Source organism: Eretmochelys imbricata, chromosome 9 (assembly GCF_965152235.1).
Source record: "Eretmochelys imbricata isolate rEreImb1 chromosome 9, rEreImb1.hap1, whole genome shotgun sequence".
Taxonomy (NCBI): domain Eukaryota; kingdom Metazoa; phylum Chordata; order Testudines; family Cheloniidae; genus Eretmochelys; species Eretmochelys imbricata.
The window spans coordinates 14,375,495-14,952,210 of record NC_135580.1 but is presented as its reverse complement, the minus strand read 5'-3'; the positions used below and the strand labels follow the sequence as shown (position 1 = coordinate 14,952,210).

Genomic DNA, 576,716 nt, shown 5'->3' with positions numbered 1-576,716 from the left:
CCTTACTCATGTCAAACTCAATAGGCTTGACTACAAAAGCAGAAGTGTAAGATCAGTAAGTTTGCATGTAAAGTCATATACTGGATGGAGATCCCTGCACTGTCTAGGTGGTGCACAACAGTGTTATGGTTGTAGTTTCAGCCTGTTTATGCAGGTTTTACATAAAAACATAGTCTTATGCTAGATCACCTTGCTCTGCAGCAGTAATCTGTCATACCCTTACTCATGTTGAGTGGTATCTTACTCCGCAAGTAGTCCCATTCACTTCAGTGAGACCATTAGTGGAATGTGGTACTATTCAGCGTAAGGGGAAATTAGTATAACATGACAAAATTCAGTTAGATGAAATGATTAAATGGCTCAATAGGGATCAGGGCTTTTCAGGTATCTTCACCTATACAGGTGTTTCATATAAGACTTCATACGCATTAGCAGAGCTATATAGGCAAATGGAACAATGGTTACATGCATTAAGTTATTAATCATGTTTATTATGAAACGCTGGTGGGTCAACCGAGATTGGGACCCTTTTGTGCTAGGCACCATACAGACACAAAGTAGTAGACAGTCCCTGCCCTAGAGAGTTTACAAACTAAATAGAAAAGACAGACAAAGGGTGGAAGAAAGGGATATAACCCACAAGCAAAGTAGTCAACATAATAGTGGCAAACAGCTCAATTTTTTTTAGAGGGATGGGGTTGGGAGAAGATAAGCTAAATGGAAAGACAAGGGAGGGATGAGAGGAACACCGCAGGTGAGAAGAGGGAGGGGAGGAAGGTATGAGGAGCAGGTGTAGAATAAGGCTCAGGTGAAGAGACAGTAAGACAGGTATTGGGGGGTAAAATTGGAGAAAACAGCCAATCAGCACAGAGCAGAGAAAGTCCAGCCAAAACTATGGAACATATTATCAGTAACTGTCGGTCCCTGCTTTAGCTGCTTCTGGAGCTGCTCTGCCAGCTTCAGTCTCTGGTGCTCCTTCCTGCAGTTTCTTTCCTAAGCACCACATGGATGGGGGTGGGGAGGAGAGGGAAGGCAACTCATGGACCCTAGTGCCCCCAAAGTGTGTAGCTCTCCTGCACACTCTGAGGTAGGGGCTGGGGGTGCTAAAATGAAGAAGGGCCCTGCTGGACTCCATTTTATGTCCTCCCCCCACAGGACAGCAGTACCTGCTTGAATTGCTTCCGCAGCTGCTTTGATGGCTTCAGTCTTTGGCTGGTTCCTCCCTATAGCTTCTTTTCTAAAGCCCACATGGTGGAAGGGAAGGAGCATGCCTGCACAGGTCTGAGTCCAGGGGTGTGTTGGGGAGGGGGAGAAGAGCGGCCTCCCTTATTTGACCCTTTTCTTTTACATTTTTAGTTTTATTAGCAACCAACTTACCCCAAAATTCCCTGGAAGCACACAGAAGTTGAAATGGCAGCAGTGGCTCGATCCATTCGGTAATACAGAGCCATATCTGCAAGGTGCTTAGCTCTGCCTGACTTAAGTGGGAGTTGAGGATGTTTAGCGACTTTTACCAGCTGTTCAGCACTTTAAAGCATTGAGCCTTTAGTTGTAACGAATGTGGTCAGTTGTTGCACATCCCATACTATTGGAAGGTCAAGGTAGCAGCTGAACATGAACCAGCTGCTTCTGACAGGGGAGCATCTTTTTAGCTGTTAGCAACAGTACAGCAGCTTGAAACTCGACTGAACAGTTCTGATTTTGTTAGGGCAGTGGGACACATACCCACTAGACAGTTCCTCACAATATGTAGATCATTTAAATGCCTAATTTTAACCTCACCTTCAGAGACAGTATGGCCTACAGTCACACCTTCTTAATTTTGTATTACAGTGATGCTCATTCTGATTTGTGGTTAAATGAAGTTAACCTGTCATGATGCATTTATTTCATGAAGGTGCTGTTTTGCCTGTTGCAGTATCACAAAACATAATACACAATGAAAGTGCACAAGAGGATTTAGCCTTGTAACATGGTGGCAAATATAGCAATATTTCTAATTTATCTACAGGAAATCTTTTGATGATCTAGCAAGGTGATAGATTTTTGCATAGCAGCACTTTTCTGTTTAATTATTCACTCTCTTATCTGGTGCCCTGAGCTCTTTGGATAAATGTTACTGGATTGTTTAGTAGCTAAGGTGCTTTTGATAAAGCCTATCATCCTGCCAGAATCCATGCAGTTTAGTTCATTCATGTTCTGCTTATGAATGGGTAAAACTCGATCAGTTGGGTATTAAGTAATTACTGCTTTGGGCTATTGCAGCAAGACTGCTATAATGGAGGGTATTGCAGACATAAAGATACTGTATTCTGGCATTCTGCTCTGTTGAGGTGTATTTTAATTCCTTCCCAGAGAACACAATGGTTAAAAAAAAATTACTTGGTTCCTAAGAACAAGCTTATATAGACTGTGGACTAAACTGAACAGAGTTTACTGTTGTGCCCATTAGAACTGTCTTTAAAGCTTGGTTCTGATTCTGATTGATTGTACACTCAGTTTACATGGGTGTAACTCCATAACTTCAGTGAGGGCACTTCTGGTTTATATCAGTGTATGATCAGTCAGAATCAGAACCAAGATTTAAAGACAATCCTAATGGGCACGACAATAAACTCTGTTCAGTGTAGCCCACAGTCTATATAAGCTTGTTCTTAGGAACCAAGTAATTCTTTTTACCATTGTGTTCTCTGGAAAGGAGTTACAATACACCTCAACAGAGCAGAATGCCAGAATACAGAATCTTGCTATCTGCAATACCCTCCATTACAACAGAGGTCAGAATCAGGTCTTTTCCTTCTACTTGACAGCATATTCAGAAATTAAATCTAACAATAAACCTTCCAGACACTGACCTTTTCCAACATAACGAGCCTTATGTGCACATGACATGTAACAGTGAAGAAGAAAACATTGCTGACCAGTGTTGTTCTTCCGCACTCCTTGTAAATCTCTGTAGTGCACATGGGTATTGTAAAGGGGTGACTGTTATGAGCCCAACTTTAAATACAGTTTATTATTTGCTCGTCAGTGAGCAGCTCCTTTGGAATAACTGTCTGTCTGTGAGGGAGCTCACAGCAAGTTGCACCTGTCTGCCAAAGGGTAAGTTGCTGTTTTGCTTCAGACTGATACAGCCTAGAGGTACATATGGAGCTTGAAGGGAAAAACAGCACATTATTTCATAATTAGGCCAAATCTCCAGCCTAATCTCCATAAAGTGGTAGTATGGGCTTCCATGTGCGCCAGCCATTTTTAATCAGTCATTTTGTAACAGCATGTGACCTGGGAAACAGGAATGGAAGCAAATCAGCAATACGGACCCCTGGGAGGGTCAAAGGGCAGTGCTGCTGTCCATGAATATGTCAGGAATTGAAGTGGTGATACTTTTATTCTTATGATCAAGACTGTGACAGAGATGTGGGGAAAAAAACTGCACCGCATAGCCTCATGACAGATATTGTAATGAGATTGAAAAATACTATAAATTTATCCCATTCTATTTACATGGTAATCTGGTGATCCTCTCAAATACAATTCATAAAACAGATTAAGCAAAAGAATAGCAGGGGAAATTTATATGATCACAAAATTTGATCTTGAGGCCAATACTTTTGGTGTCACAATACAATTACAGGTAATCTATTCCACTCATCTGATTGTTCTAGACCAGTGGTTCGCAAACTTGTTCCACCGCTTGTGCAGGGAAAGCCCCTGGTGGGCCAGGCCGGTTTGTTTACCTGCCGTGTCTGCAGGTTCAGCCGATCACGGCTCCCAGTGGCCGCGGTTCGCTGCTCCAGGCCAATGGGAGCTCCTAGAAGCAGCGCAGGCCAAGGGACGTACTGGCCGCCGCTTCCAGCTGCTCCCATTGGCCTGGAGCAGTGAACTGCAGCCACTGGGAGCCGCGATCTGCCGAACCTGCAGACGCGGCAAGTAAACAAACCGGTCCGGCCCAGCAGGGGCTTTCCCTGCATAAGCGGTGGAACAAATTTGGAAACCACTAGCCTAGACTGTTACTGTTTACAGGGTGTACTTATCTAATGCATGCTGTTTCTGAGAATTGATTGTATTTTCCTTGTAATTAATCACCTATGTTATGTTTTCTCTATTGTGTAATATTGTTTCTGTGGAAAGCTATACATGGATTACCGTATATACTCATTCATAAGCCAAATTTTTTTGTTAAAAAAGTGAAGCATTAAAGAGCGGCGGTCGGCTTATCAACAGGTCTACATCAAAATTTGACTATTTTAAGAGCTATTGAATTATTGAATTGAATATCTAATCCATTCTCATTTTGTTTATCTGGAGCGTTCGCAGGCACGGAGCCCCTCAGCTCCCAGTTGCCGCGGTTTGCTGCCAATGGGAGTTGTGGGAAGTGGCAGCCAGCATGGCCCTTGGCCCGCACCACTTCCCGCAGCTCCCATTGGCTGGGAACGGCAAACTGCGGCCACTGGGAGCTGAGGGACTCCGTGCCTGCAGACGCTGCAGCTAAACGAAACATCCCGACCCTCCAGTGGCTTATCCTGGTGGGCTGGGAGCCAAAGTTTGCCAACCCTTGAAATATAGGGCGGCTTATGAAAGGGTCATACAGTTTTTGCCATTTTTACCTATCCATCTTGGGGGGTCGGCTTATAAACGGACTAAAAAATGAGTTTATGCAGTAATTGAAAGTGCTGCTGATTAACAAAAAGAAAGTAAGCTGTCCCTTGTTCCCACCCAACTCCTTCCTCCCACTCATTTTAGAGGCATGTCAAAGGCTGTACAATGTTATGCTTGTGATCTGAGATGGTTAAGATTGTTTCACACTGATGTAGTCTTGAAAATCCTGTCTCATATCATTCAGTGAAAATTTCTCTTGGCACCCATATGCCCAGGCGAGTCGCTCACACAGTTTTGGCCAGTTTTTCTAAAATCACAGGGACATGAAGTATTCTTACTGAGGTCTGAAAAAATCTGTGAAAAGCTGGGCACTCAGTTCTGGCCATCTGTATTAATGAGTAGACACTCCGCTTTGAACCAGCTTTGAAAATTCCACCCTCGGTTTCTGTAAGTCTTTCTCTATGACCCACAGCCATGTAAGGTGTTGTGTAGACAGAGTTGATTTTTTTCTGAATTTTTTAATTGTATTTTTAAGAAGTAATTGAATTTTTTTGCTGCTTGGTAGGTGCACTACTAAGAGAGGCCTGCCACTTAGTCCATTTTATGAAGTGAGCTCCCTCTGTCTACCAGCTGGTAGGAGGATCTCTGACATTTCCTATAGTCTGGTCTAGCTCCAAGGAACCATAAGGAAGCAAATTAACTAGTAAGAGGTGGTTGTTCTACTACTTTCAGGGCCCATAAAATTATGATTGGGTTAAGAATAATGAGGTTTTAAAATAATAAATTGATGGTGTTTTTATTTCCCTTCTGGTCTCTGAGGTCATAGAGAGCACTTGGGCCTTGTTTTCAAGCGCTTCCCTGTAACCATAATGGCTAGAAACTTTCTTTTTTAAAATGAAAGCTGAAATTCTCATCTAATTACAGGACTCCAGGGTTAAGGAAACACATAGATATTAAACTTGTGATAAAAGTCACAAAAGTTGCAACAGTGAAATGATCATAATATGAAAAATGCTGGCGAGGAACCAAATGTTGTTCTCAAGTAAGCTGATGTAAAACCAGAGTTGATCCCATTGGCTTGCACTAGATTTACATTACTGGGAACATAATCTGGTTCTGTGATAAATACTAGTTGTGCAAAGCAGCTACACTGATAGTAGAATGGAGAATTTTAAATGCTGTCTGTTGGCAGGGTGGAAAATCTTTTCAGTATTACATGCACCTCTTTAAAGATTTCTGGCAGCCAGTTCAGATTTCCTTTAATTGCAATTGTGTTGGTTTAGAGTGGCAAAATAAACAGCATAGGTTGTTATGCTCTGCAGTGTAACAAATTTACAAGCAAGATCAAAGTTTCTTATTACCTACACTTCCTCTGCAGGGCATTTTTAGCATTATTTTTTCACAATGATTTCTGACTTTCTGAAGAACACAAATCTTGTGAAGTCTTGAAGTTCTAGATCTGTTAAAAAAAATCCTAATCATTTACAAAACACTTTTTGTAGCCTCTTCCCATTAAGCAATATGTTGTGTTTGATTTATTTAACCCATCTTGTTGTGTGATGTGGCAGTCACTTCATTAAACATCTATACAAGAGTAAAGAGAAAACAAGCTGTCTTGCAAAAAAAATTATAGTGTATTTAACTATATTAATCACTCCAGTTTTCCATATTAAAGCATAATTAACACAGAAAGACTAGAAATGTTGACACACAGAACTCATAAGCAGTGTTCATGATAGACAGACACACACTTTATGGACTTCTTATCAAATGGCTTTAATCCACTTATGTACCAATAGACACTGTAGTGTAGTTTCCACTTTTAGAAATAAATCCTGACCTATCCTTACCCAATTCTGTAACCCTTACACTGAGTAGCACTGAAAAAATGCTACGGAATATTAGTAAAGATTGAAGAAATGGTCCCTATAATGAATACCAAAAATCAGTGCAGCGTGGGAAGCTGCTCTTAGCCAGAGATGGTGTCCAATGCATCCAGTCTAATGGCAATCATACCACTTCATATCAGTGTCATGCAGAATCAGGCCAATTTACTATAGGCTGCTTGTTTCAGAGTAACAGCCGTGTTAGTCTGTATTCGCAAAAAGAAAAGGAGTACTTGTGGCACCTTAGAGACCAACCAATTTATTTGAGCATAAGCTTTCGTGAGCTACAGTAGCTGTAGCTGAAGTGAGCTTTAGCTCACGAAAGCTTATGCTCAAATAAATTGATTAGTCTCTAAGGTGCCACAAGTACTCCTTTTCTTATAGGCTGCTTGTGGCTGCAACTTCTCTGAGAAGCCTTTTATAGCTGGCTTCTTGCTTATGCTTAGAATGGATAAATACACACTCTCTAGTTTCACAGATGATCATACCCCTTTGTTCCATTTTCCACTGTCTTTTGCTTTAGCCACATCTATTTAGCACAGAGGTGTAGACCTGTTTTTACCTTCATCACAGGGCATAAATGACTTGCTTGCCAACTTTGCATTCTTTACTACACTCTAAAGCCTTTACATTCTTCTCCTACCTGGGGGGCGGGGGCGGTCTTGTTTTCCCTGCAGGGTTTTAGTCAATGGAATGCAACCTCTGAGGCAGGAAATCCTCTGTAGAAAAGGTGAAATGAGGACTCCAGGCTTTCCTGTCCTGATGCCTCTGAATAGGCACAGGGAGAACTTTGCAATTAGTGTGTGATGTACCTGCTTTACCATAACGGTAGAACTGTCTCTTAGCCCTATTGTTAATCTCTCTCCTTTGTGATGTAATGCTGTGACACCTGCTCATCTTACCCAGAACTGTGAGCCAATGTGTTACTGCTCTGCCCCTGCAAGAGTGGGCTTTGCTGCTGCTAAACTCTGCGTGAGCTCCCTGACACAACAGCTTGGATGCCTTGCTAGCAAACTCCTCAGGACTCTGCCCATCCAAACCTTGACTTGCAGGTAACAATCAATGAACCCCAGTTCCTAAGTTCCCCAGAGACATCTCTCTGCAATGTCCAGCCCTCTCACTGGACCCCCATAGAAGTATTCAAGTTCACTGCTTCTAGCAAGACAGAGCACACGTGAACCTGTGAGCTTGGCTGAAGATTTTACCCTTCAGTTTACCACACAGTACTGAGATGGTTTTGTAATAAGACAAAAGATAAGTTTATTAACGAAGCACAGAGATTTAAGTGTTAAAAAGTAAGAATAGGAGACATAGAGATGTTTACAAGTAAAACAAAACATGCTCTCTAGTGACTAAAACTTAACTTCAGCAAGTTACTATCTTGTTTTAAGCAGGTTTCTCACCTATTATCAGTTCCAAGAGACTTCAACCCTCTTGGCTGAAGCATCCAACTTTCTCAAAATAAAAGAGTTCTGGTCCATTGTGTCCAACCAGCAATGGATGCCAAAATGGTATTCTGCTTGAACTTATATTTTTTGCTTTTTTATTTCTATTTGGAGGGGAAAATGGAGTTCTCATCTTATGTAAAGAATTGTATTATTTAAATGTTAGATTCCACAAGATTTGATGGTTCTTCATTGCTTTGATGCCCTGGTTTTCATAAGTGGTCTCATAGAATATCAGGGTTGGAAGGGACCTCAACTAGTCCAGCCCTCTACTCAAAGAAGGACCAATCCACAATTTTTGCCCCAGATCCCTAAATGGCCCCCTCAAGGACTGAACTCACAATTCTGGGTTTAGCAGGCCAATGCTCAAACCACTGAGCTATCCCTCTCACCCAAGTGTGTTTTTGCTTACATCACAGAACAAATAAAGCTTAGAATGGTTAGCAACAGTAGTTGCTGGCAACAGTAATGCTTGAATAATTGAGGTGTTGCATGTCAGGATTGCGGTTCATTGCCAGAAGGGTACACGAAGTAATGGGGAAACCTGCAAATCACCTTCCACTGCTGGGACAAAATCTACGTCTCTTACATTCTTCCTACCCCATTTGCTTCAGTGGATGAAAATTACAGAGGATACACTTTGTATGAATGTGGGGTTGCCAACTTTCTAATTGCACAAAACCGAACACCCCAGCTCTGTCCCTTCCCCAAGGCCCCACCCCCCCGCTCACTACATTCCCCCTCCATCCCTGACTCACTCTCCCCACCCTCACTCACTTTCATTGGGCTGGGGCAGTGGGTTGTGGTGCAGGAGGGGTGAGGGCTCTAACAGGGGCTGTTGGCTGTGGGGTTGGGCCAGAAATGAGGGGTTCAGTGTGCAGGAGGGGTCTCCGGGCTATGGCTGGCAGTGTGGGCTGGGGTGGGGCTGGGGACGAGGGGTTTGGGGTGAGGAGGGGGCTCCAGTCTGGGGAGTGGGGCCGAGGGATTTGGAGTGTGGGAGGGGGCTATGGTTTGAGGCAGGAGATTGGGCTGCAGGAGGGGTATGGACTCTGGGCTGGGGGTGTGGGCTCTGGGGTGGGGCTGGGGCTGAGGGGCTTGGGGTGCAGGAGGGATCTCTGGGTTTGTGTGGGGGTTCAAGGCTGGGGCAGGGGGTTGAGGCTTGGGGTTGGGGTGCAGGCTTACCTCAGGTGGCTCCCGGTCAGCGGTGCAGCTGGCCTAAGGCAGGCTCCCTGCCCGTCCTGGCTCCGCGCTGCACCCCGGAAGCAGCCAGCAGGTCCGGTTGCTAGGCATGGGGACCAGGAGGCTCCACACGCTGCTCTCGCCTGCAGGCATCGCCCCCCGAGCTCCCACTGGCCGCGATTCCCAGCCAACTGGAGCATGGAGCCAGTGCTATCAGTTAGGCAGTTTCATGAGCATTACTTTTCAGACACATTTTTTTAAAAAGATATAAAAAGGCAATGAATATAAAATTCATTTACCATGATATAACAATAAAGGAAAAATATATTCCTTAATTAATGCTAATTGCATTAAAAATTAGAAACTTGAACAAGCTTAGATCAGGCACTAATATATTGTATCTGGGCTTTGGAGAAAGTGCTCTTTACCTAAAAAGTAGGACAAATGTTACAGTCCAGCAGGCAGTGGTAAAATGCATCTCACTTGCCTTCAGTGGATTTAAACAAGTGTAAGTGAGAGCAGAATTTAGGCCTAAAAGTATAGGAAATACCGCAGTAGACAATAGAGTATGTTACGTTTTTTTAAAAATTGGCAACTATGGTACCTTCATTTTGAAAGGTAAACAGAGCCAAATTATATCAGTGGGGATGAATTTGGCCCATTTAATTTTAATTTTTGATAAACAGGATTTCTCGAGCTTTTTTCCAGCTAGACATGTCCCTATTGCAAGTGGTATCTCCCTTCTTTACTTTGATTACAACCCATCTAGTTAAAGGAAGAGTTATTGATTGACATACAAAATAAGAAGCCTTTTGTGTATTGTAAAGCTGGGGCGTGTAGACCCTTGGGAGGGTACTGAACTTTTTATGTGTACATGGTTGTAAATGGTGCATAACACACTAATGAATAGGACCCTAGGTAGCCTCATGGGCACATATACACCAGATGGAGTTGTATACCTTATTGGTCAACAGAGCAGAGTTACAGTGAGAAGACAAATGAGGCTAATAAAGTGTAAAACACTTGTGGTTTCACAATGAGTTTGTATAGCCATTTAGAATGGTGATGTGATCTTAAAATTGTAAAAAAACCTCACACAAACACTGACCAGGGTGCCAATCTGAATCCAATACACTGAAGATATAGCAATAGATTAATATGATAATGATGATCCATGTAAACAGTATTTGAAAAGAAGTACACAAGTTAATGTGTTATAATTGCTAATTGGCATTGGTACTGAATGTTATCTTCTGTTTTGAATTTGGGAGGTGGCAGAAGAATAAAGTCTGTGTGAGTATAATGGAGTATGTGATCTGCATTTAACTATTTTGAGGACTACTAAGGTAAATGATTTCTCATGGATGTCAATAGATGGGGAAGCATTTAAAGGTGTTTGGTGTTTGAGAGAGTACTGTTTGTGTGACCTCTCTGTGCTAACCCGCAAAGATACCTGTTAGCTGAAGAATGCCCTATCTCAATAAACTGAAGCCCTTTATGCTTAACTCTGTTTGATTACTGCTTCATCCCTCTAACTCACCTTCACCCACTTTGCCTCCTTTGTCCATCTGTTCATCCCCTAAACATGGGGATTGTAAATTCTCTTAGGTGGAAATTCTCTTCTTTTTCACTTGTCTGTAGAGAGCCTAGCACCATGGACCATGATCCTTGACTGGAATTCCTAAGTTTTGCTGTAATAGGCATAAATTATTACAATAATGTGTGTATATCCTAGAATCATTGGACTGGAAGGGACCTCGAGAGGTCATCTAGTCCTGTCCCCTGCACTCATGGCAGGACTGAGTATTATCTAGACCATTTCTGACAGGTGTTTATCTAACCTGCTCTTAAAAATCTCCAATGACTCTCATGACTGTACAGGTGGAAATTAAAATCCACATTTCGAAATGAGGAGAGCGTTAACTTACCCGACCTCAATGTCCTAGCTAGAATTCCCACTCTCATTAAAAAAAAGTGTGTTCTTTATTCCAAGGCAATGGGTGAAATATTACTGAATGCGTAATGGCTGCCATTTACTTACTCAGCCACTATACTAACAGCACCTAACTAAAATAATTTATACATATAAAGCATTTTAAGATACCTTGAGTATGCAATGTGCTATTTAATACTAAATATTTTGTCTAGGTCCTGCACTGGAGTGTTGTGAGGTTAATTCATGAATGTTGGTAAAGTTCTTTGAGATCTTCAGATAGGAAATTATAAGGACATGCAAAGTTATTTATTACTCTCTGGGCAATAGAGTGGTCTATTAGAATGGTCCATTAGCTGTTGCATTACAGCAGATGTTGTTTCTTCTAAAAGACTCATCAGACTAATCAGCCAGTGAAGAATTCTCATTGGATCAAAGTTCCTGGGAGTGCTGTATTTTATTATACTTTAAATATCTTTCATATTTTTGAAGGTCAGTTGAAGGAAAAAAAGAATTTACGGCTCTGACCAACTTTTTCTTTGTCTGACTTCAATCGCAGTAAGAGATTGGAATTGACTTTACAACAGAGTGAATATCTACGAACTAACCATAATAAACTAGTCCTCAGTAGTAATAATTTGTAACCATTACATTTTATGGAATGTAAATGGTTGTCTTCATAAACATACCAAGCTTTAACAAAATCATTGATTGCAACCATTCAGTTCCATTTTACAACAGTAAACTATATTTACAAAGCTGCTATGATAGAAGAAACTGTATATGTAAAGATAAATGCCAGAAAATGTAAGCTATAGATTCAGTGAACTAGTAAACAGTACCAGATAAGCTGTCTTTAATGTTATATGTGATCAGATAAGCTGGCTTTATTGTTAGAGTTATAATTAGCTTTCATTATTTGTATGTAACGTTAGACTGCCAAACCTATATTAATTTGATTGAACACAGAAGATATGGCTTCTAGTGACATATCCAGGGCACTAATAGAGAGAAATTAATAGATAATGTATTTTCTTTTCTATTTTTCAGCTTAATGTTTGCATTATGCTGAATGAAATATTGTACAAAATGATTTAACAATGATTTTTAATCCATAGCTAACATTTAAATTAATATTACTTATTTGTATTCCAGTAGCATCTAGAATCCCCAAACAAGATCAGGGAGCCATTGTGCTGTCCTCCTTGAAATCCAAAAAGAACATACTTTTCTCATGTTACTAGTTTACATTTTTTGAAAAACCCTCCTTTTGTGCCATGGGGCTAGCTTGTCCTTGGGTTGGTCGGTTCTTGTTAAAGCAGTACAGCCATAGTCTCCTTCAGAATTAGCCTCTTGTGCTCTGATCCAAGTAGGGACAGAACCTACTTGTCTGAGACATCACAAGTCAAAATCCAGGGTACTGCCTGAAGTTGATAGTATTGAGTCAGCAGATGACACTGTTCCCATTGGACCAGTACTGTACTCATGACCCTTCATATTGTTAGGAGACGCTGTATTTGCAAAGGTGCTCTTGTTCAAGTGTGGCATGAAACAGAGTCCCTGCCCATTTAAATATCACATGGTGCTTTTTTTTGTAAAACAGTGTTAACTTTCAAGTTATGACCAAACTGCAGTTTGGGTAATTTCATTCTGCCTATCTAAATCACCCCTCACTGTCCACTCTCATTCTTCCTTGAATTTCTGCTCCTAACTGTTGGTTAGTGTTTCAACAGCTCTGATCTGAGGTGGGAGCCGTTTTGATGATGAGCATAGTCATGTGTATGCATTCCTTACCTACCTTATATTTCAGGAGGAGACTTGATTAATATTCTTAAAGTGCTTTGAGATCCTGGAAGCAAACTATATTCTCTATTGTAAAGTATTACATTATTAATTATTATGGCAAAGAAATGTTCTCCCACCTCTGAGGAAATGGCCCAAGTCATGTCATTGGGTTTTTGTTCACCCTTTTTTCTTGGCCACACTTATCCCCTATTAAAATCCTAATCCTAATTCTCTCCTGCCCTCGGATGCATTTCCAGCTTTCCAAGGACAGTCCACACTAAGCCATGCACCATCCCTCCAGAGATTGAGAAATCGCCCGCCAACCCAAGAACAAATCTTTTCCTCAGGTTTGGTACCGGAGCACGTAGGGTTATTTTGACTTTTTTTAAAAAAATAACTTTAATGATGAAATGTTAATGGGTCACAGTTAATTAATTCTTTACATCCTGACAAATGAACGCCTACAGCTGGACTCCTCCTATGAATGTAGAATGCAGACGGTCCCATCTGATATCATTTAGACAAGTTACTTGACCTTCCAGTCTTGTTTAATTATTACAGCTGCCAGTAAGAAGCAAATGTTAAATGTCAGTAACTAGAAAAGCCCCCTAAAATGCCATGTGAAGCAACTGCCTTTCTTGGGCAAAGCATTTCAGCTGTGTGTGAGTAATAGCAATGTAGGGCATTTAAAAAAATAACCTAGTCTACTAGATAAAAATATCAGAAGGATCTGAACATCCTCCTACATTTTGGAGGTGTTTGAAATCCAAAGCAAGATCCTTATTTCAATTTAGTAAATGGCAATGGGACTATTTGTGTGAGTACTTGCTCACATGTGCGAGTAGGATCTTCATAATCTGGCCTATAATGATCTGATTTCAGGAGTAATGTGGAGAGGAGGACATTGAGGATCACAACTTCTCTTCCTCTGCTAAAAGCTGAGAGAAAACTCTTCTTTCTACAAGAGTTCCCTCTCCTTTGGGCTGGTGTAGGGAGAGAGTCCCCTCCACAGGCAGAATCCATCCCCTGCATTTAAACACACACTGACCTTAGTGTTCAAAAATCTGAAACCTGAGCCCCTATCTAATAAAAATGCACAGTAACAAACAAATCAATTAAGTAAGCTCCTAGCACGTAACACAACTAATGTGCATTGCTTTGATGGAATTGGTGTGGAGGCAGCGAAAGGATGAATCTACTTTGCATAAATTTCCAGTCTTGTGAAATTTATGAGATGCCACTTACTTTGTGTGCGGACCCCGTGTTAATGGATGGGCAGTTACATGCAGCTAGCTTCCTGACAGATCAAAGGCAGACGAGGAAGGACAAGTTAGTCAAAAGAGGGAATATGCATTCATGAAGAGAAAAAACCCTGAAAACGTTGACCTTGTGTCTCTGTCTAGCAGTGTGGTGCTAACATGCACACTAGTTAATTACTCTGAGAGCATTTTATGGAGCTGCTTATCAACATGATGCCACTACTACGGCAGTGAAACTTCAACAGAAGCTGCGCTTAAAATTACATTTCTGCTCACAAAAAAACCCCCAGAAAATGAAAGAAATATTAGTAGTAAGGTAGCTGTCCTGGAGATTTCTCCAGGGATGGGAAGTTGCTCCAGAGATTTCAACAGGGATGGGACTCGTCTGCAGACTATTTCTCTCCCCCACCAAACACACCTATCAGAAAAAAAAAGAAAAGAGAAACAAAGAACCGTTATTTGTGAACGTGCTTAACCCTAATAGAGTTGCTTCAACACAAAGGATACATTTACATAGATCGCTTTCATCTATCTTCAAGCGCCTTACAGAATTATACCATGGGCCTGGTTGTGGGAAGCATTCCTGTCTTGAGTAAGGACTAGAAAAACAGGTCCTGTTTACAAAGATCTCTTCCCTCATTATGGAAACATAGCGACCCTTTTACTCATCTGTATGAATGCATGTTTATATCCTGCTCAAACACTAAGGGCCTGACCTGTAAGCACCTCCTTGCTATTCCATGGACATCTTCAAATCCCATTGAAGTCTATCAAAGTCGAGGCAGGACCCTAAGAGGGAAGTGAATTGTCTTTTATAGCTGAATGGGCTAAACATCTGGATAGTGACTGGTGGCTGAACAATGCAGGGAGCTCCAGCTGCAGTGGGAGAATGGTGTCATTTTCTGATATCGTAAACTCTTTTTTGAGTTCAGTGTTCAGCATACAGCTGTATGTTTGCACCTCCTTGCAGTTTACAGGGAATATAATATTGGGGATTATTGTGTCGCTTGTTGAATGTTTGATATTCTAGATGAGGACCCATCCCATTTTATTTATGCCATATGTGATGCTTACCCTCATGTTTTGCCAGGGTTTAATACTTCCGGTTGGCAATGATATGTATCCCTATTCGTTTAGCTTTTGTACATCAGACCTTTACTTTTATGTTTCCAATAACATGGCTTAGGTTTTGTTTTATTTTTTGCAGGTGCTCATTGTTTGGGCAGGATTCCCTTGTTGGTTTTAGTTAGTTTCAATAAGGCATCAGAGGTTTCTTGGGCATGGATGACCACCAGTAAAAACTTCATCTCATTAAAAGCCAGGTCTGCAGTTTGTTATCGCTTCTGAGATATCTGATGTATCTGCCAAAAGATTTCTTCAGTACTTAATTTGTGCCAGAGCTGAGCCCCAGCAGCTCTAGGCTTGGCAGTTTATAGCCCCAGCATTTCTGGGCTTGCCACATCAGCTATGAAAGTAAAATAAATTGCTTGAGCCCCTACATGTATTTGCTTGCACTGTATTTCTTCAATATGGTTTCTAATTTTGACTCTTTCACTATATCAGAATAATGTACTGCACATACTCTATACTAGAAACGTTTAATATCTGTTTACGCTGTACTATTCTTAAAAGAATGCTCCCATAACCCTCTTCATTTCTACAAAAATCCACATTTCTTGTGGCTGCAAGACTGCCTCATTCCTAGTACCTGTGATCCAGACTATTTTGTTAATGAAGCCTGCTTAAATTCGTCATCCTAGCCCATGTAAATTTTGTTGACTTAAACATGTTATGGTAGTCAGTCCATTCCTCCCCACTCCCCCAAGAATCATAGCAGTCTTAGCCATCTAGGGCAGATTCTCTGCTCGTGTAAATTGGTATGACTCTATTGGCATCTATCACTCCAGTGGCTACTCCAGCTGCGAATCTGATCCTTAGAATCTTTGTCAAGACATAGCAGTTGTATTAGGGAAAGAGTCATTTAGTTCTTTGCTGTATACCAGCCATTTCTCCAGGTTGTTTTATTTTCCTGCTGTGTTTTCAGTACAGTGCCGTGATCCTGTACTGCAAGGGAAGCCAAAGGACGAACAGCATGAGATATTATAATTTGGTTTTATTCAAGACCTTCTGAATAATATAATCATTTATGGTAGCCAAGTTTTCCATAAAGACAATTTATGCAAAACCAGTTTTATCTCAAAATATTTACAAAAGCATGTTTTTAAACTAAATAGTGATTTTCTGCAAAGTGAAGCAATTCTGGGTAGATACAGCCAACTCGTCCAAATATGTGGCATGTAGATCTAAATTAAGTTACATTTTGTGTAGCAGGGTACATTGAGTGCTTTATTTAGAAAAATGTCTGAGTGAGCTTTGTATTAGGATGTGTTGTCTTAATATATTCAATTCATACAGCTACGGAACACCCATTTTCACTTAATATGAAATTGTTCAGTACATTGTGTTAATGATAGCATTTCCTGCACATCAGTTGATTTAAAATGAAGTATTCCATGACATATTTAATAATCTGTGAAGCTAAGAAGATTGCTTTTTCCTTAATAATGACCAAAATCTCTGCAGTTTACAATAGTATGACCACAGTGTTTTAAGTTAATTAGTGTACAGCACTTTGTTTTTCTGTAATTTGAAAATATGCTCGGTGACTTTAAAACTGTTTCAGTGGCAGCTTTCAATTCATTTATAAGCAGAAATCCATTCTGCTGATGCAGTTCAAATACCTGTCACGGTTACTGATTTATTCCAGGTTTTATATGCGGTAAAGAGAAACTGAAGTGGAGCTTGAATCTAGCTAACTAACTTGAACATTCAGTATGTTGCTAATATTACAGAAGTTCTAAAAAAACTTCAACTTCTGAGCCTACTCTTAATTAGTGATGCAGCAACAAGAAGTCTTAGCTGTTCTGTTTTAAACAGATATTTCAGACAACCACTGCGTGTCGACCCAGCCTTAGATCTCCTAACTGAAATAAGCAGCTGTATTACTTTATAGTTGCTGGTTTCCCTACCTCGACGCATTTTGGCTTGTATAATATATATATTTTAAAATCTCTTTGCTTAGTAGAGCTATTTCTGTAACTTTTGGAGTAAATAAATAGCTTTTAAAAGGCTAATATATAATTTTTATTAGTTGTTGCAATCATTCTAAAATATGCAGTGCAATCATATTGGAATGACCATGCTGTGTGGCTTGTGACAAGATGTTTCCTGTATGAAGGGTCCACTTAGATTTAAATTTTGGCCATTAATCTTTTCATAGTAGTGGTCAAATTGCCAACAAATTCTAGTCTGATTATTAATTTACTACCATTGCAAGAAAGGAGGAGCCATGACAGTTTGGCATTTTCCTTATTGAAAATTACATGATATTCTATAGCAATGTTCAAACATTACATTTAACAGCAGTGGTACTGCATTTATTAGGCCATTATTGTACTGTTGTATTTTTATTCATTGTCAACTAAAACTGTCTTTTTAATTCTGACCTGAGCCTATGTTGCCTGTCCATGGTGTGTGTATCTCATCCTTTCACACAAATGGAATGAAAAATAGATGGTACAGTATATGCCTATCTTTTTCAAACTGATACCATTATATTATGAGCCCTTGTATTCCTAGAATTTGATATGCACGTGGGAAAGCTTACCATCTGCTGTAAGAGGCTGGAGGTTGTGTATGTCAAAAAGGGGAGGAGGTAATTTAAAAATGGACATGTCTTGCCAAAAAAAAAAAAAGAGAGCAGAACTGAAGTGTGTGTATGTGTACTGGTTAATAGTGACTCATGTAAGGAAACTTATAAGAAGTGGAAGCTTGGACAGATGACTAGAGAGAAGTATAAAGATATTGCTCGATCATCCAGGGGTGTAATCAGGAAGGCCAAAGCACAATTGGAGTTGCAGCTAGCAAGGGATGTGAAGGGCAACAAGAAGGGTTTCTACAGGTATGTTAGCAACAAGAAGAACGTCAGGGAAAGTGTGGGACCCTTACTGAATGGGGGGAGGCAATCTAGTGACAGATGATGTGGAAAAAGCTGAAGTACTCAATACTTTTTTGCCTCAGTCTTCACAGACAAGGTCAGCTCCCAGGCTGCTTCACTGGGCAGCACAGTATGAGGAGGAGGTGAGCAGCCCTCAGTGATGAAAGAACAGGTTAAGGGCTACTTTGAAAAGCTGGACATTCACAACTCCATGGGTCCGGATCTAATGCATCAGAGGGTGCTGAGGGAGTTGGCTGATGTGATTGCAGAGCTATTGGCCATTATCTTTGAAAACTCATGGTGATCGGGGGAGGTCCCGGATGATTGGAAAAAGGCAAATATAGTGCCCAAATTTAAAAAAGGGAAGAAGGATTGGGGAACGACAGACCGATCAGCCTCACCTCAGTCCCTGGAAAAATCATGGAGCAGGTCCTCAAGGAATCCATTTTGAAGCACTTGGAGGAGAGGAAGGTGATCAGGAACAGTCAACATGGATTCACCAAGGGCAAGTCATGCCTGACCAACCTGATTGCCTTCTATGATGAGATAAGGTTGGATACGGGTAAAGCAGTGGACATGATATATCTTGACTTTAGCAAAGCTTTTGATACGGTCTCTCACAGTATTCTTGCCAGCAAGTTAAAAAAGTATGATGAATGGACTATAAGGGGGATAGAAAGCTGGTTAGATCATCAGGCTCAATGGGTAGTGATCAACGACTCGATGTCTGGTTGGCAGCCGGTATCAAGTGGAGTGCCCCAGTGGTCAGTCCTGGGGCCAGTTTTGTTCAACATCTTCATTAATGATCTGGATGATGGGATGGATTGTACCCTCAGCAAGTTGGCGGATGACACTAAGCTGGGGGCGAAGTAGATACGCTGGAGGGTAGGGATAGGGTCCAGAGTGATCTAGACAAATTGGAGGATTGGGCCAAAAGAAATCTGATGAGATTCAACAAGGACAAGTGCAGAGTCTTGCACTAGGATGGAAGAATACCATGCACTGCTACAGGCTGGGGACAGACTGGCTAAGTGGCTGTTCTTCAGAAAAGGACATGGGGAAACTGGATATGAGTTAATAGTGTGCCCTTGTTGCCAAGAAGGCTAATGGCTTATTGGGCTGCATTAGTAGGAGCCTTGCCAGCAGATTGAGCAAAGTGATTATTCCCCTCTATTCGGCACTGGTGAGGCCACATCTGGAGTACTGTGTCCAGTTTTGGACTCCCCACTACAGAAAAGATGTGAACAAATTGGAGAGAGTCCAGCAGATCGCAGTGAAAATGATTAGGGGCCTGGGGCACATGACTTACGAGGAGAGGCTGAGGGAACTGGGCTTATTCAGTCTGCAGAAGAGAAGAATGAGGGGGGATTTGATAGCAGCCTTCAACTACCTGAAGGGGGGGTTCCAAAGAGGATGGAGCTAGGCTGTTCTCAGTGGTAGCAGATGACAGAACAAGGAGCAATAGTCTGAAATTGCAGTGGGGGGGATGTCTATGTTGGATATTAGGAAAATCTATTTCACTAGGAGGGTGGTGAAGCACTGGAATGGGTTACCTAGGGAGAAGGTGGAATCTCCATCCTTAGACGTTTTAAGGTCTGCCTTGGCAAAGCCCTGGCTGGGATGATTTAGTTGGGGTTGGTCCTGCTTTGAGCAGGGGCTTGGACTAGATGACCTCCTGAGGTCTCTTCCGACCCTAATCTTCTATGGTTTTATGTTAAGAATTAAAAGTGATCTGAAAATAAAATGAAAAAAAAATCTTTGCAAATTTAGAACTATATGCTGAATGCCCAATAGAGCAAGAGTAAAAGAGGACATTCAGCATAGAACAGATATGCAACATACCTTTCTTTATTCCTTCATCTGTAGGGCCAGATGCTCTAGTCACCAGCTCTTGCGCTATGTCACGTCTTAATATGCACTATGCTAGTGAATCACGCATGTCACAGAAACCCAGTGCAAACTTGATTTGGGCTATAGAGCTTTGGACTTTTTCTTGTGTTTTCATGTTGCAAGCAAAGATTTTATTCTGAAATATTCTAAATTACTGAAATAAGGTTATTACAGGGACCCTGTCAGGTTACAGATCACTGCCCCTGATGCTGCAGCGTTCCATGCATGTGGACCTCTGTGCTAAAGCAGAGCTAACTGCACAATTAAGATCCATGTATTAAAAGAGAAAGGTCCTTATCTCTATCACCTCAAATTATTGAAAAATAAAAGATGATTTTCAGTATTTATGTCCTTTGTTTACTCCTTTTGCTTTCCTCTCAGCTTGGACCATTAAAATATAGCAGTTGGTTTCATTTTTGTTTCTATTTCATGTCACTCTTGGGGTTCTCCTGCATTGGCTCAAAGCTGCAATGTGCAGATTTATTTTAAAAAAGGCAAGAAGCCAACCATGTTTCCAACTAAATTAAAATATTTAATGGCAATGTTTTGAGCAGTTTGAGAGCTTTGTTAAAGTTTTTACAAAATATAAATTTGGAGACGAATTTTGTCCCAGTGCTGCTGCCATAAAAGTATAAAAGTAATAAGTTGGTTCAAGTCAGCAATGGAATTATTTTCTGGCTTGCCTTCACACCAGGGCACATAGAAAATTAAGAAAAATGTCCCTGTGTGAGTTATTATTAATCGTGTTTATTACAGTAATAGCAAAGGAACAAGTACGATCAGGACCCCATTGTGCTAGGCACTGTGGAAACACATAAATAGTCCTTCCCTGAAGAGTTTACCATTTAAATAGATAAAACAGACAAATGTAGTGAATACTCCTCTTCCTCTTGCAAGAATTTTCAGCACATACAATATTTCTATGGGGCGGAGTGAGCGGAGCTATAGCAATTTGCACCAGCTGAGGATAAGTCCCTATATATGCTGGAGATTTCTTTTTAAAATGTTGGAGGTTTTATTGATGTTTACAAGATCACGTTGCCATGATTTCAAGAAAATTTCAAGCATAATAGAATGTTACAGCTAGATTCAAACAACAGTGTTATCCTTCAGAAATATAACATGGACCTACTTATTGAAAAATTTGAATATTTAAGGATGTCACCTTCCAAAGGAACAGAAAATACTCCCCACTTTCCCCAAACTATTGTTACCTTCTTATTTTTGTGTAAACTTCACCCGACAGCAACCCATGACATCTCCTTTTTTGTATAATTATTTGCTGGAATTTTAAAATTCTTGTTTGTTAGTGAATTTTAAGGTCCCCCAGTTCAGCGGAGTTCTTAAGCATATGTGTCATTTTTATTTATGTGAGTAATCCTGTTGGTTTCATGTGATTAAAGTTAGTGATGTGCTTAAGTACTCAGTTGAATTGGGACTGCAGTAGCCTTTGAGACTCAGAGCCCAGTTCTTGTGTACATTAAGCTCCCATTGATTTTTAGAATATAACTTCAACTGGACTTTGAGGAACACAAAGATTGAAGGATCACACTACGTATCCTGACTTGATATTTATGCCCAAATGTCCCTGCATATCACATAGATCAAAGGGGAAGGGCTAAGTTCTGCTTTCAATTGTGCAGGTGTAAATCTGGAGTACTGCCATTCAAGTCAGTGGAGTTACAAAAGATTTAAATGGTGTAGTTAGGAACAAAACTTGGTCCTGAGAGAAAACACTTCTGTCTTTTCATTGTCAAAAATACAACTTGTGGGTTCATATAGAATATGTCGTTGCATATAGATTTGAGGCATCATTCTGGGTGACACAAATCGCTGAATCTAGAGATGAAGACCTAATCGTTCATCTAGTCCATCTCTTTGCCTCGTCAGTACTGTTCCCTACTGTACATTCTTTCTTGCTTTATTCAGTCTCATTTTAATTGTGCCATGGGATGGGGTTTCCACCATTTTCGTTAGGAAACTTTCACAGCCTAATAGCTCTCACTATCAAGTAGCTTTTCCTGGTATTCAGCCTTTCTTAAGCATCCAAAATGTCAAACATACAGGGCACAGTAACTGTGGTTTGTGTTTTGGCCATGTAAAACACTCAGTTGTAGTGTATCACAAAATCCCAGAGAAGTTAAACCACAGCTGTAGAGTAAATATGTCTATTGGAGCTCAACGTCTCAAAGAGCATACGTGAAATAGATTTTTGGACTGAGAACAACATACACATATTTAATGCAAGAGGAGAGAGCTACAAACCACCTCAAGCCTCAGAGCCACCATTTTTCTGTTTCTTGCTCATTTTTATCTTGCTCATCCCACTTTGCCTTCCCATGCTGCACTGCAGAAACCAAAGGAACTCAGAGCTCCTTGGTTCTGTTTCAGTGACCTATTGAGACCAGATGAGATATCTAGGGGATGCAGATATTTGTTTTACTATCAAGTTTATTAAGTAAATTATGGTGGTTGGAAGACCAGTACTGTTTCTGTTGAAGTCAATGAAAAAACTCTTATTCACTTCTGAGGTGTGTGTGCATGCGATTGGTTATTTTGTTTTTTTAACATTCTTTCTTATTTTATGTCTTGTCTTCCAGGACCTGGGTAGGTGGAATAGGGATGAGGCAGAGAAAATACCCTGAATTAGGGATAATATGACAGGATTTCTTTTTTTTTAACCAACTAAAATATGTATATGCCAAGTAATTTATCAGTAGTCAACTCCCGTGGTGAACAAAGAACAGAAAATCTGTTGATTAAAGCACATTTTCAGAAAAAGTAAGACCCAAAATGTATGAATAAAACTATTTTCTTTAAATATTTATGTACTTTGGCTTTTGGAAGTTGTATTTCCTTTCTAGTAAAAGTGTCAGACTGACATTTGCTATATGCCTATGGGATTATTCCATTAAATGTAAGTGGATTGTTTGGTAATTACCAGAAAGTGAGACAAAGTGGGTGAGGTAATACCTTTTATTGGACCAACTTCTGTTGGGGAGAGAGATGAGCTTTTGAGCTCTGTGTAAGCTCGAAAGCTTGTCTTTCTCGCCATCAGAAGTTGGTCCAACAAAAGATGTTACATTGCCCAATTTGTCTGTCTAATATCCTGCTACTGACACAGCTACAACAACTCTGCATATTCCAGAAAGGGAGGCATTCCTCCAGCATTATCTGCTGCTACATGCACGCAAATGGTTGGCATTAACTTACTCCACAGGTTTGTTTTGCAGCTTCCATTTTTGGAAGACAAGGACATTAAGGGAGTGAGTTTGGCACAGGTGGCAGAGGTGGCAGAGAAGTCCAAAAGACACAGAGATCTGGAAAGCAGGAAAACCAAATTCCATGCCACACCCACATCATGGATTCCATAATGAATTGGCACACATAAGTTTAATGCAACACAACTTGGAAAATGCCTTGAAAACCTATTTTGGAACAACAAATGCACGTCATGAAAACTGGAGGATGGTTCTGATTTCATGTGTTTGGAGCCTCTTTCTGAGTCAACTAAGCCAGATATCGAAGGGACACTTTTAGGGACAATCAAATTTCCATTCCTACAAGAACTTTAAAGTCCATACAACAGCTCTAAGAATTCAAGAAGTAACTACAGAAGCTCACAAGCAATGTGGATTGAGTTTAAATCATCATTTAAATCAGCAATCAGGAAACTTCAATTTAAATAGTTGATTTTAATATTGTCTTGCATTAGTACTCTTTAGTTATTTTCCTAAAAAAAGGTTCAGTTCATTCTCGTACATTCTTGTCAACTGCTGGAAATGGCCCACCTTGATTATCACTACAAAAGGTTGTTTTTTTTTTCTCTCCTGCTGGTAATAGCTCACCTTACCTGATCACTCTCGTTACAGTGTGTATGGTTACACCCATTGTTTCATGTTCTATGTGTATATAAAATCTCCCACCAAGGCATTTTCCACTGCATGCATCCGATGAAGTGAGCTGTAGCTTACGAAAGCTTACGCTCAAATTAATTGGTTAGTCTTTAAGGTGCCACAAGTCCTGCTGTTCTTTTTGCGGGTACAGACTAACACGGCTGCTACTCTGAAACCTGTCACATATTGATTTGCAATCATATATAGACTTTGCACCTAATATGCTACTTCTTTTTTTGCTAACCAAGAAGATATACTATATCTATTGTGACAAATCCAGACCAGTGGGGTACAGGAGTCTGGTAGAAGGCAAATATACTGGCTACTGGATGCATAGTTTTCTGTTCCCTGAGTGACCAGAACAGGGGCTGCCCGAGAGCAATCAGGAACCTACTAGAACCAATTAAGACAGGCAAGCTAATTAACACACCTGGAGCCAATTAAGAACTTACTAGAATCATTTATGGCAGGCAGGCTAATCAGGACACCTGGTTTAAAAAGGACCTCCCATCAGCTAGTGGGGGGCACGCAGGGAGCAGGGAGTAAGAAGGCATGCTCCTGGAGGACTGAGGAGTACAAGCATGATGAGGCTTCAGGAGGAAGATCCTGCAGTGAGGATAAAGAAGGTGCTGGGAGAAGGCCATAGGGAAGTAGCCCAGGAGTTGTTGCTTTCATGCAGCTGGTACAGGGAACATTGTAGACAGCTGCTATCCACAGGGCACTGGGCTGGAACCTGGTGTAGAGGGCAGGCCCGGGTTCTTCCCATCCCCCCAACTCCTGATGGGACACAGGAGGAGTTGACCTCGTCTGTGAGAAACACCAGAAGGGAAGGTCTAATTTGGAAAGGGATCTGGCCTGTCCCCGACCCACTAGGTGGGACACAGAGACTGCGGGGATTGTTTTCCGTTTCCCCCATGCTGGCCAGCGATGAGGTTAGCTGAGTGAGTGGCAGTCTTGAGCCTCTAGCAGAAGCGGCCAAACTGAGGGCTGCCGTGAACCTCTGAGGCGAGCAAATCCACCAAAAAGCACAGAACCCACCAAGGCAGAGGAGGAACTTTGTCACACTATGCACAATTATTTAAGTAATTATATAGCTTAATTTACTATTTTTTACCTTTTAATATGTTAGAACGTGGTGCATAATGCATTTCGTATGTATTAGGTGATTTTTTTCCTTACTTGGGATTTGTGTGGAGTAGCATTTGGAAGAAAATTGGAATTCAATTAAAATATATAAAACCAGCATTTTTTAAATTGTTGTATGTTAGTTAAATAAAACTACCTTCACTGTGCTGGATATGTTAAGGAGAAAAAGTAAGTTTATCAAAACATATTTTGTATTGAAAACTATCAGATTCATTAAACAAAGGAAGTATTAACTTTAGTCAATCAATTGATGAATTGTTTCTGGTCATGAGGGGCCAGATGTTCAAATACATTTAGGTGCCAAATTGAAGATAGGTGGCCTAGTGGGATTTTTCAGAAGTAGTTCCTAAGAAGCTTATGTAAGGTACCTAACTCCCATTGACATCATTTGGTTTTTATTCATCGATTGGAAAAGAAAACAAGCTTTCCTACTTTTTTTCAACTCTCAGTAGGTTTTTTCAAGCATGAACTAGGCCAAGTGAAGAAAATATTCTCTGCAGCTACTATTTAAATAGAAATCAACACTAATTTAGGCAAAAACTTTTCTATGCAACTGAAATTGAAAGTCCTGACATTTGGAAAAATGTGATATTAATATTTGCTCCATTGTAAAGATTGCAAATAAGATGGATGCATGACATTGTGACATATTTATAAAGCTTGAATTGACCTCAAAAGGTGTCTTCCCCCGGTTCTGTACATAATTAAAAGAGCAATACTCATTGAAACGTGGCAGTCTCATTGATGTAACACTTTATTTATTTACATTATTTTAATAAATTATCGTTAAGATTGGGCAAACATAGGTTGTCACACTTTCAAATGTAATTTTAAGCAGGTTTATTTTTAAAAAGAAAAATGTATTTAAAATAAATAAAATATATGTGTTTGGTTTTTTAAATCTGATTTTTTTTTTGAATAATCAATTTTACCCACCCTGCTCACAGAAGCAAAACACGGGGAAACTAGAAAACAAAGAAATTAAATCCCAATGATCTAACCCCATGTGGTGCAACACAAATTCAGTAATATGCATATCATCTCATTATAATGTTACACATGACAACACAGCATTACACGTTACAATGCTATTGTTTCCAGGGGCGTGAGACTCATTCTGAAATCTCATACTACAGCACCTCCGTAGTTCGTAAACCATACAGGCACGAAAGGGCTGTGGTGTTTCCCCAACCCCTCCTCCATAAAATAAACTAGGTTTGATATTATGTGATTGTAAGGGAGGGGCAAGGAGGTTTTTCTCACACAAGGCATATTCATGTTAGTGTGTTTAAATTCTATATTTGAGTCACTAAAGACCCAAACCATATATATAAGATGTATTTGTGCATATACTTATCAAGTAGGTGTTGCCACCTGGCTATCAGATGTAGGTAGGTGGTGGTAAAATGCATGAGTTAATCTTCTAGAAGTGCAGGTAAGCAATCTCATAATTTCTGTGTGTTAGGATAATTCAGCTGAGAAATTTATCCAGGAGCACAAAAGATCCCTGATGATAAGGGAATAACGACATATGTAAGTACAATACTAGAATACAGCGTTTCGTATTAATAGAATATTTTGTAAGAATCTCATTAAACTGTAACTAGAATTTACATATTGAACAATACTAAGCTAAAACTTTCCTTAAGGGACAAAAATGAAATGTAAACCTGGCTCCTACCAGACTTAATATATTCACTTGAAATAATTCTCTTTTTGATGTGAGCCACCATGCTCCCTATTTTTTTTTCTCACGACCCAACTGCATTATTTATACCCTTTGGACCTGCAGTCCTCTGACCCGGGAACTACTGTCATGTGTTTTCTCAGGCCCTTCCAACTTGAATATATCTAACTTTTTAAAATATTCTTTAACCATTTCTTTCCCTATTCTGGCTTGTGTTCCTTTCCCCTTGTTAATATTAATTGTGTTAAGCATCTGGTCACAATTACTCTTTTTAGTGAAGAGTGAAGCAAAATAGGCATTAAATACCTCAGCCTTCTTGATGTTATCTGCTGTTAGCTCTCCTTTCCTTCCAAGTAGAGGACCTACTCTTTCCTTGGTCTATCTCTTGCTTCTAATGTATTTGAAGAACCTCTTCTTATAACTTGTATGTCCCTTGCTAGATGTAACTCATTTTGTGCCATAGCCTCTCTGCTTTTGTCCCTACATGCTTGTGCTATTCTTTTGTACTCATCCATAGCAATTTATCCATGTTTCCACTTTTTATAGACATCCTTTTTGATTTTCAGTTCAATAAAGAGTCCTGTTGGAGCCTTATTGGCTTCTTACTATTATTACTCTCTCTCCTTTGCATTGGCTAGCTCAGAGGTTCTCAACCATTTTCTTTCTGAGGCCCCCCAGATAGGGTTGGCAACTTTCTAATCACACAAAACCGAACACCCTAGCCCTGCTACTTCCCCGAAGCCCTGCCAGCACTCGCTACATTCCTCCTCCCTCAGTGGCTCGCTCTCCCCCACCCTCACTCACTTTCACTGGGCTGCATTAGGGGGTTCAGGGTGCAGGAGGGGACTCTGAGCTGGGGCAGAGAGTTGGGGTGCGGAAGGGGGTGAGGGCTCTGGCTGGGGGTGCGGGCTCTGGGGTAGGGCTGGGGATGAGGGGTTTGGGGTGCAGGAGGGGGCTCCAGGTTGGGGGGGGCAGGGATTCGGAATGTGGGTGGGGGCTGCAGGTTGAGGCAGGGTATTGGGATGTGGGAGGGGTACGGGCTCTGGACTGGGGATGCTTGCTCTGGAATGGGGCTGGGGATGAGGGGGTCAGGTTAACAGATGGATGCCCTCATCACCCTCAGAAAGGGAGTCCCCAACCACCACCACCACCATGCTACATCTCCTTCTCTTGAGTGTGGTGGCCATGAGCCTCCTAGCCTTGGCAGCAGGTATCTCCTTTTCTTCAGCCATTGTGGGCTGCTTCTCCTGCTGCTAATACAGCTTGCTGGTTCTTATCACTGATGGATGGGAGACCTGGGTGGAGGATGGAGCACTGTCTGCTGCCCGAGGTGGTCAGCAGCCAGTCTCCTCCCTGAAGAGCAGCTGGTTCTCCTTTCTTGTTTGGTGCTGCTGTAGTCTTCTCTATTTGTCTAGTATCCTCCATCCTGGACATCTCCATGTGCATCCTGTTGATGACGTCCTCAGGCTCCCAGATGCTAAGCAGATGAGCCATCTCCTCCTGCAGCTCTCTTACCTTCTTCCAACAGACACCTCTCACATGGTGGTTCTCCCATTATGGCTTTCTTTGGCAGGGACATGCAAGCCCCCACAGGTTGCAGGAAGAGGAAGACCTAGTAGTGGTAGGGGCAGTGCGCTGTTTTCTTCCCATTGCGGGTTCTTCCATGTAGAGTACCTGCAAGTAAAAGAAGGAAAAAACCCAACCCTACCTTCCCTTTTTCCTCCACTGGTGAACTCAACTGGCGAACTCCCTTAATCTTCCAGCTGCCTGAACAGCTGAATCAGAAGACTAAAAATTAGGATTTAAAATATCAATTATAATAACAGGTTTAGTGTCTAAGAAGTATAATTGAGGTTGGGAAATTTATACATACTGCGTATGAGTTTTAGTGAAGAGGAAATCGATTTCACAGTTACATTTCAAGGGTGTGAAGTCTTCCTGTGCATTAGGCCCACAGTGTGCTCCATCTGTTTCAACTATCAAGGTTACTGAACTTCAGATACACTTTTCCTACTGCGTTTACAAATCAATTAAGTAAGAAGAACAAAGCTTTTTTACATGCTGCCGAAGTAATACTCATTAAATTTAGGATTAAGGTACAAAGACAATTGCTTCTAAAAATGGATTAAATTAATTGCTGTCTTGGTTTCTTTTGATCTTCTTTAGCTTACATTATTCGTGTAGGTTTTTTCTCCCCCTCTCATGAATTTATTAATTTTCCAGAGACTACCATGCATTACTGATTAAAACAATATTTTTATGAATACATTTGCCTGCACATGCCATCTTCAAAAACAATGAGCTTGCATGAAGAAAACAGATATTTAAGATAGGCAATGTCTTCATTTACTAAATGCCTTTATTAAGGCTACTTTTAAGAGGTAATGTTGCCCAGTTGTTAGAATATAGTATTGGGATCCACTCTGGGCTCAAAGAACAGACTCTTCAGATAAAATTCCACATGTTTTGTGGACCCAAAACCTCCACTGATTTTAATAATGCAGCACTGGATTATGTGTCTCAGCTTCTCAGTCTGTAAAACTGGGATAGTATAGCTATTTTACAGGGCAAGCAATGAGGATTAATTAATGCTTGTACTTTGAAGATATAAGGTAGGCTATGTAGAATAAGTGGTAAGTAATGATTACTGCTGAAGAGATAATAAAGTTGCCTTAAGCATTCAAATTACAAAATTTTATAGAGAAACAATGTCTTAAAGTACAAAGAGCTGTTTGTTTAAAGCTCAATTGACTCTCAATAGACAGCTAATGCTTTGGAAATTACTATTATTCTAATATTGGAAATTATGGAGAGCAAATTTGTATACTTAGATTACAAATTACTTTGTATTCAGTGCAAATTCCAGAATAAGCATTTTGTTCCTACTTTAACTTTTTCTTTTCCTGAGTATAAGTGGACACTTCTCAGTTCAGCACATAAGTGCACATTCAAAACTGAGTAGAGTCATTTCAAGAGATGCTTCTGAGAATATATTATTCAGAAGTTACAACCTCTCTCAACAAACGTGTTTTAAGTTACAGTATTCCCGAGGTACAATCTGACACTGGAGTCTTTAATCAAGCAAATCACTCATGTCAGTGGGATTTTTACCTGAGCAATGATGACAGGATTGGGTTCTTAGTGCAAAAGTAGTTTATATGTCACAAAGAGAGCACAGATTTCTGTGCACACTGCTGTTTAATTAAAAATACATGTAGCCTAGTAAACCTTGCATAGTAGGGTTCTTGGTTCTATATGGCACTCTGCTCACTGGTGTAAATAATTGATTGGTCCAGCAAGGATTTGATTCCCTGCAGGTCTTTCTCATGCATCAGATAGAAGAAGGGAATTGCCATGGGGAGGGGAAAGTTAGGGGGCAAAGCTGAGCTCACGAAGTATCTTGGCACTTCCCCCTTGAATGCCCTGTATGGGGCTCCATTTGGGGAGGGGTGAGACTCTTTCCCATCTTGACAGGGGGACGGAGGAATTGGGGGCAGGGCAGTGATACAATGAGGTGGTTTTGTTGTCAGGGAACAATACTGATAACCCCAAACCCAAGGACAAGGATGGATGAGGTAAGGCTGAGTCCTGCTCAGGATTTGGGTGGAGGTAGTACCTAAATGTGTGGGCAAAGGTGAGGTGCTCCTTTGCTGGGCTCTCAATTCCTCAGATGCAAGTCAGTTTAGGGGATTTTGGCTAAGGGTAGCCAACCCTCCCCTTAGTCTGGTGTAAGGAATTTACTGCAATGGAGCAGGTGTTGCTGGGAAGTCTAGTAACTATTTAGATTAATAGCATTACTGCCATTATTGAGCCATATTAATTCATATTAATAAGCCATATTAATTTTTGTCTATGTCTGGTTGTCTGTCATGTCCATATTAATCAGAGTAGTAATATGGCCAATGTATGTTAACAGCTTTTGATTTTTTTTTTGGAAATTTTTGATAAACTCATTATTGAAATAGGAAATATTTAGCTGGATGCTTTTAGTGATATTTGGATTCTCTGGATATATTTCTAGACGGGATTGGGATTGTTATGTTATATTTCCAGTGTGGTCACTCGTGGAATTACCAAACAATTCCAAATCAGCAGAAGTATCGCTGTAAACAGATTTTAGCTCATGTGGGATAGAAGCCTATATAAATACCTGTTCTTGACGGAAACTATTTCTTCTTGATAAGATGTGTGAAATAAAAACATTGTGGTACTGTTTGGTTGTGCAGTAATATAGTACTTAGATTTACAATAATGTAAGATATAACTTGGGGCATAATTTCACTTGCACAACTGAATATAAACAAACAATTATGCAAAATGTACATTTGACTTTAGTCATAATACACTACTGCATATTTAAATAACTGCACATACTACAAAATATCAAAATAATAAAAATACGATCCAAAGTAATTCAGTTACATGAGATATAAAATTGGGGTTTTTTTGATTCATTGAATTATTAATAACAATAATGAGTCACATGATTGAATTGGAGAACAGCTAATAATTACTGTTGGCTTTTAAGACTGAAGTCAATGAGAGACTTTCCACTGGTTTCACGGGACATTGGATCAGGTCATTAATTTTCAAAATGTGTTACAAACATTAATCTTCACAAACCCAGGAAAGATAGGCACATATTATTATTCCCATTTTACAGATGAGGGGAGACTTAAACAGAAGTGACTTTCTCAAAGCCCAGAGGAAGTAGCTACTGATAACTAAAACTAAAATATCAGAACCACGGGAAGCTTTGGAACTGAATCCAAACTTTATGGTTCCTACTTGTTATGTGGGTCCATTAGTACTTCATACAGAAAATACTGATTTCCCCTGATCTGGCTCATCATCCAGGAAGATCCTAAGACTACAGCTGACTTTTCTTTCTTCCTCCATGATCTTTATGAGCAAATGTACGAGGTGATTATAAGGGAAATGGGTGATGGACAGTGGTAAGACTCAGCAGTCTCTTTGTATCTTGATCTCCTAATTCTTCTGCTGTTACTATGATTGATAAAACTCATCTTTCACTATGCTTAGGACAAGGAATCTAGCAAAGGGACAATATCCATTAACCTGAGTAATGTCATCCTATCCCACATGATTCATTAACACTTACCACTATGTGTTTTATCATATCTTTACAGTGCATCACTGGTCTTCTTTTAATATCTGAAAAGCAGTCAACTCAGCTTTGCCTAATTTTTGGGTGCTTATGGAATCATTCTTAGAAGGATTTGCTTTTGGTTTGGCTCTGTGATTGCTTAACATTCTGCATCAATGATTTTATTGCACAGACGTTGGCATTTCATTCATTATCACTTTGGTTCTCATGCCCGATTGTTGCAAGAAGAGTATATGATACCAGGTGTCAAGCAACCTTTTTCATTCTGCTGAATGAAGCATTGCTTGTGTTGCACAGTCAAAAGATTACATCCAGTCCTTTGTGAACATTTGAAAAAAACCAACCTCAGTCATCTCATGGCCATACATAAAAACTAAACTGGGAGGAGTGGTAGATACGCTGGAGGGGAGGGATAGGATACAGAAGGACCTAGACAAATTGGAGGATTGGGCCAAAAGAAATCTGATGAGGTTCAATAAGGATAAGTGCAGGGTCCTGCACTTAGGATGGAAGAATCCAATGCACAGCTACAGACTAGGGGCCGAATGGCTAGGCAGCAGTTCTGCGGAAAAGGACCTAGGGGTGACAGTGGATGAGAAGCTGGATATGAGTCAGCAGTGTGCCCTTGTTGCCAAGAAGGCCAATGGCATGTTGGGACGTATAAGTAGGGGCATAGCGAGCAGATCGAGGGACGTGATCGTTCCCCTCTATTCGACATTGGTGAGGCCTCATCTGGAGTACTGTGTCCAGTTTTGGGCCCCACACTACAAGAAGGATGTGGATAAATTGGAGAGAGTCCAGCAAAGGGCAACAAAAATTATTAGGGGTCTAGAACACATGACTTATGAGGAGAGGCTGAGGGAGCTGGGATTGTTTAGTCTGCAGAAGAGAAGAATGAGGGGGGATTTGATAGCTGCTTTCAACTACCTGAAAGGGGGTTCCAAAGAGGATGGCTCTAGACTGTTCTCAATGGTAGCAGATGACAGAACGAGGAGTAATGGCCTCAAGTTGCAGTGGGGGAGGTTTAGATTGGATATTAGGAAAAACTTTTTCACTAGGAGGGTGGTGAAACACTAGAATGCGTTACCTAGGGAGGTGGTAGAATCTCCTTCCTTAGAGGTTTTTAAGGTCAAAAGCCCTTGACAAAGCCCTGGCTGGGATGATTTAACTGGGAATTGGTCCTGCTTCGAGCAGGGGGTTGGACAAGATGACCTTCTGGGGTCCCTTCCAACCCTGATATTCTATGATTCTATGATAATTTAGCAAGGACTGAGAGTACTTCTGACACTGTACCTTCTCTCAGTCTGAGAGGAGTAATGCCTCACATTGCTCAACAACATCATCTCTGGCCTGTTAATTAACAGGGCTGCTGTTAATTAATGGGCTCTGAAAGCAGATGTATCTAATTACTCCTTGGCTGGAAGCATGGTGGTTGTGCTGTGGAGACAAAATATGGTAGAACTTAAGGCTCCACAAAGATACAAAGGTGCCCTCAAAAATTAAAAAATTGCTTATAAATATCTATGTGCAATACCCCCACCCATATGTTTACCTGAATTGTATGTAAGATGATCACTCTGAGTCATGCTTTCAAAGATCCATGACACAGACCTGTAAATCCTAATTAATTAAAGAATTATTTATGTTAAATTATTATACCTTTGGAGGATAAAACAGCTGCAATTCTTGATGCACTAAATTATTTTAAACTTAGTAATGAATTTTTAATTGCTTTCATAAAGAAAAAGAAAGCTTAATCATAGAATTATAGAACTGGAAGGAACCTCGAGAGGTCATCTAGTCCACAACCCTGCACTTGTGGCAGGACTAAGTATTATCTAGACCATTCCTGACAGGTATTTGTCTACTGCTCTTAAAAATCTCCAATGATGGAGATTCCACAACATCCCTAGGCAATTTATTCCAGTAGTTAACCACTCTGACAGTTAGGAAGTTTTTCCTAATCTCCAACCTAAACCTCCCTTGCTGCCATTTAAGCCCATTGCTTCTTGTCCTATCCTCAGAGGTTAAGAAAAACAGTTTTTCTTCCTCCTCCTTGTAACAACCTTTTACATACTTGAAAACTGTTATCATATCCCCTCAGTCTTCTCTTTTCCAGACTAAAAATCCCAGTTTTTTCAATTTTCTCCCATAAGTCATGTTTGCGAGACCTTTAATCATTTTTGTTGCTCTTCTCTGGACTCTCTCCAATTTGTCCACATCCTTCCTGAAATGTGGCACCCAAAACTGGACACAATACTGCAGTTGAGGCCTAATCAGCACAGAGTGGAGCGGAAGAATTACTTCTCATGTCTTGATTACAATACTCCTGCTAAAACATCCCAGAGGGATGTTCGCTTTTTTTGCAACAGCATTACACTGTTGACTCATATTTAGCTTTTGGTCCTCTATGACTGCCAGATCCTTTCCCGCAGTACTTCTTCCTAGGCAGCCATTTCTCATTTTGTATGTGTGCGACTGATTTTTCCTTCCTAAATGGAGTACTTTGCATTTGTCCTAATTGAATTTCATCCTATTTACTTCAGACCATTTCTCCAGTTTGTCCAGATCATTTTGAATTTTAATCCTATCCTCCAAAGCACTTGCAACCCCTCCCATCTTGGTATCATCCGCAGACTTTATAAGTGTACTCTCTATGCCATTATCTAAATCATTGGTGATCGCCCAATGTTCGTTCTGCTGTCCTGCGACCAGTGTTGCTCCCCACTTGGCGGCATCTGCTTCAGGACACTACCCTCCGGCAGTGCCCACTACTCCAGACCCTTTGGGGGCGGGGGGGCACGCGTTAACAGCAGTCTTTGGGACTTGCACCTGCCTCAGTGGCCAACCACAACCCAAAGTCTAGCCCCTTAGCTCAGGGGCAAGCTGCAGTCTGTATTGGCCCCCGTCTTCTGTGACCAGGTGCAGTGTAAGGGGGGGAACCAGGCTCGCCCACTACTCTGGGTCCCGACCCAGGGACTCTCTAGGGGCAGCCTCTTTCTGCCCTCCTTCGTTACCCTCTTGTCTGCCTATTATATTCTAGATGTTTACAAAGCTCTGGCATAATTTGAGAAAGCCCCTCATCATTCTCAGCTAAACTTTAAAAGATAAAAGGCCAGTTCCTCAGGTGAGGATATAACTTTGATATAACTTCTTTGACGTCAATGGGGATATACTGATTTATAGGAGTTGAGCATCTGGCCTCTAATAGTTTACCTAAACACCATTAAAATGTTCTATACTTTTACAGTTCATTTCCCATGATTGCTGATTAGCAAGATATTTGAAATTTCCTTATAAAGTTGGCTTCTTTTCCTTTTAACCTTTCGGCATGTGTTTTGCCATCATTACTGTAAGAACCATCTCCAGAAGATGAGAAAGCTGGTAATGACTTTACACATGACTTTACGCAACTGCCCATCTCAAAAGATGATGGTGTAAGTGCCAAAGAAGTTGAGTTACTATGTACTGTACTGCAGCATCACGAGTGACTAAAAAGTCCAGTTCTCAGGGGCAGCCCTTGCCATTGTTGGGGTGCAGGAGTAAGTTGCAGAGTCAGAAGATGAAACCAGTGCCCTACTGATGCTTGAAGCCTGCCACACTCTTCTCTTTCTCAATCATCTGTCTTCAGCTTCTTTGACTTCTTGGGGCAGCACAATCCTCCAGTATAGCTGTTGCTGGCTGCCTCTTCCCCGTTTCCAGTGTTGATGTTGAAAGTTTTTAAATCCATCTTGCAAATGGCCATGAACCTGAGTCTTGGAGCATTGGCCTGGTTATGACATTACAGTCCTAGAAACCCCATTTCACTGGGTCTAGTCTAATTCCTTAAAGTATTTCCCTGAAACCTTGTACTTTTCAATATTAATGTACCAGAGTGGTTGGGTGACCATGATTAATGACTATCCATAAGTGGGACAATGTAGAGGGCATATTAACACCTATGCACACAGCTGTAAATGATATTTGTAAGTACTGTAAAATCTTATACAATAAAGGACTCCCTTGTGACAAGCAGGATTACAGCCTAAATGAGAGTTTCATAGAAGAAGTTGGGTGAAAGAGATTGAAGGACTAATGATTATTTAATGCCTCAACTACCTGAATGAACAGAAAGAAACAAAAGTGAGCACTGACCTTACTGTGGTGCTCAAATCAGTTGATTCTAGCACTCAATCCTGTAAAGTGTTGAGCACTCTGACTCAGATCTTGTAAAGCACTTAAGCACATGCATAACTTTAAGCACACAATAGTCCTGTTGGTGCCAAGTCGCTCTCCTTTATTTTCCTGTTCAACTTCCTCCTCTCCATTCATCCTTATCTCTGGGCGCTCCATTCCATATCATCTCCTTTGATTAATTCCCCTTTTCTTTGAGTTCCTTTCCCTGAAAGGCTAATGTTCTCCCTCTGCTTCCCACCTGGTTGTTACCCTGCATCTCTCTCTCTCTCTCTCTCTCTCGTTTCCATAGCACTACTGGCTGGCTCAGTTGAGAATGTCTGGCAGCAGAGCTGACAAGAGTCATGTTGTGTAGCATTTGGGCAGGAAGGCAGAGAGAACAAGGGGGCAAGTACACAAGCGTGTCAAAGGACCTGTAGAACGCAAGAGTTAACACCCTCCCCATAGACAGGGATAGGGGGAGGGGGTGGGGAAGGGAGAGAGCACATGGCTTTTTACTGTTCTTTCACATAGCAGCAGGACTCATACACTGACAGTTGGGGTCCCCCTCCCCACAATTTCATGGCTGCATTTACGGCAAGTGTGTGAGAGAGGGTTGAGAAAAGCACCCAGCCTTCCAAAAGTCTTCTGAAGGGACATGGGCAGAGCTGAAAGTCCTCACTCAGCATGCTGCCTTCCTGACATGGAGTCATGCGATCTGCTAGTATTCTGCACATGAGAGAAGAGCTCTTGGGTACCTCCACTTCCCCACCCTACAGGTGTCTCCCTGCTGAGGCTTTGATAAACTGCAGAGAGGGATTTAAATGTCCCTAATCTCTGGGATCATGCCCTGAATTTATAGCAATGAATAAAGGCCCTCCGTGAAGGTGAAAATGGGCTGTAACAGTTTTCTGGGCTGCAACTGGCTGAAATCCTTTTAGCCAGCCATAGTAGTAAGAGCCATTTATAAATCATAAGGCTATAACGCAGGGGCCTACAGGCCTCAACTGCCCCCCTTTGCTTGGCTGCTCCTAGGGTTTCCCTCCAGGACCGTCTCTGTCCCCAAAGTGCCCTTTTCATACCTTTTGTATCTTGTCTGGAGCTACCTGAATCTACCTGCCAGCGTGACTCAACAGTAATTACTGACTTTAAATGCAGGGTTTTATCATTTGACTTTAGGGTGACTTCATCCCTATACATAATTTGAATCTGCAAAGCTTCTTAGTCCCTTCCTAAGAGACCTAGCGAAGGTATTTCTTAAGTTTCTGTTACCTTGATTTCTAAAGCGCAAATCCTCAAAGGGATTTAGGCACCTAACCCCCGCTGAAATCAGTGGGAGTTAAGTGCCTAAATACCTGTGAGGATCTTAGCCTAAGTGCCTTGAGCTTCACAGTGTATTATATTAACCATGGTAGTCAACTACAGGACACCATAATAACTCTGGTTTAATAAGCAAATTTTAGACCTTGCTAAAATGCATGAGAGGGTATTGCTTGTTAGTTTATAACATTTATAAGTTCCTCCTGGATGTGGAGCTTTGTCAAATGTTTTCTGACAGTCTAAATAACCAACATCTTTGACATTTACTACATCGTCTTTGCCAGTCCAGACAGTAATAGCCTCAATAAAGTCTGAGTTACTGAGGCATGACCTGAAACAATATTAGCTGTCCTTGATGAAATTCTGCATTTCCAGATTTCATCTACCCATTCACCCACCAATGATCCCTTATAATAGTCTTCTAAGACTTCCTCTACAACTAATGGGAAATGAACTGACTGGTAATTCCTTGCTGTATGTCTGGTTGGCTCCATTTCAGTCTCTTGAAATGAGTGAACTAAATATAAATTTTCATTACACTTTCTTCAGTGACTATGCTTACTTCATTTAGCACTTGCAGGTGAATATTGTCTGGTTCTGGTCTCTTATCAGTTTTAAGAAGAACAATCCAGTTAATTGCCAGTTTAGGTATTATCTGCCTATTCCTTAATTCCTCACTTTCATTCCTGCATGTTGAGTCTTAGGCAAATGTCTGCTCTCTTCAATTGTAAAGATAGGTACGGGAATAATTGCTGTATAGCCTTCCTATTCCTTTACACTCCATCACCTTTTTCTCCTGTCAGTTGCTAAGTGTATAATTATGCTTAAAGTATTAGTTGAGATGCTCTGCACTATTTGATGCTCATTTTTCAATTTGGCTTCCTCAAGTATTTTTGATTGCCTCAGGCTCTTGTTATAATTTACATAATCTTCCTGTTTTCCAGGTCCTCCTTAGCTTTCAATGCTGTCATTTTATCCTTGATAGGTGTTTTCCTCCTACTTGGCTGCCTCACTTTGGCCTCTGTTCTCATTTGTGACATGTAGTGTAGATACAAGCATAAATTGTAATACCTTCCTTTGCTACTCTTGATTTTTTGGATTCTATTTAAGTCACATCAATTTTCTTAAGATCACTACTTCAGAATCTACCTTTTTAAAAGTCCATTATTTTTGTGCTTGTTTTCTTTGAAAATGTTCTGATGAATATCTTGGGTGTATTATACATGGCTTGTTTTCTAAATCCACAATAGCCTGTAAGGAAACACTACCTCTTCTTAATAATTCATTCTTCTTCTAGGGTGGAAAAGTATAGTCATTATGCATTATACTTTCCCAGTGCCTTAAATCATTAAATAACATTAGCTACATGGGGGTTACTGCAAAAATGGAGGTAAAGTCATCTAAGGCAAAATTTGAAAGGTTTTAAGCATGATAATTGTAAAATACCCTGGTAACAAGTATGGTATAAAATATAGATTTCCTCCCTATTGAAATCAGGGTGTTCTCATGGTAGGAAGCATACACTCAGTTGCCATTGACTTGTTTAGTCATTTATACTAATGCAATGCATGTAAAATGCTACCATTATGATATAGAAGCACTCAACCCCCTTTTGTTCTCTTTGCACTATTATTGAGTACACAAAATGCAGGGTAATAGTGAATGTGTCCCTAAGGATCAGGCCCTAGTATCCCAATTTAGTTGTATGCTATTTGTCTTGAAATACATATTAAATTCAGAAAACATGTAAAATGCAAAACCACAAACCTGCAGGATCTGCAGAGATTTTCACACCTGTGGTTTTTCTCTTGTATCCTGGCATTCAGATGTTGGGGGATTTCAGTGAAACATTTGCAGTCAACATTGTGCCAGTGAGCATAGGTATGGGCACTGATGTCACCAGAGGATCAGGGCTTCTGTAAGATTTGCTAAACTCTTAGCAGGTGCCATTGAAGATGCTCAGAAATGACTTATATCGGAAGACTCAAACCCATAATCTAAAATTTGCTCAGTCCCAAAAACATGATGGCTGCCAGAGACCAATGAAGGAAAATTTTAGCCCCCAAAGCTGAATGTTGCAGAATATTATAAGCATATGGAAACAAAGGGTTGTAATGGAAACTACTTTCCCATCTCTGGGTACAGCTACAGGATGCAATTGTTCTAATGCTTACTGCTCTGCAGTCTGTCCTTCTTAGTGCTACTATTATACTGATAGAAGCACAAACTTGCCTTCGCTCATGTTTTTCCTTCTGTGAAGGTGGAATAAACTTTCTATTCCCCCCCCCCAGTCCACCCACTTTTGTATTTGTCTCTGATTCTGTTACTTTCACTGTCAAATTAATTCTTTGTCATGAATTATTGATGATTTATTTTGTATCCCTACTCACCAAGACCTGTCGTATAAAAAGAATATTCAATGTTAGCCTGTCTAACTGCTTACTTCTCTGATGCCAGCTTAACTCTCAACCATCTACAAATCCCATGCTTTCCCTCACGAGTATCTTCAGTAGTCCATTAGTTATTCATTTTATCCTTGACAGATCAAAGTTTCTATCTATGAACTATGAATTAACTTAATATATCTTCTGCTCAATTTCCTTAATCTTACCTTGGAAAACACCTATCTCTTCTATAGGTACATAACACTCAAAATTGCACATCAAGATCAATGCCAATCCATTATTCAGTGCTCTGGGGAAAGGTGAAACTATCCCATCGTCCAGTTTTTTGCTTAGCCAAAGTGTGAACATTTTGGGGGGGGGACTCCTTCTCTACACCCCTGTGGGTGATCATCCTACATCCTCAACAATGAGATTAATTTTCCTTTGTCATTAGTGCGGACTAATGTAGTATTTTAGGGTAACTATCTATGATACATTGCATTTATTCATGTTTCTAAGGTACCTAGAATCTTTTTACATCCTGCTAAACTACTTGACTCAGTATTGTATTGTGAAAGTGAATTCTACCAATTAATTATACATTGTGTAAAGAAATATTTACATTTATCAGTTCCAAACTGTCTTTCTCCTTTAGGTACAACCCTTTTGGCACATCTCCCATCCATCACAATGGGAGTTGCATGTCTAATTCTCCAAGTGATTGAAAAATCCTTTCTTTAGCTTTTATTTATAAATTGTACCTTCCTTTATCATGCACTTACTAGTTTAATTCATGAAGTGGCTTTTACTATTGTTTTCATAATAATTGTGATGGCCAAATCTCAATGTCCTTGCTCGGAAACTAATTTTGATCTCACTTTTATCAGTTTGACACCAGTATAACTCCAATTAGCGCAATGGAATTAGTTCTGATGTACATCACTATAAATAGGATCAGGAATAGCACCCCATTTCTTACTCAAACTGTCTCTCCTTGAAAATGTTTTGGGGTTTGCATGCAGAATCCACAGATGTCCTCAGGGCCATAGAAGTCAAGGGGTATCGGCTTTGTCACCTGGGGACCCTAGTTCCTGCTAGCCCCTCATGAGCACAGTTCCTGCAAGAGATTTTCCAGGAATTCTCCTGACTGCAGCTCTCTCAAAGCAGGGCTTCACAGAGCAGAGGGGGAAGCTGGTGTAAATTAATACAGCTGGAAGCTCTACTAAGGTACACCTGACTTCCCTTCCACGAGTTTTGGAGCAGGAGAATTTGGAGTAGTCCAGCCTGCTCATCACCCCACTCTAAACTTGTGGCTCCACAACACGGGGTTTGGAGGCATGCTATATAGGTGGAATCTCCCCACCTTCTTGGAGTGGAAGCAGGCTCACCTCCTTATGCGGATGTGGAAGGAAACATAATGTATTAAAGTGACACCCCCATATTGAGGTCAGTGAGAATTTTGACTGAGAAAAGACTGAGTAAAAACTAAGTAAGGACCTCAGGATTAGATTCTATTAAACCACTATATCAACCCGTATGATTATATGACATAATCTTGCATTGGTATATATTTCTGTCCTTCAGCACCCAGCATTTCCTTCACACTCTTGCTTCATTATATTGAAGTAGAATTGTCTCAGCGAGTCAGAGTACCAGCGGGTGCTGTTTGGCTACTGAGCCATAAACATACAGCTTTGTTTCTGTTGTGTATTTTTCTGCCCTCTGATTGGTTGTGGGTGTTTGAACTCCACAAACACTAACTGGTTATTTCTCAAGAACCATATAGAGTGAATAAGCAGATCTTTCTCCTGTGTCTGGTGGCTATAATCCCTCTCTACTGGTTGGCGCATCCTTTCAGGATTTGGCAGCATCAAATAAGCACCCAACCCCACTATTTCTCAGTCTTTCATCTGAAGCAGAATGAAACGCCAGCATTTATGAGAAAGAGAATGAAACATCTGTCCCCGAAAATAGAGAAGGGGGCTCAGTAATAACTTGTAAAAGCCTTTGACTCATTTCCTTCCTTGTTCACTCATTGTTCTTCTCTCCTCTTAGGCTAAAAAGGTTCTCGTCCCCAGAATAACTGTCATGTGTTTGTGCTTACGTTGTTTGTTTTTTATTGGAAGAATCCCAGCCCCTCACTCCAGAAACACAATATAAGCATGGATAAGTATTGCAACTCTTCTGGGATGAAGAGGTTGCTGCACTTCAGGGGCTGGGAACAGGAAATAATAGGGTAGGAAGAAGGAAAATGAGAAGAGGGAAAGATGAGAAGGAAGAGCCAAAAGGGTTCAAGTATTTTTCTTAAAATAATGCATCGTTCAGCGTTTTGACAGCCCCATTTTTTGTAGTTTCTTTTACTTTTCATTGTGAATACTTAATAAAGTATTTACATGTAATAATAACATAAGATCCCTTCCTGCTAACTCAGTAATAATCATATCCTGAGCTACGTCACTTTGGCCTTCATCCTTGGCCTTTATTTAACTCAGGATATGGTTATTTATCTTGTAAAAAGTGAATTGTTATAAAGATACATTGACTGATACAGTAGTAGAGGTCTATGGCAAGGCTCAAGTTAATAATACTGGGTAAAATTCACATGATTACAAGGATTATTAAGTCATTGTAGTTGGCTACAGGTATCTTACACTCCTTGCTTAGCCCACTATATATGCTTGTGTTCATCATTTGACCCAAAAGACTAAATTCTGCTTTAACAGCAGGATACCTGCAAAAATTGAATGTGGCATAAAATAAACTATTTGGAGACGTTAGGTAAAACAGTCCTCTGCAATGCCAGTTCTGCTCTTCATAACATGCAAATAGCCTTTTAAAAAAGTCTAAATTTTAAAAAAAGAACAGGAGTACTTGTGGCACCTTAGAGACTAACAAATTTATTTGAGCATAAGCTTTCATGGGCTACATGCATCCGATGAAATGGGCTGTAGCCCACGAAAGCTTATGCTCAAATAAATGTGTTAGTCGCTAAGGTGCCACAAGTACTCCTGTTCCTTTTGCAGATACAGACTAACATGGCTGCTACTCTGAAACCTCTAAATTTTTAGTGGGTCAGGCGATCTCAGACTTAAACAAAGCAGCCTGTACTATGCACACATTTTTCTTCTTCACCAATGGGATGAACATACCTTGCTGTTTCAGAGTAACAGCCGTGTTAGTCTGTAATCGCAAAAAGAAAAGGAGTACCTTGGTGTGTATGTTGAATTCAAGTTTCATATCATAATGGATGGTTCTTGAAATACAAATGGTTAGATGTTTTGCAGGTGAGTAATAAACAGAAGATCAGATTATAGAACTTGAAGAACCCATAATGCCCAAGATTTTCAAATGCTACTGAATCTGTACGACCTGTTGACATTGTTTTTGTGCTTTGGAAGACTTATTATGCAATCTAGGGTTTGTCCATTATTTAATTACTTTTACTACATTTTTGATACTTTCCTAGTAGTTTAATAGGTAGTTTGCATAAAATGCTACCAGTCTTAAATATCTGTTTGTGCAGCTACCAACACTGTGGTGTTCTTCGTATCCCAATATATCACTTAAATGGAGATGAACTAGTGATTACATTTACTGTTTAGAACAATAGACTTGGATTTACATTCAACTGAGGCTACATATGTAACCGTTTTGGCAGTGTTATTTGAATTTTTAGAAGATATCAGTACTTACTGCCACTGTTACTCTGGCTTTGAACAGAGAGTCTTATTTTATTGTCCTGCCCTTAACCTGCCCATCTTTCAACAGCAGTACGTGTGAACATTTCCTTTATCCCAGCAGTGAAAAAAGTAAAACCTTTAGGAATATTAAGTGATATGTGGTACTGTTGTCTGGCTCTGAGTTTCACTACCTTTTAAAAATCTGAAGGGCACTAAAGGTCACTGAGACCAAGGTGGATGGAGGTTTCTTGAGCTCTGAAGTGGCTCACAGGGAATCCCCAAGCATTGTCCCCTAAACCTCACCATCCAACCCCAAGAAATACTGTGCCTGACTACTGAAACCCCCAAGATCCCATTTAACTCTGCATCTTCCTCTCCGAATCTGAACGCACCAAAGAAACAGAGGAGATCTGCTTCCTCTCCTTCTGCGAACAAAATGGTGCCTCAGTCTGATAGAATGCAGCTGATGGCTGGACTACAAGAGGTGGCTACAGAGACTGTTGAAATTAAATCTATAGTTTTCACCCTACGGATCACCATGACTGAGATTCAGAGAGCCCTACAGTCGCTAGCCAGATGAATGGGTGAAGCAGTACACAGAATTTCTGAAGCAGAAGATGATTTCAAAGAACAAATTACAGGTGATGAACAGTACTGATATCAAGACTATTAAGAACAAGCTAATTGATCTATAAAGCTGCTCATGCCAGTATAGCATGAGGATTATGGGTATCCCTGAGGGAAGAGGGAAAGGTAAATCCACTGAAATTTTCCCAAAACTGCTAACTAAATTGTCGGATCTGCCACTAGATTTTTGTTTTGCTATAGAAAAGGCACACCAGGCCCTTGCCCCCAGGCCAACTCCAGAAGGTCAGTCTAGAGCAGCGGTGGACAACCTGTGGCCCACGGGCCACATGCAGCCCATCAGGGTAATCCACCAGTGGGCCGCAAGACAGGTGACGCTTCCTGCAGCTCCCATTGGCCAGTAACGGCAAACCGCAGCCATGGGGAGCAGTGGGCGGCCATGCTTGAGGACAGTCAATGTAAACAAACTGTCTCGTGGCCTACCGGCGGATTACCCTGACGGGCTGCATGTTGCCCACCCCTGGTCAAGAGCATTGACTGTGAAATTTCTGAAGTTTACCACTAAGGAGCTTATACTGCAGAAATCCAGAGGGGGAAAAAAGGACCTGTTATGGGGAGAACCAGCAGGTAAAATACTGCACTTTCAAGATTATGCCCATGATGTGGTTGCAGTGAGGGCAGCTTTTAACCAAGCAAAACAATTGTCCAGGAAGATGGACTTGAAGTATTTTATTAAATACCTGGCAATGCTTCATATTAAGAATGGTGAGAAGATAGTATTTTTCAGTTTCCCTCAGGAAGCTGAAAAATACCTAAAAAATCCACAAACTCCTCCCCCACAAGAGGAGATATCTATGGAATGTTATGACTATATGGAATTTATGTCCTGCTCTCTGAGATCTTATATAGCTGCTCTAAACAAGTTGATGGGTGCTAGTTGATATTGATACCTTAGTTCTTTTTTTCTCTTATTGGGATTGAAGGGTTAAAGGGCTATAACCAATTTACTTATATATAAAATAAAAAACAAATGTAATTGATTTATTAGATGGTGCTTCCTGATGGACTATGGTATCAGGGTACTATTGGTAATAGGTGATTACTGTAGTTGTAATGTCTGTGGCTGTGAGGAGCTCTAAGTTTCACCTAATCTGACCGTCCCCTTTGGGTATCAAGCCTGTATTTTAGACTGTTTAAACAGTTTCTTCTCTTTGATTGTATGGTACTAATGTGTATTTCTCCCTCCATTATCTTTTCCATTTTGTTTTTTTTTTCATTTATTTAATTCCTCTTTCTGCCCAACCCTCCTGTTACCCTACTATGGTGAGAATTTCCCTCTCACTCCTGTAGAATATGTACTGGGAAGTGACACTCTACCCCTGGTTTATATACCTTTTTTGCTTAACTATACAAGAACTGTAGTGAGGGGCATTGCTGTACTAATTCATAACAGCTGAGTGTTGATATTCTGAGCCCAAGGTCTGACAGTGAGGGCAGATTTACTGTTCTCAAGGCTGGAATTGGCAAATCTATAATCATTTTTGCCGGTCTTTACAGGCTAAACCAGGATGATCCAAAATTTTTTCCTAATTTTTCTTTTTTTTAGTATAAATGGCATAGGCTACTATTTTATTTTTTCAGCTGGAGACTTTAATGAAATCTAGATTCTGTCCTTGATAAATCTTCTCCATCTCCATATAAAAAGGCACGAGTACTTGTCAGTTACTTCATACAGACATGGCTGATTTAGGTTTACAACATGTGTGAAGACTGGGTAATCCTATGGCCAGAGACCATAGTTTTTTTTTCCTGCAGCTTATTCAACATATTCAAGACTGGACTATTTCTTAGTGTCACAAGATTCGATCAGTTCTGTCGCTGATCGTGGTGTTTTGTTCTATTGTTGTACCTGACTATGCTCCTATACATCTCATAAATGCTAACCACTATTGGAAATGTGACTCCCTTGGTGCTACATAGGCTTATATGTTTTGGAAGTGCTCCTGTATTCAGAATTTCCAGTGGGTCAAAGGACCAGTTTGATATTTGATGCTAAGATGAAAACCTCCCCCTTAAATTGTATTTTTAGATATATTCCTGATCCGTGGAAATTACATAGTAACATGGCAACATGGTTCCAATGTGCAGCTTTGGTTGCTAAAAAATTAATCCTGCAAAAATGGAAAAATTGATCCCCAACAAATATTGATGCCTGGCTCAATGATATGGCTGACTCCGCAGCTAATGAATGTCTGGCATTCCACAGAAAAATTCAAAGCAATTTGGTCAGATTTTTTTAGAGATCTGTGATTAACTTAGAACCTGAAGATAGATATGTCACTTCCCCTGGTCTCCCGTTGTCCTTACTGTGGCGGGTTGCCCCTAGGTTGTCACCTGGAACTGGGGTACCACTGAGCCCTCTGACCTACCAGCCTGAGCTCCCTCTCACACTGTGCTGCTGTGACAAGCTGCAGACCTGCTCCCAGTCCTACACTTCCTCCAGCATTCACACAAGTAGGGACACACCCAGTTGCAGTTACATGCAGGCTCCTGACCAGTCACTGCTTAAACCAACAATAGAGAGGCTACAGCCAAAATAATCACCAGCTTCCCAGCCTAGGACCCTAGAGCTGTACCATCCTGCCCTGCTCCCAACCCAACCTAAACAAATTAGAGGATTGGGCCAAAAGAAATCTGATGAGGTTCAACAAGGACAAGTGCAGAGTCCTGCACTTAGTAAGGAAGAATCCCATGCACTGCTACAGACTAGGGACCGAGTGGCAAGGCAACACTTATGCAGAAAATGACCTAGGGATTATGATGAGAAGCTGCATATGAGTCAACACTGTGCCCTGGTTGCCAAGAAGGCTAACAGCATTTTGGGCTGTATAAGTAGGAGCATTGCCAGCAGATCGAGGGACATGATCTTTCCCCTCTATTCAGCATTGGCGAGGCCTCATCTGGAGTACCGTGTCCAGTTTTGGGCCCCACGCTACAAGAAGGATGTGGAAAAATTGGAATGCGTCCAGCGGAGGGCAACAAAAATTATTAGGGGGCTGGAGCACATGATTTATGAGGAGAGGCTGAGGGGACTGAGATTATTTAGTCTGCAGAAGAGAAGAATGAGGGAGGATTTGATAGCTGCTTTCAACTACCTGAAAGGGGGTTCTAAAGAGGATGGATCTAGACTGTTCTCAGTGGTACCAGATGATAGAACAAGGAGTAATTGTCTCAAGTGGCAGTGGGGGAAGTTTAGGTTGGATATTAGGAAAAACTTTTTCACTAGGAGGGTGGTGAAGCACTGGAATGCGTTACCTAGGGAGTTGGTGGAATCTCTGTCCTTTGAGGTTTTTAAGGTCAGGCTTGACAAAGCCCTGGCTGGGATGATTTAGTTGGGGATTGATCCTGCTTTGAGCAGGGAGTTGGACTAGATGACCTCCTGAGGTCCCTTCCAACTCTGATATTCTATGATTCTATGAATTTATTATCCAGTTTGCCTCCCCCTCAATGTGGAGAGGAAATGCAACAAGCCTGTGTTAAACCAAGCTGAGATTTTTTCGCAAACACTTCACTTAAAAACACACTTGGTTTAAATTAAAACATAAAACAAGTTTATTAACTACAAAAAGATAGATTTTAAGTGATTGTAAGTGATAGCAAACAGATCAAAGCAGATTACCTAGCAAATAAATAGGGTTGCCAGGCATCCGGTTTTCGACTGGAATGCCTGGTCGAAAAGGGACCCTGGCAGCTTCAGTCGGCACTGCCTACCAGGCCGTTAAAAGTCTGGTCAGCAGTGCAGTGGGGTCCTGGGGATAAGGCGTGGCTCCTGGAAGCGTCTGCCAGGTACCTGCAGCCCCTAGGCACATTGTTGGCCATGGAGGCGCCGCGCGCTGCCCCTGCCCCAAGAGCTGGCTCCACAACTCCCATTGCCTGGGAACTGCGACCAATGGGCATTGTGGGGGTGGTGCCTGTGGGCATGAGGGCAGTGCACGGGGCCTCCATGGCAGTCCATGCACCTAGGGGCTGCCAGGACCTGGAGGCCACTTCCTGGGAGCTGCAGTAAGCACCGCCAAGACCCTGCACCACAACCCTCCGCCCCATCCCGGTGTCCTCTTCCACACCTCAAACCCCTCATCCACAGTCCACCTGAGAGCCCACACCGCCAGCCAGAGCCCTCACGTCCCACACCACAACTCGCTGCCCCAGCCTGGAGCCCACTCCTGCACCCTGAACCATCATTTCTGGCCCCACTCAGAGTCTACACCCCCAGCCCAGAGCCCATACCCCCTCCCGCACCCAAAACTCCGCATCTCTGACTGCATCCCAGAACCCTCACCCGCCTCCCGCACCCCAACCCCCTGTCCCAGTCCACTGAAAGTGAGTGAGGGTGGGGGAGAGCAAGCTATGGAGGGAGGGGGGATGGAGCAAGCAGGGACAGGGCCTTGGAGAAGGGTAGGGCAGTGGTGGGGCCTGGGAGGGAGGGGCGGGGCAGGGGTGTTGGGTTCTGTGCAATTAGAAAGTTGGCAATCCTACAAATAAACAAAAAAAAACCCCTAAGCTTAACATTCTAGATAGATTGGATATGAATTAGCAGTTTCTCACCCTGAGTGATGGTACAAGCATCCTTTCAGATTCTTAAGGCACAAGCTGTACTTGCTTTACACCTTGCAATCCCCAGGTTTTTCATACACAGGCTAGAAATCCCTTTACCCTTGGTCCAGCACTTCCCCCAGTTCAGTCTTTTTCCTCAGGTGCTTCCAGGAGTCCTCTTGTGTGGGGAGTGAAGAACAACAGATGATGTAACTCTCTGCCTTATATAGCTTTTTTAGCATATAGCGGGAATCCTTTGTTGAAAAGTACAGACATCCCAAAATGGAGTCCAAAGTCATGTGGCCTGGTCACATGCCCTTGCATACCTTGCTGAGTCACACCAGCCATTAGTTACTGGCTGTCTGGAATGTTTACAGGAAGGTTAAGTTCTTCAAGGGTCCATTGTCTTTGCTGATGGGCCATCAGCACTGTATGGCTTCTTCACTGTTGTATCTGAAAGGCTAGTTGTGGGTGTCATCCAGAGTAAACACATTTGAAATATATATACATAGTCAATATTCATAACTTTAGATACAAAAATGATACATGCATACAAATAGGAAAATCATATTCAGCAAATCATAACTTTTCGAATGACACCTCATATGACCCATCATGTGCAAAATGCATCATAATTATGCCATAATTATATCATAATATCACTGTGAAGAATATGTGGTGCAGTGTCACACCTACCCTTTTTATTTACTTTGTGTATTATGATGAATCTGGTATTTTGGTTTATTTGTTGTATTTGGAAAAATTAATAAAAAATATAGCAGCCAGGCAGGAGTATTAGTGTCGTGTGTGTTTGCTTTCATCTTTAGCAGCAAAATTATTGAATCCTTGAGATGACCATGGCTGGGTTAACAGCAGGGTCAGTCATGTCTGCTTCTAAGGGCATGTCTACACTTACCTCCGGAGCGATCGATCCAGCGGGGGTCGATTTATCACATCTAGTGAAGACGCGATAAATCGACTGCCGAGCGCTCTCCCATCAACTCCAGTACTCCACCAGAGCGAGAAGCGTAGGCAGAGTTGACGGGGATGGGCAGCAGTCGACCTACCGCAGTGAAGACAGTGCCGTAAGTAGCTCTAAGTACGTCGACTTCAGCTACGCTATTTTCGTACCTGAAGTTGTGTAACTTAGACAGACTTATCTTGCCCCACCCCCACCCCTACCCATAGTGTAGACGAGGCCGAAATTTCCTTCCAAAAGAAAGATACCATGGTGCAACCTTTGCTTTGGTGAAGCATACTATATATTTAATTGCCTTTGTCATATTGATCATTGTCTGAGAAGCACAATATTATTTTCCTATTTCGTTTAAATCTTGTCTCCTAAATGTCAGTTGTATGGGGTTCTACCCACAAAACTTCCAGTAAAGTCAATGTAAGTTGCATGAGTAAATGCCCTTGCAGCCCTTTGTAAAATTAGGATATAGAGTTTTGATGATTGGTATTGATATGCAGTATTAGTGACCATAATAACACTGCAAACTTTTGAAAATGTTATGGAGAAAAAAGCAAAAAAAATGACTACATGAAGAATACATTCTTCTGCAGCCCTAGAATTCCACCTGTCCTGGGGGGCAATTTCCTGCCCTGCTGAGTAAATGCCATTGAGTAACAGCGAGTTCCTTTTTTTTTTTTTTAAAGAGCTCCATTCCCTGCATTATATGTAGAAAGTTATGGCTCCAGGACTGTAATCACTTCTTTTGCTAGTGCATTTTATGTCAGCATCCCCCACAATGGTTAAATCTGTGCTTGATGCATAACCTTTGCATCGTGTGCGCATGATGCTATATATAACAACAAAAGGCCTGAGGAGGTTACAAGTTCGTTTAGAAATGATGTATAGAAAGATATCGGGTCAGAGAAGGGAGGGAGGAAAAATGAATATTTTCAGAGTAAACTTTGGTATCAGTTACCTTTGACAGGTTTCCAGAAATCTCTCTGCACTCTTGAAAAAAGAATCCTTTGTGTATCTCATATAGTCCTTTATTTCATTTCTTCTTTTTCTCTTGGCCTGCCCAGATCCAATTGTAGTTCTTTTAAAATGTCAATAATAATGTGCACCCAACCATATTTAGCACCTAATTTATTTCCTTTGTAGCAGAGATATAAATGCCTCCCCCTCCCCGACCTTCATTAGGCATTGTGGTTTATGGGGCCCTAGTGCCCTCCCTTGTGTCCTGGGGATGGGGGTGTCACTCTTTCCTTTATTTTGACAAAAGTCAGGGTGGATATGGCAATACAGAGACAGGTGAGCTGCTTGCACAGCAAACAGAGCTGAATAATGGCTATGGCATTCTTCTGTAGATACAAGCACGATGAACGTGAGGGTTAGGAATCTCTTCCCATCCATTGCTGCAAGAATTCTAATGGACAAAGTCAGTTTGGACACCCTCGAGAGTCTGAGGGAGATTGTGGCTTAGCGCTTCAGTCCAAAATGGAGGAAGGTGTGGAGGGGACATGCCAGAATTTCTCCTGAGTGCTCCAAAAGAAACCCATACTGCAGCAAGAGTGCACTCATCTCTATGACGTGACAGGAAGAAGGTGAGACCTCATCTAGCCCCTACAGTCCCCTCTGGGGAGGCCAGTGCTGTTAGTAGTGTAAGTGATGTTCCATGCCTCTACTCCCTAGGGATATTATGCCTGGTCCATATGCAGGGTCACAATAACAGGAAGGATTTTTGCACCCTTGTTTGAAAGAGAAGGCCAGTCAAAAGGAGAATGGACTGACTCTGTTTCCGAACAACCACCTGTTATTCCAGAAGCATTCACCAAAGGCTAAAGCCCTCCCACCAGGTAGGTACAGCAACAAACATGTTCCCCATTGAAATTCCAGAGGTCTTGTTCCAGTCTTTTAGGAGCCCTTTATTTTTTGCAGCCAGCACTATAGTTCTCATGGCTTGATGATTATAATGAATTTGGATGGCCAATGCTTCCATGGTCAAAAAGGAACAAAAGTGCTGTCAGGAGCCAGCTCTGATGAATACCCTGTGAAAGATGGGAAAACTCTTATCATTAGTGATTAGGCCATTAGTGATGAGTGATGCTGAAGGGTAGAAATGATGTACTAAGGAGATATATTAGGTCATGAGAAATGTACCACTGATCAATTTCTTCTGAAGGTCTTCTCTTTAACCATCAAAAAGGACTCCATGGAAATCTACAGTCCCAACTTGCTGAGTAGTATTTGAACATTGCCTGATGCTACCCTTCTGCAGACGTTACGGGGGGTTGTTTGTTTGTTTTATTTATTAGAGGAACGTAGTCTTGATCTGTAAGCAGCGGCCGATGAGGGTTAGCCTTTTGGATGGGGCTCTGCAATTCACGTGAGCTGAACATGTGCATATGGCAACGACTGAAAGTGAAGGTCAATCTGTGCTGCAGTTACTTGGCTGCTCAATGAAGCCCTGCTGCTGTTGCTTGGAACATTGTCCAGGAACGTGCATATGCCTATGGTCTACTCGTGAGGCCCTTGCATGGATATACTATCTGAAGGAATATTCTGTCAAATTAATGGCTGCGAACAACGGCCAGAACTAAAGTGAAGGTACATTTATTTTACTCTGATTTCATTTTCTAGTGTGAGTGGGCAGTGCCCCATTTGCCACAGCAGCAGATTTGCGTCAGCCTGAGTATATTAGTGGAGATAAGTATGACTCTAAGCACTGGCCAGATATACTTGGAAGAATATGATAGCCACTCAGTGTTTAATATGGATGTTACACAACAGTGCTGACACAAAGTGGGAGATAACTTTGTATTTCTAAGGCATGACAGCCCCAGAAGTTCCTCCTTTTGGATTCATATGCTCATAGCAGTTGGTGTAATTGAGGTTCAAATAATTATTTTTATCATTCTAGTGTCAGACTCAAATGCTTTGTTGACTGTCATTTTTGAAATAATAATACCTAGCTCTTATATTTAGCACTTTTCATCCATAGATCTCCTATTATGTAGATGGGGAAATGGAGGCACGGAGAAATCAAGTGACTTGCACAAGGTCACCAAACATGCTGGTGGCAGAGCAGGGAATAGAACCCAGTCTTCCTGAGTTGTAGCCCAGTGCTCGATTCACTAGGCCACACTACCTAAATATAATACCTTTAATTTTGTTGCTGGTTATAGGACTGTCCAGAATTTACCTGGTTTCTTGTGGGAAGATGTATGAAATGTTTATATCTGGGTTTGTTCAGAATTGGTATAGAGCAGTGGCTCTCAACCCTTCCAGAATACTGTACCCCTTTCAGAAGTCTGATTTGTCTTACATACCTTCACGTTACACCTCACTTAAAAACTGCTTGCTTACAAAATCACACATAAAAATACAAAAGTGTCACAGCACACTATTAATGAAAAATTGCTGACTTTCTCATTTTTACCATTTAATTGTAAAATAAATCAACTGGAATATAAATATTGTACTTACATTTTAGTGTATAGTATATAGTGCAGTATAAACAGGTATTATCTGTATGAAATTTTAGTTTGTAATGACTTCGCTTGTGCTTTTTATGTGCTTTTTTTATGTTGTAAAACTTGGCAAATATTTAGATGAGTTGATGTACCCCCAGGAAGACCTCTGTGTACCCCCAGGGGTACGTGTACCCCTGCTTGAGAACCACTGGTATAGAATGTCGTAAGATTGTGGAAGATTGGTTTGTTCTGGTATGCTTGGCTGAAACTATCCATTTAGCAGGTATAGTGTCACTGTATGTATCTGTTTCAATCTACAGCAGAGAGAAATGTTTGGGCCTCCCAAAGTAACATGAAGCCAGCTCATTATTTTCGGTATGTTTTATGGTTTGCAGAGTTTAATCACATTTGAGAATCTGTTGTAGGAGATGAAACAAATTTGTAGCACAACTGTATGTACTAAAATTCTCCTGCTATGCTTTGCCAATTCAAAACATTTTTTCTAGGAGAAATTAGGACATCTCTCTAATACGTAAACTGGCATATTTGTATTTCCTGTAAGAGTGGGTTGCAGCAAAGTCCCGTTCCAGAGTTGAATTTCTTTCTCTGAGGTTACCAGATTCTGTCTTCATCCCAAATCATAAGTCTTCAAGGCCTTCCAAAATGGTAGGAAGGTAGATTGAAGAAAGATAATATATATATATATATTATTGTTGCTTTCAATTTTTCATTGGCTGGCCTAAAGCAATCAGTAAAGACATTGAGGCATAATCTGAAAGAACTATATTCTCTGTCATTTGTAATAAAATTTGTTTTAAATGTATCAAACTCTTTGTATCTTTAGGGACATTCTAAGGTATAGAAGTGTATTTGAGAATAATGCAAATATGACTATACTGTTCAATATTAAAGATGTTTTGTTCTTGATTGGATGACTTTTCTGATTAATATATCAGATGGCCCCCTTCCAGTTATCAATGGAATACAAAAATATAAGCAATGGTGCTTATATTTTTTTTACTTTCATGCATAATGTATGCAATAGCAGAGCTATATCACCTCTCTGTAAATCAGTATTATGATGAAAGTTATATGTGTTTATTATTATTTTTATTTATTTTAATAAATCTTCTTTATTTACAGGGCCTAATTATTTTGGTCATATTTTTATAGAGATTTTTCCATTGTGTTATAATGACATCAGTGTTCTGTGGAGGGAATTTATAATGGTCTCTGGTGGATCTGAGAGTAAAAGTGCAGTAGCCTCTCTTCAAATTATGGTATTGGGGAGGTAAATAAGAAACAGGGCATCTGATAAATTAAGGGTCCAATCCTGAAAGCACTCCATGAAGGACTGCCCACAAAGTATTTGAAGGGTCAGAGCTTAAGAACCTATATATACAACACCTTGTAAACTACTGATCTTTGATCCACAACAGTTATCACAGAGTCTGTGTCTACACTGCAGCTGGGAGGTATATGTGCTATCAGTGCTCAAGCTAGTGCACTAAAAATAGCAGTGTGGCCGCAGAGGCTAGCAGCCCGAGTATGTCCCCATCCCAGAACCTAGACACATACCCTAGTGGGCGGCCCAAGCTGCCGCCTGTGCCTCTGTGACCACAGTGCTACTTTTAACATGCTAGCTTGAACAGAGCCAAGCCGTGTATGTGACATACCCTAAGGGCTTGTGTCAAGGTTCCTCCCCCACTCTGAACTCTAGGGTACAGATGTGGGGACCTGCATGAAAAACCTCCTAAGCTTATCTTTACCAGCTTAGGTCAAAACTTCCCCAAGGTACAAAATATTCCACCCGTTGTCCTTGGACTGGCCGCTACCACCACCAAACTAATACTGGTTACTGGGGAAGAGCTGTTTGGACGTGTCTTTCCCCCCAAAATACTTCCCAAAACCCTGCACCCCACTTCCTGGTCAAGGTTTGGTAAAAAGCCTCACCAATTTGCCTAGGTGACTACAGACCCAGACCCTTGGATCTTAAGAACAATGAACAATCCTCCCAACACTTGCACCCCCCCCTTTCCTGGGAAATGTTGGATAAAAAGCCTCACCAATTTGCATAGGTGACCACAGACCCAAACCCTTGGATCTGAGAACAATGAAAAAGCATTCAGTTTTTTACAAGAAGACTTTTAATAAAAAATAGAAGTAAATAGAAATAAAGAAATCCCCCCTGTAAAATCAGGATGGTAGATATCTTACAGGGTAATTAGATTCAAAAACATAGAGAACCCCTCTAGGCAAAACCTTAAGTTACAAAAAAGATACACAGACAGAAATAGTTATTCTATTCAGCACAATTCTTTTCTCAGCCATTTAAAGAAATCATAATCTAACACATACCTAGCTAGATTACTTACTAAAAGTTCTAAGACTCCATTCCTGGTCTATCCCCGGCCAAGACCAGCATAAGACAGACACAGACCCTTTGTTTCTCTCCCTCCTCCCGGCTTTTGAAAGTATCTTGTCTCCTCATTGGTCATTTTGGTCAGGTGCCAGCGAGGTTACCTTTAGCTTCTTAACCCTGTACAGGTGAGAGGAGCTTTCCCCTGGCCAGGAGGGATTTCAAAGGGGTTTACCCTTCCCTTTATATTTATGACAGCTTGTCTTCACTACCAAGGTAAGTTGATCTAAGTTATGCTATTCCATCGATGTGAATAACATAGCTGGAGTCGACATAGCTTAGGTTGACTTACCCCAGTGTCTTCACTGCGCTGCATCGACTGGAGATGCTCTGTAGTCGACTTCCCTTACTCTTCTCGGAGAGGTGAAATACCAGGGTCAACTGGCGAGCACTCTGCCATTGATTTAGTGGGTCTTCACTAGACCCACTAAATTGACCCCTGCTGCATTGATTGCAGCAGCGTCGATCTCCCCATAGTGAAGACCAGCCTTAAGACTTCCTCAGTCATCCAGCACATGAGCTGTCTCTGAAATTATATTCCTAAAACCCAAAACAACAATGAACATGAAATGGCATTATAAGTAAACCCATCAAACATAGTGCCTTTTACAATGTGTTTAGTAGTTTTGTCTATATTGAGTAGGCCTTCTAATTAAGAGTTTGAATCAAAGATAAAACAATGTTTTTTTGGGTGTCTCCTCTTGAGAACAGTCCAGAGAGTGAAATGATTAGTAAACAAAACTGATGTTTAAGGGAAGTAGATCTTTGTATAAAATCATGTCTCTTCAGTCGAAACTAACCTACCCTTAAAGTACATAAATCTTCACTTGGATAATATACATCTTATTTTAACATCTAACCAGTTTCACAGAAAAAGCATTTAAAGGTTCCCCCAACTAGACCCAACGAACAAGGACAAATAGCCTTAGCATCGTTTGTACCAATTTTGCACCATCCCAATACAGCAATGCTTTGTATGCTGTAAATTTATGATCAAGTTACTTTAACTATGCTAATAAAGCACTGTCAGTGTTGATCAGCCTCAGATACAGTCCTTCTCTTCAATTTATGACACTTTAACCGTAGAAATATGCTTCTAATATTGAAGAGATTCTCCACTCTCTGAAACAAAGTCTGCAATAACCTCAAAATCAGATTGTTTAAGTAATGTGACCTAGAGTATCTGGGCTATAGATCCTAGATTTCTCATGCATGCATGCTCTCTGCTCTTCCCTCTGCTCATTGTATTCCATTAGTCTATTAAAAACATTGTTATACTTAAAAAAAAAAAACATTGACATTGTCCACACTAGTGTGGTAACCAGGTTAGCTAGAATCATGTTAAATAATGTTTCTAGCTAGCAAGGTACTAACAAGGCTTCCTCAGCTAATGTAGACATGGCCTAACCTTGTTATCAAGGGTTTTGCAGGAGACCAAATGAACCAGTAAGAAAATCATAATCACTCTGTCTTTAGCCCACTGTGTTCTTATGTTTAAGGTAAGCAGTGAGAAGACAACTTCTTGGGCAGGTAGTCAGCTACCAGAACTGGTATAGGATTTCTGAGCAGCCATTCCGGGCTACACCCACAAAAGGACTTAGACACCCAGCTGTCACTTTAGGTACATAAGTCCAACATTCAGTTGCCTCCAAGATCCTCAACATCCTCAAATGTGAGAGGATAAAAAACTTCCCAACTAAGACTGTAGCATAGCAGAGCAAAAAGATTTGTTAAGGAACTATAATGATGGAAATAAGCATCCTTCACCATTCATGTTTTTCCAATATACTGTATTTATTGCCCTTTGTGAGATACAGATATATTAGATTTAATTTTAACAAACTTTCGTGATTCATGAGGACTAACTAGAATTATCACAGCAAGCATGCATGAGATGATAAAACAGTTTTACTTTTTCATCATGAGACATTACTTCAGCATGTTTTTCTGAGCTCCACATCTGGTGAAACCTATGCCACAGAGAGGGCCATCCTTTGACTGTTACTTGATTTCTAGCTCCACTTGTGTTAGTCAGTAAATTGTTTATTTGTTCAATGGGATTACAATCCCGACACTGAGGGAGCTACTTCATCCTAATTAGCTCCCCAGACACCTCTTATTTTTTTAAAAAACAATTCTATAAAGTCAAGATGACTGTTTTGCTCATTATCTTCTTGATAAATGTACTCACCACCAAGCCAGTCTTTCCCAAAAGGGACCCTGCAATGTAGAAGTATATTGTGTTACACTTCCTGTTCCATGATTGTTTCAATTTTCGCAGTTCACCCAACGTCGTTTCCAGAAGTACCACCCCAAATCATCAAACAACAACATTCAACAGGCAAGAGGCCCTCATAATTCATCAGAGCATCATTGATCATAAGTTCTCTCCTCTGCTTGTTTCATACTTTGATGGACAGGATGCCTGAGGGGATTGGTAGTGGTATTCAAGGCATTTCATTTGATAGATTGCTAGTTGTTTCTGTGTCTGGTCCAGGTTGATATTGACCTGAAGTTGTTACTATTTGATGGCTGTCTGTGTATGCATGAAATTAATTGACAAGGTACGTGCTGTTCTCACTAGGCAAAGGTTGTTCACTTCTAAAATTTACCATAATAATTTTACCGTCCCACCTTGGGATGTGATTTAGTCAGATCTAAGCAGGGATAATCTTAGTCAACCCTTTGATGGGAACCCTTAAGGAAACCTAGGTGGTGCAGGAAGTGGTGTTGGTGGTAGAGTGGGTGCCAAATAGACAGCGACATTGCACATCTTTAAATAAATAGCTTGTCAAAAGTAAAGAAATCTTTCATTTTTAGACTCAAAGTTTATCTCCAGCCCATACAAATGTGGTATCATCTTTCATTATAGTAAATTGTGTAATTATTGGCTTGTGCTCTTTGTTTGTTAATTATTCACCTGCATGATTCAGTAACATCTCAAAGAAAGCCCAGCACTTTGGTTAACTACATGAGCATTCAAACTCAATCTGACTGTGTTTAGGCTTTTGGAAACATCTAGTTCATAATCAGTACACTCAGCAGCTTACCGTGGATATGATATAGGCATGTTCACTGTCATATTAACCCAACATCATCACATTTGTGAAGCCAAAGGCTGCCAAGTGTCACATGTCATACTCATACCTGGAGACCCCCGTCATAGGTTCCTGCAGCCCCGTCTGTGGGAACGGAGCACAGATTCCCTTGCAGTGACTCCTCCTTTTTATTCAAGGCCACTGTCCCACCTGCTTTGCAAGCAGCCAGGCAGTCTCTCTGCTTTCGCTCTTGCTGCTCACCCTGCCAGATTGCAGCCACCCTGGAGCAGCAGCTGGGGACAATGAGGAAGCAGTGACAAGACAAAAGGTGAGAGAATACTCCCCTGCACCAGCACCCCCAGAACCACCCTTGCTTTGCCCAGAACAACCCCAAGCTACCCAGTGTTGCCAGTTCTCACAATTTCATTGCTAATCTCACAATAGTTGGTGTTTTTCTTAAAGCCCCAGGTCCTGGAGTCATGTGAATGCATGAGAATCTCAGCTTACTTTTTTAAAAAGTAAGTTTGCAACCCTCATGGTTGCAGAGCAAGGCAGGAAAATGTGAGACTCCTTCTTAACATACCCCCAAGGCATGATTTTTTTTTAAACTCATGAATTTTAAATGCTTGTAGTTGGCTATCCTGGGTATCTCTACCACTCTCCACTCAGCATCCTTCTCCATTTGTGCAGCCTATCCAGTGGCTCCATTGTTTTCCACATTCCCTATTATTAACCACCACCCCCCCAACCCCCATCCAGCTGACTAAGCATCCCAGTGGGGAGTGGTGTAGAAGCAGCTTCGGCAGGTTTATGGCTCTGGAGTCTCCCTCTAACCTAGATTTGGGGTAATCCTTCAGTGGTCACTTAGCTGGTTTCAGGGCATCTTTGTGTTACTGGAGCAATCCAAAGCAAACCCAAGGAAGCAGATGATTATGGCCCTGTAAGTGCTAAAATTTTTCAAGATGCATATTCAATTTCTGAGAAAAGTAGGAGAGTAGTAGTCCCGGACTCCAGGTTATTAGGAGAATAGTCTATTCCAAAACTTTTCTAACTGTTGGCAGCTATGCACACAGCCTAGCAGTTACCTTGGTAACTGTTGGCAAATGTTCATTGTCCTCTGAACATCACTGTGTACTTTAATGGTGCTCCATAGGCAATTACTAATGATATAGGATGACAGGGTAATATTTGCAGTGGACTTTATACCTTGGTGAAAGACAATAAGTTAATAACAGATGTTGTGTGCAAATGGTGATTGCATGAAACTTGAAATGTTGACTTAGAAAACACGTGGGAATATTTTTTTAATCACTGCATTCTGTTATATTCGATTCTAGCAGTTTCCATATTTTTTTTGTCTGACTCCTCCCATTGTATGAGTTGCATGCTTCTGTCCCAATTTTTCATCAATGAGTCACTTTCTCTATTAGGAAAAAAAGAGGCTGATTAATTATCTTAAATAGTAACTTATGAATAACAGGCACATTCTGTACTCCCATAAATTAAGCAAATCTTGCGTCAGGACACAATGATTTTGTTATTCTGTATTTAATAAGACTGTATTGGAACAGTTTTAATATTGTACTTTTCATAAAACAATTCTTAACCCGCTGTTGCTCAGCAGGAGCAGTCCAATATGTCTCGATTGTCTTATCACAGAGATTACATTTAGCACTTACCAAGTTTTATTAATATGTGTAAGAGTTTCTGTGCTAAAAAGTAAAATGTACCGGAAACATTTTAAATAATTTGAAACATTTGCTCTGCCCTTAAGATTAATAAGTTGCAAAATGTTGAAACTTCTTCCAGATTTGTTTGAACAAAGGAAAGGGGGAAAAAATCATGAACCATTTCAAGGCTTGAGATTGTGTCTTTTTAGCTTTATCCTCCTCCTGTGTGATTTTCAGAGCCCTAAGGGATACTGGTACTTGAAGAATCGAATAACAGGCAAGGAATTATGCCTGCTTAAAGGCATGTTGCAGATTTAGGGTCAGGGACACAAGAAGTCTACACTTTGCACCTCCCATGCAAAAGCTGGGCATGGTTGCAATCCCTGAGCTTCTGTGTACAGGGGCTGCCCCAAAGGAGGGCAAGAGTGGGGGAACTGTGGCTCCGTCCCATCTTTCCTATCAACGACAGGAGCTGGCCGTTCAGACAAGAAGGTGGCCTGTTGCTCCTCTATAAGGAGAACTCCCCCGCACACATCTTAGAGTGGTGGGAGGTTTTGCACCCCTCCTGGAGCTTCTCCTTATTCAGGTCTGTCTCTGACAGGCACAGTTGAGCCTTTTTTGATTTGCACCTTAAAAGCAATTTGTACTTTAGGCCTGCTAAGCTCCCCCCATATAAAAACCCACTTTTAATTTGGATCATCTTGGCAGTTGGATAGCTGATATTTCAAAAACCTTAATAGACATTTTTATTTTACTTCAGTGGGAGCTTGCGTGAATAAAGACTGATTAAAGACCTCAAGATTTGATCTGACAGAAATAAATTTTTCATTGCTCGGCAAATGTAGCTTTTTATCCTTAATGTTTATGAAAATATCTTTATACTGTCGCTCAAGCTTGCAAGCGTATGACATTTGACACTGCAAGCCTTCCTTGCAGGGTAAATCTACTAGGTATGCATGGGTCATAAAGGCCCTGCATGATTATAAAATACCGAGAACGCTTGAGAATGAACTAAAATCAGAAGTGAACAGAGTGTATATGGAACAGTTCATATATTGCATTCAACAGTGAATTAAAAACACAGTGTGCATTTTGGATGCCTTGTTCACATTTGTTGACCTACGCAAACAAGCTAAAGAAACAGCATGCCCCACACTACCGTGGAGGAGACCCAGGTTCACTCACACTGCACCCTCTACTGGCTGATGAGAAGGTCATCTATGATTTTAACTTGAAAACAATTACCTTGTGTTTTCCTCTTGGCCACCTGGGAGATTCTACATTAATAACATCTGCCAGTGGAAGCGGCAGAAGGAATGAAAAGGGTGGGTCAGCTGAAAAAGGGAAGTTATAGACCAGGGATGGCCAAATTTACCAGCCCTCCGAGCCACATACGACAATCTTCAGAAGTTCAAGAGTATCAGGAGTATGTTGGGAGCCGGGGGTTGGGGCTTCAGCTCCACGGAAGCACTTGACAGGGCTCAGGGCTTCAGCTGAAATCCCGAGACTCCCCTCCCTGCTGGCAGAAGCCCCAGGACCCCCTTCTGCGCTGGGCAGAAGCCCCTACCTCACAACCCCGCTGCATAGCAGAGGTCCTGAGCTTCTCCCCTCCCCCAGTCTGGTAGGTGGAGAATGGAGGGGCAAGGAGAGGCTTCATGAGCTGCACTTTAATGGTAAAAGAGCTGCATGTGGTTCGCGAGCCACAGTTTGGCCACCCCTGCAATAGACCAACATAGCAAAGTGATGAACACTCTAATCCTTCTGGGGAAATTTATTTGTTAGCTACCTCAAAACAATTTATTGAAGCAACAGCACGTTGCAGTTTCTGCAGCTATGGAATTCCAAAATTTTGCCACCAAAAAAGAAATTACAGCTGTGCCATGCTTACTGAGACTGTCAACACTTTTGTTCTTAGGGTTTGTGAATACCAGACATGGAAAAAAATGGGTATTCTTCAGCAAACACCTTCTAGAGAGTTGTCAATTAAAATTCAGGGTATTTGTCATGCCTTGCTGGAAGTGGGAGTCAGTTTAGTTGCAGATACATATTCTAATATATCTGTTCTGATTTCACTTAAGGATTGCGCTAGCCGATTGATTGATTGTAAAGAGCAATTACCAATTTTGAAGTACATGTAATATACATATTGCAATATGATCATATTACATATAGGAGAATACATTTCTGTTGGTTATGACATCATAACCAATTATAGGCATCTAAATTGCCATGGTAATTCCTCTTGCAAAACGCTCATGCTGGAGGAAGTGACGATGGTGATTCAATAGGTACTCTTCTTCTCTTTGAGGCAACGTTAATCTAATGCCCTAGGATGGTGGTAAGGCAGCCACTATGCTGCTGCAAGCCCCATCTTTCAGGGGATACAGAAAATTGACATCCCAATCATTTATAGCCATCTACAGATCTCACTCAAGAGCATGTTGCAAGAGGAGACGTTTTAATTCCAATATATGGTTAACTTCCAATTTAGAACATTCCATTCTATCTTACATCTCCTGTGGCCTTGAATGGAAAAAAAAGTTTTCTTCACTTTCTGTGGTAACCTTTTGTGCAATATGCTGAGCCCTATAAAAACTGTTACTACATTGCACCCCACTGGATACATTTCATGGCTGGGTGATGTGATCGACTTGTGGAGTTTGTTACATTTGTAAAGCAGTTCAGTATATTTCTAGATAGGAGTAACGTAAATGTGAGATAATGAAAGTTGTTTATTATCTTCCCATCCCAATACATGATGCTCTGATATTAAAGCATTAGGATTATTAAATTGTAATACTACTACTAACTTAAGTATTCATTTAATAATGTATATCATAATTAAGTACATTATGGTTGATATTTTCAAAAGTGACGAGTGATTGGGGCTGCTCCAGTTTGGTGACTAACTGGAAACACCTTAAAAGGAACTTGTTTTTCAAAAAGTCTTGAGCACTCACCCATGAAAATCAGGTCCCTGTGAGGTATCTCAGGTTAGGACCATAAATCACTTCTGAAATTCTTACCCAGTGTCCTGCAGTGTCTGTGTATTGCTGCCCTCTACAGCGCTGTATGCCAGATTTGCTTAAATTGGTGGGATTTGTCACCGTGTTGTGGCTGCAGTTTACATAAAATTTAAGCCCTTATACTGACAAATGAGTGAATGTTATTTGGGGTGATCACTAGTGTAATAGCACTTTGCACTGCTACAACACCTTCCAGATTTCAAAGCACACTAAGGATATTACTAATTGATCCTCACATCAACAAGGCCAGGCAGATTCATGTTTCAAGAACGCAGAAAATATTTCTTGTATATAGCCTTTTCCATAGTTCATTATTATGACAGTAGCACCCAAAGGCCCCATTGCGCTAGGCACTGTACACACTTATAGGCTGAAATCCTGGCCCCACTGAAGTCAATGGAAAAAACTCTCAGTGATTTCAGTTGGGTCAAGATTTCTCCCCATGAGAGACAGTTCCTGCCCTGAAGAGTTTGCAATCTCAGTAGACCAGACAGGAGGTAAGGGAGGTGAAATGACATGCCCAAGATCACACAGCAGGTCAGTGGCAAAGCCAGGAATAGAATACAGGTCCCTTAACTACTAGTCTAGTGCTTAGATGCTTCCAAGTGTGCTGCACTTGAATAACTGAATTCCAGACATAAATACAGATCAAATAAATAGACTGAAGTGATTTATTACCATTTTAAATTATTTTTTATGCATTCAATACATTCATTGTGGATTTTTTTAAGGTATTATAAATTCACATTAATTGCATGAGCTGTTAGTTAATGGGAACACGTTCGTTGCTATATTTTAACATTTTAAAATATTGGTGCTGTGTTTTGATTCATTTTGGACAGTACCCATAATGTCAGCCAGGCTAATGACATGGGTCATTGAGTTATTGGTGTAATCCTAATTAGAGGCAAACAGATGCCAATCATCCAAGAATTTGGAAGGAAAATAATACTATATTTGCCAAATCAGATTATTACTAACTGATTGAAGTAGGGATCTGAGTTCCCTCTTCAGTGCAATGCAAGCCTGAAGAGTTCCACAAGTCTCAATGCACAAAATTTCAAGCCTTACTGGCTTATGGGAACAGGCTCGGAAAAAGGAGAAAAACATCCTTTGATGGAAGCATGCAGAAAGCTGCAAAAGGCTTCTTTTGCTTTTAAGTGCTGAATTGTCAATCCTGCCTGTGTTTTGATTTTTCAGCGGAGGTTCACTGATGATGTAGACATCAGAAAGCAACCAAACGCATGGGGCCAAGTTCATCTCTGCTGAGACTATATTGACTTCCATAGACTTACACTGGAGATGAAGCTGGTCCATGCTGCCATGTCATTATTAGGCTAGACAATGAAAGAAAATGAACTAAATTTAATAACTCAGTACATTTGTTCAGCCTTCTTCCCTGATAGTCCCTGTGTGCTTTATAATTCAGATACAGTTAAAAACAGCATCCAGCATGTATGTTTTTAATTTTGATTTAAACACTAGAAACACTTAGGCTTTCACAGTGTAAAGAAAAAGCTGATTTCATAAGCATAATAAATACTAAAAGCTCTAGCCCCTGGTGTTTCCAGATTATATTGAGAGCAAACCAAGAAATTTGTGGACTCTGACTTCAGAGAACAACTGGGAACTTTGAATAGGAACATAAGAAGAAAGCAAGTCATAAAGTTATTCTAGACTAAAAGTATTTGCAACCCTATAAGTATGGACATGGACTTTAAAATTAATGCAAAATTTCACTGGCAAACAATGTAGAGATTTCTAAACTAGAGTGTTATCATCTAATAATCAAGATCCAGTAAGAACACTGATAGCAGCTTGCTTATGGGGACACCATCAAAGGGCCTAATAACATCAGCCACACTATCAGAGGCTCGTTCACCTGCACATCCACCAATGTGATATATGCCATCATGTGCCAGCAATGCCCCTCTGCCATGTACATTGGTCAAACTGGACAGTCGCTACGTAAAAGAATAAATGGACACAAATCATATGTCAAGAATTATAACATTCATAAACCAGTCGGAGAACACTTCAATCTCTCTGGTCACGCAATCACAGACATGAAGGTCGCTATCTTACAACAAAAAAACTTCAAATCCAGACTCCAGCGAGAAACTGCTGAATTGGAATTCATTTGCAAATTGGATACTATTAATTTAGGCTTAAATAGAGACTGGGAGTGGCTAAGTCATTATGCAAGGTAGCCTATTTCACCTTGTTTTTTTCTACCCCCCCCCCCCCCGACGTTCTGGTTAAACTTGGATTTATGCTGGAAATGGCCCACCTTGATTATCATGCACATTGTAAGGAGAGTGGTCACTTTGGATGAGCTATTACCAGCAGGAGAGTGAGTTTGTGGGGGGGGGGGGGTGAGAAAACCTGGATTTGTGCTGGAAATGGCCCACCTTGATTGTCATGTACATTGTAGGGAGAGTGGTCACTTTGGATGAGCTATTACCAGCAGGAGAGTGAGTTTGTGTGTGTATGGGGGTGGGGGGGGTGAGAAAACCTGGATTTGTGCTGGAAATGGCCCACCTTGATTATCATGCACATTGTAGGGAGAGTGGTCGCTTTGGATAAGCTATTACCAGCAGGAGAGTGAGGTTTTGTGTGTGGTTTTTGGAGGGGGGGGGTGAGAAAACCTGGATTTGTGCTGGAAATGGCCCACCTTGATTATCATACACATTTTAAAGAGAATGGTCACTTTGGATGGGCTATTACCAGCAGGAGAGTGAGTTTGTGTGTGGGGGGGTGGGGGGGCGGAGGGTGAGAAAACCTGGATTTGTGCTGGAAATGGCCCAACTTGATGATCACTTTAGATAAGCTATTACCAGCAGTAGAGTGGGGTGGGAGGAGGTATTGTTTCATGGTCTCTGTGTATATAATGTCTTCTGGAGTTTCCACAGTATGCATCCGATGAAGTGAGCTGTAGCTCACGAAAGCTCATGCTCAAATAAATTGGTTGTCTCTAAAGTGCCACAAGTACTCCTTTTCTTTTTGCGAATACAGACTAACATGGCTGTTACTCTGAAAAGTGTCTTAACAGTAACCAAAAAGGGCCTGAAAATAACGAGTTTCAGTAGAAACAACGAGGAGTCCTTGGGCACCTTAGAGACTAACAGATTTATTTGGGCATAAGCTTTTGTGGGCTAAAACCCACTTCATCAGATGCATGGAGTGGAAAATACAGTAGAGAGGCATAAATACACAGCATATGAAAAGATAGTAGTTGCCTTACCAAGTGTGGAGGGGGTCAGTGCTAATGAGCCAATTCAATTAAGGTGGAAGTGGGCTATTCTGAACAGTTGACAAGAAGGGGTGGAACTCACTTTTGTCATGCTAATGAGGCTAATGTAATCAAGGTGGCCCATTTCAAACAGTTAACACTGCTTGCTTTGGGATTTGAGGGTGCTCAGCACCTTGCAGGAATACCCTTAGCTATGTTTATTATCTGAATCCAGGCACAGACTCATAATGGCAAATATTATCTTCTCAGCAGCAGAACTAAGGTCCCGGAACACCACCTTAAAGGAGATCAGGAGGAACGCTGCCCTTGTTATCTTCAGGTCAATCTGTAAATTGCACCTCTTTGTCATAGTATCCCCCAGGGAATCAGGGCAAGAACTGGTCACACCCAGAAGTATTAAACCAAAATTAAACCTAGAGTGGAGTAGTGGACTGACATTGTGCTAAAAATAAGGGTCCCTATTATACCAAGAGCAGTATTGAGCACTGGGTGCCACATAGCAGCTCTCACTGAGTTTTAATCTACATCTAACACTTATCAGAGTGGTAGCTGTGTTAGTCTGTATCAGCAAAAACAACGAGGAGTCCTTGTGGCACCTTAGAGACTAACAGATTTATTTGGGCATAAGCTTTCGTGGGCTAAAACCCACTTCATCAGATGCATGGAGTGGAAAATACAGTAGGCAGGTATAAATACACAGCACATGAAAAGATGGGAGTTGCCTTACCAAGTGTGGGGGGCAGTGCTAACGAGCCAATTCAATTAAGGTGGAAGTGGCCTATTCTCAACAGTTGACAAGAAGGAGTTAATACCAAGGGAGGGAAGTTCTCTCTTGTAGTGCTAATGAAGCCAATGCAGTCAAGGTGGCCCATTTCAGACTATTGACAAGAAGGTGTGAGTATCAGCAGAGGGAAATTACTTTTTGTAGTGACCCATCCACTCCCAGTGTTTACTCAGGCCTAATTTGAGGTGTTCTGTTTGCAAATTAATTCCAGTTCTGCAGTTTCTTGTTGGAGTCTGTTTTTGTAGTCTGTATCAGCAAAAACAACAAGGAGTCCTTGTGGCATCTTAGAGACTAACAGACTCCAATGAGAAACTGCAGAACTGGAATTAATTTCCAAACTGGACACCATCAAATTAGGCCTGAGTAAAGACTGGGCGTGGATGGGTCATTACAAAAACTAATTACCCCATACTAATTTCCCCCTACTGTTACTCACACCTTCTTGTCAACTGTTTGAAATGGGCCACCCTCATTACTACTACAAAAGTGATTTTTCCTCCCTTGGTATTCTACTGTTAATTGAATTGTCTCGTTAGCACCGACCCCCCCCACACTGGGTAAGGCAACTCCCATCTTTTCATGTGCTGTGTATTTATACCTGCCTACTGTATTTTCCACTCCATGCATTCGAGGAAGTGGGTTCTAGCCCACGAAAGCTTATGCTCAAATAAATTTATTAGTCTCTAAAGAGAACAGAAAATCTGTTGATTAAAGTCATGTCCAGCAGGCACTTTTAGACTGGTCAATAAAGCAGTACTCTGACTGGATTCAACTTCACAAAAGTCTTTGCCATTTGACCCTGAACTTTATGCAAACCAGTGGTCATAACTGTTAATCGAATGGAAATGCTAAATATACTTACATCAGAAGGATACCTAGATCATACTGATGGTTAATATTACCCCAATGGCAAGGTGTGCATGCTAAAAAGCCAGAGTCCCAGAAGAGAACTCTGTTTGATGGTAGGGCATAAATCCCAACAAGTGATCATATGTATGAATCCCAACCAGAGGTTGGCAGGGAAGGGGTTAACCCTTACCTTCTGGCTGGAGTACTAGTATTTTTAGAATAGCAGGGCTGGATCAGCTGTGGGATTGATTCGTTTCCTTCTGGTTCACTATCAGAGAGAGATGCTGTGAAGAATAGCAGATGAGTTTGATTGTTAGGGAGGGAAGAAGGATCTCTAGGAAACTGGAAAGAGCTAAAAGGCAAACCAGAGAGTTTTCTGTTCCTGTCTGGAGCTTAGCTGAAGAGAGCCACACTTTAAATCTTCACTTTTGGACTTTGGCACAGAGAAGCCTTATTGTGTTTGGCCCGTTAAGTGGCTGGACATTGTTTCAATTCATTTTTATGTTTAACAATGAAGCAGGTAACAAAGGCATTAAACTCCACCTGATTGTGCAGTATACTTTCCTATTTCTTTCCTATCCAGACAGTCCTATACTAAATTGCAGTTGAGAAAAAAGAATATTATGATTAACAGTGTAGAAAGCTGCAAAAAGTCTAAACAAATTAGTGAAGAGAGATGATCAAAATCTTTTCAGTTAGGCAATCAATATAATCTTCTTTGCCTAGGCAGTTTCAATATAGTGATGAATACAAACTGTTGTTATTTTGTCCCATGATAACCATATAGAGCCAGGACCTTGGAGAATGAATTTGGCCCCTCTTACAGGGTCCTTTGTAAGGGCGCAATCCAAGCTGTCAAATCCAAAGAGCCCCACTTTCCTTACAATGATACATTCCATAAGCAAGGGTTAAAGCCTGCTCTTGACACGGCTTGCAGAGTGGATATATCGTGGTCCCATCTCTATTGATTTTCATTTTTGTAGTGTGCCCTGTCCGCGCTCTCGTGGTAGTGGATGTTATTTTCTGAGGTGCTTTCCTGTCAATCGGAGAATCTTTTGTCTTTCGACCATTTATCTATGCTAACGATCCCTTGATGAGTCATTAATGTCCTCAACTATTGTCATTCCAACCAGCATTTCCAGTCTCCCAACTTTGGCCAGATCATCAGCTACATCACTTCTGTATATACCTTCAGATAAGAATGCAATGAATATCATGTGATGGATGTGATATATCTTAATATTAGTTAGGCTTTTGACACATGACATTCTCATATGCAAACTAGGGAAATGTTGTCTAGATGAAATTCCTATGAAGTCGTGCAACAGTGGTTGAAAGGCCATATTCAAAGAGTTATCAATGGTTTGCTGTCAAACTGGGGGGATGTATCTAGTGGTGTCCTGCAGGGGTCTGTCCTGGGTCCAGTACTAGTCAGTATTTTCATTAATGACCTGAATAATGGAGTGGAGACTATGCTTATAAAATTTGCAGATTACCCCTAGCTGGGACAGGTTGCCAGCACTTTGGAGGACAGGATTAGAATTCAAAACGACCTTGACAAATTGGAGAATTGGTCTGAAATCAACAAGACAAAATTAATTGTCTGGGTATACCACAAGAAGGACAGGAGACTTGTTATGGGTTTTAATCAGGCTGCAACTTTATTATATAGATGTCTGGGACTACCTGGCAGACAAAGTGTACAGTGCAGGCAAATCCATGTTTATTCAAATCAATTCTCTGGAGCTTCCACCAGCCCCCCTTTGTTTCCATGCAGGTCCCCCAGCCAACCCATGGCTTGGACCTTACCATCCACCACTCTCGTAAGAGGGTTAAGGAGGGCTATGAGAACAGGGGTGTCGGGGAGCGGGGCTGGCTCCCTGCCATACCAATCATAGGAGTCCCGAACCCCCTCCCCCGTTCTGTTCCTTTATCCAGTACCTCCTTTTAAGCCCTTTACTAGGCCATTTATCTGGTCACTGGTTGCCCTCTCTATGGAGTACCTGCACTGAATTGGAGAATTGGTCTGAAATCAACAAGATGAAATTCAGTAGAGATAAGTGGAAAGTACTACACTTACCAAAAATAAATAAATAACTAAATCAAATGCAAATCTACAAAATGGGGAATAACTGGCTAGGCATTAGTACTGCAGAAAAAGATCTGGAGATTATAGTTGATCACAAATTGAATATGAATCAACAATATGATGCACTTGCTAAAAAAGCTGGGTGTATTAACAGAAAAGTCATATGTAAGACATGGGAGGTAATAGTCTCGAGATAATTGGCTTTGGAGAGGCTTCAGCTGGAGTAGTGTCCAGTTCTGGGCACCACACTTTAGGAAGGATGTGGACAAACCAGAGACAGTCCAGAAGAGAGCTTCAAAATGATAAAAGGTTTAGAAAACCTGATCTGTGAGGAATGATTGAAAAAACTGGGCATGATTAGCCTTGGAGTAGAAGACTAATAAGTCTCCAGATATGTTAAGGGCTGTTGCAAATAGGACAGGGAACAAGTGTTGTCCATGTCCACTGAAGATAGGACAAGAAGTAATTGGCTTAATCTGAATCAAGGGAGATTTAGGTTACATATTAGGAAAAACTTTCTAACTATAAGGATAGTTAAGCACTGGAATAGGCTTCAAAGGAAGATTGTGGAATCCTGATCACTGGAGGCTTTTAAGGACAGGTTAGACAAACACTCGTCAGGGACAGTCTAGGTTTAGTTGTTCCTGCCTCAGTGTAAGGAGCTGGGCTCGACGACCTCTTGAGGTCCCTCCTCGCCCCACGTTTTTTCAATTTCTGTAATCACATTTTTCCAGCAGTTTAGTTAAAAACTATGGACCATATTCATTAGAAGTTGGATTCACTTACATTAGGGCTAAGTTTGACCCTCTATGTTCAAAAAACCTGCTATCAAAAAACTTGATAGCTAGACAAATTACCTGCAAGTGGAAAGAGATGCTTTTTCTAAAGAATTAATGTGGTCAGTTGTTTTGTTTTTTGTTTTTTTATAAATTTCAGAATGAAAAAGAGAGGTTCTCAATGTACAGGAGATTTGGACCAAACATAGGCAGGCATTCCTTTACCCACCAGATTAGAACTAGGTCATGAAAACATGTAACTGAGCTAAATGTCGGGCTTTAACTTCATGAAATCTGAGAAGGATAACTGAAGAGGACATTTTTTATGTCTGCAATGAAAAATTCAAAGAGCCCCACTGGATGCAATGAGAGATCAGAAAACTAAAACATCTCTTAATGCTGAAATCTTTATTCAAAAATACCTTCAAAACATTAAACACTGCTACAGAGGGCATAAAAATTATCTTTATATTTTCACTGATGTTCCTCCAAGTTGTCCATAGTGCTGCCATCACCTATTATCATTCAGAAGCAATGGAATGATAGGACATATCTAGGAAGCTTAACAGAACAATGTGTGCATTCTACCTGGAAGTTAGTACAAGCCAAGTGCTTAACTGGTCTTTCCTAATTAAGTTTATTGATGTTGCATGGGTTGTTTCTCGCCTGTAAAAATAATCTGAGCAATAAATTGCCTTTGAAGAAGCCAGAATCTTTGGCTATACTAATGTCTTATTATTTTGGAGTTCCAAGATGCTAAGAAGACCTATAAAACAGTTGCTCTCAACTTGTATTTCAAACTTCATGCCTTACAGTAGGAATGTGACAAAGCTACTTGGAATGCTCCTAATCAAGGGAGCTATTTTCTCCTGATTAATACATGAATTTCTATTATAAACATTTGCAGCTGTATGTATTTCCTCAAACACCAGTCAGATTTACCAGATCAAAAATAGGGACAAAACAGTTTAGGGTTTGTGTGCACAGGGATTTGTTCCAGAATAGCTATGCCTGATTAACTCTTCCTGATTAACTCCATGTGTGGATGTTCTTATTCTGGAATAAAAATTCTTCATGGATTAAGCTAATTCAGAATAATGCATCCTAATTCAGAAAAAAAAGCATCCACACATGGAGTTAATCAGGAAGAGTTAATCTGCTTTAAATTTGAACCCTACCTTATTCCAGATTAATTTTCATATGTAGACAAGCCCTTAATTTAGTGACTGATGCAAACCCCACTGGAATTAATGGAAATCAAATTTCTAGTTAGACTGGACATCCATCTGTGAGACTGATCAGTAGAAGGAAATATTTGAGGTGTAAAAGATATTAGAGGTAAAAAAGGAAGCAAAAAAAAAAAAGTAATGATACTAAGTAATTTCAGATAGACACAAAGCAAGTGAATTAATTACATTATGTCAATGATCCCTTACTCTTACTAATGTACATGTACTAATATATACAAAGTCCAATAGTCACAAAAATTGATGAGAAAATCTATCATATACATCATTCATATGGATTTTAAAATTGCCCATCAATAATATTTTGGCGTTACATACAAAAGTTCTGCAGGCAAAAGTTCTGAAAAATCAATCAAAAAATCTGAATATGGATTGGAGAGCTAAAAGATAGAACCTAAAATAAAAGAAACAAAACAAGATTTGAATGAATAAAAGACTTTCAGTGGTTTCTGTACAGACCTAAGGGTAGAGTTAAAAATAACTTCTATATTGCCACCTTTCCCAGGACTTTGAGTGTGCTGTGAAGTTGTTAATTCCTTAGATTTACCTGCTGTAAAAACATGATCTTGTGTAATCTGCTAATAATACCTTACAGAGAATATAACTCCCCAGAAGTACACATTAATTTAGATCATATACAGTCCATGGAGAGAGAAGGGAAGCAGTGGAAAGCTTTTGATCTGTGCAGTGGTGAATAGTTAAATATGTGACTTGTAATTCTGCAGGTTTTGAATGGAGATGATTTTTTCTGCACATTTTTGGTCAATAAATTAAGCTAGTTAGTGCCTCATCTTGGGAAGGGTGTAAGTGATTTAGGGTTTGTAGGCCTACTTGAAGAAGGAAAGACTTGAAGGAAGAGAGGGTGGAGGCATGTCCAAGTGGATCAGAGAGGGAGTTCAAGGTGTATGGGTAGGATCCTATCAAATTCACGGCCATGAAAAACATGGCAAGGACTGTAAAATCTGGTCTCCCCCATGAAATCTGTTTTTTTGTGTACTTTTACTCTATACTATACAGATTTCATGGGGGAGACAGAGTTTCTCAAACTGGGGGGTCCAGACCCCAAAGAGGGTCATGGGAGGAGTCGCAAAGTTATTGTAGAGAGCTGAAGGCAGCCCAGAAGTAAGGATGGCAATACCGCAACCCCCTTACAGTAACCTTGTGGACTCTGCCCCCAGCTCCCTTTTTGGTCAGGACCTCTACAGCTACAACACTGAAATTTTAAATTTAAATATCTGAAATCATGAAATGTACAATGTTTAAAATCCTATGAGCATGAAATTGACCAAAATGGACTGTGGATTTGGTAGGGCCCCATGTATGGGGTATCTTGGGAGAAAAGGGTGGTTAGTCATACGACTTGGAAGGAATGAAGTATGGTAGGGAAAGCTGTGGAAAGAGATGAGAGCAGAAAAGTAGGTAGGAGATAAGTTGGCGAAGGCTTTGAAGGCAGGGGTAAATTTCATCTAGACTGTGAGGGGAAGCCAAAGGAGTGATTTGAAGAGGAGCTCGGTGTGTCTAGAGCAGCAAACTTGCAGATGGTTTTTGTAGCACCAATTTTGAACAGGCTAAGAGGAGTTGTGAAGGAGGCAGATGGGAGCCTACCAGGTCAGAGATCACTGGTTGCTGTAGATGAGGTGTAAGTAATCAGAGTCTCAACAGGGGTTTTGTCACAGAGAATGGAGAACAATGGGCAGATTTTTGAGAAATTGTATAAGAAGAAATGCCAGGATTTAGCAACCCTTCTTAGCCTCACATCTATCCATTACTCAACTTTTTAAAGTGACACAATTCTGTGGTGGTTGCTGATCTGTTCAGTGAAATGTAGGTGCTCTCCTGCCATCTGGTTGCTCCTTCTATGAAATGTCCTGGAGGAATATTAACTACACAGTATGCGGGACACCGGAGAAGGTACATGCATCCTTTGGAGATCTAGAAAAGGAAAACTCAGTTATGAATAACTCACAGAATGGGGAGGAGGATGCATTTATTTCATTTTAATGTTGTTTTCTCGGATTTCTGAGTGGGGCAGTGCTCCAAAGGTTGAAACATTATTGGCTGGCCCTCCCCAAGTTCAGAGTGTCAATAAATAGGCTGGTGTTTGGTAGGTACCCATGGGCACCCACTTGGGTATCTTCAATTTTTCCTATATCTATTTTTAAACAATTTTGTTAAAATCTAGAAATATTAAAAGTAACAATTAGAGACTAGCTCCCCCCCCCTTTTTTTTTCAACTTCCATAATAATAGTGTTTTGGCTCTTGGTTGTTTGATGTTTTAGGCCCACATTTTAAAATTGCAATGCCTAACTGATTTAGGAGACTAAATTTCATTTTCAAAAGGCCTAAGTCTCATTGAAAGTCATCAAATTTTTGAAAATGAGATTTAGGCTCCTAAATCAGCTGTCGCAGGACTGAACAGAGCAACTCCTAAATACCTGTTAAAATCTGGGCCTTGGTCAAATTGGTGGCATGTGATTGGCTGCTATTCATAAATTAACTTTGTTCACAGAATCTATTTCTGGGTTTGAAACTTTTTTTCCCAGTGCCTCATTGAGAAGAATACAACAGAAATCTTATTTCACAGTCAGGGCAATATGTGATTTGCTTTTCTCCACCAATTCTGCAATGTCTGTGTTTTCAACTGTAGTGAAAGAGTTAAATTGCACAGTTTGTGAGGGCTTCTAGGACCACGAGTCTTTGAAACTGAATTCTGTGTTATTGGTGCCTACTAGGTTAAATGCATACAGGTTAAAATGGTTCCAGTGCCGCAGAAATACCACAGAATTCACTGCACTGCCTGCCACCGTATGCTCTCATCCTTGCCATAGACATATAGATTAGATCTGCCACTGAATTCCAGGGGGGGCTGTGTGAAGGTAAGGAGAATAAAAGCTTATCAAATTTATGGGCACCTTTAGATCTTCCCTGAATCTATAGGCACACTGGAATCTTGAATGTGCGTGCTGTGCTTGATTAACGTCAATATTTTAAAATGAGACAGATTTGTTAAAAAACTATAATTTTTAGTGTTACAGAGAGAAGGGAGAGCCTCTGCTAACAGAACATGAGATGTTAATATCTTCTCTGAAACAGGCTTAACTCAGGATGCTTGGGAGCTTCTGAGCATGTGTTTCTGGTTAATGTTTTAACATGTTGGCATTTCAGAATTCAAAGGGTTACTTCCCCCACTGGTCCCACTCATCCATCCTGAATGGTCACCTTTCATTCTCCTGCTGTGGCCTCAGTAGCAAAAATGACATTTCAATAGGAGGGAAGCATATGTCTGAATTTAAATATGCAAAGCAGGCAAAATCAATTTTAAAAAGTAACAAAAAGGAAAAAAAGCTTTCAAAAACAATGGAAGGGAAATAGTCACAAATATATGATGTCCAGATAGTGATTTTTTCAAATAAAATAGGTCTGAATAACTACTATTTCATACCAATGTATGTTTATATGAAATAATATTCTTTTATATACACAATATGTATATTGTGCAGACTTTTTCTTTTAGATGTAACTTATATCTGCATAATTTCATACATTTGTGTGTGAATGTGTACAAACCTGAAATTAAGTGATGTGCACCTAAATTGTTTGCATGAAATAATATTCTTATCTATATGCAAAAGATATATATATATATATATATATATATATATGTAATATATATATTACAAGCAGGTGCATAATTTTTTTCCTTGGAATGAATACTTTGTAAAAATCCAATACAGCTTTTTAAACTTAAAAAAAGTTTTAAAATCAAGTCATTTATTGTGTAGCCTTTGCACTATTAAAGTTATTCATTGTCCAGAGACATTGTTAATTAACAAGGCTGAACAGCCTCCTAAAATTGAACTTATGTAAGCAGATGGCTGTCTTTTGGAGTAAGATCTCTTGCCATTCAGCTGTTGACCACTAGGGGTATCTTTGTATTATTTTTCATCCAACAGCAATTTGGAGTTGAAACCTGTAATAGAGGAAAACCAAGGTTCTCGGCATTTTTTTTAGCGAGCAGCGCATCCAGGATCCAAAAAAGATTTTTTTTTAAAAAAAAAGAAAAGAAAAGAAACACACACACAACCTCCTTCAGTCACCCAACAGTGCTCTGAAATCACACAACTGGACATCAAGCAAAGGGGATTCATCTGGAGGGCAATTTCAGATCAAGATAAATCTATTGGATTAGTAGGATTATCTGATTGCAGCTGAAAAGAAGTAACGTTTGATCATTTCTATTTCTTGCCTGATGGTCGGATTTAAATGGAGGTGGCTTGCTACACAGGATGATGAATTCCGGATGGGGATTTTTTCGTCCCAATTTTGGGCGAGGGAAAAAAAAAATATATAAATCGATGCCATTTGGAAGTGTCCGGGGGATGATTTAAAAACCTGGGGGTTACAGCTGCTTTAAAAAGGGGATAACGGCTCGAATCCAGCGAATGACAGTTTTAGCTGTGATTGCAAAAAGCCACTGTGAACTGGTAAATACTTTGCTGCTTTTCAACGGTGTGGTGTTTGCGGTGCGATGGGATAGCAAATTGACCCCTTGAATTATTTGGGGACGGGCGGGGGGAATCAATGCGGTGCCCTTGTCTGTCTGTGTGAGTGTTTCATGAGGGGTTAAATCTCGGTTTCTGTTATTAGGGTGGCGAGGGCGGATCTGTTCCTGCTATAATAAGAAGGGGATGCAATCAGGGGCTTCTCTGCTTAGGGGTGGAGGGATAGTGAGTTCATAGGCATTTTGCACAGCTGCCAAACGGTCAGTGTTTGCCTCTCCCCCGACTAGCAAAACAGTCGTGCGTGTGTGCAAAGAGACTGGCATTTTAGCTTCTGCAACTTCGCCTGGAAGACAGGGCTTGGGGTTGATTCCTATCTGGTAGATTTTTTTTGCCTGTGTAACTTACAAGAGCAAGCCTCGATGCCTGGAAGGAGCCGGATGCAGGGATCGCCCCAGTGTTTGCCCTGCTGCTGCTTGGGGAAATCTTTGCAGGGGGATTTGGCCGCGTACAGAGAGAGAGACGCACAGAAGGCAGCGCCGTATCACCTAGAAGTAGGGTACGCTATATGTTTGGATCCTCTCCTTTGCAATCGCACGCATTGCTCTCCCTACTGCAGCCAGGGCTAACTTTATTCTCCCCTCCCTCTTTAAATAAGTAGATGTTCCAGCTTGATTTTTGCCCATGCACTGAGCTGTTGTGTGCATCGTGCAACCCCGAGTTGCATTTCTAATGCATCAGGACAATACAGTGCCTCCTGCTAGGTTGCCGTGCCTGATGGAAGGATGGTTTTGTTTTTTTTTCCCCTTCAGACATCTTCTTGCATCTGAATCCTGGGTGTTCAGGACTCCTTCTTCCTCTTTCTCTTCCACTGGAAAATGCACTAGGGCCTTATCTTGATTTGCTGAAGCAAACTCAATTTTCAGCAAGTTTAATGAAAATCAATCAGTCAGATTACTTAATATTAATTGACTTCTCATTAAAGCTAGAAGTTACCTTGGAATCAGGAGAAAGAGTGTTTATCCCATATCATTTTGAGGATGAATATGGTTCCAAAGCGATTGTATTAGAATAATTGTTTTATTTAAACAAAACACAGGTCGAGTAAACTGTGGCATTCTTGCTGCAGCAGGTACCATGATCAGAAGAAACCATTTCCCCCTTCTCAATTTAGTGACCTTTTTTAGGGGTTATATTTTTAGTTTGATTTTTTTTTAAGATTGGTTTGTTTTTTAGTTTTAAGAACTGTGGCATTAACATGCATTCATATAAAATGGACACATCTTGTGCCTGCAATATATATCAAATATCATGTTTTTAGCACACTTAAATGTCTCATGAATTTGAAACGAAACCGTTCCCTGTAGCATGAACTCAAGCAAGTTATTTCAGCAAACATTTTTCAGGCAGTGCCTTTCACTGAAGATATTTGCATTTATACAGATGCATTTGAGGTATCTGCCTGTACCAGTAAGTATGGACAGGTGATTCACATTAGAAAACATATATTTGTGAACGTACGGAAAACAAATTTTCGGGGATTTCTAAACACCTGGTTGCTTGTTATATTTTGTTTTTGTTTTACAGAAGGAGCATTTCAGTGTATTTAGAGATTGATTATTGGTGAACGAGGAACACTATGAGCTCTTCATACTTCCTTTTACTCTTTTCTTGGTGCTTAATTCAAATAAAGGATACTTATGAAATAGCACAATCCTTATAAATGGTGCAAGATGGCCTTTTACCTTATCCACATGCATGAAACACATGTACACCTAAAAACATGGGCTACAATATTAACATCTGGGTAGCTAAAGCTAAGCTCCTAAATTCATATTTAAAGTAGCCTGCTTTTGTGAAAATTGTGTGGGATCAGCACCTGAAAAATCAATCTATTCCTTTTTATTTTTATGTGTGGATTTAGGAGCTCAGAGTTAGTCACCTCTGAAAATTTTGGCCTTGTAACTTTTTTTTTTCCAGAGTATTGCCCCGATATAAAGTTTACTCCTTTCTCACCTCAGCTACCTTTGATGACTGTCACCAGCTTTCTTAGAGGAAAGCAATAGACTGAAGTAATGTTCTAAATTAATGGCCGTTTTGCAGTAAAGGATGAGGAGAATGTAGATATGTATGAAGGAAAAAGGCATTCTCTTATTCTATGATATGTCGTGCAGAATGTGACTGGAAGAAAGGATGAGCCTGAACATAATCATGCTAAAGTGTACTGAGAAGCAGGATTTGGTGGAACAACTCCCTTCTGGGTGACATATGGAATCAGCAAAGGAAGCTAGTGAAGGCAATACAGGCTGCTTATGACAATACTGTTACGTGGAAATGAACAAGAAGGTTGGGCTGAAACTGATTTTGGGATATTTTTACCCCCTCATAGGAAAAAGAGATAATATCCTGGCTAACCCTCTTAACAAAGTGGGCATGCTCAGGGTTATATGGCTGGAGGTGGAGCAGTCTGTTGAGGAGGGTGATTTAAAGAGCAGGATTGAGTAGGAGCTTGATAAATTCATTTGAAAGTGGATGGAAAGACTTGGGGATGGTGCTTATTTTATTTTTATCAATTTGCATATTTCATAACCACTGACTCATACATAAGCACACACTACACTATTGTTAGAATGGAGTGGGGGGAAGAGAGAAGCAGCAGCAGCTGAGAGATGAATTTAATTTGTAGACATCCCTTTCTTTATTAATAGATATATTCTCTACTAATAGATCTGTATTATAGATCTCCGGCCTGCTTTGAATCACTTGTTTGTTGCGGTATTTGTGGGTTTTTTTAATCACACGGAAGGAAATCATTTAAAAATTAAATACTGAAAAAGAATGATGAGCATAATGCAGTCATTCTCTGAAAGTGGATAATGAAAAGGCCACACATTGCCAGATGCTCATTAGAAAGTGTTGCAGAAGATATTTTTAAAATGTACGTGCAGGAATAATTGCAATAAAATCTGTTCTGGTATATAGTACTATGTCCATTACTTACCAGTATCCTAACCATCCCCAAAATTGTAGGGGTAGCAGATAGAAGACAAAAATATTTATTCTTCAGATGTTGGCTGAAGATTAAATGTTTTTTGTATTTTTTACATCAATATATTCCATGTATGTCTGTTGTGAAGAAATGAAATGCATTTAAACATATAAGGGAACATGCATTTTAACTGTGATGCGTTGGTATTTATTGCAGAAGAGCTTGTATCAAAGAGAGGGAGAAAGTGGATGGTGAAAGAGGGAGCTGGTTGGGAAAACTTCAGGAAACATTGCATGTTGAAAGCACATCCTGTAATTTTAGTGACAAGCGATGGCATTAAACTTCCCCCAGTCACTATTGGTATTACAGGTGAGAATCCTGCTGACTTCTTAGTGACTCAGCTTTGTATTTACACCTGCCTCTGAAGACCGATACGTTTTCCAAAAGATTTGCTTTTCATGATTATCAATTGATTAACTAATGGCTATCTGTGTGTTACATTTCATGCAGAGATGTAATGGGTGTATTTGCTTAGGGTTGCTTTGTTTTTCTGTGCAACCTCTAAAATAAATCAGTTTTTACCTAAAGAATGTTAAAGGGACATTGCCTACATAAAAATCATGGGGTGGATTCTCGGTGAAAATGGACCCACAACAATTCACACTGGTTTGGGGATCTGGCCTCAGACTTACGTCTAAACATTTTTTGCCACTGCTGTTACAAGTAAAAGGTTAGGTTACTATGAATGAAAGTGTTTAGAGCAGGGGTGGGCGAACTTTTTGGGCCGAGGGCCACATCTGGGTGGGGAAATTGTATGCAGGGCAGGGGGTTGGGGTGTGGGAGGGAGTGCGGGGTGTGGGAGGGGCAGAGGGTTGGGGTGCACAGGGGTGTGGGGTGTGGCGGAGGCTCAGGGCACGGGGTTGGGGCAGAGGAGGGGTGTGGGGTCTATGAGGGGGCTCAGGGCAGGGGGTTGGGGTGCAGGAGGGGTGTGGAGTGCAGGAGGGGACTCAGGGCAGGTGTGCAGGAGGGGTGTGGACTGCGGGAGGGAGGGCAGGGCTTTGGGGTGCAGGAGGGGTGTGGCAGGGGGGTCAGGGCAAGGGGTTGGTGCATGGGGGTGCGGGGTGTGGCAGGGGGCTCAGGGCAAAGGGTTGGGGTGCAGGAGGGGTGCAAGCTGCAGGCAGGGAGTTGGGGGGTGGGGTGTAGGAGGGGTTCGGGCTCCAGCCCAGCGCCGCTTACCTAAAGTGGCTCCAGGGTGGCAGCGGTGCGCACTGGGGCCATGTCCCTGCGCGGCCCCTGGGGGAGGCGGGGAGCACAGGGCTTCCGTGTGCTGCCCTTGCCACGCCTCCAGGTACCTCTCCCGAAGCTCTAATTGGCCGCAGTTCCCTGTTTCCGGCCAATGGGAGCTGTGGGGGGCGGTGCCTGGAGGCAAGGGCAACACACGGAGCCCTCTGCCCCTCCCCCCCACGGGGCCTCAGGGACGTGGTGCCGACCACTTCTGAGAGCGGTGCCTGCAGCACCATGGGGAGCAATCCCGTGGGCCGGATCCAAAGCCCTGAGGGGCGGACCCGGCCTCGGACCGTAGTTTGCCCACCCCTGGTTTAGAGAATTACCCTACCCACTTTTAAAACTTCTTTCCTTTGTGTATATAATGCTTTTCGCATTCACTGTAGCCTCTGAATCCGTTAGTTTCCATTGGTGTTTGCTTGGATGTTTCACACAGAAAGAAGGAAGAAAAGCCATCTTTAAAATTGGGAATGTGTGATTTAAAACCACAGAAGTGGTGTAGGGGGACACAGTTAGTGGGCGGGGGCAAGATGACTATATTTCAAGTTATCTGAGTTCCTTTAATTGAACAATGAATGTAAAGGGCAAACTTTTTTTTTAATATTTCCTAAAAATGTTCCAAAATTCACTTTCATAAAGATGGTATTAGCATACTTGTTGGAACTGGTTGTAATGCGTTAATGAGGGAAACAGGTTGGCGTTGCACTTTGTACTTGAATTGTCCATTTAAGTGATTTAGAAAAGAATAGCTCAATATTTACATGGCTGGTTATATGGTAAGCTGCAAGAGTTGAATTTCAGTCATTTTTTAATGATAGATGCTTTAAATAATAATAATAAAAAAGCTTATTTGTTTAATTGAAGGTGGAAAATGTCATTTTCCCATAAGATTCATCCACATATTAGTAATAGTGTGTAACTCCATAACAATCACATTTAAGAGGAATAATACAATATAAAACAAAATGAATGTTTTTAGTTCTTGATCCCACCAATGTAATGTCACTGAAGTCAGTGGAGTTACTCCTGTTTTACGCCTGGTGTGAGAGGAGAATAAAGTCCTCAAATTCTTGTATGAAGAGAACTGGTGCTTCCTGGTTTCAAAGTATTTCTTATTGCAGGAATCATGGCCAACATGATCATAAGAAGACCTGAGACTAGGTTGCTGTAACTTAATTAGGTATCTTTCTTCACCCAAGTAGCAAAGGACAAGGAAAACAGGACAGCCAGCTGAAGAGTAGGAGCTAAACATGAAGTCAGATGGAAAGAGTAAATCACTGCAGACATTTAATAGTATTATACACTAAGCTTTTGAGAAATTTTATTTTAATTTTTTTACAACAGTAAAGATAGTCTCTGCTATGTCTATTTCATGTGAGAGAAAAATCTCCAGTCTGTGGCACAACACTTTACTGCTGCCATTACTGCAGACTTTATAGATCAGAGATGTGTCAGCGAGTTAGCTTTAGCTGTAATGTTTTTTTGTGTGAAACCTTATGGCCTTGCAGCCACTTTTTCATACTGACGCTCATAAAACGTTCAAGTTCTCATATTTATTATTTAGTTTTCTTCCTTTATAAAGCAACAGAGCAGTCCAGTATATGAACGTGAAGTCAAAAGTGACAGGCAAGCATGAATAGGACTTAATGAGTTTTAATAATACACATATTAGAGACTGCTAAAGAAAGTTTAATTAAGAAAAACAAGCTAAGCATGAAATTCATTTTAGAGCAAATACAAGTGAAGTTACAGCTACAGATGAAGAATCAAAACCCGGAATGATACATCACAGGAAATGGAATCTTAAAATAGATGATAGGTCCATTTAATACTAATATTAAATGTAGTGTGTATTCTACAGGGCTTTAAGTGTGGCTATAGCACACAAAAACCCCTTGCTCTAGATTCTGAACTATAGTTAGAGGTGACAGCTTTGTGCTCAGCAAAGTTATATTTTGATTTGATTCTGATCTCAGTTAAATTGATGGAATTGAGATCTGATTCTGGGGTAATGATATCAATGTTTCCTTTTTTGGTGTAGCACAGATATATACACTGCATTTATTTGTGTACTGAATTGAAAAAGCTATTGATCTAGCTCCACAAATATGGATTTGGAATGCTTTGGTAGTGATACTGTGTGGTGCTGTGATGGAAGAACAATCCATAGCCAGAGTCTCTGCACATACTAACCTTTTTGCCTCAGAGTTCTCCAGCAAGCTACAGGATTTGGCAGACAATTGTGTTTGACTTTGTGTATCTCAAATGCTTAATGTTGAAAGATAAGAAAAATGCAGAAATTGGCATGTTTCCTACATGTTTGATGTGAAAGCATGGGTTATTTGATCAACATATATTAAAGGGCAATGATAAAGGGTCAGATTCTGTTCATCTACTCAGGATTAATCCTGTTGAATCAAGATTTGGCCGTAAGTATGTTTTATTCATCAAAGTTTAGTACGGATTTTAGTGCTTAATCTTTCACCCATTGAAGTCCATGACAAAACTTCTGGTTATTTCAATGGGAGCAGGATTGGGGCTCTCTAGCTGTGAATTCTACAATGAAATGTAAGACTGATCAGATTTGATTTAAGATAGTGGAGCATGTGAATGTTTCATAAAATGTTGGTCAGTAGAGAATTAAATTAATTGTAATCTTCAAATACAGGAAGTCTTCTGTATCAAAGAACTCACATGAGAAATATCTGGGGCATTTTCCCTCCCATAGGATCTATCATTAAAACAAGATCATCTAAATTTCTAGACCAAGCCAAAAAATTCTCAAGTCCAGAAGCACACTGTTGATATGAGCATGGTAATCAACTGTATATTGTATTTTGCAGAATAGTTATATAATTCAAATTGAGTATAATATTTAGTCCTTTTAAGAGTTAACCATAAGCTGCTAAAAGGAATAAAGGTTCACTTCACTACCCATTATATTCCAAGCCAGTGCATCTGTCATTTTTAATTTAAATCTGTATTACTTAACTGTCTAAACTTTACACACAAGTGACAGAGTTATCTATTCTTTCTGTTCTGAGTAAAATCACCATTTTTGTTGCCTGTTTACTGTGCAAAATGTCAGACAGTTCTAGTTTACATGTTAAACATAGTAGCCAACTTATGGTAATATAAACAATTACTTTAGCTAAGGAGTAGGAATATTTAAAAAAATCGTTATTGATATCAGAAAATGGAAGATAAGAAGTAAATGACGTTATGTCATGAGACTTGCTATAAGTGTTGCTATCTTGGTAAATCTAAGTTACAGAAAAGTATTTAAAGACAACATTTGATAATGTAATTAGCAAATGTGCCCAATAATAGGAAGAACAAATATATAATGAGGCTGAAAAATGTAAAACAAGTTTTAATATGCGTGCCCCTTTTGTTTTAACATAGCTGTTTATTAACACTTTGTATATAGAATGTATATTACATCTATACATGTATATTACATATAAAATTGTATATTTCTTACTAATTATGCATCTAAAATAAAACATATGGCTTTGTTTACAAATATAGATGTAATGTTAAATAAAGGGGAGTGGATGGCTCATAGGTATATAGGAACGGAGCAAATCACTTCTAAATAGTGGGTTCTATCTGATGACAGCTAGTCCTGTCTGAAATTTCTTACCATCTGATAGTTATGGGGTGACTTGTGTGGAATAACCTTTGTGGTCTCAGATCAGTTCCTGGTGGGCCGGTGACCACATCAAAATCGCCAACATAACATTTGGCACCATTGTTGGCTGTTTCAGCAGAGAGCAAAGATTTGAATGGGTTTGGATACTGAATTTCTTTCTAAAGCAGGTGTACTCTAATGGTGAGACACATGGGCAAGACAGTGTGGGGAAGCATGCATTGTTGTAGCCTGTGTTGTACATCTCTTGGGTGTATATATACAGGACTGCAGTCTCTAGTGCTGTCAGTTTGACAGATTTCAATGCATTAAATTCACGTGGATAGAAGGAAAGTAATTTTCTTTAAAAAGATGTAGGAACAATTCCTTTTCTGAGTTAAATCCATTGACTATACCTGTGTACACACGAGCAGAATTTTGTTTCAGACTTTAGTATCAGATAGAAAGAAAATGAGAAACGTTTATTTCAAAACTTTTTTCTTCAAGCAATGAAAAATGTTAGAAAAGAGAGAGCAAACCCCAGAACAGAATATATCTTTTCAGCCTACCTGATAATGTTTGCAATCAGCATATCCCTCTGGTGCAGTATAATCTTTTTTTAGTGCCGTGTATTATCCTGCCTATAACATTCTTGTTTTTGTCTAACATTAGTTTATACTTTTTTTTTTGTCGACATGAAGTAATGTTTTTGCTTTTTAGTTATAATTTGAGGTGGATGTCACTAGAAGGAGGATGAATGGTGCAGTGCTCTGCAAACTTGTTTGAGTTTTGAAAGGAAATTGCTTTGAAGGTGTTCAGGTCCCTTTTGTGTTCACTTTCCATGAACATTTGTGCAAGAGTTGCACAAATGCTTGTGGAAAGGGTCAAGTTATGGGATACTTTATGGGCTACATTAGGGCAGCTGTGTGCTAGTTCTCTAGCTCAAGTCTGCCCCAAAGATGGAATAACTTACCCCAGGTTGTGTAGAGCTGCCATAGCAACTCCTCTGCCACCCCGTTTCCAATAACTGGCACAGAGGATGTGTCCATGGGAAAGGAGACTTAGCCAGGTACTTTTATTATCTCACTCAGTTGCTGTAATAGTCCACTGAGGCTATTAGCAGTTGGTGCAATTTAGAGCACCCCTCAGGCATGAAATTAAGTGGTGAGGAGCAGTTAGGCTGCTCTAAATTATGCTGGGGGACTGGTCTGTTCCAGAATTGTTCAGGTCATGAGGAGCACCAATGTGACCTAAAGCCATCTTTGCATGCTGGCTCCTGAGCTATGGGGAATGCTTGTCTGCTGTCAGTCAGGATTGGGGACATAAAGTAAATGAAATTCAGAAAAAAAATCAAATAATTTTGAAAAACAATATATAGAAAATCTCAATATGCTCAGAAATTTCCCAAACCCATAAAATAATTTATTGAATAAATTTTATGTGTTAGAGGTGATTTACTCCGTGATAACTGACAATGATGATTTTTAAGTCTAGACCTCAGTATATTCTTATGCCACAGGCATGAATGATTGTCTTTAAACTCTGCGACTTACCCAGTAGTGGTGAGCAATTTGAGGTATCTTACTTTCCAGCCCGCCATCCTGCTCATTCACATGCTTGCTCATTGCTGTTTCTGATAGTAATGCACACACACAAGACTTATTTTCTCCCTACTGGTTCCTGTCCAGTCCGCTTCAGTGCAGGTACCAGGGGAAAGCTATACAGGGAACACATGCTGGGGTCTAAAAAACGTTTCTGGCAACAATTAAGTAGAACAGGTAGATGTGCTCCAGGCAACAGTCCCAGCCTGTCTTGAGGTCACCTCACTACTAACAAGTAGATCTTTGTGTTAGAGTTCCGCAAGAACTTGAATAAGGTAAACAATCTTTGTATCTGAGGGTAGCTTTCATAGGGCTGAAATAATGCACTATTTCTGCCATCCCAGAAGTGGACTATCCAGAGGAGGTCAGATCTCTTACTACTTCTCCATAAACAACTCCCTTAACTATTGAAAAAAAGCCTGTTAAAAAAGAAACATAAATGCAGATACTGGAATGTGTGGACATTGCTGCTGGAAGCCTTTTCCCACCTACTGGATTATACACCCTTTGACTCTGCTGGCTCCTGCTAACCAGTAAGGGTTAATTAATAAAAATAGCCAAACAGATTATTGATTTATGTTCTTATCACTGCAGCCTCCTTTTGATCTATGACATCATAGCTTTATCCCTGAGTGGCAGAATGACACTATCGCTGTTTAGCTGCTGGGCATGACATCCAATGGCATGGTTTAAAACCACAGCTCTACACTTATGGAAATAGTTTAATAACGAGGGGGAAACCCTCCGACATCTGAACTATTAGGAGGACTACTGCTGACTATTTAATTTTATGTTATTTTTAAGACAACTGCTTTTGGTTCCTAGATTTATCTTTTTTGATACTGGAGTATACCAAAAAAGTGCTTGTCTTGGTAACTGAAAAATAGCTTTGACACTTTAAGAGAAGGGAGTCTGCTAAATGAACTGTTATTTAAAGCGTACCTTGGTAATTTTCCATGTTGAACTGACTCAGCTGCTCAAAATGAAAAAGAAAGGAAGGAATTATTTGGTGCTGCTTTGTTAAATTTGATTTCTCCTTAGACATTCCCCAAACCATATATTTAGTGGGACAGCTACTCCTGTGAAGTACTTATTATTAAATAGAGAACATCAGAATTTTTGGGAGGAGAGAGGCAGAGGGCAGAGGGCAGAGCACATTCCTTTCCACTGAGAAAAAACAAGATTTTGAGACTTAACTAGATGGATTTAATACAAGCAGTTTGAAATATTTTACTGGCCTATCACTGTCCACCAAAATTGGGCCAGTAAGCAACTTTCTCATTTAGACTTCGGAGGTTGCACTGACCACTGCTCCTCAATCTCTGAAATACCACATTCTTACTCCTGGTCAAGAAATTTCTTGCTGTCTCCAAAATCTGAAAGGTGACAAAACAAAAATCTCACAAGATGCAATTGTCTGGGTGTCATTTTTCACATTTTACATTTCACATTTTTCACATATTAAGCTAAATTGAAATGCATACATTAACCTTCAGCAATAGTTTGTGCAAGTAAATTTGTGTGTTTCCAACAAATACTGAGAATTTGAAACAAGAATGATGGGCATAAGCCTGTCTTCTGTATGTTAATATAGTTTCACAGCAAAAGGTATTAGAATTAGCAGAGAGTGGTGAAATTGTCAAAGCTACATCTATCTCCTTATTGCCTTCTGAGATAGATTTTTCAGAGCTAAAGGAATATTAGACATGAACCAAATCTCCTGCTGTCCTATATAGCTTTTACAATCTCCTTTTTAATAAGCCAAACTGCAGGGCAGTCTGTCTGTTAGACAAGCTCTTCTTTTGAATTCCCTCTTCCATGTGTATAGACACGATAAAAACAATTTTCATTAAAGCTGCCAATGCTGTCTCAAAATGTGTTTCAAAATGTGGCGTGTACTAAGTAAAACTCATTTCCTGTACATTACACATTGTTTTACAATGAGTATAAGATTATCCTGTTACTTTGTACATTATACTGCATTTAAAATTAAAGTATATTGTAAATTGTGTTGGCAATGTGATTAACATGAAAAGGAAAGATGTTATGGTATGCTCTAAGCAATCTTCAAAACTACTGCATCACCGTCCCTGTATCACAACCTTTGTGATAAAATAGAGTTGAAAATAGAATCTGGGATTCCAGATTATATAGTCTCTGATCCTAACAGATTATTTTTCTAGGCTATTGTGCAGTAGATATACTGGTGTTTGAAAAATCAGGACTTGTGGGAGCATTTAAATGGTTGTATTGCAAATTAAGTGTAGGGGGAACTGATTCTGCATTCCTTGCACACACACACTTTTCACTGCAGTCAATAATATGCAAGGAATCGGGCCATAAATGAGAATTGTGATACACAGTCAACTCTCTTTGTTTTGTGTGTCCATTCCCTTTTTCAAATAATTTCCAAAAGAAGCAGCCTTTGAGGTCCAATCCTGCTTCTTGGAAGTCAGTGGGAGTATTGCTTTGACTTCAGAAGGACCAGAATCTGGTCCTGTATTGTGAATATTTGGAAATCAAGTTAATTATTGTAAAGATTGTTTCTCTGGCCACAATGAGTGTCAAAATCCTCACATCCTGATTTTCCATTCGCTATCAGAGATAAATTCATGGTAAGAGGTCATCAGAGAAAGTATTTAATGTTGTACCCTATAAAATATTGCACAAAGTTGGGGTTTTTTTCCCTCCAGTTGCTTCAATGTTCGAATTGTAAATTACATTTTAAAATGGGCAAATGAGTGTTTCTTATATGTACGTGTAATCTATTTTTAAAGAAATAAGTTACTTTGTTTTAGCATTCAGCATACCGATCTGCTTGCTTTTACTGTGTATTGAGATTTAATAAAATAATTGATCTATGGTTTCTATTGTCTGTTGAGAAACCAACCTCTGCTAACAAGTTTAAAATGGAATTTGGGCCGGTTAAGTCATATAAAATGTCATGGTAAAACATATTTAATCTGGAAGCAATTTGTTTGTTTTTAGGAATGTGCATTTTAACACTGCATTTTTATGAGGTCTGTTTCTTCTGAAAAACTCTGTAAACTAAGGAGGAGACACTGTAAATAATCCAATAATCAGTAGTTCACCCGTCATTTCATGGAACCCATAAACTACCTACTGTAGAATTTTACTTACATGGCTCTAGCAAATATTAATATGTGTGCAATAACTTGTAAAATAACTAGTTATCACTCTGCCCATATTAGCTCTTTCTTACTAATGATTTATTTTCATTTTCTCCAGGATATAGATCTGCAGCTAATTGGATTTGATTTATAAGAGGGAAATCTGCAGTAAATGGCCGCTCTCTGCATATTGCTACTATGGAAAACAGAATTGTCAATAGGATGTAGTCTGATAAATAGTGCTGTGTGAAGATGCTGCTTCAATAAGTGTGGAATCAATGGAAGACACTTGCCGTGTGAAAAGCCTTTTGAGATTTTTCTGACAGGCTCATATTTAGGAAACTTGATCCACTGCTTGCGGTTGCCCTGTTTTTACACAAGTGGATACAAATAAGATTGCTTCATTGTAGCTATACAACTAATGTGGGACCATGGCCCTTCCAAGATCCGTGTGGCTGAACTGCGTATGGAGAGCGATGATGGTCCGTCTATTACACATGGGATTGGATGCCACTTTCGTTCTTTGTATACTTGGATTTTTGCTTCATGCTGCAGCTGTGTCCTCACAAAAATTGGATGATATTGACCCACTCGTGACCACCAACTTTGGCAAGATAAGAGGGATTAAGAAGGAACTTAATAATGAAATTTTGGGGCCTGTTATTCAGTTTCTTGGGGTTCCGTATGCTGCCCCACCAGTAGGAGAGCATCGCTTTCAACCTCCTGAACCTCCATCTCCATGGTCAGATATCAAAAATGCTACTCAGTTTGCTCCAGTGTGTCCGCAGAACATTATAGAAGGCAGATTGCCCGAAGTCATGCTCCCTGTGTGGTTTACTAATAACTTGGATGTAGTTTCTACCTATGTACAAGATCAGAGTGAAGACTGCCTCTATTTAAATATATATGTCCCAACTGAGGATGGTGAGTTAATAGCAGACAAAACAAGGAGACCTTTTTATTTTCCTATTCTAAGGTTTAACAGTATTAATTCACGTGTACTGGTAGCATGCATGGCTTTCCTTGTTTGCATGCCAGCATTTTACATGTATGCATGCTGCTTTTTCTGTGTATGCATCTATTCCGATATAATTTTTTTTCCCTGTCTACGCTCATTTTCTTTCTCCCACAGCACGTGTACTTTAGGTTGAAGTTGGTACCTAATTCTCATTCCCACCCACTGACTTCTGGGAAGATGCATCAACATTTATCCATTGCATGTGCAGGCACAACAAATTGGGAATCCTCCGCACCTAATAAAAGCAGGCCATATTTAAGTTAGATAGTGGTGTTGCATGCTCCTACTGTCTGTGATGGAGCTCCATTTTATTTTCTAGTCTTCTATTCATTTTTCAGTCAAAAGAATATCCAAGGAATGTGCCAGAAAACCCGGCAAGAAAATTTGTAGAAAAGGAGGTATGTATAAAAGTGGACCAAAAAAAAAAAAAAAATGGGGGAAAAACAAAACTTTGCAGAGGAAGAACAAGTAACAAATCGTAAAAAGGCTAATTGCTGATCCTGTGAAGTGAAAGGTTAGGGAATATCTTGTATTTAATGAAGTCAGAAAGATAATTAAATAGAGACCTAGTTAAAGTAGATGAGAGGATAACGTTTGTAAAGCCTGAACTCAGTTACACCTGATTATATCTCTTGTACTGTCTTGTGCTGACTGTATTGACAAGTTCCATCTGTACTTTGACCTCTTAGTCTAGAGAAGTGGCATTCAAGTATAACTACAGAATATGCGTGCACAGTGGGTGGTGCATATGCATTAGGGATTGCCCTGCTGCCACTGCCGTCCATGGCAAAACTCCCATACCCACTGATTTCAGTGATGTAGTGATTAAGCCCTAGCAGCGGTTGGAAAGCTCCCCAAAGCAGAACTCATTTAGGAAACTTATATGTTCTAAGAATTGAGGGTGTGTTTGCCTTTGCTTCATCTGTAAGGTTAGAAATCTCTTATTAGGGGTGTACTGAAATGTTAAAATATGTTGACCCCATAACCTGGAAACTACAACTCCTGGCTGATTTTTTGTCTTCCAATATTAAAGTCTTTTTTCTGTTAGTAAGGGAGAACTTGCAAATTTCTTTTGTGAACATTTGCAGATTCCCAAAGCTATTGAGGTACAGTATAAAATGTATACAGCTATGCTTATGAACACAATTTAAAACATGCGAAACAATGTATTATTTAGAAGTTGCTTTTACTCTTAAATCCACAGTAGAAACATCATATTAACATTATATTCAGACCAGCATATAAATTCAGAAATCTCGTTGTTCTGACGTAATATTTTTCATATAATTTGCCAAGAACCACATGTCATTCTCCTGCATAATTAAGCATAAAGGGCGATGTCAAGAAATAATTTTTAAATCCTTAGGCCAAAATGTTTAGGCTCCTAACTTCATATTTATGCATCAAAATAAACATGGCCTGATTTTTCAAAGGTTCTGGGCAACTACAATTCCTACTGGCTTTCAGTGGTAGTGGGGAGGGCTCAGCACCTCTGAAAAATCATCTGCTGTTATTTAAATGCCTAAATTTAGAACAGCAGCCTAAGCATCTGGTCTGAAAATACTGACTTTATCAATGGCTTAGGCCTATTCCTTTGTGCAGTTTTCTGGACTTTAGGCAGAAGACAATGTTTTCTGTATATTTCCATGCCAGTCTTATTTGGGGGGTGGAAATCCTTCTATACTTTGCTTAGTGCTTTAAAGATGCTCTGACTGTCTGGTAGGAGTGCAGTACACCAAGCAAAGGTGGAAGGAGAGAGAATAGGGGTGTTCTGGGGAACATTACCCCTTATTCCCATCTCCAAATTTTCATAACTGCAATAATTTGCAGTCCTTCAACTAACGTGTGATGCTGCAGTGGTGGTTGTTATGCAGATCACCAAGCATGTGTAATTAATTGAGCAACTGTTGCCTGCTATCACACAGAGGTTGATTCACACTGTCATAAATAAAGATGCAGGGCCCCTCATTTTCTGAAGATTACACAAATTTCTATTAGAGAATATTTAAAAAAATCAAGAAATAGGGGAAAAGGGAGAGACTTGTAGGTGAGAAGGTCATATTTATTTGCAGATAAACTTGAAAGAATAAAGACATAATTATTTGAAACATTGTGGCTACTCTTCCAACTGAATCCATAATCCACTGCATGGCACAGCGAAGAACAGCAGAAGCTTACCTTTTTCGCTCTGACAAATTCAGATCCACATCTCTGGGCTATGACTATAGTAGTTTGTTTCAGTACATACAGGGTATATATACCCTGAAGGACATACCCAGAATAACTCTAGCTGCTATTCATCCACACTTTTAGATCCTAGGTACAAGCACTGAAAGGAATCACCCTAACTCAGTTTCATAGAATGGTGGGTGGCAGTTACTGGATCAGTCAATCACTAACTATATAAAATTGCCAGTTAATTAGTAAGAAAATTCAACATTTTGAATGAGATAGAAAGAAGCCCCAGGAAGGTGAGCATGGTAATGAAAGGCAACTGAATTTAAAAGTTACGTTATACATTGTAATGGACACTATAGATTGAAAGGCTAGAAAAGAACATTGTGATCATGTTATCTGAACTCCTGTTTCACACAGGATACAGACTGTCCCTGAAGTAATTGCTGTTTGAACTAGAACAGATCTTTTGGAAAAACATCCAATCTCGATTTAAAACTTTTTTTTAATGATGGAAAATCCACCACACCCGGTTGCTTTTTATGAATGGCATCAATAACTTTACAAAGCTGCGCCATTAGCAATATAAGAAATTTTAGGGATTTGAGAAGGAATAAAGGAAGCCTATCTTAACTTGTTCTGCCTTGTTTTTCATGCTAGTTTGTTCCAAAGTTTCCTAAAAGAATTTGGCAATGCTGGTTGTCCTGGTGTCAAGTGTTCATATAAACAGGAGTGAACGTAACCTAAGAAAGGGATGGACACTGAGATTTGTGTAAATTCACTGAGCTGTCTTCTTCAAATAAAGATGACTGCTAGCTCAGATAGCCTTGTATCCTGTAGTGTCTTCTGTGTTCCTGTAAGAATTTTGCATATTTCAGTGATACTCACTCTTGGTCATCTCGGACCAGGTCTTGCGAAATGCTGACCACCTCCTGCAAGAACCCTCATTTCTAATTTCAGTGGAAGTTGAGGACATACTATGCCACCTTTTGTAAGGAACACAGATCTACTTCAGCTAGTATTTCCCAGGAACTAAGGATCAGATTGTGTCTTTCCCTGGGAAAAGTGGGTGGAGGGGGAAGCACAAGGAACCTCTTGCTTTCATACCTCGCCTACAGGCTGGCTTTCGGCACCTACTATCTTTGAAAGTCTGGCATTAAGCTCTTACTGGGAGGATTTACCTCTGATGCCTCCTGACTGAAAGGCAATCAGTCTGACACGACTCAGGAGGCCAGATTCATCCCTGCAGTACCAGCAGGCATTAATTTAGCACCATGGTCCCCAACGCTAGTGCACTACATAAAACAAGAATGTTCCATTTTTTGTTGGTGTTTGAAGTATTGTTTGTTCCTGTTTTTCATTCTTTAGCCACCACACAGGCATTTCCTGTTGCACCTCTCTACTAGTAATACATGGAGGAAGATAATGAACCAAACATTGTCTTGTACAGACCCTTTCATCCCTTCACAATCTAAAGCTGTTAGGGTCAGGTGGCAGTTTTCAAAGACTATGAGTAGTTTAATGACCCATTTGAAATAATGTAAAATGCTTGAATTCTAGCACACTTTCTACAGTCGTTTTTCTGAGAGAGGTAATGCTTGAGGTAGAAGGTTTTTCAGACTCTGAATTTTCAAACACCAACTACCTCTAATGCCATCTGTACTGATGGAAGCCATGTTTAAATGTACAGCTATTTAGGCAACCTGTGAGCTCCTGCAATGCGGCCAACACACTGTCATTACTTTGTAAAGAAGCTTGAGGCATATACCTCGACTATAGATGTAACTTTATCAGACTGGAATCCTATTCTAATTCTGTTCAGTTTAAAACTTGTTTCATTCCAATGTTCCTGATTTTACCGCTTACCTTTTCAGTTTCTACATCCTCCCACACACAGATATGCAGGGCTCTGAAATATCAATATCCAGATAAAACTGTTCTAAATAGCATACAGCTGTTCTGACTCTCTCCCGTCCCCCTTTCTTGTTTGGACTAGTTGAATGCAATAAGCCAATGAGCTAATATTTTAACTGTTCTTTCTGAATTTTGTACTTAGAGCTATGCTGGACTAAGCTGTAGAAAATAGCTGGTGGGGTGCATTTGTATATATTGGCAGGGGAACAGATTGGATGACTTTTCAGCGTTTCAATAGCTCTGATTCTTGTGCTTTCCTTTTGTCAAATCTTATTGTATTATTATTCCCCTGAGTTCATTCTCTTCATTCCCCTATTCTCTGTAATATACACGGATACAAGTACCATTCTTAGCAATTCTTTATATATATTTTGAAGCTGAAAATATGCCTCCATGTTCTGTCGAGCCATTCTTAAAGATTGCCTCAATTATAACATTAATAATCCACTTATAACTTGATTATTACTACAAATATCTTTTTCTTGTTTTTTTCAGATTCTTTACACTCATAATTCTTTTGCCCTTTCACTTACTTTATTTTGTCAGATTTCCATGCCTTACCCTTCCTTTCGCTGATTTTTCTTTTTTTTTTCTCCTTTGATATCTATAGTATTGTTAATTCTGCTCTGCATTCAGAACCTTACCGCTCTAATGAGCTTAACATCAATGAGATTTGTTTTTGGGATATCAAGTATTTTCCTTTCACTTGTTAATATTATTTTTTTTATTTTGCTCATTATTTCTGCATGCTCGCAATAACAAACTCTTGAGGCCAGATTCCACGCGGCATCTCCTGAAAGAGGCAGCACCAAATGTCCAACACGAGGGGAAGTGGGGCAAAGCTGCCTTTAGGCCATCTTTACACGACTTGGCTTCTGGGCTGCTCTGGGGGCCCCAGACATAAATTGGAGCAGCTTCCAGGGTTGGTCCAACTTATGACAGCCTTTCCTAGATTGCTTATTAACTGTAGCACAATCCAGAATCTCCATGGAGCCAAGTGCTATGGCTATTCTCCCCTTCCCCGCTCCTCCTGCTATGTCTGTACTGGCAGTGGGGGGGGGGGTCGGGGGGGGGGAGAAGAGCAGGGTAAAGTGACCCTTCTCCTATGCCACTGAAGCAGCAGCCAAAATCTGCCCCTGGCTATAGCTCATTATTTGGCTTCAGAAATACACTTAATTCAGATATGAAATTTAAGGGCTGATCTTGTCGTTCCCCCCCCCCCTTACACTACAGAGTAATTCCTTACTCTGCTGGGTAGTCCACTGAGGTAGACTGCTCACTTGAGCAAAGAGTACTCATGTGTAAGCGATGCAGGGGCAGTCTCTAAGTGCACAGCAGTTCACATCTTACCTGTTAGGAACAGGTACTTGTCTTTTCAGAGAATCAAAAACACTAACAATACAGTAAACGTATTGTAATTCCAATCTTTGGCCTGCTTATTAATAACGTGGCAAAGGAAGGGAAATTGCCTCAGTGCTGCATTTTACCTTCCCCAGCTGCTAAAGGTGTGGAAGGCCCTTACTTGACCAGGATTGCCTCAACTCCAGTTTGCAGTGGGAAGAGGCTAGGTGGGGATTGGACGTGTTCTATGGTGATTTTATTTGTGGTGGGCAGGGGTTTGATCTGTCTGTATATCTACTGGCCAAAAACTGCATTTGGAGTCCAGGCCAAAGCCACTGCTGCAGCGATAAGGCAAGCTGTGTTGAGCAGCTTAGATTCATAGATACTAAGGTCAGAAGGGACCATTATGGTCATCTAGTCTGACCTCCTGCACAATGCAGGCCACAGAGTCTCACCCATCCACTCCTGAAAAACCTCACCTACATCTGAGCTACTGAAGTACTCAAATCGTGGTTTAAAGACTTCAAGGAGCAGAGAATCCTCCAGCAAGTGACCCATGCCCCATGCTACAGAGGAAGGCGAAAAACCTCCAGGGCCTCTTCCAATCTGCCCTGGAGGAAAATTCCTTCCCGACCCCAAATATGGCGATCAGCTAAACCCTGAGCATATGGGCAAGATTCACCAGCCAGATACCCAGGAAAGAATTTTCTATAGTAACTCAGATCCCACCCCATCTAACATCCCATCACAGGCCATTGGTCCTATTTACCATGAATATTTAAAGATCAATTAATTACCAAAATCATGTTATCCCATCATACCATCTCCTCCATAAACTTATTGAGTTTAATCTTAAAGCCAGATAGATCTTTTGCCCCCACTGCTTCCCTTGGAAGGCTATTCCAAAACTTCACTCCTCTGATGGTTAAAAACCTTTGTCTAATTTCAAGTCTAAACTTCCTGGTGGCCAGTTTATATCCATTTGTTCTTGTGTCCACATTGGTACTGAGCTTAAATAATTCCTCTCCCTCTCTGGTATTTATCCCTCTGATATATTTATAGAGAGCAATCATATCTCCCCTCAACCTTCTTTTAGTTAGGCTAAACAAGCCAGGCTCCTTGAGTCTCCTTTCATAAGACAAGTTTTCCATTCCTCGGATCATCCTAGTAGCCATCACAAGATGGACTCATAGTCAAACTAAAATTAAACATAATCACATTTTTTAGGCTGTGCCTTCATCCCTAAACCTGGTAAAATAAATGTTACTGCAGAGAGTAAAGATGAGCCTTCAAGAAATCAAACAATTCAGGCACTGTGGTAAATGATGATAGCATCTCACCCACCCTTCCCAGCTTGGATTAGGGAATGTGGTGATCCAATTGTAACACGCATGTGCAAATACTTGTAAGAAATCTAATCCCCATTCAGCAATGCACTTTTTTTAATGCATGTAAGTAGTCGCATTGATTTCAGTGGGACTGCTCACATACTTAAAGTTAAGCATGTGCTTAAATGCTTACAAAAGCTGAACAATAGCTTCTTCTCCCATACCAAGCTGCTGTAGAAAATACCTGCACAAGGCCCGTTTTCTCAGGATTTGTGCAGCGATCCAGAATTTGGTTCTTGCTTTCTAGAGATGAATGAAAACACTGATTCTTCTCCTATAACTGCATACGTTTTCTTTTTCAGTATAAAGATGGCAGTTCAGGGCCCAATCTCTTGTTTAAGGTACTGAGTAGCCACATAAGATCACTGTTTTAGGGCTCCATTGACTTCAGTGGGCTTTGGGATCAGAAACAGTATCAAAGTCTTTTAGCGTGATTTAATATTCACTAAAATATATCTTTGAACCTTTCATTATTATGCAGTATGGGGAAAAGAATATACACGGAAGATCTAGAGGGTGAAATCATATAGAAAATACAAACCATATTTGTATTCATTCCCTGGCAAGATTCAGTTTCTCATATTTTACCCTTTTTGCAAAGGCCTTCTTTAAAGTAACTGTTAGCTGAGAAACAGGTATTTATGCAATTACCATAATTATATCTATGCATCTACTGCACATGCAATCATTTCATTAAAATTGTAATTATATAATTATAGGAGATAATGACGTACTTGCAGGATGTTGCAAATGTCTTCATTAAACTGTGGCACAAAAGAACTGGGGGTGATTCTGAAGTTTTAAATACCGTTTTATTGGAAATATCAGAAGTGATCAGCCCACATTACAAACTGGTTGTAAAATGTACGTGAAAGGCACAACCCTCCCTCCAATATTCTTTTGAGAAAAGGAGGTACAGAAAGCATCTTAAAAGCCTTGCCTCTCTTGGTCGTCTTATGCGTGCAACATGGCTGCAACCCCCTGATGGAAAAGCATGTTTTACAAAGAGCAGAAAATTACTGTCTTTCTGAATCTCTCAATGTGAGGTTCAGCCCAGTGGGGGATAGTCCTTCCAGGCTTTACATAGAGAGAGATTCTCCACACAGAGATCTATCCCTTCCCAGAGGGAGGGAGGAAGAAATGCAACCTGAGGATGCATTAATGGCCTGATCTAAAGCCATGGAAAGGCTTTCATTACCTTAAACAGACTTTGCATCAAGCCCACAGTTTTTAGTAGTCCCTCTGTGCCGTGGAACCCCCTTTAAGTGGGAGGTGGGAGAGATCCTGGCAGCACAGGTCCATTGAAGCAATGCTGCCAGACAGCTGGAGGGCGGATGACCAGTGTGTGGGCACAGAGACTTTGCACAGTGGGCCCTGTGTCTCTAGTTTGGAGGATCGCTCAGGGATTGGGAACTGAGTTACTACTACTTTCACAGGGGAAGGGCTAGGATCCCTAATTGAAGAACTTACAGGAAACTGCCCAAAGGGAAGCTCATGGAGTTTTCCTCCTCACTACCCACTCCAGTCCACGGTCCATAAGAGTGGGAGTTTCTCCTCTCGCTCCCTAGAATTAATTTTTAGAATAGTCCTTGAAAGTGGGACGTGGGGTCAAAGTCTTAGGACTTTTAGTAGTCATAGTTTATGTTTAAAAATCTTTTAAGTATTATTTAGTGCTTGTGAAAAGTGATGGCTTACCAGGTCAGGGCACTGTCCTCTCTTTATTCACAGGACAGCTATAATATGGTCCGCAGCAGTGTCCCATATTGCCATTGCCTGGTCACCTCAACCTCATCCTGAAGGGACCGCCCTCTGTGTGACTCAGGGAAGTTCAGTGTTCAGGCCATACATATTTGGCTCCTCTTTTGAGATTGCCAGTAAGAGTGTTAATTTGTGCAACCTATTGTGGGGTGGGCATCTCTTTACTGGGAACTAAGCCCCAGCCTCCTTCCCAAATGCCATTGCAATGCCTTTGCCAAATCCATATTCACTTTCTTCTTGCCAACATTTCCCTTTGCTTTTTGGACTCTTATCTTTTAATATTGTAATAATCTAATAAACCTATAGATAAAATATACGATTTGGCAGCAACAGGAAAGATCGGGTTATATCATTCTGTTACTGGAACCAGTGCTCCCCGGTTCCATAAGAGTAATCATTTTTGTTAACAAAATGGACTAGGTGCTAATGCAGTGTAAAAGATGCACACTCAAAAAAAGCTGAAACTTTGTGTCTCTTGTCTTTATTTAGGTTTCAGAGTAGCAGCCGTGTTAGTCTGTATTCGCAAAAAGAAAAGAAAGCTTATGCTTAAATAAATTGGTTAGTCTCTAAGGTGCCACTTGTACTCCTTTTCTTTTTGTCTTTATTTAGTTGCAAATCCACAAGTGCACCAAGATTTTCATATAGGTATGGGTACATTTTTCAAAATTGGCTAGGCGACTTAGATTTTTTTTAAAAAGTCATTTAGGCTCCTTAGTCACTTAGACAATTTTCAGAACTTTACCCATGCACATCTAAGGGCTAAACCTGCTTCCATATAACTAATCATATAGCTGTTGATCTGTAAAGCACTTTGGAATCCTTCCCAAAGGTATTATAGTAGAGAACTTTAAATGACCTTTCATCAGACTTTAGGTCCAGTCCTGTAGACCTTAGTCCTTTTTTGTTTCTCCATGCGTACTCAGATGAAGTGCCCTACTGTATGAATAAAGTAATCTTTACAATATCTAGAGCTCTAATGATATGTATGTTCTGTCTTCGACTTTTTTCAATCATTTATTAAAAAGATGACATACGATTAAAAGAAGGTCAGCAGATGACTCTTGCTAGAAACACTGTCTTTTGATAGCCAACATGTTTAAAATTATTAGGTACTGGGGATGGATCGGTGCGTGTTCTGCAGTCACTTATGTATTATGTACAACTTAGATTCTTACATAACAACGGAAAAAAAGATGCATCACGTGTCTTGTTTAAAAGACCATGGATTGCCCCATATCCATGGACATCAGTTGAGTCCCAGCCCACTGTGCCATATGATGCCAAATGTGCACACAGTGTTTTACAGACAACTGTAGAGTTGTGGTCAGATTACTGAACAGTTTACAATAAAGAGCCGAATTCTGAAGCTGAATCTACTAGTTCTGATCCTTTGCTTTCAGTGCTCCGGGGCTATGTCTTCTTTGTCATTTTCTCAGTCACAGCACAGAATGTGGCCCCATTAATGTTGTTGCACTGACATGTTTTGCTTGGGTTGTTCTGTTGGTTTTTTACATAATTATTTTGAAAGATGATTACTGAAATATGGTTAGGCCTGAGAGAGGGTATTTACCTGGTGAGCTGAGATTAGTTATGGAAGATAAGCTGAAAGAAACAGAGCAGAGATTTGAAGGACAGGGAAGGCTCTTGACATGCATGTGAAGTCAAGGCATAGAAGTGAAAAAAGCTTTTCATCTAGTTGGATAAAGGAGGCGAAGAAGAGGGCAGCACATAGGGGGTGAGATGGTGGAATTTGTATTAACAATGTATTTTAATGTAAGAAATTCCTGTGGCCCAGGTCCTTAAAGGTATTTAGATGCTTAACTCCATTAAAATCAGTGGAGGTAGGCCCAGATCCTCTAAGGCCAGATTCTCAACCTTTTTCTTTCTGAGGCCCCCGCAACATGCTATAAAAATTTCACGGCCCACCTGTGCTACAACTGTTTTTCTGCATATAAAAGCCAGGACTAGCATTAGGGGTTAGCAAGCTGGGCAATTGCCCTTGCCACAGGGGGCCCCAGTGAAGCTAAGTTCCTCAGGCTTCAGCACCAGGTGACAGGGCATCGGGCCCTATGCATCAGCCCCATGCGGTGGGGCTGTGGCTTTCTGCCCTGGGCCCCAGCAAGTCTAATACCAGCCCTGCTTGGTGGCCCCCATGAAACCTGCTTGTGGCTCCCCAGGGGCCCCCGGACCCTTGGTTTAGAACCACTGCTCTAAGGGAATGAGGCACCTAAAATTCCCTTCTGCAGTTTCAATGGGAGAAGCCTTCTTCACTGCCCTCCTAAAACCCTTGTGTTGTCTTTGGCACATATTGGCTGTCATTTTCCAGCCCAGACCACTGATGGATTGAACTATGGGCTGGCTGGGCCAAGGCCAGGGGCAACATGCAGCAATGGAGGGAGAGAGCAAGGAGTACCCAGATGGTTTATAAGAAATATTTTCATTTCTGATTTGACTTTTTTGTGTCTTTGACTGTACCCAGTGGAGAGTACTCTGACCACTTCCTGGGGCAGGGACACTCTTTTTCTTCTGTTTGTACAGTACCTTGCACAATTGGATTGTGGTCTATGATTAGGGCTCCTGGGTGCTAAGGCATTACTACTATTAAAAATGACTGTGTTCTTAGTGTATGGGAAGATTTACCTTTTTTCCTGAATTTAGTGCCAGTACTTTAGGTAGACTAAGGCGGGTGGCCGGTTGGAGTGAGTTTCTTACAATCTTTGTTTAGGCAGAGTAGACCGTGAAATTGTATGAGGGTTCTACTCAGTGTTTTGAGGGCAGAATTTGTTCCACAGTCCATTCAGCACTTTGTCATTCTGTGGGATTAAAGGTTCTGTGTAAATAGCAATGCAGGGGAGAATCTGACCTTTAATATCCCTTAAAATGTTCATTGTGGATGAATATAGATAAACCCATAAGCATGTGGGATTTTGGCTGATTCCATCATTTGAACTATGAATAAACTACTAAATGCTGCATCTTCCTTAAAGGTGGCAAGGTGTAAATTATGGTTTCTTTTGAGTTTTTGAAGTGGCTTTGATTTAAAGCTTGGCTGATTCATTGCTTGGTTCACTGAAGACTGTTGTTAGGAGCAAGGTTAAGGTGTTAACCCCTTGGTTCTTGAATTCTTTGTAACCAAATGCAAAGTTTGCCACTGTGGTGGCTTTTAGGAATTAAAAGGTAAAGGAGCAATTGACATATACTCAAGACATTTCATAGTTTTCAGGTTGTGGCAGATCTAGAATAAAAAAATACACAAAAACTATACTAATACAGCAGACCCTTAAAACTAACTAGCACTTTATACTTGCAAAGAAATGAGTTTGAAGGGGAACATACCACAGACAGCAGCTGATTCTTAGCTCTGTCCATCAGGTATGGCACATCTCTTATCCTGTGTAGTCCTTCTATATGGCCTTTAAATGGAAGGAGAAGTTTGACACAAAGCCAGTGCTCCCTTTTCAATCGTTATTTGCCTTTCCTACACTTCGCACCACATGGTTAAGCAGCATCCGGCTCTTTGCTTTTAGTAAGCTTGCATGACTAGATTTCAAGTATAGATCCAGTTATTAAATTTGTGGATAAGGTATAGATCTGTTCCACTAATCAAATAATACAGCGGTTAGCACTGTATAAATGCAGGGATGGATCGATTAGATTAGATTATTCGAAGAATAATAAGAAAAGCCTTTAGAAAGACTAAGCAATAGAAAATAGCCCCAAATCACAAGTATTTATTTTAAAATAATTATTCATACTTTATTGATTTTTGTTAACTGGGCTAAAATTGTGGTGACAAAGTGCCTCAATTTCAGAGTTGTCCTGGAGGACAGAGGCCATTTATACTAATTTCTTTAGTATAATTACTGTGTATGATATTGATCACAGGATAGAACACAATTCTATGTACTGAAAATGAACATACACATGGGAATCTAGAGTTGATTAAAACAAAACAATGGAACACTAGATGACCAGTGTGTTGAAGGAGCACTCAAGGAAACCAAGGCCATTGCAGAGAAGCTAAATTAATTCTTTGTGTCAGTCTTCAGTGCAGAGGATGTGGGAGAGATACTCACATCAGAGCTATCCTTTCCGGGCAACACATCTGAAGTACTGCCCCATACTGATGTATCAACAGAACAGGTTTTAGAGCAAATTGCTAAATTAAACAATAATAACTCACCATGATCAGATAGTATTCACCCAAGAGTTCTGAAGGAGCTCAAATATGAAATTGCAGAACTACTAACTGTCGTATGTAACTATCACTGAAACCACCCTTTGTACAAGATGACTGGAAGGTAGCTAATGTAATGTTGATTTTTCAAAAAGGGCTAGAGACCATTCTGGCAATTATATGTGGGTGAGCTTAACTTAATTACCAGGCAAAACAGTAGAAACTCTAGTAAAGAACAGAATTATTAGACACATAGATAAACACAATTTGTTGGAGGAAGTCAACACAGCTTTTGTTAAGGGAAGGGAGAAAAACAGCAGGATTCCACCAAAGATCTGTACGGGGACATGTGCTGTTCAGCATATTCATTAATAATCAGGAAAAAGGAGTGTAAGTGGCAAAGTTTGCAGATAATACAAAATTATTCAAGATAGTTAAGTCCATAGTCCAAAGCTGACAGCAAAGAGTTACAGGGATCTCACAAAAGTAAGTGAATGGGCAACAAAATGACAGAGGAAATTCAGCATTGATAAGTTCAAAATAATGTACATTGGAAAAAATAATCCTAAACTACATACACATAAGGATGGGTTCTAAATTAGCTGTTACCATTCCAGAAAGTCACCATGGATGGTTCTCTGAAAACTTCAGCTCAGTGTGCAGAAGCAGTCAAAAAGGCTAACACAATGTTAGGAACTATTAGGAAAGAGACAGAAAATATCATCATGCCACTGTATAAATTCCGGATGCAACCACACCTAGAATACTATGTCTGGAAGGATATAGTGGAACTGGAAAAGATTCAGAGACAAGCAACAAAGATGAGCAAGGATATGGAATGGCTTCCATATGAGGAGAGCCTGAAAAGTGTAGGGGTTAGGGCTGTTCATCTTAGAAAAGAGACTACTAAGGGGCAATATGACAGAGGTTTATAAAATCATGAGTGATGTGGAGAAAGTGAATAAAGAAGTGGTATTCATGATAATGTGCTTAGACAGCAGAGGTCTGTAGCACCAAGTGTCCATGACCACACTCTATGGCTTTATTCCAGGTGTCTAAGAGCTCCATAGGATTATTACTGATCAGGTGCAGCCAGGTTGATTGTGGGTGACCGTGTGACTACTGCCAGTCCATGACTAGGCAGTATCCCTTGTTGACCTACAGTCTGATCTTCAGACCTTGATGCACAAAGACTTTGTCTTCAAAGTGGGCAACGTGACCAAAAAGGGCCAGCCAGTAGTGGGCAATGATAATTGCAATCCTTGCAAGGCCAGTTCTCAATTATACTTACCTATTACTGATTTACCCCTTCCTACAATATAAAAACCAGGGATCACCCAGTGAAATTAATAGGCACCAGGTAACACAAACAAGAGGAAGTACTTTTTCACACAGTGCATAATTACCCTGTGGAACTCATTGCCATGGGATGTTGTGATATGCAAACTGTGTTCAAACAAGAGCTAGATAAGTTCATGGAGGATAGGTCCACCAATAGCTATTAGCCAGGACGGTCATGGATGCAACCCCATGCTCGGGTGACCCTAAGCCTCTGACTGCTGGAAGCTGGGAGGGGATGAAAGGGGTGGATCACTAAAACTGCCTTGCTCTGTACCCTCCCCCTGAAGCTCTGGAACTGGCCACTATCAGAGACTGGATATTGGACTAGACGGACTATTGGTTTTACCCAGTATGGCAGTTTTTATGTTATGTTATCTCAGTACTGTCTTTGGGCAAATCGGATTCCAGCTATTTGGATTTTTAGAGGAAAAAGCCTTCTGCTTTCCAAACAGCCATTTCATCTCTAGGTTATATACCTTCAGTATTATGTTGCATGATTCTTTCTTATGTAATAAAAGCAAACAAAGTATGGTATTATCCGCCTACTATAGCTTCTTCAGATAAACAAATCTGAGGTGATTTCACTTTGTTCTTTTCCAGTTTTTCTTTGAAAATGGTTGTATTTACTGTAGCTGTTCGTGTGTCAGTATTTTGCCTTAAAGTAATGTCTTCTATAGAGTACAATGTTATCCCAAGTGACAACCTTAGTAGCTTTTCTTTATATATGTTTTATTAGGTGCTAGAGTTAATGCTTATACGCTGTATGCATGAGGGAAGTGGGGAGAATAACATACATCAAAAGCAACAATTAACGTATTTTCGTTTGACTTGTTCAGCCTATTAGGTTGTTAAATTTTGCATAGAAAATCATTAGCATGTTTAATGTAGGAAGGAAGCTCTTGGATGAGGAGTTGTAAATGTAAATCCATCAGTGGAGAGAGTCACTCTAACAATATTGCGATAGCAGTTGAAGCTATAGGATATTGCAAAGTATTTTCCGTAGCCATTTTTTGTTAACATACAGAGCAGAAAAAGCTGCAACATTATCACTAATCTTGCAAGTTAATGCAAAAATGTGCAAAGGCACGGTCCAGGAACTATTAATGTTGAATATAAGGATGGTAACAGAAATAGCTCTGGAATAATTGTAGTGTCCAGGGCTCATTTTCCTCTCACTGACCAGCTTTACATCAGTGTAACTCAGAGACTTTGGTGCACTTACTTTTGATTTAAACAGGTGTAAGTGAGATCAGAACCAAGCCATGAGAGCCACTTTAACATAATCCTCAAGTGACATATTGAGGCTCTTAATGTTCCAGTAATTCAGAAATTAAATTCTTTAGTTTTAAAATACTAGAAGAATAGTTCAGATTGTGCCCAATAAAATTCAAAAAGGGAAAAGCAAAAGTCAACAATAAAAAACTTTGAAAGGGAACAAATATGTAACTATATAGTCCTAGGCATATAAAGGCTAATCAGTGCCTCGGACTGTCCTGCTGTGTCCTAGTCAGAAGCCAGTCATTAGGTCTTTATTATGAAAAAAGATCTAGTTTCCAGAGTCTTTATTGCAGTAAAATCAAGTACATTACTGCCCTAATGAATGATTTTTTACTTTGCTCCTATGATATTTTATCTGATTAAATGTTCAGGACTGGACACAGGCCTCAATTTTGTGCAAATAAGTGTGGGTGCAGTTACTATCATTTCAATGTCTAGGTACTGGACTGCACTCCTAAATAGGGTACAAAGCTATTACATGACCTGAGTGTCAGAACTGGAACCACATTTATTTTAAAGGCACAAAAATGGAGGCCTTGTTAAAGTTGGTTTGAAAATTTGGCCCTAAGATGTATCTATACCCATTTGCAAACACTGGATGAACTCCTGGGCCCATTGAACCTAATAACAGAACTCCTATTGACATGAGTGGGTCCAGGATTTCACCCACTGAATCCCACAACTCCATACCCAAATCAAGTAATGGACACACATTTAGGGCTGGGTAGCGGATCAGTAACTTATTAAATTTTGCAGAAGCCTTTGAAAATTGCCCCCAAAAGCAAGAGTCTCTCTGGTGGTTCACATTGCCAATAGTTCATATGAATGCAGTGATCCACATGGAGGTGAGAGGAAAAGAATTAGTTCCCAAGCATTAGTATCTCATTGTGATGTCCCTATGGAGGAAGCCTGTTGTAGCATTTTGGGGCTCACAAACTCAGTGGACTCCTATCAACCCTAATCAGACCATGACACCCACAACGAGCTTCAGGGTTTCCGGTATGTCAAGTGATATGAGTTTGTGCCCTTCCCTTTTAAATTTAACTGACTCATTTTATATTAAAGGGGGAGGGGAATCTTTGGGCTTTCCTCAGTCTGCTGTGTTGCAGGAGAGGAGGAGCTCACCTGCGTGTGCATGGATCTGTGGACAGTTACCAATATATAAGCATTTATTTCAAGAGGCCATTCTTCAGTGAGCTGCTGGTCTGTGAACTGTTAGGCCTCCCGGTGCTGGATGTGTGTGTGTATAAGCTATTTACTCTCTGTCTTGGCTCCAGTTGTTTAACTGTGGAATCCAGAGTAGCCAATATATAACAGTAGTATAATATTAGTGCTTAAAATAGCATCCAATCCCTTTCCCCTAAGTATACAGACATCCAGGATGTCTGCCAGGAAAGTACAATAAAAAGTCCATAAATAACTTAAAGCCACTAACTTACTGTACATGTTTTCTCTGTCTTTTCCTGCTTCTTCCTCCTTTTATTTTATTGCATTTTTCTGCTTCCATGTATCTATCACTGTAGTATCTGAGCAACTCACATTACCCTTATGAGGTAGGGAAATGCTATTCTGCCTATTTTACAGATGGGATAACTGAGGCCTAGGGAGGTTAAGTAAAGTCACATGCCCAAGGTCACACAGGAAGTGTACTGCAGAGCAGAAAATTGAACGCAGGCTCTCTCATGTCAGGGGCTAGTACCCTAGCCCCTGGACCATCCTTCCTTTCCCATCTGTCCATTTACAAAATATTTTCCTTTGCTTTTCTCATTTCTATCAGTTATTTCTCCTTTATTCCATTCTTGTGTCCTCTAATTCATTCTCTTTCACGTTCATAACATTTCACTGTTCTCCATGCCTGTGCTCATAGTACCTAGTCTCTTTCCCCTTTCTCCCCTTCTTACGTAATCTCTGTTCTTTTTGGTCACTTTCATCCACTTGTTGTCAACTCTAGTCCTTTATTTCCAGGTGATACTTCCCAGTTCTCTTTCTTTCTCGAAATGATTATTGCTTCTGCAGCACTGTACAAACATGAGCTAATTATCACACCACCACCCTGTGAAATTATCATCTCTGTATTGAAGATGGGGAAACCAACCGAAAACGGCTGACTTCCCCAAAAGCAGGGGTGGAGGAGAGGTATCCCTGTCAAAACTGGGATCAGCAAGCAAACTGTCCTTGTTCTGTGTCCCACGTTCAGTCCATTGGACCATGCTGCTTCTGATGCTGTTAATCTGCCTTTCTGGCTTGTGTAGTTGACTAAATGCTGCTTGTTTTAAATTCCTGCATTGTTTAGTGCTGCTTCCTAAATGGAGGTATTTGTCAGTCAGTTACCCAGTACTGCCAATCTCAACAGCTCAAAAATCATGAGTCCGATCCTCAGAAACCAGTAGACTGGCCCCACAAATCCTGAGACTCACAAACACATGTTTTTAGTCTGCCTTTTGACTCTTTAATTCCACTCTACTTTCCTGGCAATGTATGTGTGATAATTTCAGGTTTAAAAATCAATCCCTTTAATGCACACATGCTCCCCCCGGCTGCTCAGCTGGAGACGTGGTATATGCTGGAACTACACCCATGTATTTAAGGAGAAGATGCACAATGATTAAGTCTTTGATTTATTTGTGCTAGTTCTAAAAAGTAGCAAGAGACTCATTTCAATATACTTGTCACACTTCTGTTCAGGGTATCTCATTGTTAGACTGGATGTCCCCTTCAAAGGAATCCTTTTGAAACCAGAGAGATGAGTTGGAGGGAAGGTATCCAAGCTGGTGGGGGAAAAGGGGGAATATTTATGTTAAGTTCTTGTACACAACTATAACCTAAGTACTCAGCGAGCTCTATAGTGTGATAAAGTTGAAATATGATGGAACAGGCTAATTCACACATATTTAGAAATATACTGTACAAGGCCTATAAAATGGAGCTGGAAAATGAACATCCAAGAAACACAAAGCGCTCACATGTATCAAGTTTTCCAATTATTTTGCAATAAAGATTTATGTGAGCGGCAAAGATATTTACATGCAAGAATATCTCACAATATCAACCACCTTTCAGAGCCTTCTGTATTTCAGTGCAGTAATTATATTTATAATCCCTAAATACTATTTTGAAATAAATAAATTCAGTCACTTTCAAAGTAATTCAAAAATAAATTTAAATAATTCTTCCTTCTTTGTATAAGTTTGATAACTACATAAATGTGTATATTATTCAGGAATTACAATAAATTATCAATTAAAAAATCTCATAAGTATCCTAAAACAAAAATCAATTGATTTTAACTATTTTTCCCTCCTGTAGCCCTCAGGGCTTCTCCCCTCTCCTGAACCTAGTGGTCTCCCCAATTTCAGTCCCTGTCCCCCAGTTCAGCTATCCCCTTACCCCCAGCCTCACATTTGCTCCTCCGGGGGCATTTCCCCTCACCCAGGCCGCAGCAGGGTTCCCTGTCCCCCTTCCTGTGCCAGGGATAGCAGCTCCAGGGGCCCCATGCCTGTTCTCAGGCTGAGTGCTGCAGGGGGGAGAAGCAGATACCTGTATGTATTTCTCTCAGGAGGGGAGAAGGGACCAGAGCCATGCTGGGTTCATTGCTCCCTCCTCCCTTTCCCCTGCTGTGAAAACTGCAAGTAGAGAGGAGAGACTCTGCCAGCTTCCATTAGAGCTGAGCTTTGCAAGAGGGCTGGAGCTTCTCCCATCATTGCTAGATAAGCTCCAGTGCCCTCTGAAATCCTGTCACTCAGAAATCACAAGAGTTGGCAATACTGGTTACCCCATATAGGAGAGAGACTCCGATACTCATGCCTTGCTTAGGGTATTTCCTGCCCCAATTTTAACCGAGTGCTAGCCAGAGGCCTAACCCAAACACAGGGAAAAAAAGGATAGCTGCCGTTATGTATGTATGTATGTATTGTTAACCAACATTCACAGAATGCTGCAAATTTACATGGCTTTGTGCAAACCTAGGCATGTTCCCTGCCCTGGAGAACCTGTAAATAAAAGATGAACAGAGAAACAGAAATGAATATCTCGAATCTCTAGTTCTGGAAAAGGAGGTGGCAGATTTTGATAAGGAGAACAACACTTGTTTGAAGACCGAGTTGGAAGGAGGGGAGAGGAGGAGGGATTGGCAGATGAAAGAAGGAAGGTATTCCAGCCATCGATGGTTGCACAAGAGAGAGATCAGCAAGAGGAGGCAGAGGCAGCAGTAGAGGCGAGTAATAAATAATGCAGAGAGATTGCAAGAAAAGCAAAAGGCTTGACCTGATCTGTGTGTTTACCACTCAAGAGCCTGCTCCTAGTAGTGCACTTTCAGCTCACCAAAAAAAACATTTCGCTGAATGGGGAACAGAGAGAAATTCTGGTTTTACTTTGAAGCCTGCAAAGTACTGCCCTCCAGGATGGGACACTCGACCCCATGGTTTCCTAGCATGTGATCCTCTGGTTGATACATATTTTCAGAAGTCAAATGTAGCTATTGAAAATGGCCCATTTGCAAGGATTGATAACATGTTTAGCCTCTAGCACCAGGCGTTCTTCAGTGCAGTTAGAGGAGCCGTTATTTTCCCTTCATTCTCACGGTCAATATGATGATGGTGCAAAGCAAAATGCTAGATACACTACTGAGTAAGCTGTCCTTTGCACGCACCGATACACATTTAAAAAAACCCTGTCTATTTATCCTGTCTATAGGATCTTAATTATAGAAACATGAAAGGACAAGGGCAAGCGAGAAAAGTTTTTATAAATAGCATGGAGTACCCAGAGGGAAATACGCTGGACTTTGCAGAAAGCACTACAAAAATCTACAAACGCTGACAGTACTTGCCAGTGATCTTTTGCCAAGGCTATTCTGTGCGTCATATGGTACTGTACATATACTAGGAGATACAGTGGTTACTATGGGAATTGCTCGAATTAAATGAATATTGAATAGTAGAAGGTATGATAGAATAATTAGCCAAAGGAAAAAGTAAATTGAGACAATACATAAAAGAGAATACATTTCTGCCAAAAGTGCCCAGTGTGTCTAAGTGAGATAATGTTTCACATTTATTCAGCTCAGGACAAATAACTTCTCTAACTTATTTCTGGCCAGGTATTCTTACATTATTCTTCTGTAGCAAAATTCAGGTAATTTATGTTAGAAATACAGTACTATGCCTACACACCTAAAAATTATGCATGTGCTTAAACGCTTTCCTGGATCAGGATAGACCCATATACGGTAGATTTTACAGGGCTGATTCTCATTGATTCTAAGGCTTGGTCTACACTTAAAAGTTATGTTGGCATAACGGCATCAGTCTGGCCTGTGAAAAAAACACATTCCTGACTGACATCGTCATGCCAACAAAACACCAGTGTACGTGGAGCTATGTCGACGAAAGAGTGCTTCTGGACCTAACATTCATCGAGCTGGTGGTGTTCACCAGAAAAACTCCTTGTGTTGGTGTAGACGTACCCTAAGTCACCTTTACAACACTTTTGTAGTATAAAGAGACCGTAAAATGAGTGTAAATCTAATGTATAATGTAAATGTAAATATACCCACTTTGAGGTCCTTTATCTGAGTAACACATTTTTTTTTGTTTGCTCCTTTATGTTCCACTATTGAATGGAGATGACTGGAGGCATTGCCTAAAGTATTGTTGGCACTATGTTGTTATAGTCCTGTTAATTTTCCTTTTATTAACTTTAAAAGGGATTGTTTTAATATATGATCATGAAGCATGATGGCTAATCTGTGTACAAAAAGATCATGCAAAATATACATAAATGAACAAATACATAATCACTGATCTTGTGGGAATAAACCATGCTTTCAACTTCTAACAAAATAGCTTTAAACAACATAACATTTGACTAGAGCAAGGAATTCCCCTGCCACAGAAACTGTGCCCCAGGGATTCTGTCATTTATTACAGCTGCAAGATTGCTAATTGCTTTTATGACAGCATTAGCTTGCTATGCTTTTCATGTTTTACCTGTAGAGTGTTGCACTGTTTAAAATATTGTTTTAAAAAATCAGTGAAATTCATCTCTCTCTCTCTCTCACTCCACACACACACACACACACAGACACACACACACGGAAAGGGGATTCGCATCTGAAGTGTGTCCACTGCCTTACCTATACCAATGCTAGGAAGCAAACAGCATTGTCTGTATCATGGTCACACTACAGAAGATTGTTATGGTATAAATCAGCAACATGGCTGCTACTCTGAAACCATGTTTTTTCACTAAACCTCAGAAATGCAGAGCACTTGAATTCGCTTCCTTTTTATTGTGTATTTTTGCACCTGGGACTGGAGTGATGGAAGGCAGTCCCATGTGGCAAGTGTTTATTGTTTGTTTGCTGCTTCCTTGACTTAGCAGGGAGGGTCTAAGTGCTGACTGCAAAAGCAATTTTTAGCTACATAGCAGAGTTTATTTCCATGACTATGGAGAACTGCTGTCCTGGTAACTAACTTTCAAATGATAGATGGGCCCAAACAGCAGATCTGGATCCCCTTAAACTTTGACAGGTTTGGATCTTGGGTTGCCAACTTTCTAACTGCACCAAAACCAAAAACCTTTGCCCTGCCTCGCCCCTGCCTTGAGGCTTGGCCACCCCTTCTCTGAGACACTGCAACCCACTCGCTCCAGCCCCACTCCCTCCGTTGCTCGCTCTCTCCCACCCTCACTCACTTTCACTGGGCTGAGGCAGGGGTTGCAATGTGGGAGGGGGTGAGGGCTCCAGCTGGGGATGTGGGCTCTGGGGTGGGACCAGAAATGAGGGATTCAGGGTGTGGGGGGGACTCCGGGCTGGGGCTGAGGGGTTTGGAGTGTGGGAGGGCGCTAAGGGCTGGGCAGGGGGCTGGAGTGCAGGAGGGGGTGTGGGCTCCGGGAGAGAATTTGGGTGCTGGAAGGGGTTCTGACCTAGGGTAGGGAGTTGGTATGTGAGCTCTGGGAGGGAGTTAGGGTATGGGAGGGGGTTCCGACCTGGGATAGTGGGTTCGGGGTGTGGGCTACAGCTGGGCAGCGCTCACCTCAGGCGGCTCCCAGTTGGCGGCGCAGTGGAGCTAAGGCAGGCTTCCTGCCTGCCCTGGCTCTGTGCTGGTCCTGAAGGCATGTCTGGCCTCTAGACGGATGCGCAGCCAGATGGCTGTGCGTGGTGCATACTGCCCGTGCCCGCAGGTGCTGCCCCCGCAGCTCCCATTGGCTGAGGTTTCCAGCCAAACTGGATCCAAACTTTGTGACTTGGGTCCATCCCTCTTTCAAAGAAGAGCCAATTAAGATGAATTTTATGCCTTCTTTGGAGCCATTATTTCAGTCCTGGCTACAAATGAAACAACACCATTATGATTTATTTTCCAGGCTTATAGACCCAAAAACCTTTTTAAACAGGAAAATTTTGTTTGTGTAGAATACAGTGAAAGCTGCCCTAATTCCAACTGTGTTTCCACAAGCATAGATGATGATATCCTCATTTACAATCCTGGTAAGCAACAAAATATACTGCTTTGTTATCCAGCTATATTTTAGTGAATCATAGTAATGCTCCCTTCTTATTATAAAGAAAGCATGGATCTGAATTACCAAAACCTGATCCCTACCTGACCTTATCATGCTGTCAGTCTGATGTAACCCAGATTGCTGATGTGATCTCACCCTCCTTCTCAGGGAAGAGTGAAAATACACTTATTCCCAGTGAGAAAACGTAGTTTATGCGCTGAAAGCCAGTCAGGGCTTAGAATGGTTAAGAACTGCCAGTAAACACTCTAACTGCATCAATGGGCAGAATTTCTCCACTTCTTTTTCCTGTTGGTAAGGATTTTTCAAAAAGTGATTTTTTTAAAACTAGAGTTGATGTTGGTTTTTATTTTACAGAGATTCATCACTGTCACGATAACATTTACACCGAAAGGGACAAATTCTGCTCTCCAGGATGAGTGCCTTATGGCTCAGTGGGCTTATGAATTTGAGTGTGATTTTTCTTTTAGCAGGAAGAAATAGGTCATGTTAAATGGTGTTAGTTAAATTGTATTCAGCTGAAAAGTACTGAATTTTAAATGATTGTGTGAAACAGACTCTCAGAAATTAAGAAATTTAAAACTAAAAAAGTTTGCAATCCCATTATTTACTTTGTACCTAGGTTGAAATTGACTAGAATATCACTGTAAGCAAAGTGAACTGATTTTGTCTGTTTTCAATATCCAAGCTGAGCGAAATGCACAAAGTAAAAGACAGGATAAACATGAAAATTAAATCAGATGTTAAAAGTCCTTTCAGTTCTAGAAATCTGGGTGATATTCAGTATATAGGGGCTGTCAAGTGATTTAAAAAATCGTGATTAATTGTGCAATTAATCGCACTGTTAATAATATAATACTATTTATTTAAATATTTTGGATGATTTCTACATTTTCAAATATATTGATTCAAATTACAACATAGAGCACAAAGTGTACAGTGCTCACTTTATATTTATTTTTGATTACAAATATTTGTGCTATAAAAACAAAAGAAATAGTATTTTTCAATTCATCTCCTATAAGTACTGTAATACAATCTCTTTATCATGAAAGTTAAGGTGGGTAGAAAGTTGGCTAGATTGTCGAGCTCAACGGGTAGTGATCAATGGCTCCATGTCTAGTTGGCAGCCAGTGTCAAGTGGAGTGCCCCAGGGGTCGGTCCTGGGGCCGGTTTTGTTCAATATCTTCATAAATGATCTGGAGGATGGTGTGGATTGCACTCTCAGGAAATTTGCGGATGATACTAAACTGGGAGGAGTGGTAGATATGCTGGAGGGCAGGGATAGGATACAGAGGGACCTAGACGAATTGGAGGATTGGGCCAAAAGAAATCTGATGAGGTTCAATAAGGATAAGTGCAGGGTCCTGCACTTAGGACGGAAGAACCCAATGCACAGCTACAGACTAGGGACCGAATGGCTAGGCAGCAGTTCTGCGGAAAAGGACCTAGGGGTGACAGTGGACGAGAAGCTGGATATGAGTCAGCAGTGTGCCCTTGTTGCCAAGAAGGCCAATGGCATTTTGGGCTGTATAAGTAGGGGCATAGCGAGCAGATCGAGGGACGTGATTGTTCCCCTCTATTTGACATTGGTGAGGCCTCATCTGGAGTACTGTGTCCAGTTTTGGGCCCCACACTACAAGAAAGATGTGGATAAATTGGAAAGAGTCCAGCGAAGGGCAACAAAAATGATTAGGGGTCTGGAACACATGACTTATGAGGGGAGGCTGAGGGAACTGGGATTGTTTAGTCTGCGGAAGAGAAGAATGAGGGGGGATTTGATAGCTGCTTTCATATACCTGAGAGGTGGTTCCAGAGAGGATGGTTCTAGGCTATTCTCAGTGGTGGAAGAGGACAGGACAAGGAGTAATGGTCTCAAGTTGCAGTGGGGGAGGTTTAGGTTGGATATTGGGAAAAACTTTTTCACTAGGAGGGTGGTGAAGCACTGGAATGCGTTGCCTACGGAGGTGGTGGAATCTCCTTCCTTAGAAGTTTTTAAGGTCAGGCTTGACAAAGCCCTGGCTGGGATGATTTAATTGGGGATGGGTCCTGCTTTTGAGCAGGGGGTTGGACTAGATGACCTCCTGAGGTCCCTTCCAACCCTGATATTCTATGATTCTATGAACTTATAAATGTAGAATTATGTACAAAAAATAATTGCACTCAAAAACAAACAATGTAAAACTTTAGAGCCTACAAGTCCACTCAGTCCTACTTCTTGTTCAATCAGTCACTCAGACAAAGAAGTTTGTTTACATATGCAGGAGATAATGCTGCCTGCTTCTTGTTTTACAATGTCACCTGAAAGTGAGAACAGGTATTCACATGGCACTGTTGTAGCTGGCGTCACAAGATATTTATGTGCCAGATGCATTGAAGATTCATATGTCCCTTTATGCTTCAACCACCATTCCAAAGGACATGTGTCCATGCTAATGAGGGGTTCTGTTTGATAATGATCCAAAGCAGTGCAGATTGATGCATGTTTACTTTCATCATCTGAGTTAGATGCCACTATCAGAAGATGATTTGCTTTTTTGGTGGTTCGGGTTCTGTAGTTTCCACATCGGAGTGTTGCTATTTTAAGACTTCTGAAAGCATTCTCCACACCTCATCCCTCTCGTTTTGGAAGGCACTTCAGATTCTTAAACTTTTGGTCGAGTGCTGTAGCTGTCTTTAGAAATCTCACATTGGTACCTTCTTTGCGTTTTGTGAAATCTGAAGCAAAAGTGTTCTTAAAATGAACAACGTGTGCTGGGTCATCATCCGAGACTGCTGTATCATGAAATATATGACAGAATGCGGGTAAAACAGAGCAGGAGGCATACTATTCTCCTGCAAGGAGTTCAGTCACAAATTTAATTAATGCATTAATTTTTAATGAACGTCATCAGCATGGAAGCATGTCCTTTGGAATGGTAGCCAAAGCATGAAGGGGCATACGAATGTTTAGCGTATCTGACAGGTAAATACCTTTCAATGCCAGCTACAAAAGTGCCATGTGAATGCCTGTTTTCACTTTCAGGTGACATTGTAAATAAGAAGCCGGCAGCATTATCTCCCATAAATGTAAACGAACTTGTTTGTTTTAGTGCTTGGGTGAACAAGGAGTAGGACAGAGTGGACTTATAGACTCTAAAGCATTCAAAAACAAAACAATGTAATACAATTACAAAACAAAAACATATATATTTGTAAGTTGCACTTTCATGATAAAGAGATTGCATTACAGTATTTTATGAGGTGAATTGAAAAATACAATTCCTTTTGGTTATCATTTTCACAGTGTAAATATTTGTAACAAAAATAATATGAAGTGAGCACTGTACACTTTGTATTCTGTGTTGTAATTGACCTCGATATATTTGAAAATGTAGAAAAACCTCCAAAAATATGTAATAAATTTCAATTGGCATTCTATTGTTTAGCAGTGCCATTAAAGCAGCAATTAATTGTGATTAATTTTTTTGAGTTAATTTCGTGAGTTAACTGTGATTAATCGACAGACCTAATTTTTTTTTAAATATTTAATTTCAGAAGGCCTATGTAAATAAATACCAATGCATAAAGAGTGTCAATGCAACACCGAGGAGGAGAATTGAGGCATTCAAAAGTGAGGAACTTACTTCTACAGATTCAGACTTCTACTAACATGCTTGTCAGTCATACTATATATCTTGTATGTTCTATGGCCTAGATAAAAAAAACATGAAAAGAAATACTGTTATACGGTATGTCAAGGTTCCTCCCCCACTCTGAACTCTAGGGTACAGATGTGGGGACCTGCATGAAAAACCTCCTAAGCTTATCTTTACCAGCTTAGGTCAAAACTTCCCCAAGGTACAAAATATTCCACCCGTTGTCCTTGGACTGGCCGCTACCACCACCAAACTAATACTGGTTACTGGGGAAGAGCTGTTTGGACGCGTCCTTCCCCCCAAAATACTTCCCAAAACCTTGCACCCCACTTCCTGGACAAGGTTTGGTAAAAAGCCTCACCAATTTGCCTAGGTGACTACAGACCCAGACCCTTGGATCTTAAGAACAATGAACAATCCTCCCAACACTTGCACCCCCCCTTTCCTGGGAAATGTTGGATAAAAAGCCTCACCAATTTGCATAGGTGACCACAGACCCAAACCCTTGGATCTGAGAACAATGAAAAAGCATTCAGTTTCTTACAAGAAGACTTTTAATAAAAATAGAAGTAAATAGAAATAAAGAAATCCCCCCTGTAAAATCAGGATGGTAGATATCTTACAGGGTAATTAGATTCAAAAACATAGAGAACCCCTCTAGGCAAAACCTTAAGTTACAAAAAAGATACACAAACAGAAATAGTTATTCTATTCAGCACAATTCTTTTCTCAGCCATTTAAAGAAATCATAATCTAACACATACCTAGCTAGATTACTTACTAAAAGTTCTAAGACTCCATTCCTGGTCTATCCCTGACAAAGACAGACTATAGACAGACACACAGACCCTTTGTTTCTCTCCCTCTTCCCAGCTTTTGAAAGTATCTTGTCTCCTCATTGGTCATTTTGGTCAGGTGCCAGCGAGGTTACCTTTAGCTTCTTAACCCTTTACAGGTGAGAGGAGTTTTTCCTCTGGCCAGGAGGGATTTCAAAGGGGTTTACCCTTCCCTTTATATTTATGACACGGTAGATTTAACAGTCTTCTGAATTACCATAAATTGTTTCTCTGAATGACAATGAATAGTCATCTGGCCATGAAATGAGAGTGAGATATGGCTCTGCACCCTTGTGGGGGCAACCAAGGATGTGGAAGACCCAGATTCAGTCTTTGCTTCAGTGGCAAAATTTAATTATTTATAAAAAGGGGAACCGCTTCAACAGGAGAGATTAAAAGACACTTGCACCCTCCCTGCCCCAGAATATCCCACAGCTCAGTGGTTAGGGTGTTCCCTTCAAAGGAGAAAGACCCAAGTTCAAATTTCTTTTCCGTAAGAGGCAGGGAAGGGAAATTGAACCTGGATCTCCCATGTTCCAGGTAAGTGCTCTAACTGTTGGGTTAAAAAGCACGTGTACCACTTCCTCTAACTCTTTTATGAATAGCATCTAAGTCCTTCCAAAACTATTCAGAAAATTTGTGTCAAATTCACAAATAGTAGTGGGTCAGCCAAAATGGCATTTTTTGGTGAATAAGTTATTAATCTGTAACATATCTGAACTGGGCAAGGGAGAGGGCAGATGGGGATGTTGTTCCAGATCAGGCAAGGGGCCAGTAGACCCTAGCCAAACAGTGAGCAGGTAGTTTCTACTGAATGTAATTTGCACAGGCAGAGGGCACCAAACAGATTTTTGCCTGCAGTAGCAAGTGGCTCTGCAAATGTCTCTGTTTCCCAGGTTCTGCTCAGGGTCAGCCTCATGCTCCTGCTAGCAAGCGTGTGGAGGTGACCAGTCTAATTGAGCCAGGGTTAGCTAAACCTGCAGGTGCCCTCTCATCCCCCTGGACTTGGGAGATGGAACCCCAGATTCCACTGAAAGGACTGGGGAGGAGACCAGTTCTGCAACAGGCTCCAGCACTTCCCTTTCTCCCTGCGGTGAGTGAGAGGATCATGTAAAGGTCAGATTCTACAAGCTTCACCATGCATGCAGACCTTTGCTAAGGTGGGGCCTCATGAATTTTAATGTGGCTTTATGTGATTGTAAGCCTCCTCCCAGGTGAAGGAGCTGGTAGGATTGAGGTTTAAGAGAGGGAGGTAAAGAGAGATAGGGAGTGTGTGAGACTAAACATAGAAAAAGTGAGCCCCAAACCAGTTTATTTAGAGAAAGCTATGAGCAGCTGATGGGTGTGAGATGGGGAAAATGGAAGCTAGAATTCCACCATTAACTGTAACAGTTGCTACCCACAATTCCTATCAGACAAATGTATATGTTGCTCTAAACACACTTCTGTGAATTGAAAATGTGAAACAGTAAGTACCAGTCATTGCAGTTCTCACTTTATTTTTATAATTTCATATATGTTGTTTAAAGACAGTAATACTACTGCTAATAAAGATGACCTTTCTGTTTCTTTATGATATATTAAGAGAGCCTGAAAGGTTTTTTTAAAAATATTTTTCAGCTAGTTCTTTGTGTTAGAAATAGTTGGATTGTCAAACCTGTGGTGTTTTGTTCTGTTTGCTTTCTCTCGGGGGAGGGGACTGCTTGGTTGCATCAACTATGTGTTTTGGGACAGTCTCTTTAATTAAAGGCACAATGGTAATAAACCCTTTTCAAAGATAACTTTTCTTCCAAACGTTAAATAGTTGCAAACACAGAGGAATTTTAGAGTCTAAAAATCACTTCCCCTCTCAATAATCAGACTTAACTTCCTTGGTATCTCTGGATATCATAAACATTCTAATTCTCCATTTTTCCATAGACTTTTCCAAGTCCAAATTTCTAATGCAAAAAGCTAGGAAGTAAAACCCTTTGTCTTGTAAAAGAAAGCAAAATATTTTTAAAAAGATATTTCCAGCTCTTTTTAATATATAATAAAGAACCAGAAAAGGATACACACCTTTTATATGTATTGTCTGCAGGTTATCATTAAACTGATGCAGCCTTTGGGGGATTCCTTTTGGCTGAGAATGTCTGTTTGAAATCATGGCAGAGAAATTTTGCCAAAAGTTAAATACCACAGAAAAATATAATCTAAAGTGGAAAACCTGACAGAAGCTCAACTATAGGTAGCACAATGTTACAGTGTAAAGTTAAAGGCCACAGCAGAAGGCAGTGTGCTTCTTTGAACAGTAACCGTAAATATTTACACTTCAGAATAAATGATGAATAATTCATGGTACATAACAAGTGCAAATGTATTGTGTGTAACATATGCTGCATGTGGCTCTTTAAAAATAACTTGTTTTTAGGCAACACCTTTAATTCCAAAGTGCTTTGCAAACAGATATACAGGGATCACTTCACCTACCGCTGAAAAGTGGCTTTCTCTAGAATGAATTGTGGCAGATGTTTAATAAGGCACAGCAAACATTATGGAATTTTAGAGCGTGGAGAGAAGACACATACCATATCAATTTCAAACTGCAATAGGAATTTAGGTGGGCAGTGTAATTGGCTTGGAAACTGGGGCTTACAGTTTGTAAAGAGTTCTGTGGATTGTTTAATAAGCACAAGTGGGCAAGGGCTGAAAAATGAGAAGCACAGGGCCTTCTGTTGCTGTGGCATTGGTTCAGAACTGGCTCAGAGGTTAGAATGCCATCTACTGATTCACTGGTATCTCTTTCTGCAGCATCTATGTTTTCCTTTGGAAAATTCCTATCTAAATACTGACCCGGCCTAACTCTCCCTACATGGTGACCGTTGATGGGATCTCAGCACTACGTGCTTTAAGAGTTGCTCATATTCTTGTCAAGATACATGGATTTCCTCATAGGACTATTATGAGTGATGCAGATAATGATGATGATACTTAAGATTGCTTAACATTTTCCATTATAAGACCCTGTTTTCAGTTGCTTATACTTCTGCCAAACTTTAAACCTTCAGGCTGAAGTTTTCTGTGATGGATATCTGCCTCAAACAAAACTTTGTTTAGAAAATTTCAGCAGAAACAGTTAAACCATTTAAGAATAAGATTAGGGAAAATTCTTCTGACCATTTTGTTGAGATGCTCTACTTTTAGCAGGTCTGTGATATCTTTGACTTTTTAACTTTAACACTCTCTCTTAATATAGGCATATAGTCCCTATAGGTCCCATAAATCTGATGACCAGGTGGAAAAATCTAACAGGAAGACATTGTGAGAATGAACTAGAGAATGTGCATTCCCATAGAATCAGAAAATATCTCCTCTATACTAGGGAAAAGTCTATAGAATATGAGAGTTAATAAAACCCACAGGTTGAAATCTTGGTTCCATTGAAGTCAGTGGCAAAACTTCCTTTGCCTTCAGGGGAGTCAGGATTTCACCATAGAATTTAATAGAGAATTATATTGCTGCAATAGAATCAGAAAGTAGAATAATTTAAAACAAAACTTTCAAAAGGACTTCCATTTTCTATTAAATTTGGGGGGGGTTTCACAATAGATTCTATAAGATCCTATTAAATATCTGTAGGGCCCTTTCATAAGGGAACAAGCAATTTGTTTGTATCCCTGTTAAATTCTACAGAACACATCCATAAGAGAAGAGGCAGCTCTTTTATTCAATTGACTTCCATCAGTAAAGACTCATGCACAGGGCCCTTAAGGTGGAAAGTCCACTGGGAGGGGGATGTTGCAGTGCTAGAAAGTGAGCTGTCCACAAGAGAACTTTTAGGGTGCAGCATAGGCCAAAAAGTTGGTGAAAGTAGTTAGCCAAGGGTTCATCCATGCAGAAGCCCCACTGGTGGGACTCCTATGAGTCCCCAGTGGATATCAGATTTGCCTTTCCACAGCAAAAGTGCCAAGGGAGGGAACGTGGCAGAATCACCACCCATAAGACAGCCCCTGGGAATGTAAGGGGATTAGTCGGCACAGGGAGGTATAAATTGCACACTCCTCCACATCCTGTGTGAATCAGGACCAAAATCATCTGAATGTAAATACAATTTTCTGATCTAGATTCCACATTTTGTTTTAAACAGATGTATAGAAGTCCTAGTCTCATTTGTAAGAGGCCATCTCCTACTCGTTTCCCCCTAAGAAGGGTATTTATGTGAGAAGCAGGTGTGTGTTCTTTCTGGTAGGACCATTGTATGAGAGAGAATGTTTTCATACATCACTTTGAAACATTACATGGCTGCCTAGAAAACTAGAGGAGTGTTTTGGGAATATGCTGAGCAGGAGCTGACTTTTTTTGCACCAGTGCTCCATTACTTACTGGTAAGGTTCTAAATAACTCAAAGTATCCTACAGATAAAGTACTGTTTGTTTGCTATTTTGTTTCTTCCCCTCTAAATCTGGACCAGGTAAAAGCTGGGATTGAAAACCATAACTATTTCACAAAGAAGTTTTCTGTATATTAATATTACATTATGAAATGATGAATCACAGAGAAACCATAGTCAGAATTTCCTAGAAACACCTATGGAATGTGGGTTACATCTTATATGTGTCTGTATATAATATTCCCCCTGGGAACAGAAGGAAAATAATTGTTGATTTAATAGAGTTTAATCAGAGCCCTTATCCTGCTCAGAAGATATTTCATAGACTCCTTTCAACTCCTGACTTCACAAATGTCTTTGAAATCTCAGGGCTGTGGTAGATGTCAACTAATTCATTCCTAAAACAGTACACATTTTCTTAAGCAGAGATTCTATATATAAGAATGTTGCAGATTATGAGCTGCTATCTTGCCAATTCCTAGGGCTAGAAATTAGAGTTATAACATTAGAAAGGAGGGGAATATCTGCTCTCCAGTGGAATACCTGATTCCTTTCTAAACCCCAATGGCGTGATTGAATTCAGCATGTGTAATTTTCAGTTTGTGCTTTTACCTGATTTCGATTTGGTGGGGAGGCAGAAATTAAAACAATTCAGCAGGGAAATTGTTTTATTTTTTAAAATGATAGTGGGGAAAGAAGTGACAGGACTGGATCTTGGAAGTATCTTGGCAGAGCTAAAAGAGTTGGCAGAGCTAGGAGAGTTAGCAGAGTGGTGGTAAGAAGTTCAGTGGTGCTAAATAAGTGTGTGGATTCTATGGTTTATTGAATAGATCTCAACATTATATTAGAAATAGTCATTTATTCCATGATCATGCTTGTGGGTATGTATTAGTAACATCTCATTTAATTTTCTCTCCTTTTGAGGAATAGTCCTATGTTGGCCTTAGAAATCATTTTATCACAATCTTCCTTCAACGGGTATAATCCAATGCTAAAACTTAGACCAACTTTCCTTCTGGTGAATGAAAACCTTTCAATTTTATGCAGGTTAGCTGTTGCTGAATAGTACTTGTGTTAATTTTGATTCTGTAACTTTTACTTCAGACCATTTCTCCAGTTTGTCCAGATCATTTTGAATTTTAATCCTATCTTCCAAAGCACTTGCAACCCCTCCCAGCTTGTTATTGTCCAAAAACTTTATAAGTGTACTCTCTATGCCATTATCTAAATCACAGATGGAGATATTGAATAGAACAAGTCCCAGAACTGATCCCTGTGGGACCCCACTTATTATGCCCTTCCAGCATGACTGTGAACCACTGATAACTACTCTCGGGGAACAGTTTTCCAACCAGTTGTGCACCCACCTTATAGTAGCTCCATCTAGGTTGCATTTCCCTAGTTTGTTTATGAGAAGGTCATGTGAGACCACCGTAACAAAAGCTTTACTAAAGTCAAGATATACCACATCTACCACTTACCCCCTATCCACAAGGCTTGTTACCCTGTCAAAGAAAGCTATCAGGTTGGTTTGACACAGTTTGTTTTTGACAAAACCATGCTGACTGTTACTTATCTTCTAGGTGTTTGCAAATTGATTGCTTAATTATCTGCTCCATTATCTTTCTGGGTACAGAAGTTAAGGTGACTGGTCTGTAATTCCGTGGGTTGTCCTTATTTCCCTTTTTATAGATCCTGAATCTGTGTTCATGTTTTCATGGCCCTCCATCCATGCTGTGGAATTCCTACCCTCTAGGGGGAGTCCTAGAAACGGGCCCAGATGGAGTCATGCAGCATACACTTCTACCACTTGAGTGAATGAATAACTCCACACCTTACTGGGTCTGAGCCAATCCCTTATCAGTACAACATCCCCTTTTGTCAGTGATACCTCAGCCCCGAGCAAAAGCACTCCGTTCATCTACAGTACGAAAGGCAGCAGGGAGTCTTCACGTGTGGAATCACGTAAGAAAGAGACAAAACCAGAATGGTACTAGGTGTCAGTCTGTATAGGGATACAGTATGTTTGTCAATACACTGGCTTCTTAAATATCTTCTTATAATTTGGCACTTCAAGCGTTCAGTAAGTGAAAGTAACAAGGGAACCAAATATACACTTCAAGTTTCTGTAACTGACTGTAACGAGTTAGAGAGGAGAAGTGGTAACCAAAACTGAGGTTAAAAAATGCTTTAGAGACTACGCAGAAATTAAATGCAGGTGCCATTTAGTGTGCCACTCTAGAGCCTGCAGATATTGTTTATTTCCCTTCTGAGGTAGAAACCTTTCTCTGTGAAAAGCCTGGGCGAGAGTACTGATGATATCCATGTGCAGCTGTGTATTACAGGGATACACACTTGAGAGGAAAACTTTTAAGGCCGCCTCTGTTTAGTTGAATTATTACTGCTGTAAGCAAAATGAGCTTTGTATATCTGGTTATGGGAAAAACCCAACTGTTATATGCAGCACTTTAGGAGCTGGCACTTCTGTTTCGCTATGGCATGGAAAATGTATTAATCCCAAAACAAATTGGGAAAGTTAGTGTTTACTGGAAGAAACAGGTTCAAGATTTGGATTTCTTCCCTAAAAACACTGGCCTTTGATGTGTTTCTTGGAAGGTTTTCTGACAGACCCAGCTAGGTTTTTTTCTCTAGTTCAGTAGGGCTGTGGCCTTCAATCATTTTTTCTGCGACTGACATGTCTGCTCTTCATAATGGCAAAATGACAGCCTCCTTGACTTCGCCCTTTGTGGGGCTGAAAGGGACCTTGAGAGGTCATCTAGTCCAGCCCCTTGTGTTGAGGCTGGGCCAAGTACACCTAGACCATCACTGACAGGTGTTTGTCTAACCTCTTCTTAAAAGACTCCAGTGATGAGGATTCTGCCACCTCCCTTGGAAGCTTATGCTAGTATTTAACTCTCATTATAGTTAAGAAACTTTTCCTAATATCTAACCTAAATCTCCTTTAGATATACCAGTGGCATGTCAAAACAGTTAACCATGTGCATGCAGTGTTGTTGTAGCTTTGTCAGTCCCAGGATATTAGTGGGATATTGGGCCAACTTCTGTTTGGCAACGTTTGAGATCTTCCATTGTCGTATGCAGTCTTGTTGTAGCCTTGTCTCTCTACTATCCTGGAATTGACACAGATACCACAACGCTGCATACAACAATGGAAAATATTGAATTTTGCCATCTGAAGTGGAAACTCCACGACATGAAGAAAAGGGAAGCGAAACTTAATCTCGACATCTACTTCCAGAGCAAATGAAAGAAACAAGGTCTCACTCTCCGACCACTACATCACCTTGATCGATCGGTCCTTCAGCTCTCACATAGGTTGTGCCGATCACGACACATCTTCCATTATTCTCTTGTCCTGGCCTTCCTTCTTCATGTGGAGCTATCCCTTTTCACATTAAAATCTTCCCATCACTTTGGAGGTCGGCCGAGCTGTCATTTCAGTTGCCGGGGGAATCACTCGGCGACAGTTGTAGTCCAGCGATTGTCAGTGAGCCTGGTTATATGCCCAGCCCATCGCATTTTACTGTATCTGCTTTCAACAGTGACACCCTGCATGTCACTCTGCTGCTTGATCACTTCATTGGGGACTCAGTCACGGATTGAAATCCCCAGAATTCTTCTTTCTATCACCCTCTCTGGGACAGACAGTTGTTGTTCCTCTATCATCATCAGCATCCATGTTTCGCTGCCATACAACACTGCTGGCAGTACTGCTGAGTTGAAGAGGTTGGTGTGTGTTGCCTTGATTTTTTCCCTTGAAGGAAATCCTTGATAGAACTGAATGCATGCCAACCAGCTTTCTTTTTTCGCGAGAATTTGCCTTCCTGATTGTGGTGCATGTTAATTTCTTGGCCCAAATAGACGTATTGCTCAACTTCTATTTGTTCTTCCTTGACTATTATTTGGGCTTTTGGCAAGGCATCGAGCCACATAAATTTAGTTTTAGAGTGGTTCATTTTCAGTCCGACTTGGCTGCTTTTTGTCGAGTTCTTGCAGCATTTTGTGTAGTTTGATAGTGTTTTCGGCAATCAACATGATTTCTTCCACAAATCTGAGGTGGTCTAACTCTTTACCACTGATGCTGATTCCACCCTTCCAGTTCATCTGTCTCATTACCATTTTGAGACAGGCTGTAAAGGGTTTCAGTGAAACGTGTCTCCTTGCTTTACACCTTTTTTGACTGGGATGCGAAGGGGAGTGTTGAACAGAATTATATCCATAGTGCAGTCAGAGTTTGCTTCCTTTAGTAACAGATTTCAGATGAGCAGCCGTGTTAGTCTGTATTCGCAAAAAGAAAATGAGTACTAGTGGCACCTTAGAGACTAACCAATTTATTTGAGCATAAGCTTTCGTGGTATGCTCAAATAAATTGGTTAGTCTCTAAGGTGCCACTAGTACTCCTTTTCTTTTTCCTTTAGTAGTTTGATATAATTTGTGTCAATGCCCTGCTCTGCAAGAGCTTTCAGCACTGCGTTGATCTCTACGTAGAGATCAATGTAGAGACCCCTACTCCAAATATGCTGAACAGCTCTGCAGGCAGACTTCAGGAAAACTGAGGAACTACTTACTGCCACTCACATACTCCAGAAGGGACTACCTCCAAAAGAAATCTCCTGCTCCAACACACTTGAAGAAAAAAAATCAGGAAAGTTACCTGGAAATCATGCAAGGAATCCAAAACAACTATATACCCCCCCCCCCGCGATGATAGCCATCGAACACAAAAACAAAAAGTGGAACCAACTTCAACTACTCCACAACCCATAGAACACCACCTCTGGGAGAAACCATGACACCAGTACCCACCACTACACAACCTGGAGTTGGTCCAATAAAAGATATTACCTCACTCACCTGGTCACTCTAATAACCATGTATATGTCATTTAAAGAGCAACTAAGTAGAACCAACATCATTCAGCAGTTAGAAGGGTTCAGCACAGCAATAAACACAGCTATGGACCTCAGTCTGTTTCATGGCTGATATATGTGTTTTTGAGCAGATAAAGGAGACCACAATAGTTTGATGGCTATTACACACACACATGACAAATGGATTTAGAATGAATCAGTTCTCAGTGGGGGTGTTGTTTGCAATGTCAGATAAGCACTAAATCATAGGTGATAGAGTGAGTGGCTTCTTTTTAATGTCATTTCCTGGCTTTCTACCACTTTTTTTCCCCAAAACAGAATAAAGTATATATATATTGACTCTGAGACAGCCTCATAGTGCCTTTAAGCTTCTTGTGATGGTTAATGGAACATTGTGGTAACTTATTTTCTTTAATTATAAAAAAAGGGACTCTTGTTTTCCTACATTCAGTCTGTCTGTACAGAGCTTTTGTCCCCAGGAGAGAAAGGTAGAATATTAAGTGTGTGTTTTTATAAAATAAAAGGGAAATTTTAACCATTTTTGAGACGCCTGCACAATATTGTGACAGCTGTAGCAGGTGAATAATGTACCACTACATCAGGCACCCAGGTAAATGGGCCTTTCTCCTTCCTTTGCTGTAAAGGTACCTAGAAAAAAAAAAAGCAGTTCTCCAGTATATAGTGTATCACTCAGAAAGGCCAACTGACACTCACAAAACACTTGTCCCAGATATTACACCTGTATAAGTCACTTATCACACTGTGTCCGTCTCAGTCACATCATGACCTTACGTAGAGGAAACCACTTGGGATGGTTTCAGAGTAACAGCCGTGTTAGTCTGTATTCGCAAAAAGAAAAGGAGTACTTGTGGCACCTTAGAGACTGACCAATTTATTTGAGCATGAGCTTTCGTGAGCTACAGGTAGACCTTATGTACTTCACAGATGGCAGGTATATTGTTCACAAGCTTGTCAAAACCAGATGAGAAAATACTAAGAAATGGGAGGTTACTCTCTCTCAAACCAAAGAGCCTATAGGAGGCCCTTGTATGAAATAGACTTTCCATTGGGTGCTCAGATTCTACTGTGATTGGAAGCTGTAGATGTACCTAGATATATAAATAGGAGTTAAAGGAATCTGCATTTGTGAAACAGGTCCAAAAGGATTTTGGGCTAAATAAGATTCAGAATTGTCCCTTTATTATGATACTGAAGAGTGTTTACTTAAGATGTCATGTGATTGAGATAATGTGGTGGTATGCATTAATAGACCTGTCACCCCTGTTATTACAGCTCTCAGAACCAGCTATATAAACTATATCTTGAAATGCTATTGCCCAAGGCAAATTCTCCAGACCAGTGTATGAACATCATACATCTGTCTTACGATAGGTGTATTGGACAAATATGAAAACATCTGGCATTTTGTACATGAGACTTTAGGCTTGGACTTCTTCCCATTGCCCCTTGAAAACTGCCATAAGATACGAAAAAATAAAGTAGAAATAATCAGATGTAAATTCACATTCCAGATAGATCTGGAAAATACAAATTTAACTCAAACACTTATCAACCACTCCATCTAATTCTTTACTTCTTGAAATAATCACTTTCCTAGAATGTAGTTCACTGGCCACTCCTGGAGATTCATTTATATGTAACCTTTCTTAGAAAATTCATTTTCATTTGAATGTGCTTCTGATGAGACATTTTATCACAAAAATTACATATCTGTATGAGTTGGAAAATGTATAGTGAATGAAACTATACCTATATTATATCCCTCTTCTGATAGTATGGTGCCAGTGTTTAGTTATAAGACTAACTTAATGCATAATTTCTGTGCAGCCAAGTTTTTTGGGGAAAAGGGGCAAATAAATGCCATAAATATATAATTATTGTTGGGTCCCTGCTAATCAAGTGTGAGCAACTTCCTGTTAATTAGAATTACTGTAGGTTGATTGCTGAAGGCACAAGGCTGTCAGTATTTAACTGTGTTCTTGCACTTTTTCCCCCTGGGCTTTATGTGTGGTAAATTCAGCAATCATTTCCCTTCTCTGCTCTTTAGATTACAAGTATATAATAATCTATCACTGGGAAACTGAACTGTCTTTAACTTTAGACATAAATGGGATGAGACTGTGAAGCCACAATAAGTTCAAAGCACTCAAAAATGTGAATAAAACCGAAGGACCTCTTGTTATCTGGGGAGAACACATGTGTGCGCTCTCTCTCTCTCACACACACACACATGTGCGTACGCAATATGCAATATCTACCCTGATGGATAACTGTGGTTTCTTTTTAATGGCCCTACACTTAAAAGAAAAAGAAAACCCAAAAGCCCAAAGACTATGGGTAAAATGTTCAAAATCACCTAACTCCCATTTTCAAAAATGACTTGGGGTCAGATTTTCAAAGGCATTTAGGTGCCTAGTGTGATTTGAAAGTCACCTAGGCACCTAACTTCTTTGCTTTTGAATATCCTTCTAGATGCCTGTCTATATCATTAGGCATTTAGGTCCAGATTTTTAAAGATATTTAGATGTTGCTACAGTCAGCATCGCGACACCTAACTGATTTAGTCCAAATCCCATTTTCAAAAGTGACTTAGGCACTTAGGAGACTTTTGATGAAACTTAAGCTCCCAAATATCTAAGTTGCTTTTGAGAAGGTAAATCATGTAAGTGCTTTTGAAAATTATACCCCTGATCCTGTAACTCACAGAAACATGATGACAGGGGTGGGGAAGTTTTTGGAGCTGATACTTGGATACTGAACCTCCCTGTAGATGGACAAGGCCTCCCAAGGGTCTGCTTAGATGTAAAATCTGGGGTCAAACCCTTGTGTTCATTCTGTGCAGGGCAGGCACTGCCCCCAGTGCAACAATCTGGGGAAAATCACAAGTGAAATTTGAAAGCAATAGGAGCACTACAGAATGAACAGAGTCAAAGCGTTTACCTGTTCATATGGGGGAAAAGCAGAACAGCTGTTTCTCTTCCCTGTCAGTACCAGGACATTACTGTGTGCCATTCAGCCTGCCAGAGCCTGACTGTGTGGACAGACCTTCAAAATAGGCAGCAAAGATCTGAACTGAGTAAGAGACACTGCAAAAACTAGCTTGAAGTTACATGGGTTAGATGTCTGGGACAGGTGTTTTCGAGGAACTTGGTTTCATTATTCATCTTTTGAGATGTTTAAATGATGTACATTTTTTAAAAGGTATCAATGAGACATTTAAAACCGGGCCCAAATTGAATGAAGTCATCTCTTGTTCTGTACACCATGAGATACAACATGCTCTCTGCTTGTATTCACAATGTCCAAAAAATGGACTGGAAAGACTCCAAGTATCATCTTCTATAGATTAAAGCAACAGTTTAAAAGTAATGTTCAGTGATTTCTTTCCTATCTGGCTCACTAAATTGTAAGGGGACTGTTGCCCCCTTACTAACATTCAGTGGGGGTGTTTTGGTTGGCTAGCTCCCAGTACTAAAAGGGGAAGGGTCGATGGGAAACCAGGACCCTGAGACTGATAGTCCCCAGGAACAATGGAGAGAGGCTAATGCTCCAGGTCAGCCTGAATGACAGGATGGGCAGGCTAATCAGGGAGTCAGGAGGCCAGGGAGGTCCCGTCCTCCGTGTGAGCTGGAATTGCCTGGGTCAGACAGAGTGGGGCTGAGCTAAGGAGAAAGCAGGGGCCCGAGCTGAGCTGGGGAGCAGAGCTCTGCCAGCCCAGAGGAGCAGACCCTGTCCTGGGAGCAGAGCTGCAGCCCGAAAGCCAGAGGCACAGCCCAGAGAGAGCAGACTTGGCCTAGGAGGAGAGCTGCAGCAACCAGAGCCAGAGGGGCCAGAAAAGCAGCCCACGAAGCAGCTCAGTGCTGGGAGCAAAGTCACAGAAGCAGCCCGCAGAGCAGATCTGTCCTGGGAGCAGAGCTGTAACAATGAGAGCCAGAGGAGCCAGAGAAACAGCCCAGGGAGCTGGAGGCAGAGCAGCTGCAGTGCAGAGACAGAGTGGTGCAGCTGGGGCTGGAGCAGTCCTGGGCCGGGTGTCGTGAGCAGCTGGGGAGAGCGAGGGGGACCCTGGGCAGCGGGCCCAGCAGAGGGAGACACCTCAAGCCAAGAGGCTCTGCAGGCCAGGCTTGGATCGTAACCCCGACAGGGCGGAGGCAACACTGGGAAGAAGGGTCCTACCACTTAGAGCCTGAGAGCGTGTGGCCACCACCAGAGCGAGTGTCCAACCCACAGCATCCCTGCAGCACAGCCAGGGCCTGAGAAGAAGGCCTGGGACTTACAAGGAACAGACTGTGAACTGCCCGGATGTTCCAGAGACACTGTTTGTGATGTTCCCTGCCACAGAGCGGGTTGATGTGTTTCCTTTAACCTTTCCCATTTTTCCTTATTCTTTTTCAAATTAATTGTTGATTAAATAACTTGCATTTGCTTTAAATTGTATGTAATGGTCAGTGGGTTAGAGACGTGCCCACTGCAGAAAGAGTACCCCAGAGTGGGGACACCCTAGCCTCTGTCCTAGGTGACCACAGCAGGGCTGGGGGTCGAGCCCCCCAGGAATCCTGGGCCCAGTTTTGTTGGGGTTACGAGGACTCTGCCAGACAGGAGAGTGGAAGGGGAGTCCTCAAGGGCAGGGAGGCCACTGGGTAAAGGAAGCGGGAGTGAAGACTCAGATCCTTTCGCTAGCCCACTTCACCGGGGTAGTGCAGAAGCCAGGAAAGTTCCCCACAATAGCGGGACTATTCCCCCGCTTACACAATGATAAGCAGAAAAGCCATCATTTTAAGGCTTCTTGAAATGGTTGGCTCCCACTGACAAGAGTTGCAGTGTAAAGATAAAACAGCAGATGGTACTCTGGAGCATAACTAGATGATCGTAATGGTCCCTTCTGACCTAAATATCTATGAATCTATGAAAATGATATAATCCAACTTTATAGTGATAATGGTGTTGGAGAAGAGTTTGGGACAACGAAAGCAACAATTTTTTCTTTTTTAACACATAACATGTTTAAAATCCTGTGCACTGAGATAATGAGGTACCCCTCAGTTTTCTTCTGTTGTTTGCAATAGTAACAGACCTCTAAAACTGCCTTATGTATTTTTAAAAACTAAGTGGATTTGTTATGATAAAACCCCCACATATCTTTGATGTGTATAGTTACCTTCATATAAAAGTCAATAAATTGGATTTAAAAATGCCAGGGTACAAAGTGAAAGAGAACAGGTGCAGACTAAAGAACTTCATTAGCACAACATACAGTATTTCTTTTGAAAGCAAATGGATTCAGGTTAGGAATGGAATGTTTCCATTTAATCAGAGCTTGATAGTTTTAGTCCGCAATGGATCTTCTGTCAAATAGCAGGAACATTATTAACAGATCAATCATGGCATAAAAGGGATTCTCCTGGTGATATCCTTGCACTTTAAAAATGTTCCCAGTTCTCCTTGGATGAATAGTGGTTTCGTAGCTATCCCGAGGGTTTAAACCCACCTATGCTTCTGCAACATATTTAAAATAAACACTGCATTTACATGATGTAAATGTATCCTAAATAAAATTACAGTTGCATTTAGAGGTCAAATCTGCTGTTTAAAAAATAAAAATTACATCTTCTTAAGCAGTTCTTAAGCAAAATATAAAACATAAGTCAATGTACAAAGTTGTCATTACATAATACATAGATAATTATGTGCATAACTGCAGCACAATTTCTAAAAGATTGGGTTTCAAATCATGTATATGACACATGTATCATCTCTGCATATTAATAACTTTTATTAGAATGTCAAAACCTGACAGGTGTACAGCTTACAAGAGATCAGGCAAAATAAGAGAATTTTTTTCCAGTTTAGGATTTTTTAAAATTTTAATAAACTGAAGAAACAAACTGCAGTAAATGAATATCTTTGGTATAAATCTGAAATGGGCTAAAACCACAGCAGTTAGTCTGTCAAACTCCACTTTTGCCCAGGTTTTGAGAGTTCAGATAAAATCAGAACTGGATACAAACCATTTAAACTTTATTCATCTCTAAAAATAAAAAATTATAGTACAAAAATCACTGATAAAAGGCATAATATATATAAATTATACACTGCATAATAATTCACTTCTTTTCATAAAGTTCAGAAAAGGTAGGCAATACCATCTAAAAATGTCTACTTAGATCTGCATCTTTTCATTATGACTGATTTTCCAAGACTTACTCTCTATGATTCAGATGTAAATGACTATTTCCGCTTTATGAGGACTGATTTTCTTTTTCCAGTGAGGAAAGCTTGTAATATCCATCTTCTTTGGTCTGTGGCATTTATAGGAAGAACATTGCGTTCTCTCCTGAAAATAACAAGATATAACACCTACAGTATTGGGTTAGCCATATGCAGATGGATTAGATTTAATCACACATTTTTGAAAGTGTGAGGGCCTAATTCTGCTGTGAGGTGCATGCAGGTGGCTACCTGTGAAGTCAATGGGAGACATCTGGACACATCCAAGCCAGAATTTGACCCTTGGAACATTATACTATTACAAAATGTGTCGTAGAGTATGCAGGTTAGAATTGCTGTTCAGAATGAGGCAGCATGATCCAATGGCTAGGTCACTGGACTGAGAGTTCGCAATCCTGGATTCTGTTCCTTGCTATGCTACTGATCTGCTGTGTGACCCTGAATGAGTCAGTTTGCCTCAGTTTCTCCTACTCTTTGTCTATTTATACTGTAAGATCTTCAAACTGTCTCTCCCTAAAAAAACAACCTTCCACACAAACTTCCTCGTGGCTGGACTTTACAAAAACTAGACAAGACATTTACAACACACACTTTGCTTCTCTACAAAAGAAAAAGGACACTAAACTATCTAAACTACTACATGCCACAAGGGGCACAACAGTGGTTCCCTTAACCCATCCAGCAATATTGTCAATCTATCCAACTATACTCTTAGCCCAGCAGAAGAATCTGTCCTATCTTGGGGCCTCTCCTTCCTCTCCACCCCCACGAACATGATACAGTTCTGTGGTGACCTAGAATCCTATTTTCGACGTCTCTGACTCAAGGAATATTTCTAATACGCCTCTGAACAACCTACTAACCGACAGAGACCTTCCTACCAAGACTACAAAAAGAAAGATTCTGGGTGGGCTCCTCCTGAAAGTCGAAACAACAGACTGGACTTCTACATAGAGTGCTTCTGCCGACGTGCATGGGCTGAAATTGTGGAAAAGCAGCATCTCTTGCCCCATAACCTCAGCCGTGCAGAACACAATGCCATCCACAGCCTCAGAAACAACTCTGACATCATAATCAAAAAGGGTGACAACGGAGGTGCTGTCACATCATGGATAGGTCGGAATATGAACAAGAGGCTGCTTGGCAGCTCTCCAACACAGCTTTCTACAACCCATTACCCTCTGATCCCACTGAGGGTTACCAAAAGAAACTACAGCATTTGCTCAAGAAACTCCCTGAAAAAGCAAAAGAACAAATCCGCACAGACACACCCCTAGAAACCCGACCAGGGGTATTCTATCTGCTACCCAAGATCCATAAACCTGGAAATCCTGGACGCCCCATCATCTCAGGCATTGGCACCCTGACAGCAGGATTGTCTGGCTATGTAGACTCCCTCCTCAGGGCCTACGCTACCAGCACTCCCAGCTATCTTCGAGACACCAATGACTTCCTGAGGAAACTACAATCCATTGGTGATCTTCCTGAAAACACCATCCTAGCCACGATGGATGTAGAAGCCCTCTGCACCAACATTCCACACCAAGATGGACTACAAGCTGTCAGGAGCAGTATCCCTGATAATGTCACGGCAAACCTGGTGGCTGAACTTTGTGACTTTGTCCTCACCCATAACGATTTTACATTTGGGGACAATGTATACCTTCAAATCAGTGGCACTGCTATGGGTAACCACATGGCCCCACAGCATGCCAACATTTCTATGGCTGACTTAGAACAACGCTTCCTCAGCTCTCGTCCCCTAACGCCCCTACTCTACTTCTGCTACATCGATGACATCTTCATCATCTGGACCCATGGAGAAGAAGCCCTTGAGAAATTCCAACATGATTTCAACAATTTCCATCCCACCATCAACCTCAGCCCGGACCAGTCCACACAAGAGATCCACTTCCTGGACACCATGGTGCTAATAAGCGATGATCACATAAACACCACCCGATACCGGAAACCTACTGACCGCTATGCCTACCTACATGCCTCCAGCTTTCATCCAGACCACACCACACCACACAATCCATTGTCTACAGCCAAGCTCTACGATACAACTGCATTTGCTCCAACCCCTCAGACAGAGACAAACACCTGCAAGATCTCTATCAAGCATTCTTATAACTACAGTACCCACCTGGTGAAGTGAAGAAACAGATTGACAGAGCCAGAAGAGTACCCAGAAGTTACTTACTACAGGAGAGGCCCAACAAAGAAAACAACAGAACGCCACTCGCCATCACCTTCAGCCCCCAACTAAAACCTCTCCAACGCATCATCAAGGATCTACAACCTATCCTGAAGGACGACCCATCACTCTCACAGATCTTGGGAGACAGGCCAGTCCTTGCTTACAGACAGCCCCCCAACCTGAAGCAAATACTCACCAGCAACCACACACCACACAACAGAACCACTAACCCAGGAACCTATCCTTGCAACAAAGCCCATTGCCAACTGTGTCCACATATCTATTCAGGCGATACCATCATAGGGCCTAATCACATCAGCCACGCTATCAGAGGCTGGTTCACCTGCACATCTACCAATGTGATATATGCCATCATGTGCCAGCAATGCCCCTCTGCCATGTACATTGGCGAAACTGGAGAGTCTCTACATAAAAGAAACAATGGACACTAATCAGACGTCAAGAATTATAACATTCAAAAACCAGTCAGAGAACACTTCAATCTCTCTGGTCACTCGATTTCTGACCTAAAAGTGGCAATTCTTCAACAAAAAGACTTCAGAAACAGACTCCAATGAGAGACTGCTGAATTGGAATTAATTTGCAAATTGGATACAATTAACTGAGGCTTGAATAGAAACTGGGAGTGGTTGAGTCATTACACAAAGTAAAACTATTTCCCCATGTTTATTCCCTCCCCCCGCGGTTCCTCAGACGTTCTTGTCAAGTGCTGGAAATGGCCCACCTTGATTATCACTACAAAAGGTTCCCCCTCCCCCCGGCTCTCCTGCTGGTAATAGCTCACCTTACCTGATCACTCTCCTTACAGTGTGTATGGTAACACCCATTGTTTCATGTTCTCTGTGTATATAAATTTTCCACTGAATGCATCCGATGAAGTGAGCTGTAGCTCACGAAAGCTTATGCTCAAATAAATTTGTTAGTCTCTAAGGTGCCACAAGTCCTCCTTTTCTTTTTGTGGATACAGACTATCACGGCTGCTACTCTGAAACCTCTCCCTATGTGTTTGTGCCAGGCCTATTGCAATAGGTTGTTACTGTGTTTATGTCCATTCCAAACTGAACCTCAAAAAGCTTGAGTAATAGTATTTTTTCTCATCTAGGCACTAAGGTAACTGAATCAGAGGATGTTTTTAAAAATTAAATTTTGTGCTTATGAATGGTGCTGAACTGACAGCTTTCCTTTCCTTTAAACACAGATCTGCAGAGGCAGACGTAATGTGAACTTTCCACAGTGCCCTTGCAGCGTTCCTCAATGTATTCCAAATCTAGTGGCTATTCCATCTCCATTTCTTGACATATTTACTAAGACTGCCAACAAGATGGCTAACTGTGGGGGTGGCTTTTGTGATGTGGACCCCCATCAACTAAGAAGTGGCCAAAGACCACCCTCCTATTTTACAGAGGTCATTGAATGACAATCCAAAAGAATTGCTTTGGATCACTCCAATAATTGTTCCATTATTAAAAAAAGTAAGGAGTCCTTTTGGCACCTTAGAGACTAACAAATGTATTTGAGCATAAGCTTTTGTGGGCTAAAACCCACTTCTCCCTAGGGTGCCACAAGGACTCCTTGCTGTTTTTTGCTGATACAGACTACCACGATTACCTCTCTGAAACCTGTCTCTATTAAACTTTCCTATCCCCTGAGACGGGTATGTTAGTTTAAGGTACAGTAAGGGACTCTGGATAGACACTAGCATTTTCTGTCCAAAATAGTGCAAGTGTAATTAATTAGAAGATATTAGTAAGATTTGCCTTAATGCCTAACTCCTTTGGAACATGGAAATGGAAGGAGGGGGATGCTATTTTCAAGTGTCACAAATAAAATATATTTAAAAAGTTATTTTTGAATAAAAAGCCATTGCGAAAGGTGTACTTTTTATATATTGAACTAATAAACAGTTCAGTAAATCCTTTGCAAACTTGTCAAAATGTCATATCCAGGTACTGGGTTGGAAAATTAGTAACTGCTGAAGTGTGTGAGTGTTTAAAGGTGTTGCTGTGTCTGGCAGCCTGGCAGTTTTTAGCTTCTGGCATAAAGGAGAGATGTTAATCATTATGGTTGATATTTAAAATGTCAGAAGACCTTAGCATGAAGATAAAGGATTTAAGGTGAGCCTCTGCTGTGTGGCATTTTGTAATATAATAGAAGGGAGAAAGGAGCATGTTCCATTTTTTTAAATACAGTGAAATTATAATAGCTCAAATGGCATCACAAGCAATAGAGTGTAGGGCTGTGAAGTGGGTGGTTTGGCTATTGCTCTTGGTATAGAGCTCCTTTTTCTCAATGGTGGTTCTCGTCAGCTTCTCATAATATGCTCATCAGTGTAATGCACTGCACTCAAAAGTATTGATAGGAAAGAGAGGTTAGAATAGGGGACATGGGTTCTTGACTTATGGGTTCTGTTTCTGATCCTGTCAGTTGTGTCTTTGGTTGAGGAAATGGGGGGAAATTCACTTCTCCTGCCACAAGCTCCCTTCTAGGATAGAACAGGGGTTGTTGCTCTGGATTTTCTGTATATTCATTGGATCAGCATAATTGCAGAACCATTTTACTTCTGCTTCTACTTCCATTGACTTGAATTTACTTGCTAAGATTAGGCCTAAAATTGGCGGGGGAGGAGGTCTAATCTCTCTCTAATTCCATAAAGAGCTGCAACGTATGGTCTAGTGATCTGAGCCTAGAGGTGGAAACCTACAATTCCTGAGTTCTAATCTCAGCTCTGACACTGACTTCTTCTCGAGCATTGAACAAGTCACTTGTTAATCTCTCTGCTGCAATGCGGACACCATAAATGAGGTGCTAATAGTTACTTAACTACCGTATGGGACATTAGGAGGATTTGTAGAGCACTAGGAAGATGAAAATGTCCCATAATTGCTAAGTTTTATGGTTGCATAATCCTTTTTTAGAAATCAGTAGCATTAGGACTGGTCTACACACAATATTTATACTGACTGAACTATTTAAGCTAGGGATGTGATTTTTCTCCTGAAATAGTTAAATCTGTATAACCCCTAGTCTGGATAAAGCTATATCTGTATAAGGCCTACAAGAAGCAGTCCCTATACTGATATAACTGCATCTCCACTAGTGGGTTGTACTGCTTTAACTGTATTGGTCTAATTAAAGCGGTACAACTTTTATGTATGGAGAAGGCTTAACTGTACATTTTAAAGCTCGCACATTTTGTTGAACTATGAAGTAATAAAGTTCTGCCAGTGACACAAATTGTTGCCATTGCGCAACAAACTACTAGCTGCCCAAGGAAGGCTCAAAATATCAATTTTAATTCAAATCTTTATTTTCAAGTTCAGTAATGGTGAGCAACCCTCTGCCATATGCCCTTTCAGAGTGCTTGGCAGTTGAAGCATAGCACTTTTTAAAGATAACAGAGATCAGCAAAAGATATACTATATGCTGAAGACCATTTTTAATATGCTAGGAAACTAGATGAAAACACAAGATTTTTGCTCCTGGAAAGGTAATACAGAGTCTTCATGGTTGGTATTCAAGATTTGAAAAGAGAATGGAAAAAGATTGATATCTTGATGCATAATAATATACATAATAATAATCAGCTGTCCTCACTTTCCTATGTAACAAACTATTTTCTAAAAGCAGGATTCATTTGTGGTGTTGTTACCTTGGTGTCATTCTAAATAATACAGTTCTGTGCCTCAACCTTTATCCATCATTTTAAGTAAATACTTTTTTTCCAGGAAGAGTGAATCGCTCAGGGGACTTGGCAGTGGGCTATGGGTTTTCATATCTGGGTTCCTAGGGTCCAAGGCCAGAAGGGGCCATTGTAATAATCTAATCTGACTTCCTGTGTAATACAGGCCACAAAACTTCCTCAAAATAATTCCTAGAGCCATGGGCAGCAGGTATCATAGACTGGGGGAGGCTGTGCGTCCTCCAACAGACAGGCATGGCCCCGCCCACACACTGCCCCCCAGCCCGCCCTTCTGCTTCCTGCTTGGCGTGGCTCCAGTGTCCAGTCTCCCTTCGGGGTGGCCCCAGTTTGGGCTGCACCACCTGCTCTCCGAGTGCTCCGGGCTATGCCACATGCTCTCCATCGCTCCCGGGCTGAGGAGGCTGGGGCTGCACTGCCTGCCCTCCTGGTGCTCTGAGGCTGTTGGGCTGCAGCTGCACCACCCACACTCCCGTTGCTCCAGTCCTCGTAGAGGGGCTGTGGGTGATCTGGGGTTGGGGCACTAGCCTGAGGTGGGGGCTGGTGGCTACAGTGGAGGGAGGGGGCTCTGGTGGGGGGCACGGAAGGGGCATGGCCTCGGGCCAAATGGGTGGTGCTGGAGACTAGCCTCCTGCAGCTGGTGGTTCACACACCACCCATTCCTAGAGCTGATCTTTTAGAGAAACATCCAGTCTTGCTTTTAAAAATGCCAGTGATGGAAGATCCAACATCACCATTGCTAAATTGTTCCAGTGGTTAATTATTTTCAGCATTAAAAATGTATGTCTTATTTCCAATCTGAGTTTATCTAGCTTCAACGTCCAGCCTTTGGATCGTGTTATACCTTTCTCTGCTTCATTTAAGAGCCCATTATCAAATATTTGTTTCCCACTTGGATACTTATAGACTGTTACCAAGTCACCTCTTAACCTTCTCTTTGTTAAGCTAAATGAATTGAGCTCCTTGAGTTTATTACTGTAAGGCATAAGATCCTTTAATCATTCTTGGCTCTTCTCTGAACTCTCTCCAATTTACCAACATTATTCTTAAATTAGGACACCAGAATGGACATAGTATTCCAGCAGTGGTCATGGCAGTGTCAAATACAGAGGTAAAATAACCTCTCTACTCCTACTCAAGATTCCTGTTTATGCGTTAAGGATTGCATTAGTCCTTCTGGCCTCAACGTTACACTGGGAGCTCATGTTCAGCTGATTAGTCACCATGACGCCGAAATCTTTTTCAGTCATGTCTCAGGATACAGTTCCCCATTGTGTAGATATGGCCTACATTCTTTGTTACTAGATATAGACATTTACATTTAGCCATCTTAAAATGCATATTGTTTGCTTGCGCCCAGCTTTTCAAGCAATCCAGATCATTCTGTATCAGTGACCTGACCTCTTCAGTGCTTGACATTCCCCTAATTTTTGTGTCATCTGGGTACTTTATCAGTGATGACTTTGTGTTTTCTTCCAGGTCTTTAAAACAAATGTTAAATAGTGTAGGGCTAAGAACTGATCCCTGTGGGAACCCCCTAGAAACACACCCATTTGATGATGATTCCCTGTTTATAATTACATTTTGAAATCCCTCAGTTAGCCAGCTTTTAATCCATTTAATGACTGTCATGTGAAATCTATATTCTAGTTTTTTAATCAAAATGTCACATGATACCAAGTCAAACACCTTACAGAAATCCAAGTGTATTAAATCAACATTATTACCTGTATCTTTTTTGATGACATGACAAGTTTGATTGATACCAAGTTAGTTTGACTGGATCTATTTTCCATAAACCCATGTTGGCATTAATTATGCTACCTTACTTTAATTCATTGTTAATTGAGTCCCATATCAGCTCATAGACTTTAAGGTCAGAAGGGACCATAATTATCTAATCTGACCTCCTGCACATTCCAGGCCACAGTACCTTACCCACCCACTTCTTAATAGACCCCTAGCCTCACTGTGAGTTACTGAAGTCCGCCAATCATGGCTTAAAGACTTAAAGTTACAGATAATCAACCATTTACGCTAGTTTAAACCTGCAAGTGACCTGTGCAGAGGAAGGCAAAAAACCCCCAGTGTCTCTGCCAGTGTAACTCCAGGGAAAATCCTTTCTCGACCCCAAATATGGAGGTCAGTTAAACCCTGAGCACATAGGCAAGATCCACCAGCCAGACACCAGGGAAAGAATTCTCTGTAGTAACTAAGAGCCATCCCTGCCGAGTTTCCCATCACCAGCTGTTGGAGATATTTGCTGCTAATAGTTGCAGATCAGCTACATGCCATTGTAGGCAGTCTCATCACACTATCCCCTCCAAGCGCCATCTTGAAGCCAGTTAGGTTTTTTGCCCCTATTGCTCCCCTTGGAAGGCTGTTACAGAAGGTCACTCCTTTGAAGATTAGAATCCTTCACTAATTTCAAGCCTAAACTTGTTGATGGCCAGTTTATGTCCATTTGTTCTTGTGTCCACATTGGCGCTTATCTTAAATAACTCCCTCCCTGGTATTTATCCCTCTGATGTATTTATAGAGAGCAATCATATTTCCCTTCAGCCTTCTTTTGGGTATGATAAACAAGCCAGGCTCTTTGAGTCTCCTCATGTAAGGTAGGTTTTCCATTCCTCGGATCATCTTAGTAGCCATTCTCTGCATCTGTTCCAGTTGAATTAATATTTCTTAAACATGAATTGCATCTAGTATTCTAGATGAGGTCTCACCAGTGATTTATATAATGGTACTAACACTTCCCTGTCTCTGCTGGAAATATCTCACCTGATGCTCCATGTTCACATGTTGAATTCAGCCCAGGTCAGGAGCGACCAAAAGTTAGCTACCATTTAATGGCTGTTTGATACCCTGTGAAACAAACTTGGTTGTCCCTGTCCTGTTCTCATTGGAATGGGCACTGATCTGCATTACTGCAAAAGCTGCCATCACCATTAGTATTAACTGACATCTTTGTTGGCAGCCACTGTGGAAAGGCCAAGCATTGAATGGCCAAGGAGACTGAACAAACCCATTGTGACATTTCCCAAGGGGTACCCAGGATTGTGATACAACTTGATACCACGTGCCCTTAGCATGAGAGAGCATTGTCTGTGTCAGCTGGGGCTCAGCTCCCTGACTCTCTCAACCACAAGCAAGACAATAGGGTGACCAGATAACAAGTGTGAAAAATCTGGACACTTTTTTGGAGGTGCGGGAGGGTATAGTTGTGTATATAAGACAAAGCCCTTAATATTGGGACAGTCCCAATAATATCAGGATGTCTGGTTGCCCTACAACACAAGCACACCCCCCTCAGCCCACGCACACTTCACTATACTTCATGCAGGTTTGCAATAGGCACACTCTAACCTCCGAGTTCTCCGAGTGGTCCCCTTGTGGTGTCCAGCCCCTTATCTACTGGACACTCACAGAATTACCAGACCTGCTATTCCCAAAGGAAAAGTACACACCAGCTTACTAGTTGTACCTTAGAACCCAGCTCTGTTTAACACACAGCATTTAGATGTATTTATAGAGGAAGCAAGTAGAAGTTTATTTAACAAGGAATAGGAATTCATATGATAGCAAACAGAAATATTGGAAACAAAGGGTTACATATAAAACAAAACCTTAACACACATTCTAGAGCCTAAACTCCCATAACAAGACGCCCTCTTGTCCTATAAGGTACTGCTTCCCCCAGCATTCTTCTCACAATGTTTTTCTACCAGGATGGCTGAGACCTTCCTCTCATGAGACCAAGCCTACTGGCAGCTTGCTTCCCCTGATTAAGGATGCTAGGGCATCTCTCTGCACCCCCAGATATACCAGACCAATCCTTTGTTCTTCACTTCTGGAACAGATTCCTCCCCCACCCATTTACCTTTTCCTATTTCATTTTCCTTCTGAAGTCCTCACAAGCTTTTCATTAACATTTGACTCAATGTGCTAATAGATTTCTGTTATAAGATAGACAATACCCAATGGTTAGCTAGGGAGATACGTGTCTCCCACCTTCTGTCTGGAGAAGTTTGTCTCAAGGTATACTACCTTTGAGTGACCTGCCTTTAGCTACTAGACCTTAAGAACATAATTTTCAATCTCTATATCTATCTCTTTGCATATTATCTTCACATATATTTTACAAAGATTATGATGACCAGTGTGACACAGGCTTTCAGTAGAAACCTTACATGACACTCTTTGGTCAACTAGAATGTAAATGTCAGGCCCTGAGAAGCTCTGTAATCAGTAGGGTTGCCAACCCTCCAGGAATTAAAGATTAATCTTTAATTAAAGATTATGTCATGTGATGAAACCTCCAAGAATATGTCCAAGCAAAACTGTCAACTGCAGCAATCAGTGTGCCCTCTGCCAGTTGGCACCAAGAGGTCTTTGAGTCACACCCATCTTCCCTAATGTTGGTCCCTGCCGTTCAGTGTTTGCCTGGAATACTTTAGTGTGACAGTGCTCTTCACTTTCTGTACCTATTCTGTGAGCAAAGGACTCTGTGTTTTTCAGGATCGTCAGCCTGCATCTTTTAACAAGCACTACATTCACATTTATTTTATCCAGTGTAGCATGTATATTTATGGCAGTGAGTTTTGAGTTCTGGGGGCACAGGAAGTTCCTTGCCATGACCCCATGCTCAGGATATTCTTATTTATCCTTCACAGATCCCAACAGAATCAGACACTTTTGCTTTCCTTTTCATGCTGGGTGGCCATTGTGCCCCCATGAAGTCCCCCTTCTTTTATCGCTACATAAGCCATCGCTGTACTACGGAAATGGACACAGTGGCTAAGTACCTAGGTTTCTGAGCTGGTTGCTGGAGGATTGTTTGTAAGTGATGTGTTGCATGGTTCCTTCCATCACCTGAAGGCTCAGAGCATCAGCTCTGTTATCCTCCTAGCTTCCACATGCCAAAGTGAAACTGAAACGGGAGTTAGTTTCAAACTCAGATTTCTCACATAGCTGAGCAGTGCACTACGCTCAAAGCTACAACATCTACCTAATCTTAAAGAAGCTGTTACAGTATGTGAATTGCTGGAGTTATTTCTTACTGTGTCTTCTGCTATCTTAGCATAAGATAATGTAATGAACAGAAAGCAATGCATTTCATTACACAATATTTTGCTTTCAGCAGCTAAGTTCTAAGCTTTGTAAAACTACATTTACCAGTGGCCAGCTTCTGTAGAGCATTAATACATGTATTGCTTACCATTACTTGTTTTGGAATAGAAAGCAGTGATAATCATTGGGGGGAAAAATGCTGTGTACTGTCTCTATTCCTTCATCTCTCTTATCTTCTTCCATCCCCATAACTAATTTCTTGTTTGTCCTGGCATCTATTCAATGGTACCTCCCCACTAGCTGAGAGGCTGGATAGTTTCATACCAGAGGGCTCAATCAATGTACTATAGCTGATATAATCTTCCCCAGGGAGTAAAGAGGAAAAACTTCCAGATCCCACTAATTCTTCATCAGCCAGACCACCTGATGGGAACTGGAGTTGGGCTGAGAACCTGGGATAAGCCATTGGCAGAGCACTAGGGGGTATGATAACTTGTGCACTGAGAACAAAAGCTTTATTTTTCCATAAGAAAATCAAGTTTGCTTAATCAAAAGCATTAAAAAGACATATTTGTTTTTCTGATCTCAGCGATAATTGATGGATATTCTTGCTGTCTTGTATTTCACTAAGACAGATAGCATTAGGTAGAGGCAAGTTTTGTATCGGTATCGTCAGGTGCAAAATACTGCCTATAATTTTAAATGTCTAAGGCGACTTTGACAAGTATAAACTTGACAGTCAGTGGTCAGAATACATTTAATATAGCTTTCATTTGCTGAATTGAGTAGGTCTAAGATCGCTCTAGGGTAATATGATGTAAAGATGTTCAGTGCACTAATTTACTCACAGGCCATTAGTTCTCTCCAGAAGCTAGGCTTTAAAGACTTAGACAGAAAGAAAATATGCTTAAGATGTCCAAAGAATTCAAAAATTCTTCATTTCCTTAATGTTTAACTCTCTGTTGGTGACATGACATACAATAAAAGGTAGATCTTAGAAATTGTGATAATGGATCTTGTTCTTTTGCACTAAATATTTAGTGATTTTTCATTACTTAACTAAAGTGCAGTGATTTGAATTTGAAATGGAAAGTTGATTTATTGCAGTCAGCTGTGACAAACAGATTTCTGTGCTGTTTCAGTATTTTTTTGGCACAGGAAAATGAGAGGCTAACTTGGAATGTAAAGAAAAAGCTTCATAAAACTTTCTGTCGCTGTTGTCTAATTTTAATGAGGTACCTATAAAAATGAATAATGAAACAATATATTAACATTATACAGTAAAAGCAGTCTTTTTTCATTAGATCTATCACCCTACCATACTATAGACAGGATTTTATTTTATGAAGATAAGTTTTATATAAAATGGTGAGAAATTGTAGAATAATACATATCAATGGAGGTTTAATGTCACATACCAAATTGTGTTGGTGTCTGAATAATGTATCCTACACTGTCGTGCCAGCAGATTTAACAGTCATGTAAGCCATCATTATTATGTTATCAAAGGGGCCATCTTCTTAGCACTGGGTAGTTTAATAGCTTAGAGTATGCACACAATAACAGATAATTATCGGATATCGGATGATCTCAATTGAGAATCAATTAAAATAAGTTGCAGTTAATGTGACCATAGATATAGACAAAGTGAAGCACACTTGACAGTTACATATTACAGCAGGCAGCCAAAGGAATCCTATGGAGATACAAGGATAGAACGTGGTTAAATTAGTAAACTGTGTTGACACACTGGCTGTCATTTTAAATGAGTTAGTGTGGCATATTCCCAGTTCTGGTAAACCTTATAAATTCAGTTTACTTACATTTTATGAAAACAGAAGACCAAATATGATTTTTAACAATTAGGGTTGCTCAAAACTAATTATAACAGTAAAATGGAAAGAGGAAGCTGTCTCAGGGGGGAGCTGCAGGGGTCTGTGTTGCTACCTGAGTTCAAAAGGGACTGCCAGCAGGATGCTTTTTAACCTGGGGATGTCAGCGTGGTAATGCTCTCATTCTTCTTAGAGAGAGGATGCAGGATTCCATCCCATTTCTCAGCCACTCTTTGTCCACAGTAGGATTGCTGCATCACACAGCTGCAGCGGGAGTTAGGGAAATGTAAATCTGGGACAATTCTGCCCTGTTGTTACTGAGTTGCAGAGCTTAAAGTTCCCTTGGCGTATGCCCTTAGTTGGGATAGTGGCCAAGAACAGAACATATTCAGATGCCTGGGAATGGAGCGAGAGAACAAGCCTTTTCTTTTGATTTCTAACAGGTGCCAAATGATTTTGGCATATTTTGGATGAAGTGGTATTCATTTCATTCAGAAATTTGTATGCCCACATGAGGCTCAATTTGTGCATCACAAGATTGATCCTAACAAAACTCTAAAACCAAGTATGACCATTTTAAAATTGATTCCTGCATTAAAAGCACAGGATAGAATATCCTCTAATTTGCCAGAACATTCCTGAATGTTAAAAAAGGAACTATCATTTATAAGACAGAATTGTTACCATTAACTTTGCTCTCCGCCCCCATTATTAGCATGTTGCATTTGCAGCCCCATACTTCTAGCACTAATGACTTTTTCAAGGTCATTGACTGTATTAGCCATTGGAAGGTTATAGCACAACACTCTGGCCACCGCTTTCCATCATGCACTGCACATTTTATTGCATGCTATTTTCAATGGCAGTGTCATTTTCACCTCCTCTCTCTCCTTTCCCACAGCCAGACTTGCCAAGTCCTGCTATTTTTTCCTTCACAATACCTCTAAAATCTGACGGTGCATCATATTCCATTCTGCCCTCTGAATATCCATTCAACAGATGATGTATTTCCTGCAATCTGATATTTGATTGTGAACAATATCTAGTGGAAAACTGTAAACTCACATTTTCCATCAGAAAAAAAAATCACTAATTGCTTCAACAAATAATATTTATTTGGTAATATTTTCTACTAGAACTCTGATCCTTTGCTGTGTTTCAGTCACTTCCTGCTGTTCCAGGGGCACAAAGCGTCCCTAGAGCTATGGGAAGATCACCTCATCATAGACCGTTCCTTCAGAAGTATAGTGCTGGTGTACTGACTACTAACTCACCCCTACTTCTGGAGCTGGCGTAGAGGGTGTGGCTGTGGGTCCCATGCCCTTGATGGTCCTCAGTTGGACAATGCTTATTATAGCAGACTTCAGGCTGTTCTAATGTTCTTCAAGGGGCCACCCTCTTGCGTTGCGTAGCAGGGCCAGCATCAAGCCATCTTTGTACCCTACCCCATCCCAACATGCACAGTGTGCTCCTTGAACACTGCTGACAGTCAGGGCCAGTGTCGTATTCTGCCTCTTAAATGATAGCTAAGATTTATCATATAAACTCATAGTCTGTGCTTGAATTCACATATCCCATTAACTTTTTCACTGCTAAATTATTGAGAACATGCTTTTTATCTAATTGACCATGATTTAGCCGTACAGATATATTTAACTTACAGCATGGCATGGTCCTTTTCAAAAGTCCGTTCCCAGTGTGTGTGTGTATATATATTTTTTTTTTTTCAAACCAAGTATTACTTATTTATTCTGCATTTTTAGAAGAGCAACTAAGGGAAGTGCACAAAAAGAAGTGAGAGTATAGACGTAGAGTGTTGTTCAAGACTATAAATGGGCCTCAGCCAAACCACAAGGTCTGAACTAGGGATTTAAATCTAAACTAGATTTACAATTTTTAAGACCCAAAGGAAATATTATCATACTCTCGTCTGACCTCCTGCATAACAAAATCCATAGAACTTCACCCAATTTTGAGTCCAATGATCTGTGATTGAACTAGAGCACATCTTTTAAAAATACACACAACCTTGATTTGAAGGCTAAGTAACAGAGACTCCACCACATCCCTTAGTAATATATTTCACTGGCTCTTTACCTACACTTAGCTCCTTATTTCCTGCTTGAGTTTTTATAGCTTTAACTTCCAGGCATTGGATTTTGTTATACCTCTGTCTGCTGTAATAAAGAGCCCACTAATATCAGGTACCTTGCTGTATAGGTACTCACAAACCATGGTCAAGTCACCTCAACCTTTTTGGACAGTGTTATTAATAAAATGGAATAAGGTGAGCTAGAGAAAATCAGTGATTTGATTGTCTTCTGTATGTGCTTCGTTAAAGGAGTGTGGAGTTGTTGAGGTCATCTTAGATCCCCTCCAGTGTGAATAGTTTGTGAAACTCAGTTTATTAAAAGAAAAGGAGTACTTGTGGCACCTTAGAGACTAACCAATTTATTTGAGCATAAGCTTTCGTGAGCTACAGCTCACTTCATCGGATGCATTCACGCTTCCTTTTAATTTTTGTTGGATTACTCCAGTGTCCATGCATTTTTATGAAAACTCACCATCGTACCTGTTTTTGTGTCTAGAGCAGTGGCTCTCAACTGTGGTCCACCGTTTATTCAAGGAAAGCACCTGCCATGCCAGGCCAGTTTGTTTACCTGCCGCGTCCACAGGTTCTGCCGATCGCGGCTCTCACTGGCTACGGTTCGCCACTCCAGGCCAATGAGGGCTGCAAGAAGGGTGGCCAGCATATCCCTCGGCCTGCGCCGCTTCCCGCACCCCCCATTGGCCTGGAGTCGTGAACTCCGGCCAGTGGGAGCCGCTATTGGCCGAACCTGCGGACCCGGCAGGTAAACAAACCAGCCTGGCGCGCCAGGGGCTTTCCCTGAACACATGGTGGACCACAGTTGAGAACCACTAATCTAGAGGTACCAGTGTCATTGGTCCCTCCCTCCCCCGTTATATACTCCCTATACATCCAGATTCTTCTGAAAAAAGATTTAGAGACCATTAGGGTATTCCAGAGACTTTTCATATGAATCAAATCAATAGGGCCAGATTCTTGGCCCTAGTGTAGCTGTTTGCACTGCTGAAGTGTTGTAAAACAGGCATAAAGCTGGTTTAAAGAACCCCTGGAGGATTACCCCAGTTTAAGAGAATCCCCTTGCAGTTGCTGCACTACCCCATCGCCTGATCCCAAGTACAAGAGGCATGGCTGGGGAAAAGTGGATATGGATATCATCTTCATTCTTTCTCATACAGTACTAAAAGCAAGGGAAAATCTCAACATGGAACCACACCATGCACAACACTTCTCTCGTGCGTTAAATATGAGTGAGAATGGTTGAGAATGCATGTTTCTACCATATAAGGTGTGTGTATAATACATACGCCTTTTTTATGTAAAGAATTCTTGCTGGATGTTTTCATTGTTCAGAAATTTTTTTTATATATATTTCTTGAAGTTTGAATTCTTGTGACGCTCAGAGGTAGTTTTTCCATATGAATGTTTCTCTTTATATTGAGCTTGAGTTGTCTGGTGTTCTCTGACATTTCCCCCCCCATCACTGTATACCGTCTGTATGTCTTTAAAGCAGCGAGCCATTCTGGTACTGTTGTGACAAGACCTGACAGGAAATTCCACTGAATAAAACAAATTATACACTAGAGATGTGCTGAACTGAATGAAAACAATTTGGACACCCAGGGTCCAGGAAGAGTGCAGAGAAGCTTGTGAACCATGACAACATTTCCTCTTAGAATTTAAAAAAAATGTTTCAATGTGTCAGCATGAGATGTGACGGAAGGCAGAGTGCTACATTTAATCATGGTATTGGTGGAAATGAATTACTGAATAGCACTGTGCCATATTGTCCCATTTGATACAATGTGTTGTGACCAAATAGTTCATTTTTGGAATTGTGTGAAGGTGTTGGTGTACAACAATGGCTGTTTCAGACATTTCTGTGCTAGATATTTTAATCTAAATATATCTAATTCAAACTTCAACAAGGACGCTCCACTTAGCAATCAAATCTGTTTGTCTGTAGTGGCCTGAATTCTGCTTTCAGTTACATCCCTTCAACCCCACTGAGTTTGCGGTGTTGCACTGGTGTAAATGAGGGTAAAATTTGGTTCAGTTTGTTGGTGAAGTTGTCAAACAATCAGAATTAATAAAGTACTCTTAGCAATAAAACTAGAAATTCAGTTCATGTTTCTTTTTTTTTCAGTAAACCAGGATTGTTTTTTAGCGAATCCAGCCCGGTTTATAGTTTCATACTGAAAACATATAAAATTCAGCATTCTGTGTGAGTTCAGTGAAGAACAAGGTAATACGTGATAGGTCTAACCTGAGTTTCACTTTGAGATTTTGGATTCATTCCCAGCAAAAGCAGTGGACATATGATCCACGCATTTTCATAACCAAAGAAAATGTCATCATGAGGCCTTGTGATATGAAATGTCAGGATTTTACATGGCACTAACATGTAGAGCTTGATATTCTGGTGGGGTTTAAATCTCTTTGGTGGAGGAGGTAAAAGTTAGCTAATGACTCTTTCATAAATAGTGATGAAATCATGTTCAATATAGGTCTTGTCTTGTAGTGGGTAATGGTGCACTCATATCTTTTACCCATGTTTTGCTGATTAATGGTGTCTAGCCAACTTGTAATGAGACCAGGTTTTGTACCCAGGTTGTACTTCTGTAGTGGTTCCACTTCATAACAGCAACCACTTACATGGAATACAAAACAAATTCTAAATTAAATGCACACTGTCATATAAATATCAAAGCAATAAGGAAGGCTGCTTTTGCTACATACAGCTATGAAGAGTTTCTTATACATTTAAATAAAACAAGGAAGACATGGAAGAAGTCTAAATGTCCTGGATTAAAATACAAAACACCCAAGAAAAAAAAAGGAAAACTAATATGAGAAAGTTACTTATCTAGGAGTATTTAGTAAGCATTTCCTCCAACCTTCATAGCAAATGAACCCTTGAAGACATTGGATCTGATTTTTCTTCCATTTACACCAGCGTGATTCAATTGACTACAGTGGGGCTACTCCTGATTTACATGGTTGTAAGGGAGAGCTGAATCAGTAAGTTATTGTCAGTAAGTTACCAGTGCAGCTTGTCCATGAGCAACAGAACACAAATGTGAGCCTTTAAAAAGGCGCACAGAGTGGATGTGACACTAGTAATTAAAGGAATTTTTTATATTCATTAATCTTTCTCATCTTGCTTTTCATCATGTAATTTTTTTAAAAACAGAACTGATGACATGGCAGTCTGAGCTGCAGTCTACAATAAAATCTGCAAGTCAAAGGTTTTCTTCATCAGGAGATGATATTCACATAAAGCGTTTGCTTTCTGTGGTGTTCACTCAGAATATAGAAAGCATAGCTTCATTAACTAAAATGGAGCTAAATTGGTTTATACCAGCTGATCATCTAGACCATAATATTTGAAGGGAGTTTTTCATCATCTTGTCTGAGCAATCGTGCATTTTGTCACAGTGTGCTGAAAATCATCCCTGGGAGAGTGGGGGAGTCCTTTCAGAGTAACTCCTGAAAAAACAAGACATTTAGTGCCCTATTGACACCTGGAAATAAAAGTATTGGCTCAGAAATGTAGGTGATAGAAGACCAAGCTTACTGAGCCTGAAGAATCAGACCAACATTAAATATAGTCAATATATTCGTAAATTTGTTGTACAATAGAAACTGGAGGCCTGATTGTTATCTCATACCAATGTAAATCAGGAGAGACTCTTTACAAGTTGGAATTACACTAGTGTAAAAACCTATTTAAGTAAGAACAGAATCAGGATGTCAGGCCAATTTCTATATGCATTTAAACCCATATATGCCTATTGGTATAAATTGGATTAATAGTGTTGTCCTAGATTCACACCAGTGTAAATGGGACCGGAATTTTGCGCACTGCAATGACTGAGTATGAAATTCTGAGGCTTGTGTCTGTCATTTCAAACTATCTTCTATTACTGCCTTGCTTTATGCAAAAGTTCAGTGCATCTTAGAATGTCTGTGTTGTGTGAAATTTAGTATAACCTGGACATTGAAATATACAATCTTTGCATGTAGTATACTAAATACACCGTTTTCAATCTTACTTTTCAGAAAAAAGCACAATCAGAAATATTGGTCTCCTTAGAAATATAAAGTAGATTACAGACTTAAAGGCACTCAAAAGCAGTTAAATGGGACACATGTTCATGGACAATGATTTATGCATGAAGAGCCAAATTTTAAAAACCACTCAGCACTCAACATTGTGACACTTTTATAGCCAGATTTTTCGAAAGGGCACAGAACTCAGGGTGCTCAGTTTTTGAAAACTTACCAAAGACCTCTCTAGTACAGTCTCTCATCTCCAGCTGTGGCCAATGCCAGATGACATAACTCTCCCTAATGTACCTAACATGGCAGTACTGTACCATTGAGAGCTATCAAACTGACCTTGAATAACTTATGCCCTGAAGTATGCGGTCAGATAGTCTTTGTAATTTTATTTTAGATAAATAAATATTTTAAATGTTGGATATCTCCAAAGCAATTTCTTTACATTTTTGTCATCATAGAGATATGAACTGCCAGATCTTCCTCACTGCCATTTTTCTAATAGGAAAGATGCCAGATGTGCATGTGCATATGTATACACCAAACTGTAAACATTGTTCCAAAGACATGTGACTATAACTGAATAGATTAAAAATATTCAAATATTTAGCAGAATAAAAAATATTTTTGTCAGAAAAATTTATAGTACCCAGTATATAGCCTTTTTGTCTGTACAACTCTAAATGCTGTATATGTGCTAAACATTTTTATTATTGTAAGCTAGACATCACAGATTTTTCTGTGCTGTTCATTAGGTGAGCATTTTAAAATTAGTTATATGGACATCTTTTTGGAACAAAAGAGTCTTTCCTATAGCCATTGTACAATTGTTACTCCCACAGTGGTAACAGGAGTTAAATGTATGTTGCAACAGAAGGCTAGATCAGAAAGTAATATGTCTGAAGATATATTTTTCTCTCTTCAATTCCTTTTGTTTTCTTCTTGTTTATTGCTAAGAGCTTGTCTTTGTCAAATAACCAGTTCGTCCCCTTATTTAAATAATCTGATTCTGTCTTCCAAAGTTCATTTGGTCACATGCTTTGCAAAAGTTTAATTTAGGGCAGCATATGTACACAGCCCACGTTTGCGAGGATTCTCATTAGGAAACAGCTCACAAAATGCTAGCCTGAAACCTCTCAGAATTATACTTTTTTATATATAAAGGAAAAAACCCTAAATGCCAATATTAATTCACATGTATTTTAATGCCCAATGTTAAATGTTAAGTGCTAACAGTGAATATATGGAGATGGTGTCATATTTTGCAGTCTGAGTACTTTTAAGTAGCACAAGGTCTTTCAGCATAATTAGCAGAGAATATCGAACCGAGCCAGAAATATGGGATATGTCATTAAATTTAGAGTCTTCTTTATCTCTGTGAGTCTAATCGTGTGTGCAGAAGACTAATTGTTAATGGCATGGTCTTTATTGCTCATAGCTTTCTTTTATTTTATATGGAATGGTCTGCTTTGTGAGAAATAATTAGGTTTTATGGTCCTACCTGCATAGAGTCTTTTGTTGAACACCTTGTGGTTTTACCAATTCAGATCCTGAGAGCAATTAGCAGCAATGAATGGTGCTTTTCCTAAAATCACGCACATTCTGTTATTGTCTTCTTCCTTTTTTTCCTTTTCCTTTTTTCTTTGAACAGCAGTGGCAGGTGTAGGAACTGTACTTCCTTAAGAACAAATTTCAATAATTAACTAGTGCAAAAGGTGAGTTTGCAGGACTTGGGTTTGAAAATAGAAAATGTTTTGTGGGTGGATGTGTTTTAATGAATTGCAGGAAACTTTGTACTGTTGAAAATAGAAAATGAAAAATGCTAAGGAGAGATACAAAACACACCCCCACATAATTTTCAGTGACTATGTCATCTTTTGCCCTTGATATTTTACTCAGTTGAAGGGAATGGTGACTATAAGTAGGCATTGAGTAATCTTCTGCTAGCTGCTTACATGGATGAAAGATTTGTTTTTCTATAACAAGGGTCATTTGTTTTGTCTTGAAGTCTCTAGAGAAACGCTCATCACACTTCTGTAAGTACAGTGCATTCAAGAGTTAGTGTAAGTGTAGTGTTTATACAACAGCAAGGGACTGTATGTCAGTGACATTTAACAGATCTATTGCCTGTGGATTCAAAGATGGAGATCTCAGCTTTGTTTTGTATAGGTTCCAAGTCTCACTTGTTGATTGACATACCTTGACATGTGTTTAGAATGAGAGATTTAGGCCCATTAAGGAAAAACAACAACAATGACAGAAAAGTTAGCGTGAGATGCATTTTTCTTTGTACTCGAATGGAAGTGGATAATTTTTTTTGAGTCCCTCTCCTGTGTTTTTGAATGTGCCTCCTGCTGGTTGCCAAGATGTCTGGAACAGTACTCCTATGTCTGCACACACTCCATTAACTGCCAGTGCCCTCTGTTGTTGCAATGTTTTAAAAACAGGAAATTACTTGAAACCGTATATTTTTCCTTTCTCCCAGATAGGCAAATTCTGTGAGAATTTTTAAGCCTAAACTCTATATTACCAGGTGATGTCATTGATTTTAAAATGCAGAGAACTCAAAACCCCAATTAAGAATTAATCTTATTTTAAATGCATTTTCTTCTCAAGGAAAGGAGAGATATATTTAACAAGAACTATGCAGGCTTTTTTGTTTGATTACCTAAAGGAAATATTTCTCTATGAAAATTACTGTTTGCTGACGGATGCATTTAGGGATAATACAGACGTTGGCAGCTGGCTTCACTAGCCTCATTTAGGTACTAGGCAATGAGGAACTTTAAAGCACCGGGGCTGTAGGTGAGAAGTTATAATAACTGCTGTGTTTCCTGTGCTTTATAGTATTTCTCATAAAGAAGGGAGTGAGAACAAGCAAACAAACAAAAAAATAGTGTTCTACTGTCTCACCAATATGATAGAATAGTTAAATTAATGGCTAAACCTAATTAGGAACTGAAAAATTACAGCTTGTCTGCTGCCAACACTAAAGCCAATGGACTGTGAGATAGAGCCATGGTTGCATTCCAGAATTATCTCACCATTGTTGAATCTTAAGATGGCTTTGCTGCCTGCACTTGGAAATAAAATAATCCTAGCAATTATGGTTTGTAATTTGTGAGTGGTTTGAAATGTAATGGCTTTTACTATAATAAATGGATTATCATATGTTGACAAAGTACAGGTTTAATTAACAGTGACAGATAAACCTACTTGCATTCAGAAGCTGTTTATATTAAAAATTACCTGATAAATGAATTTTTTTAGCATCCTAAGGACTCACTTGTGCAACTGTCAACTAGATCTGCTACCATATATATTCATCATTGCATGAAAGTTGCCTGGATTTCAGGCCTGATACTGCAATGATTGTAGTATGTATTTCTGAGACATTATACTTCCATAACTGATAAATTAATGGCTTGATTTATATATTTGTTGTGGAGAAACTGCCTGTTTATATTAGTGTAATTTCAATTCTTATGTACATTTTGGCTAACGTGAGTTTGCAAATAATTATTTTCTAGTGGAAGCTCATAGTTTTTATTGCATTTTAATCAGTTTATTTACCCATGACATTCAACAAAATAAATAAGGCATGCTAGCCTGAGGATCTCATATGGCATATTGCAACACCATATTGCAATACCTGATAATAGTACTCCCTGGGGAATTCTGTGACAAAAAATTAAAAATTCTGCACACAATATTTTAAAATTCTGCAAATTTTGTGCAAAAACTGGTGCCATCTGGCAAAGCCACAAGTGAAGCTTCGTTCTGCACAGTTCATATTTAATAGTTTAGTTTATAGGTCTGATATTGCCGGCTGCATCACAGTACAGCTCAACCCTAATGAGGAAGGGAGGTTGTACAGAGGTGTTAGCATGGAAACCCACCTGGTGAAGTGAAGAAACAGATTGACAGAGCCAGAAGAGTACCCAGAAGTTACCTACTACAGGAGAGGCCCAACAAAGAAAATAACAGAACGCCACTAGCCATCACCTTCAGCCCCCAACTGAAACCTCTCCAATGCATCATCAAGGATCTACAACCTATCCTGAAGGACGACCCATCACTCTCACAGATCTTGGGAGACAGGCCAGTCCTTGCTTACAGACAGCCCCCCAACCTGAAGCAAATACTCACCAGCAACCACACAACAAAAACACTAACCCAAGAACCTATCCATGCAACAAAGCCCATTGCCAACTGTGCCCACATATCTATTCAGGGGACACCATCACAGGGCCTAATCACATCAGCCACACTATCAGAGGCTTGTTCACCTGCACATCTACCAATGTGATATATGACATCATGCGCCAGCAATGCCCCTCTGCCATGTACATTGGCCAAACTGGACAGTCTCTACGTAAAAGAATAAATGGACACAAATCAGACATCAGGCATTATAACATTCAAAAACCAGTCAGAGAACACTTCAATCTCTTTGGTCACTCGATTCCAGACCTAAAAGTGGCAATTCTTCAACAAAAAGACTTCAAAAACAGACTCCAACAAGAGACTGCTGAATTGGAATTAATTTGCAAAATGGACACCAATTACATTAGGCTTGAATAAAGACTGGGAGTGGATGGGTCATTACACAAAGTAAAAGTATTTCCCCATGTTTATTTCCCCCCGCCCCACTGTTCCTCACACATTCTTGTCAACTGTTGGAAATGGCCCACCTTGATTATTACTACAAAAGGTTTTTTTTTCTCTCCTGCTGGTAATAGCTCATCTTAAGTGATCACTCTTGTTACAGTGTGTATGGTAACACCTATTGTTTCATGTTCTCTGTGTATATAAAATCTCCCCATTGTATTTTCCACTGCATGCATCCGATGAAGTGAGCTGTAGCTCATGAAAGTTTATGCTCAAATAAATTTGTTAGTCTCTAAGGTGCCACAAGTACTCCTTTTCTTTTTGCGGATACAGACTAACACGGCTGCTACTCTGAAATCAAAGAATATAGTCACTAAAGTTTTTATACTACCAAAAAGAGTGACCCCCCCCAACCGCTTGCTGGCATCACACCAATTGTGAATTTGCGGAAAGACTTTGGCTCACTGTTTTTTATCTTGTGTGCTATTCAGTGTGGTAAAGAAGGGAAAAGGAATGTTTACGGGTAAAAAAGATGGGATCGCCCTCTTGCTGGAAGTTGTTTGTTTTTCAGCATTATTGTGCTACATATAAGGGAAGGGGGAAATTAAGAGAAATTAAAATGAGGAGACAGTAAAAATGTGAGGACTACAAAAAGCACCAAAGAGCAGTGAGCAAGAAGCAGGCTCTGAGTCACATACTAAAATGGCAGCAGTACTGATGGGGGCAGGTTGTTAAGTGAGAACAGGAGAGGTGTGGCAGGTACCCAGCTCACAGAGTCAGAGATGTTAGCAATGGAAAAGACCTGTTAGGCCATTTTGTACTTCACCCCCTTAACTCTTATTCCCCTTCTTAATACAGGATTCTTCTCTCTGGTATTTTCTATTGCTGTGTCCAGTGCCATTAAAAAAATTTCAGCATCCCCGCTTAGCACCCAAATGAGACACTAGAAACAAAACTCTTTGCCACAGGGCTTCTCCATCATGATCCCTTGCGTCCTCCTGGATGAACTAAATGTAGTACCACCGCTGTCAGTGCAAATTACACTGATGTGAACTGAATACCTAGTTTGTTTGGTAAACGGAATCAAGAATGAGAGTGAGATTTTGTGTTTTCATCTGTCATCAGTTTAGCACATCTATCGGCTGCATGTTGATACAGACAGAGGACATGATGTTAGCCTCCAGCATGTTACTAACTTTAGTTTGTTTGGTAAGGATTCAGCTTAGTTCATTTGTTTGGCTCCTATCATCAGTTGTGTGACTAAAGAGACAAGGCAAAAAGTTGTTTTATTTAAGGTCCCAGCATCTGATAAGTTACTTATTTGTTTAATGAATCAGATGAGGGGTTTTTAACATTTTATTAGAGATTTTTCCTAGGTGTTCTAATGTGAAAAATAATTTTAAAAATTCAGGTGGGTAATCAGCATATCAGCCATGAGTTATGATCTGCAGCACTGGCAGTAAAGTTACACAAATGTGTTTGCAGTGCTAACGCTCCCTGGAGAGTTTTGGAATGCCCATGAGGTACCCCAAGGCATTGTCTCATGTAGATGAAGCCTTAAGGCTGCTTAAAATAGTTGTCACATTGCAGGGAACTGAAACATGCATTGCAGTGCTTAGCTCTGCTGTTGGTGGGCCACTTCATTGAAGCAGTGTTAATGGTATTTTGAGGGGGGAGGATATAAGAAATCTTCCAGGTTCTTACCTCTCATTTAAAAATGATATTTTAAAGCATCTCCTAGTAGTTCACTGTAATTTTTCATTTGGTTGATAAAAAATATGCCTACAGTTTGATTTCAAAAGGGCAGATTTCGGGACATTAAGGGAATTAATTAAAAAAGTTAGCTAGACTGAAGAGTTCAAGGACTTAAACGTGGCTGAGGCTTGAAATTTCTTCAAATCAGTGATACAAAAACTATTGGAAATTTGCATCCCAACACTATGGGGAAAAATGTAGAGAGGCTCCAGACCCAGCTGGATGAATAACCACCTCCGAAGGGCTATTAGAGCAGAGAGCCTACGGGAATCCGAAAAGGATTAATCAGCAAAGAAAGATACATCATGGAGGTTAGAAAGTGAAGGAATAAAGTGAGATCTGCTAAAAGTCAAGCTGATCTAGCTCTTAATAAAGAAATTAAAATACATAATAAGAGGTGTTTTAGTTATACAAATAAAAGAAAATAAGGAAGGATGAGGTTGGACTGTTATGCTGTGTGGATGGGAAGGAGGTTAAAAATAATCTAGGTATGGACTAAAAATTGAATGTATACTTTGCCTCAGTTTTCAGTAATGATGATAATATGGAACATGAACATAAGGAAATGAGTGTCTAGAAATAGAATTTACCAAATCTCAGATGGAAGAAAAACATAAAGAGTTTAATGCACTCCGATCAAGAGAACCAGATATTTTCCATCCCAGAATACTGAAAGAACTGGCACATGAGATCGCTAGTCCACTAGCAAGGATTGTTAATAAATCCATCTATTCGGGGGTAGTACCATATGAAAGAATAGTTTATATTGTAGCTGTATTTAAGAAAGGAGGAAAAAAGAGATCCAGGCAATTACAGATCTGTTAGCCTGACCTCAGTAGTAGGCAATGTTTTTGAGCAAATTTGGAATGAAAGAATAATTAAATTCATGGAGGCAAATGATAAAGGGAATGTAATGCAACATCTACCAAAGGTAGTTCACATCAGACCAATCTGATTTCCTTCTTTGAGAAAATAACTCATTTTTTTTACATAAGGGAAGTGTAGTAGATTTAATATGTTTGGACTTCAGTAAAGTATTTGACACAGTGCCACATGGGAAATTATTAATTAAATCAGAGAAGACAGATCAGTACAAGCTTTGTAAGGTGGATAAGGAATTGGCTAAAGCGGGGAAGGCAATGGGTTGCGCTGAAGGTGAATTATTGGACTGGAGAGCGGTTACTAGTGGGGTTCCTCAAAGATTGGTCTTGCGATCAATCTTATTAAAAATTTTTGTTAATGACCTTGGCACAAAAAGTATGACTGTGCTAATGAAATTTGATGACAATACAAAGCTGGGAGGATCCGTCAGTACAGAAGGAGGATCAGAATATTATACAGGAAGATCTGGATGACCTTAAAGACTGGAGTGACAGAAATGGAATGAAATTCAATAGCAGAAAGTGCAATGCCGTGCACTTAGGGTCTAATATTATGAATTTCTGACCGCTATTCCTACCTGCATGCCTCCAGCTTTCACCCTGACCACACCACACGATCCATCGTCTACAGCCAAGCTCTGCGATACAACCGCGTTTGCTCCAACCCCTCAGACAGAGACAAACACCTACAAGATCTCTGTCAAGCTTTCTTACAACTACAATACCCACCTGCAGAAGTAAAGAAACAGATTGATAGAGCCAGAAGAGTTCCCAGAAGTTACCTACTACAGGACAGGCCTAACAAAGAAAATAACAGAACGCCACTAGCCGTCACCTTCAGCCCCCAACTAAAACCCCTCCAACGCATTATTAAGGATCTACAACCTATCCTAAAGGATGACCCAACACTCTCACAAATCTTGGGAGACAGGCCAGTCCTTGCCTACAGACAGCCCCGCAACCTGAAGCAAATACTCACCAACAACCACATACCACACAACAGAACCACTAACCCAGGAACTTATCCTTGCAACAAAGCCCGTTGCCAATTGTGCCCACATATCTATTCAGGGGACACCATCACAGGGCCTAATAACATCAGCCACACTATCAGAGGCTCGTTCACCTGCACATCCACCAATGTGATATGTGCCAGCAATGCCCCTCTGCCATGTACATTGGTCAAACTGGACAGTCTCTACGTAAAAGAATAAATGGACACAAATCAGATGTCAAGAATTATAACATTCATAAACCAGTCGGAGAACACTTCAATCTCTCTGGTCACTCAATCACAGACATGAAGGTCGCTATCTTAAAACAAAAAAACTTCAAATCCAGACTCCAGCGAGAAACTGCTGAATTGGAATTCATTTGCAAATTGGATACTGTTAATTTAGGCTTAAATAGAGACTGGGAGTGGCTAAGTCATTATGCAAGGTAGCCTATTTCCTCTTGTTTTTTCCTAACCCCCCCCCCCCCCCGATGTTCTGGTTTAACTTGGATTTAAACTTGGAGAGTGGTCAGTTTGGATGAGCTATTACCAGCAGGAGAGTGAGTTTGTGTGTGTATGGGGGTGGGTTTTTGGAGGGGGGTGGGGGAGTGAGAGAACCTGGATTTGTGCAGGAAATGGCCTAACTTGATTATCATGCACATTGTGTAAAGAGTTGTCACTTTGGATGGGCTATCACCAGCAGGAGAGTGAATTTGTGTTGCGGGGTGGAGGGTGAGAAAACCTGGATTTGTGCTGGAAATGGCCTAACCTGATGATCACTTTAGATAAGCTATTACCAGCAGGACAGTGGGGTGGGAGGAGGTATTGTTTCATATTCTCTGTGTATATATAAAGTCTGCTGCAGTTTCCACGGTATGCATCCGATGAAGTGAGCTGTAGCTCACGAAAGCTCATGCTCAAATAAATTGGTTAGTCTCTAAGGTGCCACAAGTACTCCTTTTCTTTTTGCTACAAGCTGGGGACTCATCAGTTGGAACTGACAGAGGAGAGAGACATGGGTGTGTGGGTTTAGGATGACTATGAGCCACCAAAGTGATGGGCCTTGAAAAAGGCAAATGTGATACTAGGATGTGTTAGGTGAGGCATTTGCAGTGGCGATAAAGTAGTATCAATGCCATAGTGCAAGGAATTGATAAGACCTCATTTGGAATACTGTGTACAATTCTAATCACCCATGTTCGAGAAAGATGAATTCAAACTAGAACAGAGAAGAGCTACTGGGATAATTAGGGGAATGGAAGGCATATCTTATGAGAGGAGAAGGGAAGAGATTGGCTTGGTTAGTCTTGCAAAAAGACAGCAGAGAGGGGATATGCTTGCTCTCTGTAAATACATTGTGGGTAATTAGGGAGAAGAACTATTTAATCTAAAGGACAATATTGGCCAATGAACAAATTCAGACTGGAAATTAGAAGGTTTCTAACCATCAGAGGGGTGAGGTTCCGGAACAGCCTCCCAATAGGTGGTATGGGGACAAACAACTTAATTAATTTTAAGAGAGCTGGACAAATCTGAGTGGAATTTTATGACGGGGTTGCTTATGATATGGGAGGAGTAGAGCTCAACAAGCTGTGGGGCTAATGTCCTGTTTATATCTTATGTTCCTAAAACTCATGCTTCAGGGTTTCAGACAGCCACCAGCAGGGGTCAGAAAGTGACCCCCCCCCCTCCAGTATTCTGAAAGATTTGTTTCTCCTTCTGAAGTATCAGGAATGACCACAACTGGAGATGGGACAGTGGGTGGGGTGGATCAGGTCTCTGACGTGGCACAACCCATTCTCCCTCTCAGGTGCTTAGCCGGCTGATTCTTGCTCACATGCTCAGGGTCTAACTGATTGCCAAATCAGGAAGGAATTTTCCCCAGGTCAGATTGGTAGTGACTGTGGGAGTTTTTTTTGCCGCCTTCTGTAGTGTGTGGGTGTAGGTCACTTGCCAGATTATCTGGTAATGTTTCACTTAATCACTTCTCTGCAATTGCAGGGGCCTCAAGCACTGGTGGTCCACATTCCCCCTGTTTATCTGCTTGTGGTACATAGTAGCCTAGTCTGCTGTGGGTCTCATTCACTTTGGTCTCATTTCCTCTGTTGGTTTTAGTGCGCAGGGGCTAGGTGGTGGTGGTGCTGGCCTGTGATATTCCGGAGATCAGACGATATGATGTAGCAGTCCCTTCTGGCCTTAAACTCTATAACTCTAAGTATAGTCCCCATGGTGGTGGAAGGTCATTGATCCACTAGGACAGCTATTGAGATTTTTCTATTAGTAACCTATACCTTCACTGACATTTTGTTTATATCTTTCTTTTAAAGTGAACTGATATTATAATATGATGTAGGTGCATTCTTTATTCTGTCTTCTGTATCTTCTATAGCTCTTAAGAAGAAGTTTATTTTTCTTTTGGGTGCTATTGCCATTGGCATTCCGGTTAGCTTTTAAAATTTCAGCTCACTGCTGCATGAACAATAATATATGCCACTAATACATTCCTCCATCTGTATCCAAATATATGTGTGATATCTATCTATATAGATACATAACACTAGTCATAAGAAGTCAGAAATTATAATATATGAGCTTGCAACATCAATGCTAACCAGCTGCATTACATATCTGGTATAGCTTTTATGATATTCACAGCAATGTACTAAACATTTTAATTTAGAAAAACAGGAATAGAAAAGAGTGCTCTATGTGCAATCTGGCTGAGTTAATGCTGCTGTTGGAATATTAATTATTAATTATTATTAATATTATTAATTATTGCCTTCTGTTTGGGGCCAAATTCAGGGGTGATGTGAATAATGTCTTGTTATAGACCAATTTATTCAGAATATACCAATGCATTTTAAAGCATGCTTTTCAATTAGCTAAATATCACAGCTGCATCTTACACATCAGGAAGTCTGTGTTAGCTTAGCTTCCATGCTGAGATGCTGGAAGGCCAGGGTTGTAGAAGGAAAAGGAACCACACGAGGCTTTAAGGTGGGATGTGTTGATTACTTTTTCTGCCTTCCTGAAAGTTACACTCAGTTTTGCCAAAAAACCAAGGAGTCTGGTGGCACCTTAAAGACTAATAGATACTACAAAGGTTATTTAGAAATCTTTTCTTAGGACTAGATGTTCTTCTAATGTAAATTCTCGTAACTCCAGTGAAGTCAATACAGAGACACAATTTACAAGTGCCACCAGACTCCTCGTTGTTTTTGTGGGTACAAACTAACACTGCTACCCCTCTGTCAATTTTGCCGGAACTTACGCCACTACTTATGTCACCATTATATTTGACCCTTTATGATATTAACTGTGCAACTTTAATCTTGCATTAATATAGTAGTTTTATTTTTTCTTCTTTTATTAAAAAATTGAAATAAATGCAGTTACTTGTGTTGATCATGGTTGACGTTTAAATGGTCCCACTTAGTTGAGTGGGGTGAGGGGACAGGATTTTGAAATGCTTTGAAGAAAAGTGCATTGTTTGTTATAAAAATGAGATGTTGGGAGAGGACGTCTTATGAAAAAAACTATTCCTAACTAACTGACCTGCAGAATGAGAGAGGTGCAGAAATGTTGAGCTGAAGGATGTGATCTCCATGGTGATTAGGGTACAACTCAACCACTCGTCAGTTCTGATAGTTTAAGGATACATAGTACCTGTTTTTATTTTACTGTATTTGCAGTATTCATTTATGATTGTCTCTAAAAAGCTGTGGTCTGTGAAATAGAAGCACATATGTTTTATGTTAAATAATTCAAAATGGCTTTTCCTGAAGAATCTGTCAGTGGTTCTAATGAATATCAAAGTAAGTGTGAAGATTTCACTTTTGTTCCCTTCTTCCCTGTATTAATATTTGAAATCTTCATAAAGGTACAGCATTGTTCCTTTGGGTTTGAGAGTTTTGAGGTTTAATTGTGAATGTAGTGATTGTTGAGTTAATTGGTAATGCTTTAAATAAAGGTTCCATTTATAAATTATTCATTGATATGTGATTCATGATTAATAGATGCAGCTCTGTTCTTCAGCTTATTGAAAAGCACATTCACATTATATTTATTAAATTCTTAACAGATGCTGCTATAACAAACTGTTATAATGAACATTATACATAGATAGTTAAAGCTGTTTATAACAATATAGCATTTATTACAAAAGATGTTCTGAAGTGTCATTGGGCTTGATCCTCTCTTATATCACTTTTTACATCAGTGTCAATCAAATGGTGTTTCTTCTGATTTATAATGGGGTGAATGAAAACAAAATCATGCCCATTGAGAAAACTTCACTGAGATCAGGATTTCACCCATTGAGTTAAATACTAATGCTCACATTTTGAGGTGCTGTAAATTGGTGTCTCTGTATTGACTTCACTGGAGTTACGAGAATTTACATTCCTGGAACATCTAGTCCTAAGAAAAGATTTCTAAATAACCTTAGTAGAAAATTGTAGTTAATTTTTGATTGCTGTTCACAAACATTGTCATAAGGAATACCTTACAGGTCTAAGCTTTCTGTTGTGAGAACTTATGCACCCTCGAAGTTCAGGTTCAAATTCCAGTAAGGTCAATTCAGACCCTCTTCCTCCTTCTGTAGGTAAATTGAATTCCAAGCAGTTTCTTAGTTAGAGGCATTTTGGATGGAACCTTAAGAACCAAAGGTCTGCCTGCTTTGTCTTAATGATAGCACTCAAGGCACATTTTGGGAGATTGTATTTTCGCTGAGTTCCTCAGTATCCTACTGTTGTAGTGTGCTTTGCACTCATCTGTTGCCATCTTCCAGTCTAAAGGCAGCTGCAGTTCAGTGGTGCTACGTGTAAAGAGGGCCCAATCCTGCAGCCATGCACAAGTCCCCTTACTTACATGAGTAGGTCTCCTGTTGGCCTCAGAATAAAGCCATTCACATGCATAAGTGTCTGCAGGAACAGGCTCTTAGTTTGTAAAGTATAATTGGCAAGGTTAAAAGTGATTTCTGAATACGTGAGGGATTTAAGAGTGGGTGATCTTTGTATTTTAGCTGATTTTTAATGTGATATTGATGGACACCCATGCACCCTTTTTGAGACTCTGTATAAAAGCTAGTGATGGGAGAACCTGAAAATATTTGCAGTTCAGGTTAAGTATACAAGGCCTCTCCTACCTGTAGTTGCCTACTTGGGGTTGGGAACAGTTCCAGATGTCTGTTAGCTCAACCTCCTTCTGATATCCCTAGGAGAGCCTGAGGAACCACCCCATCACCGCAGCAAGAAACTGCTTAAAGCACCTGGGGCATATGGCATCATGCACCTGTGTGGTGCACCACGCGAGACTACGTCTCAGACCTCTCCAGTCTTGACTGGCATCAGTATATGCACTGGGCCGACACCATCTGGATAGGGTGGTCTCGTTTCCCCCGTTGGTGATTTCCACCCTCCTTTGGTGCCTAGCCCTGTGGACAGTATGCGCAGTAATCCCATTCTTGAGGCCCCAGCCATCACTGTCTCTCGTTACAAACGTGTCGGCGATGGATGGGGGGCTCGCCTCAGGGCCTCTGGTCCTTGTCGGAGCTCTTGTTACACATCAGTATGAGGGAACTGAGAGTGATGTGCCTTGCTTGCCAGGTGTTCCAACCCCACTTGGAGGGCACCTGTGTATCACTCCTTACAGACAACACAACAGCAATGTTTTACATAAACAGGCAGGGCAGAGCATGCTCCTCTCCCCTACGCCAAGAAGCTCTTTGCCTGTGGGAATTCTGCATAGCCCATTTGATCTACCCTCCCTAGGTCGCAGAACGATTTAGCAGATCCTTTTCCAACTCAGCAGATCCTTTTCCAACTATCACGAGTGGTCCATTCGCCCACATGTTGCGAGTACCATTTTCCAGAGGTGGGGAACTCTCCAGGTAGACCTGTTCAAGACAAAGCACAACAGGAAGTGTCTTCAGTTCTGCTCCTTCCTAGGCTGCAGTCTGGGTTCGCTCATAGGTGCCTTTCTCCTCCCTTGGATGGACCATCTCTTCTACACATTCCCTCCCATCCCTCTCACAAACAGGGTCCTGCTGAAGGTCAGAAGGGACAGGATGAATGTTATTCCTGATAGCCCCAGCCTGTCTGCATCAGCACTAGTTCACCACCCTCCTAGATCTCTCGGTGAACACACCAATCAGCCTGCCCCCATTTTCAGAACTGATCTCTCAGGACCACAGCCATCTATGTCATCTGAACCTCAAGTCTCTTCATCTCATAGAGTGGAAGCTCCATGGCTGAACCCCACAGAACTGGCATGCTCTGGGGCTGTTTTTGAGGTGCTTTTAGGGAGCATAAAATTGTCCTCTAGAGCCACATACCTGGCAAAGTGGAAGAGATTCTCAATCTGGTCAGCACAAAAAGGTGTTTTGCCTACTTAGTCAACACTGCCCTTTATTCTGGATTACCTACTCCACTTGAAACAGCAAGGCCTAACAGTATCACTAGCTGTTAGGGTCCAGCTAGTGGCAATCTCAGCTTTTTACCAGGTGAATGGCTGGTCAGTCTTCTCAAACTCAATCTGTGGTTGTTTTCTTAAGGGTTGAAGCAGCTATGCCCCCCCAGTATGCCAGCCTCTTGTTCCCTGAGACCTCAACTTGGTGCTGGCAAGGATAGCAGGACACCCATTTAAACCATTGGCAATGTGCTCTCTGCTCTATCTGTCTTGGAAGGTGGCCTTCCTGGTTGCCATTATTTCTGCCAGAAGGATCTCAGAGATCTGAGCTCTTACTTCAGAACCTCCATACACAGACTTCTTCATACACAAGGTTCAGCTAAGGCCACACCTAGCCTTCCTGTCAAAGGTGGGCTCGCAATTCCATAATAACCAGGATATGTTAGAGGAGAGAGGGCCATAAAAGAATAATTGTGGTATAAATATATGCTCATGCACTGTTCTCCACGTGCAACATTTGCAGCTTCTAATTTGAAACCTGGAAGTATCTGTGCTGTGACTAAGCAGCTCTATTTTATTTAATTGCCAAAAACACATTGGTTTTGATGTTGCTTTTAAATAGTAGCTGATTCTACAGCAATCTGCTAAGTAACTTTTCATACAGAACAGCCGAAAGTAACATGTATAAATATAAGGGAAATGTGGTGTAAATAATTTACTGTGTTAAATTATGTTTTATAGTAAGTTTCCCTTAAAAACATTTTTTTGAGGTGGTTCTCTTTGGAATATTGATGCCTGAACATGGTAAATTCTTACTGCAAATGACATTTAGGTTTTAAAAAGTAAATTGTATATTACCAGCAGTTTCTAGATACTATTATTCTGGTTACATTATGAATACCTAAGATAATTAGAAAATATTTTACTATGAAGTGTTTGGGTTTAGAGTAGATGCAATAAAATAAACACTAGCCAGGGGCTGAAAGTTAGGCATGTGCTTAAGTACCTTGTGAATTGGGGCGAAAATTACAGCCAAGAACCACTTATACTTCTTTTTGCCATCTTGGCGTTTCTATGTAGGAAAGGATTTTGTGTATGCAGTGTATGTTCTCCAGATACATCTGCTCTCCTTACTGTAAAGTGTGGTTTGAACTGGAAAGTGACTCCATAAAAGTGGCTTTGTGGGGTTTCATGTTTATTGCTTACAATGATTTCCAGTGCTCAGTTCACAAGTAAAGAAGTTTTTTCTTAAATGCCTTTCAAAACCAGTGATGGACCTGAGGCAAACTGGGCCCCTTCCTTTTCTCGCATCATTACCAGTAACAACCTTCCTGGAGGCTAAACAATGCCATGACTCAGACCTGAACATCTCTGTTATCTTCACCTTGGTGAAGCCCATGGTGTCAGCTGATCAGCCCATTGCCTTTGACCAATTAGTGTTTAGTAAACAAATAGGTTAATTTGTACGAGATGGCATAGATTCCCACTACCTGGGCAAATGGAAGTAAAAGGCAGTAGAAATATGCAGCCATGTTTTCAGTAAGTATTCACCAATTTTGTCTCTCTCTGTTTTGGAGTATCTGACTTAAGGCACTTTGGGCCTTGCTTTCATTTGTGCTGAGGACATATGTTAAGGCTACAATTTCGTCATGGAGGTCACGGAAATTATGGAATCCGTAACTTCCAGCGACCTCCGTGATTTCAGCCTGTGGTGGTTGGTAGCTGCAGGGTCCCCTGTTGTCTGCAGGGGCAGGGAGCTGTGGGGTACCCCCATCACCACTGGTGGCCCCCGGAGCTCCCGGCTGCTGTGGGTCACGGGGAACCCCCAAGCTCCTGGCCGCCGTGGGTGGTGGGGGAATCTCCGAGCTCCCGGCCACTGCAGGCCCCCAGAGCTGTGGGCAGCAGAGGTACCCCACAGCTCCCAGCCCCTTTGGGTGCCGCGGGGGACGCCTGGAGCATCAGGTGGGAGGGGTAGCCCGCAGCCCCCAGCTTCTGCAGGCAGCTCCTAGCCCCTGCGCAGCAGCCTGCTTCAGGCGGTGTGGGGACCTGCAGATCCCAATTTTGTCACAGATATTTTGAGTAAAAGTCACGGATAGGTCACGGCTTTCATGAATTTTTCTTTTTTGCCCGTGACCTGTCCGTGACTTTTACTCAAAATATCCATGACAAAATCACAGCTTCTACTGAAGTTTACTGTGTCCAGTCTAAATTCAGGGGAATCTTTGGGTCTTCAGCACCTGGAAGAACCAAGCACGAACAATTACTGTTGAAAAATCTGGCCTTTTTTTTTACCATAAAGTCAGCGTGTAGGACGCTGAATACACAGATGGAGCAGTAGATCTGATGCATGAATCAGTGCCCTTCTTACATAGTAACGTTTTAGAAGGCAACCCTGCTTTAAATCTCCCTCCCCTAATATCCTCATTTCTCAGCCCTGAGCCCTCCACCACTTTGGTTGGAGGCCATCAATGCCGCTTCTAAAACAGAGGCGGGATGCAGGATGCTTCCTCTCCCCTGTGTCTTCTCTTCCTTTTTCCCATATATACTGCAGAGTATCCAGCCCTGGCTAGCCCAGGGGACAGGAGAACTGTTATTTTAGTGAGTGAGAGTGAGAACTCTAGTGTTGCTAGGAGCCAAGGTATATCATTATCCAAGAGAGATGCTTGCAATAAGGGGGCAGAACAAATCAGTTTAGGTTATTCGTTAATCGTGCTTTTTAATTAGGATTTTTCACTTCTGTAGTCCTGTGACTGGCTGCAACTCCAAGATGAGTCATTGCCACATGTCTTTAGGAGGATATCATAGCAACCGAAATATGGTGAAGGCAGTAAATGAAAAAGTCCACAGTCCAGCAGTTTGTTTTTACAGACGTTAATCAATGAAACTGCAGCTTCGATCGCAGAGCCTGAATTCATCTCTAATGTTTGATTTCCCCTCCAGCTACCTCTGCAAGTTACTTTTTATTAAATAACTGCTGATGAGCAGATGGCTTTAACCACTCCTCAGTCCCATTCCTCCACTACATTACTGTGAAGTGGAGGTGATTAAACTACCCCAACTGAAGTAAATTTAAGCAACATCATTCTGTTTTGTGATGTCGCAGTAATTCTTACTGTTACAAAGCACCTTTGGTGAACTTTAGTCATTAACTGAATTTAAAGTAATCTAGGCTGAAGTGCTAATTTGATCTTTGTATAGGCTGATAAAAGACTTCTAATAAAAATGAAAATGTCAGCAGCAACAAAAAAGACATGAAATCAAATAATTTTTTTGCCATTTCTAGCAGAGGGGTTAGCACTAGAGGAAACACTTTTATAATTCCTAATTTTCTCTAATTTATTTCCCTGCCCGGAAGAGTTGTATCTTCTGCCCCATCTGGTCCAGGGAGGCATGGACTTGCAGAGATAGAGTTCAGACAGCTGAGCCTATATGACTGAGCACCCAAGTGGATCATGCTGAGTTGGTTCCTCTAACCCTTTCATTAGATCAGCTGTAAACAAAGCACTTTGTACACTAATGGGATGGCAAACACATTGCTGCCTAACACAGGTGATGCTGTGTATGGAAAGCCAGTAGGAAATGGATAGTCTGAGACTGAATGTGCAATCTTTGCCAGAGTCAGTATTGCCACTTGTCTGAGGCCATGGGAAAAATCAATTGGGGGAAACCAATTTGTAAGCAAAGGAGGCAGTAAGCAGTATAACTATGGGAAAGACAAGGGCTTCCACAACCCCCATGAAAAGTGAGTTGTAAGGAAATGAGGAATAAAAGCCAGAGAGAAGTGTAGATTTTTGGAAGGTCTGTTGTGCTATGGGTTTCCCAGAAGCTTATTTTACATGGTGCATTTCAGAATGAAATTATGCACAGAAGAATGAGGAAGAAAGAGCGTTTGTCAAATAGACATTGTGACAGGGCCCCCAGGGTGAAACCCGGACTGCGGGACCACTGAACCCTCCAAACCCACCAACCTGGGTTGCCTCTCACACTCTGATGCTAAGCTACAAACCTCTAATAGGCACTGCACTTACACAGACATCTACAGGCAGGGACACACCCAACTGGGTTATGTGAGTGATCTCCCAGCCACTCATGAACCATCAATAGAGAGGCTCCAGCCAATTCCCCCCAGAACCCCAGTCTTGCACCCCAAAATTGTACTGTCTTGCAGTGGTCAGAAGCCTGACCAGTATAAGTTCATTACTTAGTTTGGACATGCACTTTTTGGACACACACCAGCCTTTGTAAGCTGAGCTGAGATTTCCCAAACACTTTAGACAAACTCACTGGTAAGGATAAAACATTAAAAGAAGTGTATTAAGTACAGAAAGATAGATTTTAAGTGATTATAAGTGATAGGCATAAAGATCAGAGATAGTCACCTTAAGAAATACAAATAGAAACGTGCATTCTAAATCCTAAACTTCTAGTGTGAGCAAATGTTGTATCAAACAGCTTTTCTTACTCTGACAGATGGTACAAGCAGGTTACAGTTCCTCAATACACAGGCTGGGATTACCTTCCAGCCAGGGATCAGACTTCCCCAGTTCAGTCTTTGTCCTCCAGATGTTCTGCCTGGTGTTGAGTTGGGGAGGCGGGGCGGGGGGGGGGGAAGGGAGGAGATGAGCAAGGCCAAGTGATGATGTCATTGTCTCTCTTTTATACTTTCTTCCAGCTTGCTGGAAAGATCTTTGCTGAGATGTAGATTACTCTTCCCCCGTGGTGTACATTACTTCTTCGAGAAGTCTTTGCGATAGTCGATTGTGTGTTGAGTCATTATTGCCATCTGACTATTGATGACTACTCCTTCGCTGTACTGAAAGGCTGGTCGTGGGTGTTCCCAACCTCACAACATATTTCAGCAACACATATAGCAACCCTTCATAACTTCACATACAATGATAGCACAAACGATCCAATAGAATATTAAAGTTCAACAGATCAAGACTTTTAAAATGATACCTCACATGGCATACTTTGTACAAAACATACCATAATCATATCACAGTGGTGAATATGGGGATGTGCATACTTAATAAAGTAGCTAGTGTGGAAGCAGGGAAAGAAAGAGAGGGTTTAAGTGCAGCCATTTAAGTGTCAGAGACAGAACAACTGTTGAGCTAAGTCTTAGCCTAATATCGTGAGACCTGTAGAAGCAGGGCTCACGTCAGAAGCGAGTGGGAAACAGCCGAATAGCCAGTGTGACCTAGCCTTGAGATAATGATGTTTTGAGAAGAGAAAGTGAGAAAATACTGGATTATATAATAAATAGGCTAAATAAAATGTAGATGTTTTTAATTAATGCACATCACAAAGAGATATAAATGCTTGTGTGATTTTGCTTGTACTTTGGAGAAACTGAGGCAGAGATTCATAGATTCATAGATACTAAGGTCAGAAGGGACCATTATGATCATCTAGTCTGACCTCCTGCACAACGCAGGCCACAGAATTTCACACACCCACTACTGCGAAAAACCTCTCACCTATGTCTGAGCTACTGAAGTCCTCAAATCGTGGTTTAAAGACTTCAAGGAGCAGAGAATCCTCCAGCAAGTGACCCGTGCCCCATGCTACAGAGGAAGGCGAAAAACCTCCAGGGCCTCTTCCAATCTGCCCTGGAGGAAAATTCCTTCCCGACCCCAATAGGGTGATCAGCTAAACCCTGAACATATGGGCAAGATTCACCAGCCAGATACTGCAGAAAATTCTTTCCTGGGTAACTTAGATCCCACCCCATCTAATATCCCATCACAGGCTATTGGGCCTATTTACCATGAATATTTCATTACCAGCTCTCTGCCAGCTGTATCCTTCCCTTGCAATTGCTCGAATAAAGCGGTCTCTGATTTTGTTGCTTCCAACCTGAGAGTGGAGTTTGTTTTCTTCCACACTAGTAACCAAGAGCTCAGTGGTGGAGCATGCTTGTGGGAACGCATGGGCTGTAATTGTGGTTGGCATGAGGTCAGAAGGCAAAGTTAAGGGTTTCTTGCTTCTTCCCATTCCTAGGACAGGTTCCAGACTCAATCTGGTCTCAAGGAAACCTCAGATATTTATCATAACCTCCTTTCTCTCACTCCATTTATTATTCTTTCATCCCCATCTTGTTCTTTTTCATCTGAGCCTTCATTCCCTGTGGCTCCACCTCTCTTCATCTCCCCTTCTCCCATCTGCATGTCCCCCTTTCCATTTCCCTATTTCTCCCTTGTGTTTCTTTCCTTTCCTGTACACAAACTTGCCATTGTTTCTTATAAAACGCAGAGTGATAATGCCTGTTGATGATTCTCCTCTATATCAGTGACAGATTACTCATCTTTATAGGCATTTATGAAAATAATTTTTCATTGAATTTACATGTATTTGTCACCTGTGGAAAAATGGAAGCCAGTAAAGGGCTTTGTTTTCCACTCCACTGTGTTGGCTCTCTGTTTATTTGATGCACCATTTGCATAGATATAGGATCAAAGGTAATACCGCCGAGGTTGTGTACATGCACTTGTCCTACTACATTTCTTGCACTTCCTCTTGCTCTCTGCTTTCTAACCATTTTAGGAGCATAACTGAAAGGAGCAGTATTATCCAATCACACTAGTTCTGCATTTATGGAAATTTGAGTGCTTCTATTTTTACATGAAAGGAGAGAAAGCACGTAGGTGTGGTTTAAAAAACAAGAATTAGAACTGCACATTTTGCAAAAAAAAGTTTTATTGCCCTTTTTATTGCCTGCAAAATGCAAGGAGAGTTTAAAATTAATATCAACCAGTGTAAACAGTAACAGAGAACAGGAACTAAAATATATTTATTGCCTAGAACAGCTGTAGTCCTCTTCCCTCCTTTCTTTAGGAACACGCAAGCTTTCTGTTTGCTTTAGCAGTAGAAAAGAAAAATATGGTGTGTGTTTTTGCAAACACCAAGAATTTTTCTATCTTTTTAATCATAGATCTGTAGGAATGCATGTACTACAGAAGTACAGCAGGAAAACAGATATGAACTTTTAAAATAGTTAACATTATTGAAATACTGCTGGAAATGATGCACTTGCAAAGAACAGTTAGATAATGTTCTTAGGAATTTATGTCATGGATTATAACAGCAAAATTCTGGGGTTCAAATTAGATGTCCCATTTCTATTCTCTTCTATTCAGGTTTTTATGCTGCCCTCAGCACCATAGTCTCTGAATGGCTTCCAGGAGTACATTAAGCAATGTGACTAGCATTTGTCATGTGTGATTCTTTGTCCCTATTCTCCCCAACGGGAAAATTATATGAGGGTTGGGAGTTCTTTAAAATAGCTAAAAATAAATTAATTTGGTCTGCCGTGCTGTGTGTGTTACTGATGGGTTGCTCAAACAAGTTCACCTGGCTCTTGGAACAAAAAGTAGTGATGTTGGAGGCACTTCTTAGACCCTGTGAGAATTCACAGCTTTGCACCAGCCCCAGAGAAAGCTCTGTCTCCTGCACAGGTAAGCGTTACCCTTACACAGATAGCTCCAGTGTACCTGAGGAATGGAATTGTTAATCACTACCCTTATCTTGGAGCTCCTGATGATTTTTTAGATATCCTGGACCCATATCACTGAATGCCTTGAAAATAAGAAAAAGAGACCTTGGATTTGACTCGTTAATCGATGGGAAGCCAATCTAGAGAGTGGAGGACAGGTGATGTAGCTGAGAAGACATGGTGCTGTATTCTGTTACTAATCTGAGTGTCCTAAAGGCTTATGACTTCATGCCTAGGAATGTTGCATTGCTGTAGCCCAGCTGGAAGGAGATGAAGGGATGTATGACTGAGACTAGATTGTAGATGGGATGGGGTCTTGACAGCTGGAATTATTGAACATGTTAGCTTTGCTCTGAAAGCAGGTCTCCTAAGCATCAGCAAAGAATCCAGGTGCGTTTCTAAACTGCAGAGTGAATTGATCCACAGTAGGTATATATCTTCAACCAAAGGGGACTGCACACTCCTCCCAGTGCTTCCCTCTGCTAACCAGCACAATCTCCCTCTTGCTCAGGTTTAGTTTCTACCATCAGTTGTCCAGCCATTAGCTGATCTCAGCCAAGCACGTGGTCTTTTTCTGGCCATCCTATCTTATTCTATGACTAGTCAGCATAAGCTGACTGTAAAATGAGTCCGCCTCATTTAAAAATCTTTCTTCTCCTGTTTGGGGAAGGCTGGTGCTTAATTCATAAGCATGCTGCTCAGTAGTTGTTGCAAAACACAGTCAAATCGGAGGAGCATAAGTACTGTCTATGCTCCATTTACTCAGGGAGATATGCATCTCATTTAAAAAATAGAGTCCACAGTCTACAGCAGTCACATATAAGGAACTCAGCCTCTCAATTCACTTAGAATAACACATTAGGCAATGCTATTTTCCAGCGACAGTCACAGCAAATATCAGACTGCACTTGTGTGGCCATGCTCCTCTTGAATAGCCTGCACCACTGATTAGGGTGACCAGATGTCCCGATTTTATAGGGACAGTCCCGATTTTGGGGTCTTTTTCTTGTATAGGCTCCTATTACCCCACAGCCCATCCTGATTTTTCACATTTGCTGTCTGGTCGCCGTACCACTGACCCTTCCTGTACAGGGCCAGATCGTTTGAAGTGCTGAGGGCCCACAGTTCTATTTGGCTGTTCCAGCAATGGATGTCATGCCAGCCTAGGCCCAAAGTTGGCTGTGACTGGATTTAAGGCAGTACATCTGAGAGACAAGGTGGATGAGGTAATATCTTTTATTGGAGCAGTTTCAGTTGGTGGAAGAGACAAGCTTTCGAGCTACACAGAGCTCTTCTTCAGTCACACTGTGAAGCTTGAAAGCTTGTCTCTTCCACCAACAGAAATTGCTCCAATAAAAGATATTACCTCACCCACATTGTCTCTCTAATATCTTGGGACCAATGTGGCTACAGCAACCCTGCAAAATTATCATCTCTCTGTCTATTTTATCTTGGGTATCTGGCCAATGTATGGGGATTGTTTACCTATCATGACCAAATCATGGCCTTGCCTCCTTTTCGCTGTTGATCAGTCTCTTAGACCCTGGCTCTCACTGGGGCTTCTTCCTGGACTGGTGGGCTGGCTGGTTTTCTTGCCTGCCTTCCTTCTAGGCATCCTTCTCTGGCCCTTCCTCAGACTTTATTCTTGGCTCCCTCTCACTCCTCCTTCCCTTCACTGCAGCCTTTATCCAGATCCCAATAACACCCTCAGTGGAGAAGCTATCCATCAGGCTGCTATTTTCTTTAGTCCTCTTTCCACACTGAGAAAAGTGGCCTGGCTTTACGCTGCTACTTCTCCCAGAAGTCCTTGCTCTCAGACTTACAACTCTGATGTTGCCTGGACTACAAGTCCCTTGATCTGGAGGACAACCAGGCAGAAATAGGAGATGGATCTTGAACCCCTCTTAGCGCTCCAGCTCATTCAGTGTCAGCCAGTTAGCATAGTATCTAGGCAATGAACATAGTAAGAGGTCATAAGCAAATGAAAGTGGCTACTGCTCTCACCATTCAGGATGCTGCCTGATTGTGTCAGGTTCTCTTGGTTTGTTTATATGTAATGGTCATCAGGGCTCCAGTTTTTGTGGATAGACTTTTGCATTGTTAGGTGCAAATTTAGAATTGTAGTGGCATCTCCTGTGTCAGTATACCAGTGTAAAAACTCTCAACTCTTTCATGGGAGTCCTTGTGGGAATAAGAATTTACACTAGCAGTAGCAGGATTGGGACTTCAGATTTGAATTTATGAGAAAAATACCCTAATTTTGTTTCAGTTTCTGAGGAAGCTAAAACTTTACATTTACTGTTGTATTCTGAAATAACAAGTGCAAATCTGTACACAATTTCTTAGTAAGATTTTTTTTTCTTGGAAGCTGACATCCAGGGTCCATATTTAATCTTTAAATTGCGCTAGCTAGGAACATAAGTTGTGTAGGTGTGAAAACAGGCAATCGGGTTGCATTCTAAAGCAATATGCACACTGTTTGAAATGTACTAATAATTCCTTCCTTCCCCTGTTTTTTTACTGTGGTAGTGAGAAAAAATATGCAAATATGTTCTATAATCCTGATTTATACTGTTTATGACAGATGTACATTAATATAAAAACATTTTTAAAATGCACACATGGACAATCCAGATTTCTTACAGCAATAACTGGGCTAATTAAAATTGAATGAATGTTTTAATTACCTTGTTGTTTTTTTAAAAAAAAACCATATTTTATACCTGCATACTCTGTATAATCCATTCATTCTGAGATCATAAAAGTAGGAAAAATGTCCAACTACATTAAAGTCAGGAGGAACTAAAATATTTGCAGGAGTTTGTTAGCTTTTTTATGAGGAATAAATGTTCAAAAATAGCCTCAGCAAAACTGTAAATGTTATGTGGGCAACTTCAGGATAGTTTCAAAATCTAGCCATTTATGTTGGGATTCAATGTGTTTTAAAATAATATAGCTGGAGACAGAGCTTGAGCAGACTAAGCAGTTGCTGAGGGCCCCGAGCAGCTCAAGGGGCCCCCCATTCGCTTTTTATTATGTGTTATATGTTGGGGGGAGGAATATTCCTGCTTATGGCCCCAATGGCCTAGCACTGCCTCTGGCTGAAGAAGAGCTCTGTATATGCTCAAAAGCTTGTCTCTTTCAATAACGGAAGTTGCTCCAACAAAAGATATTACCTCATCCACCTTGTCTCTCTAATTAAAAAAAGTTGATTTTCCTTTCTTATAAGTATCAGAGATACTTGGTTAGCTTTCCTTGTGCTCTTGATCAAATGAACTGTGCTCTTGCATATCATTTGTACGGTACGGACTTTATCTATACCAGTTACATTATAAATGAAAATAAGCTCTCCCCCTAAGTATCACCTATCTTCCCTGCCTGTCTTGCTAGCCTTATTACCTGATGCTGGATTCCCTGCATGCTCAAAACTCTTACGGATTTCAAGGAATACCACATGAGGTATTCCTTTGTATGTACTGTAATCTATCTGTAATGACACTCTTACCCTCATCTTTTTAATAATATGGTACCTTACTCGCATCAGTACTGTCCAACTAACAGTTGCCAGCTTACAGTCTTTTCAGTTTGAATCTGTCTTGTTCCAGTAACAACTATGTTTTGTTTTTTGTTTTTTTCCAAATTTGTATTCCTCATAATGATCTTTTGGCTTCCATTATTTGCTGTGAATATTTCCAGTTTAGATGTTGTAACAGGTTTCATATGCTTGTGCTGTGAATCCTTTATTCTTAACGTTTCACATATATAATGTAAGTAAAATGCTATTAATATAATTAATTCAGGCTTCCTCCACATGAAGAACAAGAGTATTCTTCTACTGTTTGAGTGCTGTGACACAGATGTGAATTTTGTCTCATCAGAAATCTCCCTGATCCGATCCCTGGCCTTGCACTTCTTGGATGGAATACTGGCCCCATTGCAGTCAATGGGAGTTCTGCCTCTCTTTTTCTCACTCTCTTTAATAAAATCAGCATTCTGGCTCAACCGCAGCATGGGCTCAATAAATCCTCTCCTCCCAACATACCTTTTTCTTCTCTATCCTTGCATCTTACCTCTCTCTTCCTCTCCAAAAGCCCCCTTATCTTTGCTCAACTTCAGCTTTGACAAATCCGTATCAGGTCTCTGCAGCTCTCATGGTCTCTCTTGAGCAGGTTTGCCTCCACAACTTGCAAGAGCTGGGCTTTCTCTGAATCATTAGTGCCCAGTTTACATTATATGCCTGTGACTCTGGAGAAATATCACAGCACACAGGATTTGAAGGCCACCACAAATAAAGCACAGACCGCTACATGGATTTAGACCTCACTATGGACTTCCTGAGATATCATCAAAGGTTTGAGCTCTTTTGGGAGGTGGAAGGGGTGAGGTAGAAGAGTCCTCAGATCAGTTGCCTAGAGAAGGATGTACTTCTGTGAACCTCCAGAAGATTCGGGGTTTCTTTGGTTCAGTGTGTCCTTATGATTCTTAGTTTTTCCAACTGCTTTCCCCATTGTTATGTATTATATAGTATTCTTAAGATACAAAATACCCTAATGAAAAGTTGGTTCCCATATCATTTTTTCATGGTATATTCATTTTTTTGGGCTGTGTTAGCCACTTATATGGGTACTGCCTTGCCCTAGTGACAGCATTATGCCCTGCTACATCTCCTTGTAGCATGCTCCCATGTATGACAGTCCTCACTCCTTCCTGCTGCCTTTGGAGTGATATGAACCCCTGTGGTTCTGTCTGGCTCTTTGTCCCTACTTCCACACTACCTTAAGGGCCTGTCAGTCTGGGTTTTCATTTTCAGGGTTGCCTCCTATCTTCTTGAAGAATTACAGGAAAACAAAACAAATTAAAATAGTCTGAATATATGCCCCCAGTGAAGAGGAAATTTAGAAATGGAAAGCTATGGACTGCATTCTAACTGCAGCCTTGGCTCAGTTCTCCAGTTAGCGTGAATGGGAGTTCCATGCATTAAGCCTGGGTTGCAATATAATCCAATAGCATACACTGCTTGTTTGATTCTATGCAAAAATTAAAGGTAGTGAAAATAATTCAGGAAGAGAACTGGTGGTGGTAGAGGATGTTGGAAAATAAGAACCAGATGGCACAGTGTTTAACTTTCGCTCTCCACTTCCACTGCAGCCGGTGCAAATCGAGGGCACTCAGCACATTGTCCAAAAAGCGCAGAGACTGTTCTATCTTTTGGGGCTCTCAGGGTAATTGCTTTTCATGGGATAGATTTTAAAAAACAACTTTTATGAACCTAATTTAAATGTTAACACTGAGGTGATGTAGATGACTAATATCCTCTGCTACTGTATATAACTGTTACCATCTCCTGAAGCATTTTTTACACTGAAATCTTATAACAGAATCTTTACATGGCCAATCTAATATCTAATACACAGAGTCTCGGGAGATAATAAATGTGTGTCTTTGGGAGAGTACAGCGTTCCATGCATAATTTAAACAGCTTTATTACTAGACTGCCTTCTTAAAGGAATAACAATTTTAAAGTTCTTTTTCTTGTTCTATATTCTGTGGTGGTGTGGTTTTTTACATCTTTTCCTAATTAAATAAAAAACAATTCTGAAACAACATTACTGTTGTGACACAAACTGAGACAAGAAGGGATTAAATAAAGAGTATTTCTTGATTCAAGCCAGTTTGTACAAAGAAAAATGCACAATGATGGAGTAAGTTAGCTTTGTCTCTGAATTTTCTTGCTTTTGTCATTTTGTATTTCAGTTTTAGTGTTTATCTAAATGAAGGGTGATGGGTAATATTTAAAAATTACAAGCTTCCTTTTGTAATTATTTTAAGGTGCCCAAAAACTGCTTTGCAGAAACACATATATGGTCTCTACCCCGATAGGTCGACATCCCAAATTTTAGATGTTACTTGACAAATGAAGGAACAAAAGATGCCAAAGAAGGACAAGGATTAGAGCAATGTGACCTTGTTGAGATTCAGTTTAGGGAAGTTCACATCTTAATGGTTCAGTAAAATGTTTTGAGATCAAATTCTTGATTGTGTTTCAGCCTCTTTGTGACACGCACTGAAAAGCATCCAGATCTGACCAGTTGAGAATTTCCCTGTTGTGGAGGAAATCTCATTCGGTGCATAGCCAACATACCTAGCACTTGTACTGCTCTCTTTGGCCCCAGCACAGGGGGCATGTTGGAGTGTGGTGAGACAGGGAGGGGTCACGGCCAGAACATGTTGCATTCCATTTGTTCTCAGCAAGCTACTGCCCTTTAGGGATGCAAGTCAGGTGGTACAAATTAGAGCAACCCTAAGGCAGTCCAGATCTGCCTTGAGAGTATCAGTGATTTAACCAGCTCCCTGACAGCCCGCTTTCTCTGTTGTGCTTGGAGAAGCAGAGAAACTGGCCTCCATTTTTATTTTTAATATAGCAGTTGTGAAGGTTGACCCACTTCTTGTGAGCATTGCAGAACTTAGTCTTGATTTGTATGTGTCTGTTTGCTTGGGTGTGTTTGAGAGAGAGAGATTGAAGTGTGTTGTGCTGAGGGATCAAAAGGCTGCTTAGATGTCTTTTGTAGTCAGTATCAAAAGCCCTTATTCTAATATCCATGTGGCTACAGCTGTGATTCTTTGATGTCTACTTTATAATGACTTTATGATGGCCAAGCCGTCTGGAACATTGCCTAGGTCTGGGAACATGGTGTTTTGCCATTGTGGGGGTGGACAACCATAGAGAAATGTCTATTTGTTTTGCAGATAAAATTGACCATATTACCCGAAGATGCTGTTTTGTAGCTTTTGTGTATGAAATCGTCATTTGATGTTAAGATATCAGACAACCGTTATCCAATTTTCCATTCTTGAATAAGAGTATAGAGAAGGTTGTGTCAAGACCACCCTTAAATGCCTAAGGTCTCTTTGCTTAGGCAGAGATGCTCAAGCGAGAGCCACTCAGTATTATCTAAAGGGATAAGAGGTTACTAAAGTTACTAACAGGGCAATTTCTAGAAGGGCCCTTAACTTTTTCAAATTGCTCCTTCTCATTTGTCTGAATAATAGCCCATCTTCATTAACCTTCAGGGCATGCTGCAAGGCCTGTGTATTTACCATTGTTTGAAAAGGAAAGGCATAATACGGGCTGATATTGTGGTAAGTGGGTATTGACTATGTATTGATTCTGTCTCTAAACCAGTACTTTTTGTTTTTGTGTGTGAGAAATAGTTCCTAACTGAGGTCTTTGAATTGTGATTTTGTGTTTAATTGATAGCAAAGTTGTCTAGATCTTTGGAGAAGTATTATTTAAAGTAAGTATTCGAAATTGAGATAAATAATATTACAGAGAGATTTGAATGACAAGATGATAGTGGCCTGGCAGCAGGGTGGATAGATTTTAAATCACCAATTTTAATCAGCAAGCAGCAAACCTTAATTTAAATAATCCATTGCTATCTTGTTTTACATTTGTATTTTTAGTTATTTTTCCTAGAGAAAGGTTGATTCTTATTGATTGGTATAATTTGGTAGTACTTTTTGCTAGCTAGGAAGATACGTTATATCTACACATATTTATTTGAGCAGTTACATAGCTTAATATACACTGATTCATATTCTTAATGTTTACTTTTTTATTATGTTAGAAAATCATATATGACACTTTATTTACTAGATTTTTTATTTGTGATTTATGTCAAGCTGCATTTGGATGGAAATTGGAATTCAAGTGAAATTAGGGGGCGGAGGGATAGCTCAGTGGTTTTGAGCATTGGCCTGCTAAACCCAAAGTTGTGAGCTCAATCCTTGAGGGGACTGTTTGAGGTCTGGGGCAAAAATTGGGGATTGGTCCTGCTTTGAGCAGGGAGTTGGACTAGATGACCTCCTGAGGTCCCTTCCAACCCTGGTATTCTATGATTATAAAATGCACAAAAACAGCATTTCAAAATTGTTTTTAGTTGGTTAAGTAAAATTATCTTAAATGGGCTGGATACATAAATTTCTTTTTTTTCTTATCAACTCATGTTTTGCATTTAAAAGTAACCAATTTGTTAAACAAAGGAAATATTCTCAGTATTTAGTTAATTAAACTGTTTTTGGTCACTATGTTCTTCAAAGATTTTAGGTTAGTAGGTCTCTCCTTTTACATCTCATTGGTATTCATAATTTGAAGAAGAAAAAAAGCTTTCCTGCTTTTTCAAATCCCGATTATTTTTCAATTTTGAATAAACTCATCATTCAACTCAACTAGTTGAATCAAATGAAATGAAGAACATATTCTGTCTGCACCTGCATAAGTGGCTACTGCTATCAAAAGCTGGTTTAGCACTTCATCAAACTCTGATTCCAGATGGTTAGCCAGTGACCTCTCCCAATTATGTGGTTTGACTTTTTAAAAAACTTTATCAGCAAACATGTTCTGCTTACATTTTTTAAATTTAATTGAAATAATTTTAATAGATTATTGTAAATTTAGGCCTTAATATAGGTTGGCATAATTTCAAATTTAAATAAGCTTATTTTTTTAAAAGAAAATGTCTTCATTTTAATTAAACAGATTTGAATAAAATAATCTGATTTTTTTAAAATTGATTTTTATCTAATTTGCCAGGCAAGCTGTAATTGGCAGAGCATTCCTTTTGTAGGAGCAGCATGGTTGGAACATCAAAGCTAGCATTGTTGCTCGGTGAAAGGAGGGGATAGGATGTAGAAAGAAATTATGGGCCGGGCCAGCTTTTCAGCTAGCATGAATCAGTGTAACTCCATTGAAAATAATGGAATGGTGCCGATTTATTCCAGTTGAGGATTTGGCTTAATTCTCTTCTCATCCACTGTTCCAAATCAAGAATAACTCTTCTGAAGTCAGTAGGACTACACCAATGCAAGTAGGATTTGAATCATTACCTAGGTTGGATATGAAGACTGGGCTGAAGTTATGGAGGGCGTTGAGGGTGAAGATAAGATTATTCTTGGTTGATTAGAGGAGTTAGAACCACACTTATTATTTACATCTGAAATCCCAGCCTACTGGGTAAATATGTATACATTATAAGCAGGTTTTGTTATATTGAATTTACTAGATTTTCCAGAGGGTTCATGTACTGTGTATAAAAGCCTTGACATGTATAGATAAAAAGTGCTATATAAAGTAATACGTATTATAATGGTACTATGAATCTTAACAAGGGCAAGTAAAGTGCTTAGTGCAACTGAATGTCTTTTTGTGCCTTTTTTGTATGTCCCAGTTTGTAATTTTAAGTGCCTCTGAATAATCTGAAGGGTGATGAGAAAGGGATAAAACTATTGTAGAGGATGTGTAGGAGTATTCTTCCACAGGAACATTTATTCAAAAACATGTGCCATCTGGTGTTATGAGGTGTATTTCAAAGGCAAAATATTTGGTTTGTAGAAGTATCTTTGAGTTGGGATAAATTTCTTCTTTGAAAAATATGGTGAGGCAGTATCCAAAAATGTTTGAAATTCAGGGAAGGGGAAGAAATCAAGCAGAGGCAGGAAAATCTTGTGGCTCTCTTTTAAACCCTCTCCCATTTTTCACAATACTTTTTGAAGCATGGCACCAGAAGTGGACACAGGAATGGTACCATGCTGTAGACAAAAGGTCACACCACCTCCTTACTCCTATCTGATATTCCTGTTTTACATCCAAGGATCACATTAGCCCTCTTAGTTACAGCATTGCAGCTCACGTTCAGTTGGTTAACAGCCATGACCCATAAGTCCTTTTTGGAGCTGCAGCTTTGCAGAATACAGTTTGCCATACTATAAGCATGGGCTATATGCTTTGCTTATAGAGAAATGACTGGGCATTTGGCCATATTACAATGTGTGTTTGCTTGTGACCAGTTTATCAAGCAATTCAAATTGCTCTGAATAAATTGTTGTCAGATTTTGCAATTCAGTGGCCCCACTAGTCGTATTAACCTCATATGGCCCTGGCCAGCGGGGCTAGCAGCTTTCATTCAGAGCAATAGTAAGAGAACCCAGTCACCGGGTTGAAACACCTGGAGGGGGAGCCTTTTTTTAAATTTTTTGTTTTATTATAGGCTGCTCTCTGTGTGTTCTGGGCACATAAGAGATTCTCTCTGAGGAACGAGCCTGAAGCTTCAGGCTTCTCTTGCAAGTTAAGGATGTTTTGTATCACATTATTTGCTTGAGACGGTGGTTCTTCCCACACTTCTCAAGCAAGACCTAAAATCCCTCATGGCTGGCTCCCATATAGTAGCTTGAACAGAGAGAAGCTGGGGGAGGACTGTGATACATCTCATGTGGCAAACAGGTAGCGGGGGAGCAACTGGTCCCATGGTTGGACATCCATAATGATGAACCTTCTGAGCATAGTTTTGAATGTTCAGTTGGATTGTTCCACCAAATCATTTGTGGATGGTGGACAAATGTTCTGAGGGTGTCAATCATGGTTTTGGGATTGCACTGTGTTTTCCCCCAGGGGCAGTATCTGGGAGAACTGTTCGAGTAGGACCAGGTTGGCCACTTGAGCTCCCACCTTCATCTCCAGTCTGATCCATCTCCAGCATGAATCTTGTAGCTTCTGGTGACCAGGCAGTTGCTTCCAGAGGGTACTGCTTGTCATCAAAGCGTTACCAGAAAGTCCTTTCTGAGATGTCCATGACATCAAGAATGGCCTCCTTGAGCTGTGCATACCCTCAGGTCACAATGGGATCTAAAGCGCAATAAGTGATTTGTGTCACCCCGGTTAGGTTTGGAGCCAGTGGAATGGCCCATTGGTCTAATGACTACCAAGCTATTGTGACCACTTGCTTGAAGGTTTCGAGGACGACGTTGGGATTGTCATCAGGCCCCATCTTGGTAAGCCCGATGGGGGCAAGGTCAAAGCTCACTGACTGCGCTGTGGCAGATGGCTGTAGTATCATAACTACCAGCTGTACCAACTTCTGTTGAATGGCTAAATCATGGATCAAGTGCACTGCTGATTGGCTATTTGATGAAAGAGTTGCTTCTGATATGCTTTCTGTTTGGCCATCCATTTTAGCAGCTGATCCATCTCCATTAAGCTATGGGAAAGGTGTTTGCTTGAGTTTTTTTCCCCCTATCTGATTCCCTTATGCCGGGAGTAGAGCATCTGCATGCATTCTCCACCACTTCTGTGATAGGATGCTGGGAAGGCCAACCAGTTAGTGCACTTGACTTCCAGCCCCTTGCTTCCCTGGCAGAAGTGTCTGATCCTTGACCTTTGGCTGGGAACCTTCTGGCCTCCACTTGCATCTGTGCCTCAGCCCTTAATGGGGAGTGGTAGTCTGATTTGGTGGTCTGTAACAGATCCTCAACTGAACACAAAATAGAGTACTATCAGTTAGAACTTTGATCCATAACCATTCCAAGTCCTGCACTTCTAAGTTGTCAATAACAGGTAATGGTATCTTTAACAGAGCGTAATGGACAGGGGCACAGGCAGTCTGGCCTAGCTGTCACAGCTGGGCTGCAGTCTGCCCACCAGGGGACGATAGTCACCGGGCAGAAGCTGGAGGGATCTCAAGAGCCAGGTTCTGTAAGCAAGGGTTAAAGTCAGGCCAGGGAATTTCTTCTTTTCATATCCTGTTGCGGTTCAAATACAAGACAGAACAAAGCTTTAAGCAAGCAAGCAGGCTGGTCTGCCAACGGGCTGGTCTCCTGTCAGCTTTCCACCCTTTCCTTTATTCTTTCTCTCCCCCCGCGCATTACATACTCCAACAGATAAAAGGAATACACTGGCTTTGTTTAATATTCTTATTTACCAATTTCTATCTACCGCATTCCTTGCTCTCGGGCCTTGAGCCCAGTCCTGGGAGGCTTCCCACGGTTCATGTCATCTGGGCGAGATTCCAAGGTTCATGCCCTTGAGAGGAGCCGTGTGTGCACTGCTCCTACACAACACTCCGGGTGTGCCCTGAATGTTGCCAAGTCCATGAACCTTGTATGAATGCTACAATATCCCATGATAATTTGATTCATTATGTTTGTGACACCTTGAGTATAAGCTATATGTTTGAGCATTTGTATGGCATTGAGCACCTTACGACACTCTTATCTTATCATTAGTTTAATGCGTTCCCAACTAGTTTAGCTAGTCTGGGACCCAGAAGGTTAGATTCCCTGCTTTTAAGATTTTGTAGGTTTCTTGATGGTGCTGGTTAGCCAAGAACTTTTCAGCCTTTTTGATTCCAGAGTAGTGTGAAGCAGTCCCAGGGTAACGGAGAATCAAGCTCTGACTTCAAACACCAGGTGTGATCAAAGAGACTGAAAGCCCAGCTGTACAGGGCCAGATTTAAAGATGTATTTAAGCATGTAGAGATGCAGACAGGCATGTGTTGTGATTTGTGAAAGTTCCTATGGGTACATTTGAGCTGGGAGGTGTGATTCCTAGCTTCTGTAAATTACCTGTGGCAGCATCTATAAAATAGCAATGTGTTCATGGCAGCTCAGGCTACTGCCTAAGTACATACCAAGAGGGACAGGCAGGATAGTACTCAGGGTAGGTATTCTAAGCTGCTGCCCATATGAATATGCTGCTGTTTTTAGATACTAGCTTAAGTAGAGCCACCAGAGTATGAGGCACAGTGGGTCTCAAACCTGGATATGCAGAATTGCAAGGTAGCAGACACCTCCATATTACCACCCAGCAGCAGCTATAACCAACTTGTGCGCCACTACCCATGACCTGTTGAGGACACAGACCACAGGAAGTCCTGCCTTAGTGAGTCAGACAGGCAGCAGTGTCATGGCTCCTGATTGGATCCCTGTCCTATAGAAACCCCAGGGGTGTTCCAGAAAGTGACTAGATAACAGTGTGGATTTTCTGCAGTAGCTTCCATCACCTTGCCTATTCTCAGTTCTTGAACTCCTGGCTTTGACCTTGGCTGACTTGGACTCTGATCCTTGCTATTGACCCTGGCCTGGAACTTGGCTATGAACTCCTGTGCTACTCAGCCTCAGATTTGACTCTGCTCTGATCCTTGGTTCTGACTCCCCTAGTCAGGATCTTGACACATGGGTATGTTTATGCAAGCTGTGAATTGCACCTCCCAGCTCAGATGTGGGTTAGTGAGTTAGGCACCTAACTCCTGTTGACTTTCAATGGGAATTAGGCACCTAACTTGCATTGGAGCATTTGTAAATTCCACTGGGCACATACCTCTGTAAATCTGGATCAGAGTCCTCACAGAGACACCATAAACAGACCAAATGCCCTTTAAGTACATATAATTTCTTCTAAATGTACAGAGCCAAATTCTCTCTGGCGTAACTCAGAGTAGAATTTGCCCCACATTATTGTGGTGATCCCTTTAGAGCACAACATAAAAAAATACTGATTAAATTTATTTGAAAAGGGACTACTGCTTTACCAGGGCATTAATCATTCATTATACTTTCATATCCTTCAGAATTGAAAAAGAAGTCAAACAATCGACTAGCAGTTTGTCAAACTACATTTTTGTGATCTAATTTTTTATTTATTTTTTTGTGGGCTGACATTTATTTATTTATTTTTGCACTTCTTTCTTTTTCTTTTTTTTTTTTTTAACTTAAAAAGTACAAGACATTTTATTTAGTTAGTAAACAACAACAAAAGTTCATGGAGCCAGACCTTTGCATGCCACATTTTTTGCCAGGAACAAATGTTTACAGCCAAGTTACAAACCTAGGAAAATAGGGGTTCATAATGGAAATGGCAAGACAACTGAACTGTAATGGGGGAAACAGCGCCACTTATAATACACGGAGACACTTACATTGAAAAGGAATTTCCTCAGAAATGAAGCCCCTCTGATTGCTTTCCACATCACGTTTTAAACAAACACTGCAGTGCTTCAGCCATTACTTGGTTGCCTAGGATACACAGTCAATGTAGGCCTAAGATGCTTCTTGCAGTTATTCTTTGAGGCCAGGCCTATAAGTGCTGTAGGTAGATGATTTTTAACATAGCTTTATAGGAGAAAATGGGTGACAGAATTTTAATAGTAGCAGCATTGTGAGGCAAACTGTGGTTTGTTTGGTTTTATTTTATTTTACCTAACTAAATGGTGGTGTGACCAGTTGCCAAACGTACAGGACCTCTGAGCTGAAGAAAAAGAGCTGGCTTTTACTTTTTTCTTTTCTTTCTTTTTTTTTTTAAAGGACTGTCTTTTCTGTAAAAAAAATAAAAATAAAATAAAAAGGAGGGGGAAAGAAAAAAAATGTTGCTTTGAATCAGGTGGGCAACTCTGATGCATTGAGCTTTTACAAATTACTAAGCACTGACTCTTATGTAACGTCTTAACATTGCTTATGGAGGGTTCTTGGGAATGGCAAAGGAAGGGAATACATATTTTTTTCTGAAGCTTGCCACTTCTTGGCAAGGCACAGGGTTTAAACTCATTTCAAGCTACTGTAACTTGGACTTTTTAGTTTGTTTAATTCTGAATGTTACTGGCAGTTTTGTTTCTAAATGAAGAGCAGCCTTAGAGATGATTTTCAGTCGTCAAGAGAATGAATTAACTCTTTAAGCAAATGCGTATATTTTCCCTTTGGCTGCTAAATAGTAACTGCCCAGCTAGGGATGGATACCCACAGACCTCTCTAGGCTAGAGTATTCTTAGGCTTGACAGAATTAGATTTTTTTTAAAGCTTTTTTTAGACTTTTATTTATTTACATTTTCACAGTTGTAATAAGTTATGGGGGGTTCAGACAATAATTTATAGCAGTTGACTTAGATTCAAAAGAGTAAAGCTTTATAAACAACTGAAACACAAATTGTCAACATCACATGTCAAATTATACAAAGTAAATATCCTTAAAGCAGCTCTGCTAATGCTGGCATCACAGCATGTTTTGTCCACATTAAGGTGGGACTCGAATATGTTCTCAAGCAGCATTTTTCTTACTTTGCCTATCTGTAACTTTCAGTTATTATTGATGGAAATATTTTTGTTCTTGTGTGTACAGTGAAAACAACATTAACTGACACTTACTAATAAAAATCTAATCTTTCCAGGCCTAAGTATTCTATAAGTGCATTAGTAAAACTGAAAGTTAAAATCATACGAAGTTTTGAGAACAGTGACCCAAACCCTATCCCATGGTGCCCTTAGAATCCTTGTAGTCTACCAGGATTCTGTAGTTGTGGAGACAAACTGGGCTCCTGTGGTATTTCCCTTTGCATCTCTGCCTCTCCTCACTGAGATCATTCGAGGGAGAAGAGGATTCTTCACTCTGACAAGGACCCACCCCTACCCTGGCTGACAACTTCATTATAGTAACTTGGCCTCCTATCATGGCACTTGCTAACTCTCCAACTGGAGATGGGGTAGGGCTGAATGACCCTGGGTCTGATTCTCTCCTGCCCTGCACCTAATGTAGTCATTCACACTTGTGCAAAGTGGGTTTCGAATGCTACTGAATCAAAAATCCATGAGTCAAACCGATGGGAAGTATTTGATGCCCCACTGTGTGCCTTACTTCCATGAAGTAGAAATCTCGAACTGTTTTTAATATTTAACAATTATTATCCCTATCAAAATAAGATGTTACAACTTCCTAATCTATGGGTGAGAAGAAGCAGTGCTGTTATTCCATTTTCAGTATGTTCTTAGTATTTTGAATCAATTAAAAATCAAAATCCAGAGTACAGTGAGCTCAAAAGCAGACTTCAGTGAATCCCGTTCTAACTTTCTAGTTTAGATAAGTTTAAGCAGATTGTCATTTTTTTTAGAATACAGAAGTCCCATTGTGACCGTTTCAGTGTAGACTGAATCTGGAGATTCAGAATTGAAGCAGCAGTTGGTGTGTAAACTGTAAATGTATATGAAACAGAACTCCCCTCAGTTGCTTACAAAATTATTTAGGATCTTTCTGTTGTAATCTTTGGTTAGCAATCTCTAGGGGTCAAAGTCTGATTTTAGTTCCTTACTTTCTGGATCAGAACCCCTCATTTTGTTCTGGATTCTCCTTTACTTCTTTGGCACTTACTGTTGGGAGAATGACTGAGTGGATTTCCCCAAAGCCCATGCCTGAGTTGGCTGGCAGGCAACAAAGCCCCTAGATAAGCTGGTTGGCAGAAGCTACTTTCTGACATTGGCAGCTCCACCCTGGAGATCAATTGTGTTGCCTGCATAGTGGCAAACAGAATGAGAGCTCGCATTTCCTTCTGTAAATCTTTATTTCTCACATTATCTGTTCTGTTCTACTGTCTACATTAATTTACTATAATTGCTATTAATTTTGTTGTCGTTACTTGTTTAGCACCCAGCAGTGCGCTTTGCATTGTACACTACAAGATATAAATACAGTCCATATCACAAAGAGCATTACAACAATAGCCCTAATCAGATCCCCACGTGCTGACCCCCACTCATTTCAATGGGACTATTTCATGGGCAGAAGGATCTGCCCATGAAAGTGCAACATATGGACCTAAAAGCCAAATTTAAAAGGGCAAATAGGGCTAATTGTAAATGTAGACCTGTAAGAACAAAGAATTTAGGTCATGCTTACAAGATGGAGAACTTTACCCTGGGAAGCAGTGACTCTGAAGAAGATAGGCGATCATGGTGGATAATTAACTAAACATGAGCTCCCAGTGTGACTCTGTGGCCAAAAGTGCGAATGTGATCCTTGGATGTATAAATGGGAATCTTGAGTAGGAATAGAGAGGATATTTTACCTCTGTTTGGCACTAGAGTGACCATTGCTGGAATAATGTGTCTAGATCTACTGTCCACAATTCAAGGATCATGGTAAATTGGAGAGGGTTCAGAGGTGAGCCACGAGAATGATTAAAAAACATGCCTGATAGTTTCAGAGTAGCAGCCGTGTTAGTCTGTATCTGCAAAAAGAAAAGGAGTACTTGTGGCACCTTGGAGACTAACAAATTTATTTGAGCATAAGCTTTAGTTTAACAAAGAGACGGTTAAGAGGTTACTTGATCACAGTCTGTAAGTACCTACATGGGGAACAAATGTTTAATAATGGGCTCTTCAATCTAGCAGATAAAGGTATAACATGATCCAATGGCTGGAAGTTGAAGCTAGACAAATTCAGACTGGATATAAGGCATACATTTTTAACAGTGAAAGTAACCAACCATTGGAACAACTTACCAAAGAGCACGGCGGATGCTCCATCTCTGGCAATTTTAAAATCAAGATTGGATATCCTTCTACAAGATATGATCCAGGTGTCATTTAGGGGAGCTTCAATGGCCTGTGTTATACAGATGGTCAGATTAGATTACCACAATTGTCCTTTCTGGACCTGGAATCTGTGGAAGTTAAAAAATGGAAGATTGGGAAATCCAGAGGTAGGGGTGGGTATTGGTGATAATATATAAAGGTTTTAGTGGTATTGTACTATAAAAATAAATTAACATTCTTGAGTACCAGAAGAAGCTTTGCAATAGCTGTAGGATGCAGTGCATAAGATAATTTCACAAGAAATAAATTGAAATAAATAAAAATCTCTCTTCTTTAGCTACTTATACCACTCATCACCATAGTATCTCAGTGCCTTACAAGATTACATTAGTCCAAATGGATGATCCATACAGACACTTATTTCTCTTGTATTTCCATTTCAGCAATGTATTGCTTTCATTTTGCCATCTGTCTGTTTAGTTTTGCTAGATTGTTGTTACAAGCCTACACACATTTTCTTGCTAATTGAATGTTATATTTCTCTAAGTAGAAAGGAGAGTTTAGAGAAGCGACAGCATTTAATAAATATCAACAGCACATGAGAGGTGCAGATTTCGCACCCTCCCCTGGAATTCCAGGTGCACTGTTCAATAGCTAAAAGGGAACCAACGCCAGCTACAAATGGAGAGGCAGAAATTAGAGCAACTCCTGAAACATCACAGAAATTAAGGACCTGCTACTTTAGTGTGATTGGAGCATGTAAATATTAACCCTAATGATGACAACATGTAAATTGGAGTGTGCTATAAAATTTGAGCACATGATACAGAAGTGCCAGAGCGTGTTTTATTGATGATTTAAAAAAAAAAAAACAGCTGCATTTAATTTGCCATGCTGTTTATATGTGCTGTCCAGTAGTTATGGTTGCAGCAGAGTTTCTCTGCAGTCACCAGTATTTTCAATGCTTGTGTGTGTATAAATGAAATAAATACAAGTAAGATAAATTATTCAGACTTAGTCATGAGTTAGGCTTCTGAGGCTTTTTCGATTCACAAATATTCTTATTAACATTCTCCAGCTTTGTTGACCAGGCAAACAGAAAAGTCAACAGAGATAATTATGTAACATTAAAACTTTGTGGCTTGTTTAACAATTAAAACTCTCATCAGCTAATCCACTAGAATACTAGCAATAGATTAGTGTTAGTGCTTGTGAATAAATCAGTTTTACAGTAAAACACAAAACCAACTGAAAAGTGGCTAGTTTCAGTTTGAACAAGGGCAAATTTACAGATTTAATCCAAAACTGCTTTGAGGAGCAAGCATCTGTTTCATGAGACCTTGGAATAAAAATATTGGTGTCGCTAGATAGGCATGATTTTTTCAAAACTGAGCTTTGTGGCTTTGTTTTTGTTTTATAACAAGCTGTTTCTGACAGTTTCTCATGTGCTAGGTCTTCTAGTTCCCATGAAATCTCACAAACAGTGAAGCTATGCCAATTTTGTTTTAAATGTTGGCTTTGATGTATGGGTTCAGCCAGAATGGAATATAAGTGATTTTGAACCAAATCTGGAAAATAAAATGGTCAAAACTAGCATTTTGATACTATGGGGACGGGTGCTCTTTAAATACCTAAAACAGAAAGATTAGATTGTTGTGCAAATTAAATAGAAGAATGTATCCCAGAAAACTGATCCATGAAACTTAGTCTTCCAGATCAGTCTAGCAGTGACATCAATTTTACTATAAACCCATAACCTGACAGAAAAAGATTTCCATTGATGATGATGATGATGATGATTATCATCATCTTCAGGGATTTTTCAGATTCTCTTGTCTAACATATTTAAAAAGCTTCAGGGTCACGATCTTGTATATCAAAGAACAGACAGAATATATATCTTTATAGCTTCAACAATAAGCACTTATTTCCCTGGTTACAAGGTCCCTTTGATTTACTTGGCCCCACATTTACTCAGTAGTATAAGAATAGACAATTACCATGGACCCTTCATGTCTGTCATGAATTGATTCTCTCATTATTCTATATAAAAACGTTTTTGCATTTTTAACGTTTAAAAAACATTTACCGATATATTTAACTTGTTTTATTAATGTTATCATAGGAAGGCAAAAACACTCCTAATCAAAATTAGTCCTATACAAATGAGGGAGAAATTGCATGGCTTCTCCTAACGCCAGCTTAATATTTGGAATTTCATATAAACATGTGTGATAGAGTGTTATCAACAGCATCTGTACCAGCACTCTGATCAATGGGTCACCAATTAAAGCTCCCCCCGGAGTAAACCTGAGGGCCAAAACTGGGTCCAATTGATAGATTGGGGATGGGCTGGAGAGAATGACAAAGCTAATTTACCCATTAGCCCAGAAAGTAGAAAGGCACCTGAAGGACGTGTTCAGAGGGAAGAGAGAGACTGGTAGGCTTTTGAGAGTTGGAGCCAGGAGAGAGCTCTTGGAGGAACACAGACGGTATCTTCCCCCCTCCTTAGAGGAGTGAGCTAAGGAGTGTATGCTATTGTAAATACAGAGCTGCACAAGTTTATAAGGGTGGTGGGGATAAGACTGTAAATTGCACCAGAATAAGGTCTCCAAGCAGTTGGAGACGAGCGAAGAGACAGGAGCAGGGTGACACTATGTCACAACATACAATGGTGCTCTGATTATTGTGCCAATGCCGCAACATTCACAAAAAAATACCAAGTGGAACATTCAAAGAAGCTGTTTTGAGGCAGAATGTTTTCTATGAAAGCATCTCAGTGTAAGTTTCCAGAGAGTTGTGTGTATTTACTTTATTTTTTAGAGTCATTGAGTATGAACAAGGCAAGGAATTCAGTTGTTTTTGACATGTGTTTAATGCATCTTAGCTGTGTTTATGTATTGAAGGGGTGAACAAGGTAAACCCATCTACTGGTTTTAAAAGTGCTGCAGAAGCTATTTATAGTAGGAGGAGTTACCTATGAGGTTTTCCTTGGTGACCTCATGGCTGAAGTCAAATAATTTTCTTTCATGTTTTTAAATTATGACTGGCTTTAAGTAGCTTTCTTAGTGTTGCTGCAGAACATCAGGCTGTAATTAGCTTCTCAAGTGGAAACTATATTATTTTGCAGAACATCAAAAGAATGTATAGAAAATTGTTGATCCAGATCAACTTGGTGACAGAAGGCTACCAAGAGACTCAGCCCTTTGTGAGATGCCAGGCTAGTAGCCCTCCTTTCGGGAAGGAGGGGAAGAGAAGGGAGGTGGAATTGTTTATCCTGACAGCTGACAGGGTTTGCTTACGTTAACTCAGGATTTAATAGTAGACAGGCAGAGCCATGGGGACCTGCTGTCATTTTGTCAGAGTCCTTGTGGAAAAGGTATTTCTGACATGGAGGGAAAGGTTTCTTGAGAATCCATAATTAAATGTCATGGCCTAGAGTGGGCAGAGCTATAGGAAAAATAAATCAGAAACCTTTCAATAATATAGAGAAAATGAGGCTTTTTGGCAAGATGTGATTTTTATAGATCACTGAAGAAACCTTGGCCTGTCAGCAAAAGACTATGTGTTGCAAAACTAGCACTCAGCAAATAACTTTCTTACAGTAACAGTTAGCACTAATCTAACACTTTTCATCCAAAGATCTCAACAGGGCTTTACAATTGATTGATTAATACAGAGAAACATATTTGTTACTGCATTTTGGCTTCTTGGCACCCTGTAAGTTCAATTGTTCCTGACTTGTATCAGTGAACCGACATGGATTGAGGACTTCATATATTTTGAGGCTGGTGGCAGATGAATATAGAAAATTGTTGACCTAGAGAAGTGTTAATAGCCCATGATGTCAAGGAAAACAATGGAGTTACTCTTTTTCTCCCATCCCGATAATTTAGGCTCAATTTGAAAACTGTGGCTTGACTTTCAGAGGTCTGGCATGAGGAAACGCTGTCTTTTGTATTAGTGAAGCAGTTAGTTACTACAGAATCAGCCAGCTATCTCAGATAAAAGGGGGGGGGGGCAGGCAACATACTACAAAACAGGGGGCTATGGAGTACCCTCTCGTCAAGGGTGGTCTAAGAAACTGACTGTGAGGAGTGCTGTGGAAACTGAGTGAAATAGATTGATAACACCATATCCTCATAAGGACTGCTAAAGCCAATGAAAATAATGTGGAGTCCAAGACTTTAGGATCGGGCTGAAGTTTTCATTGCCTTTTGTTTCAGAGTGTGCTGAAGCAAAACCAGAGGTCGCTAAACCCCTGCTCTTCTGTAGCACAAAATAGGGGGCTCAATCCTTCAAGCTGTCCACACAAGTCAGAAGGTTGATGTGGTCAGACTCTTAACACAGCTGTGCTGCCAATTCCTTGTCACTGACTGCAGATGCTGAGAGGAGCTGAAGTGAGTTTGTTTTTACACTGCCAACTTAGCACTGTGCAACTTGTGTACTGCTGCATACCTTAAAACTGATCAGTCAGATTAAATTGATTGAGAAACACAGGAAATAAAAATAATGATTTGGGAAGAAGGGAGGGACCAAGAAAACAGGAGAGGGGAGAAGAAGGAAAGTGGAAAATGCACAAATGGAGTGAAGTAGCAAAAAAGCATGGGGGTAAAGGGAGAGACAGAAAAGGAGATGGGGGGGGGCGAAGGAACATGTAGTGAGAGAGAAGGAAGGAAAAAAAGAAATATGAAATAGAAAAGGAAAAGGGAAGGCTGAGGGAAATGCACAAGAGGAAATAAAAAAGGTAGAAATAAGGAAAAAAAATAGGAAAAAATTAGTGTTCAGTAAATGATGCTCCCAGGGAGTTAGCCCTTCCCACTCCAGGACTAGAGTGAGACTTCTCCAGCTTCTGGCCCACAGCCCTCTTATCAGGGCCAGCTGGGCCCTAATTGAGCTGGCCACAGCTATGGCTGCTTCTGCAGTCAGCCTAGCTTGGGTATTTAACCCCTGTTCTCCAGGAGTGGAGCAGTCGCCCCATGACAACCTGTTATACCACTTGTTCCTTGTCCATTTTGTCAGTTACTAAGTTTATCAATTACAGAGCATTTATGAGCATGCCTTATCAATTAGATCATTTTGTCCATTACAACATACATCTATAATAACTGGTATCTCCTTGTATATTATTAGAGTGTCCAGATAGCAAGTGTGAAATGTTGGGACAGGAGGCGGGGTGTAATAGGCGCTTATAAAAGAAAAAGACCCGAATATCGGCACTGTCCGTATAAAATCGGGACATCTGGTCACCCTATATACTATGTGTGCTCACAGAAAAGAGACAAAGAAAATGACTATTGACTATGGACTTCTTTATATGATATCTGGTTTACATAATGGATAAGCTAAAGCTAGCCTCTAATTGTCAGAAGTGGGTAGTAGATGATGGGATGGATCACTTGGTGATTGCCTGTTCTGTTCCTTCCCTCTGAAGCACCTGGCCACTGTCGGAAGACAGGATACTGGGCTAGATGGTCCATTGGTCTGACCCAGTATGGTCATTCTTAATGTTCTTATGACTAGGGCTCCGTGTCTGTCATGGAGGTCGTGGAAGTTGCTCGGGTGGCCGCGGGGCCTACCATACCAGCCGCTAGGGCAGCCCCACAGCCAGCCACACCCGGCCACTGCTGCAGCAGCCCCAGGGCCAGCCACACCAGCCACTGCTCTGGTCGCCACTGGCAGCTGGTGCCGCGGCTGGCCCTGCACCTCCCCCCCCATAGCAGTGGTCCCCCTGGGGTGCACCCCCTGTAGTAGCGGCCCCCTGGGGTGTGCCTCTGCAACAGTGCCCCCCATTTAGTCAGGGTATTTACAGTGTGTCATGAGTAGGTCACGGGCTGTGAATTTTTGTTTATTGCCCATGACTTGTCCATGACTTTTACTAAAAATACCCCTGACTAAATTGTAGCCTTACTTATGACACATGTTCAACCATCCACTATTTTATCAATTACAAAAGATATCTATAACCAAGTCATCGTGACAGAAATCATCTGTTGGACTCATTCCTGATCAAGCTAAAAACATCGTTGGATGATGTCATAAATATAAAGGGAAGGGTAATCACCTTTAAAATCCCTCCTGGCCAGAGGAAAAATCCTTTCACCTGTAAAGGGTTAAGAAGCTAAAGGTAACCTCGCAGGCACCTGACCAAAATAACCAATGAGGAGACAAGATACTTTCAAAAGCTGGGAGGAGGGAGAAAAACAAAGGGTCTGTGTCTGTCTGTGTGATGCTTTTGCCGGGGACAGAACAGGAATGGAGTCTTAGAACTTAGTAAGTAATCTAGCTAGATATGCGTTAGATTATGCTTTCTTTAAATGGCTGAGAAAATTAAGCTGAGGTGAATAGAATGAATATTCCTGTCTGTGTGTCTTTTTTGTAACTTAAGGTTTTGCCTAGAGGGATTCTCTATGTTTTGAATCTAATTATTCTGTAAGGTGTTTACCATCCTGATTTTACAGAGGTGATTCTTTTTTACTTCTATTAAAAGTCTTCTTGTAAGAAAACTGAATGCTTTTTCATTGTTCTTAAGATCCAAGGGTTTGGGTCTGTGGTCACCTACACAAATCGGTGAGGATTTTTACCAAACCTTCCCCAGGAAGTGGGGTGCAAGGGTTGGGAGGATTTTTGGGGGGAAGATGTTTCCAAACGACGCTTTCCTAATAAAAATAAACCCAGATAAATATTTGGTGGTGGCAGTGGAAGTCCAAGGGCAAAGGGTAAAATAGTTTGTATCTTGGGGAAGTTTTAACCTAAGCTGGTAAAAGTAAGCTTAGGAGGTTTTCATGCAGGTCCCCACATCTGTACTGTAGAGTTCAGAGTGGGGAAGGAACCTTGACAGATGATTATTATCTTATTAATTACAGAAAACACCTTCCCTATATCGGTAACAAATGGTTTCTTTCTGGACATTTCCCTAAGGGTCAAGAATTCAGAGTACAAAGGATACACATTATTTAATATCATGATAAGGTTCAGCTAAAATTCAGCTTAATGATAACGCAATAGGGTCAGCTAAAGTTCAGAGTGCATTATGAAGTACAGGACCACTAGGACAAAGGTATTCATTTTTCCAAAACAAAACCCTCTTTAACAGTAGACTTTAGCCAGCATCTTTGGCTAAAATAGAAAAGAATCTGTGATGTCTGGTCAAGAAATCGAGAGTTTGATATAAAAAGAATAATAAAAGATTAATATTTACTGACAATATCTGCCATTAATTTTAAAACTGATACTATTATAAAATTAATGGAAGCTATGTTGCTAAATTCCCTACACTGGTTTGGAAATATCAGTCTCAGTTATTAGGAACAAATTAAATGCAAGGGGTTTTCAGCATTCCTAAAGTAGTCAGTAAAGGATTCTGATGGAACTTCTCTAGGGAGGAGGTTCCATAATCAAGAGAAAGGCACACCTGATTCTGATGGAACCTAGGGACTTGAAGCAGTCCCTACCTTCACTCCCAAGAAGGTACACAGGATGAGAGGCAAATGCTCAAGTACTAAGCCAAGATTAGGAAAGGCTTTATACACCAATACTAAAGCTGAAGACCCTTTTCTTGCAATGAGGTATGTTCTCACAAAGGTCCTTTCACACAGCCAATTGCAGGATCAAAGCTGTTAGATTGCATCTTCTGGTAAATCAGCTGTCCCATGATACCTCATGAAGGATCAGCTTAAACGTATCTGTATAGCTAGTGAATTTTGAGAGTGCTTTTCTCATGCAAAGCTTTAGCCAAATGATCCCTTTGCAAATAATTAACTCTTGCTTTGGCAATAGAAAGCTGACTGTTATCTTCCTAGGTATAAATTTATTTTATTTTTCTCATTAATGTTTTATATCCTTATTAATATTTTAAATCACAATACCCAACATGTATAGGTCAAACAAACAAAATATGAACTGACTTGTTTAACCACTCGTGACAAATGCTACAGTTTTTCTTGTCATGTTATGTTTCTGTTGTAGAAATGTGTTACAGTTTGTCATGGTATCCTAGTGGATTAGTAGTAGTCTTGTTAAATTTGCTTTAGTTTTCATATGTGGACTTCAATTAAATATATTAATCAGTTAATTATATATACCTGACCTTGATTAAATAATTAGCTCTCCCACTATATGTTCAATGGCAATGAAGCATATTGCATGTAGCTAAGAATATTTGCACAAGTGTCAGTATATTTGTACGCTGGAAGCAGAAATACTGTTTAAGACTTTTGTTTTACTTGATAGGCACATATGCACAGCTCTAGATACCTGTCAAAGTTGAAACTCATGATTAGAAGTTGTATCTATATAATATTTTCATTTAAATGCCACTATACAGACATTCCCACAAAAGAAAACCAAAAGACCCTCTACCCAACTATTTTATGAGGTCCTACCAGATCATTCTTCAGTCTCCATCCCCTCCAGTAATAACATCCAACCTCTCTAAAACCATGATCCTAAGTTCACGTGAAGTTGATGGAAAGACTCTTATTGACTTCAGTGGGCTTTGCATCAGGCCCTATGTCTGCGAGTAAAAATGGGCTTTGCCATATGTCTAAAGGATTGACAAATCCTGTCTGTGGCTGGCAAAGAGAAACGCATATTGCAGAGACAGAAAAACACCCTGGTACTGGTGCACAAACAACCTGACAGCAACACAGTCCTATTTGTATCCCTCCGTATTCATATTAAGAGAGCCTTAGTTCCAGTTTCTCAGTTAATCCGTGTTATAGGTTCTTTCATTTCAACTGGAATAATGATTGACATAAACAGTCAAGCGTTAGTGCTCATTTGCCTTCATCTTGGTTTACCTATGAGCTAAGAGCAGTATGGATTTAAACTTATGACCTTTGATTATTGCAAACTTTCATGTAAAAAAACAAGTAAACCAATCTAACCGCTGCAAGGCATGGTTTGAGTGGAAGAAGGTGACTATTGAAGTTTCCTTTTCTTTAGTATTGTTTAAACCCTTCTCTGATTACTTTTAACCATCTCTGCCAGGAATAACTGTAATCTTTGGCTCAGAGAGTTACCTCTGGAGAGGAAAATATTTTTGACTCTGTAAGATTCTGGATTTTGCATATAGTTTCAATGAATGTTCCTCTTTCCCCTCTTCCCCTTTTAAGTTCTTTTTACCAGTGTCTGTCCCCCTGCAAATTACTCACTTCAGACACGCTTCAAGGGCACTTCACTTTAGTGCTGAACTCCTGGGAAATTCATCTCAGGAATCATTGTTTTATTTTAACATAGAAAGAATGGTTCATACTAGTAACCCAGTTCCTTTTACAGGTACCTTAAATCCAATTCACCATTACCTGCAAATATCCAGGTTGCAGTTAGCAGCAGCAGTATCCTATTTATTCAAAAGCTTGTCATCATGAATTAGCAATGTAGACTAGGGCATGTCACCCCTTTGCAGATTGACTAAGTGCAGTTGTAGTGGCTGTACCTCATCTATTGGGGAGGGTTTGATAAATCTCTCCATGTTGCCTGTCGTCACTGGGAAGCCTCCTATAAATCTCTCTAGGCTGCTTGTCCCAGCAGTGAAGGCTCTATAAATCTCTCCATTCTCCCGTCTTCACCACAAATGCTCCTATAGCTGTCTCAAAGCTACCTGTCCCCCAGTGCACTGAATTGAGGCAGAGAGATTTATTGCTCGGAGATAGGTGGTACAGGGATATTTAAAGGACCCTTCCCATCAGGCAAGTTATTTAGAGTTGTATTTATCTGAGGTATTGGAGCACATGCACAATCTGTGGGACACTTAGTAGAATGACTATGCCAGTATCTTATGCTATCCTATGTTTAGCAACATGGATATAGAGTAGTAACCATTAAAAAGTCAACTTTTGCTAACAGTTCATTTGGAACCAGAAGTACATGATCAGGCAGCAAAAGAAACCAAAAAACAACAACAAAAAAGCAATTAGAGAGTACTATGTTAAATGTAAACTACTAAAAAAATAAAGGGAAAGTTTAAAAAAAAAGATTTGACAAGGTAAGGAAATTTTCTGTGCTTGTGTCATTTAAATTAAGATGGTTAAAAGCAGCATTTTGCTTCTGCATAGTAAAGTTTCAAAACTATATTATGTCAATGATCAGTTGTAAACTTTTGAAAGACCAACCACAATGTTTTGTTCAGAGTTACGGACATTTCAGAGTTATGAACAACCTCCATTCCTGCTGTGTTTGTAACTCTGAGGTTCTGCTGTATTTAGTTTGTGGAAAGGTTAGGGTGACCAGGCAGCAAGTGTGAAAAACTGGGACGGGCATGGGGGGTAATTGGCGCCTATAGAAGAAAATGCCCCAAATATCGGGACCGTCCCTATTTTATAGGGACATCTGGTCACCCTAGGAAAGGTTGAAGTGTGTGGTGTTGAAGGTGCCAATGCCAGCTACACTGGTACCGCTTCTGTCACGATGTCTAAGAAGACTCACAGTTTTGAGGCAGACTGGTAACTGAGATTAGATGTGCTGCAACATCTAGACAAAACAGAGTGACTTAAGGCTGGAGTGACAGCCTGGCTTCAAATGTTTTTTCTCTTGTCCAGTTATGAGACCCCTAATAATTCAGAATATATAGGGGAGTTGGGAAGACATTACTGCTTTATCAAGTGGTTTAACAGACTTCTCAGTCTCTGGTTTCGAACAACTGGATTGATACGCTCACTCGATCTCACTATCTGCAGTTGTTTTGTGGAATCATCTACTGTATCAGAGTTGTGTCTGTTCAGGAACACCTCACCATGTGTTTAGGATTCCTCTTGCCTCTGTAATAATTCAGGCTGTGCAGGAGAGTTCATGTAACATTACTGCTGTATTCAGCAGCTCAACACAGAATCCCCAATGGTAATGGGCTCAGTTGAAAAGGAAGCAGTGAACTCTGCCATCTTTACAGAAACAATGGTAAAATCAGTGGTATATGTAAGTCAGAATTTTAAGTGGATTGTTCCTAACTTGTAGTCACGTACGTGCTTAACGCCACTTTTTCGAAGTGCCACTCAGTCTATTCTATTCGGTATAGATTCTTATACCACCCTCTTCACAGTAGTATTTGCATGCCTTCCAAGAGTGCATTAAGTGATCTGACTAAAGTCAGTCACATGTAGTTTGTTTTCTCTCGGATCTTCTCCCCAGGTGGAGAACTGTGTGTGTAGTGTTTTGCTTAAGTAGGGGGTTTCTTGGTCGTTTTTTTAACGTATACATTTTCTATGTGTTATTTTCTAGGTAATACTTACTCCTGCCTCAGTGCAGGGGACTGGACTAAGTGACCTATCGAGGTCCCTTCCAGCCTTACATTTCTATCACAATAGCCAGGTCTACACTAGGGGGGAGAATCGATCTAAGTTACGCAACTTCAGCTATGTGAATAACTTAGCTGAAGTTGATGTACTTAGATCTACTTACCACGGTGTCTTCACTGTGGTAAGTTGATGACTGATGCTCCCCGTTGACTCCGCCTGCACCTCTCGCTCTGGTGGAGTACTGGAGTCGACGGGAGAGCGCTCGGCAGTCGATTTATCGCGTCTTCACTAGATGCGATAAATCAACCCCTGCTGGATCTATCGCCCCGGAGATAAGTGTAGACATGCCCTATGTTAGGAAAGGCAGGTTGAAGACATGCATCTTTCCCTTTGAAGGTGGTGAGTTTTATGATGGTCCTTAGTAGAGCTGAGTGAATAGCTAATTCTTTTGGCTTGGTGGCCAAAAAATTTATTTAGGGTCAAACTAAATATTTTGTTTAATCTAAAATTATTATTTCTTTGATTTTGTTTTGTTGTTTTTTCAGCAAACATAAACTTCTGAAAATTTTGCCTTTCTCGAGAAAAAAGGTGTCTAAAAATACATGAAAAAAAAAGGTAGCATATAGTGTCATTATTTAAACAGCAAGGAAAGGAAATATACAGTATCCAAACATACCCTTGTACAGAATTAGAACATTATACAGTAAAAGAAATCCACTGTATTTTCATGCTGTCGTGATTTTTAAAAATGGATCTAGGATGTAGTAACAATGTCCTGCTTATGTAACAAGGACAAACTTCATGTTTGTTATATAACGATGATCTCATTCATATTTATCAGAATAAACTAGGTGATACTAATTGTTTCGCAGGAGAGTGTTTTATAAGTTCATTCCATGTTAAGTACATTTTGCATGTGTATGAAGTAACATTGTGCATGGAATACAAAGCTATTAATCCAAATGCAGGTTGAAAGTTGAATGGCACAATACTGTTAATTGCTTTGTGGATCCCATCTCATCTCTGCTTTTAGTTGCAGTGCACATGACACACAATAATTTCTGGGGCAGATCAAGCCCCAGAGTATGCAAAAACACTGTGTGGAGGTGGTGGCCTCAAGACTTGAAACTTTTTTCCCGTGATCAGATTTGGATAAAGTTCAATTTTAAGGGATAAGGTTCAAGATTTTTTTTTACTAAAATGATAAAAAGTTAGCTGCTCATTGCATTCAGTACTTATCTTAAAACTAAAACCAAATAAACGTGACCAAGCCCAGATATTCCACACCCAAAAAGAACAGTGAATTCTGACTTGAATACTTTGTCTCTTTTATTCTGTCAGTTGATTCCCCTCTCTGTTGTATTTTTTTTTCATGGCCAGATTCAACCAACCTCACTCTGATTGAGTTATAACTTTCTGTATACATTGTTTAATTGGTTTCAATGAGACAAATTGCAGAATAATGCAGAGGGCAAGTCAGGGTGGCAGAATCTGACTCTAAATGTCTTTCTTTCATCCATTCCTGTGTGAAACTCCCATACAAAGAGTAGGGGAAACTGACTATACAAGGGAAAGAGTGAAACTGACTATAAACAGAGTGCTGTGCATATCATATATAAAATTGGTGAAAAAAGGCAATTCTTGTAATCTCTTTCAATTACATTAGTCTTTAAATGTTACTTGTAACAATAGGTTAATAAAAATCAGACAGAAGTGTGACATTGAAGTTTACAATGTTCCTTTAAAATTGTTTTTAAAAATACTGGGAAAATGAGGTGAAATATCATGGTTTCAAGCTTACATAGAGCTCTTCTTGACCTGAACAAGAGCTTTGTGTAAGCTCGAAAGTTTGTCTTTCTCACTGACAGACGTTGGTCCAGTAAAAGATATTAGACAACATAAGTGAGTTCTCTAATATCCTGGGACCAACAAAGCTACAACACTGCATATTGAAATATCCTGATCATGTACCTGTTGTACAGTCAGAAATAAACTGCTGGCAGAGTCAAAAGTGAGAGAGGTCCCAGGGGCAAGGAGAAGCTGTTGCTGAAGGGCCAGCTGAGATGTGGAGACCATATTTGCCAGCCAGGTGGCAAAATGTGGGTGGTGCACAAGCATTAAATTGCCAGTTCCTCTGTCATGGAGGGAGGTTACCCCATTTATATTTATACCCAGATGATTATTTTTAAACCAGTATGGCTCATCTTCTTTCAAAATGAAACAGCTGACTGTAATCTGACTAAATATGTTCCTGACACTAAACATTTCCACATGGATTTGTTAAAAATAGGATAGGAAAAGAATAATAGGAGCTTATATGTTTATCCTACACTCATAAAGGGATGACTGTCATAACTCATTTGTCTCTTTACCAGTTCTGAGTTAAGGAGTCTTTACCATGATGCACTTTCTGCCTTGCTTTACCTGTTGAATTTGCATGTACCATACTGATCTTATGGTTGGGGGGAAGGATCATATCTTGGTTAAATTTTTGTCTGCATTTATATAATGCCCACATTTCCAGTGGTGCACAACTCATGAAAAGTGCTTCAGGCGCAGTGTTGACATGCAAGTTCTGATCCCTGGAGAGTTTGTTTCTCCAGATTTGATTGAAGTCCATTGGCATGTTGTTTTGTTGTTGTTTTAAGGCATGGGCAAAACATCAGTTGTGGCAGTGTTGGTTTAGCTTGGTGCTTCACTGTTTCAAATTAAGCATGAAAGTTTGCAAACCATTTGGCCATAATGTGAATAATAGCTTTTTGGTTTTATGACTAATAATAATAACTAGCCATTAAATAGCACTTCTTGTCTATAGATCTCAAAGTGCTTTACAAAGAAGGTCAGTATAATTATCCCGATTTTATTGATGGAGAAACTGAGGCACAGAGAGGGGAAGTGACTTGCCCAAGGTCACCCAGCTGGCCAGAGACAGACAAGACTAGAACCAGGTTTCCAGAGCCCCGGACCCGTGCTTTATCCACTAATATATCTTTATTAATTGGAAATGGACCTGGAGAAAATCCTGCAGTCCTTACTAATGGCTCATTCCTGCATCCGTTACTCATGTTAATACCATTGACTTCAGTAGCAATATTCACATGACTGTAAAGCCTTCCGGATTGGCCTGCTGAATCTTTACTCATACAAAGGTTTCATTGGCTTCCATTTGCTTTTGCTTCAGCCAGGACTGAAGGATTTGTCTCCATGTGCTGTACCATCCTGTGTAATCATTTTTAGTGCACATATAAGCAACAATGATCAAGGCTACTCGTTGATGTAATGTAACATGCTGATGAACCATATTCCTGTATCATATCAAAGAATAGTATTCTTGATGCATATGTAAACAAATAATGTTAAATGCATATCAAAGAAAACTTTTTAGTTGTTTGAAGGTTTGACTTAAGTCCATAAAATCAACGAAAACGGCAGCTAGTGCTCCTGCTTCTTCATTAATTCAACACGGTGCCTGCCCCTGGTCAGTGTTACAGCACATGTGGATTAAAATACCCTTAACTGATTCTCTACAAGATTCCTGCAGTACCCAGACACAGTGAGATAAGGTAAATATGGAGTGGTATGCTCACTCTGAACTAACCTGTTTTTGTGAGCTTCGGTCAGAACTCCTTAATGGTTCCTTTTTATTATTTTATCTATTATATATCACTGATACCTAAACCTTTCTCTGTATAGCTATGTAATCTATACGCAAGGCTAGCTTTAAGTTTCCAAGCTGCTTGCCTCTCCCTCTGGTCCCACTGCTAAAGAGAGGGAGATGGTCCATTCCATGAACTACAGACCCTATATGGAGTACAACCCTCAACCCTTCCATAAAACAGGTTCACTTTTTTTGGCAGAGCTTTGCTTCAACGAACATTTTCCAGCCAGCTCTACTAATTTGTAATTAGAAATTGATAGATTTGATGTGTATTCAAATACATGTAACCTTCTGTCATTCTCTGTGTTTCTGTCTAGTTAGGTTCTTATAACAGTACCCCACACAGTAGAATATGTGTGCCTTCTAAGAGATAACAAAAACTACAATAGGCCCAGTTATCTAATTTACTTCCCCCAAGGCAGATGGGATTATGTGGTTTTTATTTTTAACTGTATTTCCTTCTTTTCTTTCCCCTTCCTCCTTCTTACTCCTCTCTCTCTTGTCTTTGCTTTCTTTCTTTTCCCTTCTGTCGACTTTTTCCCCTTCCTTCAGTTGCAGCTTTGAGAAATCTAAGTCAAAGAAGTGAGGTTGACTCTTCCTTCAGAAAGCTGAGATTTGTAGTCATTCTAATCATCTTAAGTGGCAAATTCCAAAGCCCAGATCCTCTGCTGAGGGAGCCCAGCCCTCTCTCTCTCTATCATTAGTTCCATCCTTGAGGTTGACAGTTTCAGAGTTCCTAGGGAACTCTCATGGGAGGTTGTTATTGTGGACAGAGGCACTCCTGGAGATATCTTGCGCCAGTTCCATGGAGGGCCTTGCAGAGTAACAGCAAGACCTTAATTTTTGACCCTGTATTCTATGGGAGCCAGTCTAGTGAGAAAAGCAGATATTACTAAGGAAGCAAGCTGCTGCATTCTGGACTAATTGAAGCTTTTTAAATGTTAGAAGTGTTTAAACCCAGGTACAGAGAGTTGCACAGTCCAGCTAAGGTATCACAAAGGCGTGAATAATTGTTAACAAGTCGTAGGCACGAGTCTCATGATTTCCTTAGGTGGGGACCTAGTCTTCATATGTGTTGGTACAGCACCACACATGCCTATGGTGGAAATAAAACATGTTTACTTTTCTTTGTGATAGTAATTTTTGAATGTAAATTTCCTGGCTCCTTGCTCAGTGTGTACATATTGCCTCAGGGGTTCCTTTAATATGTATGATGTTGGGTTAATGTTTTTCTTAGTCTTGAGAGTTTCTTAGTCCTTTGGTGTAATTAAGATTTCTGGTAGCATCTGATTTTAAGCAACTTCTGGTTTTTGACTTAATTGTCGTTTTAGCGTAACTTGTTTTGGAGTTATCACTCAATTTGTTTTTGACACTGGAAGTATGTTAGACGGGGATGTTTTGTATTTTAAATATGTTAGACATTTCATACAAATATATATTTTATAAACTATAGCAGTACACAGTTCAAAGTGAGGTGCCAAGGAAAATGAAACAGAAGTAAATAAAAGTCAATGTGCTCAGTTATTTAATACCAGAAGGAGAGAGGAAATGTTTCCTAAGTTAGGTTCATGGCTTGATCCTGTATTTCATGACACTATAGTCAACAATACAATGTTTACATCCGTAAGAACCAAAATATTAAAGGAATAGGTATTTTCTCATTATATAAAAGTTGCAATGTCTGTCTTCTGTTTCCTTGTATATGTCCCATCTAAACTTCCCAGTGCACATGGGAAGTTCTCCTTGGCATAGAATTCTTGCCACCACATTCAGGTAAAGATTTTATGTGCGTGGGGGGCAACATTCAAATAAGAGTCTGAGTTAACTTTGCTATGAAGACAAGCCCTGTGCTGACTGGGTAACTAAAGAAATGATGAAATAACAAGTCAGGAGGCCCAGCTCTTCAGCTTGTGTAAATCAGTATAGCTCCCTTGAAACTGATTTACACCAACTGAGGATCTGGCCAAACTGAAAGGTAGCTGAGCAGTTGAGAGGGGAAGGGATTTTTAGTTAGCTTGTTTTATTTAGATAAGATATATTTAATTCAGTGACTAATTAATGAATATTGCGGACATTTTGTTAGAGACTCAAAGCCACCTCCCCTTCAATAAAGGTGTTAAAACACACAAGACCCCCCCCCCAGAATTATAAGAACAACAGAGGTGACATTTGTGATATTTCTAGGGTTAAAAACAAGATGGGTCCCACCTCTCTCTCAAACGAAAAACAAAATGAAACAGCTCCCCCCATCTCCTCCCCCCACACACATGCAACACTTCAGTCTGTCTTTATACATCATCATAAAGATCCAAAAGAGAACAAATGCCCAACTTTTTCAAAAATACTTTGCAAGTCACCTTCAAAATCGGAGCTTAAAAAATCAAGGAGAAGTTTAAAAAAATGGGAACTGGGCATCCAACTTCGGGATTCCCATAGGGATCCAGTGTTTGAAGACGGTTCACTAACCATAACAAAGAATGGAAACTTAAAGTTCAATAATCAGGATAAAGTGTTATTACTCTGGAGTGCTATAATAAAGACCTGGATTTAATTCCCAGTATTTTGATTCCTGTGCTTATCTCTCTGTACTTAGCCTTGCTGGGAATTATGCCAATAGTGTTGCCTCCCATCCACTCTTGCTATGCCAGAATTATGGTGTTTGGAAGTAGGTTTCAGAGTGGTAGCTGTGTTAGTCTGTATCAGCAAAAACAATGAGTCCTTGTGGCACCTTAGAGACTGACAAATTTATTTGGGCATAAGTTTTCGTGGGCTAAAACCCACTTCATCAGATGCATGGAGTGGAAAATACAGAAGGGAGATATAAATACACAGCATATGAAAAGATGGGAGTTGCCTTACAAAGTGGGGGGGTCAGTGCTAACGAGCCAATTCGATTGAGGTGGAAGTGGGCTATTCATTGTTTTTGGTGTTTGGAAGGGCCTTGGAGGGATGAAGTAGGATGTGTGGAGGAACTGAAGTGGTTCCCTGAGGACTCTGAAAGGGGCGTGGATAATGAATGAAGCCCACTAGAATAAAAGAGAACCAAAAGCATGAGGAAACTATCTCATTTGGTGAGGAGATGTATTTGGATCAATGTGGTATCAAGATCTAAAACAATGAGAGATAAAAGGTAATTGGCTTGGCAATAAAAGATAATTGACCACACAGAAGAGCAGACTCTACTGTGGGACAGCACAATGTTCAGATTGAGAAGAAGTGAGAAGAGGCCTGTTGGAAGGATGGTTAGGCAGCTGAGGGGAACCAAACTTACTTTCCATAGAAAGGAAATGAGCTTTAAATTTCGAAAAAGACTTTAAGAATCAAAGATTTTTAAAAGGACAGCAGAGGAATGACTCTGGAAAGATTTCAATGGAAATAAAAGGATGACTAACTGGGGTGGAAGGTAGCAGAGGGAATGGAGGGGAACTGGGAATGATAGGATCTTGGAGAATAGTATTTTCTCTAAGCTCCTGCCAGATGGAGTACTTTTTACTTTAAAAATGAACTTCAGTCCAGTACATCCATCATGTACTAGGTTTTGCTTCACCATGACTGTCATTTGAAGTCAATGAGTATCTTTTAATTGACTCCAGTGGATGCTTGATTGGCCCTGTAATAGCAGTCAGATCAAAGTCCTCATCCTTAAAGTGTCTAATGGTAAGAATGGGGATAAACTCATTTTCACCGTGTACACGCTATCTGGGTGCCATGGGGAGCTGAAGGTGTCACCTTGTGGATTCCACGCGTTCTGCCAGCACGTGGTGACTCTCAGGACTCTGCCCCAGCTATTGCTTAGCAAGCTATGTAAAGTGTAGGCAGTCTTTTCTTCTGCCTCTTGTTAGGAGGAGTTAAAGCTTTTATCTGTCAGGCCTTGCCAAAAAGAGTGAGAATGCTAACACAGGAATCAGACAGGGCTGATGTACAGGTGACTGAAGGCAAGTTCTGAATGAGAGACAGAAGTCCTACCTACTAGATGACTAGCACCACTTAAGTATTCTGAATGTTCTTTGTCATCCAAGAGAGCAGGCCTAACCCTGCTTGGCTTGAGTTTTGTTTTCTACAAACGTACTTTAGCCTCAGTGTATCTGACCTATTAAGCTTAAGTTATAGTTTCTAGCAGAACTAGGTCTCTGTAGGCTCTTAAAAATGAGAGATGGAAAAGACCTATGAGACAGTTAGCCACATGTACAAGTCTGCCGCATGTAGAGGATATTGTCCCTAATGGAAGACATAACAGATTTTAAACTCATTCTACCCTTGATCTTAATCAAAAGACCAAGAAACTGCAAGCCAAGACATAAGGACAGAGTTGTGTTATGTCAGTAGTTAAAAGATCTAAAATATAGTAAAAATACATTAAAATATAGCTGCCATGTCCAAGGCAAAAATGAGACGACAGAAGATTCACATGAAGTTTAATTGACCCTTGGGCAGGTGAGGAGCTCTAGGTCTGTGCCCACCTTACGTTCCACTTATGCCCTCAGAATAAGGCTTCAGAAAGATATTAGGGATACTGTGATGGTGTGTATGCAGCCTTTGCGGCTCCCTGTGGGGGGACTTCACAGTACAACTACATCCCACCCCAAGAAGCAGCAATCTGAGAAAAAAAGAACAGTGATGCTGGGTCCTCCAGGCTTGCCTAGAGAAGACTCTTGGAGCCGTCATTTTGGAAACCACAGAGATCTGATCCTTAAAGGGCTAGAGAGGCTAGCAACAGCCAATCTGGGCCTGGCTGCCCCAGATAAAAGGAGCTGCATAGCCTTAGCAGTCCAGTTCCTGCCTAGGACCAGAAGAATGAGAATGGGAGCTCCTCTCTGGCCAAAGGAGCCTGACAATTAGTGTTTATGGCTGGCTGAACTTAGATAGCTGGGTTGCAGAGAGAGAATAACCTGGGGGTTTCGGGCCTGAGATAGGACTGGAGATAACGCGCCTGGTAGGAAGAGGCCCAGGGAAATAACAGTGACGGATTGGAGTAAGCAGTACATGGCTGCTGTATATATAGTCTCTGGGTTGGAACATGCAGTAGCGGGCGGGCCTAGGTTCTCCTTCCAGTCACAGGTAAAAGTGGTATAAATCCCGAGAAGGAGGGACAAGCCTGACCTTAGCCCTAAGGAGAAGACAAGGTTTGTTTGGAAGCCCAAATGAAGGGCTGAACTTAAAGGGCCCAGAGCCAGTGCAAGCAAATAGAATATTTGTTGGACACTTTAACACCCCAGAAGGGGTTCATTTGGACTTTGTGACTTGGCTAGAGGGTCAAACCTCTGAAGACCCACCAAGGTCAGTTTGCAGAGGGCACCAGGGATGAGAAAAAGTTGAGTTGAGTGCCACTTTACAGGCACATAGTCTTTGTCCTGGCCCATTGCCCACCAGTGCATTTCATCTATAGTGTATGTAAGTTCACCATGGAATCATTATTTTATTCCTAAGGAGCTAGGTTACTGTAGTCTAGCGATGAATAGATATGACTAAACCAAGTGGGAAAAGATAATCATGGATTATGAAGGGAGATGAGACAGCATGAGTAACTTTTTGGATGTACGCATTTTCCAAGAGTTTTAACAATTTCCAGTTCTTACCAAAAAAAACAGGAGCTCTTCAGTATTTCTCCTATTGTGAAAGTAATAGCAGAAATAGAGCCAACTACATCAAGAAAGGAATTAACAGCAGAAAAATAGATAAGGGATCTCCACCTCTATTAGTAATAATGGTCACATTATGTTGTACTCCTTTTATACTGGGGGTCTCAGAGTCCGGTAAGATTGAGATCTGATATCGAACCATTGAGGCAAGAAATGTCATTGCTTTGAAGGCACAAATTGCATTCCCATGTTAAGGTTATCTTTACCAAGGTGACCAACAAATATAGAGGGAAGTATTTTACTTTAAAGTGTCCAAGTTCAGTGCAAATGGTAAACAAAGCAGAATAAGTTCTATGCTAGGTGTAGGGGGAAATGGCTTAGCAACTAGAGGATTAAGGAACAATATATTGTCAAATTACTGAATGGTATCCAGTTGCTGAGGAGATAAGGAAGAGAGGGCAGTTTTTATTGGAAATAAAAGTGCTTATTAAAGGCTCTCGTCTCCCTAGCTACTAGCAAAATAGTTTAGAAATAAACACCACACTCTGGTCCTTGTTTAAGGTTCTGAAGCACCCCTTGACAAATCAACCCATTGGTGCAGAAGATTTATCCCACTTGCTTCTGTGCTCAAAGTTTGTGTAGAGTTTGGTGGGGGAAGAAAGGGAGATGAGCATGAAAGGCAAGATGGACATGTGGTTAAGGAAATGTAGACTGTGGTTCTGACTTGACTCTGCCACAGACTTCTTGTGTGACCTTGTGCAAGCCACTTAATCTTCTGGTCTCAGTTTCTGCCTCTGCAAATTGAGAATGGTCATACCTCTCAGGTGTGTTGTGAGCATATATCTGTTAATCGATGTGAAGTTCTCAGATACTTTACTTATGAATGTTGTAGAAAGAGCTAATAAAAAAGCTTAAGACTGTAAGAAGTTTGAAAGTCTAAAATTGATGGGAGTTGGATGCTTTACTCCCCTTTGTGCTTTTGAAACTCCCATTAATTGGCTCCTGTGTAAATCTGAGAAGACCTCAAGTACATATGAAATACAACTAATCTTAATCTCAAAATCTATGCAGTGTCTGAAGCTTGTATGTTCCCTTTTCTATAGCTCAGCCGTTAACATGTACAAAGCTTTCGTTTGTAACCATGACAAGGTATTATTTTTAATCAGCTCCTAGGGATAGTGATTACATTTATGAATTGTTTATGGGTTAGGTCCTTCACTTTTCTTGCTCACTTCAGTCCAGGTCTGCATAGTTTTGAATTAGTTTCTGTCTCAAACAGTTCATGGGCATAAATCTATTTATTTTCCAGTCTTTATCAAATATCTCTTTAGTCTCCTGTTTTCTAAAGCATAGAAACTAATTTTAGCACATTTGCATCATAACTTATACCCACAAAACCTGACTCATTTTAGTTGCCATCTGTTGCATATTTTCAGTATCTGCAGTATGCTTGCTATGATGTGACAGCCAGAGATGCACACAGTACTCTAGATTTTATCTCAGTAGTGGCTTAAAAGGACCAGAAGAGTGCCCGCTAATGTTACACTCCTTAGCCTATCAAACATTACTTGAGAGACCAATATCTCTATAAATCAAATCACTGTATGTGTCATATTTTCAAATTTGCTCAGGAAGAAGATGGTTTTGGCCTTTAAATACAGACTTATTGAGAATAACTTGATTTTATCTGCAGTGTTAGTTTCAATTTATAACCTACGGAAGCATGATTAGTAAAGTGCATTTGTTTTTCTAAGAGGTTTTCTTTATAAATGAGAGTTTGAATGAAGATCTTTTTTTAAAAAAAATCTGCATTCCTTGCAATAACAGGTGCACTACATTGGCAAAATTTATCAAATATGGGGTAATGAGATCAGCTCAGGTAAATGTAGAATTTTTGCTGTTGCCTGTGTGGCAGAAGAACACTATAACTTACATGGTTTGCTGCCCTGACCTTTTACAAAAATCTACATTGGCCAATGTGTGATAAGGTTTCAAGTCCCATAGATTTGCATAAACCAAAAGACAAATGGTCATGTTTAACCCATGATTTAAACTTTACATATGTTGTGATGTCCTTGCAAACAATGTGCTTTGTTCTAGCTTTCAAGTACAAAAAAGATTATAAAGCAATTTCTTAACTGTGAACAGCATGGAGTCAACATGTATCTGAATAGGAAAGGTCTTGTCATATTATGTACTTGAAATAGTACTGTATTTATTTTCTCAATAACAAATTTCCATTGGGATACACCCAAAAGAAGATGCAAGGAAAAAGAACTTCCATGGCAGTCTGCAATATTTATCTATACCAATATTCTTCTACCAATCCCCTAAGAGAAAAGGGGAGCAGAGAATAACAACCAACCTGCACGTTAGGCTCTCAGCCTTTTTCCAAGTCCCCTGTTAAGGAATGGATCCTATCCTGCATTCTCTCCCATTTCTCTCACACCTCGGTGAGGTTGTGATGGGGTGTATCAGCCCTGCGACGGGATCTTCCTTATGCCCTAAAACAACTTCTCCATAAGGGACATAATCTCTTTCCCCTTATTTTCAACAGACTGGGATGCTCTAATCTTAACCATACACAGCCTCCTGTCAGTGAGACCAGAAGAATTTGTGGGTGAACAATCAATGAGAAGTCAATTCACAATTCATAATTTAGAATGCAGATCTCTAACTTCAGCCTAGGGAAAGGATAAACCAACACACTCAGTCCTAGAGGCCTCCTAAATCATCTGCTTCTCTGATCACTCCCAAAAAAACCCACCCCAGTGAACTATCCCTTCATCCTTTCTCCTGCCCTTCATCACCAAAAGCAAAATGAAACCAAAATCTAAAATTATTCCCATCCCCTTATTTCAAAAATAAGACACACACAATTCCCCAAAGCAGTCATTGTAGCTTTTAAAAATAACTAAAAAATCCATATAATTTTCTGTGCACTGGATATTTTAATGGCAGAATTTGGCTATTGGGATGAGTATATGTCCTGTCTTGATAAAAGCTTCTGTTTACAGCAAAACTGAAATACACCCTACTTTGAGAGTTTACTATGGGTAAGAATGCGTGGGGTGAAAGTGGAATATTGGTGCTTAGGTCTTATACTGGCCTTCTGTAGAGGGAAGAATTTCATAGTTAGTGAATGCCACAGTTGCAGGCAATCATATTCGGGGACGACATATAACTCGCTTATTACAATTAGCTAATTCAGGTCTTTAGCTTTAAAAACAAGAGAGAACAAATAGTAAGGCTGTAATGTAGGAGCCATATTATAATTTAGAGGCTCTGTTCCAATAACTGTGTTTCACTTGTTTTTAAATTTGACCACACCTAACCTCATACAGTTCTGTATTTCTCCTTGATGACTGTATCAATCATTACTACTGACCTGTAAGGAAACAAAATCGATAACACATTTTTATTAGTCATCTTAATGTTTTCTTTAGTCATTAAAAGTAGAAGAGAACAGATTTCAAATGTCATTGGCATGACTCCAGTTTCCCTTACACAGATACTAATTAAGCTTTTGACTAATTTACTTACTCCTTAACCATTAAGATTTGGAGGCTTGGGGTTTTTTTATATGAATTGCAATGGTGTTTTTCTTCTCATACAAGGAAAATATTAAAATGTACATTTTTCAAATGTGTTAGTTTTAAATATTGAAATAACATTATATACTTTTAATACCATTAAAAAGGGAAGGTGTGATGTCTTAGCAGTTCACAAGTATTCATACAGCACAAGAAGTTCAGCTAGCTGTTATAGAAAGTTTCTAAGTTGTCTAGCATTTTACTGCTACAATTTTTCTTAGTCTCTGATCCAGCAAAGTAGTTAAGCACATACCTAACTTTAAGGACATGAGCATTTATTTATTTATTTATTTAATTTATTTAGAGTTTAAAAAAAACACTGTGACTGGGCAAGGCCAGATGGCTATAGAAAAGTAGTGGGAGATAGATATATTAGCTCCCGGCTAAACAAATCCCTGGTACAGGGTTAAGTGAAATGGAAGCTGCTCCAGGTCAATTAAGACACCTGGGGCCAATTAAGAACTTTCCAGAAGGCAGGGAGAATGCTAAGTTGATTGGGACACCTGAAGCCAGTCAGGGGCTGGCTGAAACTAGTTAAAAGCCTCCCAGTCAGTCAGGTGGGTGTGGATGTCAGGAGCTGTGGAAGGAAGCTGCGCTGTTGGAGAGCCTGAGCAGTACACACCATCTCAGGCACAAGGAAGGAGGCCCTGAGGTAAGGGTGAAGTGGAGCTTGAGGAGATGAAGGCTGCTGTGGGGGAAGTAGCCCAGGGAATTGTACATGTCATGTTTCTAAAAGGTCAGCTACCATAGCTGATACTATTAGGGTCCCTGGGCTGGAGCCCGGAGTAGAGGGTGGGCCCAGGCTCCCCCCCACAACCTTTGCCCCCTGATTAATCACTGAGACTGGGAGACAACAGAGACTGTGCAAGGAAGGATAACTTCTCCTCACCTCCCTTGCTGGCTTATGATGAAAATGGCTCAGTAGACTGTGACCCTTGTCTCTAGAGAAAGAAGGGTTACGTGGAGGGTTACAGTGAACCTCTGAGGCTAGCGAAATCCGCCAGGAAACTCGGGACCCACGGAGGCAAGGACAGAGCTTTGTCACAACTGGTGTCAGGAGTGGGACTTCGTTCACAGCGTGGCAGAAGAAAGAAGTTTTTTTTAAAAAAGAAGTGCACTGGGGTTTTGGATTTTTTTTTTTGTTTTGGTTTGTTTGTTTGCTTTGTACCACAATGGAGAAGGTGGTCAGAGCTCTGGTACAAGCCACGGCAGCCCAGCAGGAGGCCATCTGGGTTCAGGCAATGGCACAACAGGAGTCTATGCGGCTACAGCAGGAAACCAATCAATTACTGATGAGCCGGGCGACCCAAGATCGTGCCCTCTTGAGAGAGGTGGTGGATCAGCTGAAGATCCTCACCACCCAGGCCTGGGGGTCCGACGGGACGCGAACCCTGAGGGCCACTGGTTGTCTGCCAAAGATGACGTCAGGAGATGATGTAGAGGCATATCTCCTCTCATTCGAAAGGACTGCTCAGCGTGAGGCGTGGTCCCAAGAGCAGTGGGCCAGCATTCTCACCCCTTTTTTGTGTGGAGAGGCCCAGAAGACCTACTTTGATTTGTCTGCCATAGATGCCACTGACTATACCCGTCTGAAGGCAGAGATCCTAGCATGATCGGGGTAATGGCAGCGGTAAGGGCCCAGAGGTTCCATGAGTGGAAATACCAGGAGAACAAACCCCCGAGGTCCCAGCTATTCAACCTCATATACCTTGCACAGCAGTGGTTACAGCCTGGTGCAGGCCGGAGGAGATTTTGGAAACCCTGGTCATCGACCATTACATGCGGGGACTGCTGCCAGATCTCTGCAAATGGGTAGACCAGAATGATCCATCCACGTACGATGAGATGGTCACACTGGTAGAAAGATGGATGACAACCAGGGAACTGACCCGACTACCCAAGAAAGGCCCCTTTCGAAGCAAGCACCCGACCCCAACCCTGGAAGGTTGGGCAGCCAAACCTCTGGGGAGTCCTAGGTGGAAAGGGGGGGGCAAAAACCAGCAGGGACCCCAGAAGGAAGGGATTGGCCTGAGTGGGGGAAACCCTGGGACTAAACCCCCTAACCCCCAGGATAGGGGAGTGATTAAAAGCAATTATAGATGTTATATGCATGTGGGGAGTGGGGACACATAGCAGCACAGTGTCCCAGCACCGAGGAGCCTATGCAATGTAACTTGCGGGATTGGGAGGTCCCATGCTCCCTTATCCACCTCGCGGGGTTCGCATTAGCCCCACATAATTACACCAGGCTAGTGAGGATAAATGGAGCAGAGACTACAGCACTTGTGGACTCTGGGAGTGCTATCACCCTCATATTGGGTAAGCTGGTAAAAAATAGTCAGCTGCTACAAGCCAAACGCGTAGCAGTGACGTGCGTGCATGGGGCCGTGAGGAAAACCCCATTGAGGTGATCGTGGGTGTAGTTCCTAAACTTCCATATCCTGTAGTCATTGGGAGGGACTATCCAGGGTTTGATAATTTACTCCCCCTGGAGAGGCTGGAGGGAGGTGGGGACCCTGAGGACAGCGACCTGTCACGGGGGAATGTCAACCCCCAATGTTCGCTGAGATTTCTCAGGATCTGTTCTCAGCCCCAAGAAAGACTCAGAAGACAAAAAAAGAGAGGAAGGCTGCTAAGGCCTTGGGAACCCGGATCCTGACCCAGGGCCAGAAGACCTCCCTAGCAGGCAAATGGATGCGAGCAGCCAACAGAGAAACTTCCACCACAGAAGGTGAGCGAGAAGCTGCCCCCAGCCATGATGGCGGCGAGCTGTTGGAAAAAGCAGAAGCCGGCCCCTGGGAGCTTGGGCAGGTTAGTCCCGGGAGAGAGACTTTTGGGCGGGACCAGGCGGAGGACCCCAGATATGATAATGCCAGGAAAGAGGTGGCCGAGATCGATGGGATACCCGTGGCTGGGAAGGTCCGGGGTCCTGGACCTTACTTTATAGTGAAGAAAGATCTTCTGTACCGCGTGGTGCAAATGCAGGAGCAAGAGATACAACAACTTCTGGTGCCACGAAAACATCAAAAAGCCATATTGAGTCTCGCTCACAGTCACCTGTTTGGAGGACACCTAGAGGTAGAGAAAACCCAGGCACGGATCCTGCGGAGGTTCATCTGGCCAGGAGTACAAGAAGATGTCCGGCAATACTGCACCTCTTGTCCGGAGTGTCAGTTACATAGCCCTCACCCGCACTTGCAGGCTCCTTTGATACCTCCTCCAATAATAGAGGTTCCTTTCGAATGGATAGCCAGGGATCTGGTAGGGTCCCTAGAGAAGACAGCTCAGGGCCACCAACATGTGCTTGTTGTACTGGACTATGCAACCCGGTACCCGGAAGCTGTTCCCCTGTGCAACACAGCTTCCAAGACAATAGCTAAGGAGCTAGTACAGATCTTTGCCTGGGTTGGGCTACCCAAGGAGATATTGACTGATCAAGGGACACCTTTCATGTCCAAGTTGATGAAAGATCTCTGTTCATTGCTCCATGTACAAGCCCTATGGACCTCTGTATACCACCCGCAAACAGATGGCCTTGTGGAAAGGTTCAATAGGAACCTCAAGGCCATGATCAGGAAAGTGGTGAGCCGGGATGGGAAAGATTGGGATACCCTATTGCCTTACCTCATGTTCGCCATCCGGGAGGTTCCGCAAGCCTCCACGGGTTTCTCTCCATTCGAACTACTATATGGGCGCCACCCTCAGGGCATATTGGATATAGCCAGAGAAGCCTGGGAAGAGGAGCCAAATCCTGGAAGGAACATAGTTGAGCATGTACTGCAGATGAGAGATCGGATAGCCCGAGTTACGCCCATTGTACGGGAGCACTTGGAGAGAGCACAGGAGACCCAACGAACCCATTATAACAACCAAACGAAGCTTCGACAGTTCCAGCCAGTGGATCAGGTGATGGTACTGATGCCCACAGCAGAAAGTAAACTGTTGGCCCAGTGGCAGGGTCCCTACGAAATAATCGAAGCCGTGGGAGAGGTGAATTATAAGGTGCGGCAACCAGGCCGCCGGAAATCAGAGCAAATTTACCACATCAATCTTCTCAAACCTTGGCATGATCGAGAGGCATGCTTAGTCATGCAGGAGACCCTTCCCCAGGAGGATAACTTACGTGAGCAAGTGAGGATATCATCCGACTTGACGCCTAACCAAAAGATCGAAGCAGCTGACATGATTAATCGCAACAGAGATGTGTTCTCTACAAAACCAGGGTGGACGACTGAGACCTATCACCATATCCGCACAATCCCCGGAGCCAAGGTAACATTGAGACCCTACGGAATCCCAGCAGCCAAAAGAGAAGAAATCAAGGCCGAAGTAAAGAAAATGTTAGAATCAGGGGTTATTGAAGAATCTTACAGTCAGTGGTCCAGTCCAATTGTTCTAGTGCCTAAACCTGACGGTATCATGAGATTCTGTAATGACTTTCACCGACTGAATGAAATATCCCAGTTTGATGCATACCCCATACCACGCATCGACGAACTGGTTGACCGACTGGGTAGTGCCCAGTTCTTGACTACACTGGATCTGACAAAAGGGTACTGGCAGATTCCTCTGACCAAAGAATCTAAAGAAAAGACAGCATTCTCCACCCCGAATGGGCTATTCCAGTACACCGTCCTCCCTTTTGGGCTACATGGGGCCCCAGCCACGTTCCAGCACCTCATGGGTAAGCTGCTATGCCCCCATACTAATTATGCAGCTGCATACCTAGATGATGTCATCTAGACGCCAGACTGGGAAACGCACTTGGAGAAAGTTGAGGCAGTACTGCGCACCTTAAGGTGGGCTGGCCTCACTGCTAATCCCGTTAAATGCGCCATAGGGCTAGCACAGGCTAGGTACCTGGGGTATATTGTGGGAAGGGGCATAGTGAAGCCCCAAACGAATAAGCTAGTGGCAATTCAAAACTGGCCCCGGCCAACTCGAAAGAAGCAGGTCTGTGCGTTCCTAAGCGTGGTAGGCTACTACCGACGGTTTATTCCCCACTTCGCCACAAGGGCAAGTCCCCCAACGGATCTGGTGAAGGCACGAGGTCCAGACATGGTAAAGTGGACTGACGCAGCAGAGGGGGCATTTACAGACCTTCGGACAGCCTCTGTTATGACCCCATACTCATAGCCCCGGACTTTAACAGGGAATTTATTTTACAAACAAACGCTTCCGAGGTGGGGTTGGGAGCAGTTCTGTTGCAAATGGTGGGAGAAGAGGAACACCCGATCCTCTACCTAAGCAGAAAGCTTCTCCCAAGAGAACAGAAATACACAGTAGTCGAGAGAGAATGCCTTGCTGTCAAATGGGCTATGGAGACACTGCGTTATTACCTCTTAGGCTGGCATTTTGCTCTTGTGACGGACCATGCACCCTTCCAGTGGATGCAGCGGAATAAGGAAAAGAATGTAAGGGTCACCAGGTGGTTCTTATCCCTCCAACCATTCCAGTTCCGCATATGGCAAAGGGCTGGATGCCACCATGGCAACACTGATAGTCTGTCACGAGCATACTGCCTGGGGTCCCAAGTTGCCCAACTCTATGGTGCTGAGCGGGGGCGGGGGGGATATGTGATGGGGCAAGGCCAGATAGCTATAGAAAAGTAGTGGGAGATAGATATATTAGCTCCCGGCTAAACAAATCCCTGGTACAGGGTTAAGTGAAATGGAAGCTGCTCCAGGTCAATTAAGACACCTGGGGCCAATTAAGAACTTTCCAGAAGGCAGGGAGAATGCTAGGTTGATTGGGACACCTGAAGCCAGTCAGGGGCTGGCTGAAACTAGTTAAAAGCCTCCCAGTCAGTCAGGTGGGTGTGGATGTCAGGAGCTGTGGAAGGAAGTTGCACTGTTAGAGAGGCTGAGTAGTACACACCATATTAGGCACAAGGAAGGAGGCCCTGAGGTAAGGGTGAAGTGGAGCTTGAGGAAGTGAGGGCTGCTGTGGGGGAAGTAGCCCAGGGACTTGTACATGTCATGTTTCTAAAAGGTCAGCTGCCATAGCTGATACTATTAGGGTCCCTGGGCTGGAGCCCGGAGAAAAGGGTGGGCCGGGGCTCACCACCGCACCTTTGCCCCCTGATTAATCATTGAGACTGGGAGACAACAGAGACTGTGCAAGGAAGGATAACTTCTCCTCACCTCCCTTGCTGGCTTATGATGAAAATGGCTCAGTAGACTGTGACCCTTGTCTCTAGAGAAAGAAGGGTTACGTGGAGGGTCACAGTGAGCCTCTGAGGCTAGCGAAATCCGCCAGGAAACTCGGGACCCACGGAGGCAAGGACAGAGCTTTGTCACAACACCTATGCATGGCTCTAAGTGCCCAAACATGTAACTAGCAATACAGCAAAATCCCAGCAGCATTCAAGTAAGAATTTCAAACAAGAACTCAGCTAGCTGCCTACAAAAAATTCTTTCCAACCCTTTCATTCTAGGAAGCACACTCCTCATTCTTCTTCCCAAACCCATAAAATGGATGCCTTTTGCAGTACACGCAGGTCACTAAAGTCACATGCAGAGAGTTCCATTATACTCTGTGGCTACTCATGCTTAAAGTTATACGGATGCTTAAGTGCTTTGCTGGATTGGGGCCTTAGTCCTGAATTCCAATCCTAAATTTGTAGAATAAGTGATGATTTCCATTTAATTAAAATTAATTTCTTTGCCAAGAGAGAAGCTTGTAGAAGCCACTTTTCTCATCTGTGATAGTGTCATCCAGTTTTGATAACTCTTATTTATCTTCTTAATGTTTACAGATTAATAAAACTAAAACATTTAGAAGGGTAAACAGATTTTTAAAAATCTCACAGATGACTGGCCTATTGTAAGAAAAATGTTTAACATTTTAAACATTTCCCCAATCTATGGTTATAAGAAAGCAGAAAACTTGTTCAGACAAGGGTTTACATACTTCAATCATCCTTCTTTGGGTCTTGAATTTATTTTTTAATGTTAGCCTAATATATTCCTTAGGCAAGGTAACATAATGTAGCATATTATAAAACTCATTGATATAGTATGATGTGGTGCTAGGCAAGGATATTGACTGGAATTTTATAATTGTTTACCACCTCCTTCTTTTTGTAAGAGGGAGAACTTCAAGCCATATTTACTGACAATGGGGAGCCTTTCAGCTAAACATGCATGACAAGAAAAATACAAGGTAATTGTTAATTCTTAGTATGGAGTGTTCTGTGTAATGCATTTCTAGGAACTGAGGCTAGTCTGTAATTAAAATCTCAGCTGCTTTCTTTTTCCATTCTCTAACAATATTAGTCACCCAATGAGATTTCATTTGATTAGTATAAGTTAATGTTTTCAATTGGCCTGTTTGCACATTTGAGCTTAGAACGTTGTGTTTCTGGCATTGCACAGTGATAATTGTTGTGGAGAATTGCTTCAGATAGAGTGTTTGTTGGCCCACAAAGTTTCCTCCTGTTTACTCTCATCACACTGTGGACTAGGAAATCTGAAGATTCTAGATATTACTGGGATTGGTTCTCTACAATCTCTTGATAAGAGTTTCCCATGTGAGAGTTCAGGCAAGGTGGTGATTGGCAAGATTTGCTCTATCAAATGCATTTCTTTTTCTTGAGCAAAGGCCAAACTTTAGGTTCACTACTTTAAGATATTATGGTGCCTTGTCCACCCTAAAGGAAGTGTTGACATTCTTCTCTAATAGCAGACCCAGTATCTTGTCTCTGGATTTCAGGTTGCAGGAGGTTAAAAGCTCACCTAGCCCTTCCAGAAACTCACTGATCAACACTAGCAGTAACTCAAGCAGGGAATGCTGTGTTTATCCACCTCAGATACAGCTCTGCTTCCAACTAAGATATGAATCTGACAGTCTTATTCCCAAAGCATGAAAACTCCTTAAAATGGGAAGTACTATAGTATGTAAGTAAATGGAGAAAGTGTGGATTAAATGGAAGTTCACTCCCTGGAATAGTTTCACTTAGTGGGAGGTGCTATGATGAAAGTCAAAGAAATCTTTCTTGAGCTCATGCATACCCACAGGGAGTAATTTTAAAGTCTTTGTACTGCATGCAGTCAGACTCAACATGAGACTTCTGCCACTGGCACGCTATCAGTCTTCCCTCTTCCTTCATATGTCACAAGCTTGAAGTATATCATGTCCTATCCGTGTTAAGCAGAGGGGGAAAGCAGTTATGGGCCACATATTTGATAGCCAAGAGGAAAAGACTATTATAATGCCTTGCCACACCATCAGTGGAGTAGTCTGTCACTTCTACATATTTTCCTTGGAGTCTTCCAAAAGCAATCCGAGTCCGTTTGGCTCAGAGAGCAGATCATCGAAACAAGTCCTCAGCCACAATGAGAAACGTGTGGTTGAATGTCAAATTGGAGGTGATAATGGTTGATCCAGTAAGACAATCCTATCATATCTCTCTCTCTCTCATCCTGTAATTTCAGCCAAATGCTTTCGTCACAGTGTGGCCAGGTATGCCTTCAGCTATGTATCACCATTAAATTATACTCTAGGTTACATTATATGCTTGTTCCATGCATAGCACTCTCATTCACAGGAGTTCAGTGTTCAGCTAGTGTAAGGGCCTGTAATCACGGGAATAGTTCGTTAGTGGGACTATTGACATGAATAAGAATGAGTCCCATGAAAAAAGGCTTTGCAAGACTGAGCTCTAGAAATGAACTTTAATATATGTTTACCAGCAGACATTCATTGTGACTCATCAAACAAATAGTAGTCATTTTCCAAATTAGTACTGTATGCATACGAAATATGTACTTACCAAACAGCTGCGGTCCATGGAATATATACTTTTCTTTAAAAGAAAAATAAAATTAAAATGACATATCTGGATAATCTTTTTAACTAGCCTGGGACCTGGGCTCCTTATATTTCAGGCAATAAATCTTAGCAATTGCATGTCGAACTAAAACTATTGGCATCAGCAAGTTAGAACTTTGCCTCTAAAAATCCCTTAACCCAAATACCACTCTAGAAGACTACTAAGAAACAAAATGGTGGGAAATGCCAATGAGACGCAGACCTCTGCATGGAAGGGATTCCTGTCTGGGAGCGTGTGAGCTGCTTGCACACACTAGTGACTTTCACCACTGCAGTTCCCAGTAGAGCCCTGCAGCTCCGTAGATATACACAGTTATCCACATTTGCAGCTATAAATTTTTTTTATCCGCACAGGGCTTTAGTGACAACACCAGGTCTTGGTAGTGGTTTTGAAGTAAAAAGCTATCATGATGAGAAAGTCATTGTAACACATAAAATCTCAGTGGAAATTGTGGCCACAAAAGAGAGACTGGGCTATTATAAATTCGGCTGATTGTTCTTAGTTCACGGTACAGTGCCATCTCTCCTTTACAATTATGAGGTAATTTGTGTCAGATCTGTATGTGTCATACAGCATACAAATAATGATATCATATAATAATTACAGTCTGTGTCTGTGAATATGGGGAAAAGATCTCTTATGGGCCTTTGAAGCTTGAAACCTGAATCAGGCTCTGCAGTTTCAGTTAATATGGCAAGTGCAACTAGCATGAAGACTTTGAAAGTTCAGTGAATTTTGCATATAGCATACATTTTTTGAATGCCCCATCTCAGTCCTCAGTAATACATACACTGTATCCAAAATTAGTGCATCAGCTTGATTTTGCAGCCATAACGCCATACTGTATGTTCTCCTTATGGATGGGATATAAAACTAGTACATCCTGTCAGTATGGAAGTTGAACTCCCATGCAAGAATTAAGAACAAACTGACAACTAACTATCCCAGTTGCTTCACAAACTTCTGATTCCAGTAAAATAATATAGAGGTTCTGACACTTAACCCTCTGCCTACTCGCCAGTCTGCAATCATAGAAATCATAGAATCGGAAGGGACCTCGAGAGGTCATCTAGTCCAGTACCCTGCACTTGTGGCTGGACTAAGTATTATCTAGACCATTCCTGACAGGTGTTAATCTAACCTGCTCTTAAAAATCTCCAGTGATGGAGATTCCACAACCTCCCTAGGCAATTTATTCCAGTGTTTAACCACCCTGACAGTTAGGAAGTTTTTCCTAATGTCCAACCTAAATCTCCTTTGCCACAATTTAAGCCCTTCTCCTATCCTCAGAGGTTAAGAAAAACAATTTTTCTTCCTCATAACAACCTTTTACATATTTGAAAACTGTTATCATGTCCCCTCTCAGTCGTCTCTTTTCTAGACTAAACAAACCCAATTTTTTCAATCTTCCCTCACAGGACATGTTTTCTAGACCTTTAATCATTTTTGTCACTCTTCTCTGGACTCGCTCCAATTTGACCACATCCTTCCTGAAATGTGGCACCCAGAACTGAACACAATACTCCAGTTGAGGTCTAATCAGTGTAGAGTAGAGTGGAAGAATTACTTCTCGTGTCTTGCTAATACGTCCCAGAAGGATGTTCACTTTTTTTGCAATAGCATTGCACTCTTGACTCATATTTAGCTTGTGGTCCATTATGACCCCCAGATCCCTTTCCTCATTACTCCTTCCTAGGCAGTCATTTCCCATTTTGTACATGTGCAACTGATTGTTCCTTCCTAAATGGAGTACTTTGCATTTGTCCTTATTGAATTTCATCCTGTTTACTTCAGGCCATTTCTCCAATTTGTACAGATCATTTTGAATTTTAATCCTATCCTCCAAAGCACTTGCAATCCCTCCCAGCTTGGTATCATCCACAAACTTTATAAGTGTGTGAATGTGGCTTTTAACTTCACACACTCTCAAGAAGGATACATTTTATTTTATTTAGCCTGTAGTCTTAGTAATAACTCACATCCCAGGTAAATGCATCCATTTACTCAGAGTCTGAGTTAGATTTTGCTTTTAGGCTTGGAAAGGGAAATGGAGCCCAAGAGAGGATTGTATTCTAAAGAATAGCTGCAAACTGTGGGATAGTCTCCATTGCACTCTTCACTTGCACTTTTTGATCTACGATTAAAAGACTTCAACCAGTGAAGTTTCAAAGTAGCCAAAATGAGTTGAGATAGTGTCAAAGTCAGCATGGTGGTGAATTAGTAGAGTAGATCATGTGGTATGAGCAATTACTGGGGATGGGATGAGCTATTTTGGAAGAAATAAAAATCAGCCTGAACATATGAGTGTATTCAGATAAAACTGAAACTTTTTTCAGGTTCAAATAGGGACCACACATTTTTTCCTCCTCTCCCCGACTCCCAAAAGCTGTAGTTCCATTCTTCTCTGCAGTTTTTCAATAGTCCTTCTCCCCTGCTCATGAACCCATCTCCTTCCAGTCACAGCTTCTTACCCCTAACTTTGAAAATCCTTCTGTGGGAACCAGGTGCCCCCATAATCTCTCTGGTTGGCCTTGGCCATCAGTGATGCTCAATGCACTCTGTGGTGGTAGCCCTAGGGCATAAATCTCTGCAATTCAGTAGCGGTTGGGGCCCCACAGAAGGGCTGCAAGAACTGCTGGCCCTTAAAATCGTCTTATGAGCTGTGAGTGTCTATTATATTGGAGTGTCAGAGGTTATCAAATAGGCCCTAGTTCTGTATCTGATGTTTGTGGGGCTGAAAATTTGCTGTTGCACTATGTGGTACACTATGACTAGGGAAGAAAGAGCCAGGGGACCTACTGGAAAGTTGTCAGGAAGGAGAGGCAATCCAGAGCACTCCTATAAGATTATAGAGAGGGAATCATAAACACAGGATGGACTCCAGATTAGCATGCAAACGTTTGGATGCTTATCCAAATCATGACTAACCTCCATTTTTCTGTATTTTTAAAGATTTATGTAGATTATACTCATTAAGAAAATTCTGCTTGCTCCATTTTCCCACTAATATAATCAAAGCATCAATCAAGGGTACTACTGTAACTGGCTCTGATGAAATGCACTGGAACATAGAACATTAAATGTCTTCTAATAATGAAGCAGTCCATCTGCCCCTTGTTTGGGTAGAAGCCTGATTGTTTCTATAATAATTTGAAATCTAAAATAACAATTCCCTTTCTACAACAACTTCCCAAGAAATAACTCTAATCTATCAACATGTTATAGCCATCAGATTAATTAGATGTCTTTGTTCTCTCTCAGCAAAGTGACCCTGACACCATCATGGCCTATACAAAACTAAATTTCACCAGTAAACAAAAACCAACAACAAAAAATTATTTTGAAATATTTGTCTCATTGATTTAATTCACTGAGCCCTAACTCCAAAGTGATAGGGTCATCATCAATAATGGGTCCTCTTTTACCATTTTTTCAAATGACCATTTTTTCTCCCCAGCCAGTCTTTCTAAGGGTATGTGTTTGCTACCTGCCGGATTGGCGGGCAGCAATCGATCCAGCAGGGGTCAATTTATTGCATCTAGTCTAGATGTGATAAATCGACTCCTGAGCGCTCTTCCGTCGACTCCTGTACTCCAGCGCCGCGAGAGGCGCAGGTGAAGACACCACGATAAGTTGATTTAAGTACGTTGCCTTCAGCTACGTTATTCACATAGCTGAAGTTGCGTAACTTAGGTCGATCCCCCCCTGTAGTGTAGACCAGGGCTATGATGCATTGCAAATCTTATCTTCCAAAAGAAGGGTGAATTCTTCTAACCTGTTACTCTTAGTTTAGCCAATAATAGAGAAGCCACCTTTAGTCACATATTTCTAAAACCTTCCCCCTTCATTTGCATCACAGAACTAACATGAAGATAGTCCTCCTGATCATCACTGGGGATTAAATTTACAGTTTCTAGATTTAATAGCATTGATTTAAGCCTTTATAGCCTCTACTAAATAACTAAGGGCCAGCACCAACTGAAGTCAATGGGGGGTTTTCCATCATGGGGAAAAAATAGAGATTCTACATTTAGAATTTAGTTAATCATCCAGTTAATGCAAGAGGAAAAATAGAATCCACCTCATCACTGTGATGGCTCTGCAGGGTTAATGAGTAAAAATTTTCGTTTTAATCTAGTTAGTACAGAAGCAGGTATGGTATTTAATGCACTCACAAAGAATATCTGAATAAGAAGGTGCCATTTTTACATAATCACCTTCCAAACTGATGCTACACACCTTTTAGTTTATTTTTAAGCATGTTGAGTTTTTACAGATTGGGCTTTTTAAAAAAAATTAAAATTACCATTTGTTAGTCCACTATGTTCATTCTTTCGATCACCTTATTCTAATTAACATCACTTCATTTTTCCTTGTAAAGAAATGAAAGGATTCTTCTCACACCTGTTTTATATCATCTCACTCCAGTGATTTCAGTGCTGTTTCTCATGATGTATATTACCGTGAGTGAGAGGAGAATCATGCATACAGTCCTTAGACAACAAGTAAAAGGAAGCTAGGTGGTAGTGATGGTATTTCATTCCATTTAAAATTAAACATTTGCTTTTAAAGTATTCCTGCTCTGGATAAGTTGCCAGTGTTGTTCTTTTTCTAAACGTAACTGATGTATGGGTCATCCAGGATTGAGTTTAAATACAGACACAAAACGAAATAATTTTTCATTTTGGGAAGTGTAAACCCACCCTCTCTAGTGGAAGAAAATGTGCTTAATTCTTCTCTCACGCCGATGTAAATCAGGAGTAACTTGGTTCACGTCAGTGAAATTGGAAGGGTGAATAAACTGTGTGAGAGGAGAGTCATTCCTGTAGTTCTGTTCTTGGTTTTTTTATTATTACTTCACAAGTATTCCTGAAGAATTGCATTCATCTTCTTACAGTAATAAAGTGAAATCCCTGCTGGCACAACCCTAACAGCCTAAAATAGTCTGGGGAAAGTATTCTGCTTGATGACATTGATTTTGCCCCAAGTGAGAGATGTAGCTGATCCCATCTACCACAGTCTTCATTTATTTTATTAATAATTGGACCCAATTCAGTTTTAGCCAGATCTTGAAGCTTAGTAAATATCTTCTGCCCAAAATGTTTCATTTCCTCTCTTGCCAAGTTAAAATTCCTTTCCAAAATCTGTGTTCCCTGACAACAGGAAAGTACTTAAACTGGGCCACGTAGATTCATACCACGTATGTGATCCAAAAGGCATTGGACTTCAGAGAAATGAAAGGATCGTGGCCTCTCCTCCTACTCAGTCTTTCCCATCTATCTGGGATAACTACTACGATTAGGGTGTTAGCCTTGCTCACTCCTTTATTTAAGGGAAAGCAAGTATTGAAATTGTACTCAGACTATGGGTTTGTGGGCAAGAAGAATCCAGTTTGACCTCCCCGATCCTTTGCATCCACACAGGGACTAGGTAGTGTGAATAACTCTAGCTTCCCCTATTTTAAGCTATAATTTGGTATTTTAAGATTTAAAAATATCGTTTACTATCAGTAATATATAAAAGATGCCTGAGCCATGAAGGCCAGTTACATGTACAAATATAATTACTGTGTTTGCCAAAGGAGTTTGCTCTGCCCAGTAAGATAAAATTGGATTATTAATTATACCTTTTAAGATTTTAGGGTCTGATCCAAAGCCCATTAAAGTCAAGGTCAGTCTTCCCATTGATTTCAGTGGGCTCTGGAGCAGGGAAATAGGGAATACATGCTGAATTTCTTTTAGAGGCATGGCTGTAGGTTTATGTACTAAACAGAAGATATTCCGGTGTTACCCCAGGGACCGTTTGCCAAGACAGATGATTATTAATGATGTGCTTAATAATTGTATATGTATCATTATTACAAAAATGTAATTCTTTTACCTCATGTTGTGTTAATAATGTTTTCCTTATCAAGAGGGCACATGAAAGAAACCTTTGGCCAACTCGTAAACAAGACAGTTCAGTGTTTACTTAAATTGCCTTTGTGTTAGAAAAAGACCTGTTTTGTCCCAGTGGAACCAGCTTCAAAACAAAGTTCCAAGAGAAAAGTTGAAAAATATCCTTTACAGTCTATTGTCTCAAGCAGAAGATTTTTCCCCCCTCTTCTGCTTGTAGATAGTTGGTATATTATTAGCATATGCTTAATTTGCAGAGTAGTCTGTAAATGGCAAAGTGTAATGCAACTTCAGCTGGGAGGAAGTCTTGTCAGATCAAATTGTAGCACAAAAGAAATTGCTAGTGTATCATTGTTGCATGCCTGTTAATAAGCATTTTTTGTCCTTTATGGTGTATGTAGTACTTATGAAATTGACTATGCAAAAGTATAGATATATTTTAGCAAAGATACTTTCCAAAACATCTTGTCCTGTTCTAAGTTGGTCAGAAGTCAGTTTACATAGTGATGCTTGTCTTTTTTTGTCACACTGTAAAGGTTTGTCCCAGAGGTTTTATAAGCTCTGTTTGCCATATTAAGAGGATAGAATGCACATTATTACTATGACTGCATGAGATCACAAGTTTTTTGTACAGCTCAGGAAGTTGGGAACAAAACTCAGTGCTGCAATTCCCATTCCAAATGGGTGCCGTTCCCATTGATATCCATGCTTATGCCAACGCACAATTTGGATCTAGAAGTGAATCCATAGGATATTTATCTAGTATATTGAAACCATCTCCAGGGTGACTGGATGGTACAGGGATTAATGGTGGGTTATGGACCCTGTCAGCTCAAGTTCATCCATTCAAATCCAGCACAGCTCAGTAGATTCAAACAGGTTCTTAGTGGCCTGTGTGAAATGAACAGGTTTTGGTCCAGTTAATAGTTGTCTGACAATCATCATCTTAACTGGCTTCCTTGTTTGCAGTCTCACCACTAGGGTTGAGGACTGAATCAGCGGGTTGAGTGCTCTGTCCTCACCCCTTCAATGTGGTTCCTGCTGTTCAGGGATGAAATACATTTTCAAGGACACATGAGAAAACGTATAGATTTGTTTTTAAGGTCAGAAGGGACCATTGTGATCAGCTAGCCTGACCATGATCTTAAAACAAGCTATAGAATTTCACTCAGTAATTCCTGCAATGAAGGGAATTATTCTTCTCTAATATGTAAGGGAACTGTTTACAGTGCTGCTGCCCATGCTGTACATATTCTGTGGATTTAAAAAAAAAAACACCTTCAATCTGCAGGGGTTTGTCTTGAGCATATTTTACTAGCACTGAGTTCACTGCAAAATAAAAAAAGAAATTAACAAACACATTAACGACAAAGCATGAGAGTGAGTCTGTGTGTGTATGGGGGTGGGTTTTTGGAGGGGGGTGAGGGAGTGAGAGAACCTGGATTTGTGCAGGAAATGGCCTAACTTCATTATCATGCACATTGTGTAAAGAGTTGTCACCTTGGATGGGCTATCACCAGCAGGAGAGTGAATTTGTGTGGGGGGGTGGAGGGTGAGAAAACCTGGATTTGTGCTGGAAATGGCCTAACCTGACGATTACTTTAGATAAGCTATTACCAGCAGGACAGTGGGGTGGGAGGAGGTATTGTTTCATATTCTCTGTGTATATATAAAGTCTGCTGCAGTTTCCACGGTATGTATCTGATGAAGTGAGCTGTAGCTCACGAAAGCTCATGCTCAAATAAATTGGTTAGTCTCTAAGGTGCCACAAGTACTCCTTTTCTTTTTGGATTATTTCAGTGGCTCTGCAATTCCTTTCACCCTTAAAATTAAATCCAGATTAGACACGAAGATTCAGTCCAATGTTCTTTATCCAAATATGAAATACAGTTGTTGATTTCATGATAGTTCCCCTGTCTTCTTTCAGTGGGGATGAAAGGAAAGCGTGCCCCATAGAGTTGAACTGGAAAAAATGTGACAGATCTGCTATCAAAGGCATTCTGTCATTTAAAAAGGTTTTATGTTCTGATATTCACAAAATAATGAAATGCCAATGTCTAGAGTTTTGAACGGCTTAAATTATCTTTAAAAATTATACAAAGTAGGCAAAGAAGAGAAAAACTCTTCTAAAAATATTTATATATTTTATTACAATAGAAGGAGGAGGAGAGAGAACCAATAGGGTGGAGGGGATGTCATTGCAATATGAAATCAATAGATCTTTCGACAGCTCACAGCCTCTTATCCTGTATTGTCTCTAGTGATCCAGTAAACAGATTAAAAATTATTGAAAGAATTGCCTTACCTTAGATCCCTCTCCTTTTCAGAAGATCAAATGATTTAATATTTTTTCACAGGTAACTTTTTACCTTTTGAGGCCCAGAGTTTTAAGAAATTCAGTTTGGGATCAAATATATTTTTCTGCATCAAAACACAGCTGCTGTATAAGTTTCAAGTTTTCAGTATCTGCAAGTTTCAAGTTTTTGTATCCGTCAAGGTGGTTCTTAAACCTTTATGTAAGAGCTCTACACACGTGCCTTATGAACAAAATACTTCTTTACTGTAAAACACTCACTATAAAATCTATTACCTGTTTTTAAAAATCCCAGTGTAGTAATTTTGCTAATTATGTCCATACGGTATACTAAAAATAAGTACGTCTGTGGGGGGAGAATCTTGAATTGAGAAAAGAGTCTGTCAAATGCTGGGAAACCTTACATTTGTATCTGGCATGCATTTTGTCTGCCTTTCTCCACAGAGTGTTGGCATTGTCACTAGATAAGAATTAGACAGGTTATGTTGTCCCCAGCCTGTCAACTCTCACCTTAATGAGTACTGTGAGAGTGGAAGCAAGGGCCATGTTGACATTTTGCTCTTAAACTTGATGTACTTTTCAAAAACTATTCTGTGTACCTAGACGTGACATTTTGTGAGTCTGTCTATTTTTATTGGCCATTTCCTGTTCGCTAACTTCAGCGAACTTCAGCTATTAAATAGTAAGTGGGTGAAGAAGGCTTCTGTTTACATCTGTTTTGAACCTTCTTTTCCTGTGTAGGAGTCCACTGCAGCTGTCTAAATGCATGGCCTCAGACTCTGTGCTTGTCTTTTAGTTCCACTGCATTAGAAATGCTGTGCTGATTTCTTTTCATGCTTCATTCAGTATAAGAGCTTTATGTATCCGTATGGGAATGCTTAATATAACATGCAGAACAAGTGAATGGTAGTTTCAAAACAAGAGCTACGCTAATGTTGAAAACATGTCAGAATGCAAATGACTCTTTTATGACATGTATTTGATCCTTCTAATCTTCAAACACTGCTTGTACTATTCTTGTTCAATGTCACTCCAGTGCCAAGATGTTTTGAATTTTCCTGCCTAAAAACTTTGCTCCTCTAAAAAGTCTGTATATACGTATAAGAAGATTGGTGCAACTCCCCATGTCTCATACTTCTTTAGATAGCCTTTGAAATATATGTTGCCCTCTGAACTTTCCCACCACTGTTCTTGAGAGCTATGCACTTTGATTCTGTCAAAAGGCGTGGTAATGAGGGCAATTATAATTATGTTTAATTTAGCTAGCTGCCAATGTCCCAATTAAGGAATATTGTAAGGATGCCCTTAAATCCTTTGAACTATGGAGAAACATTTAAGTTGAAGTGTTACTATTTTATAATGCAACAAACTTGTGTGAATGGTGCCCACTGAACAATAGATTATTAGTATGAGGTTTTGATTTTATTTTCAGCATTCATAATTTTTCTTTTGGTAGCACTCGCAGCGTGCTAGATGCTATCTACATGAACGGGTAAACACAGGTTCTGTCTTGAAAAGCTCACAATTTAGGAAAACAATCAACACGTAAGGTGTGGTTGTATGTCCATGTGTGTACAGGTGCATAAATACATTCACACACCATGGTGTATGGTGTCTAACTGAAACAAACTAGAGTTATTCAAGGTGAAACTCACTGTGGCACAGGGGTTCCACAGAAGTCTCTTTGCACCATATAATTCCCAAATTTGCTGTCCTGGGAAAGGCTTACAGCAGTGGCTATCAACTGGGGGATACATGTGCCCCTGAGGGTACACAGAGGTCTTCCAGGAGTACATCAACTCATCTAGATATTTGCCTAGTTTTATGAGACTACCTAACAAGCACTAGAGAAGTGAGTACAAATTAAAATTTCATACAGACAATGGCTTGTTTATACTGCTCTGTATAGTATACGCTGAAATGAATGTGCAATATTTATATTCCAATTATTTAATTTATGATTATATGGTAAAAATGAGAAAGTAAGCAGTTTTTCAGTGTGTTGTGACACTTCTGTGTTTTTATGTCTGATTTTGTAAGCAAGTACTTTTTAAATGAGGTGAAACTTGGGGGTACACAAGATAAATCAGACTCCTGAAAGGGGTACAGTCATCTGGAAAGGTTGAGAGCCACTGGCTGAGAGCAGAGAAGTGAAGGAGTGCCTTTCTCCCTAAAGGTTAGAGCTTTCCTCCCTTAACAACAAGCTGCATGCCCTCCAACAATATCAATATATTCCCAGTACAGTACTGGCTTTTGAAGTGCTGTGCTGGGTGAATTTTAAAGATGTATTTGGATTCTGCTATGTGGCCTGCAGGTCAATAGCTAAAATATCAACAAAGCTTTCCAGGGCTGCTGTTCCCTACGTTTTGTCTCTGCGACAGAGGAATGGGATGGAGTAGCAGAGGGCAAGGCAGCTCCCATGCTCTTTGAGCTATGCACACCATTGCAGGGAAGCTGTTCAGCTGGGGTTGATGTGAGTGAATGGGCCACCGGGCTAGCAGATCGTTCCCTTTAAACTCCTGGCCCACCGACCTATTGTATGTTCCTGTGGTGGGCCAGGCAAAGATGCTATCTAAGCAACACCCGCAGGCCCCCTTTACAGCTACTACAAAAGGCCTGGTTATTCAATGATTTTGGATGCCCTCTGAGATAGCTAGATAATGAGGGTTTACCTGTAATTATTTGATTACATCAGCCCTTACATTCTCAGAGATCGTGCATTATAAACAGTACACAGGTTATAGTGGACAACACACGCCTGGAAGGATGTGGTCTAAGTGGCAGATCTGGGCAGAACTTAATTCATGCCTAATAATGCTTTATTCTCAATTATAATTCATGGTTACTTTGTGAAAATATTATAGATTAATTTGATTTGCTCTGTAATGTGCAGTTATTTCTACATGGCTACTTTTCATGGGCAGCGGTTAACTCCAGTATCTAGGGCCTGGTTCTAGTCCCAGCTGTGCCACAGATCAACTACACAGCCACTGTAACAACTACTATAATTAATGGGGTTACTTGTGGAATATAGTGCCACCCACCATGAAGAAGGTTACCAGAATCTGGTCCCAAGAGATTATTGTTGTGCATATGGATCTCTCGTCATAGTCCAGGCCTATAGAACTGGTGTACTACCTTAACTAAAGTTGATTCTTTTGAAGGAAGTATAGTTGGGTCCATGATGAGTAATGTCACAATGACTTGACAAACTTGTACTTTTATGCTAAATTCTGGGCCTGCCATGCTTGATTACACTTCATGATTCTCCCCAGTATAGTAAAAATTAGGCCTTGCATGTCAATTTTTAAACTGGTTGTACTAAATTTATTTAGGTATTCTGGGCAGATGGTAGCAGTGGGTATTGTCTGGCAACATAGCTTAAGGTTGGTGGTGACTTCATGACCTGGTGTCAAGCAGTGAAGCTTCCTCAGTAGCAACAGTATCCCTTTGTACATTCTTATGCTGTGAAAGCTTCACACACTTAAATCAGCCATTGCAGCATGAATGTTGGAGACCTTTGAAAAAAGTGAAAGTATTTGAATATTGGTAGATGACAGTGTGGCCAATTTCTTCTGCTGGGATTTGAATTGTGGACCTTTGAACTCCAAACTTGCAGTTCAACCACATAAGCTGAATAAGATCTTTAGGAAGCTTATAGAATAAAGAGAGTTCATATCCTTCTTACAATTCTAGAGGAACTTAACTGAGATTTGTAACAAGAGTTTAGTATGCCATCTAGATTCCAAATAGAATAAAGAAGAATATATTTGTAATGTAGACAATTTGGAGTTATGTCACATCTAGTATGTGCTATTTGAGTACCTTCAATACTATTTGCTGCCAATTAAAAGTCCAGTAATGGACCAGATTCATCCCTAGTGTAACTCCATGGGGTTTTGTCTGGCATAAATTTGACCCTTCAATTAAAGGCCCAATCGTGCCAACACTTTTGTGTGTGTGTGCGAAACTTTAAGCACATGAGTTGACTTGTTGACCCAAATCTTCGGAATGCAAATTGGTACAGCTCCATCAAATACAGTGGAGCTACACCAATTTTATATTAACTGAACATTTAGCCTGTTGAGTTCAATGATTTTATTAAGATGCTTCAAGTTACGTATATGTATAAGTCTTTGCAGGATCTAGGCCCTAGTCATTACTCATGAACACAGAAAATTGTTTCATGCACTTTCAATTCAGCTGGCAGAGCAGCTGTGGAAGAATGAATTCATTATAGCGGAGTGTCATATCTGGAATATGAATATTTGTAAAACAAAGTGAATTATTAATGCAAGTTAAATGTTAAAAGCTGCATGGATTAAGGAGTGGGATTATGATTGGTAAATGCTGTAAAACCAACTATTGTCGAAACAATAACTATATTTTATTGTTATCACTGAGATTTACTGTATAGAATGTGTAAAAACAGTATAAATAATGGTCATCTTGTTACAATGGGAAATCTATGAAATAAAAGTTATAGTTCAGAGACTGGCATTCCATCCTCAACCTTAGATTATCTGACATTGAGGTTTTGTATTTTAGCCTTATCCAGCCATCATTTTTGTTAATTGCCTTGATTTTTTTTTCTCCCTAGTTTCCTGTGTAGCCCCAATGTAATTTAAAGCTGCTCCCCCTTCCTCCCAATGAAATCCATATGGGAGGGGCAGCACTACTGCGACCTTATCCCAAGTGCCTATTCCATCCCCCTATGCCATTGGGAGTGAACCAAGCTCATAGACTCTAACCCTAATGGTTTTTTTTACCCTGATATTTTTCCCTTTTGCATTGACATCTGGTATATGTGATGGAGGCCAATGTGGCTAAGAAGTTACAATAGGTATGTGTGATTTCCAGTACTCAAATGAGCCAGAAAGATTGATTGCCAGACTATCAGATTTTTTTCCTCATTCTTCCGGTCCGTTTTATGAACATTAGTACCCGGAATAAAAAAAGATTGATAGTTATCTAACTTATTACCAGAAAGCAGTGATCATGACTACGAAAATAAGATTTAATTGGAATTTTGACACATTTTGTAAGTGCTATCACAATCCATGGAATATTTATTAGGTGTTTCTGATGATAGAGACTGATCCTGCAGGTACTTAGACACATGAGGAACTTTAATGGCATAAATAGTCCCAGCAAAATCCATGGGACTCGCATGCCCAGTGTTTGGGCCTTCATTTAAATGCAGCGCATTGCCCATTAATTTAAACATTGTGTTCTAAAAGTACTAGACTTGTTGGCTGGTCTGAGAGCATGCAGTGTGTTCCAGCCACGTCTCCACAAAGTGACACATTTGGCTGCTGCACTGTGCTGGGAATAGAATATTTGCCACCCCTAAATAGAATGCTCCTCTGTATGTCTCACTAATGAGGAGACTGCTTGCTAAGCTATTCTGCATAAGCTTAATTATTTGCTAGGATAAAAGTGATTTTTGGTATTTTTTTTTAAATGGCTGCCTCCTATGTAAAGGAAAGCCTTGGATGGCCACAATGCCTGATATATACTTTCATTATAATCCGATAAGGATTTATAGTTGGCTCCATACAAAATATTCACAGCAATGTCATAAGCAAAATAAAATAAAATTGCATATTGCCAGTGTACCTGCTCTTGCAAAATTTATTCAGATGAGTAGCACCACTGTACCCATTTCTGATGTCACTTACACCCATATACATTTGGAATTTACTTACACTGGTAAACAGAGATCAGGATCTAACCCATTGACTCAAGTGTGACTATTCATGAAAGTCGAGGTTGCAGGATTAGGTATCCCATCCTAACTACTCAGCAGCATGTTGGTGTAAAGAAATATAGCAGTGGGTAGGTAAGCAGTGCCAGGATAGCCTGTTTGGTGATTGAAGAGTATGCAATTAAACAGGTAAGCTTTCACAGAAAGTGGGTTCCTTGTTGTGGGTGCAATTAGTAAATTAATTTTGTGCCTATTTTTTTTGTACCTGCAGGTGTAACTACAGTACTTGCTCAGAAAAGCCTTAGCCTAGCTGAAAAAAGGTTCTATAAGGTTCATTAGAGGAGAATTAGGCTCTGTGGAAACGAAGACAAAGAAACGTAGCTTCTGTAGAGACTAATGATGCCATAATCTTTTTTTGTTTGTTTGTATGAACAGTTGAAATGCACACAATCATATGGTCCAATAGCAATTGCAGCGGTCAAAAATGGAACCCAGTTCCTTATCATACCTCATTTATATCTGAAGCCCTCTTCTGGACAGAACATTTGGAAATGGGCTTTTAAGCAGGATCAGGTTGTATCTATGAGAAGGGAGCTGAAAGGCTTGAGGAAAGCAGGAAGTGTGGATCTTAACAATTTTTTGTCTTTTGTGTTTTAGTATTTATTTTATTTCTGTGGTACATACAGAAAAGTACTTGCAGTCTAAAGAGAGAAAAGAAAACAGATGGGAGGAGCAACAATTATACAGTTAATTAGAAAATATGAATAAATAGGACATGTAAAATCTAATCTATTTACTCCTCAAGTGCACCAATGTCAGTAAAAAGAAAAGGAGTACTTGTGGCACCTTAGAGACTAACCAATTTATTTGAGCATGAGCTTTCGTGAGCTACAACTCACTTCATCGGATGCATACCGTGGAAACTGCAGCAGACTTTATATATACACACAGAGAATATGAAACAATACCTCCTCCCATCCCACTGTCCTGCTGGTAATAGCTTATCTAAAGTGATCATCAGGTTGGGCCATTTCCAGCACAAATCCAGGTTTTCTCACCCTCCACCCCCCCACACAAATTCACTCTCCTGCTGGTGATAGCCCATCCAAAGTGACAACTCTTTACACAATGTGCATGATAATCCTGGATTTGTGCTGGAAATGGCCCAACCTGATGATCACTTTAGATAAGCTATTACCAGCAGGACAGTGGGGTGGGAGGAGGTATTGTTTCATATTCTCTGTGTGTATATATAAAGTCTGCTGCAGTTTCCACGGTATGCATCCGATGAAGTGAGCTGTAGCTCACGAAAGCTCATGCTCAAATAAATTGGTTAGTCTCTAAGGTGCCACAAGTACTCCTTTTCTTTTTGCGAATACAGACTAACACAGCTGTTACTCTGAAACCTGTCAATGTCAGTAAGTTTCTCATAGGTGAGTCTTCAGTGGTTATTTTTGTGTGTAGAGGGCAGGAACTTTATGGATAAGTCCAGGAAGCATTTTAATCTTTTTCAAGGAGCAGCGTGGAAGACAACACAGAAATGATTGTCTGAGAAGCTGATGAATGGGCATTTGAAGCTCACATCATTGGAGTAGGAGTGAATATGGAGTGGGGGACCTAAACTAAGACAAGAGTTGACAAGTAGGGAGAGTCAAGGTGGGTTTTGAAGGCAGTAATAAGTGCCAGACAGTGTTGCTGGTTTTTTATTAAAGTAATTACAGTAAACAATCATACAAGACAGGTAGCTCACGAAAGCTTATGCTCAAATAAATTGGTTAGTCTCTAAGGTGCCACAAGTACTCCTTTTCTTTTTGCGAATACAGACTAACACGGGTGTTACTCTGAAACCAATGAAGAAAGGGGTTAGCAGCTGGCAAAACCACGCTATACAGGTGTAGGTTCTAATAGCAGTGGTACCAATAATAAGTAGCTGAGGTCCACACCCAAGGTTGTACAGCCCACACTGAAGTCCATGCTGCCAGAGCTTCACTGCTGTTAGCACCCACGCTAGCTTGGGTATGCCAACACTTGCTGCAATCACACACCCCCACTGCAGTGTGGGCAGCAGTTAGGAGCCTAGCTCCAAGTTAGGGTCATTTGTGCCTCTGAAAATCTCCTCCCAAAGAAATTCTGGTTATGTTTCTCCCCCTAGCTGCTTTTCATGGTTTTTTTTATTTTATTTTTATTTTTTTAAATTAATAAAATTATTTTATACCACCATTCAGTAAATGACCATCATAATGGATCTTTCCAATTTTTCATAACACTTATGCAGGCAGCTGTCATAAAGACTTGTATGAATATGTAAACATATGTCTGATTTTAGAATTGCAAGCAATGAGTATAATGGAGTGTAAAGGTCTTAGGAGGTTGATACTATCCCCAAATTAAATTTAAAAAAAATCATTAAACCTGAAAAGTACCAATGTTATTTAAAAAAAATAATCTGAATTTACTCTAGTTGGAATCCATGTCACCTAATGTTCCAAAATGACATCTGATCCAACAAAACCTTGGATATTATAGCCCCAAATGTCTAAAATGAACAAATACAATTTTATTTCATAGATCTTTAAATGTCCAATCAAAACTTCTATGCTATTGATGAAGGCATAGTGGTAGATGGATAGAAACTCACGTAAATTAAAGGTAAATATATCATAATATTGTAACAGGTATGGAGCAGTTAATGTGGAACCAGAACTAAATGTAGCCCATTGAATGAATCTTGGCAGTACCCATATTGTTCCATTGTTAAAACCACCTTCACCCATTTCAAGTTATGGGACAGACTATCTAAGCCAGGTACAATAGTCATCTAAATGAAGGTACTCAAACCCTATAGAGTTTTGTGATAAAATAAATCACTCCTGCATCAGCATTTTAGAGGTTTCAGTCTTTTTTCATAATTTAAGATACCTGCTCTGTGTGCCAATAGGTAACATTTATGGCATTAAAAAGATGCAGCAATGATAGTTACAACTTGGTCCAGAACAGTGAGCTGCTCTTTATATTTGAAGGCTATTTTATAAACATAATAAAAGGATTTTTTTTCTTAATGGATGCACAAGGGTTAGGTGGAATGAGTGAAAAAATAAGAGGAACTAGTGAGCATTCATCAAGGATATTAAGAGGCAAAAGTGGAACAACGGAATGAAAAAGCAGATATAAAGCCACTTATATAGAAAAATGTAGTAGTCTGGTGCCATAAGAAATAATTCTGGAAAGTTAAGAAGCTTTATTTTATTCTGCTCTGTCTCCCCTGTCTCGCTACCATTTAGTGAATTCTGTTTAATTAGCTTTTAGCACCTGCACGAAATATAAAATCAAAACCAATTATTTCCCCAATGGAAAAACCCCATAGAATCTAATAGTGAATAAATGGCTGTAGAAATTATTTTTGGCAAAGGTATAGGTGAATAAACATAAACTTTCTATAAATATTTATTTGAACTTAACTAAGAATTAAGTCCCTGCTATACAATTCCAGATCTTGTTTAAATTTTTTATTGAAGGGATATTCTTGACTGCTGCAGTCTGTAGGATTTTTCCATAAGGATTTATTTTCTTGCTGCCTGAGTTGAACTCACATTGACTTCAGTGGGAGTTTTTCCTGTTTAAGGACTGCAGGTTTGAACCCTTATCTTATAAAGTTAACCTAGTAGGCAGACACAACAATATTATTAATCAGTGGAGTCTATTATTCCTGAGAATAAGGAAATAGTCAACATTATTTACTATATTGGAATGAGAAGCAGTGCTGAAGCAAAGGAAAGCCAAGTCTATGCTACTCTACTACTGCTTTTGGTGTTTCAGAAGGCTATCCTATTGTCTAGCCTCAGGTACTATGGTTATGGGGGCCTTATAAGTACCTAACATAGATATCCAAACAAAAAATTGCCACTGTTTCTTTAAGGTTACAGTGCCTTTCTTTTGCAATTTAATGGTTAGGACAGTCACATGACCAATAGTACTTAAACAAACCTTTCATCCAAGGACTACAGAGCATTTACAAACATTAATGATGCCTTGCAATACATCCTGAGAGGTAGGAAAGTACCGATCATCACAGAAGCCTCTCTACACTGTGATACCATGACCTAGGTTTCAACCACATCAGTGGCCTCAGGAAGTAGATCTCCCATGGCAGAAAGTATATCCAAAGAGGTAGGCATTTGTTGCTCTGAGGGCCATTGCCAAAGTGGATGCTGCAGCCAATAAGGTTTGCAGGAATGGGCCAGGTCATGCTAGAAATCAAACCTACTATCTATCTTGGAAGAATATCCAGGGGAGGGAGGGCAATGGTATGATTGAATTCTCCCCACCAGGAGGGGAGATTAGTTGAGCCTCTTATTTTAGACTTGATAGAATTTAAATGTAAATCTGGGATTCCTGGACTACACTGGAAGACAAACCATGTTAAACTATGCTAGCCTGAAGTGTGTTCAGGATCATTTGATTCCATTAACAGTGTGTTTCCCACTGTTATTGGGATCTGTGTGTATTGCATATGGCCATGTAGCAAGCTGACCAGCAAAGTGACCACCTACGTTTCAAAGAAACAAAAGACAACTTGTTGAAAAATAGAGGCTAAGCTTATTTGTAAGGGACATGTTTCGCTGTACTGTGTGTCATTTTGCAGCACAAGATCATAACTTTACATAACAGTGTTTGATTCTTTGTATGACTGCTGTTAAGATGTGGGATTATATTGATTTTAGACAAATATGAAACACAATGTACCATATGAGGGACATGCCTTATAATAAGGGATTAGTCATCTTTCAATTTGCAATTAAATATTTTCTGAGAAGGAGAACTTTCCCTCTACCCAATTTATTTACAGAAATACATGAGACATTTGTCTTTCCAGATGTCTCTAGGTTTGCCTGTCGGTCACTCCTTTTAACATAACGTTGTCAAGAAACCCTTAAAAAGAATACATATTTTTAACTGTAACATGTCATTCCTGGTTACTATATGCATATCTCTTAGAACTGGTAATAGTTCATTCTTCCCTGTATGCTTTGCTGAAAACATACCTTTAAGTGAATGATCTTCTAGTTTCCTTGCTATACTTAGTGGTTTTGTCCTTTTTCGGGAGTATAGTAGTTTTGGTGTGAGAATGATAGCAGCAAATCATTAGGGTGCTACCTGCATTTAGATAGGGTCACATTATGTAGATATCATATTTTGTAGCGATTATATTGAGGATTTCCATTAGCAGGAGCTATTGCATTCACCAAGGTTCTGAATTAAACAGAATGATTGCTTGCAGGTGTAATTGTAAAATTCTGTTGTTGAATTTATGATGTATAATTCCAGTGTTTTGTATTTAGAATGAGCTTGAAACTATTCTCCTGACTGATGCAGTAATTAAGGTATTCAGCTGTGGTTTTCAACTATATGGTCCGGTTTCAAAATTCACAACTAAAATTTAATGGTACATCCTGGATTATTTATGTTGTCAAACATATGCACCTGGTTCAATACAAACAACATTTTCAGATTTTTTTTGTTTAAGTGCACTAATCAGAATTGTAGTGTTCTTTGTACAGATTACAGGCTTAATGTTGAATTACTAATATCCTGTAACATAACAGAAGTAGATGGAGCTTTTTAAAATACAAATGTTTTAACACTACTTCATTGTTCAATGTGCTTAAAGTTAATGCGTGCCTCTTGCCTACATGTACAATAGATATTGAGACACACGTTTCATCTTTATTCTTGTTTTTGTCTGTTTTATGCATGAGAAAGTTCTTGTTTTCTACTATGTGCATGGCTGCGTTTTTTAACTTGAGTCCTGTGTTTGTACTGATTGCTTTTTTTGCATGCAAATTACAGAATGTCATGGAAATTGGATAGCTCTGAAAAAAGGAAAGATAATACTGAGTTCCAACTGTCTTGTGTTTGTGCATAAGTGTGTGGAATACATGATATATGGAAATATTTTCATTACGGCCTTTGACTTTTCTTCTGCTGTATTTTTTATTACTTGCTAAGAGAGAAGGGCAATTTTTTTTCTGTTGCAAGAGATGATGAATCTCCTTACATGTTAATGGTACTTGTGTTGGCATGGAATATGGAATGGAATTATTAAACCTTAATTCCATTATTCTTAGTATTGATTGTAGGATGTTAGTTGCCCTGCCTATGCTGAGACTGGAATAGCCTCTGTTTTAAATGTTATTTTTGTATAGACTGTGTGACATCCTAGTCCCACTGAAGTCAATGGAAAATGTAGCTCCCATTGACTTAAGTAGGGCCAAGATTTCAGCCGTTGTTTCTAAAGCCCACTTCGGGACTTTCATATTTTTTAACAAATATATCAGCAGATGGTCAAAGAAAGGTTACAGGGAATTTTCAGTCCACAGCTGTAATTAAATTGGAATATAATCAATGAGTCAACAACAACAAAAAAGCCAAACCCATGCTTGTCCTTTTTAAGCAGGAGCTAAAATTGTTGGACTCAGAAATTTGACTTCACTTGTCACAGAAAATTTTCTCTTCACTAATTGTCAAAATATTTATCAGCAACATTATTTCATCAAATATGAGAGCTAATTTGGTTTTAGTTTGTTATTGTCACCACCTGTTCAAATTTAAGAATGAAGGAGATAAATATAGTTTCTGGTTATTTGTTTGTGGTGGGTATGCTTTTAGTAAACATTTCCTTTAATTCTTTATTTTTTTTAATGTAAAGTATCAGGCACTATTTGCCTCTCCTGCTAGACGTTTCTAATAGCCATACCCTATAGGAGAGATTTTGCTATATAGTTTAAAAAAATGAAACAAAAATGTGTGTGTTGAACCTCCCCACAAATGTTTTTCTTGAAACATCCTTGGGAATTTAATATTGACTATTTTTTTTCCTCAGTCTTGTGTATTCTTGAATTGTCTTTTTTTTTTCCTCCATTTTCTCCATTCTCAATCCTAGGTCCCCTTACAAAGAAACAGACAGATGATTTAGGTGATAATGACGGTGCTGAAGATGAAGGTATTTTTTTTTTTGCCGCCAAACTGATTTGCATGACAAGGATCCCTGAAAATCTTTTTCTCCCCTCTTTTTTTTAACTTCTTGTCTTTTGAAGATTTTTTTTATTCCCATTTTTGATGTGTTTTGTCTTCTTGCTTGTTGTTTTTATATATATATATATATATATATATATTTAATTCTTTTAAAAGAAAGAATGTTGTTAAGTTTTACATTTTTATGCAAATGAGTAACAATATTTAAAGATGAGGGGTTTTGTTTTCTTGAAATGGACTTTTGATATGTTTCATCCCACCTTTTGACTGAATTTTGTCCATACTATTTGAACTAACACTTTTTTTTAAGTCTCTCTGTACACCTTTTTGCATGTTTTCTAACCCTCTGTATTTATATATTTCACCAAATACAAAGATGTTTCTTTTACCAACTTATCTCAGTTTGATAAACAGAGAAAATATTGTGTTTATAAAGAAAAAATGTTAGAAAACTCTTATAAAGTGTCTCTCAAGCAACTGAATTTGCAGTAGAAAAGCACAAAATCCCTTCCCTTCTCCATTATCATGTCAAGAAATGTAAACTCAGATATACCTAATCTCACACAGACAAGAGGCCTGGCACTAAAATTTTAGCCAGATTTTCAGCTGCTGTATATTGGCCTCATTCCATTGAATTCAGTGGAATTGAGCAGATCTTCACCAAGTGGATGCAGTCCATTATGTTTTTACTATTACAGAGATCTACAGTTGTCTGGGCTGACATTATTGAACACCTTAACAAACACTAAACAGAAGAACTGCCTTTTCCCCACCCTCCAAAAAAGCCACCCAGGACGTCAACATATCAAACCACATGCCAACCTTACCCCCAGCTTTCCCCTGACAAATTCTGCAATACAGTTATTTGTGGTCAGTGCAAACATCTGCAGAGGACTGAACATTTAGGGGCAGCAAAAAGCAAATATAAAAATAAGTTACACAAAAAACCCTATTCAGTTTGGGCTGGCCATGGCAAGGAGGGCTGTGCTGCATAATTCATAGAATCATAGAATAACAGAGTTGGAAGGGATCTCTGGAGGCCATCTAGTCCAACCCCCTGCCCAGAGCAGGGACCAGTCCCAACTAAATCATCCCAGACAGGGCTTTGTCAAGCCTGACCTTAAAAACTTCTAAGGAAGGGGATTCCACCACCTCCCTAGGTAACGCATTCCAGTGTTTCACCACCCTCCTAGTGAAAAAGTTTTTCCTAATATCCAACCTAAACCACCCCCACTGCAACTTGAGACCATTACTCCTTGTCCTGTCATCTGCTATCACTGAGAATAGTCTAGATCCATCCTCTTTGGATCCACCTTTCAGGTAGTTAAAGCAGCTATCAAATGCCCCCTCATTCTTCTCTTCCGTAGACTAAACAATCCCAGTTCCCTCAGCCTCTCCTCATAAGTCATGTGTTCCAGACCTCTAATCATTTTTGTTGCCCTTCACTGGACTCTCTCCAATTTCTCCACATCCTCCTTGTAGTGTGGGGCCCAAAACTGGACACAGTACTCCAGATGAGGCCTCACCAATGTCAAATAGAGGGGAACGATCACGTCCCTAGATCTGCTTAATTATGTGGGAGGGACCGTAATTGTACGGTCCCTCCCACATAATTAAGTATAATGTGTTGCAAAGAGCACAGGACCTTGCCTATGTTTCTTTAGAGGCTCAATGAGCACTTACCAAGAGCCTGGATCATAGCCACCTGGTTTAAGGGACTGGACAGTACTCCCTGTGAAGTCAGTCTCTCACTTTAATTAGCAGCAGATTTCAATATAAAACAGTATTAGATAATCCCCAGTCCCATGTATTACTACTACAGCATCAGCATTCCCAATCATTGCCAGCCCAGGGACAAAGGAGCCTGGGATTAGTAATCAGACTTGGGTCTTCTGTATGGGCTACAACCATTAGGCCAGCCTTAATGAGATCATTTTTCATTTTTGTTTCCAGAAGACCCAAAGGCACTAGTGCACATTACAGGCTAATGATCTGCAAATTTGCAGTTTAAAAAACGAAGGTGTTTTCAAGTCCTGGGTAAAATGTGTGCAAAATCAGAAGTTATGTAAACTTCTTTGCTTTCCCATTTTGTTTACATTCTTGCAACTGTATAGCCTTTGTGTCTTAACAGGCCAGCATCTGTCTCACACGAGCTGTACTAAAAGTCTTGCCTTGTCTACACTTGGACATTTTCTTGCCTGTTTTTGAACAACTAGGTAGCTACACTTGTGTTACCACTGAGCTACCTCAACAGCTGTGCATGACGTTGTAAAAACACCTGTGATCCATGTAGCATCAGTGAATCTGAACCTTTGCTGACAAATGGGTAAGAATCTAGTGTAGTTACAACATTAAACTAAAAAGAAAAGGAGCACTAGTGGCACCTTAGAGACTAACCAATTTATTAATGCTCAAATAAATTGGTTAGTCTCTAAGGTTCTACAAGTACTCCTTTTCTTTTTGCGAAACAGACTAACACGGCTGCTACTCTGAAACCAAACATTAAACTAAGGGTTTCTCAGGCAGTGAATAAACTAGCATCCCAGATCTGGAAACCTGGTTTGGGTTAAAAATGTAAAGGATTTGAATGTTTTCATCCTAGTCCCCTATTTTTGTTTAGTTCATAAATTAATTTAGTTTAATCTGGATTTATTTTAAAAAGTACCTATCCTTTAGGCACTTCTGGTAAAATACATTATAATAATTATTAGTAATATCCTCAGCTGGAATTGTGGCCCAGAGTACTAGGTGCTGTACAAACATATGAAAACTCGGTCACCAATGGACTCTTCTCATCCATCAGAAATCCCATACACTCTGTAACTCACCTATGTTTCTGTCTCACTTCATCACCATGGTATCAGAGTAGCTCAAAATCTTTACTGTATTTATCCTCACAACCTCCCTGGTAGAAAAGTGTCTTGCCCATTTTACAGATGGGGAACTACGGCATGGACAAGCTAAGTGATTTGCCCGAGGTGACACAGGAAGTCTATGGGGGAGCAGGGAATGGAATCCAGGACTCCAAAGCTAGCCCTTCTCCACCACTTTCTCCAAAGTCTGGGAGAAGAGATAGACATTGCATCCTGTTCTGAAAATCAACAGACTGAAGCTCTGTTGTACCAAGAAGGGAAGTGAATTCAAGGACTGTGTATTTCTGGTGAAGAGCCCTCGACCAGCCCCTAATGTTTTAAAAGTAAGCTAGGGGACTGCTAACTCAACTCTCTCAGCTGATCTCTGTTGCCATGGCAGCCCAAGAAGATAGGCAGTCTCTTGGGTAGCTATGACTCAAACCATATGACTTTAGAGAACAGTATATAGTAGTACACATTTGTCTATATCACAAAACAACCACATGCTTCAGCATAATTACAGTCCCAGCCAGGCTGGAAAAGCATAAATGTTGCAATTTAGGATGGAGATTTTTTTGACTGATACACACAGACAGCACAGTGCCTGCTCACACTGTCACCCAGGCATATTAGTTTCTCATTCCATGAGCATCAAAATTTCAGAGTTAAAACTTTATTTGCATGTTAAATTTTTCAGTGAATATTTTCCCCCTCTGAGAACTTCTGTTCAACCTACATTTAATTTTTACAATGATGTTGCTAACACTTCAAAATATAGGTAGTAAAAATTCTGACAGCCTCTTAACGTAAGCAGCTCTATTGGGTTCCATTATAATTATATCCCTGCCAACCATTGGTAGTATGGTCAAGGTTCTGTCAGTTTCTGCGGTACTTTCATCTTTGAGTCGTTTATAAATTACTGACTTGGTTGCAGAGTCCCTCTCTAATTAGAACCTTATATTGCTGCTTACCTATTAAAGACCTATCAGAATTACAACTCTTGCATTTCATACTACTTTGTATCTCTTACATCTATACAGTGCTACATTTATACAGTGCATACAAGAAGGATATCAAAGCAATTTGAAAATCAGCAATTGCTATATAGGGATCACTTCATCCAGCACTTAAATGCAGCCACCTCTCAGGTGAAATGCACCCAGCAGCTTAACAGCGTACAGCGAAATGACCCAAAAGCTTAAGATAGGAGCTGAAGAAGAATACTACATTCAACTAAAATTTGAGGTGGTATTTAGGCTGAATGTAATTAGAGGAGGTGGAATTTTGCCAGAACGTTAGGATTAGGATTAAACACTCCCACTCTTAAGAAAAGTGCAATAGGTTCTTTAATGATCACAAGCTGTCAGGCCTTCAATTTGACAACTCATCTAAAAGATGTGATTATTTTTAATGGAAGTTTGCATACTGAGATTTTCAATGACACTGGCTTACACTATTAAAATAACTATAGATGTATTTAGCGTCTCATAGATCTGAACTCAAAGTAAAATGGCTTCAAAGAAGATTTTAAACTGTGAAAATAGTTTCATTGACTAGTGCCATGTTCCCATTATGCAAAATTTGTTAGAAAAAGATTTTGGAATAGCTAAAACAGTACATATGTAGAATCTTGCTAAGTAAGAAGTACATGGATTCCTGAGCAGCTAGTTTGCTTGTAAAATCTTCTTAACAGTTTTCAACAATAACATGTTCACAACCCAAATGGACCTGAGATGGTAAATAAGTCACACATCTCTATAGTGTCAAAGTGAGACTTTTAAAAGGACCCTTGGAACAAATGAAACTTTATGAACTTTATTTTTGAAATTAGTTATTTGTTCTTTATGCATTACTGTAGTGCTCCAAAACCCCATTCAGAATTGATGCTCCAGTGTGCACTCTGGAAACACAGAATAAGACAGCCTCTTCCATGAATGATTTAATCTAATTAAGAGCAGAGATAACAAGTGGTTGTAACAAACATTAAGAAGGAATGGGGGTTGGAGAATGATGGAAACCATAATAAGAGCATGTAATTACATAGGCCATATAAATAAGATAAATATCAGATGTACCCACTCCAGTCTACTTAGACATTATCAGCTGGCAATTTAAGACCAAATAAATCATGGTATCAAGGCAAAACACAGGTATGAATAAAAGATGAAGGGAGTGAGATGCCTGAAGTCAGGGAGGATTTTGAATGGAGATGTCCCATAGACATTTCTTTTGAAAATGTTCACACTTCTTGTCAGAAACTCCAAACTCCTGGTAGAAATACCAAACTTGTGACCTGATTCTGCAGGCCTTATTCACACTGAGACTACTCACATGAGTAACTATGACTCAGCATGAGAAAGGGTTACGGAGCAGGCCCTTAGTGGCCAAATCCACCACTGGTGACTTCAACAGAGTACGCTGTGGATAAACCCATTCCCTGAGTCACTCAGAATCAAATTCTGATTTCACGAAAGCTGCAAAGGTATACCTGAATGTAGAATTTGGACCTCTGTCTAGACACTGCAATGTGTTAAAGTGAAGATATTCTAATGTCATGAAGTTTACTGACCACACTGCAATACTCTGGTACAATGGATTGATATTGGCTCAGAGGTTAGAGATGGAAAACACCTGTCAGGTCATTTAGATGGGATTTTCAAAAGTAGCTGAGGGAGTTAAGTGCCCAAATCCTATTTGATTTCAGTGGGAGTTGGGCACCTAACTCCAATCCAAAACTTTTGAAAATCCCACCCTTAATCCTTCTTCATACCAATATAGATTTATCCTTACACAATATTTTTAGTACTTTGTCCACTCTCACTTTTAAAGGTCTCAAACAATGGAGCTTACACCAGTTCCTTGGCCACATATTTCAAGGTCTAATGGAACTCATTAAGAAGTGATTCTTCCTACAGCCTACATTGCTGCTTTCTGAATTTCATACCAGTTCAATTATTAACTTCTAGTTCCTAATATTCTCTTGTCCCACTTAAACAACTCCTATCTATCCCTAATGTTTACGCCTCTCAAAAACACCCAGATGTGGATAAAGTACCCCAATCCTGTTCAGGCAAAGTTCCCACTGACTTCACATGAAATGCAATATTGGACATCTAGTCTGTTTTAAATTACAATTCATAGTGAGGACCTGATTCTGCATTCTAATCTGCTGGCACATACTCTGCACATGTGCAGATTCCCATTAACTAACTTGTCTCCTGATATAGGATTAGAGCCTTAGTATGTATTTCATCTGCGGATCTCGAGTTTGCTCTCAGGTGAGCTTGATAAAAGTGTGGCTCGGTCTTGTTCACTGTTAAACTTCCCTTTCGGAGAGTGAGTCACACACAACCACCACCTTTAGTTTCTAGAAGAAGTGGTTACCCTTAAGTCAAGGTTAAGATCTTTGACAAAGCAGTGTGGAGAAAATTTATATTGCATCTAGTCTTATCTGATGGTGGCATATAGATAAATGGAGAGTAATTTGCAGTGCTTGCCTGTTCTTAACCTTTTCAAGCATAATATTTACAGGGAAATCACAGAAAGGCATAATGTCGGCTGAATTTATCAGAGAATCCTTTCTTTAGACCTTGAACTTTGCTTTGCTCATGAATGTATAGTTCATCGTTTGTTTCCGATAAAAGCCACCCATTCTTCTCTAAATACCCCAATATTATTTTCCACATAAACAGAACAATACTACCAAGATTTCATTACTGTTCACAGTTGGTGCCTTCTAATTCTATGTAATTTTAATTAAAGAAGAATTTGAAACAATCTCCCCCTGTGTTACCTCCAAGTCTACAATTAACAGTGTACAGTTTCTGCTGTGAACAGTCATTTAGTGATTTCAGATTAATAATTTATCATTGCTTCCTCAGTTGTATCCAGGCTAGAAAAATAGAAAGCAAAAGCTGTGTGTAAACAGCCATTTGAAATAAATGCTTTAATGAATCTGAAAGGACTTTGCTCTACCCCTGTTTGAAACCTAAGCATGTAATTCCATTGGACAGAAAAAGATATGTGCCCTCTTAACTTTAAACTCTGAGAGTGGTACATTGGAAATTATTTATTGTGTGCTTCGGTGAAGGGCTGGTTATTTCATGGGCCACCTCTTACCATCCTTTTGGTTTTGAAATAAGTGATTATTCTAGAACTTGCAGTATAGAAAAGCCCATTTCTGGAGTTTGAACACTGACTTTTTTTTCAAAACAAACAACACAAGAATTAAACAATAGCTGCCCTTATAGAAACAGAAACATCTGTGTTGACCATTGTCACCGAATACAGATGAAGGAGCTCCTATGTTTGAACAGCCTGATCTCATCATTGTCCTTGCCATACTTGGGACGTGATTCCAGATAAAAGTATGAAGAATTTTATTGAAGGCTGCTTCATTGAGTGTGCCTAAAATTAAAGGAATAACTCATAAATCTAAGAGAGCCTTTTCCACACTGATATTAAACAGAGCATGGATGGGAGAAAACATGAATATTGTTGTAATGAACACGGTTATCTTTCATAGAGAAAGCAAATTTTATGCCAGGACATTGAGAGAACTCCCTTTTCCTTACTCTGGTATTTTAAATATCCTCTTCAGTCTGCTAATTTTCATAATCTCTTCGGAGACATGTTAGAATGCAACGTTGTGTGCTGTCTTGGGCAATGGAAAATGACAAGCTAGTAGCAGATCAGATCAAAATATCATTAATCCAAACATGTATCAATAACAATTTAATTATAAACTTTTACATCACTTTATTTCTTCCATTTCTGATAAAATGATGGTTAATCAAGTTTAAACAGTTAAGGGGCAAATCTGGCATTTATTAAAAATCCTCCACAGAAGCTCAGCATGGCTATCGGACCCACTAAGAAGAATCTTTAAAATGAAATTTGTAATTCAACAAATAGTTGAAGTAATATGGCTTCATAATAGCCAATAGCTATTAATAGAATAGCCAGTAGCGTGACTTCATAATGAATGTTTAATGCTGAATTTGTCGGATGGACTTCCCCCACAATGGACCATGGAGGAAAATTTTTTGACTCTACTTCAGAGATCCAAATTTGTACTTAAGTGCACACACAAGTTTACAAATCACACTTCATTCCGGTTTTGGCTTGTTATTGTTATAGGTTCCATCTAATATTAGTATAAATGAATGTTTAGAGAGTTACAAAATTTTCCCCGTTTCCCCAATTTATTTACTTTGTGAATATGCAGCATATTGTATATAGTCAATTTCAGTGTTTCACCATACAGTCATAGTGGTGTATATGCAGTATAGTTGTGGCTCTGTCGGTCCCAGAATATTAGAGAGACGGGGTGGGCAAGGTAATATCTTCTGTTGGACCAACTTCTGTTCATGAGAGAACTCTGTAAGGCTCGAAAGCTTTGTCTCTCACTAACAGAAGTTGGTACAGTACAAGATACCTCACCTTATCTCTCTAATAGTTGTGTGTAGGCAGTGAGTTTCCCCATTATCACCTACAGCAGCAGAGGAGAGGAAAGCTTTTTATTTTCTTTCTTTCTCTTCTCACCTCCCCCTGCCAAGGAAAATCTGATTATAAAACCAAAGAAATTACCATTTGGAAATTGGCAAGACTTGAAATGAAGTGTCTTCTGAAACATAAAGGCCAATATTTTCAAAAAGAGATGCCTGAAGTTCCATGCCAATTCAGTATTTTTGAAAATTAGGCCACTTATTTAGATACTCAGGTATGTATTTAGGAAACTCAGGTATTTAGGAAACTAATTTCATGCAACTCTGTTTGAAAATCTTGGCCAATCTATACTTTCTTTTTCTCAATTATGTATCCTCTTTTCCTTATCCTTCTGGCTTTCCCTGGCACAGCGTAGTATCAATTTGAGGTCTAAAGCATGCAAACTGTTTTCCCCAGCAACAGCAGAATAACTCTGACACCGAAAACTTCATGCATGTTCACAACTCCTTTTATAAGTTAGTTCTCTTATCTTGTTAGAAACCAGCAAATAATACGTGACTTCACCTACTTAGATATGGGGTCAGATCCAATTCATCTTAATAACAAGCTACGTATGTTAGTATGTGCACAAAACTGTAGGGTGGGATTTTCAGAAGAGTTCAGCTTTGGCTTAACTCTGCCCCTAGTTAAGTCAGTGGACAGTTTACCATCAACTTCCATGAGGGCAGAATTAGGCCAAATGAGTGGTGTTGAAAATTTCACCTGTTTAAATAAACTCAGTGACCAAATTATATGTTTTCATACGTTTCTTGGTTTATTAGTCTGTTCAAAGCATGAAGTGTGGAAACAAACACTTGTGCCCTCTCCCAGCCCAGTAATTAATACATGTTGCTTGAGAGACATATGCTGAAAAAGAAAAATAACCTCACTAAGAAACATTATTGCATGTATCTTTTTTTGCCACTTTCTTGGGATAAAATGTTTCTCAATATTTTTTCCAGACATTCGGGACAGTGGGGGACCTAAGCCAGTGATGGTGTATATTCATGGAGGGTCCTACATGGAAGGCACTGGAAATTTATATGATGGCAGTGTTCTGGCAAGTTATGGCAATGTGATAGTCATCACAGTCAACTATCGCCTTGGGGTACTTGGTAAGAAGCTTTTGGATTTCAATTAATCCCTGCTATCTGCATTGCACTTCATATTATTCATGAGAATATATTCAGAAAACTGCTTTTGTCTTTGTTTTTAAAAGCCTTTTTCCAAAATAAGTCTTGTTATCTGTAGATCCAAAACAAAATGTCTGCCTTTAGTATGCCGGATAACCTGAAATTCTGCTTCTAATTTAATGATATAAAAATACAATGCAGATGTTCAGATTTGCTGAGTTCATGTTGACTCTTTCTGTTATTTATGAACATTATGTTGATTAGACTTACATACTGCATAGGGAAAATGAATTTATAATATTCAAGTGCTAATTCAGAAATGGGGATTTTTGGTTTGTGAAGGGAAAACCAAATAATGGTTGAAATAATGCTTATGTTCTGTTGATCCACCGTGGCTTTTTGTCCTCTGAAGAAGCAAGAGATTTTGGGATACTAAACTGGCATTTTTATAAAGACATTGTGCTTTCTTGATGTAGCTGGATTCCTTTGGTTTTAAAGTGGGACGTATCAGTCTAGTTAAGTACATCCAACATTTTCTAGACCGAATAAGAGAGTCAGAATGGAGAGTGGACTGCTATTGTTTTGACTTAGATGAATGATGTATGCTAACATTTATGGTTTAAATAAGGAAGAGTTGTGAGGTTGTCTCCAAACTAACCATTCATAAGTATTTTTAGAGTAACATTTTGCCACTCATTTAGTATAGGCAAGCTTGTGACAGAGTGACACCTCGAGACAACAAAATAACTTGTTTTTTCCATTGTTTTCTGCTGAAAATTTGTATTTTGAAACCCATTGGTTTCTAGGATATTGTATAGATTGATACAATCTGAATTGGATTCTACGATATTGTATAGATCAATATTGCATAATAGTGTACCAGAAATTTTATGAAAGAATCATGACGCTATATATAATATCCCAAATGGTTTGATAAACTGGCAGCTAAATAAAGTGTTTAGTTAACAAGGCCAGTGAACTTTATTCTTAGTGTGTTAGCAATAGGAAAAGGCTACTGGGGGTTATAGAGCGTGTTGCTTTTGTTTTCCATTCCATGGTCATGTTATTTACTCAGTCCCCATTTAATTTTTGTTTAGTATGCACCTAGTCTTTTAATGAATTCATTAATTCTTACTGACTCTCCTGGGTAACTGCCATCTGTCGATTACCTTTTTTTGTTAAAAACTGGGGAATTGGAAGACAATGAATTTGACTTTCTTGCTATTCTTGCCTGCCTTTGGTTTTGATGTAGTCTAACTTCGACTCTTGAAACTTGGTATAATTTTAATTGTTTTACATTGCACCAAGTCATTTTCACATATAAAGTGAACAGTACTATTTAAAGTTTATCTAGCTCTTCGTTTAGTGTCCAGCCCTGGCTTCAATTTGTCTGCAGTTCTTTTGGCAATGCAACATGTTATCTTGTTTGCTTTTATTTCAATGTAGTTACACACTGACTTGTTGGTACAATAATTTTGAATTCACTTTCGTTGTCAATATATTGTATCAGCTTTCACTTAATGGACTTTCGTTTTTCTAATTTATTTTAGTGCACTCATCGCTGATGAATCAGTTTACATTTATCTGCATTACCAGTCCACTAGGCTGTCAAGTGATATAAATGTTCATTGTCTGATTGCATTGTTACTTATTTGCTAGTTCCAAACTGTACTTGTAACAGCAATGCTGGAAATCTTGTTTTTTGTACCAAAAAATGAACTACTTTGTATGGATGATTATATTTTAGCCTGAGATTTCAACACTGATCCCTCTAGTAGCTGGCTAGTAACATCTTACTAAACTTAAATATTCCTTGGTTCTCCCTCTGGTTTGTGTGGTCTTTTAGACAACAACAATGAAGAAAGAAGTACTTTTTTCTTTTTAATTGTAAATTGTATCGGTAAAAGCACTAAAACTGAAACAAGAACTTCGTGACTGCTATAATACTTAAAATGACTGTCCTTTCAAGTTTGCTTTCAAAAACTAACTAAATTTCAGGTTGCCAGTCTTCCCTTCATACAGTAAACATACCATTTGATTGCATATAAAATGACTGTTGTACTTCACTATATATGCACTACAGCAACAAGTCAGCGCTTAAAAAGAGAACTGACACAGTATGCAGTTTTCTCCTCTGCCTTGCATCATTATTTTTTTCTTCCTTTAACATCTCTGCGGGTACTATTATGCAATAAGTGTTTAATTCCTCAACACAGGTCTTTTGGTATAAATTCAGTAGATACCAACTTCGATTGATACTCTTTAAGAATATTACTTAGCATTGAACAACTGTCCAGCAAAATATTAGTCTTTGCAGTCCCCAGGATTTCACTCCTTGTTTCTCACATAAACTGTCTCCCTCACTGACAGAGCTAAGCTATGTAAACACTTAAAAACGGGTAAACATATTAAGCTAAATTGGTGGTGGGGGGAAGGAAGGAAGGAGAAGTCTCAGGGCAGAATTTGACCCACTGGTATGTTTTTACAAATACATGACATAAAGCTTTGGGGGAAGTGGTTCTCGACTTTTTCCATACTGAGACACCCTCCGATCTATCCAGGAACGAGGCAGAGTCTCCTCTTATTTAGCAATATGGGAAGGGCAAGGTGTCATAGCCCCTGACACGGTTTTGCAATCCCCAACTTGAGCCACCTGCATTTTAGGGCAATATAAAGATGGGTTTTGAATTGTTTGTGAGTTGGTAATATTACTGCTGATCCTTTTAACTTATGTAAATAGCTTGTTTCTTTTCTTAACAACAGTAAACTCGAGCGGCTTATTTTTACTTTTTCAGTTTATTATTTATTCAGTACCTTCTAAGAGCCTTGGGCTCTTCGTCAAGTCCAGCACTTTTGAATGACTGCTTTTTGTGAAACACATGGCAGAGATAATGCACATCTGATATTCGAGTAATTACTAGTTCTTGAATACACATCTAACTTAAATCCTATTTCTCATTCCTAACTGATCGAAGTTTATACCGAGCAATCTATTTTTGATCAACAAGTTTTGAGGAAGCAGCACTACATTACTCTTAGGATCCTACATACAACTTTCTGCAAATGTGTATCAAAAGAAGTCACAAATTTATTGTAATCTTTTCTGATTGATGCTGTAGATTAGTTTTAGGTATCCTTGTGTTCGCATTCTGACTTTGTAATAGTTTCTAATAATTTGGTGGTCTCTTTCCAGGGCTCACTCTGCACTAGTGGTAGGGGAGTGTTGCTGTACAGATCTGGATGTGGATTACTATGTAGCCAACAATAATAGAACACTGCAGATGAACTCACTAGAGGCCACATTGCTCTCCCACAGCTTTTTCCTGGGAGGATGGTGAAACTACATGGAGTTCTAGCCATCATCTCCTCTAATGGGGAAGGAATTTGCAGTTCTGCAGTGGGGTAGGGAATCCCATGTGTTCTGAGAATTTATGAAGCTGCATTGAACATAGCTTGAGACAATAAAACTGCTCACGCTCCCACTTACCTGACTCAAATGTTAGTAGTCAGTTGAACTTGAAATGTATTTAATAAAGAGAAGATGATGAAAATGAAGAGGGAGATTTAAAACAAACCAGAAACTTGCTGAGGTTCCTGGCCCAATTTTACCTTTGTGTGGAACCTGTCTCCAGAATAAAAGCCCATTACAATCTTTCTTTAACTAATGGCAAGGGAAAGAAGAGCTGTTTGCATTGGAAACTTGGGGACCATTGAATGGAAATAGATCATTTATATCTTTAGTGGCCTTTATATTCTGTTTAAATGCACGTCCTGTGCAATCTGCCTCATCCAGTGAGGGATGGTAAGTGAGAAGTCTGATATCCTTGAACTTCCGAGACTCTCAAGGGAGAGCCCTGTGGTAAGTACTAGGAAGGTTTTATGTTTTCTTTATAATAAACACAACTTGCAAAAGGGCAAAAATGCAGACAAGTTAAATGTTGAGGTCAGTTAATTTAAAACTTTAGCTGTATATCTCAAATAAGTGAAGTAGTGGCAGGTTATTTATTTTTTCTTAATTTAAAAAAAGAAACATGAAAATAAAGAGCCTCTGTTTTGTGATTAGAATGGGTTAAAAAGTCCTCCTTGGCACTTACAAAAACATATTGAAATGACTAAAATACTCGCAATGTTATTTTTCATGTCCTTCTATTTGAAAAGAAATATTTAGAAAGGGCCAGTGCTTTGTGATTTGCATCAGGTTGCTTTACCATCTGTCTTCCTTGGCAGTGCCAGCAAAAGAGAGAGAGAGTTTGCCTATGCCTATTGCATGATCATCTTTCTTCTGAGGCATTAGTTTATTTTTACAGCTCTTGGACTCTTTTTACCTCCCAGGATCCTAATGGGATTCAAAGGAAAAATAGTTCAGACAGTCTTTATTCCAACTCATCTCTAAACTGCCTTGGGGGATGCAAGGATGATTCATGAGAATCTTTCTCTGGAGCTAGTGATGGGCCTCGTTTAAATTTCCCATTTTGTTCTTCCTCCACAAGCCAATGAAAACTTTACCACAGAAACAGCTAAACTGTTCTTCTAATGGCCTGCAGCAAATATTTGTAATGATCAAAGTAAGAACAGGAAACTTCTGATTTCTAGTTTTGTACATTCCATCTTGCTGCACTGGCGCTACAAACAAATAGCAGATCTCCTAAGAGTGTGAGACCACAATGTGCATACACCCACACAGAGAGAGAAATATGCTGATAAATGAGATCCTCCTGGTTATATTGCAATAACTAATAGCAGTTTTCCCTGCTGAGAAAGCAGATGTAGGTGTGCTTAAATTCTGTAATTGTACAGTAGTCTTTTAAATATTTAGCAAGATATCGACTCTGATAATCAGGTTAAAAACACTGACCTTCCTCTGTGGTATATTCAGCTAAATTTACATTAAAATGGTTAAACCTTTAATCACAGGTATTCCAATCACCCTTTCTGTTTTCTGATACAGTTTCTGTGTGTGGGGTGAAATACCTATGGGTTAACCTTACCCCATTGTGTTCAGTGGAATCCAAATCTTCCAACATTGTATCCATGGCATCTCTGATATTAAATGTATTGTGGTCTGTTTAAAATATTTTTCATGGTAGCTATTTTGACAGAAATTGTAATCATCTGCAAATAAGTTAGAAGTAATTAAGAAAAATCCATTCATTGTTAGCAGAAGCTATGAACATTTAGGATGTGTTTTACAGTCAGTGTGGTTGTGGTACCTATCTATGTACTTATATGATCCCCTTCGCTATAGTATCTAGATGGGCTGAATTTAAATATCCACTATCTCCTGGTGTCTGCCTAGCTTGAATTACCTGCATATGATTTCATTTCCTCATATACCAATTTCCAGAAGTTCATATTTCTGGGAATTGTTTTATTGTGCCAGTCAACTAGCCGGGACACTCAGTGTTGTAATGGAAGTGCCAATTAATTAGTTAAACCAGTTTTCCTCTTTCTGCAATTTCATTCCTATACATAAATTCTTAATAAGTGGCACTTCTGGTCAGTCACAGGTTGGCATTAGTTGAGAAATACTTATTCTCTATGCAGGTCTCCAATCCAATCTCTCTCATCTGTCTTTGTAGTTACCAAAGTATTTCTTAATCTGTGTAGCATGTTTTGTAATGTGTGGCAATGTGGGAATGATAAAATAGAATACATCTTTATTTTGTAATATACAGTGTCTTTGATAGAATGTTTTACAGAATTAAATTATAGCTATCCAGCAAAATGAAAGAGAGAGAGAGAGAGAGAGAGAAATGTCATGGTAATACTATGTGCCCTTGATAATTAGTTTTAAAGCTGGGTATTTGTTAAAGTATTTCACACTCTGGTCCCAATATTGTGTTTTGTTCCTATTTTACCTCTGACATACAGTCAGCAGTATTATTGGACCCAGTCCAGATTCTATACACCAGAGGTGAAATCCTGGTCATATTGATGTCAATGTGAATTTTGCCATTGAACTCTGAGGCTGCGATTTCACCTCAGGTCTTTGTAATCCTAGCTGGTGGACAAAGGTAGCAATTCTGTTTTGGAAGTTTGTTTAAAAGGCTTCTTTTTTTCCAGTGAGTGTCCTTAAAGAATCAACATCTACCATACTGTTGTTTCTGGTATTCTCTATAATTAGACCCGGGACTACAATACTGCCAAATACTTTGGTAAATTGAACTGCTGTTGATAGTAAAGGTTTTTGTTAATAGTGCTTAATTGTATATGCTTGAACTGTATTATTGTTTCTATATGGAATCTTGAAAAGTGGCTTGTATATTGATAATTACTAATAAAAACAAATATTGATATGAAGGCAAGCAGAGAATCTTCATTTTTATGCTCCTGGTGAAAGTCAGTCTATAATTCCCTTTCCCACTCTTTTTACGCTTGCTAAAATGATGAGCAATTCTTAGAAATCTTAGTTTTCTGTATGGTTACTCAGCAAATATAGAATGTTAGGGTGTTAATATCGTTTGACTGAGTATTTCAATTCCAAGGAGCACTTTATTTTTATTTAATCTCTGAATGGCCCATTGTTTCTTTATAAAGTGCTCGTTGACTGTACTGTGCTGTGTTTTTCATCTTGTCATGGTTCTTTGTGTTTGAAAATATATTTTAACACTGAATAGGTGGTCTTTTAAAATTCGTACCCTTTCAGCTACACTCAAGGATTTATACTGCCTGACTAAGACTATATTGTGAAGATGTAATGTTCCACCTGGCTTTGCAGATTGGTTGTGCTTTGAGTTTCCTCTCTGTTTCTGTATGGTAGATGAGCATCCAGCAACTTAAAAAGTATGAAATAAACGCAACCTGCTAAATGCAATGGTTACACTGTAGATTCCACCATTTGGGTCCCTATCAGTACCAAATAGATAAGCATGTGAGTCATGTTTCCTGCACTAGAGATGGCAAAAAAAGAGCACTGTCTGTACAGACACATGTTGAAAGGGCGTCATGCTATTAGAATTCACGGTTTAAAAAAATCTAGGTTCAGATTCTGATATCCTAAATCATGTTGTATAGCATTTTATTCCCCAAATATTCCCATTAAAATCAGTGGGACTATTTTTAAGAAGTAAGGTGCTTCTCAGTGAGAGTGGGAGTGGCAGAGTCTGGTCCTTATTCATTTGAAACAATGATTGAGCACCAGACTGTAAACCTCTTACTCCTATTGGTGAGCAGTTACTTGTACAAGTTATCCCATAGGGTTCAGTGGGATTATTTGCATGAGTAACTACTTAGCAGTGTAAGTAAGAACTTTTCAGTCTAGCCCTTGACTTTTCAGCAGTCTGTTCAAGTAGGAATATGCAGCAATAACCAAAATATAATGTGTTCGAGCAAAAAGCTACTTCCATTGGTGAAAATTAAAGCCTTTAGGACAACTTTTGTGGCAAATGTTCTAATAAAATGAATATAAATTGCATTCTTATTCTCATTTGGAAAATGTATTAGTTTTGCAAAATCATTATTGCTTCTACACCAAATGGTGCATGTTTTAAAGACAAACTGCAGTAGTTTATTGTTTGGAGAGCTGTGTGTTGTTTGCTCACCGTGACCCACATGAGTACATGCCCATTGGCTTCAATAGACCCCGGATTTCCCCAGACAGATGACTTGCATAATTCAGGGCTATCCATTTGAATTAAGGGTTACAATGTTGATTGCTAAGTTTACAATATGTAATATTAAAAATGTATTTCCAATAGCTTTAAAATAACTTCTAGATTCAGTATCACCATCAGTTTAATTAACTGAAAGTGTTTTCCCCTCTAAATAGAATTTGATACCTGGTTTTTCTCAGTATTTTCAAATAGGACCTTCATTTTCTCAGTGTGAATCTAACTCACAAAGCTGTTGATGACATACTTGTTTGGTTAATTATTAATTTTTGTGTGTGATCTACTCTCCTTTGTATTTGGATGTAGTGGATAGAATAATTTCTTCTATATTGAATTTTTTTCTTCAGAAACATATACAAAATAGAGCATATTAAGTAGCATTTTCAAAAGCATATAACTGATTTAGGACTGTGTACAGTGTGGGATAATGCACACTATGGGGGGTGTGATCTGTAAAGCGCACTAATGTGTTGCATGTTAACTGACCTGTTAGCCTTGTTGGTGCACACTAAATATTCTCTAGTGTGCTTTAACTTAGTGCTGTTTTTGAAAAAGTGACTTAGGTCTACATCTTCCATAGTATTTAAGCACCTAATTCTCAATAGGAGTTAAGTGCCTAAGGACCAGATCCTCAAGGTATTTAGGTGCCTAAAGATACCAGTCATAAAGGGGTTTTTAAAAACATCTAAGCATGGTAGGTCCCTAACTCCAATTGTTTTTCAAATCAATTGTATTAGGTACCTAACCTGCTTAGAAAATCCCGTTAGATGCCTTTTGAAAATCTGGCTCTTAAATCACTAAACCATTTATAAAAATGTAGCAAATATTGTAGTAATAGTGCACTCTTGCAACCTTTAAGCTTCTTCTTTCGTACGGCATTTGAAAAGCATTGGTTTGGGATTATAACTGAATCATAAGACTTGAAAGCCATTCTAATGCTTCTGGGGTAGCTAGGTGGATCTCCCTCCTGAATGCAGCAGTTGTCTGTGATGTGTCACATGATTTGTACCTCACCACAGTCACAACCTGGTGAGTCTTTGACTTTTTTCCCCCATTTGTGGAAGAAATATCCACACCTTCTGTGCATTGTCTGAATACGGTTGAGTACAGTCCACTGCCTACTGGGAAGGCAGAATCCCGGGACTTCTTTCATTGGCTCTTTAATCAGGTCTTTGTTTGGTGCATCACAAGCAGTCCATGATTCAAGCCAGCAAGTGCTGGAGTCCTTTCCATTGGCCTGTAGTGTTGATACATGGATCCAGAAAGGATTCCTGGATTTGAGTCGGGAGAGTAGCAGTACGTTGAGATCTTGGTGTATCAGGTAAGCATGTCCAGAGTGGCCAGGATCTTACTGTATTCCCAGACCACAGCAGCGTCTCGTCTGATGCTGGCTGGCAGGATGTCCACCAAAACTGGGAGGCACAGTATTGGCATTGATTTGAGAGCCACTAAAGATCCTGAATGTGGCATTGATTTCGGCGTCAACAAAGATGAGTGTGGGAGCTGTTGCACCAAACTGGTGCATGCTACTCCACCGTTGACAAAACCAGGACTTGTACTGACGTTTGAAGTGTGCGTGCATCACATCCCCAGGGTGTGCCATTGAGTTCCGGAATGACGTTCACCCTGGTTTTTATCTTCTTACTCATGAAAGTAATCCCTTGATCCTGAGTCAAAATACAAGTTATGCTTTGGTCAAACACAAGTTAATGGCTCAATGCAGCAGTAACTGGGTGAAAATTAATGGCCTGTGACGTACAGGAGATCAGACTAGATGATCTAATTGTCCCTTCTGGCCTTAAACTCTGAGTCTATGAATAGTCAATGGAACTACTCATGGCAACAAGTACTACTTAGTACGAGTGAGAGTTGCATAAGCAGACTCAGTAGTTAGACATCAAACAGACATAACTGTGATTATAAAAAAAAACCAATGTTTTCCTCTATTTGTCATACAGTGGAATTCTTTTATAGTTCATAGTTTAATATCTAGTAAAACTTCAGAAAATGTTAAACATTAGCATCAGAGTGACAGGCACATCCATTATCTTTTTATGAACCTTTAAAGATACTATCAAGAGATGGCATTTTTAGTCTCTTTCTGCTGTGCCACCACTGATTCTCTGGTGAGCTGCCTTCTGTGTTTCCTCCCACTCCCCATTTGAGTAAAGATGATAAATGAATGGAAGATTATATATTATTGCCTAATTAAAAGTACATTAAAAAGTGAAAGTAAAGAGGGGAGAATTAATAGCAAAAATCAAAATGCTGCAGTAGAAAATCATTCATTTAATATTCCTGAATGTAAGAACAGATAGAGGAAATGCAACTCACAACCCCTTTTGGGGGGCCTTAACAACTGCATATTGAAGCTTCTAAATTTTTCCCAATACCTAGTAGTTACTTTGTGGCACTTTAACGGCTTTGTGGGATTACATTATGCTACATGTTATGTAATCAGTACAGGTTGCCGTACTTGATCCCATCAGTCTTGGGGCATCAATGCTGTCTGGATCACCTGAAGCATGCAAAGTAAGTAGTTTCATTCTCATAGATAGTAGTGGTAAATGTTTACAAAAATATCAAGGTCCTCTGACAGCATTCATCTATTTCCTATATCAATGCATTTATGATACCCTGATTAGGCTTGCTTACAATTGTGCAAGCATTTGAGTCACCTCTTTCTTTAATTTAACAAGTGACCTCAGGATAACCCAGATCATATGAAGCCCAGCCACTACTCACCAAGATTTACAATGTCCTAATTTCCTAGGTCAGTTAATAGGATTAACATTCAGATCTCAGACCTGCTGTAATTCATGACATTTAAGTGGCTTTTTGTGAGGTTAGCCAAAAAGAATCATGTATGCAGTGAAGCAGAGAGAGACGAGAAGATTGCCATGCTTCAATCTGTACCGTCAAAATGACAAAATGGACTTATAGTAAACAATAGGTTATTGACTTGGTATGTTTAAAGGGTCAACTGCAGTGCACAGCAGGCAAGATATTTATGAAATGGGCACCCTGAATTTACAGTGCGCATATAAAATGAACCGTTTCTTTTCTATCTGTGCATTTTCTGGCACACCAAATTGACATTATCCATTTGTTTAGATAGATGATAACTCTTGCTTTTCTATTTTTAGGGCATGATGACACTATTGTTTGCTGCTAACGCATAGAGCTCTAGCCTAGTACAAGGACATTTTAAATAGTAACTTTTCCACAACATTTGTCATTGGACTCTCTCTTTTATTAAAACTGGAAAAACAACATACCTTTAAAATTACTCATTTTGGCACAAAAGCAGTTTTTGTCACTCCTGTAGAGAGAAATTACTCTTTGGTAAGAAATTCTCTTGATCAATATTTAATCATGTAATAAATGTATCTCAGTTTTGCCAAAAAACAAATTTATCTTTGGGAGTTTATTAAAGTACAGCCTGATAATTTTGTCTGCAAAATATGCAGGAGGAAGCATGCACTGAGGGCAAAAAAAACCAGGCATTTTGCTTCCCATAGAGCAGACACCAAAACAGGATCTCTGACTCCCTAAACCATTACTTTTGCCCAACTCCTGCACATTTTTGTTAACTTGCAATCCTCATCTAGCTGCATCTAGTAACAATCATGCTCCTCAATACAGCGTCTGAGAAAACTACTTTTTTCACCATTGTTTGGTCTTTTATGCAGAATAAATTGTATTACACAGGCAATCATAATGACCCAGATCCATAGCTGCATTGTTGGGGTGCAGGCAGCTGTGGTGTAAAGGTGGGTTCAATGAGGCCAGGCTTGTCCCCAAGTCTATAAGAGACTGCAACCTAAACCCTTCTAACTTATGCTGGTTGCCAGTGTTCCCAGCCAGAATCACATCCACTTTCCCTAGGCAGAGGGATGGAGGTAAATTAAGATCTCTTATGCTGTCTGTACACCTGTCAAGGTTCCTTCCCGACTCTGAACTCTACGGTACAGATGTGGGGACCTGCATGAAAACCTCCTAAGCTTACTTTTACCAGCTTAGGTTAAAACTTCCCCAAGGTACAAACTATTTTACCCTTTGCCCTTGGACTTCCACTGCCACCACCAAACATTTATCTGGGTTTATTTTTATTAGGAAAGCATCGTTTGGATCGTTTCCCCCCAAAAATCATCATTTCCCCCCAAAAATCCTCCCAACCCTTGCACCCCACTTCCTTGGGAAGGTTTGGTAAAAATCCTCACCAATTTGCATAAATGACCACAGACCCAAACCCTTGGAACTTAAGAACAATGAAAAAGCATTCAGTTTTCTTACAAGAAGACTTTTAATAGAAGTAAAAAAGAATCACCTCTGTAAAATCAGGATGGTAAATACCTTACAGGGTAATTAGATTCAAAACATAGAGAATCCCTCTAGGCAAAACCTTAAGTTACAAAAAAGACACACAGACAGGAATATTCATTCTATTCAGCACAGCTATTTTCTCAGCCATTTAAAGAAATCATAATCTAACACATACCTAGCTAGATTACTTACTAAATTCTAAGACTCCATTCCTGTTCTGTCCCCGGCAAAAGCATCACACAGACAGACACAGACCCTTTGTTTTTTCTCCCTCCTCCCAGCTTTTGAAAGTATCTTGTCTCCTCATTGGTCATTTTGGTCAGGTGCCAGCGAGGTTACCTTTAGCTTCTTAACCCTTTACAGGTGAAAGGATTTTTCCTCTGGCCAGGAGGGATTTTAAAGGTGATTACCCTTCCCTTTATATTTATGACAACACCACTATAGGACCTCTCTACATTGGCATAATCTTCCTGCATCTGGCTATGCTGGCTGTGTGGTCACTGCAGAATGGCATTGAGTAAATGCAGTACAGCCCAAAATCTAGGCTAGTACCTGTGAGCTGCTTTTGCAGTCGAAGTGGGTCTGGCTCTCCACTTACACTTCTCTTTCACTGGTGTATCTCCACTGACTTCTGATTTACACCACTGTGTGATGAGAATAAGGCTCAATATATAATTATACAGTATAGAAATGGAGTGTCTGGTTTTCTAAGGCTTAATTGAAATTACTCCTACATACTATAGTTGCATTCAGTAACAACATGATAATTGATGGTCTGTGGGCATTACCATTCTAAACTCTGCTGCCATTGTGCATGCTAATTTCTAACTGTATAAAAATGACTAAATTCTATGTTTTGCACATGTAGAGCTGCTAGCATATATAAGTAGCAGCTCCATCCTACAGACTGATATGATACTTCCTTGCCACAATACTTCATAATATATTTCTGTGTCTAACAGCAGCTCTATATTATAGCGTGTAGCAGTACCTTTAATGCCTCCAAAGAGGCATATGCACAGTAGATTTACAAGATTTCAGGATGCAAAACTCTCTTGACAGCAATAAGGGCAAACGAGGGCCCTAAATTATTTCTCTGATTTGATGTGTGGTCCCTGTGTAAATATATGCTTTAGTGGGCCAGCATAGAAAATTGCACAGTATAATGTAGCAATTTGCATTACACTCCAACTGAGAATAAACAGAAGACTTCAGATTCTGACATGGCAGTTTCTTAACTTGCACCCTTCGAAATCCTGTCATATAAATAATACTTTTTGGTGAAAAATGTCCCTGAATGCATAATTACACAACAGACATGTTAGAGCACCAAAGGAGCTATTGTAGCCTAAAGGGTAAATGATATGCATTTTTTGAAAGTCCCTGTAATGTATTTTGAAAATTGTCTTTAAAACATTGCTTATTATGTAAATATATCACCACCTTTGGAGCATCGTAAACATCTCTTGTGCTGTACACATTAGCAAGCTAAATACAGTTTTAGACAAAACCATATAGGAACTTCTTTTCTTTTCTTTCTTTAAAGCTGAGCATAAAAAAGAAACAGGGAATTATGAATTAAGGCTAACGTCTAGTTCTCTAACTTACCCCATTATTATTATTTATGGTAGTGCCCACTGTGTGATCAGTGCTCTTTAAATGTTCCAGAAAGACAGTCCCTTTTGGAAGAGTTTACAATTTGAAGGAAAAAAAAAAGGCAGACCTGAAGACAAAGGTTGTGGGTACAACACTGTGGGAACAAGAAGTAGCTATTGGGTCAAACCCTGCATTTTAAAGCTCAGCAGTAAAATACAGGATTCTGCTGTTTGGTTTTGGTCTGAGTGCACCAATAAGACCAACATACCATGATAAGATGCTGCATTCTCCTTCAAGGATGTGGAGGAAAATAATTGCTACCTTATAGCAGTATTGTGAGGTTTGATTAAATATTTGTGATGCCTTCGCTGTAAGGCATGATGGCAAGTGCAATGTATATTAACAATAATTTCTCATGCAAATGAATTTGGTGGATCTTCCTCATGTTTCAGACTTTTCTCAAGAGTTTAGTATTGCTCAGAATGAGAAGCAAGCATGCTTGCTGAGTCACTGGAATTTGTACTTGCAGACTGAAGTAGTTTTTGATTCTCTATGTGTCAGGGATCCTGAGAGAGAAAATAATAATAAACAAAAATGGTGAGCAAGCAGTCTTGTTCAGAACAATTCACTTCGTATGCAGAAGTTCCACTTATACTGAAAATCATTTTTCCTGCTGTATGTTTTCATCATCTATGGGTAGTTTGGCTTCCTGAAGTCTTTCCATATTCATTAGAATTTCTTCCATCTTTTCACAAACCTTTCACGAATATTTACAGGAAGAGATTTTACATTACTGCAAGTATACAGGGGAATTGTGGGGGTGGGTGGGGTAGGGCCGGGGGGAGATCTTAAGCTGAAGTGCAGCTGTGAAAGAGCTAGAGGTGGGAAATACTTGGATAGGCAGAATGCCATGTACAGTCTAGTGCTTTCAATAAAAAATGAAAGCCAGACACATTCCGAGGCAATTTACTGTTCTCCTTATCTAGACTGTGCTCCCCTTGCACACACTGGTGATCACTTGTACAAATCGCCCCATTGTCTTTAACCATGGACAGTGGACAGGTTTTAACCTCAGTTTCTGAAATGCTTGTTTCAGACAGTACTTGCAGAAAAAATGGTTTATCTGTGTCAGTGACCAGGGTGTGGGCATTTGGTCCTTGTGGTTGGAGCAGGAGTCAGTAGTCTGGATTCGGAGCCAAGGGCCAGAGGCTCCAGAACCAAGGGTCAGAGCCAAAATCTGAAGTGAGGAATTGGAGCCAAGGACCAGGACTCAGGTTACCTAGAGTGAGCAAAGGCAGGAGCAGGGCTGGGAACAAGCTGGCACAGAAACTATTGCAGCCATGGGCAAATGCTTTGAGCAGCCACTGAACTGCTTACCAACAAACCTTGTGTAAGTTAAGATTCAGGCTGCTGACTCAACCAATCAGGCAACCTGTGACAGGCCATCTGCACTTGTTACATTGCCCGGAGACCGGCTCTGTTGTAGGCCCTGATTCCTGACACCCATGACTTCTACCTATTGACAGTGATCAGCATGTAGTAAGCCTAAAATCCTCTGGCGTTGGTACTAATAAACTGAAATATCACAGCACAACTGAAAACAGCTCAGTACTGAAGTTTTATTAAGGCAATAGGACACAATAGGGCATCCTTTATGGAGCCATGAATGCATGCCTCGTGTGTATTGTGAGGCATGAGGCCAAAGGCTGTGTACTTTCAGCTACCAAAGAACCATACTAATGATCCTGTAAGTTACACCCAGGAGTGTCTTAATGCTCTTATAATAAGGGACTTTATTATATGCCTTTTTAAAAAATCCTCTTTTACTTTCTATAACCCTTAACTATGAAGAGTTTATGGTGGATGCAAAAGGGCAAGTTATATAGAAATAAAGACTATGGACTTTCCTCTCCACTTTTATTTGTATTTTAAAACACTTCCTTATAATGCTTCTTGAGCTTGTACCCCCTTTAGAGTTGTGTACCCATTTTACCTGCCATCTGCCTAGCTGTCATTGTTAATTGTGGCTCACACACATGTTGGTGTCTTACTCATTAGCTTCATAGGTTTGTCTTAAAAACTTCAACTGGAAACTGTTTACTATTCCATAGTTTGTCTTTTTAATGGAAAAAGAAAGATAAGGACTGTGCTAGCAGTCCACCCTTTGCTCTAGTATTTCACCCACTGTGTAGACAGGAGTTATGCTTTCAAAGTTCAGTTTCAGAAAAGAAGATGTTACCTGTGCATATCCAGGGTTCCCAAGACGGATAAAGTTACTCAGTATTTGCAATATTCCCTAGATTCAACATTTGTAGTTTTATTTATAAAAAAAATATTAAGGAGGTGATGGTCATGACTCTGTATTTGTCTGCATTCTGAAATGGGTTTAAAATAGGTTATAAATTCCTGCTTTTTTTCCCCCTCTGCATAGGCGATCTTTCTGTATAAAATTACAGTGTGTGTTAGTTTCTGTAGACCCCTGAATTTTCCACATAGTTGGGGGTTTTTTTTGGTTTGGTTTCTTTTCATAAATGTTTAATAGAAAGTGTTTGATCTCTGTCTGACTTTCATCCATGTCAGCCAAACTTCTTCTGTTCACAGCTTTCTTTTTTTTAAAAGTCTCTCTACACAAAAACTGGCAGAGAGGTGAATTTTGAGTAGATCTGGTGCAATGAGTAGTTTTGGGGAAATGGTTTAAGGTTAATAGACCATTATTGCCATTATTCATAACTAGCACACCAAACTACTAACCACCACCAAATATCCCCAACAAATAGCGTTGAGAGGTTGTAATGTGATGAAGACCATTTGTAGAATAGAAGTTGGAGTAGACTGGTACATTTTCTTTCAAGGGGGAAGTTTGGTTAACGGGATGCCACAAACTTCCTATTTTTTTTATTTTTTACCTTAATAGATAAATCTGTGTGGACCTAAGTTTTCTCCTCCATGAATTGGGGATAATACTTCTCTACCTGACAGGGGTGTAGTAAGGATAAAATTCATTAAGGTATGGGAGATACTATTGTGATTCCCATAGAAATGAAATTCCATGAATGAAAAGAGACACCATCCTTCCCCAAGCTTCCAGGCATGGAGAGGAAACATCCCCACTGCATCACTTGAGAGTGAACCAGCTGTGGAAGCTGGTGTAGGGGAGGAGAGAGAATGGCTCTGTCCCCTCCCCTGACAGCTCTGGAGGGTGGTTTATGTTCACAGACTGTTGAATTCAGGAGAGTTCCAGGGGGCTGGAGGCAATTAGCACTCTGTTTTCTCCCTAATTTCCACACTGACAAAGGGACAAGTCACAGTCTGCACTTGTGCCAATGAAATCTGGGTCTGCTTGAGTTATTTGCCAATTTCCTATATTAAAACTACTAAGTAAGACTGATATTATATCTCAATTTTTTCCTTGTTTTCATCATGCACAGGTTTCTCTTCCACTTCCTCCCACTCACCTGAACTTTCCTTTTGCACAACACTGTGCCTCTCCTGACCATGCATTTTTCATATCTCTTGGCACGTACTAAAAAAAAATCATTTTGGTGAACACAGGTTTCTTAACTGAAAGCTACCTACACCATGGATGAATTCATCAGTTTAACTACATTAGTGAAATTCGAAAACCTTACCAACATACCTGGTGCAAGTTGAACATGGAACTTAATGCAGCATATGAGGAAAAATGTAAATTGCCAATTACCGTTAATAGCATTCTGCAATTGACATGTGTCAAGTGGATTGAAGGTCCTTTTAATAGTTCCTTCTAAGTAGGTGCAAAAGAAAAGGAGTACTTGTGGCACCTTAGAGACTAACCAATTTATTTGAACATAAGCTTTCGTGAGCTACAGCTCACTTCATCGGATGTAGGTGTAAATAGCGCAACATTTTGAGCTAAAGTAGTCACAAAAAGCAGGTTAAATGTCTCATGCTTAACAACTTGCAGAGTCTAGAAGGTTGTTTTAAAGACATCTTTGGGTATTGCTCTCTGAGATGACAACTGATAAATAGCTTTGTTTTGTTTTCCCCCAAGAGAGACTGTTTACATGCGTCTGGGACCTTTCATTGCATTTTCTTCATAAATCTGTCTTTTGTTCTCTATAAAATCATACAAGATTAAAAAGACTAGAGAGGGGAAAACAACTTTGGTAATAAACTCTGCATTACTCTGTAAAGTGTTTCCACCAGTGATTATACACTTGCTTTAAGTGAGATGTTGACAGGAAGGATCAAATGAACAAATTGAAGTGTTTTTTTCCCCAAATTTGTTTTGTCTATTAAACTGCTCATTTTGCAGAAAGAATTCATTAGTAGTTTTAATAGTGGAAGGAAGCTTCAAGAAAAGCAAGATGCTGGTAATGCTATTGTAAGTAAAGCAATAAAAATTTCTCATTGAAATAGGATTTTCTCTACCATTTTTGTTATGTTTTTTATGCTGTTTAAAGTACATCAGGTACAAATGAAAGGTTAAGAGAGTAATAAACGAAGGCTGTAATATGAATTGATGGGTATACTGCACTTTGATCTTTAGACCATTAAGAGTCCACCTGGGTCAGCACTGGTAGTCAGGAGACCATCAGTGGTTCACTGCACTATAAAATTCTGAATGCATTATTTCATGCCATTAAAAAAAAAGCACTGGTTGGTGGCAAAATACCGGGGCGGGGAAGAAACGGAGAACATACATGTTTCAGATCAAAGCCTTCATCAAAGTCAAAGTACAGGTTCAGGAAAAATTGCAAGTTTCATTACTGTGACTAATTTAAAGAGACAGTACTTTGAAGTGGCATGAACAAAGTATTGAAAGAAAGCATTATGCAATCATTAAAACCATACCAATCTAAGATGTGAATTGATATAAAATACCAGACAACAATGAAGACAGTGAAAAAGATTTTCTGATCATGAAAATGATTTTGTAACTAGAATTAATTTGCTGACTACATGATAATAAAAGTCCATATTAATTCCCATTGCTAAAATTACACTCATAGTATTCCAATAAATTCCTTTATAATAACTTTCTTTTTCTTGTCCTCGCCCTCCCCTTATCTCCCATCCCTCATCCTGAAGAGATTTCTTGTTCTGATTAAATTGATTAATTTCAGTGATTCTTCCAACCATAATTACCTTCACTATTGGCCAGGTTAAGACGTTACACCTGCACAAGTGAGTAAAAATCCCTCTTGCGCCCCTACATTGGCTATGCAGACTTTGGGTCCGGGTAGTTAGGAGTAAGAAGCTACTCATCTGTTTACTACCTCCCCAGAGACAGGTGGGAGATGAGGGGATAGATTTAAATCCAAATAATTTAAATCATTGATTTTAATCATGATTTAAGTCAGCAAGCAGGAAACCTTGGTTTAAAATAATCAATTTTAATCTTGTTTTGCATTTTTACTTTTTATTTAAGGAAGCTAAAGGAAAGGTTGGTTCTCATAGTTTGGTAACATTAAAATGTTCATTTGCAACAAAATATGGTCTTTCCACTGAATTTGGTACTCCTTTTTGCTAATGAGGCAGATACACTATATCGGGGGTGGCCAACCTGAGCCTGAGAAGGAGCTAGAATTTACCAGTGTACATTGCCAAAGAGCCACAGTAATAGGTCGGGGGAGGGGGGAGGAGCGAGGGCACGGCAGGCTCAGGGGAAGGGGTGGGAAGGGGTGGAGTGGGGGCGGGGCCTGTGGCAGAGCCGGGGTTGAGCAGTGAGCAGCCCCCGGCACATTGGAAAGTTGGCGCCTGTAGTTCCAGCCCCGGAGTCGGTGCCTAGACAAGGAGCCGCGTGTTAACGCCTGAAGAGCCGCATGTGGCTCCGGAGCCCCAGGTTGGCCACCCCGGCACTATATCTATATACACTTATTTAAGCAATTATATGGCTTAATATACATTTATTCAAATTCTTAATTTTCACATTCTTCTATTAGTTATTGTTATTGCCACATTTCTTATTTATTAGATTATTAAATTTTGTATTTGTAATTTGTGCCAAGCTGCGTTTGGATGGAAATTGGAATTCAATTAAAAATACATAAAACAGCATTTTATAATAGTTTTAACTAATAAATACCATTTTAAATGTGCAGAAAACATAAGGAAAAAAACCATAAGTTTATCAAAACATGTTTTGCATTTAAAACTAACTGATTTATTAAACAAAGGAAGTGTTATCTATAGTTAATGAATTGAACTGTTTGTTACTGGTCACCATGACCTTCAAGATTGTAGAACTAGTAGAGATTACCAAGCTATTACCAACAGAGAGTGGGTTGCGGGGGGAGAAAACCTGGATTTGTGCTGGAAATGGCCCAACTTGATTATCATACACATTGTAAGGAGAGTGATCACTTTAGATAAGCTATTACCAGCAGGAGAGTGGGGTGGAGGGAGGTATTTTTTCATGCTTTGTGAGTATAAAAAGATCTTCTGCAGTTTCCACAGTATGCATCCGATGAAGTGAGCTGTAGCTCACGAAAGCTTATGCTCAAATAAATTGGTTAGTCTCTAAGGTGCCACAAGTCCTCCTTTTCTTTTTGCGAATACAGACTAACACGGCTGTTACTCTGAAACCTAGTAGAGATCATCCTCTCACACCTCCTTTTAATTCATAGATTGGAAGAGGAAAATAAGCTTCTGCTTTTTCAATTCCCAATCAGTTTCTCAATTTTGAATGAACTAATCATTGAACAAAAATGAAATGAAGAAAATATTTTCTCTGCGGAGGAGGCTACTGCTGTCAAAAGCTGGTTTAGCACTTCAACAAACTCTCTGGTTACAAGTGCTTAATCGGTATCTTCCACTAGTTCAGTAGTTTCACTTTCTTTAAAAACTTTTCTAGAAAATATGTATTGATTAAATATTATTTTTAGTTAATGTAAAAGGATTGTATTTGATTTATTTAAGTTCATGCCTTATATAGCTTATCATTTCACATTTGATTTTAAATAGGTTTATTTTTTAAAAGAAAAAATGAATTTTAAATTTATTTAATTCAGCTTTATCCACTGTGTAAATCATAGAATCATAGAATATCAGGGTTGGAAGGGACCTCAGGAGGTCATCTAGTCCAACCCCCTGCTCAAGGCAGGACCAATCCCCAACTAAATCATCCCAGCCAGGGATGGATTGGAACAAAATATTATTCCTTAATTAAAAAAATATATGCACCAGATCTACCCCTGAATTATGGTTTCATATATTTCTAGGAATATCACATAGTGCTTACAGCTGTTAATATGTAAGTCACTTTTAAAATTTGCCAGTGTCTTCTAAGTATGAGCTTATTCTATACTTATCCAAGTCAATGGAAAAATACCCATTAACTTTAAGGTAGTAGAATTAAGCCCTAAATTCTTACTATGATGTAACACGTCAGTATATTTATGGAGTCTGGCAATATGTTTAATGGGAAAAAAACATTTTGACCTTGATGAAGGCATTGAGATGAAACGTATATTTCTATATCATATTGACAGATAAAGCAGAGTTGGTCACAGAATTACTGCAGAAAAGGAAAGGAGTACTTGTGGCACCTTAGAGACTAATAAATTTATTTGAGCATAAGCTTTCTTGAGCTACAGCTCACTTCATCAGATGCATTCAGTGGAAAAGGAAGAAGTCTTGAATAAATATTTATTCTTTTGGTATTTGAGAAAAAGACAAATTATGTAGTGATGACGATACACTTGCCATTCCAATAGTAACTCATGAGGATGTTAAACACCAGCTACTACAGTTAGACATTTTTAAATCAGAAGATATGGATAAATTGCATCCCAAAGTTTTAAAAGAGCTGGTCAAGGAGCAAGAGCCAGTTAATGATGATTTTCAGTAACTCTTGGGATGCTGAAAGTTCCAGAAGACTGGAAGAAAACTAATGTCAATATTTTAAAAGGGACAACTGGAGTAATTAGAGGCCTGCCAGCCTGATAATGATTCCAGGCAAAATAATGAATGGCTGATATGGAACTCAATTAATCAAGAGTTAAAGGAGGGTAATACAATTAATACCAATCAGCATGGATTTATGGAAAATAGAACCTATCAAACTAACTTGATATTTTTTTGAATGGTTGATAAAGGTAATAGTGTTGACATAATATACTTAGACTTCTGTAAGACATTTGACTTGCTATCATATTACATTTTTATTAAGAAACTGGTTTTATATATTAAATCAATATTTAATACATAAAATATTGGAACAATATTAAATCAATATGGCACCTCTTAAAAGGATTAAAAACTAGAAAATATGTTTGTAGAGATGGAGCTCAGTCTGTTTATCTTAACAAAGAGAAGGTTGAGGGATGACTTGATTACAATCTGTAAGTACCTACATGGGGAACAAAACTTTAATAAAGGGCTCTTCAGTCTATCTATAAAAAAAAGGCTGAAAGTGAAGCCAGACAAATTCAGACTAGAAACAAGGACCCTATTTTTTACAGTGGGAGTTTACAACCATTGGAATAACTTACCAAATGTTTCAGAGTAGCAGCCGTGTTAGTTTGTATCTACAAAAAGAACAGGAGTACTTGTGGCACCTTAGAGACTAACACATTTATTTGAGCATAAGCTTTCATGGGCTACAGCCCACTTCATCGGATGCATACCCACGAAAACTTATGCTCAAATAAATTTGTTAGTCTCTAAGGTGCCACAAGTACTCCTGTTCTTTTTACCAGATGTTGTATGGATTCACCATCACTGGAAATTTTTAAATAAGGATTTGATCATTTTCTGAAAGAAGTGCTCTTGTTCAAATAGAAGTTAAGTTAATTCATGTTCTGTGGCCTGTGTTTATACAGGAAGTCAGGCTAGAAGAACACAATGATCCTTTCTGGTCTTAGAATCTATTAATCTAATTTTTCCTGGAGTTAGCTATCAAGCAATGCTTGATCAGCAGCAAGAGAAATCTTCAAAGGATTCATGAAGTGAAGAATCAGAAGATATATTATTCATATTCCTATAAAATTTTACATTGCTCCCATCATTATGAAATCAACCTTTGGGTTTAAACCAGCTCCTGTTTCTGTTACTGTTCTGCCATTTGTCTGCCAGGGGTTGAAGGATCTGTATCTTTGTTTCCCTGATTTTTTTTCTCTAGAAAATGTGTTGCCACCTTTTGAACATTTGACTAGTAGGAGAAAATTGATAAATTATGAGGTTGAGTTGGCACATTGCACCATAACTTTATGATAAACTGTGTTGGTTTTGTTTGACTTAAAAGAAATCTGCAGTATCCTTTAAAACTGATGTCTCATCAAAGCTGAGACAATTCTAGAAATATGAAAATGGGTTGCATCAGTTAAAACTCTTAGCATGGACAAATGACATTGCACATTCATTAACTTTCTCCTTGATTCCCTCTTCTGGCCCAGTCTCTCCATAGAGTGGTTTCATTTTAAACTCTATATTTAGATTGACAATAATCAAGTTAATGCATAATGGATGAGCCAATCTTGTTGCTTTTACTCAGTCAAAATTTCTAATGGCTTCAATGGGAGTCATGAGTTAGGACCACCACCCTAACCCTGCAGTCAGATCAGTGTGGGCAGATACTTGAGTCTTTGTAGATCCTTTGGCTGTGCTTGGGTGGGAAGGTGCAAGCCATCTGTTTGTTAACTCTTCAAACTCATTACTGATTTACTGTTTGGTTTTTGCTGAGGTAAAGGCAAAACATATTTTGGGACTCTGAGAATCCATATACAGCATGCATAGGCAGTCCAAATGTGTAATTATTTAGAGTGCAAGAAGAGGGTAAATATAAAGTGTTTCTGTGTATTTTCATCTGAGTAGGGGTCCTATAAAGGTAGCCAGCCAGTCAGGCAGCGGCACAGAAGCCAGCAAACAGAGCTGTAAACAGGGGAGTTTGAGTGGGAGTTTGCAAGGGGAGTTTGTATTGCGGTGCTTGTTTGGGGTTTGTATTTGCTGTGGGTGCTGGTGTTTTGGTGTAGTTTGTGTTTCCCAGATTAACAGGATTTAGGTGGGAAGGCTATGACAGATTCAGAGGCAGCAGTGGGACTGACCCATGTAGTGGAAGACACAGTGAAGATGACTGGATATGGAAGCTGCGGTATGTACATGATCCTGGAGCAGGTACCTGGAAAGAGTTTCGTCTGCATGAAGTGCCATCTGATAGAGCTGATGGAAGAAAAGATCCGAGGATTGGAGATGCAGGTGGAAAGTCTGACTGAGTTTAGAAGGGGGTTCGAGCGGATTATGGAGCAAAGACATGAGGCGGCTGAAGGGAAAAGCTCAGACTTGCAGATGGAAGCAGGACTGAAGAATTCTGAGGGGAGAATGCTGGGTGAAGAAAATAGTGGAAGCATGTGACTAAGAGAACCAGGCAGAGGAAAAGACGGGCTAGTGAAGGAGAAATAGAGCTCAAGAACAGGTTTGCAGAGTTGGAAAATGAAGAAGGGGCTCAGCAGCTGGTCACTGAAGGTGGAAGGGCAAGGAAGAAGAGAAGAGTGCCTAGTCCTATAGGAAAAGGGGAAGAGTCAATGGAGATTACACCAAATAAGAGCCCCAGGAAGATACAGAATGGGTTGAAGAGGATTACAAGGGAGAATAGGAATGGAAAGAACTTGCAGCCAGAGGGAACAGGGGGTAGACTGGAGAATCGCACCATCACCAGGAAAAGGCAGGTCTACATGATCGGGGACTCCTTACTGAGAAGAATAGACAGGCCTGTAACCAGAGCTGATCCAGAGAATAGAAGGGTATGCTGTCTTCCATGTGCTAAGATATGTGTTGTGGACCTGAGGTTGAAAAAGATCCTAAAGGGAGCAGGATAGAATCCACTGATCATCCTTCATGTGGGAACAAATGATACCAGTAGATTCTTGCTGGAATGTATCAAGGGAGACTATGCCAGGTTGGGGAAGACGCTTAAGGAAATCGAGGCTCAGGTGATCTTCAGTGGGATTCTGCCTGTTCCTAGAGAAGGGCAACAAAGGTGTGACAAGATTACGACTATCAACAGATGGCTTAGGCAGTGGTGCTATAAGGAGGGCTTTGGGATGTATGGCCACTGGGAGGCATTCATGCACAGAGGACAGTTCTCTTGGAATGGACTTCATCTGAGTAGGGAAGGAAATAGACTTCTAGGATGGAGGCTGGCACAACTGATTAAGAGAGCTTTAAACTAGGAATTTGGGGGAGATGGTTGGGAGATGTCCAGGTAATCTCCATGCTGGATTTTAGCATTGAGAGGGAAGAAAACAAAGTAAGAAAGGATACAGCCGTGGGTAGGAGAGTGGACATAGGGAGGAAGGGCAGTTTGGATACCAGTCTAATAGGACATACTGGCTGTAAAATGTCCGTGCCTCATCAGGTAAAGAATGTGAGTGAGGCCAAACAGCAAAAATTAAGATGTTTGTACACCAATGCGAGGAGTTTAGGTAACAAAATGGAGGAACTAGAGCTACTGGTGCAGGAAGTGAAACCAGATGATATAGGGATAACAGAAACATGGTGGAATAGTAGTCATGACTGGACTACAGGTATTGAAGGGTATGTGCTGTTTAGGAAAGACCGAAATAAAGGTAAAGGTGGTGGAGTAGCATTGTATATCAATGATGAGGTAGAATGTAAAGAAATAAGAAGCAAGGGAATGGATAAGACAGAGTCCATCTGGGCAAAAATCACATTGGGGAAGAAAACTACTAGAGCCTCCCCTGTGATAGTGCTTGGGGTGTGCTATAGACTGCCGGGATCTAATTTGGATATGGATAGAGCCCTCTTTAATGTTTTTAAGGAAGTAAATATTAATGGAAACTCCGTGATCATGGGAGACTTTAACTTCCCAGACATAGACTGGAGGACGAGTGCTAGTAATAATAATAGGGCTCAGATTTTCCTAGATGCGATAGCTGATGGGTTCCTTCATCAAATAGTTGTTGAACCGACAAGAGGGATGACATTTTAGATTTGGCTTTGGTGAGTAGTGAGGACCTCATAGAAGAAATGGTTGTAGGGGACAATCTTGGTTCAAGTGATCATGAGCTAATTCAGTTCAAACTAAATGAAAGGATAAACAAAAATAAATCTGCGACTAGGGTTTTTGATTTCAAAAGGGCTGACTTTCAAAAATTAAGGAAATTAGTTAGGAAAGTAGATTGGACTGAAGAATTTATGGATCTAAAGGCAGAGGAGGCCTGGGATTACTTCAAGTCAAAGCTGCAGAAGCTATCGGAAGCCTGCATCCCAAGAAAGGGGAAAAAATTCATAGGTAGGAGTTGTAGACCAAGCTTGATGAGCAAGCATCTCAGAAAGGTGATTAAGAAAAAGCAGAAAGCATACAGGGAGTGGAAGATGGGAGGGTCAGCAAGGAAAGCTACCTTATTGAGATCAGAACATGTAGGGATAAAGTGAGAAAGGCTCAAAGTCAAGTAGAGTTGGACCTTGCAAAGGGAATTAAAACCAATTGTAAAAGGTTCTATAGCCATATAAATAGGAAGAAAACAAAGAAAGAAGAAGTGGGACTGCTAAACACTGAGGATGGAGTGGATGTTATGGATAATCTAGGCATGGCCCAATATCTAAACAAATACTTTGCCTCAGTCTTTAATGAGGCTAATGAGGATTTTAGGGATAATGGTAGCAAGACAAATGGGAATGAGGATATGGAGGTAGGTATTACCATATCTGAGGTAGAAGCGAAACTCAAAGCTTAATGGGACTAAATTGGGGGCCCAGATAATCTTCATCCAAGAATATTAAAGGAATTGGCACATGAAACTGCAAGCCCATTAGCAAGGATTTTTAATGAATCTGTAAACTCAGGGGTTGTACCATATGACTGGATAATTGCTAACATAGTTCCTATTTTTAAGAAAGGAAAAAAAAGTGATCCGGGTAACTACAGGCCTGTTAGTTTGACATCTGTAGTATGCAAGGTCTTGGAAAAAATTTTGAAGGAGAAAGTAGTTAGGGTCATTGAGGTCAATGGTAAATGGGACAAAATACAACATGGTTTTACAAAAGGTAGATTGTGCCAAACCAACCTGATCTCCTTCTTTGAGAAAGTAACAGATTTTTTGGACAAAGGAAACGCAGTGGATCTAATTTACCTAGATTTCAGTAAGGCGTTTGATACGGTGCCACATGGGGAATTATTAGTTAAATTGGAAAAGATGGGATCAATATGAAAATTGAAAGGTGGAAAAGGAATTGATTAAAGGGAAGACTACAGCAGGTCATACTGAAAGGTGAACTGTCAGGCTGGAGGGAGGTTACCAGTGGATTTCCTCAGGGATTGATTTTGGGACCAATCTTATTTAATCTTTTTATTACTGACCTCGGCACAAAAAGTGGGAGTCCGCTAATAAAGTTTGCGGATGTACAAAGCTGGAGGTATTGCCAATTTAGAGAAGGACCGGGATATCATACATGAAGATCTGGATGACCTTGTAAACTGGAGTAATAGTAATAGGATGAAATTTAATAATGAGAAGTGTAAGGTCATGCATTTAGGGATTAATAACAAGAATTTTAGTTATAAGCTGGGGACACATCAATTAGAAGTAACAGAGGAGAAGGACCTTGGAGTATTAGTTGACCACAGGATGACTATGAACCGCCAATGTGATATGCCCATGAAAAAAGCGAATGCGGTCTTGGGATTCATCAGGCGAGGTATTTCCAGTAGAGGTAAGGAGGTGTTAGAACCGTTATACAAGGCACTGGTGAGACCTCATCTGGAATACTGTGTACAGTTCTGGTCTCCCATGTTTAAGAAGGATGAATTCAAACTGGAACAGGTACAGACGAGGGCTACTAGGATGATCCGAATAATGGAAAACCTGTCTTATGAAAGGAGACTCAAGGAGCTTGGCTTGTTTAGCCTAACCAAAAGAAGGCTGAGGGGAGATACGACGGCCCTCTATAAATATATCAGAGGGATAAATATCGGAGAGAGAGAGGAATTATTTAAGATTAGTACCAATGTGGACACAAGAACAAATGGATCTAAACTAGGCATCTGGAAGTTTAGACTTGAAATTAGATGAAGGTTTCTAACCATCAGAGGAGTGAAGTTCTGGAATAGCCTTCCAAGGGAAGCAGTGGGGGCAAAAGACCTATCTGGCTTCAAGATTAAACTCAATAAGTTTATGGAAGAGATGGTATGATGGGATAACATGATTTTGGCAATTAATTGATCTTTAACTATTCATGGTAAATTGGCCCAATGGCCTGTGATGGGATGTTAGATGGGGTGGGATCTGAGTTACTACAGAGAATTCTTCCCTGGGTATCTAGCTGGTGAAACTTGCCCACATGCTCAGGGTTCAGCTGATTGCCATATTTGGGGTCAGAAAGGAATTTTCCTCCAGGGCAGATTGGAAGAGGCCCTGGGGTTTTTTCGCCTTCCTCTGTAGCATGGGGCAGGGGTCACTTGCTGGAGGATTCTCTGCTCCTTGAAGTCTTCAAACCATGATTTGAGGACACAGCTCAGACACAGGTGAGAGGTTTATTGCAGGAGTGGGTGGGTGAGATTCTGTGGCCTGCATTGTGCAGGTCAGACTAGATGATCATGGTGGTCCCTTCTGACCTTGATATCTATGATTGCATTTTTCTCTCTCAGCTAGTGAATATGAACAATTGGTCCTGCTTCACTCCTGTGAACAACTATTACTGTAAGAAACCATGAGGGGAAAAGATTACTTGCTTCTTTCTTGTTCTACATTGAAGTGGCAGGCAGCAGTGATATTCTTTCCCCTGATTCTCCTTGGCTTATACTAGCCATTTTACACTAGTGAGTGCATAATATTTAAAGCAATTGCAGTGCAGTGCACCCCCTGAGATTCTATTCTAGGATTTTGTGTCAAGGAACTTGAGTGCTGTGTTGAGTTGTGTGACATGCGGGAAGTTAGTAAAAGACTTCTGTTCAACTGAAAGCCAGAATGTGCTGTATCTTTACATTTAATGTAGTCTTCTAAGAGAGCTCTTTCAAGAGGTAATATTATAATTCATCTTTTTTCAAGATGTTATTTTTAATCTGCTGTCATTGACTAGAAAACTTAATTCCCAGCAAAACCAAGTCAAATTCTATCTGTATTATAGTCTTTTTTTTTTCTACCTGGTGACTTATCTAACTAGTTAAAAAATCAGTGAAGTGTGTTAGAAAAAATAATTAAGTTGGCAGGGGTTATTTAACCAACTAAGGGTATGTCTACAGCAAAGAAAAAACCCTGGCTGGCCCATTCCAGTCAACTCAGGCTTGGGCTGTGCAGCTGTTCCATTTCTGTGTAGACTTCCATGCTTGGACTGGAGCCCAAGCTCTGGGACCCTCCCACTCCGCTGGTCTAAGCCCAGAAATCTACACAGCAATGAGACAGCCCAGCAGCCCAAGCCCTGTGAATCAAAGTCGGCTGATACGGGCAAGCCGTGGGTTTTTCCTTGCTGTGTAGACATACCCTTAAATTCGTTAGTCACTGTGATTCAAGTTTGTATGTGATAGATGTTCTTTGCTGTTTCTTGCTGGTAAATGGTTTTAAAATATAAATCAAATACAAATCGAAAACTAAACCCAACAACCCCCTTCCAAATTATCCAAGTTGGACAAGTTGGTAAATGAGTTTCTCTGGTTTTTTTATACAATGGCGGAAGAAGGGTGCAAAGCAAGATTGTAACTGGTATAATTACCAGACAGGCTTGTAGCTATGTAGTTCTCCATGTTGTTTTCAGAAATTGCCTATGCCAATAATAATTCAATATTTGGTTTGGGTAGTACTTAAATTGTAGTGCCCTAGGCGATCTGAAATTGTACCATTAAGCCAAGCTGCCAAAGTGAAATATGTCATCACACAAGGGATGGGATTGAGGAAAATAGAAAAATGGGAATATCTGAGCTCATCTTCTGTTCCACTCAGATTTAATTATTTTCCTGGTAGTTCAGTTTATAAAATTAGTGTCGATAGAAAAAAAGGAGAGAAACGTAATGTTGCTATGTACTGGTGTTGTGTTGTTTCTAGTTTCCTATCCAATAGATTTAATAACACTGCTTTGGGTTTAAAAATATAGTATTCCTTTCAATAAGTTTTTCTTCCCCCATCTCCTCGCTATTGCTGCTACACTTTCCGATGACTCAGGTATCTGTTAAAAAAAAAAAAAGTCTCCCCCTACCCCCATCGCTATTAGCACAGTAAATCTGGGTGTCATCTGCCTAACAGCATAATGAGCAGTAATAGCTCATAATGACCATAATGAGCACTAACAGCTGAACATGTCAAATATACTGAAGAAGAAAATAGTTCCCTGTGGGACACAAACCTCAGCAAAGTGCAGTTAAAAAGTGGAGTCACTGTAGCTGGCAGTATAAGTGCAGTGGAAGAAAGGTTCCTTCCAGAAATGTTTTAAAGAGGAAGCCATTTTTCTTGGTAGTCACTTTTTGATGATACACTCATTGCAAAGTAAGATTTCTTGTAGGATTCAAATACAAAGGAGATATTCTGGCTTTAAACTGAATATGAAAGATGAGCTGGTTTTATTACCATACAAATACAATAAAGCCAATCTTAAGCTACCTCTCAAGGTGCTGACAAAATTGATGGTCTTCCAGTAAAGGCAGAGCTGAATGTATTGAATACATTTGGGATTTCTTTGGGGCAGTCTCTTAATTCAGGATATTGCCTAATACATTTCTGATAAATAGGTATACCTTTTTTATCTTGCAGTCTAATGCAGAAATTGTTCTTATTTGGTAGCTGTAGCTCACCCAACAGTAGTGTCCATGTCCATGTCCATGTTTCCAGTTACAGCTGGCTTCAAATCAAGTAAGTTATCTTACACAAAATTTCATAAATTCTCCAAAATTTCCTATTTTAAGCTGTAAAAAGAGTCTCTGGGGCTCCTCATCACATCCAGTTTCCATCATGGGGTTGACCTGATACAGGCCACAGCCTCTTAGTCCTGGTAGTGGCTGTGAGTCGGGGGGCCTGCTTATAGTACTTCTGGGTGAAGGAAAAGGAAGAGTTCAGGCCAACACAAACTAAGCCCCTGCTGGGGACAATAAGAAGGGGGAAAAGATCTGAGTTACCACCTGATTTCATGGGTGCCTGAGTAGAAGCTTTGCTGGAATCCTTATGGCTGGGTAGCGGAGTCAGCCCTTCTGTATTGAGCTTATCCCTGGGGTTTTCTGGACTCTCCACAGAGCGGGAACATTTCTAGATTCCTCCTACTCTAGTCACTCCCTTCTCAGGGCTTCCCCCTTGTGTACTGCAGCTCCCTCCTTTTAAAGCCTCCCTCCCTACCATGCATGATTGACGGGACAGTGGTGTGAGCCTATTTTAGCATGCACAGCCTTCCAAGCCTTGCCCCCATCAGTGCAGGGTACATATGCCACATCACACAAGCCTTTGGGTACTTTTGCAGCCTTTTTCTGACTGTCTTTCCTGTTCCATCACAATAAAAACTTGTATACCCATCCCAACATGCCTAGAAAGTAACATGGTGGCTACTGTTGATGTCATCAATGCAATGACTTCATTTGCTACTTGGTGATGATGCATGTAATAAGCTCTAATACATGCCACTGTATTGGGGTTCACTCACCAGAGTGGTGCCTCCTGCTGGCCACCTTGGGGATTAGCTCTTTTGGCCGGCACACCCTCTCCTTGTCATGCCTTGCTTGTCATCTTCTCTGCCTGCTGACCCACCTCAGTTCAGGACCCGCAGTGTCCTCTTCATGACTCGGCCCTATGGCCTTATCACCATACATGCTTTCCCCTTTCTGGGGGTGAGTATCTCCATCTGTAGTCACTAGCCACTTCAAGTCTAGCCAATTCTCCAGTGTTGAGTAGGGAGGGGGTCCAGGGCCCACCCACTACTCTGGATCCTAGCCCAGGGACCCTGTGGATTGCAGCCTCTTGCTGCACCTCAAATTCCACTTGCTACTATGTTTCCCTGGGCCACTTCCCCCTGGCCCCAGCACCTTCTTCACCCTTCCGCAGGCATGCAACCACCCAATCTCAGCAGCCAACCAGGAGCCCTTTTGCTCCTGCCAGCTGTTGCTCTGTCCAAGGTGCTGCAGGTCTCAGCTAGAGACACTGTTTTCACTTCTTGAGCTCCAGGCAGTGATAGAACCTACTCTGCCCTGCAGCTCTTTATATGGGTTTGCTCGGCCCTGATTGGCTGCTCCTTGCAGCCCCTCTCCTATTGGCTGCTTCCTGCACAGCCTCCCCAGGGTTCTATTAACCCCTTCTCTGTCAGTGTGGGGTGAAGGCCCCATCGCAGGTCCTTTCATCAGGAAATGGTCTTTTACAATCTCCACTTCCAAATTATCTGCAGTTTCTATTTCCCTTGGTTGGTACATTTTGTTTTAGCTTTCTATTTTTTATTTTTTTTTACATTGCTATCTGACTTGCTTATCTGCTTCTTTCAGATTGGAAAGAGACTGATATCAGTGGGTTTTGGATTAGGCTTGCAACTTGCAATTAGCTAGTCTGTCACTTTCCTTTTCTGTGTCTTGTGGTAATGAAAGTTTAATTTCTTAAACAAAATACTCTTCATCCAGCTATATAAAAAAACAAAAATGCAGTGTTTCTCTCTTTATGGAGAGTTATTTTTTTTTTAAATTGAAGTAACTTTTTTTTTAAGAAGCCATTGATTTCTTGATTTCAAACTGCGTGGGAAAGTGATAAAAACCACAGCTTCAAAAGAGAGAAATATGATAATTGCTCAATATTTGTTTACAAAATGATCAACTGTGTATTTTGCTTTAATGTATGAGGCTTTGAAGCTGCAATGCCATGTTTGGCTTTAAATCCCCTGATGAACAGAGTCAACAAACTGGGAGGATAAATTCAGATTTACCAAATATTCCTCAAGCACATATCTCTGTATTTGGATATAGTTTGTCATTGAAACATTGCGTTTCAAAATGATCTCCTAAATGCCTCCAAGTTGAAGTAATTCTAGTTTAACATAAGCTAACGGTTAAGGCCTTTATCCTGAAAACAATGTGTGTGTATAACTTTTTTCATAATAGTCATCCTGTGGGCTTCAACTGAAATGCTCACAAGCGTAAAGGTAAGCATGTGCCTAACTGTTTGCAGCATCAGGGCCTAAGTGTATAAGAGACTCAAATACAAGTTAAAATTCGACGACTTTTTAGTAACCATTCTTTCTTCTTAAAATATGTCCAAATCCTTGTCCCATTGAATTAAATGAAAGTTTTTCCATCGACTTCAATGGGACCAAGATTTGGCCCCTAATTTTTACTTCAGTGGGACCAAGATTTGGCCCCTCATTTTGATTAAGTATTTCTGATTCTTCTTTCCTCTTTCCAGCATTCTGCCTGCCACACACACAGGCTTTTTAAGTTCTGTGTTGACATTAGGTGCCTATATGCGATTTTTTTTTAAACTGCAAATTAACATAGTCACCAGTGTCCAAACCTAGACACTTTTAGCAAGTGCCCCCAATGTGAAGCAAAAGACAGGAAGCCACGAAGGTATTATTACAATTTTATCACACTGAAAATATTTGTAGCAACATAACTTTGCGCTTTATACATTTAAAAAAAAATCAACCAGGAGTGGTGGTCTGGCCCCATTGAAGTCAAAATTTCACCAGAATTTCTCCCAAAGTCTCTGCATCGAAAAGAGTAGTCTAAGGTCGCAGTCCCATAATGAGTTCTGCACAATCAGAGCTCTTCACCCATCCAAAGCCTGTGTTGAGCTCCTTGCAAGATTGGAGCATAAGGCAGAGAAGACCCAAGTCATACAGAGCTTTATAGATCAGAGTCTTTTAAGGGATAAAAGAAAAGGAGTACTTGTGGCACCTTAGAGACTAACCAATTTATTTGAGCATGAGCTTTCGTGAGCTACAGCTCACTTCATCAGATGCATACCGTGGAAACTGCAGCAGACTTTATATATACACAGAGAATATGAAACAATACCTCCTCCCACCCCACTGTCCTGCTGGTAATAGCTTATCTAAAGTAATCGTCAGGTTAGGCCATTTCCAGCACAAATCCAGGTACAGCTGTCATACATACATAATTGTGCAGGCACCGATTTATATCAGGGGCTGGGTCTCCAATTGTTCCTCAAGCAAAACGCTCATTGATTCAGTGGGAATTAAGCACGCAGATTAGGACCTTGGAAGGTGTGTTTTGAAGAGTTGGCTGGTGTAAAATCACTTATTTTCTCCTCAGTGGATGCCTTTCCACTCCCCCATCCTCTTTCTCTGGATGTTTGGAATAGACATAACATGGAATGCTTGGGAGTCCTCTTCACTTTCTTGAGACCCGGCATCAGACATGCCTTGTGTGTGAATGTTTGTGTACTAGCTCTTTGCTTTAAAAGAGAGAGAGAATGTACTTCGTGGATTTTTCTTTGCCTCTAGCATTGTTTACCCCCTGAAGACAGTGCTGAGCGGTGCGAGCGATGTATAACTTTTTTGTTGGCTTATAAAAAGACCACATTTTTTGACTTTATAATGATAAAAATTGCACCAAACACATTTGCAGGGGGTATTACTGCTGGACTTTATTAATCTCCACCCCCCCTTCCACCACTCTCTATATTGTACCATAATACGAATACAGAATACTCATCATAAGAACAAACTGAAGAACTGTGGCAAGTTTATTTACTATATTGATCACTGTGGAAAGTGGTGGTGTTCTCCTTCCTTGGTTATAGGTAGGAATCAGCCACTTTTGAAAGAAGAAAGGATGCACAGAAGTGTAGCATTTTAGAATGCAGTAAAAATGCAAAATAAATGTGTGTGAAGGTGACTTGTCAATAGAGGATGTTTCATTATTTTTAATGTGCCTTTAATGTTAAAATATGTTTTACTGGAGCATACTAAAATTTGGTAATCCCTTTGAGTCCCCAAGATTTTTCATTTTTTCATCTTTCCTTCATTAAAATGACAATTACTAAAATGCAATTCAACTGTATATTCAGCAAAACTCTTCTTGAATATAGACATTTTGCCTTATGTAGAATGTTAGCATTTCCCCTTGTAAAAAATTTAGTCTCTGAGATCTTATCCTCTTCCTTTGATTTTTCTAGAGGTATATTTCTGAAGTGTGGTAAGTACCCCTCTAGAGAGTATGTTCAAAGATGCACATAATTCCAAAATGCTCAGTACCTTTCAGGATATGGCCCCTACTTACCATCACAGCATGGGGTGAAGAATGATCTCTATAGTAAGCACTGGGAATAAGACTAGACTTCTATTGCTAAACTTATCTACAGGCTGGTTGTGAGACCTTGATCGTTCTGTAGAATGGGGTAATATTACTTATTTACCTATCACACGCATGCGTTGAGAAATTACAGTCATTAATTTTTGTAAAATGCTTTGAGATCACCAGATAGAAGAGCTACCACACAGGAAGTATGAGATGAAAATCATTACAGAAAAACAAAAGTATTGCCATTAATTATAACTATTATTCTTAATATTTATTTTGTTCTATTGCACATTCCCTACATTTGATTTTTTTTCTCTGTTCTAAAATAGAAAGACATTACATTATGGATTGCTTTATATTTTAGAATTGTATTCTAAAAGCTGCACAAGTAGAGTAAGATGAGCTCTTTGGTACCTCTCTTTTTTTCCAGAATCCATCCACAAATCAGAAGAGGAGAAGGATTTGTCACTTTCTATTCTGGGTCCTTTAGCTGAACAGCAACCCTCTATTTAATAATTACAGTTGTCACAAAAAACTGTGCCTCTATCATGCCTTAGATTTGATTTATTTTGTTCAAATAGTGCCATTTAGAAAGGTATCCAATGTATTAGGCTTTCTTGCTCACCACAGCTGTTTATTAAAATGGGTTGTGGTTTTTATCACTGGTTATCCTACCATAAACACACAACTTTAATTTCCAAAGGTGTCTTCCTGCTTGAGTCCTACAGTAATCCTCAACCCACACATTATTGGATTTCATTTCCTTTTGAATGTCAGTTTAAAACCTTTAAGTATGAAATGAAATTTTCATATGAGGCTCTTTATTCATCATGAGGAGTAAACTGTATAGAATAGGTCACATGTGTAATTATAGATATCTTAGCTAGGACACTATCTCTGAAAATTTTTACCCTTTGCTTGGCTTGATTCTTACCCTAACACTATCTTAGGAATGGTTTATGTATGATTTTAAAATGGTTTCTTTTGACTAATCTAAACTGTAGATTGTATTGCGGAAATAGACAAGTATGTCCTCTAATATGCATTCATTGTTAGAGAGAATGTTTTCTTTATCTCTGATATTTGTGCATGTGAATTTACTTCTGTTGAGGTAAGAGCGGTGGGGAAGAGATACTTGCAGCATGCCTCTTCTGCTGAACTCCTGCTGAACCTCTGAATGCATACAACTTCACCCTTGAAGCCCAGCAGTGATCTAGCTGCTGACCTGGCCACCTCCTTGTGGGCCCAGTGCCCTGTAAGATGCCCACAAATCCAAACATCTAGTAAGCTTTGGATATTTCCTGTAATCAGAAACAGACAGGGTTTATCACACTTATTGCCAGTCCCAGCAACCTGTCAATTTCTAGTGGCCAATTGCCTGGACATTTGTGTGAGTGAAAACCCTCTGATGCTGCCAGTGCTGCTGCCCCAATCCTGAACTAATGTGTACCTAAATTAGCTGGCTTCTGAATGCAGTATGCCAAAGCTTTTTTCAATACTGCAGAGAACTGGTATCTTCTCAGGAAGCTGCCATCCCTGGGTATAAAGAATGGGCCCAGCTCCTGGTTCTGTATGGCTAGGAGAGCTTTGAATCCCGCTATGGGGCACAGGCATTTCTCTGCATATTCACGTAACACCACTAACGCCCCTTTCCAAATCTGATCTGCTTTAGAGTACCTTAAATGCACCCTAGAGTGTAGAGTACCTACACTGCACTGGGTGACAACAGTGCATCTGACAATGCAACTGCCTACATAGACTTGTTCCTGGCTCCTTGGAGGCACTAGTTCACTTATCCTGAAAGCACTACAGAGGGCTACAATGAATGCTTCCTTAAATAAAATGGCCTGCATCCCACAACTGCACATCCTGGGCAGAGCATTTAATAATCCCGTAATCATTTCTGTGGCTATGGGGTTCCTGTCATCTTTCCTGTGCCCGTCACCTCCAAGAGCTTCTGCACTATGAAATCCCTACAGGGGTCTAGGAAACTTGCTACTTACATCAAAAGGACAAGCCAGCTAGTCAGCCCAATATATTGGAGCAAGCTAACCCATGATGCACAATGAACACTGCATGTCTCACTATCTAATAGTGATGGACCAGCGATGCTGGAATCCTTTCCCAAGCTCTAAATTCTGTGAACTCAGTAAGGCAGGGCTTTTAGTCCCTCAACATCCTTGTGGCACCTGCATTCTTGACTAGTCTTATAGCTATCAGAAGCCAATATTCTATAGCTGACTGGGCATCACTTTGTATATCTGTTGGCAAATGGGGTGAGCTCACAGAATCTGTCTGCCTGCCATAAAAATGGTCTCAGCTTCTTCTGCCTGGCTGCCAAGATCTTCCGGTTCTAATCTGCTTCTCAATCCAGGATGGGAGAGGGTCTCCCCCCTGCTCCCCTCCTCAGCATCGTTGCCTTCCATCTCCTCCAAACACCGAGGCCACCACTCTTACTACATCCATGAGGACTGTATTGGGACCCTCAAGGGCAGAAGAGGGGACATCCTTTCTACAGCCTCTGGCCACTCCTGTGCTGTGCCCCTCCTTCCTCCCAGCAGCACTAACCCTGTGTACTGCAGAGGGAGGGGCAGCTGTAAAGCTAGTAGCTGCCCCAGACCCCCAGATGCTGTATTCTGACAGCCATGGGCTTGCCCCCTAGCCCCATCCCAAGCAAGGGGGGAAGAAAAGTCTAATTCTGTCCGTGCAGTGACTCTACCAACATATGGGCCCTGGTACCCTCCCCCATGAGCTGAGAGTGGTGATGGAAGGGACCCAGCATCTTGGTGGGTTCCAGCTGAACGGCTCCAGGAGCACGTGCTGGAAGAGCTCCCTACCCTATCATCAGTAGCAGCAGTCAGATGTGTCCCTTGCGCCACACTCCACAAGTAGGATGATGGGGGAGGGCAGCAGTAACTTGGCTGGTCCTGGCATTGGGTCCCAGAGAACAGGATGCTTCTGCAGCAGTGGCAGCAGCAGCCTCCCTTGTCCCTCAACGCCATGTCCTGCAAGTAGGGAGCAGGGGAAGGGAACAGCACCCTACTTAGTCTTCTCAGCCTCCCTGGCTTGAATCCCCTGCAGTAGGCAAGCTGCATCAACAACCCCACTGCTGTCACCTTTTCCCCTCTGCCCAGCAGGGCTCCTGCTCCTCCAGAAGGATGCACCTACAGGTTGGGGAACTGGGTTGCAAACTCCACTGTGGGACAGAGACCCCGTCTGCCGGTTTGCACCCCCCACAGAGCTCCTACCTTCCCTCCGGGTGCTGCATATCCTGGGCTCAGAATCTGCCTCAATTCTTCCCTGTCCTGGCATCCTGGAGCTGAGACCCCCCCCCCCAAAAGTATCTGTGAGGTGGTTCTGTTCCCGTGACTCTTCCAACATTGCCTATGGGCTCTACTGTTCCAGGCATGGCTGGCCTTCTCTCATTCCTCTGCTGTCCAGTCAAAGTCCTCCCCTGCTAAAAGCATTAAGAGGGTATTTTGAGGGACCTTCTCCATGGGGAGAATAACATTCAGTCTTTGGCTTCTCCACTGAGATTGCCAACAAAAATGACAGTTATGATGATTTCCCCCAATGAGGACACTTGGACAATGGGAAAAGTACTGAGGTCAGCAGTATTTCATACAACCACCAGTAAACTATAAACTCTCTTTTTGTACATTTGCTTCTGATAATTTTTCTCTAGGAAGAATTACAGTTTGGTGCCACTGAAGGCAGAATGCTTCTGCATTTGGTGAGAAACAAAGTTGGGTTTTTTAAACCAAGGGTATGATTTATATAAAATGTATCCTCTAATATTGTGTCATGCTCATTGGCCACCTCTTGAGTAGTGTAGTAACTCGAGGGTTATGTGAAAGTTAGGCAAATCTTTAATCCACTGCATTTCAAAATAATGTGCTCTATGGTTTTCACTTTAAGTTCAGAAGGGTCTAGGGCAGCACACTGCCCTGCAGTGGATCTGAGTTTGGGGACTGCGATAGCTATAACTGCAGAGACAAGGGGCTCTAACATTTGAGTAAGAGAGTACTCTACTTCACAGCTGAATGACTCAATGCACCCTTCAGCTGACTTTGGAAATGGTGGTGTGCTCCAAAGAAAACTATTTTCCACTCTTCTTGATTTTATGACATGTTCAGCTGGTTTTGGAAGGGAATTGTGAGGAATCATGGAAGGCTCACCCTAACCCCAAACTTCTTTCTTAATTGTGGTTTGTTTGAAACTAGAAAGCCTGAAGCCTGGTGTTTTGTTTAAATAAAGCAGTCATGTTGTCTGTATGATTGTCTGTAGATTGCACACCATCTGGCTAAATATGGGACACAATGTAATGAAAAAGAACCAAAAGGAAAAACATGGGGAAAAGATCATGCATGAAGCTTTAAGCCATGTAAGATTAATGTCTTCAGCATAAACAGTGTTGCCTACAACTCAGTTGTATTATGCCATATTTCTGATGTAAATAATTTACAGTAATAGAAATAAGAATGTTAGGTTAGTATAAGGCAGAGGTCAATTTGATGTCCCTTGTAATGAGAGATGTTGGAGAAGTATGATAGACTGCTATGTTCTATGTTCATATAGTCATCCTGCACTTCAGTATTGGTAAAGAATTACATGTCCTTTGCTCTTAGTAGGGTAAGTGACAGGAAAAAATCACATTTGTGTCAATTGTGGAAATGAGATATAAGCAATGTGTTATAAATTTGTTGCAGTTCATTGCAGTGACAGCAAATAGATGTATATATTGGCAATTTGCTTAGTAGATTATCATTTACTGTCACTTTTATAATTAGAATGTGATCGTCCATTGTCTTTAATCTATTTGCATCATGAATGATAAATTTCTTTTCCTTAGGCATAATCCTTTCTTATCATAAGACAATTTTTACTCAAACTGTTACGCTAAGTCTAAGAGGAGAAAGCCCATGACTCTAAGCATTTAACTTCTGAACGTTTGGAAGCTCTTAGAGTGATAGCACACTTGTAGTGATTGATTTATCAGGGCTGTAGTTCACCAGTTCATCTAATAGCACTAACCTTTTGCACCAGTTACAGAACATATCCAGTATACGGTAACTGTTTTGACTCTTCAGATCCCTATCCGAGAGGTCTTGGACCAATCTGTTTACTACAGTCAAAGCAGTATCACTGACAGACAGAGCAAACTGTTTGTTCTAGATTAGAGAAGGAGGCTGTGAGTCAAGATTTCTAAGCTTTGTTTCCAGCTCTGTCAGGCACTTTCTCTGCAACGTTGGGCAAGTCATTTAGACCAAAATGTTCAAATGAGTCCTCTGATTTTGGATGCCCAACTTGAAACACCTTAGGCCTAGTTTTCAGGTGTCAATGGGAACTGTGGGTGTTTAGTTTCTCTAAAAATAGGACAGTTTTGTTCTTACCTGTACCTTTGCAGTTCCATCATAGTTTGGGATAAGACTACTGGGTAGTCACTCTCCCTAATGTACATAGAGGTAGCTGACTAGATACCTTCTGGGACTGAGCTGATTTCCCTGTACAACCCATAAAACTGCATGAAAGGCTAAACACAGTATCTTCCAAAGCCTAGGACAGCCTATAGCATACTAACAACATAATTAACAAAGGGATTGATTCTCCAGGCTGACGGCTTCCCTTTGTGCTATGAAAACACAAATTTACAGGTAGGAAAGAAATTGTCCTTTTCTAGTACCCAAGGACTTTCAGTCTGTAAACAGACTACAAGGATTCAGCAGTCTAAAAAATGTCTGCAGTACCTCAAGCATGCCACCAGGGCAATAGGCAAGCATTTTTGAAGGGGAAATCATGAGGTATTACAATGTATTTGTACAATGTCTAGTACAATGGGGCTCTATCTAAATTAGAACCTACAGAAGCGATTGTAATACAATAATAATAAAGATGAAATAAGATAGAAGTTTCATTGGACAACATCTTTGGTTGTCCCCTTTCTTTCTTTCCACCACCTCCCTAGGTAACGCATTCCAGTGCTTCATCACCCTCCTAGTGAAAAAGTTTTTCCTAATGTCCAACCTAAACCTCTCCCACTGCAACTTGAGACCATTACTCCTTGTTCTGTCATCTGCTACCACTGAGAACAGTCTAGATCCATCCTCATTGGAACCCTCTTTCAGGTAACTGAAAGCAGCTATCAAATCCCCACTCATTCTTGTCTTCTGCAGACTAAACAATCCCAGTTCCCTCAGCCTCTCCTCATAAGTCATGTGTTCCAGTCCCCTAATCATTTTTGTTGCCCTCCGCTGGACGCTTTCCAAATTTTTTCTTTTAGATGAGGTCAGCTGTGAGCACAATGTGCTGCTTGGTAGAAGTAGTATCTGGGCAAGAATGCAGAGGTTGAGTGAATGTTGCTTATTAATCATCAGTCTAAATAACAGCCAAACTGTAGGATTATGATTATCACCTGTATCTAAATATTGGACTATTTGCCTGTTCTTTGCCTAAAAAGTGTTGCGAATGTTCAATAGATCACACATATATGTGTATACATTTGTGTGTGTGTGTGTGTGTAGATAGATAGACATAGCCATTGCCTTTACAGAAATCATTCTTAAACTGCTTCTGGAAATGTATAGCTTCTGTTGGCAACAGTTTCACAATGTATGTTCTGCAATTGGTTCATGTGTAAAAAAAAAATGTTACAGCTTGGCTTGCTGAATTGGGGAGTGTAACTGTAGTCATTACAGGCACATTTCAGTATTAGAAAACATGAACTGAGATGTTATTTGCTCTGTGCTCTAATGTCATTTTTCATACTTCTGTAATATTTTTTATTGAGTGGAGATTTCAACTTTTAACGCACATAGTGATGAATTTCAAATATGTAGCACTACATTGTAGAATTCTACTGGAGCTTACCAAAAATCTTTTTTTTTTAGTTGCAATTCATTTATTTTGTATAACTCTACAGCAATTAAACCTGCTGATAACTGATGAGAAACGATAAAGAAAATAATGTGAATACAAAGAGCAGTTATCAATCACTTGTGACAACATGAACTGAGCTATGGTGGCATGTAGCAAACAAACCCAAGCCCTCATTTGATGAGTAATATTATGTTTTTATAATTTTGCCTGATTTAATCAGATCAACATTATGAAGGCATTTAACCACTGTAATTGAATTAGTGTCAGAAACTAGCTGCTAGTGAAGTTAAAACTTAAGGCAGGGACTACTGCTAAATTGTGGAGAGAAATGTTGATAATTCTGTCATATGTTGTGCAGAATTGCAGAGATATCTCACATATCAAACCCCAATCTCTGCCCTCAAATAGAGAAGTGTGACTCTCAGGAATTGTGCCCATTGTTTTTCCCAGATGCTGTTGCCATGTGTGTTGGTTATTATTACACACTTAAACATGTGCATAACTTTCATTAACGTGAGCAGTCTCAGTGACTCACGAATGTGTAACTGTTTGCACAATCAGGTCCATAATTACTATTATTGTTTTAAGTACTGTATCACTTTTGTGCTCAGTGTTGTTGTACAAGACACACAAGAAGTTCCTCCTCCATTGAACTAGGGTGTCCCACATACAACAGTATTGTCCTTGCAGCCCACGGAATGGTTGTTTATAGTTTTAGAGAAAACTATAATTACATAATGAAAATGGAGTAGGAATTTCATCTTTTTAAATTAAGTAGAAAACTATAAAAAGTTTGCTTTAAGACTTTATAAATTCTAGTACCCACGGCATGAATCTGCATTGGTTCTATTTCTACTTTAAGCATTCTAGTTTTGAAAAGTGACTGTGGCTTGGTCTACACTAGAGTTAGGTCAATGTAAGGCAGCTTACGTCGACCTACCTGTAAGTTCCTATACTACAGTGGTGCTCCCGCCGATGTAAGTCACCCACTACCCCAACCTAATAACTCCACCTCCATGAGAGACGTAGCAGTTAGGTTGATATAGGTAGGGCGACCCAGTGTCTGTAAAAATAGCATTGTGGGGTTCCAAGTTGTTTTTGCTTCAGTGACTCCAGATCAAATCTACTCTGGTTTTCCAATTGTCAATCCTGTAAATTCAGCCTGCAGTCTCTAAGCCGAGTTGGCTTCTTTGTGGTTTATGTATGGGTCATGTAGTTCAGTATGCAACAATAGAGATTTTGAGATCAGAACTTAGTAGGCAGTCCTGTTGTTGTGTGAGCAAAATAGAATCCAGCTCTCTGTCCCAGAGCTGTGTTGTCTCTGCCATGTCATCAGGAATAAAATGTAACAAAATACACTGTATTGCTTTTGTCAATAGAGCAAGCGGCTGTGACTCTCAATACATGTAGGAAACAACTCTCACGTGAGAGGGTGACATTTTTACACAGCTTCTTTGCAGAGTGGAACAGCACTTTGGGCCTAGGCTATTTAAGGTACTTATATGTCCCCCATCACTTTTAATCTATTTATCTCCAAATCACCCTGTGAGGAAAGGATAAAAGTACTATCCACCTCTTTTTTTGTAGACTGGAAACTGAGATACAGAGAAACTAAGGGCTTGCCTACACAAATGTTTAGTTTGCAGCAAGCTGGGATGTGAAGCTACCCTACACTAGCCTGCTGTGAATTAACTGTCCATGGGCACCCTGCTGACACACAGTAACTGTTCATTAGAGCACTTTGACTAGTCCTCTTTGAAATGGGGCTAGCTTAAAGTACTCGAACTAACTGTTAACTCAGTGGAACAGGGAACTGAACCTTAGTTTCCCATAGCCCCGGCGAGTGCTCTAAAAGACTTGCACTGACATCAATGGGTGTTGAGTCAGGACCTTTCAGATAAGCTGCTTCTAAAGTTTATTTATCAGACTAATAAGAAATGTATTTTCAGAGTAACAGCATGGGGGTGGGGTCCAGTCGCTACAGAACTGGACTGGCATGCAGAGGCTTTGGGTTCTAGTCCCACCTCTACCAAGAAGCTGCTTTGTTTTCATTCCAGCCACGTCACTAACTTTACTTTGGGCAAGTCCCTTACCTGCCCTTTCCTCCCCTACCGCCGGGTCCATACCTCCGTTTTCCATCCCTTCCCTATTTATACTGTATGCCCCTCAGAACAAGAGGGTTGTGGATTGCCTAGCACAATGGGGCCTCTAAGTACCACTGCAATACAAATAATATAATAACCTATCCACTGTAAATAAATCAACATAATAAAACTACTCAGTAATCCACTTCATTTTAATGCTAATATTTTAATGGATTTTTCCCTTTTTCTCCTTTGGTGAAACATGCTCCAATGTCAGCTGTATGCATCTGATGTTCAGCTCTGTCTCTTCATCAAACCCACATTTATGCTTTCCGAGTGCCCTAAACAAGATTCGGAGGACATGGCTAGGAGTGAACCGTTTGGACTGAATCCAGACATGATATAATATTGGTTGCTCAGTGTGTTCATCTAGAGGAATGGAGGAGTACTGTGCCTGCATCATTGTTGTTAGTATCAGGCGGTTGGTACTGTCCCTTTCCAAAATGACAGGCTGTCTCAAGGATCCTGTTAGATCTCTTACTACAACAGCAACAGATGATGTCTTTGCCTGCCTTACAAAGGGAATGTAATCAGTCCTAATTGCAGGCACCCATAGTTTTATCACTTCCAGGCTGGATTCCTATAATGCACACAATTTGGAATTCACTCCCCATGACAGTTCATCAGAGCACAAATCTGATGCGCTTCCGTTCATATTGCAAGACTTCTTAAAAATCAGACTTATTCGAGGAGACTAATCTTTTGATTAATTTACTTTAAGTTAACAAATACATTTTAAAAAATCTATTTTCATTGGGGTATGTTCTTACTTAATGTATTTTTGCTTTTAAAATGATTGCCCATCGAGTTCTTCCTTTCTCCTTATACAGTGCATATTTATTACTTAATATTTATAACAAAAGTGAATTTAAAATGATGCTTATCTAATTCCTTCCAGTCAATATCTTGTGCATGCGTGTGTGTGTGTTTATTTTCTATATCTATAAAGTTAAACATGTAGGAAATAAATAAAGAACATACCAAAGAACATAAAACTGACACACATTAGATTTATAATTTTCTTCCCAAAATTCTTTTAATAACTAAACTTTATTTTTAATATTTATTTATGTCTGTACTCTATCTCTACCTGAATAAGTGATATAAGGAACTCCATATTTCCTTAAAATAGATCACCTAGTTCTGAAGCTAGTGAAATAGCTACCCGTATCCTGCTGAGTTGGATATGGATAATGTCCATTTGGAAAGACAAGGGTTTGTCTAATTTTTCCAGTATCTTAATATGACTTTTAGCATTTATTAAGGATATGTAAATCCACATTTTCAGAGGAAGCACCAGGTACTACTTGGGGTAATTTGATATGCAGAGGTCCAGAGTAAGCTATAAATCCAGTCCTTATTGTCTCTTTTACAGCACTGATTATTGTATCCCAAAATTCATAAATCACCACTTGAAACTTCCATTTTCCAGCTGCACATTTGTACCTTTCAGCATAAGTTAGAATCAACTGATGTAGCTGAAATAGTGTCCAGTGCATTTATTGGATTGCTTCAATGTTTGGTAATTGCAACTTGGCACAATATTCACTCAAGCTTGTAAAGGGATTTAGGCTTTCTCAACTGAATGTGAACATGTTCTTTCCTGGCATCCTGCACCTGGAAGGCTAGGGGCTTCAACTAGGCTTAGTTGATTTGCAATAAAAATGTATACAGATTAGATGTGTGGTGATGTTTACATCTGATTTTCTCTTAAATCTGTCAGTTTACAGCTGGGAAACATTCTTAGGAAAAAGTATCCAGGGATTTTTGAATGTTTGCCCTTTGTTGTAAGTATTTCCAGAAATCTGACCCATTTGAATCTCTGTTTTGGGGATCTAAGAAGTCAACCTATATTTTGCAGGATAGATCCTTTTATAGAGACCCACATTTGAGTATGCATGGAGCTTTTGAAATAATTTACATACATTGGGTAAAAAGTTCTTAAGTAGGTTGTAAAAACATTCGTATATGATAGGCTTCCTCTAAAAGAAAACCCTGTTATTGCTTGATGAAACACTGGTTGACTATAAAACCACATGGATTTGGAAGGCTGCTTTGATAGCCTTCTCTATTCTATCGGTTCCATTCCTGATGAAAAAAATAAAATTAATTATTCTTTGACCTTGAATAAATTATTTCTGCGGCCGCAAAGTTTCTTGAGGCCAACCAGAGATGACCCTTTCTGTTGTACTCCCAAACATTTGGGGTTATCTGGTGTAGCTGCAGGCATATGCCAAGACATTCTTGTCCCCCTGAAAGCCCAGCAGCTTACTTCAAGGACTTCGATCTTTTAATGCAGCATATGTTGAATTGTAGCAAACAAATAGAAGGTCTTCTAGCTGCTTTCTGTGTTAATATTTAAAGAATAATTTTATCATAAATGTAGTCCTCGTCTTAGCAATATTACATCTTACAATATATTACAATATGTTACAAAAATAAGTCTAGACCCTCAGGAGGTCAATAGATGCTATGCTATCTTACTCCAGCTGAGGAACTCACCCATAATGTGAATTCCAGCACTATTCCCTTTTATAATTTTGTCTTTACTTTCTGTATACATTATCACAATATAATTTCTACCCTCACAGTTGAAGATGATATCAGTGATTCCAATTCACTCTGTTTTAAATAAATATTTAGTTATATTTTACATGTTTAAACAGGAATATTTAACAAACCGTGCATCAGCTGTCAAAATGATACATAAAGTATATGAAAAAAACTACCATGGTTTCACATGTCCATATGTCTTGTATAAGATATTTCCTTCACAATTTTCACAAGGAAATTTTTTTTTCAAATTATTTCCAGTACCAGGGATTAATTCACTCCTTGTTTCATAATCTAGGCATATCTGTGGTTTTTAAACACAATATACAATATCTTTATGTATCTATATGTAAAGAAGTATAACGAAGACATATGTTTTGAAGTTTCAGGTGTTGTTAAAATTTTTCTAATTCAAAGTGTTAGGGCACGATTTTCCTCTCAGATTCTGAAACCACAAAACATATTTATGCTTCTGTACATTGCGGGAGGGGTGTGTGTGTGTACTGCTCCAAATGTCTAGAAAGATTTAGGAGGCCTCCACATTATTAATCAAATGATTATGGAAATCACATTTTGCTAATGGAAGGAGTTTGTATGGGAAAGGAATTAACTTTGTGGAATACCTCTGCATTGATTTCTGACATATGTGGAAAGCACTACAAGATTCAAGGTCCTCCCCCCAGCCTTCTTTCACATTCAGAAATGGAGACTTCCAGATAAAGAGTGCAGCCATCCCTTGGGGGATGATTTTGTTATTTGTTACAGGTTTTTTTATTTCTTGCTGGTTAGATTCCTGATCAAAGATATACGACTAAGGCAAGTGTTAGACCATGATTATGGCCACAGCTGTGTTGCTTTTGCAGCTGTGTGTCTATTTAGTTCTGTGGTGACTGAGGAGAGTCAGTTGCCGTCAATTTTTCACCTCCCCAAGCCCACAGTAAAATGAAGGGAAATATTTTTCTTAATTGAGTGCTTAATTTAAATAGGCTGTCCATTATGGAAAAATGAAAATACTCTGTTCTTTTATTAGTTTAGCAGGTCCTCTAGAAGGTTCTGATTTAATGTGAAGAGAGTCAAACAAAGGACCAACTTTCTTTTTAACAAAAGGGAACACATGGGGGTCTTTAAAAACTAATTAACTAAATGAATTAATGTCAGGGTCACTTGAGCAGGTGAAGATGGCAGCTGTTCATGTCCTGCTGCCGCCGCTCCTACTTTTTCTTGTTGGATGTCTCTAGTTACTCTTTTAGGATAAGAGAGAAATACTATAATGCCAAAAGAAAACCTTCTGTGCGTGCTAAATTGAAAGCATGTCACTCCCAAGCCTGCGCTGATCAGAGAGAGCCTGTCTGCCTTTGTTTTCATACATTCAGAAGGCATGGATGTCTCTATGCAAATAATGCTAGTACTGCTTAGGAAGAACTCAGTGGATATTACTAAACAGCCATTCTGCACGATTGGATCTGTAGAGGATAAGACATTTTGAAAGGTTAGATTCAAGGTGTGAAATATGAGAAACTCTGGACTTAGAGATTGAGATAACAGCTGATGGCCATGATAATAATCAGAGAGTAGTAAAGAGGGGAAAGTGCTTGAGAAATCAAAGTGATTATTTTGTAAAACAAGATCAGATTAAGGAATTCCTTCTGGATTGCACAGGTGTTTGAGATGCAGGAATGCTAAGAAAAGAGGTTGGAGTTTAAATTTCAAACATATGTGGTCTGCTGATCTCATATTACTTAAAAATAGATTCAAGCAAGTATCATTTTAGTACTGAGAAACAAGGCATTCTTTCCTCTGGTTTTCCTTCTACTTCCTCTTTGTCTTTTAAGTTTGTTTCAAGTTTGTGGCTTCCTCCTATCACATCTGTATTTCCTGATGTCTTGGACAATTCTTTTGCTTCTTTCTTGCTTCTTTTCTTTCCTTCTTCCCTTCTTCTTTACTTCATTCTGCCAGTTCTTCACATCTTTAATCTGGTTGCCCTTCTCCTCCTTTTTCCCATTGTCTCTGCCCCCTCCCCGCCCACCACCCCACCATTGCCTGTCACCCCTGGCCCCTCAGTTATCTCCCTGCTATGAGGTGTACACATCCCACAATAAGTGAGGCAATAACTTCCTTCAAGGGGAAACAGGGAAGCTCTTCAGCCTGCTGGCTAGAAAGAGGGGATTCCCATCTGTGCTCAAAAGGGCATATATATTAAAAGGAAAGGTAGTGGATTAGAGTTTCTGAGAAGGGTTCTTTCCTATCTTCTCAGGCCAGGTAGGTATTAGATCCAGAAGGGATCCCTAGGAAACTGACTGGCTTAATCACACATGCGTCTCCCCATCTTCCTGGTCCAGAGAGGTAATGGAGCTAGGAGACTCCCACACCAAGCCCCAACCAATAGGCATGGAATACCTGAGAAACTCTTAACTCAAAGTGTATCTTGCAAAAATTACCATCCTAAATTGAGTGTTTGTTTTCTCCCTTACTTTGGTTTTCCCTGGCTGCAGTGAGCCTGCCAGCACCTGGCAGTGGATTCTCTTCCTTTTCAACCCAGTGGAGGAAAGCCTTAGCCATAGCTGTCTCTAAGCTGCCCAGAGCGGAGAAGCTTCATGCAGGATGGCATGCTCATTAAAGAAACAGTATTATATCTGTCTTTTGTTTAATTCTCCCTTAACTTGCTGGTGCCCAGTGCAACAGCTCTGGGCTATTCTTGTGCATTCTCCTTGCTCCTGCCATCAATGTTTCTTGCCTCTGGTTCCTTGTATCCCTGTTGTTGTTCTCTGCTCAGCTCCAGTAGTCTTTGATTTCTTGTATTCTGTTTGTTTGACATGTGCAGGGCTTGAAATTGTGCACTCTTTGGACATTGCAAGGCTTCTAAAATGTTACATTTTTGTTGCATTTATTTTAAATGCTGGCAACTAAAAGTCATCACAGCCAGGAGTGTTCACTTTCAAAGAGGAAACCCATAACACAGCGTTAGAACTGGTGCACAAAAAGCAGAGGGGATGAAAGTATGACCTCATAATGCGCCAGACTGAAGCAAGCACGCTGCGAGTTATTGAGTTATTGTGTTCCTTTGAAACACAAGGATCTCCACTGCTATGAAATATCAGTTTAAGTATGGCTTTATTCCTTAAAAGAGAACCAGAGTGCTTTTCTTCTCTTTTACATGACCACTCCACCAATTCACCTGTTTATCTTGTCGCCATGTGCATATAAGTTTGTATTGTGAAGCTATGTACTGTACTACAAATGCACTTTGAGCTAGTCATTGGGGTGAAATCCATTGAAGTCAATGGGAATTGACTTCACTGGGGTCAGAATTTCACTTCAGATCTTTTCTTCTCATTTTCGTGGTGCTCTGAACTCACTCCTAAATTCGATGGACTTGACTTTGGAAGATGACATCCTATGGCCCCAGTCCAGCAAAGTATTTAAATCTATCCCTAATTTAAGCTTGTGAGTAGTTCCCTTAGCTGGATTATGGCTTCAGTTCTTGGACTCTGTATTGAAACTGCCCATATGGTTGACAGTTAGAGCTCATGGTTGTTGCAGGGAGGTCTGGGTACCTGATGAATACTCTTTGGTTAAGTCTTGTTGAGCAGTTACTTGTCAGTTCCATTTCACAACATATTGTTTTCAAATTATTCCTTTGTTTTTTCTGGTATGATTAAAGAACCTTCTCTTAGCAGAGCTTTAATCAGGCAGGCATTTCTATATCACGACACTTGGAGATCCAGCAAATTAGAGCATGCATGAATCTGATTTTAGGCAGCGTTCACTTCTGAATTGTTTACCTTCCCTCCAGATTAAAGCTACCCCTCCATGGTACTTACTGTGAGAGGCACATGAAGTTTTCTGCCTCCTCTGATACACTGTGTGCCTTACCACCATGCAGGAAACTTGTGTACAACAGTTGGGTTACAACTGACCCATTGCTATTAGCTTTTTTTTTCTAATGCCATTTCCCCTGAAGCTTTGGCCTGTCGGGCTGCCTGTCTTTCATAGTGCTGAATCTGACACTTCTCAAAGCAGTGCCTCCCAGTTAACCCGCAGGACTTGCTGCCTCTGGAGAGAAGGACACAGCCACACTGTGACTGACAGACATACCACTGGGCTGTCACAGCAGAGGTAAGGCAAAATCCTTTACTATTTTGAAAAGTTATTTGAAGGAGAGGTTAATGGGAAGAGAATAACATGCTGGTATTTGCCACCCAACTTCTGTTTTCAAGTTTTGCTCCCTAGTTGCCTCCTGGCCAAATGCCAAAATTCCATGGGCTCCCCGAATCCCTTTCCTCCTAGTCTGCTCTATTATCAGCCAAAAAGAGAGGTGGCTTTTAAAGAGGCACTGTGCAACATATGCGTCAAATTAAGGTTCAAGATACACAATCCAGACCTGGATTTACACTTTAACCCACAAATTTGATCTTTACTCATGACAACACTTGCTGCTGCACTCATGACTCAAGGTAAAATGGTCTGTTAATATCTCTGCAGTTACAGGACAAAAAGAGGAGTTTAGTGGGTGTTTTTTGGATCCATGTAGATAGATACTTGGCTTCTCACCCATGACCACTTAGATTCTTTGGTAACCTCTTGTGAGGGACCTTATCCAAGGTCTTTTTGAGGGCTAAATAAATTGTCAACTGGTTTTCCTTAATCCTCTACTTTATTGACACATTCAAAGAATTCTAAGAGATTAGTGTGAGATGGTTTTCCTTTGCAAAAACTATACTTGTGAGACCCTATCATATCATGATCATAACTATGCTGCAGCCCATTCTGGTCAGCTGTACTGTTTCTTTTCACAGGAGCAGCAAAGTGCCCTGAAAGCCCATTCCTCCTTGCCTCTCTAGCCTGCAGCTGAGACATTGTGCCCAGCTGGCAGGGTAGATCCCTATCAACACACACTTACAACTACTCTGCTCTATTTTTTGCCCATGTGTGTCTCTCACTTAAGGGCAAGATTTCACTCATAGACTGGAAAAGATGCTGGGCCTAGTGAATTACAAGGATCTCTTGCATATCTTAAACTGTAGTATTAAGATTTTAAGAATACCAGCTTTGTCTGTAGTCCTTTTGCAATGAAACTGTTCTATTCAATGTTATTTCTATTCTTTGGTCATAGATTCATATTAGTTAGTGATAAATGGCTATCTAGACATTTCCCTGGGGGCCAATGCAGGATTATTCCTTTTAAGTACATTTTGTAGGGCTATTCCAGCATGATACTGCTCTCTGTAACAACTTTTGGGTTTTTTTATTTCACCCCATAATTATTCCTTGCCTCCTCTTTTACCATCTGAAATAATCTCTCTACTCTTTATTATGTGTTTGTATTACTGTTACTACTACTAATAAATGGCTAGTACCTATTCACATCGTTCTGATATGTGTAGAAAGTTCTCACCCTGGGTTGTTGCACAGTCAAGCTAAAAATATTTTGTTTTTTATCTTTCTTTCCCTCCCCTGATTGTTTGATTGACTTTTCGGAGCCCCTTCAGTTTGCCTACATCATTCTGACAGAAAAGTTCCCAGGAATAAATGCAATAATTTAGGCTTGTCCTCTGGGTACAGTTATTAGTTCATTAACAGGAAGCCTCTTCCAGTTATGTAATTAACCTTGTGTCTAAGAGGAGAGGCACGAGAAGAGAGGTTCTTAATACCATTCATGATATCAGCCACAAGGGGATGTCAAGGAATGATAAAGTCTGCACTTTGCAGTCTCTGGAGCTGAGACTCAGTTTGCTGCTATCCTAGCCTTCATTGGCACAAAGATATAATGCCCCAGAATTGCTTCCAAACTTCAGCCTTCTATATGGCATAACATGGCATTACCAACTGAGCCAGCAGGAGAGCTTTAATTGATCTTGACATGCAACATCACAATTAAGTGTCCTAATGAAAGCAGCAATTTCAGCTAGTTTAATGACAGACTTCAAGGGGGAAAGCCTTTACTTCAAAGAATCTTTTAATTAGTGTGAGGTAAAAAATGAGGGAGGAAGAAATAAAATAACAATATAAACATAGCTGTATCTTTTAAATGATTAAAGAAAAGGTCCAGTAGTTTAAAATTTAATCTTAAAGAGCCTGGAACTTAAGTCAGGCATACAAGAGCCTGAGCAAAATACCTATGCAGTTTGGCTTGTAATTTGCTCGTGCAGTTGCCACAGTTGAATACAGTTATGGGAATTTTGCCTATTCAGCCATTTATTTGTACATATCGTTATCAAAGGTACACACCTTACTTGTTTAAAAAAATCAGTCCTACACAACTACTTTGTAATATTAATAGCATTGACAAACACTATGGGTAAAATTCTGGCCCCACTCAAGCCAAGGGAGTTTTCACATTGACTTCAGGTAAGCTAGGATTTCACAGTATAAGGGAAGTAGATGATTTGCAAGCAGATCATGTCCTCTGAAAGGTAAACGTTCTGCTAAAGATCAAGCTCCCAGATGAACATAACTTTTATTCTAAAACCAAAATTCTTGTTCCGCTCCATATGCTAGGTCCTGCCCACCCAGTGGCAGAGGTGACTTCATTGCACAGCATTTTCCCTCCTGCAATCTGGACTTGCACTTAGAACAGTAGCATTGACACACAGTGGAAGCAGGAGCAGTGGGTAGGAGATTTTTTCATTTAAAAAAATAAAAATGTTAAAATAGTGACTTTTTTTATACCACATATAAAACCTCAGAAATAGATATAGCCTTCCCTCCACAGAACGGTTCTTAAATTACTTTATATTTTATTTATTTGAATAGCCTCATTCAGAGCAACACTAGATTGGGGGAATGAATCAAAAGATCTTCTCTGTAAAATAGTGGCTTTGTAATGCATGGCATTGGAGAGGACACAGAACGGAAGGGGGCCATCACTGTGAGTGTGGCATGGCACTGCGTGTGTGGAGGTATATCTAAATTTCCCTTTGTAGTCACCATTTATTGGAGCGTGAATAAAAGGATTCAGGAAATGAATGTTAGCAACAATGATGATACTGTCTTGAATTACACATGAATTCAAGTTAAACTTGTGCTCAAGTGCTTTGCTGAATCCGGGCCCTGGTGTACCCTGCACTCATGTCCATGCACACAAAGCAAAGGTTTCTGAGCTTTGCGAGTGAGAAAATTTTGTCATGGTTTGTCAAGATAAGTTGAATCACGTTCTCCCGCTCTGCAGGTGGTGTAGGGTGATGCCTCCAATCTCTGGGTTTTATCCTGTTGCATGTCTTTCCCAGAAGTACCATCGCTGAATGTATTCTTTTCAAAGATGTATATCGATGTTAGGCAACACTTTAACAGCGGTCACAGGAGTCCCGTCTCCCAGAAGCATTATTTTAAGAAATGGGCAGGAGGATGCCCATAACTGAGGCCAGAACTTCAGAAGAGTTTGGCATCTGCAGCTCCTGTGGAGAACAACTAGAGCTATCTGTCTAAGGTGCATACGTGGCCCATGTTAACATAGTATCTGAGCACCACACAGTCTTTTCATATATATATATATATACACTCTCAGAACACCTCTGTGAGGTAGGGAACTACTTTAACTCCATGTAACAGAGGCTGAGGCAAAAAGAGACAAAGACTTCACGTTGGACGTCTGTTGCAGAGCAGGGAATTGAGCCTGGGTGTCTCTCAAGTGCCAGGCTGGCACCCTAAGCACTAGGCCTGCATACTGAGCCCATTTAAAAAACCCATTCCAGAGATTTTATAGGGCAACTTTCTGATGACCAGTACAATGTAAAAATATACTGGTTTAAACTGCATTTAAAGAAGAAACAAAAAAGCATGCAGTCCATTATCAAGGCTTAAAAATGGGGTCACTTTTTCACAAAGACTATATTATCGGGCAGCCATTTAAGGTGAATTGTTTACTACATCTAGCAGGCAGCATGGTCCAGTATATAGAGCTTTGGACTACAATCCCTAGCTCTTGCTGTGTGATTTTGAGCATATCCCTTTACCTCTCCAGCTCCAATGATAACACTTTTATAAAATGATTGAGGTCTTTTGATCCTTTGCTTGTGTATTATACCACCTTCCTCCCCCATCTTGACTGATGAGATTGAAAGCTCTTCAGAGAGGAGACCATCTGTGTTTGTACAGTGCCTAGCCCAATGGGACTGCATTCTTGGCTGTCCTGTAATAAAGTGCTATATAAATATTACTGTTGCTATTACAGTAATATCGTTTTATATTTTACAAAATGATGAATGGTGAAATGTCTTTGTTTCACTTCCTAGAAGGTGCTAAAAGGACTAAACTGTGTGTGTGTGAGTACACATCACATTTAGATATCTATACCTCCTATGCATATGTTTTTATTTAAAATTAATGTTCTGATAAAAAAGGGAAAGGGCATAACACCCTCTGAAGCCCAAATTACTTATGTCTGAAGATGTCTGAGAATTTCATTTATGCAACAGAATGTTATTTCTCATCTAAAGCCACAACTGTTCAGAGTTAATGGAATAAAGAATTAAAATACCCCTCTCCCTTTCCAAGACAATGGCAGTAATAAGAGTGTATAATTTAACAGGCAGCATATCAGCAAGTGCTTTGCCTGCATGCAGTATGACAAGATGGTAATTGGAAGCAATGAATGGCATGCTGCTGGCAGGGGTGTCAACCTATTTTAGCAGCCATGTTGCCTTTCTGACCTTGCTTTCTGCATAACTGCAGTCTCCAGCCAGGTGTAGCCAGCCTCTTTGTAGGAGATGTTGACAAAGAGAGCAGAAAAGAGGTTTTGGAGGTCAGCTCATGCATCCCCAGAGATTGTTGCTTTGCATTATAAAACCCAGTGGTATGAGTATCAAGTTGTAACTAGCCACTTCCAAGCAATTTCTTTAGAGATCGTTTCCTTTTGCGTGCCAAAATATAAAGGGTACTGTCACATTTTCCTTTTTAAAGTTATTTTTAAATACAGTCCATTTTAGCACTATGCTGTATATCTTACAGTGGGAGCTCCTCTTGAGTCTCAGAGGCTACTACCATACATACTGGCAGATGAGATTAATTAAAAAAAAAAAAAAGATAACATCTGGCAGAGACCTGGGTAGTAGTACTGCTGCCAAAGTCGTAGTTATAGGAGCCACTTGTAACAGCTGAGCAAGCTGTTTGATTCAGATCCGTCTAATAGAATAAGCTTCTTTTTGGTTAGATTTACAGGGTGCACGTGTGTGTGCGCATTGTTTGGCAAGCAAAGGAGAGCTGCTTGATTTTGGATGTTCTTGGTTTGGGATTTTTCTTCTTCACTGGAAAAAATTCCAGAGGTAACAAGCAGCACAAAGACAAAGGGCAGCAAGAAATTTGTGATAACGGGATGATGTGGTTTCTTTGAGATGAGTGAATTACCTTCATTTTTAGCTTGCAGTTCATGATCATTCAGTATAAATTTCTTTTCAGGCTTTGTAGCAGTCATTAGTGATCAGATGACAGTACTATGTGCTTATTGACCTTTCATCCAAGGACCACAAGTTTCCTTAACAAACAACCACCATCTTGTGGAGTCATGTGACATTGTTATTTCCAGTGTTCACATGGATAAAGTGAAGCACAGAGAGGACTAAAAGTCAAGTGCACAAGTTACTATTTTGAGGGCTTATGTAGGACTTCAGTATTATAGAGGCTCTGAGCGGACCTTCTGCTCAGGGATGAATCTCACATGCCTTTGTATGTGCACAAATCTATTTTGCTTAAGTGTATTGGGTGTTTTATGTATGTGTACAAAAGAGTGTGTACACTTTTAAAAACTGACCTGAGTAACTTGCCCAAAGTAACACAGGAGACGAATGACAGAGCTGAGCTTATAATCCAGTCCCCTGCTCAAACAACTAGCTTTTTTCCTAATATTCAATTGCTGAGCGTATATCATGGCTGCTTATTCAGAACAGGCCAAATTCTGCCATCATTACTCACCTTGGATAGTTCTCTGGTTTGCAAATAATCCTATTGATTGTGCTGGCGGTGAGCAGAGCTCCACCCATTTCTGACCCTTACTCACTTGCTGCCCGCCTGGTTCAGGGAGGGTGCATTGCCCTGTTTGCCCAACATGGCTGGACACAAAGTACAGATAGCCCACAAAAGGATGTGGGTTCTTACTCCATTGTGTGGATGCACAGTAGAGGTCCCAGATCAGCCCTGCATTAGAGAAGACAAGAATCAGAGCAGTAATTCAGGTAAGATTGATTATATATTTTTGAGATGCTGGAAAAGATTTCTGTAAGACCTGGGTTATAACAAGGGATTTGACTGAGAGGTGAGTAGGGGCATGGTGGGTAAGTATTGGGAGGCTTTTCCAAGCATATGGGGTCTCAACGGTAAAGGTTCAGTGCTGAGAGTGGGAGAAGGCGATAAAAAGAGCACCCAGGTGAGAAGAAGGGAGAAGCCAAAGGAATGAGAGGGTCAGGGAGAGGAAATGAGGGCAGAGTTGGAAGTGGGGCAGTTTTCAATAGACTATGCTTACTGCCATTTTCCAAAATATTCTGACTTGGAGACAAAACCACACCAAGTACATGAAAGTTCCCACAGCAGTGTGATGCTGAGGTCACCACTGAAGGTATGTGCACTAGGTGGGACAATCTAGTTTGAACAGTATATACTCAGGATATTATATGACATTATTGAAACTGGTGTTTGTTGAAATGGCTCTTAGTTACCCTAAGTCTCACACATGGGCCAAAGTCTTCCCCGGCAACCTTTTTGAAGTCACTATGGACAGAGTCTTCATTGTGCTAAGGTCAGTTTGCACTGCCTATGTGTCATTAAATGGCTTTAAAACAGCTGGAATTAGCATAGATTTCCCTAATATCTACGTCCTCTGCCCCTCCCACTCCAGCCTAAGAGGAGAGAGGGTTTGTATCTGGCAGCAAGGTGGCATAGGTTGGTGGAGCAGAGCTCCACTACATCTGATTCTCCAATGGCATAAATGGCATTGTAGATCTTAAGCCAGTGGCAGAAGTTAGAGCAGGCCTCCTGCTTCCCTAACTTCTGCCAAAGTCCTGAGTATTAAGGAGCTGCAACTGGATCCCAGCAGCCACCGCTCTACACTAAAGCTTAGATAGCAACTTTCACACACAAGTTAAAAAAAAAAAAGGAGGCTGTACCTTTAATAAGATTTCAATTAAATGGTCCAGAAAACCAGTGTAAGATAACAATGCTGCCCCAGTCATCAGTGAGGGATTTTTTTTCCTTATGAAGAATAATGAGCCTAATGGGAATTTCCCCTCTGTACACAAATCTAGCCAGATGAGGGTTCATGTCTCTACACTCTCCTTGGTGTTAAACAATACATGGAGGGGATGGTACACAGGATATTTCTGAGGAAACCCCAGGCACAAGGAATTTTTTTTGAAGTCTCTCTCCAGACTCAAGATCTTCCAGGAGCCGCCGCTCACATGGGATTTTTGAGTGGCTTAACCTCCATGGTTTCCCCAGAAGCAGCTGCATTTCCTTTTGCAGTAAGCAGCACCCAGACATGAACACCTACTTGGGCTACATACACATTTGTATTTATAGGCTGGTCTTTGTATCAGCATGAAACGGAGAGGTTGATCTGCCAAAAAAAATCATTTTAGAGCAAAATTTAAAAATAAATACAGGCATCCTTTTCATGAGACAAGAATGCTAATTATGCATTGTATAAAAAATTGAGTTGACAGTGTTCCTTTTAAATTCTTCCCATTGTACACCTCTTTGGACCATCCCAAATGATTCCTCTGGCTTCCTGGAATATTTGTACTACATATAATATGAATGATGCTCTCACTATGCTCTGTGTAAGAGAGAGAGAGATGAGTTTAGCTTTTCTATATCCTTGTTACCTAGGAACAGAATTGGCTAACATTGTTTAATAGAGTAATCATATTATCACATTAATACCCACTAGTGAATGACAAAGGTGGAAATCAGTATTGTTGTGAATGACATATAATGAATATTTTACACCAGGGCATTGATGTTTACTGACCTGTATAAGGTTCAGGGACTTCATATCATAGGTGCGGCAATAGATTTATGTCCATGGCATAAATACCACTTAAATTTTGAATTAGTACAAGTAGAATGGCATGATATTCTTGCATCTATTTGACTAAGTAGCTCCAAGCAATCGGATTTATATGTATAAAAGCCCCTTGTTCAACACCTTAATGTGCTGTCTAAAGTTAATGTAAAATACAAAGAACATCACAACCTCTAAAACATTAAAAGAGCCTCTTTCACCTTGTTGTTCTGACAACGGGTGCTGCTTTCAATAATGACTCTTCTTAAACTGAAGAAATTGTTCCTGATTTGAAGATTTAAGGCCTGAAAGAATTGAGCACTCTCAAGCTACCTAATGGAAATTGGGTATCCAAATCCTTTAAAATTGAGCCATTTAAATGTCCATTAAAATTAAGCTTGTCGATTAGATGAAGTTTAAATGAAGCCAAACTAAGTCTTCAAGGGCCTGATTCTGCCACCCATACTTGCACCAAGTAGTACCTTAATTAAATAACAAGTGAGCTTCTGGAGTTGCAGTAAAACAAGCCTTGATTATACAATTATAATTCTGTAGTCATTTATAGTTACTTCTGCAATTTGGAACACCCAATTCAAAACACAGAGGTCTCCTAAGGCATCTTTCTTAGTGCCTTTTTTTCTGCACTCTGTAGTGTAGGACCTTCAAACCATGTTACAAAATGGGATAGATGCACAGTTCCAGTGCCACTTTACACCACCGTACCATCTCTAGACTTGAGATTTTCACTGGTGCAGCTACATCAGAGTGTCTACACCAGTGGCTACAAGCACCAGTGTAGACAAAACCTTCATTTGAAAATAAAGTTGAGTGATTTAGACACTAGTTTTTCTCCAGAATCACTGCATGTTGTGTGGGTTTGGGGTTATTTTTAGTAAAGTTAGATACCGCTGAATCGCCTGGCTGGAATTTTTACTCAACAGCTTGTCAGTTATATGAAGTTTAAACTTGATTATTGAGTGATGTTTGTGCAAAAGCAACAGATTTTTTGCCAAAAAAAAAGTGTGGAGTACTTTTTTTAGTGTCTTGCTCTCGTAGGATTCTATCTAGCCCAAAACAGCCTTTGCAGCTCCTGGCGTGTGTAGGTTCCACAAACATCCTGGCCTTCACAGTAAAGGAGGCTACTCCAGTTCCAAGAGACTAGTTCATCCACAGAAGCATCAACCCAGTCCTTCCTTTGTCAGCCAGCAGGTGCGCGTCTAGCTTTTGTACAGCCTACTGTGTGTATGTATTATTTATATAGTGTCATAGATATGTGTAATACTTTACAGGCAGTTAAGCAGGAAAGATCCCTTGTCCCCCAAGCGTGTGTGTGTGTGTGTGTGTGTACACATACATACTGTGGCAAGTTGCCGGCACTACTTTGATGGGTCTCACACTTTCTCTTCTTGGGGAGGGTTCAGGGCACTGTTTCTCGTCCCTGAACTGCGGTATTAACTGCCCCACTAGTATCCTAGAGGAGGGGAGTGGAGAGGAAGGGACCCAGGCCTGCCCTCTACTCTGGGTCCCAGCCCAGGGGCCCTAGGGATAGCGGTAAACTGCTTGAACTAATGGTTCCTTCCCCTGGGCTACTTCCCTCTCCTGCCCGTCAGCTTGTGGGACTTCCTGCCCTCCCTCTGCACAAACCAGGTGTCCCTTTACCTAGGGTCTTGGTCTTCTTAGCCCACCGCAGCACTTCTCCAAATTCTCCTCTGCTTTCCTCCAAACTGCTCTCTACTCCAACACCAATCCACTCTGTTTTAATTCCTCTCTACTCCAACATCAATCCACTCTGCTTCAACTCCTCCAAACTGCTCTCTACTCCAACATCAATCCACTCTGCTTCAACTCGTCCAAACTGCTCTCTGCTCCAACACCAATCCACTCTGCTTCAACTCCTCCTCTTGTCTGATTGAAGCAGGGAGGTTTTATCAGGTGACTGGTTTCAGGTGCTTTAATTAATCTATAGCAAACTTTCTCCCCTCTACAGGAACTAAGGCTCCCTTCTAACACTCTCCTGCTGCCCTCTGGCCAGGCTGTATCACAATACATACATATTTGTGTAAATAGTATGGTTGAGGGTGAATACAATTTGTACTGAGAGTCGAGAATTATAGTCTTCTGCTGTTTAAGATTCTTGTTTCTGTGACTGGTTAAAGCTATTTATTCCTTTCCCTGACATATATGTACATTTTAATGTTGCATATTTGATCTAAGTAAGGGATGGAATTTTTTTAACCAATCTGATTTGAACTCTTTCTTTCATTGTCATAGCTGGTTAAAAAAACAAACCGTGCATGCATGCTCAATGTACAAGATGTACTCACGATAATCGTTATAGGGATCCCTGGGCAACATAATAGAAGGGTTGATACAGGTCTCAGTTAACAATCAATTATAGTAAGGTAACATAACTATATAAGGTAATATAACTGCCAATCAATGAGGGGTTATAGAAAATAGATCCTGTCAAATTAACTTGATATATTTTATAATTACAAGTTTGATTGATAAAGGTAATAGTGTTGATGTAATATTAGACTTCTGTAAGGCATTTGACTTAGGGTTGCCAACTTGGTAATATTTAAAAATCGGACACTCCAGCAGGAGTGCCGGAACCTTCCCTGCCCCTCCTCTTCTCCCTGAGGCCCTGCCCCTGCCCCGCCTTTTACCTTGAGGCCCCACCCCCATCCACTCCTCTCCTTCCTTTGCCCCCCATTGCTCACTGCTTTTCCCATCCCACCCACCTTGGTCAGGAAGGACTTGCATGCAGAGCCAGGGCTGGGAGCTGCAGCCACCCGATGAAGGTAGGCGGCAGCCCTGGCTGAGTAGGGGCCAACATGGTGATGTATGCCCACCTCTTCCCTCTCACAGTAACCAAACTTTCCAGATACTGTCAGGTCCCCTTTTCAACTGGACTTTCTGGTCGAAAACTGGGCACCTGGCCACCCTAATTTGACTTGCTTTCACAAGGCATTTTGATTAAAAAAAGCTACAATGATATAATTAATGATGTAATTGTAAGCAGGGTGTGTTTCTAATGGTCCCACAGGGATCAGTTCTTAGCCTTATACTATTTAATATTTTTATTAAAGATCTAGAAGAAAACCTAAAATCATCACTAATAAAGTTTGCAAATGACACAATAATTGGAGGAGTGGCAAAAAATGAAGAGGACATGACACTGATTCAGAGCAATCTGGATCGCTTGGTAAGCGGGCTGCAAGCAAATAATGTGTTCTAAGATGGCTAACTGTAACTATATACACCTAGGAACAAAGTTGCCAGAATGGGCAACTTTATCCCAGGAAGCAGTGACTCCTGAAAAAGATTTGGGGGTTGTGGTGGATAATCAGCCTCAAAAACAAAATGTGTTTGGTTATAGAAGCAATAAAAAATCTCACTGCATTCAAACACACACTTTGTGCCTGGTTAACATAATGTAAAAATACTTCTACATATAATTTAAATCAGAATGTATTGTAACAATTAACTTATTTAAATTATCCAGTCTTCTGTTAAACATTGTACATTTAATATGTGCAATGTGTTATATTTGAAACATAACTCCTAAATGCTATATGACTATTTCTTTACTTTACAGCCTCTCATACTATATCCTTGAATGCTCCGGTACCTCAAGACTATGGTGATGGGCCGTTTATGAACCCTGTTCTGTAATTCTTACAAACACACAGTGAAATTCACCCTTTTGCAGAGGCCTGTGCCCTAAAGGTCTGCTTATGCCTTCAAAATAGGATATAAATGATACACAGGCCTTTTGGTAGCCTGCAGCACAGGGGTGAATTTGACCCACAAGTAGTCCAGTTTACTGCAGTGAGACTGCTCACATCAGAAAGGATTATTCAAGTAAGGATGCATAGCGGGATCAGTTCTTAGAAATATCTCAATAGATAGAATACTGTTTTTAGCCACCATTGCATAAATGTCCACTTAATTTTTTTATTAACATATTCTAATCAAGAGAGACTCTCAACATTTAGTTCTGTTCCCTCTTTGATACATGTCTAGTTCTTGTTAGCACCCATGGAAGGTCTGAGCTATAGAAAGGCTAAGAGAGATACTTTAGGATTTTTTTTTTATTTTATTATTTTTTTTTTGCCCATGGTAAAATTCAGCAGGCCCTTACACAATAGCTCCATACACTGTATTTAGTAGGGTTCTATAGAATTTACTTTTAAAAACTAAAGAATATAATAGAAAATTTACCATCGTATAGCTGGGATATAATTTTCTGTTACATACTAGGACTTCTCAATGAGGGTGGCTTCTAGCATTTGTGCATTGGCAAAAGGATTAGAATAATAAAACTTCCGTCTCTCTGCTAATTGCCACCAGGATCGAGGACTGGATTCTGTCAAAAGTTTGCTGGATATTAACATTGGAGAAATAGATGTAAACCACAAAAAAATTCACAAACAAACCCTGCTTTGGGTGTCTGGATTAGGTTACTTAATCTGGTTACCGTTTTCATATAGTTTTCACAGGTGGGAAGCTAGATAGAATTTATGTTTATCGTGCTCATTCATGGCTAAAAAGACATTGCTTGCTTTCCTGCACCTTTACTTACAGCTTCATTAAATCCTTAGCAATCTCCAGGTGGATGCTTTGATGCTTGGCTTACTGGCCCTGGCTATAGAAAGTGCTGAATGCCCTAGAATCCCAGTCAAGCCAGTGGGAGTTGAGGGCATTCAGCACACTGCAGGATCAGGTCCCTAATGAGCATTGTCATGTACAATGCAAATTACATTATGGGTGGAATAAATTCAACAGGAGTTTCTTTTATGTTTGAAATCAGAGCCCTATGTAGTAACTTAATATATTGCAATTAAAATCACAAAGGGAGACTCCATTGTGTGTAGGGTTTAGTGCACAATAATAGCCACATGCCTTATTGCATCTTATTACCTCATCATATCATCAGATAATAAGGAATTCCTAAATTTCCACAATTTGGCTTACATCTCTGAAAACAAAAGATGAAAGTCAAGCAAATTCTAACAATAGTATGAACGTTATCTTTAAAAAGCACAATAAAATGTATTAATTTACCATAAATAACTGTTTAGGCCATTACAAGCTCCACTACTTTTATAGCCAACATTTTATTCCTCTAGGTTTGTTAAGTCTAGCAGTTTATCTCAATTATCAACCAATATGAAAGTAAGTAGACCTGAAATAAATCCATATTAACCTCTGCTGGAATAGCTTCTGAAACAAGGAACCAAGCCTCATCAGAATGCACAAAAATCCGTTAAAATATAAAACAGCCCTCCAGACACATTGGCAATTCTTAATTAAATAGCTGAGAGTATTTATCCCATCCCAAAAGTCAGGAATAATATGCTGCTGACGTTGTGCTGCAAGACGTTGAATGTCAGAAAGCCCACCAAAGGAGTTCAATCAGGTATTAACTTGAAATTGGAAAATAGAGCTTAAATTAAAAAAAAAAAAAGTGCACCTTCTAAGACATCTAGGCAAACAGAATGCTTAGCAGAGACAGGCTAATTTATCATAGTGCAGTTGCTATGGCAACAACAGCGCTTGGAGATCATGTGACCCGAAGCAGTTTCTGTTGACTGGTTCTGACTATCAGTTCAGCAAAGGTTCCACTGTTTACCAGTGAAAGGGAAGGCAGAGCATTGATACTTGTTGAAAAGGCATAATAATAGTGCATCAGAAGCCATGAAAGCATCTCTTTGTCTTCTCGGCGTTTATTTCTATTCTAGTTAAAGGAACCCCTCTATTTTTTTCCTACAAAGCCGTTTTTTATTCACACTTTAAAAATGTGTTTCACTGTTTACTCAGTAGGAATGTCAACTACATGGATGAGGTCACTGATTCTACATATTTGGTACCCAACCACATTTTTGTCATCATTGGCCCAGCACCTAAAAATGTACTGCTTTCTTTTTTGTTTGTGTGTTTGTTTGGGGGGGGGGGAATAAGGTTAAGAATAAAAGGTCAACAAGTGTTAATCTTTTTAGGCAGCTTCTTAGTCAAAGATGACAGGTGTAATAATTAAAAAGGTGTGAGGTGTGGAAAGCACGGGGAATAAGCAAGCTTTAAGGGCTGTGCTGGTGTCTGATAATTAAAATATGGCTAAGGAAAATAATTTGCATGAACACCGTTTCATTGTGTGTTTGTATTTTGATTTCTAGCTCGCCCCTGAGAGGTGCTCAGCTTGGAGATCAATGGAAAAAGACAAAGATTTTTAGAAATTCTCACTTCCAGAGAGAGAGAAAACAAATGTTGCTTCTAAAGTTTCTTTTAATGTTACAGGCAAAAAAAAAAAAAAAAAAAATAAGTTAATCTTTCACTTATGTTTACACTGGTACCCTGGCCCAAACTCTAAGTGGTCATAGCTCTATGAAGTTAATGGAATTGCATCTGGTTATTCCAGAACTGAATTTAGTCATTGACTTCAATGGAAATTGAACATAGATATCAGAGGGTAGAGTCTGGACTTGGATTTTAAAAATCTTTGACTGTTTCTCCCCCTGTTGTTAATTAAAGGCAAAATCTTGCAGTCCTTACCTGAGAGAGACTCCCACAGGAATAACTGTTTCTGGCAAAAGGTTTGGGTTTTTAGACATAGTAAACCAAGAGATTGTTCTATTTTTTCTTTGAGTACTGTCCCAGATGTTCATCTTTCCCCTCTGGAATTATGGAATACCTCCTTTAAGAACAATTTTTGAATCATGTTGAGCCTTTGCAATTTACATATGTATTTAAAAGTTTGGAACTAGTACCACAGAGTGTACTTCTACATCATCCATCTTTATATGGCACCCAGCCTCTCCATGTTAGCTTCTCATATTATTTAAGACTTGATCCTGTGTCCATTGACAAAGCTCCCATAGGGTTCAATTACCAGTCCCTAAATAGGCCAAGTTAATATATATTACCTTATTATCCAGACCTCTCAGTCAGTATACAGTATACAATAGATCAAGATTACAAAGATTATCCATATATGTTCAGTATTTTCCATGGAAAACCATATTTTCTTCCTTCTACTAAGCTGCTCTTGCATAGTAGTCAAATATTTAAACTCTGCCATCACGGAGGCCAATTTTGCTTTGTCATGCTAAGAGCTGTAAAAATTGAGAATGTGTCCAAACATGTTTAAGCTTGAGGAATCCAAAAAAGAAATTTCTGTCCTCTCAGGGAGTTCACTTCAGCAACTTGTGATTCCAATTTTACATTCAGCTTTACTAGTAGGGTAAAGTGATAAAAGTAGACTAAACTAAGTAATAGTCATTATCAGTGAATGTTTTTATCTCTTCTGTGTCCAGGTATTGTTTCATGCTCAGCAACCTATTCAGATACTACTTTTTTCTTCTTCTTTTGTTTGATTACAATGCAAATCCACATTTTCTGCAGTCTGATTTCTTCTTCAAATTGAGATAATGCCTGAGCCACGTCAGTTTAATTATGTAGATTGAGAATATTGGTTAAAATATACATCAGTAAGGGATTCCTATCTTTATGAAAACTTGTAAGATTTTTTTTCTGTTTTGGCTACATTTGATTGCGTAGTTTTTTTTTTTAAAAGATGAAGGCAGAATCATGATGTAATTGTTAGAATTTTAATTTAATTTTCAGTCTTGAGAAACCGATTAGCTATTTAAAAAGCAATACCAGATGATTTGGGGGAAAGATAAAATAATTCTGTACTATTTCTGGCCAATCCTCATTAATCAAATGCATTTGGAATACAAATAGGAAGCCTGATTCTCCACTCACTGACCCCAGTTTTACACTGATGTTGCTCATTCAACTTCTGTGGAGTTATTCCTTATTCACACAATTATGAGTGAAGGGAAAATCCTGCATCTCCAGCAAAACACAATTTGTTTGCCAGGAAGGAGGGGGGGAAATGTAGATATCACCCAGGAAATGTGCCCCTAGCTGCTGTGTTTACCATAAGGTGCTCAAAGAGAATTATTTAATCCTTGTTTGCATAGTAACATCTGATAAATAATTCAGGAACATATGGCCTAAAGTTTTTTAAGGCATTGCCTAAAGGAGAAACACAATTCTGCTCCAGTTTTAACAAGGAACGAGGAACACCAGCAGAGTTATATGCATTGTATACAAGCTCCTCGGACACATTTTCATCTAAGAGGTATAGTGAATTTCACAAGAAGAGGACTTCAAAGTATTTAAGGGGTGCTGTCACAAGAGTGCGTGCATATTGTGAGAGAGAAATTGTAGGCTGGAAGATAGATGTTTAGTAACTGGGCTTAATAGCATAATCCATTAAATCTAGTGTCTAGAGGGTGGTGTTCTGAAGAAGGATTTTTGCGTTATCTCAACAAGATGCTTATTACAGACTTGCTGACAGCAAGTGCTTAAAATTAACTTTTCTCTCTCTTGGATTAGGTTTAACATGTGTTACAATGATCCTGATTAAGCAATGAATATGATATAATTAGCCTTTGCTGCATTTTCTCTTATACTTCCTATTCATATAAAGTTGTTTTCCTACAATACCAAAAACGATGGCTTGATGCAAATATGCAGCTTCACTTGTCATGTGCTGGATTCTACCATGCTTACATTGACTATCACCTTATTGTATTACTTAGCCCTATTGACTACAGTGGCATTACATGTGGAGTAATGAGCTAGTCAGCATAAAATCATAGAAATGTAGGGGCTGGAAGGCCTTGAGAAGTCACCTAGTCCATCCCTCATACTAAGGCAGGATCAAGAATACATAGACCGTCTCTGACAAATATTTGTCTAACCTGTTCTTAAAAACTTCCAATGATTAGGATTCCACAACCTTCCTTAAGAGCCTATTCCATGCTTAACTATCCTTAGAGTTACAGTGTTTTTCATAATATCTAACCTAAATCTTCCATGCTGCAGATTAAGCCGATTACTGCTTATCCTACCTTCAGTGGTCATGGAGAACAATTGACCACTTTCCTCTATTTCAGTAGTTCTCAAACTAGGGCTGCTGCTTGTTCAGGGAAAGCCCCTGGCGGGCCAGGCCGGTTTGTTTACCTGCTGCGTCCACAGTTTCGGCCGATTGCGGCTCACACTGGCCGCGGTTCGCCGGTCCAGGTCAATGGGGGCTGCGGGAAGCGACGCAGGCCGAAGGATGTGCTGGCGCCCTTCCTACAGCCCCCATTGGCCTGGAACGGCAAACCGGAGCTAGTGGGAGCCGCGATCGGTCAAACCTGCGGACGCAGCAGATAAACCGGCCCGGCCCGCCAGGAGCTTTCCCTGAATAAGCAGCGGCCCTACTTGGAGAACCACTGATCTATTTAACAGCTCCTAACATATTTGAAAATTATAAGGTTTCTCCCTCAGTTTTCTTTTCTCAAGACTAAACATGCCCATTTTTGTTGCTTTCCTCTGGATTCTCTCCAGTGTCTCCGCATCTTTCTTAAAGCATGGTGCCCAGTATGCCAGCTGGCCTCACCAGTGACGAGTAGAGTTGAACAATTACCTCTTGTGTTTTACATAGAACACTCTTCTTAATGCCCACAGAATGATATTTGCCTTTTTTGCAACTGATTCACATTATTGGCTCATATTCAGTTTAAGCCACTATAATATCTAGATCCTTTTCAGCAGTATTACTGCCTAGCCATTTATTCCCCATGTTATAGTTATCTTTTTGATTTTATGAACTGTAGTACTTTTCACTTGTCTTTATTCAGTTTACTCTTCTTGATTTCCAAGTTTATCCAGTTTATCAAGGTCAATTCTGAATTCTAATCCTGTTGACATGAGTAAATGTCCCATCTGGCCCCCATATTTTTCATTTAGAATAAATTGTCTGACTTTTGGCTTAATTATCAATCTACTGTACACCTTCTCAAACCCAAAGTGATTTGCCTTAATTCCCTCACTTTTGGACCATTGGCATTCACAAGTATGGCACCATAAATAAGTGTTAAATAATAATCATTGCCTAGGTACATCCAGGTATGTGGATTGAAGACACAATATGCCCTGAATTCTGTTTGTCCAAAGGTTTCCTCTAATAACTGTTAGTGATTTTAGTGGTGATATCCTTTTCCATTAAACTTTTTTTAAAATTTTTCTCTCTGAATGAAATTTTTTAAACTAATGAAGATACAGGAAGTTTCTTTGGGTCACATATGGGAAACTTATGAATCTGGAATACTGAACCAACCTGATCAATATTTGAGCTTCTTAGCCATGAGAACAAGCTTGTGGTTCTGGAATATTGTATATATGTTGTTTATTACAAGACCTACATGATTTACCTACCAAATGTTAATTCAAAAAAAGTAGATATATGTGAAAAGGGTACTTTGTAATGGCATTTTATGGAAAAAAATCTTTATCCCATTTCGGACAATTTTGCATTTTTGAAATTTAGCTTTTGCACAACATTTTGGGGGAATGACCATTTTTCACAAAAAGCCACTTTTGCATGTGTCATAAATATAAAGGGAAGGGTAAACCCCTTTGAAATCCCTCCTGGCCAGAGGAAAAACTCCTCTCACCTGTAAAGGGTTAAGAAGCTAAAGGTAACCTTGCTGGCACCTGACCAAAATGACCAGTGAGGAGACAAGATACTTTCAAAAGCTGGGAGGAGGGAGAGAAACAAAGGGTCTCTGTCTGTCTATATGCTGTTTCTGCCGGGGAATTGAGTCTTAGAACTTTTAGTAAGTAATCTAGCTAGGTATGTGTTAGATTATGATTTCTTTAAATGGCTGAGAAAAGAATTGTGCTGAATAGAATAACTATTTCTGTCTGTGTATCTTTTTTGTAACTTAAGGTTTTGCCTAGAGGGGTTCTCTATGTTTTGAATCTAATTACCCTGTAAGGTATCTACCATCCTGATTTTACAGAGGTGATTTCTTTACTTCTATTTACTGCTATTTCTGTTAAAAGTCTTCTTGTAAGAAAACTGAATGCTTTTTTCATTGTTCTCAGATCCAAGGGTTTGGGTCTGTAATCACCTATGCAAATTGGTGAGGCTTTTTATCCAACATTTCCCAGGAAAGGGGGGGTGCAGGTGTTGGGAGGATTGTTCATTGTTCTTAAGATCCAAGGGTCTGGGTCTGTAGTCACCTAGGCAAATTGGTGAGGCTTTTTACCAAACCTTGTCCAGGAAGTGGAGTGCAAGGTTTTGGGAAGTATTTTGGAGGGAAAGACATTTCCAAACAGCTCTTCCCCTGTAACCAGTATTTGTTTGGTGGTGGTAGCGGCCAATCCAAGGACAAAGGGTGGAATATTTTGTACCTTGGGGAAGTTTTGACCTAAGCTGGTAAAGATAAGATTAGGAGGTTTTTCATGCAGGTCCCCACATCTGTACCCTAGCGTTCAGAGTGGGGAAGGAACCTTGACAGCATGAAATCGTGTGCTTGTGAAATTTGAAGCAGAAGTTCGAAGGTGGTCATCATTAAAGTGTTCCTTTGATGGTTTAGAAAGAGGGAGGGAGAGACGGTTAAAAAAACTTATTTACTTATCTAATACACATACACTTATTTACATATCTAACACACACAGATTTTTTTCTGACAAACAGATGAAGGGGAAAAACCCCACCCAACTTTGATGTATTTTCAATGGAGGTGAACAGCGGACGTGAAACTGAACATGTTTCCAGAAGATTCACAAACTAAAAACATTACACATTTGATATAAGACAAAGTGCAATTTAGGTTGTAATATGGAGTTGAATATTTTGCACAGCTGTCCCAAGTAGGTTGTTGAAATGCAAGTGTGGATGTCAGCTATATATTTCCAGGTGGAGTGGATTTGTTTTTAAAAAAATGTCTTTGTTCAAAGCACATGAATCATTTGTCTGAATTTCAAAGATGAGAAACAGGACGGATGGTACTCAATGTTCAATTCCTCCTTATGTATTTGTCTTCAGAATTCCTATGAAGACCCTTTGATACAATGGTCCATTGAAAATCTTTTAGCATTGCACGCTTTGTTCTAGCTTTGCTTTAAAAGAAGCAATAACATTTTGATTTTTCTGCCTGATGACAATGTGGTAAACATATATTAATCTCTGGTGTGCTTTTTTTATCATGGGGGGGTTAATTATATCTCTTTCTGATTATAATGTCTAGAGGATCTACCTTAGGATCCAGCTAAACCTCTGACTGATTTTATATAGCTCTGTCCCTGTGGACCTGGTATGCAGCATCATGGCCTTGATTCAGCAAGCTGTTTAAGCACATGCTGAAATTTCAGCATAGGAGCAATCTCATTGAACTCAAAAGCTAGATACATGCTTAAGCACCTTGCTAAGTCAGGGCCCATGTCAGAAGCAACGTGGTTTTATAATAATTCTTAGTACTTATTATTGCTTACAGCATGCATTAGTATGCTGGACATATTATAGTGAAAATAGGAAAACCAGATCCCTGCTTTTAAGAGTTTACAATCTAAGATCTCAATCCTGCAAACACTCGCTCAGGTGCTTAATTGTATTCACGTCAATATTCTGTTGACTTCCATGGAACTACTCACGTGCTTAAAGTTAATCACGTTAGTAAGTGTTTTAAAATATACCACGGCCTCACTTTAGATTAGATGCAACAGTATAAAAAAATAGCAGGAAGAAAATGAGGCGATACATAACGATGATTACATTAACAATATAGACATGCACGCATGGTGGTCCACATAAAAGGGTTAGAGAGTTTTTGGTTTTTTATGTACTGCTTTAAATTTTCAAAGCATATTAACTGTTTGTTTACCCAGTTACAATTGTCTGTTCCACTCATATTCTAAGATAGACACTGTGTTACTTAGTCACAAGGAGACAATTGTATTTTCAATCTGAGGAACCCATAATAAATGAGACACAGCTGACAAGTTTTGTGCAGTGCCATGTGGGATTTTTATGCCAATTAGTTAATTTGCATATAACCATGAACTTCAGTTTAAAATCATTGGGTAGATTAAGGGCATTGGCCTGAAAGCCCCGCTGAATGAAGTCCTTGTTTATTGGCAAGACAAGCTTCCAATACACTTTACCCTGCTGTCATGCCTCAGGCTTGACATGCAGGCAGAGCATACTTCAGGAGCGTCAAAGATAATTCAGTCTCCATGGCCCAAAGAGTTCGTGCCTCTCTGAGTTTGAGGGTAAATCATGTGACAAGTATGTGGTGTGGTATGGAGATCTACCACAGTTATTTTATATAGGAGCCCCCAAAAATCCAGTAGAAAGGCACAACTTTTAATCCCTACTGAGCTGCTCTGGATTCAAGCTGGTGATCTACAGGTGGAAGGTTCTGTGGTTTATTAGCTCTCTCACCCACCCACTCATTTTCCCAGAGGTATGAAGCTCATGACAGGTATGCCAAGCGCAGACATCTGGTGTCTCTGAAAGGACAAAGTAGGATTCAGGGTGGTACGTGGACCTTGCACAGTGTGATATATTGGTTGGGGAGAGTAAATCAACTTAGAAGTTCCCAGCACCATATAGGAACTAGGGGTAGGGGAGCAGTCTGTGGTTTAGGTTTATAGTTTTATAGTTATTGCTTTCGCAATTAGAATATACAGCTGCTCAATAAAATATATATAACAAACTTTCAAAAGGTGCTTTTTGAAGAACAGTTTTAAGAGAAATTACTTGGCTAGCAATCTCCAAATGTTGGTTTTAGCAAGCAGACTTGTGCTGGTAGTCACAAAATTTCTCCTGAATAGTACATAATGGCATTTTTGCTAACTGCTTTGTTCAAAATGGAGAGTACCTTTTTTGTTCTTTCCTGCTGATCCTGGGAAAGGAACAAAAAAAAGTCTGAGTTAAGAGTTAAGCAAAGCTCTTTCAAACCATGAATCCATCCAAATTGCATCTTGATTGCAATTTAAAAGTCAGATTATGTGGTAATGTCTGAATCACAAATGCTTTTAAAACTGCCATAATGGAAGTGTTCAATTGGTTTTGAATCTATGTATGCATTTTTTCCTTTATTTTTGAACCTTCTACTTAACACATCATGTGTGTTAACTGCTGCATCTATTGTGCTGCACCCCAAGAGTATGACAATACGCAATAATGCAACCGATTCCTTACAAACCGGTTGCTTAATGATATAGTTTAACACACATGGGCTTTTTAAAATAATTTAATATGTGGAACATCTTCCACAGAATTCCTATATAAAAGGACTACCTAAAGCAGTTGACAGTGCCTGAGAACTGCTTTTACTCAATGGAAACAGATGACAGAACTACCATCAACACAGTCTACCAATGTATTTGTACTTGATGCACTTTTTGATATAATTAATTTCAGTATTTCCTCTGAGCCTTTTACTGGCGGTGTCCAAACATTCCCTTTTGAGATGGGACAAGGGACACAGAGGAACTCACACACAAAGGCAGAGGTGGATTGTACTTCAGTTTTCTAGAATGACTGTCCATTGAGGTAAAATAGCTAAAGAACTTAGATGTGCCTAATGTTACATAAATGAGTTGCTTTTCAATGATGAATAATGACAGTTTTTCCAATTAAATAAGGAACTTGTCAGATGCATAAGATAAAGCCTTCTTTGGCACCTTCAAGTTGTTTGAAGAAGTCAAACCAGGGGAGGAGGGTTGAACTTCTCAGTTTTCTGATTAACTAGGTTCACATTTGCACAGTTTACAAATAAATGGAAATCAGACTAGAGGAAGGATTAAACTCAGTACAGAATTAGCCATTGTTAAAATTTACTCTTGCCTTGTCCATAAGAATTATATAAATCTATCTATCTAGAAAAGAGTAATAGTGTAATGTAGTGGATTGAAAGCATCTCAGCAGAAAGCAGATTTGTAACCTCAGAAGTGCAGACCCAGATTTGAATTTCCCTAAAGCTCAAGGGTAGAGCTGTTCAGAAAATTTCCATTGCAATGACAGTTCTGCAAAAAATTGGAGAGGGGGTGGGAATCACAGAAAAATGTGAAAAAAAATGTCCCCATTTTTTGAGCGGCTCTTTTTAAAGGGTTATCCATAGTGCTGGTTCAGGCCTATCTTTAATTGTAATTGATTGCAAGGAAGTAAGGGCCAGATCTGTAAAGGTATTTAGGCACTGCAACTCTGAAATTGGTATTGGAGTTAGGTGTCTGAGTATCTTTGAGTGTATGGATCTTAAGAACCTAAGTCTTATTGAAAGTCAGTGGGGCTTAGGCTCCTAAGTCACTTTTGAAAATGAGACTGGGGCTCCTAAGTCAGTTAGATGCTACAGTGCTGAGAGGAACAATGTCTACATACTTTTTTAAAAATGGCACATAGAAGCTTGTGCTAAATGCTTGGGGTAACGTTTTTTGCATTACTGGATAGCTATTTCCCCTCTATAAATTACTGTACAGTATTGCCTACAATCCTGTGTTTACCTTAAAGAAAATGAAGAGTTGTCAGCTTTGTCTAGTGTCAGAGCGGTAGCCGTGTTAGTCTGGATCTGTAAAAGCGGCAAAGAGTCCTGTGGCACCTTATAGACTTACAGACGTATTGGAGCATAGGCTTTCGTGGGTGATACCCACTTCGTCAGATGCATGTATTCACCCACGAAAGCTTATGCTCCAATACGTCTGTTAGGGTATGTCTACACTACGAAATTAGGTCGAATTTATAGAAGTCGGTTTTTTAGAAATCAGTTTTATATATTCGAGAGTGTGTGTCCCCACAGAAAATGCTCTAAGTGCATTAAGTGAATTAACTCGGTGGAGCGCTTCCACAGTACCGAGGCTAGAGTCAACTTCCGGAGTGTTGCACTGTGGGTAGCTATCCCACAGTTCCCGCAGTCTCCGCTGCCCATTGGAATTCTGGGTTGAGATCCCAATGCCTGATGGGGCTAAAACCTTGCCGCGGGTGGTTCTGGGTACATATCATCAGGCCCCCATTCCCTCCCTCCCTCCGTGAAAGCAAGAGCAGACAATCGTTTCGTGCCTTTTTTCCTGAGTTACCTGTGCAGATGCCATACCACGGCAAGCATGGAGCCCGCTCAGGTAACCGTCACCGTATGTCTCCTGGGTGCTGGCAGACGTGGTACTGCATTGCTACACAGTAGAAGCAACCCATTGCCTTGTGGCAGCAGACGGTGCAATAGGACTGGTAGCCATCATCGTCATGTCCGAGGTGCTCCTGGCCACGTCGGCCGGGAGCGCCTGGACAGACATGGGCGCAGGGACTAAATTTGGAGTAACTTGATCAAGTCATTCTCTTTAGTCCTGCAGTCAGTCCTATTGAACCATCTTATGATGAGCAGGCAGGCGATATGGATTGCTAGCAGTCGTATTGTACCATCTTCTGCCAGGCAGGCAAGATATGAGGATGGCTAGCAGTCATATTGTACCATCTTCTGCCGAGCAGCCCCGAGATGTGGATGGCATGCAGTCCTTCTGCACTGTCTGCTGCCAGCCAAAGATGTAAAAGATAGATGGAGTGGATCAAAACAAGAAATAGACCAGATTTGTTTTGTACTCATTTGCTTCCCCCCGTCCCCCGTCTAGGGGACTCATTCCTCTAGGTCACACTGCAGTCACTCACAGGGAAGGTGCAGCGAGGTAAATCTAGCTACGTATCAATCAGAGGCCAGACTAACCTCCTTGTTCCTATAAGAACAATAACTTAGGTGCACCATTTCTTATTGGAACCCTCCATGAAGTCTTGCCTGCAATACTCCTTGATGTAAAGCCACCCCCTTTCTTGATTTTATCTCCCTGAAGCCAACCCTGTAAGCGTGTCGTCAGTCGCCCCTCCCTCCGTCAGAGCAACGGCAGACAATCGTTCCGCGCCTTTTTTCTGTGTGGACGCCATACCAAGGCAAGCATGGAGGCTGCTCAGCTCACTTTGGCAATTAGGAGCACATTAAACACCACATGCATTATCCAGCAGTATATGCAGCACCAGAACCTGGCAGAGCGATACCGGGCGAGTAGGCGACGTCAGCACGGTCGCATGAGTGATCAGGACATGGACACAGATTTCTCTGAAAGCACGGGCCCTGCCAATGCATGCATCATGGTGCTAATGGGGCAGGCTCATGCTGTGGAACGCCGATTCTGGGCTCGGGAAACAAGCACAGACTGGTGGGACTGCATAGTGTTGCAGGTCTGGGACGATTCCCAGTGGCTGCGAAACTTTTGCATGCGTAAGGGCACTTTCATGGAACTTTGTGACTTGCTTTCCCCTGCCCTGAAGCACATGAATACCAAGATGAGAGGAGCCCTCACAGTTGAGAAGCGAGTGGCGATAGCCCTGTGGAAGCTTGCAACGCCAGACAGCTACCGGTCAGTTGGGAATCAATTTGGAGTGGGCAAATCTACTGTGGGGGCTGCTGTGATGCAAGTAGCCCACGCAATCAAAGATCTGCTGATATCAAGGGTAGTGACCCTGGGAAATGTGCAGGTCATAGTGGATGGCTTTGCTGCAATGGGATTCCCTAACTGTGGTGGGGCCGTAGACCGAACCCATATCCCTATCTTGGCACCGGAGCACCAAGCCGGCGAGTACATAAACCGCAAGGGGTACTTTTCGATAGTGCTGCAAGCTCTGGTGGATCACAAGGGACGTTTCACCAACATCAACGTGGGATGGCCGGGAAAGATACATGACGCTCGCATCTTCAGGAACTCTGGTCTGTTTCAAAAGCTGCAGGAAGGGACTTTATTCCCAGACCAGAAAATTACTGTTGGGGATGTTGAAATGCCTATAATTATCCTTGGGGACCCAGCCTACCCCTTAATGCCATGGCTCATGAAACCGTACACAGGCAGCCTGGACAGTAGTCAGGAGCTGTTCAACTACAGGCTGAGCAAGTGCAGAATGGTGGTAGAATGTGCATTTGGACGTTTAAAGGCGCGCTGGCGCAGTTTACTGACTCGCTTAGACCTCAGCGAAACCAATATTCCCACTGTTATTACTGCTTGCTGTGTGCTCCACAATATCTGTGAGAGTAAGGGGGAGACGTTTATGGCAGGGTGGGAGGTTGAGGCAAATCGCCTGGCTGCTGGTTATGCGCAGCCAGACACCAGGGCGGTTAGAAGAGCACAGGAGGGCGCGGTACGCATCAGAGAAACTTTGAAAACCAGTTTCATGACTGGCCAGGCTACGGTGTGAAAGTTCTCTTTGTTTCTCCTTGATGAAACCCCCCGCTCCTTGGTTCACTCTACTTCCCTGTAAGCTAACCACCCTCCCCTCCTCCCTTCAGTCACCACTTGCAGAGGCAATAAAGTCATTGTTGCTTCACATTCATGCATTCTTTATTCATTCATCACACAAATAGGGGGATGACTACCAAGGTAGCCCAGGAGGGGTGGTGGAGGAGGGAAGGAAAATGCAACACAGCACTTCAAGCACAGTACTTTAAAAGTTTACAACTTTAAAATTTATTGAATGCCAGCCTTCTTTTTTTTGGGCAATCCTCTGTGGTGGAGTGGCTGGTTGGCCGGTGGCCCCCCACCGCGTTCTTGGGCATCTGGGTGTGGAGGCTATGAAACTTGAGGAGGAGGGCGGTTGGTTACACAGGGGCTGTAGTGGCAGTCTGTGCTCCAGCTGCCTTTGCTGCAGCTCAACCATACACTGAAGCATACTGGTTTGATCCTCCAGCAGCCTCAGCATTGAATCCTGCCTCCTCTCATCACGCTGCCGCCACATTTGAGCTTCAGCCCTGTCTTCAGCCCGCCACTTACTCTCTTCAGCCCGCCACCTCTCCTCCCGGTCATTTTGTGCTTTCCTGCACTCTGACATTATTTGCCTCCACGCATTCATCTGTGCTCTGTCAGTGTGGGAGGACAGCATGAGCTCAGAGAACATTTCATCACGAGTGCGTTTTTTTTTCTTTCTAATCTTCACTAGCCTCTGGGAAGGAGAAGATCCTGTGATCATTGAAACACATGCAGCTGGTGGAGAAAAAAAAAAGGACAGCGGTATTTAAAAAGACACATTTTATAACAGTGGCTACAGTCTTTCAGGGTAAACCTTGCTGTTAACATTACATACATAGCACATGTGCTTTCTTTACAAGGTCGCATTTTGCCTCCCCCCACCGCGTGGCCACGCCCTCAACCCTCCCCCTCCCCGTGGCTAACAGCAGGGAACATTTCTGTTCAGCCGCAGGCAAACAGCCCAGCAGGAACGGGCTCCTCTGAGTGTCCCCTGAAGAAAATCACCCTATTTCAATCAGGTGACCATGAATGATATCTCACTCTCCTGAGGATAACACAGAGAGATAAAGAACGGATGTTGTTGGAACGCCAGCAAACATACACTGCAATGCTTTGTTGTACAGTGATTCCCGAGTATGTGTTACTGGCCTGGAGTGGTAAAGTGTCCTACCATGAAGGACGCAATAAGGCTGCCCTCCCCAGAAACCTTTTGCAAAGGCTTTGGGAGTACATCCAGGAGAGCCGCGAATGCCAGGGCAAATTAATCCTTTCACATGCTTGCTTTTAAACCATGTATGGTATTTTAAAAAGTACACTCACCGGAGGTCCCTTCTCCGCCTGCCGGGTCCAGGAGGCAGCCTTGGGTGGGTTCAGGGGGTACTGGCTCCAGGTCCAGGGTGAGAAACAGTTCCTGGCTGTCGGGAAAACCGGTTTCTCCGCTTGCTTGCTGTGAGCTATCTACAACCTCATCATCATCATCATCATCAACTTCGTCCCCAAAACCTGCTTCCGTGTTGCCTCCATCTACATTGAAGGAGTCAAACAACACGGCTGGGATGGTGGTGGCTGAACCCCCTAAAATGGCATGCAGCTCATCATAGAAGCGGCATGTTTGGGGCTCTGACCCGGAGCGGCCGTTCGCCCCTCTGGTTTTCTGGTAGGCTTGCCTCAGCTCCTTAAGTTTCACGCGGCACTGCTTCAGATCCCTGTTATGCCCTCTGTCCTTCATGCCCTGGGAGATTTTGACAAAGGTTTTGGCATTTCGAAAACTGGAACGGAGTTCTGATAGCACGGATTCCTCTCCCCATACAGCGATCAGATCCCATACCTCCCGTTCAGTCCATGCTGGAGCTCTTCTGCGATTCTGGGACTCCATCATGGTCACCTCTGCTGATGAGCTCTGCATGGTCACCTGCAGCTTGCCATGCTGGCCAAACAGGAAATGAGATTCAAAAGTTCGCAGTTCTTTTCCTGTCTACCTGGCCAGTGCATCTGACTTGAGAGTGCTGTCCAGAGCGGTCACAATGGAGCACTCTGGGATAGCTCCCGGAGGCCAATACCGTCGAATTGTGTCCACAGTACCCCAAATTCGACCCGGCAAGTCCGATTTAAGCGCTAATCCACTTGTCAGGGGTGGAGTACGGAAATCGATTTTAAGAGCCCTTTAAGTCGAAATAAAGGGATTCATCGTGTGGACCAGTGCAGGTTTACATCGATTTAACGCTGCTAAATTCGACCTAAAGTCCTAGTGTAGACCAGGGCTTAGTCTATAAGGTGCCACAGGACTCTTTGCCGCTTTTACAGCTTTATCTACACACTTGTAATTGGAATTACCTTTAGATTAGTGTGAATATAGTATCTGATTTTTTTGTAATAATCAACTGTGAGAACAGTTTGGGGCTCCCCAGATATTTGCTGGGGAAGGAATCTACAAATTGACTTTGTACAGCTTATTCTTTCCTTGATGCACATGTGTAACCATCATTATGATTAACAGTCCTAATGAGTGTGTGTTTGAAGATAGACTCAATCCCTAAATTAATGTAATTGTTTAATAGATTGTTTATAGTAGTGGCAAAGGACTTGATCCTACAAATGCTTATGCATGTGAGTAATTTTTATTCACCTTAATGGACCCATTGACTTCAGTGAGACGACTCGCACAAGTAAGGGTTTGTGGGATCCAGTTCACAGGCTGCACATGTTTCAAACCCTGGCTACTGGGAGACTTACAATTAAATATCACATATCAAAAAGGTAAACTGGATATTCCGTTTACTCCTTTATTCCTTTTACAAGAAGAATAATGAATTTACTCAGATAAATGTGCTAAAAGTTACAGGAAGAACTATCGTTTTCTTATTTTCTAAGTGACATCGATTTGTACGGCTAATATTTTAGTAATAAAAAGCAAAATGTAAATCTGCAGCCTGCTGTGAAGGGAAGTTTACACATTCAATGAACACTACAGGACCTACTCATAAATATTCATTAACACTGCTTCACCGAAAACGAAATTTAAGTACGTAAGTAATGGAATAAAAGCAGGTGAAAACCTATTTCCTATGAGTGAAGAAAACAGGATAGTAAGAGATAACAAAATAAAAGAGATAAAGTGATGGCTTGACTTTTATCCTAAAATATGAAATAAGGGGATTGTAGGGTTAATAAATTTAAAATGCTTTATCCTATGGTTAGTGAAGACAAATTATCTTATGATGAGATTGAACAGAATATTGGGCTATTTATATCTAGTCACATCCTCATTCATTGCTATATTATGTTGTCAAGCATTTTGTGTTGCTTCATTTTTTTTTTGTTGATTTTCATATTATTCTCTACTTATTCTTAAAATATCCCTGGTCAGTCAAAGACTGAGAGGTTCTCCCACACAAGGAGCAAAACTTGTACTTTCAACCTAAATGACTTATATTCTAGATTCAAGAGAACAAGAGAAGAATAAATAAAATGGGTGTATTAAACATAAACTCCAATGGTGCTATGCTGATTTTCATGAGCTGAGGATCTGGCCCACAGTCACCATCAGAATGAGAAATTTGAATGTCTCACTCAGTAAGATCATTCATGACTTTCTTCAAATTATTGTCTCGTATGGTGCTGCACCTCAGGATATGTGCACCGGCACTCTTGATCGGAGATTTTTGTCAGCAGTGTTTGCAGGTCTGCTCCTGCGCTCTACACTGCTTCTGCAGTTCCTCCTCAACTGCCTGCGGCTAGAGACTGGGCATTGCTGTGTCTGCTGTTAGCTACATGGCTGAATTTCTGTATACTTTGACTTCTTTATTTCTTTGTTTAGCACAGGCTTGTGCTTTTCCAGGGGTTCCCTCAATCTCTTTCTTTGTGACCAGGGCCTCCTGCACCCTCAGCTTCTGTTATCTGCAGCGTCCGGGCTCAGGTTATGCCAAAGACCCAAGGTTTCAAACCCTGCCAGACCTGCCACAGATCTTTCTTGCTCAGCAACAGGCATTCCAGCTACCTTTGTTGCCTTAGAGAGTCCCACTTCCCATCTAAGTGTAAGGTTTGCTCTGCGTTTAAGAGCAAATATCAGAAGATGAGGGAAGACAGAGTGAAGCTCCTCTTGATGGAATGTACTTAAGACCCGTGGGGTCCAATTTACCCCCACTGTACATCCATTTCAGCTGCTCAGAATGCTCCTTTGACCTCAGCCTCAGAGACCATGGGGCAACTTTGGAAGTCTTGAAGTTTTCAAAAAGGAGGACACCCCGCTACCTGGAGAAAGACTCCAACAGAATGAGAAAGTCAGTTCTGAGGCCAAGGAATCAGAAGACCTCGTGTCCTGATATGGATACTGCAAGGCTTCTGCTAGCCCCAGTTCCAAGATGGTGATACCAATTGAAAAGATTTCTGGCATGCCCCGCATTGAGAAGTCCTTTGGCAAACTGCCTCAAATGACATCATCATCAGTATCAGAACTGGAGAACTCAAAAAACAAGGAGTCCTCTAAGAAGCTATCTTCACCTGTGCTCCGGTACCATCCTCCTCAGGCCTCAGTCACAAGGAACACATGGACTATATCTGCACGCTGTCTCTGTATACCACTCAACATTCCTGTTGATCAGTGCCCAGGATCTCTGGTACTGACCAGGTTCCTATCCTATGAGCATCTCCTCCACATTGAGGTTCTGCTTGGGAGACTCCTGAGGTGGAGCATCACGGGGACAGTAACTAGAAGAAGGAGCAGTTACCTACCTGTACAGTAACTGGAATTCTTTGAGACATTTTGTCCCTGTGGGTGCTCTACCACCTCTACCACCCTCCGTTCTCTCTGCTGCAGAGTCTTGCTTCTGGGCTTGACAGGGAACTGAAGTGGCAGCAGGTCTGTCCCTCCCTATATCCCCTCACACTGGAGCACAAGGATGTATAAGGCACAGGCATGCACCCATGGACACTGCTGATGAAAATCTCCAGTCAAGAATGGACCCATCTTGAAGAACTCCAGAAACTGTACAGATAAGTAACATCTCTTTTAATTGCCTCAGAGCCCTGAGCTTCAAGAGACTGGCAAACGAACACCTTACAATTAAGGTGCAGCAAGCAGAAAACAAAATATAACAACCGTTGTAGATAGCTTGTGAGGTAGAGCATGTACTGATATTGTACTGTTCTCAGCCCAAAGGAATTAATGAACAGCCCTGATCAATGACATTGCTACAAGAGAACCAACAATTCCTGGTTATAGTCTTTAACACTGACTTTTAGACCTAGGCTCTTCATACAGAATAGCTAATGCCATCTACTGTAATATGGTCCTCAAAGGTGTTGCCAGCAGTTGTTGGTGGGGTTGCAAACCTCCACTGATTCCCTTGTTTCTAGTTTCCTCCTGCAGCAGATTAGCTCAGACCCTGAAAACCATTTTCTCCTCAGGTGCTGGAAGAGTTCTCAAACCTATTTGTGCCAAATCACATGCCGGTTCCTTTGAAGAGCTTTGAAACCCAACGCAAAGAACCAAAGTGCATCTGAGGAGAACCTGTTGTGAACTTGCTGCCCATTGTTACGATTTTATGGAGAGTTGTCTGGCTGCATCTCTGAATACACTGTGAGCCTATCCAGATTGCCTTTTCAGAGGCCAGGAAGGGATTTTCTTACCAGAGATTAGCTCATGAAGGCTGGATTTCTTCCCTTCTCCATTGGAGCCTAGAGTTCTGGCTAGTTAGGAAAAATTAAAAACAAATACTAAAAGAGAAAAAACCCTACTCCACCTTTGTCACAATTCGTAGCTAGTGTCTAGTGCAGATAAACATAGTAAGTGGCTGAGCAGCTCCTGGGGAAATCTGCACATGAGGCAGAAAAAGCTACTGGCACCAGCCCAGATTGGTTTGGAGCGGGGGCAGTCTCTTGAGTCTCACACAGACTGAATAACTCTTGCCTGTGACTTTCTCACCCACACAAGGTAAGGAAGGCGTGTGTTGGTAGGCTGTTTCACACCCCTCCTACCACTCTTTTGAGATTAGTTGACTAAAATTGCTGCTTGCCACATTAAACCTATTCCTTTTTTTTCTGTGTCATATTTCATCGAATCATAGAATTGTAGGACTGAAAGGGAAGGGACCTTGAGACGTCATCTAGTCCAGTCCCCAGCACTCATGGTAGGACTAAATATTATCTAGACCATTCCTGACAGGTGTTTGTCTAACCTGCTCTTAAAAATCTGCAAGATAGAGATTCCACAACCTCCCTAGGCAATTTATTCCAGTGCTTAAATATCCTGACAGGAAGTTTTTCTTAATGTCCAACCTAAACTGCCCTTGGTGCAATTTAAGCCCATTGCTTCTTGTCCTATCTTCAGAGGGTAAGGAGAACAATTTGTCTCCCTCCTCCTTGTAACAACTTGTACTTGAAAACTGTTATCATATCCCTCTCAGTCTTCTCCAGACTAAAACCCATGTTTTTCAATCTTCCCTCATAGGTCATGTTTTCTAGACCTTTAATCATTTTTGTTGCTTTTCTCTGGACTTTCTCCAATTTTATGTTGGGATGGGATCCTTGGGGTACAACCTGGAACTGAGGTACCGCTGTGCCACCTTAACTCTCCAACCTGGGCTCACAATGCTTTGCTAGTGACAAGCAGCAAACCCCTCCAGGAGCTGTTATCACTTAGTGCAACAGCATTTGGAGCCCCACACCCAGTTAAATTGCATGAATGCTCCCTGAGCCACTCACAAATCACAGAGAGAAAGGCACCAGCCAGTTCCCTCCAGGTCCCCAGCTTTGCACCCCAGAACTGTACCATCTTGCCCTAGTCAGAAGCCTGACTAGCATAAGTTCATTACCCAGTCCGCCCCTCTCTCGGTGTGGAGAGGGCACATACTAGTCTTTGTAACCTTAGCTGAGATTTCTAAAGCACTTCAACCAAACTCATTGTTTTAGGTAAAATATAAAACAGATTTTTAAGTGGTAGGCATAGAAGGTCAGATAGTTACCAAAGAAAATAAATGATAAACATGCAGTCCAAGTCTTGAACCTTATTGGACTAGATAGTATTTGGATTAAGCAGTTTTTCCTCTCTCTGGTGGATATTGCAGGTAGGTTACAGTTCTTAATCTACAGGCTTCCCCTTTAAGCCTGGGACCAGTCTCCTCAGTTCAAATCTTTGTCTTCCCAGCATTCTTGTTGCTTCCAGTGTAGGTGTGGGGGGAGGAGAAAGGTAAAAGCATGATGCCACTGTCTCCTATATTATATCCTCAGTCCATGTCCCTGGAAAATACTAGCCCAGACATGTCCTAGTGGGCTCTGCTGAGTCACTGGCTTGAGCAATCCCCCATTGTGTGATGCTAGCGCTGCTCTCTTACAGCATTGTAAATCCTTTTTTTACAACTCCCCTGCTGATTAATGGTCATTTAACACCCTCCTGGGAGTGGGTCACCTCCTTTGGTGTCACTGGCAGTGGACAACCCTCAAACTTAAAACATATTCAGTAAGAACCACACAGGAAAATTTCATGACTTCATACACACTAACGATATACATATGTTGATAGTACAATGGGTTTCAGCAGATAGTGAACTTTCTTATTATATCTTATATGGCATGTTTTGTATGAAATATCATAACGATATATGAAGAATATATGGGGGTTCCAGGGTCCTGCTTTGAGGTACAAAGTGCCACACCTGTGCATGAAGATCAGTAATGCCCTGCTAGGAACATAGATCATAGAAAGTATGGATGGAAAGGACCAATGAAATGGAGTCCATCAACCGCTGTTGTCAGGATCATGTCTTAAATGATATATATGGCATATATCGTATATTAACCAATACTGCTCATGTTCTGAAGCAAACAGGATACTCGAGTAACTCAGTAAATAAATATCTGTGTATAAAATAGAATTTTTCTGAGTTATTTAAATATTGGCTAAAAAGCTTTAAGGTATATTTAATTAATGTGATGAGGCAAAACAATTTTATTTTTAATAAAAAAAGAAATTGCAAAAAGGACTCGTTATGTACTTAAAACAATTAATATTTAAATAAAACATCTGCCTCTATGTCATTTTTTACGATAATTGCCAGAACAGGAAGGGAATGTGAAGGCTTGTGTTTAAAATTAGAAATAAATACTTCATATTCACACAGCATCTCTCATCCAGAAAGGATGCCAATGAGCTTTTTACACTGTGGGCCTGGTACTTTTCTGACACCTGTATAAATCCAGAGTAGCTCCATTGAATTCAGTGGAATTATGGTAGTGTTACTGAGAAGATAATTAGGCTGTGTGTGTGTGTGTATATATATATATATATATATATATATATATATATATATATGAATGATGGTTATTTCACCTATTGCCATACTGCAGCCACTACTGAATGGAACAGAGAAACTTTTTGCAAAAAGATTTAGAGTAATTATTAGAGAACCTTATCTAAATAGTAATTACATTGGATTTTTAATTTCTGTTTCACCTGCTGTTTAAAATGTTTCTCTAACTGCCTTTGATGTCTGACCCTACTGTTCTGTGGACGTGACTGATATTAGTGAACATGCACAGAAGACTTACTTCACCCTGTTGTAACCAATGCATGTAGCCTCTAAGGGCTGTACAATGTATGTCAGATTTTAAAAGGCAATCACAGTTGATGGACCCATGAAATTAGAAACACAACACACATGCACACAGGGCTATGCATATTTGTGCACATTAGAGCCTTTGGATGCACAGATCCAGTAAATGAGTGCTTACCTACCTGTTCATGCTTCAAAATGGGGGGTTGCATTGCTAAGTCCTTTGTTGAAAAATCATAACACCTGGATCTGTAGAATAAACCAATTCAGATACTAGCCAGTATCCCCCCTGCCTCTTTTTTCAAAGAAAGACTGATTTGAAGATTTAAAGTTATCAGTTTTTGTATACAAAGAAGCAGCATAGTAAAGTGGAATAGTACATGTAAGCAGATAAATAGTCTTAAAGTTATCAACTCTATGATATTTTTTCTTGTAGCACGTTGAAGGATGTTAGTAAAGTTTCTAAATTGCAATTCTCAGCTGAAGAGGTACCACAAGATTGAAGAAATGACCTTTACGGTGCAATAACATTCTTTAGCCATCAGGAATTAGTATATTGCATCTATCATTCTTGCAGGCCTTTAAGGTAGGTGCCGAGTTCTGTTGTGCCATTCCTGTAATAATGTTACAGCCTTGAAAGAGACACTTCACTCTTCTCAATGCCATTATATCATTGAAATTGGTACTCTTGTTTCAGCCTTATATTACCACCATCATCTGTTAGGCAGTTAGTAGAATAATGAAATGGATTTTGAAGTGTCTGTCGTTCTATTGATCTGATATTACCAGATTGTATCACTGAGGCTATTGCTTTAGACCAACTACTTAGCTGCAGTGTTTGGTAACTCAGAATAAGGTTATATAGTTAGTTAGAGTAAGTAGTGCTAGTTGGAAAAGTTAGAGGCATGAGGATTTGAGCTGAGGTCTTGTACAAACAAATACAATCAGATAGACTTCTATTCCCTGGGATATTTTATTATTTGAAATTATTAACCAGATCCTCTCCACTAAACTGTCTATTAAAAGGAGAAATCTATTGTGCCTGGCTCAAAGAACTATTAATTCTTCTAGTAATGCACTTGCAAAACTTTATAGCCAGGAACTCATAAAAAGGAATTTACTTAACCAAATAGTAGTTAATGTAAGAAAAGGATTTTATTTGCCCAATTTAATATGTATACAATAATATAAATAACAATGCAGGGTAGGTTTCAGAGTAACAGCCGTGTTAGTCTGTATTCGCAAAAAGAAAAGGAGTACTTGTGGCACCTTAGAGACTAACCAATTTATTTGAGCATGAGCTTTCGTGAAGTGAGCTGTAGCTCACGAAAGCAAATGCAGGGTAGAATATTCAAAAGCACCTAAGGATCCTAAGTCCCAAGTAAATGGGATTTAGGCTAGTAATGTGAAGGATGATTTTATTGACCTTAAGGGAAAGGTCAGGTTTTCCTCTATTAAAATCAATCAAGGTACACAGGGGACCTGGGAGGGGGTATAAACTGGTCCTGATGGTAGCCCTTAGTACAGGTTTAGGCTTAGGAAGAGATAGGGAATATTATATTGAAATGGCCATAGCAAAAGGCCACCAGTGACTACCACCTAGGAAAAGTGCTAAAATAGTACATTTTCAGTTGATTTAACACTGACGATACAAAGGAATGGAGTCATGCTTCCTAAGGGCCAGAATGCCCCTGGCCTTTGAGAGTAAGTCTACACAGCAAAGAAAAACCCAGGGTTGGCCCTTGCCAGCCAACTCTGGCTCATAGGGCTTGGGTTGCAGGGATATTTCATTGTTATGTAGACTTCCGGGCTTGGGCTGGAGCCCAGGCTGTAGGGCCCTGTGGAGTGGGAGGATCCCAGAGCTCAGGTTCTAGTCTGAGCCTGGAAATCTGCACAACAATGAAACAGCCCATCAGCCAGACCCCTGAGAGGCCGAGTCGGCTGGCACTGGCCTGCTGCAGGTTTTTCTTTGCTGTGTAGACATACCATGAGTGAGTACACAGCAAGGACGCCCATTATTTCTCTACTTCTTAAGCAAGAAATATGGAAAATCTCACTCCCTGTGATTGTGGGAGGGCAGTAATCCGTGGCCTTGCTCTCTCATCTCCCCTGCACCATCTTCACAGTTTTCTGGGTGAGAAAATGTGAGCCTGGTACACCATCCTTAGAAATGATACTGCCTGCTCACTCCTGCCGTGCACACTGGGGAGTGGGCGTGAATATTGTTTCTCTGCCTAACTAGGATTTTATAACTTGTTTATCACCTCATGGAGCCACCTATGGTTCAGGACATGTCCACACCACCCTAATACAGGCCAGTGGCTAATTGCCACAGTCTGGGCCTAAATCATATTAAATAATAATGGACCACTTGAGTGCCTTAACAAAAACAAGATAGCTCTTAAGAAGTACTGCTACCATAGCCCTGTGCCTGTGTGACGTTCAACTTGGGGATGTGATTTGTAAAAGGGCCTCAACCTGGTCTCTGATTTCAAAGCAGTATTTATTTCCACAGATATAACTGTAAAACCCTCACCTTAACCACTTGGCAACTTTGCTACTGCAGGATCTGGATTGAGTTTGGTGGAATCTCTATCCTTAGAGGTTTTTAAGGCTGGCTTGACAAAACCCTGGCTGGGATTATTTAGTTGGCCCTGCTTTGAGAAGGGGATTGGACTAGATGACCTCCTGAGGTCTCTTCCAACCCTAATCTTCTATGATTTTTATACTAGCCGTTTATACTAGCTGCTGGAACAGAGCTGAAAGAGGATCCACATGGTCCATACTCCAGGTTAAATCATAGAGCTGGGGGATGTGGACCATTCAGTATCCCTTCCCCCCAACTGGTATCTCTTCCCCGCAACTGGCCAATGGGTACCAGAGACTCCGGGGGGGGGAGGAGCTATCTAGTGACCCTCAACGACTGTCCCCTTCCCTTGCTGCTAGAGATGTCCCACTTACTTGCTGCCCCATCAAGTTCTGCCACCCGTTGAGGCAAGTAGGTGGCATTTTGATATTGCCAAATAGGGCGGCATCAGCATTCTGAGGAACAGAAAGGACATTGTATTAAATATAACAGTAGCTCCCTTTTAATTCCATCGTTGCCATTTTTCAGTGTAATTCAAAAATGTGTAGTTACACACGGGGGCTGTGAAATTATTTGGTACATTTGAAAAATAGCATATACATAACAACAATTTACATATAAAGCAGAAGCCTGGGTAAGAGGAAGTTATGTAGTGTTGAATTTTTTTCATATTGAACAAAAATTTAGTCAAAGAAACATATAAAGATTTCAGTTGGAAAGTCTAATCTGAATCTAATATTAGTGGTCAGAAATGAATTGTGCTCATCTCAACAAGATGCATTGGTTTTCTACAGGGGGTTGGGTTTTTTCCCCACCTGCCTTAAACTGAAAAGAATCAACTTTGAATTGGGTTGGGAATGAAACAGAGGCCGCCCTTAGCACGAATGTTCACGTGACGTCCTATTGCATTTATCTTGTTGGCTAATAACATTCACTGATCACTAATCACCAGTGGTTGTTTACAAACATTTTTTTTCCTGAATAGCATCACATTGAGGATTCTAGGTACTGCAGGAAGTAATCAATAACAAGGGTTCATGATGATCTTAACGAGAGGACACTGAAAGCTTTTTCCTTTGGGTAGTACAGTGATAGGGGGTTGTCAAAGGGGACATAACTGTTTTCAGCCAGGAGGAAAATATTTTTCAACATTAGATCCCACAAATCACTTTTCTCTTTCTCTATAATGATGTTAAAGTTGAAAAAAGATTATTCCAATCCCCCTTTATTAAACAAGATATTGCAAAGCAAAGTGAAAGATTTTCGTACTTTCAACTTTCTGGCTAAAAATAGTAAAATATGTCCATTGTCACCTTGACAATATTAATGCTGTGTGTGTTTGTGAGAGAGAGAGATAGATGTCTAAAGCAACGAACTTGGTTGCTTCAGCTGAAATCTAAATTTTGATTCTAGATTTTAATATTAAAGATAGTTCTCCTACAGGTTTTCAGTGTGATTAATTAACCTACCATTACAGATTGGTTACTTAGAAGTATAACGGGCATAGAAGCTAACTGTAAATTTTCACAGCAGGTTTTATATTATTATTGGTAATAACAGTAATGCTTTGGAATGAATCATAGAATATCAGGGTTGGAAGGGTCTTCAGGAGGTCATCTAGTCCGACCCCCTTCTCAAAGCAGGACCAATCCCCAACTAAATCATCCCAGCCAGGGCTTTGTTAAGCCTGACCTTAAAAACCTCTAAGGAAGGAGATTCCACCACCTCCCTAGATAACGCATTCCAGTGCTTCACCACACTCCTAGTCAAAATTTTTTTCCTAATATCCAACCTAAACCTCCTCCATTGCAACTTGAGACCATTACTCGTCGTTCTGTCATCTGATACCACTGAGAACAGTCTAGATCTAGTGAGACTGGTCCATTCATCTTAGGATCTCAAAGATGCTTTACAAACGATAATTAATCATGCCTCACATCAGCCGTCTGGGATATGTAAACAGAATTAGATATGTTTGGCATAAATACTCAAGTGCCCACTAATTTAGGGAGCCTCAATTTCTGAGTGCCTGCTTAAAACCCAATGGCCTGATTTCCAAAAGTACTGTGCACCCACAACACCTATTCAGTTCATTTGAAATTGGTGGTGATTAGCATCTCTGAAAATATATTAAATAGCTGCTTTAAGAATTTTGGCTATGGTAACTTACCCGGTGTCAGAGTGAGAAATGGAAACTCGAATCATACCTCTCATGTCACCTGCTCTGAAGATTAGACAGCAGTCATTCCTGGTTCTTGCACTATGGTTTCCTAAAAGACCAAAAAAAAAAGTGAAATTTTCTTATGGAAAATGTTTTCCAGATGACAAATATAAATTGCCAAAATGTTGCCTTTTAAATTCACTGTTCCACAATTGCATGAATTTGTTTAATTATAGAAAGATGGAAAGGACTTTAATGGTGGCTCCTTTGGACAGAATGTCTAAGTTGTTTGTATTGAAAATAATGACGTATCCCAAATGTCAAACAGTAAAGTGAAGTTAGAAATCCTAAGATTATGCAGATTCAAAGAGACTTTGTGGCTGTCCATTAATATTTGCATGCTGGATAGTTCAGTGTGCTGCTCCAATTATCTGAAGCTTGATCGCTGTGGGTAATCATTTGTTCTCAAAACTACCCAGGCCTGTCAACACTGCCTGAAATTAAGCCACTGCTGCTTGCACACAGCTTATGAAATATTGAATGGCAGCTCATTTTCACAAAACATAACAAACATAAAAAGAAATTATGAATTAATTTTAAACCTTGCTTAGCAGAGTCTTATCAAATGGATGGAGTCCTTTGTCTTACTGACGTCTGGCATCATAGCTGATATGCGTAATTAGTATCAAGCATCTCTAAATGTCTCTGGTTGACAGGTTAGATCATTCAGTGCCCCCCTCCATGAATTGGAGTCTAGAACATAATAATTTAGCTGAGGGAGGCAGACTAAATTCAACTTTCGCACCCTTATGCCAAATTAAACTCAAAAACTGCATTGCTGTTGTAGAAGAACAAACGGACAAAAGCCATGAAAGTCAAAGATCAACAAAATGACAATTGCTACTGTCAAGCTATTTAATGCTTAGATTGTTGTATTCTGGTCTGATTTGAATTTAAATATGTTATTTTGACATTTAACACTTTGAGAAATTTAAAAAAAAACAATGAGTAGCTAATGATTGGGTCCTAGACATCCTATAGAGTCCATGGAGAAAGTACAAACTAAGGGCTCTTTCTACAACAGCTCGTTGCCTCCTGCAAGACACAAGATGCCCCTGATATCAGTGGAAATTGAGGACACTTTGCACAAGGGCAGGCCTTATGGGTGGGTGATTTGGGTGATTGCTCAGGGTGCTGTGGTCAGGGGGGTGCCATGATCAAGAGGCAAGGGGCGGTCCTGGGGGATGCGAGGCCGCAAGAAGGGAGCTCAGGGCAATGCAGGGGTGGGCAAGGCAGCAGGGCCCGGTGTGATGGGAAGCCCAGGGAGGCAGAGGGGGGCCAGTGGTGCCAAAATACAAGTTCACTCAAGGTACCTTTTCCTTAAGGTCGGCCCTGCTTGGCATCTCAAGGCTAAACCCTAAATAACTTAACCTCATCTCAGAAATGTGCTAAACTTAACCTCATCTAAGAAATGTGCTGATAATTGGTGATGCTAGTGCACAAATAATGATTTCAGCAAAACAATTAGTTTCAAGCTTTGTTCAAAATGTGGTGATAGTGTTTGCCAAATGGAAGAGTAATAAAATTTTCAAGAGGGGACCACAAACAGCTGGATTCTTATTTCACTTCACAGAAATAAAGCCAGGGTAGCAACACTGGTTTTGGTAGAGTCATTCCTGATTTGCATAGGTGCAACTGAAAGCATTATTTGGTCCATTGGACAATAAAAAACAAGCAAACAAAAAAACCTAAATTGCAACAGCATCTTTAAAATTGTCCAGGTTTTGCACAATCTTAGCAACATCTCAGGGGGAAGTGTGCAAATGGGCAAATCCTGAGTTAATTTAAACGCTTTGCGATGCCATTAAAGATAATGGTTGGTCAGAGGATGAATCAGCACAGCATCTGGGCCCAAAAATCTAAGGCAAATTATAATAAGTTAAAGAGTGTCAGCCTTAGGACCGGCTGTAGGCACCAGCAAAGCAAGCAAGCACATGTTGGGGGTGGCACATTTCAAGGGGCGTCATTCCGGCCATTTTTTGGGCAGTTGCACTCTCGGAGCTTGGGGAGGCAAATTTTTTGCTTGGGGTGGCAAAAAACCTAGCGCCAGCCCTGGTCAGCCTTAATGCAGTATTTGCTTATCTCAGTTAAATGCCTTGTCAATAATCTTGCTGAACTCAGTTACACTTTAATCTCTCATCTTTGGAAGGCACTTGATATCTGAGTTCCCTTTTAGGTTGTGAATGCTTTTGCTCTCCAAGATGAAGCCCCCGTAAACCAGTGATGAGCTTAACCTGTTTCAAGGAATTTGATTAGTTCCTACCAGAAGACTATTTTTATGCCAGCAGTAAGGGTGGTTATTTCCTCCCTAGACCTCACTCGACTTAGGGCTGGTCTCCACTCTGGGGAGATTGACGCTGCTGCAATCGATGCAGTAGGGATCGATTTAGCGGGTCCAGCGAAGACCCAGTCCCCTCCGGTCGACCCCGGTACTCCAGTTCAACGAGAAGAGTAAGGGAAATCAACCAGAGAGCGTCTCCCGTCAACTCAGTGCCCTGAAGACACTGGGGTAAGTCTACCTAAGCTACGTCAACTCCAGCTATGTTATTCACGTAGCTGGAGTAGCGTAACTTAGGTCAACTTACTCCCGTAGTGAAGACAAGCCCTCAACTCTAAACTCACTGCTGTTTTATTTTTCATCATTCCCAGATCCTGTCCTTTAAAAGTTACATTTCTAGGCTAGGTAGCAGTTCTGCAGAAAAGGACCTAGGGATTACAGTGGACGAGAAGCTGGATATGAGTCAACAGCGTGCCCTTGTTGCCAAGAAGGCCAATGGCATTTTTGGGATGTATAAGTAGGGGCATTGCCAGCAGATCGAGGGACGTGATCGTTCCCCTCTATTCGACATTGGTGAGGCCTCATCTGGAGTACTGTGTCTAGTTTTGGGCCCCACACTACAAGAAGGATGTGGAAAAACTGCAAAACGTCCAGCGGAGGGCAACAAAAATGATTAGGGGTCTGGAACACATGACTTATGAGGAGAGGCTGAGGGAACTGGGATTGTTTATTCTGCGGAAGAGAAGAATGAGGGGGGATTTGATGGCTGCTTTCAGCTACGTGAAAGGGGGTTCCAAAGAGGATGGATCTAGACTGTTTTCAGCAGTAGCAGATGACAGAATGAGGAGTAATGGTCTCAAGCTGCAGTGGAGGAGGTTTAGGTTGGATATTAGGAAAAACTTTTTCACTAGGAGGGTGGTGAAACACTGGAATGCGTTACCTAGGGAGGTGGTAGAATCTCCTTCCTTAGAGGTTTTTAAGGTCAGGCTTGACAAAGCCCTGGCTGGGATGATTTAGTTGGGGATTGGTCCTGCTTTGAGCCGGGGGTTAGACTAGATGACCTCCTGAGGTCCCTTCCAACCCTGATATTCTATGATTCTGAAATACCATTACAGAGCAAGAAAAAGCTTTTATTAAGCATATAGCTGGAGGTGTTATATGTCCAAGAACCATTTTAGGGCGGAGGATAAATTTTTCATTTCAACTTACTTAATATTTAGCATTTAATAGCTGCTAAAGCAGAGGTGGGCAAATTGTGGCCCGTGGGCCACATCCGGCCTGTGGGACCCTCCTGCCTGGCCCCTGAGCTCCTGGCCTTGGAGGCTCGCCCCCGGCCCCTCCCAAGTTGTTCCCCCTCTCCCGTAGCCTCAGTGTGCCGCACCGCAATGCTCTGGGCAGCTCTGGGCAGCCGGGCAGCGCAGTTGCAGAGCCACGGCCTGACCTGGTGTTCTGGGCAGTGTGCCACCAGTGCTCCAGGCAGCGCGGTAAGGGGGCAGGGAGCACGGGGGTTGGATAGAGGGCAGAGGAGTTGGGGGTGGTGGTCAGGGGGCGGGGCTGTGGATAGGAGTTGGGGCGGTCAGAGGGCAGGGAACAGGGGGGTTGGATAGGACAGGTGTTCCAATGGGGCAGTTGGGAAGGAGAAGGGTGGTTGGCGGTGCGGTGGCGGGGGCAGTCAGGGGCAGGGATCCAGGGGGGCAAGTCAGGAATGAGAGGGGGGGTTGGATGGGGCAGCAGAGGGCAATCAAGGTGTGGGGTCCGGGGGTGGTCAGGAGACAGGGAGCGGGGGGTTGGATGCGACAGGGCTCCCGGGGGGGCCATCAGGGAACAGGGCAGGTTGGATGGGGTAGCAGTCCTGGGGGGGGGGGGCAACAAGGGGTGAGGAGCAGGATGGAGGGGGCCAGGCCATGCCTGGCTGGTTGGGGAGACACAGCCTCCCCTAACCAGCCCTCCATACAATTTTGGAAACCCGATGTGGCCCTCAGGCCAAAAAGTTTGCCCGCCCCTGTGCTAAAGATATTTATGTACCTACCAACAGAAACAAAATTATTAATTCTTGTAATTATTAGTAATGAGTATGTTGTTTGTTTTTAAATAGAATGACAAGAAATGCAGCTAATTAGACACAACTTGGCAAAAAAGTAGAAAAGGCCCCATAGAAAAGGCCCCATTCTGCAAACTCTTATCCCTCAATCCTAGAACAGACTCATCTATCTGCTTGACATTGCACATAGCGAGTAGTCGCAATGACTACTAAGTGCATGAAGTTGAGCATGTGTACAAATCTTTATAGGAGCGGGGAAGGGTCTTATTTTCTTAAGGGAAAGGGTTGTGGGATCTCATGTGTGACTTTCCAGTCCCTGTTCTCTCCTCCCCGGACTTCACATCCTATGTTCTCCCCCACTAGCTCCAAGGCCCAATTCTCAACCCTGGGTTCTTCGTGCAATCTCAGTGTCACAGGCTGGCTCTTTCTCAAATCTGTCTCGTCTCCCCCTTCATTTCTCTCCCTTAGTTCCACTGGTTCTCAGTCCCAGTCTCCTTGTGCAGCCAGTCACAATGCCCTCAATAGTCCAGGCCTGTAATTGCAAGGAAAATACTGCTCAGTATTGATGGATTCTTTGTGGAATTCAGCTGCTAAAATCTAAGAAGTTGCTACCGAGCCTGTGCAAAGAATGATTTTTTTTTCAAAGGCATGTAACTTGACCAAATTTGGGTGGGTTTTCACAGGGACAGCAAAAGGCACATCACCAATACGAAGGCCACTTCTCTGCCAAATTTCAAGTCCCTGCTCCAAAACATAGGGGGTGTCAGAGCTGTTCAAGGGAAAGGTCACCAAAATTGTTCAACAAAACAATGTATTTTCCCTAGCGTTGTTCTCAGAAACAGCTGAACAGTTCTGGCTGAAATTTTCCAGGAATATAGAGAGTAGTACAATACCTTTACACTTGATGGTATAATATCTATAATTTTCATAATAAGGATTTGTTGTTGCTTTACTATTCAGAAACAAAAGGGCAAAGTATTTGTCCAGTGGTAATACACTTTTCTGTGTTATTCCATATCATAGTAAATATCTATTTTTAATTTGTACATACAGTTAGTGGTCTGACTCATGTAGATGATACACAGAAAAGTACATATTCTCTGCATTAGTATTTTTATAATGATTTTACCCCAGAGAAAAACTGGCTTGAAGCAAGCTCAAAGTGACTCCAATCTTATCCTTTTCCATTATAAATCTTTGATTTCAAAAGTGTAAGGACAACCCTTGGAAGTTTTTAGGGCAGGAAAGAATCAAAGATCCAAACTGTAAATTGAATATAATTTTGAAAGATTAATCTTAAATTGCTCCTGGCAATTTTTGTTGCTGGCACTTTTGTTTCTCATAGCACAGCAACTGTCTGATGTTAAAAGTACTGTCTAAACAGTGCACGCAAATATCTGCTTAAGTAGAGATGGGAGAAATACTCATACGGGATTTGTTTGTTTGTTTGTTTGTTTGTTTGTTATCACGTGCTTGGATTTGAATAAGTGAAACGTTCATAGAAATGCTTAACGTTAAGCACATGAGTTTTGCCATGTGCTTTGCGGGGGCCTTATGTGCCTTGCTGTATCTGAGCCTTACTGCACTGATGACAATGTTTGAGATATTTTGAAACAATAGTAACTCCATTCACTTAGCCCTAATCTTAAAAAGGAACCAAACCACTCTGTTCAAATACGTCTCATTCTAAATTTAGTATGCTCCATTGTTGAAAATTGATCCTTTCATGGCATGGTTCAAACATTTCAGGTTTTTTTTTAATGTGGGTAAAACTATTTCAGAAGTGTCATTTACATGGCCGCACATTTCCACACCATAAAAGTGAAGCACAACACTGGGGTAATGGGACACACAATATCTGAAATTTCCACAGTGAATATTAAGCGTGCATAATAAATCTGCAATTAGCAGAGGCAATAGCATTAATAATATCTTGCGTTGCTGCATCAGTTACCTGGTTCAGTATGCCATTGAAGAAAAGGCTCTAATAAATCCTACCTGCTGCTGTTGAAGGATGTTAGCCATCCATTTATGGGGAGGTTTTCATTTATAGAGATGTGAAATGATGTTTGACCCAAGTGGTTATTAAATGTGAGCCAATGAAAGATACAAATAATTCTGTTGTTTTGGTTTGCCTTACCAAACCAACAGGAGGGGGTAAAAAGAAACCATTTGACTTTTGTAGTTTGATTTTGTTTTTGCATAGAAGTAGTGTTTTTCTAATAGAAACTGTAAATATTTCTAGCATAGTTTTCCACACTCCATTCTGTTCTAAGAATTAGCCTCCAGCTAATTTTGCTTAAAATAGTAGATGGCAAAATATAAATGGACAAATAAGATTATGCTTTTCAGAGGGGCCCAAGATAGCTTGGCAACCAGCTCCCATTGAAAGTCCATGTGAATTGGGTACCTTAATTGTCCTTTCTGCCTTTGAAAAATGTAGCCTAAGACTCTGTTCATGGTGACCATCCTGAAAAACTTTTCAGTTTTGCTTTAGACAAACAACTAGGTGATGCTACACCAGTATTTTCAAGTACACACATAGCCCCTTGTGGAAAGGAGGACAAATGTCTGCAGCAGCAACAGATCCACTGGGCCTTCTCCTCAAGCAGGCCACTTCTACTTGATCTGTAATCCACCTCTATCTGCTGCAGCAAAAGGTGATCCTGAAAAGCTGAGTTCTGCATTGTGCTGGAAGTGAGTATCTTCAGCATAGCACCCTCCGCCACCCAGCCCTCACCTTGTCCTTTGGAACTGCCCCAGTTCTGTTGGCTGAGGAGGCTCTGTGGCTGGATTTATGCCTGTAGATTAATATCACTGGTACAAATTCTACACTGTGCTGTAAATGAGTGCAGAACTCCTCCCCGTTCTTTACAGAAAGTTAGAGGCATTTTGCATAAAGTTACATACTGCTTGTTGGTAAGATGGCAGGAGTAAGACTTACTGAATTCACGTGTTTACTGAGTGTAGCACTAAGGAAGCTTAAGGCTTCATCACTTCTAGTTCTGTCATTAAGCATCATTTGTAAAAATATGAATATAGATGACTTTTGAGGAGATTTTGATAATTAGTCTGCTGAAGTCACTCCTTGGATAAGATTTAGTACATTAACATATTTTAACCATATAATTTTTAATGAGAGAAATACCAAAATATAACTTTCTCCAATGGGAGCATCAAAATAACACAGCATTAATTTAATGTATGAGTCTATATAATAACAATAATAAACGAATATAGGTAGCACTTTTCTCTGTAGATACAGAGATGTGTAATACATAAAAAATCAATTTTGTGGATTATACTTCCTAATGTATATGTATTTACAATGCTGTCATAGATGTACAATTTCTCAGGTGTTGAGACTTCAAACCCAAGAATTAGTTTGTCTTATTAGCTTTATTATATGTTAGTCTCTCACTTCTGAATTTGATCCTTAGGAACCATAGATGCAGAAAACTATTGGCCAGTCTAGCCTTTCTTCTGTTTATTTAACAAGCTTAGTTATCTCTGGTGATTACAGATACTGTATGTATTCATCTTTGCCTTGGAGGTACTGATATTCTCTGTTCTTGCAATATCAAGTTGAAGTCACAGGTTTCCTTCCATTTGCACTGTCAAGAAACTATTCCTCCTTTCATTTAACAAAACACTCATATTCCTCAGAGATATTTTGGACTTGTAAAGAGACCTCTCTACTGTAGCTGGAGAGAGTGATCTCTCTCTAGGAAGATGCTTTTCCAAAAAAGCCCTTTTCATCACTAAAATTTCTAAAAAGAATGTTGATGAGGGGAAAGGTATTATATATCCTTTTAACTACAACTTAAAATGTTTAAGTAAAATGTTAACGGATGGTCATTTACTTGGCCCTGCCTCAGTGCAAGGGCTGGAATGGATATCCTCTTGACGTCTCTTCCATCCCTGCATTTCTGTGTTTCTGTGATTTCACAAAGATAATGTATGATGTCCATAGATTATGAGGTACAATAAAGATCTCTTACCCTGAAGAACAGATAGAAACAGAAGTGATAAAAAGAACATTTTTATTAAACTGAAAAGGTGTTCTTATAATTATTTATATGTATGATATTTTGTATAAACATAGCACCTAGGAGCCCTAGTCAAGGACCAGGACTTCATTGTGCTAGATGCTGTACAAGCAGACTGAAAAGACAGTCCTTGCCCTAAAGAGCTTACAGTCTAAGTATTAAAAAACAGGAGAAAACAGATGGATAAAGACAGACTGCGCAGTACAAGGAAAAAATGAGACAATATTGATCTGCAGTGGTCTATGCATACCAGCAGCTTAACCATTGACAAGTGTTTTGTAGGCATCATGGCAAAGAAGAGTTTTGAGGAGGGTTTTGAAGGAGGATAATGGGTTAGCTGTGTAGATGCTTATGGGGAATTCCTTCCAAGCTTGAGGGGTAGCCTAAGAGGAAGCACAAAGTTGCTTGTTTGCAAATTTAACAAATGGGCAAAGGAGGCTGGCATCATGGACCAATCAGAGGTGGGAGTTGACATTTTGATTGTGAGTTAGAGGTGATTGGTAGCGTGGGGTTAGGCTGTGAAAGGTGTTGAAAGTGAAGACAAGTGATTAATGCGATTAAGAAGGGGGAGCTGGTGGAGGGATGCAAAGTGACTGCGAGGAGATACAAAGGGATGTCACAAAACTGGGTGAGAGGGAAACAAAATGGCAGATGAAATTCAATGTTAATAAATACAAGGTAATGCACATTGGAAAACATATTCCAACTATACATATAAAATGATGGGATCTAAATTAGTTCGGAAAGGGACAGATAATAAAACAGAAAATATCATAATGCCACAATATTCATCCAGGGTATGCCCACACCTTGAATACTGTGTGCCGTTCTGAGTGCCCCTTATCGAAAAAGATATATTCAAATTGGAAAAGATACAGAGACGGGCAATAAAAATCATTAAGGGTTTAGAACAGCTTCCATATGAGAAGAGATTAAAAAGACAGACTTTTCAGCTTGGAAGAGAGACAATTAATGGGGGATTTGATAGAGGTATATAAAATCATGACTGGTGTGGAGGAAGTGAATAAGGAACTGTTATTTACTCCTTCACATAATACAAGAACCAGGGGTCATCCAATGAAATTAATAGGCAGCATGTTTAAAACAAACAAAAGGAGGTACTTCTTCATATAACACACAATCACCCTGTGGAACTCATTTCCAGGAATGTCGTGAACACCAAAAATATAACTGGGTTCAAAAAATAATTAGGTAAATTCATGGAGGATAGGTCTATCAGTGGCTATTAGCCAAGACGGTTAGGGATGCAGCCCCAGACTGTGTGTGTGTCCCTAGCCACTGACTGCCAGAAGCTGTGAGTGGACAACAGGGGATGGATCGCTTGATAATTGCCTGTTCTGTTCATTCCCTCTGAAGCACCTGGTAGTGGCCACTGCCGGAAGACAGGATACTGCGTTAGTTGGAGCTTTGGCCTGACCCGGTATGGCGTTCGTATGTTTTGTGATGAGTGACATGGTCAAACAACAGCTAAGAAAATGATCTTGGTAGCAGCATTCTGAATGGCTATAAGCAGGGCAAGATTTCATTTGTCAAAGCCAGAGAAAAGGATGTTGCAATAATAAAGATATACTATGATGAGAGACTGGATGAGAGATTTAGCTGTGTGGATGGATGGAAAAGGCTGTATTTTAGAGATGTTATGCAAAAAAAAAAATTGGAAAAGATCAGATGTATTCTGAGTGTGAGGACCTACAGACAGGTCTGAGAGAAAGATGATGCTCAGGTTATGGTCCTGAGTGACAATCATGATGGTAATGCTCTCCTCATATTTTGAGAAAGAAGATGGTGGGGAGGCTTTGGGGGAAAGGTCTCTGTTTTAGCTAAGTTAAACTTGAGCTGACAGGTAGACAGCCACACGAAGAGTAAGGAAGGGGAAGAAATTTGGCATGAGGGAGATCAGGAGATAGATTGGGATGGGATCACTGGGGCAAGTGTACGTGTTAGAGAAGAAGAGTAAATAAACTTCTGTGTTTGTGATCGGGGAGAAGGAGAAGAGAGTTTGTTATAGATGGGAAGGGAAGGCAAACTGAGGGGAGGGTAAAGGTCAAGTTGATTTTGTCAGTTTTCTCTTGAAAGAAATCAGCAAGATCCTGTGCAGAGAGAGGAGGGGAGGGTTTGAGGAGTGAGTCAAAGGCTTTGAAGACAGCTCAGATTGTGGGTGTGGGATTCAATTAAGTTGGAAAAGTAGAATTATTTAGCTAGTAAGATGGCAGAACTGAAGGAGGAGGAGGGAACAAATTATTGTTTAATTTAAGATTTCAAAGTGGTTAAAAAAATTAAGGTAAGGCATGACACACTTTTGGGCCCAGTGGGTATGTCTGTGTAGCCATCAGAGAACTTTTATACTGCATTACCTCATGCTAAATCACATAACTCCTGACACACATTTTACATATTGATCTCAAAGTCTGGTGAACTTAGAAGTGGACTGTTTAAGCAGTTTGAATTTCTGGTAAATTATTCTATACAGTTGTGTATGGTGGCTTTAAACAGTAGATGACACCTGGTAACAATTATGTTATAGGCATAGCCTAAGGAATTTATTAGGCTGAATCTTTTTTTTAAAAAAAAAAAACCCAATGCAAGAAAGCTTTGGCCATCTAAAACAATACAATAGCCATTGTGAACTTTGATTTTTACCTCTGTTTTCTGTCATGTATCACATGGTTTTAAACTAAAGTTATAAGGGCAAAGGTTGCTAGCATATACTTCCGTTCTGTGCTAATGATTGCGATGATGAACATGTGTAAGGTTAACAAATGTAACCTGCATATCCCAACATATAAATGTTCAGTTCTGTAGAAGACAAGCCAGTAGGATTTGTCTTAAAGTCAAAGGAGATTGTTTTACTCTTTGATTTAGTAAATGGCTTGTTTGGATTTAATTTCTAATTAAGCTTCTTTTATATTGGGGAATTTTGTTTCACAGTCAGATTATTACCAAAAATGCATCTCAGATAAACAGGCAAGAGCAAACCACAATCAAATCCATCACTAATATTCTGACTTTATAAGAGATTTTTTACGCTAATGCACAAAATCACCAAAGACAAACACTTAACCCTATTCAATATGATACTGTATGTCAGATGTTGATGGAGAGGTTTACTAATGATTTTGGATTTGCCGTGTTCCACTTAGGATTCTCTAGTGTTTCCACTGACAAATATTGAGGCATAACTGTCATTTGCATGAATAGAAATTGTAATTAGAAATGTACTTAGGCCCTATGTAGAAGTCAGGACTGTAAAGAGGGAGGCTGGCTGATGCAGAACTATGAATTTCTATGCTATAGAAATGTTTATTCTTTACGATGTAAATTGTATTTCAGACCATTTGAAATACATTTTGGTTTTAAAATAATAGTAACAAGCTGGATTTTAATATTTTCCACTATGTTGCAATTAAATTTTTAATCATATAAACAAGCTTGGCAATAACTGTGAATTCATTTATCTTATGAGAGAAACACGCATGAGAGTAGGCTTTGCAAATTTAAGGCTTAACGGATGATGAAGGCTGACACTACAGGAAAGAATTCATTTAGTTTAAGAAATCATGACAGCGTCTCAGACCAGACTGTAGTTGCAAGTGCAAATCATTGTACTTCACTCATTAATTAACCTATGGGTTGGTGGTGGTATTTTACTTAAACCCAAGGCATTTCCAAACTTCTTGTCAGTGATATGGTATTATTACAATGGTAATCTTCATGTATGGAGGAAGTAAGACATACAGGAAGAAGTAACTTAGTTATTAATTATTACAGGTGCATTTTTAATTGTGCATGCTAGAGTTTGTCTTGGAAAACATCAATTTTCACCAGTACTGGTAAAGTTGGAAATAAATTTTATTAACATCTGAAATAGTATTGGTTCAGTACCTTACGCCAAGCAGTCAGAAAAATAAATAAACGTGTAATACAAAGAGATAATTCCATCAAGGGCCTAATTCAGGTTCCTTCACAAATCTCTAGCATTAGGCCTTTTCTTGCACAGGGACCTGGTATGTTTCAAGGGAATAGATATCTTCCTCCAGAGCAGGAAAGCAACTTCACATCAGATAATTTTGCCAGTGGGCTGAAATTATCTGCTGTAAAGCTGCTGCTACATGCAAGGGTTTTGGCTAGTTGATAAATTAATGTCCGTGCCCTTTAACTAACCTCTCTCCACACTGCTGCAGAGAGTCTACAAGGTGCAGCTCAGTGACCTACGAGGAATGAAGAATCACCCTTGTCTGGTCTCTCTGCAGCCTGCTTTCCAAGCAGCAGAACCACCGTCGCTCTGCTGGTTTAGGGCCCACCATCCTGAAGCATGGGGAGAGACTTGGCCTTGATATTGGAGCCTGAGTGCTTTTTCACCAAGTTAAACTTAGTTTGGGTTCCATTCATGCGCATTAGTTATTTGATATCTAGTCTAAAGTTAGATCAGCTCTGTTTTAAATATTTTCTCCTTAAAGTCCATATTCTAAGCTGTCAATCAAAAATGTTATGAACAAGTATGATGACACATCAATATATAACAACATATTTGAATGACAGGAAAGTCTTCTATACGTGAATGTAACATTGCATCTATGGATAACAAAGGTATCTGTGGATAAGTCATCTGAGGCAGAACTCTTCCATCCATGTTTTATATTTGGATTCTATGGTGAAAGCATGCTTTAGAAAAGTATACAGCAACATCAGTGATAAATTAGGAAGCAATTTATGTAAAATTGTTTTTCAAATACAGATGGGCCAGATTCTGATCTCAGTTTCAGCAGTGTAAATCCAAATAACTTCACAGACTTCAAGGCATTCCTCTGGATTTATGCTAGTGTAAGATTGGAATCTGGCCCTTGGTCTTCACAATATCTGCTGTCAATTTAGGATTATTAATTACCAAGAAACTTTCAGCACATCTGTTAGATACATGTATAGGTATCTGTGAGAGATATAGAGTTTATTTTGTAGTGTATGTAAATCAAGGGCTCAACATTTAAATGGACAGGATACAATACTTCGCATTTCGTCACAGCCTCTTACCACTAATCTTTGAATCTCTGGCTAGCGTAAGGATTCCCACCGAACCTGTCAAAAGGAAAACACAATGTGTTTTTTATTCAGCAGTCTGACCTAGAATATTTTAAATTCTTTTTAAAGAGCTGCCTAAAATACAATATCACAAAACTTTTGCCATTTTGGAAGGAGGCTAGAAATGAATCCATGATTTTTGAAGAATGAAAAACAAAGGGGTCTCTTTCTCTTGCCCTTTCTCTCTCCTTAAAATCTGTTTTAAACAGAATTCAGAGTTTATGCCAATTTGTGTAGTAGTAAGATATATGTGTTCACAATGACCAGCAATATCTCTTATACTTCATTACGGTGATACAGCCCTGTTCCTAAATTTCTGAATTTTATGCACTGGAGGAGGACAGGCTTAAGACAGTAAAAGAATATATTTGTTCATCCACTAAACCCAAATAGGAGCTTCCCTGACAGCTGAGTGCCTAGAAGGAGTTAAGAATGCATAGGTAGAATGCCAGAAAAAAGTACATTTAGTTTCTAATACAATTTCCAAAATATGTCAGTTTTTCTAAGGGAGACTTTCCCTTGGTAGCTTTGGCCAAACTCACACACCAAATGTTAGTGCGGTTTGTTTGCAAGAGTCATTCTCTTGAGGAATCTTTTTTTTTTTTTTTTTAAATTAAAATTCCTGGAAGTGCTCTGGTGCTGGCAAGCTCTTTTTGTAGTGTCTGGGTCATTTCTTGGTATGCTTCTGAGAATGTATCCAGATCATGATCTTTAGTTTCTAGTTGAGCTATCCAGGGTGAATAAAACTCGTTTTTTGCTATAAATACTTGAATAGCTTGCAAAACAGTATCCTAGGAAGTCAATATAATTTTAGTGGCACCTAAAGAAAGCCTCATGTTCATCCAGAGTAGCAATATTTAAATTCGTATCAGCTGCCAAAACTGCACTTTCACCTGAGAGTCTGTAGAAAGAGTAATAATCGCAGGGCTGGGAAGCAGGGAGTTCCCTGCTGTCTTAATGCAAACATTAGAATAGCCCTCTGCCTGGGCATAGTGGTCCCATTGCCCCAGTGACTAGCCCTTGAGGACCTAATACACAATGGTGCCTTCTCACATGGAGGTGTAGAAGTGTAAAATAGACTCTGTGGCATTACTTTTTTGTTCAGTGGATTCAGTGGTCTGAAGCAGCCAATTTCTAGCCCAGAGGCCTTTGCACTGCTCTGAAGCCAATAAAGTTGAATTGCCTTTGGCAAGGACTACCAATCTGCTCTTTCCATTTTTCCTGGTTCGGTTAGATGTAGAACGAAGGTACAGCTTGTTATCTATTTGTATTGTGGTAGTGTGTAGGAGGCCCAGTCAAGGTCCAAAACCCCACTGTGAACTGTACAAATGCAGAACAAAAAGGCAGTCCCCAAAGAACTTGCAATGAATGTAAATTATCTCTCGGGTGTTTCAGTCAGTTGCCTCATGAGTGGCATGCTACTGAGCAAAAGAGAGTTCCTATCACTAGGACAGCTTTTTGATATCTGAATGAGTGGTTATCCCATATAAAGTTCATAATTCCAGAACCTTTCTGTTAGAGCTGAACTGCCAAAGATAAGGAATATACGGTTTCAAGCTTCTTTTCTGTTCTGTTCTGTTCTGTTCTGTTCTGTTCTTTTCTTTTTCAGAATTTGGTTATTTTAATTTATTTCCCAACATCACTGTTTGGGAAAGTGACATTTGAATATGTTTATCATGCAAGCGATTACAGTAGGCACGATTCCCAGAGTCCTTTAAAAATGTACCAGTACCTGCTTTAATGTCTTTGATGCTCTTGCAGTAGATGAGCTGTAATGAAATTTGTTAAGTGAATAACGTGTAGGATCTATTTTACAGCCAGATGGTGCACTTTACATTCTGTGTACAAAAATAGGCACTGTGGGTAAATTATTACAGCAGCAGACATGAATTATGCAGTCATCCTCCATGACCATATATCTCACACCGCACAATAACTAAAAGATCTTTTTTTTTTTTTTTTTTTTTTGCATCACTAGGTTTTCAGCTGAATACTGTTAACAAAGATAAGGTAAAGATTTGACATTGGACTATGCTTCAATTTGTTGTCAACACAGGGATTAATATTTCTCAGTTTTTGTACTGCTGCTAAAATATATTTCAATCAAAATGAGGTATAGACATTCTTTAAAGTGAGTTAAATATAAAGAGTCTGTTTGCTATACCATGGCAGCTACAATTTAGTTTGTACTGTCATATATTAAATACAGGTTTTCCCCCTTTTCCTTAAAGACCATTAAAGATATTAGAATTGTTTTTTTAAATACAAAGTGTGAAAGAGGTTTGTATAAAGTATAATAATTTTTGTTATATTTTTATTGTATTGAGTGCAACAGAATTTTTTACTGAAAAATAAGCTTCAATTTTTTTAATTAAATGTACAAGCATCAGTGCTGATAAATCTTCAGATTAAATATAATGATAATTTCAAAATACAGAAAATAGATGCAGGGTAATTTTAATTGGGTGCAAGGTGCTGGATTATTAAACTATAAAGTGCATTTGAAATTCTTTACAAAGTTCTCTTGAGAAACTGTTGCTAGGAAACAGCATCAAGTATGGTAGCTGTTTTGAGGTCAATTTCTACCTTAACCACAGTGACAAGTTTAAAAGGAAATGTCAGTTTACACTGATTTTTTTTAAGCACTTGTCCATTTGCTTTGATGTAAACCCTTACATTTTGAAAGAATTGCTAGGGATTTAACCACACAATTCCCAGTGACTTTAATGGGTTTTGAGTGACTAAATGATATGCGGAGCAACACCTTGAAAATATAGAAATGGTATTGTGTAATATTTGAAAAAGAAGTTATTCATCTACTGATGGTGTCTCAATCAGTTTATTTTATGACTAATCAAAATTAAAAACTACGCTTCCCGAATCCTACACCCATCCTAATGGGATTGATGCATGGGCGAGCAGAATAATTGATTGACACTAAGATCACAAAGCAAACAGTGAGCTAACAGAATCAGATTAATGAAAACATATGGCAATTACAACTGTGGAAAAACAACTTAGAATCTATAATGTCGCCTTAGGGTAATAATCAAAAGTGTTATCAAGGAATGATTAGAGTTAATAAAAATCTTATTGTGCATAGAGGATTAACAAAATCTCAGAAGGGTACAAATGTGAAGTTATGGATGTATTTTAAATGAAAGATTTATTGCAGGGTTGTTGTTTTTTTGTCTCAGATAGATTAGTATGACACGTTAAACACATTGGTGATTAACAAATAAAATAAATTATTCCTTAGGAAGTTATTTTATGTCACAAGATGAAAATTTATGTATGCTTTTTCACTTAGTCTATAAAACATTCATTTTGTATGGCTTATTACATTACATTAATAAATTGTCCTAATGTATGTACATTATCAATGCGAATTTTTATCAAGAATTATTATATTGGGGATGAGCTTGCAGTCCTCTGGCTACAAAAAAACTCCTTCACCTTAGAGACAACAGAATAAAGTCATAGATAGTTATTTAGGGGAGAGTGGCAAAAATCCACCACAACTTTATTAAGATATACAATTAACAGCTTTGCCTGAGGGCAGGAAGCCTTGCAAACTCAGCTATGGGGAGGGACATACCTTTTCCGCCCCCCAAGAAAAACGCCCCACGCCAGCACATCAGTCCTGGAGTATCAGACATGCTCCGAACCTGGAGTATAGTATCTGCAAAATAATAAAGTATCATATCTCAAAAATGTTTGGAGTGGAATTTGTCTTGAAAATTTTCCTGTAGCGGGAAAATGTTTTGAGATTTCAATAATTTTTCGCATTTCTCATTGGGACTAAATTCAGACCTCTCTAAACTTTTCAGGGACAAAGACTCCGGACACAGTTTCAGGGCGACTGCGCCTGTGTTCACCCTTTGTGGTGCATCAAGGGCACCCACTTTTAGACTCTGGCTCCCTGCCATCACCTCTCTTGGGTAGAGGCTTGCATCCATCTCCCTCCTGACTAGGGTTTTCTGCCTAGGCTGTGATATCCCCAGCAAGCCAGACTGCCTAACAGGCCAGTGTCTGCTGCTTGCATTCTCTTCAAAACGTATACCCAGTATATTGCTCGCAGTTATAAGTTACCACACGACTCTTTCTAAGCAAGCACATGTATTCATAAGGTAACAGTGTTGCAGAAAAAATATATTAAAAACAATAAAAGAACCTACAAGCATGCTAAAATGCTTACCAGAAGTGAAGCCCAGCCTCAGCCTTGGGCTCTGGTAGGTATCAGTCCTTCCAAACCCCCAATTGGGTTTTCTCCATGGTTACAAGTTCATAACTATCTCAGATTCAGAACCCAGGCTGGACAGTTCAGCTGTTTCTTTATGCAACTTGGGCCTTTGTTCTCCAGTCTCCAGGAGAAGATAATCAGCAGGTAATCTCCCTCTTTTCAGGATGTAGCTTCAAAAGGCTGGGATTTTGCATTACCAGAGGTGGGGAATTTGCATTAACCTTTCCCAAGGTATTCCCCAGGAAATCCACTTAACTTCATTTAGTTATTGCCCCAAAAATCCATTCTTTTCTGGCACATTTTCAATATAGTCCTTGCGACTCCCGGGCTTCACCTTATATTTACCCACTACATGGAATTCCAGCCAACAATAATACGTACACTTTGCATTTAATACAATTGATCCCAAAGATACTTAACTTAATTCAATAAGGTCTTCCAAGGATATGCAGGCAGTTGTCATATCTGTCACAACTCCCACCCCAGAACACCCACTAGCATGTTCGTTAAGGCACTTACCTGGAACGTGAGAAACCTAGGTTCAGGTCCTTGCTCTACATGATTTGGAGCAAAGATTGGAATGCCCTAACAGCTCGGGAATTTGCTGTTTGGGGTGTGTTGTTCCTGTGTTTTGACCAGAAATTCCATCTTGGACCTAAGGAAAGTTTTCTCGAAAAATTCCCGACCAGCTCTAGTTTGGAGGAAAAAAGATCATTAAAATTGATGTGAGAGACCGGATCTTAAAAATATAATAGGAAATGAAAAAGTAGGAAATTATCACTACATGTTACCATTATTATTGCTGAAACTCTGCTGTTCTGATATTGGCTTAGAAAAGACATAGATTATTGCATATATAAAAAGCATACTTAAAGTTAAAGGGGAATAGATAAAGTCCATTCCTGCAACTCCTCATTCATGCAAAGAACCCAAGGGTTTGTAGGACTGAAACGTAATTTTATTTATCAAAATTAGCTTAGACCAACTTGAGTGTGATCCTGCAGCCTCTCTCATTTAAGTAATCCTCTCTTACGTGAGTAGTGTCATCAAAGTTAACTGTTACTCCAATATAACTGAGAGCAGAATTTGTCCCCTGTATGGACCAGAAGACAGTGTAAGTTATCTCAGTTTAAACTCATTTTGATGCATGAAGACACCCGAGCATTTGGCCCGTGGAGCTCCAGGAGTGTCATTATCCCTGTTGCCTTTGCAGGGGCTCAGCCAGCTGAAGTTGTTGCCCCACTTGTGCACCAATGAAGGGCGGGGCACTCTCTGGTCCAGAATGCAGAGATTGTTTAGTTTTAACAGCAGCAGTATAAATGGGATGACAAAATCAGGCGGTTCTAGTCTCTCACTTTCATGTTTCCATCTCAATCTTGTTGCTCTGTTTATTCTTCGTCATGATCCTCTTTACAGTAGGAACTTACAGTGAAATGTATCTGGAAAAAAACCTATTCATTGAGACATTTGACAACTTAATCAAGTTAATTTTGTTTTCATCTGCAATACTTTTACACAAAAATAATATGAAGATAAGAAATTTCTGCTCTTAAACAAATTTACATTTCTAACATTTTATCTGGTTTCAAGATTAGATGACGCCACTGGGATCATGGTAGCTGTTTACAGTATTGGCAACTTGATTAATCCTCACTTTTAATGGTAGTTATAGCCATATGCGCCTTCTTGAGATAATGTCATTTTGATTTAAAATGGAATTAGTAAACATCTCACAGCTGTTGTGGTGCAAAATGTGTTTGTATAGTAATGCATATTCATGAATATTTCATACTATACCAATTTTATTAATTTTGTTTAGCAAAGAAACAAGTCAATGATGTTTTGTATATTGATGTTTGGCAAATAATGTAATTTGCTTTTTCTGCTAGTGTTATTTATGTCTGAATCCTCTGAAGTGTATTTTCTCATTGAGTATCATTTCTTTAAAGAAGCCCTATGTACTGTTGAGGAATACTTCTTCCTGTGTGTTTTTTAGGTGCAAAATGAATAGTGTTTGGTTCCAGAGTAACAGCCGTGTTAGTCTGTATTCGCAAAAAGAAAAGGAGTCCTTGTGGCACCTTAGAGACTAACCAATTTATTTGAGCATGAGCTTTCGTGAGCTACAGCTCACTTCATCAGATGCATACCGTGGAAACTGCAGCAGACTTTGTATATACACAGAGAATATGAAACAATACCTCCTCCCACCCCACTGTCCTGCTGGTAATAGCTTATCTAAAGTGAGCATCAGGTTAGGCCATTTCCAGCACAAATCCAAATTCATAATGTATTGTGATTTTTTTTAATAGCATTTGGTTGTTTTTGCATGTGACCCATACACATGTGAGTAGTTGCATTGGCCTGATCTGTCTGAAATATATTTCCAGTCTTTAACCCAAATTCTGTTCTCTGTCATATCTGTGGAACCTCAGTGACTTCTATAGCATTTAGTCCTTCTTTAAGTTTTGCCATAAGATTAAATAATCATTTCATAGTGTTTAAGCATAATTCAGAATCCAGTTTCTAAATAAATCTATTCTATCATCATTATTATCTATCATTTTTTGTTTCCAGTAGTCCCCACCTGGAAACAGGTCAATGAAGTGACTTACCTGAGACTGCATATATGAGAAAAATGTCTAAAGGGTTGCAGGATTGATCCCCATAGTATCCTGTGATATCAGTAGCTCTTTACAGAAACATTTGAATATATTTTGAATTGTACACTTTAAAGTGTACTATAGACCATACTGTTTCCTGCTAGACCATATTATTTTGTTTGTAGGGACTAATACTTTTTATCTAGGGCTGTAAGAATACAAAGATTTGTATAATTATGTAATACTTACTATGAGGACTGTTTAATTCACACAGAGCTCTGAAAAAGCATTAAATTACCCAGTTAGAGTGTATATTAATGTATATTCTAAAATTATTTAAATAGCTGCCCTATTATTATTTCATGGTTGGATTGTGAGGTACCCTTAGTGCCAGGGAAATGTTATTTCTCTTGTTAAATTCTGTGCCAGTCCAAACGTTTGATTTATAGTTCCTCCCTGCCAGCAGATGGAGACAGTACAAGTCTTAGTGCCCATAGCAGGACCAACCCCAACTAAATCATGCTAAATTTCATGCTAGATTCAATGTCTCAAAGTTGTGTGGTCTGTTTTACTGAGGTCTGGGAGCTGGCTAGTCCCTTTATATACAAGGGATGACATCACCAAAATGTCTCAAAATACTGTCACAATCTCCGAGTAGGAACTACATATCAGGAATCTGGACTGGCATAAAAGTTATGAGGAGGAAAAAACTAAAAGGGAGAGAACATTTGCATTCATTAATCTAGCAGTGCTAAACCCATCCCTTCCCAAATTCTTCTTTTATTTAGAAATCAAATCATAGGCCACATTCTGCCTTCAGTTACATCAGTGATATCACACTGAAGACAGTTATGGGTATAACTGAGGGAGAATTTGGCCCAGAGACTACAAATATATCTCATACAGTTGAAAATCATAGGGCTAAACCCTGGCATCTGGTATGTTTGTGCGCCAATGGGGGAGGAAGGAATCTCTCATGTATCCAGCAGCACGTCAGGATTGCAACCATGTTTGAGTATAAATGAAGTATAAATTGAGCTGGAGAGAGGGCTAGGTTACAGCTTTGGCTGCTAGCCTAGGCAGTGCACCTTGGTGGTGGTGGTGTTATGCTTGGGAACAGGGTCAGCCTTCCATGTACATGGAGCCCTCCTGCCCACCATGTATGTTGTAATGTGCAGTAGTTGCTAGGTGGTGCACATGCTACTCCTCCCCCCACCCCCCCGGAAACATCCTGCCCTCTACCAGGAAAATGGCTCTTTTTCCTTGGGTGACCCTGACCTCTGTCTTCAGTTCCAAATAGTAAAGACAGGGTTTTGCTGGTAGAATTAGGGAGGAAAAAATTTGTTAGCTGAAGTCTTTCTGCCACTGTAAAGCTATTTCCTACAGTACAATTGCTAGTGTTGCTTCAAGCATCCACAGCCACTATTCGTCAATGTTCTGTACCTGTTTTGCCTTTAGCGAATAAGCACCTTGGAGAAAGGACTGTTTTATTTAGTGTATTGACCCTTCTGTATAGTGCTGTATAAAGTCACACAGCTATGTACATGACGCTTTATGATGACTCTGGATAAGGGTGTACACACTTCCCAGAGTCTGAGGAAACTTTTGCTGCTGTTCATCCTGTTCAAGGAAGAACAGCAAACTTGTGGTTAGGTCAAAAGACTGGGAGCCAAAGTTCTGGTTTAGTCTCTCTCAATGACTCATTATGTTGCCACAGAGGCAAATTACTTTACCATTTATTAAAAAAAAACAAAGTTTATAAATTGTTTTGAGATCCTTCAAAAAGTGCTCTGCTGCTGGAATCTTAAAAATCTATATCCTGGAAGGAACTGTGTGTTTGCTTTTTAACAGGAAGATTGGTGGTGGTCAATAGAATTCAATAGGTTTCAGAGTAGCAGCCGTGTTAGTCTGTATTTGCAAAAAGAAAAGGCGTACTTGTGGCACCTTAGAGACTAACCAATTTATTTGAGCATAAGCTTTCGTGAGCTACAGCTCACTTCATCGGATGCATACTGTGGAAAGTACAGAAGATCTTTTTATACACATAAACCATGAAAAAATGGGTGTTTACCACTACAAAAGGTTTTCTCCCCCCCACCCCACTCAATCACTTTAGATAAGCTATTACCAGCAGGAGAGTGGGGTGGGGGGAGAGAAAACCTTTTGTAGTGGTAAACACCCATTTTTTCATGGTTTGTGTGTATAAAAAGATCTTCTGTACTTTCCACAGTATGCATCCGATGAAGTGAGCTGTAGCTCACGAAAACTTATGCTCAAATAAATTGGTTAGTCCCTAAGGTGCCACAAGTACTCCTTTTCTTTTTGAGAATTCAATAGGTTTGCCCAAGGAGTCCCATGCACGAGAAGTGGAATGTTAAGGCTTCAGAATTATATATCAGTGCAAAGTATTATTATGCATTACTATTATACTTTCCTTTGCTTTATTCAACCCATTAATCTTGGTAATGTCCCCTTACACCTCATTGGTGTTTATATTCTTTGTACTCTTGTACATGGCAGTCATGTCCCCACTTAGTCATCATTTGGCCAAGCTATACATAGAATTTCTTATAAACTTTCTTCATAAGTCATTCTCTCCAAATTCATAATTACTTCTCTTGTTCTTCTCTGTTTCTTTCCAATCTATCAACCTCTTCTTGGTAGTGAGGTAGCTGGAACTGAATATATTATTCTAGATGCAATTACACCAGTGCTTCATAAAGAGGGACTGTCATTTCCTTTTTCTTAAGATGATTTATAAAGAGGTAGCATACTTATTAAATTATGGTATATTTGGTATAGGCAAATTTGTGCTTAGTTATTTATCGTACTTTCCTTCACTGGACGGGGTCTTAATTTTTTATGTGGATGTTACAAAAGTGAAGCAATTAAATTAACGATTATATAATTCAACAGGACAAGAGGCTGTCCAATCCCTGTAGATAAATGATTCTTCAATGTAATTTATTTTTTCTCCTGGTTCTTGTTTAAAATATGTAAATAAGCAGAGGACACCCTGCAGCCATTTTCATTAGCTTTTGGTGTCACTGGGAATATGTTAACATTGTTATAATGAGCGACCTGTATGCAGAGTAAAAGTAGCATTTTAGTAATCATGGATGGGATTCTTGTGTGATCTGTTACAGCAGTATAATACTGCCTTAAAGATCAAATTCATAGTGGCCAAACAAAATTATTACAGTCACCCTTTTGATGATATTCAACCAGATCTAAAAAAACCAAAATAAAACAATGATCTAATTACACACATATTATGTTTACTATAAAATATAGAAGGTATGTGCTGTGTAAATTATAATTCCATCCCATGTAATCGGTAGATCTCTAGCATGAAGTCCAAATTAACTCTGTTCACATGGTTCATGACCTGACCTGCATTGTAGAGACATTTAACTTACGGGGTACTAAACTAATGTTGCTTTTAACTGTGTTTTGTGAAGTTTCTGTTTGATTTTTCTAGGATTGCTATAGTAGCATTTGGTCAGTAGATGGAGTCACAAACTTGTCAGTTTTCCCATGTGACATCACTTTGTTAACCCTTATTCGGTTCAGTAACGTAAAGTTTTAGTTTAGACATGCACCAGTCACAATTTTTCTGTTAATGAATTAGGGTCAGATCCTGCAGGCTTTATGTACATGTGTTGTCCCTTTTGAGTCAATAGGAGCATTCAGGTGAGCAAGGGTGGCAGGATTGGGCCCCTAATACTGAATTCATAAAATCAAAAGCAAATTTAGGTAGATGAATATTTATTCACTTTTAAGCAATTTATTATTCTAAAGCAAATTGAATGAACTGATCAGACTCTATATTAGATTTATTGCACTTTTTTGGAGACCATTTTTCTAAAGATAAATCAGAATAGAAATTATTTTAGTTTTATATGTGGAGCCAAATTCTGCTTTCAATTGCACGAAAATAAATCCAGATTATTTCCTTTGAAGTCCATAAAGTTTCTAGGTACTAACGCTGGCAAAACTGAGAGCAGACTGAGGCTGCTTGAAATCCTGGAGATCGCAGTGGAAAGTTGGTTGTTAAGTACATGCTGCTTGATTAAATCTTAAATTACATGAAAAGACTCTTAAACTAATCTCAAACATGAAATCAAGAACTAGTATGTCAGTTTGGCAATTAAAAATCGAACACATGAGTTAGGATCTACTAGAATTCAACTTCCTTGCATTTCTAATGAATGTTTTGCCTAGTGTCACCCATGGCTAAAATTAGCAGACTTTTTTTCCCTTGAATTGAAGGCCATTAGTACTATTTATGCTGAATTCCAGGGTGGATATGATGTGGTTGGTGAAGTTATGACTTTCTTTTCTCAGGCCTACTAAAACCTTATATCTGACACAAGGACTGTTCTGTAGGATGTTATTTCTTACAGTAGCAGTAAAAGGTAACAGTTCACTTATTCAGTGGGAGTTTTCCCTGAGTAAGAAATACAGGATAGAGACTATTAATAAGCTCTTCTTCTGGTATTTAAAGCATACAAATGCAAGAGCATAAAACCATTTTAAATAGCATCGACTTATTGAAAGACTGCAGGAAAAAATGTGTTAAGGCATATATCAGTAATACTGCCTATTACACAGAGTACATTTCTCTTCTGAACTGATATGCTATGTGTACTAAAATATAGTTAAAAATTCTCGTCTGACAAATTTTAAATAACTTCTGATTTGTTTATTAGTGAAATGGTTTATGATTGGTGAAACATGCAATTAAAAAAATCAAATATGTGAACTAAGCTTGTTTCATAAATATGTCTTGTTTTCTGCATGAAAATTGATGAGTGTATTGATGATTTATTGTATTTTCTTTTCAGTAACACATTTCATTTTGTATCAATAGCCCATTATGCAAATCACCTTTGATTCCAGTGGAAACAGGATCAGGTCCAAAATATTAAAATGCTAGAACCGTAATTGCTTTCCACATTTTTAAAAAGGCAATTACAGGAGATTTTATGGTATGTTTTGGTTTTGTGGTGGAATAATGTAAATGTAAAACTTCAAGGTGAAAACATACTTTCTTGACTGACTCAATTATTGCTCAGGTTAATGGCAGGAGAGGAACAATGCTATAACACTGCTGGATTTTCATTGTGCAAATAGAGCATATTAACAGGAAACCATTAAATGGAATTTATGTGTGAATAGCCCACTTGATAGGCACAGTGGTTCCATCATTTGCAGGATTAAATAAATGTAAAAGTTTCGCATTATCACTCTCTGATTAGAATGAATACTAAGTTTTTGGTCAAAAATGTCCATAGATATATTTTAAGAATGACACAAATCCATTGCCTTAAAAACTAAGGTTATTCTTGTATATTTACCCCTGTACAGTTTATTATGGCAGTACTTCTCTTTTAGCATTTGAATTTTTGTTGTTTTCCCTTTATGACTTGCCTTCAACTTAGTGGCAACACATTTGTAATTTAAATGTTGGTTTAAATCATATATGTGTGTGTGTGTTCAGTAATTAAAATCTTTGGTCAGTATGCCCATGAAACTATGGTCTACAATGAAAAATCACTGATATACCAGTTATTTTCCAAACAGGTGCATAAAGTATGAGTTAAAGTATACATTTAACATAGTCTTAACTGTATGCCAGAAGGCCATCATGGTTTTACATTCCATGTGAATGCCCATTTCAGAAATAAGAGGGTGTAAGCTGGTTTTTTCCTCCTTATGCCAACTTACCCTGCCTGTAACCCACTTGATGGTGTGTAATTTACACCTCCATTCATCACCTCTGAATTTGGCCCATAATTCCTGCTAAATATATTCAAGCTGAGTAAATACAAATACGCCTCAGGGATTACTTCTTTTGAAGGGTAGGCCCAAATGTTCTTTACATGCAAATGTACTGTAATCTAATAAGTGCAGCTTTATAGCGTTTCTGCTATTGAAAAGATGCTCCCAGCGCTCGTAATCTGCAGTATGCTAGCAGTAGTATTCGCCGTCTTACGGGTGATGTACAAACCAAGGATATTACACACAATCATCACCAGTTATTAAACTAATTATATGCTCTAGATATTGTAATTGGCTGATTTTACAGTACTACAACCCAGGCATTGAGAACAGGTGCAGACTGACACTGTGCCAACTTCCCCCAAACAATGGCTACATATGTAGGGACTAGTACCACCTTATGATTATGCATTCTTTTCACTCTGATTTTGCTGATCAACGTTGTGACGAGCTCAAGACAAAAACCGCTTGTCTATCCACCCTCTGGTTTTGCTGAATTGCCTCTATGTGCCATTTTACCTGATGCAGGTCCAAATCTACTATTCCGTGAGACTGTTATCACTCTTCTGTCTGACAGATGTATTGCCCTGACCTAACATGTAATAACAATGTGTATTTAACATCTCAGGGGGAGCTGGGGTTGTCAATGTGCCATAACATTTTGATAGAGAGCCTTATAATGGGGAAATACTACATTAATTTTCAGTTCTCAACTATTTGAGTCAGTTTTGAGAACATTACTCAACTTATTCAAAATAAGCTTAAAAATTAGAGAGCAGTTTCACCTTTATAATTAGTCCTTCAGATAGTTTCTCAATAGTTGTCCAGTGTTTCATTAGTTTTCTAATGCAGTACCTTCCACATATCTAAATCGCATATCTACATATCACTTATCACATATCTAAATCACATACACATCTAAATCATGCAGTACCTTCCACATATCTAAATCATGTAGGTCATCTTGAATAGAAGATAGAATTTGACTCAAAAAACAGTATTTTAAAATGTTAATAAATTATATTTAGCATTTATTCAGTCCTTTACATTTTCAAAGTTCTCTGCTCAAAACACCCTTGGGAGACAGCTTACAAAGGAAGAAAGAGAGAGCAATGTTAATAACAATAATTCTAATGAACAAGTCCTAAGAAGAAAACAGCAAGTCATAATACATGTTATTTCTCTGAATTAAACATCTGCATATAGCGTTAGAGGGCTGGAGGGGAATAAATAGACTCTGATGGGAAAAATCACATAACTGTAAGCACAGACATCAAACTTCCCTACTGGCTATTTAGCAATACCAATCCTTCGCACTTACAAGCCCCAGTTCAGCAAAATACGTACATCTATCATGAAGTGCATCTCTCTTTAGTAAACCATTTAAGCATGTGCTTAAGTCTGATTGACGTCAGTGGGATTTAAGCATGATCTTAAAGTTAAGCGTATTCTTCAGTGATTTGCCAAATTAGAGCCATGGTGCCTTTGACAGAAGATTTACCAATTAATCATAACATTTCTGTGAGATAAGTGTGATAATTCCCATTCAACAAATGAGTAAACTGAGGCAGCAAAAGATGAGTTACTTTCTTAAAGTCAGCCAGCAAGTTAGTAGCAGAGGCAGGAATAAAACACAGAAACACTAGCTCCAAGTTCTCTGCTTCAGCCAGTAGAAATCACTAGCATTTCTTTGTCGTCCAGACTCTAGTCCCAGCAATCTATAAACCATATTGATTAAAAATAAATAAATACCCCAAATAAAAAGTAAAGCTCCATCCTGCATTAAAGAGACATTTCATTAACTCCAACATTAGATAGGACTTTTGGATGTAATAACACAACAATTTCTCCCCCATATAATCTTGAATTCCAAAAGCTTTTTAGTCTTTGTAATCATTACTATTAAAAATCAACAGAGGTGCAATCAAGTAACCTTGTCAATTGTTTGCTGAGTGGAAAAATGAAAGCCTTATAGCCTAGTTTGTTTTTTTTCTTCTTCTTCCGAATACGGTCAATAAGTAAGGCACCTATGTGCCCTTTTTGAGTTATGAATGCTAGCATTGGACAAATAGCAAAAGCTGGCTCAAAATGAGCAAATCTTCCAAAATGACTTCTCTTTCCTCTCAGGAAAACTAGAATGTGCACTTTACAAGTGGCCATCATGATATTCCTCTGGCCCATGGCCATTTAAAATATCACAGGTATCAAAAGAGTTATTGACATCTCCTTTCATTTTTAGGAACCTGATTCAAATTTAATTTCAGATCCTACATAATGTAAATTTAAGGTAACTCATTTCAATCAATCATTTTTCCAAATTACAAAACTATCACATGTAATTTGACTCAAGTAGCAATTTTATAGCTTGCAATTAACTTCATTGTTAATTGATTCCCAGTATAAGAAATGCTGGAGGAAACAAAAATTACATAGTTTTATATTTATACCAAAAATAAGAGTATTTTAATGGCAAGATTGCTACAAAACTTGATTTGACTTTGGAGAAGGAATTAACGGTAATTGCCATAAAAAACATTCATTGATGTACAGTAAACAAACCTTGTGTTCTCATTTAGAGTTGATAAATTATAAAAAGTCAATGTGGTGTCCCTTTATTGTGGCTGTTTTATAAAATGTGATTTTTTTAACAACTCTTCAAGACTGCATTGGCTATACTGTAATTCCAATTAATTATTTCATTGTGGCTGTCTAGTTCAAGGAGTATTGTTCTTTCAAAGGATGTAATTAAATGTTCTTTTGTAAGGAAATCTATTTCTGTATCATTTTGAGGAAGTCCATATAAATTTGTAAAGGATTAATTTTACATTAATATCCATGCTGTGCTCCAACGCAAATGCTAATTTGAATGCTTCTGTTGGTTTTAAGGGACTGTGAATGTGCTATCGTACACTAGCTTTCACCTTAATCTTCAGTGGGCAAATCAAATCCATTGCTGTTTAAATATTCCATTCCAGTGAGATGAATATATCTTGAACATAGGGTAAGTAAAGGAGAAAAAATTGTTGCAACAACCTAATTAATAAAATGGGTTTGTAAGTGGCTAGTTGGAAATGGAACATAATTTCATGCCATTCTGAAGTAGTATTCAATTAAAATGATGAAAAATCATTAGAAGACCACGCAAGAATTTTAATAATTGAAGCCATAGGGCCAGATTTTCAAAGGTATTTAGGCATCTAAAGATACAGGCCCATATTCTTAAAGGTATTTTGGCATTGCTTCACTCAACATGGCAACGTCTAACTCACTTAGGAGCCTAAAGTTTCATTTTGAAAAGCCACATAGCATATGTTTACACTGAGGTGAAACGCCTGCAGGTGAACTCGTGCTTGCTGGGCTCAGGCTAAGGGGCTATTTAATTGCCGTGTAAACGTTTGGGTTTGGACTGGATGTGGGGTCCCAGATCTCGGGCTCCAGCCTGAGCCCAAATGTCTACATTGCAATTAAACAGCCCCTTAGCCTGAGCCTGAATCAGCTGCCCCAGGCCAAGCGTCGGTTTCTGATTGCAGTGTAGACATACTCTTAGGATACAATCCACAAAAGTACTTAGCTGCCTAAATCCCTGCATTGGTTCCCCTGCAATGCACAAATCCCCCAGCAAACCTGCAGGCACCTAAACTCTGCGCTTAAGATTTTGCAGTAAAAGTTCTCTAGGCATCTGTATTTCTGCATCTAAGCGTGCACGCTGCTGCTTCACTCTAGGCTTCTGCAGGCCTATTTCCCACCTAAGCCACAGAGTGATTCACAAATCATTCAGCCTTCAAAGTCATGGGTGGGGCAATCCAGTAGGCAGCCTCTAAGCATTTAGAAGACTTAGGCACCTATCTCCATGAGAGGGATGGGGCTGAGCATATACCCCTTTAGTTGGAATCTCCCATTGGTTAAGTTAGGCGACTCCCTGCCTAGCATGCTGGCTTTTGTGGATCATGTGCTTAGGCACCTATCACTCCCTATTCATTGTACAGGGGAGTCTAGACCTCCAACTTCACTTTGTGGATCACAGTGTTGTTCCTGTGACATTTTATGTGCCTAAAGGTTGTTGCTCTCAGCATTGCAATGACTAACTCCCTTCGTGGATCACATCTTTAGTAACTTAGGAGCCTAAGTCCCACTGACAGCCTCCTAGGCCAAGATTTTTACAAGTATTTAAGTGCCTGAGTCACTTTTGAAAATGAGACTTAGGCTCCTAAGGCAACACCTAAATACCTTTAAAAATCTGCCACAAATAAGCGCTTAGCAGGATCTTCAAAAGCACCGAAGCAGGTTAGGCATCTTACTCCCATTGAAATCATTGGGAGTTAGGCACTAAACCTGAGTAGGTGCATTTGAAAATCTTGGTAAGAACTAAATACTTTTGAAAATCTGTGTAAGAATCCTTATTAATAAGGATTGCAGGGCTCCACTCTTAAATAGTGCAGCTGAAAATCCATGCCAATAGATCAGAGAAAACTGTCAGATCAATCACAGAGCTTGCTTGGCCCTATTTTTGTTTAGTATATTAGAGAAAAGAGAAAATTAAGTGTGATTCATATTGTACTATGGCCCGTATAATCAATGGTAGACCTGGAGAAAGTACCCAAATCTTTTAAGGTAAATATCGCTAACATCACGTATAGTAAATTCTTATTGCTAGTTTTGTACCTGCCTCTATAAACATTCCCATGTATCATTCCTGGAAATATTACTGTTGAAGGTTGCTGTTTCTGGGAACAGTGTTACACGACTGGGAATACTAACTGGCTGTACAATGTCATTTCCAGAAGCACTGTTTCTGGAAGACGGAACTTCCATGAATGAAATGATAGCATGGTGAGTTGGTGTATACCCAAACCATACAAGCATTTTCCTGCCACACCCATCATACAAAGCTAGGGCCATAATGAATGGCATATTCAAATGTGTTGTCTCAAATCATACTTAAGTGAGGTAGAACTTTGACCCTTTTCAGTGCAACTCTATATTATGTATGTTTTGTGCTTCTAGGAAAGGGACTCTCTCTCTCTCTCGCTGAATACAGTACAACCTATCCTAACTGCTACCCCTACAAATGACTTGTTTTCTGTATTCCTAATATATTGAGTAGGCCATGTGCTTTTGGTTGCATAAGTAAAAAACAAAAAAAACACTTGTTATTTATGGTACTGTTTTCCCACTTACCCCATCCCACTTTTCTGAATGGTGGGGTTTCACAAAGTGTCCATTTAAATGTAAGGGGGTGGGAGGAGGGAAGGCTGCCAAATATATGGAAATGTGCACACACGTTTTTAAAAACAGAAAAACACCTGCAAATATTAGATGTGGCCTCTGCAAGTTCAGAGCTCCCTCAGGCTACAAGTGACCCAAAGTGTCCTTAAAGATTGGCTGTTATATGCTGGGCGGGATTGGCTGCTGCCTAGAGTTTGGGATTGGCACTTTTTGAGAGAGAGGGAGGGATCTGAGAGGAGGAGTTAAAATGAAATATGGGCATGCTAGTTTGGATGAGGTTTTGGAGATAATTTGAGTCTGTTCTTACATTATCCAAAATTAACCTTTTTTTTTTGAAGGAGAGAACATGGCCTAGCATGCGGGCCTAGTCTAAACTTAAAAGCGTAGCTAGTTTAGCTATACCAGCAAAACCTTCTTTTCTGTTTTCTCTAATGTTCTAAAACGTGTTTTTGATGGGGTCTTTTATACTGGTTTGGCAAACAAAATACATTGTGTCAACAATGTACTTTTATGCTGGTATGGCTGTGTCTACATTTGGGCTTTTGATGGTATAAAAATGTCACCAAAACAATCACGCTCATAACTGACATTGCTCTACCAGGAAAAGTTTCTAATGTTGAGTAGGAGGCAGTGATGGACTCTGAGCACCATTTCTATCTGTGCCTCTAATTCACTGAACACCCCTGGACAAATAACTTAGGGTTTAACTGTGCCTTGTAATGCATGAGAGTTCACATATCGGAATGGCTTAATGAGTAGCCTGTTGTATACAGGGGCTGTGTACGATGGCACTCTTTGAACTTACTGGAGGCCAAGCTGTATGCCAGCACCACTGTTGACAGTAGCAGGGTCTAGTGTGCTATGGACAGTGGAGCTGGTCCAGCTTCAGGGAGAATGCACAGTGCATATTGCAGGGGAATGTAGCAGCTGTGCTCCTCTTCCGTGGTTTGAGGCATTGGGCCTCCCTGAGATGCAGTGCCTCAAGGAGCTCTTTCTAGGGTGCTGCATCTGTGCATTTCCCCCAGCTGCAATCCACTCATTGAGCCCCAGCTCCTGTGGTGCAGTTATCCATCTGTAAAATGGATTGAATATTCATCTACCTTGCAGTGGCCACATCTAATATTTATATTGTGAGACATTCAGTCTGACCGTGAGAGGTGCTAAATTCACTTATCTTCAGTTGACTTCTGTGGGACTTGATGGTACCGAGCACCTTCCAGGATCATGCCTTTTGAGATCTGGAAATGCAGTGTAGAAGATGTTGAGTATTATGGCAATAGTAATGAAGTCAGGGAAAGTCTGGATAATTCCTCCCTCCCTCCATCCCTATTGTTTTTTCAGATTAACACTCCTTTGCAATCCCAAATGGATTCTTGTTTGTTTTTTGCTTTTCCTTTCAATTGTTTTGTTTTGTTGGGAAATAAATCCAAGTGAAAGCATAAAGGAACTAGAACAGCCAACCAGTCAGTGTCACAGTAACTGACAAACCATAATCAATTCAGAGTACTGTATGTACAAATATATTTAATAATGAAACACGCAGTTAATCTGACTGAAGTTGCTCAGGAATAAGTCTCCTAGAATTAAGACCAGACTTTTCATATTTATCATATAAGTGATGAATAGCCCTCACTAAATATGCCAGATCATTGAGGCTAAAATATGATTCAATGCTAAGTTTGTTTGCTGACTTCCAATTTCTAACCATTCTAACTCTTTGCCAGTCAGTCGTGTATTGAGCCCTTTGAGCTAGAAGTGTCCTTTCTAGCCTTATCAAAACCAGAGCTACCTGCTGATCTCTTGCATCAAAAGGGATCCTCAAAAAGACATCTCACATGCTAAGGAATTGTTTGACACAAAAGACTGAATAAATAACAAGAAGGCAAATCAAGAAGCTGAATAAACAAAGTCTTTAAAACAAAGAGTGGTTGCAGCCACTTAGCCTGAGCATGATCCATCTTCTGTCTTCGCTGACAGACACCGAAGTCAAAACTCATGCCCAGCAGATTCCATCCAGCCAACCCGAGCCTGAAATGCAGATTATGCCACAAGCTGTTCTCCACCTCTGTAGCCGGAGAGCTGGCATTGCAACAGACTACAGGTAGTCTCTGCCAGTGAATCTCTCTCTTCCAGTTACACAGCGAATCCTGCAATTCTGAAAGATATGTTCCCCTCCCTACTTCACTATCCTTGACCAATCAGCCAAATAAGTGTATCCCCTTGCAACAACTACATCCCCTCCCAAGTTGCACCGTAACATGTGGAAACATGCAACTGTGGTTTGACTTGAACAGAAAAGAATGCAAGGCTTAGTCAGAATAATAATACTAATTCAGCAAATGCTGATACAAGATGCTGAGAATAAGGATTGACAGCTTGTTCTAAACGCAGCACAAGGATGGGAGGGAAAACCTTGCTGCAACAAGAGTAGAGAGCACTCAGTGTAAGAATGGGCAGTGCCCTTCCTCTTGGCCATTCAAAGGGTTCCTTAATCCTAGAGAAACATTTGGCACAGCCTGACACAAAGCGGAGCTATGATTGGTTGGGAAAACGAAGGAGGCTCTGCCATCTGTCCAAGAAAAGCCTTAGCAGGCCCAGCCCAGCTGCTACCAGCCTTAGGATATGTCTACCTGGGTCCATCAGACCTTGGCTTATGGACTCAATGGTTCCATGCCCATGTTTGAGGATCCACACTGCATTGTAAATCTTCATTTACAGTTGCTGGACCGAGGTCTCACAGCTGTGCTAACAAATGCATACTGCACTACTTGACCTTCTAACTTGGGACCGTAGCTTCAGCTGCGTCCACACTGCAAAATGACAGGGCTTGGACCCGAGTCACAGCAGGGCTTGGACCCGAGTCACAGCAGGGCTTGGACCCGAGTCACAGCAGGACTCGGACTTTGACCCACCCCTCTAGCAGAATCCTAGGACCTTGATCCCTAGTGTTTACTGACCTGAGTCAGACTGATTTGTGTGTGAATGGGAGCTCAAACCTGAGTCAGAGCCCAGGTTTAGTGAACAGTGTAGATTTACCTTTAGGGTACATGTACACTGCAATAAAAGACCCACAGAGTGGCCACAGCTGGCCTGGGTCAGCTAACTCAGGCTCGTCAGGCTCAGGCTGTGTGGGCTGTAAAATGATAGTGTAGACGTTCAGGCTAAGGCTGAATCCTGAGGTCTGAGGCCCCATGAGTGTAGACATTGCAGCGTAGACATACCCTCAGAGTCTGTGTGATGGGCAGGGGCTAAGGGAAGAGGAGACTGCTGAACCTACTTATTAGAAAAAAATAGGGTCAATTTATTTAATTATTTTTCACATGTGCCACATCCCTGCTCCCACAAGTTTGCTTTAGAAAATAATGAAATAAAATGGTAAAAACTGCACTTGGCAGATTAAACTTGGGCTTCTACTTACTCCATCCTTTTTGCAGCACATGATGGTGGTACAGTGCCAGAACATATGGTTTTAAATTACCAAAAGTTCATCCACAGTTCCACCAAGTTATCACCTCTTGCACATGTTGAGTTTCTGCTCCTTGCCAGCAGCAGTCCAGTAAGTTCTGGACAGGATTTTCTCCTGAATCAATCTCATTCTAAGTCTGTAGTAGACCTACTAATGTGTTTTATGAGTTCTGCTTCACATTTTCCTGTTGATACTGCAGTTTATGTATTGACCCCCAGAAATTTCTGTATTCATCTTCTCTAAGATAGAAGAGTATTGGAGATGCTGGTAAATGACAGCTGCTGCATTTTAGTTTTTACTGTAAGGTTCCAAGCAAAGATAACAATGCTGAGCTTTTTGGAATAAAATCCTAGGGCAAGTTAGTCTGCTGCTAACAACTAACTGAACCTGTTCAAATTTCCATGGGCATCCTTGCCAATAAGAGCTACTTCACAGCTCAGACAGACAGGAAGGTATATTTTCCCGATGAAACAAATTATTTTAGTTTAGGGTAAATGCCACATAATTTTCTTAGGGCTTCAGAGAATCTGAGCCTGCCAACTGCCTTGACCAACACCAGCGAAAATCTGGAGTGACTCCGTAGGCTTTGAAAGCTTAAAGCCAAATCCTGGCTCCATGATAGTAGAACAAAGCAGTCAGAAACCCAGCAAACCTGCTCCATGTGTGGATGGACTCCACCGATGGTGTAGAGCTGCCATACCATCTCCTATACCATCCCAGCTCCCAGTTCAATGAGCAAGGCTGAAGGGAAAGAGTACATGGCTGCAGTGTTTTAATCCTAAGTGATTCTCAGGTATCAAAAAGGCCCTTTGGAGCTGTGGGCATCTGGGAATAAGTTATATTAACAGCCCTTGTAATTTATGCCAGGGGCCAGACCTTTCTCCACTGGCCCCAGACTCAATGAAGTGTAGAACTGTCCACCTTTGCTCCATTCCAGCTCCTCCTTTTCTGGTTTGAGTGCATGTAGGACACACCAGAGGATCTATCCCAGGGGTCGGCAACCTTTCAGAAGTGGTGTGCCAAGTCTTCCTTTATTCATTCTAATTTAAGGTTTCGCGTGCCAGTAATACATTTTAATGTTTTTAGAAAGTCTCTTTCTATAAGTCTTTAATATATAACTAAACTATTGTTGTATGCAAAATAAATAAAGTTTTTAAAATGTTTAAGATGCTCCATTTAAAATTAAATTAAAATGCAGAGCCCCCTAGGCCAGTGGCCAGGACCTGGGCAGTGTGAGTGCCACTGAAAATCAGCTTCCATGCCACCTTTGGCACGCATGTCATAGGTTGCCTACCCTGATCTATCCCTTAACATACAACAGTGAAGCTGGGAACACAACTATCTTTCAGTTGCATGGGGGCCCTTAACCACTGTGAGAGCTGCGTGTCGCCATGCCTGCAGTTGAGAAATAAAGCAAAATAAATGTTCAATGCATTGCAATTGCCTGCTGGTCAGTCTTTTGTGATACTTGTCTTCAAGATTTATAGTCATGCCCATTACCAAAATATCTGAGCATCTTGCTATACACGTATAATAACAATAGAAAAAAGATTATGTATAAAGTGTGTAATTAATAAATTTTAAGAAAATGTCCAAAAATAGATTATGGGACAGCTATAAATTATGGGACAGCTATACCTGTCAGGATGGTATGAATTGTTGAAGCTCTATGAAGTCAAATGGAGCTACACTGATTTATAATAGCTGAGAATCTGGCTGCTTAAGTGTAAGAGGCCACAACAAAAAATCATGCTACCCTCAGTCATGCTGACTTTCGTGGAAACCGCATGCATATACGTGAGAGCAGAATTAAGCCAAGCAGATTTAAGCTTACCATGACACAGTGCTGGAATCAGAGCTCTGGTTTATTCTGTTCCAGGTCTCCTCCACCTAGGTATGCTCTAATCATTCCTTTGTGGCATATGCATACTCGTCCCAGAAAGCTTATTCCATTTTACCATCACAAATCTTTAGTTTGACAGGGAAAGAGCATCAGTGTTATTACCTTTTTGTCTGCAGAAAGGCTTTTTTGCTGGGTAAAACAAATTTTCTTTTAAGTTTTGCAGAAGGTCTCAGGTCAGGGAATACTTTAACTTTATGGCTCTTGTTATACAAGTTGTGTTGTTACATTCTGCTGAGAACATCGTCTCCTAGTCTGTTAGATTTGAGGCTGAGAAAGAAAACATGCTATCCCACTGTAGACCTTGTCTTAATCATGTTCTATCAATTCCCAGTACAAATAGAATCATCTCTCACAGCCTGGGAGAGAATCTCAGAGCCTCTTTTTAGAAAACAAAATTCAACTAATACTATTGACATCCAATTTCTTTGTACAAGGAACTTATATAAGGTGATGATAATCATGGCGTAAAGCAGAATTAGTGACTTTATATGTATAGGAATTACTTCACCCATCACTTTAGTGCAGCTACCTTTGGGGTAAGTAATCATTTTAAGAGTCATTATACCATCTACTGTAGCAGTTATAATGATAACATCTAAACAATGATCCCTGAGACTTAATGTAGACACTTGACCTTCTAAGGAAGGCACTTCCAACATATTGCATTTAATTTTATTCATTGGGATTTGTGAATTTACAGTTTTAATCTTACACTTTCCCCTGTGATTTTTTTCAGTCATGCTTGTATCTGCCCCAGTCAGGATAATTCAATCTGATTTTCATGGCTTTGACCAACAGGAACAAAATGCTCAGTCATAGAGAGACACATGTGAAATAGCCACATGCATCTCCTCAAGCAGAAACAGATTGAGAATAACAGTCCAGCATTTCAGACCCATTTACTTTGCTTTTCAGAATGAAAAATATATTGCGTGAAGCCAGAGCTTACGGGGGAAGGGGAAAGTCATGTTCTAGTTTAATTTTACTGTTCGATCTCTTTGAAATTTTCTTGATTGATTTTGGTTCTGTATGTTCTGTGGGTGAATGTAGTGCTTGTGAAAGAGGTTGGACTGACAGCCTTGGAAACTGAAATCTTCTCCGTATCTACAGAAGAGAGACAACAATCACAGGGCAAGCATCATCCACTGCCTTGGCCTGGAAGAATCACCTCTTCGGTGAGAGTGGCTCAGTGTCTGTGAAATTTTATCCTTGACCCATTTCAGGATGCCAATTCTAATCGTGATCTTGCGTTGTGGACACCTACCTCCTGTATTTGAATGAATGGCAAACTTTTTCTTAGCAATTATTGTGCAATGATTCTTAAAATGAGGACAAAAGCCTCAAGCCACCTTTATACATGGAAACAAGGCGAATCTTTGCTACCATTTTCCCCTTCATTTAGTATGTGACCGGGATACGAAAATTAATCATAGCTTTAGAGCTGGTGCTAGTATCTTGGTATTCTCTAAAAGAAAAGGAGTACTTGTGGCACCTTAGAGACTAACCAATTTATTTGAGCATAAGCTTTCGTGAGCTACAGCTCACTTCATCGGATGCATGCTGTGGAAAGTGTAGAAGATCTTATTATATACACACAAAAAGCATGAAAAAATACCTCCTCCCACCCCACTCTCCTGCTGGTAATAGCTTATCTAAAGTGATCACTCTCCTTACAATGTGTATGATAATCAAGTTGGGCCATTTCCAGCACAAATCCAGGTTTTCTAACCCCCCCCCCCCACCCACACACAAACTCACTCTCCTGCTGGTAATAGCTTATCTAAAGTGACCACTCTCCTTACATTGTGTATAATAATCAAGGTGGGCCATTTCCAGCACAAATCCAGGGTTTAACAAGAATGTCTGGGGAGGGAGGGTAGGAAAAAACAAGGGGAAATAGGCTACCTTGCATAATGACTAAGCCACTCCCAGTCTCTATTCAAGCCTAAGTTAATTGTATCCAATTTGCAAATGAATTCCAATTCAGCAGTTTCTCGCTGGAGTCTGGATTTGAAGTTCTTTTGTTGTAAAATAGCGACTTTCATGTCTGTAATCGCGTGACCAGAGAGATTGAAGTGTTCTCCGACTGGTTTATGAATGTTATAATTCTTGACATCTGATTTGTGTCCATTTACTCTTTTACGTAGAGACTGTCAAGTTTGACCAATGTACATGGCAGAGGGGCATTGCTGGCACATGATAGTATATATCACATTGGTGGATGTGCAGGTTCAGACATTCTTGTTAAACCCTGGATTTGTGCTGGAAATGGCCCACCTTGATTATCATACACATTGTAAGGAGAGTGGTCACTTTAGATAAGCTATTACCAGCAGGAGAGTGAGTTTGTGTGTATGTGTGTGGGGGGGGTGAGAAAACCTGGATTTGTGCTGGAAATGGCCCAACTTGATTATCATACACATTGTAAGAAGAGTGATCACTTTAGATAAGCTATTACCAGCAGGAGAGTGGGGTGGGAGGAGGTATTTTTTCATGCTTTTTGTGTGTATATAATAAGATCTTCTACACTTTCCACAGCATGCATCCGATGAAGTGAGCTGTAGCTCACAAAAGCTTATGCTCAAATAAATTGGTTAGTCTCTAAGGTGCCACAAGTACTCCTTTTCTTTTTGCGAATACAGACTAACATGGCTGTTACTCTGAAACTTGGTATCCTCTGGAGATATCGGATGGTGGTCCACTATTATTTTCATTACTATCAACAGTTTACCTTCCCTGCACTGTTGTTCCTGTAATTAGTTGTGCTGTACACTGACAATTGCCGACTCCAATAAGCATCTTAAGCTCAGACCCTTATGAAGAAAGTATCTAAGCACTTTGTTTTTCTTTTATTGGTAAAATAATACCAGATCTATTCATGTTTGTACTTCATTTCAGATAAGACATTAGGGACACATTTTCAAAAGAACAGGTGAGAAAGGGTGTGTGCACTTTTGAATGACCCTGGCTTACACATTTACGACTTCTGTTTAGGTTCTTGTAACTGTCTCTTCTGTTCCGGTTTTTATTCCTAATTTGTACACACAAATATCAGGAGATACCTGTCATCATTTGATGAGCTTTTGCGCGTATGCTTTTGAAAACGTGGCACAAGTTTTATGTGGTGCCCAAAACTTCCTCCATAACTGAAATACTCTGGTGACAGACATATGTAAAATTATTAAATAATTTTCTAAACCAGTTTTTAAAAAGAGATTAGATTAAAGAATGAGATACAACATGAATTATAACATGATGAATTTGGGCCAATATTATTTCAACTGAAAATAAGAAATCAACTCCTCACTTTGCTGGCTTCTATAGCGTGAAAATGAGATATAATAATTTATAATTATATTAATAATATAACATGAGTATAATAATAGTCTAATTTTGTAGAATTGCCTTCCTTTCCATTCAAAGTCTGCTTTAGAGAAGTAAATTAACCCTTGGCAACAACAATATTTGTTTTCCTTGTGCGTTCAGTGCCTCACTTATGGAGCAGCAGTAGGCTCACCATTGTTCTAGCATTAGCATCACAGTGACATATGTGAAGAATAGAGGAGCCTTCCCAACCCACTGTCTTGTTAATTCTTCTGTCTGGTACATCTGTGTCCATTACTGTAGACCATAGCATGAAATAATACCACCTCCTTTCACTAGCTATTCAATTGAGGGTAGGTGGGTGGGTCAACTTTTAAAGCCGTTCATTTTATAGAACTTTTATTTATGACCTCTCAGTTCTAAATACCTTTGGTAAACTCTGGTGAATATGTGATTTGGCTACCTGTTGTCCCAACCATGTCCCAAAATCCTTTGCATGGCTGTGCAGTCAGTAGGGAGATTCCTGACACAATCTATTGTCCCTTGCTTGCCTGGAAATGAATGAGTATGGTGCTCCCAAGCACTATTTTAGGGGTTCTCAAACTGGGGGTTGGGACCCCTCAGGGAATCGTGAGGTTATTACATGGGGGGGTCATGAGTTGTCAGCCTCCACCCCATGCCCCACTTTGCATCCAGCATTTATAATGGTGTTAAATGTATAAAAAGTGTTTTTAATTTATAAGGGGTGGGGTCACACTCAGAGGCTTGCTATGTGAAAGGGGTCACCAGTATAAAAGTTTGAGAATCACTGCACTATTGGAACTATTGAATGGGACTCTCTAGGTAGTCTCCCTATGCCCAAAGCTGGCCTAAATTCCAGTGTCTTCTATAGTGATATAGGCAGTTATTCTCTTTTTATGTTCTTTTCCTTTTGCCATGAAACATAAATATTTAAGTATGGAACTAACCCAACTAGCACCCACTATATCTTCCTGTAATGAAGGCGAGGAGGAATTTATTCCTAACCATTTTCCACCCTTCCTTGAAGCATCTGAACTTGCTATCAGTAAAGAGACTGATCCTTGCCAGCATGACTGAACTTGAGAAAATTGCCACTTGACATTAGACAACATGGTGCTGATTCTAACAGCAGCACCAGAAATTGAAACAGAGTCCCCAAGAGCAAAAGGTTTAATAATGCAGCAGTCTGTTGAGCAACTGAATTTAAATAATGGTATAATGCAAAACACTAGTTACTAATTACTACAAGGAAGGAAATCGTAACAGAAAACTTTCAACAGTTGCCGTTGTCCTGTGACAGTATTATAAGATTGGCTTGCTCTTGCAATATAAAATTCTGATCTCAAATTGATTAACAAAAACAAACCAACAAACAAAAACCCTTTTAGAAGCGGACACCTTGAAAACTGGAATTGAATATTTAGAGAAAAGATGCAATATCTACCTAAGTAGTAATAAACACAATAAAAATGTGTCAAGTGGTTTTCATGATGCCAGTAGGTGGTCGAAAAGGCTAATGTGGAGTTGCTGAGCACTAACTACTCCCATTGATGTTAGATGGGGTTGCGGGGGCTCAGCACCTCTGAAAATTAGGCCCTAAATGTTTATTTAACTAATAGCATGGTATAAATAAATTAAAGAATAAAAACTAAAAAAAACAATCATTATCAATCAGATTTATCATAGGTGTATTCTGTATTCAGGATCATTTTAGATTAAATTCACACTAACCAATTGTATTAAGAGTCCCTTTTGGCCAATACATACAGTACTCTTTCTATGCTTTTCGTATTAAAGTACTGAAAGGTGTGAAAAGTAGAAATCAATCTATTCCATTTTGCATTTTATTACAATACAGTTTACTGTCAAATCCAATGTGTTTTGGTGAGCATAACAATGTACCCATCAATTAGGTACAGGGTTTGCATTTTTTTAATCTAAAAATATATCAGTTTTGAGGTATCTCTTTTAAACATTGTGGAATATAGACAAACTCTAACATTTAAGAATAATTATAACAATTATTTATTTAGAATCTTTGTAAAAAGCCTCACAGCTCTACTGTGGGTTGTGTCATTATCACTGTATTACAAGTGGGTAAAGTGAGTCAAAGATGACTTGCCCCGGTCACAGAGCGAGTCAGTGGATAGGGTGACCAGATGTCCCGATTTTATAGGGATAGTCCCGCTATTTGGGTTTTTTTTATTATATAGGCACCTATTACCCCCCAACCCCATCCTGATTTTTCACATTTGCTGTCTGATCACCCTATCAGTCAAAGAGCCAGGAACAGTACTCAGTAGTCCATTTCTTTGTCCCTTGCTTTAACTGCTTAATACAGCTATTGATTATAGGCCATATATTGTAATGGGTCACATTACACAGAGAAATGACAGCAAAATATAGTATGAAATAAGATAGGCATCACAATACTGGAGTAATGGCACAATAATACTACAGGAGAATGGCTGGAAGGGTAATACATTGCTTAAAGGGTCAGGCAGAAACAACTGATGAAAACAAGGGCACTCAATGGAGTGAGGGGTGGGAGGATGCATTATGGAGCTAAGGAGGTAGATCTGCTTTGAAAGTTAAGAACTCCTGTTACATTAAATGATTAAGGGAAAGAAGAAACACCAATATTTCAGGTCAGCAAAGTGGCAGAAATGTTTGAATCTACTACAGTGGAGAAAATGGGAAGGGGTGGTATGAAACTAGGCATAAGAAAGTGGTCTGAGATTATATGGAAATATGAAGTAGAACAATAACGTGGGGGGGGAAGGGGGTTTATTCTTTTATGGTATGTGCAGAACTCCCATGAGCATTAATCAGATTTATGCGCATTCTTGAAAAGCAAATACACAAAGTGATTGAAATTTACAGTTAAGAAAGAAAACCTGTCAACATGAAGCTTGAGCAGGGACACACCACGACAGGAAGAGGTGCTATGCAGAAGTAGCTGTAGACACTTAGAGCTTTCCATCTCCCCTATGTCTGAGAAGTAGTCTCTTCCTGTCATTGGAATGTCTTATTCTTTTAGTATAATCTGTGCTTGCGGCTTGAAGAATCCTAAGCAGGTCTACCATGAGATTTTAATTTCTTCTTTTACTTGCAGCAGCATACGCTTATTGAGATGCTACTATTCTTCCTATAAAACAACTGGTGGGAAATGTGAAGTGTGAATGTCATTTAAGCCTTTTTTCTTCTTGTCCTTTGGGCATGGGCTAATTTACCCAACACATGAATTTGTAACGAGGTAAGGCACAAATCTTTCAGTATACAGGGTCACTTCTGAAGCATAGAGCAATGTTTACTTTTGTTCCTCACAAAATTAACAGCCCTGTCTGGGGACTTCATTAGAGGGTTAACAGAATCCTTTCTGTGAGTTCTTCAGCTAACAGGGGATCTCAATAGGAATTTATAATGTAGAATAAGTAAGCAGAAAGTTTGGAAAACAATGAATTGAAGATCAATGTGATAACGAGCATCTTCGAAATGGAGGAATGAATATTAAAAGGCATGGCTCAGTGTGGTATTGATGTTAATACAAAAATCAGGGCTGAAATATTACTATATGGAAAAAAATGACACTAAATCAATTACCATTTGGGGATTGTGGAAGCAAATATCTACTGTGATCTAAATTCTGCCTTCCTTACGCATGATGAACAATGCCTTATGCAAGTGGTCGTTCTAGTGAAATGAACAGCACTGGTTGAGAAATAAGATGCTACTCAATGTGAGTAATGATTGCAGAGTCAATCTCTCTGTTGTTGGTTTTGCCAACATTTTCTAGTGATTTTATTAAAGAACACAGGGCACTATAATATGCATCACTGCTGGAGAATGCTAAGTGGCTATCTATGGATAGCTTGCACTGATAATTCTACATCTTCTTATCTGTTTCTTTAAGTTGTAAGTGAGTTTTGTAACCTGTATGAATGGAAGGGGTGGGATTATTGGGATGGATAGAAGTAAGATACTGGGATTTAGACTGGAGATTGGTATGGGAGAAAGAGGAGATTTCTGAATATGTGGTGGGACGTTGCAGGAGGTAAAGTTTATTTATTCAACTCAAACCCCGAAAACATTGTAATTAAAACATCTTTGCCTGACATCACCCCATCACTCTCTTTGCATCCTTTCCGCCACCTTTTAGCTGTCTGTCTTTTCGTTTGTGTGCTTTTTGGAGTAGGGGTTATGGGGATTTTTTCTGTGTTTGGAAAGCAGGTAATACATTTTCGACACCAACCCAATGTAAGAGTAACAACAAACAATGTACCAATTTTTTTTTATTTCTGCATATTTGACAGTGAAATTCAGACTCTGTGGTCTTCTAATTAGATTCTCAATTTTGGCTGCATCAGTATATGTTGTTATCTATACAATTCCGAAAGGCTTTGCCCCAGTAGTAGCCTGTCCAGCACAAACGAAAATAATGTTAGCTAAGCAGATGTAGTAATAGGATGCTTACAACCAACTCCTCATCGCCATCTCTAGAAGGGACTAAAACAGAAACTAAGAGACAGAAGGTTATTGTCACTCTTAACATCACCTTGATAGGAAATACATGCGGCTTGTGTAAGCAATTTCTTTCTGTTGTAAATACGATATGATGAAGCTTCTAAAGCATATTGCTGTAGTGAATTTTCAAACAGTAGACTTGTAGAAATGGGACACATTTGAGAAACCATTTGTTCATATTAGCTGGTGTTGATACAAGCCTACAAATACTTATACCATGTTCAGCAAGAGGATTGAAATTCTGTCAGCATGTAGTAATTAAGGAGAATTCTGGTTTAAAAAAATCAATGAGTGTATACCTGGGATCAAATCCTGCAAATCCTCTTTGTGTGGGACTTCTACTGACTTCAGTGTGAATTAGGTATGATGAGAGTTTATACGACTGAGCCACCAGTGTTTAATATAACCAAGCTGTTGAAGGGTTATGTTGCATGTTAGATACAATAATTTCAGAAAATCAAACTGTTAAGGCCAATTAAATTGTATTTGCCCATAATATGGTTTTATCAGGGTTTGAACAGTAATGATAGTCACTGTTAATCGATGTACAATGTAGAGAGCAAAAGTATTATTCTTTTTACTACTTTGTATCATACACAGTAAGTACAAGTGCCTAGTTTGTGTATTAGAATATAGGGCTCTGATTTGCATATGCTTAACTACTTTGCTAAAGTGGGACCTACGCTAACTACCCTTGACAGGAAAATTTCTATATGATAAATCCAAATAGATTATCTGAATTTTGAGTTATATAAGTGTAGAGAGGTTTCAGTGTAGAGACCTTACCAGCAATTTTAGGGGGTGACTTTCCTGTCATAGGATCCTAATTTGTTCCCACTGAGTTGAAGAGGAAGTTTGCTGTTGAATTCAGTAAGAGTAAAATCAGGCTTGTAGAGCCTAATCCTGCAAAATGCAGAGCACTTCCTGTGCAATGCTGCATGCCTCAAGTCCCACTGCTTGCTTTGGGATTTGAGGGTGCTCAGCACCTTGCAGGATTACCCTTAGCTATGTTTATTATCTGAATCCAGGCACAGACTCATAATGGCAAGTATTATCTTCTCAGCAGCAGAACTAAGTTCCTGGAACACCAACTTAAAGGAGATCAGGAGGAACGCTGCCCTTGTTATCTTCAGGTCAATCTGTAAATTGCACCTTTTCCCCCAGGGAATCACGGTCAGAACCTGTCATACTCAGAAGTATCAACCCAAAATTAAAGCTAGAGTGGAGTAGTGGACTGACGTGCTAAAAATAGCAGGTCCTATTATACCAAGAACAATACTGAGCACTGGGTGCCACAGAGCAGCTCTCACTGAGTTTTAATCTGCATCTAACACTTAGTTACTCTGGTGATAAGTGCTTTACAAATGCATCTAAATATCATAGACACTGTTTGAAGGAAGTTATGAGATCCTTACTGCACCTTTCCCAATCAGTTAAATTATTTGTGTGTGTGCGCCATTTGCAAATACAAATGATATACTGTAGATTTAAGAAAGCTGTTCTCCATTTTAATAAATCTAGCAACCTTGTTATATACTATGGTAAACATGAAATTGATGAAATTAATAATAAAGGGGCTTCCCGTTTATCTTGGACTGCATCAGTTCCTCTAGGGAGTGTGTGGTTTGTTTTCATAACAAGGCTTTTAGACCACACATTTTTTCCGTTTTCATATATTAAGATTAATTACTTGCTGATTGACATTTTGAGATGGGTCCTATTTTCCTCCTGCATAATTACGTCCAATCATTTTGTTATCTTTCTATAATTTCATGACAACTCTACCGAAAGTATTGTGACTGTAGATTGATGTTCCATGGCGTCTTATATTTTTGTAATTTAGAGCCTATTAATGGCTAAAAGAAAGCCTCCAAGAACTTAACTGGATTTAAATTGGTCTTAAATTGTAATTAGAGCAGAAGAGAAGTCATAACTTAGGTATTTTTTATCACAGCAAAATTTAGAAGGGTTGATTGGTTCAGGCTCTCTTCTGAGCTATGCACGCACTGCCTGTGCTATATTCTGTAAAGGGAGCATCCAGCTGGTTTGTCAAGCAGGGTTGCACAGATGGGAGGTCTAATAAGCATATTTTAAACACCAAGCATGGGAAGAGAAATTCCCCTTTTCTGATAAGGAAAAGAAAATGAAAAAGTTTTAATAATTTAGCAGTAAAGTGGCAGCTGGCTGTCAGTGCTGTACGCAGAGCATGGAAAACCTCCTACTATTTTAGGTGACACATACAGAGAACAGAGTCGGTCCCATCTGACTGGCAAAAAGGCATTATTTTACATAATAAATGTAAAACATAAAGACAGCAACTGATACTGTTGTATCTATTGTGGCATTTCTCTTCTATCCATCCTGGAGAAAGATTTTGCTTTCTGTCTTGTTGGTCTGAGACACTGATATCTTAACGAGAAAGTGAATATAACAGAAAGCTGTTTACACTAGTCATTGCACGATTGAGGAAATCTTCATAGTGCCCCAGGTTATTGAGAAAGGCACAAGAATTCTAGCACTCCATTCACATTGTATTTGTGGATATCAAAGCCATGTTTGACTGCGTTGACAGGGAATTGCTTTGGTTGATCTTGAAACTTGCATGACGAAAAAGAAATATCAGGGATGGTGAGAGTCTGCTGCTCAATGGAGAAGGTGAGCTGGTAACGGAAGATAAGAAGGTGAAGCTTCTCAATGCCTACTTCTCTTCAGTCTTCAAAAAAAATATAACGTGACCAGACGACCAATGAAGTTATCATAGATAATAAAGGGGAAGGGAGGCCTGTCATAAATATAAAGGGAAGGCTAACCACCTTTAAATCCCTCCTGGCCAGAGGAAAAAAACCGTTTCACCTGTAAACGGTTAAGAAGCTAAAGATAACCTCGCTGGCACCTGACCAAAATGACCAATGAGGAGACAAGATACTTTCAAAGCTGGAGGGGGCGGGAAAAACAAAGGGTTCTCTCTTTCTGTGTGTTGTTTTTGCCCGGACCAGAGCAGGAATGCAGGTTAGAATTCCTGTAAAAGGCTAATAAGCAATCTAGTTAGATATGCATTAGATCCTGTTTTGTTTAAATGGCTGCTAAAATAAGTTGTGCTGAATGGAATGTATATTCCTGTTTTTGTGTCTTTTTGTAACTTAACTAGAGGGATTCTCTGTGTTTTGAATCTGATTACCCTGTAAGGTATTTACCATCCTGATTTTACAGAGGTGATTCTTTTACTTTTTCTTTAATTAAATTTCTCTTTTAAGAACCTGATTGCTTTTTCGTTGTTCTTAAGATCCAAGGGTTTGGGTCTGTGTTCTCCTAAGCAAATTGGTGAGGATTTTTATCAAGTCTTCCCCAGGAAAGGGGGTATAGGGTTTGGGAGGATTGTGGGGGGAAAGACGTTTCCAAGCAGGCTCTTTCCCTGTTATATATTTGTTAGACGTTTGGTGGTGGCAGCAATAAAGTCCAAGGGCAAAACGTAAAATAGTTTGTACCTTGGGGAAGTTTTAACCTAAGCTGATAAAAATAAGCTTAGGGGGTTATTCATGCAGGTCCCCACATCTGTACCCTAGAGTTCAGAGTGGGGAAGGAACCTTGACATGGTGGCAGAGCGGTGGGATTAACTTGAAATCATTTTGAGATCAATTTTAGATTTTTTGAACCAGAAGCACAGATTTTTTAAAAGGAAATATTTTTTTTTCCTTTGGGCTGCTGGAAAGCAGGTTTTAAGCTGAAAGCAGTTAGAGTTTGTTTTTTTTTTGTCTCTGCTTGGGAGCCAGAGCAGAGACAGAAGGGAATTGTCTTTTGTGAGCTGGAGTTTTCTCTACCTAAAGGCAGGGAAATTCACAAGTCTTCACAGACCTGAAGTTGTTTTTTCCTCTGGCCAGAAGGGATTTAAAGGTGGTTATCCTTCCCTTTATATTTATGACACCAGATGACCAATGAAGTTATCATAGATAATAAAGGGGAAGGGAGGCAGATAAGGATAAGTATAGAACACGTCAGAGATCATCTGACTAATGTGAATGAATGCAAATCAGCAGGGTCTGATACTATTCACCCTAGAGTGCTGAAGTAATCTCAAAGCCACTGGCAATAATATTTGCAAACTTGTGGATGACAGGAGAGGTCCTGAAAGACTGGAGAAGGGCTAACATAGTGCCCATCTTTAAAAAGGGGGGGAAAGGAGGAGCCAGGGAACTATAGACCAGTCAGTGTGACCTCGATACCTGGGAAGGTACTAGAACAACATATAAAACATTGAATTTGCAAATACCTGGAGGATGAAAGGGTGATCACTAGCAGCCAGCATGGATTTACTAAGAACAAATCATGCCAAAGCAGCTTGAATTCCTTCTTTGACAAGGTAACTGAATTGGTGGATGTGGGGAATGCAGTGGACATAAAATTTTAGCAAGGCTTTTGATGCTGTCCCACATGACATTCTCATAAGTAAGCTGGAGAAATGCAGGCTTGATAGAACTACCATTAAGTCGATATATAATTGCTTAAACCCACAAACTAAGACTAACCATTAATGGAATGATGTTAAATTGGAAGGAGGTCTTAAGTGGGGTTCCACAGGGATCTGTTCTGGGTCTCATGCTGTTTACCATCTTTATTAATGAGGTGGATGTAGGAATGGAAAGCATACTGATCAAATCTGCAGATGACACAAAGCAAGGGGGGATTCCAAACACTTTGGAGGATGGAGCTAAAATTTAAAGGGATCTTGATAATTGAAGAACTAGTCTATAGACAACAAAGTGAAATTCAACAAAGACAAAGGTAAGGTGCTACACTTAGGAAAGAAAAAACAAATGCACAAATACAGAATTGGGGATAACTGGCATGGCAGCAGTAGTGCTGAGAAGGATCTGGGAGTTGTGGGCGATCACAACCTCAACATGAGTTAGCAACGCAATGCTGTTGCAAAAAAAGCAAATAAAATTTTGGGTGACATTAGCAGCGGCATAGCATGCAAGTCATAGGAGGCGATATCCCATTTTGGTTACCGCTGAATAGAAAAGATGTAAAGACGCTGGAAAGGATCCAGAGGCAGTGACAAAGATGATCAAAGGGGTGGAAACAAGCAATATGAGCAAAGGCTGAAGGAACTGGGTATGTTTAGTTTGGAAAGAGGAGATTAAGGGGAGACATGATAGCAGTCTTCAAATACTTGAAAGGCTGCCATAAAAAAGATAGAGAATTTTTTTCTCTCTTGCTATAGAAGGCAGGCAATGAGTTCAAACTATAGCAGAGCAGATTTAGATTAAATCTCAGGAAAAGTTTCCTAACTGTAAAAACAGTAGGACCATAGAACAAACTGCCCAGGGAAGTCGTGGAATTTCCTTCACTGAAGGTTTTCAGAAAGAGGCTGGATAGTCATCTGTCTTGGATTGTTTAGACACAACAAATCATGCATCTTGGCAGGAGGTTAGACTAGAAGACCCTTGTGGTCCCTTCTAATCCTAAGGTTCTATGATTCCTGAAGATGCAGTCTTGTAAATGAGAAAAGAACAACCTTATTCCAAAATTAGGTTGGGCATTCAACAAGGATACTTTGCCTCCTCAAAACTCTTTAATGCTGTCATAGACTACATGCTTGACCAGACACTAAGTAAATGCATTTTAGGTGTATGTCTTGGTAAGACCCTCACTTACATTGATTTTGCTAACCATATAGCACTTATTGTCGAATCAATGCATGCATTAGTTGTGACACTTAAAGTTCTGGAAAGCTCTGTGGCAAAAGTCAGCCTGAAAATTGATTGAGATAAAACAAAAATTCTTCTGATTGACAATTTTGAATATGCTGCAGGCTCTAACATCTTAGTGGGTGACCAGCCAATCGAGATTGCCGGTCATTTCACCTACCTAGCCAGTCATTTCACCTAGCTCTGTTGACGATCACACAGGCAGTATCAAGAGAGAATTTGAAGCCCACACTGCAAAAGTGTCATCAGTAACAGGGTGCCTCATTAAGGGAATGTCTTTTGCAAACCAAACACACTGATAAGTAGAGAGACCACGCTGAGGATATATAATGCTTTGGTGGTCCATATTCTTACTTATGGGATGAAATGTGGCCCATCACTGTCAAGACTGAAAGGAAGTCAGATACCATTCAGATGAAGCATCTCCAAATTATTGAAAACATCAAGTGATACAATTCAAGTTGAACAAAGAGATCGATTTTCTAACTAACCAGGTCTTGCTCTCTCAGATGATTGTCCAACATTCTCTAAGGTCATACGGTTATCTGTTCCAAATGCCTACCAACTTCCCTGTGTGAATCATCTTGAAAATCATCCATGAAAGCAGGATGGGGAAGACTCCTCAGAAGACCTAAAGCATGATGGCCAGATGTGTCAACAGACAGGTGTCCCTCCCAAGTGCTCTGCTCCATAATGCACCAGATTTGACTTGGAACAGAGCATCAGAAAGGCATATAATGCATTCGGTGGTAAGTGACAGCTTTGAGAACTAGCCTAACCTAAAGTATGCAGATTATGGCTGTAATCCTCCAAGTGAAAACAGAATTCTGATACTCTTCAGCAGCTATAGCTGTGGTGATTCTCTAACAGGAAATCTTGAGGGAGCCCTGGATACGTGATGTCAGTGAGGCCGGTAAAGCCTTCCAAAGAAGTATCCTAGCTTTCTCTTGTGTATTGATTTCCTAATACAGGGTCTGAAAACTAACTAGTAAAATCCACTCCTGTTGCCGCTACCTAGAACATAATTCGTCTACTGCTGGTACCACACACTGGGGCTGATGTTCGGCTCTTGGTGGGGGAGAGGATAGCTCAGTGGTTTGAGCATTGGCCTGCTAAACCCAGGGTTGTGAGCTCAATCCTTGAGGGGGCCATTTACAGATCTGGGGCAAAAATTGGGGATTGGTCCTGCTTTGAGCAGGGGATTGGACTAGATGACCTCCTGAGGTCCCTTCCAACCCTGATATTCTATTATTCTTTCACAATTTCCAAATACAATCAGACCATATGCCAAGGTCCATACTAATGCTCTGCTCATTCCTTGCTCAGGTGAAACTACAATTGAAGCATCAGAAAGAGTTTTGCCTGAGTAAGAATTTAGTGAGAGCTTCAGAATCTGGCCCAGGAATAAAGGTATTTTAACCAGCTGGTGAAACTGATCTTGATTTTCCCCTGCCTCTTCTCTTCCTCCTGCTCCCCAAACTGAACTACCAGTGTATCAGGTTACTAAACATTCCTGCTTGTTATTAGGCACTGGTCTCTTGATCATCTGCTGTATCAAGGTTACATTTATAAAAAAGTTAATAAATTATTAATAGATGTTTTAATACATGGTTAATCCATTGTTTGAGATTATTATGGAGTTCAGCAACTCAATAAGTCACTTAAAACTATGGCTTATAACTATAAAAGCTTCTATTGATGTGCTTACAGCCATCTATAATGCATACAACTCAGGCTTATAACATCTATTCATCATTTGTTAATGCTTTCTCAACTATTTAAAAATGTAATTTTAATATAAACGATGAATGAAATGTTGAATGGAGAACAACCCAAAAAGAGGAAAGATTTTGGAATACAATGCTGTCCTGTATTAATTGCCTGAGCTATTTGAAAAGGGAGATAGAGGAACTGAAATATAAATGGTGAGAGAGATTTATCTTTTATTGGTTACTATCAATACAAGAAAAATAAAAAAGGTTTGAAAGAAGAGGACATACATGCTGAAGGCAAGTATTTTGCAATAAGGCATAAAGACATAATGCAGATATTACAAATTAATGCTTCCATTCTCTGGTTTTCAGCACCATTGTGTTGCAGCCCTACAAAGGTAATGGTATGGGTTGATTGTAGTGACTAGTAATGAAAGATCCAGTAGCAAAGCATATTCATAGGGTTAGATTTCCATCCCAGTATATGCATGTTACAATTGAAGTTTTAGCCTTCTGTTTATTCCCTAATAATTACATACCATTTTCATTGAAGATTTTTTTGTCACAAACAGCGAGAACATTCTTGCAAACTGTTAGTCTATGTTCAGGACTCTAACTGATGGCAGAAGTGATCTGAAACCTCACCAGTGCCCTATATTTGGGAGTAAGGGTAAGGTAGCTCTCCCTCATGTGAGGACTAAAAAACAGTAGCATCTTAGATTGATATAGTGTCTTCCAACCCAAATCATTTCACCGACATTAGCCCTGATCCTGCAGTCTGCCATCATAACACACATTGAAATAGGAATTCTGCCAGAGCAAGGACTGAAGCCCACTCCAGTGGGAGCCCTAGGATGGACCAGAGACTCAGACCCACATTTCCTTTACTGCCTCCCATTTGTTTCAGGGAGGAAGTAAGTTACTGCAGTCCTTTACTGGATGCAGTTTACTTCTCCACATCACACTGGCTCATCTATGCTAGTGTCAGTCCAGTGACTTCAGTGGAGTCACTCCTGATTTGCAGAACTGTGAGGTCCGAACAAAGGCCCTGAACTGCCAATAGCAAATCTAGTGATGTCAGAGATTTATTGACTTAGTTGTTTCCTTTTTAATAATTCACACTCCTACATCAATTTCTATTTACTACACAATAGATCAGCTTTGTAAAATAATGAAACACAAAGTTAACTAGCTTCTACTTCATTCTGGAGGAAAAAAGGGGATCAGGGAAGGCATTGTGTTTCAATGGGATATCTCTGACACACAATGCTTCTCAGAACTACTTTACAGGTGGTGCAGCTTATGTACCTCCCATCCCTGGTTTAGGGCATCATCTACCCCTTTTCAATGAATGTACAATAGGCACAATTCTGGACCCATGTATTTGTACAAACTGTTTTATGTTATGTAACAGGGGTAGCATAGGCACTGACTCCGTTGGTGCTCTGGGGCTGGAGCACCCACCGGGAAAAATTGGTGGGTGTTCTACACCTACCGGCAGCTCCCCAACCCACCCCCTGCCCCAACTCACCTCCGCCTCCTCCCCTGAGTGCGCCGCCTCGTCCTGCTTCTCCCCCCTCCCTCACAGCTGTTTCGCACGGCAAGCGCTGGAAGGGAGGGGGGAGGAGGGTGAACACCCTGCACTCGGGGAAGAGGCGGGGCCGGGGCCGGGATTTGGGGAGGGGTCCAATGGGAGCAGGGAGGGGGTGGAGTCAGGGCGGGGCTGGGGTGGGGGGGTCACGAGCACCCACCAGCGCCAAAGAAAGCTGGCGCCTGTGAGGGGTAGCCATGTTAGTCTGTATCCACATAAACAACAAGGAGTCCGGTGGCACCTTAAAGATTTACAGATTTATTTGGGCATAAGCTTTTGTGGGTAAAAAACCCACTTCTCCATGCATCTGAAGAAGTGGGTTTTTTACCCACGAAAGCTTATGCCCAAATAAAACTGTTAGTCCTTAAGGTGCCACCGGACTCCTTGTTGTTTTTGTTTTATGTAATGGGGCCAACCTCTGCTCTTGTTTACATGGGGTGTAAATCCAGAGTGACTCAATTGCAGCCACTCCATTGACTGTTACATCAGTGTAAATGAGGGTAGATTTTGGCCCCCATAATCTTTGTTCCAGAGGCAGCAGCTTTCAGTTGTCATTAATAAAGATCTTCTCTTATTTTGCAGTTGCTGAACTCTAAGCACTGCCCGCTGACAACAAAATTGTAGAAATGTCAGACACGGTGTTTGCCTCAACTTGTTTCCTTTTTTCATAATAATGTTTTAGGGGAAAATAACAATATATAATACTTGCACATTTAGAGTGCTGTATATCCAACAATTTCAGCATGCTGTATAAGTATTTATCAATCCTCACACTCCCCCTTGGAAGGTAGGTAAGTGTTATGATGTCAGCTTTAGAAATGGATAAATGGAAGCACCGTGGTATTAAATGATTTGGTCAAGGTCACAATGAGATGAATCAGTAGACGCTCTGGGAGTAGAATGTAGGGGCACTAGTACGCAGTCCTGGCACTCAATTTAAATAGTAGCTCACTCTATCTCCAGTGGTACAAGAAAAATGTCTGTGTGTGTTTGGTGCCTAGTTCTCTCTGAGAATGGTTATGTACTTGTCTAACTGCATTGGCTTTAATAGAGTTATTCCTGATTTCCCCAGTGTAAGTAAAAGGAGAATCAGGACATAATGTACATTTATTATAGCTTTGCATATATGCACAGTAAATACATTCAATACATATAGAAAGGAAATGCCATAGGTCATAATGAATCAGAGAAATCAAATGCTGCATCTGAACCAAACTATTATTTTAGAATTGTTAGCTATTATCTGCTGTATTTGTAAATCATTAGTGGCACTAATTACATTGTACTACATACTGTGAGCATGAGCTATTTATTAGTAGCATCATACTCTATGGAGGGTATCACTAACTTGAGATACACTATCTGCAGTGTCTCATATTCATCAAAACAGAATAGCATATACTCACTAGTGTCTGTGCAGAGTGTGTATATGTGTATAGACAGAGCAGCTTTGTGTTAGTATAGCACTCTCTCACCACACTTTATGCAAATAGTTAATTTTCATTATCGCGATTGTACAGATGGAGAAACTGTGACACATAGGTTCTATTATTTGCCCAAGGTAATAAAAAGCCGGTGGTAATCAGGAATAGAACTCAGGTCATTTGATTCCCATTTGCCTACTAGAAAAAAAGAAGTAGGTCCTAAAATTTACTCTGGTCTGCAGCCATCCCATCGAAGATGGAATCATGGACGCAGCCAACTTCGAGCAGTTCTTGCAGGAATGAATCAAAGTAAATGGAAAAGCTGGTAATCTGGGTGGAGGTGTGGTGACCATTGAGAGAAGCAAGAACAAAATCACTGTAACTTCAGAGGTGCCATTTTCCAAGAGATATCCGAAGTACCTTACTAAGAAATATCTAAAGAAAAACAACTTGTGTGACTGGCTGCGTGTAGTTGTCAATAGCAAGGAAAGCTATGAATTGCGATACTTCCAGATTAACCAGGATGAAGAAGAGGAGGAAGAGGAGGATTAAATCCATGTGGATCTGGAAATATTTTGTACGTTACATTTCCTTCAATAAAATGTGAGGGTGGGGGAGTAAAAAGGACTTAAATGCTTTTGCAGATGTTGCAAATGATTTTACTGCTAACACTTTCTCCACCTCTATTCATATGGACTTTGATCTGAATCTTTCTAAGCTAAAAACTGTTATCCTTTTGGCATTCAGACAGTTTCCTAAATGACCCATTTCATTCATTTAGCTGCTGATAGCATGACAAATGCATTTTTTCCCTTAAAACATTTTCTCAGGAGCAGATATTCAGTTTATGACATTGTCACTTTTTTGTGCTACCAACCCTTGGGATCCTAACTAAATCCTAAGGTTTTATTTCTCCACTGGGTTACTCTGTCTCTTTAACTGAAGTCTCACTATCTAGTCTGTGGTATTTGAGAAGTTCTCACTTGGGATCTGCTGTGACCTTGGTGTTGTGTGCCATTTGTGCATCATTAAAAGGTTGTAATGAAGTTCTGCCGCACACAGATTGTAAAAGGTCAAGCAGAAAGTTGGGAGCCAATGAGGTTGGAAAGAAAAATTGTGCTAGCGGCAGAGGTTGAGGGATTCATTATATTGATGCTATGGGGTTTTCAGCGGAGTAATAACTGGGTTAGCAGTAGAATGTAAATCTTCTGAGCCACTTAGTCGGAGTCTGCTTCTTCTTGATTTGTGGGGATATATTTTTACTAGAGTACAGGAAAAGTCATTACACTCTTAGTAAAGCCCCTGGAACTAGTTAATGCATTGTAGATAAAAAGCACAAGACAAACAGAATTGTAGGGAAGAGGTATATCACTCATCAGTAACTCCTGAGCAGTTGCTCAGACAATGTGGGAAGTTAACTCACATGAAAATAATGGTCTCTAATTAAAGCCTTTTGAGTAAATAATTGGGGTTGCTCAAGTACACAGTTATGGTCTTGTAGATTTAGGTGGACAGATTATGTCATAATTAAGCAGAAATTTAAGAACCAAATTGTACACTCTTATGAAGACACCCACAGGAAAGGGATAGTGGAGCCAGGTGATTTCCTTGAAATTTTACCCTTCATTTCAAGGGTTTGGGGGGTTCACAGAAGAGACAGTGGGAGTGACCTCCAATTCCACATGTCCATGGGGAAGGTAGCCTTCAGCCCCCACGGAGTATAGGACCTCACCAGCCCCTTTTCCATATCCCTGGCTCCTGCAGTTGTAAGAGTATAAAATGGTCCTTACATACAGCAACATTTAGCAAACCAAATAACTTTCTCCCATTCTAATCTACTTTCAAGTTAAATTTAATGTATTTTGCATTATCAAATAAAATAAAAGAGTAATTCTAAACTCCAAAAATTGTCATGCCTTTAGCAACATTAGGGATAGGTAAAATATATGAAAAGTTTTACCTCCCACTTCTCGGAGACTTGCTAAATTATGTTTCAGCCACAGTTCACACATAGAGTTAAAACTGAGCCTTGGTATGATTATTCTGGATATATTTGTTGTTTTAAATGTAGAATTCAGCACCTGTATATTTGAGAACTAAAAGCCAATAGCCTCTAATCCTAATCCATCGTCCTTTGAAGTCCATTGGAGTCTTTCCATTGTGCACTTCACTCCATGTCCCCAGCCAGCCCCAAACTGAAACTCTCTCCAGCCCCTCCTCCTCTGGGCTTTGTCCCTTTCCGGGACCAGGAGGTCACCTGATTCCTTTGTTCTCCAACCCTTTAGCTCTCACTTTGCAGGGGGGAAGGGCCAGGCCATCAGTTGCCAGGAAACAGGGTGTTGGCCATTCTTGGATCATGCCCTTTGGTAGTTCCTAAAATCTCCTATTAACTAAATATCCAGTGGCAGAATTACTGTTATATTGAATAAGGGGTAAAACACAAGAGCTGATACCAACTTCACTGCTAGGTACATCAGACCCAATCCTACTGTACATTTCAGATATACTGGATCAGGCGTATTATTCCTAAATTAACTGCCTTTCAAACCTGAAAAAGCAAGTTTATTTTCATCTCAAGCCAGCGATCTGGGTAGCTCATACAATGTGGCAATTACAGGCAGTTTTGAAAAAAGATACTAAAAGTATCGGGGAAAAAATTTGCCATGACTAAAACAGGTTATTTGGCATCCACTCAATTTACATCAGATCACTGCAAATTACCTGTCACGTTATTCCATTTCTGACCATGCTTTGTTTCAACATCCTCAGCTAAGCAGTTACGTGTTTTCTCATTTTCTTTTCTCCTCTCCCTCCCCCCCCCCCCCCCGTTACATTTTCAGACCTGAGCTTCAGGTCAGTTTTGTTCTAGAAAATAAAGCATCTGTACAGTTTGTGATAAAAGAACTAATGCGATTTTCAGAGAAAGCTTCAATAACTATTTGGGGCCAGATTCTACCACCCTTAACGCTGAGTAGTTACTTAGTCTGTGAGTAGCATTTTAATTGAATAAGACATTACTCAAGAAAGGGTTGCAGGAAGATTCTGGACATTTACTTTCATTGGCAGCATAGTGAATGGTGACATTTACTAGAAATGCTGAAGACCGGAAACAACCAACACCTCCCCATTCTAAACCCACCCAATTTTGTGGAATTTAGATCCGTCTGGATCCATAATTCTTGACTCTATAATCTTCTGAATCCAAACCGCAGCTCTGAACAGCCATATAACCTTCCTCTCATGTTTTAAAGAAGTTTAGAGCCCACATTTACATGTTCCCTGGGTATGCTGTAGGATCAAATTACCTAAAGTGTACTGCATTGTCTTTATAATACTAATTCCACTACATTGCTATTCTTACATGACCATAGGCAATTGAAACTCAATGGAAAGACTCACATTATAATTTCATCAGGCTTTGGATGAAGGCCAAAGTGCAGATACGTTCTGGAAAGTGATGGTAAAATAGGCTTGATATGGCTTTATGTTCATTGTTTCCCTATCATTTCCATAACAAATGAACTCAGTTTATAAGTAAAAATATGGAGTCTTATTTCTAATTTCAAGGCTTGCAAACTCACCCTGGTCTCGTCTTTTTCACATATCATCACCAGTATTAATAGTTCTGTAGGCCAAATTAAGGCCTTCAGTGATGACTGGGCCACCAATGCATAGGTGCAAGTAACTGATTGGAAATGGGTAAATAATTCTGTTGATAATACTCAAGAAGGAGCACAATTCAGCTCCCTCTGTCTTAGCTCAGCAGGACTAAAGGGAACAAAAACCAGTGTAAACTTATTTTCAGGGCTGATCTTATGGGTGGGCAATGTGGGCGACCACCCAGGGCACCGTGGTCAGGGGGCGCTGTTGTCAATAGGCAAGGAATGGGTGGGTCTGGGGTGCGAGGCCACAGAAGGAAGCTCAGGGCAACGGTGGGGGGAGGCATGAGGCCTGGGGAAGGTTGGAAAGCCTGGGGGTATGGATGAGGAGCCTGAGGGGATGGATAGGGGGGCAGTGGAGGCAGTGAGGTCCAGGGGCGATGGGGGGATGGATGGGGAGACAGAGGGAGCCAGGGGTATCAAAATACAAGTTCGTCCAGGATGCCATTTTCCCTAAGGCCGGCCCTGCTTATTTTTATCACTAAAGTCAGCTGATATAACCCTGAATATTCACAAGGAGCAGATCTGTTGAATAAGAAGGCACATAAATATTTCTCAAAGTAGAATCACACTTTACAGTGGTCTTTGCTGGGGCAAGGTGTATTTGTCCTGACATCATAGCTCAATGACTTGTTCATATTGGAAAATATGACCTGCACACCCGTGATCCATATAGGTTGTAGGTTACATTCACTTACACTTACAAGCTCCCTTTTAAACTAACTTTTATGTTATGCATTTCTTGCTAATGAAAATCAGTTACAGTATTTGTGGCATTAAATCACAAGTCCTGTTACTGTAGCATTCAGTACACCATCTATACTATTAACTATGTAATTGTTTCATTGCTGGAGGTGGCAGGATGGTATGAAAAATAAGATGGGTTGCCACAAATAGCACTTTCACAATAAAAATGTGTAAATAGTTAGATTACGTTGTGAGTGGTTTAGAATGGATAAAATCTGTCTCTAGTTGGTTTTCCCTCACCCCATCACCCAAAGACTGAAAAATAAAAATGGTAGCAGTGACTGCTTCATCTTCCATCTAACTCATGAATCACAGTGTAGATGAAAAACACTTAGCAACAGATATTTTGGGGCTTCCTTATAAGCGATTATACAAACGGTTGGTTAGAAAGCAGAAACTTTTGCTTCTGTTCAATATTTAGCAGGCTTTGGTTCAGTAATTAGAGCATCCAGCATTGATTTCCTTGCCTTTTGAGTTAGAGACGAGATTTACAGTAGCTTTGTTTTACAAAATGTGGCATATAAATCTGCACTTTTCCCTATTGTGAAATCACATGTACTTTTACTGTTTGCAGAACAAAGAAATAGTGTTCACCTAGTAACTTTATACTCTTTAACTTCCCTTACTACATGGGAATAGATAGACTCTGAAAACAATAGAACAGACGATCAAATAATAATTATTCTTTAACGTAATAAGGGGTTCCTGTTTAAATCACATTATTACTGATTAATACAGAAAGGTACTGTGCAGATTCTGTTCTGAGTTGCACTGATTGCACTAAATCCACATGAACCCCACTGCCTTTCATTTAGAAATCTTTGGTTACATACAACCATGTGAGAAAGACGTTTCATTTTTGTTTCCATTAAATGGAGAAAATACTGTTAATTAAACTCTTAATTTACATGACCTTTTGCTGACATTAAAAAACAAAGTTAAAGGACCTACCTCACAGTTGCTTTAAATTGGCATAAGACCATTAAAGTCAGTGTTTATTTGGCTATGCTGAATAGGAACAGTCTTTTTGGTTCCCTGTTTTCTCAGCACCTGACACAATGGGATTCTAATCCATGACCTGGGGAACCAAGGTGCTGGAATAATATAAATAATAATATTATTTTCTAATCCCATTTTTCTTTTAAAATCTGTATTTTAGTACTCTTTTTATGATGACAGATTAACTAAAGATTACATATGTATTACAAAATGGCTGGGTTGCTGTTGGGATCTTTACTTTTGCATCTTCTGCAGTGTTACCACTGTGTTAATGTAGCTTTTAAAAATCCATTTTCTTTGGTTGTTTACCAATATTTGCACTTCAATGGGCCTTTTTTGGTTTTGAAGTTCACAGGTTGATAGGGAAGGGGAGGAGTCAGAGGACCCAATCTAAAATGAAATGTATTCAGTGGCCTTTTGAGGAAACTCAGAGTTTACACTTTTGCTGTTTCTGTTGTTTGTCAGGAGACCGTTTCCTGCAAGGTTGGCCAACAAGACAGCAGCACTTGTGCTTGCTCATTATGTCCTCCATCCAACCCACTCCTCCAAAATTCACCCACCTTGGGAATGTCAGCCCACAATACTGAATTTTATTACTATTATTCCTAATGTACCAGCACCTTTGCCAGGGACACCTAATGGGAATGGTGTCAAAGTCCCAGTGATTTAGCATTGTCAGCACTTTAACAGTATCTAAGTATTATACTTTCCAAACCTCTACTTTCAGAAATAACAAGGAGCAGGCTGTTCCTAATGTGGCTTGATCCTACTCCCATTTGAGCCTATGGGAATTTTTCCATAGTGGCAGCCAGATTGGGTCCATAGCAGTTGGTACCATGATTAGCAAAATACCTGACCAGTCTATTATTTAATATGTATCCCTCTATTTGTGGGAAGGAAGTGGGTTTTTAATGTATTCTCCCATTCCTATAGAAGTCCAAGGGCCCCATTCAGGGGACCATCAGGCCACTTATCAGATTGATCAGACCAGAAACATTCATTTGGGCCTCATCCTACTTTCCTCTTTCCGAACCAAGTATAACTCCTGTTGGTTTTAATATGATGAGAGAAAAGGAGTACTTGTGGCACCTTAGAGACTAACGAATTTATTTGAGCATGAGCTTTCGTGAGCTACAGCTCACTTCATCAGATGCATATTGTGGAAACTGCAGCAGACTTTATATATACACAGAGAATATGAAACAATACCTCCTCCCACCCCACTGTCCTGCTGGTAATAGCTTATCTAAAAGCCATTTCCAGCACAAATCCAGGTTTTCTCACCCTCCACCCCCCCACACAAATTCACTCTCCTGCTGGTGATAGCCCATCCAAAGTGACAACTCTTTACACAATGTGCATGATAATGAAGTTTATCATGCACATTGTGTAAAGAGTTGTCACTTTGGATGGGCTATCACCAGCAGGAGAGTGAATTTGTGTGGGGGGGTGGAGGGTGAGAAAACCTGGATTTGTGCTGGAAATGGCTTTTAGATAAGCTATTACCAGCAGGACAGTGGGGTGGGAGGAGGTATTGTTTCATATTCTCTGTGTATATATAAAGTCTGCTGCAGTTTCCATGATATGCATCTGATGAAGTGAGCTGTAGCTCACGAAAGCTCATGCTCAAATAAATTCGTTAGTCTCTAAGGTGCCACAAGTACTCCTTTTCTTTTTGCGAATACAGACTAACACGGCTGTTACTCTGAAACCTATGATGAGAGACTCAATCTATAATATTTCTTAGGTGCTTATCACTTTATCACATTCATGTTGTATGTAGAATGCCAGATTCCTACATTATCTGTATTATTAAATTAACTTAAACTGGGTGGATTCATAATCTTCTGCAATATATAGTCACGTTGTTGTATTAGAAACTACTGTGGGTGCACTGGCATCTAAAGTACTAATGAAACCAAATGCCAACATGCTGTTCTTTATACCTCTGCCCACTCTGCACTACTAAATTAGCTCGTGATTACTAGACCAATTAAAACTGGATTTTTTTTATTTTAATTAGCTATCCAATTTACTTTGATGTTTTGTAATTTATCAAAATTGAGCCAGGATATTTGTTGCAACACATGCTTTGTGTTGTAGATGTTAGAAAAGGAATTGGTGCTAAAAATAGTGAAATTATGTTAAGCAAATTAGGTAGTGTAAATGCATTTCAAAAGCGTACTGCATCAAGGAATTTAGGCCCAAAGTGTGGACTTCCTTAAAGTTCCTTTTATGGGGTGACTTGATTACAATCTCTAAGTATCTACACAGGGAACAAATATTTAATAATGGACTCTCAGTCTAGCAGAGAAAGGTCCAAAAGGATCCAATGGCGGGAGGTTGAAGCTAGACAAATTCAGACTAGAAATAAGACATGAATTTTTAATTGTGAGAGTAATTAACCATTGGAACCATTTACCAAGGATTGTGGTGGATTTGCCATCGCTGACAATTTTAAAATCAAGATAGGCTGTTGTTCTAAAAGATCTGCTCTAGGAGTTAATTTAGGGAAGTTCTATGGCCTTTGTCATACAGCAGGTCAGGCTAGGTGATCCCAATGGTCCCTTCTGGCCTTGAAATGTATGAATCTATTATGGGGAGGAAGTGTTTTACAGATTTTAAACATAATTTTCTGAAAGAATCTTCAGTTCCTCTGGTGAGAAACCACATTATTTTAGTTGTACCTACATAGAAAAATCATTTTTGTACTTATTTCCCTTGTTGGCTGTGCAGCAGCAGTTAACTAACAAAACACTGTTCCCAGAGCTATGCACATTACTGCTGACGTCCTGGTTGATTGATGGTGGTGTGCAAACAAATAAACAAACCAGAGCTAGGTTGTGTTTTGGAGGCTTATAACGCTGTGGGGGAGAGAACTGGTGTTTTCCAAATGGAAGAGGATGGGAAGGAGATTTTATTTTCATTCTTTTACTATCTCAATGCAAGCAGCACTCTCCTCTGGCTTTTTCCCTCACAATACTAGCATGCTTTAATCTCTCCCATCTTAAAAATACCCACTGTGGACTGCATTTGTCTCTCCAACTACTGTCTCTTCTCTAAAATCATTGAACACACTGTTTACAGTCCCTGTCTGAAGTTTCTGCTCTCCATTTCCATGCTAGACTCTCCAATCCGGCTTGCACTCCACTGAAATCACTCTCACCAAAGTCGCTAATAATCTCTTCTTAGCCAATGCTCAGAACTCCATCCTCATCTTCCTTGACCTGTCAGCCGCCTTTGATACAGTCATTCATGCTCTTCTTGTGGAAATATTGTCCTCATTTGGCTTCTGTGACTCTGTCCTCTACTGGTTCTCCTCCTATCTGTCTAATCACTCCTTCAGCATGTCATTTGGCAAATCCACTTCCTCCACCCCTCTGACTTGCAGGGGGGTTCCACAGGGCTCCTTCCTTGGTCCTTTCTCTTATTCCTCTGTTTATCTTTGGATAATCTTATCCACATATACAGATTGAGTTACCATCTCTATGTTGACGATTTACAGATATACCTCTCTATTCTGGATTTGTCTCCTTGGGTCCAAACTAAACTCTCGCCATGTCTCTCTGACAGCTCCATGTGGATATCTAGCTGTCAGCTCAAGTTCATCGTGGCTAAAATAGAGCTCTTAATTTCCTCCCAAAGCACTTCTCCATACCTCCTTTCATGATCATGATGGACAACACCACCATTCTTCCTGTCAGACCTGTAACCTTGATGTCCTCTCTCTAGGTTATCACTTCCAGCCATCTAAATCTTGCAGATTCTTTACCTTTAACATCTCTAAGATACAGCTTTTCCTTTCCATCCATGCAGCTAAAACTCTGCTGTCATCATCTCACATCTTGATTATTGCAACATCCTTTTCTCTGACCTTGACAAATACAATCTTGTCCTGCTCAGATCCAGTTAATTCAGAATGCAACTACAAAGATCATTCTCCTAGCTCATTGTTTTGGTCATGTCACCCTTCTTAAAACAAACCATTGTATTAATTCCTACAAAAATATGACGGAAGTTAAGCCGCTGGTGTGCAAAATCCACTGCTTATCATACTGACCAATATTGTTGCACTGTTTCCTTGCATTGTCCTATCTATCTGTCTGTTTCCATCTTTTAATTCTTGTTTTATTAGACTTAAACTGTAAGCCCTTAATGGGAGGGAATGTATTTTTTGCTTTGTGTTTGTACAACAGCTAGCACAGTGGGGTCCTGCTACATGTTTAGGCCTCTTAGGCACTATTATAATAGAAATAAATAACAATAATATTTGTTTATTCAAATTAGCTGCCAGTGCCCTATAAGGACTGATTCTGCAGTCCTTAAGCAGTGAAATTTTTGTCTCAGGTAAGACTTTTGCCTACAGTTTGCAGAATCAGATCAGATCTTAAAGCTACTTTATGCACACATCTAGTCTATGGAAAAGATGGCTAAAGTTTTTGTTACTTTGCCTTCCCACCCTCCCCCATTTGTTTGTTTCATCTACCCATTGTGTCTTGAAAGTAACCAAGGTTGCAAACTGTTTGGGGAAAAGGCCAGCTCTTTACTGTCTGTTTGAACAGTGCCCGGTATATTGGACCCTGATGGGAGCCTCTAAGTGACACTGTCATACAAATTATCCATACTATAATAATAAGAAATAGTGTAGGGCTATGCAAGATATATAATCTGTGTAGGAAACTAAATGTATGGAAATTGAAGCCTAATTTTGTAGGATCTCTGTAACAAAGGAAAGTTGAAATCCATAAAGTATGCTTTCAGAGAAAAGTGTTCCATTAATTTTCAATAGTGCTTTTATCTTAGTGTGTGTTTGCACACGCATGAGGGTGAGTGTTTGTAGTAGAAAAGGAACAGGCTCTGTACATTGCTGTGTATTTGTTACATAGAAAAGACTGTCAGCCCAAACCCCCAATCTTACAAGCTGTTTAGCACTCTGGTCCCAAACCAAGAAAGCACTGAAGTGCTGAACTTTGAGCGAGTAGTCCCACTTATTTTAATGTGTAAAATTAAGCATGTGCTTAAGTGCTTTGCATGATTGGGATAGGAATGCTGAGCACATGAAGGATTGAGCCCCTAAAGCCAAAATTAAAATATTTCAAATGTTCAGGGAAATAGCCAATTCATATGAAGAAATAAATGTATGTGCAAAGTGATGCAATATTAAAATTATTTTAGAAAATAAAAATGCAACCCAGATGCTGTTCCAGCAGCAGTACATCTATCTAGGTCACTCAAACTTCTACAATAACCACACAAAGGAGCCATGTTTACAGCCATGCCTCCAGATATCAGAGAATCTGCTCAGAAATAAAAGAAGCTAATTTTCAGTGCTTGAGGCACACTCATATAAATTTTACTCTCATCTTTCCTTGACTGACAGATCTCAAGAAGGCAACACAGGCTTTTTTTGAAGTCTTATAAACAAAAGCTTATACAGCTGTTCACATACATATAACCAATTACCCAACACTGTATGACAAAATGTCATGCAAGGCATGCAAATATGTTGGCACAATGAGCTCCAACTGTAAGAAACCCTTCTGGAATTGGCAACAGCAGCCTTCAGAAAACTCTGAATAAGCAGATGAAACTTAAGTAGCAAATTGCCTAGAAAACAGACCATTAATCAATGTGGACACTAGGAGATCAGAGAACTGGCATCCTGATGAAAACATGCATTTCCTTTAACTGAGCAAGTGGATGATGGTGGCTGATTTCATCTGGGAGATAGAGCTTTTCAACTCTAAATCACTGATGCAAATACACCCTAGTTTGGTAGAGACCAAATTCTGAGACCTTCATGAAATGTTGTGGTGGTCCCAAAAGAGCTGTCCACATCTGTAAAGCCCCTGCCTACACAATTGATTCCTTATTGGTTGTCTCAGAGAGGTCAAGAGCTGAACAAGCCTGATGGCTCACCACTTTATGCTTGAGGCACACAGGTGGTAAGAAGAAACTTCCAGTTAAGCTTCCAGTGCTACACCTCTTCTCTAGAAATATAGATCTTCAGGGTTATTAGTCTGGTACCATTCAAAGGAATAAATTCACTTTAAAAAACAAACAAAAAATGAAACTTCCTAAGCAGGTACAAACAGGGATCAAAGATGGTTGTTGGAAAATAATACCATTTAATTCTTCTATTGTGCTTTAACACTGCAGATCTCAAAGAATGTTATGAATATTAATGTATTAAGCCTCCTAACACTCCAGTAGGTAGGTAATTATTAGTATCCTTATTATGCAGATGGAGGAACTGAAGCCCAGGGTTGAGGAACAACATTTTAACACTTGGGTGCCTATTGTTTAGAGACTTAGTGTGAAATCCTAGCCCCATTAAATCAGTGGGAGTTTTGCCACTGACTTCAATGGAGTTAGGATTTCATCCTTAAATATATATTTCGGCAAATAAATAAGTAGCTAATTTTCAAAGGTGCTGAAAACACAATTCCCACTGAAGCAAATGTGAATTGGATTTACTTGCCAGAATATGGATTTAGGTATCTAATTTTAAGGCATCCAGATTGTAAAATGTATGCTAAGTGACTAGCCGAACATCACACAAAGTTTATGGCAAAACCAGGAATAAAACCAGCAGCTCACTCTTCCCAGTCCTATGCCTTATTCGCCAGAAGCTAGATTCACAAAAGGACTTAGGTTCCCTAAATCCCAGAGTCAGGCCCCACTGGGATTCACAAAACCCTCACTCAGCTCCCACCAAACTCTGTAGATGCCTAAACTTGCTCAACACCTCAATTCTTGCAGTATAAGTGCCCCTGGGCACCTATGTTTCTGCCTCTGCGCATGTGCATAGCCCCACACCAAGCATCCGGATGCCTAACCCCACAGTGATGCATGAAACAGGGGAAGATAGGCTTTTGTTCACCTAACTCACTGTGGGGCCCAATCCAGTACATCACCTGCTGGATTGGCCTCCTATACAGAAAACAAATGGAGAAGTTAGAGAGGGGAGTGTGGAAGCCCACCTCCCTAATAACTTTTAGAGCAGTGGTTAGAGTACTCCCCTGGGATGTGGAAGGTTCCTCCTCCACCTGAGATAGTTAAAAGAAAGTCATTGGCACAGTGGGACTGGATGCTGTCATTAAGCTGGGTCTTCCACCTCCCAGGTGAGTGTTCTAAGCACCAAGCTATAGAGTCATTCTCATGCTTGAATACTCTCTTTGGCGCAATGATTCTTTCATTATTTAATTCATAGCACAACAGCTTCAACAGGAGAAACCAAGTGGTGGTTAGGGCAGTCACCTGAGGTGGCAAATCCCAGTTCATATCCCTTCTCCCCCTCAGGTGGAGCAGGGACTTGACCTGGGGATCTTCCACATCCCAGTTGAGTACCCTAATCACTGGGTAAAAGTTATGAAGGAAGTTGTCATTGTCTTCCTCCTTTCCCCCACCAGCTTCTTCTTAAAAGAGTGTGGGCTCTTAACAACAAAAGGATTTGCAGCTGAGAAACCCAAGCAGAGGGAGGTGCCTCCCTGAAGCCTGGATTTAGGTGTCTATCTCCAAGAGAGGGGTGGGGCTTAGCACACACCCATCAGCTTGGCATCTCCCATTGGCTTGTTTAAGCGGAGAGCCGCCTAATATGCTGGGTTTTGTGAATTCCATTCTAAGGCTCCTATCTTTGCCCATTCATTGTGTAGGGGCCTAGGCAGCAAACTCAGACTTTGTGACTTCCAGTTATTTTCAAGGTGCCTAAAAATTAGGCTCAATGTCACTGCACTTACCTTCCTTTTTGATTCTAGCCCCAGGTCTTCCCTCTGTGTTAAGCATCACACATTGGCCTGCCCGGTTTATGCAGGTGCTCCAGACTTACACTCTGTGAGCTATGATAAACATTTGTAGTATTTGAAAAATATCAAAGTAGATCTGCTAAATGTCTCTTAACCAGGCATTGCTCAGTCAGGAGTTTTTATACTACAATTAGCAATATTACTTGTAGTCTTCAAAACAAGTAACTCAGAAATACCAGATTTGTAAATGCTAGATGATGGGAGGAAGTTAACGTTTAATATTTTGGCATGTTGCACCAAAACTAATTCCTCCTGCAACTCCACTGACTTTCCTGGATTTACTTCCAGGAATGAATTTGGCTCATAGTTGTGGCAAAGCAAACAGACAATAAATTACTTGTACCTGTCACCTATGATTACCTTGTTTATACCTATGATTCAGACACCTTTTTTTTTTCCTCAGCCGACCATCTCCTAATGTTCCCTCAAACCCCACTATTATTTTAAATGGTGGAAATGGAATGATTCAGATACTTCAGCACTTGTCAAAAGCAGCCATTTCAACACGTATCACTTGACGAAAGACTAAAATATAGCTTAAGGTTGGACCTGCTGGTTTAGAGGGATCTTTCTCTTTGATCCTTTACTGTATGTAAAGGCTATATAGTGCTTTATTCTCAGAACTTGCCTCTCACTAACTGAATTTATGATTGTAATAAACATCTGTGATTACTATAAATAAGAAACTTTTACAAAGTTAGTTATGTTTTTTATGCTATTAACCACTCCCATTAATCAGCCCAACTTATTTTCTAAATGACCTGGAAGGAAAACATACTGTGCTCTGTGAGGAAAACATACTGTGCTCTGTGCACCTTTTGCTTTTTCACTTCCTTGAAATTGTGAATCGTTGGAGGGTTTGTGGATTTGCATTATTGAGAGAATTCCTTTGTAGATATTCTCATCACTAGGGAGACTAGGTCTTTTGTAGAAAGTTTCTCTCCACTGAGAGTGACCTCCTTGAAATTTTTTCTCATTTTGGTAATGCTGAGGGAAGGATCCTCTAAAACTAGGCTGCCGGCTTTTTATGGCAGAAAATAAGGTAGGAAGGAAACTGCCATTGTATTTCAGTCTTCAGTACCTGGTTGTTTTACAAGAAGACGGTTAGGATCTTTCGTGGGGGGGAGGGACTTCTTTGCATAAGATAATGAGAAAACTAAGAACATTTTCACATCATACGAGGCCTGATACAATCTCAATGGGAGTTGGACTGGGCCCAGTATGGATAGGATGAGTGCTCCTATTCAGGTATAGATCTAAAGTATGCCTGAACCTGTACTACATGGTTATTTGTCCCCAGTCCAGTGATGCAGGGGGAGGTGCAATCTGCTTCCCTCCACTCTGGTGTGGAGCAAGAATTTGGGGCAAACAAGCATCATCCCAGAGAAGTTGTGTCTGGGTGAGACATGAGTGGTGCAAAGGCCCCAGGGTGTCTGCACCGGAGAAAGTGCTTGCTGCATCCTTTAGAGCTGCAGCAAGGCCTGCCATGCAGTGCATACTTTGCTCCTCAGAGCAGTGTGTCTCCTTTCTTTCCCCACGTGGCTCAGTCACAGATAGAGGCATAACTCAGCTGTAATAGTTAGTGCTGAATGATAGTGGATTTATATTCCCTTTTGTGCTAACTGCACATGCATGATGTTTGCCATCCCACCTTCCATTCATTAAATGTAACATCCATGAATCTAAGGGGGGAGATAGAGTGTGTACCTGAGTAGGTGCCAGCGTATGTGAATACACACACACACACATGCCTCCGTATAAGCTGCATTCTTTTTCTTACCATCTTTTTTGCCTCTTCTCCTGGATATATGAGGTCTTATTATACCAGGATAAACTCCATTGACTTCAGTGGCATGCCTCCTGGTTTACACTTGTGTAAGTGAGATCAGAATCAGGCCTATAAAGATACTCCTCTCCTAGTTCTTGGCCAGATTCACTGGTTCACTATGGCTGCTTTGTGCCCCTTAAACCATGCCAAATTTCTTTAAATCCATTTTAAGTGTCTCATGTCATAGTGGTCAACAGAATTGCTTGACTACTCAGACTGGATTTGCTAAAGGCCTATGCTCTGAGACCTGGCTCACCATTCAGACTCGGGGCCAGACCCTGACTTGGTGTAAATTAGTATCATTCTATTGACCTCAGTGGACAGCCTTGACAGAGTCCCACCAACCATTATCCTGGAAAAATTGCGACAGCCCCGTCCCTGTTTTGAGCTCTGCATTTTCCTGCTAACATTTTTTTCCCCAATAGAGGAAAAAGAGAGAGAGAAACACAATCCCAAGGTTGGTTTTCTAGAAGAAAAGGAACATGAATGAGCGTGCTTCTCCCACAAGGGTTACTAGCTTTCTGGGAAAAGGGCATAGCTTGTAAAAGCATTTCCTGTCTTTGACCTTCAGGTCAGCAGCACTGCTTACTTTCAGCAATCATTAAGCGGTACATTTCACACCTCCTCTCTTGCTGCCTTCCCTTCTAGTTCTACTGTCAACACCAGCAAAGCACAGCAGAGTACTGTTCTAGAGAATTTGGTTCTCTCCTGTATTTTTGTACTTATAGCCACAGATCTGATTTTCAGTGGTATGAGAGCCCAGTGACTTCTTTTGAAAAATAGGGTGCTCACCACCTCTGAAGTTTGGGCTGGATGGTTGCAGAATAGTTAGTAAGGGGATCGGCAACCTTTGGCATGCAGCCCATCAGGGAAATCTGCTGAGACGGTTTGTTTACCTGCAGTGTCTGCAGATTCGGCCAATCACAGCTCCCACTGGCCGCGGTTCACCGTTCCAGGCCAATGGGGGCTGTGGGAAGTGGAGTGGGCCGAGGAATGTGCCCCCATTCTGTGAGGGACGTTTTCTTCACCTTCCATCTAGGTCACTTACTCTCCGTTTGCAGCACTTTTTGTTACAAATTGCTCTCAAAAAGATCTCACCCGTATCTTTCTTGAGCTCAGAAAGGGTCTTGGGCTCAGCAGTCTTAGCAAACAGATACAATTTCTTCTACACAGAATCCAGTACGGGGAAAAATGGCTTTTGTCTCCACCATTGATGTGCATGTTAAGTGCTACGTGGCTCTCCATTTGAGATCAGTATTTCTTATTTGCTTTTGAAGAGTCCTATTTTTTAGCCAATTATATCTCTGCTAGGAGCAAGGGAGGAGTTAAGTTCAGTTGTTATCTGCTCATTCTCCTTATCTACTCATTCTCCTTATCTGCCTGTTTCCAGACAAAGTTGTTTTCTCAGATTATCTCTGGATTTTATCCCTAAAATTTGAAGTTTCATATAAATCATCCTGTGTTTTCTCTGACTCAGGAACTTGATAGTTTAGCTGTAAAGAGAGCTATCAAATTTTATTTAGCATAGACAAAGCCTTTCTGGAAGTCTAAGCATCTATTTTTATCATGTATTTCCAAGGTCAAAACAACAACAGAAGAGTTTCTAAAGACGGGATTGCTGGGTAGAATGATGACTGTATTAATACGCTACACAGTCAAAACAGGCATCCTTCTTTATGTCTGTTCTAAGATTCTCTGCTAGAGTTATTGCCATCCTTTTTAGGTAGCTGATGACAGTTATATATATATATAAGGTTGTCCTGCCAGCCCTTCCTCCCTCTTTATTACTCCTTATTGGCTAAATCTATCCTCCTCCAATGTTGACCTTGGTCATGGATTTCTACAGGTTACCACTTTAAGTAAAGCCACCTTGGTTTTGTTCACACTGCTCACCATGTCCAGTTGCCATATGGAATTTCTAGAATGGGAGAAAAGGAAGACTATAAATGAGGGGAAATTACACTCTGGTAATTGTGTGTCACAATGCTTCCTCTTCCTCCAACCAACTTTCTTCCTTTCTTACATAATTCTTGGTGTGCCGTAAAAACTTACAAATCACCTCTGTTGTTAGTTTGCTTTTAAAATAATTAGAGAAAGGGGGTGGAACCTGACTATATATACCTCTTGTGATTTAAATCCTGGTAGGTGACAGGTGCTGGATCCTGCTTGGTGTCATGAAGGATTCTGGTAAGTGGAACTATAAAACATCTAGGGCAAGCACAATTACGAATATGTAATTTTCCCTAATGAATAAAGCAGAAAATGCCACGTAAAGAAGGTGCTAGAAGGACCTTTTTAGCTGCACTTTATATGCTGGTTAAGCACACAAGAGTTTATGGACCAGATTCTCAGCTGGTCTCGCTGCACTAGTCTAGCAGCTAGGCCTAATCACATTGACTATAATACATCTATTCTATTTTACACCATCTGAGGATCTGGCTCTATATATGTTGTCTAACCACATTGACTATAATACATCTATTCTATTTTACACCATCTGAGGATCTGGCTCTATATATGTTGTCTAGGCATTGAAATGTTTTGTAATAAACTGTGATATACTGAAATAAATTACTTTGTCTTTAATTTTTTACCCTATATAGGTATAACATGAGTGTCATTGTAGTCAAAGGCACATTGTAGGCAATTTCAGAACAATTTTAATATAGCAAAGTAAAGGGTTAAAAGCCATTGCTGATGTAATAAACTGGTATATGGATTTGTGTACAGGCCCAAAGTCCAGAGTTTCGTCAAGAGGTCAGAGGCCTAGCAATAGCTAAGAGAAAGCAGAATAACTAAAGATAACCTTGCTTTTGCTAAGATATGTCTGGTCAGCAAAATGCCAAATGTTGGGGGCAATAATTGTGTCTTATTCAAAGTTGCAAATAGAACAAAGAAGCCCTGTTTTCTGTTGTGTTAGTTTCTTCCATAGGGAGATGTTCTTCGCACACTTCCAACCTTGAGTTTATAAAAGGTTCAAGCACGTTAGTATAAAATATGGCCTTCTCCCACCTCACTTTCCGAGGGACTAATGCCTGCCTTAAAACACAAATGAACAACTTGAAAGACCATCTTTATTGCCATATACTTTCACTGTTTCTTTGCTTTTACCCCTAGATATGTATCTGTTGGACAATCAAAGGAGCTACTTCATTCCTATGAACCCCAAATCAGAATTCAACATATATATTTTATACTAATACATTTATTAAAGTACTAATTAAATGTTAAATGCTAATTTGTCAGCTTGAGACCATGGGCGGAGACATTATGTAACCTCTGACCATTGGCTACTGTGCTATCATGTCTTGCAGCTAAACTATCTGGGGGTGTGGGACTGCCTACCCCGTCACTTTCCGCTGCCCATGGAAAATCCATATATTCCATTGTCATCAATTGATTGACAGTGTCTCTAAGCCTAATAAGCAAGGTGACACTCTGTCAGCACTGTATGTAATAAACTCCTGTACTTAACCTCTACACAGTGTGGATTTATGTCCTTCAAAAGCCATCACTACTTATGCTGTATCCAAAATTATAAATTTAAAAAGGAATAAAATATAAATGAGAGGGGAAAAAACACCTTTGTTGTGTGTGCCTAAAAAGCATTAACCTCTCAGATGAGCCTATCATTTTGCTGTCCTCTTCCTCGACCATCCCTTCTCCTACACTTTCTGTGGTTGCTCTCTCCTTCTGTTTGATCTCATCTCAACTTAGATTAGAAGTTTCTAGGGGCATGGAATCCATGTATGTAGTAAAACACTATGTGCTTCCATTGAACTATGCATATAAATAGTATTAGTTAATGTATTAAATGTTCTTTTATACTCAGCTTTCCCCCACTGATACACTCAAGAAACATCTTGAAGTTTGTGGGAGTTGTGAGAATGTCATGAGAAATGGTCAGCATCTTAAACATAGTATAAAGAACAATGCCCTAATATGATGAAATACCAAAAATTGGGCATTAACATTTATAGAAGGTATTGCAGTCAAGCTTTATTTTCATAAAGCTACCAACCTTCATCGGAATCTTGTGAAGAGCTTGCTCAGACAAGTTGACCCAGTGTGCTTTGAATTTATGAAATGTCTTCCCTTATGTTTGTTATGGAGTTAATTACAGGGAGATAACAAGATTCAGGAAGATAAGTGGAGAAATGATTTTTACTGAGTTCTTTATCAATATGTATAAAGAGCACATTAATGCCAAGGATTATGCATTTTTATTAGAATTGATTTGCACCCTGAACCACAGAAATGTAAAGCTGAGGTGTGGGAGTTCATTAAGTTACAAAACAATGAGTGAACTACAAAACATTGCAATTCCAAATTGTGCGTGTTATGTAGTTGTTGAGCACTGTCCATAGGAGCTGGAACTAGTAATCCTGGGGGTGCATTAGCACCCCTGGCTTGAAGGTGTTTCCATCATATACAGGGTTTATAGTTTGGTTCAATGGTTCTGAGCACTCCCACTATACAAATTGTTCCAGCACCCCTGACACTGTCAATACAATGACAACACAACTACAATTTTCTCAGTAATTATGCTATTGAAAGCAAAAGACATAGGAAAACTACAGCATCAAAGACAGAAAACTCTTATTTCTCTTCACTAGTCAACGTCATAAAATAGCATTAAAAGATAGATCATGGCCTAAATAAAAATATTAGAATGTCACCCCATCAGTATCTGCTGACATATGCTACTAGTGACAATGCACTAAAATCTTCCCCGAATCTAACTGTTTCCAACATTTTAGAATGCAGTTGAACTAGCCTCCTCCTGTAATTCAATCATGCATGGAATTTAATACATTGTACTATACTTCAACCACTTGGATTGTCAAATCTATCCTGAACTTATCCAGTCTTGAAATCCTTTGGCACACAAACTTCTCATTGACTTGAGTGGCAGTTCTCCATGTTAAATGACCAAAGGTCATAAATGATTAGGCCCTTAATCTATATGCTACAGAGCTGTAAGGGCTTCTTTTTCATTTATAACCCCGTTTTAACAGAAAGATAAAATATCCTTAAAGTCCACTGAACAATTTTATTTAAAGTCTGATCCTGCGGTTCACATGCAAACAAAACTTCATTTATCTTCACAGATCATTAATCAAGCAAAAAGTACATTTTCTTTCAAACAGCAAAGCAAGACATCTAGCTTTCTTTTGATCCTTTCAAAATTCCAGCCTAAAGGACTATTCTTTCCTGGGGTCTGAATTGTCAGTAGCACTTAAGGAAGTCTACAGCTTGTGGATTTCTTTTTACTGGCATTTTGACATTCATATTTTTCTTATCCTGTTTGGTGTTATCTCCTAAAACTTGCAAAATGTGCCAATATGACATTAGACCATGAACTGCAGCAATGTTTTAGATATTTATATAGCATTCTAGATAAAATCTATAAAAATACTATGCCTGTAATAAATTGTGTATAATGATCTGCTGCACATCAGCATTAAAGGTAGATAAAGAAGGCAGTGCAATTTCTATGCAGTAAACAGATCAGAACTAACTAAAACGTATTCCTAGATATACTGCCTCTGTCAGCATTATACACATCCAAAATAATGGCAACTAAACTCACTGATGTGGAAGTTCCCTTCATAATATTATATTGCTAGCTTGTATTAGAGAGGTTTTAAATGATTTGGCAAAGTGTAATGAGGCCTTGTCAATTTGTCCTACAGAGAGTCCTTTGCATTAACCAGCTTTCCACGAAGACACAATAGCAACTTTCCATGTACCTGCTTTAAATGCAGATCCTTGTGATTTCATATTGAAATTACCTTCATAGTTAGAAACTTCCAAATCAACCCTGAGAAAATATAAGTCTTATTATAAATGCTTATCAGTTTGTCAAGTTCTACGTGTAAATCAAGAGCCAGAGCTGGTTTTTATCAGCTCTTCAGTTATATCAGTTTTTTACTTTACTTTCTGTGTGTTTCTTAAAAGATTTGAATCTCCTCTAGCATTGTTGCCAAAGTTTTGTTTCCGGCAAAACTTAATGCATCTAAAAATGCCAAGTAAAATCTTGTTGAGTGTTGGTGTTAACTTTCAGTCAACAAACTATTACGGTTTTACAAGGATTCAGAGAGTTTCAGCAATGCGTCCTTGTTTCTGTTCAGTGGTTTTATATCCGGTAAGAACAAGATGATAACCCTAGCAGTGCTATCAGAATTTAAAGTTACTGAGTCTCTCCATAAATTTCTGCTGTCTTACAAGAGGGTACAAAATGCCTTTATCATTTCTTGTGCTCCGAAGACAGTATGAAATAAAAATGTATAGATGTGTCAAATTTAAGTAACTCGAACTATCAAAAATTGCCACAAAAGCAATGAAACACATGCTTTAGTTTTCAGTGTTCTTGCCATTCTGTATGATAATTAAGGGCTTTGAATCTAAGAATCACATGTCATATAAAAAATGTTGTATTTTGGTAAAATACGATCATTTCTACTCCTTGTTAATACCTTCACAGCGTCTTTCATGCAAAGTGCTTTACAGAGGTTTCACACAGGGAGGCTAAATAACAGTGAATCAGTGCCTGAGGTGACTGTAGAACCCTGATCTTCTAACTTCCAGTTCCCAGCTGTAACCACTGGACAATGCTATAGATGATTAACACCAATTAATGTCCGGGGGGGGATTTATTATTGCAAAATATGAATGAGTAAAAAAGGTTATTATGTGTGCTTATAATAAAATACTCTTTCATCCAAAGGACCAGATTGCAGTTATTGAAATCTCAGCTCTGTTAAGTTGAGGTGCAAAGCAATACCACACCCCTAGCATTCTGTCTTCAGAGAATACATGCACACAAAATACAACCAACTACCATACCTTAAAAAGGTCCACCTGCACTTCCCCCAGTGCCAGCCCCTGGGAATGGAATAGGGCTCTTTGGGATGTCTAGCACTGCTCATGGCATAGACACTCCCTACCTTTCACTCATGGGATGAAAAGCTGACTCAGTTGAAATTAATGGTAAAACTCCCATTGACTTCAGTAGGGCCAGGAAGAGCCGGATTTAGGGACAGGCGACCCAGACAACCTCCTGGGGTGCCAGGCTTGGGAGGTGTCAGGGTCAGGGTGCTGTTTTTGTTGTTAGGGACAAAAAGGAAAATAGAATGTTTGAAGTAAAATGTTTCAGGTATTCTGTATGTGGATTCATTTTTCACTAAAATCCTATCATGTTCTGGACCATTGTAGGATCTCGTGGGGCCTCCAGACTTTGAGAACTACCTTTTCCTCAAACCTCCTAGACTGTTGTCAGCCATGCCCTCGCGGGAATATAAGTGGGTGGTGCTGACGACTCTCCTCACCTGGGGCACTGTTTGATCTAGGACAGGTCTAGGTGCCAGGATTTCCACCCTGGAATACAGCTACCAAGATGACTGTTCCCTGTGCAAGTGTAGGGAGCCTGTTCCTTGTGCCCTAGTTCATCCAGGCAAGAGTGGTGAGCATCTCACCCTAAATATCTATCACACAACTTTATTTTGATATTAATGGGATGAATGTAATGCAACAGGCTTGTCAAGCTGCAAAGAAACTCCTCTTTGTGTACTGAAAAAATTATAATTTGTTCTCCAGCCTTTTAAGACTTTTAAGGCAGGAACTTTAAACGCATCACTGATCACTAAGTGTTGGTTAAGTTGTCCTGTAATTTGAGACTCCCTTTTATGAGAGATTTGAAATAAATCTTAAACAGGCCATAGAAAAGGAATCCTGTCTCTTTTTTAAAAAAATCAGTAGCTTTCAAAGCCCAGGACGGGCTTTCCACTGAGATTAATAAAGGCTAAGAATCCATTCTGAATGCAAGCAATGACTTCCATTACAAGGGGGGAAATGAAAAAGCTGCTATTACTGACATAGTCAATAGATCGAACCTCAGTGTATACTGGGCTTTCTATATTTTTAATATAAATGCATTCAGTTTAAAAAATAGGAGCATGACCATCATTCATTAGGCAATAATGCAAAAAGTTAAATCTCATGTAATAAATAAATAACCTGTCTTTAAAAACATGTACTTGGAATGTATTTTCCAAATGCTTATTCAGAGGTACTTCTAAGGTTTCTGTCTCCAAAACATTCTGTCATTTTTAAAAAATGCTATTTCTGTATTTGAAGCAGAATATAATGAAATCTTTGTCATCCTCTGTTGTGAGGAATTGTGCTGATTATAACGGCAGCCTTATTTTATGTCAGACCAGTGTAGTTTAATGTGATGAAATGTTAAAATATAGTTTAAGGCATGTGATTCTTTTTCAAGTGACATGTAAATTTTCCAGCGAAAAATCTACCAGGATGTTTGACGATAATGAAAAGATGAATTATATTTTACTCATCCATCATTCAAATATTCCTTACCTTGGGCAAGTAGAATTTTCAAAGGCCACTCTTACAAAATGACTAGGGCAGTGCACCACTGCTCTGCACTCAGCACAGGTCTGTGCATTAAAGAAACAATCAAGGCGTAAGTTTATGCTATTAAATGCAAAGTATAAGCAGTCTACACTGTGCAGAATAGGCAACTAATTGTTGCTTTATGGATCTTAGCTTTGGCATTTTCTGAATTATTTTAATTTAAGTTGCATCCATATCATTTTTTTGAGCATTTAATTTCTTCAGGGGTTTTCTCTGACTTTTAAAGGAAAGCATTGAAGAAATGACCTTCTCTCTATAAATGTATGTGGTCAGATCCTCAGATTATTTCAGCTATGTCAGTTTATATCAGCTGATGATCTTCCTCTTACCATGTAAATGGTCTGAATTAGATTTTATTCAATGAATAGAATTAGATTTTATTTATTTATAGAATTAGCTCTAGAAGGAATTCAATAGTAGGATTCATGTTTCTGTAGATCACTTGCTTTCTGTATCTGTTCCATGTCTAACTTGGCAAATACATTCTGTGTGCACAAAACCTTTCAGGTCTGGTTAGAATCAAGTAAAGGAAAGTGATTTTCTGCTACTGAATGTACAGCTTGTAGGAAAATAAAACTGAGACATAATCACCAATCTTTGAGGTACTCCTTTACTGAGGAGAATCGTTTGGAAAGAGACTATGTAGTTTGACTCACATCTGAGAATAAATAGGCTTTTCTATTAACATAATCCAAACAATGGGCCTAATATTTCTCTCATTTATACCTGTTTTACATCAGCATAACTCTGTTGACCTCATTGGAGTTACCACTGAGTGATTCTATTCTGAGGGAAAGAAGAATCAGGCCCTCAATATATATAGGAGGATAATATACCTGTCTTAAACTACTAAAAGACTGCAAGCACCAAACAGAGAGAGGATTTAGAGTGGCCCAAGTGCGTATAGCTAGCCATAATAGGATGTAACTTAGCAAAGAAAATTTAGGTTGAATATTGGGACAGTGACCTATTATTATGACCTATGAGGAAAGGTTGATAGATTTGAGCATGTTTAATCTTGAGAAGAGAAGACTGGGAGAAGGAGAAAGGCAAGGACATAAAGAGGATAGTGATCAATTGTTCATCATGTCCACCAAGGGTAGGACAAGAAGTAATTTGCTTAGTTTGCAGCTTTGAAGATTTAGGTTAGATATTAGGAACAACTTTCTAACTACGAGGATAGTTATACACTGGAACAGATTACTTAGGGAGATTGTGGAATCCCTGTCACTGGAGATTTTTAAGAACAGGGTAGACAAACAGCTGTGAGGGATGTTCTAGATCTACTTCATCCTGCGTTAGCGTGGGGGGATAGACCAAATGAGCCCTGAAGGTCCCTTCCAGCCTACATTTGTATGTTTATTTTATGCTATGGCATAACCCTCCAAGGTTAGTGGTAGAAGCTTCATTGATTGAATTATTTACAACTAAACTGGACAAACCTTTCAAGATAGAATATAGGGAACAATCCTGCCGTGGCAAGGAGGTGGATATGAAGACATGATATTTCTTAACCATTTCTAATACAAGTCTATACGCACATTGTAGCTCGTTTACAATTTGCAAAATCATTCTCTTGTGCGAATCAAATGGTTGATGCTAAGCTTAGGCTAGAGATAGATCTTTCAGTATTCCCAGTGAAGAAAGCCCATTTTCCAGTCCACTAATACGAAGATTTCATACAAAGTCTTCTGGAGGTCTTCCTCCAGTTCTCATTTGAAAGGCCTAATATAGAAACTTTACGGAAAATGTGATTTTCACTATTTTCTAGCCTATAATGCATCCCAAACACTCATCAGATAACTACCTTTGACTAAAAGAAAAGGAGTACTTGTGGCACCTTAGAGACTAACCAATTTATTTGAGCATGAGCTTTCGTGAGCTACAGCTCACTGTAGCTCACGAAAGCTCATGCTCAAATAAATTGGTTAGTCTCTAAGGTGCCACAAGTACTCCTTTTCTTTTTGCGAATACAGACTAACACGGCTGTTACTCTGAAACCTACCTTTGACTAGGATTTCAGATCATCTACTTAATCTACTTATCAGGATTAATCACTCCAATTATTGTAATATATAATCTCTTTCTATTACCCAACCAAAATGTTGGCTGGTAAACATGATCTTAAATCACTCTTACATTTTCCATTTCAATAAAATGTTATTTTAATTTCTTTTCTTTTTTTTTCTCTCATACTTCATCTGGCTCTATTATAAAGCAACTAATTTTATCGATTGTTTTGCACCTTTTTGTTAGTCCTTGAAAAAATATTTAATGCTCTACTGCAAATATTTAATGCTCTACTCACTCTATTAAAATAAACTTGATCCATTTATTTTGATAGTATCTTCTATGAAAACAACCACAAAACACTCTGCATCCCTTACTTAACTTCCTCAAAGAGAATTTAGTATTATGAAAAAAACATGCCCCGTTTAACAATGAAATAAGGCATCATGCTTAGCAATACTACAAGCTTCCCTACATTTTCCTAAGAATGTATTTTTAATCTTGAGCTGAAGGGGCCAGTTCTAGGCATGAGTTATGTCCATAACATTTTAGTTATTGGGCTTTCCTACTGAGACTGCCAATAAAGGTGATAATGTTGCTGATTTATTACCTGCTTAGCAGGAACTAGAATAAAACCACTGATTCATTTCCCAGTGGCCAGAGATGAAGGATAGTCTAGTGATTAAGGCACTAGCACATGACTTGGGAAATCTGCATTCAAGTCCTTGTTACATCACAGACTTCCTGTGTGATATAGAGCAAGTCATTTAGCCTCTCTGTGCCTCATTTTCCTATCTGTATAATGGGGATAGTAGGTTAGTAGGGTACTTCCTTATCACACAAGTGGTTTGTGAAGATAAATATGTTAAATATAGGGAGATGCTCAGACACTACAGTAATAGGGGTCATAGAAGTACCTAAGTTAAGCCATCAAATAATTTGCAAAATTTGTAACAATTATCAGTCTTGGGAATGATCCAGGCAGTTACAATAATTCCTTCCTCTCGTCCAAGAAAACCCTTCTGCAGTATGAGGAACGATTTACATTTTCCTGTGAGAAGCATAATAACCTGGTTGTCACACTAGAGGTTCTGAATGAAAAGATTTTCTTCAGTACTTAATTTTCATTAGTGGAACAGCATACTGTCAACAGTGGTAAGTCTTGTATTCAGAAGAGGGTACATCAGTTACAACATGAAATCAAAGAAAAAATACAGAGATGTATATTCAGCTATATTATCACCAATAAAATGCATATAATAAAAACCCACGCCCTGTATAGGTAGAGCTCACAAGAAAAGGAATAACTGGAGTGTAGGGGTGCTGAAACAATTTGCATTGGCGGGGGGTGGGGTGGAGAGACAGTGCTGAAACCCATTGAACCAAACTGTAAACCCTATATATGATGGAAGCCACTTCAAGTCAGGGGGTATGGCAGCACCCTTAGTTCCAGCACCTATGCTAGCGTGGCTGATGTTATTCTGGAGCAAGGGACTGGAAGCCCCTGAAATGCATATCAAGCTGGAATGGACATGGTAAAAACTGGGTAATGAGCAAAGGAGTGAATGAAATAGGGCTACGTCAGAAGAGCTGCATGTGGAGGGGGCCACACGTACAGATCTCTTACTTTCGGCATGAAAGGTTGGAACTGATACCTTTGCAGTACCAATTCTCTCACTCCCTCCCTGTGCGGCTGCTTCATGGATTCTGGGACCAGTGGCAGTAGAAAAGAGGAGCTGCTGACTGCAGCACCATCCCCCGCTCCCATATTTTTGTGCGGAAACCCAGGCCAGAGGTAATAGAGCTCTGAGCTACACTGCCTCCCTCTTTGCGGCTGCTGCTGAGCAGGGTGATCCAATGACAGCATTTGTCTTGCAGAATCCAGAATGTCAAATGAGAGGAAGACCAGTGGAACAGCAACAACCACCCTTTGTAGCTGCACCAAAGTGGGCTCCCATCTCTATTCCTATATATATGTGAGACCTATGGAGCTGGGAATCCCCCTTTCAGCTGCTTCCACAAGAAGGGACTATACAGGGAAAATTCCATGCGGGCAACTTCATGTTGTTGTCCTCTCCTTGCTGCCTAAATCATCTGACATTGGTTTTGCCACGGGAAGGGTGATCTGAACCTCAGGAGAATTGTGTAGTCTAGTGATGATAAGGAATGTGTATAGTACAACCTTAATCATCTGAATGTAAGAAAATTTTAAACCATTAAGGCACTTTCAGTGTAATTAATAGCGGCGCAGGTAGGGAATGTGATCCTGTTATAGAAAATGGGGCTTTGGGTAACTGAGGGTTGCATAAAACAAGATTGTAGTGTATAGGAGATACAGTTTGTGAAATGTATACATCCTCTATCATGTAATTCTTTATTAAAATAAATAAATACATAAATAAAAAGCATTCAGTCCAATTCACTAATTAAAAATAAGGGTTTGGTTTTGGTCCTATTGAAAAACCAAATTTGGAACGTGATTTATGTGGTTGTTTCCTTCCAGAAGCTGGCGTGCATCAAGGATGACAACCTATTGTTTTACTCCTAGCTAACATTTACTCCTTTAGCTCAGATAGTATTAGTAGAAGGAGCTTGTGGATTTTGGTGATGATGGTCCCACCTTCATCACCCGAAGACCCATGGTGTGTGTTTGTATGTGACTACAAGCTCATTACATTATCAGAGCCAGATTCTCTAGTACTGAGTAAAATAGAGAAGAAAAGATTTTCAAAAGTGCTCAGTTTCCTTTTTCACATCCATATAACCAAGATTTGCAAGAATGATCAGCACCCTGCATCTCTCATTGTGACACTCATGGGAAGATTTTCAATGTGTTGAGCTGTTTTTGCAAAATCTGCCCATTTATTTTTGTGCCTCAAGAGGAGCTGAGCTCTTTAGTAAATCTGACCCTTACTGTCTTTTTGTAAAAGAATAGGTGATGTAAGAATACTATACTGAATTTTGCTGTCATTGAGGCTCAAAGAAAATTATTGCTTATCCAATTTTACATAGCCTAAAAGCAATTTTGAAAAATAGGAATCACTGAGCGATATCATTACTACTGCCATAAATCAGACTTATCTGCATAGAGATGAAAATTCACATCTAAGTGCTCTACACAGTAATGCTGCCCAAGGGTAGCAAGTAGACATTAAGAAGTGGTCCCAAGCTCTCAGCCCTGGACTATACTAGAATTCAAAGGATATCTTCTACCTTTTTTAATAAAAAAGCCCCCTATCTGAATCCATTCAGTAAGTAAGGATAGACCTATTGGCTAGTCTTAGAGCTAATGCCATAATACTGAAAGCAATTCATTAAAATATCATGATAAATTGTGTCAAAAGCACATGAAATATTCAGTAGGTAAGTCACATCGCAAAGTTCTGATTGTAACCTGTAGCAATGTTAATTCAGAAATGTGCATTGAGATGTGGGAAATAGCCTGTTACAAATAAATGAGAGTTAGCTAGCTAGTTTCTAGGTTCCATTTTTTCCTAATACTTTTGAAAAGAAGGGAAGGTGAGTTATAGGACAATAATTTGCAGGTTCATCAAGGGATGACATTGGCTTCTTTAGGAAAGATACAATGATAGCAGGTTTAAGAGCAGCTGGAACAGAGCAAGACATAAAAGACAAATTAATCTTGAAATTACTGAAGCATATTCTCAGGAAAAGTTATGAAGGTGTTTTGTAGGTAATGGATCAAGTGCATATGTGGATGTCTCAGAGTTAAGAATAATAAACTAAGTCTGGCCATGAGTGGTCAAGGCTATACCAACTAATTAGAGGTCTAAAGAAGTAGTTCCAAAGGGAGTAGATGAAAAAGCTTGCAGTTCAAAGAGATAGAGAGACTGCAGATAAGAGATTCAATTTTTATTAGAAAATATCCAACAATTTTTCCCCATGGTAAATTCAGCAGATGAAAAAGAGCCATGTGCAAAGTATTTGGAAATGGAATGTATTATGCAGAAAGGTCCCTCCCTATAGTTTTTTAATGGCTAAATGAGAACAGAACATTAATTACATTTTGCTCCTTTTAGTAAAGATTTCTCCTTGGGCTCAATTCTTAAATCTTTACTAATGTGATGGTGTCTACTCATTCAAGTGGTCTTGTTGACTGTGATGGGCCTACTCGAGTAAGTAAGCACTACTCAACCTGAATAAAGGTAGTAGAATCAGACTCTGCATAAATATATTCTTTACTCCTATAACAATGGACATTGGGGCCAATATCATGTATCAGTATCATGACTTTTTTACTTAGGTGGATGAATGTAAAACTACAGTATGTTAGATATGTTTGTGGGCAAAATAATACCAACAATAGTTGACATTTACATATATGCATGAGCCAGTCTCTGCAAGACTCCTGTGAAGTAAGTAAAATTACCTACTTCTAATCAGATGAGGAAACTACGACGCAATGTGATTAATGGGCAAACTCTACTCACTTGCACACACATAGCCCTAATTGTTTCAATGGAGTTGCATGGATGTAAATGAAAGTGAGAGCAAAATGTGGCCTTATGTGACTTGTCCAAGGTCAGACAACGACTCACTGGCAGTGTTGGGCTAAGAATGCAGGTATACCTGGTTTTCAGTTACATACTCAGTTCATTAGTGCAAAATAACACCTCTAACTACCCTTTATGTATTTCCCCCCCCCAAAAAAAAAACCCAACTTCTGAGAAATGTCAAAAAGTGAAACAAAATCCGACATATCATATGGTGCCCTTGGACCAGAAGACCAGAGTGCCAGCTCAGTGGCTTACCAAGAAAGGATTAGACACTGATATCAAAAGCCACAATCTAATTGATTAGTTGGGCCTTCTAGATGTCACAGCCATGCAGAATTAGGACCTCGTCACCAGAAAAGAAATACAATTCCCTGAGCCCATTATATTTAAGGATTTGGGAGGTAATCTGATGGGGGATGGAAGAAGATTTTGTCATAGTTGTAGTTGTCTCTCCACCTATTTTCTAGTATATAGAACACTGGACTGGGACTCAGGGGATCTGGGTCTCTATCACAGGCTTGCTGGGTGACCTTGGGCAAGTCACTTCCCTTCTCTGTGTCTGTTTCCCCATCTATCAAATGGGGATAATATTATTGACCACCTTTGTAAAGCATTTTGAGATCTGCTTATGAAAAATGCTATATAAGAGCCAGGTATTATTATTTTTAAATGATTAAGTATTAAGCAAGAAGAGAAGCCAAAGCCTGATATAACACTCCCCCATCCCTTTCTCCAAGCTCCTCCACTACTCCCTCTCTTCTCTAGCAGGTGGTTGGAAACTTGAAACTAATACATCTATTTTAACAGGCTGAATTTGGAGTCCTAAACCAGCTCCCAGTTCAAACAAGTTCAGTTAGAAGCAGCCCTCAGCAGTGCCTAATCAACTATTGGGATCTTTCTGATTGAACTAGACGTATCTGATTGTTGATTTATAGCTCCCAATTCAGCCTTGTAAGTAACAATGACACTTTAGAGTTCCTAGAAGACAGACAGACAGACAGACAGATAAAGACATCTTGGTGTGGGGAGATGTCTAGGGAGGAAAGGAAGTTCAGTTAGAAAGAGACAGCTGGGCTGGCAGGGGAATGAAGGAAGGAATGAGGAAGGTTACACATACAAGTAAGTGTTTGCAAAATAAGCTCCTAAGTTACCAATGGTTTTGAGGTCAAAACCTGTTTGGGTTTTAAAATACAGCATTATTTTGAAATGGTGGCTGCAGATAAAATAATAATACGTATCTTTAGTTCGGGATTGACGTTGGTGATTAATGCTGTATCTTGTGGGCGCATAACTTTCTCTCTTCCATCCATGATTGATCACTAGTATTTTCATCTGATTTCTTCCTTAGAGCCATAGAGCCACCTTATTAACTCAGTTATAATTCCTCTGCAGTTCTTCCACCAAAGCATGAAACCACTTACTTGAATGCGCTATGTGCTGACTGGCTGCCCCCTTCATGCAACAAAGAATTACATATGGATAGATCAAACACATTTTCTGCACTAAGGGGAATAATCAGCCAGTATGGAGGCTGTTGGGTTGGCTGACCTAATGTATCTGTAGATTCTGTACATTCAGTACAGAAACCTCCCTCGACAGCTCTCTGAAAGAAGTTTTTTGAATATGGTCAATGCGGAAAGATACAATATTTCATACCTGTTAGCACTGTCATTAATGAATGAAAATGCTCTAAAACTCTAGTTCCCTTCCAAATGAAGCAGCGCATGTATTGGAAATGATAAAACACTTTCCTTGTTGTAGAATTCCAGTGATACTACTTTGACATCTAGGGCAACTTCCTGCAAAATCTTTGGGACACCATGTTGTATTAAGTGTCTGAATGGTTTATGTATCAATGTAGGACAGGGATTGTATGCACTCCAAGGGGGGAAGGTTACCAAAGCTCCTTCAGGAAGTGATGAAAACATTCGGGGATGATTAAGACAAATCACTCAGGTTATAAGTTTAGAGAGATACCCCTGGTCACGAGGCTTGCATATTCTGGTTCAAGCTGGATTCTCCAGAGACCAGCAGACAAAGAAACATTGGGCTAAATAGCATGATCTTAAACTGACTTGGGGCCTTCATTTTGGTTATTGATCTAAAGACTGATATGAACTTCTAACTGCAGGGAAAACCTAGTTGTGCAGTTTGAAGGACTGACACCTACCATAGCCCAGTCTTGGAATTGCAGGTGACCACTGGTAATCTTTTTAGCATGAGTGTAAGTTTTTTATTGTTTTTATATGCTTTCGCTGTAATGCTTTTGCCTTAAGAATAAATGTGCTTGCTTAGAAGGTGCTGTGGCATAACCTTTAACTGCTGGCAATATGTTGGTCATAGCCCTTGGAGAAAAAGCAAAGCACCTAAATAGTCTTTTAGGCAAACTGGCTTGCTGGGGATATCAGAGTAAAGTTCAGGGAGCTGTGCAGCCTTAAAACTGTCAATCAGAAGGGAGTGAGACACGAGTATCTACCCAGGAGAGGTGATGGCTGGGAGCTGGAAACCTTTAAGCAGGTGCCTTTAAGGAGCCACAAAGGGGAAAATACAGGTGCAGTTACCCTTGGAAACGTGATGGCTACATGCAATGTTTAATATATTATACAAGTCCATTTCAATATAATTAGTTATAAGCATATGCTATATAAGTTTAAAGGGCTAAATTCTTCCCATGAATAAATCGGCATAACTCATTGAAGTTGTATCCCTTTACTCCATAGCTGAATTGAGCACAGTGAGACTATTTCTGCATTCATTCTCTCTTTTGCAGGGGGTGCAGATTGGGCATTAATTCAGCAAAGTTTGCAAACACAGGGCAGATTCAAAGGCCCAGCGTACAGAAAACTTGCACTAATCAGGCTCCCTTAGTCCTACTTAAAACTTGTCTGCCAATATGGAGAAAGAACTGTAAATTTTTAACATTCTAATTTACAGTATTAGTCGCTGTAACAAACAACAAACCTACAGTGTCCTTAGTTTAAAATGGAATTTATACAAAATAAGATCAGTTTACCAAAAAATGGATACCTCTAATACTACCAATTCATAGAAACTAAAACCTAATACAAGTGGAATTTTTTTCCTATGAAGAATCAAAGTTTGTGTCCGCATAAAAATATATATTTTAACGTTGAGGTATGCTATCACTTAAAATATCAGTTGCATCACTACATGGTACAGTGCATGCAGAAAGAATGTCATGTAACGTAATCTCTCAGGTAATGAAAGGCTACATTTATTTGGAATTAGATATCTGCCATAATTTCAACTGAAGAACATCTGAGCCAAATGTAGTGTGGCAGGTAGAACCTGAATGAATGCTAAATTGCCCCCATTCCTTTCACAAAATCTCACAAGCAGAAGGCTTAGAAGAATACAATATGATGAGTCTTATTTCATTGTGAAACGAGGAGAGAAACCGAAAGAAAGCTTATTGTTTATGTCAACTCCTATAGCTAAAATTTTTTTTAACTTTTTAACTGCATGTCCACAGATTGCCTGGGAGAATGCAGTGACTTTTCCATACACCTTTTGTTTCAGAGCTTATGTGGAGTGTTTTTAAGTGTTCACATAAATGAGGTGCTACAAATTGTATGGCCATGCATAACAAACTAAATTCGTTTGTACAGTCGTTACATGTTACTTAAAAGCAGAACAGAGATACCTGAAGACACCATGGCCTGGCCTTCATCCTACAGAGTGATGATGATTACTACAGCCCTGTGATTTTTGTCTGGCAAAAAAAGGACTTTCTTGTTTATTTAAAAACATAAGTGACAGATATCCTCTATAGGTAATCCAGTTAATGCAAATTCTTATTTTGGAGAATGACACCCATAAAGTCAATGCTTGTCCTTTATTTGCAATGGATTGACTAAGAAGTGACAGGAAAAAACCTAAAGTTATCACTGTTCTTTTCTTTCTACAGTTATCTCAATTACTTTTAAAAAATGGAATAATCAACCCTGTGATTTTTGACATGGCAGAAAAATTGCACAGCTAAAATTAATGAGGAACTTTCCAAAATTTGATGAATTTATTTGCTTTGACAAGTCCCAAATGTTTTTAGTGTCATCTTATTTTCAAAACAGTACAGGTGCAGAAAAGGTGTAGAAATAGCATTTCATAAAATTATGGCTTTGCCGGCAGATAACACAATCATCCTTTCAATCACACATATAATCTCCTTTCAAGTACAGTAGTTAAGAAATGAAAGCCTTATTCAAATGCTAAATAAGAAAAATGAAGATAGGAATAGAAATTTCTGAAGGGGGAAAAGATGGGAGGGATAAGAATAAAACCTTGTCTAAAGTTCTCAAAGAGATACATAATTGCAGTTGTTATCTGGGTGTTGATTGGCTGATTCGAAAGCCTTGGAGGTGTCAACAAGCTGTCAGGCCAGGGAATTCAAGTTAATGGACAGCTAATATCATGATTGAACAGTGAAAGTGGAGCCTGATCTCTTTGAGGATGGAAAATCAATAGTCTATTAGATTTCTCAGGAGGAGTGGGATAGACAGAGAGAGAAAGAAAATGTTCTGTATTTGCTTGCATTGCCAGGGCTGAACTAATTAAGCACCAGCCTCAAGATGGAGGGGAGCCTGGAGAATTGAAGTAGTACCGTAATAAGATTCAGCCTCGAAGTAAATGAAGCAATTGCACCATAAGGCATGTTGATAGACAATTAAACCTCTTTATCAATGAAGCTTCTTTCCAGAAATAAAATCTCATATGGCAGTTATAAAATAAACCTGAAGCTTGGATGACTGTAAATTTTACCACTGTTTGTAGTTGTTTTTATTATTGCTCATTTTTTGACATTTGGGGTTATTTGCATGAGAAGTTTAGGGGCAATGAGTAATGCTGAGCTTTTTGAAGAAAAGTTTCTGCTCATTATTAAGGTTTTCTTCTTTGGGGGAAAAAAAAGCCCTATTTTATTGCTGGGATTGGACATGGGAACAGTCCTCTTGCAAAAAAGCTTTGATTGACAGTAAAGAGCACTGAAAAAGTAAAAAGAACAGGAGTACTTGTGGCACCTTAGAGACTAACAAATTTATTTGAGCATAAGCTTTTATGAGCGATAGCTCACTTCATCGGATGCATAGAATGGAACATATAGTAAGATTATATATACATTCACACAGAGAGAGAGAGAGAGAGAGAGAAGTTGGAAGTTACCATACAAACTGTGAATGGCTAATTAGTTAAGATGAGCTATTATCAGCAGAAGAAAAAAAAGTTTTGTAGTGATAATCAAGATGGCCCATTTAGATAGTTGACAAGAAGGTGTGAGGATACTTAACTTAAGGAAATAGATTCAATATGACAGGTTTCAGAGTAACAGCCGTGTTAGTCTGTATTCGCAAAAAGAAAAGGAGTACTTGAGGCACCTTAGAGACTAACCAATTCATTTGAGCATAAGCTTTCGTGAGCTACAGCTCACTTCATCGGACGTATACTGTATTTTCCACAGTATGCATCCGATGAAGTGAGCTGTAGCTCACGAAAGCTTATGCTCAAATAAATTGGTTAGTCTCTAAGGTGCCACAAGTACTCCTTTTCTTTTTAGATTCAATATGTGTAATGACCTAGCCACTCCCAGTCTCTATTCAAACCCAAGTTAATGGTATCTAGTTTGCACTAATCTAGTTTGCACTAATGCAAACTAGATACCATTAACTTGGGTTTGAATAGAGACTGGGAGTGGCTGGGTCATTACACATATTGAATCTATTTCCCCATGTTAAGTATCCTCACACCTTCTTGTCAACTGTCTAAATGGGCCATCTTGATTATCACTACAAAACTTTTTTTTCTTCTGCTGATAATAGCTCATCTTAACTAATTAGCCATTCACAGTTTGTATGGTAACTTCCAACTTATCTGTGTTTGTGTATATATATATATATGTATTACTATATGTTCCATTCTATGCATCCGATGAAGTGAGCTGTAGCTCACGAAAGCTTATGCTCAAATAAATTTGTTAGTCTCTAAGGTGCCACAAGTTCTCCTGTTCTTTTTGCGGATACAGACTAACACTGCTGCTACTCTGAAAACTGAAAAAGTAATTACTCCTACATCTCTGAAAGATGATTTTTTAATATCTGCCTGTGAACCAACATCCTGATAAAAGGGTGCTTCTGTCTAGCATGTTTCCTTCCCCCAGTGTATCCGCTGTTTAAAAAGACAAGGAGAAATGCAGTTTGAATCAAATACATTTTTTAGGTCTTGATCCATCAGACACTTATTAGCATGAATAGTCTTTTACTCATGTGAGAAGTCCCATAAATGGTAATGGAACTACTTGTGTGAGTACGGACTACTCACCTGAGCAGGTGTTTGTAAGAGCTGGGCTCTTATATAACTATTTTCAAACACATATGTATGGATTGCTTACAACAGTTGAACTGATGAATTTTGATTCATTTCTTACGTTAGGCTTTGCAAATGCAAATATTCTTAAAATGTTGATTAGAATAAGCATTTCCCTTACTGATCTCTTCACTTACCAATATTCCTTATCAGATAATTTCATTTATTCAGATAAATAAAAAAGTCTTGCTTGCTAGCTTCATATCTCAGAGTATATTTCCAAAAAAACTAATTGTTGATGGAAAACAAATGTATATCTTACTGCTTGCTTACACTGCTAATTCTCCTTGTAATAATTAGTGTGATGCTGAGTGACTGTACACTTTTTTAACTCACCCCCATACTTCCACCCATCCTTCTTCATGCCTGATCTGATCTAGTCTTCTTTCACTATTGCCCAGTATATTAACCACTGATATCTATGACACTTCATGTTTCCTAATAGCACTAGAGTCCTGGGTAAGTGCCAGCTCATTTAGTGGCACAAGGTTGCTCCAATTCTTCTGATTTTTTCCTTCCTGCCCTCAGGGGGCAACCAATCTGCCTAATTTAATGAACATGTGGCGATCTCATCCAAACCTGATGGTAATTTTAATGTTTCTGATGTAACACTAAGAATCAGCCCATGGTCTCTGGAGTTCAGTAGTGTACAAAATTGTGCAGTTGGCTCAGATGTTAAGCTTTCATCTCTGGAGATTTGACACAGTTTCCTATATGTGTAAAGATAGATAGATATAGATATAGCAAATGTTTACGAAAAAGCTCAATTTACTATTAACTAGTTTCTAATTATTAAGGCTGAGTGAAAAGAAGGGTTTCTGAGCTCAAGATTTCTGGCTGTCATTAAAGCATTTTTGTACTAAACCTGGTGTAACACTGACAGATCCCGTCAGCGGACGGAATCAAACCTGCGACCTCAGTCCGTTAGCCTCTGCTGCATGAGCTAAAAGCCATATGGCTGTAGAGCAGACTCATTAATCTCTCTCTAAGTGGTCTCGGTGCCACTAGAAGGGATAGAACACCACACCCAGGAGGTGTGTGGATTACATACTTCCCCTGCCTGAGGAAGCACATCCCAAGCTTTAGAGACTTCCCAGCTGAAATCCCGGATAAGCTCCCACTTGTAACACCAACAGACCACGGGTGGGATCTCTGGAGCTTTGTGCATGAGCCTCTACCGCATGAGCTAAAAGCTATATGGCTGTTAGCTCAGGCTATAGAGAAGACTCATTATCTCTCTCTAAGTAGTCTCAGTGCCACTAGATGGGACAGAACATCACACCCAGGAGTCTGTGGGTTACACTGGCAATGACAGCTTTTGCAGTGAGACCCCCAAATGTTTTGCTCGTTCTCTCCTGATGATGATGTAAATGGTTAGAAGCCCCTTCACACTGCATGATTTGTCTTTTCAGGAGAGGTGTAATTCTGCACACAGAAGTCCCTCTTCAGTCTGAGCCCAAGCCTACATTCATTGAAGTGACTTGGAGTTTTGACATTGACTTTCACAAGAGCAGATTGGATTCGCTGCAAGGCTTCTCTGATCATAGACCATTGAGTAGTTTCAGTACACCATGTTGATTGCGTTGGGGGCTGCTTAGCCTCGGTGGTTATCAATCCCAGATCCCCATGATATTGTAAGATCAAAGGGAAAATTCTTTGGGTTCAGCTTGTGTCCCCTTATGGAAATAGATATGTAGTAGCCACCAAGTTTTGTGTATACAGTATCCTGAATGCCCTCTGTTCACTTGCTTGATTTCAGGTCTGTTACAAATGAAATGCAAAATATTATATAATGTTCTGAGCAATCAATATAGATGTGATATACAGAAGATATTAGAGCTCTTTAATATAAATATATAGTAAGTGGTTATGTCCTTGGTGTTGCTATACATATGAATCAACTGCTTGTTTGCTGTTACTTCTTTCCATTCCTAGGCTTTTGATGGCTTATAGGATTCCTACTATTAGTTCTTAATTTTTTGGCTATAAAATGTAGGCCAGGTAAATCTGTAGAAACATGTTAATACCGTATTCTTTCCAGCATCAGATGTTATGTTTATTTGGTTGGTTTTCTTTTACTATGGATTCTCCTTGATTTGTAATTAAATTCATTTCCACTGGGTACTGTATCTTACTTGGGTTTATCACCATTTAGGGTTCTACTAGCTCAGTGGTTCTCAACTGCGGTCCGCCGCTTGTTCAGGGAAAGCCCCTGGCGCGCCGGTCCGGTTTGTTTACCTGCCACATCCGCAGGTTCAGGCAACTGCGGCTCCCACTGGCCGCGGTTTGCCGCTCCAGGCCAATGGGGGCTGCGGGAAGAGCGGCCAGCATGTCCCTCGGCCTGCGCCACTTTCTGCAGCCCCCATTGGCCTGGAGCGGTGAACCGCGGCCAGTGGGAGCCGCAGTTGGCCGAACCTGCAGAAGCGGCAGGTAAACAAACCGGCCCGGTGCGCCATGGGCTTTCCCTGAACAAGCAGTCGACCACAGTTGAGAACCACTGCACTAGCTGTTCCTCATCTCAAAACTCCTGCTGCTCTGACCATATGTATTCTTTTCAGTTACCTGTTTCCATTATGTCTCTAGTTTTACCAGGTTGCATCAAAAGAGGTTAAAGTTCATAGTGTGAGTTCCCTTCAGGCTGGACTATTTGCTCCTGTATAGATGTTCTTTAGGTTCAAAGATTAGCTGTGAGGGTGGAAATATGGGTCATAGTTCCTTCAAGGCAGTCTTTTCGTCTTCTTAACTTACCCTGCTTCTTTTGCCTGAAATTTTGTTACATATTGCAATGGACTCACGTAAGGCAAAATTATAGGTTGGAACGTTGGGTTTTGGTTTTGTTATTTTTTTACAAAAATTGGATTCAGCATTAATCTGAGATCTGATATATCCTCTGAGGGACTGTATTTTGCACTTTCAATGGGATTTACTCAATCTAGTAAAACAGTGTCACTTAGAGGATAGAGCACTGGACTGGGACTCAGGAGAGACCTGGATTCTATTTTTGGCTTTGCCACTGGCTTGCTGGATGACCTTGAGCAAGTCACTTCATCTCCCTGTCTCTCACTGTGAAGTGGAGATAATGATATCAACCTCCTTTATAAAGCACTTTGAGATCTACTGATAAAAAGCACTACAGAACAGGTAGGTGTTATTTATATATTTATTTATGATTCACAATGGTATGAACAAATAATACAGGATATATTCAAAATGTGATGCAGTATGGTAGCCATATTACTCCTAGTGGAGCCATGAGTCTGAAGTTCCATACAACTTTCTGAATGTAGATATATAAAAATGCAAACAAAAATAAATAAAATACACCCATCTATATGTAATAGGCATCTCTGACATAACTTAAAATATTGTGTAAGTAATACCTTAAATGCAGCAGTATGATTTAAAATAAACTGGAACAGGTATCTTAAAAACTTTTTTTTAAAAAATGCTTTGCAAGATACCCTAAAGATATCAGATTTAGGCTCTTTCAGACCAGCAGGTGAGTGAATTCCAAAGTTATGGAGAACACCGTGACAGTAGACCCCTCTCATTTATACCAATCAGGCTGCAGTTTGAGTGCCTTTGCAGATCTCAGCTTTGGAACTAAAGCACAGAGGGAGAGATAGTCTCTTGGGTAGGTGCCCCAACGTGGTGGTTTTGATGAGGCTATATAAATCTCTTTCAAGTGGAACACTGATTTTGACAGTCTGTCTGAAATCTGACACATTAAAATGTATAAATCATTGTAGGTTTGTGCACATATAGCTTTATATATCCTTCTGCACACATTGGCATTTCAGTGACATTTCTTAGCATCACAGTCTACTCTGCATGCTGGTCAGGAGAGTTGATTGCTGTGTCAGAGTAACTGCATTAGTGCTTTGCAAGAAATGCATACTAAATCCCTAGATTGCTTTAGTTATTTAAATATAGCCAATGCTCTCATCTTTTATTTAGATCACTTATATAAATATATGAAGTCTGGGCTAACATTTTCAAAAGCGCCTAAGTGATTTTGGAGTCTAAGGGCATGTCTACAGTGCCCCACAGTTTAGACTAACAGGGGTGTGAATAGCAGTGCACCGCAAAGACTCAAAAAGTAATAGCAAAAAAAATTTTAAGTACGTCAGAAGCAGGAAGCCTGCTAAACAACCAGTAGGGCCACTGTATGATCGAGGTACTAAAGGAGACTCAAGGACAATAAGGCCATTGCAGAGAAACTAAATCAATTCTTTCCATCAGTCTTCATGGCTGTGAGGGAGATTCCCAAACCTGAGCCATTCTTTTTAGGTGACAAATCTGAGGAACTGTTGCAGATTGATGTGTCATTAGAGGAGGTTTGGGAACAAATTGATAAATTAAACAATAAGTTGCCAGAACCAGATGGTATTCCCCCAAGAGTTCTGAAGGAACTCAAATGTGAAATTGCAGAACTACTAACTGTAGTTTGTAACCTATCATTTAAATCAGCTTCTGTAGCAAATGATTGGAGGGTAGCTAATCTGATTCCAATTTTTAAAAAGGGCTCCAGAGGTGATTCCAGCAATTACAGGTCAGTAAGCCTGACTTCATACTGGGCAAATTGGTTGAAACTATAGTAAAGAACGGAATTGTCAGACACATAGATGAACATAATTTGTTGGGAAAGAGTCAAGATTGTTTTTGTAAGGGGAAATCATGCCTCACCAATCTACTAGAATTCTTTGAGGGGGTCAACAAGCATGTGCATAAGAGGGATCCAATGGATATAGTGTACTTAGATTTTCACCTCACCAAGTAAGCTGTCATGGGATAAGAGGAAAGGTCCTCTCATGGATCGGTAAGTGGTTAAAAGATAGGAAACAAAGGGTAGGAATAAGTGGTCAGTTTACAGAATGGAGAGAGGTAAATAGTGGTGTCCCCCAGGCAGAGGTGAAAGTAAGCCGGTACGCCCCAGTACGGCATACCGGCAAGAGCCGGTGTGCCGTACCGGGACCAGCTTTCCCAGACGGCAATTTAAAGCCCTGGGGTAGCGGCGGCAGGGCTCCGGCGGGGATTTAAAGGGCCCTGGAGCTCCAGCCGCTGCTACCACCCCGGCCCTTTAAATCCCCGCTGGAGCCCTGCTGCCGAAGCTCTAGGGTAGCAGCGGCGAGGCTCCGGAGGGGATTTAAAGGACCCCGGGGCTCCAGCCCCCGCTACCGCCCCAAACCCTTTAAATCACTGCCTGAGCCCTGCTGCCGAAGCCCTAGGGTACTGGCGGCGGGGCTCCAGAGGGGATTTAAAGGACCGGAGTGATAGCAGTGGCTGGAGCCCTGGGGCCCTTTAAATCCCCAATGGAGCCCGGCTGCCGCTACCCCAGGGCTTGGGCATCAGGGCTCCGGCAGTGATTTAAAGGGCTCGGGGCTTCGGCCGCCGCTACCATAGCAGATCCCCAGACCCTTTAAAGCTCTGCCAGAGCCCCAGCGTAGCGGTGGCAGCCGGGAGTCCCCAGGGCTCCTCAGTGATTTCAAGGGCCCAGATCTCCTCTGCGGTAGCGGCAGCTGGAGCTCCGGGCCCTTTAAATCACCCCTTAGCCCGGGGGCTCCCAGTTGCCTCTGCAGCTGGTAGCTTGGGGGTGATTTAAAGGGCCTGGGGTTCCCAGCCGCCACTACTGCAGCTGGAGCCCCGGGCCCTTTAAATGAAGATTTAAAGGGCCCGGGGATTAAGACCCCACCTCTTCCAGATGAGGCCATGCCTCTTCTGGTTGAGGCCACGCTCCCTGCTCAGGTCTCTGGTGTACCCGTAAGTCCTTTAACTTACTTTCACCCCTGCCCCCAGGGGACTGTACTGAGACCAATCCTATTCAACATATTCATAAATGATCTGGAAAAAGGGGTAAACAGTGAGGTGGCAAAATTTACAGATGGTACAAAAGTACTCAAGATAGTTAAGTCCAAAGCAGACTGCGAAGAGCTTCAAAAGGATCTCACAAAACTGGGTGACTGGGCAATAAAATGGCAGATGAAATTCAATGTTGGTAAATGCAAAGTAATGCACATTGGAAAACATAACCCCAAATGTACATAGAAAATGATGGGTTCTAAATTAGCTGTTACCACTCAAGAAAGAGATCTTGGAGTCATTGTGGATAGTTCTCTGAAAACATCCACTCAATGTACAGCTGCAGTCAAAAAAGCAAACAGAACGTTGGGAATCATTAAGAAAGGGATGGATAATAAGACAGAAAATATCATATTTCCTCTATCTAAATCCATGGTATGCCTAATCTTGAATACTGCGTGCAGATGTGGTCATCCCATCTCAAAAAAGATATATTGGAATTGAAAAAGGTTCAGAAAAGGGCAACAAAAATGATCAGGGGTATGGAACAGCTTCCATATGAGGAGAGATTAATAAGATCGGGACTTTTCAGCTTGGAAAAGAGACAACTAAGGAAGGGTGACAGGGGATGAATCACTTGATGGTTTCCTGTTCTCTTCAGTCACTGTGGGGCACCTGGCATTGGCCACTGTTGGAAGACAGGATACTGGGCTAGATAGACCTATGGTCTGACCCAGTATGGCCACTCTTATGTTCACCGAAGTGTGGTGCTGTAACTCCCCCATGTGGAGGCTGTGGGTGTGAACTAAAAGGTTCCTAGTTTGCATAAGGCAAACATGGAACTTTCTAGTTCATTCCTGCCGCATCCACACATGGGAGTTACAGTGCAGCACTTTGGTGCACACTGCTATTCACACCCCCATAGTCCAAACTGCAGGGCAGTGTAGACATGCTGTAAATCTCATTTTCAAAAGTGACTTAGCAACCTATGTTCCATGGGCTATCAATGAGATTAAGGCAGAACAGAAACAGATTAAAAATATGCTTTTCATTTTAGGCTTTAATATACCATTGATTTATTTCATGGATATAAATGATGTCAAATTTAGGAATAAAGAAAATTCTAACGATAACATTTGCTGGTATATTTACACCTAGAGAACCTCATTCTGTTCGCATTTACACTGGTATAAATCAGAAGTAGCTAAGTGAAGTTAATAACATTCTACTGCTGTCAAACAAGGGTATACTAAAGAAGAATCATACCCAAAGGCTCTGTATTATAGTCAGCTTTTCTACTAGCTTAGAATGAATTTAGGGTCAAACATTTTTTACTAATACACTGCCAAAATCACGTTCAAGTAACATTAGACTTCAGAAGGAGCAGTTAGGCCAATCTTGACTGTTATTGAAAATCCCATCCTTTGGGTTGGACTGAAGGCCGTAAAAGGACCAGATGTTTGTTTCAAAGCACTGTATAAGGATTAAGCAACACAGTTCCCATTAATCACTGAAGTCAATGGGAATCACACAGCTAAATGCTCATGAAACATTTTGAATACTTAAGTATTAGTGTCAAGACCAACATATCATCCTTAATTTATCCCATGATGCCTACATACAGTGGGCCAAGTCTTCAGCTGGCATGGATTGGCATTGCCCATGGAAATCAGTAGAGCTACACTGATTTACACCAGCTCAAGATCTGGCCCATTATTTTGCCAGATATGGTACTTTATTTACAGTCATCCACAATTATCTGAATTGAATCAGCTGTCCACACTGAATAGGGATGGAATTTCACCTTTACCTTTAACTCTGAGTTTCTGGGTTGGAATCAGATTGGACCCATTATTGTATGAAAGAATTGAAGAATGTTCCCAAACTGCTTGCAAATCCCCTAGATTACTTGTGAGGGACTAGGTGCAAGGCATTTTCAGAGTAGTTCTGTTCAATGATGTCTACACCTACTTGGTAATGATTTAGGATGTGGTTTGCTGACACAATGGACTAGAATGGCTTCTTTTAAATTGTTATAGTGCGTTGGCAGAAGACCTAATCTGCAATACTTTAATTCATACAATATATCCATATGAGACTGCTCCACACTAGGAGACACTGTAACTGCTGTGCATGCATGATAACTCAGCTTACTAATAATCAACCTGAAATGTGAAACCATTACTAAAATACACAATAGCTTCCTTACCTAACAAAACAATATTCTGTGCCCTCCAATGACTTAAAATAGCTAAACCAGTTTAAACACCTGGGCTGAAATCTTGTAGGCCAGAGGTTCTCAGCCTTTTTCTTTCTCAGGCCACCCTGACGATGCTACAAAAACTCCAAGGCCCACCTGTACCACACCAATGGTTTTTCTGCATGTCCCAGAGATTAAAAGCTGTATTTAATGGATTGTTATACAGTTAAACACCCACACACAGAAAATATGTAAGAAAGGACAATATAGGCACAAAAATAAACTGAATATTATTTTTTATTTACTCAGTGTGAAACTTGTTGTTGGTGCTGGTCAACTATTCTGTCAAGATGTGGGGGTATCTCTGAAGAGCACACTTGGTTCGATATTTTGTTTTCATTGATGTCATGGCTGAAAATCCAGCTTTGCATAAGTAGGTGGTACTAAAGGGGATCAAAACTTTCAGCGCTGCTGAAGAAACAGTGATGTGTTCATCAGAACACTCACACCAAAATGTCTCCAGCGGCATTTCTGTGAACCTGGTTCTGAGTGAGCCATCTGACTAAATGTCAATGAGCTCTTTTAACAATTGTGATGGAACATCAGATGGAAGTTTAGCTTCAGTGTTCTCACTGAAGGGGTCTGTAGTCCAAATGTGCGTAACAGCTTGTTCTGTTGTGAGTTCGGGAAAATAAGCATTAAATTTTGTAAGCAGACCAGACAGATGCGCTGCTAGCTGAGGTTTAATTACGGCAGAGTCAATGTTTCGTTCCTGAATGAAAGAATGTAAGAGCTCAAACATATTAGTAGTGCCCCCACAGACACGAAGTTTCCAGAGTTGTGGTTTTCTTTTGAATGCCTCGAGTCTTTCACGCTGGGCAATAAAATTAGTGTTCCTATCTTGCAAAGCTTTCTTCAGCTTATTCATTTCACAGAATATGTCTGTGGGGTAACGCAGTTTTTCCAGCCACACATCGTCTTTCAGCAGTTTGGCAAATTCAGTTTTCTTATCAACTAAGAAAGTACATAGCTCTTCCTTGAGATTAAATATACGGGCAAGCATTCTGCCTCGAGATAACCATCTCACCTCTGTATGCATGAGCAAGGAATGGTGCTCTGCACCCAATTCCTCACAAAGTGCAGCAAAACACCTGGAGTTTGTTACTCTGGATTTAATAAAATTAACAAGCCTTACTGCAGTATTCAGAACACCGTGAAGACCTGGTTCAATATCTTTTGCAACAAGCGCTTATCGGTGTAAAAAGCAGTGTGTCCAAATAGCGCAAGGTGCAAGGGCTTCTATTTTTTGCACAACACCGGCATGTTTTCCGGTCATTGCTGCGACTCCATCAGTGCAGACCCCAGTGCAATTAGTCCAGCTGATTTCTGCTGAAATCATAAAATCATCTAGCAGTTTGAAAATGTCATCAGACTTTGTTGCTGTCTTGAGCTCTTTGCAAAACAAAAAGTCTTCCTTTATTTCCTTATTCCACACATACCGAACATAGGCAAGTAAATGGGACATTTTTGAAATGTCTGTGGATTCATCTAGTTGTATAAGGAAATCATTGTCATGCAGCTGATCAATACACTGAGAAACTATGTCTTCTGACATAGAAATGATCTGTCATCTGACAATGTCATTTGACGTTGATATTTTTGTCAGTACCTTGGCCTTCTCCTCTCCAAACACTTCCTTTGTTATTTCAATAACACATGGCATTATCAAATGGCATTATCAAAATCTCAGCAATCGTATCTGATTTTTTTGTTTTTGCAATTTTCTGCACCCCTATGTAGGATGACCTTAAAAGCTTTTTGTTTGCTGTAGTTGTGGCTGTCATTACTGCTTTAGTACCAAGCAGTTCCTTGGCCTTTTGCTCAAAAAATGAATGGTGCTTATCCTTATAGATGTCATGTTTTGTAATTAAATGCCTCTGTAATTTGGAGGGATTCAAACATTCATTGGACAATACTTGAGCACAAATTACACACTACGGTTGAGATATATCTCCACTTCCGGAACAAATAAAACCAAAATTCAAACAGCTGTCTTCATATTTCTTAAATTTTGTGAGGTTAATAGTGGCTTTATGTTTCTTACTCACATCACCTCCTTGATGTTTTTCAGCCATTATGGTGGTTGAACTTGTTGAAGGAAGTTTGGTATTGTCACTCTCTGGATTTTGTTGTTTTGAAGCTGATGGTTGAATTAAAAATTTATCTATATCTGATATTTATTGTATACATTTAATTTTCCCCCCTCCCCTGTGCTGTGGAACATGTCCTGCTCCTTTTGAACTAGCTCCTTTACAACCAGTATAAGGACCTAGCTAACTTGCAAGGCTGGTGTCAGACTCACTGGGCCAAGGGCAGAAACCAAGGAGTGAGCCCTCGCATGCAAAGTCTCTGGGGGCAGAGACAGAGCTGGGCCAGAAGGTCTTAAGGCTGACCTGCAGGCTGGGTGACCCCCCACTCCAGGGGCTGACCCAGAAGTCTGAGCCCCCACCTTCCCTGCAGGAAGCTGGGGCTTGAGCTTCAGCCCACTGGAGGGGGCTTCACCCCCAGTTAGATTCAGCACTGTCACTGGGTCTCATAGATTCAGCCCTGGCTCCCAGCTTTAGCCCTGTGGGGATGAGTGGGCTTTGGGTTTCAGCCACAGCTCCCAGCTTCAGCCCATGGCACCGCGGCTTCAGCCCCGCAGCAGCACTGGGGCTGAAGACTTCTGCCCATGGCTCCGGGCTGCTACCCACCCACCCCTCCCCCGCAGTACCAGGACTTGAGGCTTCAGCCCCACAGCGGCACCAGGGCCTGAGGCTTCAGCTCTGTGGCACCACTGATATTCAGGAATTTAGTACGGGGCTCGGGGTTGCAACCCCGCAGCTCCCGGCTGCAGCCCCGCCATGGCACCAGGTTTGCAGCTCCCAGTTGCTGTTCCACCGGGGCTTACAGCTCCCAGATGCTGCCCTGCTGTGGCACTGGGGCTCCAGGCTTCAGCTCTGTGGCTGTCGCCTGGAGGGGGTGTTGGGGCTCCAGGCTTCAGCCGGGGGACCCTGCGGACCCCCTGAAAGAGCTCAGCCGCAGACCCCCAGTTGAGAACCGCAGTTGTAGGCCACATGTCAGTGAAGAGCTGGTTCCAGAGCCAAGTGATTGGAAATTGGAGTTTGTAATAGAAATACCAGCAGAACATTACCAGTAGTGGGTGCTGTTTTAACAGAGACACTTTTTCTAGTTGCCAAAGGCTCTCTTACCTCCCTTTTTATATGAGTTGCTATAAATACCAACCCGTACACTTCAGCTGTGTGTAAAGGAAGCTGACAATGTAGCGTCTGATCCAAAGCTCATGGAAATCAAAGGGAATCTTTCCACTGATCTGAGTGCCTTTTGAAACAAGGCTATAGTGCTGGTTTCTATGTTTATGAAAGTTTTTGGTACCTGAGTACCTTGTACATGCTAATACTCTGTGTTTCCCTTTCTACTTTGGATTATTTAAAATGTAATATCATTAAGTCCAGTATTCATTAGCAAGCCCTGCTTTCAAATTCTCAGAACTACTGATGAGTGCAGGGAAGCATTGCTTGTAAATAACACCAAGCATATGTTCTACCCATTTAGGGTGAAAGATTCTAAGTAATTAAATATATCCAGCTATGAATGGCAACTTAAAAACTCATGCTAACTGGAGTAAAATGCTTGTAATTTTTTTTCTCTTTTTCATTTGCATATAATCCCCCAGTTTTATAGCAGAATACAAACAAGTCCAGGAATCCTGGTAATACTATAAATATTTAACTGTGGTTGCTTCGTGCTTGTTTATCTGATGCTGCATGCATTCCAGCCCTAAATGTAAACTAGGGATCTGTCACAGAAACAATTACAATGTGTCACAAAAAAGGAAAATTTAAACCCTTGTTCTTGTTCTCTGTAAATTGTGAGACTTACATATTATGTTGGTTTCCCCTTGAATTTTAAATTAAGTAAATGTCAAGTTTAAGTTCTATGCTTTTCAGATATAGAGTTTTACACATTTCCCTTGGAGGACTTATTCAGTTAAGTTTTATCTTGATCTAAGAGAAATGCTTTTTAAAAATTTACCAGGATTTGAAAAGAGCCATCTTGGGGATGTTGATCAATTTGCATACAGCATGATAAATCACACCCTACTAGACTTATTAGAATACATATTGTACTGTACAGAATATATTGTACAGAACCTCAGATATGATGCAGCATACTGGGAGAAAATGGATGCATTATGTATGGAAAAGTTAACAATCTCCTTAGGTAATGTCCGTTGCAAGGCAATGTTATGAGTGCTGTGATACATATGAAGCATTCATGGGGATTGGCAACTTTCCATCACCATTCTGTTGAGATTTGCTGACCTTGGATTTGAATTCAAATAAAATATTTTTTCCAGTCTTTTAAAATGTGTCATGCAGACTACATTTTAATTGAAAATATTGTTTCCTATCTGTAGTCAAAACAATATACAAAAGCAGTATATACTAAAAGGCTAAGGACCACTAAAAAAGGACCTTTTCTTCTCTTTCCAATAGACTCAGCCTGCTTTATTATTGCACTTGCTAATGTTCCCTTAAGTATGTAGCCTTAATGAATGGTTTATCTTTGGCACTTCAGTGCACAGCATAAATGGTATTGGCCTTTGAGGGGTTTTTGAGTTAATATGCTAGATGTGAAGCCTCTATTTCCAATAATTTATTACAATTCAAGGCCTGCTCTGGGAATATAAGATGTGCATCTGGTACTACAATTTTTATTTATTTCCAATCAGTTTTTAAAGCCACAGTATTTTCTTGCATGCACAAGTAGATTTCAGGCCACTCTTTTTTCCTGTTTGAAATATGAATAGAATAAACATGATCATGTATTGATTTGTATATCACTTTTTGCAAGCTTTAAAGTGCTTTGCAGAATTAGAAACTATATTACATTCCCAAAATAAATTGATGGCACATTAAGGTTATGTATTAAAACACACACACATACACAAAGTCACTGTGAGAATTTTAACCTATTTTCCCCTGAATAATTTATCTTCCACTGTGTATTCAGAACATTATATTAATGTAGGTTTTTAAGGGATTTGCTTCATTTAATGTTGTTATTTTCATTGGTCTAATGGTCAGGATGCCAGACCGGAGACTTGGGTTCTAAGCTGTCTCACTGATCTGCTTTGTGACCTTGATAAGTCACGTCACATCTCTGTACCCCCCTTCTTACCCTTTATCTATCTTGCGTGTTTAGACTGTAACATTTTTGAGGCAGGGTTTGCGTAGCATAATGGGGCTCTGATTTCAGTAGGGGTCTGTGACTGGGACTATTCAGCCTTTGCAGCTCCCTGATGGGTGCCTCAGGGTACTACCACATCCAACCCCAAGAAGCAAAGAGCTGAGAGGAAGAGAGCAGCAAAAGTAGGTTGTTCAAGCTGTCCTAGAGAAGACTCTCCAGAGCAGCCATTTTGGGAACCACAGAGACCGCATCCTTCAAGAGCGAGATGGTCTAGCAACAGCCAATCAGGGCCATGGCCTTATAAGTTCAGTTCCTGGCTGGCTCCAGAGGAGTGAAGAAGGGTGCTCTTCTTTAGCCAAAGGAGTCTGACAATTAGGCAGAGTTTATGGCTGGCTGAACTTACATAGGTGGGGTTGCAAAGGAGAAGAACCTGAGGATGTTGGCCCTGAGATAGGGCTGGAGAGAGAGGCCATGGTAGGAAGATGCTCAGGGAAGTAGCAAAGAAGGTCTGCAGTACGTTGCCATTGTGTATAGGGTCCCTGGGTTAGAACCAAGAATAGAGCATAGGCCTGGGTTCCCCTAATGGCCACAGGTAAAGCAGCATAAACCCCAAGAAAGGGACAGTCCTTATTTGGGAACCTAAACAAAGGCTCCCAAATTTAAAGGGCCCAGAGCCAGGGCTGAAGACCTTGGGGAGGGCAAACAGACTGTTTATTTATTGGACTCTTTAATAACCTGGAAGGGGTTCAGTGGGACTTTGGGATGTGGCTGGAGGGTCAAGCCACTGAAGACCTGCCAAGGTCAGCTGGCAATCTGCAGGAGGTACCAGGGGTGAGAAAAGGACTGTGGTACCACACCCTGCTGTTTGGAGGTGCTCAAGAGGTGAGTGCCTCTTTATGGGTCCCGAGGCACTACTGTATTACAAATGAACAAAGGACACATGCTACCTGTGTGTAACAGCGTGAAAACAGTCCCTACTTGGCTTTACAGTTCATATTTCCATGAGGTGTATGGTGTGTTCACACCTTCATTGCTCTTATCAGTTGTCCAAGGTTATTTTTCTGGATAAACAGAGTAAAAGCCCACTTGAAAAATTAATAGCAGCAGATGGTTTCCATATAGAATAATACACTAAAGACTCAGTCTTGCAAAGACTTATGCATGTGCTTCACTTGCGATGTATAAGTAATCCTATTTAATTGAATGGGACTACTGAGAGTCATGGAGTTAAACATGAGCAGTCTTTGCAGGATCTGGACCATAACATGCATATTTTGGAAGATTGTGTTGTGCATGTTTCAATGAAACATTAGGGCAGTCTGCACTGGGAAAATGTTTATATTAGGGGCTTCATCCTATAAGGTTGTTTAAAGTTTTGATTTCAGTGGAACTACTCACATGACTAAACTAAGCACATGCTTAAGTACTTTGTTAAATCAAGGCCTGAGCATGCAGTCGAGCTCTTAGTAGGGGTACCACATACATGAAACTATAATGGTATTCCTAACATTTTCAGCTGCAGTTACAGAGCACAGGCTAGGTCTGGATAGGTGAGCTCTGGATAGAACATCGTTCTTGGCCCTAAACTTTTCACTTAGCTTTGTGCATGTGAGTGAACATTAAATCAAACTAATTATTTTTATGACATAAGTATCATCTGGCACTACCATGTGCCAACAGTTTCAGCAGAAGAGAGCACATATTTTTCTCTACCAAGTGGAAGGTGGACAAGCACTAGGACCCAAAGGACTCATTGAAAATAACTCCTTAAATAATCAATTACTTTGAAAGGAATTAGATTGGTACAGTCTGAATGAGACCACTGATAACTTCGGAGAAACAGAAAGCTGTGTTACAATCTCTTTCTTCTGGCGGACTAAAGTCCTGTCAGTCACATGGTAGATTAGAAGTTCGGACGTATGCCAACCTAATTGCACTGCATATGATTTCTTTGATGTCAATTGCATTAGTTTTCCCCTACCAATGTGTTGCATAGCAAGTAAAATTGAGAGAATCAAGGTCAACACGCCAGTAGGTTCTCCTACGATTTGTATACTTTCCTAATATGGTACAGTCACAATGTTTGAGAGATTGAAAATACATAAAAAAAGGAGTACTTGTGGCACCTTAGAGGCATGTGCTCAAATAAATTGGTTAGTCTCTAAGGTGCCACAAGTACTCCTTTTTTTTTTTTTGCGAATACAGACTAACACGGGTGTTACTCTGAAACCTGAAAATACATAGGAATTCAGGCTGAGGGCTAGATGGCCTTCTCCTGTGCCTAAAGTTCTAAGACTTCGTCCTGATGTCCAAAATGAAATGAGTGGCTGTCCCTGCTTTGTCCAGAAAACAGTTTACTCTGAAATTTTTAAATGGACATAGATTTCCCTCAGACACTGTGACCGGATATTATGTGCAAAAATCCAGTGGGCTACCCACTCTCTGTAAAATATGACCCACTGCAGCATGCCTGTCTAGTTTTCTCTGTTTCATTCACTGTAGAATGCAACAGCACATAGAAATCAGTGTAACAGATGAGTAAGGGCTAGACGGTGACTGGATGGTATGACTACACAGGGGAGTAAGTCCCTATTACATTCCTGCAGGAGTTACCCAGCTGCTTGCTATCCCTGAGAGCAGGTTGTCGAGGAGGCATGATGAATGGATGGAGCCTTGTCTCTACACCTAGTGTGTCGATCAACACAGATGAACCAGGGGCTGGTGGTAGAGGTGGCGTATGTGTGTGTAGCGGTGTGTAGCGCTATGGTGGTAGCGGTGGCGTATGTGTGTGTAGTTTGCTACTGATGTAGACCAGCAGCAAAGTACTGACTCCTGACCAGAAGGCTCAGGGGGACGCAGGGGGAACTATGACCCAGAGATGTGAATCTTAGGCACAACACTTTCTGGGATGATGGTGTTCACGCCCCAATACTGAGTTTACAGGCACAATTTAGCCCTAAGAAATCATCAATAATATGACACGTTGACATTCTAGGCACACCTTGTAATCACAAAACCTCCTAGTAAGATCTGGAAAAGGCCTCAGAGAGGGCAGAATCTAGCCCTATAAACACACTTCTATGGAGAAGCGCCCAACCCACCAGGGGTTTGCCTGACCTTTATAGACTACCCCTGAAGTTCCCTGCTAGGGCATCCCCTATACATGAGCTTGCAACCCTTTGAGAGCTTTCACAACTTGAGTTCCTACCTCACTGCTAGGACAGGGGTAAACTATAGCTCCCTAGGTATTCACTACAGCAGACTCCAGCATCAATCAACTTGTAAAATAATTTGATTGACCCTGAAGGCTTTTCAATGATTAATAGGGGAACTAGATGAAAAGGAACTTAAATGAGGATATTTCTGGAGAATATGAGAACATAATCCAGCATTTTTGCTTCTGAAATAACAGTTGAAATCTCTCCTAGAGTTATTTGACATGTCAACTGGTCAGAGGCTGTGGACCTGGATGAAGTGAGATAGTAGGACTAAGGGACAGGGGTTGGGAATGGATGGCATAGTGACATCGTTGGGCGGGGGGAAGAGTCTCTGGAGTGCACCAATTCCGTCAAATGTTTCTTGATGATGCTGATCTTGGGGGAGAAATGGGGCCAGAATTCAGTGTCCTTCTGTATCCCCCTTAGGGAAGTCCCCTGCTGAATGGGAGCATTGGCTGGAGTACGTAGCCCTCTTTATAAGCCAGGATAGTGGCATGTTGGGGGCAGGAGGGGAAGAGGCTGTAGCACAGAGCGCTCTGAGTATTCTGATAAACAACCTGGGTAAGATTGCTGTGAATAAGAGCAGCCGCCAGGGGCAGCACCAGTTTCCGAAACAGCCTTGAATGTTGGAGGTGCATAACTGGTATAAAACCACATTTGTCCTGTGCCAGCCTCCTGGGCTGTGTCTACTGTGCTGCACCCGCTGAGGATCACAGTACAGAATCAGGTTCAGGAAATTTTGGAAAGCGTAGTGGGCATATTTATTATTTTTTCTTGCTCAAGCTTGCACGTTCTTATATACCTTTTCTAATTGGTCTCAGAGAAGGCAGGCTGGCTCCTGGGTGGAAGATAGATCCATGCAAAGCATGCCATGGTATTTGTACCATGAACTCTGCAATTTTATGATCAAGAGGTTGTCAGAGAGCCGATCACTGCTAGTTAGATGGATGGTTCAGGTTTAATACATTCATACCTCAAGTCAACATCCCACAATCCAGCAAGCCCAATAAACTGCAGTCTTCAGAGGGATCCAGTGGCTTCTTCTTACCTCCTACTCCTTCTTCAGCTTGGTGACCTCCTGCCTTCATCTTCAGGCAGATGCCAGCTGGCTTCACTTTGCAATGTTTGTGTCTGAGGGTGAAGGGAGGTGTGAGGGAAGGCCAACACCCTTTTTCCCTGCAGTCCCTGAGATGTTCTGCGGGACAGAAGGTGGCCTGACACCCCCATAAGGCATCAAAAATGGAAACTCTGTCTGTCCAACTGCAGTGATTCTGCACTAGGCTTCAAGGGCAAGTAATACCCCTTGGAGACCTATGGTAGCATACTGGTTAGGGAAAGCTCAGGTGTTCAGCTATCACATGATACAAAGTTATTACTGGGGGGGCATGCCATTGTTTAATTGCTTGGGAATCTCTGAGGATGTGAGGTGTGACACTGTCAGCTGCTTTGGCTTAGATCAGAGTTGCTGTAGCAAAAGACACTGGAGGTTTGGGGGACAGTCAGTGACCCACAAAATAGGGGAGTGTTCATTGAAGACCTATGAACCATAGAATCATAGGACTGGAAGGGACCTCAAAGGGGGTCACTAGTCCCAAGAGGCAGCAGGCTGGATATGGTTACCAACCCTCTCTCCCATAGATAGCAATGGTGAGTTGGTGGAACAGTGGGAGGCCAAGAAAAGAGTGTTCCACTGTGTTTTGCCGATTTCCCAGCTGCAAGAACTGCTTCCATCCAAATGTATAAAATCATATCAATCCTTGAACCCAGCCCAAGTTTGAGCTGGTTCAAAAGTTGATACCACTGTTTCACCCAACATTAGTGACTGCTTAGTGAAAAATATATATATATTTCTCAAAAGTTGGTGCCCACAGTTCTGAAATTGTGATGAGCATGTGCTCTAAAGGATGTAAAAAAGTGGAAGAAAAGAAAACTCTTTGTGATGGAATAACAAAAAGCTAATAGGTTCCTTTGATCTTAAATTGTTTTCAATCTAGAGGGAGTAGATTCTTTTTTTAACCTCTCTGATGACATTTCCTCAATCTTATTCCATAATAACCTCTTCAGAGAAAAGAGGAAACACAATTTGTAGTATTCCCATGACCATTGTGTGCTAAATTTGCCCTTCAATTTTCACAGTGACTGTTCTTAAGTCGTATAGGGATAGACCTCCCAAAGCAATGTAACTCAGCTGTACTGTGTCTTTCTTCATATGGATGATCATGAATGCTCATAAAATAGAGACAAGGACAACATTTCATCAGTTACTCTTGATAGGTTTACAACCTTAAAATTATAAGAGAATGTTTTAGTTTCTTCAACTCTATGTAACCTGTCAGGTTACTCAGTATTGCCAGGCATTAATGAACAAAAGCCAGATGTGTGTTGCTTAGTTTAATAGCAACGACAGAAGTCTTTAGATGGTGGAGAAGGAGTAGTTCTACCATCTAACTGAACTGGCATCTTCAAAAAAGGTACCATATGGTATGGAGGATAAAACAAAAGATGTCAGAGAAAATGTGGAAACCATTCCTAATGGCCCAGTGCTATTTAATTCAATGGCAAAACTTCCATTGACCTCAATGAGAGCAGCACTGGACCCTAAATTATATTAAGTAGAAATTTGACCTGAGATAAATCCCTGCCGCAGAACAGTCCTGAACTTTGGGTAAATTAAACTGTGGAGCCCAATTTTTGCAGCTGAGACCCATCACTAAGACTAAGGGAAAAGTGCAAAGGCCTGTATCAAGGCCCAGATATAATTACATGGCTGAGAGCTGTGGTATGTAGGTCCAGATATGTTGGAGGAATGCGACACAGGGGTGAGGGGACACATCTGGACCAGTTATGCACTTTTGGGGCTACTGCAATTCTCACCTGCACCACAGATATGTTTGGGGCTTCTTTATGGTGAATTATAAGGTTTGTGGTTTTCCAGGGTTCGTGTGACTAAAAATACTGTGGATTATGGCTTTCTGATCAAGCTTTTTGGTAACCCACTCTGGATCATTCTTCCTGTGTCCATACATTGCCATGACATATTATTTTAGAAATATTTTACATGGGGCAGATTCAGCAATGCTGCCTCCTGCAATTTCATTCATTTCTTGCTTAAAAGCTTCCTTCCTGATATTTTGTTAACCCTTTCTGGAAGAGCAGAAAATCAACAACTAACAGACACTTGTGGTTGTGCATCAGAGTTTATTATATCATTCTGCTTGGGGGTGGTTGTATATGAGTTCTTCTCTCTTGGTAGCCAACTAATTCAGTTGCTAATAATTTCCTCCTTGATGTGAAAGGTGAACTGACACAAAAACTGAAACCTCAATTAAGCCCAGATTTTACTTCTGAATGTCCTTATGTAAGCAGTCTGTAGAGGGCATTCAGAAATAATTATAAAAGGTAGTTTAAAAATGTATTTTTTTCCTTCATCTGCAATCCATGGTATTAGTATGGGCAAAAAATGATGCCCATCTATTGTGGGATGCTTTTGGTGAAACAGGAAGTACTGACAGAATTTCACAGATGGGAGGGGGAAAATCACTTGTAAAAAGATTGTTAGGTTTATGAAGATTTCTTTGATGAATGCCTCCCTCAGCCTGGTTACTAGTGATGTTCAGTGCACATACCTAGACATGATTCAGGTTTGAGCCATTTTGTTTAGACAAATTGAAATATTTATTATATTTACATATGTTATTATATAATGTATACTATAATATTTTGACAGTGTCAAAACAAAACATTTTCTTCCCAAAATGAAATATTTTGACATTATCAAAATGAAAATTTTTGATGTTTTTGAAAAGAATTTGACATTTTGAATCTGTCAGAAATATTGAAGTTGTGACTTTTCATTCTGATTCAGAATGAAAATAAATTTGAAAATGTCAGAATTTCCTGCAGAACAAAAATTCTGTTTTCCAATCACCTTTACTAAATATGGATTTAGATTGTTAACTTTTCTCAACCCAAATTTGCAATTTTGGCCTAAATAATTTGCCCAGGGATGCAAAGCTATTAAGTGAAAGACTTAGGAACAGAACCTTGAAATCCCAGTTCCCTTTTCCTTAAAGTCTCAGTTCTACAAGCTGAACACTCTTTTCCCATCCAGCAAAGCACATAAGGATGTGTTTAACATCAGACTTACATGCTTTACTGAGTAGAGCCAGAATACTTGGCACTTTCACTAAGTATGGAAGTCACTAATGGATATGGAAACACATTGTTTTGCATATAGAGGGAATAATCACACATCAAACACCTGGCAATTTTTAGGATCCCTATTTCATACGAATAGCATCACTCTATTACAGAAAAGTAATAAATTAGAACATAGGACAGAAGTGCCAAAAGCAATCTTTGTCATTTTTATGAACATCTGTCATTTTGTTTAAGTACAAAGAAAAATATGTTTGTGTAGAATGAAAAATTAGATCTAAAATGAAGACAGCACCTTTTGCAAAATGTTCTTTTTTAAAAAAAATACCTTTTAGTGTGTGAGAATTTGCAGCATTCATTTTATGGCTATGCACCACCCCATTGTGCATCCGTTCCTGCTGTGGAACAGAGGACTTGGCTTATACATGAGGACAAAAAGAAGCATAATGAATCATGAAATGAGCCCATTTTATTCAATAAGACAGAGTCTCAGCTTTCTTTCCACATGAAAAACTGGCCATTCACACAGAAATGGCCTGCAGAAATTTTTGCATAGAAAGGAATCTAAATGCACTGGGGCAGAGGTAATCTAAACTATGTTTCATGATATGATGAGAATCAATTAAGCAATACTTGCATTTGGCAGTTTACTTAATACAGACTATTATATGTACTGCTGTGAAGGACAGCAGTGGAATCTTTTTATCTGGAAGATGTCATTGATTTGCTTCTCCAGTAGCTTACCTAGCTTGTGTGTACACATTTACCCTGTTTTCAGTAAAAATGCAGGTGTAGATGTGTAGTACAACAGATAAATCAAAATTCCATATAGGAAAAACAACTATGTATAGTAAATGGTTTATATATTACATTCACATTGTTGCCTGATTTTAGAGAATTCATATTATTGTTTATATAATATGGGTTAGAGGCTTGCCAATTAATCTGATAAGAAGATAAGGTTCTTGTCCCAGAATCAGACTACACCGAGTTTTGCAAGGACCCTCAGGGTGTATAACAGGGACACTCATGCTGAGAGCAAAAAAAATAGAGCCTCAAATACTTCTGTTGAGATAAATGGAACAGTAATCGAATGAAAAAGTAATCAAGCAAAATTAAAAAGAAAATAAAATTGTTCTAGACCAGTGGTTCTCAAACTTGTTCCGCCACTTGTGCAGGGAAAGCCCCTGCCAGGCCGGGCCAGTTTATTTACCTGCCGCGTCCGCAGGTTTGGCCGATCGCAGCTCCCACTGACCGCAGTTCGCTGCTCCAGGCCAACGGGGGTTGCAGGAAGTGGCGGCCAGTATGTCCCTCGACCCGCACCGCTTCCAGCAGCTCCCATTGCCCTGGAGCAGCGAACCACAGCCAGTGGGAGCCGCGATTGGCCAAACCTGCGGACGCGGCAGGTAAACAAACCGGCCCAGCCCAGCAGGGGTTTTCCCTGAACAAGCAGCGGAACAAGTTTGGGAGCCACTGTTCTAGAGGTACGTGTGGTATTATTCAGTATAAAACTTCCTAGCACCCTTTCTTGATAACCTGGGGGTAAAAGGACAGCCTCGCCTCTGGCATGCCAAAAGAGTCCAGTGATCCAGTTTCCTCAATCCTTGAGTGGAAGATGAAGAACTTGAGAAGCTAGAGAGCTAGAAAGCTATAGAAAGACCTAAGAGAAACTTAAAACCCACCTAAAACTAACTAAACGTGGTGGTTTGCCCCTTTTATAGTGCCCGAGCACTATGTGCCCACCCTTCATATCCAAACTTCATTTCCTCACCCACATATTATCCGGGTATGCTTACTCTATAGGCTGGCACATTCATACATATTAATGACAATTAGCTCATTCTCACATGTGTTATTTCTCACCTGAACCAGTTTGGTGGCTGTTATTTTCAGATTCTTTGTGGTGTACCTGTTAAGTTTATAAATTTACATTTATAGAAGGCAGTTGGTCAGCCACTTATCTATGCCAAAGGACACAAACGTGTATGCTAACCTGCCTCAGCTCATCATTACCTATCTATGTTAAAGGTCACAAACATAAATAAGCTAACTTGCTTTAGCGCATCATATAGGATGTGGCCTGTAGGTTCCTTGCGTTACTGCCAAAGTGCTTTAGTAAAAATCTATACATCTATTATCTATTATAATAAAACAAACAAATAACCCATAATACAGGATATAATAAAGCAAGCAAGCAGGCTAGCCCTATGGACTACAACATACATAACAATATAAAGCATATACACCCAGAAGGGTACTATTATGTGTGACATTATGAACCCTACAATCCACATACGGATTCAATTTTAGTAAGAAAAGCTTATATAGTTTGATAACATCAACATTTTCATAGATTCTAAAACCAGAAAGACTAGCCTGTATTACACAGGCCATAGCACTTCCCTCAAATAATTCCTGGGGCAGATATTTTATAAAAACATCAAATCTTGGTTTAAAAATTGTCAATAATGGAAAATCCACTGCAGCCCTTGGTATATTGTTCCATTGGTTAATACCCTCGCTGTTTAAAAATGTACCCCTTATTTCCAATCTGAATTTGCCTAACTTCCAGCAATTGAGTCATATTATACCTTTCTCTGCCCATTCTAAAATATTAGTTCCCTATGTAGATATTTATAGACTGTAATCAAGCCACCCCTTAACCTTCTCTGGTAAGGGAAACAGATTGAGCGCCTTGAGTCTATCACTATGAGACATGTTTTTCTAATCTTTTAATGGTTCTCATGGCTCTTCTCTGAACCCTCTCCAATTTAAGCCACAGAGAGATGAAAGAAGGCTTATTATATTTGATATCATTTATAGATTGCTGTACTGTGGCACAGAGGAACATTGGTGCCAAATGGCAAAAGAGTTTACTGTTCTTAACCAGTAACTCTTGTCTCAGACCTGACAAAATCTCCATACCCAGTACACCACTTTCATGGTCCATGATTGGAGGTCTCTGTGGAAAGCTTGTAACTTAGCAATACTCATAATCATTACAAGGTGCCTGTATGGGTAATATTTTAGGAGTGATGTAACTATATTGAAAATTATGCACTTATGGTCTTGGAGTAAAAGTTAGGTTATGTCTACACTAGAGAGCTTACAGTGGTACAGCTGTACTGATGCAAATCTTACAGATCTCTCATGTAGCCACTCTATACTGACGGGAGAGAGCTCTCCTGCCGATGTAGCACTAGGCACACTACCACTTACGCTGGCTAAACTTACGTTGCTCAGGAAGGTGTTTTTTCACACCCCTGAATAATATATGTTTTGCCCACATAAGTGGTGGTGTAGACATGGCCTTAGTCACCAGGGAATCTTACGTCTCAGAGATGACCCATTCAAGTGGGAGGGAGTTGTCACTTTCCCTGGCTAGCCAATTATGCAATGTATTCTTTAGTTGTCTACCTTTGCCCTATCCCAGAACAGTCAATGGACAAACCTATAGTTTGCAGTGTTGTTGTAGCTGTGTTGGTCCCAGGATATTAGACAGACAAGGTGGGTGAGGAAATATCTTTTATTGGATCAACTTCTGTTTGGGAAAGAGACAAGCTTTCAATCTACACAGAGCTCTTCTTCAGGAAAACCATCAAAGATAACTGCAAACAATCAAAACCACTTGGAGGTAAAAAGGAACATTAAGGCTATGTCTACACTATGGACATTATAGCGGCACAGCCGTTCTATCGCCAGCAGGAGAGAGCTCTACCACCGGCATAATTAAACCCCAACAAGTGGGTAGCTATGTTGGCAGGAGATGCCATCCCTCCGGCATAATGCTATCCACACTGTCACTTTTCTCTGTGAAACACAAGTTCTCTGTGTTATACAGGAGCAGTGATTTGAGGTAAAACTGATAAATTGGGGGAAATTGTTTCTTTGGCAACAGAGGATCTAGGATTTCGGTGAGTTAGGGGCTGGATGTCACAGGGGAATGCTTCAAGAGGACTAATGGACTGTGATGCACTTCTTGTTAACCTGCAAGGCAAAGACAGGGCTGGCATGACAGAGAGTGCCTTAGTGGCTCACCTGATAGGCTGGTGGTGGTAGGGTTTGGGAGCTAACAGCCAGCCAGTACAAGCAAGACTCCATAAAGGCAAGGGATAACAAGCTGACTTTCTGTCCTTGGCACCCCAGGAACTGTCACACATACATCTGACCAGTGTTGGACCTCATTCTGCTCTGAGCACCACTGAGTTACATCATGGAGTTACACCAAGATCAAATTGGTATGACAGCAGAATTGGTCTCCATTGGTATTTTACGGCACTCAGTTTCCTTCCTTTCCCCACACTGGAATCAGCCTCAGGTTCTTGGCAGAACAAAAGGTTTCCACTTCACATTCAGAGTCATATCCCTGTTGTGACCATCTGGTAACACAGGGACTTATTCTACAATTAGTTCTATTGTAAGGCTGGCAGAAATGGGCCCCAGAAGATCAACACACACAATGCCTTTTCCATCCCTATGTAAATTTAGGGGGAGAGATCTTCTAACAGTATTATAACTACATTCAACCCTCATTCAATTTCATAACGAGCAATTAACCTTTAAATGAAGGTGGAGTATAATGGCTTTGCCAGAAACAGGACGTTCCCTGCTCCTCCAGATTCCAGGAACTGGAGATTTCCATCACTTGTTTATCAAGAATGCAATGCAGCCTTCCACCTAGGGAGCCTTTTTTAGGAGCAGCCTAGGGTGCAGATTGGAGGATAGCCTGTGGGATCTCCTACAATTCCTAATGGCCAATAGCTGCTAAGTGTGGGAACCTGATAAGCTAAGGGGGGCAATTAACTGAGGGTGGTGACCAAAGGAAGAGTTTATAAAGAGTACATGGACATGGTAAAAATATTTTAGTGCCCGCCTGCCTGGCAGGCTAATAAGGTCATTGACCCTTCTGCATTGGTAAAACAGTTTTTGTCATGGGAGTAGATTTGGAGGTGGCATAATTCAGTATATGTGACTTACCTAGTGTTTTCTATCTGTAACAGAATTAGTAGCGTGGTGGGTGATCATTGCAGTTTAATGGCAGATTGCTACATACACTGGGCAGTAGAATAAGAGGATGAGGAGGCTAGAGGTTATGCTACCAGTCCTGATTCACAGGCACTGCTGAGGTGCCAGTGCTGTACTTAATTCCTGGCACAGAGGGTAGAGGATGTTCGCTTGTTTGTTTAGAAGGGTTGTTAGGCAGTGAGCCCTTAAAGCAGATTAGAGTGGTATTTTAGTCATATAATTTAACATACACTGAGGCCTTTCACCATGTAAGTGTTATGTCTGTTGGGGTGTCTTGATGCATCTCTTAGTAATAGTCTGCAATTATATAGCGTTTATGAAATATTCTCTTATGTTTTTGCATGTGAACTACTGCATTTTAACTTCAGTGGAATTCAAGTGGTTTTCGGTTTACATCCACATAATATGTTTGATAGTTCCATGCCCACAGTCTCTTATTTGTTCTTGCTGTGGTCGCGGATGCTTGTACTTGATTGGCATTTGAATAGAGCAATTGAAAAAAGGTCCTAGAAAAGCTCTCCTGGATAAAGGTTGCTGCAAGACTCTGCTCCTTAGCAGTTTGTCAAGATGGCAATCCTGCATAGTCAGGGAGGCTGTGAAGCTCAATATACAGAAACTTTGATTTTTCTTTTAATTTTCAGATATGACTTCTTCACAGAGAAAACACTCACTGCAAGTCATAGGGCAGCAGGCTATCAAATCAAATTAAAACTGGAAGCACAGAATGAAAGTCAAAGAAAATTTCTCTTCACCTCTGAGCAGCACACCAACTCCTCTGCTCATTAGGCACTGACCTTAACTTTTTCATTTTTAGCAGTCTTTAATAGAGCAAGGAAATAAGTAACCTGGGGATATCTCAGGGAGAGATGTGATCTACAAACAATTCTTTGAACCATGGTCAGCACCGCCTGAGTCACTTCTGGGCACACCGTTGCTGCTTTAAATAGTTTTACACAGCTTAATGTGTCTTACCGATATTTGACAGATTTCGTTATTCATTTTCATTATGAAAGGGCAATTTAATGTTCTGTTGAAATTCTAAGACAGTCCACATAATTTTCCTAAATGTCATTATATCAGCTATAGTTCTTATCATCCCACATAACTGAGGTTTCTTAATGTTCCTTAATATTTTAGCAATACTAGACATTCTGTCTGAAAAGTTCTCTACTTCTTTCAATGCAAAGACATGGTTACTTACACTTTTGCTAACATGAGTCTGGTGAAACACTAATTGCCTTCTTCAAGGTCTGAAACTTGGTGCTAAGTGAAGATGTTTGTACTTTTGGAAAATGTGTGTCTGATTCTATTATTAAATGCTAGTTAATGGTTTTTTTTAATCTGTCTGTAATTTCATCATTTTCTGTGCAGCACTTTTGGGTTAGGCACATCTTTTAATCTCATCCTTGATCAAATTTCATAGGTACACATAGATTCTACTTGTTCTACAACTTCACCACTGCTGCATTTCAACACTTTATTTATTGTCCCTTTTCCAAAGTACAATCACTTTGTCTTCTTAGCATTTATTGTAAGTCCAAGTCAACTACACAAATTTTCGAAGGTAAAGAAGAATGTCATCATTAATTCAAACATGTCCGGCAGTTATATGACAGCATCTGCCTAAACTAAGGAGCTTAACTGTATATCATCCAATATCATGCCCTCCAAGTTATCTAATGGTCTTACTGTCCAGTTTTAAGAACGTAATAAGCTAAGGTGATTCCATGCCCCCTTGTCTTACACCAAATTTTGACTTGAACCAGTTGCTTAATTTTCCACCAATTCTTAATGGCACTGCAGGAGTCTTCATACGTAGCTTTTATAATTGCAGTTATGTTAGCTGGAATTTCCTTTGATTGTTGCTGCTTTCCATAATTCTTCCCACCAAACTGAATTAAATGCCTTTGTAAAGTCTATGAAAACAGTAAATATCTTTAATCCCCATGACCTCTGTGAGCATAGATTCATAGATATTTAGGTCAGAAGGGACCATTGTGATCATCTAGTCTGACCCCTGCACAACGCAGGCCACAGAATTTCACCCACCATTCCTGCAAAAAACCTCACACCTATATCTGTGCTATTGTAGTCCTCAAATCGTGGTTTAAAGACTTCAAGGTGCAGAGAATCCTCCAGCAAGTGACCCGTGCCCCATGCTACAGAGGAAGGCGAAAAACCTCCAGGGCCTCTTCCAATCTGCCCTGGAGGAAAATTCCTTCCTGACCCCAAATATGGCGATCAGCTAAACCCTGAGCATATGGGCAAGATTCATCAGCCAGATACTACAGAAAATTCTTTCCTGGGTAACTCAGATCCCACCCCATCTAATATCCAATCACAGGCCATTGGGCCTATTTACCATGAATATTTAATTAATTACCAAAACCATGTTATCCCATCATACCATCTCCTCCATAAACTTATCGAGTTTAATCTTAAAGCCAGATAGATCTTTTGCCCCCACTGCTTCCCTTGGAAGGCTATTCCAAAACTTCACTCCTCTGATCGTTAGAAACCTTCGTCTAATTTCTAGTCTAAATTTCCTGATGGCCAGTTTATATCCATTTGTTCTTGTGTCCACATTGGTACTGATCTTAAATAATTCCTCTCCCTCTCCGGTATTTATCCCTCTGATATATTTATAGAGAGCAATCATATCTCTCCTCAACCTTCTTTTAGTTAGGCTAAACAAGCCAAGCTCCTTGAGTCTCCTTTCATAAGACAAGTTTTCCATTCCTCAGATCATCCTAGTAGCCCTTCTCTGTACCTGTTCCAGTTTGAATTCATCCTTCTCAAACATGGGAGACCAGAATTGCACATAGTATTCCAGGTGAGGAATGACCTCTGATCAATGCAACTTCAGCCTGGTCTGAAGCCACCTTCTTTCTCGTGGTCTATATCTCCTAAAACTGTTGACAATTACTTTCATCATAATTTTTATTCTCTAATTATTTGGCTTGGCATTACGTGTGCCATCAAAGTGAAAGTGTAGCAAACCAGTGTACAAATAGTATTACTGGAATATCTGGAAGCTGCATTAAGTAAAAGACATCAGAAGGCTGGAGCCGGTAGAGATGAGAGTTTTTTGAAAGAGGGCATATGTAAAGTGGAATAATTTTAAGACAAATGAAGTTAGAAGAAGAGTAGGATATAAAATCAGGGTCCAGGATTGGTTACATTAAAACAAATTATGACGGTGTGGACACTGCCTCAGATACACAGTTGATAAAATGCCAAAGAAAATAATGCAGTCCAACCTAGAGGCCAGCCACTGATTAGATGGCAGGACATTGTATGTGGGGGTAGGACCAGGCTGGGCTTAATGAAGGAACAAAGTTATTAGTGGCAATGCTGCACTGCTGCCAGATGCTTTGGGGACGAAAGAGAGAGTTAATTAAATAGTTGAGGCCATTGAATTTGTCTGGAAGTAAAAGACTCATTTGAGAATGGTCACCCTTGAAAAAACTTGCTAATTGACTTACTTTGCGCTTCTCAGACATTTTCACAGTGGGGACTGTGCTCCACATCTTTAAAACACATATGATCTCCTGGTCCTCTGCCTTGCTATATGTGATCATACAAGCCATCTCCCCTCCCATTTGCAGCCACATAGCATCTTTGTAGCACGTACAGCAATTGCTGGCCTGGAAAGAGTCATATTAGGCCAGTACCTGGGAAGCTGTGTAGCCCAGTGGGTATAACACTGATTCATCTTCAGAAAGCCTGTGTTCTAATCCTGGCTCTGCTACCTTAGACAAGTCATTTCCCCTCTGTAAATCCCGTTTCCCCATCTGTAAAATGGGGATAATGATACCTGCCTCCTCTGTGACACACTATGAGGTCTACAAATGAAAAGAACTATATAAGAGCTAGTTGTTATTGTCTATGTACTTTAATGTAATAAGTATTTTGGCCTTTTTGAAAACAGTCAACCACAGTTCAGCTTTTGCTCTTCATCTCATCTCATCTCTCTATCTCTCTCCCCCATCTGTTCTGTTCCTCTCCCTCCCCTAGATTGTTCTGCAAATGTTTTGTCTGGCTTGTGGCCCATTTCCTCTCCTCTTCCACTGCACGTGTGCACCTGCTTCACTGCTGTCTGGTTGCCGTCTCCCTCTGCACAATTCCCTTCTCTTTTGTTTCCCTGGATGTAATGCCCAGCTGCCATTATATTTGGACATGCTGCCCAGATACCTTTCGTTCTTTCCTGCTCCACTACATATTTCTCTCCCACTTGTGCCTCTAGCCCCAGAGGGCAGGTTCTCTTTTCTCTCTCTTACAATGACAGCAGCAGCGCTGTGCGGAGACATCTGGGCTGGCACCTTCTTGTTTCCACCTGATTCTACGGAGCCTGGATGCCTGAAGCAGCTGGAAACAGCACAGTGTGCTGATCCAGCTCTCTGCTGACAGCCCGCAAGAGTTGTGTGAAATACCCCTAATTCACAGAGCAATTGGAAACCAATACCTTTGACAACTCCTTAAATAACTTTACCTCAATATCTGCAGTATTCCAGGTATTCCCAGGGTATAGTAAGTAAAAGGAAGTTAATTAAATAAATAACAAGATAACTGTTTGAATCTATCCAAGGCAAAATTGGCATGTTTTGCAAGATGGCTAGGTTACTTTTAATCCTATGCAGTTTACAGAACAGTTTGCTTCATAGCTCACAGTGCAATTTAACTATGGTAGGTGATTTGTGAAACTCTTATAAGGTACAGTTGTCAATATAAGCATGTGATTCACCAGCTGCATGCCCCTTAGTGGTGGGTGTGGCATAGCAGGCTCTTCTCCATAAGCGCCCCCCACTGACAGCCATTCTGGCCTTGAAGCGGTCTGCTGCTTCTCGCAACTCCGTCTTCTGGTCAGATCACACATAGTCCCATCCCCTTTGGGGTACCAATCGTCCAACAAATAACATTGGACTGTAGGTCTGTAGGTCTGAGTCCAAACTCACTAATCCTTACCCCTGGTATTGGGGAAGTCAATAGTCCTTTCCCTTCCTGTGGAGAGGGGAGGGAGAGGAGGAAGGAGAATGGTTCTGCTTCACCCTTTCAGTGGGTTGGTAGGGGAACCCAGGCCCTCCCTTTCCAGTACAGTATGGTCCCGGAACCCGTGAATACATAATCCAGGCCTGACTTCAGACCCCTTGCTGCATCCCTGAACCACTTCATACCTTGCCCTGTCATGGGCCTTTGCTCAGCCTCTTCCTGGGCTCCCAGTTTATCAGCCCTGCTTTCTTCCCCAGGCACGCTGCAGGGTCTCATCACTTTCAGCCACCCAGCTGGTTCTGCTGCAGGAGAGTTTTCCCTGCTCCCTCGGCAGGGCAGTCCCTGACCATGGTGGAACTTTCCTGCCCCCTGCAGGCCCTGCCAATGCGCAGAATCCTGGATGGACTCCCCCCTGCCACTCCTTCCCAACTGCCTTGGGATCCCTGTTATAGAGGCAGCCTCCCAAAGGAAGATACATATGCCACCAGTCTACCTCAGCTCCCTGACTCCAGCCAGGCTTCTATCACTGAGTGAGAGCCAGAGATCTGCTCTCCTGCCTGGGCAGAGTCTAACTGAGGCATGTTCAGCATCCCTTTTAACTCCTCCCTCCAGGTTTGACACTGTCTGCAGGTGTAGTGCTCTAAGGCTGATTGCACACCCCCCTCCAGGCTCTCATTAACCCATTCAAGCCCAGTGTGGGGTTGGTAGGTCCCACCATAGTCAAGTATGTGAGGTGAAAAGAAATTAGTAAGTAATATAAACACGGCAGGTGATTTTCATGTTTGAAAACCTTTACAGATCCGAAAAGCCTGTCCTACCAAGATGGAATGCTAGTGCCTATTAATAAAAAATAAATGCATTCAAAATTAATCTTTAAAAAGTATTTCAAAATTCATTCAGAACTGATGTGATCTCTTAATAGCTGTGCCCTTTAAAAGCAATTTGTCTATTTCCGAAGCTTCATCGGGGCATAGGATGTTCATCAGTGGGGTCATTAAGAATGATGACCTTTCTTTCAATACATAGATACATATATTCTAGCCTGGAACATTCTATTGGGTTAAGAAGGGAATCCCTTAATTGTGTCTATGCTTGCTTTGGCTGGGGAAGATGATCTAGTGGTAAGGCAGTGATATGGGAGCTGAGTATTCTTAAATGTTTTCTAAATCAGAATTACTAGTCAGGATAGGATTATTGGAGACTTGGCTTGAGAAAGTGAGATCATTCTCACCTGCAGTGAGATCATTCATGGAAGAAGGTTCTGCTCCATATAAACAAAGGTATCCAATTCTAACACTGTCTTCCCAACTCTTTCACCAATATTTCTGACCACTTGTTCTGATTTTGAAAACATCTGAGTCTCCACCTTTTCACACTACTAGTCTTTAACCCCAAGGCAATGGTCCCCAAACTGTGGGGCATGTTCCTCTAGGGGGACGTGGAGGAACATGTGGCAGGGCCCGGGCCAGCCCCCATGGGAGGGAGTGCCATCCAGCCCTGCTCTGCCCCCACCTCCCCGCCCAGCCTCAGCCACAGCTTCACTCTGCCCACTGCTCCATTCCCTGCCCATCTCCAGTCCCACCCCCAGCTTCGCACCGCTGCCTGCTCCACTCCCAGTCCAGCTCTGCCCCCAGGCCAGCTCCACCTCTAGTCCCAGGTCCTCTCCCATCCCCAGTTTAGCACCCAGTTCTGCCTTCAGCCCAAGATCCTCTGCTGAGCTGTGCAGTAATGGGGTGGTAGTGGGGAAACATGGACAGATTCCATTACTGGTAAGGGGGGCATGACAGGAAAAGTTTGGGCACCACTGCCCTAAGACTTTATCTACAAGCAGAAGTTCCACTGGTTTAATTCCAATCATTTTTTAAACCCAGTTTAAGTTAATTGAATGCAAGTCCCTGTGAAGACACTTAAATTGATTTAGGAGTAATTTATTTTGCTTTAATTTAAGTTGATTCCAGATTAATTGAAATTAATTCAAATAATCCTGTTTTAAATCAAAAGAGGTGTCCACACTGCCTCTTGCACCTGTTCAGCTAAGCGGGAAAAAGATCACACCTAATGCTAAGACTAGTGCAGCTTTCTCTTGCAGTCAAGTCTTAAAATGAGCAGACACATAAAGATCTCATGGAGTGCTCCAGGTAAATATAGGGACCATTTCTATCATTAATAAGGAATTAAAGGAGGGCAACATAATTAATGCCAATCAACATGGTTTTATAGAAAATAGATCCTGATACTTGGAAGGAAATGAACAGAACTGGGCAAGCATCTAGTGCTCAACCCTTTGTTGTCCAGTCCCAGCATCTGGAAGTGAGAGGCTTAACGTTAATAGACCAAAATCTGGTCTCAGTTATGTTCATACTGGCCTACTGATATTGAAGTGAGTGAGGGGAGAACATAGACAACATTACTGAAGGGTTTTGTTTGTTTGTTTTTTATGTGATGGGTTATGCATCACTTATTGTGTTTTTTCTAGTGCTCCTAACAAAATGCTTTACTTTTTCCATTGAAGTAATGCTACAATGAATTTTGCTATTACGAAAGTTATGTATGGGGTGGGGGAAATCACTTGACACATCAGATTATTTTTCAGGCCATTAATAGGTGGCATTGTCACATTCTTCAAGAAATTCACCAGTGTAACAAAGCTCTGTCCTTGTCTCCGTGGGTCCCATGTTTCCTGGCGGATTTCACTAGCCTCAGAGGCTCACTGTGACCCTCCACATAACCCTTCTCTCTCTAGAGACAAGGGTCACAGTCTACTGAGCCATTTTCATCATAAGCCAGCAAGGGAGGTGAGGAGAAGCTATCCTTCCTTGCACAGTCTCTGTTGTCTCCCAGTCTCAGTGATTAATCGGGGGGGGGGGCGCTCAAAGGGGGGAGCCCAGGCCCACCCTCTACTCCAGGCTCCAGCCCAGGGACCCTAATAGTATCAGCTATGTTAGCTGACCTTTTAGAAACATGCCATGTACAATTCCCTGGGCTACTTCCCCACAGCAGCCCCCACTTCCTCAGGCTCCACTTCACCCTTACCTCAGGGCCTCCTTCCTTGTGCCTGATATGGTGTGTACTGCTCAGTCTCTCCAACAGCACAACTTCCTCCCACAGCTCCTGACATCCACACCCACCTGACCAACTGGGAGGTTTTTAACTAGTTTCAGCCAGTCCCTGATTGGCTTCAGGTGTCCCAATCAACCTAGCATTCTCCCTGCCTTCTGGAAAGTTCTTAATTGGCCCCAGGTGTCTTAATTGACCTGGAGCAGCTGCCATTTAACTTATCCTGGTACCAGGGATTTGTTTAGCCTGGAGCTAATGTATCTATCTCCCACTACTTTTCTATAGCCATCTGGCCTTGCCCTGTCACACTAGTGAAAATAAACTAGTTTGCCTAGCCTGAGGTACAAGATAAGAGAGAAGTATAGGTACATTTTTTTCCTATGCTTTCATCGTGAATTAGAACTTATTGAAAACCATAAATGTCAATCCTGCAAACTGCTCTATGCCGGCAGTTCCGCACATCTATTGAGAGCCCCACTGAGGGGTCCCAGAAGAACATAGGTTTTAGTTTGCTGATTTGGGCTCTAAATGTTACCTACGATGTAAAGAAATATAAATAATGAGATTAAGCTAATAACATTATTTAATTGGTATTCATAGCAGCTTTGGAATTTAACCTACTACGATATAATGCCAGTTGACTTGGAAGGTAGTTTAGCTGGAGTAAGGTGGGGAAGAATTTGCCTATAGGGATGCCAATGAATTTGATTAATTATGGAGATGAAGAAAGAGAGAAAAAAATATACAGTTTCAGTGAACAATGAGGCAGACAGAGGTATGGAGCTATGAGCATGAGCTCCTAAACTTTGCCTTGACTCCATGTTAAAAAAAAATTAATAGATGAAAAATCTGGTTATTCTCAAGCTAAGGTTTTTTTAGCTAATCTAAAACTGACACCGATATATAACTAGGAATGATGCAACTAAAAAAAATACTAAATATTTAGGCTCCAGGTTAGCAAAGCTCTGAACTTGAAATGAAACACGTGTTTAAGTGCTTTTCAGGACTGGGGCCTTAAAGTATACAAATGAGAAATAATATAAAGGTAGACTAGGTTAAAATATTTTCCATGTGTTCAAATCTTCATAGTTTATACAAACTCTTAAATAAATGTTCCCATGTAAGATATCACGCTAAACATACCTTAATTGCTGATTTTTAAGAATCTGATATATTCAGTGCTAAGCATATGTTGCAACTTCAACGGTAACTTGCGACTTTAATGTAAAGATAACCACAATGTTTCTGTTTTTCATTAATCTAACACTGAGATATGCCATATGTCACATATTAGATATTGAGGCAAGCGCTATAGCACTGGAATTCTTCCCAACCCTTCTTCTATATCACAGTAGCAGAATAAATTGTCATACTCCAGTCAACCACAGCTCATGAGAGATTTAGCATTAGAATGATTGTATCCAAAAAATGTGACATTCCCTGGAGGATTTTTGAATCCCTCAAGTTACTAAGAGCAAATACCTTATTATTTAATGGAGTGGCAATAACACAGGGTTTCGTGGAAGAAAACCACGCTATTCATCAATCCAGCTAGTAGAGAAGGGATTTTTTTGCCCTTTCTAGCAGTTGTCCTCTGTTATACAAAAATGCAAAGTGCTTTTGGAAAAGCATCATTCATTAGTATGATATATTCTTTTAGATTTTGGCAGGTTATATTAAAAAAAGACAGTGTCCTTATGTAATGAAAGGATGCACAATTCACGTCTCACCTTCTGCCACTACCTTCAGAAATGGGTGGAAGTGAGTAATTACCCATAAATGGCCGGCCTCCATTACTCACAGAGAGAGTAAGTATTTGGCAGTAATCATTTCAGCTTTCAGTGTATAAAAAAAATCCAGTATGATTTTTATAGACGCTAGTTTCAAACCCTTAGCAAAAGTTTCCCCTGTATACATAAGTCAATTTAGTAGTGGTTAGCTTTGGAACCACAGTATTAGTCTGTCCTTGCTTACCTCCCTCTGACAGATATATACACAATTATCCTAGAAAACTTTATATATCACAGATTATTACTGCAATTTACATTCTAAATGCATATGAAATTAGGCCTTGCTGTGAGAAACCTCAACTGAAAAATAAAACAAGTTTGTATCAAATTGCCCACTTGTAATTCATGCAAAAGTTGAATAGTGTCGACATACTGCAGTGCTGCAGAGTTGTGGGCAACATGTAGTGACAGCCTGCGGCTGGGGTTAAATCAGGAGAAGGAGAAGGCACAAGACGCCTTTCAGCTTCCCCCATTGCACCCCTATAGAAGGGGCTGTCATATGGCTGGGATGGGGAGCAGTTGCTCCATGCGAGGCTACTCAAGGGGGCAGAGATTGGAGTAAGGGCTCATCGCCCTGCCCCACCACCTGTGGAGTGAGCTGGGCACAGTCGGGAGTGCATGCTGCGTCTGGCTAGTGTGGGGGAACTCCACTGCAGCAGGCACTCCTCCTTGGAAGCCCAGGTGGCAGGGCCGGCTCCAGCTTTTTGCCGCCCCAAGCGGTGAAGAAAAAAGAAAAAGAAAAACCCGATTGAGCTGCCGCCGAAGTGCCGCCGAAGATAAAGAGAGGAAATGAAGGACTCGCCGCCGAATTGCCTCCGAAGACCAGGACGTGCCGCCCGGGTAACGCACGGAGTGCCGCCCCTTTCTATTGGCTGCCCCAGGCACCTGCTTCCTTCGCTGGTGCCTGGTGGTGGCCCTGCCAGGAGGAATTCTGTCTGATCAGCCAGAGTTTGTCCTACACATCTGTGATGCAGGGCTATGCCTTTAAGTCACTTACAACCTAAGAACATAAGAATGGCCATACTGGGTCAGACCAAAGGTCCATCTAGCCCATTATCCTGTCTTCCAACAATGGCCAATGCCAGGTGCCCCAGAGGGAATGAACAGAACAGGCAATCACCAAGTAAACCTAAACTGCTTTTTTGCTATGCTACATGCAATTGCACAACTGGAATCCTGTTTGAGAGACCACCTTCCTTTCCATATGCCACCTCAGCAGCTGAGATCATGTGCAGTGTTTGTCCTAACAAAGCCTAGTTAGAAACTTCAAGGGGCTGATGCCCATTCATTTTTATTGGAGGCCTTAGACTCTAGGATTCACTTCCACTGGGAAGGCCTAACCTTTAAGGGACAGCACAGGTTTCATCTCTTTTCTTCAAACATTTTTTAAAGCTAAAGGGGGGGTGGGTGTCCTAGGGAGGATGGTTTGTTTTGGAGAAAGTCTTTCTTTTTGGCTCTGAAAAACTACATTGTGTTCATTTTTCCAGACACATATTTAATCATTTTATAATCTTCAAAATAAAAAAAATTTGCTCAGATTAACATCCAGAATGCTTTAATATGTAAAGGACACAGTACACGATATCTCTTGAGATGGCCTTTCTTTGACCACATTTTTCTGTGTCATTACAACAAGTATTGCTCGTGCCAGCAGATCTGTGTCTATAAAGTGCCATGCTCACTCTGTTGCTAATAACAATTCTTTAGATAAAGTCACCCAAATATTACGTTTGAGCTACAGGAGTTATTACTGCTGTCATCTGAGCTCATGATGGTATAATTTTCCTACCTTGTCTTCTGCATCTCCATGCATTAGAAACAGTGACTGTTGGTGCATGTGGATCACTGTTATCAATAGCACACCCATGATTACAAATTTTGGATATTTTTCTTTTTAAACCAGCAACTGGGCTCTGGATGACTCTTTAACTGTTGGAAGCCCTACTGCCTCAAGACTGCACCTGAGTCAGAAAATAGATTTCCACACAGATGCCACTTAAGATTATTGTACAGGTGTCTTCTTCAAGAGGTGAACTTTCATTTCTTGCGAGCATATATGTGTGTTCATTGCAAACCTATTCACAGCCATCAAAGAAATACTTACTGCTTCATACACATTTACAAGGATCATTTGCATTGTATTTGGTGAATTTTGTCCAAGTATAAGGAACAAACTTCATGCTTTTGCCTTAGGGCTGAGTGAATAGATATAGTGAAATTAGCCACGGTCAGCTAAAATGCATTGAATCTGAATATATCAAGCACAGGGTGCGTTAACAAAATCCCTTCTGAAGGTGATGGTTGGAGTACAGAAATTATCTAATATGACAAGCCAAGAAAATCCTATCTCTAAAGGACATGTAGCAAAAGAGGTTGTGCCTGACCTCACTAATGTTGAAGCTCCTCTTTCCTGGACTCTGTTCTCAATGTGAAGAGAAAGTAGAGACCAGATTTAGTAATTTCAGTTTTCTCTCTAACTTCATGATCAACTGCAGCTCATACCTAAATCTGTTTTTTGGCAAGTCCTAATAGTATTATAGTGTGGCCTATATAATTGTGATACTTTCGAGGATATACTTTCATCACGACTGAGAATTTCTGACGAACATGACACTGTTTTTTCCTGAAATAGTTTAATTGTTTCTGCAATCACTTTACTTTGAACAGATCAAACTTAGTGCTTCAGAGTGAAAAGTAACTAAAGCTTCAAAGTAATTTTTCTCCAAACTCAGCTGAAATGCAATTGAACTAGAGAAATAAAGTGCCAGTGAGTTTCTGAGAAGTCTTGTGATGTTATCAGCCTTAATATGGCTAACTGGAAGAGGCATAAAAGCAGTTCTATTTTGCTGAAAGAGCCTTGCCCTCATCTGTTTTGTGAGGAGGAAAAAGCGCCATCATCTCTTAGTGCCCCAGAAACTGGCTATCCCTGTTTGAGTAATGCCGAATAACTTGATGTTGTCCTATATATCCAATACTGAAGTGCCTTACATTTATATAGGACATTTCATTCCAAAGAATCCTAAATTAATTTACATCTACACATACAGCAGTATTTAAATGTAGCTGCCAACTTTGTGGTGGAGGACAGGAACTAACTGGGTCCTGTCCAGTGGCCTTGGAATTAATGTGAGTATTTCCCCTAATTTCAGTGTGCATTGGGCCAGAGCTCTGGTACACAGCATGCTGCAAAAATGTACAGTTTTGGCTACAAATACAGGGTAAACCCTACTGTTATGAACATACTCATATTCTCAGTGGTAGAAGAGGACAGGACAAGGAGTAATGGTCTCAAGTTGCAGTGGGGGAGGTTTAGGTTGGATATTAGGAAAAACTTTTTCACTAGGAGGCTGGTGAAACACTGGAATGCGTTACCTAGGGAGGTGGTAGAATCTCCTTCCTTAGAAGTTTTTAAGGTCAGGCTTGACAAAGCCCTGGCTGGGATGATTTAATTGGGGATTGGTCCTGCTTTGAGCAGGGGGTTGGACTAGATGACCTCCTGAGGTCCCTTCCAACCCTGATATTCTATGATTCTATGATACTCTGAGATCTTTAATGTTGTGTAGCGTAGACTTTAGTTTTTAATGTCCCTTCGAATCTCATCATTGTGGGAGGGAATTCAAGGAATTCACTGACTGTATTACTGTGTAATAAAAGTATCTGAAAGTGCAGCAGCATGACTGTCTTTTACCCTTAATACTCAAAATAAATAATGTTTGCAAACTTTGGTAAACATTGTTGATTATTCCTAGATAGTACTTTCTATCTGGCTCATGGACTCTTTCTAGTGCATTTGAAACCCTGTATCATTCCCTTTGGTTTGAAACTTCAGATGAGCATCAGTCAATAATTTTACCACTAAATGTGATCTTAATTGATCAATATATTGGCATTTGAAAGTTTTAGTGCACCTCCTTGAGATTTGGAAATGCTTAGAGCTGAGGTTTTAGTATGTCTCTCATAAATTCTCATTAAACCAAGTCCAGCTGTACGTCTCTTCCAGATACTAAAAGAGCAACACTGCATTTAATTTATTTCACTTTCAAAATAATTTTAACAGGCTTAATAAAGTGGGTAGATTTATTTGGCATTTCTTGAACCGAGGTTATTAGCATTATCTTAAAATATTCTTTAAAAGAGAGTGCTGATGTGGAAATAATACAGAAATTCATAATTTAAGTTGTAGAATTTGAGGGAGTGGTATGTGTGCGGGAGGAGTCCTTCATTCATGGTTTAGAAGGAGCAAATGATGCCTAAACTGTAGATATTCTAATTCTGTTAATGTTCTCCTTCCACAGGAGATTGTTGGGGATTTAGCCTCCCAAACATACTCTGACAAGAAGATTTACCAAAACATGAATGAAATATCTGTGATGAGGTTTGATTAGAAGAAAACAACAAAATCTGAAATGTCACTGAACTAAAATGAACTTTGTTCTTTCTTGGAGGGAGGCAGGGCCTTGCGAAACATGGCTACTTAGCAGGGCAGATTAGGTTTAGAGCAGACGTCAGTGGAAGGTTTTCTGTGCAACACTAATGGAATGATTGTACATACAAGTCTTGAGAAAGATCAACAAAAACAGTGGATATTAAAAAACAGTAGAAAAAAAGATAACTATGGGTTGTTGTTTTTTTCTTTATAAATAGGATCCTAATGTTTAGAATGACTATCCCTGCCATAGTTTTTGAGAAAAGATCAAAAATCTATCATTTTAATATCAAAAAGGGTATCTTGTATGTATTTTTCAGTGAAAAAAACACCCCTTGCTGTGTCTTTTTCTTTTTCTTTTTTTCAAAGACAAAGGCATTCATACTCTAGGGTGGAGGCTGTTTGCCTCTTCCTTTCAAGAGATGTTTGACAGCTGATCCCAGGAGAGGATCTCAGACTGTTTAAATTTTTATTAGGCCGCAATATTTGGAATTTTGAGCCTAGATGTTAGTCTTTGAGGTAGAGTGTTTGATGGTATGACTCTTAAGCTGCAGTGCTGCTAGAGATTATTACAGCGATTTGCCACAGATGGTTTGTCAGGAGGACAGCACGGCATTTGTAAGCAATATATATAGTGCAAGTATGCTTGCAAACTTTTTCATAAGGCAATATAAGGAAGACTCACTGTTACATCTGTGTGATTTACATACAATAGAGCATCAGAGTTATGAACACCTCAGGAATGGAGGTTGTTTGTAACTCTGAAATGTTCGTAACTCTGAACAAAACATTATGGTTGTTCTTTCAAAAGTTTACAGCTGAACTTTGACTTCATACAGATTTGAGACTTTACTAGGCAGAAGAAAAATGCTGCTTTTAGCCATTTTAATTTAAATGAAACAAGAACAGAAACAGTATCTTTACCTGTCAAATCTTTTCTTTAACTTTCCCTTTTTTAAAAAAATAATTTACATTTAACACAGCACTATACTGTATTTGCTTTTTTAATTTTTGTCTCTGTAGCTGCCTGATTGCATTCTTCCATTTCCAAATGGGGTGTGTGGTTGACCGGTCAGTTCATAACTCTGGTGTCTGTAACTTTGAGGTTCTACTGTAGTACTTAAAATTAGCACAAATTATCACCAGGCGAGTATAAAGCCACTTTTTAAACATAGGCCTCAAATTCAGATCAACCTGGGCAAAAAATCAAAAACAAACCAGAAAACCCAGTTTGATTAAGAAAAGTCATTTAAAACCTTCTGTTATCCATATTTGTAAATGTTAAGGGAAGGTAAAAAACACCTTTAAAATTAGGGCTGTATAAATGTTTCCATTCTAAAACACTTGCAATTGTAGCTGTGGCATTTCCTGGCTTTTAGAGTTTAATCATGTCACCTTACAGTTTTCCTAACATAAAGTCCATATTCTGCTACCCTTATTCTGGTTGAGAGTTGTCTTACTCTGCAAGTAGCCCAACTAAGGTAAAATTTGTGAAGTAAAGTACAGCTGAACATGAGAAAGGATGGCAGAATATGACTCAAAGTTGATTATATGCAAAGTATTAATTCTACAAAAACACCTATTTTAACCCACCACTCATGAGACTGACCTTTGTCTCATTTGCTTATTGGAACTGCATATAGGATCATAAAGGTAGAGTAGAATTGTGCTCATTACATTTGGGATACTTTGGGTGGTCTCAGGTTTGATGGTTGCCTAATAAGCATGGATTAATCTGCAGGTTTAACGCATGTACCTGCTTTGCAGCGATGACAGACAATCACAATATCAGATTCATGCTGTAATGACGTGTAATGCTGACAGATCCCGGTCATCGGCAGGCAGGATCAAACCTGGGACCTCTGGAGCTAAATGCATGAGTCTCTACTGCATGAACTAAAAGCCATATGGCTCTTAGCTAAAGCTGTAGAGCAGACTCATAAATCTCTCTCTCGCTAAGTGGTCTTGGTGCCACTCTAGATGGGACAAAACACCACACCCAGAAGCTGTGTGGATTACATACACCATCCTGGCCACTATGGATCTAGAAGCCCTCTACACCAACATTCCACACAAAGATGGACTACAAGCCATCAGGAACACTATCCCCGATAATGTCACGGCTAACCTGGTGGCTGAACTTTGTGACTTTGTCCTTACCCATAACTATTTCACATTTGGGGACAATGTATACCTTCAGATCAGCGGCACTGCTATGGGTACCCGCATGGCCCCACAATATGCCAACATTTTTATGGCTGATTTAGAACAACGCTTCCTCAGCTCTCATCCCCTAAAGCCCCTACTCTACTTGCGCTATATTGATGACATCTTCATCATCTGGACCCATGGAAAAGAAGCCCTTGAGGAATTCCACCATGATTTCAACAATTTCCATCCCACCATCAACCTCAGCCTGGTCCAGTCCACACAAGAGATCCACTTCCTGGACACTACAGTGCTAATAAACAATGGTCACATAAACACCACCCTATACCGGAAACCTACTGACCGCTATTCCTACCTGCATGCCTCCAGCTTTCACCCTGACCACACCACACGATCCATCGTCTACAGCCAAGCTCTGCGATACAACCGCATTTGCTCCAACCCCTCAGACAGAGACAAACACCTACAAGATCTCTGTCAAGCTTTCTTACAACTACAGTACCCACCTGCGGAAGTAAAGAAACAGATTGATAGGGCCAGAAGAGTTCCCAGAAGTTACCTACTACAGGACAGGCCTAACAAAGAAAATAACAGAACGCCACTAGCCGTCACCTTCAGCCCCCAACTAAAACCCCTCCAACGCATTATTAAGGATCTACAACCTATCCTAAAGGATGACCCAACACTCTCACAAATCTTGGGAGACAGGCCAGTCCTTGCCTACAGACAGCCCCGCAACCTGAAGCAAATACTCACCAACAACCACATACCACACAACAGAACCACTAACCCAGGAACTTATCCTTGCAACAAAGCCCGTTGCCAATTGTGCCCACATATCTATTCAGGGGACACCATCACAGGGCCTAATAACATCAGCCACACTATCAGAGGCTCGTTCACCTGCACATCCACCAATGTGATTTATGCCATCATGTGCCAGCAATGCCCCTCTGCCATGTACATTGGTCAAACTGGACAGTCTCTACGTAAAAGAATAAATGGACACAAATCAGATGTCAAGAATTATAACATTCATAAACCAGTCGGAGAACACTTCAATCTCTCTGGTCACGCAATCACAGACATGAAGGTCGCTATCTTAAAACAAAAAAACTTCAAATCCAGACTCCAGCGAGAAACTGCTGAATTGGAATTCATTTGCAAATTGGATACTATTAATTTAGGCTTAAATAGAGACTGGGAGTGGCTAAGTCATTATGCAAGGTAGCCTATTTCCTCTTGTTTTTTCCTCCCCCCCCTCCCCCCAGATGTTCTGGTTTAACTTGGATTTAAACTTGGAGAGTGGTCAGTTTGGACGAGCTATTACCAGCAGGAGAGTGAGTCTGTGTGTGTATGGGGGTGGTTTTTGGAGGGGGGTGAGGGAGTGAGAGAACCTGGATTTGTGCAGGAAATGGCCTAACTTCATTATCATGCACATTGTGTAAAGAGTTGTCACTTTGGATGGGCTATCACCAGCAGGAGAGTGAATTTGTGTGGGGGGGTGGAGGGTGAGAAAACCTGGATTTGTGCTGGAAATGGCCTAACCTGACGATTACTTTAGATAAGCTATTACCAGCAGGACAGTGGGGTGGGAGGAGGTATTGTTTCATATTCTCTGTGTATATATAAAGTCTGCTGCAGTTTCCACGATATACATCTGATGAAGTGAGCTGTAGCTCACGAAAGCTCATGCTCAAATAAATTGGTTAGTCTCTAAGGTGCCACAAGTACTCCTTTTCTTCTAACTGAGGAAGTGTGTCCTGAGCTTCAGACATTTCCCACTTGAAATCCCAGACGAGCCCCCACTTGTAACACCGACAGACCCCGGTTGTCAGAGGGCAGGATTGAACCTGGGACCTCTGGAACTAAATGCATGAGCCTCTTCCGCTTGATCTAAAAGCCATATGCCTCTTAGCTAAAACTCTAGAGCAGACTCATTAGTCTCTCTCTCTCTCTAAGTGGTCTTGGTGCCACAAGATGGGATAGAACACCACACCCAGAAGGTGTGTGGGTTACAGACGTTTTTGTTCACCAGTGGATTATGTAAGAGACTGGATACAATGCTTGTGGTTGTACAGATGCTGGGTGCTAATCTGTGGGGATATGAATTGTGCTAATTATGCAAGTTAAGAACAATATATTGCAAAATTCTGAAAATAGTGGCTATAATTGAACCACACACAAAAAAAACCCACTTAAATTTCATTGTGTTATAATTCTCTTAACAGTTGGGGTGAAGTGATGTGCAGTACGGCATTAGTATGGACTGCAAATGCAACAAAGGGGTTAGCTTAAATGGGAAATAAAACAATGTTCTGGACTTCCTCAAGAATGATCTGTAATAGGGAAAATATTGTCAGTTGGAGGGAAAATATATAGTTAAAGTAGCTCATAATAATAAAGTTTTCATTCATTGCTGCAGTGAGCCCCCCTGCAGGTTGTTGTGGTGTCACAGTAGGGATCTACTACATCTTTAACTATATTCTATCTTTGAACAGCCCAAATAACATGAAGATGGGGTTTCTCATGCTGTGTAGAGAGTTTCAAAACTCATCTGCTCTAGCTGCCTTCTCAAATACTTTCTATCACTACCAAGCACGCAATTTAGAGATGAGACTAAATCACTTATTATTAAGGCTGAAGTCCCAAAAAAGTAATCAGTGGAGACTAAGGGAAACTTTTTTTCCTTACATATGAATTTTCAAATACTGTACAATTACAAGACAGCTGATCCCTCGAGAGATGGAAATATACACGTCTTCATATATATATATAAAATCTCCTTTTTCCATATTTATGTTCTCCTTTTCTATTAAACAATATTTTCTGGAACTTCTCCTTAATTAAACCATTGAGAGTCCACCTGCTTTTGCTGCTCATAAGGTAAATGACAGTACCATAGTAGTGGCTTCATTGGTTTATTCCATCACCCACCTTGTGATCCTAGCCTGATAAGATACCAAAATGAAAAGTCTGCCCTGCTTATTCTCTCCCTGGAGTTTTCCTTCTTTTATTCTTTACCACCTTCTACAAGGATCCAACCTGTAAGGTGCATATATATTATGTACATATGAAGAAACAGGTAAGTTGGCATCTTGTAATCAGAAACGAGCACAACACTTGTGCAGAAAGGTGCTTCAGAGAAGGGAAGTTTATATTAATTGATTCACACTAGCTTTCGTGTTCAGAATGTCATTCCTCCATCATAGGAACTGGAAGAAAGCATTCCACCAGAGAAATATGACCACAAATTTCAAAGATGTTCACTGTTTGTGATTGCCTCAACTTTTGAGTCTCTGCCTTGAGAGACCTTGGGCCTGGTTTTCAGAAGAGCTTATCAACTGCAATTCCAGTTGAAGTCAATTGGAGATGCTGCTGATCTGCACCTTTTGAAAATCCAGCACTAGGCATCTAAAGAGGGACTCAAAAGTAGGCACTTTGGAAAAATTTGACATAACAGAATAAGTGACTTGGTGCTGCTCTAGTAGAGTTGCCAACTTTCTTCTCGCACAAAACTGAACGCCCCCGCCCCTCCTCCAAGACCCCGCCCCTTCCCCGCCCCTCCTCCGAGACCCCTCCCCCCACTCATTCCATCCCCATCTCCTTCTGTCACTCACTCTCCCTGTTCTCCCCAGCTTCACTCACTCACTCATTTTCACTGGGCTGGCTCAGGGGGTTGAGGTGCGGGAGGCGTTGAGGGCTCCAGCTGGGGGGGCGGGCTCTGCGGTGGGGTCAAGGATGAGGATTTTGGGGTGCAGGAGGGGGCTCTGGGCTGGGGGGGAGCCGAGGGGTTTGGAGTATGGGAGGGGCTCTGGGCTGAGGCAGAGGATTAGGGTATGGGAGGGGGTACAGGCTCTTGGCTGGGGGTGTGGGCTCTGGGGTGGGGTTGGGGATGAGGGGTTTGGGATGCAGGAGGGGGCTCCAGGCTGGGATCGAGGGGCTCAGAGAGTGGGAGGGGTCTCAGGGCTGGGGCAGTAGGTGTGGGATGCAGGCTCCAGGTGGCGCTTACCTCAAGCAGCTCCTGGAAGCAGCAGCATGTCCACCTCCAGCTCCTATGCGGAGGTGCGGCCAGGTGGCTCCACATGGCACACGATGCCCCATCCACAGGTGCCAACTGTGCAACTCCCATTGGCCACGGTTTCCAGCCAATGGGAGCTGCAGAGCCAGTGCTTGAGGTGGGGACAGCTTGTGGAGCCCCCTGGCTGGGACATGCCACTGCTTTTGGGAGCCACACAGAGCCAAGGCAGGCAGGGAGCCTGCTTTAGTCCCACTGCACTGCCAACCGGCCTTTTAATGGCCCAGTCAGCACTGCCAGCAGGGTCCCTTTTCGACCGGGTGTACCAGTCGAAAAATGGACAACTGGCAACCCTACTCTCTAGCAGATTGTCCAATTACATTATGAAATAAGTTTCATCTTCTACACAGCCTTGCACTCATAAAAATCTGACAGGCGCTCTGTTAGCACTGCTCTTGTGAATAGTTTGCTAAGAAGAACTTGAATCTGTTCTTATTAATATTTGCTTTCTAAAAATATATGTGGTGAATAATAGCTATAAATAAAGGTCCAAATCCAGATTCTGAGGCTGTGTAGGCAGGAGGTTGGCTAGAGTGCTCCTGGCTGGCCTTACTCCACACTGAGCCAAGTATCACAGCGAGAGTGCAAAGGACCAATATCCTAGCTTGAAAGTCAGCATCTCACTGGCTAAGTGACAGGGGGCCAAGCAGCCAAAGTCACTTGAAAGCTCTCAGACCAGATGAAAGCTCTGAAGCAACAGCTGAATGGGATGAATAGTTCATTGGGCCCCACACACACTTAAGCGGTTTAGTAGCCCACATGCACAAGAGAGGAGCCAAGATATGTGAAGGCCCAGTTGAGAGATCAGAATTCAGGCACCCTCTCTTCAACTCTGAAGTTCTGGATTTAAAAGTTTTCAGTGAGTCCCTTTGATCTGCTTTGCATTCCCAGATGCAGGGAAGCTTAATATCCAAGTGTCAAAGGATCTTTCAGGCCAACTCAGAACTCCCATATACAGGAGTAAGGGGCCTACATGCTGCTCAAAATTTTGCAAGCATAACAGAGGTCACAAAGCTAGGACTATTTTTGTTGACAAAGAATGACACTGCCATCCAAATCTTTCTGTATCTCTCAAATCCTTTGGTCTATACCAAACTTCCCGGTTGTCCTTTGTGAAAGGCAAATTAGAGGGACTCAGAAAACTTCCAGAGAGTTAGTATCTGCTACTTTGGATCAAATTCAGACCTTTTTCCAAGTCTAGGGAGTTCAGATCTGTGGTTTTGGCTCCAGTCCACCTCCAAAACTATTTAGAAAATATTCCACTTACCTCATGTTTTGTGCATATCAGCTCCCTCAGGCCTAATTACTAAAGAATGATTATGTGTGGACAGGATTTTTGCTTTTAAAGAGTTTATGTGCTCCTGCTTTTTTTCCTCTCACATGAAATTGTAGTCCTCATTCTGTGTCATCATAATATGGTAATTTCCAAAATCACCAGTATTTTTCTATGTTTGAACACTTTCGTTATTGCCACTATTTTTAACATTTCTGCATAGTCTATATTACTCTGTTTTTTACGCCTTGTGAACTAGCCTGCCTTGTGGTGCCAGTCCTAAGTGTATTGCTGAGAAGCAATAGTGATGGTCACACAAAAACCTTGACAATGTTTTCCTTCCATGTCTACAGAGTGACTCCCCTATCTATGCCTTTCCCATTCCCCCGCCCTCCACCCCAACTTTGTCACCCACTTCCCTAGATTTTACTTCTTTTTTTCCCCTTCCCAACCTTTCTTTCCAGTTGCTTTCTGTCTGGTCAACCACCTTGTACAGCCTACACTCCCTGGGAAGCAGTCCCAGAGCACAGCCTCTTCTTACTTGTTTTCCCCTGTCCTCTTATGTATCATAGTAATCATGTGTTACAGAGCACATTATATACTGTCATAATATATCATCAGAGACCCTTTGCTCAGTTGATGTATTACATCATCAGAACAATGGCTGACCAGAAACAATGTGCTTCAGACATGCTTGCTTCATAAATGATATTAAAATGATAGACTTGTTCAATGGTAGGCAGATGATGGACAACTCTCAAGATTTCATATTCTGAGTGTTCTGTATATCTCTAAAATCATTATTAATGCTACTGATGATATTTATTGCAGGGTCATGTCTAATAAAAAGCGTAAAAAGAAGAATTCCAGTTCCAGCTCATTTCACTTCAAGATATTGCATTTCATCATGCTTGGCATGTTGATTTTATTTATTTGTTGCTGTTATATTTTATTCTGTTTTATTCAGTTCCAGCCTTATAAACATAATGAGCCAAAACACTGCTATAATAGCACTATTGTAAAGTGTAGTGCTTTGGACCATCAGTGTTGAAAACTGCAGTCTTTTTAAGCCATTCTTTTCAAAACATTTGCACTATTTTTTCTCTCTCTCTGCTTTTCTCTTCTGCCATGCTTGTAGTCCAAAACTGGCACTCCCAAATATTCAATAGAAAATTCATTGCACAGTGAAGGATTATAAGATGAGAAAAAAATGTTTGTGGGAAGGATACATCCTAGAAAAAATAGATTATGAATGGGGAAGATCCTGCAATTGAAACTTTTTCAACTCCAATTAATGGAGATAAAGTGCTATTTGAGTTCCAATTAAAAAGAATAACTTACAGAAATAGATAAAGTACTGTACTCGGTAAAATGATCATGTATTCAAAGCTTAGTGAGGCCTGCATGATTAAAGTCTGTGGAAGCAATTTTCTGAAAATGTTGTCCACCAATGAATTTCTTTACATACTTTGGGCCTGCATGATTAAAGTTTGTGGAAGCAATTTTCTGAAAATGTTGTCCACCAATGAATTTCTTTACATACTTTGGGCCTGAGTAGATGTGCAAAGGGGTGGGGTGTCTACCTTTGACTCTTTTCCTTTTGAAATGTCCCAGAGCTGGCACTAACATCAGTGGTAGTAACGGAGAGAATGCTAATGTAAAGTGGCCTCCAGCACATTAACCACAGTGTCTCTCAGCAGCATTACATGACACAGGGTTTATAATGCCAGCAGCTAGTCTACTCTAGAGTTGAATATGGAGTTTCCCATATTTTCTCCTGGGAGGTGGTTCACTGTGTGCAAGTGTAAAAATGTAATTGAAAACTAAACAGAATAGATTGCAAGATTCTTGCCTAATGATTCTACGAAGAGCTATCATGCTGACCACTGTATCCAAATGATCATTTATTACGTGTCTCTCATTTTCCAGTAAGTTTTGCTTGTTAGTGCATGCTTTGGAATACATTAGTTCCACTTTTTATTTATTCCTTTATAAAGATCTTTCTTCTTCTTGGAACTCAGGCACTGATCAACAAGATAGTTTACTTTTTGAGCAAGCTTGTAGCATGAGAGAGACCAAGCCTGCAAAACCCTTACTTATGTGAGTTAATAGGACTATTCATGTCTGTGTAGATCAGTCATGTGGGAATGAGATGATCCAGCCCCTGATTAATGCTACATTAGAGCTGAGTGAATAATTGATTTTTTTCGGTTTGGTGGCCAAACTGATTTTTTTAAAATACTTTTGGATTGAATCAAAATTGAATTTTGGAGCACGGGATATTTGTCATTCAAATGAAAAAAATAAATTTTGTTGTGTGGAATGAAATGTGTCAAACATTATTTGGAAACAACATTTTTCAAAATGAAACTGTTTTGAAGTAACGTTTTAAAATAATTGAAATTTCATTTAGAAACAGTTAGTTTCAACATTTTCAAAAAAAAAGTCCTCGTTTTTATTTGGTCAAAACTTTTCCCCAGATCCTACCCAAATTTGTGAATAGTTTTGGTCATCTCTAAACTGCATTTTTTGGTGAATTTACTATTCAGTTGAAAAAATTTGTTCAGTTTTGCACTACAAAGTGAGACCATTTTGTAGCCACCTTGGGGGGTACCTTGATGTAATTGGGTTCCTGAACACTATTGTAGTTGTAATATAGATAAGGTTGTCTGAAATAACTAGTGTTGGGTAAAACATCAACATTCAAAGGTATGTGTAAGACAAGGTAACCATTTTCCTTTTAACTTCCAGAAAGCTTATTTCAGAAGGTTCATAATACAGTTGTAAAAGTGACAAAATCTATATTTATTACAACCCCTATTTATTTCCAGATAAGGGAGCTCATTACACTAATAGTGTAGTATTATGTAAATGTATTTTATACAAATATCTAGTGTCTTGTAAGTAGTTTATTCTCTACATCCCTAATGTAATATATCAAACAATAACTCATTTGTCAAAGAGAGACAGTTCATTACTATTCAGTAACCATTTGGACTGAATAAAATAGCAACAATATAAAAACTGATGTTGCGAAACTTAACAAATGAGGGAATAAGGAAAATGTGATCCAGGAGATTGCAGGCCTGCCCTCAAGGGCCATTTTTAGGTCACTTTTCTGCATTTTAATATTACATTTGTTTTAGAAAGAGAGTCTCCACACTATTAGTTTGGGAGGAAAGCCAATTTGCAACTAGGTGACTTTAATAATCCACGGGGTTCAGTAAATGAGAACATAATATTTGGAATAGAGTCAGGGTGAAAAAAAGGTGTGACACCACCGATAATGGTATTTTTAACTCAATTTTACAGTTAAATTACTGAAGGACATAGACCTCTATTGTTTAAATACCAAAAAACTTGCTTATTTAAAAAAAACAAAACTTAGTTGAATTGTTTTTAAAAAAAGGGGAAATAGCTCATACCATGTGACTGAAACTTGCCATGTGAACAAGACCAAGGGGTGTGCATTTAAATTTGACCGCTTTTGGGGGGGGCACATTAAACACACTCAAATGAAAGGTTCGCGTGGCCCACCCCCCACCCCCCGAGATTTTTTGGGACACCTCTGTGTGTGTGTCTCCGTGTCCCTGCAGCCTGGGGAGGGAAGAAGTAGCAGGGTGGCTAGCTGCCAGCTGAGATCCTCCTCCCCCCACCCTAAAGCTACTGCTTCTCTTTCCCTGCTGCTGTAGTCCCAGGACTCCCAGCGCTGCTGCCTGCTTTGCAGACCGCCCGCTGAGGTGAGTCAGGGGGTAGAGGCAGAGGCAATACATGGAAATCCAGCAGCAGAGAAGGAGAAGCAGCAGGCTGTAGCTGTAGGGGTGCTGGGAGGAGGAGCTATACCAGCAGCCAGCCACCCTGCTGCTTTCTCCCTCTCGGGGCTGCAGGGACACCTGGAGATTTGGGGGCAGGGGGTGTCGTGGCCCTTGTGCACACCCCTGACAAGACCTTACTTTCACAAATGTAATGGAAAAAGCAAATCAACTGTATAGATTTTCCCTACTTTAGTATTATACTTGGTGTGTTTCTGTATGTGTGACCAAGTTTAGTAAGAATGAGGGTAAGAATTGTCAAATGGGGGTGTCTAAAGTTAGACGCTCAATCCATATTTAAACATCTAACTAAGTGGCCTGATTTTAAAAGGATCTGAACTCTGACTGCTTGTATTTTTTTTTTATTCTGTTCTGGTTCTTATGCCACGCCCATCCCCAAGATATCTAAGCATGCTCAATTCTAGCTGTGAAATTTGTGAATTCCCATCTCTGAAAATCAGGCTGTTTTTATTTTGGGATCTAATTACAGATTTAGTCACCTAACTTAGGCACCTCATTTTGAAACATTTTAGCTTTTGACTATCTGCCACGTACCATAAGTGGGACCCGCCTGATCTCTCTTGTGCAGTTGCACTCAATTTTACATATAGCATTTTGTCCCTGCTCACAGCATTCCTTCTGCTTTTCACATATACATATCCTTGTTATATACCAGTCTGCATCATCCACAACACAGCAATATTGAATCTTGGCTGACACAGTCTGCAGAGGCTTTTACATGGAACTTTCCCAAGAAGTTTGAAAGTCCTTCTCCCCCATCACTGTAGTAGAAGTTGTTTGTACATGGATCTCTTTTGTGTGAAGAGTTTGAAGGACAATGGGTATGGCCTTTAAATATCCTGCTAAGTAAAGATGCACTTTCTTTCCTGACTCATATGTCACCCGAAAAATGTCAACTGCAGACTTTGTGAATCTGTGCATTTCTCTAAATATTGCTCATCTCAGGTCAAAGAGGAACACTGATGGGGTCTCTTGCACTTCAATTGCCCATGTTGTAACCATTCTATGAAAGGGGGGATTCATTCTCTAGTGCAGTCAATACACTCCTTTTGGCAAGCAATTCTTGTACAGTATCTTTTTAATTGACTTTTTCAATAAATGGACAGTATAGGTGCCTAGTATTGAGAGGAAGTTAAGTTTTCCAAGATCCAGAGTAGCAGCCATGTTAGTCTGTATCCGCAAAAAGAACAGGAGTACTTGTGGAGACTGGGAGTGGCTGGGTCATTACACATATTGAATCTACTTCCCCATGTTAAGTATCCTCACACCTTTTTGTCAACTGTCTAAATGGGCCATCTTGATTATCACTACAAAAGTTTTTTTCTCCTACTGATAATAGCTCATCTTAATTAATTAGCCTCTTACAGTTTGCAACTTCCACCTTCTCTGTATTGTGACAGGGTCGGGCAAGATGTCTATAGGAGAGTAACCTTATTGGGATCCAGGAAGTGGGCAGGACCTGGAAAACCAATTAATTACGGGGGACAAATAATGAACAACAGGGACAGGAGTGCAGTCAAAGGGTTAAACGAAGGGAACCTGACGGGGACACCGATAGGAGAGTAACAGAAGGCAGATATATAAGCGCCAGGCTAAGTAGGTCCCTTTTCCCTGGGTAAGGTGACAGGGAAGGTTCCAGAACAATCAGGAACCTTCTGGAGACAATTAAGACAGGCTGATTAGAACACTTGCAGCCAATAAAGAAGCTGCTAGAATCAATTAAGGCAGGCTAATCAGGGCACCTGGGTTCAGTTTGTGGTGCATGCGAGGAGCTGGGAGCAAGAGGCACTAGGAGCTGAGAGTGAGAACGCAGACTGTTGGAGGACTGAGGCATACAAGCATTATCAGACACCAGGAGGAAGATCCAATGGTGAGAATAAAGAAGGTGTTGGGAGGAGGCCATGGGGAAGTAGCCCAGGGAGTTGTAGCTGTCGCACAGCTGTTCCAGGAGGCACTCTAGACAGCTGCATTCTACAGGGCCCTGGGCTGGAACCCGGAGTAGAGGGCATGCCCAGGTTCCCCCCAAATCCTCCCAACTCCTGGTCAGACACAGGAGGAGTTGACCTGGACTGTGAATTCAGAAAAACGGCCAAGCTAAGGGCTGCCGTGAAGCTCCAAGGCAAGCAAATCCGCCAATAAGTGCAAGACCCACCAAGGTAGAGCAGGAACTTAGTCACAGTATGTATATATGTATCTTCTTACTATATGCTCCATTCTATACATCCGATGAAATGGACTGTAGCCCAGGAAAGCTTATGCTCTAATAAATTTGTTAGTCTCTAACAGGCCAGCTCTAGGATTTTTGCCGCCGCAAGCAAAAAAAATTTTTGGCCGCCCACGCTTTTTTTCGTGCCCCGCCGCCCCCGGCTCTGCCCCAACTCTGCCCCTTCCCAACCCCTTCCCCAAATCCCTGGCCCTGCCTCCTCCCCCAGGCATGCCGCATTCCCCCTATTGCTTCCTGCGGCTCCCCCCGCCCACAACCACCCACCCTCGCTCACCTCCGCTCCACCTGCTCCCCTGAACATGCTGCCGCTCTGCTTCTCCCCCCTCCCTCTCACGCGAGGGAGAGGCAGCACATTCGGGGAGCAGGCAGAGTGGAGGTGAGCAAGGGTCGGGGGGGAATGCAGGAAGTAACGGAGGGGGGTAGAGGAACCGCTTCCTGCCCCAGCTCACCTCCACTCCACCACCGTCGCCTCCCCCGAGCACACAGCCACTCGGCTTCTCCTCCCTCCCTCCCAGGCTTGCCACGCGAAACAGCTGTTTCACGCGCGGCAAGCCTGGGAGGGAGAGGGGAGAAGCGGAGCGGCGGCAGCGCGCTCAGGGGAGCAGCCAGAGGCCGAGCAGAGGCGAGCTGGGGCAGCATGGCCGGCGCCGGAACGCTGCCCCTAGAGCTGTGCCGCCCCAAGCACCTGCTTGTTTTGCTGGCGCCTAGAGCCGGCCCTGATCTTTTTCCAAGATCCTTGATCTAGATTCCTTTGTCTTGCCAGGTTTATTCATGAAGATGTGCCTGTTCACTTGATTCAATATTCCATTCTCCTGTTATTTTCTTCCTAAAAGAAGCGTAACTGCCATTCTTCAATTCTAAGATTAGCTATCTACAGCTTTTCCAAAAATACCAAGAGCTGCCACAGTTGCTGTTGAATCAGAATTAGAATAAAACCATCTTATAATGCTTTCTCTTTTATATTCTGCTCCCTCATTTCCATCTTTCACAGCTAAATCAGGTTATTTAGATTACAGCAAGGTCTGAACCAACTCAGATGAACAAAATTATCCACATAGCCTATTTACATTTCTTTAATGAGACACTAGATTGGCTTTGGGGGTTTTTTCTGTTTTATTTTTTCCAGAAAACTAATTGGGATAAGCATAGAAGTTTTGTGAAATAAAGATAATCTATAAACTGGAGTGAATTTTGTAAATAGATGCCAGTACTATCAATATATGATATAGATGAGAACTAATTATAAAAGCGAGGACTGTAACATGTCATTTAAAGTCAAGAGTTACCCCACAAAGGTATTTGCAATACTGTACCTAAGTTATTCTGTGTCCAACTGTTGTGAATTACCTTCAAATGCTGCTGCTAATTGTTGGCAAATACTGACTTTTTAATGGTCACCACTGTATATGAACCAGGAACTTGTGTGAAACTACCGAGCCAAACTTTGGTGCAAAATCAAAACCTGAGTCATGAGTTAATCGCGCTTCTAAGGGACATTATGGCAACAAGGATCATCGGAGTGCAGTGTGCTCCAGCTGTGGTTTCAGCACCTCTCCTATCACTGTGGGGATGGACTGAGGTGGGCTAATATACTTCTGGCTACAGTGGCATTTCATCAACCACAGAGTCATCCTTAGGTATCCTTTATGGAAGCTTTCAGGTCCCTTTGTGCCACTCTAGCAGTTCAGTGGGACATCAGCATGGGCCAGGATCTGATCTTTCATCTTCCTTACCCATCCTAAATTTAAGTGTTGTGCTTAAAATGAATCCCAGATCTGAACTGCCTCTTCTTTCCTACTTTGTTTTGCAAAAGCAAACCAAACTCAAAACATGGCAAAATCAACCTTGTTTTTTACTACAGCCACCTTTCTGCCACACTCATTGTATGCAGAGAATGTGTCTTTTAAAAAGGGTTTGTGTTCCTTTTAATAAGAATCAATAGGTATCAACCTATGCCTAAAAGGCTAGACTCTACTGCTGAGGTTTTCAAACTTTCCCTGCTGTGACTTCAGTTGTCATGATGAAAAAGATGGTAATTTCCATCCTGTTAATCTCCAAAACACATTTAAAATGCTGTGATTTTAATTAATTTATTTGTTTCATTTTATACAAGTAATAATTGACAGATTGGGACATTATTAAATATTGCACAAACCCTAAAAACAATATGCCAGATGCTTCAGACCTATTATTATGTAGTAATTCTTTTCAAAACATCATCTATGTGCTTTGTTTCTTCTGATGAGTAACGAAGGGATGTTATAGAGTTGTATGTTGTATGAGTGCTGCTGATTTACAGGCAGAGAAGGCAACAGTGAGACAGAAGCAGTTTTTATTTTTTGGTGAGCACAGTGATGAAAAATGAAAATCCAGCCTCATATAAATAAGTTTGAGAAGTAACGAGTCATTTGTGAGGAGTGCAGTAATGAATGATTACATAGCTATCAGGTGTTTTATTACTGTAGGCCTTTGGATGCAGCCCTGGCAATAGACAGTGGGTATATATATAATAAAATAATGTGTAAATTGATAGCTGTGCAAGGTGATTTGCTGTTCATATTCTCACCTCTCACCATCATTTTCAACGCCATCTTCTCTTTCCCTCAAAGAATCCCAAACTAAAATTCTGTGCTGCTTATGCAGCACCTTTCATGTAAGTATCTCAAAGTGCTTTACAGACAATAAAAGAAAGAAATAACATTTATGGCATTATGCACCTGTAGACGTCAAAACACTTTACAACAGAGGGTATCATTATCCTCATTTTATAGATGGGGAAAGTGAGGCACGGAGCCACAAAATGACTTGCCCAAGATTACTCAATAGGACAGCGGCAGAGCCAGCAATAAAATTCAGCCTCCAATCCCATTCCCTGTATGACACTGCCTAATTAATGAATTGCAACTACAGTTACTAACTGAAGCCATCCATCTCTCTTTTCCTTAGATACCTCCCTTCTACCATCCTTACTAATCCCCTTTGTTGCTTCTTCTAGGCATTCATCCTTAACCCAGAATCATGTCCTCCTCTCATTCCCTATTACCGTGGCTGCTGCCTCGTCTCTGTCAGTCTACAACCAAGCCCCACTATGCTCCATCAGCTACTCTCTCCTGACATATGCCCATAGCTAGAGATGGTTAAAAAAAATAAACTATTTTATTCCAGAGCAAAATATTTGAATGAGAAATTTTCATTTGAAATTTTTTGTTTGAAATGTTTTGACTTTTTTGCTGGAAACATTCAGAAACAGCAAAGTGAAATTTTCATTTTGTTTTGATTCCAAGTTTTCTTTTTGATTTGATTCTAATAGAAATTTTCAATTCAGTTTTGGAAAACAGATTTTGTTTTTGAATTTTTTACATTTTAATTCTCCGCCCCTCGCCCTTCTCTCTCCCTGTAGAGGGGCTAGCCAGGACTCGTCTCTCTCCGGGGCGGCAGGGAACCACACCGCCTCACTACCTTTGGGAATAGCTCTTGCAGGGAATTAGTCTGGCCGCGGGAGTCTTCCTCTATGGCCTTAGGGAAGGTACAAATCAACACAGTGAGCCCAGGCCCTGGGTCACGGCGGGGCAGTGGTGAGTCGGGCCCTCGGGCAGGGGCTGAGCAGTAACAGGATATAATGGTAAGCCCAGGCCCTAGGTCAGGGTGGGGCAATGGTGAGTCGGGCGCTCAAGTAGGGGTTGAGCAATAACAGTATATGATAGCAAGCCCAGGCCCTAGGTCAGGGCGGGGCAATGGTGAGTCAGGCGCTCAGGCAGGGGCTGAGCAGTAACAGTGTATAATAACAGGCCCAGGCCCTAGGTTCAAAAGGGCCTGGGACAAGGGGAGATGGCCACCCGCGAGTTGGGGGTCGGGGGGGGACGCAGGCCCTCCCACTCCACTGCGTCCCCAGCCTGGGGCCCTAGTAGCAGCAGAAGACCCGCTGCTGAGTCAGTGGGGATCCTGACCGCAGCACACTGAGATGGGTTCTGGCAGCGCTGCGGCCAGACTAGCGTTGGCTGCCCCCGGACTACTTCCAGACTCCCCACCGCTTGAGGTACCTGGGTCAGGGTGGTGTCCTCAGGGGGGGGTCCAGCACCATGGGTTCCTCGGGATAGCTGGCCAGGGGTAGACTCGGCAACTCCTTGTGGTAGCTGGCACGGGACAGGCTCAGCGACTCCTCCGGGTAGCTGGCGCGGGGCAGGTCGGGCCAGTCCTCAGGTCTTCCACAGGCCGCTGGGCTTTCCCACTCGCGAGCTAGGCCGGCTGCTTCCATAGTGAGCCCTGAGGTCGGGCCTTTATCCTTCCGGGGCAACGCCTGACCCACTGGGGAGCGGGCTCAGAGCTCCCTGGCTCCACCCACTCTGGTGTCCGGAGGGGCTCATCTGTCTTCGGGGCCTCAGGGAACCACACCGCCTCACTACACTCCCCTTTATCTTTTTTGTCAAAAAATGCATCGGCACCCATGGGGAAAAAAACAGTGGGTGCTCAGCACCCCCCAGCCACCCATCGATCAGCTGTTCAATGGTGGGTGAGAGGTGCTGGGGGAGGGGGCAGAAAGGTGGAGTGAGGGCGGGGCACCTGGGGAGAGGGCAGAGCAGGGGCAGGAAGAGGTGGAGTCTTGCGGGACAGGGTGGAGTAGGGGCACAGCCTCATGGCAGAGAAGTGGGGAGGCACCCACCCAGAAAAATGAAAGTCGGCATCTGTGGTAAAGTGTGAAAGAATAAATAATATGTCGGCTTTTTCCCACCGACTTTTTTCCCCTTGTTAGTGTCTCATTTTCCTTTTGCCACTCTGTAACTTTTAGCAAAGTTGTAGCTATTTTGAAAAGTTAGAGTGGGAAAAGAAAATCAGTGGGGAAAAAACTTGGAGAATATTTATTCTTTTGCTCTCCCTAAGTGAAATGAAAATTTCTGTTTAGTTTCAAAATTTCCAGTCAAATTGGAAAAAAAAAATGTCAAATGACATTTCCCTGCAAAACATTTCATTTGTGATGAAATTGCATTTTTTGGCTGGGAAAATTTTCCATAAAATATGTCGAGCAGCTCTAGCCTTAACTTTTCTCCAGAGTTTCTCCATCTCCTCTCTCCCTTTGTCTAGTCGCCCTGGTTCCAGCCTCAATGAGGTCCTCCATCCTACTACCTAATGTCTCTTAACCTCTTTAATGAGTTTAGAGACCAATTCACCTCTTCCCTCCTGATGGAAGATAGATTCAGAGCCTAGACTCAGAGGCTTAAAGGCCTGAAGGGACCATCGTGATCATGTAGTCTGACCTCTTGTACATTGTAGGCCACTGAACCACACCTACCCACTCCTGTAGTAGACCCACAACCTCTGGCTGAATTACTGAAGTCTTCAAATCAAGATTTAAAGACTTCAAGTTACAGAGAATCCACCATTTACACTAGTCTAAACCTGCAAGTGAGCCAGGCCCCATGCTTCAGAGGAAGGCAAAAAAAGCCCAGGATCTCTGCCAATCTAACCTGGAGGAAAATTCCTTCCCAACCCCAAATATGGTGATCAGTTGGACCCTGAGCATGTGGGCAAGAACCACCTGCCAAACACCTGGGAAAGAATTTGCTGTGGTAACCATAGGCGCCGGCTTCCTCCGGGCCTGGCTGGGTGCTCAACCCCCTGCTCCACCCCAGACCCACACCCCCACCCTACCTCTTCTCCCAAGCTCCCACCAGTCTCACCTCTTCCCACCCCAATGCCGTCCCCTCCCCGCCTCTTCCCTGCCTCTTCCCGCCCAGTTCCACCCCCTCCCCTGAGCGTGCCCCATCCCCACTCCTCCCCCTTCCTCTCAGAGCCTCCTGCATGCCGTGAAACAGCTGATTGCAGTGGGCAGGAGGCACTGGGAGGGAAGGGGAGGAGTTGATCGGCGGCGCCCCCGGCAGGTTGAAGACGCTAGGGCGGAAGCTGACTGCCAGGGGGTGCTAAGCACCCAATAATTTTTTTCTGTGGGTGCTCCAGCCCACGAAGCACCCACGGAGTCGGTGCCACTGTTCCCTCTAAGCTGTGCCGTGTGCGCACGCAGATCCTAAACCCTGCGCACACGGCAAAACAACGCGTGCACAAAAATTTGCACAGAAGCACAATTTGCACAGAAGAAATTTTTTGTGCACACGGCCTGTCAAAAAATAGAGGGAACATTGGTCGGTGCCTATGGTAGTAACTCAGAGCCCTCCCCATCTCGTGTCTCATCTCTTGTCATTGAGGATATTGGTTACTAGCAGTCGCAGATGGGCCACATGCCATGTAGGCAATCTCATCATAACATCCTCTCCATAAACTCACCAAGGCAGTTAGGTTTTCTGCCCCCATGGCTCCCCTGAGAAGGCTGTTCCACAACTTCTCGCCTCTGGTGGTCAGAAGCTTTTGTCTAATTTGAAACAAACTTCTTGATGGTCAGTTTATATCCATTTGTTCTTGTGTCCACATTGGCACTTAATGTAAATAACTCATCTCACACTGGATTGAGAGCCAACCAGGAGCAGCTGGGTTGTGACACAGAGAGAAATGTCTAATTTGAACACAAATGCAGTATAACCTTGAATTATGTCAGGTGACATCTTTGACCTTCTGATAATTACGTGCATCCACTCTGAAGTCTGAATTTAGGATTCCTCACCAGAGATTTCGAAGTGTTGTCACTAAAGTCTTATTGAGCCAAGAAAATTAAGGGATAAAAGGAACTTCCCTTAACAAAAATGGAAACTGCCATTTACATCAATTTGGATCCTTGGATTGTTCATTTTCTATTATTATTACTTATTTGTCTGATGCCACAGGTGTGCTTGGAGCTTTACAGACATGCAATATAATTTGTAAGACAGAATGGATAAACTTTGATTTTTAGATGCTTCAGACACGGGGGAAAAAGGACAAAGAGCAGTCCAGGGCATCCAAAAAACAATTTTTTAAAGGCTAGCAATTAATCTACCCAGAGACTGGATTAACTGTCTCTAACCCCACTGGGAGACACCTTTATGGAACTATCTGGCTGCTTGGCAGCTGGCTTGCTGCCAACCAGCCACAAAAAACTCTCCTTCAGCCTGGATGTCAGATGACTTCCTTATGTAGTCAGTGGAGTTCAACTGAGTTGTTGATTAATATATAAGGCCAACAAAAGGAAGCTGATTGTCATGCAAATTGAGGCAGAAGGCCCTAAAACGGTGCACTGTGCCTCTGGTAAGAGGATAATTTAATGTCTCAAAACAAGATTCAACTCTGCGGATGCTGAGCTGTAGAAGCTGTACGGTATTTCCACACCTGAAACCCATGGAAAGCCTATTTCTGGTTATTAAGAGGCCTTAGTTTTTAATGTTTACCGCATTTCATCTGTAATAGAGCTTAGCATTTTGTCTGTCTCCAGCTTCCCAAGTCTTGAATTTGCTGGCTGGTAAACTATTAAAACAGATTAACTAAACTTCAAACAGATTTATTTCAGATGGTTCCTGCAAATCCATTTGGATTATCTGTCTTTGGACATCGTTTCCTAGCCTGCAGAGGTTCATTAAGGAAGAATTTAAATGTGCTAGCTAGGAAAGGGCCAGCAGGAATAGTATTTTGAAAATTATTCATATTACCATGCCTGATTCTGCTATAATGTTTTACTGTTCAGAAACCACACTCCAGCATGATTTATGTATCATGATTTTGTTTAAATGCCAGAGCCACTGGTAGCCTTTTCAGTTATTTTTGGTAAGGAAATGGCCTATGATCAGAGTGCAAAAAAACAAAAAAGTTAAAATAGCCCCAAGAGATACTTCCTTAAAATCTCGGAAGTAGAAACTCTCTGAATTTTCCTTTGAGAAGAGCCTTGAGATTCAAAACATAGCACTTGAGCATTTTGCTTTGTTTCTATCATTGAATCCATTGCAGAAGGCAATTAGCCTGAGGTTGGATCTCAGGCTTATGTGATTATAATTTTCAAAATGAAAATGGAGACGTTTAGAATTACTTGAATTGTGCTACCCCCTGTTTCATAAATTCGCTCTGCTACTCCTAAAAATCACATTTGGAGATCTACTTAATCAAACTTTATGTAAGAAAAACAATATGAACTTTGCCTCAGACTGAAAATTATTTAATCACATTCAGCTAAAGACCCTCATTCAGGAAAGCACTTAAACACACGACTAGCTTTGAGCATCTCAGTAGTCCCATTGAGTTCAGTGCTCAAGTGCCTTGTTGAATTGGGGCCTATGGAACAAATGCTGAGGTTCTGACTGAGGGCTACGTTGTGCCTGACTGTTACATACGTCAGAATTGTAGCCCCTGCTTTCTGGTGTGCACGTGGCTTGCTCTTTCCCTACTACCCTAGTGGTGCCTGCTGTTCAGACGAGGACAAAGAAGGTTCTAGGCCACAGGGCTGTCACCCCGGAACCAGTTAGCAGAGCTGGCAATAAAGTGCAGCCCTTGAAAGGGTGCAATAGCAGCCATGTTATTTCTGCATGTCTAGGAGCCGCAGGAGGCATTCTGAATGCCAGCCCATGCTTCTCCTGCTTCTAAACGCAGGACTGCACCTAGATGGCACAATGTGGCCTTCAGATTTACTCTGTCCTCACACAGGCTACATTCCTGTTAATTTAAAATAAAGGATTTAAAGATTTGGGCTTAAATTCTTTTAAAATGCTTTTATTTTTTGCTTTAAATCTATGATAATGTTATGTGCATGCAAAGGAGAGTGACAGCATTTAGCTAGAGGCATATATTGAGCTTTGCCACGTCACCATATGAGGGCCCAATCCAGTTCCCAGTGACTTCACTAAGAACTGGAGGCAACTCCAAAATGCACCTAACTTCTGATGAAACTCCATGTTCTTACTGACCTGGGATTTGCCAGGAAAAAAAGCTGCCATCTGCTCTGAATTGTGCAGGTCTGTCGATGTGGAGTCAAAGGGCTTTTCAAAGTAGGTGCAGCCTGCCAAACTCATTTCATAGATGTGAATCCACGAGTCCATAGATGAACAGCTAGTGCATTAAACCATTTCACTACCCTGCTTGACCTATGTAATAAAAACTCAACCTACATTTATTATGGCTATGGCATTTTTAGCATTTGCACATTAAGTACTGAACTTTCAGCCATGCTTCTTTCCCATCTTCCACTTGTTCGTGTGCAAAATTACAAGCAGACTTGCACTTTTTTAGAAGTACTAACAACTATGCGCATACCGTTGCTAGAATTAGAACTTGCAAGCATGCACAGAACTTTGCAGGCTCACATACAAATACTTGCATGCATGTAAGTGCATCAGCAGTGTGCTTGTGGGTGTTTGTGGCTGCAAAACATGGATGAATATGGAGACTGGGGGCTGAATAGCATTCTTTTTAAAGTACTTTAATTAACATTAAAACTAGTTAATTGTCTTAGCATTACATGTATTTTTCCTACGCCTCAGAAACATGAAAATCAAAATAAATTGGAGTTTTCATCTTTGTCTGATTGGATCTCACCATTAAAAAAAATGTTAGAGACATTCTCTGCTGATTTCCAAATGCCTACATATGGGAACGTGTGCCAAATTCTAATCGGTAAACAGCACAGATGCTTCCCCTGTCTCCAAAAGATGCTGCCATGATGCATAATACATCAAAGCTAAGGAAAAGGGAAATCAGTCAGTTCAAACAGTGACTTTTAAACTGATGCTCTTTGTCATATTTGCTTGCTTTCTAAAAGGACAGAAGCCATCTTACTCCTGGCTGGTCCCTTCTCTAATGATTTTGTAACCACAGGAAAGCTTTAGAGCTTCTCTCATACTCATTTCAAAAGTCTATAGGGAACAACTAGAACTAGTCATCAGAATAAAATTTGGCAAATTGATTCTGTCACACAATTGGTTAAGTCTTTTTCACTGCCTCAGAATATAAAAAGAAGTAAGTTGGAATGGGTCTTTTCCTAGGTGCACGTCACACGCATAAAATGCAAAATCCTCCAAAAAGGACTGGCCCTGATTTCTAAGCCCTAATTTAGATTGTATCTACATTCTTTTTTAAAATGCCTCCTTTTAGAGAGAGAGAGAGAGAGAGACAGGATCAGAAGCACACAGTGTACTCACATTCAGGTTCTCTAACCTTCAGTTATAATTGGCAGCTGGCCTACTTCAAGGATAGAATTTATAAAGCAGACAGTGTCTCCCATATGCTGCCCTTCTAGGGGGAGTCTTCTCATTACTGGAAAGCAGGAACACAATAATGGTAAAATACTGTAAGGATCATTTATCAATAATGGTATCAGCATGGCTATGGCACCATATAGCAATAAAAATTAGACATGGAAAAGATCTATTTGTTCATTCCCTTGCCAATGAAGAATTTTGTAGTGCTTTCTCCATTCCAATTTTAAAAGTACCAAGCAATGGGGCTTCCACCACATCCCTGGAGAGACTTTTGCACACTCTTAACAGATCTTGCTGCCAAGAAATGTGTTTCTTGGTATTGAATCTGACTTTTTCCTTTTCTTGTTTTCATTGTAGTGATAACCCTGTGTAGCACCTAAATAATTCACAGACTGTAATGATGTCTTCGGGAATGGAGGGGACATTTTTTTTGACCATTCTGTACTTACCTTACCTTATATATTACAGTATTTTAATCTTTTTCCGAAGTCACTCACCTCCAGCCTGCCTGACTGTTTTCCCTTCTCTTTTTGTGACCTTCCTTCAGTTTGTCTACTCATTATATTTCTGGTAATCAGACATCCAGCGTTTCAGGTGCTGTCAATCTGGAGTTGTGTAATGAGGGCTCTGACTTTCCTGCTCCAGACTTTTACTTTGCAAACTCATGCTGGATGTCCTGTCCACATTTACTCAAAAGTGTCTTTCCCCTTTACTATTACCAGGCTTCTCTCTCACATTGAATATCTGGGATATGTATTCTTTTAATTCTTCCCTTCTCCTCTCCATATTTAACAGCTTGCATTTTTCAAAGCTTAATCATTTTCTGCCCGTGTTTCTAATCTCTCTGCTTCCATATTTATTGCTCCTGTGTTCTCACTGGTGTTCACAGCACCTCCCTGTTCAGTATTATCAGTTAATTTAATTAACGTGCTACATACCCCTTCTTCCCAATCATTCGCAAAAATGTTAAATAAGATGAACGCTAACATAGATTCCTGTGGTACCCCAAAAGACACCCTCAGCCCTCAGTTTGGTATACTGCTGTTAGATCATTCTCCTTTGTTTACTACTATTTAGACAATTCATTCCACATGATATTGTGGAACCCTCAAAACGTACTTAAGAATCTGCAACCAGCATGCAGTTAGAATCTGAATGAAGGAAACCATAGATAGGGTGACCAGATAGCAAGTGTGAAAAATTGGGATGGGGGAGGGTAATAGACGCCTGTATAAGACAAAGCCCCGAATATCAGGCGTGTCCCTATAAAATTGGAACATCTGGTCACCCTAACTAGTGAAGATGGAAGGAAATTAATAGGCAGCAGGAAGTACAAGAGGAGGTACTTTGTCACACAACGCACAATTAATCTGTGGAACTCATTGCCATGGGATGTTGTGATGACCAAAAGTAGAATTGGGTTAAAAAAAGAACTAGATAAGAACATGGAGGATAAGTCAATCAATGGCTGTTAGCCAAGATGGTCAACGGTATAACCCTATGCTTGGGGTGACCCTAAACCTCTGATTGCCAGAAGCCAGGAAAGGAAGCCACTGGTGGATCATTCCAACTGTCTTGTTCTGTACACTCCCACTGAAGCTCTGATACTGGCCACTGTCAGAGACAGGACACTGGGCTAGGTGGACCATTGGTCTGACCCAGTATGGCCATTCTTGTTTTTTTATGCAGTATGAGCAGGATGCAACTATCAATTTGAAATTTCTACACACAAAATGAAAAGGAATACTAGTGGCACCTTAGAGACTAACCAATTTATTTGAGCACAAGCTTTCAGCTCACGAAAGCTTATGCTCAAATAAATTGGTTAGTCTCTAAGGTGCCACTAGTACTCCTTTTCTTTTTGCGAATACAGACTAACACAGCTGCTACTCTGAAACCTACACACAAAATATTACTGCTGTTGATCAGTACACCCACAATCTCCACTGGTAGACACACAGTATACCCACTAATATAGCAGGTGCAGTTGGAAACAGAGATCTAACAGAGAGTTAATAAAAGGACTTGTGAAGACCAAAAACATGAAAAAAATATTGCCCCAAGAAATTAAATAATTTAACTCTGTTGCAGAGAAGGGAGTGTACTTTAGTGGTTAGATCAAGGAACTGGGTTCCATTCCTGGCATCATCCACTACTAGTGTTACCTTGAACAAATCACTTAAGTGCCCTGAGTCTCACTGTGTTCCTCTGTAAAATGAGAATAACTGTGTCAGTTTCACTTGGTATATGAAGCTTTAAGAATGAATATTTGTAAAATACTTAGAAGTCTTCCAATAAGAGATGCTATATAAATAAAAAGTATCATCACTATCACATATATTCTGTGACTCTGTCCTCTCCTGGTTCTGTTCCTTCTTCTCTAAACATATCTTCAGGGTGTCCTTCAGAGAGTCATCCTCATTCTCCCTTGGACTTTTTGTGGAGGCTACTCAGGGCTCTATCCTGGGTCCTGTTTTCTTCTCCCTCTACACTTTGTCTCTGGGTAACCTCACATGCAAACAGAAATTCTTCTGTCAACTCTATGCTGACAATTTACAGATCTACCTCTCTAGTCCTCACCATAGTTGCCAACTTTCACACAGTAAATAAGCACCCCGACTTTCACAATAAGACAAAAATCAAGCTAATCCCATTCAAAACAAGGCCTGAACAAGCCAATCCCTAAGAACCCCAACTCTCTGTGTGACTAGATCCCCCTGGCGTGTAGTTGGGGACAGTGGTGGGCCCACTGTGCACCCCTGACTCTCTCCCCGCTTTGCCACTGCTTGCCGAGAGCTGATTAAAAAAGCTACAACAAGCTACAAAAAGAACAGGAGTACTTGTGGCACCTTAGAGACTAACAAATTTATTATAAAATAAGCTTTCACGTGCTATGAAAGTTTATGCTCTAATAAATTTGTTAGTCTCTAAGGTGCCACAAGTACTCCTGTTCTTTTTGCCGATACAGACTAACACGGCTGCTACTCTGAAACCTGTCAACAAGCTACAAGATACAAACCAAAAACTAGCCAACAAGCAACTCACAATCCAATTAAGTCCAAAACAAGCCCAATTTCTGCGTTTTTTTCACGGGTTTGGCATGTCTGGTCCTCATCTGTCTCCTTTCGTCCAAACCAAATCTCAGCCTGTCTGAGATCTTGCAGATGTCTAGCCATCAGCTCAAGCTCCACATAACTAAAATGGAGCCCTTACTCTCCCCCACACCAATAGCCCTCCTTGCTACCTCCTTTCTTGATCACTGTGGACAACACTACTAACCTGCCTGTCATTCAGGCTTGTTTCCTGAACATGACCTTCTACTTGAGCATCTCTCTAGGTCCTCTTATCCAGGTTATGTCTAAGTCTTATTGATTATTGCTACATAAGAGCTGTACGATATGGCCTTTCCTTTCCATTCACACAGCTAAAACTCTTGTTCAGGCTCTCTGCATGTTGTATCTCAATTACTGCAACATCCTTTTCTCTGGCCTTGACAAACACAATCTTGCCCCACTCATATCCATTCAGAATGCCGCTGCAAAGATCATTCTCATAGCCTGTCATTTTGACCATACCACCCCGCTCTTGCATCCCTCCGCTGGCTCCCCTTCTCTGTCATATCTAACATAAGCTGCATGTCTTCTCTTTCAAAGACCTTCACAGCCTATCATCTCATTCGTTATTGAGATGTCAGCTCTTCCCTTTGATCAGTTTCTGGTACCAACTTGTTACATTTTCAAACAAGCCCCTGCCTGCTTTCTCCCGTGTTGCCCCTTGCACTTGGCAAAGGCTCCTTGTAAACATCTGCAAAATGACTCATGTGATACCTACAAAAATGTGTTAATGGTTAGGCAGCTGGTGCACTGAGACTACTGCCTATCATACTGACAAATATTGTTTAATTACTTTCTTGTACTTCCCCCTCTATCTTTCTGAATCCATTTGCTGTCTCTTTTCTGTGAGCAGCAGCAGAGGCACTTAAGCTGTCTGCCTGCAGACTCGGGAACAAAGCAAGGTACCTTGGTTTGGTTTTGGACAGTTTTCTTCACAACCGTAAGGATTGGAAAATCAAAAGAAAGTTTAGATCCTGTAGAAGCTGATGGCATTCACATGCTAAAGATTTTTACTCACCTGGAAAGTCAGTTTTTCAAATCCTTTTTTATGGTGTCTTTGTGCACTTTTTTCTTTGTTTTTGTTGTTGTTGTTGTTTTTTAGGTTTAGAGCTGTGTGAAGTCTAGAAGTATTTCATATAAACTACGTTTAAGGCCACAGTTAGCCTTCTGTATTCCTATTATGTTTTTGTAGATCTTATTACATGTAGACAGCAATTAGTGCTCTGCTGTGATGTATTAATTTATTAGTTGTTTTTTCAAATTAATATACCAGTGGTCTCTAAAGAATACTGCAACTGCACCACAGCACTATAAGTATTTGTATGCTTTTATAGAAAAGTCCATTATATACAGTGACTCATGTAGAATAATTGGGAAGCAAAATTAGGATTTATCAGTCTAGGGCCCTTAAAGGTTGTACACAACACACAAAACTCAAATTAGAACTGCAGGGAATTTGTTCAATATCTTAATGGGCATTGCAGCGCTGCAGACGAATATTATTGCCCACTACTTAAACTTTATTACTCCATTTTTCTGTCTGGAGCCCTTTGCCTTGCCAACTTACCTTGAAAAAACAGCAGGCAGAACCATATAATACTTTTTACAATCTTGGCATCTGCACTGTTTTGTCACTTGAAAGATAAGTACTATTGTGAAAATGATGGGTACGGCAGGCAACCCCTTAAGTTTGTTTTACAGGCCAGAGTGAAGTGCTGTTTGCCCTGAATTCCAATCACAAGAGCCATCTGATCCCTCTCAGTGGCTCTTCACCAGTTCTTAATGACTACAAACAGAATTTACAAGACTGTTTTTTTCTCACAGCTGATCGTCATAAAATGGGAGGCAGGATAATCAAGTAGTTAGGGCAGAGGACAAGGTGTCAGGATGCTTTTGAGCTCTGGTTTGGACCAAGGTGCAGATTCACTTATATGACCTTGCCTGAGTCACTTGACTTTTTTGTATCTCACTCAAACTATAAAATTGACTAACAGCAGGGCCTAAAACCACGCCATCCTGGATAAATAATACAGGCAATGAAAACAAATGGGAAATGGGGGTCATGTTTTTGCATCTTAAAATGCCTTCCTTAAAAGAGGGTGGGTTTGCTATGCACGATTATTTCTTTAGCATAAATTACTCTTATTTTCAATGATGCTTTACCGGGTATATGTATCAAAGTGATACAGGGGTCTGCTTGCTATTATGTTACATTAACTTTGCCAGAGTGCATTTATTATATTTAAAACCTGTTAGATACCTGCAGAGGGTACAAAGACTGTATAGTTTTAGTTTTTACTTTAGCTTCTGGGAAACAATGTTTTGAATACAAAATATTCTAGGGGTGAGAAGTTTGCACACACACACCCTAATTAGTAATTTGATAATGCATGAGGTTGACCACTATATCGATGAATTAATCACTTCTCCTTTTCCCTCTTTGTACTATTTAATGTAGTAAACAAGCTATAAACCAATTTGTTTATTATTTTATAATGAACATTTTCCTCAAGCAATCAATCCCTTTGCAATAAATAACTCCAGGGTTTTGTTTTAAAATATATATGGAAGATTTTGCTGCTCCAGCAGTAAACAGCAGGAGATGCACTAATGTTCAGTTTCCTGGTTTTCTTTTTCTGTCTTAAAAGTATTGTTTTTCAACATCATGCAATAAATACAAATTAAAGTCCCAATCCTGTATTAACAGCTAACAGATACAGGAGTCCATGCCAGCACATCTTTTGCAGGGCTTCAAACTTAATTGTGTGTGTGTGTGTGTACAAGAGATTACAGTATATTATTAGATTATAAATATGAGAGATGTATGTATATTACATACAGAAATTATGTTAGAAGAACATTAATTTTTCAAAGTGAAGCACTCAGAGGTAGAAACTGCCAGAATTAAGGTTGCTCGTAAATATGACTCCCATCAGAGTATATATTATGATATTATTCAGTTACATGATACTACTTTGGCCATCATACTGACCGCCACATGGGCCATTAGCCCAAGAACCTTTAGATCCATAGCACAGACCTTTACTACTTGAATTAACAGGGTAACTGGTAGCAGTTGTAGGCTGTTATCCTCTGTGTGGACCAGCCATTAGAAGAGGAATGAGACACACACTTTACCAGTGGGTTTCACTGCTGTTGCTTTTGAGCAGAGGAATACGGGGGCTCAGGAATTCTGGATTCTGTTCTAGGTTCTGGAGGGGAGTGTTCTCTTGTGGTTACAGACACTTCCATTGCTAAAAAGTATATCTAACAAATGTTTTAACACTTCTATATGTAATTCTGTAATTATAAAGTACACACATACATCTCACAAAAATACTGTATGTATATGTATGTAAAAACAACGAGGAGTGTTGTGGCACCTTAAAGACTAACAGATTTATTTGGGCATAAGCTTTTGTGGGTAAAAAACCCACTTCTTCAGATGCTTTGGGCTTCTGGGCTCACCATTCTTTATAAAAATGCCCATTCTCTGGTTTCTTCCCAAGTCAGTGTTGTTTTGTAGATACTGAGTTTCAAGATTATGAATTAGTATGACACATAGTGTACTGCATAGTAAATCTTTTGGACATGAGGGCCTACTGAAGTCAATGTGAGTCTCTTCGTTAAAGGCAGTGGACTAGAGATTAGGCCCTTTGAGGGCAACTGTCTGTCATTGGAGAGCATTGCAAAGCCCATATCAATAAACTAATATGAATGAGTGACTGATGAGGCATGAACTTGAGATCTTGGACACCTTTTAAATATACTGTTTGCTTCGTTCCTAATAAAGGAACTCTTCTACACTATATAGCTCTTGGGAATAGTAAGTTTACTATCGAACTTGATTATCCATTCTTTCAGATGTGCGTATACATCCATACTGTAAACATAAAACATAAAATTAAAAGGGTATACCCCAAATTAAAAAAACATAGTAAGAGAACCAAAAAAGTGCCACTGTGGTTAACCAGCAAAGAAAAAGAAGCAGTGGGAGGCAAAAAGGCATCCTTTAAAAAGTTGAATCCTAGTGAGGAAAATAGAAAGGAGCATAAACACTGGCAAATGAAGTGTAAAAATATAATTATGAAAGCCAAAAAAGAATTTGAAGAAGAGCTAGTCACAGGCTCAAAGTAATAGCAAAAAAAAATTTTAAGTACATCAGAAGCAGGAAGCCTGCTAAACAACCAGTGGGGCCACTGGACAATTGAGATGCTAAAGGAGCACTCAAGGATGATAAAGCCATTGTGGAGAAACTAAATCAATTCTTTGCATCGGTCTTCACAGCTGAGGATTCCCAAACCTGAGCCATTCTTTTTAGGTGACAAGCCTGAGGAACTATCCCAGATTGAGGTGTCATTAGAGGAGGTTTTGGAAAAAATTGATAACCTAAACAGTAATAAGTCACGAGGACGAGATGGTATTCACCCAAGAGTTCTGAAGGAACTCAAATGTGAAATTACAGAACTACTAACTGTAGTCTGTAACCTATCATTTAGATCAGCTTCTGTACCAAATGACCGGAGGTAGCTAATGTGACACCAATTTTTAAAAAGAACTCCAGAGGAGACCCTGGCAATTACAGGGCGGTAAAGCCTGACTTCATACCAGGGAACCTGGTAGAAACTTTAGTAAACAATAAAATTGTCAGACACATAGATGAACATAATTTATTGGGGAAGAGTCAACATGGATTTTGTAAAGGGAAATCATGCCTCGCTAATCTACTAGAATTCTTTGAGGGGGTCAACAAGCATGTGGACAGGGTGGAATCCAGTGGATATAGTGTACTTAGATTTTCAGAAAGCCTGTGACAAGGTCCCTTACCCAAGACTCTTAAGCAAAGTAAGCTGTCATGGGATAAGAGGGAAGGTCCTCTCATAGATTGGAGACTAGTTAAAAGATAGGAAACAAAGGGTAGGAATAAATGGTCAGTTTTCAGAATGTAGAGAGGTAAATAGTGGTGTCCACCAGGGGTCTGTACTGGGCCCAGTCCTATTCAACATATTCATAAATGATCTGGAAAAAGGGGTAAACAGGTGGCAAAATTTGCAGATGATACAAAACTTCTCAAGATAGCTAAGCCCCAGGCAAACTGCAAAGACTTACAAAGGGATCTCTCAAAACTGGGTGACTGGGGAACAAAATGGCAGATGAAATGCAGTGTTGATAAGTGCAAAGTAATGCATGTTGGAAAACATAATCCCAGCTATAGATATAAAATGATGGGCTCTAAATTACCTATTACCACTCAAGAAAGAGATTTTGGAGTCATTGTGGATAGTTCTCTGAAAACATCCACTCAGTGTGCCGCAGCAGTCATAAAAGCGAACAGAATGCTGGGAATCATTAAGAAAGGGATAGATAATAAAACAGAAAAAAGATATATTGGAATTGGAAAAGGTTCAGAAAAGGGCAACAAAAATGATCAAGGGTATGGAACGGCTACCATATGAGGAGAGATTAATAAGACTAGGACTTTTCAGCTTGGAAAAGAGAGGAATCATAGAATCATAGAATATCAGGGTTGGAAGGGACCCCTGAAGGTCATCTAGTCCAACCCCCTGCTCGAAGCAGGACTAATTCCCAGTTAAATCATCCCAGCCAGGGCTTTGTCAAGCCTGACCTTAAAAACCTCTAAGGAAGGAGATTCTACCACCTCCCTAGGTAACGCATTCCAGTGTTTCACCACCCTCTTAGTGAAAAAGTTTTTCCTAATATCCAATCTAAACCTCCCCCACTGCAACTTGAGACCATTACTCCTCGTTCTGTCATCTGCTACCATTGAGAACAGTCTAGAGCCATCCTCTTTGGAACCCCCTTTCAGGTAGTTGAAAGCAGCTATCCCCCCTCATTCTTCTCTTCTGCAGACTAAACAATCCCAGCTCCTTCAGCCTCTCCTCATAAGTCATGTGTTCTAGACCCCTAATCATTTTTGTTGCCCTTCGCTGGACTCTCTCCAATTTATCCACATCCTTCTTGTAGTGTGGGGCCCAAAACTGGACACAGTACTCCAGATGAGGCCTCACCAATGTCGAATAGAGGGGAACGATCACGTCCCTCGATCTGCTCGCTATGCCCCTACTTATACATCCCAAAATGCCATTGGCCTTCTTGGCAACAAGGGCACACTGCTGACTCATATCCAGCTTCTCGTCCACTGTCACCCCTAGGTCCTTTTCCGCAGAACTGCTGCCTAGCCATTCGGTCCCTAGTCTGTAGCGGTGCATGGGATTCTTCCATCCTAAGTGCAGGACCCTGCACTTATCCTTATTGAACCTCATCAGATTTCTTTTGGCCCAATCCTCCAATTTGTCTAGGTCCTTCTGTATCCTATCCCTCCCCTCCAGCGTATCTACCACTCCTCCCAGTTTAGTATCATCCGCAAATTTGCTGAGAGTGCAATCCACACCATCCTCCAGATCATTTATGAAGATATTGAACAAAACCGGCCCCAGGACCGACCCTTGGGGCACTCCACTTGATACCGGCTGCCAACTAGACATGGAGCCATTGATCACTACCCGTTGAGCCCGACAATCTAGCCAGCTTTCTACCCACCTTATAGTGCATTCATCCAGCCCATACTTCCTTAACTTGCTGACAAGAATACTGTGGGAGACTGTGTCAAAAGCTTTGCTAAAGTCAAGAAACAGTACATCCACTGCTTTCCCTTCATCCACAGAACCAGTAATCTCATGATAAAAGGCGATTAGATTAGTCAGGCATGACCTTCCCTTGGTGAATCCATGCTGGCTGTTCCTGATCACTTTCCTCTCATGCAAGTGCATCAGGATTGATTCTTTGAGGACCTGCTCCATGATTTTTCCAGGGACTGAGGTGCGGCTGACTGGCCTGTAGTTCCCAGGATCCTCCTTTTTCCCTTTTTTAAAGATTGGCACTACATTAGCCTTTTTCCAGTCATCCGGGACTTCCCCGGTTCGCCACGAGTTTTCAAAGATAATGGCCAACGGCTCTGCAATCACAGCCGCCAGTTCCTTCAGCACTCTCGGATGCAACTCGTCCAGCCCCATGGACTTGTGCACGTCCAGCTTTTCTAAATAGTCCCTAACCACCTCTATCTCCACAGAGGGCTGGCCATCTCTTCCCCATTTTGTGATGCCCAGCGCAGCAGTCTGGGAGCTGACCTTGTTAGTGAAAACAGAGGCAAAAAAAGCATTGAGTACATTAGCTTTTTCCACATCCTCTGTCACTAGGTTGCCTCCCTCATTCAGTAAGGGGCCCACACTTTCCTTGGCTTTCTTCTTGTTGCCAACATACCTGAAGAAACCCTTCTTGTTACTCTTGACATCTCTCGCTAGCTGCAGTTCCAGGTGCGATTTGGCCCTCCTGATTTCATTTCTACATGCCCGAGCAATATTTTTATACTCTTCCCTGGTCATATGTCCAATCTTCCACTTCTTGTAAGCTTCTTTTTTATGTTTAAGATCCGCTAGGATTTCACCATTAAGCCAAGCTGGTCGCCTGCCATATTTACTATTCTTTTGACTCATTGGGATGGTTTGTCCCTGTAACCTCAACAGGGATTCCTTGAAATACAGCCAGCTCTCCTGGACTCCTTTCCCCTTCAAGTTAGTCCCCCAGGGGATCCTGGCCATCCGTTCCCTGAGGGAGTCGAAGTCTGCTTTCCTGAAGTCCAGGGTCCGTATCCTGCTGCTTATCTTTCTTCCCTGCGTCAGGATCCTGAACTCAACCAACTCATGGTCACTGCCTCCCAGATTCCCATGCACTTTTGCTTCCTCCACTAATTCTACCCGGTTTGTGAGCAGCAGGTCAAGAAAAGCGCCCCCCCTAGTTGGCTCCTCTAGCACTTGCGCCAGGAAATTGTCCCCTACGCTTTCCAAAAACTTCCTGGATTGTCTATGCACCGCAGTATTGCTCTCCCAGCAGATATCAGGAAAATTAAAGTCACCCATGAGAATCAGGGCATGCGATCTAGTAGCTTCCGTGAGCTGCCGGAAGAAAGCCTCATCTACCTCATCCCCCTGGTCCGGTGGTCTATAGCAGACTCCCACCACTACATCACTCTTGTTGCACACACTTCTAAACTTAATCCAGAGACACTCAGGTTTTTCTACAGTTTCGTACCGGAGCTCTGAGCAGTCATACTGCTCCCTTACATACAGTGCTACTCCCCGACCTTTTCTGCCCTGCCTGTCCTTCCTGAACAGTTTATAACCATCCATGACAGTACTCCAGTCATGTGAGTTATCCCACCAAGTCTCTGTGATTCCAATCACATCATAGTTCCTTGACATCACCAGGACCTCCAGTTCTCCCTGCTTGTTTCCAAGGCTTTGTGCATTCGTATATAAGCACTTGAGATAACCTGTTGGTCGCCCCTCATTCCCAGTATGAGGCAGGAGCCCTCCCCTCACAGACATTTCTGCCTGTGCTTCCTCCCGGTATCCTGCTTTCCCACTTACCTCAGGGCTTTGGTCTCCTTCCCCCAGAGACCAAAGGGGGTATGATTGAGGTTTGTAAAATTATGACTGGCATGGAGAAAGTATATAAGCAAGTGTTATTTACTCCTTCTCTTAACACAAGAACTCGGGGTCACCAAATAAAATTAATAGGCAGCAAGTTTAATCCAAGCAAAAGGAAGTATTTTTTCACACAGTCTGTGGAACTCTTTGCCAGAGGATGTTGTGAAGGCCAAGACTATAACAGGGTTCAAAAAAGAACTAGATAAATTCATGGAGGATAGGTCCGTCAATGGCTATGAGCAAGGATGGGCAGGGATGGTTTGCCAGAAGCTGGGAATGTGTGACAGGGGATGGATCACTTGATTATTATCTGTTCTATTCATTCCCTCTGAGGCACCAGGCATTGGCCACTGTTGGAAAGACAGGATACTGGGCTAGATGGACTTTTGGTCTGACCCAGTATGGCCGCTCTTATGTTCTTATTTTCTAATGTGTTATAGTAAGAGTTTGATGTAATAATCATTATGGGGTCTGATTCACCATTGTGTTACTCCAGTTTTATACTGGTGTATCTTCACTGAAACTTTTATATATACAGGCAGCAGCTGCCAAGACCAAGACTCTGAAATACAGAAAACCTGCCCAGTCTTTGTCAGCATTGAAAATACAGTTGTTCAACTAAATGTAAAATTAATTAAACTGACCCCGTTATTTTCAAAGTACTAAACAGTGCTTTAGTTCTAGGACTCCCATTAACCTCAGTAGAAGCTGAATGGCTAAAATTCCACATAATTTGAAAATGTAAGGATAAGAGTCTCAAAGCCTGAAACTGCCAAGCAATGTAGAGCTCAAAGTGGTACTGCAAATAATGGGCAGTGAGTGATTAGTACTTGAAGAGGTTTCAGTAAATTGGCCAACATACCTGGCTGCATTAAAGAAAACGAGGCACAGATCCTGTTGTGGTTTATGTAGCCATTCATTATACCCAGTGCTGATGTCAAGCTGACCACTGTAAATAGAGGGGTTCTGCTGAAAAAATATTTTGTGATCATGAGAATAAAGACTGTATCATAATGATACTCACAAAGGGGCCAAACTGAGGTTACACAGGCAACCATAATTCTGGCATTTCCTAACTTTTGAGTGCTTGACTGCACATCCTTAACGTTCTTTTACCGTAGACTTTTTGGTATATAATATTGATATTATTTATCTTGTTTGCATACTCCATCTTATATTCACCCTTGACAAAGAATTGGGGAGAAGAACAAGGAAAGAGAAAATCAGGTCATCAGATCTTACCATTTTTAAGACTGATTCCCGAAAGTTACCAATAAGTGACTTACAGTATCAAAGTAAACATCTTTCATAATGTGTACTGGTATCACTAGTGTGCAGCCACTTCTGTGGTGGGATGCAGTAGCAATTTAATGATGCACAGCAACATTACACAACAGTTTAGGGAAGGAAGTGGACTAGAGAGAGAAAGAGAGACACTACAGAGGAAATTTAGGTAGGCAGGATGTACTTCCCAGCTTGAAATCTGGCCAGAATACCAAGGTTAACACACTTAGTCCTGCAAAACACTTCAAGTACTGACCAGGCCTAATCCTGTTTCATTTGTGAAATCTGAAGAAGTCATAACCCAAGGGAAGTATGGGGACAGACATTGCATAGGTATTTATTTACTATATCACAGAAATAATATTGGTTGTGGGTGTAATGTTTATATCGTGTATAAGTCTTGCCCTAACATTACCACTCTGGGGCGCTGTTAGGTGAATTATGAGCCAAGCACTTTGGGAAACCTTTGTTGAGTTCAGCAATGAGAACACTCTGATGCGTCATGTTTTTTATAACTTACTCTCTGCTTTTAAGTACCATGCAACATAAGGGCCAGGTGTAGTGTGCCAGTTGTTTAATTAAAAGGACTATTTTACCATCCACTAATTAAAGCCAAAACAAAAATGCAAAAATTGGATTATAGGGGGCACAGTTTAGTGAATATTCATCTTCAAATAAGAGAACTGTCATGTAAGATATAAATATCCAGTCAAAAGCTACAGTTCAGGAAATAATATGCTTTATATAAGTGACAACTTTTTCATTTGTTTCATGCAGAGAGGGAGTGAACATTTTGTTAGGAAACTGAATTTTTAGATTCACTTTATTCATGAATATTGTATGCTTTAGAGTAGATGAAAGTACAGATTTGTCGGTCAGTGCGCACAGTGCCAGAATTAAGATAACTGAGTTCTCACTAAGCATAGAAGACATCACCAAAGAAAATATATATCGCTTGATTCTCCACTGCCATGCCTGTTGTTTTGTCATTTACCCCGGTGAAAGTGAATTTCTAAATGTTACCATGCTGTTTTGACAGCATTTTACACCAACTTTTGGAAAGGTAAAATATGTATTTAAGTTGCAAATGAGTGACAAATCAAGCCCAAACAGTAGAAATGTCTATATACATGTTGGATAAACTTATTTAATGATTGGTACAGTAACTGAGAGCAGAAATATGGTCCATTCTCATTTAAAAAAGAGAAATTCATTACAATGTTATTGTCTGAAAGACCTAAACTTTAAGTCAGGATCTTCAGCATTAAGTTTCCATAAACATCTGTAACTAAGCCCCAGAATTTGCCACCTTTTGAACTCTAAAGTCTGTGAACTGTAATTTTGGGGTGCATAAGTTATCTCTTCTAGCAAAAAATATATCATTGTCTATTCAGTCATGAGAATGACTCTAAAAACCTACAGGAATATTAAAATTGTCTGTTAAATTCTATAGAACTTTTGCATAAGGATCAGCAAAATAGTGTCATGGAAAATTTGAGGCAGCTTTTCACCATTCATATTGAGTTTTTGAACTTGGTTGGTTGGAGCTGATCATGTGGTGCAAGGATCCTCTTCAGCTTCAGGACCACATCCTGTATCTTAGCACCCAGCAGACAGCACACCCTTCTGTTCTCTGGATCAGCTCTGGTTACAGGCCTGTCTATTCTTCTCAGTAAGGAGTCCCCAATCATGTAGACCTGCCTTTTCCTGGTGATGGTGCGATTCTCCGGTCTATCCCCTGTTCCCTCTGGCTGCAAGTCCTCTCAATTCCTGTTCTCCCTTGCAATCCTCTGCAACCCATCCCGTATCCTCCTGGGGCTAATATTTGGTGTTGTTATCTCCATTGACTCTTCCCCTCTTCCTATAGAACTAGCTGCTCTTCTCTTCTTCCTTTCCCTCCCACCTGCAGTGACCATCTGCTGTGCCCCTTCATTTTTCAACTCCGCAAACCTGTTCCTGAGCTCTATTTCTCCTTCACTAGCCCATCTTTTCCTCTGCCTGGTTCTCTTAATCACATGCTTCAACTGTCCACTTTCCTCACCCAGCAGTCTCCCTTCAGAGTTCTTCCATCTGCAAGTCTGAGCTTTTCCCTTCAGCCTCCTCATGTCTTTGCTCCATCATCTGCTCAAACCCCCTTCTAAACTCAACCAGAGTTTCCACCCACATCTCCAATCCTCTGATCTTTTCTTCCATCAGCTCTATCAGGCGGCACTTCATGCAGACAAAACTCTTTTCAGGTACCCCCTCCAGGATCATGTACATGCCGCAGCTTCCACATCCAGTCATCTTCATGGTGTCTTCCACTGCTTGGGTCACTACCACTGCTGTCTCTGTATCTGTCATAGCCTTCCCACCTAAGTCCTGTTAGTCTGGGAAACACAAACCAAACCAAAACACCACCACCCACAGCAAAACAAACCCCCAACGAGCACCACAACACGGCCAGACCACCACACACTCCCTTCACTAGCTTATCTGTACCTTTGCCTGGTGCTCCTAGTCTTCCCCCCAAACTTCCCTTGCAAACTCCCACTCAAACTGCCCTGTTTACAGCTCTGTTTGCTGGCTCCTCTGCCGCTGCCTGACTGGCTGGCTACCTTTATAGGACCCCTAATCAGAGAAGCCGCCCCCTAATCAGGGCTCAGCTTCTCTCCCAGCACACTGCCCCTACCAGCCTCTACAAATGCCTTCTCCTCCAACAGAACTCTCACTCAAACTCCCCTGTTTACAGCTCTGTTTGCAGGCTCCTGTGCCGCTGCAGCTGTCTGTACAGTACTTTAAAAAGTGTCCAAACTAGAATTTCAAAGATGAATGCATGGTATCTGAGACTCAGAGGGATATGCTAGCACAATATGTCACCAGCCACTTCACTGCTTAAGAGGCCATGTCAGATTCTGGAGTTGAGAGAAGGACTGGACTCCCCAACACCAATGCTATGTCACCAGGAGGAGACAATCTGGTGCCTGTACCAGGAGGAAAAAGACTTGTGAGCCTGGGGATGAAAGGTGGCCCATTGGTAGGGAGATCAAGGTTCAGTTCTCTGCTCCACCACATACTTTGGGTATGACCTTGGGCAAGTCGCTTGGTTTTTCTGTGGTTCAGTTCCCCATCTGTAAAATGGGGAAAATAGCACTGCCCTACTTCACAGGGGTGTTGTGAGGATAAATACACTAAAGATTGTTAGGTGCTGATACTATTATGATGGGTAGCAGCTAAGCACCACAGGTACACAGGGCTGGGAGACTTTGCTTAATGTCGAAAAGGAACAGACTTTAACTGAAGATTGGCCAGAGGGCTAATTGCTCAAACTCAGAATTGCCTGTCCATTAGGAAGAGACATTGGACAACATGCTGCAAGTGGGGGAGGTGGGAAACTATGCACAGGGAGGTACAGTAACCCCATAAGAACAGGTTATCCTCTACCTGCCTACTGCAGGGTTTCTCACACCTTGCTCTGAAGCATCTGATACTGGCCATTGTGCCAGACAAGACACAATGTTGGTCTCATTTATTAGGCAAGTGACAAGCTATGACTTCTGTTTTACTGCTAAACTGTTTTATTGTCATTTCATCCTCACAACTCACCCATTTATCCATTTTGTCCACCAGTTGCATCCTATCTACATTGCAGATTGACGCTCTCTGGGACAGGGACTCTTTGCTACTTGTCTGTACAACACTTAGCACAAGGCCCTGAGCCATGATTGGGGTTCCTCGGCGCTTCCAAAGTGAAAATAACAACAACAATAATCTGTTATCGTTTCCGGGATTCTGTGTGGGCATCCCTTACACTCATCTCAGTGTTCCTTATTCCCACATATGCACCCACTGACTTCAGTTAAATTATATGCATGAATGAGGATCATTCATGTGTATACTGGCCTTAAACTCCACCTCATGGTAATTGTACTTACTGACTTTTTAATGGCTACTATATAAACACATTTTAAAATGATAAATAACCAAAATAAACAGATACCATTATGTGGTCTCTGTGGGTAAATTATGACATTTATTGTAATCCATTGTGGATAAGATTTCTACCTCGGGACCTAATTCTGCCACCTTTACTCATAGGATTTTACTAAACACATAGTGTCATTTAATTTCAGTTATTCATCATGAGTAAGTGTGGCAGAATTAGGTCCTAAGTAACTAACATAAGTAATTTCTAATGGGACCAAATACAGAAAGAGAGTGTAAAATGGTTTTGTACTGTTTAATTAATGTACCATCTGTTTAGGGAAATTAGCACAGATTAAATTTCAGACTAACTCACCTGAGGCTGTGAAAGTTCCACTTGAGTCTGTGGTGTTTGGTTAACAGTGTTAAAAATATATTGGCACTATTTTATGTAATATGTGACTATTGCCAGTCCGAATCCATTTTACAGTAAAACAGAATAATAGAAATGAAGGGCTGGAAGGGACCTTGAGAGGTCATATAATCCAGCCTCCTGTGCTGACACAGGACCATCCTGCCTAGACCATTGCTGAGAGTTTTTGTCTAACCAGTTCTTAAAAACCTCCAGTTATGGCGATTCCATAACTTCCTTTGGAAGCTTAATCCAGTGCTTAACTATCCTAATTGATAGAAAGTTTTACTTAATATCTGACTTAAATCTTCCTTGCTGCCGATTAAGCCAATTACTTCTTGTCCTGCCTTCAGTTGATATGGAGAACAATTGATCAGCCATCCTCTTTAGAACAGCCCTTAACATATGTGGTCCCCCCCTCAGTCTTCTTTTCTCGGGACTAAACATGCCCAATTTTTTTAACTTTTCCTCATAGGTGAGGTTTTTTAAACTTTTTATCATTTTTATAGTTCTCTGGACTCTGTCGAATTTCTCCCATTATTCCTAAAGTATGGCACCCAGAACTAGACACTTGGCTCCAGCTGAGGCCTAACTAGGGATGAGGAGAGCAGGAAAATTACCTACTATATCCTACATTTGACACTTCTGTTCATACATGCCAGAATGATATTAGCCTTTTTCACAACTGCATCGCATTGTTGACTCATATTCAATTTGTGATCTACCGCATCTTTTTCAGCAGTACGACCACACCTCATTTTGTAGTTGTGCATTTAATTTTTCTTTCCTAAGTGTAGTACTTTGCACGTCTCTTTATTATATTTCATCTTACTGATTTCAGACCAATTCTCCAATTTGTCAAGGTCCTTGTGAATTCTCATCCTGTCCACTAAAGTGCTTGCAACCCCTCCCATCTTAGTATCATCTGCAAATTTTATAAGTATTGTGACAGGGTCAGGCCAGATGGCTACAGGAGAGTGATAGAAGGCAGATATATTAGCCCCAGGTTAAGTAGGTCCCTTTTCCCTGGATAAGGTAACAGGGAAGATTCCAGAACAATCAGGAACTTTCTGGAAATAAATTAAGGCAGACAGGCTGATTAGAACACCTGCAGCCAATCAAGAAGTTGCTAGAATCAATTGAGGCAGGCTAATCAGGGCACCTGGGTTTAAAAAGGAGCTCACTTCAGTGTGTGTAAGGAGCTGGGAGCAAGAAGTGCAAGAAGCTGAGAGTGAGAAGGTGTACTACTGGAAGACTGAGAAGAACAAGCATTATCAGACATCAGGAGGAAGGTCCTGTGGTGAGAATAAAGAAGGTGTTGGGAGGAGGCCATGGGGAAGTGGCCCAGGGAGTTGTAGCTGTCATGCAGCTGTTACAGCAGCCACTGTAGACAGCTGCAATCCACAGGGCCCTGGGTTGGAACCCGGAGTAGAGGTTGGGCCTGGGTTCCCCCCCATCCCTCCATCCCTACTTGATACTGGAGGAGTTGAACTGGACTGTGGGTTCCACCAGAGGGGAAGGTCTCTGGCCTGTTCCCTGATCCACTAGGTGGATCAGCAGAGACTGTTGGGATTGTTCTTCTTCCTTTCCCCATGCTGGCCAGTGATGAATGAAACTGAGTGAATGGCAGATTTGAGCCACAAAAGTGGCCAAACTGAGGGCTGCCGTGAACCTCTGAGGTGAGCAAATCCGCCAATAAGTGCAGGACCCACCAAGGCAGAGGAGGAACTTTGTCACACTATACTCTCCATTCCACTATCCAAGCCATTAATTAAAATGTGGAATAGTACCAGACCCAGGGCTGACCCCTGTGGGGCCTACTAGATATGTCCTCCCAAAGGCACAAGATACCAGAGTTTCACTGGAATACTTCTAGATCAAAGGCCAGGAGGTGTGGGGAGCAGGGAGGAGAGAGGTTACTCTTTGCCATAAGATTTCTCAGTAAATTGAAAAAAACATTCTTGTCCTCCTGTGACAGCTTTTTGTTATAGTTGGCAATTTTATGTAAATTCAGTGTTTGTTTTGTGCTAAGCATTTGCTTCCCGAGACCTCCCTTTCTTATTCTTTTTGGTGACAGTAGAATGGTTACAATTTAGCTTCTGCTGCTGATGGGTGTTTTTTTAGCTTTAAGATGTCTCATTTAGTCTGGTTGTGAACAACTGAAGAATGTGAAAAACTTAGTCCTCCTACCCAAAGATCAGGCAATTATGTTTGTTTCCATATGTGTTATTTCAAATATAATTGTAGGGTAGGTTTTATATGTAGTGTTGGTTTCTAAAATACCTAAAGAATCCATGAAGCATTGACTTACATATTATGACATATACATATTTTTTGTTTTATACCTTTTGAATTTCCTCCCTGTAGTGCTTTATCTGCCTCTTTGTTCTTCTGGTGGAAAGAGGAAGGGGCAGCTAGGCATATCATCTGATGCTTTTCTGAACCAATGATGCTCTCTGATCAGTCAGCACTGAGCAAACGGAGTTTACAAAACAGAGCAACTTCTGAAATAATATACTGGCACTGAATGCAAAATCTGCCATTCAGCTGTACAGCACAACACTGAACACTTCCGTATGTCACTTTCATTTTATGTGTCACAGGAGCATAAAACTTTTATGTGGACAGATCTGTCCAGAAAAAAAGACCAGTTTCAGTACTTCACATTAGCTCAAGTATATACATAGGTTTCTTTTTGAAAGTCTGCATCCATCATGTACTTCAGCCTCTGGTCATCACATGGACGGACAGTTGTCTTAAGCATCAATTATGCTCTGCTATTCATAAAATATAATTTATTTTATGAATTGTCACCACAACTACAGTTGTTACAATGATTATGAACATCACTTGCAACTGCAGCACACATGACCTTTTGCTGTCCACAGAGGTCAGAAACATATGGAGTTCCTCTTCTGGTGTAAATTGGTGTGACTTCATTACTCCACTAAAGGAACTTTGATGCACACCAGCTGAGACTCTCACCCATCCACTAAACAGCCAAGTGATGATATCAAAACATTGCATGTGCCTTTTTTAAAATTGAGGATTGGCAATGCCCTTGACACTAATAGGAAGAGTGAAATACACAAGGGAAGATGGCTGCAAATCAACAAATCTACCCCAGGACTCACCTGGGCAGTGGAAGTGTCAGAAACAGCATAAAAATAAATGATTTTTCCTGATGTTAATGGAAATTATCTCATTGTTTTAGAAAACATTTATTAGGGCTCTAGTGTAGAGTGTATGGTTTTATACATTAGCATAATGGGAAGTTAGTTACCTACATGCACTTAGGTGACACCAGGGTCTCATCAGCAGGGTATACTTTAAACTTTATTACAGCATTCTTTAACTAAAAAATAATAATGGCAAAAATGCATCCCTTTGTCAGCAATTGAATGAAATTAATAAATGTTTGAAACCTTTAAGCAACTAGAAAATGAGCTCAAGGTTCTTTGCGGTCACTGGTTAATGAAGCTCTATTAGGTGCCGTTTGAATGAAGTCAAAAAATTGACACGTGGTGTGTGTAAAAAAAGCATTTCTTATGATTTAAAATGTCAGTGTGGCTATTGTGACCATGTTTTTGAATAGGATCAGGATGCTGGGTTCAGTCAGAGAGGGGGCCCCAAAATTGAGACTCCCACTACTTTGCTCAGCAAGTATTCCAGAGACCTTCTTTCAGTCAATCGGTAATTTTTTCACGGACGACATCTAATCTATGAGTATAAATTACTTGCACTCTTATTATTCCTTAATTGAAGTGCACCAATGTGAAATTACCATAGATGTTGCTGAAATGATTCTAGCCTCAATTAACTTGGGTGGAACTGAAGCCTTCCCCTTCCTCCAAACTGGGGACTAATGTTTGACATCTTGTATTTATTTAAATTCTTGCTACAAAATTAGAAAGAAGATCTGTGTGTGATCAGGTGTTTTATAATTATGTTCTTGAGCAAAATGCAGGGTTTGTACATACTACTTGTATTTTAATGTATAAACTTTGCATGCTACTGTTTTGCTCAACAGATGTGCAGACAGCGGTAGCTTAATCTCTTGGGATTTTGTTTGTGAAGAATACTTTAATAGCAGTCATTTTTTTCTAAAGTGGCATTTACAGCCTGTTATTTTTATTTCAAAAAGCTGCATTCAGGATCATCCCCTTTCAAATTTTGCTATACGGCTTCCAGACTTTAATTCACAAAATGTGAATAAAATGTGGATTGCAATGGGGGGAAATCATTTGGAATAGCTATTACATCTTACATTAACCAATGGTAAATACAGAAGCTGCAGACAGTAAAGCGTCCATGACAGTAAAGCATCCATGGTAGACCAGGATGTTTGGTAGGAAAAAGCAGGCATGTGATGTGGCACAGTAACTTCTTAATTACTTGATATTTTTGGCTACCAATGATCACAACTAAAGTACTGAAAACTGAAGACCAAAGAGTTAGAGATGGTGCCTCAAATATTGGTAAACTGTCAGGGTCCTTGTCACCATTCCTGGTGCACAGTTCATATAATGATGGATGCAGTATAACAATCTAAATAAGTAGGTAAGTCCATAGATTAGATAGATCCCTGACCAGGGGGCTATATCCCTTTGTTTGAATAAGAATAGATGTAGTAGCTCTGTCCTCATGAACACAAATGCCAATCGTGCTAACCTGCTTTCTTTGTGGTGGATCTGTGTGATAAGGACTGGTATCTGTTTCACCTAGCCTCCTTTTTCCTTTAAAATTCAGGGCTGAAATTGAATTGATGTTTTATCTACCCACCTACTTTATGAAAATTGGTGCCCATTCTTCTTAAAAGAAAGCTAAAATAACTATAAATTGAGCTGTTGCCAACTGGCAATATTTTTGATAAAAGACAAATTTGCTGTGGAGTTGTTTTTAAGTGACAGAGTGCTCTCTTGTAGTCTCTCTCTCTCTCTCATTTTCCTAAGTCTTGGGTACCATAGCACATTAGCTAGTGTGGGTTCCAGACCACAGGAAGGTCATAAGGTCGGTCAACTATGCAGTCCCTCTAGGGAGTGAGGTAAATTGTTGCCATAGCAGTAAAAGAATTGCTATGCATTCTGTAGGGATGTTAAGCCAAAAAAAAAAATAAAAGAGTGTTTACTCAAGTGTGTTTCAACAAGTATGTCTCAGAATGAATGACTGATCTCAAAGAATAAGATATAGTGTGATGGGTTGGGTCACAGAAACCCCCTTGGGACTGCCACCTGATGTGCTGAGACTACCTCTGAGCCCGTTCTCCCTGGCAGCTTGGGACTTCAGTACCCAGTCTTGTTGAGCCAGACGTGCTAGCCTGCTACAAACACAGACCCAGGTCTCAACTACGTCCCCCACAAGCTGCAGACTTAACTGAAAACATCTTAAGAAGTGCTCCTGTCTCTAGCACCCAGAAATCCAGTTCCCAATGGGATCCAAACCCCAAATAAATCTGTTTTACTCTGTATAAAACTTATACAGGGTAAACTCATAAATTGTTCACCCTCGATAACACTGATAGAGAGATGTGCACAGCTGTTTGCTCCCCCAGGTATTAATTACTTGCTCTGGGTTAATTAATAAGTAAACAGTGATTTTATTAAATCTAAAAAGTAGGATTTAAGTGGTTCCAAGTAATAACAGACAGAACAAAGTAAATTACCAAGCAAAATAAAACAAATACACGCAAGTCTAAGCCTAATACAGTAAGAAACAAAATGCAGGCAAATCTCACCCTCAGAGATGTTCTAATAAGCTTCATTCACAGACTAGACTCCTTCCTAGTCTGAGTCCAGCAATCACTCTCCTTCCCCCTCTCCCGCCCCCCCCGTAGTTACTGTCCTTTGTTCCAGTTTCTTTCAGGCATCTCTTTGGTGTGGAGAGGTTATCTTCTGAGCCAACTGAAGACAAAATGGAGGGGTTTCCAGGGCCTTTTATATTCTTTCTCTTGTGGGCAGAAACCCTTTTGTTCTCCTGTGCAAAATCACAGCAACAAGATGGAGTCTATAGCCACCTGGGCAAGTCACATGTCTATGAATGATTAAGCTTTTTGCAGGCCGACTCCATTGTTTACATGTTAGTTTGAATGTTCCCAGGAAAGCTCAGATGTGGATTGGCGTCTCCCAAAACCCATTGTCAGTTAAGTGTTTCTTGATTGGGCACTTACTGAAAATAGTCCTTTCTCAAGAAGCTGACCAAATGCTTCACTGAGGCTACCTAGAATCAAACAAATTCATAGCCAATATTCATAGCTTCAAATATAACAATGATATATGCATACAAATAGGATGAATATATTCAGTAGATCATAACCTTTGCAAAGATATGTTACATGGCATATCTAGCATAAAACATATTCCAGTTATTTACACTCATAATCATATTTCTAAAAAGCATTATGGGGTGCAATGTCACATATAGTATAATTAAACCAGACATAATTTTTAAAAAGAGATGCTTATGTCTTTATTTTTAACTTGATTATTTAACTCATGGTAATACAGTATGAGTATGTCAACGTTTTCAAAAAGCAAACTCTGAGGTTCACATTAGCACCTGAATTTCTGAACTCAATTGGATGATTGCACATTCCAATGGCTGTTTAGGATCTAACTACATTTGTGCATGCTATTACAGTAATTGCACACACATTTTTGCAGGCAGATTCCTGACCTCCCTTTCTTCAAATCTGACTCATCAGGTTATATACTAACATTGGATCCTCATCACAGAGCCTCCCAATGTTGAGTTACTATTGTATCAAAGAACCTGAAAGTGGCTTGTTCTTCACATTTTTAAAGCATTGTTATAAGAATGACCACCAAAAGTGTCAATCTACATTTCACCATCTCATCGATCCATATGCATTTTCAAAAGCCTCCGGAAGTGATTAATACTAACCAAAATCCATATTAAAAGCCAGATCAGCCACTACAAATCCAAGATTATTTCATGTTTTAACATGAGGGAAAACTGTTCTGCGGCCCTGCAGAGATCAGCAGAAGTTTTCAATTTAAAGACATTACTAAGCAAATCTAAACTGGACCAATGCAAATTCTAAAAAGTCGCATGTCTAATTAACTGTCCCATGACACAATAAACTAAAATGAACATTTTCAATTTACGGTCAGTAGGAGCTGGGGATGAATCAGGCTGCCTGAATATAAATTGAAGTGCCTCTGTTTGGCCTAAAATCCCATCCTCCACAGCATCTTCTAACCATGAGAGCTCTGTCAACCTACCATTTTTCATTTGGGAAAATTTTTTCTGCGAAAGCTGAAATTTCATAAAAATTGAAGTTCTTGGCAAGTGCACAAGTTTGGGTTATTTTCTGGTCTCTTCTCAAAACTGATTTAAATTCCCAATGTTTTAAAGGGGTCTTTCCGTATGGATCAGATTATAGAATAAGAACCTCATTTCGTCACAGATTCTTAAGGAAAAGGAAACAGCTGGATGGGAAGGGAGACTTTTTCAGAAGATCTCGGCTCTTTTATTATAAAGATTCTTGACCTTATAGAGTTGAGAAGGCTTTTGACTCCATGTCTATCCAGTGTTTATTGATATTCTCCATTACACCAAGCTATCATGGCCCATAGTTGTTCTACCCAATAATATCCAGTAAGGTCTGAACGTTCCAGTCCTTCATGTATAATTCGGTCAATATGTAATATGCCATGTGTCCATTTTTGCCACTGAAAATTGATTCTCATGTTGCTCAGTAGGCAAGGGGTAGGCATTTGATTCAATGTTCTGTGTACTGCCTAACACCATATCTTGGTATTTGAGATTGATAGGATTGGAATAATGGGGCAACCATGATATAATTATGAGAGAAAAAGAGGTAAAGCCTTCTTCAAGGAAACTGTTTTCTCCCACTAAATAGGCAAGTGACAAAATATGGCATCCTGAAAATATTTCAGGTGGGAGTTTCAAATGTCCTAAGAACATTGGATTAACCCTGCTCCAGTTGAAAGTAAAACTCCCCATTAACTTTATGGGAGGAGAGTTAGGCCAGCATTACAAATCTCACCCATTATGTTTGTGAGTTGGTGGTTTATTTTTAGGGGTTTGGTTGGGGCTGTGTTTAGGTTGGGGATGGTCTGTGTTCCAAAGGATTGGTATATGATTGATTTTTTTTGTATTATACACATTAACCTGCTATTAGGATTTGCTCTGGGCCATGTTGTCTCATAGGAAATATTGGTTTTATTTTTATTTAGGTTTTCAGAGGTGTTAGGTTATGAGAGCATTGTTATTGTTTTATTTACTGTGGAGCACTCTTCCATTGACATAGCTGCATCTACACTGTGGGTTTTGTTGGCATAGCTGTTTCAGTCAGGAGTAGGGTTTTATTCATAACCCTGACCAAGGTAGCTGCCAATATAACTTTTCAGTGTAGACCAAGCCTAAGATCCAAAGTAGAGGAAGTTTCTTTCCTTGTTTTAAAGGACTCCAGTGGCTGGGGCTTTTTTTGTGTCACCTGTGACACTAAAAGAAAATGAGGAATAAAACCCAAAGGAGGTGGAATTTCTTTTTGTTGTTTCAAAGACTGCCACAGCTGTAGCATTTTTGTGACCCCTGGCCTATCCCACCAACACTACTCAAAAGGAGTTGGCACCCAATAGTGCACCTTAGAGATCCTCATAATTTGTAAAAACGTAGATGAGAATTAATTCAATGCCATGCTTTTCTCCATGAGTACTTTCAGAATGCTAGGCTGAGCCAAAAGGGTACCATTTTCTTTTAAGTGCCTATATTTAGCATGTGGACCTTTCGCAATTAGCTGATTACATTCTACAAATAGTTGTTTTGGCAGCAGGAATGGGGATTTCCTGAGGCCAACTACTTGTGCAGTAGTGCTGAATATTGGACTTGTTAAGAAATCCTACCTCCCAGCTGCAGCACGTTAGGGTCCAGTAAGTTAATGAGTTAGTGCAGTTGCTTTGCATTGCTCATAATATGGCTTATTGTTCGTAAGCTTAACTTTTCAATACTGTTCTTCCAAAAGCAAAACTGAAATGATGTCGATAAAATAGCTGAACTGTTTCCTAGTATTTACAGGTTGAGTAAGGCTGTGTGTGAATATTGGGATATCTTTTTGGAGTCCAAAACGTTTTTCAAGTCAGCCATGTTCACACCCCTTTCTATTCACTTTTCCATGAACTTTTATAGGGATAGATTTTATTACAATAACTCTTAGGTAATGGCTGTTCTTTGTGCCAAATCTTCTAATCACCTACAAACAAGGGCATAGCCTATTTGTCTGAAAGATGCTTGCCCCCAGTTTATAACATTTCAGTCATGAAATTGCAGAGCATAAACAATACCGTATGACTTAATTGACCAGTGACACACAATGAATATTTAAAATACATATACAAGGTGAATGTTTACGTACAATTCAGAGATTGAAATATGTTCACATACATGGTTTGCTGAACAGCTACATAGAATCCATATCTGTTCATTGATATTTTGCAAACAGCAATAAACATGTATCCTGCAGTTTGCCCAGGTACAATGGTGACCCAGGTCTCCGTACTGATTTATTAATCTCATTTTCTACTTACAAATCCAAAATAAAATTAGTATCTCTAGAGCTGCTTATGTGATCCTTCAAGATGCAGGTTGCTATGTAAGTGTAAGTACCGTCAGTGTCCATTCCATCGTTGACAGTCAATAAAGAATGTATCTGCTTATTAATCCTAAAACGTAAAATGATTTAGTCTGTTTTTGAACATCTCACAGAACTAAAATAAAATCCTTCAGTTCTTAAATCATTCACCTACTTGTAATCTGTATGTGTTTGGCATGAATCTACAGAAATAGGAAGACTCTCCACTTGTATTACAATCACACTGTCTTTTGCATATAAAATGCATTTGATGCAAGAAATAAGTTCGAGCAACATTTTCAGAAGCCTTGTTTATAAGATCTGGAACCTGATATGTGTTGCAGACACCTGATTGTGGAGGAAGACTTTTTAAATTCATTTTATGTTTTATGGACTCTTTCTACTTTTTCAGTATTGTGATTCCTAGTTTGCTAGTTGCTTTATCCCTTCTCCATTAGTAAAATATTCTGTTAATATTAAGGATATGCTGCCTCTGTAGCTGCAAGCCCCATTCCAGAGCCTGGCAGCTGCAACACAATGCCATCCAAGATCGCCTGGTCAGAGCCATCCTGCCACCCATAGGGAAGGTTGCCGTGAACTCCACCATCCCCGGAACCAACAGCCAACTGTGATTGGACAGCGTCATCACCAACAAGGACCAGAAGAAGATCATCATGGTGGATGTCACAGTGCCCTTCGAGAATTGGACCCTGGCTTTCCACAATGCCCAAGCTCAAAAGGAGGAGAAATACTCCCCTCTTGCCAAAACCTTGAGAGCTAAGGGTTACCAGGTTCAGACACACACGCTGATTGTCAGAGCCTTGGGCGCATGGGACCCCAGTTACGAGTGAGTGTTGAGAGAATGCGGAATCGGTCAGTGCTATGCTCGGCTGCAGCAACTCATGGTGTCGGACGTCATCAGATGGTTAAGGGACATCTACATGGAACACATCAACGGACATCGGCAATAGCAGGAGGGATGAGCTAGACTGCCAATGAGAAGCGCAGTCAGGAAAGTAACCGAAATACTTTCCTCATGGATTGTATTTTCTAAATGGACAACTTACCCGAAATGCTCAATTACTGAGGGACAATCTTTACTCATTGATATATTTTGCTTTCCACAACCGTCTGTACAACTTTTCATGAGTGATGTACCCGAGTACTTAGACTCTAATATCTAAACTATATTGTTAAATTTATTCACCTAAATTTGGGTTATTGCTGATTATGTACTATATGTATCATATGACTTTTTAAAACAAACTTTGTATTTATGGATAATCTAAGCACTATACCCAGATGTAGAAACACTCTTTTCTCAACCTATGTATTATATAATTTTTTTAACTTTAGCTTTAATAAAAAAATTTAATCTGAGACTAGGAATCCGGTGTAACTAAATTGAACAAAATATGCCAATTAGATGTTGTATATAAGGTCTTAACACTGGAGAACTGCTGGCCTAGCATTTTATACCTCTAGCCTGTTCCTTCCCTGGGCAATAAAGCTCAGCACTGACCTAAAACAAACAAATGCACCTCTAAATGTAGCATAGCTCAGATCTCTCTGCAGCAAGGCCTATTAGCTTTCCATGTAGTTTACAGTTGGGGAAGGTCTGTTAGAATGAATGTGAGAGCATTTGACTGAACACTAAATTAGTGCTATTCTTCTGAAGTCAAAATAGAAGACTAGAGCAATGAACAATAGTCATGTGTATTATAAATATTTGTTTATTACTGTAGAATTTTAGTAATACTAACTAGTAACAGTGATTAGGCATAATCTGACAAAACAGAACATATCAGGTACAGTGGACCAAAGTCTGCCCTCACTCACCAGTCGTTAAGTCATTGGAGTGACTGCGGACTTACTGTGGTATAACTGTGCGCAGAAATTAGTCTAGTACTTCTTTTCCTATTATATTATACATAACTTGCTGTTGTCATCCCACATTATGAAAAAGGCTGGACAAATAGGACATCTCCATTTGACCATCACGAGCTGTCTGAAAATTTCACCCAGCCCAATAAGAATTAAATGTGTAATGAAATCTAGTATGAACAGTGTTACTTGTTTTAAATGAAAGTTTGGCTTCTTTTGCATACTAATAATTATAGTAATAAAAAATAGTGGACTGCTGTCCTCTAGAAAGGTTATATATATATATATATATATTTATATATATATATATATATATAAAATTTAATCTGATTGTGCTTCTGCTTTTACTATTGGTCTAGCAGGTGAAGATCTACATCTGCAAGCTCAGATTCATATCTGTCTCTCTTAAACAAAGTTTGTTGATAGTATCAAAATGAAACTTTTAAAGAACAGACTAAGGGATGGTCCAAGTTCCGTAGCCACCCCCAGCCAGCACTGGGGATTGAACTGGGGAGCAGAAGAGCTAAAAGCATGAAGCTCGCCAGCTTGAGTCGAGAAGCACATTCCGTAGCTTGGGGCTGTAACACATTCACATCTTCTGTGGATAGAGTGCATGGGGACTACTGACCAATGTGTTATTCACATCGCAAGAACTGCAGTTACTGACTTTCTGCCTGAGAAGAAGGGGATTTGATATTGGGAAGGCGAGTGAGAGAGGAATAGAAGTGAAAGAATGAAAAAAAAGGGGTAAGGACCTGTTGAAAGGGAAAGGCTGCCAATAGGGAATTAAGCATAAAGGGAAGAGGAGCAGTAGCTGAATGTCCAAAAGGGTATGGGGGAACTAGAAGGTGGAATGGAGCCTTCTTATCTTGTCATCTCTTCCCCCAACCCATGCTGGGCAAATGTTATTTGGCTGCAGATGAATATCAGTATTTTGGTCAAAATGTATCTAAGTTCTTGTTCAGTAGAAGCCACATGATTGTACAACTCTGAATTAAATATCTTGTCACAACCTTCAGGATTAAGAGTGCACACTTGGGTGCCTAAAATTTGGCACATTTTAAAAAAAAAAAAAAGAAGTGACCTGTTTTTCGGAGAGTGTGGACATCCCAGCTCAAAATTACTTCATTCAGAGTTGAATGTGCTCAGCCTCTCTGTACATCAGAACACTTGTATTTAGGTGCCTAACTCTGGACCTGTTCCAATGCCGGTGAAGTCAGTAGGAGTCTTTTAATTGACTTCAGCGGGTGTGGAATCAAGTCCTTTATCACAGAGCTTGAAATCACGGCCTTAATGTTGCTATGCATTAAGAGAAGAAATATTCTGAAACCTTTCTTCTCTTGCATTGTATCCATTTCTCACTGGAAAGGTGCACCAATTACAGTAAAGCCTGATCCTCCTCTGTTGGCTTTTACTACACATTGTGTTCTGTATTTCTGCAGTCACTCTCCTGTTGACTTCTAGAGTCAATGGTCATCTCTCTCTATCTATGTAACAGAGTCCATAAACTCAGCTTCTCCCTGTTTAAGCCCTGGTATTTTGGGTAACAAAAGGGATATTTTTAAAAGGACATAGTAGCTAGCTGTTATAAATAAGGAATCTTTTTTCTTCCTTCCCCATCAATATGATACACAGTTATTATTCTGAATTTAAGTCTTAAGAGCTGCATGTATTGCTGTTGATGTGACAGTGTGAGTGATGAGGTTTGTTAGAGAATTGTTGTATGCTTTCTTCTGGAAAAGTACTGTAAACTTTTTTGTTTAGCATGGTGATCTCTGCATCAAAGGAGAGTTAAATTAGTGTAACTTTAAGTAGAACAGAGGACCCACTAATATGTAGTTCATGTGGAGATAATTGCTTTAATGGTGGTACTTCTCTGCAGGGCCCTCATTGAAAGGCTGTTACGTTGTCCATTTTGTGTGCGTGAAATCAGTTTCATACACAAATGGAGGCCTTTGGTTTTCCTTTAAATGCTGATATTATTTAAACCTTTGCTCAAAAGACTTTATAAGCTGTGCATGAGACCAACGGGACCCATGGGGTCCAAGATAAAAACGAATAGGATCTTTTCTCAGATGTGTTTATTGTTCAGCTTTTAGAGTCCGCTGCCTAGTGGTAACAATCACAAGTCTTTAATAAACAAAAAACCGAAATTCCTGTGCTGACTACAGGAAAAGCATTCATTTCTCCACCTGATACAATTCCCAAATGACTATGAGGAAACAAGTTATGTGCTCCCTGGTTTACATCTAAGCTCCTATCTATTTAATGCTATGGGGTTACTAGAGAAGCTCAAATTGCCTTGTGTTTCCTTTAATGCAGACTCAGTTAACCCAGGTTAGTGGACGTGGGTTGGAGCTCAGGGAGTAGGAGAGTCACTCAGGTTGTACAGCTCAGTCTGTCCTCTGACATAAATTGAATCTTTTTGGGAGTAAAGCGAATGGGAGAGAAAAGAGGAAAAAAGGAGGCAATGTGGTAACACAGGGAGTACCTACACCACAATCAATGGATTGCAAAATTGAGCAGTCACGCCTGTGGCATGCACCAAACCCACATCTGCATATGCAGATTGGGTCCCAGCTGACTCCCATGCTTACATAAATTGCTGCAAAACAGGCATGCACCAAGTTTTTCAGACATAATCCTTTTAACACACACAGTCAGAAGCTAAACATTTGACCTTATAAATGTTGTGGTGTTCTATTCAAATTTGTGTTATTATTTTTTGTTAGTTGCATTCCAATAGTGCCCACAATGAGAAAGGAACTGCTCACATACAGAAAAACATGGTCTCTTCCCCAAAGATTTTACTCTCAATGTATTACTATTAAAAGCCATAGGTCCTTTCTGACTTATTTCCAGTCTCATTCTGCAGTGAGCATATTATCCTGTATTGTACCTATACAATTCTCACATTCATTTATCATTGTTAATATTACAATGAACAGCAAAGGATTTACTGTAGCGAGGATGAGTCACTTGTAAATTATTGCCAAGTGGATATAAAAAATGATGTATTTACAGAGTACTTAGCTCCATTTACATTTGAAACATTACTGAGAAGATAACAGAGCAACAAGCGTAATCTGAGGAGCGTATGCTAAACCTTTTCTCTTGTTCCTTTACATTTGCAGGTTTCTTGAGTACTGGGGATCAAGCAGCAAAAGGAAACTATGGCCTCCTTGATCTAATCCAGGCTTTGCGATGGACTAGTGAAAATATTGGGTTCTTTGGTGGTGACCCATTAAGAATAACTGTTTTTGGATCCGGTGCAGGTGGTTCATGCGTCAATCTATTGACTTTATCCCATTATTCTGAAGGTAACCGTTGGAGCAATTCAACCAAAGGTATTATGCAGGTTGCAAATATTGACAATTTTGGTGTCTGCATGCCACCACCATTAGTACTATGTGATGCTCTGTATTTCTCTCTCTGTTTCTATGGCCTGCTGAGTTCAACTCAATAATAATCTGGCTTTTTAAAGGCTGTAATAGCTGCCTTTCTCCTCAACTCTTCTGTGCACGTTTAAATTTGGGGTGACTTTCTTTCTGTTTCTTTGTGGATCTTCGTAGAAACACGTTTGCAACAGACTTCTGAACAGCACACGCACAGTACATCATTTTTGTCTCTTTTCTTTCCTACCTAAGGGTGTCCTCTTTGGAAAACCAGTCGGTGATGCTCACAGTAGATGAGGTCGACTATATTCAATCAGTCATCAAAGGCATGTTTAGTTTCTCATGAGGAGCAGGATTTAAAGAAAAATAAAACGACATGGTTCCTGTTTTCAAGCTAGTGGCTGAGATGCTTCACAGTATTATCTAGTGGGAAGGGGAAAGTGCCTAGTTCAGAAATCTTTTGTCTGAAACTGCATGAATTTCACTTGCTGTCTTCTGAGAAAAGAATGTTTGCATGCGTGAGCCAAAATTGTCAAAGCATCAAGATCACAAATTAATTTTTTTTGCCTATATGTGTTTTTTCTAATCCATAACTAACACCTCTTCTCTAATTAAGTTAAGGCAAACAGCAGGAAATTTAAAATGTTGTTTGAGTCCAAAAAACTTTTTTTCCTTCCATTTTGGCTCCAGAGTTCCACACACTTTTTTTCTCATTTGCACGGCCACTGCTTATTGATCACATTGCTTCTCTGACTCCATCCTGTCATTATCCGTTTCACATATATTGTTTAGACTTAGCGGGCAGATGACAGAAAACCCTTGTTGATGGAGTCTGGAGAAACACATAAGGCCTCATTTTCCTCCGATTTACATTGGTGAACTCCCTGGAGGGCCTGATTGTACACTCGTACTGGAGTAACTCCACTAACATCAGTAGAATTTACTTCTCATCGAGCACCTAATCCAAAGCCTATTGAAGTCAATGGAAAGGTTCCCACTAAGTCTCAGTGGGCTTTTGGATCTGGCCTTACAGTGATGTAAATGGGAGAAGAATCAGGCCAATTCTCTTTTATGTAAACAAAACTATTGTGGAAAATAGATTCCTAGGACAGTGGGTTTAATTTAAAAAATTATTTTAAAAATTATTTAAAATAATTATTATTTTTATTTATTATTATTTTTAGAAAATAATTTTTAACCATTTCCAGCCAAAGACCAGTTTTCACTTTAGTACTTGAAATACCTTGAAGCAGAAATGTAGAATCCACGTATAAATTTGACACTCACAATTATATAGGTCTTTGCACGTTAACCTGTGACATATTTTGTAAAATGGCATTTTAAGCCAGTAGTTTACCAGTCAGACCTTAGCCTAAGCATAGTGCCCATAACCATGTGTAATCTCTGGGTCATATCATGCCATCAGTTTTTCAGCAGAACTCACAGTGTGGGTCATCTGTGGCATAGTGGATTGAGGATGGGGCTAAGAGTCAGGAAACCTGGTTTCCATTCTCTGCCAATGACTGACCATTTGGCCTTCGGTTTAATTACAAGTAACTGATTAATGCTGAACACTATATGCTTTTATCTGCAATGACCCATCAGTCATGATGTGCATCTTGTCAGCTAACTTTGCACAGTCATGTTGTAATGCTATAACATTTTGTCAAAAGCGCAAGCCCATTTACTGTCCGCTGAGTGCCTACTTGACTGCTCTCATCTCCCACTGAACAGAGCATTCTTCAGGGGTCGGCAGACACTCAGCACTTTGCAAGATGGAGATCTCAAATAATTTGTTTTGGCTACCCCATATGCAAAATGGGAACCATAGTGCTTATCCATCTCGGTAAAGTACTTTGAAATCTGTGGATGAATAAATGCAAATGATTATTTACCTCAGCGAGACCTTGACATACAAACGATAGCAAAGTGTGGCCCATTATGCCTTAATGTCATTTTAATATCAGCCTACAGCCCCTTGAGCCACGAGTGTGAATATTTCCTGATAGAAATCTAATTCACTTCCTTTACTGTACATTGTTGTTGGCAGAAATCAGTTACAGTATGAAAATTACTTTTCTCTGTCATCCATTCTTCACTAACATGGTTCAACAGAAGTATTTCTTTAAAGTAACTGAATTGAGCTTTATGACTAGAGGACTTGACGACTTTTAACATAATCTGGCCTTTTATGTGCAATTTAGCAAGCTATAATGTTTATCTCAGCACTTTCTTACCATGTAACTGACTCTTTCTCTAATTGGTATAGAAAATAATTCTAAACAATTAAAAAAAAGAGATTTACACAGCATGCACATAAAGTGAAGCTACGTTGCATTAAGAATTACATCCTAGTGAAAATTCCAATTTGGTACTCTGCTGCATGTATTCTACTGGCCAGATCCTCAGCTGGTATAAATCACTGTAGATCCATTGACTTCAAGCTGATTTACATCAACTGAATATCTGGCCCTATAAATATTATTTTTTCTCTGGATCTAATTCTGAGGTTCTGCTTTGTTTTTACTCAGCTCTTACTCAGACAAAACTCAGTTATGACTCATCTCATGAATCTAGAGATGCACTTGAGCCATATATTTCAGTCCACATCCAGATTCTACTAAAATGAAAGTTTTGCCTGAGTAAGGGCAGAGTAGAGACTGAGTAAGGACCTCAGGGTTTATAATCTTCAAGGATCGTAAAACTCCCCAAAGACCTTTTTTTAAAATGTTTTCATGCAAGCAATTAATTCTAACTAGCATTTGAGCATGGTCCTGATCCTGCAGTGTGATTGAGGTAGGCCCTAACTCAGGCTCTGTGCAGTGCCTGAGTCCACCCGCACATCACATTGCGAGATGAAGGCCATAATTTGTATTTGTAAAGAGCCAGATTCTGAGATGAGCCAAGCAGCTGCAACTCCTGTTCACTGGAGGTACTGGCTGATGTGCAGGATGTGCCCCAAAGACATTTTGTTTGTGTAAGTCAATGACAGAGGGTCAGATGTTGCTTTCAAAAGTTGCCTTCAGTTGTCTTACTGCAAATCCTTAGTATCTCTACTGATGTCACTAGAATTACTCCAGATTTGTACTGGTGTAAATAAAAGCAGATGTTGGCCAAATATGCTTTATGTTAGTGTAATGTGTAGATGTCAAGGGGCATTTTGCATAAATTATAGTTAGCTATGAAATATAGGTCAGATTACAAAATATTTTCCAATAGACTGCACAAAGAGACTGCATAATTGCAAATTGATTGGTGTCCTTCTGTTGTAGAACTTATGTGGTGATGCAGAACATTTTTTAAAAGGTTAAAACTATTTAGCAAGAAGGGTAAAATATATTGCCTAATATGGACTAAATTATGATTTCCTAGGAGTGTGGAGTAGAAGATCCTTTCCCACTTCATTGCACAGGGGCCAAACTCAAAATTCCTGTTGGAAGTAGAGCTCCCCGAAGGGAATGGGGAAGGGGTGAAGTGATGCCATGGCCCAAAACAGAGGGGAGCACCAAATATATGGGATCAACCACTCTAGTGTTACCCCTTCAGGACAGAATTCCCCATAAGACCCTTTCATACATGCCTAGTACATGAGCCATGGCTTAGCACTGGGATGAAATCCTGTCCCACTGAAATCATTGGCAAAACTCCCGTTGACTTTGGTGGGGTCAGGATTTCACCCATGATGTAGACAAAGATACCTAAAGGTTAAAAAAAAAAAAAAGCAATTCACAGAGGGCTTCATATATTTATGAGCAGAGCTTTTGGTCCAGATTCTACTCTCAGTAACACCAGAGTAATCCGGAGTAATTGCACTGATGTCAGTGGAGTTACTTCAGGTGTACACATGTATAAGTGACAGCAGAATCTGCCCCCATCCACCCCATCTCTCATAAATGGAAACTTGAGTAAATGTTTAAATTCTAAGTCACAAAGCAATATTTTAGGATATTCAGTATAAAACATCATTTTCCTTTTTTATTTAAATGTGATCACCATAAACCTTAATTAAAAACAGGACCTTTTACAAGAAAGGATCTTGCCTCTTAGATAAATGAGTTAGGAATGCTGCCCAGCACTGTGTATGGCTTCAGAATACAAAATTTGTTATAATACCCAATTGAGAAGACCTGTACACCTCAAGCCAAGTTCAATCCTAAACAGAATCTATAAAAACAGTCTATTAGGTCCTATTCAGACTTCAATTTAAAACATGGTCATACACACGCAAGCTGCTGATAACTTGAACAGTATCTAAGAAATCAGTCAAATGCAGGGTATAATTCACTTTTCCTCCAACCTGATAAAATAATTTTAGTATTATGGGTTTTTCAAAGCAAACAGTGTTATCTTGAACAAGATATGGCATCAGACAATTTCTCCCACTCTTTCGGCTTCCTGAGTTACTCAGGTATAGGTCCTCAATTGCTATAAGTTGGTATTTGCATGAGTTTTACTTATCTATTGGTCTAGGATTTATATACATATGTGCATTTTTTTGTACACGTTAGATGTGGATACAGCAACAAGCAGAGTTTACCTTCTGTATTGCATTTATTTATTAGTAATTTTTTTAAAAATGGTAAAAGATTTCCTATTGTCCCACAAACCTAATCTAAACATTAAACAGCTACATGCTTATAAAGGTCACCTCAGTACTTTTAAAATATTTTTTCCCCCACAGGACTTTTTCAAAGAGCAATAGCTCAAAGTGGAACAGCTCTCTCCAGCTGGGCAGTTAGTTTCCAACCTGCAAAATATGCCAGGATGTTGGCTACAAAAGTTGGTTGCAACATGTCAGACACTGTAGAATTGGTAGAGTGTCTACAAAAGAAGCCTTATAGAGAACTTGTGGACCAGGACATTCAACCAGCACGATACCACATAGCCTTTGGACCAGTAATTGATGGTGATGTGATACCAGATGATCCTCAGATATTGATGGAACAAGGAGAATTCCTCAACTATGACATCATGTTGGGAGTTAACCAAGGGGAAGGTTTAAAATTTGTTGAAAATATAGTTGATAGCGAAGATGGCATATCAGCTAGTGATTTTGACTTTGCTGTTTCCAATTTTGTTGATAATTTATATGGATACCCTGAAGGCAAAGATATATTGAGAGAAACTATTAAATTTATGTATACTGACTGGGCAGACCGACACAATCCGGAGACAAGAAGGAAAACTTTGCTAGCTTTGTTTACTGATCACCAGTGGGTTGCACCAGCAGTGGCTACAGCAGATCTTCACTCGAATTTTGGATCGCCTACATACTTCTATGCCTTCTACCATCATTGCCAAACAGATCAGGTACCTGCTTGGGCAGATGCAGCCCATGGGGATGAGGTTCCTTATGTACTGGGAATCCCTATGATTGGTCCTACTGAATTATTTCCCTGTAATTTCTCCAAAAACGATGTTATGCTAAGCGCAGTGGTGATGACATACTGGACTAACTTTGCAAAAACTGGGTGAGTACTAGATAGAGAGTAATCTCATCTATAAATTGAGGACTTGATCCAGCAATCATTTCCTATGGACTTCTGTAGGAAATACTTGGGCCAGGAAGGCGTATTTACGTGAATAAGGGTTGCAGAATTAGGTTGAGAGTTATATGTTTTTAATATCTTTCAGTTCAATTAAAAATTGAACATTCTGTTGACACATGGGGAAACTGTCCATGTGACTATTCTATACATAACAGTGTGATAAATTCTTTGTACATAAAAAAAGAAGGGCTGCAGAAAGCAGCTTCTCTGATATTTTTATCTTTTTCAATCTAATATTTAGCTTTCTCATATTACCATAGTTGGCCTTAAAAAGTGTATTCTGCTTTGTAAGATTATGATGCTTTGAGAGAGATTTCTCTGTACTTAAAATGGGGAATTCTGTTGGAACTGGTAACACTTTCAATTTTTTAAGTCTGGCCACTGTGTAAGAAATTGTAACATGTTCTATAGTGAATAAGGAACATACTGAGATCACATATAGCAGTTATAAAGTATACATCATTAAAAACAGATCATCATTTAACAAACCACAATATTTGACTGTACTCCCGTAGTGGTGGTATTTTGATTGCATAGAACGTGAAATGCCACCAACATCACAGCACATGGAAGGTTGGTCTTAAAATTATGTCCACTTATTCAAATGAATAGGCACTTATGAATGTGAGATACATGGACTAGCAAAGGTGCCAAGGACTGACCTTGTACCACTTCTCCGCGCTCAGTTTGGCTTTCAGTGAATGTGTGCTATATTAAGTTAACACACTGCCCTTTCACCTCTGAAGACCTGAGGTGTGATTTAAGTTACAAATAAAAATAAGGTTTGTGACCCCTTATCCTAGTCTCTAGTAGGCATTAATCCACATCACTAGTACCAAAGTGTAATACTGTTGACAATTTTTCCTCGAGAGAAAAGGACTAGGATGCTGATTGGGGTTGGGGTACAAAGGGCATTGGGGAAGCTTGCAGTGTCCACTTGCATTGTGTTGGCTCTAACTGCTATTAGGCCTCCAATTCGATCAAAACTACATTCACTGCCCTTCCCCTCCTTCCCCCAAATAAATGTTAAAATGAAGGATCAAATCTTAATTTTATAATTGCTTCTGAAATGCAGGCTTTACATGTCAGATTTTTTTTTATTCTAGTGACCCAAATCAACCAGTCCCACAAGATACAAAATTCATTCATACTAAACCCAATCGTTTTGAGGAAGTAGCATGGACCAGATACTCTCAGAAAGACCAACTGTATCTTCACATTGGATTAAAACCACGAGTGAAGGAACATTACAGGGCCAATAAAGTGAACCTGTGGCTGGAACTGGTACCTCATCTGCACAATCTTAACGACATTTCACAGTATACCTCGACCACAACTAAAGTGCCATCAACAGATATTACTTTCAGACCAACAAGGAAAAATTCTGTACCTGTTACTTCAGCTTTTCCTACAGCCAAACAAGATGATCCCAAACAACAACCAAGTCCCTTTTCAGTGGATCAAAGGGACTATTCCACAGAGTTGAGCGTTACTATTGCAGTTGGGGCATCTTTGCTATTCCTAAACATTTTGGCCTTTGCAGCATTGTACTACAAAAAGGACAAGAGGAGACATGATGTTCACAGGAGATGTAGCCCGCAGCGTACTACTACCAATGATCTTGCCCATGCACAAGAAGAGGAGATAATGTCCCTCCAAATGAAGCACACTGACTTGGATCATGAATGTGAATCCATCCATCCACATGAGGTGGTTCTTCGGACCGCCTGTCCCCCAGACTACACACTAGCTATGAGAAGGTCTCCTGATGATATTCCCTTAATGACACCCAACACCATTACAATGATTCCCAACACTATACCAGGGATTCAGCCCCTACACACATTCAATACCTTTACTGGAGGACAGAATAATACTCTGCCCCATCCCCACCCCCACCCCCATTCACATTCAACAACCAGGGTATAGCCAGACAAGATGAAACAAACTTTATTTTTTTTTGATGGATTACAGTAGGTGACATTACTGAAGATTACTTGGCTTTCAACCTACAAGACTCTTACTATTTAAATATAGAGGAATATTATGTGAATATACATATCAAGAACTTCGGGGGTTTTGAAAAAAAATGAATTGTACATATATACAAATGAACTTAAAAAAACAACTTTGCAATTGCTTGAAGCAATTGTCCTGAATGATACTTTTTCATTCACATTCAACTGTTAATTTTTGAAGATTTAAGTTACATAATGGAATTAGGCATGTGCAACACAAACAGAAAAGAACTCTGACTGAAATTTTAAAAAAAAATCTATAAATATGCACAAGGGACACACTAATGGAATGTCAGATAATTTTCACCAATTTTTATTTGGAACTGTTTTATTGTGTAGTCCATATTTACATATTTGGATAAGTACACAAAGCACCAATGCTGTTAAGGCCTTAGTAGGGGGCTCATGCTGAAATCTGCCAGTCAAACAAAGAAGTTTTAAAGCCTGGCAGGTACAACATTATCACATAAGTGCTGTCAGTATAAAAGTTGTGGGAATAAAGGAAACTGGATATTTTTAGCACGATGTGCATGATAATTTATATGCTTGGTGGCTGTGCTGCTGATTAAGCCGTAATTAAAATTCTTCTCATCCCATTGGAGTTTTTAATAGAAGCTTCCTCCATCAATTGGCACAACCTAAAGAAGATTTTTTTAAAGGGGCAAAAGTAATTACAGTAAAATAATTCACAGTAGCTTCAGTAATAGAAGGAATTACAGTAGTTCTTAAAGGTATTTGATGGTATTCTCAGTATATAGGGGTGAACACTCCCTGAGTGAATCCCAGAGGGAAAAATATCTTTTTGTGTTTTTAATGTTCTCTTTCGTTTCCACCTAAATAATTTATAGAACTATAACCTTAATGGAACCTCTTTGATGAAGGATTTATAATTTGCTGTGGTTTAGTTACAATATATTTAGTTCATATTGGTAAGATAAAGTGTGTCCAAAGATTTCATTGCAAGGATATTTTTGCAGTATAAAGATGCCCCAACATTATCACTCTGATTACAGCTCTGTTATTGTTTTAACTCATGGTGCATGTGACAAAGTTTACTGCTAATATTTTAATGTAAAGTTATTTCCCTTTTTGCTATACATTATCCTTGCCATTCAAGTGAATTCACTGGATGAGATCTCTATAGAGTACAAATGTAGATAGAGAAGATCCATAACGATGGAGAGAGCCAACAAATGGAAATTTTTAAACCTGAATCTTACATTTGTTTGTGTGATTTTAAATGAATGGTCTAAAATCACAAGAAACTCTTCATTCCCCTGTTGTTTTCCAGAAACGGCATATCACGGTCCTTTCAAAATGTTTGTATATGTAATCAGATGTACATTTATATAAAAAAATGAGATGGACTTAAGAGCACATCCCTGATAAATACTTTCTCTTACCTGTACTATATTTCTATTAGACTAAAGTTATGTGATTTTTTTTTACATTTTTTCAAATTACTAGCAATTTTGATAGTTTGTAAGATAATGCAAAGAACTCTCTCTGACAAACTAACTGCAGTAACAGAAACATTTCTTTTCAGTTACTCTTTTTCAAGAATGAAAGCTTATTACACACACAAAAAAATTGTATACTACTTGATGAAAAATTACTTTGTACTTCTTGGCCATATTACTGGTCACTGAGTGAAATAAAGATAATCTGGATAACAAATATTATTCCAATGCTAAGAGATCTGATCTTTGCTCATTAAAGAGCTAAAATGTTTATTGCTGTTTTGTCATTTTTTAATGAAGTAATGGTAACTGTCTCAAATAAAGAGTCATTTCTTAGACAAGTCTGGTTTTTGAAGACATGGATATGCCTTCTACAGATAATACAACTGCATATTTATAGGCCAATCCTACCTAAAACAGTTCCTTATAAAAATCATGACACTGTGAATGTATAATGTCGCAGTGTTACATTAATTACCACTACCCACTAACTTGCCATAATTTTGCAGCCAGAAGTAAGATTTAAAAATACATACATCAAATTTAGAAAAGGCAAAGAACAGATAAATATGCAGTATTCCATGAAATGAAACTCACCTGGTTCACACTGTGAGGGTGATTAAACTTTCATAAAATGATGTTACTAGAAAGTTACCCTTCAAAGTGTGTTTAAGAACATCAAATAGACTTCAAAAGTGACACTGAAAACAAAACAACAAAAACCACTGCAGTTTCAGTCATTTTCTTTAGCTAATAAACTAATAAAAAATATACACTAACAATTAATATAATATAGATTATCATCCCCAGTTTTAAAAGGAGCATTTTTGGTAGAAGCATAAAGATTGAAGTCTTCAAAATCCAGGATGGTCTATGTGCAATTTCTGCCTGATGTGGTTGTGCTTTTAGACTGTGACCTGCCAATGTAAACCAATAAAAAGAATTGTCTGCCATCTGATAATTATTGTTTAATAGGAAGATTGTTTTTTGCTATGTTAATGAAACAAAACAAAACAAACAAAACCATGAATGGCCATAAAACAAGATATACACAAAATATGATTTCATGTGCTTTTCTTAACTTTATCAAACTCAAAATAATTTTCTACTATAATTTAATGGTGGCCATATCTATATCTATATATCTCTATATACAGTATCTGGTAATTGTTTACTTTTATTAGTTCAGAAATAAATGATTGAGGTAAACCAAGCATGACAGTATACTTTTTCTTTTCTGTCAGCCAATAATACCACAAATGTGAAAGATCAAGGCAGCAATGCAAATTTTATAACATTTTCCTGTTCAAAAATTCACATGATGCAGATACTGTGAATACAATTTTAGTTGCTACTTTATAATTACAGTTCAGCAGCTAGTTTTCTGAAAGTAAGAGGATGTCCCACTTTTTATAACATGAACGAAGGCCACAAAGTGTTTTTAAAGCTGAAACATACTCACAAATGTAAGAAACATTTTGGAGGATTTTTGATGGTTATGCATTATGGAATTTAATTTTGTCATTTTTAAAAGATATATTTGGTTGTTTTTTTTTTTCAAAATAGACAATGATTAACCAAATGGAGTGTGATATTTTATTTTTTGTATTGTTCATTGGAGCAGATTTCCAATGCAATTAGGATATTAGTCAGTATTTGGAAGTACAGCAAAAATATGAAAAGCCTGTATTTACTGCTTTCCCATTTTTGTAAATATGTTTGCAGACATTTAAAGAAAAAATATTTGATTATTTTGAGGAAAAAACTATGGAATAAATGCCTCTTTTCCCCATTCATTTTCTATTAAAACTATAGACATATATTACTTCATATCTAGTCTTGGATGCGTAGTTTACGCACAGAGAAGGCAGTACTGACATTGCATAGGGAAATAAAGCAAATTGAAACACATTTTGCTTAATAGTATCTCAGTAGGCCATATATTGTATACTGTATCCAGTGAAGATTTATGGAGCATGGAATTAAGATAGCTAAACATACTCTTCTATAGGACAGCATCAGGGTTAGTGGTGTTGTTACTAAATGTATTCAAAAATGGATTCTTACTGTATATTTTTGGTTAACTGAACTCAAATAAATATTGATATGCAATAAAAACAGGGTGAAAAGAAGCCTAACAAATAAACATGTTACAGCTTTAAACACCACTACATAGAAATTGCTGAGATTTCTCTTGCGAGTTTCAGTGAAATATTCTGAAGAGACAAAATAGAACTGGAATTGTTAGGAAGCTGTAAAACATCATGGTGGTTCTTTGATGTTAGTAACTTGTTTTCTTCTATGGTATTAATTCAAAGTATTGGCCTTTCCCCTGTCCCTCACCTCTCCTTTTCTAGTAATGATTTGTTATGGCTATTGCTTTTAAATGTAAGCGAACATTAGATAATTTGGTCATTATTGCGAAAACATGCTCCCACATAAATTAAATTAATGGTCATTTCCCTGCTGAGGTTTTGTTATCGTTCATTCAGCTATCTTGTCAATTGCAGCAATTGTTTTGGCTTTTTATATATATATATTCAATAAACTAAGGGACTTTCTTCAAATAGTGTTATACCTCTTTTGCTCTTGAAATGATAACAATCTGTGAGTCAGATGTCCCTCTGAGGTCTTCAGAGAAATCTGACTGTTTGAAACACACACACTGCTGAAGTTGTTTCTTTCTCTTAAGCTTTCTGATTTGATTTAGTTCTGGCACTTTGCTGTATTTGTATGCAAGCCAGAAATTAGCTGCATTTGATAAAGGGTTCAATAGAATTATACAGAAGAATCAATGAATTAACCACAAGCAGAACATGAGGTTCTTTTTTGTCTTGGTTTTTTTTAATGTTGTTGCCATAATTGATTTCATATTGGCAGATTCAGTGGAAACTTGATTTAAAGGCATCGTGTAGGGTAAGAATACTAAATATTAACTGATTAAATAAGTTTGGAGGGAAAAAATGTGTTTTAAATCACCTTGGATTGATAGATGACTAACTTCCAAAATGTTAATGTGCAACTAACTCAACCTTCGTTGTTTTAAGTAGTAACCAAATAGCCCCTGATAATTCATGCATATATGAAAAAATAAAGTTTATTTAGAATGTTTACTATATTTTATCTACTGAAAAACAATTAAATATAATGTTAAAAATGGTAAATTAAGGCCTACTGAGGACCTAATCTTCCTGCTCCTTCACATCAATGGGAAAACTTTTGTTGACTTCAGTGGAGCTATGATCAGACACTACAGGTTAATGTCATATGGTAACTGGAAATAGTAGTTTAAACGAAGACAAAATAACACAGGAGTTTTGAGAATGGTGTAAAAATTAATTTGTCATCGTATGACTATAAATATGTTGTCTGGGCCATTATATACGTCAATTGTATTCTGATCAATATGTTGTAAGTCACACACCTTCAAAGCATGTAAACAGAGAGTATTATCTGTTCACCCTGTGTGGATACAATTCAAGGATAAGTGCATGTATTAAGTACAGAGGTGGAGTTGGCAGCTGAATCTGCATTCCTAATATTACGGGACAGAGCCACAACTGCTGTAAATCATCATAGCCCCATTGACTTCAGTGGATCTATGACAAATTTATACCAGCTGAAGATCTTCCCCCAGGCCCTCGGTGTTCATCATGGCTCATCTCATCCTCCAGTTCCTCCCTGCCCCCAAAATAATTGCAAGTGCATATGACTGCTGGATTTATGAATGCAAACAAATGGTTAGCTGTGCTATAAAATGTGCCTGCCATCATTTGTATGATTGTCCAAACAAGAGAGGCCCTCTCAGTTTAATGACATTCTGACAAGCATAACATCTCAGCAAATGAAGTTGTTACAGAGAGTGTGTTGACTAAACCATATTTTTCAATATGAAAATTAAACAAAAATGATGCTTCTGCGTATATTCAATATGGGCCAGATCCTCAACTTGTGTAAGTCATTGTAGCTCTGTTGAAGTTATTGAGACTATGATATTTTACCCCATCTGAAGATCTAACCCTATATGTTTCATTGTTATTTGTTCACCCATTGTCTACCTCCCATTATTTGAACAGTAAATGGAACAAGACATACTATTGAGTTAAATTCTACTTTCTATTACACTGATATAATTTTAGAGTCAATGAAGTAGCTGCAAATGTACACTGATGTCAGCATACAGTATAAATACAGCACCAGCAATCCCAAGCATCCAAAAATCATGAGTCAGGCCCCCCAAGCCCCGTGAAATTGGCTTAAATTCATGAGATTTAAAAAATAATAAATTTAACTTCTTTTTATTTGCTTTCTGGGGTTGGGGCATGTAGGGTTCAGGTTTTCAAGCTTTTCTCTGCAGCTCTGAGGATGAGAAATGTACTTGGTTTTAAAAAATGGAAATTGGGATTCTCAGGTAATATCTAACAGTTTCTCTACACAGGGACACTCAGGAAAGTTATTCCAAATTAACTAAAGATGTGCATTTAAAGTGGATTAGTTATTAAATTGCAATAAACCTCTGTGTGGACAGTCTCAGGCAAAATTAAAGTGGCCTTAATTAAGTTTATCTTAATTCACTTCCAAAGTGAATCACTTTTTTAGTTATTTCCAATTAATTTTCCTATGGGCTTATCAATAGAACAAGTAGATCATGGCAAGTTGGGGTGTGAATCTACCCCCACACTAGCCTGCCGTGGACTAACTATCCCAATACACCCTGCTGATGTGTGTTAACAGTTTGTTAATGTGCTTTGAGCTAGTCCTCTTTGAAATGGGACTAGCTCAAAGCACATTAACAAACTGTTAACCTGCATCAGCAGGATGCATATGGACAACTGGACCACAGCTGGCTAGAGAGAGGGTAGAGTCACACCTCAGCTTGCGAGAGTCTAATTGTTCTTGTAGACAAGCCCTTAGTGTCCCCCTGTAGACAAGCCCTAATACTAGTAGTTGAAACTTTAAGAAAAACACCAAATAGCATGAGTCTGAAGATACGATCATGAGAGTTGACAACACTGTAACTATATTTTACAAAAGGCAAGTTTACACTTAGTTTTGCTCCTATTGAAGCTAATAGAAAATTTGCTACTGACTTCATTGAGGAAAAGATTGGGTGAGGAGTCTGTGTTTGGACTTCTGTTTCTTAAAAGCACTAGTTGATGTAAATAAATATGGCCATGTTTTCTAAGATCCCCTGGATAGTTCCAAATCTCTGTGGATTAGTTACTTAAATAGATTATCATTGTAATAAGAGGGAGGGAATGGTGGAGTCATGCCCTTCAATCCCCCAGCTACTAGCAAGCAGAGTGAGCCAGTTTTGGGGTGGGAAAAAACACTTCACACCCGGTATAGCTGTAACACCAATGTACACAGCCCAGGAACAATCAGGAAAACACCTGGTGACTCTGCCAGAATTCCTTCTGGATACTTCAGCTGCAGCCCTCTTGTGCTCTCCCTCCATCTGCCATGGTCTGAGTTTTTGCCCAGAATGGTTACAGGTGTCAAGGGAAACTGTAGCTCTAAATGAAGTATTTAACCTGTTATTTGTATAAACCACATAGTCATGGGCCTTCCTGGAAGTGGAATTTAGGTCCTTGTGCATTTGAAATGTGATCATGGGCAATGTCTATGCTTGGATATTTGACCACCATGTCTTCATGCACAAGTTCATCTTTTAGTATTGTGTAAAATAAGCTATGGGGCTTGCATTATTTTGTAATAGTATCTTTGACAGTTGTTTGAAACAACAAACTAGCTCTGAATAAATTGAAAAGTCCTGAAGTCCTGAAATGTTTTCAAATGTATTTTCAAATTAATTTCCACTGACTGATTATATAAGATACTGCTGTAAAACCTTTTTGTTTTCTATCATAAGGGTGCTGCACTGGTGTGATAAGTGTGGCTGGCTAACTCTGATGATATGAACACCATGCAGCAATTTTTCCTCTCACTTACACTAGTGTAAATCTGGAGCAAATCCATTGAAATTGGTGGCAATCCTCTGGATTTCCACTGGAATAACTGAGCTCAAAATCTGGACTTCTGAAGATGGGATCAAGATGGCTCAGGTAATGTGGAATGAGATATGGAAGCTTTCATTTCAAAGACACTTGTTCAATCCAGATAAGGTAAGTAATGTCCAAAAATCATTACCCTCTCACAATGTGAAACTAAGTACTACTGATGTTTACTAATTTTAAGCCCAATAGAATTATACTTTACCCTCCCTTTCTCAGCTGCTGGACTCACAGTGCCATGGCATCTTTTGCAGAAGGTAAAGAGAATGTGGGCTGCTGGTTCACTTGTGGGTCTGAACTGCTGTGCTCTGCCAGATGATCAAGAAGGGGTGTACATGGAGGAAGGACAGCAAGCCATCTTCTTTTTGCTTTTCTCTCTAGCCAAGTGCTGGCATTTTGACCTTTTGTAGGGTCACCAAGATTCCAGGAATCAATAGTGCCAGGAATGGCTGAACCACATGCCTTGTCAATCATAGTCATGTTTCCTTCCTCCATTGGCTGCTGAGTAAGCAATGGCTTCCAGTGACTGAGTAATTTGAATAGTAGGGCTCCATAAAAGGAGGTTCCTCCAGGGAACCATCCTCAAATTACTCTGTTCAGGGACTACTGAGGATACCTTCTCTTGCATACTTTGTTATGTATATGTAGAGGGAGGACATCATGTTATTGTTACATTAATCGAATATTGGTAACTTTTGTATGTCTATGACAGTATTGACATTTTGTTCTTGAAAAGTAAAGAATTTTATTTGCAGTGATACAATCTTAATGCAATGATACAATGTTAATAAAGTGCTGGTCCAGGTTTTACAGTTACTTTTTAAAAAATAACAGGTTATGGTGTAGTCCAAGATGGTGGGCTGATTGCTAGGTCTTCCTATCCAATTCATTAGAAGACCATTGGCTTCAGTTGGGTTGTACAGGTTGTAAAATAGAGCAGAATTTGGCCATTTGTCTCCAAATCAGAATTGGGATTGGATGGTGAGGGATAATGTTCACATCTGTGTTGTCCCAAACGAGGTGTCTGTGCTGGACTGATAGCCAAATTCCCATTGCAGGGAAGAAAAGAGAGATGGGGCATTTGTTTACTTAGGCCTTTGGTTGGTAGCCAGACAACTGGGCGGGGTGTCCTGTTTTATACTTCATGATTGATGTTGGCATAGCTGGAATTATTTAGGTGCTTTATGGCCCACATCAGCCTAATATCTAAGTGTCTCACAATCATTCATGGATTTTAGCCTCATAGTACCCTGTGAAGTAGAGAAATAATATCCCAGTCTAACAGATGGAGAATTGAGGTACAGAGTACAGTAAACAGATTAGCAGATTTTGTATTACTTTATTTTAGAATGATTCAAATACTTCTCTTTTTAAATATAGCTTAATACATTAATAAATAAATAAAACCCCTTTATGCAGTCTTCTCCAAACCTTTCTTACTGTTTGGAGGGCAATAGCTTGATGTTCTTCAACACAGCTACTTAGCATGTTACCGGCATTCTGGGTTACTACACTGTAGTACAACATCCAAATTCCTAAGTATTTACTCATTTTTTCCTGGCTCTTCCTGGTCCATTCAACAACTGTGATTTCAGGGGTAAGGGTGTGTGTGATAATGAATAAGGCTACGATTATGTCATGGAGGTCATAGAAGTCATGGAATTCATGACTTCCATTGACCTCTGTGACATTTTCTGCCCTGGGGCTGGAGCTCCCAGCTGCCCCTCCACCCCCGCCGCAGCTCCCAGCCCCCGCCCTGGTGGGGGGACCCCCCACAGCTGCCCAGCCACAGAGGGCAGTGTGGGGACCTGCAGCTGCCAAGCCATGTCGGGGGGACCCTGAAGCTGCCCAGCCATGGAGGGGGGACCCTGAAGCTGCCCAGCCACAGTGGGCAGTGGGGAGACTCCCCGCAGCTCCCAGCCCCCGTGGGCGGAAGGGGACTCCAGAGCTCCCACTTGCCGTAGGTGGCACCCCCCCCCCCCAGAGCTGCACAGCCACCGCACGGGGGGGAGGCCTGGAGTTCCCACTCACTGCAGCGTCAGGGGACCTCAGAGCCCCAGCAGTGGGTGCTGAACCTGCCTCCCCATTTTATCAGGGATATTTTTAGTGAAAGTCAGGAACAGGTCACGGGCTTCCATGAAGCTTTTGTTTATTGCCCGTGACCTGTCCCTGACTTTTACTAAAAATATCCATTACAAAATCTTAGCCTTACTAATGAAGTAACTTCTTTACCAACCTAGTTAAATCATAGACCTGGAGTACTGCTAGGTATATAATGTTTTAGTTCTCAGTTTCATCCTTCTCTTGACAGTGATAGCATTTCAGTCCTTGCAGTTATGTTTTATTTTCCTTTCTTCCTACTGCTTTCAAGCTGTTAATTTAAAAAAAAAACATTTATTTTGATAAATGCAATTTTGTTCTTCATCGCCTCTCTCATCATGGTTCCTATTGTCTTGCACAGGTTTGTAAACTGGGTTATTTTTAAGGTTTCATTATCTCTGTTCATTTCACTTCTTATCTTTACCACTCTTCTTGTCTCCTTTAATTGGACTTTTGGTTTAAATTGTTTTCTCATATCCAAAGATTTTTCTTTCTCTTTTCTATGAATTTTGTGAGGGGTTATAAAAGCTCGTCCTGAAAGCCTTGGAGACCAAATTCTTAAAGTTACCTACAGAAAAACATAAGAATATAAGAATTGCCATACTGGGTCAGACCACTGATCCATCTAATCTAGTATCCTGTTTCATCAACCATCAGTACCAGTTGTTTGAAGAAGGTGCAAACAACCCTGCAGTCAGCAGTTATGGAATAACCTGCCTACAGGGGAAGTTTCTTTCTATCACCCCCTAATTAGTCAGAGGTTGGTTTATACCCTGCAGGAGGAGGGTTTATACCCTTTCTTAAACTCATGGTTTTTTTTAAAAATCCTAACTCTAAATGCTCTTAGTGTCCATATATGTGTTCAATACTTTTTTGAAATCTGCTCAGCTCTTAGTATCAATGATACCTTGTTATAATGAGTTATACAGGGTAACAACAGCAGATTGGGGAAAAGTAGTTCCTTTTCTGTTTTAAATTTGCTACCTTTCAATTTTGCCAAATGTCCCTTTGTTCAGAAAGAAAAGAACAATTAACCTTCTTTTATTCAGCACCTGTCTAAGATAAACAGTCCCAATCCTTTCAGTCTCTCTTCATATGAGAGTTTTTTCATGCCTCTAATCATTCTCATTGTCACTCTTTGAACCCCCTCTATTTCCACAATATTCTTTTTGTAAATGTGGTGACCAGAACTGATCAAAGGCTGCTCCACACTCCACCACCCATGTGCTTCCCTGTTGACCTGGAAGGACCTAATGTAAAAGTAGGAAGGGGTCTAGGCCCCCTTGTTCCTTCAAGTCTTTCTCAATTCATTTCCTCATGCCTATAGGAAATAACTACACTGACAACATTGCTGTGAAAATTAGAACATACAACCAACCAACCACTGACACTTATTGCTGAGAGAGAAAATCTTTTAGTTCTGTCTGGAATATATTTGTTTTAAGTTCAAATCAGTAATAATAATGGGACAAATTATAGTCCCAAACCTAAATTCCCTCTAAACAGGTGTAAATGAGCTCTGTAACATCAGTGTTCATGGGCGCTGTATTGGGCAGCCCATAGTCAGCCCATCTCACGTCATTTGCGAGTAGTTTGCACAGCAGAGTTGCCAGGGCAGGGTACAGGCACACAAACTGGTGAAGCACTCCCCTTTGAGTTATAGGTGCCCATCATGGAGGCAATGTGTGCAGGTTTGGGTGGAGCCAGAATTGAGTACCACATGCCCAGCAAATTCACAGCCATCAGCGGCTTCACATGCGCAGAAGGTGATTTTTCCCTTTGAAATATGGTAGAGAGATGCAGTTCTATAGGACCTCTGTGACAGAGCCATGGGAGGAGGGGCAGAGAACAGCTCATGTGAGGGGCCGCAGACTAATGCACATACACCTCCAAACCCAGCAGTGCCTGCTATGCATGTCCTTACACCTTTAGCAGGAGGGACAAATGGAGTAGGCTATGAATGTGCGTGGAATAGCTCACAGCCAAAATATGGCCATTGTCCCTGCACTTGTCAGCATGAGGCCCTACGAATACTTTGTTTCAAAGAAAATATATAAATAGGTTTTGTCAAGATGACTGTGGTACCTGTAACAAATAGTTCCACTTATTAGCTGAACTCCAGCAGACAAAACTTCAGGAATGAAATCCTGACCCAACTGAAGTCAATGGTAAAATTCCCATTGACTTCACTGGGGCCAGGATTTCACCCCGGATAGTTAAAGGAAATGACTTAATAACAACAGGCAAAAACCTATTAGGCACATTGGGCCTGATTTTCCATTGCTTTCCACTTTGTGTTGTCGTTCTCAGTAGAGAGGAACGATGGCCCACTGGTCAGGACATTCACATGGTCGCTGGAAGATTTGCATTAGATTCCCAGCTCTGCCACATCTTTTCTGTGTGAGCTTTGGCAAGTCACTTGGTCTCCTTTGGGATTTGATAGCTGCTTTCAACTACCTGAAAGGGGGTTCCAAAGAGGATGGCTCTAGACTGTTCTCAATGGTAGCAGATGACAGAACGAGGAGTAATGGCTTCAAGTTGCAGTGGGGGAGGTTTAGATTGGATATTAGGAAAAACTTTTTCACTAAGAGGGTGGTGAAACACTGGAATGCGTTGCCTAGGGAGGTGGTGGAATCTCCTTCCTTGGAAGTTTTTAAGGTCAGGCTTGACAAAGCCCTGGCTGGGATGATTTAACTGGGAATTGGTCCTGCTTCGAGCAGGGGGTTGGACTAGATGACCTTCAGGGGTCCCTTCCAACCCTGATATTCTATGATTCTATGATTCCTTGATCCCCAGTTCCCAATCTCCCTACATCACAGATCTGTTGTGAGGATAAATACTTTGAAGATTGTGACATACTCCGACGCTACAATAATGGGAGTCATATAAAAGCTTAAGATAGACCGTTTTACATAGTGTGTAAGTCACTACATGTCAAAATAGCAGCAATTACATCCACTTTATTAAGTATTATGATTCTGAGAAAAGGACTCAGTGTGCAAAGCACTGTGCAAACTCAGAGGAATAGACAGTCCATGTCCCAAAGAGCTTATGATCTAAATAGATAAGACACACGAAGTGGCGGTTTGCAAACGTCATGTTAGTGCCACCATTTTTTCCCCCATTCTTGGGGGGGAGTTTGTTAGGAAGGAGTTAGCTAAAATGGAACGACAAAGGAACAGAGAGGGAGCATAGAAGAGAGGGAGGTAAGATGGAATAGAGCAGGGGAGAAAAGAGGGAGAAGGAAAGTGGGGATGAGCTGAAGAGACTGTGAAGGAAGGGGCTAGAGCAGGTTGGAGTGAACAGCCAAACAGCACAGGGAAGAGATGGGAAAATGACATCATCATCAGCATCTGACAGTACCTGCAACAGAACCTCGGGTGGCTGCCTCTGGGTCGGCTCTACTAGTTGGAGTTTATCTGGCTCCTCCCTGGCTGGGGTAAATGGCTACACAAGGTTCAAGGGAGTGGAGAAAAAACACCCAGCATATTGATGTGTACTTGTGGTATACAAGGGGCAGGAGCAGATGCATCTACCAACAGATTACTGTCATTGACACTAGGTACTCAAGACTGTAACTGGTTGCTAATGAGTGCAGGCACTGGTTAGGTATTGGATTCAGATTTATGGCGTTCCTGACTCTCCACCTAGCTCTTAATGTGCCTGTGTTTAACAAGCATGCGAGGGGAGGTAAGAGTATAAAGGGGGTGTGGGCCCTTTTGGAGGGACTGGGAGAAGATAAGAAACATTAGCAAAATTGCCCAAAAGGGAAGGGTGTTTTATTACTATTGAGTAGCATATCAAATGTCAGCTTTGCAACCTCTAGTTATAATATCACAGTTAACTGGCTTTGTGCGAGAGCACTGTTTTAACCCATCTGTGTGGAGCATGAAGCCGTACAATAGATGGATCCATGCCAAGTTGTTGCAGATAGTTTTGCACATTGTATTTTTAGCCCTCTGTGTGGTCCCTAACCTCCGGGAGACAAGATCACAAGCAGCCCTGAATGCTTCTCTAGTGCTATATTTGGTTTAAATAATTGTAAACTGTACTCTGCCAGAGAGATAGCTGAGCAGCAGTGCCGCTATAGAAAAAGTTACGGTATAAGGAGAGCTATGCAAAACTTGATCATTTTAGTTCTTGGAGGGCGAGTTCTGTAACTTGTTTTAGGTTGTTGATTTTTTTTTTATATATCTGCGTGGGTTGAAACCTGTGAACTTCAGACTGGGTTCAGATGAAATGGGAGGAAAAGGTCAGAGGAAAACTGAGGAACCTGCCAAAGGTGTGCCCTGCTTCAGGTCACAGGTGTGCAAAATGAACAAATGTTTATTGTCCCAATGAAACAGCAAAGGTTGGGGAGAGATCACTAAGAAAGGCACCAGCCTACCTGATACTAAACGTGTTGTGATCACTACCAAGCAGAAGTCTGTACTGTCAAGCTCTAAAAGTTCTATGAACTGGTTTTCCAGTTAAAGGGGTTAGAGGTGAAAGCACTGACTGACAGCCAGAAAACTCTGATTTTCAGGGAACAGTAGTCACAGCATCTGACCGGCTTCTCGCAGAACTCGTTAACTCTGCTAATCTTCAAGGGGTTCTCTTAGTCCAAAGAATCTGCTAAGAGAACAAAGCGGTTATATGAACTTCCTAGTGAGGCACGATCCCAGAATAAATAGATAATATAAAGGTGAGGTACCTTGGAATGACACATACTTACTCAAGTCTGAGTGTAGCAATAGTGCGATTGAAAAGACAGTATCTTGCAGCAGAGGAAAGTGAGGCTCAGGACTCTGTGCTTATCACTTGGTTTCTTTCTGCTTTCAAAAGGGATTCACTAGTAACCTAGGATGATCTTCTTCCAAAAGATGGCTTGGTTTTCACAGCTGCATCGCCTATTCTAGAAGTTTTTGAAGATCCGAAAAGTTTTATCTTCCGTTCCTTCTGCTGAACACTGGGTCGCCCTGGTGCAGTTATGTGGTGGCAGGATTTCAGTCAGCTCATGTTGACTGGACAACCAGCTGCTCAGGCAACACTCAGGCCTTTGTGATATAACTGAACAAAAGCACTGACTCTTGTGGTGTGTTAAGGAGGCCTGATTTACATGTGACATTTTCTGATGAGATGAGGTAGGGAGATTGTGCAGCATATTTAATTGCCATGTTAATAGCTTCATTTGGCTTTCGGTAATTAAATGAAGAGTGCTTCTAGGAAAGGGGAGACTTCTTGATTTCCGTCTTAATGCTGAGGTAGTTAGCTCCTGTAATAGAATTTGTGTTAATCTCTTTCCCCCCCTCCTGATTCTCACAGGCATGCTGCAATGAAACCAGAAATCTTGACTGTGCTTGTTCTACCTCAACTACAAAAATGTTGGCCCCATTTTGAGTCAGTCACAGTAAGCTCATAGGACATTATTAGTCTCAGTTACACACATACACTTAACGGAGTGTGTCACTGGAAGTCACATTAGAATACAGTGATAGAGTAAAAACATGATGATCATCGAAAACAGTCATTCATCACAGTGGAATGCAAACACTGCAGCTTCAATAGGCCTACCATCTGGCTCTGTGCTACCTGTGAAGGTCACTCTGAGAAGCTGTGTTAAGGTTATCAAAAGGATGCATTGATATTGGAGACTGCCTCTTATCAGGCTCATATGCACCTGTGGTTCCCTAACAGGTCAGCGTCATTTGAGTCAACATCCAAACTGTACATTCCCAAGGGGCAGACTGGAATTTAAGACTAATGAAGAACAAAGCTGCGCATTTTAATCCTTTGTATGGATTTCACTGCTGTTAAGCTCTGGGATGTTTAGATCCAGAGTTTTGGGGTGATTTTTTTCCCAGAACAGAAATAGGGATCAGCACGTTAAAATTGGATCCATAGCTGGATTTAGATTCTGCATCTATAAATAAATAAATAAATAAATAAAATAGCAGTGAGGTTCTTTGGATATGCGGCTCCCCGTCTTAGCTCATTACTATCATGGGAGGTATTGGCTACAGTGGAACTGGTGAGTTTCTGCTGCACAGGGTTGGAGATTCCTCCACAAGGGTCTGCCTTCCCTAAGAGCCTCATTGTTTATCTCCACAAATGAGCATTTTTAAAGCTAATAAAAAGAAATAGTCATCCCTCTGTTACTAAGCAGAACATGCTATGGAATTCTCCCTCTCTTTGGTTTTAGGCTTCCACATAGTATTGAGATTGCCCTGAGTGAATCAGGTGACTAGCTCCTCCTGGAGCTGATTGGAGATGTGTTCATGGTGATTCTTTTACAAACATAAGCTGCCTTCTTCACCACTGATCGCGAGGTGTTTGCACATCTGTGGGCCCTACCCTGTACTGGTCGTCTGAGTGTCTCTTGAGTAGCTCTGCTCTTTATTTCATAGAGATCCTGGTACAGGTTTATTGCTCATCTACCCCCTTGGTCTCCTTCATGTGGGGCTCCACAAGATGCTCATCTGTCACCCCTTCTGTGGAACATATGAGGCCAGATACTCAGCTGGCATAAATTGGCATAACTCAATTGAATTAAATAGAATGGAGGATCTGGCCCATATGTGGGCCCACCAGGCAGATTAGTGAAGGAATATGGGTAGTGCTCTCTTCAGAATGGGGATCACAGAATCATAGAATATCAGGTTTGGAAGGGACCTCAGGAGGTCATCTAGTCAAACCCCCTGCTCAAAGCAGGACCAATCGCCAACTAAATCAGCCCAGACAGGGCTTTGTCAAGCCTGACCTTAAAAACATCAAAGGAAGGAGATTCCACCACCTCCCTAGGTAACGCGTTCCAGTGTTTCACCACCCTCCTAGTGAAAACGTTTTTCCTAATATCCAACCTAAACCTCTCCCACTGCAACTTGAGACCATTACTCCTCGTTCTGTCATCTGCTACCACTGAGAAAGTCTAGATCCATCCTCTTTGGAACCCCCTTTCAGGTAGTTGAAAGCAGCTATCAAATCCCCCCTCATTCTTCTCTTCCGCAGAATAAACAATCCCAGTTCCCTCAGCCTCTCCTCATAAGTCATGTGTTCCAGTCCCCTAATCATTTTTGTTGCCCTCCGCTGGACGTTTTCCAATTTTTCCACATCCTTCTTATAGTGTGGGGCCCAAAACTGGACACACTACTCCAGATGAGGCCTCACCAATGCCGAATAGAGGGGAACGATCACGTCCCTCGATCTGCTGGCAATGCCCCTACTTATACAGCCCAAAATGCCATTGGCCTTCTTGGCAACAACGGCACACTGTTGACTCGTATCCAGCTTCAAGTCCACTGTAACCCCTAGGTCCTTTTCTGCAGAACTGCTGCCTAGCCATTCAGTCCCTAGTCTGTAGCGATGCATGGGATTCTTCCATCCTAAGTGCAGGACTCTGCACTTGTCCTTGTTGAACCTCATCAGATTTCTTTTGGCCCAATCCTCTAATTTGTCTAGGGCCCTCTGTATCCTATCCCTACCCTCCAGCATATCTACCTCTCCTCCCAATTTAGTGTCATCTGCAAACTTGCTGAGGGTGCAATCCACACCATCCTCCAGATCATTTATGAAGATATTGAACAAAACCGGCCCCAGGACCGACCCTTGGGGCACTCCACTTCATACCGGCTGCCAACTAGACATGGAGCCATTAATCACTACCCGTTGAGCTCGACAATCTGTCCAGCTTCCTATCCACTTTATAGTCCATTCATCCAGCCCATACTTCTTTAACTTACTGGCAAGAATACTTTGGGAGACCATGTCAAAAGCTTTCCTAAGTCAAGAAACAAGACATCCACTTCTTTCCCCTCATCCACAGAGCCAGTTATCACGTCATAGGAGGCAATTAGATTAGTCAGGCATGACTTGCCCTTGGTGAATCCATGCTGACTGTTCCTGATCACTTTCTTCTCCTCTAAGTGCTTCAGAATTGATTCCTTGAGGACCTGCTCCAAGATTTTTCCAGGGACTGAGGTGAGGCTGATTGGCCTGTAGTTCCCAGGATCCTCCTTCTTCCCTTTTTTAAAGATGGGCACTACATTAGCCTTTTTCCAGTCATCCGGGACCTCCCCTGATCGCCATGAGTTTTCAAAGATAATGGCCAATGGCTCTGCAATCACATCTGCCACTCCTTTAGCACTCTCGGATGCAACGCAGCCGGCCCCATGGATTTGTGCTCGTCCAGCTTTTCTAAATAGTCCCGAACCCATTCTTTCTTCACAGAGGGCTGGTCACCTCCTCCGAATGCTGCGCTGCCCAGTGCAGCAGTCTGGGAGCTGACCTTGTTCATGAAGATAGAGGCAAATAAAGCATTGAGTACATTAGCTTTTTTCACATCCTCTGTCACTAGGTTGCCTCCCTCATTCAGTAAGGGGCCCACACTTCCCTTGACTTTCTTCTTGTTGCTAACATACCTGAAGAAACCCTTCTTGTTTCTCTTAACATCTCTTGCTAGCTGCACCTCCAGGTGTGATTTGGCCTTCCTGATTTCACTCCTGCATGCCCGAGCAATATTTTTATACTCTTCCCTGGTTATTTGTCCAATCTTCTGCTTCTTGTAAGCTTCTTTTTTGTGTTTAAGATCAGCAAGGATTTCACTGTTAAGCCAAGCTGGTCGCCTGCCATATTTACTATTCTTTCTACACATCGGGATGGTTTGTCCCTGTAATCTCAATAAGAATTTTTTAAAATACAGCCAGCTCTCCTGGACTCCTTTCCCCCTCATGTTATTCTCCCAGGGGATCCTGCCCATCGGTTCCCTGAGGTTGTCAAAATCTACTTTTCTGAAGTCCAGGGTCTGTATTCTGCTGCTCTCCTTTCTTCCCTGTGTCCAGATCCTGAACTCGACCATCTCATGGTCACTGCCTCCCAGGTTCCCATCCACTTTTGCTTCCCCTACTAATTCTTCCCAGTTTGTGAGCAGCTGGTCAAGAAGAGCTCTGCCCCTAGTTGGTTCCTCCAGCACTTGCACCAGGAAATTGTCCTCTACACTTTCCAAAAACTTCCTGGATTGTCTGTGCACCGCTGTATTGCTCTCCCAGCAGATATCAGGGTGATTGAAGTCTTCCATGAGAACCAGGGCCTGCGATCTAGTAACTGCCGTTAGTTGCCGGAAGAAAGCGTCGTCCACCACATCCCCCTGATCCGGTGGTTTATAGCAGACTCCCACCACGACATCACGCTTGTTGCTCACGCTTCTAAACTTAATCCAGAGACACTCAGGTTTTTCTGCAGTTTCATCCCGGAGCTCTGAGCAGTCATACTGCTCCCTTACATACAGTGCAACTCCCCCACCTTTTCTGCCCTGCCTGTCCTTCCTGAACAGTTTATATCCATCCATGACAGTACTCCAGTCATGTGAGTTATCCCACCAAGTCTCTGTTATTCCAATCACATCATAATTCCTTGACTGTGCTAGGACTTCCAGTTCTCCCTGCTTGTTTCCCAGGCTTCTTGCATTTGTGTATAGGCACTTGAGATAACTTGCTGTTTGTCCTGCTTTCTTAGTATGAGGCAGGAGCCCTCCCCTCTCGCGCTCTCCTGCTTGTGCTTCCTCCTGGTATCCCACATCCCCACTTACCTCAGGGCTTTGGTCTCCTTCTCCTGGTGAACCTAGTTTAAAGCTGTCCTCACTAGGTTAGCCAGCCTACTTGCGAAGATGCTCTTCCCTTTCTTCGTTAGGTGGAGCCCGTCTCTGCCTAGCACTCCTCCTTCTTGGAAGACCATCCCATGGTCAAAGAATCCAAAGTCTTCTCTTTGACACCACCTGCGTAGCCATTCGTTGACTTCCATGATTCGACGGTCTCTACCCAGGCCTTTTCCTTCCACGGGGAGGATGGACAAAAACTCCACTTGCACCTCAAACTCCTTTATCCTTCTTCCCAGAGCCACGTAGTCCACAGTGATCCGCTCAAGGTCATTCTTGGCAGTATCACTGGTGCCCACGTGTAGAAGCAGGAAGGGGTAGTGATCCGAGGGCTTGATGAGTCTCGGCAGTCTTTCCATCCCATCGTGAATCCTAGCTCCTGGCAAGCAGCAGACTTCTCGGTTTTCCCGGTCAGGGCAGCAGATAGATAACTCAGTGCCCCTGAGGAAAAAGTCCCTGACCACCATCACCTGCCTCCTCCTCTTGGGAGCGGTGGTCGTGGAACCCCCATCCCTAGGACAGTGCATCTCATGCCTTCCAATTGGTGGAGTCTCCTTCTGTTCCCTTCCCTCAGATGTATCATCTAGTCCACTCTCCGCATTAGTACCTGTGGAGAGAACATGAAAACGGTTGCTTACCTGTATCTGTGCTGCTGGTATATGGATGCTCCCATTTCTTCTTCTGGAGGTCACACGCTGCCAAATTTCTTCACCGTCCTGCTGTCCCCGCTGCGCAGCCTGCTCTGAATCTTCAGAATATTGTGCCCATAGAAGCATATCCTGACGTCTGTCCAGGAAATCTTCAGTTTCTCTTATGCAACGCAGGGTCGATACTTGTTTCTCCAGAGCTTTAACCTTCTCTTCCAATATGGAGACCAGCTTGCACTTTGTACAGACAAAGTCGCTTCTGTCTTGTGGAAGAAAGACAAACATGGTACATCTAGTGCAGGTCACAACAGCCGAACACTCCCCATCCATATTACCTTCCTTCTACGAGCTTCCTCAGGAGTTGTAGTAACTACTCAGAGAAGCCAGCAAGATGTAAGCCTCAGTGGGCTCTCCCCAGGCGAACTCCCAGGCAAACTCCCTCTGTTAGCCTCTCTGCTGTTTGCCACTGGCTTTTTATAACAGTCAGGCCCACTCAAGGCTCACCTGGAACAAACACTCCCAATTCACACTTTTCAAACAAACAACCAATCAAGCACATGGTCAAACTGTCAAACTGTCCCCATAACAGACACTCAGATACTTACCAACACAGCCTCCCTAAAGCAGCCCTTAGCATACCTCCTCTCAGTCAGATACCAGGCAAACTCTCTCTGTTAGGCTCTCTGCTGTTTGCCGCTCTTCCTCTCTGCTGTTAACCCAGTGTGGATGAGTATCTTCGACACCTGAGTGGGAATGGGGGCTAGCTCTTATAAGATCAACCCAGATAATACTGAGCTGATGTTCAGAGGGCGGGAGGAAGCAATGGGGGGAGACTATGGAATATTGTCCCATTTGTTGTGCAGGCTTACATCCTGGGGAAGGCATGTTGTATCCCCCAGCTGCTGCTAAATAGCAGCAGTTGGCAAGAGTGCATTTCACTGGTGGTACCTGGTCAGAAGGTTTGACCTTTTCTTTCAGTTGTAGATCTTGTCAGATTCACCTAGTGCCTCAAGACCAGGTTGCTGAAATGTGTTTTACGTGGGCTTTACCTTAAGACTATTGCAAAGTGGTAGCTGGGGCAGAATGCAGCTTCCCACTAATTCAGCAGGGTTTCCCATAAACAGCATTGTGCCCCAGTGCCGTGGGATCTGATTTCTGGTCTTCACCTGTAAATGCATTCAGTCCTGTCTATTTGAAAAACTGCCTCTTCCCTCATATGGTTCCAGTGCCCATTACAACTGTATGAGGCTCTCAAACTAACATTCCCCTGGTTTCAAGGAGAGTTAGCTGCTGTCAGGGTGATCTTTGTGAGAGATCTTCAGATCACTTACCCCCCACCCCGGATGGCTAGAGCCAGATGACTTTCCTTAGGATATAAAGAAGTGCTGAATAATGGCTTGGAGCAGTTTGGGAGAGTCATTCTGCAATGGATAAAATTAGGTTTTGTACAGGTAGAGAGATTATTGTAAACTCTTTGGGGCAGGGACCCTCCATTTGTTCTGTTCTAGCGTCACAGCACCTTGATCCAGGACTGGGGCTCCTGGACGCTAATGCAATATAAATAATAATAATCGATCATCATATTTTGTATGTAACTTTTGTCTAGACATAATTAGCAAGCAACTAGTAACTCAGAGGATGAGATTTTTGCTTGTGTATGACACTAATGCTGTGCAAAGCAGCAGAAATCATTCTGCAGGTTTCTATAACTCTTCCATCCTTATGAAGCTTTAAGAAAAGGGACTTTTGTAATGGAAACCTCTTTCAAACTTACATTTTTAAGTGCCTGAGTGTGTGAGAGCATCAATTTCTCCCGGCTATGGGCCTAATCCAGGCATAAACCAAGCTGTACACAAATAATTTCCACAGAGCCTGTGAGGAAATAATCCTCCCCTTATGCTGCAAAGCATGTGTGGAAATAGATCCAACCTCTGGCAACTAGTCCAGCCCTTCAGAGCTCCTGGCCAATGTCTGAGCCCTCAGTTGGCCCGTGGATCTTCACTGCTGCAGAGCCATTTGCCTTGCTATCTTCCAGTCTGCCCTTTTCCCATCCCCTCCATCCCACAGAGTCCATAGGGGGCACCAAAAACAAACTAACAACAAAAACACACAAAGTTATCCCCCTTTGGAGCTAGGCCACATATTTACAGCCTCAAATCCTACTCACCGTTTCCAGAAGAACTTCTTAGGGTAGGCAGGATTTATCCTAAGAAGTGAAATTAAATGAATTCGGGGCAAAAGCAAGTACAGAAACATGCCTGAGAGAAAGGAAGGCCTTAATTAAAACACGAAGCAAAGGAAATGCCAGAAAATATTGGCCAAGTAAATTGTTTTTTCAATAATTTTTTCAGTCTCCATATTTCCCTCAGTGAGAGCACTCTTCTTTAATAATCTCCTTCCTTCCAGAGGGATGCTGGAGTGGTCATGGTTTTGTTTATCTGCAGAGGCACAGTTCTATTCATAAAGTTTAACATTTACTAAAGAAATATCTGCAAATCTCATCCGTCCTTTAGAAAAAAGGAAAAGAGAAGCAACAGCACCAAAACATCTTGATCAAGATTTTCAGGACTGGCTGTTTGATGCTTTGGTGCCTACCACAGGTACATAAGTGACTGCTACTACAGTCTACATAAGTGACTGTAAGTTTTGCAGATAACTTATCCTTAAGCCACCGGGACCTCTCCATAGCCCAGGTGGAATTTAGCGCTGTTCTTAGCTGCAGTGGCTGCAACAATTTCACAAGGCTTCCTTCCAGCACCTAGGATCTCTGGAATACAAGGGTGCATGTAAACTGGGTTAGGTTGGTCAAGAGCTAGCTAGACCACCTGGGATTTCCCCAGTGCCAAGGAAGTCCCCAGATAGCTGGCTAAAGTAAGTTTAAAGCTGCTTTGCACAACCAGAGTGGCATAAGAGAGCCTCACTGGTCCAGGGAGCAGAATCTGGCTCCTTATGTCCAGTTCCTCCTGTTTTCTTTGAGAGAGTTATAGGACCACTAGGAATGGGATACTGAAACCAATAAACACCTGTTAAAAGACCTTTTAATTTCAGTTCGTGGAGACAGATTGGAATAATTCAGAGGATGCAGGAGGGACAACAACAAGTATGGTCTGTAAACTGATGCTGTCCTGTGTGAGCAAACTGGGTAACTGCTGATTAGGCAGGTTGCGTAGATGCCTTTTGTGAAAACAAATCCATGCTGCAGCTTTCCATAGGCAGTCTAGCTGATGCTGGACATAATGGTCTAGTAAAGCAGCTCTCAAATCCCAAACTTGTCAGAGAAAACAGCAGGGAGGGCAGGTGTAATGAAAACGAATACATGTTGACACCTGGATGGGTGATACAGCTGCACTGGTCGAAGGTGTGATGCGCCCTTATACATTTCAGAGATGACCGTGTAATGTAAAAGCTGACCCAGGACACTGAAAAAGCTACCATGTATTTATTGCTTGCTGTGCTTGGGTCCTTATGGGGCAAACAGTATCAGTAACATTTCCCTTCTCCCATGCAGTGTGTGCCATTGTTTTCAGACACCTTCCTCCTCTCAGAGAAAGAGACAGCAAAATTGCACTGACAGGTACAAGGTGGTGGGAAGAACAAAAGGGCCCCAGCTATGATTGTGCAGGGTGAGGTTGAAGCGTATTGACAAGTGTTAGCAGGTGGGGCAGTACTGATGCACAAAAAGTAGGTCACTGGAAGGAAAGTCAGTAAGCAAACTTGAGGGGAAAAGCTACTCCTGTTATCAAACATCTTCCTCTTATTCATTATAGAGGTGGCTTTCAAAATACTGCTTACTGCCCTATTCCCCTTTCAATGAATTGCTCACAATGGCCGTTAGCCAGATGAACCCTTTTACTGTTTTGGATAAAATAGGTTGCCAAAGATGCTAAAAGAGACATTCTTTCCTGGCCCTCTAACTTCACTTAGAATAGTTGAGCGGGTGAAGAGCAGTGTGTGGATTTCTAGGTTTCAGTAAACGTACTGACTGGAAGAAAGGACTGAATGGGGAAAGGGGATAAAATCAGAGCTGGCTGAAACTCGGGATTTCCCATGAACTGGAAATTCTTAAGAATTTTTATTTTGGAAACACCATACGTTGGAAATATTTTCCCCAGGACCTTAGGGCTGCTGCAGAGCAACAAACCCTGGGCATCCCCTCGGGTTCAATGAACTGGCACTTTCCAGTTTTGTCAAAAAATTCCCAACCAACTCTAAATAAAAAGAATTGTTTTGAACAATTTGTTTCTTTTAAAGCATAGGGGATGGGGCCTGAGATTCATAATCTCACAGTAACATGAGGAACTATTCCTCTTTGTTCATGTCTGATTTCTTTCCCTGTCCTGCTCTGGATCACGTAAAGTAGGTGGTAATTCTACAAAAGGCAATAATTGAACTTAGGTATTTTGGAATGATTACTTAATGTAGGGCTTGTCTACATGTAAGACACTTAAGCACAGCTGTGCTGCTGCAGCAATTCAGTGTGAACATGACCTACGCCAACAGGACAGGTTCTCCTGTTGGCATAGGTAATCCACCTCCCCAAGAGGCAGTAGCTAGGTCGACAGAAGAATGTATTGGGGACAGTGCACTACCGGAGGTGCCATCTTTTGGATGAGACTTAAAACCGAGATCCAGCTATAATATCCTGCCACAACACACTGGGAGAGAGAAATATTTTGGTGGGTTGTTGTTTTTTCAGTACATGCATGGTGTGTGTTCAGAGAAGTTTATGGAGAGCTCTGTATTGCTGGGGAACGATAAAGACATGTTGAGTCTGCATAGCATTGAATAAAACCATCACTGTCACCAAAAGTAACCAGAGGGAACACCTTAGAGTTATCTAGTTGACTCACTGTCTCAGAATGAAGTATGAAAACAAACCAAGATTATTGCAATTCACATGAAGAACTGGAATGGGAAGGAATGGGTGAATATAAATAAGGTCACAAATAAGAACGGCTATACTGGGTCAGACCAAAATCCATCTAGCCCAGTATCCTGTCTTCTGACAGTGGCCAATACCAGGTGCCCAAGAGGGAATGAACAGAACAGGTAATCATCAAGTGTTCCATCCCCTGTCACCCATTCCCATCTTCTGGCAAATAGAGGCTACGGACACCATCGCTGCCCATCCTGGCTAATAGCTATGAATGGACCTATCCTCTATGAATTTATCTAGTTATTTTTAAAATCCTGTTAGTGTCTTGGCCTTCATAACATCTTCTGGCAAAGAGTTCCACAGGTTGACTGTGCATTGACGATGTGAAGAAATACTTCCTTTTATTTGTTTTAAACATGCTGCCTATTAATTTCATTTGGTGACCCGCTAATTCTTGTGTTATGAGAAGGAGTAAATAACACTTCCTTATTTACTTTTCCCATGCCAGTCATGATTTTATACACCTCTATCATATCCCCTTTTAGTCGCCTCTTTTCCAAGCTGAAAAGTCCCAGTCCTATTAATCTTTCCTCATACGGAAGCTGTTCCATACCCCTAATCATTTTTGTTGCCCTTTTCTGTACCTTTTCCAATTCAAATATATCTTTTTTCGAGATGGAGAGACCACATCTGCATGCAGTATTCAAGATGTGGGTGTACCATGGATTTATACAGAGTCAACATGATATTTTCTATCTTATTATGTATCCCTTTTTAATGATGCCCAACATTCTGTACATCATAGTATATTTCCCCCCTTTGTTTTCGTTCTGGTCCCTGAGGTTTCCTGATAGAAGTACTGGGGTTGAAACAAAAACGGTTCAGCGTCTGGGGAAAAAAACCATTGTCAAGCTCTTTTCCTCATTCCTGACCAGACTGCCCACTTCCCTTTTGCATCACCTAATATCACTGCTGTCCCTGTTGTGTCTCAATCCGGAGCCTCTGAACAAGAGAAAGGCTTTAGTGGAGTCTAGCGAAGCTTCAGAAAGCGAAAGGAAAAAATCAATAGCTCTCAAAGCCAACTCTGCTTCTGTGAATATGACATTTGCCCTGTCTCCACTAGTGGTGAAAGCAACTAGGACATTTACATCTGTGGTGGAAATAGAATGAACAACAACAAAAATCCCCTTGCAGGTTTGGCTTGTAAAGGAAAATAACTTTATGGTATTTGCCCATTTGATTACATCAAAAGAGACTGCCGGGTGTTCTGTTTTGGAGGCACCTAAGAATAAAGCAGAAAGTGACACTAACTCAAGAAAGGGAACAGAAAATAAATGCTTCTGCATTCACAAAGTGGCTCAGGAGGAAAGAAAATGGACTCCAGTGCAGAGGAAGAGAGTGAGAGAGAGGACACAATGGTAAGGGTCACTGCTGCACAAGCTAATCAACTATAAAATGTACCACCAGCAAAGGCAGGACAGGAGACAAAAAGGAAGAGACCAGTAAGTCTCATGCGGGTCAGGCAACATCACTGCTACAATATGTGGCTACAACGCTCCCCCTTCCCACTTCTTCTCCCCCCGCCCCCCGCAAACCAAATGAAACCAACCAACCACAAAGGGGGAAAAAGAGAGAGAAAAAACAATTATTATCACAGCCTATCTGATTCCTGCCCCTGACATGACAGTAGACAAGATTAGCAAATGAACATTTTTTAGCTCACAGTGAGAAAACTACAAAATTGTAATGGGTCTGGATGGAACAACCACACTATTAGTTGTAATGGACAAAGGCTGCCTCCTGCTCTAAACAGGGATATGTCAGCAGCAGACCAGGAAAACCAGTGTAAAATCCTAGAAGTGCTTCAAAAACATTTTCAACCCACAAAAAAATGTCACATACAAAAGGTTTCAGAGCAGCAGCCATGTTAGTCTGTATTCGCAAAAAGAAAAGGAGTACTTGTGGCACCTTAGATATACAAATACAAAAAGATACAAAAGGTATCTTTTCCCAAAAGGTAATGGAAAACTCTGAAGAAACAACAGACCCCTATATTGGCAAACTGCAAAATAGCTGACTCAGGCAGTTATCAAATCTTAAACAATGAAGTAATTTGTGATAGATTAGTCCTAGGGACGAAAGATGCAGGAGCTTGAATGAGAATGTTCAGAGACCCCTCACTAACTACCCAGGGCTACAGGTGCATCTAGTTAACAAGCTGGAGTCTAAATGCAAAGCCTCCATACATCAGACACAGAGGTAATTCACCAAGCAGCATTGGAGAAGCATGAAAAGAAAGGTAAATTGCAACCAAGCAAAGCCAAATTTAAAATGATGGTACAATCATAACACCGCTAGGACAATGTAAACTTCAAGCAGAATAGCAAGGAAAAATATATAGGCTGAAATTTCAGGTAGTATAAACAACATAGAAGTCACTGCTTTCACCTAAAGCAGGGGAATGCATGAACACGGTGGCACTCATCCTGGGACAAACGATTCCAACACACAAGCAAAATGAAAAAAGGCAGCCAGAGCAGACAATGCACTGTGGCATCCCTATAGCAAAGCCACTGACAGATTACCAAGATGTTTTCGAAGGCATGGGCTGTTTTCCAGGCATGTTATACTTAGAAATAAATAAAATGATTCAGACAGCAGAGCACCTGCCTCACGGAGTAGTCATTGCATTCTGAGAAAAAATAACAGGCCCAATAAAGCCAATGTAAAAAGAAAGAATCATTGCTAAAGTCACTGAGCTGACAAGCTGGCTAAGCAGCCTCGTAGCCACTGAGGAGCCAGGCAAGCTGCATATTTGCATAGAAACAAGCAATTTAAGCAAAGCACTAAAACGAGCTCACTACCAAATGTCTGCAATTGTACTTACTTGGCAAAAGCTAAATTATTCTCAGTGCTTGATGCCAAAGGCAGATATTAATAAATACTACTGGAAAAGGTAAGCATGTACTCACCACATTTTGGACACCAGCAGGGAGATACAGATGGCTGAGAATGCCATTTGGGGTCAAACCTGCAGTAGAAGAATATCAGCAAGATAGATGCAAACAGGACATCACAGTGGCTTCATGGGGGTTGCACCAGGTCTAAATTTGGCCCATAGTCTTAGGTCACAGGCCTCCTCGCAACCACCCAAAGTCAGAATATCAAAATCTAGTGTTTGTATTAAGTTATACGCTGCACCCAATTACATGGCTCAGGCAATAGCCTGTAATCTCTCTGCAGCAGGGCCATCTTTTGTTACGTGTTCCTAACATTCAACTCCTAGCACACTGTGGCTCTAATTGTGAATGGGGCTTTAGGTGCTTGTAATGGGGTTTTCAGATCCCATAGAGAGGACAGGCAACCCAGGTTACAGGCAACCCAGCTGACGATACCCCAGCACAGCTGCCAGAGCTGCCAGTCATGGAGGCAGACACTCACAGCTGGAGCCAATAAGGAGAACAAAGTATAAAGCATACCCCAGCTATAAAGTAAGGAGATCACAGAGTGCTGAAGAGGCAGAAAGGCCCCAGCCCTATGTCAGGCTGCTGCTAAGAAACTGACAAAGAGTCAAAGGAAGACTGCAAGGCCTGGGGTTTAGGGCTGATAGACTAATTTTAGGTTAAGCTGATGGACTGGGCTAATTTGAGATGAATAAAGGGAAGCCAGTTAGGAAATAGCTGGGACTGCTAGAAGACTGCCCCAAGAGCAATTAACAGTGCTACTGTAATATAGATTATCTTTAGATGGTATTAGAACTTTGGCAAGATCCTGGCATCCCTTTGGTTGACTTTGACTTTCATGTAACTATCCAAAAATTATCAATGGAACTGGCAGAATCTATGGATACAAACACTTCTGACTGATAGTAAAACTCTTAATGACTTCAATGGAGCCAGGTTTTTAACCCAAGAGTCAGAGCCTGGCTGACCTTTATGCAGGAATTCCAGTCCCTGATCCCTCTCTACTCACCTAGGACCACAGGTGCCCCAAACTTGGCACAGAGAAGGGAGGCCCATGGCTCTGTTTTCTTCCCTCCCTCAAACCACCAGCCAATAGAGCTTCTAGTCACATCAGAGGAGGTAAGTTGCACCCTATATAGGAGTGTGGCAGCAGGACTCTCCCTATAAGGCATTATCCAGCCCAGAAGATAAGCAATGGGAATGCTACAAGAAATGCACTCTCTGAAACTTTCTCTGGATTAAAAGTCCAATCCAGCTCCCATTGACTTTAATGGCAAGACCCTCATTGATTACAATGGGAGTCAGACTGAGTCCTTATTATTTATTAAACAGGAAGAATATGATTCAAGGGAAGAAATGACACTATTGCCTCTAAACTGCGGATCCTTACCACAAAGCAGTGGGCTGACGGACCCTGGAGTCTGGAGCATTTTATCGCTCTGCCTTTCCTCTACTTCTCCCGTCTCAAAAAACTCCAGACACACCACGTAAATCACAGGTAATAGAGTTTATAGAACCGAGAGCAGCACAGATTTTTTGGAATGGCGTCACCATTGCATAGGGGCAGTAATAAAAGACGAAGGGGCCCTGGAGCTTCTGTCAATAAAATGAAGTGGAGCAATATGATTAAGACAGAGTTAAGTTATATCGAACTCCAAAGAAAAAGAATTCCATGACAACCTGTTAATAGATCCCAGGAAAGACCCCTTAATCAACTGACAATTGAAAATCCATTTGCAGATAGGAAAAAGTACTGTTTTCTCTACGTGCACAAAACTTTGTGCAATGGGCCAGAACAAGACCTATTTCTACAGCACATTGGGGTCCTGGTCTCTGACTGCAGCTGCTAGACATAACTGCAGTCCAAAGAATTAATATGTACGATTTATGATTTCAAAATAGGCTTAAATGGGACTTTTGTGACTCATAGACCCTGGCTGGCCCTCTGCACAGGGTTAAATTTTACACTGTCTGAATTTTCCTGCTTATAGGGCCAAAGCAGGAGATCTTTTGTCACTTCTTATTCAGGCAAAACTCTGATGTCAGCTGTAGTTTTGCTTGAATAAAGGTAAGTATAGAATTCAGGATTTGGGCCATAGAGGGTTTTTGGGTCCAGGATACCTGTCCAAAAAACTCCCTTTAGTCCATGAAACACACAGCCTTTCATTCTCCCAAAATATATCTGACAAACTTTATTGCTGTTTTGTGACTGAAAGACACAGGTACTGCAAGAGGGGATTAACTAAAAGGATCATTTTAATGACGCCAAAGCGTGCCGCTCACAAAGGAATTAACCTCATAAAAAAAGCACCTCTGGCTGGTGTTACGTATTAAGGATAATGGTCAGGGCTGCCAGAGACCAACTGTCATATTAAAAATGGCAATAAAACACTTTTAGAACTCTTGTCTTGGCCCAGTCTCACTTCAGTCATCTCTGCTCCAACGTGACACCTTGGCAGAAGCACAGTTGTGTCTTCAGTTCTCTGGTAACATGGCTTGTGAAAGAGACTGAAAGTACCAGCCACAGGCTTATCAAAACATTTTGCCACACGTCTGTAGGAGCCATAGTATAACAGTCAGCCTCTTTGCAGTACTGTACTGGGTACTGTGCAATACTGACCCATATCACTCACCATTACCATATATAGGGATGAGTTGAGGTTATGGATTGGCTAGACACTGTGGATTAAGCTTAATTGTTCTTAAGTGAATTTTAGGGCCGCACAACACTCAGTGAAAACAGAACAAAGGCAAAAACCAAAGACTACTCTTCAAAGGTCTTATCATAATCTCCCTAATGTGAGCTCCTCAATGAGGGGTCTCCTTTGCATCAGCCATCAACAAGCATTCATTTAATAGAAGTCTTTCATCCTACGGCATCAAGTTCCATAATTGGGCTTCCTAATGCTAGTCACACTTTCTAGTTTCTTCTTGGACTGAATGCAGATGATGTTAACGCTAGCATGTTCTTCTTTAAATTCTTTCAGGTGCATTGAGGCTGCTTAGATTAATCGGGAAAAGCACATTTTGCTTGTTGTAACCAAGGAGGGAAGTGGCATGGGGAGTTTTGGATTTGAATTCAGACAGGGATGGATACAGATTTCAGTACTCAAGTACTGCAGGTAATTAGCCCCAGTGAATATCATCAAATCTGAGAATTTTTTAATAACCCTGGTTATTGAAATTGGTGAATGCAGCCAAACCTATTGGCATTAAAACAATTTCATTTTCATCTTATCTCCATACTAACATTATTTTTCCATATAAACAAGCACTATAGTGGCTGTAAGGCAAGTGGGGGAAGGGAGAAGGCCCATACTAGGATTCTCTTTCCAAAGAAATGATCCATAGCGGGGAAATGTTTGAGAGCCCCAGGATAAGCAACTAGCGGCACTGCCCAATAAAGTGGTGAAGTCAATGGGATTAGTCTACTGCTTAAAGTTATGCACTTGTTTAAGTAATTCTCCCAGGATACACCCCAGCTCAAGGAGATGTATGCATGCCAGTTCTGATTGAGCTATCATGCAAAAAATGGAATGCCACTGTGCATGCAGTGGGACAGGCTAGCTGCCTCAGGTAGATGCCGATCATCCTCAGGGCTGTTAGACCGTCCCACCACCCAGCCTGTCACAGCTACATTCTGTTTGTAGCGCAGTAGCTCCATAGAGTGAGCACAGATACATCCCTTTGAGCTGGGGATCACACCCCAGAGCCCAAAGTGTAGACATATCCTGAGTCAGGGCTTTCAGTTACTTTTTTCTTCCCCCCAACTTATTTCTCTCCCATTCCGCGTCTCTGCCTACCATTTCCACCCAGACAAAAACAGTTAACAGAATGTTAGGAACCATTAGGAAAGGGTGAGATAATAAGACAGAAAATATCATCATGCCTCTATATAAAACCATGGTATGCCCACACCTTGAATACTGTGTGCAGATCTGGTCACCCCATCTCAAAAAAGATATATTAGAATTGGAAAAGGTACAGAGAAAGGCAACAAAAATGATTAGGAGTATGGAACAGCTTCCATACAAGGAAAGATTTACAAAAACTGGGACTGTTCAGCTTAGAAATAGCTAACCAAAGGGTAATATGGTAGAGGTCTATAAAATCATGACTGGGGTGAGGAACGTGAATAAGGAAGTGATATTTACCCCTTCACATAACACAAGAATCAGGGATCACCCAATGAAATTAATAGGCAGCAAGTTTAAAATCAACTTAAGGAAGAACTTCACACAACTCAGTTAATCTGTGGAACTTGTTGCCAGGGGATGTTGTGAAGGCCAAAACTACAGCTGTATTAAAAAAAGAATTAGGTAACATCATGAAGGAGAGCTCCATAGTGACTATTAGCCAAAGTGGTCAGGAATGCAGCCCCATGCTCGGGGTGTCCCTAAACCTCTAACTGCCAGAAGCTGAGTCTAGATGAAGGGAATGGATCATTGGACATTGCCCTGTTCTGTTCATTTCCTCTGAAGTATCTGGCACTGGCCACTGTCAGAATACAGGATACTGGGCTAGATGGACTAATAGTTTGACCCAGTATGGCTATTCTTATATTGCTATGTAAATTAAGTAGGTAGGGGCAGGGGGCAGGGATTAGCTTTTTTGTTTTGTGTTTGTGTTTAATGAGGTCCTGGACTGTGACTGCGACTCCTTGATGCTATGATTATACACATAATAATAATATCAATAATTAATCTTTTCATGGCTTTCTCTTTCCTTTCAGCTTTTTATTTTCACAAACGAAAGAATTCTACTTGTCTCACATAAAAAAATAAAGATAATTAATCAGTTAGCTACCTGTTTAGAGAGAACAATGGCTTTTGCTAAAAACAACCAGCTTCTGTTGAGCACAGGAAATCACAAAATTCTGTATTTGCCTTTCAAAAAAGAAAAAAAAATTCAGGGGGGAAAAAGAGAGAAAAACCATTAATCAAATCTAAATCCATGTTCTAAGAGCTGCAGGGGGGAAGGTAGAAAATTGGCTCTTGTGATGAAGTGTTATTCAATCCATCACACCTGTGAACTTCAATTTTGCCCCTGAGGTGAAGAAATTGGTCTTTTTTCTCTGTCTCTCTCTCTCCTTCTATATATATCAAACCTTCCACTGTACAGCATTTTCACAGCATACCCCATTGTGCCACTATACAGTAATGCTGGCACAAGTAATAGCTTGACATATACAGAAGGTGATGGGGTGAATGGGCGTGTGTTTGCAGAATTATTCATCTAATGACAAAAAAGATGGGACAGTGCATTTACCCAGTCACCAGCCATTATCACACTCCTGTACATATACTTCTATTCACAGTGGAGAAACCCTCTCTCCTTCTTCAACTTCCATCATTACTTATGAACAAAGCTACAAAATATGACCAATAAATGTCACTGTGTTGGGCAATAAGTTTAGAAGTGTGTGCAACAAGAGTGATGTAGTGGTGGGAGTCTGCTATAGACCACCGGACCAGGGGGATGAGGTAGATGAGGCTTTCTTCCGGCAGCTCACGGAAGCTACTAGATCGCATGCCCTGATTCTCATGGGTGACTTTAATTTTCCTGATATCTGCTGGGAGAGCAATACTGCGGTGCATAGACAATCCAGGAAGTTTTTGGAAAGCGTAGGGGACAATTTCCTGGCGCAAGTGCTAGAGGAGCCAACTAGGGGGGGCGCTTTTCTTGACCTGCTGCTCACAAACCGGGTAGAATTAGTGGGGGAAGCAAAAGTGGATGGGAATCTGGGAGGCAGTGACCATGAGTTGGTTGAGTTCAGGATCCAGACGCAGGGAAGAAAGGTAAGTAGCAGGATACGGACCCTGGACTTCAGGAAAGCAGACTTCGACTCCCTCAGGGAACGGATGGCCAGGATCCCCTGGGGGACTAACTTGAAGGGGAAAGGAGTCCAGGAGAGCTGGCTGTATTTCAAGGATTCCCTGTTGAGGTTACAGGGACAAACCATCCCGATGAGTCGAAAGAATAGTAAATATGGCAGGCGACCAGCTTGGCTTAACGGTGAAATCCTAGCGGATCTTAAACATAAAAAAGAAGCTTACAAGAAGTGTAAGGTTGGACATATGACCAGGGAAGAGTATAAAAATATTGCTCGGGCATGTAGGAATGATATCAGGAGGGCCAAATCGCACCTGGAGCTGCAGCTAGCGAGAGATGTCAAGAGGAACAAGAAGGGTTTCTTCAGGTATGTTGGCAACAAGAAGAAAGCCAAGGAAAGTGTGGGCCCCTTACTGAATGAGGGAGGCAACCTAGTGACAGAGGATGTGGAAAAAGCTAATGTACTCAATGCTTTTTTTGCCTCTGTCTTCACTAACAAGGTCAGCTCCCAGACTGCTGCGCTGGGCATCACAAAATGGGGAAGAGATGGCCAGCCCTCTGTGGAGATAGAGGTGGTTAGGGACTATTTAGAAAAGCTGGACGTGCACAAGTCCATGGGGCCGGACGAGTTGCATCCGAGAGTGCTGAAGGAATTGGCGGCTGTGATTGCAGAGCCATTGGCCATTATCTTTGAAAACTCGTGGCGAACGGGGGAAGTCCCGGATGACTGGGAAAAGGCTAATGTAGTGCCAATCTTTAAAAAAGGGAAGAAGGAGGATCCTGGGAACTACAGGCCAGTCAGCCTCACCTCAGTCCCTGGAAAAATCATGGAGCAGGTCCTCAAAGAATCAATCCTGATTCACTTGCATGAGAGGAAAGTGATCAGGAACAGCCAGCATGGATTCACCAAGGGAAGGTCATGCCTGACTAATCTAATCGCCTTCTTTGATGAGATTACTGGTTCTGTGGATGAAGGGAAAGCAGTGGATGTATTGTTTCTTGACTTTAGCAAAGCTTTTGACATGGTCTCCCACAGTATTCTTGTCAGCAAGTTAAGGAAGTATGGGCTGGATGAATGCACTATAAGGTGGGTAGAAAGCTGGCTAAATTGTCGGGCTCAACGTGTGGTGATCAATGGCTCCATGTCTAGTTGGCAGCCGGTGTCAAGTGGAGTGCCCCAAGGGTCGGTCCTGGGGCCGGTTTTGTTCAATACCTTCATAAATGATCTGGAGGATGATGTGGATTGCACTCTCAGCAAATTTGCGGATGATACTAAACTGGGAGGAGTGGTAGATATGCTGGAGGGGAGGGATAGGATACAGAAGGACCTAGACAAATTGGAGGATTGGGCCAAAAGAAATCTGATGAGGTTCAATAAGGATAACTGCAGGGTCCTGCACTTAGGATGGAAGAATCCAATGCACCGCTACAGACTAGGGACCGAATGGCTAGGCAGCAGTTCTGTGGAAAAGGACCTAGGGGTGACAGTGGACAAGAAGCTGGATATGAGTCAGCAGTGTGCCCTTGTTGCCAAGAAGGCCAATGGCATTTTGGGATGTATAAATAGGGGCATAGCGAGCAGATCGAGGGACGTGATCATTCCCCTCTATTCGACATTGGTGAGGCCTCATCAGGAGTACTGTGTCCAGTTTTGGGCCCCACACTACAAGAAGGATGTGGATAAATTGGAGAGAGTCCAGCGAAGGGCAACAAAAATGATTAGGGGTCTAGAACACATGACTTATGAGGAGAGGCTGAGGGAGCTGGGATTGTTTAGCCTGCAGAAGAGAAGAATGAGGGGGGATTTGATAGCTGCTTTCAACTACCTGAAAGGGGGTTCCAAAGAGGATGGCTCTAGACTGTTCTCAATGGTAGCAGATGACAAAACGAGGAGTAATGGTCTCAAGTTGCAGTGGGGGAGGTTTAGATTGGATATTAGGAAAAACTTTTTCACTAAGAGGGTGGTGAAACACTGGAATGCGTTACCTAGGGAGGTGGTAGAATCTCCTTCCTTAGAGGTTTTTAAGGTCAGGCTTGACAAAGCCCTGGCTGGGATGATTTAACTGGGAATTGGTCCTGCTTCGAGCAGGGGTTTGGACTAGATGACCTTCAGGGGTCCCTTCCAACCCTGATATTCTATGTTTCTATGATTCTATGATTCATGAAGGTAAGAGCTGAAAAGATGAGCAACAAAGACAATTCTAGTTACATAACCAGGGCCATAATCAGTAATAAATAAACATCTCCCAAAACAATGGGGAACAGGCCTGGCCTGTGTTGGGCAATAAGAAATTCCGTCTTTCCAGGCAGAGTGCCAGGAAGTAGAGTTCTTCGAGAATGCCCTGGAAAATGTGGGGAGTGCACCTGTTGCAACACTCCTTGAATGCCCCTTCTCCCATGTGTGGCATATTATCGTATATATTATTAGTGTGGCAGGGATGCATGCAGTACCAGCAGTGAGTGATGTCAGTTGTGTGTTGAATGTATTATTAGAAGGATGGAGAGTGCTGTAGCCAAATCTGGCATTTGGATATAGATTATAATTGATAGTTTATCATACAGTAATCTGGCAGGACATATCAGCTATCGCGTTAGAATTGTCATTAGTGTGAGAACCTCGATGAGCGCATGAGAACCACTTACAAGTTGGGGAGAACTTTTGAAGCATGAACAATTTTAATGGCATAGCACACTGAACCACCACCATCACAGCATAGCAAGGACTAGTGAGAATACAAAACGTCCAGCACTTGCATTGCTCATACTATCCCTTGCAGGGAAACCCGAAGTGTTAATTATTATCCTTACCAGTGGGCATCATCCTGGCATCTCTCACGGTATGCAGACCAGGTAACTTCTTTTATAATGTGTTATGCTGATGCTCCCTATATTGTATACATATCCATGAGGGTTTGGGCCGCTTTTTACTTCTCTGAACTGCCACACCCTTCTTCTATTGAGGTCCCCTAATTCCTGTAGGTTAATTAGCCATTTACATCAAACTCATCAGTGTTTGTGTCACTTGCTTGCCATAGTATTATTGCTGTCAAATCTTGTGCGCTTCAGTTATACATGTTGCCTAAACTATCAGTAACTGGTGGTTTTGGATTTTTTATGTCACATCCATTGGTGCTTAGCACATTTTATTTATTGCAGTGCAAGCATCTTGTGACTTATGGTCACTTGCATGTTATCTCATTATATCAAGCCTAGGCTTTTTTAGGCTAAGTCATCCTTACTTTATAGGCCTTTGCCTGTTGGTTTTCTACTTGCATTACAGCATTAATCAATACTTTTCTTATATGCAAGGCTACAATACACACCCCTCTGTATTCTATCCAGTACCCCTTCCTGGAACAGACAGGGTGGGGTCATGGTCTTGCCTCTTCTCTGCCCCTTTGGGAGCTCTCTAGGAAGCACTAGTTAGTTAAATTGTGCTCAGCAAAGCGCAGGTTCTACAAATGTGGCTGGCATGTTGTGCAGGGATTAAACTGGGTAAGTGTCCTTGCTTACTCTTTTCATTGTGTGTAAGGCCCAAGAATAATCTGGCTACAACAGGTGCATGCATGCTCTAAAAATGAGTGTGTGTGTATTATATGGGTGCCAATCATGGCTCCGTAGTTAAGATTGAATTAATTGCTCTCGCTTTGACAAGCGCACATCTTGATAAGTCTTAACAATTGGATACTTAAATGGAGAGACTGAGTAAGAAGATCAGAAGAAAAACTCATTTGAACAATATTTTGGTGGTCAAGAGCCATCAAGACAGACTAGGCCAAGAGGCTGGGAAAGAAAATCCTAGCTACTATAGGAAAATGGTCAAAATAAAATTGTCATACATAGCGGTAACATAAAATAATGGCGTCATTCCTGCCCACTAACATGACACATCTCTGCATGAGTTAACTTGACCTCCAAGCCTTTGTTTCTTATGGATGTGGAATAATACATTAAGCAGCATGTTGAGAAATTGCTTGATGAGCTCTTGTAGAGTTCCTTTTGGGTTGCATGAAATGAGAGATTTTCTGTATGTTTCGCAAAAACAGACATCAATGTGTAAACAGGAGGCCAGCTGTAAATTACAACAAGACACTGCTTGTTCTGTATTCAGCTTTT

General features: G+C 40.4%; 1 protein-coding gene across 7 annotated transcripts; it reads left to right on the top strand.

Annotated features, from left to right (window-relative positions):
- The first annotated feature begins 89,690 nt into the window (after positions 1-89,690).
- Positions 89,691-538,991, top strand: NLGN1 (neuroligin 1). Of its 7 annotated transcripts, none has more exons than XM_077826025.1 (7): positions 89,691-90,183; positions 90,616-90,675; positions 245,149-245,208; positions 254,542-254,694; positions 531,253-531,438; positions 536,195-536,984; positions 538,169-538,991. In XM_077826025.1, the coding sequence occupies exons 1-7, from the start codon at positions 89,691-89,693 to the stop codon at positions 538,989-538,991; spliced, it is 2,565 nt and encodes an 854-aa protein (XP_077682151.1). The 7 variants fall into 7 exon arrangements, with proteins under 7 accessions (XP_077682151.1, XP_077682154.1, XP_077682152.1 ...); XM_077826032.1 differs by lacking the exons at positions 90,616-90,675; positions 245,149-245,208 and adding exons at positions 191,158-191,172; positions 246,311-246,342 and having other exon boundaries at positions 89,853-90,187; XM_077826028.1 differs by lacking the exon at positions 90,616-90,675.
- Positions 538,992-576,716: the final 37,725 nt, after the last annotated feature.

Bases quoted from the DNA above. Each gene is read 5' to 3' on its own strand.
- NLGN1 (XM_077826025.1), top strand. From the start codon at position 89,691: ATGGCCCTTCCAAGATCCGTGTGGCTGAACTGCGTATGGAGAGCGATG. The intron at 531,439-536,194 runs GTAACCGTTGGA...TTTCCCCCACAG, and splicing joins TTTATCCCATTATTCTGAAG to GACTTTTTCAAAGAGCAATA. The intron at 536,985-538,168 runs GTGAGTACTAGA...TTTTTATTCTAG, and splicing joins ACTAACTTTGCAAAAACTGG to TGACCCAAATCAACCAGTCC.